The sequence below is a fragment of the Fundulus heteroclitus genome, chromosome 20 (assembly GCF_011125445.2).
Source record: "Fundulus heteroclitus isolate FHET01 chromosome 20, MU-UCD_Fhet_4.1, whole genome shotgun sequence".
NCBI classification, from domain to species: domain Eukaryota; kingdom Metazoa; phylum Chordata; class Actinopteri; order Cyprinodontiformes; family Fundulidae; genus Fundulus; species Fundulus heteroclitus.
The window spans coordinates 19,986,056-20,562,771 of NC_046380.1; the positions used below are offsets into that span (position 1 = coordinate 19,986,056).

Genomic DNA, 576,716 nt, shown 5'->3' on the forward strand with positions numbered 1-576,716 from the left:
AGCAGTCTATCAAACTGTAATTGTAAAGCCTCTTTGTGCTTGTTTAATGAGAGGTAGGCCCGCCGCTGCAGAGCGAAGACGAGCAAGAAGCGGTGAAGGAAAGAGCAATTTTTCTGACTGGCTCAACTCCTTTCATGTTGTTGGACAGCTGTGAATAGATTCAGGACTGGTTCATCCGACCCCCTCTCTCTTTTTTTTTTTTTTTTTTGCAAAAACGATGTTTTTTTTTTTTTTAGGGGCATGTGTGTGAGAACAGGAGACAAAGGGAGAATGACAGACAAACAGAGAGTCTGACAGACAGAGTTGGCTATTTTCTGTTGTAGCTGGCATTGCTAAGCCGAGAGCACAGTGGTGGTTTTGTTGTTCTCCGATATGGCTAAGCGGCAGCGACAGATGCACATTACTGGCTACCCAGCATACCTGCCAGTAAACAATGCTCCACCGTTTAGCAGTGATTATGGTGCTTCAAATGTCATATTTATTTCGACATGTCTCTCAGTGGAGCTCATCTTGAGTTTGATTGTTTGTGAGACGAGCTTGGTAGTGTGGCTGTTAGTTACTTCAAGCATGTGGAGATAGCTCACATCCGCATAAGGAACAAAAATATATACATCTGCATCGCGGGTAATTTAGCCAATGGGCTCCTTTGTTGTTGTGAAATAACCCCTGTTGTTTGTGGCATGGCACCACATTTAGAAAAAATACAGCCATTGTGTAAAGCATCTCCTTCCAACAATGTGCACATGTAGCCTTGAGGGTCAGTAATGTAGAATCACTTACTGTGTGTGCACAGGGGGTGGGGGATATATGTGGTAGCTATTTTGCTGGACTCTGGCCCTAGAGCGGTGCAGCCCTTTGTTGTGAAATGAAGCAGTAACACAAAACAACACAGGCCCTGTAATCTCCAGCTCAAAATCAGTTGGGTAACGTCATAAAACACATTCACATAGGAAAGTATTTTACTTCTGCTCTTCTTTTAATATTTTGTAAACTGAATATAGCAACTTTTTTAAATATTTCAAAAAATCTACAATTAGTTTTGTATTTTAATTTAAACTCCTCAACAGCTCGTCTCGATGGATGGATGGATGGATGGATGGATGGATGGATGGATGGATGGATGGACGGATGGATGGATTGACAATTACAAAAAAATTATATTTGCTGAACCATTCTTGAACTGTGGCAGCCTAAAATGACAATGTAGGCCACAAATGGCCACTGGGCTGGACTTTTGACACCTCTGGTTTAATGTATTTTTAATATTCTCATTTGTGCTTAGATTTTGGACCAACATGACCCCAACAGTTATTTGTTTGTTCTCTTCTTCTGAGATATATATATATATATATATATATATATATATATATATATATATATATATATATATATATATATATATATCTGGCTCCGCCTAGCTTCACTCACATCCATCTGGGACATCTCCCATAGAGAGTGATTTCTTCAACCAATTTTATTATCCAGCCAGTCAGGACGCAGGGTTGGAGTTTCATAGATGTGACGTAGTGGAGCAGAGACCGTGAAAAAAAAACAATGGCGGCTCGGATCGAGGAAGCAAGCGTTAACATTGATGCTGCTATTTCTTCCGTGTTGTCCAATCTACCTAATATTGTTTCATTAAAAGAACATCAGAGAACGGCTCTGAAGGCTTTTGTTGGTGGAAACCATGTTTTCGCCCTTCTCCCAACCGGATTTGGCAAGTTTTGTTTTCCAGGGCGCGTCCGTGGCAGAGCGGTTAGCGCGAACCATGTTAGGAGGCCTTTAGTCCTCGACGCAGTCGGCCCCGGATTGACTCCAACCCACGGCGCTTTGCAGCCTGTCTTCCCCCCTCTTCCTGTCAGCTCACTGTCAATAAAACACGTACCAATAGAGCCGCAAACACATAAAAAAAAAAATGCTCTCACAGCGTCACGGGTTGGCTTCGGTGTGAGTGGTTGAAATAGCACTTCGATAAAGATGACAGACAAGTGGCTTATCCAATCAGATGCAATAATTTTTGATAAGGCCCAGCCTTCTGAAACGCCATTCCTATGGATCTGTCCCAGATGGATGAGTGGAGCTAGACGGAGCGAAATACATCTGGCTAGGGTCAGGTTTATATATGTACTGTATTGCCAAGTGTATACGCTCACCCATCCAAATAATGAAAATCTGGTGTTTCACTTCCATGGCCACAGGTTTATAACAGTCAGGCATCCAGGCATGCAGACTTGTTTCTACAAAAATTTGTAAAATAATGGGTCTCTCTCAGGAACTCAGTGAATTCCAGGGTGGTGCTATGATAGGATCACTCCAGTAAAACAAGTCCAGTTGTGAAATTTCCTTGCTCCTAAATATTCCACAGTCAACTGCTTTGCTGACGTGCATAGTGCTCAGAGGTCGCCAACTTTCTGAAGAGTCAATCTCTAAAGATATCCAAAGTTCATGATGTCTTCAGGTTAGCTCATGAACAGCGTGTAGAGCGCTTCATGGAATGGTGTTTGAATGTGGCGGTGGAAAGCATGCCGCCACTGGACTCTAGAACAGTGGAAGCGCATTCTTTGGAGTGAAGAATCACGCTTCTTCATCTGACAATTTGATGGACAAGTCGAGGTTTGGCGGTTGTCAGGAAAAACAGTATTCGTCTGACTGTATTTTGCCAAATGTAATGGAATACTGGTGTTGGGTTGTTTTTTCAGGAGCTGGGTTTGGTCCCTTAGTTCCAGTCAAAGGAAATCTGATTCTTCAGCATATCAAGAGATTTTGGACAATTGCATCCTCCCTACAATGTGGGAACAGTTTGGAGACAGACCCTTTTTCTTCCAACATGACTGTGCACTGAGCTCAAAACAAGGTCCATAAAGACATGGATGATAGAGTATTGTGTGGATGACCTTGACCAGCCTGCACAGAGTCCTGACCTCAACCTGATCTATCACCTTTGGAAAGAATTAGAGTGGAGACTGAGAGCCAGGCCTTCTTATCCAACATCAGTGCATTACCTCACAAATGTGCTTCTGGAAGAATGGTGAAAAATTGCCATAAACACACATACACACACATTTTCAGAACCTTGTGGGCCACCTTCCCGGAAGAATCGAAGCTGTTATAGTTGCAAAGGGTGGGCCAACGTCATATTGAACAATATGGATTAAGAATGGGATCTCACTTAAATTCAAATATGAGTCAAGGCAGGTGAGCAAATACGTTTGTGTGTGTGTGTGAGTGTGTGTGATCACATTAGCACGCATATGACACAGCTGAATATCTAATAACTTTAAAATCTTGGCACACCTTGTCTCGTGTTTGTGAATGTTTCTTAAGTGAAAAACGCATAGGACTGAGAAACAATGTTGAAACCTTGAAATGTATTCTTGCAACAGAAGTTATGTTTTTCTCTCCTCTCCCTTTAGTAACAAGTACAAAGATTTATCTGGTGTTCCATGAAAATGTGAAGAATCAGAACATTTCTTTCGCTGCTGCTCGAAATTTGCCAAGGACTTTGTGGATTTATGGTGTTTAACAATTTGTTCTGCAACTGTTTGCCGAGCAAAAAAAAAATATGCAAAGTATGTGCTTGTGTAGAACAGGGTTGTGTGGAGCTGCAACTACAGGAGGGAGGCTTAGTCTTCATTAGATTGGATATTTACAAGTCCTCAGCTGTGATTTATGGGGGAGCTCTTTTATTTTAGAAAAGAAAATTGTCATTCGACTGAAGTTCAATTAAGCTATTGTTTTTGTTGGTGTTGTTTTATTGAAGTATAGTTGCTGGGGGTTGATTTACATTTTATCATGACTTACCTGTCTAGGAAAGTGCATAAACTGTTACAGCCAATAAAACATTTTATGAACAGCTAAATAATGACTAATAGCTGTTGGAAGGGGATCAGGAGTTGTGCACCTACAGTGTAATTTGAGGTGGTATTGGCTGCCAAATGGAGTGTGGTTGCTGCTTTCACTCACTTTCAACTAGGAGCTGCCAAACAGCACAACACACCTTTGTTTGAGCCTTTTCACGACACCATTAAATCCCCACAATCTCTGTGTCACCTAATGCAAATGACAATTTAATCAAATCATGACACATGTTTTATTCTCATTAGTGCCTAAAATGAATATTGTTTAACTTGGCTCAAGCTATTCTGTAATCCCTATCAGTCATTTTTAAGTTAATTTACTGCTGACTTTGAGGCTTTTGCTGAGGTAAGCAAAAATGTTCAACACATGCCTGCACATAATAATTTCCCTTCCACGGGGTGAAACTATTCAGCTAATTTGCTTGCTTTTCCACAAACTATGACCGTTAAATTCAAGAGATTCCTACATAAGAAATAAGCAATATTCCATGATTTACCTTATTTTGGTTCTAAATTAGTTTTAAATAGCTCGCTCTCAAACTTGCTTTGGCAGATTGATAAGCAGGTAGAGAAAAGAAACACTTATCAGTAAGCTATTTAAGAATAAAAAAATATACATCTGAAAAAGCACACTGTTATTTTCTTTTTTGTTGTGAGTTTGGCTTACTCAATCTGAAATTGTGATTAAGCTCTTTTCATGTACAGCCAAGTCAATTTTGCAAGCTACACTGAGGCCTGATTACAGCCTGACTAGAAGAGCCCAAGCCCCTGTAGGTATTTGTGAGAGTGTCTGAAACGTTTTTTTTCCATAAGGAAAATGCTCAATACTGGTTGTGAGGAGCCAAAGACCTGCCCCCCAGACCATCGAGGCAGACGCCAGGGGAACCAGAACCCCTGATGGCCGAAGGGACCCCCGAGCAGAGGTGCCCAATAGGGGCCAATACAAAGAGAGCTGCCTCCCCCATCCCAGGGAAGAGCAGAGGCGAGTCCCAGGAAACCCCCCAATAGCCACCACGCTGAAGTAACCAGGAGCTTGGGGAAGAGCCCTAGGGGAAGAGCCCTTGGGCTCCACCAGCAGCCAGCCATGCCGGACTGGATCCAGCCATGGGAAGCGGCCACCAGGACACCCGGACACCGAGCACCACCAACTGCACACTGCAATATTTTAATATTCTTGGTTGACTTTCAAAACCTGAGAGACCCCAAACATGATGACAAATAAAATCGTAGCCATAACAGGTCTGGTCCTACAGTGTGTGGTGTCCAACCACAGGGCAAGCACAACCCACCACGCACAAACAGATTTCACTAATGAATATTCTGATGGCAGACAGGAAATCTTGCAAAACCTCTTGTGATAAAATTTGAGTTCAAAGCAAATAAACGTGGTTGACGAGAAAGGAGCAATGGCGATTGTTTGTGGACCAACTTTAACAGAGAAAAATGGTCCTCCATTACCAATGTCCACCGAAGGTTCTGGTCTTCTGTATTTTGATCTCATCATTAAATATGTTGAATATCTCAAATTTTGGGTCAGTGCAGTACTAACGTTCTTCCGAACAAAAGGCAGGAATACCTCTTAATATTATCTTTAGAGCCATCATGATAATGGAGGTGTCCTTTATCAGAAGGGAAAGATCGGGTCAAAAATCAACATCTTTATCTTTCCATGTGAACCAGGCAGACCTACAGAGTAGGACAGATGAACTTTGACATATGAAGTTTTACATGCATCTTAACCTTTCCACCATACACAATGACATATGGTTGAAATTTAAACAAAAACTTAATTTCACACAAGCAATCATTCTTTAACAAAACGGTTATATAAAAATGTAAACAATTAACACAGTTACCAGATTTATGATTATTAGATTTTCAACAAAATGTAATTGTTGACCACGCTGTTAAAAACTTTTTTATTATTATTATTCAATGTCCATTAAACAGAACTTTTCCGATGCTTTGCCACATACCCAAACAGAAGGCAGAGAAAGTAAAGCAGGGATATTTCAACCACCACCAAGTGGGAAAAGTAGCTGTATTTTGGACTTTATAATGGTGCAGGGAAAGCTTTTTGAACATGTTTATGTCTTGGCTGCATTTAGAAGGAAACAGCACAAGCAGTCCTCTCTACCCAGCACCCACTATATCTGCTTTCCATACATTTTACTCAAAGTTAACTTGAAGCCAGGTGCATGTGGTCTTCAGAACTGTCTGGTTAGTCAAATATTTTCAGCTATTGGCATTGTATCTCCTTGCAATGGGAAAAGCTACAAAAAATATTAACCCATGACTGGAGGGAATTAAATATTAGGGTCATAGCAAGGAAATAAAAAAGTACATAAGATCTTAGTAACCTATTTACCATGTAAACAATTTAGTCAAGTAAAGCCGTCTCAATTATAGTACATGCATGGTTACTACATCACATTTTCAGAAATCTAGCTTGTGTCATGCTCGCTCATGCTTGGTCTGTGTAGTGGCTCTACATGCATGAAACATTTTGTGCAGGTAATGACAATGTGCATTTTAGCCCCAATACAATATGTAGGACAACAAGCTCATTGCAGCACCTGCTGAGAGTTAGCATGATGTGTCCTTTCTTTTTTCTTTTCTTCTTTTTTTTCCACCTGTCCTGTCTGGCAGCGTAGCATTAAGAATTACTGTCTTAAGGCCAAAGAGAGCCCAACAGATTTACATTAATGATGTGTCCTTTCAAATGAGTCTCCAAAAGTCTTTAGTAGAACCAGAAAGGTTACATGATTTATCGCTTGTCAAATTTAAAAGATAAGAATCACTAGTTGAAATACTTGAAATTTTTTTTTTAAATTAAAAAAAAAATCTCTTAAAGATCAAAGAAAGGATATTCTGAAGGAATATGTCAAAAAATATCAGTACCATTTTGACCACCATTCTAAAATGTGCCACTCTGTATTGCACCCTACAAAAGACCAACAAGCTGAATAGCTGCATAATCTCCAATAGTTTTTGTTTACCTCTATGATAGCATTAACACTGCAGCACAGCTAACTACAACAGGAAAGTAGAAAATAACAGCGTTTGAAACTTCCATCAACCTTTGCGTCAAAGGTTGTTCAGCTGCAAACTATTGATTTTTGTTTTTTGCAAACAAGACTTAATTTGAGCCGACAATGATTATAATTTTCAATATTGGTGTTGCAGAGGACATTGCTTTAAATTTTCAGATTTATCGACAGCCAGAAGGAAGTTCCACCCACAATGACTCATATGCTGCAGAGCTCTGAAAAGGAGAAGCACTAGCAAACTGCTGTAGATGTGTGAATTGAGTTTTATGTGCGAGTGTTTATTTTGTGCTAAATCAGTTCTGAAAAGCTGTTGAAAAGTTGTCTTCCTCCATGCCTATCCCAGTCTGCACACAAGAAAAAAAAACTGGGAGTACTGAAGTAGACTAGGTGGAGGACACAGACTATTGTTGGCTTTTTACTGAGCCACAACAATTGGTGTTTGGGCAAAGATGGTACAATAAAGATTTTTTTTTTTGTTGCCACTGAATTAACACAGACTGCTCCCTGCCTCAAGCACACGCAATGAAATACATTTTTCCCCTTCTATTCACTGTGTTGTTGTATTGAATTGATTGCAACATTCAGCAGGTCTTATTTCTTAGGTGTATTAATCCTCCGCAGTGCACGGCACAAAGAAAAGTTTTCATTGAGACAAATCTTGGGTTAAACGTTGCAAGGCTGCTTTATAGTGTCTTTCGTTTGTGTTATAATTTGCAAAGTTTCCTGCAGATTTTTCTTCTATATTTACGGTTAGATACAGTGTTACCATGACTCCTTTGGAATGTGTGATATGTTGAGGTCATCTCATTTGTTTTTCAAATGTAGCCTTCGGTTTATTTGTATTGTAGGCAGTGCATGAAGACAGAGAGAGGAAAAGGATTATTCTCCTGGACAAAGATAAAGCTTACATTGTTTTTACTCACCCGGACCCTGTTGTTGAACTCGTCATAGGGGCTTGGCCTTGAGCTGGAGTTGTGTCAAAAACGTTGTTTTTTATTAAATGTTTGTTTTACAAAAAAGAAAAAGAATTTAGGATGACAAGCGTTAGTTGAGGTGTATAGCTCATGCTACAGCTGTGCACAGAAAAATGTATATTAGCTGCTTAACTAAGTGCAATAAAAAAATAAAAAAATAAAGTGTGTTAAAAAAAAATTAACGATTGCTGCCACCATGAGCACATAAACAATTTCAGCACGCTATAAAATTGACTGACAGACCAGTAATTATGGTAGACACAACAAAAGTAGTCAGGTGAAATTACAATGAAAACAAGATGGGTGAAATGATTAGACAGACAAAAAAAATGGATTTGCGGTCTCGTGCAAATATAGGAGAACGCAGTTTCCCTGTTAACACTGACATTTTTTCCTCTTAGCTGTTTTCACACATAAACTCTGCAGATTGACATCGGAGTCAGGTTGTTCAAACATACACCGACAACATAAGATTGCTTGTGCGTGAGGCATTCTCACCTCTGCCAAGCACACACGGGAAGCACAGAAGGATGCTGTGCAAAACTGCCAACTTGTTGGTAACGATGACTGTGTTGTTGAGTTTATATCACCGTGGATGTATCCAAAATAGCAACAAAAATGATCTGCTCTCTGACTCCACGGAGCACTGACAATCCTTGAGAAAATAGGGATCTTGTATAGCAGAGAGTTCACCGATATGAGGGCGGCCGGCAGGGCAGGAGGAAAATGGGAAAGGACAAGAGTCCTCGGTGGCATCTTAATGATGAAGTGTATCGGAAAAGAAGAGTGACAGATGCTAGTGGATGGAAGAGATTCCAAAGAAATTGAGAAGAAGAAAGAGTTTGTATGTATGAATTTACAGCAAAAAAAGAAAAACTAGTCAAAAGTCAGATTGGAATGTAAATTTACAGCACCTTCCACATTCATTTTCACCCAAAGAGAAAAACTAGATAAATGAATGTCCTACTGGAGCTGATGAATATTCTCATATTGAAAAATCTGCCTTAGATTTTTTTTTAACACCTGGCTTTCCTATCATAGTTTTTATTTGTAAATTTGGTCAAGTTTAGATCAACACACATGTGCTTTACTTGAATGGCATGGTCTCTTATTTTTCCTATTTTGAGGAGTGACTAAGAGAAATGGGCCTCTGTATCATGCCTAATCATGGATCCCAAACTTAAAAAAAACGTATCAGAAAGACTTAGACTTAGACTTAGACAACTTTATTTGTAATTTTGTATGCACAGAATGCGTACAGAACGAAATTTCGTTGCATACAGCTTGTAAATTGCAGTAAAAATCTAATTGCAGTATAAGGTGCAGCAGTGATTTAAAAGTAAAAATTTAAATGTAGACAATGCAGGCAAAGTTGCAGTGTACAGGTGAGTATTTTTAAAAAAAAAACATTTGTATGTACAGAATTTAATTGCGCAAAGGGCATTTGTGCAAGAATACAGCTTGTGGATTACATTAGATTTAAAATACAGTATAGGGTACAGCACTGAATTTAAAAGTAAAGCAATTGAAATGTAAACGATGCAGGAGAAAGTCATAGTGTACAGGTGAGTATTTTAAAAAAAAAAAAAACATTTGTATGTACAGAATTTGATTGTGCAAAGGGCATTTGTGCAAGAATGCATTTGAAAACTAAGACGCAAGGAGTGGATGAATCAAAGCGCCATATAGAGATATGATATAGGAGCTGAGAAGAAAGGACATGAAGACTTTATTATCACTGTACACAAAACTACAACAAAAGTAAATAGTCATCGGTTGAGCAATAAACACACTTGAAACTCACTCAAAACATAAAGAAACAATAAATTCAACTATAAATAGATTATCCTTGTATATCAAGTACTTGCTTGCTATGATCCAGGTGACATTCACACAAACTCTTCGGTCTATGGTAGCATTAATAAAGTTGCAGTGAAAGTGACAACTTGTGGAAAGAAGAGTTTAGAGTACATATCAAGAATCAAGAATCTTTTATTGACACTGTGTGTTACCTTGGTGACATTTTTTCTGAGACCGTCACCGGCTCAGTAAGCACACAAATAATAAATACAGGTAGACGCAACAGACATCTCCATTATTTTTTATTCTTTTTTTTTTTTTTTGTATGGCCCAAGAGTAAAAGTTGTTTGCCAGTCTTTTTATTCTGCTCAACAGCCTTCTGTAGCGTTTCATTGAGGGCAGGAAAACAGACATTATTCACGGTTGGAGGAATCCCTTAAGAATTTTCTTGGTTCTGCAAATACTGTACATAGGCAATGGGAGAGAAGGTCCAGGGAGGGAAGGGAACAACCAGAGATGTTTTCTGTCTTGTTCACCACCCTCTGCAGGACTTTCTGCTCAGCTGCTATGGCGATGGCATAAGAAGCTGTTAAGCAGTACGGCAGAAAACATTATATAGTGGAGTCGTTGAAAGTAATGAGCAGCTTTCTCCTTAATTCCACTCTCTTTGCCAGGCTCAAAATGGGTAGTCTCTGCTGGGATGTTTTGATTATTTCTGGGGACCGGTATGATGGTTGCAGACTTCAGAGAAGTGATTCAACTCCTCTGCAAAGGGCTCAAATATGGACCATTCTGTACTGTATGAAGACAATTGTCCTGGAGCTGAGTGAGAACATCCTTTGGCAATTATTTGCTTAATAACTGTCTTGGTCTTTTTCTGTGAGAGTTGTGTATGCTGGGATGAGGAGCAATGTGGTCAGACAAACTCAGATGTGACAGAGGTTTTTATGAACAGAGGTTCATATTATTTCCTCTTCGAGAATCTTTATTGTCATTATGGGTTACCATTATGACAGTTTGGTGAGACACCAGCTCAGAATGCACATAGATTATGTATAATACACACAGGCACAGCAAGACATGATGTTTTCCCTTTTTTTGATTGCACCAATGCCCTGCGATGGACTGGCGACCTGTCCAGGGTGTACCCCTCCTCTCGCCCATTGACAGCTGGAGATAGGAACCAGCACCCCTCGCGACCCCAATAGGGGTAAGCATGTTAGAAAATGGATGGATGGATGGATGGATGGATGGATGGATGGATGGATGATTGCACCAACAACATTTCCTGAGAAACTACAAGCGTGCAAATAGTCCTTAGCATTGGATAAGATTCATGTTTGGGTAAAAAAAAACAGATAGCAGTCCCTTTACAGATGATGTATATTACTGTGCAGTTGCATGAGTGTATCAGATGAACACCCACTGAGAAGTTAAAAAGTATGCAATAAAGTGGTTGTTGAATAGAAATATTGCACTATATACAAAAAAAAACAGCAGCTAAGGTAAACTTGCCAATTTTCAAGCTGATTCAGAGGGGGAAAAAATCCTGTAGAACACAGACAAAAAAGTTCTGGATTCTGAAAGAACAATGTGACGCGCTCAGTTTGAGCAAACAAAAAGCTTAAGGTCATTCTCTCAGCTTGCTACATGCATACAAAGGCATTTATCTATTTGGTCTCTATAAAAAACAGAAGTCTGTAACAGGCTGGACTGACATCTGATCCCTGGACAAAAAGGAAAGATCAAGGTATTTTTTTTATGAAAGTAAAAATTATCTTGCACATTTCACAAAAGAAATAGGGAGGCAGTAAATTAGTAAGTTATTCAGTCACTATGAGCTCAAGCTTAGACATGAGCTTTTTTGATGCGAAATGTGGGCTTCAAGGAAGAAAGATTGTAAAACACTATATGACATCCATCCATCCATTTTCTGACCCTCTTAATCCCTCATGGGGTCGCAGGGGTTGCTGGTGCCTATGTCCAGCGTTCACTGGGCGAGAATGACATAAAATCAGTAATTAGAACAGCAGATATATAGAATATAGTATAACGTCTGTAAGAAAAATGCATCTGTGGGTGGAATAACAAAGTTGAGTTTGTGGGTTATGCCCATGAAAACCTTGCTAAAACCTTTGCGCTAGTGCCAAACGGCTTTTGGTAAGAGTACAGTTTTGGCGTAATCTCCTTCACTGTTCAAACAAAGCTTGTCACAATTGAATGTGATCTCAATGTGTTTAGATATCCTAATGATGTTCTGCAGCTAGTTGCAATCCCGTATCCTCTGTCTTTGGGGAGGGTTACTACTTCACTCTTGCACAGAGTGCATTGAATGTATGTAGTATCATCTTGGGTCAGTCTGACCAACGCAACCACATTTGCTGTTTTGCAACAATTGTTCGTTGAATAAAGGGATACAAAACTTGGCATTGGTGCAATCAAGCCCCTGTTTAAAACCTTCTATGACTCTGTGGTGGCCTCAGCTCTTCTCTACGCTGTCGTCTGCTGGGCCCCAGGCAGCGCAGACCGGGAGAGAAAGAGGCTGAATAAGCTGGTGAGGAAGGCCCCTTCTGTCCTGGGCTGGACTCTGGACTCGGTGGAGGAAGTGGCCGAGAGGAGGGGTGTTGTCCAAGCTCACATCCATCATGGACAACACCTTCCACCCCTTGCACCAGACTGTAGTGGAGCTTAGCAGCTCCCTTAGTGAAAGACTTATACACCCTGTTTGTAAAAAGGAGCGCTACCGCAGGTCATTCATCCTTGCTGCCATCAGACTTTACAATGCTGCACTATAACTGCAATAACTTGTGCAATAACTAATCTGCAATAACTATTTAATACCCTGTGCAATAACCTGTGCAATAATCACAGAGACTAAATAAGAGACTTCAGCTGTTATAGCTATTTCACTACCTCACTGTTGTTCTTTACCTGGTACCACTTTATTGTACAACGTATATACATATGTATTTAAGTCACCTTAAATGTACATAAGTCATCTTAAATCTCTGCTTTATTTTTATTTATTTTTTTCAATCCACTGTATATATGTGGATGCACTGTATATACCTCATGCACCTTTTCCTCCTTTTGGCTCCTTCTTTTGATCATTGAGCCGATGTGACACGTGAATTTCTCCACTGTGAGATCAATAAACTCTATCGTATCTTATCTTATCTTATCTTATCTTATCTTATCTTATCTTATCTTATCTTATCTTATCTTGTCGTATCTTATCTTATCTTATCTTATATTATATTATCGTGTCTTAAACTACAGTAGTGTGTGACCAAGCTGGTGACCATTATGAGGAGGAGGTGCACTGTTTTGCCATGCACTATTGGGGCCCCTGTTTGTTCAATGAAGAGACTGTTAAATTGCCAGTATATTTTGCAGAATATTTTATCTTTAAACTTCAATAATCCAATAAGCAACACAAAAGAGTCAATATTAGAATAAGCTGTTTGTTACTCAGTTCTGCTGCTAAATCCACAAATGCTATTTCCTTTCAGTTGTGGAACCGTTCAAAGGGAAATTTACAACAAAGATGTGTTGCCTAAATGTATTGTTGGAATAAAGAGAGAGTCAAGCAAACCCTAATACTTACGTTTTGGGCTAAGTAAGTATTCATATATTCTAAGTTTGGCCATGTTGCATAAATAAACTGTGGTTAATAACAGATATAGTTTGGAGATTATTTTAAATGGACTCATTGTCATTGCATGATACCTAAGGTAGAAGTGGGTTGAGGATTTATGTGGCTGCTGGGATTAATTAATTGCTCCAAAACACTAGACTGGATAACTACAAGCCCTCAAGTCTAAGATAAGACATCCAAAATGTTGAAGGAGATAAGAGGGCTGTCAGGCAATTATGATAACAAATTAAACCATAATCAGAAATGTATGCACAAAAATGAGCAGCTGCTATATTTTAACTTAGCAATAATCATAATAATGCAAAATACAACTTTATATTGCCAATTTGGATTGTTTATTTAAAGTCATTTATTTTTATGTTAACCAGTGTATTCTTTTTGTTTTTACTTGAAATGAAAACAGAAATGTAACAACTAAAGCATTAGAAAAGTAAACTTTGCCTATCAGGGCTGTTAAGCCAACAGTTTTCAACAACTTTTCCCAAATGCAATATTAGCCTGGTGCAACAGTTGGATGTAGTTTGCAAGCACAAACTGAGGTGGTTGTGGCTGAAGCAATATGACACAAATGAGGTGAAATCAATCAAGCGCAAATCCCCACTCTGACTTTTTCATAAACTGATATTAAAAAATATATAACTTCCAACTCTGAATATTTCATTCCAAGGGATTCCCAGACATCCCTCTGTATGTGTAGTGAATCTCTCTTCCTCAATCTCAATTTACTCACCTGCAACCAAAAATTCTTTGAAACCTGGCTCTTCCATCAGACAGGGGGGAAAAAAATGGCCATCATTGAGTTTCCTGCTCCTTTCAGGAGAGAACCCACAGTGATGCTTTAAACAAGTGATCATCTAGTTTTGGCAGAATGAAGGCAACAAGGTGGTTTTAGCCATTCCTGTTCTTGAACACATACATTATTCATCAAAACATATTTGTTTATGTGCTGTAACTTGTTTTTGCACCTGCTTGCTTTTGGTTATATTTGCACTATTTAGGACATAGATGGACCAAAAAGGAGTTCAGTTTTCTACGTTTTTGCTAATGCGTTGCACAAGCTATCGATTTAATTTCTGCATAAGATTGCACTTAATATATGCAAATGCAAAAGTGCTTATCTAGTCCAGCAGTTTGGAGCAATTTGCAAACACAAACACAGCATCTCCCAAAGTGATCAAAGACATTAACAAAACATTTCTTAACAGGAAATGTTACCGACTTACCAAATCAAGGCAGTCCTCCAAATTATAGTATAAAATCTAGTTGCATCGTGGAGAAATCACATCTAGATTGGCATTTCTTAATCAATAAGGTCAATAAGGTGCTCTCCAGTATTGTCAAGGATCTTCTTTTACCCTATGCGCAACAGTCAGATGGGCCAGCCATTGATCGGTGTGCCTCCTCCTTGTTTGATCTGAGGAATCATTTACAAAAACATTACTTACACCTCTAAAGTAAAGATGTTTCCTTCTGTGACAGTCCTGTTTGTTTTTTTATAAATGTATTTTAAAGCCAATGGCACAGCAGGTCATAGTTTCCACTTTTCCCCCTCCTTAATTAAAAAACACTACCAGCTTCCAGCAAAAAGGTATTTTTCACCTATGACACAAACAGGTCTGGGGTCTCATCTAGAAACCTTGGATAAGCACAAACAGGGACTAAATCTTGCGTACGTCACTTTCTTTGCAAAGGCAGTGATATGTAAAGAAAAACTTGTAGAAGAACTTGAGCGGAACCTCACTCAAACTCTTACTTATGCATGCACTCATTTTGGAGACAGAGGAATTGGCGACACAGATGGTGAAGTGGTGAGTACATGTGACACTGCCTGTCTATCGATATTGGATGCATGTGAGCTGACCAATCAGCGATTGAAATGGGTCCCAAAGTAAGACGCTTTTTACCTGCAGGAGCTGCAGACCCCTTCAGCTCCAACAACATTGGCGGGATTTTACATTAGGAACCTATTGCAGTCGGAGGGATTTAGAGGGTGGAATACAGTTTATTCCTTTCCCAAAACCAAAAAGGTGTCTAGAAAAATGTAAAAGATAAATAAAGGCATGCAGCTGAACAGCTGAACACAACATTGATCGATGGGAAACTACTGCATGCTCGTCGGTACAAAGATAATGCTGTGCCATAAAATAGCAGATTGGACAACAGCTCCCAGCATGCAAGCAGGTTCAGGACCAAAAAGTTCTATACCTGTGAGACCACGCACCCATGAAGATGAAAGCATGTGGCTCTCGTCTCCTTCAGACGGTGTCAGCTGTATCGAAGAGACCTCATCTCATCCTGACGATGGAACACGTGTTGGAAACGGTGATCTTTGCCTCGCTCTCTCTCCTGAGAGGGAGAGCTCTCCGTCTCTGTCGGGAGGACAGAGTAGTTGGACTACACTGCCCTGTTTCTAACATTAGGCCAAAATAAACGTAAATTTTAGATTGAATTAACATACTAGGTTTATTGTTTCTAGCCATACTCCGTTTATATTGTTTATAGTGTTACACGTACCTGACTGAGCGGAGTCAGTGCAGAGTCCGCCTCGGGTACACGTGGACCTTCGCGGAGCGAACTACACCCATGTATGAGGGGGCCTTTACATGAATGCAGTAAAGCAGTTTCGACATTACAGTCAGGCAGTCTTGTAGACTGCTAAGGGGTCCGATCAGGTAGTGACCGTAATGCTCCGAATATTCATTGAGCAGAGCGGCTTCCTTGCTAACAAAATTCGTACTTTTTAACAGATTTTAGAGTGCATTGTACCACATGAAATCGGTCAGTAAGCACAACGTTGATCACATATAAGGCGCACCGGATTGTAAGGTGGACCATCAATTTTTGAGAAAATAAGGAAGATATGCAGCAAAGTACTGCAGGCTGGAATTGAACCTGGGTCAGCTGCGCCAAGGTACCGCTGTGCCACCAGCATGCCCTAATTGCTACTTTTAAATACATAAATTATGATTTAAAAAAGTTTAGTCATGGGACTGGTCATAATCATTCAGGCAATAAGTAATAATGAAACCTTGTGTTTCAAATCGGAACAACACACCCGCTGCCTACGATTGACAACAGCCATCTCCTCAATGGTCCGTTGCTCCTGCGAAACCCCACTGAATTTTTACTTATAATGGATAGATATATGAAGCTGTATTTTGTTCTATTTCTGGGCCACTCTTCTTACTGGCTTCTGTGTTTCCAGGCTGCTGCTCTTTTGCCAAGATGAAATACCAAATGATGCGCTCTTTCATGGGAAAACCCTGGGATCATATAAAAAATATGATTGGCTCAAGAACCAGGAAGTAAACACAACCTACACACTACACCAAAGTTGTTCCTACCGTACCTCTAATTTTGAAGGGATTAAAACTTGTTGACATTGTTAATGGAGAGGATCGATTGTTTATAGGGAATGTTACTTCCATCCTAGGTGACAAATGAGATTTTTGTTGATTTTACAGTTCTTACTTATTGCTCCTTTAAATAAAACATTTTATAACGCCGTCACTGAACATTTGTGCAGTACTTACTATTTACTACACTTATTGTAGAGAAAATAATATTAATCTTTGGCGTTTAAAATATAACCAAACCTTTCATTTGGAGCTTTCCTGGACCCTCATCTTTTGACCTGTTATCAGTATTATTATTTCAATAAATAAAAACTGTATACATAAAATGGTATGTTTACTTTGAGGAAAATCATATCATTGTTTAATTAGTTTATATATTACATATAAGCCTACATATATTATTTTGAAAAACAAAACACCAGATATGTTTCACATTTTGATGCAAATCCAGCTGGAAATTCTCAGAGAGGGTTCCTCTGGATTTTTAAGTTTACCTGTAGCTCAGGTGAAAGTCCCTCTGCTCTCTGTCCCTGGTAAAACCTCCACCACGCGTGTTGCAGGATGAATACGTGATCAGATGTAATTTACAATCAGTTCATTCTGGATCAGCGTTCAACTTTTACCGCTAACTTGAGCCTGGTTTAAATCGTGTCCAGCCAGGGCTGGAGTGGGACTCATTTTCAGCCCTGGGGTTTCATGCCTCACACTGTCCCACTTAAGATAATGGTGTATTATTATTTAAAAAACTATACAGATTATTTCATATTTCATCCTGGATAAAATCCAACCAGTGGTATCAGCCAGTATTTTCAGGATTGTTATTTTTGCTATTTTGTCCACTGTTGGTTTATCGAGAGCGTCAATGAATGCCAATAAACTCAAACATATATTTAAATGCAGTTACTGTGTGCAGTTTGATAATGAAAGAAAATACACTTCTTTACGTAACTAAAGTCCTGATGAAACATATTCAGATTTTTGTTTTAATGTTACATTTTTAAATATTTTTAAGGAATGTTTTAGTGCTTATCGAGCAATAATTGACATGTAGTCACGGCCACACAGACTGCAAGAAGCGTTAAATAGTCTTTTATCATCACTTTCATCGTTATCACAATATTCTGACAATATATCATGATACAATTTAAAGTTCATCGCTCAACCCCATTTTGAAAATTGGTCATAATTCTCAGGACAAATGAAATCACCCCTTGTTACAAAGCCATCTGATAAATTCACATAAGTGGTAGTGTAGTGTAGAATGTAGTGCTGAATCCTCTAACATCTCAGGGCACTATTCATACAGAACGCCACCATACTGTTTCTTATATTAATTCTAATATTCAAGTAATGAGTAATGTCTTTGTGAGCTCATGGCTGGTACTTGGTGCTGTATCACACTTCTGACTCTGAGGGCTACAAGACAAAAACTCCCAGATATGTGGCGTTGCATCATGTTATTATTTAAACTATATAGCATTGCATTATGCGCCACAGCATCACAAAATTCAGTGACTTGATAATTAACTTGTACGGTGGCTGGCAGGCAAAGTTAAACATCTTTCCCATTTCATCGTCATCATTCGAGCTCATTTTATTGAAACAGCTGCCAATTTTTGCACATTTAGCGGCGGCTGTTTTCAGAGCTTTCTTCTGTAATAATAGCTTTTTCCGCCACGGCACCCTTGCTCTTTCAACACCTTTCAATTACCATTGAACGACTACCCTGACGTTACATCAGGGTGTGTGAAAAAAATGAAGGAATAAAACCTGCCAGAGGAGGCAGAGGCAGCCCTGGAACAGCGGTAGCGGCGAAGCGTATGCAATCCACTCCCGATTAGCCACTCCAGGCCTCCGTCCAGCTGTTCCCCGTGCGCCACAGGACGCACCACTCTGCGCTCTAATGACGCACCCGAATGTCATTAAAAGCAGCTCTGTCGGTCATATTTTAATTTGTTTTCTTCAACTCTATGCTGTTGTACTGAGCGATGTGCGTTCCCGCTGCAGGGAATACAACACCGGCTCTCGTCTCCACTCAGACTTGCTTCAAGGTGGTGTCAGGGTACCTCGTGGTGCATTCAGTGTTGCTGGACAAAAGAAGTTCACACTGATAACGTGCGGCATGCCGTTAACTGTAGCTTGAATTCAGAGCTTCCAGCAAGGGTGGCAAGGCTTTCTTTTAGGATGGCAGCTGCCACCCTATACCACCCCAGTAGATCCGCCCCTGTCTCTTCATTAAATGCAATTTACTATTTATGCAAGTATATGAACAATGCATATGATATAAATAACATTAATATCTATCGCTTTAAACACAATCTAATTTCCTGTAAATTTTCCTCCTCTCCCTTTTCAAATATTGTCAAACAGACATTTCTTCCTTATAAGACTTGTTAAAATCTTCTCTAACATGAACGAATCCCTAGTAGCAACTCACCTCACGAAATGTCAGAGTTCACACCAAAGAGCTTTGTCCCAGAAAGTCTTATAAAGCAAAATGGTGTGAGAAATAAAGAAATCTAATGGATCTAATTAAGTAATCAGTGAAACATTTTCCCAAGTCATTTCAGTAAAACATTTAAGCATAATCCTCTGTAAGCCACTGTTGTACTTTTAGCCAGCAGACAGTAGCCCCTATTTCATCATTAACCTTTACCTCGTTTTTAAATTACCGTATAATAGATTAAGGTAATCTTTTGCACTGCTTAGAGGAGACCTTATGAACTGCATTTAGTTCATCACTTTCTACAGTCTACTGAAGATAAAAAAGTAATTTCTAGTACATACAAAGATAAGGCTTATGGAAACACTTTCATTTTCTGCTTTATGGCATTTTGAACTTAAAACACAATCTTTTACACTTCTGTGTGTAAGTCTTACAACTTTAGAGACTTTGGAGACTTTTTATTCCCCACATACGTATTCATGGTTTCTCCATTGTTGTTGTCTCATTCGATTTGCAAGAGAAGCATATCACTGCCTTTGCCATGAAATTTTACCTTGGCATCTAGGCAAGCGTTAGTCTGACTGCAATAATTCAATGATCTGTGTCCTAAAGAGACGTGAACTATCTTAAACATGATTCATTCACTGCTGCTTAACGTTAGCGGGGATGTGGGGGGGAGCTGTGTTCCCGCTGCGTTTCAGGTTTAAGACCGTGCGGCTGACAATTCTCCAGCCCCTGCAACCATAATGGCATTCTCAGATCTGCCTCAAAGTGACTCACAGGCCTGCGGGCCTGTGACGCTTCTCTTCCCAAAACAAGTCTGGTTGCTTGCTCTGACGTCTCTTCTGGGGATGGAGATTTCTGCTGAGACCCGGAGCATCACAGTTGTTTTACTTCAAGAATGTTTTCTTCCAGGGAGGGGAAAATTGTTGCTTCGCTCGCTGTCGACACACAAAACACCTTGTACTCGTGCACCATTTTAAGTGATCCCACGGGCAATTCTTGTGTTTTCACATTGCATAAAAACAACAAGCAGTCAGGTTTTGACTGGAAGTCTGAAGCAGATTGCTGAATATCAGGTATTTTCTAGAATGTTATCAAATAGCGCAGCACTTACTGAAAGAGCTAGTACGGGGGTGTGTAACTTGTTCCTGAATTCATTTTGTTCTCTCGCACTGACCACATTCACCTTCTCCATTGTTCAACTTCTCTTGAGCTGATTTAGCCTGGGTGCACCCAATAAAAAAAGTACCTGAAGAAATGAAATGTTCAGCTTTACGCTCATATATCAAACCAAAGAGGTTAACTGCAAGGTTAAAGGGAGAGAATTGGTTGATCACCATCAAAGTAAAGGGTCAAAGGAGTTTAATCAATGACTTGGTATCTGCTTTTCCAGGGAGAAAATGCATTATCCGAGGTATCCTTTTGGTCTATCAAAAACGATTCTCAGTAATACCAGGACTGTAAAAGCATGTTTAAATTTAAAAAGAACAACTGAGAAAGCTTAATTTCCCGCCATGTGAGATGTTTTTTTTTTTTTTTTTTTTTTTTTTATTCACAGAAAGTCATGGTAAGTTTACAAATGTTGCTATTCTGTGCATTATATTTACATTTGACTTTGATGTCAAAGAACCAAACTTGTAAAATATCCATATTTTACAACTTGATTTAAAATTACTTGAACAACAATCCACCAATGTACAAAGCGGACGAAATCTGTGTTCTGCATCAGTACACATTAACCAGTGTATTATTTTATTCCCACGTTTTTTTTGTTGCATTGTTCTTATAATGGCAGGACCATGTGCCTTTCTTCAGTTTCCACAAATTTGCAGCCATCAGGACCATAGTTGCTAATAAACATTAGTTTTAAAGCAATGCTCCCTCTAGACCACTTATATAAAATATAATACATATAAAATAAGGCCCAGATGGGATTGACTACTGGCTAAATATGCCACCATTCTAGGGTTTTCCATTATTGACGATTACTTGGTATCAGCCCATTTTTTAGCACCTTCTTGGCTGAGGTTTCAAGTGAGCTGAGGCGAACTGAAAACACAAAATCAGAAGTACTAAATATCATGCATTACGCCTCACTAAACTCTACTTGAACATAGAAGTTCCTCTTCTCTTCTTCTTGCCAGCAAGTTTTCTGCGACTTTCTGACTGAAATCTGTCATTTCACAGACAAGTCTTTTTTTTCCCCGGAGAGCACGGTCAGTGCCTGTGATCTTTCCTGGGTCACGGTGCTTCTGAAAAAAAGGTTTTCTTTTCAGGCTTGAGAAGCACCTCTCAGATTGTGCTGTACTCATGAATGTGGTGATGCTGGTCGTCAAGAGTGACAGTTTCTGAAAAGACCTTTTCTCTATTGTTCTCCATGAACAACTGGAATAGGTCCACAACACCACAACAGGCTCTGAACTCTTCTTTGCTTGAGATGAGACCCAGTTCTTTCGTCAGGTTACTTCCATGCAGCATTTAGTAGGACTGTCAGTGCATCTTCAGGAAATGACTTGTTATGTTTCTCAAACCTGTCCCCCTGCAACAAGGAATCACTCCCTGGTGTGTCCTAGAGTTTTTAGTGTCGCGAAAAGTAAAACATTTAATGCATAACTAATTTAATTTTGTTGATAGTTTAACTATCTGCTGCTGTGTGATTTTGGAAATAAACATCTTGCTATTATGGCATGATTTGAAATATTTTTTAAACATTTTCACTGCCATTAAAAACCCACAAATAGTGGTGATCAGGCAATGGGCTGAAACATCTCTGCAAAAAGACACTGATTTAAAATGGTATTTCAAAACGCATTTTTCCCCTAGAAAATATTTCCCCCTCCAATGAAACATGGACAATGGCAGATTTCTACAACATAAATCAACTTCTTCTGCAACACTTTGGCTAAACTCTGAACTGAGCACCAGACGCCTCTTTGCTGGTAAAGTCGCACTGCTTCGCCGACTCCTGGGATGGAGAGAATATCCGTGAAGGATATCATAGAAATATCATAGAAATAATCACAAAGTGGAAAGAGATAGTGATGGAAAAAATAATATTTTATTACTAAGAAGAAAACATGGTGACAATAAAAGATTGATTCTTGAGAATACTTAATATCTGATATTCGGTCCGGTTTGACCGGCTGGATGCTCCCTTTGATGTAGAGTGAGTCTATATTTATCTGCTGGAGCGTGGCATGCAAGAGGTCCACATGTGGCATTAGGTGGTGAAAAAGTCCCAGAAAAAAAATGGAAGTGCTGATGTTCCAGCAGCAGGTGCCACGTTTGCATTTTTCAGAGACATGATTTAGGATGTTGATCCACCCTGTTGTCCACCAAACTTCAGTGACAACACTTTGAAAAAGCAAGCAGGGATAGCAACAAAAAGCATTTCTAACATCAGATCCAGCCAGTCAACTCTGTTTGGCATATAGGACAGCCATCCTTTCATGGTTACTTGCCTGCTTCTTGTTGTTGACTGACTTTTATGTTTGCATCCGCATGTTTAAATGACATCCGCACCTGCGTATCTAAGCTGCCAGGGCTTTGGCTTTGATTGAACTAATCAAACTGGATGAAGAATGACACAAAACGTGCTGATTGGCCACGGGCGCAGGTAGCTGGGGTAAGAGGAGAATCTTTACATAACCAATTAGGGACCTGCATGAACGCCTAACGCCCCCTATTAACAAACCGCTGACTGGGTTGGGGTTGGCGTCACTAGGTGCATCACTTAAGCAAATCCCTTACAAGAATCGGACCAGCCGTTTTTAAAAAAAAAAAAAAAACTCACCACAGCTACTGGGCATATTCTGATAATGAAAGAAGACGGAAGCGGTGAAACCGACACTGTGGTCCAACGATTAGGTGCAGACGTTATGGTGGTTGATGGCTGATGAGGCGGTGCAAAGGAAGCTGGACAGACCAAACCAAAACGCAAAAGCAAGCAGTGGGATGAAAAGTGGCCTCAGCTTGGCTACTAGGGTCGACTGTGACTGTGGGTTCGATTCCAGGTTCCCCCTGTTACTTGTCGATGTGCCCCCGCGCAAGGCACTTAGCCTCAAGTTGCCTACCGGTATCGGTATGAATGTGTGTGGGTAAGTGAGAGCGATTGGGTGAATGTGGCTATAGTGTAAAGCATTTTCAATGGTTAGTGTGACTAGAAAAGCATTATTTATATTCAGTCCATTTACAATTTACTGTGGTTAAAATAAAACCTAATTTTGTCCGCTGCTGCCCATGTGGCTTCCTGTGCTGATATGCAGTATATTGATGGGGCAAAGTTTTCTTTAAAAATTTTACAATAATTAAAATGAGTTTTTGAGCCCCATTCAGATGTATTATGTGTCACAAATTATTGTTAATGATTCAGTGAGTGACAGAGTTACATGTTGATCCTTCTGTGCTTTTAAAACAGCTCCAGTGTTCCTGTAAACGCTGGGGGGACTTGAAGTAAGAAGAAAAAACATGACCGGTGCAAAGAACTCGGTGGCTTATTGGGTCAGATAGGCCTATTTTTTTTTTCTGAAGTTATAAAGCGCAAAGCAAAAATAACCAAGAGACATATTGGATATGTCAGAGAGAAAATTTGAGATTTGAGACCTTGGGGTCATTGGGCAAAATTTTTGAGTACTGGAGGATATCATCTGTGTAGCAGTGATATGAAGAGTCATGTGAAATAATGACTAGGCCTAAGGAGAAGATGTATATTACAAAAGAGAAAAGACTCCCAGCACCAAGCCTTGAGGCACGAAAGTGCAGAGGTGACAGACTATGAATGCTTGTCTTTTCTGCAAGACCTTGAATGAATGCCCACTGAGATTTATTTCAAATAATCCCCCATGCCTGAAATGTGCATCTCAGACTGGACAGATAGTTGCATGCCATTATTTACAATGTCAAAAGTTCCAGTTTAAGTCAAGTAATACGGGAACTGAGGACAACATCTCAGATCTAGGTGCCTTCAGGGCCTCGTACCAAGAACAGAGATGTCTCTGTCGAGTTGAGTTGAGACAAATTCTGTGCAGATGTCACTTATTTTCTTTAGTACAAAAATACAATTTTGAATAATAATAATAATAAGGGAAATAAATACAATACCACCTTTGCATTTGTACCAAATTCTGCTGAAATTTGTTTTTCTCATAAAAGATAATATAAAAAAAGGCAAACAAATGGAAACCTCCTCAGCTGAGGTCACGCTAAAGGTTGCAGCCGTTGTTAAAGTCTCAAAGGTGTTTTCATTATGACACAGTGGACAGCCAAGCAAATAAAAAAGGAAAACAAATTAAGACAAAATGAAAATCAATGATCTGCCAAGGTGAAATGTGCATTATGGACCTGGTCTGATGGTTCCCTCTAATGAAAAATAACAGCTGATAACAGGGGGGAAAAAAACAGGACACTCATCTCAACAGAATAATGCAGTGGAGCAGGAATGGACAAAGGTCTTTTAACAAGTACCTATCTGTCGCTACATTTCCGAAATTATTCTCTCCCATTTGAAGCTAAAAATTCACAGTGCATTTCACAGGCCCTGCTGGCAGTGATTCATCTGCCAGCAGTGTTTATGGGAAAGTGCATTTAATACAGATTCCCCTGGCTTGATTCTTTTTTTTTTCCCACTGCTGATGCCATTTGTGTTAGGGTGGTAGATGAGATGTGTCTCAGCTGAAACCACTGAAGAGACTTTGATAGCACTCTCCATATGTTCAGCTACACAAGTACAAGCATTGTGCAGTCACTTGAGTGATGAAAGACCCCATCACTGGTGAACGTTGCCAAAGCCTCATTAAATGGAAAAAATGGGTAGAACTCTCATCATAGATGATCCTGAGATAGAGGTCGACGCATAATGTGAAAAATGCTGCTACACGGCATCATATCCAAGTTCATCAGCTAACATAACTGAGAAAGTGTTCTCAAAAAAAAAAAAAAAAAAAAAAAGCAAAAAGTAAAAGTGAATCAGTCATTTTAGATCTTGGAAAAACCTTTGGCAAACATGCAAATGTGTGTATTATGCAACTGTGCTGTATACTAACTAAACACTTTTGAACAGTGTCATTACAGAGTGTTCTGTTTTTTTTTGTCTTAATGCAACTTTTTAAACTGATTTCAGGGACACTATAGAACCTGTAGGCTAAGAAAACTGTGCCAACGTCTGTTTGTTTGAATAATGAACATGACCTGATAGGGTTGAGCAATGTGCTATTCTCACTTTAATTTATGAAGCTTCACCTGGGGGTAAGAAAATACAATATTTCTCATATGAATGTAGTGAAAAACACTCGCATTATGCATCAACAATGAATAATTGTGACACGCGTGTGTGTGCGTGCGCTCGCTAAAAAGATGAAACAGCTGATTTCCATATACTAGCGTTGTCTCTCAGTGCCTGGGTGGAGAGGAATGTAAACACTGTTTACTTTGCTGTTAACTTGCCAACCTAAAGCTGTGCATTATACTCATCTGAGTCACTAATCACTCTCCAGTCAGTCATGAAGCCTGAAACAATACCCTCCTGCCACATAACTCCAGCTAAGCTACATGCTGGGGACTCGTTCAGTGAGCCCGCTCCCTCTCTAATGTGCAATGAGCAGAAGGAAAAATCTGTCACCACAATGTGCCACACAGTCAAAACATTCATCGGAAAAATCACGTTCCTGACTTTTGGCCGCATTCATGGACGGTTTTACTTTCTTCTTCCCCGCCCTGAGGGGAATAAAAAGCTAAGAATTAAGAGGTTTTTGTTCACTGTCCAATCTCACGCTTTCTCTGATGTTCATTGCTATTACAACACCAAAGGGGGATAAAGATTATTAATTTAATCTTGAGGTTTTAGAAGTATTTAGAAGTGTTGTTTTTTTCTTGTCTATGGGGTTTAAAATACTAAAAATATCTCATTAAATCAACATAAAGACACCGTAAAATGATTCAATGTTTTAAAAACTTTGAATACCATCAAAGAGTCACACTTTTTTTTAATAATCTAGTTAAACAAGTGAAATTGTTATACAATATATTGGTAAGAGTGTGTGGGGTGACTTGCTTTCATACACATTTGAACATGAGTGACATCCCATTCTTAATCCAATTGGTTTTAAAATAATGCTTTAGATTCTGTTTATTCTTCTGGAAGCGCATTTGTCAGTCCAGACTCAGATATTGGACTAGAAACCCTGGCTGGTGGTCCCTGCTTGTTCTGTTGGGCTGCAGGCAAACCAAGTTCTTCCACACCAAACGTCGTGTCTTTATGGATCTTGGTGAGCGCAGCATTCATGTTGGAAGAAAGGGACCATCTCCAAACTGTTCCCATACAGTTGGGTATATGAAGTTGTCTTAAAAGTCTTGGTGTACCGAAATATTAAATTATTCCTGTCCTTGGAACTAAGGAGCCGAGCACAAGTGCCACATACAAGAATTCCCCTCTGCACCAAAATTTACACTTTGCAATCAAGTACCTTTTCATGGCAACTTACAAACCCTAATCCAGACGCATGATTCATGCTTTCAGAAATAGCATCACCACTGAACTCTCTAGAGTCCAGTGGTGCCATGATTTACACCGCTGCCTCTGATGTTTTGCATCATACTTGTGATCTAAGATGTGGATACAGCTGCTATTCCATGGACCTTGCTCCTACACTGTTCTTGACCAACTTTGAAGGCCACATGAAGTTAGAAGCTCTGTAGCTACTGACTCTGCAGAAGGTTTGTGAGAACAACTACTAGGTGTGTAGCAGCCAACTTGGGGGCTCCACACACTGGATTTAGATGCAGTATGTGTGGTTGTTGACTCTTACTGTTTGAAGAGCGTTCTGAGTTGGAGTTGATTGAACAAACTTAGCTCCTGCATCATCTTCCTTACTTCTTCGCCGCCTCAGCTGATCCTGCTCTGTGATATCACCACTTTGTGGCTGAGTTACATTCTTTCCTAGTCACTTACACTTTGTTATAATACTACGAACAGTTGAAAGGGGAATATTTAGCAGCAAATAAATGCTATGACTGGACCTTTTTCACAGGTGGTCTCCTACTATGCTGGAATTCATGGAACCCCTAAGAGTGAGACATAATTTTACTAATGTTTGTCAAAGCAGGGTGCATATTTGGATTTTATACACCTGTGGTCATAAAAGGGATCGGAACACCTGAGCGGAATGTTTGTAAGGTCTTGAACTACTACTTTTGGCAAAAAAGTGTAAGATTAGATACATTAAGTTATACATCTCAAGTTTTTATTTGAGTTTAGATGATGTTTAGATAATCTGGGGTTTACAGATTACAAACAGATTACAAACATAGAACAATGTTTTTCAGAAAATTAAAATGTAATATAAGATCAATGAAATATTTCCAATAGAGACAAGTTACGTCCTGATCCACACAAACAGAGGGAAGACCGCTGACTTTATTGTTGTCCAGCCGCCAGCCACCGGTCCTATCCACAAAGAGGGTAAACCATAAAAGGTCATTGCTAATGAAGCTGGCTGTTTTCAGACTGCTGCATTTAAGCATATTAATGGAAGTCGAGTGGAAGAAAAAAATATGATAATAAGCAACAGCAACAGGAGTCAATGCAGCGTTGAGACGATTTTGAAGCAAAAAACCACGTAAGAGTTTGGGAAGGATTTAAAAGATCATGGCGTCAATATCCTTCCAAACTAACCCGACCTATAGCCCTATGAGCGGAAGATGAGAAAAAAAAACAAATCCATCAAAGCAGATGGGCTGAGGGCTGCTGTTTCAGCATCATGGGTTACTTAACCACCTCAGAAGTACACATAACAGAATGATAGCTATATGTACAGCTGATTTATTTATATTTTTATTTGTGTTTTTAAGTATGTACAGCACTTTGATCAATATGTGATTGCGCTAAAGTGCTTTAGAAAAACAAATTGATTGATTGATTGATTGATTGATGTGGTACAAGACTACACTGAGGCAGTAATTTAAGCAACAAGATTCCCAGTCAGCTATTGAGTACATAAAACATGGAAACACTTATATTTCGGCAAATGTTTATGTACTAAAAGCAGTTAGTACATAACCTTAATTTATCTTACGTAGTATTCACATTTTCTGCAAAACATATTTGGGGTTTATGTTTGTATTAGGCCATATTCTTCATTCATAATAATCTACATAGGACATGCAGGACTTGACCTAAAAGATGAAGCAACGTTCATATCATATTCTATTGTATCACAAGTTTTTTGTGGGGAATTACCTCGCTGGTGCTCAAACTAATTTTTTCTCTCTCCATCAAACCATGTTATCATTGGTATTCGTCATAGTTTCAACAAAGGAAATGGAAAGAAATAGTGAACTTGTGACAAGCTTGTAAAAATATACCAATTATGTGTCCAAGTGAGTATGGAAAAATACGTAGACCACTTTATAAAAGATTGCAAGAAAATCAGGCTCTTTGGAGAGAAACTATATTGAGAAAAATGACTTGAGGCCCAAGACATTTGCACAGCCCTGCAAACACCGCCCCTAATCGGATGGATAAATGTTACTGTTCGACAAATAGAGAACAGCCTAATGGTCAGCAGAGAATGAAGTAAAACATTATGAAGCTGCCACTTTCACCAGAATGTACTCTCAATCACATGAAATAATCTAAAATCCCAAAATTGCACAGTGCTTTATAAGACAATAAGTATCATAAGGAAAATTATGAAATCGGGAACAAAAGCCACAGAAAGTCACCTCCCTAAATGCTTCCCGAAAATACTAAACGTTTCAGTTCCTGTGTGAAAATAGCCCATCTTCATCCATACATCTGACCAACATGTAGTTGAAGGGGAGACAGCAGAGGACTCTGGATATCTGGACTATTTTGGCTAGAGCTAATCTAGGGTCTAAGCTATTTTGTATTTTATTGTCAAATGAAAACAAAAGGTGTAAATTGCAGCCTAGATATATATACTTCATTAATTGAATTAAAAACAATGAATCCAGCTTTTATAATGAAATTCCGAAACATGTAGCATGTATTATGTCCCAACATGTGATCCCCAAATCCGAGATGCAGTTTCCAGGGTTTCAAAGCGTGTATGCACCGTGTCTCCAGGGAGTATCCCCTCTCTCCCTGATGCTGCATTCGCTGTTTGAATCTAAAGCCTAAAGTCATGTTCAAATTAAACTCATTGATATTCAAATCAAAATTAAGCAAAAAATAGATCTTTCTATTTTAAGATCACAGTGATGCAAGAGCCTGAAATACTCTGCGGCTAATTAAATCAAATTAATTAAGGCCACAACGAAGGTATTTATGTGTTTTTGTTATCCTTTAAAAATAATACTTAGAAAGTTTTAGATATCACACATTATTAACACTCTTCAGCTGAGTGATCTGCACTTTTATTAGCACCAGAAACTAAGACAAGTATGAAATGAAGAAGTTAAAGTATCTGTTACAAGCATAACCCCGAATTCATGAAAAGTATGTAACAATCCATCCCATCTTGTTAGCACTTCTTAATCACTTTAACTATTTCTGACTGCATAATACCTTATTTTAAATGTAATATAATGAAATATTTATATATGAATCTGAATTATATTTGATTATCTCTTAATTAAATCAACAACTCAATCTATATATATATATATATGTATATATATATTTATATTTCTGTTGTCGTTTCCTCATTAATGACTGAATTACACTTTAAGGCACTGTTTCATTTGAGGCTCTAAAACTAAATCCCTTTTCTCTATTGACGTGTTTAAACAGCGGCGGGTGAATTTCAATCGAGGACACAGAGAGAATCAATCCAGCACAGACAGGGTTGGTCTTTTTCTCCCTTTCTCTTCATTTTGCCGTGAGAACCTTCTGCACGTTCCCTGTGGGCCGTGCCTGTCTAAATGTAGACCCTCTCACTTGATTAAATGTGTCGGGAGCAGTTGGTCTTCACATCAGCGTCGTGTTGCCAGCTGCCTGGGGCCTTCCAGTGGGTGTAGTTTCCTGACAGCTTCTGGATTTGATCTCTGATCTCTGTTTCGTTCTTTCTTTCTTTCTTTCTTTTTTTAAAGACACGAGCACAAAATTAACAATTATGCCTTATGATTATGAAACCTAGCTCTGTTTATTTCAACCGATATTCAGGTGTAGCTTTCCATCACCCGCTAGCTTTATCTATCTGATGATTGGTGCTGGTGTGTGTAGTGTTTTTTTTTTTTTTTTTTTTTTCTTTTTTTTTTGGGAGCTATTTGGTGCAATCAGCCGCAGGCAGAGAAACAGACATGTAAGGTTGTCTCAGCACAGATAAAACTGCAAAGAAGATGATAGCGATCTGTGTATTTGTAGCCTCCTTCATAATTAATTACAGGCCGGTCACTTTAAAGCCGGTTGTGCTTTTATGACCTCTTCTAGAGGCCTGGACTTCAAGATTGTTTCAGTTTGGCATAGTTTTAATTGCATGGCGTAAAACTGCAAACCGGTGTTATTTGTGATATTTGTGGAGTTTACGCGGTACGTTTTGCCGTAATTAATGTTTTCCTCAATGTTCCATACATTTGTAACAAGGAGGAGGATTGAGAAAGAGGCCAAAATGCGACATCTAAAAGTCACGTAAAAAGAGACTTGAACAGTACAGTGAATTTCACAGATAATGCGAATTGAACAACTAGTATACAATATGATACATTTAAGACTTTATGGGTTAATTTTGTTTCGACTGTGTCTTGAATCTAATGGGGGCTGGTCATTTCGCGTCTTCACTATTTCTCTTTTTGGCAGCAATTTGTTCATTGATCTGAAAAATCAAATCCATACTTTGCCCATAATCCTGATCTAAACTATTATACCATTAAATTACATTATATAGGAGCACTGAGCATTTATGTAATCACGTATCTCCACATGTCATCCAAAATACGTAAATAAACAAGAACAATGAACTGATACACAACAGTTATGCACTTCAGTACAAAATGATGTGTTGACCGGTGCCAAATCCAAACATGCTGGAAGGACATGGGTAAAAAATGGGGGTAAAAATGTACCTAGCCTCTGGTTTAGTTCTTTAATTTCTTTACTTCTAATATTATAGTTGTATGTTCATTCTTTATGATTTTTATATTGAAATCTCTCCTGTTAGCATTCTTTTTATTTTGATACCAGCTGGTGCATGTTCATTCTGTTTATTCTTACACCCGGTGTCCATTTTGTTTATAGATCATTTCCACAGCCTCATGTCATTTATCCCTTTTGGCAATTTATACCAATCCTTTTGTACCCAGATTGTGGCATTTCAGCCATCCCAAACTCCTTCTCTTTCATACTCACACCCTTTTATTACAAAATTATCAACTCTCCCACACACACACACACACGGACATATGAAGCAAATGGAGGGGAGGTGGACATTTACTTCCCAATGGCTTGATTATAAATGAACTCTACTACAGGCAAAAAAAAAACTGTCAAACAGCTTTAAGAAAGACAATATTATGTTGGTGTTGAATAATTGTGACATGGCTGTCCTGACAGAAATATAGTGCTACTCACAAATACTACATCATACATCTTCAATGTTGCTTTTATAGATCATTAAACTCATCAGAGACTCATCCAAAGCAGAATCTTCCACTTTAAAGAAACTTTAATTGATAAATCCGTGAGACTTTTGGGGGGTGGAATAATTCTGACAGCAACTCTCTCTATCTAGCTATGTATCTGGGGGGAGTGGTGGCCTAGTGGTTAGAGCATTGAGCTTCTGTCCCTGATGTTCTGGCTTCAACTTGCTCCTTGAGCAAGACCCTTAACCCCAAATTGCTCCCTGGGTGGCAGCCCACTGCTCCCCAAGGGGATGGGTTAAATGCAGAGAACAGATTTCATTGGAAACTATGTTGCAATGACAATATATATATATATATATATATATATATATATATATATATATATATATATATATATATATATATATATATATATATATATATATATATATATGTGGTTCCCTGATCGCAGTAGTCAGCTGGTTTAGACCAGTTGACTTCTCTAAATTATGACCTGAGTCACCAAACCCCATTCCCTTCAGCAGACAATGAGAAGGCTGTAAAATTACTTTAAATCATCTCTTATCAAAGCAAGTACAAATTCTAGCCAAGGCAGACTGATGTATGGTCAATACAAAATGTCTCGTAACAGATGGCTCTCCTTTTTTTTCACATCCTGAATAGAATGAAGCTAAAAAAACTGTGAAGGGGCGACATTATCTGCAGCCATAAAAACTATAAATTATGCTAAAACAGGTTTATTTTGATTTGTTTTTACATGATTTTAGCTTAGGTGAACTATAGAAAACAATTTTATGTGAAAGTTGGGTATGAAAAAGTCAAAACTACAAAAGGGCAAAGAGGGCAACCTGAAGAGCTGCACAGTTCCACTTCTACATATTCCTTTTTCCGATCGCTGTTCTACTGTCCCCTTGCTTTTTGTTTTGTTGACTCCTGTAGGTCAATGTTTGTTTTCTGTGTTGGCTTCAGTTTTGTTGGAGTATCTTATATTCTTGTCAGGGTGGCACTTTTTGTTTTTGGTAAATAAAACCTTGTTCAGCCCTCACCGGCTTGCCTCCTGCCACTGCTATTCTGCGTTTGGGTCCACTGTACCAAATATTTTAGTTGGTGTATCTGTTTAAGAGCTCAGTAGAGGAATAAAATGTAACCATAATTAATTTTAAATCAACCAAACCAAACTGATTGTAACTTCAACCCCTCCAGCAACCCATTTTCTTCATGTGAAATGCGCTTAAACCCTTTTAAACTTAACTTTGAATGTCCAAATACACTTGCAAGAGGTGATGAATCACGGCAGCAAAGCACGACCTAAGATAAAATATTTTTAAGAGCATCAGACGTGAAAATCTGATCTTTTAAAACTCCAAAAAATAGCCTCTTTAACCATGTTACAGCTGCCGCGCAGAGTGTGAGAATTGTTCCTTTTTTTAAAGTTAGCACTTTACACGAGGAGTGAAAGTTCAAGAGGACAGCCTGAGAACAAGTCACAAAAGTGGACAGCAGGCGGTCCACTGAGCAGGCTCTCGGTGGCTTGATTTGAAGAATAAATCATATACTTTAAGCCTAATCCAGACATTTGTTATGTAAAAATAAGGTGAGCACATCTTAAATAAAAAGAAAGCTTTCTTGATAAGGCATGCACCCACTGCAAAGCATGGGTGACAAACAAGTTTGCATGACAGCTTGGCAGAATATCTTTGTTTCCCCCAGAAAATTTATTTATTTATCATTTTTACCTGTATGACGTTCTTATTTCTACTTTTCTGGTACGTTGATCTGCTCCAGATCCTCCACGGCGTGAATCTGGTGAGGACAGCACCTACACTATCAGACATAACTGCTGTCAATTTCCGAACCAAACCTTCTCGAGCGGCTTTAACCTTGCGATAAGTAGATGCATGTCACGGATATTGTCGCAGCCCGGGAAAAGATGTTGATGCCCGTGTTCAATCTCTTTTGGTCGTCCCAGTGGTAAATCTCTCAAGGACCGGTTGTCTTTTTATTGAACCACGCGAGTGTTCCCTGTGATCATTAAACGCACTCATTTCTCCTGATAAAACAAAGGCTTATTAGTGTATATTCATATCTGTGGTCAGTGTCCCCAGGTGGAGTCAGTCGATGGGAACTGTCACGCGCTGATTTAATTTCCATAGACTCGTTCTCGGTGACTCTGGGAAAAAAAAAAAAAAAAAAAAAAAAAAAAAGGAAAAAGAAAAAGCCTGCACCCAGCGCTCTTCATTACACTCCCAATGCACATTCCCCTCATTTCTACAGACAATCCATCTGCTGTTCTAAACCCTGTTTTGTCAAGAGTTGTTAGCTGCGTGGCCCCAGGGATGAGCACCACGGGCTATTATTAATCTTGTTTGTTTCGTGTTTCTCTGTCTCTGTGCAATAGCGGGATTGAATGCCCACTGGACCTTCTCTTCCAGAGACATAATCAATGATGTAAGTAAGTGCAGATTATCATTGAGACTTGTGAAGGAGGGCCGCCTCCGGGGTCTGCAAGTGTCACCTTGTGAATGATTAGATATTTGTACAGAAGCTGTTTCGCTCTGGTGGCTTTAAATTTCTACCTAAATTAGGTTAAAAAAAAAAAACTGGAAACTCTAAGAAAAAGAAAGACACTCAGGATGAATTCTGACAATTGTCCGATTTCTGCACCGCACGTCTCGATGATTTAACTCGCCGTCAAGTAAATAAAGAAATTAAGCTACACTGTTTTATGTGTTCTGCCTTGTGGGCGTCGTACTGGGGGGAATTCTCGTGCAAATAGAATTTGTAGCTATTAATTAAACACCTTCAGCAAGTGTGATATCAAGCAAAGTAATGCTGACCGGTGGTTAATGTCGCGAAGCCAGCAGTGGGAAGAGTTGTCAGGATCAGATCCCCGATAATCGCAACCTTGTCAGAGAAGGACGAGGCCAGAGGAGGGGGACTCTACTGATCCCAACTCCAGGAGCTTTAATCTCGCCGGCGGCACTGAAGATTTCTGAGCACTCACAATCGATACGTTTACACCCATGTTTCTCATGTAAGTGAGATCTGATCTGGAATCAATCTCTCTTTGGTGACTCCGATGCCTTGCTGACCTCATCTTTTTTCCATCACATTAGCATTGAACAAATGAGCCGTGGCTGCAGTGTGCTGACTTACAGGCCAACAGACTTACAAAACAGCCTTTTAAAAAAAACTGCACGATGCATATGATTAACAGATTAAAAAGCATCTTTTAACAAATGTGGAAAGATTTCAAGGCTTTTGAGTAGTTCAGTTACGCTTATATACAGCGCACATTTTTTTGATTTTATTTTTTTTACACCTTTAGTTGTTTCATATTTCTCATCCCAGACAAACCTCAATAAATGTCCTTGTGATTATGTGAAAAACTAACACTAGTTCATTATTGCAAAATGGAAGAAAAGCAATATATGGTTTTAAATACAGTTTACAAATGCATTTCTGAAAAGTGTGGAGGGCCTCAGGCAACCCTCCTGAGTCATTATTTTCCAGAACCACATCTCATTGAAATCACAGCCACAATTCTTTTTTGGGATAGTTCATCTGTCTATCTAGAAAATTAGATTTGTGCCAATTATTCTAAAATGAAAAATGTAACTGATAAGTATATATATCAATTAAATCTTAAGAAGCTCAGATTATACAGAGAATTGGAAAATACCAATTGCCATTAATTCTCGTTAAGATCTAGGAATACACTTGTATTCACCCTTCTAAAACATGAACATGCTTTGATCTAAGCCGTTCCGTTGTAGCTCTTGGCGTGATTTTAGGCTCATTGTCCCCATGGAAGATGAACCTCCGTCCCAGTTTTCCCAATGTTTACCAAGTCCGCAACAAAATACCTAGATTTGTTTCAATGAGGGCATGTCAGAGATCTGGGTAGTAGTGTGTCTGTGCCTGCGGGTTGACCTTGTGGACGGAGCTACGTTGCAGAGCCTCACACACCTGCTGGCAATTCTGCCTCATTATTGGTGCTTAAAAGATGCTGGATGTCAGTCATTCCACACCTGAGTGTCAATTAGTGGTACCCCTAGCCTCCTGCTCTGCAGTACTTTTACTGCCGTCTCCTACGCCTACTGTTGATTCTTTTGCATGTGGATCAAGAAGCTTCCTCAAACTATGACAGGGTAGTTTTCCTGTCATTCTTCAGTAAAGGCCAGATTTGTGGAGTGCATGACAAATAGTTGCCCTGTCAGCTTCTTCAAAGTTAATGTGGGGCTTTTCTCGGTGGACAGTAGTGTTACTGTGGGTTTGCCGTTGGCCATATTCTTCTCATTTTAAGATGAAGGACTGAAGAGGACTACACAGGATGGTTAAACTCAGGGATATTGTAGTGGCGATTACAAAAAGAAAACTTTAACCCCGATCGCTCTCTTGTGTTGCTTGGTTTTTATGATGTCGTACTATATGGGGGCATTCACTAAAAATGCAAAATACATTTTTCGTTGTTTTGATTTGTAAAGAAATGTGTCAGTCTGATCATTTTCTGCCATGTCACAATTAAGTGCTATGTTGTGTTGTCCAATAAAATACATTGAACTTTGAGATCGTAATGTGACTATATCTGAAAATGTGGTGTGAATACTTTAGTCAGGCTCTGTGCCGCCAAAGAGTAGCAACACAACCTTCACCGCCAGCACTTGTCTGTCAAGTAGAGAAACCATGTGATGTCTTTGAGGCGATGACATTTATTGTCTTCAGTAGGCGTTCCTCATTTACTGCGATTCAGACGAGGATGTGAAACTGCCACTCTCCCTTCTGAAAAGAAAAATATGTAGCGACGGTGAGAAAAATAAACAATTAATGTCCCCTGAGTAACCTCAGAAAGAAGCAGATTTTCAACATTTGCTTCCAACTTTATAATATTGTTTTAGAACTACTAAGTCCTTTTTTCTGTAGCCATAAGAATAAACTATAAGGATGTTACACAAAACGCAAGACTCTTATGGTTAAAATAGGATGAAATAGACTTCAGATTGACTTCAGGTTTTGACAACACAGAGCAAATTCACTCTTTGCTTCTCAACACAGTATCTTCAAAATAAAACCTCCAACTTCACTAATTAACACCTTCCCTGTCAATGAAAATTGATCATTACAACCTTCATAGAAGCAACATTTATTACCAGGCCACAGATCCCCCCGCCTTCATCTCAGCTTACCTTACATACCAGCAATCTTGTCCATTTATTAGCTTTTCATCCAATAAAACGTATCGATTTTGACCCTAGCAAATTCAAAACATAAGTAATACCTGCTCGCCCTAGCGAGCTTGTTTTGCTTTTCCAGGATTTGCTCAGTACGGACTTGATGATAATGCTCTTTTGATGAAACATTTTGCAGTCTTTTGTGATCCCCACACAATAGATCTTACGACTTTGATCCCTCCCGTCTCCTCTCACCCCAACCGGTCGAGGCAGATGGCCGCCCAGTGTTCACCCTGAGTCTCGTTCTGTCTGACTTTTATTTCAAATGAAAGGGAGTCTTTTTCCTTTCCCCCCTTGGTGCTTTGCTCAAAGAAAAAAATTATGACTTTTTTTCTCCTCTCTATAATATTGCCAGGCCTTAACCTTACAATGTAATGTGCCCTGATACGACTCGTGTTATGATTTGGTGTTATGTAGATAAAACTGAACTCAAACAGAAGAAAATTCATGGCTCTGTATCTTTAGTGGTCCTATAATTTGCTTTACTTGCGATAAAGCCTAAACAGCAGCCTCTGTACAACCTCTGTACTTTTTAGTGCTAATTAACTAAGGATGGTTGGAAGATTTTACCACCAGAAAGATACACTGACTTAGTGAAAGCAATCTGAAGGGCCGCATTTTAAATTGCAATTTTTTTGGGATGAAGAAAGGCTTGTATCAGGGGTAGCATGCTTGATCAGGAAATGTGTGTGACCACTTTGAGCACAATGACAGTGGCATGAGTAAACACACTCTCTCTGTAGATATTTAGATTTATGCGCTTGATCCAAGCCTTTTTGAAGTACTTGTCTTTAATCTGGTTCTGGCAGCACAAACACCAAGCTTAATAAACTTGTAAACCAAACTGTTAGCCTTGATGGTTGTGAGCTTTCTTTATTTCTGTAAAAAAAAAAGAAATAAAAAAAGCCTAATTTTATTGTCTTTATTATAAAAACGCTATTTAAGATTTTGATCTCAAAGTTCTGGCCCTTGGGTAGCTAGCTGAAACTAGCATGCTAAATCGCTAAACAAGCACTAGAAACTAAAGTATATATATATATATATATATATATATATATATATATATATATATATATATATATATATGAACAGCACGATAAAGATACATGAATTTCCATTGCAAGATTGCTTCAAAATGTAAATGTGTCCTAAAAAAGCAGAGATCAAGGTTTCAGTGTGATTTTTTTTGTGGGGCTTTTGTGAAAACTTTTATCAGTAAGTGACTTTTAACCGCTTCTAATGTCAGTGGAAGCATTTTTATTTTGGACTTTTCACTTTAGGAATGGACTGAGATTGAATTTTTCTTTGAGGAAAACTGCTCAGGTAGAAGAAGTGTTCCTGCTGCAAGTGGTTAAGTCCGAGCTAGGTTATGACTCTGATGATTGATGAGCCAAGATGGACAACATAGGCGCAGAGGCTGAAACACATTGTGAGAAGCATAATGATCACACTCAGATCTTAAACCTGATTGAATCTTTGTATGTTGCTCAATATGTTTTTATTTTATTTTACTCATGTCTGTGTATGTCATTTTCTGCTGCTTTCACCTCTGCTAGGCGACTCACCTGCTCAGAGGCCAATCCGTGGAAAAACAAATTCATTGTCATATTAAACACAAGGTGTAAAAACAAAATGCAGGACTTAATTTTGGGACTTTTGGAGAACCGAATCAGGTGCTGCACTTGCTACAACATGCCTTGCTCTTCATATTTTGACCTGACGGTTTCCTTCATAAGTGTGTGCGCCATCTTTGGCTCTTAATAAACTTGTTTGGACATACCCTATTGGATACCTAACTGGTACTTGATAAAATAAATCTTTTTATTTTAGCCTGCAGGGGTTCTCTTCGTGAACCGCTTCCATTAATTTATCATATCAACATTAACTAAAAGCCTACCAGTGTTTTAAAAATCTAGTTCAGTGGGTTTTGTTTTGTTTGTTTGTTTTTTGCAGCTGTGAACCATAAAATTAAACTAATCTGAGGAACAAACATGAATTAAAACATAGAAACCTCGTTAACACTGTCACTGTTTAATGTATTGACAGTAAAATGTGAGACAGCATCTCATTAAAAGAAAAAAAAAAAATCAAGCTCCTCTGGCTCCTCCCAGTGGTCCAGGAATGTCTGGCTCAGATTGGTTATTTGGAGGCAGGCTGCGCTGTGGGGGAGGAGCTGTGGAGAGAGGATGCAAAGGATAAACAGCAAAACAGCATTAGCTTTCGGAGGAACATATCTAATGAAGTAAGTAACTTATAACTTTATAACATCGTTAGCAGGAGAACATTCCGATGCTCTGGACGCGCTCTCCATCATTTTGCTCCTCTGCTCTGATGGTGGCATTTTGTGAGCAGGGAGGGGCTAAGCCCTGAGTGGCAGCTATTCACATGGACGACCCGACCCGACAAACGACCGGAGAACAACAGAGAGAGATGGTGTGTGAAGTCATTCCATATTCCATCTAAAAAGATACCATTAGTTTTTCACATCACTGAGAGCTACTTCATCTGTACTGTGCCATATGAAGGGCTACCTGTACCGACCTTTGAAGTACAAGAGTCCAAGCTCACCTTGGGGTGCAGGGGGCTTTGATGGCTGGGCATGGTCTGGGCTAATAAAACGAGGTAAATAATGCTAAACAAACTAAATGCCAGGCTAATAAATTGCTGACCTGAAAATCGTTGGAAAGATCACAAAGCTGACTATTCTAACTCCAACTCACCACGGAGGAGTACAAGTACAGGAGTACTTTTATACCCAACAGCGTCAGAGCTACGGACATCAGTTTTTTTAGGTGACTTCACAATATTTTGAGTGATATAAAATCCATATGCAGGACACTAGTTAACCATAAGGAGGGCTCCACACAAACAGTTTTAGACACAAAAGCAGGAATTCCATAAAATCCATCCATTTTTCGTCACTCTTGTCCCTTCTGGGGTCAACAGGGGTGCTGGTGCCTATCTCCAGCATTCAATGGGCGCGAGGCGGGATACACCCTGGACAGGTCGCCAATCTGTCATAGGGCAACACAGAGACAAACAGGACAAACAACCATTCAAGCACACACTCACACCTAAGGAGAATGTAGAGAAACCAATTAACCTAACAGTCATGTTTTTGGACTGTGGGAGAAAGTCGGAGTACCCGGAGAGAACCCACACATGCACAGGGAGAACATGCAAACTCCGGAATTCCATAAAATGTGCAGTAAATTATATAAAAAAAAGTGACCGGAACATATAGAGAGCACCACAAGACACCCATGTGTAAAGTTTCTTAAAAAGAAGAAGAAAGAAAAAAACAAGTCGATTTGGAGGTGAGTTACTTTAAATAACCAAATTTCTTTACAGTTAACTGTGTAGATTCTAAAAAAAAAAGTACATTAAATTTTCAAGTGTCAAATTTGGTGTGAAACATTGCTGAGGCCGAATTGAGGCATGCTCAGCAAGAAATATCCTACAGAACATTGTTCTTTTTTCCCCCCCATAAAGTGTTTGGTAAAACTAAGAAAAATAAAACAAGACAAAAAAAAGATATTAAACGGATGGAATGACAAGCAATTTTAATTACGTTTATTTTTATTTTATTTTCATAACTTTAGTGTAGTCTAAGGTTAAAAATATTTTTAAAAGAAATCCGTGATTTTGTGGTAAATATAGCAACTCGGTGTAAAAACACAGTAATACCTAAATATAGATAAATCAGTGATGATAAATCAGTCTTTGTCACATCCAGCTGAAGCTGAACTTGAAGAAAATGAAAACTCTTGGCCATATGTATGTATGTATATATATATATAGGGCAGGAAATTCACTCAACTGCAAGAAAGCGACAGCCTCATTATGTGCCGTTGGTTTTATTTACAGAACAACACTGGATTGGCTGTCTGCAAAATCTCTAGTTTTCCAGTTTACTACCTGCCTGCAGCAATCTATGCATGTTTTCTACAGGGTACCAAAATGATTTTAAGTCCTTTGCCGAATCTGTGTGAATCCTTCATTTAATTTTGTAACTACTGTATAATATGAAATATTTTATTTGCTATAGTCCATGGAAATGGGGACAGTTTGAACAGAACCAAACTTTCAATCATAAACTATTGCTCAAATGAACATAGGAGCCAAACTCTAATCCTGATGGGGGCGGGGTCTTGAGACTTTTAGATGTGTCTCAGACATAAACACACCTGAATCGAGGGCATGGGGAGGTAATTCAGTCATTTGATTAAGTCGTGTTCCAATTGGGACACATCAAAAAGTTGCAGAACACTGGCAGGAGCGAACTTTGACTCCCCTGGTTTAGATGTCATCATATTTTGGAATCAGAAAACCAATACATATTTAAAGTGTGGATCATCAAAAAAAAAATAGTAATCTGCCATTCCATTGCTTTTTAAGAGGAATATTACCACTGTTTGACAGAAAAGCACATCTGTAGCCACTGCTTTTCATTGCATAAAGAAGGATAATCTGGATCAGCTCTGTGTGATGGACAATTATTGTACTTGGGACATGGACTGCATGGATCTTTTTTTATCAGGAATATGTTGAATGGATCTGTGACCACTTTTTGACAACAAAGAAAGATGAAGCGGTTTTGCCACCTGTTGTTTGTGAGCATGAAGTTTAGTTGTTCAGTTGAAAAGGCTTCCTCGTACAGTCACTTTTACTGTTTATGTCTACTCTGTCAGCACAAAACATCTGCTGATGTCCGCAGATCTCATTAAATGATTAATGCTCTCTCCAAACGATCCTCCAGCATGTTTAGCCACAATAATTGGCTTCAGCTGCAATAGTTGTTGTTTCTTCTCAATGAGCCAAATGAATGAGAAAGTGTTTAAATGCAGCTGCAGTCTGCTTGCAACTCAGTATTTTATGTTCCTTTCAATCCACCATTTGCAACAATGACTCCAAGTGACAAACTACTTGTCAGTAAACTAACTGCAGATTAAATTTTAGTGGTGTTGACTGACCATGTCATCTGCATAATATTTTGACAGCTACACTACAGTAGTGTTGTTAGACCTAATAGAGCTAATAAAAAACTAGGCAGATCCTGGTGGGAAGGTTGGTGGTATACTAAAAAATAACCTGTTCGCATCATAGAAACAACACTAGTCGGAACCACAGCTGAACTTACGCATTACCTGAAGGCTGGACCACTTTTTTATGTTTTAAATTGGTTTAGTCAGTAATTTACCTCTGTGGTGAATAACAGGCAGAATGGCTTTCTGAATAAGCGCTTTTAAATCTCTCCACACGGTGTCCAAGCGGCCGCTTCCAAAACAGCCATTCTATCGACTTGCTCCTCCTTCATCATGAAACTATTTTATTTATCTATTTATCAGTTTATGATCTTAATTAGGGGGCTGAAAAATATCTTGGCTGAGCAGTAAGTTACACAAAAATGCCCAAGTTTAGCTTTCCAAACATAACATCATCACTGTTCAGCTACTTTCCACCTTCTTTAGTATATCTTTTTTCTATTTTTGTTTTTCTTTTCCCTTTTTGGTCAAGGAAATTAATATGACCATATATTGAACTAACACTAAGCACATTTTTAAGTAAATAGCTGTAAATTACACCAAAATAGTATATATATAAATATATTAGAATTTTCCTATACATACAATTTTAACATCTGTACATTTACTGCAGTAAAATGTTTCAGCACCATTCTTGCATGCCATGCTAGGTTTGTAGCTGGCGAGGGGGACCCAGAGCAGCTGGTGCACAGTCAGCACATAAAAGGTGCTCATTAGATCGTCTATAACCTATGTGGTCTGGGGTGTTCAGCCGGGGTCAGCCGTTGGCCAGCTCTGCTCATTTGCTTTTTTTGGACACACTGCCACGACAACGCTGCTGCCAAGGTACTGTTGCTCCACAGGAAGAAACTCTGTCGACAAAAAATTAGCATCCATACATCTATCAGTGACAACCTAAAGTAAATACTTTAATGGAAAAAACACGTTGTATTAAAGATCTTCTGTTGAGATTCTAGAAGCACATTTTCCACAAAGATATATTGCGCCTTCTTTCACAAGGTCATGTAGAAATCCAGCGGATTTCCTTCTAAAAGCATGCGTGCACTCTTGTTTTGTCAAATATTGCATTCTGCTGAGCCACAAAACGAATTCACTGTGATTCGAGACATATGCTTATTCACATTTGATCAAAACACAAAGCGCTTATTTACCTCAACCTGCGTGTTTTTATCACCTGAATGTATTCACAGATGGGAGGTTTGGATGGAAACCCGAGTGTTTGCTGGGAGAGATGCAGGCCGCTGGAACAAATACAATGCAGCTCCATCACGACCGCTTTGAGTTGGACGAGGTCATAAATGCGGGGCTTCATTCATTCAAAAGAAATGTTCCCTCTGAACACAATCCAAGCGGAGATAACATTGCACTCAAATGTAATTTGGAAAACAATTAATCTGTATTTGTAGGAAACACGGTCGCACAAAGCGGGAGATGTAGAATTTAATAAGCGGCTATTGTCACCATCCAAATCCTGATTTGTTGATTCTGCTTGTATCTATGAAACAAAATTAACCAGTACTTTACAGCTCATTTCGAATCAGATATATTCTCACTACTCTTTGTTGGATTGGCTTGATTTAAAAGTGAGATTTTTTTTTTCTTTCTTTCGGCTGTTTCGTTTCTTTGCGATTCGTCTCTTGTGAGTCTGCGGTTGAAAGAAGAATACTTCATTAAAACAGGTCTGCTCATGACCCTTATTTTTCCCAGACCATTTTCTGGCTAAACGCATGAGAGAGTGATTAAAGTGGGGATTTGTACAAAAGACCGCCATCTCCCAAAGCATTGAATTATAATTGTGTCCTTCAGATAAGAAGGGGAGATGTGCCAGAGATTTTTGAATATAACTTGATTTGTGTGGCGTCTGCTGCTTGTATTGTGTGGAGAAAAAAAAAAGTAAAGCTGTTTGGTCACACAGAAAGGAGTTATATCAATTCATTTCTGTCATGGGCTCCGCCATAAATACCATGTTTTCTCCCTGCGTTTCTGATTCTTTTCATCACCTTCTCAACCCCAGCAGTTTATTTTACCCTGGCTTTCCACCCCTTTCTGAGACTGTCCTATGAACCGCTGTGCTACATATTTGTTATTTCTTTTTTCAGTTTGTGCACCCTGCACTACCTGTTTTCCTCATGCCTCAGAATCCCACCACAATACAGAAGCTGGCATGCCCCAAGCCTCCGGTCTGCCTGCTCATTCCCATCAACAGCTTTCCTTTTTCTAACCAACGCAACCTCCGTTGCTCTCCGGCTGGCCAGCCAGCGGTTCACTCACCTCTCTCAGCCTCCGGTACCTACCCTTCAGCCCTCCTGACATCATCCATCTTCAACCAATGCCATAATAAATCTTTCAAAACATTTTTCCTGAGTGTGCTGCATTTGGGTTATGCCAAACGCTTCTATTATTTTTAATCATATGAAAGCACTTCACCCATTTCTCGGAGCCTTTGCAGATTTGAGATTAAAAAACAGCAATCCAGTTTTTTTTTGTTTTTTTTGCTCCCTGCATGTGAATTTAAAGTGACCGGCACAAAGACAAACATGATCCTTCTTTTAAAAAATAGAGATGCGTGTTTTTTTGTTGTGTTTTGTTGCCTTGTCATCGTTGTACTCTTGCGGAAGTTTAATATTTCTGTTTCAGTGGACCTCACTTAGCACATTGACTTTATCCCCCAGACACTACCCAAGCTGCAGATTCTTGCATCAAAGGGCTCGCTTGGGGTTCGGTAATGAATTTTTTTTTTTTTTCAGGTTCTCTCATACAGAGTCTGCTCTGAGCAACAACAGCAGACCAGGAACCTGTGCGCATAACCCGAGGCGAGGTTTTAATGAGCATTTACAAAACAAAGAGCTCTGCATATCAAATGAGTAGATAATGAAATCGGTTAATTGTTTAAAGGTGTTTGACAGCTAAAGATCAAACACAACTGTAAGAAAAAGCCACGTACTCTTTGAATACCTCAAATGATTATTCATATTTAATCAGTACTCTGCGTAGCACTGAAGTAATACTGAGAGCATTTTGCCCCACACAGCATTCTCGTGGCTGCAGGGCTTTGTCCTATGAGATCCTTCTCATTTCTGCACGAGTCAAGACAATAATAAATACCCTGAAGTATCTGTTCATAGTGGTACAAATGTTAATAAAAAATGCTTGTTGGAAGGAATTTGAAAATATATAAAAAAATGCATACATGTAGATGTTGAAAATGACAATACGTACTGTGGTCTTTGGATGAGAAAATCACTTTTAAAACAAAGTTTAGGTAGATTTGAAAAAAAAAATCAAGGTCATGTACAGAAGTTGACTTCTCCAAGGAGACTGTAGATCAATTTAGAGTTACTGTTTTTGACTACAAACATCCCATACTATCTATAAATACAATGTAGTGAAACAAAATGTTCCATTTCAAGTTTGCTTCTGTGTTTGTTTGTTGTCACACGTAAATGTTTCAGATCCCCCAAAAAACAAAAGTATCCTTGAAGATAATATGATTACATTCAAAAGCCAATTTTCGAATGGTTTGATTCACTAAAAGGAAGAAACTGTCCAAATAAACCTTACCCTTTTTGAAAAAAATACCCCCCGCCATTAGCTTCTGAAATCATAAATGTATGTGATTTTTTTTCTTTGCCAGATATATAATCAAAAAATATAACTTAAATAGCACTTGTCTACAAACGATGTGAGAACTCAGAGCATTAAAAAGCAGTGCAGAACTAAGCTGTTCTCAGTCTTCATGATTCAACAACAAATAGGAGAACGAGCAAAATTGGCATCCACAGGACAGTTCCGGGGTAAAAATCAGAGCTGATGAGAAATGACTGAGATTCCTGTCTCAGATTTGCTGTAAAACATTGTGTTGATCCCCAATACTTTTGGGAAAATATTCTGTGAATTGATGAGACAGGTGTTGAATTGTTTGGAAGGTGTGTTTTCTGTTATGTGTGGCATAAAACCACTAAAGCGTTTTAGAAAACAAAAACACTGATGTAAATCCCTTACAAAAAGGGTTAGAGTGGCCTAGTCAAAGTCTGGAATGAAATCTGATTCAGATGCAGTGGCATGGCCTTAAGCAGGACTTTCATACTCAAAAACCTTCATTGTGATAAAATTCTGCAAAGAACACTGGGCCACAATTCCTCTACAACAACATATAAAACTAATTGCCAGTCATTGCAAGCATTTGCCAAGGGTAGATTTGGAGAGCAGTTATTTTTCACATATTTTGTGTTTACTTGAATTATCTTTATCTGATCTTAAAGTGTGACAAAAAAAAACCAAAACCAACGACAAAATCTGCAAGGGCAAGGGGTCTAAGACTTTGACAGCACCATACTACGAATAGAATACAAGATTATAAACACATTCACTAATTGGTTTGTTTATCTAACATTCCACATTCAAAATTGTGTTTGTTTTCGTTTTAAAAGGCGACGACGAGCTCAAAGTCTCCTCAGGTGCATGCAATGATGGGTTTTTAAACATCTAAAGGCAATCAACTGTGGTTGATGGCACAACAACCTGGATGCATTAAATCAAATGTGTCTGTTTGAAAAATAATACCTGGGAAAGAAATAAAACTGTTTCACTGTTGTATTTGTCCAATATTTCAGTTTCAACCTTTTTTTTTTTTCTTTGGTTGGACTTTGTTAAGCGTGAGAGTCCTTCCACTTTTTCAGGCCTTGTGTTCCTGGATATCTGGCAGACCAAGACAACACCACTGAAGGGCCGCTGGGGCATACAGTAGCCAATTATCCAGCTTGCTGTCAGCGGAGCTTGGTGCAGAGGAGTTTTCCTCTGTGGATAACCATGGTGAAATATTCCCTCTGTGGAGATTGTTTACGGAGTAAAGTTGTTCTGGTAATGGGTCAGTGGGTCAGCCTGTCAATCTTCAATCAAGGTCTTGCTGTATTTTCAGAGGCAGTCTTACTAATAAGTTGGTCTGATACCCACAATACCAACTAAATGTTTTAAAGTTCATTGATAAACATCACACAAAGCAGCAGTTTTGAAAATTATTGGGATTTTTTTTAATGATTTTGAAGTAAGAAGTTTGCATTTTAAAACATATACTTATCTGCTTTCTTTATAGGCTTGCATTCTTTGGTCAGTAGCAAATTAAAATGCTGCAAAATAAAAAAAAGAAACTGAACATTTCTAATTAACACTTCATATATACTTTTGTTAATTGATATAAAAGCCTCAGCAGAGAGGTTACACTGGCAGCTGGTAGGTTTCTAAATATGAACACATCCACGTTATTTGTTCCTCCGCTCTTCTAGGCTTTGTGTTAATGAGAAAGGTGCCAATATTCTCCATTCTCTCAGTAAGAAACAGTTAACATTCATATACCCCTTTGCAACTCATATATTCATAAGTCACTTTTAATGTTGAAATATAGTATTGTATATTTACCCATATTACATTCTTATCAATGAATATTGGTCACACTTGGTTTTCATTATTACTTAAAGCATTAATAGTATAACTGCTATTATTAACTGCAAATTATAATATCTGACTTAAAATTTTGGTTTCCTTATATTTTTGTTTGAAACTGCAGACAACCTGTATTGTAGGCATGCAATTAAACCATGGCTGGGGTTCATTAGTTGACTAGATTATTATTTGCAATGAAATATGGGGATAAATTATAATAAAAACACTTCAATGTGTATAATTTGAATGCATTCTGTGTTATCTAAAAGGTATATCTTATATTATAGATCCCATTTGTTCAGCTGACTCCCATTTGGGCCAGTAATTTTAGTAAACTATGACATTATGATTCCTGGTCTCCTCAAAATAAGCAAGCTTCTCCTTGCTGATCTCACTTTCAGATGATATATTAGCTTTTTCAATTAATGCCCCATTTTGGAATGGAATATGTCTAGGTAATTGTACTGTTAAGAATTATGTGAGATCACAGAGGCTGGAGCTGAAGAAAGCAGTTCACAGGGACACAGCAGATAACCCACAGATGCCAAAGACTTCACAGATGTGGCACGAATAAACAAATGGACAGTTATCTCAGGGCAGAATGGACACATGGATATCCCTGGAGCCGGGCTAACAGTGACACACATCCCAGAAGACAACAAGGTGAGAATTGACCAATCCTGGAGCAGGTCTTTGCTCATCTATATAAGCTGATGTAACTGAGAGTGGGGCACTCAAGTCTGGAAATCTACCCGCCTCGCATTGTTTTTGTGTGAAAGTCCAGTACTGAATCTGTAAACATCCCTCTACCCTGTTTGTATAGTTTATGTTTCAATAGTCGTTTTATTACTACAGAAGTCTACTATAGAGAAGACCACTTTTTTTCAGGTAAAGATCCTGGGAGAGCTGCGACTGAGTAGCCTCGTGAGACCATCCTGATCTCGCGAGTTTTCAAGGTTTCACTCGCAGATCAGTCTGGCTACTCTCCGTTGAAGAAAATTTGGAGCCGTTCACCAAACGAACGTCCAATCAGCGTTGGCTTTGAGGCGGGTTGAGGTGTGACGCAACGGGAAGCGCGACAGTTCAGTCTAAACAACATGGCGGCTTCAGCCGATGAAACTAGCGTTAGCGTGGCTATCGAGCAAGTTTTATCGGAATTACAGAGTATTTCTCTGCTGAGCTAACGACCCTTTACCTGCAGCAGCAAGAGTAGCTTGGCTTGTGGTTGTGTTTTCGTCGTTGCTGTTTCGAGCGACGACGAATCTGATTGGTTTATTTGGCCCGTCTATCACCAACATAGGCCAATCAGCTAACCAGTATTTTCGCCCCTTCCCAAAATTACTTCAACGGAAGGTTTCCAGATGGATATGCGGAGCAAATCTATCTGGCGGAGTCAGGTAAGCGACTGAGTGCTGTTAATTAAAAACAAACTGGTGATTCCACCCTACCTGGGAGTGGTCCTTTTTTATTATTTTTATTTTTGACTGATCATGAGTCAAAAATAAGAGATCAGAGATCATGACATTACGGTCAGCTGCTGCTCAAAGAAAGTAAGGCAAGAAGATTTTTGTTACATAAATATTTGGGGTCCGTGATGTCAGGTCCTATGAGAGCAGATTTTTTGTATTTATGGAAGGCAAAGGAATGTTTCAGAATAGTTGTTTGCAAACGAGTCGGTAAAAAGTTGAGTGTGACTATAACGGTGGATAAAGTCCGAGGGACCTGGAACCAGTTCTGTAAAATATACTGTTGCCTTGAGAAAGTGGGGTTAGGGCCCTTTGTTTTATATATAGGGACACGAACAATTGGGTTGACAAAGAGATGTGAGGTCAAGGATGATTTGTTGGCTTTAGTAAACACTGCAGGTTTAGAGACTCCAGACAGACTCTGGTGTGGATTCTGAAGCATTTGCATCCAGTCAGATGGACGTTTTACCAGAAGAAAGCTCTTGATCTGACACATAAGCATTTCTAGTGCAAGCTGTACTTCAGAATGTGATTAAAAACAGTGAAACCCGACCAAACCAGCATTAACCTTAGTTTTTCATAGTGCTTATGGTTTAAATGCTGTGAACATCCACTTCAAACTGTGTTTGTGTATGCTGTTGGTAGAGTGGATTTTAAGGTAACTATGCCGATTCCTAACTGTAGGAGTAAAAATGAAGGAGAGTTTCAATTGGGATTACAACTTTCTGCCCAAAGACATAATTTATGACAATTTCATAGCAGTTAAGCATTAAAACTAAACGAACACCAGTTTTATTTTAGAGGAAGTGTCACGATTCTATACCTATCTGCCACACCTCCCTGCTCAGTGATAATCAGGCTCCTTCATCGCACCTTCAAGTCTGCCTCATGGCTCTGCTGCAATCAAGCTCATAGCACACACCTTTTTTCTACTCTTTTTAAGATAATTGCAGATCAGTGCCAGATTATTGAAAGATTTGTAATAATTAACAAATCTTTAAACAATTTGAGCCTTTTAGATTTGTCCCATAGGAAGAATGACAACATAATACATAAACATGCTGCCGTTGCACCAGCAGCTCTTCTGCTTCATTCAAACTGAAAATTGGAGCTTGTTCAACAATCCTACGTAGTTCTACTGTCTTTAATCTGTATCTAAGAACAAGAAATGCTGAAAAAATGTACACTTTACTAGTAAAAATATCTTCAGAAGGCTTTGATGAGTCCATATCTATGACACCGAAAGCACAAGTCTAGGGTTCCTTTAATTAAATATTTCCAATAAAGTTAGCTGATCTTATCAGTGTCGTTGAATGCATTCTCAGTAAAACACTGTGACATCCCGGGTGGGCATGTTTCCAAAACAAAGTTACAAATCTCCTGTCTTGTAATTCATAGATAACAGAAGATATGAACTGCAGGGAAAGCTAAACTGAGAGATGACTGAGAGATTGAGAGCTAATTCAAAAAGTCCTACTTCCCTACCAGGGCTGTTTTCAGGGTATATTTTTTCCTCCTTTTACCTGGTTCTGATGTTTGATTTACCCTCAACCCTGAGATCAAAACATAGAGGGTGTGAAAATCTAGCCAAGAAAACTCCTGTTTCCTGAAAACCTTCCTGCCGTGGAAATGCACCTTGAGAGTCTGATGTTTCAGGAGTATTGTGAAGGCTGAAACAAGCAGTGACGAGGATCATCTTCATAATGTTTGTCAGTCATGAATATTCAGCTGCTACCGTCTCAGTTACGAGAAATGCAAGCACCTCAATCAGACAGCTGAGAAATAAAGTTAATGTTATTCAGAGCAGTGGACTTAATGGTTTGACTTTTGCAGAACCGGAGGCTGCTTTCACTAAAACGCAACTCACCATTTGTACCGTAATTGAAAAACGCAGAGACTAGTTTGCTTCATTGGAACCTTTGTGAGTCATTTTATACCAGTCATTTTTGGTAGTTGTGACGGATGCCATGTTTGTTTTGTTAGACGAATATGTCGTTAAATCTGGACTTTAAAGTCTGCCCTGGTTCCCTCCATGACCCACTTCCATGTATTTTTCATTGCCGAATTATCCTGAAACAAAGCAGTAGTCTCAACATACAGCTTAAGTGTTTTTGTAGCGTTGCAGAAAAAAACAATGGCCACTAAAGAAACATATATAAATTAAACCATGGATGCAAACTTCAATTGTTGTACTTTAATCACATTAGGCATACATAGCAATACCGATTATGGTGACTAAAACTTGACAACTCCACCTCAGGCGCATCAAAAAAGGATATTGTTGTGTAGTAAGAGTGAATTTAATTTGTTAAATTATGAATTTAATCCAAAATAGCATAACAAGCTAAAAAACTACTGTAGCATTTTATTTTTTTACAGGATGGAATAAATGTTACATAATATTAATTGATTTTCAGTCTTAGTGTGACAATCCTTTTTAAATTGCAGCCTCTGTAGCCTTGTATTAAGCACTAAACAATGGGCGTGGGGTGGGTGGGGGGGGGGCGGGGGGTGTAACAGCCTCAGTCTAAAGACTTTTAGCACAGTAAGAAGGTTTGGGATATATTTATCATGTTTATAGCATCACTGTCTTTTATCACATCAATGCACTATTTCTCAGTTATATTATTTTAGACAATGTTTACCTTTGTTTTCATCACTGCTTGGTTAGATTTAGAAAAAAAACAAAAAAAAAACAACATAATGGTTCGAGTTCACATAGGGCCCTGCAGAACATTCATCACATTTTACAATGCTCCATTTTCCATCATCCAACGTTGCCTGGGTTACAGGAGACGAAGCCCATTTGCTTCTTAGTGGAGAGGTTTCTCTTTGTCATACAAGATATGGCTTAATATGTTTGGTGCATTTGGAGTGTTGGTTGGATAAAAAAAAAGGCTTTGGTGCATTAATATTGGAGATATTTTAATTGATTTAAAAATACAGCCCATGTCAATCAGCATTTAAAAGTGTAATAAATAAGTAAATTTTCTCTTTATATTCTCCTTTGATTTCAGGTTTTGTGATCTACAAAGAACTTGCTGATCCGATCAAAGACATAAGTCTCTTTTTTATCCCAACATATTTGAACGGATGATAGTTAAGTTATTCCTGCTAGACTCAGTTTAATGAAAAAGCCAAACCTTAATCCCAACGCGTACGAATGTAAACAGACAATCGGTTTTATCCACACAAGCTGGAAAAAAAGGCGCCCGCTGTTTTGATTGCCCATTTCACTCACAGTGATTCATTATACATGCAATGAGATATGTGATTACCATTTTGAGTATCGCACCCCCTCCCCACCCCACCCCAAACCCCCACCATCCACCCACACACACACCAACATACACACTCATACACGCAGAGTGAAGGTCAGTTTTAAAGGACAGGTTTGCTGTTTTCATTTTTTAAGTCTTAAAGTGTCTCCGTGGCTCAACATCAGACACAGCATTTCATGCACCTGTTTTAAGTTAAATGCCACTCTGATGGGCTCGTTGCCAGCCTGAATTTCCATCTTAGTGGTGAAAATAAATGCTAATGGTTCTGCTCACTGTGATGCTGCCGCAAACAGCCACACCTAATCGCTGACATGATAGAGCATTATTTATTTAGCTTTTTTTTTCCTTTCTTTTTTTTTTTTTTTTACCAAGCTTGGTGGACTTTAAAAAGCCACCTGTCGACTTACCTGTCAGCATCTGTTACTGTGACTGTCTAGCAATTATTATTATGGCGCTGTGTCCGGGGAAACTGAGGAGAGGCTGCATTCTAAAGAAACTTTGTGACATGATATGACGGGGAGATTAAGAGAAACAGGCTGATGAGCTTTCTTTAAATGTGTCAGTCCTCGAGTGTTTTTCTGTCTTCACTCCCATTGTGTTCTCATATCAAAAGAAATGTTCCATTTTTGTTTCTCAGGGAGATGTTGCTGCAGGAAAAGAGCTCTTTTAAGAGCATCATAATAGCACTTCTCCCCAGCTGCCCACCCTCTCTCTCTCTCTCTCTCTTCATATATAACTTCTTTACTCACATCGCATATTCTGTATCTCCGAAGGAAAAATAACTCAGATAGGAGAAGGGGAGAAGGGACCTGCCTGCTTACAGACCCCCCACGTCCCCCCCACCCCACTCTCAGCAATTCATCTCAACACCATTTGTGGCCGCCGTGCGCAGCCAATGAGTCAGCAGCGGTGAGTGTGAGACTCAGAGATGACTGAAGGGGCATTTGAAGGCCTCGGAAAAGTGGACAGCTGTAGCGCTTTTGGCATTCTTTCAGACGAGTCGCTCGCTTGCCTGCCACCCTTGCCTGACCCAGCCCCGCTGTGGGAGGAATGTTAATGAAAACGGTATTGAGTATTGCCATTAGAGTATAGGCTCTGAAATGTCATTAGCAATGAGGCCAGCCCATGCTAATCGGCAACATCTCGAGAAGGCGGCATGTGACACCGGCGAGGATCCTGAATGAGCTGCGATAGCGGACGCCAGTGCTGTTTTGCTGTGGCATCTGTAAATGCACAGTGGCAAAAAAAAAAAAAAAAAGTCAATCTCGCACGCTGCTCCGAGGATTGATAATGTAGCCGAGGGTAATAGAAAAGCAGAAATGAAAACATCATTGATGGGAAGTTGATATTTTCTCAACAAAATGGTCACACAGAGTATCAGGCAAAGCTGTTTATGTGATGATTCGGTGAATAAAGATTTATCATAGAAAATCCAGTTGATCCAGGTTGGCTTATTCACTCAGGAGTTATATAACCTCTATAAAAACCCTTCCTGCATCTTACATTGAATCATGTTTGCAAATGAGCATTACATTTTTATTCACTCCAGACACCTCCCTGACAAACAAAGTAACTTCCTGATGTTATGCACGCCATCTCCAGTTCTCTTTCACAGACATGCCCATGCATATTGAGTAAATGTTTAGCAATTAGCATCTCAAAACAAATGATAATATAATAGATGCTTATCTTGTGTGTTTTCATAATGAATTGCCATTTGGCTGACATTACCTGGTAAACATACTGTATGGCCGACACAGCGGAGTGGAACTGTTTTAATTTCAACACAGTGTACAGTCTTTGGATTAAACGTTCTGCTCAAGGACACAACGGCACAGTGTTTCAGTCTGTGCCATTACGAAACAAAGGGGGTCAATATCTAATCAGCAGTACAGCTGACACAATCTTTGTCTTTAGAAACTCCCATCAGGTTACTTACTGGCGTAACTGTGCACCAACGGACATGGAGTTACAGCTCACAAGTGAGTATATAGGTGACCTTTATTTATTAACGCTATCTATCTGATACAATCTGAATATAAATCAGGGAAGGGGAAAAAAAAACAGCAAACACAACTGAATGACTGGAGCATAGCTGGATAGATTTGAGCTTGATTTAAATCCAGATTGTGTTGCAGTTGGTTGTGCTGAGGATCATCCATTTCACAAATTCTCTCTGAATTGTTTCTTCCCATAGACGATATATAAAAGATGGATGAAGTCATGAGTAAAAGCCAAACATGGAATTGTGTTACGGTTTTAAAACCCCCCAATGGCCTCTGAGCCCTGGCTCCAAAGCACCTCTGACTGCAATAGACTGCCATTCAAGCGTCGGCATCTCTAAGGACGCACTCAATCTTTTTTTTTTCCCATAAGGTTCTTGTGGTGACAGCAGGTAATTACAACTATTTCTGTCTGATAAAGTTTTTGAAAGCAATTCCAAAATAAAGTCAATATTAGCCTTTTATAAAAACCTGCCTTGGTTGAAAGTGTGATTGGTATGACTGTAAAGACTAATGCTTTGTTTACAGTGACAGGAAAATTGGCTAAATGAACCATATATTGTTTCCATTTCCTGTGGGGGTTATTTTCAGTTTGACAGCTCTAAAGCATAAGCCAGATTCTTCCTCAATGCCTGATTGTCAACACTGGTTGTGGTAGGTAAGCTCTCCTTAAACGCCTGCCTCGTGTCTTCTTGTGTCCTGGAAACTCCTTCAGGAACTTACCTTAAGCCTCCATCAAAGTAAAGATCAAATAAATCAAGCCTCATCCTGCGTAATACCCTGATCCCTATATGGACCAGTACTCAACAGTATTACTGTTGTCACTATCTAGTTTCTAAAATTGCGCTACGCTAGTAATAAGATAATTGAGATCAGCTTTATTGACCAGGATTGCGCGCACAAATCAGGATTTTGAATCTGCTTTCAAGCGCACATTGCTTACAGACATTAAGTAAACAATACACATAACCTGTAGAGAAATAAAATGGGATATAAAGAACGCTGTGTATATCAGTAGCGGCTAGTAGAAACAGTAAACATAAAAAGTAATTACCGTCTCTCATAAAATGTTTCTGATTTTAAGGCATTCCCATTCAATTTTGGGTTTATCTGGATAACTGTTTTTGTTTAGGTCTTATAATTTAAATGTTTCAATGCAGTGAGATTCCGTACCAATGAGTGTGTATGTATCTTTGTAACATTTTGGCTTTGATACGATTTTAAAGGGCATATCATCCACTTTTTTAGCCTCTTAGTTTCATTTTGTTTTACACTTGGAGTCTCTAGGAATGCAGTAAAGTTGAATGTAGACTTTCCAGGTGCAGTGTAGATATCTTTATATTCTGTTTTTGTCCTGGTTTTCAGTCCATTCAGTTGTCTTTATTCCCTATTACATTTTTTTTAACAATTAGGTCAGAGTATTTGCTGCGAAGCTGCTTAACAAGGTGAACTTCTGGCTGAGCAATTTAGCAAATCTGCTATTGTTATTTTTCGCTGCAATTTTGTAGTCAAAGCTAGAGGATACCGAAGCTAAAAGTCAAAATGAGTTGTTCTCAGACGCGTCTCAGAAGAGGGGCAACATTTGAAACCGGCTGCCAGAGTTGGAGAGTTTAAGCCAGCCCCGTGGCAGCTTTGTCTGGACACCCCTGTCCACATAATCGGCAACAAACTTACGTGTTTACTTGTGTGAGCCAACATAGACCATGCCTCTCCCTTAACATGCATGTGCTAACCCAAACAACAATGGCAGATTTTGAAGTACACTAACACATTTTGCTTCTCTTCTTTGTTTCTTGTGGACTGCCTTGTCATTAGTCCACTGTGTACATTGTTTTTGCCCTGCTCTTCTTCCTTCTTTATCTCTGTGGCAGCGTTACCATGCCAATTACTGGCGTGGCATAGGTACTACACAGGTATTAAGCATCCTCCGTATTCATGCGGGTTCACCTTTACACTCAGACTTTTCAGTATGGATACAGTATTCAACTCCATGTTGTTGTAGCATTAAAGATTATCCTTTTTTCTTACTTATTTGTTGCTCTTCATTTAATTGGGCTAATTCATCATACCTGTAAATCAAAGTCACACCCCTTGCAGCTAAGATGCACAGGGACTAATAGTCAAATATACAAATAGAAATAGAAGCGTAAGACAATAACAACAAAAAACATTGGAGATGATGGCACAGGGAAAGAGAATTTGGTAATTTATTTAGAAAATCTGTCAAGGCTTTTGCTGGAGGAAACAAAACGGATAAAGGAACTTGTACCAGACCAACCAGCAGTGTGACTGTGGATGCATTTATGTTCATGCAGATTTTATCACTGACCTCTAGTGCATCCTCCCCCCTCCCCTCAAAATAAATAGATAAATAAATAAATAAATACATATCACCAGCCACCACTGGTGTATGTACAGGGCAAAGGCAGAAATCTCAGAAGGGAGTGGGGTGGAGGGGGACCCCACCCTTCGATAAAACTTTGATTTGTCTCCCTAAATAAAGTATTAAAGGAATCTAGAACCATAAGAATAGAAACGCAAAAAAGGAAATCCTCAATTCATCTGGGATGGTTTGGTCCACTGTACTAACAACATAATCATTTTGAATCAGACCACATTTTGTTCAGCTCATTACTTTGGTTGCATCTTGAACAGCTGGAACTGAGAGGAAAGAAATGAGAGGGCAGAGCCAGTGAACGCAGACAGAGAAAGATGGTGAAAGACAGCAAGAGCGCAAAAAATACCAGACAATGTTTGACCCATTCTGATTCAGTTGGCAAAAATTATCCTCTGGTGACATTTTAAAACAGTACACTAACTGTATCTTTATCACCACCCCAAAAAATTGCTCTTAAGAAATCGCTACGTTTATTACCCCCCCCCCCCCCCCCCAACAAAAAGAAAGGAATTTCCGTCCTTTTGTGCAGCTATTTTTTTTAAATAAAGAAAGATAAAAGATAGGCATGATGCGCGTGTTGTGTGCTTTTTATCTCACTTTTTATCACACTGTCAACTACTCGGGGAAAGAAACATCCTCCATAGTGCAGGTAACATTTAAACAGTTCGTGTCCAGGATGTGTGGGGTTTGCAGAGGTGTTAGCTGCCCTTTCCAGGGGTTAGGCAGGGCTCGTGAGTCATGAAAGTGAATTAAGGTTGTGGTCTCAATATCAGAAGCAGCATAGAAGTCTGACAAGGGCAAGGCAAGGCAGAAGAATCCAGATAATGTGGCCGAGGTCAAAACAAGGAAATCAGGCATGGGACATCAGGCTGGACACCTAATGACTTTGCCCTTTGATAATCTGGCACTGTCTGACTACCTGCATTGGGCCTAAGAAGGGCTCGCTGCAGATAGTCAGATAGTGCCAGGTGTGGGAAACAGGTGTGTGAGATGAGCTTGATTGGCAGACTCACAGGTGCAGTAAATAATGCTGAATGCAGTAAGCAGGGGAGGTGAAGTAGAATGCAGACAGAAGCACATTATGACAGTATTGTTTTTGGATATACCTCTGTTTTGAACAGTATCCGTGCTGTACATTAGGACCAGTGTTGTGAAAGTCACATTGATCTGCACTTTCTCGTTTACTTTTATAAAATGTATATTTTTAAGCATCACCTGACCTGGGAATAATTATTTAATGCTCTAAGAGTGTGTCCACTTAGTCACATAATTATTAGCCAAATTAATCAGAAATGAAGTCATGCCATTAGTTACACTTTGAGTTTCAACCACCCAGCATGTCAATATGAGTAAAGTGTTTCCATTGTGTTCCATGAAATTACATAATGTTATCAATAGGGTTATTATTACTACAGTATCTGAGTAGCAGTGGCACACCTGTCAGGTATATATAGCATTTTAGAGATTTGCATGCCCAATGTTGCTCTATGTGAAATGATGTTTTTAACTATTACCCTATCTGTATTACTGACATTACTGATATGGAAAGCTGCCTGCCCCATCCCAGGAAAGAGGATCCAGAGGAAACACCCCAGCAGCCACAACGCCAAAGCCCCTGGGTAACGCGGGAGATTTATGTTTTAGGATGAAACCCGAGTATCAGGAGAAAACCTACTAACAGTCTGGAAGAACTTGCAAAAAACATATAGAGAAATTATTTAGATCTCATCCTGCTTCAATTTAGCTCCTGCGTAACATCCTCAATTTCTCCTGTATAAATAATCTGGGACTTTGAGACAGCCACCAGCTATTACTAGACCTTAGAAAAGCTTGATTTGATCCCACATTTAAACGGTATGTTTCTCAGTTGGAATGTAAATAACCAACGTAAAGTCACCTAAAAGCACTGACAGAAAAAAACTGAAACAAAACCTGCGAAGAGATTTTAAGCAAACGCAGTCCTTGAACTGGTTGAAGGCAATTTCTCTTCTTTGTATCTTGAAAATGTTTCATCAGTTCTGATTTGACAAAAAAATTTTTGGACGAGAGGTAATTCAACTATTATTGTAACTGGTCTTTGTAGACCACTGTATGTAATGTGATGAATATGTAATGTTTTATGCTGCCTACGGGAGACTCAATTTAGCTATTGTGCAAATTCTGGCATTTTACATTTGCACTGAAGTTTTCCTGATTTGTTTATTAATATTCATTGTCCTAATTCAATAAATGAAAAATAACATAAAAAAACTTTAAGAAGAAATAGAAGATCAGCTGCTTGCAGTTCAAGCACCAACAATGGTAAAGGCATCAACTAGTGGGCGAGCCATGTTAAATAAAGTCTGTCTTTATCCATGGCTTTTTGCTAATATTTGTTTTAATCATTCACACGTCATGTATGACACCAAACGATATCAACATCCATCCTTAAGAGAACACATGGATGTCCATACGGTGAAGAATCTCTGATATTCATATAAGGGTATGAGTGTGTAGCTTTGCAACATATGACTCAAGGCAGAAATCTATCATCTTTAGTTTCAGCACGTAGCCATGAACTGGGTTATGGCCACTGGTGTAATGTTGCCTACATAGAGAAGCTGATTGTCCAATGAAGGATAAACTTTCTTTGTTATAAACTGTGACATGTAAGACTAGATTTGGTTCAGCCATATACTTTCTTCTGAAGCTTTCAGATGTCACCTCCCCCCGTGTCTTCATGTTGATGAAGTGAAAACCTTTTCACACATGAACACTATATATTTTATAAAGTCCAGCATTTCCTGTATAAACATTTTTGTTGAAACTGCTGCAAATACATACCCTTCATAGCAGGAGACTGAGTGTTGAAGATCTTGAGGAATGAGTGAGAAGGAGCATCTTTCTAGAAAGCACAGGGGGCAAAACATGATGTAAAAAGGAGACTGTGGAAATCCATGTGTTTTGTTGACAGCATGTCAGAAATGACAGATGAGGTGCTTTTATGGCAGTTTTTATTTTGACATATAGTAGAGTGAACAGCTTTTAAACTGCTGCGCTAGTTTCTCTTTATTTTGCCTCTGAGAAGTCAGATTTTCTTTTAATCTTTGAAGTGGCCTTGATTAATAGTTACTCAGGATTTCTGAAGATCTTTCAGAGGTTTTCTTTGGCCAACTTTTCTTTTACTTTTATTTTTTCTTTAAGTTCCAGGACAGCATATGGTTGTGTACAAGTAAAAGTGGAGGACAAACTAAAAGGTTCCCAGGTCAAGACACTAGCTATGGCAAGGATTGCTATCTCAAGCAGAAAAAGCAAGGGACTGACATGTTACACAATAATTCTGGTTTAAACACAACTGAAATTATGGTATTAAGTTAAGATAAACTGAAAGAAAAACGTAACTAAAAACTATATTCAGTACTGAAATATTAACAGGTCCTATCTATCGGATTAACCTTCTAGATATACGTTAACATGGCAAATTGGATAAGAAAATTAAACTAAATTATAAAGAACAGTGTGATTCGGGTTTGTTGTGGTATGGACCGAGTTTGCCCAGGTTTTGACCCTGATCAAACCTGGGCAGCACACACTCTCACAAACACCTACAGGTGCTTGAATCCAGATGCTAATGGTTACACTTCTATAGAGATAACCCCTATAATTAACTTTCGCTGTGACTAAATACATCTTGTATTTAGGAATACAAGATGTACTTGCGACAGTGGCACAAGAGTTAGGGAGTTCGTCCTGTAACTGCAGGTGTCGTGGATGTCCTCCAGACGACGTAGTAATTAGTGCTAAGTCTTTCAAAAATTCTAAGTTCTTGGTAAGGCAGTTGAAAAATCTCCAACAGTGGTCCAAAAATTAACAGAGGCAGCTGGGTCTCGATCCAGTATGGTTTATTGCAGTAATACAAGTCAACCACAAATGAGATGTTCACCGGTCAACATCTGACAAAACAAAGAAAGTGGTCTGCTTATATTCATTCCCTGGGTCTTGGGGCACCTCCCCAAGCCCCTCCTATTTATTACGTATTTTCAATTACGTTTCCACGGATATCTCTGTCATTTTATTACATACCTGTGGAACTTTCTCTAGGGTGCATATTTTTTAAAAATGGCCACACATCATTACATCATTCCAGATGGCCCCACCCCATTATGTTAACTTCATTTACACATCATTACATCCTTCCAGGTGACTACACCTCATTACGTTAACATCATTTGGCCATTCTGGACGTCTGCACATCATCTCCTTTTCCGGACCATCACCATACACATTTTGTTTACATTACAGTATAACTTGATCTTTGGTTCCGATGTTTCTATGGTGCATCATGTACTTCTCATGTCAGTCTGCCCAAGTGGCTACTAACATAGCTCACCACCGTCAATGTGTGTGTGAATGGGTGAATGACTGATTGTTGTGTAAAGCGCTTTGGGGTACCCGGATTTGCTACATGCCCATTTTACCATTTGTATTAAACAATACTACGTGTTTTTCAGTGATGTTTTCAACGCGTTGGTACTTTTTTGGTTGGTTTTGCTGTTCTCACTACATCTCTCTCTGCAGGCATAGAATCAGACTCTGATTATCTTGTGCTCTCTTTTTCTTCTGCTCTACTTGTGTTACCTTTTCTCCCTTTCAACGTTTTGACTAATCTTTCTCCTTTACCTTTCCATTTCTGTGTACGCTGGATTTGAAATAATCCCAAAATAATATCCAATAACGATTTTTGCATCCCTATCAAGCAGAGCACTATAGTCAAAGCAGTAATGCTCTACTAGTGAAAGTAAATTTGTCATCAAGCAATTTACTTGACACGTTAAAAGAATAGTGTTATCAAATTGTGTTTTTTAAAACAGATTTACAACAATGTATTCCTGCCGGTGGGATGTCTTGTACCTGATTTGGCAATCAATGGCTTAAAGTATTTGTTCACCATTTTCTCATAGTCTGCTGTAAGAAAATGTAGTTAAATCTGATCAAACTAAAGTAACATTCCTTATTGGTAACAGAGTTTAAGCACCAGCAAGGAAGTTTCTTGGTTATCTTAGTTTGGATCCGGATTATCAATCTGTGATAATTTGTTCAACCGTTCATACAATCATCAGATACTAAAATAAATGGAAACCGGGTGTGACACCAAAATAATATATTGTTGAATAACATGTGCGATTTAGTAATTTTTAAGAGTGTATCCATATAATTAATTAAAAAGGAAGTTGGAAGACAGGAAATTGTAAAGTGTTGGTACAGAATTCAGATACAAATTGGCAAAATGCAAACTGGCAAAAGAGAATTGACACAGAGCTTGATGTGAACGGAGGCTTTGACCAAAGTATTTTAAGGTGTTATAAATTTTTAAATGCAAGTAGGAGATTTACATTTCCCTCATTATGTTTGTAATCTACTAGATTACTTTATTTATAGTATTCAGGTTTACAGTGTTACCTCTGTTCTTTCATCAACATTTAGAAATTAAAATTTTCCAGATTGGTTTGTCATTATCATGGGGACTTAATTATTGACATAAACAAAACAAATGCACATGTATCTGACATAAATAACTTTTATTAAACACATCACATGATGATGATTCAGTCTACAATAGGTTAATGAAACAAGTTCATATCTCAAACACCTAATTCATGGAGAGATTCAAATAAAATGTTATGAGATGTTAATTCTTTAGATTTATAACTATGAGTTTTTTGTATATGTTATGGAATATACGTGTATAGTTGCAGATGCATATTAAATATAGTGCAATTAATCAGAAAATCATAGCAACTGAAATGCTGACATTATCTTATCAACCTTAGGAGATTTTGGGGTTGGCTATGAAGAACCAATGGTAAATTTAGGTCCCTTGTGGCTCTTAGAAAAATTGCTGTTCACCTTTAAATGTGGCTGCACATCTGCATTGCAAAAAAATTACAACACAGTTTCCTTTACTATTAGAGTTTATTTCACCCTGATTGGCTCAAATTCTAAATATAATTTCAAATCACTTGAGCCTTAAATGACAACAAGTCATTCCTCCTGCATTTTCATCATGGATGAGAACAAGATGAGGTTGCGTTCAAGACAACTCGGAAAACTTCAACCATATGACTTTTGAAAGGGGATTCCATAATCCACAGATTATTTGCTGAATACGGGACATGTGGCAAAGCCCTATACATAATGAGGGAACACTATCTGGTTAACATTATCTTTGCCAGGTTTTGCCAGTTAGAGGATGAACGGAAATGCAGACAAAAGCTTGGGAGACGCATAACGAAGGGGACGATGATAATAGTTTACTGTGAGTAAGATGAGAGACTTACAGGCAGGCAAACAAGAATCAAGAACATGGCAGGGTAAAGACCAGAACAGGGTGGCATGACAGATGAAGATGGAAGACCTGACAATCTGTAATGGCTGGGCTGACACTACATATATGAGGGGAAACAGGAGGAAGAGTAGGTGGAACTAATTACACACAGGTGAGATAAGTAAAACGGAGTGAAAGGAGGGCAGAGAACTGGCAGGAGCAGAGGGAAGAATGAATCTAACAGGAAAGCATGAGAATGGCAAGATCTAAGGGGAAAAAAAACTAAACTATGGAGGAGCAGATCTAACAAAACTACTAAAATAATAACAGGAGCTAACCAGACAGGAACTTAATCTAAACAAAAAAAAAATATATGTTATACACATAAATACTGAACATTAAACTAAACAAGTGACAAAAACTTGGATCTTGGGGTGAACAATACAAAAGTGCAGAAACGACCATACTGCAGGATCCCCAGGGGGTTAACATAAGTAATCACACCCCTGGGGATCCTGACAATCTGTCATGACAGACGCATCATAGCTCTGTTGATGAGCTACTATATGCCAGGTTTTCAGCTAATAGCTTGTTGGCATTCTACTTGTTGGTGCTAAAATACTATTCCACGGATGCCAAGAGTATAAAGGTGCTGATTCACCTGTGAGATCTCATCAGCCACTCACAAATTAAGTATCTGCCAGGTGCTTATTTAACGTCTGACAGCAAATGAAGGTGACAGTAACTTTTTTATCCAGGTAATATCCTGCTTACCTCGTCTCTTTGTTCCAGAATAACCTAGCCGAACCTTCCTTCTACAAGAGAAATCTGAAGCTCCTTGAGCCATCTACAGTAATTGTCTGAACTCAGTGGAATTGCAGAAATAGGGCAACAGTGGCGCAAGAGTTTGGGAGTTTGTCCTGTAACTGGCGGGTTGCCGGTTCAGTCATTGTGTCCTTGGGCAATCCACATTGCCTGCTGGCAGTGGTCAGAAGGCCTGGTGGCGCCGAAGTATGGCAGCCTTGCTTATGCCTGTCTGCCACAGGGCAGCTGTGGCTACTAACATAGCTCACCATGAATGTGAATGTATGTGAATGGGTGAATGACGGACTGTAGCGTAAAGTGCTTTGGGGTCGTCAATATTGATAAAGCCTGCATATTTCTGTGTTCCAACACCGAAACATACAGAACAAAGACCCATGTGTGTGTGCCATGTATACAGACACTCTCACACATTCAATTTAGAACAATCAGTTGACTTAACAGTTATGTTTTTCACTGTTGGCAGAAGCCAGAGTACCCAGAGAGAAGCCAGTGAACAGAGAGAACATGCAAACTCCATGCCGAAAGAACCCAGACTTCATGCACATTCGAACCTCGGACCATGTTCATGCAAGGTAACAGTGCTTAATATGTTTGGGTGTTTAGACATAAGTCAGAACCTGTCATTACCACCACAGAATATCATTCTATGAACACATAACATTAATAACCAACCATGCCAGGTGCCTATACTGTCAGCCTAGAACAGGACACTGAGGCTGCAGTTTACACAGGATCACCAAAATTCAATAACAGATTGAAGAAAACATTGCCTGGTCAGATGACCCGTTTCTTCAGCTGCAAACTTCAGACAGCAGAGTCAGGATTTGGTATAATCAACATGAACACATCAATCTATCCTGCCTTGTATCATAGTTGTCGGCTGCTGCTGGCTATTAAATGGTCCTGAGGCCCCTTAGTGCCAATTTCAGTGCCAGAGCCTTTATGAACAACATTTATCCATCTTCTTAATGACTACTTTAAGCATGATAGTGTACAATATCACAAGGAATCAAATTGTCTCAAACTGGTTTCTTAAACATGATAGTGAGTTCATTATCTGCCAGTGGACCCCAGAGCTCAATCCAAAAGAACACAGGCAAATCTAAAGTAACTGCAAGATGCTTAAGACAGTTTGGAGGCCAAAGGTGGTTCTAGCAAGGTGTACTTAAAAAACTTGGCTGAGGGGTGTATCTTTAGATGGATAAACAATATTGTAGCACAACTAGAAAACCGCATAGGGGGAAAGTATTAAGCTGCAACCTTTACCAGCATGTGCACTCACCTAGGGTAAATAATTTAAAATCCCTCAATAGCCCAGTGTCTCATTCTTACAAAGGTATTATAAAATTTAGAACAAACAGAACAGACATTTTCATCACCAAACGATTTTTCAAAAACATCTCTCTCCAAAATCTCAAGGCCACAGTCGGGGTGTGAAAACGGCTCAACTGCATGTTCAAAACCTGACCAACATATCCGATGAAGGCATCCAGTCAAAGGCAGAGAAAACAAGGGGCAGATCCAGCCTTCTGCGTATTTAGTGAACTTGCAGAATTAGAGCAACATCAGAGCAGGCTCGAACTCGGTTTCAGGAATAAAAAAAAAAAATAGAAAGTTTGCATACTCTGCATACAATCACTACGCCAGCGGTTAAAGACCAACAAAATTCCCATTTAAATACACTTGCAGAGAGTAACCTTGCATTCACTGCGCAAACACATTCCATTATCCCCACCTGTCCACTCTTATCTGATGTTGAATTTCACTACAGGAGCTTTCAGTCAGCACCATTGAGTGCTTTATTTGAATACTCAGTTGCTTCCTGGGTAACTTTGAAACAGTTTTAAAGATTTAAATCAGAGGTGCAGAGAATGGAAGAAAAAAAAAAAAGGATTTCTTTTTTAATCTTAGGTGTTCCGAAAACTCCCAGAGCCTGGTAAAGCGGCACATACACAAGGGAGGTACACACAATACACTCCAGCAACCCACCAGTGAAGGTCAAAGTCATTATCTGTGCTAACAATTAATGCTAAGGTGAAGAAGAGGATACAGGCAGGCCCATATCTTATTTTATGCATTCCAATGAGATAGTGATGTGGGGACTGTGCAGAGCACTGCACGCTGTGTTAAATTATTTATCATACTGGTTGTTTTGATTTTTTCCTATAAATGCTCTGTTTTGCAGCCTAATTGAAACGCGAGCGCTGCCTGCTAGTTTTCTGCTGATTATTCTCGGCTAAAAACACTGACCTGTCCTAATAAATCCCCAAAACACAATCATACATAAATGTCAACAGCAAAGCACTCACCGTCATTTTCACAACCTATCAAATTTATCACACCTCAGCCTCTCATCTTGTTGGCACATTTAGAGCGCTGAGGGAAACAAGTAATTGATTTTATAGAAAAACGCAAAGTTACACAATGTCAACCCATAAAAAAACACACACACACACACACAAAACTAAATCATTCTAACACCACCAAAATAAAATATGCTCACTGTCTTGTTGTGTGTTTTCCACCAGACCGCTACAATTACCAACACACACATTTTTTTACATTAATGGTCCATTATGCTGCAATTACCACCGCAGCATCATGCCATAACTAAAAGTAATGATCTAAATCTGGCCAACTGCACTTACAGCTCTCCTTGATGACTCATTGTGTCCGTGACAAGATTTTAAATGTTCAAACTAGCCAATAAATGCGGATGTTTATACAAAGTGGGTTTGAAACCGGTCCGTTTCGTCTCCTCTCTTCCTCGCTGTCATCTGAATAATCATGCTCGCACATGACCTCCGCTCACTTCGAGTAAGCCGCTCTCCATCTGCTGTGGTGGGAAATGAACACAAGCTGTTTTCAGCTCAACACATCTAACTCACACACCTGTTACTGTTAGACAGACTTAGGCTTCTCTTGGCAGCTAGCACAATATTATAAATTGCTGCCTGCTGCCTCCACCAAATGTAATGGGCTATATCAAGTTTACCAAGGAAAATCGCTCTACTCCTTCATGCTACTGTGATTCTAAGTAATTGTGACCTTTACAGAGAGTAACTCGTCATTTAGATTTTCTTAGCAACAGACTTCTTCCCGTTTGCTCCTGTCGTATGTCCCTGGGCACAAAATGTAGGGAGGGGTTATGCTATTAGCATGGCTAGCAGCGAGGAGTGATGGAACCACACAAGGACACTTTGGAGTAATTATTGTACACGAAAACTATTTACACCTGCAAATAACTTTTTACAACAAATGAGGCTATAAACATTATTTAATCAGAAGTGTTCCCTCTAAGAATTTATCAACTTTACCTGTCTGGTGAACAAACTTGCTCTGCAGAAAAAAAATCTTTCACATATTTTGAGCTGTGTCATGCAGTTCCCCACTGTCTTTTCTCAAAAAGTTAAATGAGGACAATAATGACTTTTTTAAACATCACAATCTGGCTCCACAAAGTCAATCCATCCATTTTATATACTGGCTTATCATGTTCGGTGGTGCAGAGGGGTACGGTCCCTATGGAAGTCAGAGAGCGCGGAGTGGGCTGCACCCTGGCAAGCATACTAGTTTGTCATAGGGCCACTATGATTTAAAGATTTCAATGTTTTTTTAGTGCAGACCCAGATTGATAATGTGCAGAACGGAGAGCGCTACCCATTATCAATCTGACTTGCCAAGGATTGCAAACATAGATTTCAAGACTCTTGAATTCGCACTCTATAGATGTATAAAATAAATACTTGCCCAGTTGGATGAATAACTGAAAGCAGTGTAAAGCGCTTTGGGGTCATTAGATATGATAAAGCGCTACACAAGTACAAACCATTTACTATTTTACCATTAAGGCCTATCCCAGATGCATAATTGCACTGGCTGAGAGGCAGAGTGGTGAGTACAATATGTGACCAAAAATCAACAGTCAGGTAACTGGAGGTTAATGATTTAGACTTAGACAAACTTTATTGTAATGCAACTGCACGTTCACAACGTACATTTGAGAGTAAAAACGGAGAGACAAAAATATAACTTTATAAATATATGCACTTGTCATTTGTTATGAATGTTGCGGCAAACCAAAAAATAGTAATGGGTATTTGTTTTTTTAAGTGTTCAAATGTAGTATCACCGTTACATAATTTCCCGATGCCATGTGGCCCTCTTGCCAACACGCTCTAGTTTTTCCTTTTTTAAACAATAGTATTTAGCATATTCAAAAAATACACAAAACCTAATTCATAATTAAGAAATAATGACTGTTTAGTGGTAAATTGAAATATAATAATTTTGACAAATACTGAATCACTGTGTTAATTTAATAAATTGAATATATGCTTCAGTGTGATGCAATGTCATGAAATTATTGTGGATAAAAAGTTACATTTAATTATCATCATTTATTATTATTATTATTATTATTAATGTCTTTCAAATAAATAGCGTTAGCAGAGTCAATGAGGGGTTATAATTGTGAATTAGATTTCTATGTTATATGCATATAAATATATGTTATATTTATGTTTATATATGTATCTGATTTTTTTGATCATTCCCACATAACTGTCACAGAAGAAGAGAGAGAAAAGATGTATCTGACTCCAATCAAACAGGCAGTGATAGTTTTGCTGCATCGTCCAGTGGCAATCATTTTGACAATAACTGCTTCATAATTTAAACCACAAATATCCTAAGCATGGCTAAAATGTCTACTGTTCATTAACTTTTTCATCTTACATTTGAAGTTTAATGGAAACAGATGTATGACAAAGTGAGACAGACAAGGAATAATCCATAAGAGAAAGGTTCACTGTTGTTGTGGTTTTTAGCACAAGAAACTAGAGTAGGCATGTGCAGCATGGACCACTGTGTCGTGGATTTGAATAATCTCTTGATATCAGACGTATACACCACAAGCAAAAAGCTCCAACAAGGAACTGAATGATCTCCCTGTCCAGGTTTGAATAAAGCTGGAAAACAGGTCTGTCTGCGCCATACGTTTTGTCTATCCGGTGTAAATTTCCAGCAATGCAGTTTTTTTTATTTTGTTTTGTACAATTCCATTATAGAAAAGCCTTCTACATTATCCATACATATAAACAAGATGCATTTATGTCATGTCCCTGCAAAATCCAATGATCAGAACAGCTGCCATTGGTGGAAGGACGTCTGGTTGAAACCAACACCTGTAGGTCAGGAGTTGCTTGGCTACCGTAGATCAATCAGGTGTTGTGAAAGAGCAACAAATCAGACTGAAAATATGGTGCTTTGTTCTGCAGAAGGTATTCTGATGCCAGTGAGATTTAGGTCATTTAGAGCAGGCATGTCCAAAGTGCGGCCCGGGGGCCATATGTGGCCCCTGTACTGATTTTGGGCGGCCCCCCAACTGTATTTGAAAAAAGATTTGGTCCACCAGCACATGGAAGAAATTAGTTTTTATTTAGGGCAAAATTATTACAGAAAAGTTCAAATCTTACAATTGAAAATGTTAAGTATAACACAAAGTATTCATCTTTTAATAAACACACTTTGGACATTATCTTTAATCTCATTGTAACATCTATCCTATGACACTGTGAATGTACATAAGACATCCTGCCTTATTTCTTTTTTGTATTTTTATTTCTTTTTTTATTTTTTTCTTATCTACTTCTTTTGATCCATGGTATAACGAGGACACACTGTATATATATGATGCACCTTGTCCTACTTGACACCTTCTTCCTATGATTACTGACTACTGAGCCGATGTGACATGTGAATTTCTCCAATGTGAAATCAATAAAGCCTATCTCATCTTATCTTATCTTAATTACTCAAAGGCAAACTTTGGTGCATTAAAATTTGCTTTGAATTCAATTATTGAATTTGGCTAATTACAGCAAGTGTTTTCAAAGAACAACTGGTTCTTGTATCGCTAAACCAAAAGGAGTGAAATGTATTATTGTTAAAGAGTCAAATTAAATTATTCAAAATAAATTGCAAACTGGATGAACATCTTTTAATATAACAAATAAGCAAAACCCTTTTTTAAACTTTGGATCTACAATGATTTACATATTAATTTCGTACAAAAAAATATCTGACAAATTTATTTAAAATGAGCATATTTTGTAGAGCAGGTAAAAATTAACATAATTTTTTGGTTTTAAAAACAAAGTGTTAATTTTTCATCCCTCGAGTTCCTTTGACTTGACAATTTTGGCCCAAGTACCGAAAAGTTTGGACACCCCTGATTTACAGTGACATCCTCTATCCAGATGTTCCTTTCAGTTTAAAGGGATCATATCAAGCAAAATTGACGTTTTTTGGCCTTAAATACATTTCATTTTGTACCTGGAGTCTCTAGGAATGCAGAAATTTTGAGTTTTGTCTGCCCAGGTGCTGTGTCGATATTGTGGTATTATGTTTGGGTCTTATTTTTCAAGACATTCAGTTTTCTCGGTTCTCTATTTTTTTTTAAACAATTACAAAACAGGATTTGCTTCAGAACTGCTAAACAAGGTCATGAGCTTCTAGCTTACCAATTTCGGGAATCTGCCCTTTTTATGTGTCGGAGTGACTTTGTAGTCCAAGCTAAAGGATGCCGAAGCTACAAATGGATACATGTTAGGTTGTTCATTATATCATCCCTCGGCATACTACAAAAAAATGCCTGAATGGGTTGGAGTGGAACACTCTGCAACCTGGATGGGGACGGTGAGTGAAGTGAAGTGCCTCCTTTGCATTTAAAGAGACCACACCAAAACAAATTGCTCTCAGACGCATCTCTGAACAGGGGCAAAATGTGGGAATGTGGGGGTAAATTAACAAGGAATTCAGACCAAAGTGTTGCAGTTTCACTTTATATAGACCACAGCTGAATGATTCCAGTGTGAGAAGGAAGAAGTGAAATGTATGATATGTCCCCTTTAAGGCCAGGTGTTAAACTTGGAACAAGGATTTAAAAACCTTTCCTTCGGGGGACTGAGAAACCTGTTCACTCCTGATAACTCTAAGATACTTGTTATCAGATTTGAAAATCAGTGTTTTTAGTCTGTAGTGTTTTGTTGTTAGTTATTTTAAGTTTGTTTGTTTGTAACAGTGGTGTATAGATGTCGTGTTAAAACAAATAATTATTGTTTAACTTAAGAATCAGCTTTTGCCAATTGTTCCGTTTTAGCTGAAGTATTAAATGATAATTTGCATTGATTCTAACTAAGTTTAAATTCCTGATGCATATTCATAATTGTTTACTTTTTTCCTTCAATGTGTGACGGAGGTCGCACCCTGAAAATAAAATATTTGCTCATTTAAATAGATCTTTAAGGAGTTATTAGATTAATTGATTTATGGAGATCACAACTGATAACATCTTAGCTACAATACTTTTGGAACAATTTTCAAAAAGAGTTAGGAATAGTTAAAGTTCTTTTCAATATTGAAATGGTCCAAATATGCACCATTGATTTTCTTACAGGCTCTTTTTGTAGCTGATGCTACAAAAATCCTGAACCCAGTAAAGCTCTTGATTTTGCACCGGCTTTCTCTTTGTGGATTCAAGTTTTGGCTGAAATAAATTATTGATAGTTTGTTGTTATGCCAGGACTCTTATCCTGGCTAGTGTTTCAGCAGTTTTCATCAAGCAGTTTTCATAAATTATATTTTGAAAACCAGTTTTCGATATAATTTCAGCAAATATAGCACAGGAAAAAAGTTAGAAAATCAAAAAGCTTCTTACATAAATGTGCACACCTAGAAAACTGATACTTTGTTGATCTATGTTTTAATCCAGTTACAGCATTGGGTCCTTGCATCAACTACACCAAATCTGATAAAGCAAAACTAAATTTCAGCGGTTTCCCAGTAGGACATTTGCATCCCTGAGCTGAAGACAATTTCCTGAGTTTAAAAAGGATTAAAAGGATCTCATTGCACAAAGATATCAATCAGGAGGAGGGTGAAAAATAAATTCCACACCTACTAATATACATTGTATACACAAGAGTTACTCCACAAAAAAAAAAAAAAATGTTTTTTCTAAACTGATGAAAGGCTAAGACAGAAACTGGTCAGGAAGGCTGCCAAGAGGCTGACAGCAACACTGAAGGAGCAGCAGGAAAATTCTGGCAAGTACTGCATGCATTCTAAAGGTGACAAGAATATTCTGTATTCTCCATATGTCTGGGCTAAGGAGTTGGGTTGCAAGACAGAGAAGCCTTTTTCTTGTCAAAGCAAACATATGGGCCTGACTAAGATCTCCCAAAACCTTGTTATCGTCTGTTTGACACAAATACAACATTGTACCTAATAAAGTGAACGGCATCCTCATGGTAAAACATTGTAGTGGTAGCATCGTTGGGTGAGGTTATATTTCTTTATACAATGCAATACAACTTTATTTATATAGCCCTTTAAAAACAACACTACTGACCGAAGTGCTGTACACTGATAAAAATGTATAAAATACAGAAATACCCTTGCCAGCTCTAGCAAGCAAAAATACAGTAAAACTATGACCAATGAATAAAACATCAGAACAATAAAACTAATACAAATAAATAAAATAATAAATAGTAACAAAAAACAACATCTCAAGCTGAGTTTATACGTGTATATTCTCTATGTACGTCAACAAGGAAAGTCCTTGAGCTGGGCTGATTAACTGTGTTTAAACCGAATATTCCCATCTTATTCACTGTAACATCATTAAATCATCCGTACATTTTGCTTTTTAATGTTTTGTGCTTTACACTTCTGCATCTGCCAAGCATAAATAAATAAATAAGCATAGTAAAGTTAGCTCTCAAGTATAAATGTGGCTGTATCACAAAATAAAATGAGTATCTGCACAAAATGGGCGAAGCCAGCACAGTTACGGCCCTATGTGTGATAACATGTTGAGCCAAAATAGTTTATACAGTTTTCTCCAAGATTAAAAACTTTAACTTTTTCCCCCTGAAATTTATGAGCTGTCTCATAAAAATAAAAACAAAAAAAACTGCTAGACTTTACTGGAAAGATATATTACCCCCTCACAACATGTACATTTAAAACAAAGTGACGATACAATGTGTTGTACTGAAACTTTAAAGCAAAAATAATCTGTGTTGAATGTCCATCATCAAATTTAAAAAAAACTAAACAATTTATGTATGTTATGCATGAATACCATCTGGACTGAAATCAGCTATTGCAAAAACTCATCAGTTTACAGCTACCAAACAGACCTGAAATCCATTCATCAGCAAAATCAAAGACTGCTCGCTGGAGAAGAATCTGGATGATCTACAATGTCTATAGCTATATGGGGGTGGACGAGGAATGTGCAGCATCTGCTCAAGTTCCATTCTCTGCATGCACAGCTCATTTTGTGCAGTGACAGGGTCAGACAAAAAGACCATATGGCAATGAATTCTAGCCGTGTGTTTATATCCGCTCCTAGAGACTGTTTTGGACTTTTAATGTGGTCCAAATGCTGCTAAAAGCAAGTGAACAATTGAGAGACCTGCAAAAATATTTACACCGCTTGTGTGTGTATTGTTGTAAAACAGAAAATGCAATGTGTGCTTTGGCGTTTTTGCTTGATTGACTAACAAATCAGAACATAACTGTTGAGTTAAAAATAAATGAAACAGCTTTCCATGTCTTTTTACCAATAAGAATCAGAAAATTGTGATGTCCATGTGTATTCGCCCTTTTAATTTGAAATCCTTGAATAAACTCAAGTTCAACATAAAAAAAAAATAATGTAATTGTTAAATAGAGTCAGCCAGAAGTGGGACCAAGTCTCAAAGTAAGTCCCATGTCTCTCCACTTCAGTCTTAAGTCAAGCCCCAGGTACACCCACAGGTGTTTGGATCCGGCTGCTTACAGATACAGTTCTATACAGATAAACTTTATAATTAGCTTTGGCTGCCACTAAATATATCTTGTATTAAATAATACTGTGTAATTTTCAGTGATGTTATCATGGGCGTTGGTTTGTTTGTACCTGTGATACATTTAGTTTGTTTTGCTGTTCTCTTTGTATCTCTTTCTGCAGGTGTAGAAGCAGACTCTGAGGAAGTTATCTTGCATTCTATTTTTCCTCTGCTCTGTTGCTCTCGCCTTTTAACCTTTTTAACCTTTTGCCTCATCTTTTGCCTTTCCGTTTCTGTGTCCATTGAATTTAAAATAGTCCCAAAATAAAATCTAATAATGTTTTTTGCATTCATATCAGGTGGAGCACTATAGCGAAAGCAGCAATGCTCCACTTGTGAAAGTAAATCTGTTGAGCTCACTTGGGCAGAGAAAGCTATTGTGAGTGCTACACAGCCAGACAGGAAAAAAAAGAAAAAGAAAAAAGTCAAAGTCAAATGAAATCAGCATTTTGAAGACTTTAATAAAGAAAACAGAAACTAAACAGAGCGTGAATGAAGAGAAACAGGACATAAAGTACAATGAGAGTAATGGCAGGAACCAGTAAAGAAATAAATGAAAACAAGTAAGCTTATATATTGAGGGAGGAATGGAGAATATTAGATGCAGGAGAGCTAATCGAGGGAATATGGAAGACCTGAGGAAGAGAGTAAACAAGGAGCCTGAGGGATGGAGACTAAAGCCGGCTTCACACTTACTACGTGTCTTGTATACTCCATCATCTATTGCAAAATGTGCCTAGAATGTGCCTTGTTGTTCTAACACAAACAACAAGAGAGCCAATAAAGCAAAGGAAAAACATACTATTCTTTTGCAGTTGACAATATACATTAATCATTTTATTAACTTCATCTCATCGTTCTTTATCTAAGTTCAAATGTCAGAAAGAAGTCACGTCACTACCTCTCCATATTTTACAGAGGTTTCTTTTTGTTCTGTATTGTACTATTATTGTTGATTTGTTTGTTGTGTGCTATTTTTTGCCTGTTATATTTAACTTTTTGAGCACTTTGTAAGTTGTTAAGCAAATAAAATGTTCAGTTTGGTACTCAGTAACAATGGGGATTAAATGATTATATAATAAGTTGCTACAACTGGCTGGAATGTTAGAAGCACTGAGCAGGGAAAACTATAAACACATTTTCTATGGGTCACCCATCTGATTCACATGATAGAGAAGTGGGAGTATTATTTTTTTATTTAAGGAAAACAACTTCCATTATGATTAGGGGAAGAGAAAATGGGTTGCTTACTATCCTAGAGCATTTTTTACTGAGCCCATCACTCAACACGATTGCCCACACTTTTTGGCAGCACTGGCACCCTGTACTCAATCTCGATACAGCCGCTGGCAGCTCTCACGTCACTGTCACTGTCTCAAAGCTTGCAATTAGGAAGAAATCAGTCCTTAGACACTTGCTTCTGTCCACATTGAAAACATTACTAGATGTACCTTAACATTATTGCACTGAGTTATGTTGTGTGAGAGGATTTCTTTTAGTTGTTCTCTGCTTTGTGCACGCCTCTTTGACGGGGCTGGGTGGCAGCACATTTCCACCACTGCCACCTTCTCTGCTGTCACAGGATCTAGAAGAAAAGCAAGGAAAATAGGAAAATGCAGTGTGTTTGTTGCAGCAACACATGCAGGAAATTACGGCAAAAGCCTGAGGCGCACCGGCTGACTTACACGCCATATGCGATTCCACAGCTGCATGCTGGGTGCAGTTCCATTGTAACACATCTTATCTTTGGTGCAAGATTATTTCCTAGTCAAACAGCTCAAGTCTAAGTCGATTCCCATGTATTTTGTGATTTTATCGAGTTATATTTAAAGCCATTAAACTTGTGGCCAAGAGTCTTATGACCTCAGTCCACACCTCTGGAGTCCATCAGTATGCATGTTACATTAGTTTAAATCTGGCAGTTGAATGAATGCCTTAAAGATTTGTCAGAGAGCATCAAATCCACTCAGGATTTAAAGAAAGTCCGTTTTAAAGTTTGCCACAAGCCAGTGTAACCAGTTCTTTTCTGCATTGTGCTAGTTAGCTGTGAATGATTTGCCCGTGACACAGTTTGCCTTTTGAAGACGGTTCATTTCTTCGTTTATTCTGACAAGAACAATGAACAGAAAACAACCTCGTTATGGGCTGCCCGCTCCAAATCCTCTCCCACAGGACAAGATTACACAGGGCCCGGGGCGATTATGTCGCACAACTTTTAAACTGAACAAAATTAACACTTTATACACACGACATGTTTGACAAGAACAATGGCCAGAAAACAACCATGTTATGGAATGCCCGCTCCAAATCCTACACAAAGCAAAAGTATATAACAAAACTAAAGTCAAACCCTGTTTCTTGACGGTCGTAAATTCACTTAAATATTATATCGCTCCAGTTAGGCCAGCAAACGGAATACAGAGGCATGTCACACTTTATTATAGTATTATTTGTAACTATGTTTGAAAACCATGTATAATTCCACGTCATTATTATGCATTACTTTTTATTGGTCTAAACATTACAATCCTCCAAAGAAATAAATTGATATTTGTGTTTGTAACGTAACAACGTGAAAAGTTCAAGATGTACTGTATGAATACTTTTGCAACTCTTGTTTGGTTTTACGGGAGAGTATTGTTGGGAACCAGAAAGTATCAAGTGTATTTGTCATGGTGGACATTAAAATCCCCTCTCCTAGCAGTGAAACAGCTGCATAAAGATCACTATGCTGGGCATCAACACGGTGGAGGATAAAAATGCTGCAACCTGTGGAAGCAAAATGTAAATTCGCCCCATTATATGCTTGCAACACATTATAAAGTGTTAAAAGCTTTAAACATTAGAGGAAAAGTGCTAAGCTTGTAAAAGTCATTAGATCATTAATGCTGTGTAAAATAAAGGTGACAGCACTGAAAAAAGTAGACAAACATATGTTCATCTTTTATTTTTTTGAGCTGTAAAATAAATGTTTTAACATTGTTTTAGATACATGATTTATAGTAAGACCAAATAGGCTGTGTCTCTCTGCTGGATGAAGCCACTTCAGGAGCTTCTATTGCAATCAACATTTTACTTTTATATCACATAGTAGTACTCCTTTAGTAAAGTACCCCAGTGCTGTTGTGTTCTTTTTGGGTGTCTGCTCTGTCCTCTCAAACCCCCAGACGGTCTTGGCAGAAGGCTGTTAACACTGAGTATGGTTCTGCCAGAAGTTTCTTCCTGTTAAAGGGGAGTTTTTCCCTCCATTGTTGCTACATGCCTGCCCGGTATGAGGGATTACTGCAAAGTCAATCACACAATGCAAGCGACTGTCCACTGTCACTACATGCGCTTTCAGGAGGAGTGAATGCTGCAAGTCAATGACTCAATGCAATCTGCTAGGTTTACTTAGATAGATAACTTGTTGACCATTCAGTCGGCATGATTTGATTGAATTGACTTTGTAAAGTGCCTCGACGTCACGTGTCTTGTAAATTGGCACTATATAAATAAACTGATTTGATTTAGGTTTTATGATGTTTTTACATGCTAAACCATTGAAGGATTTTACACCCATTTCGTCTTCATGCAGTGTGATAGTGTGATAACTGGGTGAAAGTGATACATTTGAAGTTTTCTTTTAATTTCCTGTAAGCTTCTCAACAAAACTTTAAATTAAACTTAAACACCCACACAGAAGCTTTGCACAAAAACAGGGTCTTCCAACTCCACTAATGGGAACTCCTGGGAGCAAGATTGGCTTCATCTCTCTTTGAATTTGATGGACATGTCTGCTTGATGACCATTGTATGTCTGTCTTCGATTGTCTGTCAGAGAACTGTCATTCTTTGGTATTTACTTGTCATTTTGCAATCTGAATACATCTGCTGACCCGGATCATAAAAAAAAAAAAAAGGAACAGAGCAGGAATAAACTGCTGTGAATTTACTTTGGATTTACAGCAGCATCTTACTGTGTTCCATAATGATTGTGAAGTCACAGTTAAATATTCATTAACAAATGAACATTTATTGCTGTCAGTTGATCATTAATGGCAAATAACTGTAATTTAGCAGTGTGAAGCTGTATTCCCTGTGAAGCAGAAAACCACAAACATGCACTTGACTCAGACAAAGTAGAGTAACCACCTGTTTTCATTGGTCTGCAAATTTAGGGATTTCTTTTCCCTTTAGAGCATTAGCTAAATATTCAAGTTTGTAAATGATTTGTGTTTGATCACATTTACATTGAATTTGTGGAAGTAGAGACCCACACATATTCTAGATAAGCCAAGCTTGACAAAAAGGAATTAGCGTGGCAGGTGGATCTCTTGGTAATGTGTGAAAAGCAATGGTATGTAGTAATTAAAGTCAGAATTTGTTTAAATTTTTCATGTCAGCATTACAGGGTTTTCCAGACCTCCAGGGTTCTCAATCATTTTTAAGCCCATTTTACAGCACATATACAAAACCTGACTGTGTAGATATCACTGCTATGGACAGGGTTTCAATACAGAAACTGCAAAAAAACCACAGACCGTAAAGCAAGGCAAGTTTATTTATAAAGCACCTTTCAGTAACAAGACGATTCAAAGTGCTGTATGAAAGAGAATGGACGAGCAGGCAGGTAGAGATGTATGGGCACTGTGTACACCTGCATTTGTTCACTGTTTACCACATTATAACTACAAACTTTCATTAATTTTATTTGGCTTTTATGTGATCTATGAACACAAAGTAGTGTATACAAGTGAAATGGAAGGAAAAAAAAAACATGTATTTCGTAGATAAATAAAAATGCTGTGCATTTATAATCAATCCCCCTGATTCAATGGTGTCAAGGACCACATGTTGCTGCAATTATAGCTGCAAATCTTTTCACATTTAGCCACTGTTTTTTTAATGTTTTTTTTTTGTCCCTTCCACTCTGCAAAATAGCCCACTTAAAAAGGGCTTAATAGCATGTGTGAACAGTGTTTTTAAAGTCTTGCTGTTCAGTCTTAATTGGATTTAGGTCTGGACTTTGATTGATCCAAGCTAATAAGACCTTGATATAAACCATTGTATTGGAGCTGTGGGTGTCTGTTTAGTGTGCTCTGCCCAGTTCAGAACAGATTTTCTTCCCCTATGTTTGCTGTGTTGCCTATATGGTGTGTGGCGAACTGCAAAAGGAACTGACATTCTCTTAATGTTATTCTTTTTCAATGTCCCATTAATTCCAGATTTGTGTAGTAGTGCAGCAGAATAAGTCAATGTTCCATAAGAATATTTCGGTCATGATTTCAGGCGATTTCCTGACCCATATGCAGGAGTTAGGATTCAGTGTTGGTGGACAGGTAATGGTCCAGAGTCCGAGAGAACGAGGGTGAGTTTCGGTAAAGTTATTTTCCTTGGAGAGAGCAACACGCTGGAGAGCGGGCAGGCAGGTAAAGGAGACTGAGGACACCACAAAGCTGCAACAGCAGGCCACAAATCTTCCTTTGTGATCATCAAAAAAGTGCCTGAAACACAGGAATAAAACAATTCTGAGATGACGATCATAAAGTCAAAAATTCACACAAAAAAAAAAAAAAAACACCAACACTCAAGAACTGGCTGGGAATACCATCAAAGATAATCATCCGGCAAAGAGTGATGATCCTGCAGCTCCTTTTAAGCACCAGTCAGCCTGATCAGGAGATTTGCTCCAGGTGTGCAGCAACCAAAGCTGACAGGAGTCTCCAGCAGAGATCTTCTCTGAAACAGGAACTCACTCATACAAGGAACCAAACACACCAGAATCATAACACGTTCACTTGAAGATACAAGCACCAGATCAGGCACAAGTGAAATACAGGCCCCATTTTTTAAGAAAAATATGTTATCCAATTAAAATCCAAGATAGCTACCAGTTTTCAAGATAACTATCTCATAAAATAGAGAAACATATTATTTTCGCATATAAATAAAAATATGCTATTGATCCAAATGTTAAATAGAATGTAAATCGAAAATAATCGAAGAAAGTTCGGGTATACTCTTGCAAGGCACGATGCGCTCTTGGGTAAGAGTTGATGCAACATAAATTAGAAAAAAAAGGTGCAGCCTGTGCTACCAGTGGAACTTTTTACAGGACCATGAAGTCTCACACCTTATAAATCAGATTAATGAAAGCTATTTTTACAGTAACCAATGACTCACAGGTGCATTAATGCATGACTTTATTTTTGTTGCGAAATGCTGCCATGTAATTAAGCAATTAGTTACACCTGTGTCACTAATCAGACAAGGTTCTCTTTCAACTTTGTTTCACTTCACATCTTCCTGTTTCAGTGGCCAGAGGATTAGCATCAGCACAGTAGGACAGCAAAATGTACACTGAAAGTCAAATGCATTACTAAAAGAATACAGTGCTATTAGCAACATTTATAAAATAATTCCTATAGTTTTTAATCTAGGGCAAGTTCTAGTTTCTATGATATACAATAATATTATAGGGGTATTAGTTTGTTTTTAGTTTTTGATTTTAGTTGTGGAACTTGTTTTGTTAATAAAACTTGAAATATTCTAGAGTGCACCAGTGGCAAAGGGGTTGAGCATGCCACCCATATACGGAGGCCCTAGTCCTATATGGGTGACAAGACCGTGCTGGGTTTGACTTCGCACGTGAACCTTTGCCGCATGTCTTACCACTCTCTCTCAGCCAACATCCTGTCAGCCTAATTTCTTTAAAGGCCATTCTTGCCTCAAAAATTACAAAAAAAAAAAAAAATGAAATAATTTCAACATCTCGATCAAACTGAAGGTGAAAATAATTTAGAACATTCATGTTGGCAGGAAAATTAAGCTGAAAATGTCACATTAAGGAACTTGCTTCACCTATCATCTTCAAGAGATCTATGAAGCTGAGTGTAGCATCAGGATCACTTATTTTTATACCTAAAATCTAGGTATCAAATCAAATTCTGAATAAAATGATCAGTTAATCAACAAAAAGAAAAAAATAATCAATAGCAGCTATGGCCCTTTCTTAGCTTTGATACTATTCACAAATTTTTTGGAGTATAGGGTTACACATTTTTCCTTCTTGTCATAGCTGTTAGCACACTGAAAAAGACATGTTCTCGTCTCGTGATTTGTGCCTGTCTGTCTTCTGCATCCTGTCACGCCTCAGCCCCATGTCGCCGACCTGTGACCTGTTCCACTGCCCCGCTGCAATCAGCCCCATGCTTTACACCTGGTTCCTGTACTTAATAAGCACTCCACAGCCCCTCAGTCTGCACCAGTTATCCAATTACTCCTCCTGGGTTTCCGGACTTTTACCAAGCTTCTAAACTCTCTGGACCTCTACCTTGTTTTTGTGCCACACCCTACAAGACTTGCCTAGCTTTTGATTTGGTCTACCTACCTCTAAAGACCTGTGCATGACTCCTGCCTGTCCCTTGGAATCCAGTCAGCTTGTTACCATTCTACCTGATGCTGCATTAGCTTTTAAAGCCAGCATCCCCTGTTGTCAAGCAGCAGCCTCCAGTGATGTCACCACTAATACGGACACCACTTGCTCCCTTTCCTCAAGAACAAAGAAACAACCAAAAAGACCTTCTTTGGATTCCAAGAATGTTGGTGGCTTTTATGTTGAGTATTTTTGCCGTTCTAGATTCTGCTGCAGCCACTCACCTGTCTCCTCCGTTTTCAGTGGTTTTCTGATTGTGCCTGATCTATTAAAATACTTTCTGTGTCTGGATGAATTTTTAGGTTCTCTGTCTGGTTCATTACATTATACAGATCCAATTTAAGGATATTAAAGTGGATTTTTGTGGAACAATAAGGCCTATCCTATCTTTGAAGCCTGTGTCGCTTTTGATGTGCTACCGGTTTGAATGGTGTATGTAGATTGGCATCAAAGGTGTGGAGATCATATTGTTCAGCTGCATCTTATCCAGTTTTTTTCCAATATTTATGGATCAGTTTACCATCTAGGAATGAAACTTCAAATTTCTATGAATGCCCCTAGGTTGTGATCAAAATAAACCAAATTAATCAGAAACAAGATCCTAGTCAGTTTAACTTTCACTTTGAAATTCCTGTTATTTAGACAAGAGCAAAATCTTCACTACTGTGGACAGAGGGTTGCATAATGCTGTATTAGATTAAGCAATGCTTCTATTGGGTCATTGTTACTATATTTGTTAGCATTTAGTAACAAAGGCTGATGCTAGATAAACATGTGGGATTTATATGGGTTTAAAACATTTATGTTTTTGGCAAACTGAGCCATAAGGACAAAAATGGCTGACTGCACCAGCTAACAAAAAATAAATAAAAAATGGCAAAACTCTAAATTCCAGAACATACAGTAGTAAGTTGTTTAATTCAATTGACTGTTGTTGTAACTCCTATTGATCCAAATTCTACAACAAGTTATTGTAGTGATGACTGTTGGCAGAAAAGATCTCTTTTAGCGCTCTGTATTGCAGCATATTTGAAGAAGCGTCTGACTGAAACATACTGTTTTCCCAAGACAGTCTCATGAAGAGGATGGTCATGGTTGTCCATAATTTTCTTGGTTTTATAAATAATCCTTCTTTGCATTATCATCTCCAGAGGTTCCACAGTCGTCCCCAGAACAGAGCCAGCCTTCTTTATCAGATTGTGCACCTTTTTAAGTCCCTGGCTCTGATGCTGCTTCCCCAACAGATGACGGGAGAAGAGATTTCACTCTCAATAACAGACTTATAGAAGATCTGCAGCATCTTGCTGCAAACCTTGAAGGATCTTGGCTTCCTCAATGAGTACAGTCTGCTCTTTCCTTTCTTATAGATGGCGTCACTGTTGCGTCTCCAGTCCAGTCTGTTGTCCAGGTGAACAAAGAGGTATTAATATTTCTCAACTACCTTAACTTCTTCTCCCATGATGGAAATAGGGTTTGAACTAATCATGTTTCTCCTGAAATCTACAGTCATCTCCTTTGTTTTGTTCACATTCAAGATGAGGTGATTGTTCCCACACTATGCCACGAAGTGATCCACCAGCTCTCTGTACTCAGCTTCTTGTCCATCTCTGATACACCCGACAACTGCAGAATCATCTGAGTATTTCAGTAGATGACAGGAGTCGGACTTGTGCTAGAAGTCTGACATGTACAGAGTGAAAAGGAATGGGGAGAATACAGTCCCCTGTGGTGCTCCTGTGTTGCTGACCACTTGGTTAGACACACAGTCTTTCAGTCTCACACATTGTGGTCTGTTTCTCAAGTTGTCATGGATCCAGGTGATTGTTGATGCCCCCACCCAAGTCTTCTGGAGTTTCTGACAAAGCAAATCAGGCTGAATTGTATTAAATGCACTGGAGAAATCAAAGAACATGATCCTCACAGTGCTGTCTGCTTTGTCCAGGTGACAATGGGTTTGTTGAAGAAGGTGTATGATAGCATCCAACTCCCCGGCAACCAGCGGGAGTCTCTCCAGGACCTTCAAGATGTGGGATGTCAGGGCAGCATGTCTGTCAATGTTAATGACAAAACTGTGAGTTTTCTTTGGTACAAGGCAAGATGTCTTCCACAACAATGGAACCTTCTCTGTCCTGGGTCAGGATAAGGTCGAAGAGACGTTGCAGAATCCCACAGTGCTGCTCTGAACAGACCGTCAGGACTCTGACACGATCTGGACCTGCAGCCTTGTTCCGGTTCAGTCTCTCCAGCTGCCTCTTCGCCTGACTTCCAGAGACCGAAAAGTGGGAGGGGGAGGCACCGGGATTCCAATGCCTCCCCCAGCATCTCCTGATTTGGTTGAAGGCAAACTTGTAGAAGCAGAAAAATCCATAACTGAGGTGGAAGTTGGAACATCTGATGTTTGACAGGAAAGAAACACTTGAAATATATCAGTCTGAGCGTTACTTTTGAATGGAATTACTGAATTTTTTTTAATTTTTTTACGATATTCTAATTATATGACCAGCACCTGTAATCAAGCATTACTGTAAAATTCCTGCATATTTTTTTTGTTTCAATCTTAAAATATGAAGGTCACAACTCATTATTACTCCTTAAATTTTATTATCTATTCAGTTTTTCCATACTTTCTTACTAGGCCACTGAAATACAAGGCAGATATACAATATTACGATGGGAATATGCCTAAACTTTCAAATGCCGTGGTACACATCAGAAAGGTCTTCATTTCTTCACAGACAGAAGCAAACTTAAACTTAACCAAACATGCATATTTTGGACACTAGGAACAATTTCCCCACAAAAAGGCACCACCAGAAATTTGAACCAGAGACCTTCTTGTTGTAAAGCCACATTGCTCATGATAACACCATCATGCGTTCGCCTGCCAGGCAGTTTATTCGTCTTGTCGCCTCCTAAATTTAGCAAGCACAACCCAAAAATATGTCAGACATGAGCCACATTTCACACAGAAGGATGTTACTTTGAAAATAAAACTGTGACACAAAAACACTATTTATGTGCATTCAGATACATAAACAAAAAGTTTGTCATTGGACCTGTGCTGGATTGACAATAAGATGGGGAGGTAGGGTGCGGATAAACACATCCTTGGTAAACATCTGAAATTCCAAAACTGAGTCTTAAGATCTTTTTTTTTTTTAAGGATGTAAAAGAAAACATTCAGATGAGCAGCTAAAAGAGCCTCTCTTCATCTGGGGGTGTCATGTGGTGGTAAATGAGCTGGATAAAGGTCTAAATATAAAAGACGGCTGTTATGTTTCTGTTTTTCCAAATACAGTGCAGAATGTGATTATCTGAAGCACAGAGACAAGCCAGCAAATCAAAGCTTTTATGACCTTCGTTTGAACCATAGCACAGAAATCACCTGCATCGTGTATCTTAAAGTGGAGCAGTTAAAAGATTGTCTCTTCCAGTCGGGGAGACAGAATTAAACCTAGAGAAAAATTCTATTTTGATTTGGATTTCAGAATACTTTTTAACCAGAAGACATACAATATAATATATATATATATATATATATATATATATATATATATATATATATATATATATATATATATATATATATATATATGTATATATATACACACATATATATATATATATATATATATATATATATATATATATATATATATATATATATATATATATATATATATATATATATGTTATATTGTATGTCTTCTGGTTATATATATAGACCAACGTGCACTGCACCAAAAAAAAAAGTTTAAAAAGAGGCAACAATAAAACAAAATCCTTAATGAAGGGTTCTAAAATACTAAAAGATTAATCATAATGACTGTAATTGTTTCTTTTTAAACTCTCCTTGAAAAGATAGTCCATGTGGAGCTTTTCAATGCTGCTTGCTTGCAAGAGAGTATCTAAAACATCACCAAATTTCATGAAACATAAAGCAGTGGAGCATGGCTGAAGAAAGCACAAGCTGTGTGCCTTCAAAATCCTTAAATAGGATGTCGGCCATGCTAATACAACACAATAAAAAATTTGATGTTTCTAAAAGCTAAACATTTTCATGTAGTTGTCATTTTCAGATCATGGCTGCAAACAATCAAACCCCCACCTTATGTGTTTATTAATCTTTAATAATCATGTTTAATTTTACAGGGAGGCACTCAGATCTTTAAAAGTCAATAGAAAGAGTTTCTTTGGAGAATGCTTTTATCACCAGGCCAATTCCTCGGCTTTGATGTGAGATAAAGCAATTGAGAATCACATTAATACTGAAGCAGGGCTTAGAAAATGTATGTCAACTAGCTAATGAGCCTGGGAGTGTTTCCAGTGTGGATAATCAAATGCAGAGAAAAATACAATAAATCATCTGCATATAAAAAGTTGTGCAAACGTTTATCTGCAGTCACTACAAAAAAAAGAGGTGAACAGTGACAAACCTGGAAAAGTAACAGGAGGATTAGCCAGGCCTTTAAGGGTATTTATATAAAAACAGAACTCAATTAATAACTTTTGGACCAATAGAGGAGCAATCAAAAGTTAGCACACAGGTTTAGTCGCTTCAGCTAGTAACCACTGATCAGGCCCAGAATCTGGGTGTTGTGATGGACTCAGACCTGAACCTTCAGAGGCATCTAAAGAAAGTTATGAAGTCACCTGAAGAACACGGAGCCGTGTGTGTCTATGTATGTTTTTGTACTTGCAGCTGAGTGAGAAAATGTTTTGCTCATTTTACTAGCAAAGTGAGGACTTTAATGTAAAGTGAGGACCTTTTTTTAAATAATCTGTCACTTATGATCATGTTTGGATACTAAAAATATAAAGATGGAATGATGCATGTCTTAAATTTCAATATGATGCATTGTAATAGCTTTTTAAAAAAGTTCTCAAACTCATTGCATGTCCGATGATTCTCATGTTCTACCACTCTCTTTCTGCTCCTAAATAATTAATTCATGTGTTGTACATGATCTCAGGACTGTGTGCAAAATTCTACTTTTTTCTCCCGTAGCATTTACGGTGAAAGTTTTCTATCTTCTCTTTTTCACTCTCTGTTTTCTGCAAATTGCTGCCAATACCTTTTGATTTTTCATGTTCTAGCTCTTTTGCCACAACTCCAAAGGTTTCTTCATTGTTTCTATCTTTGGTTTACGTCAGCTGGAAACTAGGAATGTTCTCTAAAGTTATGCAGACTTTTGACATTCCAGCTGTAAATTTCTTGAGATTTTTCTGTGTAAACTTCACAGAATTCACAGACTGCCGTTTTCCGATCCACTGGAACTAACAAAAATCATACTGGTGACACGATGAATGATAGAACTAAAGTGGTAAAAGTGGAGGCGTTAAAATCAAGGCAGTGAATAAAAACAGGCAACGTTAAATTTTCTAAACTTAATATTGATCACAGTAATATAATATATGTTGTCATTTTAATGACATCCAAATTCACCTATTAAAATTTTCACAAAAGCGATATTAATCACATTTTTATGGCACTCGATTTTACCATGTTCAGTATTTCACACCTTACGTTTTATTATGTTCAGTTTTACTGCTACCTCCAATCAGATACAATATTTCAAATACATGTTGGTTACTTTGATCCCGCATAAATGACTAGACTGTATTTTTGATTTATTAAAATAAATTTGCATTGAAGAAAATTGTGCTTTTTATTCAAGTATAGCAACATCTAAGTAACATTTGAACAAGAGTCTGGATTCCCAGGTCTGTGCACAGTCTGTGTGGTGGTACTGTGGCGTATTCTCACCATTTTCCAGTAGAGTGTGAAAGGTGGACTCCAGCAACAGGTGTTATCCATCAACGCCAACCAAGAGGAGCATGTAAGCAGGCTGGAGTCAGATTGCAGGTATCAGAGCATTAGCCCATTCAGAGTGGTAACCTGGCGGTACCATGTACCTGTGACTTCCTGTTACTTCTTGGTCTCTTGTTCCATAGTATATCCATGTTCTGTTCCTCCTTGAAGGTGTTAACCTGAATCTAGATACTGACTTGGTTTCCTTCCTTCGTTGACTGCCTTTGAAGAACCCAAGCTCCAGTTTTTAGCTGAGGTCTCAGGAGCCTTCCTTGATCTCCTGTCCTCACCTGCTCCTAAAACATTGAAGATACTCCCGACACTCTGCCGAGTCATCTACTGCCTGTACACCATCCGACATGCTCTTCCACCTGCTGTCCACCACAAGCCACCATTCAGTCTGTCAGCCTCATTGCTCCCCTGGACTTCTCAATCCTATCAGGCCACAAAACAGCCTCTGTCACTATCCATCTAGCTTCCTATGTGCTGTCGGTGCCTAATCCAGATTAGGGGAAATAGGGTATCCTCCTGGTGCAAATTGAATGGAACCAGCGAGAAATAGATGGTTTCCCCTCTAGACACAGCTTGTGCTCTCAAACCCAACTCCTGGATAGAGGTAGGACTCACTCTTACTCCAGTTGCCCAAGAAGGGAGGTGATGGGCGAGATTGGGAATACTCACAATAATTTATGACTCCATATTATAAAAGGGGAGGTTCTCACTGTGTTCCGTAATTATGCACAGAACAGCAGTTCAGTTTACCAGGCCTCTTTGTGGTCTCCGGATGGTGTCCTGGAAGGGGTGCCACATGGGGATTCAGTTGGGCTCCTGGGAGACATTAGTGCCCGTGTGCACAACAACCATGTCACCTGGAGAGGTGTGACTGGTGAGAATGGCCTCCACTATGTGAGACACAGAATGTCCATAATAAATACCATGTTGAAGCACAAGATGGTTCATACATTTACATGGTACCAGGCTCCCTTAGGCCAGAGAATAATGATTGATTTTGTAACTGTATCATCAGACCTGTGGTGTTGTGTTCAATGACACTTGGGTTAACTTGGGCAGATCTTTCAACCACCACCTGGTAGTGCCTGACAGACCTGGTAAATCCAAATGGGTGGTGAGGGTGAGCTGGTAACAACTGGTAGAGCAACATGTCCAAATGATGTTCAATGATGTCCAGAACAATGTATCTCATGTCCTGAGAGAGGTTAGGGACATGCATTCAGAATATGCCATGTTCAGGACCTCCACTGTGGATGAAACTTCCAGGAGTAGTGGACTGAAAGCTTTTGGTGCCTGTTGCAGAGGTAACTAGAGGACCCACAGGTGGACACCAGTGGCAATGGAAGCCTTTAGGGTTTGGTGGTCCTTTTGGACTCCTGAAACAGTAGACAGGAACCAGTTGATCAGAAGGACTTCAACGTCTGTAGTTGAGGAAGCAAAAACCCAGTCTTCAGAGGAATTCAGAGAGGTTATGGAGAGAGGCTTTCAGTTGGCCTCAAGGAAGTTTTGGGTGAATGGTAAATGGGCAGAATTTATTTAGCACTTTGATAGTCATACTGAGGACTGCCCAGCTGAGTGGTTGCTATCACTGTTGTCTTGCAGCAAGAAGGTCCTGGGTTCTGACATGTGTTTTATGGATTGTTAGAAGGCCTATGATCGTGTTGCCCAAGGTCTCAAAAGGTCTCAATTTGTGGGGTGCTACAAGAGTATAGGGTGTTTTTGTGGCTTTTAACCGCTATCAAATCCTTGTATGCCCAATCCAATATCTATGTTCAGATTTTCAGCACAATGTCAAGTCTGTTCTCAGTTTGCATTGCATTGCACCAGGGCTGCCCCTCATAGTATTGGAGAGGAGAGTGTCTGGTTGGGCAACCTTAGGATCTCACCTTTGCTTTTTTATAGATGATGTGGGTATGTTGGCTGCTTCAGGTCTAGACATCCAGCGTGCACTGAGCCAGAAAGAAAAGCTCCCGAGTCACCAGTTTGTCTATGTTCCAAACCTCATATATGGTCTTAGAGATTGAGTGAGTAGTAGCTCCGTCATCCTGGGGGAACTCAAAGTAGAGCAGCGGGTCTCTGGATCAAAAAGATTATCTCCTTTTTTTCCATCGTTTGTGCTGATTGAAATCCCAGGTTACTTTCACAGGTAAATGTCCTGGTCTGAGGTAAGACTTTTTGGATTTTCCCAGGATTGTTAAAGTGGCAGGGATGTGTGCAATAAGGCAAGGCATTCCGCCACCAGGATCACAGGATCATTAATAATAATAATAATAATAATAATAATAATAATAATAATAATAATAATAATAATAATAATAATAATAATAATAATAATAATTATTATTATTATTATTATTATTATTATTATTATTATTATTATTATTATTATTATTATTATTATTATTATTGTTATTATTATTATTATTATTATTATTGTCATTGCAACATACATTCCAATGAAATTTGTTCTCTGCATTTAACCCATCCCCTTGGGGAGCAGTGGGCTGCCACTGTACAGCGCCTAGAAAGCCATATGGGGGTTAAGGGTCCTGCTCAGGGATCCAGTATGGAAGTCCGTGGAAGCTGAACCCAGAACCTCCAGGACATAAACTCTATTACCACTAGGCCACCACTCCCCCCAGGAGATGGGTGTACAACGTTATAATTTTCATACCATCAGAAAGTAGTTTTAAGATGTTTTCAAGTTACAAAATAGACCTCAAAACTTCATCTGTGCAGTCAGTTCACCAGGATTATGTTTTGATGTCTGTCCGGCTTCTAAATTAAAGTAAGATAACCAGCTGGTTAGACTGGCCCCACACCTACCATAACTTGGCCATGGCTTGGATTTACCTCTACCTGTTACCTGTTTTTGGCAGATGAAAGTGAATATAAAGCATTTAGTATGTGGTGAATAACTGCAAGTTTCACAATATAAAATATAGTAATATAATATAAATACATTTCAAAAATATAAACTGGTTTTTAAGTGAGTGATTAGTTTTGTCTAGTTAGAGCAGACTACAGAAGACCAGACCCTCTCCCGGATCCCATGCTGTTCCCCTTCTTATAAGACAATATAAAATTCTGACTTTGATAAAATCTCAGATTGTCTGCCAAACTCTGCCCAGAGACCAAGTCTGCCAAGAGGTCACGCTTTCCAGGCAGTGGAGATCTTCTAGATGCCTCTAGCTCAGCTTAATGTGTCAAGCCAAGACCCTTGCAGTGGCGTCGTCATCTTTCGAGACTCCTGCTACTGGCATGGTCGGCTTCCGAGTCCCCTGCACCGGTGTTGTCAGGTATCAAGACCCCTGTACCGTTGTCACCTCCCAGACTCCAGCACGAGTGTCTTCAGCCTCATAGACTCTTGCACTGGAGCCGCCAGCCTCCAGGGTTCCTCCTGCACCGTTGGCTGCCAGACGTCTATGCCTGCCCTAAAAAACCTCTGGGTCGCCCACCTGAAGTCTTTTTTTTATGATTTCATAATTTGTGCCCTCTTTCTGAGGCCCTCTCCACCTGTCCATAATTCCTATGGATTTGTCTGCCTGTCTTTGCCTTTCTGTTACGACCCACGCCTGTTCAGGGGAACTGATCCCAGCCTCTGTTGTGTAGGAGAATCCAAACTCACAAATACAGTGAAATACAATGGTTTTATTTAATTTCATGTTTAAATCCTCTCATTGCCTTTCATGGTGTTGAACGACTGGTCCTAAGTATTTAAAAACAAATTGTTGCGTTCAGTTTAATTTATAATTTTTTAAGTATCATCAAATTGTATGTACTCTATTATTTATAAATATGCATCTTAGAAAAAATGTTTTTTATTAACAGAGTTTTATATAATAAATTGATTTTCTTGGAGAACACAGAATGTATTTGTAACCTTGATAGAAATTTGACTTTAGTTAAAAATGAATACTTGCAGGATCCATCCCCTCACTCTCCGCCGAGCCTGAGCTCAGCTGTCAAACCCCCAATTCTTGCAATGGAGGCTGTCATGTTGCAAAGATTTGTAACCACAGCAACTCAAGAACGGCGAGTAGGTCAGACACTCCTCCTCTAGCTTTTTGTTGTCACTCAATCATAAATTACATTGAAAGAATATGGAGATTAACCAGATATATTTACTCAGATGTGTTTGTCTTATGGATTACTGAGACAATTTCTCTATCTTTATTTGGCAGAACTCATCTCTCCTTCTTTAGCTTTTACCTGTTTTTTTCACAGAAATACCTGGAAGGTATCTATATTTTTGGGTTTTTCCTAAAGTAACTGTGTGTGTGTGTGTGTGTGTGTGTGTGTGTGTGTGTGTGTGTGTGTGTGTGTGTGTGTGTGTGTGTGTGTGTTTTAGCGTGCGCGTTCAGTTAAAAAGTTCCTCTCTTCCACTCCCTGTGTGCTCATTTTTTCTTTTGCTGGTCCAAATGATAGCCTGCAGAAACTTCCTGTAATTGGTCTGAAAGTGTGAAGTACACCCTCCCCAAAAAAGGTTTTTACTCAAGAAACGAGCTGAACTTCACTTTGATCCACACCAAGAGCACTTAATCTTGTTAAAGCAAAGGTTTACCTTTTCAGTCCAGTCTGTGTTACAAAGAAAGTGTGACATCTTTAATCTTTGTACTCCAGTTTGATGTGAAAAGACACTAATCAAGGAAAACACTGAAACCACATGCCTATTTAATAGCACATTGGCCTCCCTTGAGTTTTGGACTTCTAACAGAGTCCTGTGGCATCTAATGTTGGCAGCAGATCCGGTGGGGCCATAGGCTGCCAGGTGGAGCCTCCATGGATTGAGTCTGTTCCTGTACATTACACCTATGCTCAATTGGAATGGGATTTAGGGAGTTAGGATGCTGGGTCAATGGTCAATATTCTGCTTCTGGAACTGTTTCTGAGCAGTTTTAGGTAATGCAATGGGCATACTAGCCCGCTGATAAAGGCTGATGGTATCTAGGAGGGCTGTTACCATATGGGAAATGGGTCTGATATTGCTGATGAAAGGACCAAAGGTTTCCCTCCAGACCAAAGCATTGTAACAACATTATCAATCATGTTGATGTTTGTTAGTGTTGTTGCTGATAAATCTTGGATATTCTCTAAGCACCACACTAAAACCCAATATTTACACACTGTATAAAATTAAATTTTTTTCTTGCTGTCTCACAGTACTAATATTTAGTATTCAAGGTCAGTCAAGGTTATGACTTGTTCATCACTGATCGGCTTTTCAGTCCAAGTCCTTATCCCACTTAGTTGCTATATTGGCCATATGCTCAGGGTCATTCTTAGAAGACCCATTAGTCCCCAAACTTCAACTTCCTGGTTGGCTTTTTCCTTCATTATTTCCCCATGATACCATCTATTTTGTGAGGTACGCTAATCCCTCCTGCATCAAAAAAGCTTGCAAAGCCATAACATCAACATCTGGTGTTTCCCAAATTATTTTAAGCATAGTAACTTTAAAGAAAGTTTAAAGCCCCAAGATTTTCACACTGGGAACTGAATTACAAACAACCTCCCAGTTAAGTGTGTAATAACTACTACGGAAGCTGCGGAGTATCACAAACGTGACAATATTGACATGTCCTCCATGTATTAGCTACTGCTAATAGCTAATCACAATGGTCATTGTGTGAAATGGTTTTTGGCGCTGCTGTCAAGTCCAATTGTGAATGCCGCTTGTAAATTCAGTAAAACAGTCAAGGTTTTATGGGCTTGTTTCTGAATGTGCAGTTGCCTATTTGAGCTCTAAAAAAGCGTCTATAAACACAAGTAAAGAGACCCGGTCTTACTGCTGCACTACAGATAGTGAACCAGCCACCGGCTTCCCTCCGCGTGCACACACACTCCCTGGGAGGGAGAAGGAGAGAAGATGAACAAACTTGCCTTCTCTGCCAGGAGGACAGAGTAGTTGCTGGACTACATTGCCCTGTTTCTAACGTGAAAATAAACTTAAAAAATAAACTTAATTTTTTAACTTACCTGTCTAGCAGAAAGCCTGCAACCTCTGCATCCGTACTGAAGCCCTGTTCCCATATGAATTGTCTCCACTCCACCTGGTAATAATAGCTGTGCTGATACAGACTATCGTTTTTTCCCAGTTATGGCTTCTTTTTCCTGTCTTGGTTACTTTCTCTTCCCTCTCGCTGGGTAAAGAGTATGGATAGTCCTCCATTTCAACAGAATACGGCAAATAGAATGATCTACTTGCTTGTTTTCTACTCCTCATCCACCGACAGCACATCCTCATATGGAAATGGAGAGATGGAGAAAATGCGTATGGCTGACAAGTTTGTCCCCTTTTGGCTGCTGAAATCAGAAATGGCGATGCAACATGGCACCTCCCAGTGGTGCACCGCCACCTATGTATTTATGAGAACGCCTTAATGTTTTTATGTGATGTTGTTAGACATTGCCAGAATATGTATTTATAAAAGCAAGACTTGATTTTTGCTAATTAAATGCCAAATTAGTTACACAGATAAATAAAAAATCTCTCACATTATACGGAGATTTATCAAATAAAAACTGTTTCGGTCATCCTAACTGACCTTAACAAGAAAGATTTAATCTGATTCGTCAGACAATGCAAAAAAAAAATTGTTTTATACAATGCATGTAAAAGTCTGGTTTTAACTTGAAGTTTGGCTCATTTCAGAAATTTGACTAGTGCAATCGCTGACTGTTGGGTTAAAAAAAATCTAAAACCTTAATGGACAGGATATCGTTTGTAATGAGTAATGAAATAGGATTTCAGTGAACAGAAATTGATATTTCTTCACTTAAGTTTAAATAGCAACCAAAACAGTTTACTGATGATAATAAGAAAAACCTTTCGGAACAAAACTTCTAAAATCTTTTATCCCCAAGATCAATCTAAATGAAATAAATTATGGGACTCCGAGCATTAATCATCACCCACAATTAGTTCCTCAAACGTGTCACACAGTTAGCGTAGCGCAGTCACAGGCTTTAATGTCGGTCGTCAGATCACAGCTAACTGCCCGCTAAAGTGAGAAAACACTCCCAAGATATAGTAATGATTAGATTAGTAGCCAGCTAAATTACAGAGAAAATGTGTCTTTCAGCCAAGCATCAAAAAGATGCTGTGAAAACATTCTGAATTGCAGATGATACTGACAGAGCTAATTAAGCTGTGGGTGTTGCGTGGTGCTAAATGAGCTGGCTCCAGGTTCTCAGTGTTAGGCTGCTGTTATGTTACTGTCATCTTTGCACACTGTGTGATTATCTAAAGCCAAAGACCTACAAATGAAAGCATTTGTGCCTGTTGTTTGAACCGCAGTGTTTTACCACATAGTGCATTTTAATCAGGACCATATATACAGTGGCTTGCAAATTGATCCAAACCCCTTGAACTTTTTAATATTTTTGATACAAACCACAAACCTTTAAGGATTTTGGGGGGGTATTTAGTCACAGAGCTGCACAATTTAGCAAATAATTGCAAAGAAATTTTTTATTTCTTTTTTTACAAATACAAATCTGTGTGCATTTGGTGTTCTGTCCCCTAATCTGATGTAACTAAATAAAATCTAGTGCAATCAATTACCTCCAGAAATCACCCAGTTAGTAGATAAAGTTCAACTGCTCGTGATTTAATTTCAGTACATACAGGTTCTCTGCGAATGCCTCAGAGGTTTGTTAAAGGACATGAGTGAACGAACAGCTTCATGGTAACCCAGGAATACAGCACACAGGTCAGGCAGGAAGTTATGAAGAAGATTAAAGCAGGATTAGCTCATAAAACAATAATAAACATCTTGAACATCTCAAAGACCACTCTTTAATCCATTATACTTACTTGAATATGGTATGACACAACTGCAAACTTACCGAGACAACTACACTGACAGGCCTGGTGTAAATCAGAAAAGCGGCAAAGAGGGCTATTATAACTAAAGACAAGATCCTGCGACTTGTCTTTATGGAGGAGTGGCAAGAACTTATCTGTTGTTAAAAGAAAACCATAAAGTTATTGCATTTTGCCAGAAGAAGAGCCTTTTTGGAGACATAGATAACATGTAGGTGAGACCGAAACTGAACTTTTTGGCTTGCAAATGTTTGGCAGGAAGGTAACCCTGCACACTATTCTGAACAATAAATTCCTACATTAAAATATTGTGATGATAGCATCAGACTGTGGGAATGCTCTTTAAGACCAACAGGCTTAGATTGAAGCATAGTATGTGTCAGAATGGCCCAGTCAAAGCCCAGACCTAAATCCAAAGAAGAATCTGTGGCAAGACTGGAAAATAGATGCTCACTGATGTTATCAGATCCAGTCTGATTGAGAGTCAGCTATTTTGCAAAGAAGGTTGGGCAAACATTTCCATGTCTAGATGTGATTGGAAGAGAGCGAATGGGGATTCTCTATTGACTGAGGAGAGCGGAATACATGCAGACTCTACATTTTCTGATTTTAATTTGCCATAAATGACGGAAAATAATATTCATACAATTTCACAATTATGTGCTACGTTGTGCAGGTCTAGTACATACAATTTAAGTTTGTGGGTGTATTGCCACAAAATGTTAAAAAAAAAAAGTTCAAGGAGTCATAATCGTTTTGCAAGGCCATGCAGGTAGACACAATCTGTAGAAATCTTTTAAGTTTCTGTTAGATTTTAAAAACCGGTTGCACAATTAATTGAGAGTATCACCCATGTGACCTACATCTCTGTGTCCCTGTCCCTCCACGTTTCTGATGCACAATTTGTATATGAAACGAGAACATGATTAACGACCCTTGACGATGAAATATTAAATGATTCAAATGCAAATACACTGTAGGGCTGTAACCGCTTTTTGTAATTCACTTCAAGGGCAGAAATTAGACTTGCAAAACTTCACCCATACACAGGGAAATTGCACTGAGATATAGCCTTGCCGTGAGTGGCAAACAACAGGGAAATGAAACATGCACCAAAAAAGGAGGGACCATCAATCTAATGGGATTCCATTGCAAATTCCCTGCATTTCAGTATAACATAGGCTCTCACTGGGGGATAGTCAACAGTGGAATAGCTTTCAGATGCTTCAGCACAAGCAGAGGGAGACTGCAGCTACCCCAGATCCCATCTAACAAGCATCGCTCCCTGTAAATTTGCACAATGAAAGCCATTTTTTAATTTTATATAAAAGAATAACAGCTTAGAATAGAATAATGTGAACTCCATTAAAAACCAAATCAGCTTCATTAGACACGGTAATAGCCTCACTTAGCGATGGCAGCCACAATGACTTTGGCAAGCATTAACTCTGCTCATTAAGGCGAGTTGAGCCTCACTGTGATCAACACATGCCAGCACACGATGAATGGCAAATGATAACCTATTTTTATCAAATTTGTGTACTACACGGTAATTATTTTATATCTTAACCTTGATATAGCCACGCATCATGACAAAAAAGGAAATCTTTTTCCCCTGCATTCATGCGACGTACACCTGAGCATGAGTGGGCTTTTTTTTTTTTTTTTTTTTTTGAAGTGCACAGAAGTGAAGTTTGGAAACCATGAATATATCACAGCACATCCCACGTGAGGGCTCATTTTTGTTGGGAGAGAAAGTGGAGGGTCGGATGACAAATTTTGGGGGAGGGAATGTGATTACTGAGACATTGGCAGAGGCAGTTGTCACTTCTGCAAGCTTCCATCTCCAACTCCGTCCAAGTGGTGGGAGATGCAGGAGAACAGGATTACAGTTGCTTGCAGATTTTTGACGGATGGCGGTGTAATATACGAAGGTATCATTTGACCTTCCTACCACTTCAGTAAATGGCGTACTGCATTCACCTCACGTCTGGAGCGATGAAAGTCCAATAACCTTTGCATCATTCTTGCTCTCGGCTACAGAAAGACACCCCGGGAATGACTTATCTGGGAAGGGGTGTAGAACGATGAGAGAAAAACTCCACAGGGGCAGTAACAGCTGTTACACTGGAAGCAGTGTGGCTGTAGATTTGTGTTTCTACCTGCTAAGATCACTTTTCTAAAGTAAAGCCCTTGTAAAAAAAAAAAAAAAAAAAAGTATTACTTGAGAGGTGTTACATTAAGCAGTGAGATTATATTACTGGGCTCGCATCTTCACTTTCCTCCTTTCTCTTTGGCTGGCTGGCTGGCTGGGAATGGGGCTTGTCAATTTACTTATCCACTCAGCCTTACACACTTTAAGTATTGCAGCATTTGATCAACTCCTTTGCTCCTCAGCTGGAAGCCAACTTGAACTTCAAACAGGCCTCCACCAACCCAGAGGAGTAGCAAAATCGTTTGAGGGTGCTTTAAAAAAAGCATGAGCACAAATGAATGGATGAATGACCAGACTAGTCATTTGCATTTTATTTGCAGAACAATTTTTATGACTGCTCAGGGTGTAAATAATGCTTGTGTTTGATCAAGATGAGATGTTATTATGAAAATCCCAACTGATAAGTCACTGAATTAGAAAAAAAAAAGCTTGATTCCAACAGGTAAAAAAGATCATTTTATTCAGCCGTAGTTATGGAACAAAGTTCTAAGGAGTGATGAATCAATGCACCCTAAAAAATGGATGCAGGAAGAGGTAAAGTAAAAAAAAAAGTGAAGGGCATGATCCATAGCACATCACCTGACTGTTCACACCTAGTGATTTATTGATGACATTTACTGGTGATTCCACTGCTGAGAGAATCAACGAGATGAACGCTGCGGTATATGGGAGTGACTCTGTGAGCTCAGATTCAGCACGATCCATCAAAACTCACAGGATGACGTTCCATCATTCAGCAGGATGACAATCCCAAGCCCAGAACCAAAGAACTGTTCAGGATGGATGGCTGGAAAATCCTCAGCTGATTGAGCCAAAGGGAATTCATGGCTTTTTGGGGGCCCACTCGAATGTGTGACATACATTTCGCACTCTGCACAAGTTTGCATGTTTTCCTGCTGCTCTTTAGGGCCAAAAAGTTTTTAGAGTAAACATTTATAACTGTGCAGAATGAGTAATCTAACAGAAGAATGTATCTACCTGCACCCAGTGCCGTGCATAACTTCATTCTAATTTTAGAGACCGACACTTTGTTTTACGTAATAAACCTGAACAGAACTAGCTCTCCATGGTGTCATTAAAGGGTGAACAAGTGAACAAAAGATGCCACCTGACCAACGTCTAAGGCAGACAGAAAACATTGCAAACTCTTACCTCAAAGATACGAGGTTGGTGACCGTTGTGTTTCTGTGCACACATATCAGTTATCATGGGCATGTGATTGATAATATATAATGTCTCTTACCTCCGCTTTAACTTAGCAATGTAAAGATTCATGCCAAAAGCATGATGAGAGATCTGTATTTAGTTTCTGCTGTTACTATGCTGAGCCTGTTGCAGGCAGGAAGCACATGAAATCAACACTGGGTTTGCAGAGAGAGTGGTGAGGCTGCAGGTTAATGCATTTTCCCACTTCAAACTTTTCTCTCAGACCATCATAAGCAAGTATAACTAACAATTACAGCTCAGATGTTGTCTGAGAACTGTTAGCTGACGTATTTACACAGAGTACTAACCTCAGTCTGATTGTGCTTAAGAAGTGGAAATAAATACAGAAAGTCCAAAGCTCTTCATTGAAAAAAAATGCAGTCATTTAATTATGTTGTGACGGATAACGCAAGTAAATATAGGGCCCCTTTAATAGGAATTTGGCTAATTTGAATAATTCATGTGAGTAAGGAAAACATGCAACAGATATAAATAAGCTAGCAAAGGCCAGGTTGTAAATAACACATGATAACATAATAAACATACTAATTGACCCATGACATAATTTCATATAAATTATCAATATTAATGTTGTGAGAGTAAATATAATCTTGGATGTTTAGGTGATGAACTTTGAGCATGAATCATTGAGGTTTAACCCGTGAGGAATGAATGCAGAACTAGTACATGTGAAAGGTGGACTTTCAAAATCCTGCCAGCATCAATCTTCTAATCAGAAAAAAACAGCATCAGATAAGGCCAAGAAAAGCCTGAGAACAAAAAGAGTGTTGACTCATCCGTGCTTAATTGAAGAGCAGAAGAGCTATAAACTGATTACGTCTCCCTACATAGTAAGTGCTGACGCCACGGATTCAAAATATAGTAGAGAAATATTCTGGGCTTTGGGATCAGTAACAGTCCTACTACTTGTGTTTTTTTTTTTTCGCAGCAGGAACCGTAGCCATTCATAGTTCTTATGTAACTGTCTTTTGGGGTCTTTTTTTAGCTCCTCCTCCACAGTTGGTATTATCTAAGAACAATAGAGATGCACGAATCTTTGACGGGACCATTTTGTTGTAAACTGTTGTTGATTGGTCAAACCAAAAAACGAAACAACTTCACACGTTTGTCCCCTGCGTTTGCACCGTAAACAACAGCTCATTGTGCTCCAAAGACTATTTAATCACACTCACTAAAAATAAGCTGAATGCAGGCTTTTGTGAGCATTTGGGCCACAGAAAGAACCTACTTCATTTTGAAAAGTGGAAGAGTGTTTCAAATATGAAACAGAGTATGACATTTTTTATATGTCTACCACATCCGGTTGTTTAAAAGTTGTATCCATCTATCCATACATATTTCCATCCATCTGTACATCCATCTGTCTGTCTCCTTACCGTCTTGTTTTTAGCAGCTCTTCTATTGGTACTGCATATTTTGGGAATACATTCGTAGTGAGCTTTGTTTTTTCATACCTTAAAAGTAAGTAAGAATAAATTAAAGTCTGTGTAAATCTTGGTGAGGATAAGTATGGAATTGTGATATTAAGAAATGCGTTGGCCGGTTCAGAATCTTTTATTTCCCACTCTCCGTTGTTAAAGACAGTTTATTTTCTTACCAAACCTCCACTCTTGTCTGCGCCTAAATGGACGAACAGTGTTGGACGAAATGATATGCAGCTCCAAGCCGTAAAAAATAAAACCATAAACACAATGTTTAACCATATATGTAATTCTTTCTAATTTAGAACTCCTATTGTAAAATACCTATCAAGTTCTTCCTTTTAACTGAAGTCCATCAAATGGGTTACATTTAAAGTTTATTTTTTATGCTTTAGTTTGTGCTTCCCTGAGTCTCTTTGATAAAATAAAAGCATCTTTTGCATCTATCGCAGGTCTTTTCGCCACTTAATGCTCCTCCCTGTTGCTGATTCTGAAAACACAACAATGTAAAACTTCACTGCACCTCCATTCCAGTAGGTGGCAGTGAGAAGAAGCCAAAGGCATCTCCAGCTGTTCCCGCCCTTACCTCAGTGTAACTTCGGTCACCTGGCGATCGTTATGGCAAGAAGCACAGCGCTGTGAAGCCGTAATAAAGCCCGCTTTGTTTCTCTGCTTTGTATTTTGTTTACTTAATCCTTAAGGAACTACAGCAGTTGTATGAAAGCCATGTGTTAATGTTAATTTCCGTATTTACCTTCCTGCTCTCCAATAACACATCAAACTTCAATAAAAGCTTGACTTTAATCTGAGTCAAACTGATTTGCGCGGTGAGAAAGGAAACACTGAAATAAACCAAACATGAACTGCTAGACATTCCCCTTACTGGTGAAAGCCAGAGGGAGTTTTGAAGCGATGTGCTGGGAATTATGCATTCTCATCGCACAGGGGAGGCCAGTCAGATTTCAGGGGTGGCAGTGGCCACCTCTGGCCACGCCCAGAATCGCCCATGCCGGGTATAGCAAGCCTTGACCACCCGGTGAGATGAAGGCTGGTTATGCGAGCTGGCTGTAAGCACAGCAGAGACGACCATCTCCTAAAACGTCAGAACACTTAAGCTAAGGGATATCTTGATAGACAGAGCAGATATTTGAGTTTTATACAGCAATATTCTCATCGAAAAATATTGTAAAAGATTATTCTGTGTCACAGAAAATGGAGTATATGAAACTTTATTCCCACCCCCAGACCAAAGATGTGTTCACGCCGAACGTAAAAGAGAGTGGTTTACGTCTTATCTCTATGTAAAAGCGCTTTCAAGAGCGGATTAATGGTCCGCCATGCGAAGGACACGTTTAGAGCCATGTAAACGGCACGAATGGGCAAACCGAGCAAAGCAAGACTACAAACAGGATTGTAGATGCATGAATAGAGTGAAGCAAAATTTCACTCGAGTTCCAAAAATCCAAAGTTTTCAGTCAATTTGTGTTATGAACATGGAGCATTGACGACTAGCAGTTGCGGTTCTTGACCAAATTTACCAGGGGGGCCAAGGTGAGGCAAGTGTTTGTTTCATAAGAGGACAGAGCAAAATAATTAAACAATAAAACAAGAAAATATTTAATTGTTTAATGATGTTAGGTGAGCCATGTGTGGCTGTTGAACTGCAGGTTTCAGACCCCTGGTCTAGCAGATGAAAACTGTGACCCAGCTCAATGCGGCTGAAGCTAAACGTGAAACACCTTAATTTTTAAGCCCTTGTTTAAGTAAAACTGTGTAGGTAAAAAATTAAATTGGTCAAAGTGACCAATCACTTAGGGTTTCTTCACCAGTGCATATAATCATAAGAAGTGTATTAGGGCCCACAATTGAAACAATTTCAAGTTTTTATTTGTTTATTTTTACATAATTTGGTCTTTCAAATCATAAAACCCACAACAACAGGAATCCACAAACTTAGAATACTTTGAAGAAATCACCATTTACGTCTCGGTTTTTGCAGAACAGAAAGAAATTAGTATCACGTCAAATCAATCAAAATATGGTACTTTCAAAACAATACATCAATCATCGAAGCTTGGTTGGGCAGCTATAATCTATGAAAGTTTGACTTTTTGAATGGAATTATGGAAATTAAACAACTTTTCCATGACATTTTTTGGAAAGGGTTTGTATTTGGTATATTTGGCATAACTAAAGATCCAACGGTTAATGGCAGTTTTTGATATAGGCACCATACCTAAATGGACTGCACAGCATTCCCCCCCTTTCCCACATCTGAGAGGATTCCCCTGAGGGGCAGGTGTCACCTAGGACAGCATTTTTGCAGGAACCACCTCAAATAATCATCATATTACACAGGCTTTTTTCATTTCCATAGACTGTGAAAATGTTGTTTACTGAGAGATCACTTTATGTGTGCTACAGCACCGAATGCATAGAAAGGCAATGATTCAAAGTAATTTACACCATGTCTTCGTTTGCCATAGAAACGCAGGGTAGATACCGAATTGACAACAGACTGTTGTGTGCAGTAAATGTTTATTTTTGCCATTGCATGTGCTTTAAACCCAAGCAGCACCTCAGTTGGACTGAACTACACCCCATTTACTATATACAAGAAACCCCATAAAGAGCAAAAAGTGGTTGCATTGAAGGACCATCTCCAAATGTCATGATGCAAATCATGGTAGACATATATTTCACAAAAACAATTATAACTGTAATACTTTTGTGTGGCATCCTGAGTATGAAGCCCTTGAAGCGCAGTTACACCTTAAACTGCTTTCTTCATTTATATTGAATTACTCTCAAGACACCACATTTTTCAAATCTATACATTTAAAAGATGTTACAATACAAAGCTTTAAGTAACAGCTGCATTGTCACTGTTTTAATCAGAACTGTAAATATAGATATAGCAGAAATAGATTGTTCTCTGCTCCCGTTCACCAAGCCTTATTGTAAGCTAATTTAGTTAATCACTAAAAGCAGTGTTAGTGTTATTTTACAGTGCATATAATTATGCCTGAATGGAAGTGTGACTGCCATTATGATTCTCATCAGATCTGAAAATGGAGAACAAGCACAGAGCTTAGAATGCAGACCTCCTCCAAGGCTGAATAAGAAATACTTGGACTGAGATGCAAACCCTGATCAGCATCTAAATTTAATCACTTCTAAGTTTGGCCACCTCTGATAAAATCTGGTTATCTGTCCATTACGTTCCGAGGGATGCTGCTAACGAACAGATGAATAATCGGCACCATCCACTTAAGATCCTTAGCAGAAGCAGTTAAATGACAGGAAATTGTGTTGTTGTTTTTTTTCTGTTTTTATTTCGCAATATAAAGGCAGTATGGGAACCTATTTGTTATATTTGCCATTTTGTTTATTATTCTATTATTCTCATTACTGTTTGGACGGCGAGTCTCATTTCAGATTTGGCTCCATTACAGTACCATAGCTCACTGTCACGAGTCCAGCTTTGAACTCAGTGAAAAGTGTTGAAATTGTATCAGCACCCACAAACTCACTGACTTAATTTGACAGTGTGGGGTGTAAAGCTCGAGCGTGGTGACAACACGTATCCCCACAATTCAAAACTAATGAGATGATGTTTGAAAATAGACAGAAATTACTACAGGCAATCTGAGATTTCTATTCAGATGAAGGGTATGATGATTTCTTTTCTTGCGGATCTTATGTGCGCTGCAATTTTATGACTATGATTGGGTGACTGAGAAGAAGAAAGGGATATTTATTAACTTTCCCCTTAATATGCTGTTTTCTGGGGGGTTTATTTGAAATGATTGAAATGCCAACATGATTTCCCTTTTGAAATAATTTCCCCATATAAATGTTTGTTGAAGCAGCTGTTACTCAGCATGTTTGCTGAAAAAGTATGCTTTTAAAATAGAAACACGTTCTGTTAATTTTACTTGTCAGAACTACTGCTTTATTGTGTTTTGGATTAGAAAAAAGTACTGCTGGATTAAAAAAAGCAGGACAATTTTCTCACCTAATGACTAAAAATGTGTACATTCATTTTATCCATTTACAGTTGAAATCAGGTATTAACATGCACTGTATAAAAAGAGGTGTGTAAAATGTATTCATCCGCAACCCTTCATACAATAGGCAATCGAAAGCACTTTACTCGTAATCAAAGGTAAAACATTCAAATAACAAAATCTTTTACTATTTCAAAGACATTCATAAAAAGAAACAAATATAGAAATGCGTGAAATAATGTTGGATCTCAGCTTTCACTCACTTATCAGTGATCAGGCAAACAGTTCATTATTCAGACACTTTCATCAAATATTTTTGCTGTCCTGATGTGAAGGAACCACTAGTTTCTGCACATCTCAGGTTTTTGGGAAGGGTTTATTTCAACAGTTAAGGAGCAATAAACTAAACGCTGCCTCATCTTATTTGGTTCTTATCCTGGGAACACAGAGGAAGCAGGTCTCTGTTAACTTTCACAAGCTACTCAGAAATGTAGTTTGGCCCAAGACCAGTTATTGCTTTATAAACCAGAAGCAAAAGTTTAGACTCTATCCTTTTACAAACAGGCAGCTGGTGCAGTGATTTAAGAACTGCTGTGACATGATATGGTAAATGGCTTGTACTTGTACAGCGCTTTATCTAGTCCAATGACCCCAAATCCGCTTTACGCCACTGTCAGTCATTCACACCCTGATGGTGGTCAGCTTTGTTAGGGGCCAAAGCTGCCCTGGGGCAGAGGCGAGGCTGCCGTATATTGACGTCACCTCTGACCACCGCCAGCAGGCAATTCCGGTGAAGTGTTTTGCCCAAGGAGACAACAACAGAGCGGGTGATCAAACCAGCAACCTGCTAATTGCAGGACGAACTCCCTAACTCCTGCGCCATCGTCGCAGGATTTGGGGAGCTAATTCTGACCAACTGCTATGTTGGTTAGGACTCTAGGAGGAGCATTTTAGATGAGCTGCGACTGCCAGATTGTTTTAAAGGGAGATTTTGTAAAGACACCATTACAGATACCTATTCTACTGAAAATTAAAGCATGCCAAAGTTTATCTGAGTTCTGATTTTATAAGAAACCTTTAACGCTACTGCTGTTTTGAAGAGAAGATAATGCTGATTTTGTATCAACCTCGGCGGCTGTTAAAATTTCGGTCTCAGTCCAAAATGACGCCTATACATGACGCATGCTTAGTGGTCTTTAGCCTTGATGAGTCCAGGTAAGCTTTGGTCTCTGCCCTTGCATTTTTGGGACAACTTTTATCTTTTTTTTGCATTAAATTGCATTAAGGTTTTTACCTCTCCTCTCTATTTGCTTTATGTTCTCTATGAGGCTCAGGTCAAGTGAGGTAGCCGGCAAATCAAGAACAGTAACACGTACAGGTAACGTGGTCATTGAACCAGCTTTTGGTACCTTTGGCAGTGTGAACAGGTGCCTGGACAAGTCCTGCTAAAAAATGAAATCAGCATCTCAGTCCGGCTTATCAACAGAAGGCAGCATGAAGTGTTCTAATAGTACCAGGAAGATGGCTCAGTTGACTGTACACTTTGGAAAACACTTTGGTGGCTGAACACCAGCGGATGAAATCCATCCATCCATCCATCCATTATCTATATCCTCGTATCCATGCAGGATTCACGGGTGCAGACACCGCTTTATTTTCCTCCTGAGCTCAGGTGAGATGCTTCTGATGTTGTCTCTGGTTCAGCAGAGGCTTGACACGGGGAATGTGGCATTTGTAACCTAGGAGTTTTTTTGAGGTAATTTGCTAATTACTGTGTGACACCATGAGATCAAATATTTAACCTTTTCAAATTTGGGTTTTCAATATCTGTGAGCCATAATGATCAAAGTTACAAAATACAAAGACTTGAAATATTTACCTCCATATGTAATGATTCTATAATAAATGAGTATTACTTTCAGAAATGATTGCCAAGCAATATCCAATTTTTCACAATATTCAAATTGCTTTAGATGTACCTGTAGATATGATCTGATGCTGAGACCCACTGCTCTCAGGTAATCTACAAAATTTGAAAGACAAGCGAGAATATCATTCAAGTAAGGTAGTTAGCAAAGAATAGCATCTCACCTAAATTCAGCCATATCTATAATCAGAGCAAATATTTGAAGACTCACAGCTAGAACCAGCGACGAACCAGGCTAGACGAGGGCCCGCGTTTACCTTGCCGTCACTCGCAGTGAGGAAGAAGGTAAGGGAGGTCGTAAAAAAACTCTAAAGCTCACTGTGAGAGAACTGCAGCAAATGTTTCACTCAGTTTATGTTACTGCAGTAAAAGCTGAATTAATTCTAATGCATTTTACTCATCTTTTCAAGGAGTGCCAATAAATGTGGAGGGAGCTGTATATGTGCTTGGCCTGGTGATCTGCCAGTTACCTCTGAGTCTCAGCTGAACTGTCTGGATCGTACTGCAATGAAAGTGGTGGGAGAGAGTGACCACCCTTTCCTTCAGTCCAATTACTCCCATCTGGTCGACGTTTTTGCACTCCAAGGTTCAGAATGATCGAGCTGCTGGAAGAACTCTATTTTTTTTCTCCTCCCCTTTGGCTGTGAAACTGTTGCAGCTGCACGTGCGTGCTGGAAAAAGATTTTTCCCTCATCTGGCAAATAAAATATATCTAAATCTGACTTAGGGTCTAATTGTTAATAATGCACTTTAAATAGTGGTCGATATCTCAGGCTGTGGAAGAAAAGCTGATATCTGCCCAGTAGTGAGACATTAGGAATAACGGGCCCTTGACTAAAATCAATAAAATAAGTTAAATTGAACTTGGTAGAAAAAAAGTATTATCACAAGGGTAAAAGCCTTTCACTTATTATTACAATAACTGAGGATAATGTCTAATGAAAAGGGGAAATAAGGTAGCAAATGAGGCAATGATCATTATATTTTGCTGCATTTCAAAGCAGTTTGTTACTCCCAAATCAGTATGAGGTGCTAATTGTTACACAGGCTTCTTGTCAGGGGGAGGTATAAGCAGTCACGAGGGATTGCATCCATAATTCATTCGGTTACCATGCATTTGGATCACTAAGATGCATTTAACAAACAACTGCAGCATTAATATGCATGGACATTGTGCAATTGGAATATCAGTAAATCAGATGAAAGCATAAAGGATTTTTTTTTTTCCATTGATTGGACGATCACCATTTCCACTCATGCCAGCAAATGCTCATTATAATGAACCGGTTTTCCCCATGGACCTAAGTATACACACTCTGATAAGTCTGTTGAACTACACTGTTTTTTAAGTGTTTTGTTTTGTTACCAACTTGTTAATGAGCTTGTTCTGTAACACCTCAATTATATCTCTTCCTATTTTTTTTATTTTTTTATAACAACTTCAGTTTTATGGTAAGAATCCAAGGAAATTTGACTGAGTGTTATAAACACTTAGCAGGATGAATTTTGTGAGATTCAAATGACTTCTCACATTACAACAAAAAAAAGAGACAGAAAAAAGAGGATATGATGTTTGCAAGCCTTTTGCAAAAGTATTCAGCTTTTTTATTATTTCCAATATGAACATAGTAAAATATTGTTTATTTTCCTAAAAGTGTTTTATCAATATTTTAATGGTACCTTCCAACAATCCATTACTAATATAGACACAAATGATGCCTTAAAAAGTATTTTTTAATATCTGTTTAATAATTACTGCAGTATATGGTGCGTCTATTGCATGAATTTCATCTGAAAGCTTTTGTTTAATTTATCCATGACTTAATGATGAATTCAGTTTGACGGCTGAGCAAAATATCTGCATCAAATGTTGTTTTGTATACTCTGCGATTTTATATAAGTGCCGATGGTGAGTTCTGTGTTTTGTGCAACCATTTAAAATTCAATTCAATTGAGTAACTGTGTTGACTGGTGCAGCTTCTAGTCTCCACAGAACAAAGCTCCAACTTGAGACATTTAACCTTACAAAGTGAAAGGCTAAGTTAACAAAGCAGGACAACTACCTTTCTGTACTTTCTGTAGTTTTTCTGTAGTTCTTGAAATATGCTGCAACCTGAATTATCGACAAGTCATATCCCAACAAAGGTTAGTTTGTTGGGATATGCCAAAGCTAGCTTAGCAAATCAGTTAGCTTGGAAATTTAGCAAGCCATGAGCTCCACTTGTGAAACATTGTGAGTAGAAACAAAAGACAATCAGTAAACATGGACAATAACCGTATTGTCCAATAATCTATTGGAGTGTCAATTAAAAAGCAGTAATCTAAGTCAAAGCAGTGGTCAGAGCCGAATAGGTGTGTCTGTGTGAGCAAGCCGGCCTACAAACTCAGTCATACCAGTCCTGTCAGAAAAAATTCAAGCAAACTACTGGCAAAAGTTTGTGGAAGAATGTTCAAAGCATTTTACCTAAGTCACACAGTTTTAAAGATGTTTCCACCAAATATTAATCAAAGTATGGACATTTCTAAATCTACGGAAGAGGATTAGGGCCACTCAAAAAAAAAAAAAAGAAGTCTACTCAATTCTGACTTTTTTCTCAGAATTCTGACTTTTTTCTCAGAATTTTTTCTCAGAATTCTGAGAAAAAAGTCAGAATTCTGACTTTTTTCTCAGAATTCTGACTTTTTTCTCAGAATTCTGAGATTAAAGTCAGAATTCTGACTTTTTTCTCAGAATTCTGACTTTTTTCTCAGAATTCTGAGAAAAAAGTCAGAATTCTGAGAAAAAAGTCAGAATTCTGAGAAAAAAGTCAGAATTGAGTAGACTTCTTTTTTTTTTTTTGAGTGGCCCTAATCCTCTTCCGTATAAATCTGTGTCTAAAAAAAAAAACATTTCTCTCTCAGCAAATAGGCTTAAATTGGAGGCAACTGAACTTTCGCTCAATTTGTCAATTCTTGTGGCTTTCATTCAATGTGTTGACATGTTTCCAGAAAGAACGGAGCGAAAGTCCGGTTGCTTACGATTTAAGCCTGTTTGCTGTTGCGATGACCTGGATAACTGAGAATTTGTCTCTCCCTCTGTTGTTTTAGTGGCATTAACAAACTGCAATAATTTAGCTAACGCTAACTGACCTAGAATAGGAAATATTTGTCTGATTTAACATCAGACAATGAGAAATAAAGGTTATTTAGAAAAGAATAGCCTTTATGCCATTTTATAGAATGTGTGTAGATATTTGGTTTTCACTGTATACAGCATTGTAGTCGCTTCATCCCAATCCTGCAAACCAAGATAAGGCCTTGCATTTTAATAGTCTTCAAATAGTTCAAACTGCATGACAGGTGCCTGTTGATGTTTGGATAAACCCAATGGCTGTGGATATGCAGCAGCTAAGAAGGCTTATGTGTCTGTGTTTCGGTTACTGTCAGTCAAACCAAGCAACAAACAGAACCAGTTTATGCTAACATATCGCTCTCTTTCCTGCCTCTAGCTCCGCCTAACCAGGGAAATCTAAAAAAACAGAATATTTACAAACAAGATGATTTTATGTGGACATTTTGTTATCAAGTAAACACTCAAAAGGAGGAAATAATGCACTGATGCAAATAACTGGAAAATACAGCATGGACCTGCTCAACTAATTAGGGTTAAATTGCTAGTTAAAGGTACAACTGTGAGATTTTCTGCACAAAGAAAAGTAATGTTGGAAGTCACAAGCAAAAAGCATAAAGGAGCGAAAAAGGTGAGGTAATAGTTGTTTGCAGTGTATTGCGCAATATTACTGGCCGTTGGGTCGATATTTTAGAGCGAGGTACGAACCAATGTGGCATTTTCAATAAAGCCAAACTACATGCCCTCATAGCTGCACTCTAATAAAAGTCGAGGACTTTACTCAAGACTTTGTTTTTTTCTTACCGCATCCTGACAGTTTCCTTTATTTGCATGGACTTGTTTTGTCTAATATTTGTTTGTGCATAGTTTCAGTGAAGTCAGGTGGATTGATTTAAGTCAGAAAGTTAAATTAAAAGACATAATGCAAGCAGTAAATACTGGTCTGGCTTAGAAGATAGCTCTGTTATCAGTATTTGAAAGTTAGTTTTCAGATCACTTTAATGAGCCATAATTTGGTGAACTGCCGAAAGTACTAGAGCAGAAAAAAGCCTTTGTGAAATTGTGTTTATTTTGAGGACACGCATACAGGAATGCTAAGTGAACAGTACATGTCCTTGATTTAAATGAATGATTATTTCTTAATTTAATAATGAGCTTTCCACTAATTTTATGGCATACCTTTTTTACAACTAAAAAAACATCAGCTTTGTACTAAAACGGAGTGAAAGCTAAGAACTCAATAACTGTATTCGCATAAGAGCTGATTATTCTTTGGTAACTGGGTCAGACTCGCTAATGATGGGAAGAAGTACTGAAACTTTAGCAGCTGGATTGGGGAAATGTGACACACTAATAAAATGGTCATTCAATGTTGAAACGGTTGTGCACAAAGCAAATATATATTTGTTTGTATGATATCAAAAGCTTAGTTTTTAAGATGAATATTTTTACATTCCCCCAAACAAACATGGTATTTATGCATCCCACATTTTGTTGGCTTGGATTAGTTGGTGATAATTTGGAAGCAGGTGACAAAGGAAAAGTGTCATACCTGTATTGCAAAAAATAACTTAGGAAAACATGCCTGGCCACACAAAAATAATTAAAAAGAGCCTAATAATAGTGACAATACCGTACAAGTGCTATGGATTATTCAAGCACTTGTTAGTTGCAAGGAAACTAAAAAGCCCCACATTGCTAAGTTTTAGTGTTTTAATATAAAAATAGGAAAAGCAAAAGGAAGAGACAGGCTTGCAGAGCTGCAGCCTTTGCAGACACAGGAATGACCCAGGTTCAGATGAGGCAAACAGGCTTTTAATGAACCGGTTAGCAGACAGTTCTGGTTCTGAAGATCTGAAGCACCCCGGCATCTTGCAAGGTCAGGAGACAGCGAACTAACAAAACGTGTCAGAAACATATATAACATTTTTTGACGGTTCAGTAGAATTGTTTTTAGCGGTCAGTATATTACCTGTAACAGACAGCTAGACGGCTGTCTTAACGACCTCAGCTTGGAGAAACAGAGATTAGCTTTCACTAGAGTGAATCTAGCCACTTGTTAGAGAGAAGCCAGTTCCAGAGCAGATGGCCGAGATCTTGAAACAACTCCAAACCAAACAAACAAATAATTAAAAGTTTATTAACCCCCTGTTTTATGAAACCCCAAAGCTCTGTAGCTTTGTGCTTGTGTTCTAATGATCAACTTTTGGTCTTGCACCGTGTTTCAAATGGAGTATAATTGCTAACAGGTCAACATCTTATATTGTTTATTCAACAACAGCCCCTATCACACGTAAGTCCCAGTAATTTATTGGGACCACGTTCCTGGGTCGAACAAGAATTAGTGCCTTTCACACAGTGGTAATGATGGAATGGATGTACCTAATATCACCTGCAGGTGGCAGTAATGCAAGGGATACAGCTTTAACTGATCAAGCCAACATCTAAAGAAGAATTTTAGCTGGAAACAGCTGTACACAACCAATGGCTTTGGGACTGGTGGTTCTTACAGCGGTTAGTCACTTTATGAAAACTACAGAAGAAATAAAATTTCAGTACATTTCTCAGTCAGAGAAGCAACTTGCAGACATCAGGGGAAGAGCCAAACGAAGACTACGAACGGCTAATGTAATCAGAATCAAGTTTAATCACCAAGTAGGTTTGCACATACAAGGAATTTGACTTGGTGTTGATGGTGCAGACAAAAATAAGAATACAATAAAATAAAATAAAAATTGAATAAAATGTATATATATATATATATATATATATATATATATATATATATATACAAAAGCAATATACATTCAGTAAACTGTGCGTTAATGTAACACAGAAGCTTGTATGCCTGAACGGGGGAGAGAGAGGCAGTGTCCAGTTCACGGGCGGCTCTGGGCCTTGGTTATAAGGCTGGTAGCAGATTGGAAAAAACTGTTCTTGTGGCGTGAGGTTTTGGTCCTGATGGACCGCAGCCTCCTGCCAGAGGGAAGTGACTGAAATAGTCTGCGGACTGGGGTGTGAGGGATCAGCCACAATCTTCTCTGCACGTCTCAGAGTCCTGGAGGCATACAGGTCCTGGAGAGATGGAAGATTGCAGCCAATCACCTTCTCTGCAGACCGGATGACACGCTGCAGTCTGCCCTTGTCCTTAGCGGTGGCACCAGCGTACCAGATGGTGATGGAGGAGGTGAGGATGGACTCAATGATGGAGGAGTAGAACTGCACCATCATTGTCCTTGGCAGGTTGAATTTCTTCAGCTGCCGTAGGAAGTACATCCTCTGCTGGGCTTCTTTGGTGAGGGAGTTGATGTTCAGCTCCCACTTTAGGTCCTGGGAGATGATAGTTCCCAGGAAGTGCAAATGCGACCCTTACCCAGGAATTTAACAGCTTTATTCAAACTAGAGCGGTCCCAATAAATTACCGGGTATGATACTAGGTCTTGACCCGGTATATTCCCAGGTCAGTTTTACCCAGTAAATCAGTTCTGACTTTATTCACACATAACCCTGACCCAGTAAATTAGCAGTAAATTACTGGGTAAGGTTGTGAGTGTGAAAGGAGCTTGTGTAAATAACAGTCACACGGAAATCCCGTAACTGTTAAAAAGTGCTCGGAAACTGGGGGGGTTGGAGCTGTTTTACAATGGCATGAATCTGATTTCAACCTATTATACCCCAAGACCCCATTAGTTGAGACAATGGCACAATTGCCAGTATCAAGGGATGCCAACGTTTTTAGTTTTAAATCTGCTAAAATTATTCATCACCGAAATTCTACAGTTTAAAGTAATTTTGAGTCTTTTGTCCGGCTGAATGAAGCATTTAGTAGCTGAGTGCTGCCTCCCTTACCTGTTGGTGCACACTGCCTGTCAACTGGCTGGAAAATGCTGCTACACTTTTCCTTCGCTTACAGGAAAGCGTAGAAAAAATGTGGCTGTGTGGAAATCAGAGCAGTGCCACCATCACTCTTATCAAGAATAGAATAGGATAGGTTAAAGCACTGTTTGAAACTTTACAGTCATGTTTAATAAATATTTTTGTCTTTAATATGAAAAATTAGATTGTAGAGTATTTTCATTTTAAATTGTTGTGAAACTGCGGTATTAATCTGATTCAGTGAACAATTTGTGATGTTTTGATGTGACTGAGGCTGTCATTTGTTCCTACAATGGACATATTTTAAAACTCTTTTTAGATAGGTATGCTAAATGTACCTATCTAATTGTAATTGTATTTTAAAGATATGTTATGTTTCTTATTCATGTCAAATAAGCGGTTGTGTGGAGTGACTTTTACCCAGTTACAGGGCTTTTTGTAGTGTTTGTCTGCCAATGTTTAGGTATGTTTTAACAGGTGTTAAAAAGTTTATCTAACAGGAATAATAGTTATTTTTATCAAGGATTTTAATACTAAAAGAATCTTAAACCAACCCATCACTAAATGGTGTCCAATAATTAATATTTGTCTTTAAAGATGCTAACATTAATTTATCTGGTAGAGTTTTTCCTTTTCTAAAAGAGCATAATTAATAATAGGAAAATAAATAACATAGCCCCGCCTACCAGAAGCCCACGTTTACTTTGCTGAATGTCTGGCAATAACTTCTGTATGTTTTACAAACTATTGTCATTCAGACAACTGTGTACTGCAGGTAAGATACTGACTGTTGATAGAAGCACCGAGGATCACTTCTTCACAGATCCAAAGAGTCTCATTTAAAAATACCAGTATTAGGACAAGTTAAAAAAAATTTCATTATTGGGACGTTTAAGAGTGCATAAAAAGCTGGTTTGTTTAGTGTCTGTAAATGCATCCCTAAACATTTATAAAAGGCCATTATATTAGCTCACACTCACAAACTGTGTGTGTGTGTGTGTGTGCGCTGCATGGAAAACCTCTAACAGAAGGTGTCAAGAGTGAAGTGCTGGCCAAAATCAAATTTCTGTGAAAATCCTCCTGACAAGGTGGAGGTAGTGTTGTTGGCAACATCACCTTGAATATAAAATCCCTGCTATTGGAGTCAGATTCTTTGTTCATTTGTCGATATCACTCGCCATTTTCTTCCTTCAAGGGCGCATAAACGAAAAGTTGAGTGCAGACATTGAACCTAATCACGCTGATGGTAGTTGGACTCTAAAAGCCGTGGGTCATTAGCTCTCATAAAGGTCTAGATGCCGTCCCCTGTGTGACGTTTTGCTGAGGACAGGGAGATGCATCTGATGCATTTTTATTATGGACTTCACAATGACTGCGGAGGGAGGGTGGTCGATAAAACAAAGGCTTTGGGAGCAGCAGGAGTGTATTGTTTTCTCAACTGTCAGGCCTGCCATCATGAGTTTGTATTGAATCTATAATCTGTATGCAGGCCTGTATCATATATCTGCAGAGTAAGGCACTATTGTTGTTGCTGCAGCGTGCAGAAGAAATTCAGAGAGTGATTTCTGCAATGAAAGGAAGTCAGAAACTAGATAAATGTGTGTCTGTCTTCCTTATCTTCCTTAACATATTTCCACTTGGGATGTCTCCTGACTACTAAGTCTACAGTTGTAAGACATCTGGACAACATAGTTAAGAGAACAACAAAAAAAAATGTTAAAAAAAAAATAAAACATTCATTGGCACCGAAAACTCCTGCACCTCGGTGTGTTTGCCTAAATTTAAAATTCTTCCGCATGTCTTGAGCTTTCGGTTTTTCCCGTGGGACGTGTACGCGTCTCTTCCACACAACAAAGCCTGATTTATTTTCAGTCCACTCTGTGCATTCGATATGTAGTTTAATCTTGGCGCCGAGGTAGGGAACGCTTCTATTTGTCTACTCTTGGATTCAGATCAATCTTTTTCTGTGGGACCTAAAACAAAGCGTGTTTTGGATGTGCGCCACCACACAGATGAGTAGCTTAGAAAATGATCTTCAGCATGCATCAATCCGGGAATGATTCAGGTGGGGAGACTGTGAGTGGAGCTCGATTGCAGAGCTCTCGATGCAAAAAACAAACAAATTAAGGTGTCTGGATGGTCGCTCTAGACGTTTGCATTTGCTAGGAAAAATGATCTCGGTAAGAGATACTTAGTTGTATCGTGTTTAATGTTTATACTGAATGCAACACCTGCAGAATATATTGTAAAATGGAGTCGGCAAAAGGATGTCAGTCATGCATATTTAGCTAGTTAATGTTTTTTTAATTAATATGCGCAGATTATAACAGTTTAGATTCAATATGAGAGCATTTTAGGCTTAAACAGGAGCATCGACGGTGAAATGGGGTTTCTTTGCTCCCATGTTCACATAATAGCACATCTCCTGTGCTTTACAATACCAGTATATACACTAATTTCACACTTTACCGGTTGGTAACATGGCTTACCACTGTCACACATTGGCTGTGAGGAAAAAGATACCTGCGGCGTGTCAGGAATCCCAAAGATAAATTGCACTAAGATAAATTCATTCCAAAGGTGAAGACATGAGATGAAAAATTTGACAAAAAAAGGGAATAAAATAAATTTTCAAAAAAAACAACTGTTAATGTCAGGAAAATGTGAAATCTTAAAAGGTAAGCCACGGTCTAAATGTGTATTCTTACAGTGTAAAAATATATCTGTGTGTGATTCCAATGGGCTGAAAGAGCTGTTATTGCAGTTTTATTTTTACATTGAGAGGCTGTCTGAATACCACTTTTACACAGCAATAGTCGGCAATCAGTGAGAGCAAATAACATGATGGGTAAAGAGAATCAGTGAGGTATACATGCACCGTTGTTCATGATATTAAAAGTCTGATTTCCTCAAAATCAGACTGCCACAAAAGGAATGCTGGTATTATTTGCAAGGTAAATGCAACAAGAATAAAAAGATAGTTAGGACTTTCTGAAGTGAGAGTCTATGGAGTTAATTAGAAATAGTTCCCCCAGCCGGAGTAGGCAGACGTCATGTTGCAGTGAGTTTGCAGACAAGTGAAATCCTCAGACAGGTGGAAAATGAGATTTGCTCGTTGATATGCTCAGAGATCAGACTATGTAATATAAGCAATAAAAACTAAAAACTTTGCTTTTTAAATATTGAAACACTGCTGGAAACTGTTGGTAAAAAAGAGAAACTGTTGGTAAAATAAAACGTGTGAAAGATACAAATTACTAGAAGTGGAAACAAACATTTTTTTTGTTTGTTCTTATAAACTGCAGCTATCACTCAGTCCTACACACATCAGGATTTTAAGAATTGGGAGAAAGCGCCTGCTTTCCTAATAGCAAATCTGACTTACTAGTTGCCATTGTGCTGGTTTTTCCAACCTAAGACTTTTAAAATGTAAACTTTTGAGTAATGATGAAGAGCAAAAGAAAATCGTATCAATCGCTTAGTCAGTGTCAGTGGATAAGAATTTTTTTCTTTTTCTTCTTTTTGTTTGTTTTTTATGACATAATACAGCTCTTCATAAAGCCTGAACTTTAATCGAATTTTGGACCGAACAGCTAGTCAAGTCAGACCCAGTTGAAACCTTATTAAGGGCACCTACAACTGAAGTTAAACCTACAGCCATGTGTCACGGGCCTTTCTTTTCATTTATATAAAACATGTCTGTTTTTTAAGAGCTTTATTAAGACAATAAATGAAGCACAGTAAATCTGGGTTATTTACCTTATGAACTGTTGAATTTTTCTACATCACCGATCTAATGTGGTACATTTTACCGCAAAAAAAGTTGCTTAGTTTGTGCTTCATGCTTTCCACATGAAGTTGAAATGCATTCAAACCGTAAGTTAAAGTTCAATTCAATTTTATTTACATAGTGCCAATTCACAATACTTCATCTCAAGGCACTTTACAAAGTCAAATTCAATCATATCAAGTTAATTATTTTGTTTATACTTGTCTTGAAAGAAGTTGATCAAGTTCATGTTAAAATCTCTAGAAATTAAAAACACAAATTTTGCTTTTTGAAATTGAGATTAAATTTAAATTATTGGTCACGGTGACGATACTCAGAAAATGTGGCATTCAGTGAGCTGATGCTTATAAATGAAGGCTCCTCTGACTGGAAATTAAAAATCTCCAAGGTCTCTCACTCTTCCAACAAAAAACACACAACAAAAAAATTTAATTAATTTGCTGCAGATCTCAGAAATAATAATTAAAAAAAAGGGGAGTCATTAACCAAAATGAGCGGTACCCATGTGGTTGGGAGTCTGTACGCGAACATCTGTGCCGAGCGTGGGTTAGAAGTCCCCGCGTCCCTCCGGGACACCACCACTGACAGCGTTTGAGAACAACAAAGCGAAGATCTGGGGGGACTTCAAGTTCCAGACTGACAAGCAGCTGCTGGCCAACCAAACAGACACGGTGGTGGTTGACGTGCAAGGTTGTGACAGATGTGACAATCCCAGCGGACAGTAAGATGAGGGAGAAGACGCATGAGGAGACAGGGAAGTGGTGGGAGACGGAGAAACAACGGCAGCAGATGTGGAAGGTGAAGTCAAAAGTGATCGATAACAGGAGCAGTACGCTTTATTAAACAAACTGGGAGAGCAGCTCCTACACCTTCCGGGTGCAAAATGTGCAGCACAGGATATGTTATAGTTATGGCAGGATATAGGTTGAAAGAAAGGTATGTGTCATTTAATGGAGACTTTGTGGTTTACCGTTGGATTCATGATATGTTTAAACGGAAATAGATCAAATTAGTTTCAAGGCACTTATGTGTCCACTGTGCATAAGGACTGTCTAGGTTGTCTGAACGTGATGTTATAAGCAGTTTGACTTTGTTGAGTATTGTCCATTCGCTTGATCTAGTTTTGTTATTTTTCTACATTTTTATTGTGTCTCAAAAATCGTTTTGGGTAATACTGGGAAAAACTATAAACCCCCTTATGGATTTTTTCTTTCTCTGAAATTCTCTCACAATTCAATCTTTCAGCTAAACAAACATGCTAGTATCACACAAAGATAATTTGATTAAATACAAGAGGAAGTCTTCAAATTATGATTTCATTTACAATGGAGACAAGGCTATCCAAATTAACCTGGCCCTGGGTGAACAGCAATCCCCTTCTTTGTTAAATCGTGAATTAACTGTTTAACTAGATTTTTTTGGAAAGGTGAGTTCAGTTTCACAAGCCACGCCCAGTGGTGGTTTCTGCCATTCCTGTAGAAACAAGAAATAAATTAAACTATTAAACAGAACCTGTCTGGCAACATTAAGCATGCTAGAAGACCTTAAAAGGCAAAACATAGAACAGAATAGAAGCGTCCTTTATTGTCCCTCCGTGGGGAAATTTAGGGGGAACCAGCAGCAAAGGGAAAGCCAAAATGGACACATCAGGTGCTACAGCAATTCAAAAAAAGATCCATCTGAAAAGGGTTATTATACGATTTCTAAAGCTTTGGTGTGCGAGCAAAAAGTCATTATTAATAAATGGTGAAACTTGAACAATGGTGAGCCTTCCCAGGAGTGGCCAGCTGACCAAATTTCTCCAAGGAGTCATCTATTAGGGGACAAAAGAACCTAGAACCACATCTAACACTCCACAGGCCTCAGCTGCATTAGTAAAACTCAGCATTTATGATTCAACAATAAGAAAAAAGATTAGGCAAAATGGCATCCATGAGCCAAGGCCTGAACCACTGCTGAGCGAGGAGAACACAAAGGCCCATTTTATATTTGCCAAAAAATATCTTGATTATGCCCAAAACCTTTGGGAAATTGTTCTGTGGACTGAAACTAAGTGAAGGGATTGGGGTGGCCAAGTCAAAGTTCAAACTTAAATCCAACTGAGACTCTGGGGCTTGACCTAAAGCAGCCGGATAATTCTCAAAACTCTCCAAAATGCCTGAATTAAAACAACTCTGCAAGGAAGAGTTGGCCATTATTGCTCCACAATGATATAAAATTTACCGCAAAGGTTGACACATCCAGAAAATAGAACTAAAAATAACTAAAAGTCTCTTCAAATTAGTACATTTGTCCTTGATTTGAGCAGGTAAATAAGATTATCTGCCAATAGAATGAGTATTTTGACCCTGTCAGATTTTTGGCTTTGAACTAAAACCCCACTTCTCCCACATCCTTCCTATTTTGGGTTAAAGCTCAAACTAGCCGGGGTTCTAAGGACCTCTGAATCTAACGAGTATTACCCTGTTTAGAATTCCACCCTGTTTAGAATTCCTGTGGGACCTTTTCAGCTAGATGAGTAGGATACGACTGACCAGCTAACCACCTTCGTCCTAGGGCCACACCCTTCTTTTATGTGCTGAGAGAGCCGTTGGGAGGTTGCAAACCTCAATCCCCCCTCCCTCCACCGAACACTTGCACCCAGTCCCTTATCACCTGATAAACTTTTCACCCTATGCAGATCTCTGACCGAGTCAAAAGTTTTCGCTCCTCTTTCTCCGACCCCAGGCAGCAGGTCATTGAACCAAACCGTCCGGTTCCACTTCCTCTTTTCTTCTCGGCAGATTTCCTGTGGCCAGCAGCTGCAGTCTCCTTCCAAGCGCTACTTCCTCTACGTCCAGCCTCAACTCGGCTATCTTCTTCCACAGGTCATGATAAGCAACTTGTTTCCCCTTGGCAGTTTCAAAACCATTTTCTTCCCAAATGGACGAGTCCTCTTTCAGGGCCTCACCAGCCTGTGCACTTCCCGGGGTTCTACCTTTCTGACGACATCTTTCCTTGTCGCGTTGCTTCAGTATGAACCCCCAGTAAGCAGCTTGGTCGGGCCCTCTTCTCGAACCATCAGTGTACAACACCCACTCAGGAGGCTCTTCTTGATCGGGCGCTGACGGCTGCTTCCTGCAAGGCTGGCTGTGCTGGTCCAATCTCGAGGTCAGGGTCGTGTAGGATGTCTTCCCACCGGCCCCATGTGGTGATGTTTCTCATGGAAGAACGTGGAGTTGCAACCATCTGACCCTGGGATTTTCCTGGATCCCAAGGCATGTTTCTTCCAGAAGGGTCAACTGAGAACTGGGATTCATCGTCTTCAATGGCTTCAGCCATCCTTTGTCGTCTCGAGTTGTCTGCCGCCCAAAGCCTCTCCTAGTACCTCGGAGCAGGGATGGGTGCAGACTACTGGCTACTAGCTTTACTGTTGGCTCAGTTACCCTCAATAAAGCTCATCCCTCACCTACGCCGACGGTAGTTACTGCGAGGGTTGTGACTGATGGCCGGAGCCAGCCACTAACAATCCTACTCAACTTCAGATTGTTACAGGTTGTGGTCTATGAAGCAGCCTTTCTACTCCCTACCACTACTTTTTGGGGTCTCCCTCTCTCAGGGCCCCATGTTGGGTGCCATGTCAGATTTTTGGCTTTGAACTAAAACCCCACTTCTCCCACATCCTTCCTATTTTGGGTTAAAGCTCAAACTAACTGGGGTTCAAAGGACCTCTGAATCTAACGAGTATTACCCTGTTTAAAATTCCTGTGAGACCTTTTCAGCTAGATGAGTAGGATACGACTGACCAGCTAACCCCCTTCGTCCTAGGGCCACACCCTTCTTTTATGTGCTGAGAGAGCCGTTGGGAGGTTGCAAACCTCAATCCCCCCTCCCTCCACCGAACACTTGCACCCAGTCCCTTATCACCTGATAAACTTTTCACCCTATGCAGCTCTCTGGCCGAGTCAAAAGTTTTCATTCCTCTTTCTCCGACCCCAGGCAGCAGGTCATTGAACCAAACCGTCCGGTTCCACTTCCTCTTTTCTTCTCGGCAGATTTCCTGTAGCCAGCAACTGCACTCTCCTTCCAAGCGCTACTTCCTCTTCCCACAAGCTATTTTCTCCTTAGCCTTTCTGACACTTGGACTGCACTAAAATAATCATCATTTCACTCATTTAATACATGAATGCTTGATCTTTTTAAGAAAGAAAAACAATCAGTCAAAACATGCAGTTTAATAAAGAGAAAACAAACAATTTAAACACACAATTAAAGAGCTCTATATGTTATCTTTTTCACGTAATACCTTTAATTTCCAAATTATCTCTTAATTTGTGAATGATAGAGAATATGGTTGAGCTCACCACACCACCGATTTTAGAGGTATTTTGACACCCTTAAAAAAAGACAATTAGATATACTGCACTTGAAATAAGATGATGGAGATGAGTTCTTCCTATTTTAAGTGCAAAAATCTTATTCCATTGGCAGATCATCTTATTTACCAGCTCAAATCAAGGATAAATACACTAATTTCAAGAAGATTTTAGTTATTTTTGGTTCCGTTTTTGCAGTGTATTGGTATCCTTTTCCCACAGAGCGGGCTTTGTTTGGATACATTTCATTCCAAAATAATCATTTGAAAACTGCATTCTGTATTTTACCTGATATTAACTTTTGTTGGATGATCTCAGTCATAAATAAAATACATCTTTTTTAGGGGGGGAAATACTTTTTCACAGCACTGTATGGACAGGGTAGCAACTTACAATTTAACCTCCCCACCCCTTCAAGCCAACAAAACAAATAAAAGTTCTGCTTTCTACCAAACAAATTCAGTTTTATGCTCTATTCTTTTAACCGTGTGCAACATGAACTGAGGACAGTGACACGTTTCCCATTAGTAATCCTTTTGTTCATCTGCATAACTTCAATTTTCATAATTGCTTTGCTCAAATGGAACTGCAGGCACCTGCCCAGCAGCACTATTTGGCTGTGTTTTCCCTTATGCTGCTTTCAGATTCTGGCTAGTGATTTTTCATACTTGCATGAGAGATTTTTTTTTTTTTTTTTTTTTTTTTTTTTTAAGAAGGCATGGTAAAATATTCATCCCTTGGTTTTGCATAAATTACATTTTGCATACTTTTACAGACATTATTAACAGCACTTTCATCTGGGATTGTGTGATTAATTTAAACCCTGAACTATGTACCGTCTTTATTTTTGTTCTGCATTCTGTATTGTTACCTTTACCAGAATAAAACCTGGCACATCAGGATAGGATTTGTTTTTACGTATACATGTATATGGCTCCATTTTTTGGCGAGAGCATGTAACACAATCTCACGCTAGCGTACCTTTCCCTCTGATGCTCACGACATGACTTTAACCGGAGAGGATTTTTTCGTTTCTATTCAATAATTAGAGTAGATTTCCATCATGCAGGCACGGCGTGTAGCATTATTAACATTCTCGAGAGGGCATGCAACTGATTTAACCTTGCACTTTCCTTTTTCACTGTTGGAAAAATCATTGGGACAAGAGATAATGTCATTTTTTGTTTCAAGCATTATTCTCCCTTGTCACAACCTGGAGCTTACGTCACCTACAAAGCGATTCAGTCACAGACATTTCAATTTGAGATCCTGGCTGCTAGAAGCCAATGTAACCTTGAGGATAAGATGGATGTAGCCATGGGGTATGAAAAGTGAAGCCGATGTATAAATAGCTTAAAGGGAAAGTGAGCCTCTCAATGCATATTTTTACTTGGCCATATGTTTACCTTTTGTTTAGTATGTCAAACACACGGGCCATAAATTCTCCTCGGTATTACTGTGGCTGAAAGGAAAATAGTTCCCGCTTAAAAATGCAATTCTTTTAGCGTAACTGGGAGATGATTCTGAAACGGAAACATCCATCCATCACATTTCCATTCCGGCTTAGTCCTTACAGAGCCTGGGATGGAGGGACTTCTCGTGCCCATCTCCGGCAGGCAAAGAGTGAAAGGTGGGATGGACCGTGGACAGGTTCCACCGTCCATCACAGGGTTGCTTAGACACCCAGAACCGACAGCCACGATTGCATGGACCCACAGCTAAAGGTAATTGAGAATTAAGAACTCATCCAACTTTGTGGCTACAGCAAGAAGGACAAGTACCTGAAGAAAACCACACATGCATTCTCTGGGGAACAGTAATTTAATAAATTAACTAATCAAATATAATAATAAAAGAAATTCTTAAAAGTATCAGATCATATAGACTAACTGTATTTTAAAGACTTTCGGTTCTGGGTTTACATATCCAGATCATGTTTGACTCTAAATTATTTAAATGTCATATTTGACCAAATAAAAGTGAAATCGACCTTTAACTTAACTCCTGCTTTCAAATTATGAATTAGATCCTTTTAGTATTATTAGCTGGCCGCGGTGTTTGGGTTTATATTTTCTCACAAATAGGAAATTCTCAATCGGGGGAAAGGGGGATTTCTCTCTCCAAGCCAGGGCCTGATTTTTCATAGATAATCTCATGTTTTTCTCCAGCATCCTCTGACACACTATAGAGTTCATAGTGGACTCTCTGATTGTGCACTGGGTCAGACACAGATGAGGAAAACCCTCCCCAAATCATGACACTTTCACCTCCATGCTTCACATTTGGTATGAGGTTGTTTTTCTGTAATTCTGTATTTGGTTTATACCAAAAAAATCCTCTGATCTGATAGAAAAATAATTGCATTTTAGATAATTTGTCCAAAAATGTATTCTGGTAGGTCTGGTCTTTGTCTACTTTTTCTCTGGCAAATGTTAGTCTGGCTTTCATGGTTTTTTAGGACAGCAAATGTTTGAACCTTGACCAGCTCCCATGAAAGTTGAATTCATATGGTCTCTTTCTGATTCTTCATATCAACAGTCGAAAAGAAAAATGCTGTAGGTCCAGTGATTACATTTTACGCTTTTCTTGCAATTTGCTTTCTGGGTGAAGTTGCTTGGATGGCCAGACATGGCAATGTTGGTGTTTTGTTTTTTTTATCTCCTTCATTTGTAGACTATTTTCCAGACAGTGGAATGATTGATTTCTAATGCTTTGGACATCTCTTTAAATCTCCAACATAGCTGCTACAAACTCCTTTCTAGAGGCCTCCGACAGTCCTTTCAACGCTACCATGATGTTTGCTCTCACTTCGGCAGTCAGGAGCACACCAATCTAAATGTTTGACGCAAAAACCCATCAATGTTCAAACATGTGCTGATCTGTGGGGGATTTTGGCTGTTTTAAGTGGACATAAATACTCGTGATGAATAGCCTTATTATTACATTTTAAAGAATTTTTAAAAATGTACTTTATTTACTTACATTTTTTTTACTCTTCCTTTCAGTTACTTACATTTCTCAGAATACTTGCAATTTATAGTAAATATCAACATATCCAAATATATTAATAGAAAAACACACAGGCTGTCACACAGCAATACTTTGGCCACGATTTGAAGGCACGACTTTCTTGTACGGCTAATGGAAAGACTGCAGCATGCATTTATGAAAACGTGTGCTGCTCCGTGAATTCAAATAATGCGTATTGCTCTGACAGCTACAAGGTCCAAATTAGGGCAAGTGTCACCATAACATGAAAAGAATATAAGAATAACATTTGACAATATATATATATATATATATATATATATATATATATATATATATATATATATATATATATATATATATATATATATAGACCAAAGTCTTATAAGACTTTGGTTTATGCTGTAGCCTGAGGTTTACTTACTTTTCACCCCCCAAAAATACCTCTGTTTTCTTCAAAGGAGCTCATTAACAAGGTCAACATCTCTCCCAAACTAATAGAAAACAATTAATCTGTCACACAAATAATTCTTTTATTGGGTAGTTTTAGTTTCACTGATCAGTTCCCTGTTGGTTCTTTACTAATTAAGGAGACATTAAGGCTCGTAAAGAGTTACAACAAAAGATGCAACTGGTTGGATTGTCATGTCCGGCAGTTTCTCTGAGGGCTTTGTGTGTTTGCGTTTGAGAGAAGGCAAACCTGAAGGTTAATTTGCTTGTGAACTTGAGTACACACATTTATTGTTTATTTTTTATTTTTGATTCCAGGCTGTTATTTTGTTATAATTTGCTGGTGGAGTAAACAGTTTATTTTGCATAGACTGTTTTGCTGTTAGTTTGCTTGTTTTAATCAAATTCTGGTTCACCATAATCATGGCTCGTTCCTTGGTTATAATTGGACAAACAAACCCCCGAGGGACTCTGTTTCCAGTTTTTTTCTCTCCACTGAGTAAATGTTTATTTTGTTAATGCTCTTCCAATTTCAATTCACTTAATATGCAGTTTTAACATGATATCCCATCTGTCTAGCTGCCACTTCTAAATTAAAGCCCACAAATCAACGGGTCACATATGTCCACTTCTTCCACGCCTTTGGCTCAAATGCAGCGTGCAAAGGTCCGGTAAATCAGTTCGGGGAACAGCCAAATGGTAAAAAAGAATTACTTACTGAGGCTTTTTGAAGACTTTCAAGCCTCATTAAAAAAAGAAAAAAAAAACTTGGTTGGTTCTCAATAAGCTGTGATGTGGTTCTGCTGAGAGAAATAAAACTTTTCTGAAGGTGAACTTTAAAAAGACATGTTGAGTACTTGCCCGTTTGTATTCCTACAATGTTGTTTCCTTTACGGGAACAATGGACCAAAGTGGGCTAATTCATATTTATACAGAAGGGAATGAGAAAATGCATTAAAGAAACCCACTCTTGTCACTGGCCGCCACTCTTTTGCCAACATTTTCATTTAAATGAATGCTCATTAACTTACATAAAACTAGCGTAGACAGCAAACGTAGAGATGTAATCTCTCTTTCATGAAGCATCTTGAACGTTTTGCTGCACTAAAGGGTATAACAAATAAAGCAATGAAGTACCTTTTCTTATGATTCAGGTGAATTGAAGTAAATCTTTTCATGACTGCTACTATGGTACGTTCAGGTCATTTCATTTAGTTCAACCAAAAAGAAAGGACAAAAAAAAAACCATCTCTATTCCCAGGTCACTCTGTCAAAAACTGAAGTGCTTTGCAGAAATACCCTCAAGCTTCATTTTGGCACTGGTGGGAAAGCTCCATCGGCTCTCAAAGCTAGCAACAAACTCTGCCAGATTCCCCCTTATAAGTATTAGTTAAGCTCCTGTTTTAGCCTCTGTTCTGTATTATTTTCTGTTATCTGGGAGATCTGCACCTTTATAGTTTAGTAGGTTTTCCCCATGTCTGGCCAAAATCTTGTTCTGCTTATGTTAGTTCTTCGCCCTCCTTTCCCTGCGCTAATTATATCTCACTCATGTCATCTGTGTGTATTAGCGCCACCTGCCACTGCTCCCGTTTCCCCTCCTATATATATTTTCAGTCGAGCCATTACCAGTTGTCAGGTCCTCCGTCTTGGTACTCTGTTCTGGTTTTATTCCCGCCGGGTTCCTGGTTTCTGTATCGGTAAGCTTGAGTCTCAAAAAATATTCACCCGAGCTCCTGAGCTCTAGTCTGTGTTTCGGTCCAACCACCTCAACCCTGACATCTATACTCTTTCCATTTTCAGATGACGTATCGAACAATGTTCTATAAGAAGCTCTAAGCTTTAGATGCTGTTTTATAAGCAAACATTTGCTTTGGAAAAACTTTAATCTTGACCTCTCTGCTCTGTTCCTTGGTCTTCATGATGCTGTTTGTTCAAAAATGTATTTAAACAAAACTCTGAGGCCTTCACAGAAGAGCCAGATTTATACTGTTTGATCCAGGTGTGCGCTCTTTCCTAAAACATGTTGCCATTGATTGCAGAAGATTTTAATGGGTTGTATCAAAGTAAAGGGATCTGAAAAAACAAAGACCTACCACAATTTTTAGATTTTTGTAATGATTCCTGTCTGTTCCTGCCTTAAACGATTCTGCTCCAGTCCAATGACCTCACTCCCTGCTCCCTTTGATTTACCTGCAATTAGTCTGAGAGATTACACCTGTGGCAGCTCTAATCACTGGGAGCTGTTGCACCTGGGAGGAGTTCAGTGTGTAAGCGCCAGATTCTTGAAAGCCATTGTGTGAGTAGACCATCCAGAGTTCCTTCTCTGTCCTCCTTGGATACCTCCGCACGGTGCGTGTGCCGCCTGTTACCGATTATCTGGACTGGATCCCAGATCGTCCTCTTGTCTAGCCCTTTTTGGAAACCTCTGTCCCGTGTACAGTCCATTTGTGTATGATCCCCGAACTGACTACGCCTTCCCTGCTAGCTCTTGCCCTGCCTAGCATCACCAATAATCAAATCAGTAACCCAGTGATTTAGATCCCCAAGTCGGAGCCATCTGGATCTGTCTTCAGAGAAAGTGCAACCTCCAGGCATCTAAAAAAGTTTATGGTGTTTATTCAGTGTCTCTGCATTTTCACTGAGTATTTGCTGGCCACTAACCTAACTCTCCTCCTTTCAGTGATCCTGATACGATTTAGAGTCAGTTCATGTTTCAGCAACACCAGTTTTCATTTCTTGTGTTGGCTGAATTATTGTGTCTCCAGATTCTGAGGGTTAAACATTACATATTTTTACTCATAAAAAATATTGTAAAAAATATAGAGAATTTGCTTTCTACATAAAACCTATGTATTACACTATGTTGGTCATACATAAAATCCTGTTATTTTATGAAGTAATACCAAGGGTCTGTGGTTTTAACATGAAAAGTTATAACCTGTTTTAAGAAAAGCTTTTACCTCTGTGCCACTAAACGTTTTTGATTGTGCACTATGTGTCAATTATCTTTTCAATAACTTTCTCACGTAAGGACCATGATTCAATCAATGCATCTAAAATCATAAATATGCACTGGATAAAGCTTGAGTAACCATGTGCAAAGGGAGAACCAGCAGTCTTTAAAGTCTGAAATGTATTGTTATTTTCCAAGTTAAGATAAGCATAGAAAATATAAAAACTCAGCATGTGAAAATAATGAGGCTCCTGACATTATTTCTTGTTCCTTTCTCTGAGACACAAAAATCTGAATTTCTAAAAAAAAAAAGAGAGAGATTTTTACTTTGATTCAGATATGACTTTAATTTTTGGTTTGCCACAACTTCAAGTTTTGTATATGTTTCTTCATTATAGTTTTTGAGTTATTTATAAATAAAACTGATTTAGAAATCAAAAACAGGCCAGGTCAGTTCCCCTTTGGCCTCTTACATTTAAACTGGGCACAAGGTTCTTGAACTAGGATTGAGTTGGATAACAGATAAATTATTGAAAATCCTGTTGTTGTTTTTTTGTTTTGTTTTTTTGTAAAATGAAGGTCCCTAACTGGGAACTGCTTTTAAAGAATCTGGAGATCTCTCCAGTGGAAGTATCACCAGGGAAGCCCCGTCCACCATGAGAACGAGCAGCGATGGGGACAAGGCAGATCCGCACTGGGTGGAGACAGGAAGTAAACCCCAGGACCGGGAGCAGCGAGGCCATTGTGGGGCCATGGTGAGGCACACCTGAGCCAGGACCTGTTGCTCACATTGCTACGCACCTTGGCTGGATGGAGACAGACCCATCCCTGCCAGGGACAAGGGCTTGTGGGTGGTCTGCAGCTGGACATTAGGCGGGAGCGGCAGATCTTCACCACCCTTTGGCTGCTGAGGCTGCCGGATGTTTTAGTTTTGGTGTGTGACCTTTTTAACGTGCGGTTGTACTGTTAGTAAAGGTTTACTGTACAGTTTTTAGGGTTTCTTTTTATTATTTTATCGTATTAAAGTTATTAAACTTGTAATCTTGTTGGTTTTAAATACACTGCTTACCCCTGCGATTTCCAACCTGTTTCTTTTTCCTAGTTTAACTAAGTGGCGTTGCTGGGTTCTTTAGTTTTCGGGTTACTGAAAATGACATTAATACCACTCAGCCATCACACATACATTACACTCTCACACAAACACAACTATTCACTTGCACAAAGACAACTAAACCCTCTCACAAACACCACTATAATCTCAATGTCTCACACAAACACCATCAAACTCTCTTACATGTGTTATTAAATTATTTTACAAACAGTATCAAACTCTCTTACATATACCAACAAATTATTTAACATTTACCATCAAACTTTATAACATATACCATTAAAACTCTAATGCTATGAGAATTAACATGTTTTACAGGAAGTTACTTTGATTAAAGAGGAAAACTGTTCAAATCCCTGTTGTCTAATTGGTCTGCAACTCTCAAAAATGATTACATACCTATCCACACTGCTACTGGCTAAATTTGAGCAGAAGGTCAGGCAGCATCATTTGTTTTAGGCTTAGATTTTTTGTTTTGTTTAGATATTTTTTTTGTAAGACAGCCAGGGACGTTTTTAGGTTCTGGAAACATTGGGGACTTTAGTCCAGGCCCAAACATCTATCAGTTCCCTGTCTTGGCTGCGTTTTAATTAAATGTAAATTATTGGGACTCGAACAAAAACAGGTTCCCAATAACTTTACCTGGTTTTGGATATTTTTTTCCTTTTTTTTTTTAGTAGTTGAAGTGGAGGATGAACAGGGACAAAGTTGGTGAATCATAAAAAAAATATAGTTTGCTGAAGGAGATAATTACAGCTTTTGGGAGATTTAGAGACATCTTAATTTCTGCTCATTCTGACAAAAGTTTTTTTTTTCTGAAACAGAGAAATTAAGTTTAATATGGGTCAAGTAAAGGTCCTTTCTGTTTCATCAACATAAATTGCCTTTAAATTCTACACTCTCGTCAATGTTTTTCACTTCTGCATACAAACAAATCCTTGTTTAATTAGTTTGGTTAACATAATATTACATATTACATGGATCATTCAAAAAAAATTACAGTGGTGCTTAAAAAGTGTTTGTCCCCTTCCTGATTTCTTATTGTTTGCATGTTTGTGACAGAACATCAAAACAAAAATAAATTAGATTAGTCAAAGACAACACAAGTAAATACAAAATGCAGTTTTTGAATGTTTTTTTATTATTAAGGGCGAAAAAAAATCCAAACCTACATGGCCCTGTGTGAAAACGTGATTGTCCCCTAAACCTAACACGTGGTTGGGCCACCCTGAGCAGCAACAACTGCAATCAAGCGTTTGCGATAACTTGCTGTGAGTCTTTTCCAGCAATGTGGAGGAACTTTGGCACACTCATCTTTGCAGAATTGTTGTAATTCAGCCACATTGGAGGGTTTTCCAGCATGAACAGCATTTTTAAAGTAATGCATTTCTATAGGATTTGTGTCAGGACTTTAACTAGGCCACGCCTAAGTTTTCATTTTGTGTTTCTTCAGCCATTCAGAGGTGGACTTGCTTGTGTGTTTTGGATCATTGTCCTGCTGCACAACCCAAATTGCTTTCAGCTTGAGGACACGAACAGATGATCTTCACCTGGACGATGGCACTTTTTAAATTTCATTGTTCTTTTTTTCATTCATTCATTCATTCATTCATTCATTCATTGGACCAGGATTTTTTGGTCAACAGCATAATTCATGGGTCCACCGATCACAGCAGGTCTTTCAGGTCCTGCAGGAGCAAAACAGTCCCAGCTCATCACATTACATCCACCATATTTTACTGTTGCTATGATGATCTTTTTCTGAAATGTGGTGTTACTTTAACTACAGATGTAACGGGACACACACCTTGTGAAAAGTTCAACTTTTCTCTCATCAGTCCACAGAATATTTCCCAAAAGTCTTGGGGATCATCAAGATGTGTTCTGGGGGAAAAAAACGGGACAAGCCTTAATGTTCTTGTTGTTCAGCAGTGGTTTTCATCTTGGACCTCTACCAGGCAAGCCATTTTGTCCAGTCTCTTTTTTATGGTGAAGGCATGAACTCTGATCTTAACAGGGGTAAGCCTGCAGTTCTTTGTCACGGGGTTTTATGTGACCTCCTGGATGAGTCGATGCTGCACTTCTGGAGCATTTTTCCTTGGCCGGCCACTCCTGGGAAGGTTCGCCACTGTTCGATGTCTTCACGATTTGTGGATAATGACTCTCACTGTGGTTCACTGGAGTACAAAAGCTTAAGAAATGGCTTTGTAACCCTTTCCAGGCTGATAGATCTCACCTGCTTTCTGTAGAATAAAGTCCCTCTGTTCTCTGTCCCTCATGAAGACCCTGGTAATGATTATTAGAGTAAACCTCTACCTCATGATTTGGGGTGCAATGTCCAGGGCAGGGGTTGGTAAACTTTGCTTTCTTAAATCCAAAGTCACCACAAAAGTCTACAGGAATGTTTTAGAGGACTTCATGATTCATTCTGCTAAGGCTCTGTATGGAGATGCAGATTTCATCTTCCAGCAGGACCTGTCTGCTGCCCGTACCGCCAGAAGCACCAAAACCTGGTTTGCCCATTCCATCGCGGATTCCTGTTTTGTGGGTTTTATGAGCCGGAAGCCGGAAGCCCCAACTATGTAAAAATAAAAACTTGAAATCGTTTCAATTGTGGGCCCAGAATCTATAATCTATGAAAGTTTAAGTTTTTGAATGGAATTATGGAAACTAAAAACCTTTTCCATGATATTCAAATTTTTTTGGAAATGGGCTGTAACTTTCGCTCAAAGTTGAGAGGTCTGGCTGTCACGATTCATCGAATGATTCAAAGACTTAAATTCATAAAATTCATCAATGCAAAATGATCCGCTTCGAAGCTTCATTACATTTTTATTTATTCAGTGCACTGTGTTCCGGCCAGGCGGCTAACACTAATGATAGCCTAGCCTGCTAATACATGGATGCTGAATGTGGTTATCCGCAATGGAGTCAGAAAGCAACAGGCAAAAGAAAGAGACCTAAAGTTTTAAAGTTGTATGGACACCTGAAATGTACCAGAAAAGAAAACTGCCCAGCGATCTGCCAGGTATGGACAAAGTTTATAGCTGGCGAACATCAGTGCTTCTACTAGCTGGTCGCCCCCCCGCCCCTTCCTCTCTCACCAGGAGTCGTTTTGACTGGTCAACATGGCGGCCATGTGGCCAATCACATCAGGGCCATTCCATTATGTGAAAACAGAGAAGGTGCCGCAAGTGCAGCTGTTCGTAGAGGGTGGGTTTGCGAGGTAAAGGTAACTATGAGGGACGGGAGAAAACAAAGCATCTGGCTGCAGTTTAAAGATGTTGGGGAGAACAAAGCAGAGTTCCTTCACAGCAGGATGAAAATAACTTTAAAAGCAGGTTCCACTAAAAACCCACAGAGACATATCAGTGCTGTCAATCTGGAGAAAGTTTGGTTCTGGTTCTGTTGATGTCTTTGCAGTTATTTGTTAATTTGTGCAACAAAAAAAGTTTGACTAAAATATTACATTGTTCTCTAAATCAACTACTGATTTCTCTTACATTTTTTTTAACTTGAACATTTAATTTTTATCTGAATATGCCTTGTTATCTAATAATAACTGCATAGGTTTTTTTCTTTCTCTTCTGCTGTACAACTCAACTTTAAATTCCACTTTTTACACATTAATTAATCTTGTGTCAGTCTGGTATCTACACCCACCTGCTTTTGCCACTGTCACACGCAAATTCCCCCACTGTGGGACAGTAAAGGTATTTCTATTCTATTAAACATAGGTAACAATAGATTGAGAAAAGGCAGTATTTACAACACACAGAAGTGGTTTTTATTGCTTTCTAGTTTGGATGAGAGAAACTAAGGGTTAAATGTTCAAAAGAATAGTAGTTATTAGTTGGCCAGGGACTAATTAATAAATCAGACTGAAAGATGGTTGCTACTCCTCCTCATCTTCCCGTAGTTCTGGGGATGTGAAAATTTAAATAATTAGGGGGAGTTGACTCATTTATACAAACGTAGTCAGCCAGGTTTCTGTGAGGCAAAATCAATCAATCTGATAATCAGAAAACAAGTCATTAACTAACAAAGTCTTTGAAGAGAGACCTTTAATAAACCACGTTAAATTGATTGTAGGAGGGGGGGGGGGTTGGTCTGGTTCAGTTGTGCCATTTGCTCCTTTTAGATCCATTTTTAATCTGTTTAGTTTTGGCCGTAGGAAAGACACTGTCTCAATTGAGTAATGGGTGGGTAACAGTACAGAAGCTGCAGAGAGGTGTGTTAAACTATGGCTCTGCTTACTGGTCTGGACCCTGGTTTGTCAGCATTTTGGAAACTAATAAATGTGCCCAGATTCCTAGAAAGAAGAGCTGCACCTTCCAAAGTGGGATGGATGCCGTCTCTTCGGGTCAGACCAGGTTTTCCTGAGAAAGTTTGCCACTTACCAATGTAGCCCACGTTGTTTTCAGGACACCATCTAGACAACCAGTGGTTGAATGATGACATGCAGCTAAACATGTCATCACTTGTCTGATCAGGCAGGGAACCAGAGAAAATTACGGAGTCCGACACTGTTTTAGCACACTTACACTCCGAAGCAACACCAACTTTAGTGACCACCAACTCTGATTGACGTCGCCAGGTGTCATTACCGCTAGTGTGAATAACAATCTTACTGTATTCACGCTTATCCTTAGCCAGCAATTTCAGGTAGGATTTGATGTCGCCCATTCTGGTCCCTGGCAGGCATTTGACTATGGTCCCTGGTGTCTCTAGTGCCACGTTTCTCACTATGGAGCTGCCAAGTACCAGAGTTGGCTTCTCAGCGGGTGTGTTGTTGAGTGGGGAAAATCTGTCAGAAATGCAGAAGGGTTGGTGGTGACCCACGGGCTTGGATATAGGACTTTGTTTCATTTGCTCATTTTGGATGGGGCACAGATCTCTTTTTTTTTTTGTGATTATAAATGTCATTGAACCTACGATCTAAATTTCAGATTGTATGTGTCCTTTGGGCCAAATTAATTTATGGACCGTAACAGGCCACCAGACAGTACAATAAACTATTATCATACTGATGAATCGGAATGCATTTTTATGATTAGTAGGACAACAAAAAGGCCAATTAGCTCAATGTTCATAAACACATGTCCACAGTGTCATAAAACGGAAAGAAAAGCCTGAAAGTCTGGCAAAATACAAGACATTTGCATGAGCTGAGATCCGATCCACACGCCGTTTTGCTGTCAGTGCTTATCATCAGATCATTTTGGCCGTCCGGTTAGTTGTTCATGTTGTTATGAATTCAGACTACATCAACACTGAGTACCTTAAATAATAGATGGGGCCAACCAAAACAATTAAAACCCTTATTGAGAAGTGAAGAGCAAACTTACTCATCTCCCTCAAAGTAACAGAAGTGCAGATGAAATTAAGATGCTTGATTGTGGATGACACAGAGAAGACACCGATTTAGATGAACTGCAACAAATACTGTGTCCTTGTTCATTGCTGTTAATTTCAGTATAGTACAAGCTTTAGCCACCTCACTGATATAATGATATTGTTGTCAGTTCAATGACAGGCAAGTTGAGTCTCATTATAAATTGTAATGTTTGGTAAGAAGGCACCTGTGTAGGTGTGGATTTACAGGATAAAAAGTTGAACCTATAATTCTCTGAGGAGCAGCCCACCTAATGTGCACCGTTGCTAACGCAAAAGGCTTAAGCATACCCATGAGCCGAAACACTTGAAACAGGACATCACACTGAAATCACGTTACGGGTGTAGTGTACAACACAGATGATGCCGTTCTCTGCCATAATGCTGACAAGCTGATTTCCTGCACAAGGGCGTGCTACTGTGACAGCTTATTCTGTTCTGTGCTGTGTGGCCATGTGTACAAACATCTGCCAGCTCTAGCAGTCACTCTGTGCCTAAAAGGATGACAGTTGGAGACAGTGGGGAGATAAATGCTGCAACTTCTGAATAATTGACGAAAGTCAGAGGTACCTTAATTTTAATGAGCTTGGACATGAGGGGATATTGTGGATTGTCATTGCTCTTTTCAATTAGAGCATGGAGGTAAAAGCACCATCAAGTTTAACAATAGGTTACCTTGTTTTGTGTTTTTAATCTTGGATGACTTTGAAGCATACATACTAGGTATGATATTTGGTGGCCAGAGTCCAGCCGCCCAAGCATGAGGCAGCCTCCTGATTATTAGCAGTCAAGGCGAATATGAGCAAAAATCTTTAAAATATGTTGCTCCATCACTGCTGTAATATAACTTCACACAAAATTTTGAAAAATATTTTTTTTATACATTTATTAAGTGAGGGTGGAATTCCATGTCAATCAATAAAAACATTTCCAAAATCACCAGAAACTCAATTATTGGCAACCCTAATAATTCAGGTCAATTACATTGTGCCGGTTCATAACAAATGTCATCTCAAGGCACTTTACAAGACAAACAGATCCCATTTACATCCAGTCAGACAGAAAAATACTCTCTCACTTTCTTAGGACCACCCTGCTAGTAGTTTGGGCTTTCAAACCGCTATATTTCTTCATGTCATGAAATTCAACGAGGTGTTGGAAACATTCATCGGAGATTTTTACTCGTACTGACGTGGTACATCACACAGTTGCTGCAGATTTGCTGGCTTCCTTTCCTCCATCCCTAACATTTGAGAGATGAAGCATTGTACTGTTGGAAGAAGCCATTGGACCAGGGGTTGCCAAACTTTTCAGCCCGTGACTCCAAAAATAAGACACAGGGCACCCAATTCTGCCGAGTGTTTATTTGTTTTTTTTCCTTTTTTATGAGTTATGAGAGTAAAGTTGTAAAATTACGAGAATAAAGTAATATTTTTTTAAAGTATCTTACAGAAAAGTACAGCCTTCCCCCCTGCATTAAAATGAGGGACGTGTAGCATCTTGTAAATTTATACTTTGATGTCAGTTTCACAAATAAGGACAATTTTAATATGTTTAGCACATCAGCCTCAACCCTTTCCGTGGTCCCCAAGAGGTGTCTCACAATCCTGGTATGGGGTCCCGACCCCTACTTTGGGAACCCCTGTACTACATAGGGTCGATAGGGTCCCTTTTTTCAGAAGCAGTGTCCAGGCAGGGTAGCATCTAAACAATGCTAAGTTGGTAATAAGGGTCCCAAAGTGTGAAAAGAAAATATTCTCCACACATTACAATACCACAGCAACCCACCATTGAAGCATTGATACAAGGAGGATGTTCTCATGCATGTTTTCATGCTTATGCTACTATCTGAATGTCATGGCTGAAATTAATATTCAGCAAACCAAATCATTTTTTTTTTCGTCAATTTTGGTGATCCGGTGCAAACTTTAGCCTTACTTTCCTGTTCTTAGCAGACGTGAGTGGGAACCAGGGTGGGCTGGTCTGCTGGTCTCATGTTCGCTTCAAGGTTCTACGAACTCCACATTCATAGATGATATTCTGCATACCTTGGTCAAAGGAAGTGTTTATTTGAGGTACTGTTGACTTTCTATCATCTCAATCCAGTCTGCACATTCTCTTCAGACCTCAGACATCACCAATAATAGACATTTCCTCATTTTTGGACCTTCCTCTGTATAACTGAGAGATAGTTGTAAGTGATTATCCCAGCGGACGAGCAGGGTTACAATCCCTTGAGTACCGTGTCTTCCTCATTCTGATGCTCGGTTTGAACACCAGCAAGTCGTCTTCGCTATGTCTAGAGGCTTAAATGCTCTGAGTTACTGCCAAGCGATTGACTGTTTATGTGAACAAGTCAACCAAATACTGTAATCATATTAGTCCAATTCTATCCTACACATTCTAATCAAATTAAATTTAGTTTGTAATGTAAATTCATCAAAACTTATCTAAATAGACCCAGTTGATTGCTGCTAACTTTGCAGTACTCATTCTGTTCAAACCTGGGACTACAGTGGAGAGAAACCATTTCCAATCAACAGGAAGAGATTTCCAGCAGAAGCAGGCTCAATTTAAGTCTAGAGTACCGTAGTGCAGTGGCAGGGTGCCACTGCTTTTACAATCAGTGCTGGAAGTCCACACCGGAAGTCTAACAAAACTAAGGAAAAGGCTTAAATATAATTAAGGTTTGCTTTGCCACCACACACAATGAGAAGGATAGTAAAGATGGTTAAAAAAACCATCTCCCAAGCTCACTGTAACTTGATTTTGAGTCTGTGATCATGCCGCTGCAATAATGCTACTACTTTTTGCACGTCTTTGCCAGAGGTGCCTATAATTGTCAAGGGTGCTGTATCTCTGACTCCAAGCCTCTTTTAACAGTCAAGGTGAAGGAATTAGCTCATGTGTGACTAAACCGTCGCTAAAATTGAAAGGCATCTATCTCAACAAGTATGGTACTCACAAGTCAACGTAGTTTCTGATTAACTTTAGTTTAATAAGGATCACATTTCCATATATATGGGCCTATGTATGGGCCTGTGGTGAGGAATTTAATAACTGTTGTGTGAGGTGAGGGCAATAATGCTAGAAAACCCTCTGTGATTTGAAAAATGTGTGCAAATAGCAGTTAGTGAAATAGAAATTGATCCCCAGTACAGTTAGCTGTAAAATGATTATCATCATCAGAAGAAGAAAAAAAACAGAGGTTTTCCTTCACAATGAGGATCTTTTTTTTTTATAAACTGGATGTTGAAAAGCCTGTCTATTTTTCTTTTCTATCAGAAAAAAAAAAGACGGTGTTAGTATGCGTTGAGATTACATGCACACGCACAAACAAAAAGCAATTGGATACCCTGGGCGAAAATAACTACACACTGTGTGAAGGGCCTTCCAGAACCGCCATCAAGTAAATTATTATGGCATCAATACACCGTATTAAGCACACTGATACTCCATTCATTTTTATTTTGGGAGTGTGCATGTGTGTGTGTGTGTGTGTGTATGGGGGGGTGCTATTGAATCATCCACAAGTGCGTTGCCGGGCTTTGTTGTCTTTCAGTGAAAAATGAGTCTATTATATTCTTCAGGAGCTTCACTGATGGTCCTAGGTGGTTTGAAGAACTGAATTGATTAATGGCAACATGAATTTTGCACACACCCTCTACTGGCTTCAAATAGCAACTACTACACCCTCAAATAATTCACATCCATTTTTTTTTTTTTTGTCTCCCCCATTCTTAACTCTTTCTTTCTTTTCTCTTATATTTACTTGAAAAAAAAAAAAAAAAAGACCACCCATATCTAAAGCATTCCTCGTTTTCCTCATTATCTCTGCATTACAAGAAAATCATTCTCCGGCCTACAAAATTGGGTCAGCCGCACCACCACATTACATCACGGCAAAGCCTCTCTGCATTTGAGAGTGCAGCATTACTTTGATGAATGAAGCAATTTGCGCACATGAATCAAATGTATGATCTTCTAATGATTTAAAACAAACTGTGAAAAAGTGAACTGAGGGGGCTTAGCTAACACTTAGAGCACATAGAGTGTCAGATTTGATTTTATTTATTATAAGACCGCCTGGCAGGGACATCCTCACACTCAGGGAAGACAGATGACGAGCAGAATCCAATCAATAATCGGTGCAAGAACTATGGAGTGACAAAATGCCACAAAGGAACAGTACCTTCCTGTTTTTGCACTTCAGGGGGACCCATCTGCTCTCAGGGAATACAGTTTGTTGGGCTATTTTCTCAATTTTTGGGCCGTTTTAGCATCCGAGTGTTCTGCGGCACAACTTCCTTCCATGCATAATTGCAAAAGTAAAACCTGCGCCTTAAATTCCTAACATACTCATCCGGAGCTTCGCTGGTGGCTGATAAAGTCACCAAATCGTGCTTTATTTTTGCAATCTGGACTTGTTTGCTCATTGATTGTGTTCACAGCTTTCTGTCAGCATAAATCATGAATGCGGCCCTGTTTGGCAACCAGCTTCCCGAAGCACACGGAAGCATCACGCAGGCAGACTTTTTTCGAATCTCCCCACGGGTTTCAACACAACATAAAATGACTTTGACGAAAATAAAATCAGACATGATGTTCTTTGTAATGGATTAAGTTGTCTGTCATTCCATGCAGACTTTAAATGAAACCGGTGCCTGCCAAGAAAGCAGCAAAACATCAAAAATTCTTGGCAGTAATGTGAAAATAATGTGGCTCCAGTCAATGAGCACAAACATAGGTATGGTCCTTTAATATTTTATATGATTTAATCATAGGCATGGAGTGTGTTTGTGTTTTTTCTTCAGAGTCAGAATTATTGGGTTAGGAATTTGGCTTGGGAAAATTAAGGGAATGAAGAGGATTATTTCACATCACCACATCTAGTATACATCTAGTATAACTATAATATTTTTGCTATTCCTTTCTTAAGTTTAGATGATAGTTTTATAGAAAAAGGTATATGATTATAACAGTTACACTTCTAAAACATGAACATGTACATCTACAAAATATTTTACTCAGAAATGTCTTTTCTGTCTATGACTAACAGCTTTGTTCTGCATGATTATTTATGATGAATCAGTTGTACACGAAAAAAAAATATACTACTGTACTGTTATACTGTTTCCTAACAACAATGGTTAGGGTTCATTTTTAGGTAGAATTACACCAACAATGATGACTTAAATTGGCTAATGTTAAAGAAACGCAATAGCCAGGTTAGGAAAATGCACATTCACAACAAAGGCCTTGCTATAAGTTTAGGGTTTACTGCATTTTGTTACATACAAATATGAGCCAAATTTTGCTCAAATTTTATAACAATTAACATTAGAAATACTGCAGGGTAATTTATGTCAAAAACATACATTGCAGCTAAAAGTCCTGTGAACAGTTTTATGGTAATACTGTACATTTCCAAACATTTTAAAATCCAGCACTCTGCAGTGAAGAAGATTATTCAGAAATGGAGAATGTTTAAGACGGGATCGGGTGTCCTGGAAAATGCTCTGAAAAAAACAGAAAAACAGATTGCTTCTTCTCAGACACTACAGGTCTAAGCTAGCATGTAGGATGTACTAATCTGTACATCCTACATGAGAGTGAAATTAGAGAAAAAGCAAGTTAAACTCTGGTGATTGGGTTGTTGCATGACAGCATCAGCATTTTAAAAAGGACATGACAGCATAACTTTGGTTTTGGCACAAAGTCTTTTGGACAAATAACACATAATATCCAACACCATGTTTGGTAAAAAAATATAAGTAAATATATATATATTTTTAAAGTACGTAGCAGGTAAGCACAAACAGCTCATACAAACTGCTAAGCACAGGAGTGGAGTTGTGATGATCAGGGCTACTTTTGTAGCCACAGGAGGAGGAAACCTCTCCGTATAACCAATTACTACAGAGTAAAATTTTAAGTCATCTGTCCGACAGCTGAATTATGGTCAAAACTGGGTCCCAAGACAAGACAATGACCCAAATCACTCCATCAAAACCAAATGTTAGTGTTCCAATCTTTGTCTGAAACAACTTCAGTGGGAGGCTCCTTAAAGCCATCTTCCAGTCTCTGACATCAGTCTGATGAAAGTTTCCTCTAGTCCTCGCTGTCAGCTGTGAGACTTTTGAGGGGTCGTTTGCATGTACAGCCCGTTTAAAGACGCTTTGACTTGGTGCAGGACTTTGCTTTTTTCTGAGCCAGCGCTTTGTGATTTTACTGGTATGTCTGGGTCATTATCATGTTAGAAGGTCTAGTTCTGCTTTCGGGTTAAGTTTTCCTCACACGCATGGTCACACATTCCCTTCAACCATCTTCTGATGCACAGCAGAATTCGTGGTTGTTTCTTTAATGATGAGCGGTCCAAGTCCCGCTGGAGAAAAGCCTCTCCAGACCATGACACCCCTACCTCCAGGCTTCACGGCTGATTTGAGCAGCATTTGGTTTATGCCAAACATGTCCTCTGTTCTGGCGTCTAGATAGTTCATACTGTGTCTGCATTCTCTCTGGTAAACTTTATTCTGGATTTCATGTTTTGCTTATAGAGCAAATGTTTCCTCGTTGCACACCTGCCATGACGGTGAAACTTGTGCAGTTTCTCTGTGATTATACCAGCATGCACTTTTATGTCAATCAGTAGCAAGAGCCTGCTGTAGGTACTGTGATGGTGATGTTTAGATTTTTTAATGCTTGTAGTACTTTATGGTCTGCTTTCAGGTTAAACTTGCTTGGATTGCCAGAAGCTGGGCATGTTGGCGGTTGTTTTGACTGTCCTCCACTCTGATACAGAGAATTACTGATTTTAAATTTCAGTTTATTATTATTTTTATCCTTTACAGACTCATAAATTGCTACAATCTTCTTTCTGGCCAGTCCTATTCTAATCCTATGATAATCACGTGACATCCTGTGTATAAAACCCAATGTTTGAAAGAGGGAGCTTTTTCCGATTTTTTTCCCATGGGTGCACATTTGGTGAAAAATTTGTAGGTAATGGCAGAGTTTCAACTTACCACCCTTGCCGTGTGAGTGAAGTGGCATTGTTTGAAGTTGAAGTTTGGAGGAGATAAAAAAAAAAGAGGAGGCTCTCTAATTCTTTCCTAAGCTTGGACTGTGATGTACTAGTCCCCCCGCAAATCCTAACAGCTTACCGAATGACTTACTTTCAAACCCAGGCTGCCCAAAACTAAAGAGAGAAGGGTTATGTTTTTCTTTGAATTTTTTGAGCTGGCAGTGACTTCATACACACAAATACCAGCCCTCCAGTACAAAAATGCAATACTTTTTCATAAAAAATGTCCTCTTTAAAACTGTTATTGGCTTGCTCGGGGCTACAATTTGAACCACTCTTTGCACTTTTTGAGTGCAATCCTTTTTGAAGTGTCCTGCCTCAGCTGACAGACGCTCATCACACCCTCCTGAAGCATTAATGTGGCAAAGATTCGATGCAGGGACACGGCAAATTGATGAGAGGAACCAGAGGACAGACCAACAAAGGATATTTGGGAACAGTAATAATTATAAAAATAGCTTTCGATTAAATTATGTAAAAGATTGAGAATCAAATAAATTATATATGGTCATAGCCTGAATTGCATTACATAATTGATGCATACGGTCGTACATTATGCAGCGACTGTCAACATGTGAAATATGCTTGAAAAAATAATACACGTGTGATTCTCAAAGCACTTAATGGCACGGAGAAAAAGAGATCGCTGTGGGACAACGCCGGTGTCATGGCTGGACTGGCATGAATCATTCGCCGGACTGTGTTTCGCGGCTTTCTTTTGCTTCTTTAATCCGAGGCGCAGTAGTCGGAGAAGTGTCAGAGAGAGTGTTAGGATGCCTTTGGGGTCTCAGCTCCTTATGGGTAAAAAAAAGATTAGAATGTCAAATGTCGCAGCGCACATTACAAATGCCTCATAGAACTACTGGGGACTGCGAAGGCACACTGTGGGAAGCAAAGGCTAGTTTGTCGCTCCTCTGATATTTCAAGGTTGTGCCGGGAAACCTGGCATGATACCGTTAAGGAAAAGAAAACTGTAATGGTTGTGACTCTGTTGTTACCATATTGCCTATGAGTGCCTCTGTGTGTTCACAGCTTTCAACATCCTTGTCAGACAGGTTATGCAATAAACCGAGCAAGTGTAATACAGATAGTAAGTTATTACCTGATCTTCCTTTTTTCCCCCCCTACATTATTTTAAATAACAATAGCGCACAACATGCAATGTGGGGGCAGAAATGTTCCTATATAGAGGAAAATTAAGTTTCAACTGGGGCTGAGATGCAAAATTATGACTACAAACACTCATATGACGGAAAAACTCATATTGTTTTTAATATTCTCGCATTAGGAGTTTCTGCAAGGAGTCTGCCGCCCATTTGTTTTGTTTTACTGTCGTTTGAAAACTATTTATTTAAGATTAAAACCCCACATACACACATGCTGGGACACTGGCACCTTTTTTTATTGAATCTATAAGCCGCGATTATATTGCGGTTGATTTCAAAACAGCTGCAAGGCAATGCTGTGAGTGGAGGACGGCGATGAATAGCAAGCAAAGGTTTGGTCAAATGATTTGTTTCTCTATATTAATAGCTGGGTCAGTGAGACATTACCCTATCCACAAAAAGCATTTCAAGATAAAGTGTATCCAGAGGTTTTTGTTCCAATGATGCAAAAGGGCCTAAAGCTAATTTTAGTTCATGTTGCATGGTCTGCATATGAGAAAACTCCTGCCAATTACCACTGAGTGTAAACACTTGGTGTGGCCCTCTATACATCTTTCAAATACCTTTCAGAAGATTCCCGCTCATTAGTCCTGCAGAGGTCTGACAGTTCGGTGCGATTTCCAGGATTGTTCGAGTCGCAGCCATATATCCATTCTCTATAGCTGCTTAATCTTGCTCAGGTTCCCAAGGGGGATCCTGGCACCTATAGCAAAGGGTGAAAGCTGGGGTGCGTTCAGAGCAGCTCTTCAGTACATCACACATCCATTTATCCAGTCAGTCGCACATAAGGGCATTGCAGAATCACCAATTCACCGGGTTTAATGTAGACTGTAAGCGGAAAATAGAGTACCCAAAAAAACATAAACACACTCCTGCAGAGTTGCGAGCTGAGATTTGAACCTAGCATTGTTTGTGCTGTGAAGCGTCAGTGCTAACTTCTGCGCTGGGTTCAAATGGCAAAAGAATAAAGTCGGGCATCAAAAGGTGGCCTCTGTTGATTTTTTTTATCTTCAGGATCACTGACCTGTTTTCGAATCGCTGCGGCTTTGCATAATCATGTTGTAATTTACTTGACTTCATTTTTATTCTCCATCCTTCTGGGGATTGAATGATTCATTGTTGTTTCACAAAATCCCAGAACTTGTTCCCTTCAGACGGTTTACTTAATTTCAAAGAAACCCATCTCCGCTCTAAAGGTGACATATCTCCATTTTAAAACCAAGTGAACAGTTAACTGGGAATGTTTTCTCATCTCCTTGTTTTTGCTACTTTGAGTGCATTAAATATTTTAATGTTTAGAGTGCTAAGCAGCTGTGGGTGTGTACATAAAGCCCAGAACAATAGTTGTAAACATGGGACAACCCTAGCAAGTTTTTTCATTAGTCTGACATCATTCTGGCTATTGATGAATCTATGGTATTATATAAAAACTAAGATATGGGAAGCTAAGCCTTTTTGCGACTGTTTCTATTGTTTTACTAAGCAAACATTAATGTTTCATAAAAAGCCAGAAAGAATGCTGACCTAGAACAGCTTTTTTGCAGTATGTCACGTTGCAACCACAACCCTTTAATTTGTTGTATGGGGATTTATGTAATAGATCAACACAAAGCAGAGGATAACTATGAATTGGAAGGAAAATGATTCAATGTTTTTGAAATATTAACAATTTTTTCTTAAGTTCGTCTGCAGTTGTATCCAGACTCATTTACGTTGTTAAATTAAATTATGCTCAACAAATTGCATTCGAAAGTTACGTAATTAGTAAACAGAGTCCACCAGCACGACATTTAATCTCGCTATAAGTACAGCTGTTCTGTGAAGCCTCCGAGGCATGTTCTAGCAAAATTAGAAAGCGAACAGCGTCAGCGAATTTAATGCAGAGATGGGACATAACATAATATGCCAAGTTATAAACCTCTGACAGATCAGCTCAGTCCATCGTCCAAAAATATAAAGAGTTGACAGCTGGAAATCTATCAAGGCTAGAGGACTTTGGTAATTGTGGAGGAGTTCCCAAGATCCACTGCTCTGGTGGGAATTCTGTTAGCAGGACAGCTATTAGTAGTGCACTCAACCAATCTGGCCTTTAAATGGGACATATCTTGCTTTTAAGTTCTTCCTTTTCATATTTAAATCCTTCAGTTGTGGTCTACATACAGTGGAGCTGCAATGCTTTGTCCTGAATTCCTCGTTATTGTTACCCCACAGCCCCTCTTTTACCCTTGTTCTGCACTGGAAAAAAAAAAATGCACGGGATCTACTTAATTCAATAGTGCACACCAACCTTTTGCTTTCGCTGCCGTGTACAATGTTGTGTTCATTCAAGACGAATTGGTCACTTTACTTCAAAACAACTCAATCAATTCCCTCCAAAACTATTTGTTCAATAAAAACTGAACGGTGGTGTTTTAAGGAATAGGTAACCTGACTGGGTTTAGTCCTGCGACCTGTGGATTACTAAAAGTGTCTCTTTTGTCAGGATCCCCAGGGGTGTGATAACCTATGATAGCTCCCTGGGGATCCTGCAGTCTGTGTTCACTATGTCTTTGTTTTATTCACCCATAGATCCTCGTTTGCCACCTGTTCAGCTTTGTGTCAGTATATATTATATATATTATTTCAGTAGTTCTGTTAGCTCTGCTTCTGTTACTTTATGTTCATCCTTAGATCCTCGTGTTATCATTTGTTAGTTTTCTGCTCAGCATTTATGTTAATTAAATATTCGGGTATTGGTTAGATTAGTTCTGCACTGCAAAAAGGGAACTAAAAGTAAGTAAAACATTCTTGAAATTAGTGTATTTTTCCTTGATTTGAGGAGCTAAATAAGACTATTTGCCAATGGAATGGGTATTATTACCCCTTAAAATAAGATAATTAGATATCCTGCACTTGAAATAAGATGGAGATGATTTCACTTACTTTTTGTTCCATTTTTGCAGTGTGTCTAGTTATTTTGTATTTTGTGATCTCAATAGTTCGGTTAGATTCTTATTTTATGTTTCTCTAGTTTAGTTTGTGGTCCGGTTCTTTATTTTATTAGTTATGATAGATTTAGTTATCTGATTATTTCTGTAGATGCGTTATCTGCTCCTTCTGAGTTAGTTAGATCCTTTCCCCTTACCTTGTCCATTCTGCATCTCCCGTTAGGTTCTGTTAATTCCCTGCACCTGCTCATTACCCCTCCTTTCCCTCTGCCTGATTGCATCCCTCAGTTCACCTGTGATTAATTATCCACCTCGTCTTTCCCTCCGTCTCTTCCCCTTTAAATTCAGTTCTCTGTCAGACACCTTGTCAGAGCCTCCGTCTTCATGCGTGACGCTGCTCTGTTCATCCCTGCCGTGTTCATGTCACCTGTATCCTGTAAACCTGTGTTCTATTAAACATCCTTCATCCACAACATGCGACTCTTGAGCTCTTGTCTGCATTTCAGTTCAAACACCTCAACTATGTCATCTTTCCTATGTGAGCTATCTAAATGGTGTATTAGAAAAGGAGCTGTTAGACTATTCTGTTCCCCTGACTTTTTTAGCTCTACATATTGTGATGTTAAGTTTGGTGGATGGCAGACAGGTGAGGAGAATATGTTTGCGTGCGGCAAGCACACGACCCCCATAAACCAACAGCGTATTCTGTGCAACCAGGGTAACAGATTATTTCGGGAAAATGAATTTCTCACATTGCATTAATTTTGATTAGTTCTTAAACATCTTCTTGAACATGAAGTCACATCTGTCTCTGAGTACACAAGATAACATTACGATGGCGTGTTTTTTTTGTTGTTGTTAATTTTGCTTTTTGATCTAATGCCTCATTTTCAATTTTAGGATACCTGCTGTCATGAGTAAACGTAAACCGAATCATTCAGTTTCAATCAAGTAAAACTGTGGATATGCAAATGTTTTATATTATATAGTATCAGCACAATATTGTGTTCTCCAAGTACATTAAACAAAATTGTTAGATTAAGTAACTAAAGATGCTTAAATAGAACAAACAGGTGCATATGAGAGCAACCTGTTTGGGTGTGGTCTCTTTAAATGCAAAGGAGGCACTTAACACCCAGATTCCCCGCCCCCCCAATCTCACTGATCGTTCCACTCCACCCCAACAGTCGAACATTTTGACTTATCCACTTGTAGCTTTGGCATCTTTGGGTTTGGACTACAAAAATAAAAAATAAAAATAGCAGAAATTGGTAAGCCACAAGTCCATGACCTAGTTTAGCTGTTTCGCAGCAAATACTGTGATGTAATTGTTTTTTGTTTTTTTAAACATAATAGGAACAGAGAAAATTGAACAGATTGGAAAATATGACCCAACCGAATGTAAAGATATCTATGCAGTACTTGGAGGGACTATTTTAACTTTTCTGCATTCCTAAAGACTCCAAGGGCACAACAAAGTCTATTTAAGGGCAAAAAAGTGGATTTTGCATGATATGTCCCCTTTAAGGAGGAGCGACAAGAAGAAAATCCAATGTTAAAAGAACACCATAAGATGTGTTACTTAAAGTTTGACACAAGATATGTAGAGAAAGGAGCGCAAATGTGGAAGAAGGTCCTCTGGTCAAATGGGACCAATTTTTTTTTTTACCTGCATGAGAAATGTCATGTATGGTGGGGAAAGAACAGCGCGGATCACCCTGAACACACCATTTGTACATGGTGGCAGCAGAATCATGTTGTGCAAATGTTTTTGCTTCAGTACAGACAGCAAAATTAAGTCAGAGGCGGTGGGAAGACAGTTGGCGCTAAATACAGGGCAGTAAACGAAAGTCGGTCAAAATTTCAAAGCTTTCAGTGTAGTGAATCCAGTGCTTCCCTCTCCGTATCCAAAAAAAAAGGTTAAAAAAATAAAAAGAACTAGACTTCTATTCTGAAGCTGAAGACGTTTTGCTTCCCATCCAGGAAGCTTTCTCTGTTCAAAATGTCTGGAGTAGTATGGAGTTCCAAGCTTTATAGACCTGCTGACGAGGCCTCATTAGAGCTTAGATTTGCATATAAATCCACCTGGAACTGATCGCCCTTCACAAAGGACAGTCGTTAGGCTCATCGTTTGCCTGGCTCACAGGAGAAATGTTGATCAGGACCTGGATGACTGCGAATCTTCACCAACACTTCACTCTCCGTAGTATTGAGTCGGCAAATCACGATCGATTCCCCCCACCCCTGCCCCCCATACGTCGCTCCACTGTCGGCTGGCTAGCTGGCTGGCCACACCCATGGCCAATCACTGACTAGCAGCTCACGTAAGAGCTCTACTCAACCATCACTGTACCATCTTCTAAGTAAGGTCGAGGAAATCCAGCCTTGTAGGCAAAAAATGCAGTTGGAAAACTCTCAATGTATGTGGGGGGATTAGAGTACGGCCCAGCGGAGTCTGTGGAAAAGTCCCATTAGAGGCAAAAGACTTGAGGCCAGGGCGAGGTTCACTGTCCAGCAGGACAACAACCCAAACACATAGCCAGAACTACCAGGGAACCGTATCGATGTGTTAAATTGGCCCGGTGCAGGTCAAGACCCAATTCCCATTGAGATTTTGTGGCAAGGCTTGGAACTTTATGCTCACTGAATCTGTGACTGAGTTTGCTCTATTTTGCAAGAATGAATTTAGGGGGGGAACAGATGTGGCTGGCAGAGACACGCCCCAGAAGACTTGCAGCTGTACTGGCAAGGAAAGGGGGTTCTAGATGTTTCTGACCGATGGGGCTAATTATAAATGAAGCCCATACTTTTCAGGTTTTATTTGTTCTTCTACACCATATTGGTCAATCACATAAAATCCCCCCAAAATGACATTGATTGTTGTAGCCATCACATTTAAAAAATGTTAGAGGTGTTTGACTTATTTTTGACAAGAACCATATGTATATGCAGTTACCAGGACTGCACAGACATGCTGCTGAACATCTCAGCTAAGAAAGGACCCACTCGACTGGTTGGTCCTTTAATTTCCTTGTCTTACAATTGCATTTCTACAGTGCAGTCTTTTTCAGCGCTCACGTATTTACTGTAGATGAAAAGGAATTTTCTGGGAAGCCAGTGAAAAGGGATACTAACAAACTGCAGCTGAAGGTAATATTGTAAAACCTGAAGCTGGTGTTGAACGGTACTAGCATGCTCACTTCTTTGCTTTGTTCATCTTATTAAGATCTTATTAGGATCTTTCAAATGAGAAAATAGGTAAAGTGTCTAACCAATTGACCAAAACCAACTGATTTTTCCCCCCATTTTACTATAAAAGAAAAACTGAAAAAAAGACAACTCAAAGCCAACAAAGAAAAAAGGCTAACTGATTAGCACAGTATAAAAATAGCATGTGACATTTTGGTTTGGCTCTCTGAGAAGTGGGCTGTTCACGATGTTTTCTGATGATGTATTGGTCTGGGGAGATTTACAGCTACATAAGGGGTCAGAGTTTTGGGTCCACTGCACAAAACACTTTTGGAGTCTGCCAGATAAATCAAAGACTTGCCCTTGCTCTTTGGCATCTGACAGAACAAGATGGAAAACGAAACTGAGGAGGAGCACCGCTAAACTTCTGCTCAGGTTAATTGCACATGATCGGCGAGGAAACACTCAGGTCTGGAGCCATTGTTAAGCACGGTGAGGCTTCACTGTGTGTGTGGAGGTGGCGCAGCCTGGAGAATCATGGTCGAGGATGCCCACGAGGCTGTGCGGTCTTTGAAAAGGTAGGCATTTTGGAGAGGAAGCAGATGGCCCACATTAAAAGCAAAGGGCCCTTGTGACTGTCCTCAATGGCCCTGTAGAGAACTAGGTAATTAAATGAGAAATTTAATCAGATTCCTCAAATTAAATGTCCAGCTGGATAGTTCTGCAAGAACACCACTGACTACACATTTACCTAAGGGAGTATCACCAGTATGGATGCATAATTCTTCAATCGGCACACACACACATACAAACACACGCTTGCAATGCGATGATAGCCTATTCCAGGTGATGATTACTGCAAAAGGATTCCATTCACAATTCACCCAGCAGGAGGCAAAGGGGCATCATGTGTGGCCACAGAGGGGTCATTCTAATAATGGGAGCTGGGGGAGGGAAAGCAACAAATTGCAGAATGCTTTCTTTTTTTCTCCAGAGTCCCAAGGAGGGACTTTGAAAACACACAAATATTTCAGTGTGTTTAAATCAGTTTGAAAGAACAGAAGTCCAACATAACTACCTAGATCGATCACTATTTTAGGTAGAACGTATCAGCTATGACATGCATGCTGCTGATTCTGTTGCACAGAAATGAGAATGTGTTCAAAACCAGTTTAATCAGATATGTAATTCATTCAGTGAAAAAGCAAAGTACAAACAGGCAGCTCTTATTTAAGGATGACGTCAGTAAACGTCGTATGTTTGTTATGCTGAATCTCTACAGAAATGTAAAATATGTGATCGCAGAAATTGCTCGGAAAAAACTGTACATTTTGATTTAAAAGTTGACTTAAGAGGGGAAAATATACAAAGACATGTAGAAACGAGGCTGCTCAGCTAAAATGATGGCAAATGCGCTAAAAATTGAAACCAAAATAAGAAAGACGTGGAACAACGCTGCCATTCAAATGGATTGAAGAAGAGCCAAAATGGCAAAGACTGAGCCAGTGATCAGCTCCAGGTTAATTAGAGGGCTATATTTAGATGCAAGTACTGTAACAAATACAAGACACCTATCTGAAGTTAGCAATTATCAAGTTGTTCCCACAAAGTCCCATTGTTGGAAAAAATACACTGCAGGGGTTACAATTTGGCCAAAAAACAAAACAAAGAAAAACACGCTGACTTGCCTGAACAAAACAAAAGTGTTTTTGGATTCAAGCTTATCAGATGATCTTTAAACACTGGATTCAAGGCCCGGTACAGTAAAGCATGGTGGTTCAGGCATCATGGTATGGGGATGTTCCTTATACTATGCCACCAGGTTTATCCGAAATTAGGAGTCATGGATCAGTCTAAAATGACCAGAATACTTGAAGAACTCATGTTGAGTCCGAATGACTTTGCAATGGACGTTTTGGCTATATATCTTTCTCTACATCTATCTATCTATCTATATCTATATCTATATCTATATATATCTATCTATATATATATCTATATCTATCTATATATATATACACACATATATATACACACACACACACATATATATATATATATATATATATATATATATATATATATATATATATATATATATATATATATATATATATATACACATATATACACACAGATACACACACACACAAAAAGTTTAGTCATTCAAAGAAAAGCAAAATCAACCTGCCTTTTTCCGTTTACACAGTGAATGCAGAAAAATCTATTCCTAACAGTCTAACATCACTTTTTTCTATTTATTTTTTGTAGGTTGATAGCAAATTTGATCATTAATTTGGAATAGAATGTGCTGTGTTATTACTGCATTTGTTCACTTGGAAATAAAGATGATCTCAGGAATTTAGCATCATTTAGTTTTGTAAAACAAACAACAACAACAAAAACAGCAAATTCATAGGTGCTAATTTTGGGGGGTTAAATAAGTCTGTCTAGAAGAGGAGTTAATTATGCTGTGAGCAAATTTAGATTGCTCATTACTAATCCTCAATTGACAAATAGAGGGGGTTAAAACTTAAATAAATAGTGTATTTAAATGAAATCTGTAAGTGCTCTTGTGGAATTATTAACTGTTGACATTTTAACTTCAGACACACACAGAGTGGTAATAAGATGAAGACTGAGGCAGAAGATTTTTCTCTTCTCTACAGTTTGTAAAACAGTATAATACAAGGAGAATTTCCTTTTATTTTACAATGACAGCACATCCTCCCCCCCAAAAAAACAAAAACCAGAAACATATTTAGATTTCTGGTCAAATGTATCTTAAAGTGGGAAATACGGATACTGAAATGTTTACAAATCTGTGAATCAAAAACTTTACTATGCCATAATACTGTCCCGTCAACACCTTACACTTTAACAAAACCTTCCGCGTGTTGTGGTATTGAAGAATGCAAAACTAAATAGGCTGTGATTTGTTGTTTTCAAACCTTATAATAAGATGGATTGTAATAGAAGAAAGAGTGAGGGTACAGTGCTCCCTGTTCCACATCTCTAATTTAGATCCCCCCCCCCCCCGACATAATTGTGTTTTCAACAAAACCTGATCTCTTTTCAGATTTCATTTTATGGTTAGAAGGTTCATGAAATTCAGGAGAATCAGACTGATACTTTACCGGGTTGCTGGAAGGATTCTGATTTTGGATTTAGTCACCGCCTGCAGGTAATGCTAAGGTCCTGGGCACTCAATAACAATCCATGAATTGTGAGGCGAAGTCACGTAACGTTTAACTGAATGTATGCGTGTTTCGAAGCCATTTGGTTTGTCTGTCTAACTTCTTACCAGCTTGCCAGGTTTATTGGACAAGTGGCGTGTAGTTAAGGCTCATCTTACATGTTTAGATTCACCTAAATGTTATGGCAGTCTTCTTAACTGACGAGCTAGCTTTCTAATGAGCTACCAAAGGAAGATTTTATTTAAACATTTGCATGAACAACTACATTATGGTGTAGTTGTTCACCTCCCTCCATGTTAATTGTCCTGGTTTTGGTCTTGACCGCAACACTGGCTAGAACATACAGTCTGATCACAAGATAGGCGAGCTAGGCACAGACTTTTTTTGGGGATGTTTAGAAAAATTTGACCACCTCATGCGTCATGTTTACCGCATGAGGTGGTATCACTATCACTCCAATGTGGCAAATACAAGCAAATAAAGACGTTGCTTAATCTCACACAAGCCCATGTCAATGTTTTACTGAACTGGGGATGTGAGATGGTTAAATCTGAAACCTGAAGCATCACCCGCTGTCTGATTTATTTGGCTAATAACTATTCAACCACTTGGGAGCAATTTATAGGACATTAAAATTTTGTTCCTAGATGGTTGGTTGATCACTAATTATGAAAAAGATAATAAAAACGACACAATGGCCTCACGTAAAAGTAATGTAACCAGTCATGATGCAGCAGAACGCTGTAAATCCCAGCCCATCAGTCGGCAGCGTTAACAAACTATTCAGGAGCTCATTGAAGAGGAGGACATACTTCAAAGACGTGACAGGGCTTGACGTTTCACAAGATCTCCTTTATTTTCGCATTTTTATACCCAAGTAACATGATCATCTAAAAGTCGGCATGTGTTGAAAGATGGGAAACAGTAGCTATGTTTCTACCCAACTTGTCATGCACAACTATTAAAATGTTGCAAAAAGTAAAAGAAAGAAAAAAGAAGAAAATGAAAATTACATGTTTCCATCCATTGGTTTGGAGTGAATCAACCAGGCTACGCAAAGCGTAATTTTGTCAGAAGTTGATGTTACGCATTGGCTGTATTAAACAGGAAGTAGAGGTTATAAAGACTACCATGGACCACACATCGGAGAAAAATGGAGAGGTTTTCAGTAAAGTGTTGCTGTCAGGCAGGATGTAATTGCTAACTAGTGTTGCCGATGTTACATGCTGTCCGGATGTAGAGAAAGGCATAAAGAAATGCGATTTTATGGTACTATCCGGGACGATGCTGACAGCGGAAACAGCCGATCGGTCATGTGAGGTAAATGTTCCCTATGTCAGAAGTTATTCTGCAAATGTGTTTCCGTCTCTGGTTTTGTGCATTAACTCTGTTTCAGAAAAGTAAAACAAACAAACAAACAAACAAACAAAAAAACAACAACATCTCAAGCGAGCGTAAAAAGTTAGCTTGCCAAACTGGGGAAGTTATTTTTAATTCTGGTGTTTTTCCGCTGTCCTTTTCAAATGTTCAAAATGTGCATAAAAACGTTAACGGAAACACGTGACGTCACCAGAAATGATTGCTGTCTTAAAACCAATATTGATCGTTAAAGCATAGAAACCCAAGAATATTAGTGAACTGAACCCTTATTTGCAGATGAAGAATGGTTTATTCCTCTTGGAAAGCTAACATTAGCTGGTGTGTGGATCATAGTTGCAGCAGGTCTTAAAATCAAAAGGGTGCTCTAAGTTCCAAAGATAAACAAAAACTTCAACACCATAAAATTCTGAGACTGCTCAGTCATTAAAAGTAGTAGCTATTTTGTGTTAAATTCAAAAATACTTGATGAATCCCAAAGGACATCTGAACTCTTCAATGAGTAATGGAGTCAGTGTTAGTTGCGTTGGGCTAGTTGAATTGTCTTGCTTTGATTTGTATATTGCAGAAAGGTGCTAGTTTGTACATTTCACCAGTAAAAACTAAATGGCAGTGGTGGATGAACTAATTCTAGGTGCAGCTGGAACGACACGCAGTTGCCACCAAATCTAAAAACAGTGGCGATCCGGACATGCCAATACTGTTGCGTATTCGGAGCCCAACCGTGTGAGACACGCCGCTGGGTCCCCAGCGAGGAACTCCGCTCGGTTTTACGCAACAAACGCACTTCTTTGTTTATTTGGAGCGTTTCCCCATCATAACATCGTAGAAACTATAACCTCTGGGTCCGTTCCCTGTCATTTCGCATTCGGCAGCTCCAGGAACCGCCTCCGTGTGCGCCCGCCCCGTCCAGACTCCCTCTTTCCCCGTCTCTCTCTCTCTCCCTCTCTTTCTCACACACACACACACAAACACACACGCAGCCTGTCCGGGTAGGATGGGACCAGAGCAGAGCAGCAGCCACATATCCGTGCACGCCTGACCGCTAAGACTACTTCCTGGACCGAAAGAATGGGACGTTTCCAGCAACACTTTTCCCCTTCAACCTCCGTCTCGCTGACGCCGCGGATAATCACTTCATAATGACCGCGTATGATCAATAATATTCGACCACTTTTTTTCCTGTAGTTAACGACAGCGATTGATTGCCGATCGACTCCCCCCCCCACCCTCACCAACCCCTTTTCCTCCTCCTTCTTCTCTCTCTCCACCTCCTCCTGCTTTTTTCTCCCCACACTTCGGGAATGTCGCTGCGTGGAAGCCCGCTGCAGACACGGAGGACTCCACCAACAACACGCGTTGAATTGTTTCCTGCACAGCCTCTGCGTGCTCGCCGCTTTATTCCTCGAAGCTAAGGAGAGCAGCCCGTGCTCGGCCCGGAGGCGAGTGAATCTGGCTCCCCCCCACCCCCTTACCACCACCACCACCACCACCACCAAGGCACTGACTGTATCCTGTGACCGTCAAGCCGATCCTGTACTTTGATGCTCTGCCTGCGTGGCCGCCGTGACAACTTCGGCTTTTAGTGCGTAATTCTTCCTAAAGGACAAACAGCGGCGGCGGCGGCGGCAGAAGAAGAGGAAGAAGAAGAGGAGGAGGAGAGGGGGGGTTTAAAAAAAAAAAAAAAGGACTAACTTAATCACCCGTTGCCTTTTCTTGTTGCTCTCGATGAGTAGTCTAACATGCGGAAAATACGGGAACCGAGTCACTGGTGGATTTTAACCCTGCTGTTTTTAACCTTGCCCGAAAACAAAGACTGTCAGCCCGGTAAGTACTCGCAACGAGGCTTTTATAGCCGGCATTGATTTAGCCGATAGACTCGCTGTCTATTGTTGACGCCAGTTCTGCTTGACGGAAGAGGCTTTTTCTCTTTCTCCACCAGCACCAACCTTGTCTCCCTCCTAAAGGGGGGGAACGCTTTGTTGAATCGGTAACGGGAGCTGGGCCGAGTCGACATGCAAAGAGCGTCGGACGCGTCCAAGCCTGCGTGATCCGTGTGCGTGTTATTGATTCTGCAGCTGGAAGTGTGGCGCAAACTATCCCTGCGTCAACGTGGAGCGGCTGAATATTTGAAACGCTCTCTCTGTGTCCGCCGCCGGCGCTTTGACCTTTTTTTTTATCTCTCTCTCTCTCTCTCTCTCTCTGTCTTTCTCTATCTATCTCTCCCCTCCTTCCCGGATCACAACGCCGGTTTATTCAGCCGAAGCGGGATTTCATTATTAAAGACATTTTGCACCCCCCCCCCCCTCTCTCTCCCCCCGTTATTCCGCTGGGAATGAGCCGGATCGCGCAATCCGCTCGGCTTTGTTAGTTCGGACGCCGCGACGTGAGCTGGTCCAAGTTTTATTCCCGGGTCCGTGTAGTTGTGGCCAGCTCAGGTCGACCTGTGCTTTTCGTGGTCGTGTGTTTGGGTTGAGGGCTGTTTTGAGTCGTAGCGTATGAGGAGCGACTGATGCCAGCATGCAAACATCTATATCCTGATGTGTTGAACTTACTGGTTATCCACAGGCTGTGATGAGCAGGGCCGGACATAGGAAGAGTCAGAGCCCCGGGCTAGTTTTGGTGCCCTATCTACACAACTTATTTATTATTATTTTTAAGCATGCAGATTCCCACTGAGAATTACACCTGGTTGCTGGAGCTACATATTCATTTTATGTATACATGAGTCAATTCTCAGTCCATACATCCCTGGTTTAGAGCTGTATATATTTTCTTGAATGAGGCCAAGCCTGGTCCAAAAGTGGTCTAACTAAGGTGCTCTAGTACTTCTGGAAACAATACAAAATTGTCGTAAAGGTGAAGCTTTACACGTAAAAACGACTTGATTGCATCTAGTATTCCAAACTTAATTTAGGCTTTTGTCAGTTGCCATACTGCAACTATGATGTGTATGTGGGAATAGTTACTCAGTGTTTTGATTTGATTGTCAAACAATGAGGAAATAGGGCAAATGTAGCAATATAGGCTGTTCAAATTGTATTTGGGGATAGAAAAAAACCCTGCATTATACTCTTAAAAAAGAATTCTCCAGGAAAGAAATGGGGGAAAAAAAACTATTTTCAGTAGGAATTGGAATTTCTGACTAGAACTACTACTGTCTTAACAACAACAACAAAAATGGAATTACAGCAGTAAAGAAATTACAAAAAATCCAAGTGAACATCCCTTTTAGTTGTTATTAGAACATAGCAAGGTGAGGTGACTTAATCTTAATTGGGTAAAGTATTAAATTTGTAGTTGAGACCACCTTTTTGCACCGTCGCTCTTGTTTAGTGCAGGTTCATGTTTAGATTTGTTATAGTCTTAAACCACTAATAGACAAAATGTACCCTTTTGTTTATAAAACATATAGGCATTGTTTAGATGTATTTTCTTCTAAATAATATTTGTTTAGCTGTTTCTTTTGTGTGTGCAAATTACAGTAGATTTTTCTCCTCAAAATACTTTTTCCAAAATAATTGTATTTATTATTTCCTCATTAGTTTACATGGGGACTACATAAAAACAGAGTTTTTTACAAACTTTAAAATGAAAAGATAGAACAGTCAAAACTAAAAAGTAATAAAGATCAACATAACAAAAAAAAACATTTAAATAACTACTGTTAATCAGAGAACAGGTCAGAGAAAGAAAAGTGAAACAAATAGTTTTAATTAACTTAAATGCCCGCATAACTTTTAAACCATGCTACAGCAAGCTCCAAATACTATGACCGCTGTAGTGAAACTGATGTAATGCCCTTACTCGCTAAATATAGACAGTGTCATCAGCATACAACTAGAAACCAGCCTCCCAACAAAAATGACAATTAATTTATATATCGTTGTGGAAATTATGAAAGAAGCTTCTCTTTATCAATATAAACTAAAAAGAATAGTATCACAAACTGTGTTTATGGGCTGTGCATCATTTCAAAAAATGTCTTCACCCCTATTAAAAAAGACCAGCAAATATTAAGTAAATGTGCCAACCTGGATGCGGTTATGTGAGACAACCACTGAAACAAACATAGCGTTTTGTGTTTGTAATATCATCTCTTGCTGATAGTTGTATAGTGAATTATGACCATCACATTTATAAAAGATTATAATTTTTCTTTGGAAAGTGGTTGTCTACAGCTGTATAGGGTAAAGAGTAAAACAGTGCTGACAAAAAATGTGTGTTAAGACAATTATCAGGTTAATTCAACCTAGCATGTGATATTTGGTACTTGAATATTCACTACACAAATAAAGTTTCTTTTGAAAATGTACAAATAAAAATAATAATAATGTGGGTTAAAAAAAAAATATTTGGAGCCATTGTTGACCACAGATTGCATTAGATGGAAACCAAATAGGATAAATTTGCATTTCCTGTAAAAAATGCTGTGTGAATGCTGTAAGCTCAATGAGGAAAAATTGCAGAAATATGAAAAAGTTACATACAAATTAACATTAAAACATTCAGCTGACCAATAGAAAAACTCTATGCTAACATAGTATAGCTGAAGCCGAAGTCTGCAAAAGCTGTTGAAGATTTATAAAAATCGATTAAATTCTAGAAACCCCAGGCAGAAGCCGACATACTGTGAAAGCAATACTTTTTGCTGAAAAGGACCGAATCAGCAAAAACTGTTGAAGCGCCACTTGTCGAGTTTGAAATAATTAGTAAAACTTCAAAGAAGGATAAACAATAACAGCTGATCAACAGAGAAACTGTTAGCTCATATGGCATAACTGGAGCTAAAGTCAGTAAAACCTGTTGGAAGAACTTTTAGAAAACCAACACGGAAGTTGCAGCTGAAAGAATTGGTTCTAACTTCATAAAAGAATGGGGTTAGGGTTTTTGCACCAGGTCTGACGTATCACTAGCTGGAAATTGGTATCGGCCAGCAAAAGCCTGATTGGTGCATTTTAATCAAACTCTGTTAGCAAAGTTGTAAAAATATGTAATTGGTTACTGACCTTGGTGAAAAACTGTGTTTTGAGTTCTTGAAGATCCAATAAGAATCTACAGATTCTGGTAATATCGGATATTTTTGGGTGTGAAATTATGAATAAAAACACCTCCTAAGCATTAGTCCAAAAGTATTGCAAACAGTTGTGGGTCGAGATAAAAGTAGTTGTGAATATTAAAAGCGGGAAGCCGTTACTAGCAACTGCAAAACTGTGCAGTTGTCAAAAACACCCAACGAATGTTCAAGCAACGGACCTTTCTTTAAAGTCTCCATTGTTTTGTAACAATTTGTATTTGTAATTTGTATTTCGATACATTGAAGTCAACACTAAAAGCAAAAGAGAAAGAAAGAGAAGTATTTCAGAAGAAAAGCAAAATAGGGAAAATATGAGAAATGTAAGTTAGGCAGAAAGCATTTAAGAGAAAGGAGTCTGTGGCTGCAACCTCTAAGTGTCCACCCTTTTTAAAGACATTATCAGTTACACAAGATTACTTTTTAAATTCTTTGAATAATAATGCATAACAAGTATATTTCAAACGGTCAAAGTTCATCTATTCAATGGTCCCTTTTTGTCTGTTGCATTTAGAAATTGACTTTGCATTTGTGTATATGGTGCAATTGTCTGTGTTGCCTAGAAATTGCCTTTAGTTGAGTTCCTGAATCCATGCAAAGACTTCTACTTCAGTGTTGCTGTTATAGACGCAGAACCGTCTGCAAAACCCACAGTCACAACCTTTCAGCTTTGTATTTTGATCTCATCGCTTGAATACAGGGATTTTTTATTGTCAAACCAATCTCTCCGAGTTGATCTCTTGATACCAACTCATGTTATTGACCTCTTAGGAGGAGATCCAATTTGTTGTTTGTGGTTTCCTATTTTGCACCTTTTGCGTTACGCCTCTCCGTCAATCTTTGGGTCCCCTGGTTGCCGGTTCTTATCTCAGTTGTGCATGGAGCGCGCGTTCTTTTTTAAACCACAGATGAACATAGTATATGGTTTAGAAGTCGTTTGACTTGATTAATATTTACAGTCTCATTTGGATTTAGGTGTGATTACAGTCAACAGTGGCAGCCCCTCCAAAACTAATCAGTAATTTTGAGAGTACTTTGTCATTTAGAGGGCTGCGTTGAAGGCGTTTGTTGACTGAAAAGACATGTTGGCTGCTCTCCTCACTGGCAAGTGTTTAAGTTACCAGCTGGCTTTACTGGTGTAAGTTCAAACATGGTTAATCCAATCACCTGCCAAGAGTTTTTTTTCCTTCCCTTTTAAAGTCCCTGTTCTTTTTATTAACAGTTTTCATGGATAGTTTTCATAGTTCTTGTGAACAGTGTTGTTTAACTTAAATATACTGGCTTGTGTTATGCATTTTTACTGTAATTCTATACGTCCTCTGTGTGTATATGTATGTATGTATGTATGTGTGTATATATATATATATATATATATATATATATATATATATATATATATATATATATATATATATATATATATATATATATATATATATATATATATATAGCACAGAGTGCGTACAGAATGAAATTTCGTTTGCATACAGCTTGTAAAATCACAGTAAATTGCAGCAAGTTTCAGGATATATATATATATATATATATATATATATATATATATATATATATATATATATATATATATATATATATATATATATATATATATATATATATCTCAGTTCTAACATAGTAGAATGGCTCCTTTTCACCACATCTCCAAAATCCCTCAGTTTCAAGCTCCCACATCCTCATGTCTTCAGTTTGCAGCTTTATTGACTGGAGGCTTTACAAGCCCCTAAAAGCTGAGTTTTCTCATATGGCTTGTCTCACCAAACGTCTTGCACAGAGAGGAGGGGAGGCGGTGGGTGTGGGGGGGGGGGGGGAGCAATACCGACTGCCCAGCTGACCAGCTTGAAGGTGGTAGAGGACAAATCTAGTTGAACGCTGCCATCTGATAGATTCTGTCATTTCTGGCTGACTGACATGAATCTTTCAAATTCTATCAAAGAGGACTGGATGTAAAGCCGAGATGGAAACGTTGTAGACTCAGAGGTTGAAACGGCCCGTCTTAAATTATACATACTTCATTTAAACAACCTCGCAGATTTTATCTTAAAGTTGAAATCCCCTTTTTCTGTTTCAGCTGTTCCAGCTCGGCACTTAATTGAATTCACTAAGACTCGAGGGTAAATACGTGGCAGGATGGAGGTAGGGGAGGGGTGGGGGGGGGGCACATTGACAGACAAGCCAGTATGTCCTTATGTGTCATCTAAAACTAGTTATGAAGTGTGTGAAAGAGCTGTGCGTTCAACGTTGCTTTATAATTCTTGTTAACGCTGCTGTAACGCCGCCGTATAAGCTAGCGCATTGAAAACGTGTCATGTGGGTCCGACTGTGAGGGAAACGATGGGGATTTTCTGGAACATCAAGTCCCGTTGTGTCTCCGAAGTCTGTGTGTCATTTATGATTCTCTTCATTATTGAGAGCGTGTTTGTGTGTGGATCTCATCCGCATCAGGTCTGGGCGTCTTACTGACTATGTCACTATCCGGTTTTCTTTTTGTTGCATTTAAATATCAAATAAGTGTCTAGAATTGACATTATTTTTTATTACTTTAAGTAGCCTTCAAGTGAGGGAGTGAGAATGTAGATCATGCTGCCAGTTTCACTTTCGGTTTCAAGCGTCCGGCAAGCCAAGGTCAGCAAATGTTGATCAGCGCAGACGGGTCAGTGTCGGATCAAACGGTGTCGTTGTCGGTTAATTGCCGTGATGCTTGAGAATCAGCGGTGTGAATGCTGTAACGGCGGTGCACACGTGTGCTATAGATGCTGCTTTGAGAGCTTATATGGTGGAATTTTCATCTACAGAAAATAAATCTGTGGCACGCTGGCTGACGCGGAGGTCAGATTGTGTATGCTGCGGTGTCAGATGCAACGCAAAGCAATGCTGTGGCAATATTTTCCTCTGGTATTGAAACAAAAAGTCAGATTTGAGCACAAGTAAAAAGTTTGTTACTTGGGAGCGGAACCAGACGCCACAGCTTTAAGGTTTAGCTTCGTGCTGCTAGCTACGACAGTGGACTCTGCTTAAGAGGTACTACAGCACGAACGCAGAAGAGAAACCGCGGATGCAACTTGCACACTCGTCTCCGCCGCCCGCCCACTAAGGCTTTTGTTTTCCACCCGTGGCACCATTTAAACGTTATAGGTTGTTTTCTATGATGAGAAGCATTTTTACAGCAGAGAGGAAAAAAAAAACAAAACACTTTTTTACTTTTGGTGCTAACTTTATGTGTAGAATTGTTGGTTGTCACAGCAACAATATTTTAAATAACAAGCATTCCACTATTTTCTTAAATGTTTCATGTGTGATGACAATCCCAATGTAAAATGTTAGGATGCATCAAAGCAGACGTAGCTTGGTTTGTTGTGCCGTGAAAAAAAAAAAGCCTAAAGAGAGAAAAGTGGTGAACATGCCATTTGCTGCTGGTACACCTTAATTTTGACTGTGGGACAATAAAGTATATTTCTAATCTACCTATTCTATTATATTAAAATGGGCTTTACTGCACAGCTAATCTGTATAGTTTCCGGTGGCATGTGCTAAAGCTCTGCTTGCAAATAACATATTTTGCCACTTGGATGGTATGTCTTTAATGCTCACATCTGATTAAAGTCCTAGATCTGAAAGCTCACGAAGGTTATAGGGACATTATAATGATGTAAAAGTAATACAGTAGTGAAGAACATGTAGGTTGTTTGAATAACTGATATCCTTAAATATATACAACACTGATTTTTGGAGTGGTATGTTTTCTTAGTGTTAGTGCGTAGATTTGTAAATGCGCTTGCAAGCCTTTGCCTGTTTTGTTTTAAGTGGATCCTTAAAAAAAATCCACTTCAGGGGCCAGAAGTGTCCCTTCTTCTCCTTTTGACCCTCCTACATGAATGTGAAGCAGGGGAAAGTTGGCAGTGGGGGTTCAGCCAAGGTAAACCATAGTAGTTCCACCCCCCCTCTGCTTTTGATAACAGCATTTTAGGCAAACAGACATCTTTCCTTTTTTTAATTGACAATGTTGCAATTACAGCGCTGTTGTGCTCATTAAAGCTAGTGATCATCTTCTTATTCGCCGCATTCAATAAAAATAAAGCTATGCAGGAAAGGATTACAGTGAATGGGCTTTTATACTACTGGCGACTCATTTGAGGCATGCAAGGACCTCTGCAAACAAAACAGGAAAAATAAAAGAGTCATTTATTCAATAAATTAAATGGCTATTTCAATGGTACTGTTAATAGACCAAATTGCTTTTCAAAGAACATGTTTTAAATAGATTAAATTTAGGCTAAAAATCCATACTTTTTTGACTTTCTAAACAAAACAAAAAAAAGGATCTAAATGGTTGGCGTGCCGTGTCAACAACAGGTATGCAATGGGTTTTCAAAATGGTCTGTTTTCATGGTGCGTGTGCAAATGTGTTTTTGTCTGTGAAAACCATAATGACCATAATGGAATCATGATTATCTCCAATAATTGTGATAATGTGATTAATTGGTAACCATGACAAGCCTGGATACAAAGTGGGCAAACAATTTCTGAATTTAATAAATGACGTCCGGATGCCCCGCTGTGCCAGCAGGATGCCAGCTGTCTGGATATCACTGATGTGCGCGGCGCCATCATTATTACCGAGGTCCTCCATGTCTTCTCCCGATAATTAGCACAATGTGCATCACGCTGGCAAAAGCTCCTCAAAAAAAGGAACAGTTGTGGTTTTAAAATAGCCTCCGCTATGTTCTGCTCAGTCTCAATCTTATACGGGCTCAGCTTGCCGTTATCTTGTTGTCTTTCCACCAGCTGCTTGTGCCACCCACTAAATGGTCCGATGGGGAAACATTGCAACTGTAATCACTTTTCGCTGGTGTGTATATAATTTGCTGTGGATCCTTTCTACTGGTGATGCTCATCCTTCCCTCTCTGCTTTCCCATATAATGACTAGCTTATTTATCTTTCTAATTAAACCGGCGAAACTTTTCACACAACAGTGCTTAACTGTTTCCAGAAATTTTTATTTTTTTTTTAAAACAGAGATAGTTTGGGAAGTGTAAGGGAGCCAACTTGGTCTTTATTTTACTTTTTTTAATGTCTTTTTTTTTTCTCTTTTCTGTAACAGCTGCCTAGTTTTGGGGAGCTGAGACTCCGTACGCAACTCGCACCTTATTATGATGGTTAAGCAGTGATCACCATTGTGGTTTGGGAAAAAAACACCCCGGCATGTTTACCTCGAACCGATCAGCCGTGAAAAATGTGCTTCATTTGGCTGAAACGGTTTGTAAAACGAGATATGCCCATTATTATTCCACACCTTCCCTCACAGCTTGTAGTTACCAACAAATTAAAAGTTAAGTTTATTTATGCCACAGCACATTTATCGTGAAGCAGACTTGGTTCACCAGGCACCTGTACATAATATAGGGGATGGGAATTTTTGATTCTGATGGGATAAAAGTTGTGAGAACAGCCAAGTAATTAGACAAATCTTCACAAACATGTTAAATAATCTATTTTAAGGTTTGAGATTATTGCTTCAATCTCAAATGTTATTTTTTTCCCCCTTTATTTGGTTTGTGATTTAATGTTGGAGTCCCTGGTAAAGGAAAATTAAGCAGGTAAAACGTTTTTATGATTTCCCACCTGTACAAAGAGTTATATTTGGATATAGGATATATTGCAAATTTGACATGTTTTATGTTAGATTTTTTTTTAATGTCTATTTGGGACAATGGGTGGAAGAAATGTTTGCCAATATGGATATGTTTGTAGAATGGTTGTTTAGCCATCTGCGAAACAGCTAATAATCATTTAACATGATCGCTTCAGCTGCTAATTCATCGTCCATTTGTCCCACACTGTCCACAACGCAGTGACTGGAGAAAACTGTTAGCTGTGAAAAGCTGACGGCTTATAAATTAATTTGATCGTTACGTATCTACCCAGTGCCTGATGCTTATTAAAATCAGACTGATTTTCTATTTGTGTGCCTTTTTTTGTTTTCTTTTACAGTGTAGTCATGAGGAACTGGCAAAACAGATGATTATATGGTTTCATTTCTTTAAAAAAATATATATTTCACTGTAAGGTCTTGGGTCATAATCATCAAAACTGTTACTGGTTTTATAAATAAAATTACTATAATGTTAAATGGAGAAAACATCATTGTAAAAATTGTTGTTTGGTTCTTTTTTTGGTCTGGCCTTAAACCATATTTAATGTATCTCCATTGTGTTATCAGCATTGTAAGGGTTCTCCCCCTCTGTGCATGACTAGGGAGGGACATTAATTTATAAAATATTTGAAAAATCATTGAATAATCATTGCTTGATTTCTTTTCATTGAATTTGGACCAACAATTAGCCTTTTTGTGTGTTACAATGACATTGGTTATAACTTGGTGCTGTGTAGATGAGTAAACTGATTTTAATGAAATATGTTTGCATATTCAATCAGAAAGTCTAATTGTTTTAATATGTGCATAACTTTTTTACACTGGCATTGCTAAAAACAGAAATAACCCTCTGCTCCCCAACACAGGGTGTGTTTTTTTTTTTTTTTTATATATATTTAGTAACATCACTTTAGTATAAATACCGTTGATTACATTTACTACCATTTCCAATCCCCTTTAGATAGACATTCACTTTTTTCAATATGCAAAATATCTAAATTATTTAACTGTTGCCGTCAATGTCGCTTTTTACGTCGGACATGGTAAATTCATGCTGCTATCTGTTTTTACTTTTCTCATATGTTTAGAGTGTCTCTGTTTGTGGTCATGTTACAGAGCTGAGATGATAAAAACATTTAGTTATGCTGAGTCTATGCAATATTAATTAGCAATCTGAGTCAAAGGTGAAAAAAATGATTGGCTCTAACTTGGTCACTTTCTGTGTGCGTTGGAGGAAATACAGAAAATAAAATCAGATTAATTTAAATAGCTTTTGTGTTTAACATGATCATGAACACGAAAAATTCACTGCTGTGGCGCCGGCCAAAAGTGAATGATTTGTAAAGGGATTCTTTGTTAGCTTTGGCATCTTCTCAGATGTGGGCATGTTTACAGTGAGGCACCATCCAAAAAAACTGAATATCTTATTGGCATGCAGAGTTTGTATGTATGACAACTTGCAATAACAACCAACGGACACTGGACACAAGTGCAGCTTCTAATTGAGGTCTATAAATTGTTTTAAAAAATTTATTCAGTATCTGTTTCTCTTTAGCACAACTTTCCATTAGTGAACATACGCATATGGAGGCTACAGTCCTGGGATCAATATCCGACCCATTTACTACATGTTGCTCCCCGCTCCCTCTCTGTCCTCCTTCCTGCAAATCTACTAACGAATACAGGGGACTGGTGCCTAAGAGTTTTTTTTATAAAACAAAAAGAACCATAGAATATTCTGTTGATGGTTGCAGGTCAGTCTGGGACATGTAAAGTACCCAATGTAGCTTTGAGGTAAAAATAAAATCCCATGGTCTTCGTTTGCACCAAACCAGTTTACAGTCCTAAACTGATGCTACTGCTCACTAGCCTGGCCAGCCAGACTGACTTACACGGCACGTAAATTAATCTGGTAAGGCTCCATACGCTCCGGCCTTAAACAGACCAGACCAATCACAGCGCGGGACTTGACGATACGTCACTCTCGGTGGCAGAATTACCCGTAATACAGCAGTGGTTTTCTGTAACCATAACAATCAAGATACATACGGGTATTTTTTGTTGCTTGGTGCCTTGGAAAATTAAGGAAGTACATGTGAGTACAACATTTATCTTGCATTTATATTTTGTTGACAAAAGCATCAAAAATCGTTCACCGATGAGTTTGCTCGACAACATGACATGTTTCACGGACCACAAATTATAAAAACAGAGCACATAGTTTGGAGTTTTTTGCTTTGCATCTGTGGTTAGCTGATTGGTACACACCTGATGACGCTGACACTGTTAGCGCCGCCTTTAAAATCAAGCTCTACCGGCTCCTTACCAGCCTAATTAGCGCTGTATAAGTCAGTCTGGCTGGCCAGGCTTAGCCTCGTGAGACCATCCTGATCTCGCGAGCTTTCAAGGTTTCACTCGCAGATCAATCTGGCTACTTTCTGTTAAAGAAAATTTGGAGCCGTTCACCAAACGAACATCCAATCAGCGTTGGCTTTGAGTCGGGTTGAGGTGTGACGCAACGAGAAGCGCAACAGTTTAGTCTAAAGAACATGGCGGCTTCAGCCGATGAAACTAGCGTTAGCGTGGCTATCGAGCAAGTTTTATCGGAATTAAAGAGTATTACTTTGCTGAGCTAGTGAGCCTTTACCTGCAGCAGCAAGAGTAGCTTGGCTTGTGGTTGTGTTTTCTGATTGGTTCATTTGGCCTGTCTATCACCAACAGAGGCCAATCAGCTAACCAGTATTTTCGCCCCTTCCCAAAATTACTTCAACGGAAGGTTTCCAGATGGATATGCGGAGCAAATCTATCTGGCGGAGTCAGGTAAGGCCAGGCTAGCTGCACACGTTCTTTCCCTTTCCACCCCTGCAAGCTCCAGTTTGGTTTAACTTGCTCAAAGTCTGAACAGAGCGATGTACTTGTTTGCTAAACCGCCTGAGGTTTAAAACACCATCATCTCTGGTGGTTTTGGGGCATCTGTTTGGACTGATGCTTGTATAAATATTGGGATTTATGTAAGCTTAGTTATACTGTCTTATATTGGATTAGATCTGCTGCTGAAATTCAGCCGAAAAACTTACCTGAGACATGTTTTTAGTGACGTAACGACAAGAGCTGTCATTTCTACATGTTGGACTGGGATGTTGCTTCAGAGGTCCCTGACTAGTGCTAATGACACCAGTGAGGGCTCAATTTGTTGCTCAATTTAAAACTTCACGGGTAGATGTCTCTAAATCCCGTATGCTGCTTCTTCAGCTTCCATCAACTGATCAATGGATATATATGTAGCAAAAAGTTATTGAATGAATGTAAATTAATTTATGTCATGCCTTTGTTGGATTCACACTAGCATTTTAAGATTTTCAGTCTCGGAGCACAGGCTGAGTTTTTTTCTTAGCCCATTTGTTTCTTTTCTTCATGCAAGCCTGAGGACCAAATATGCGAGAACAGTGCTGGGGCTTATGTGTCCACCGGCTACATCGATTTCCAGTTGTGCCACGGCTTTGTCATGTCTCTTTTGGGATTTTCATAACTTTCAGAAATGAAGCACCCTCAAGCAGTCTGCTCTGTTGCAACCACATTCCCAAAGATGTTGGCAGTTGCTTTAGGGTTTTCTTTTTTGTTTTTACAGGCTTATAGGAGACGCACATTCCCAGCTCAAATCTAATCAATCTAGCCAGGGGTACTTTGGGATCGTGTTTTACTTGCTTTAATTACTACAGCTGCCAATATCTGAGGGAACAACTGCGGCATTTGCTCCCATCCTTTTCATATTTGTGGGGGGAAAATTATTAGAAAATGAAAAAGTGTCATTAAATATTAATTTAATTTCATTTTGTCGATGTGTATTTACATATTCACTGTTGAAATCCATGCTTCAGAGAAAGCAGTCTGGCAAAGGCTGATCTAGTGGTATAAATACATTGCAAGATGGCGAGCAGAGCCTGGAGTGAAGTAGAACGTCATGTGCCTGCTGAATATTAGCTCTCTTACTGACACAGGCAGTGCGATCGCCCTGCCTGAAAACGGGGAAATTGGGTTTTTAAAGTGGAATATCCCAGCCGATGTGAAATCGAAATTGTTAAGACGCTGTTTATTTTCCAAGATAATATCAGTAATTTTGACGTTAACAGTGATTAAACTGTTTATTTGTCAAACTTATGTTAATCGAGGCGATCAGTCATCACTTCATTACGTGATGTGTATGGTTGAGTTCACTTAGTCTTTCAGCCCAGACACTCAAAAGCTGGTCACAGTAGCATTTTAATCATTCGGAATGACTCACAGCCACTTCACTCCAGAGCAAGACAGATTTCATCTGTCTCCGAGACATTAAGCCCAAAACACACACGCGGACTAACTGGATTTGACCAGGTGGGTTTGAAACAGGGGAAGAAAATTGCCATTGGGGAAGCTAGTGTACTTATTTCCTGTGCTACGTGACAATGGTGATTAATATCCAGGCAACAAGACACTTTCACTAAAGGACATCTCCTGCACTGGAGGACTTGGCCATATCAATAAATGTCCTTTGTCCTTCAGTTGCTATGTCCGCTCTCCCCTTAACAATCTTGCCACGATGTGATACTGTGTCAGCTTTACTTACAGCTGAACTGTCAGTCACTGCTGCCCTGTGGAGTGCGGAGACAATGGAAGCTTCAGGCTCCTTTTTCCTTTATTGTGTTATTGTGGGTCAACGCACCGTGTGTGTTTGCTTTGTGCCCGTGTCTTTGTTGTTGACGGCATTTAAGATGGGCCCCCTATTTTTTGACGCGAGAAAGAACAAATTCAATTTCCCCGACAAAGCTCATTTTGTCCGTCGTGATTTATGGCCAAAACCATTTAAATGTATGGGATTAGGCGACGTGGTTTATCAAGCTCTAGGTGCTGCGCTGAATGCAAAATGAGCTTCTTGAATGAAAATCAAGGTGTTTTTGATGATTTGAATATTTTGATATTAATATCGATAGCATTCATTAATCGCTAACATTTAACAGTGATAGAGGCAGAACTGTAGCTTTCCTCCTGTAACTGGATGATACACTTATTGGTATTCTTATGAGTTTGCTGGAATTTAAAATTGGGTCACTGCGTACTTCTTACAATAAAATAATCCACTTGTACACTGACCTTTCTAAAGCTCTAGAGTCGGAACAACTGGTACGAGGTTCTTACTGCATGATAGCGTGGAGTAAAAATACCACAATATTTCAATGTTTTTTTCAAAATACAATATTTCTACAAATAAAAACAAAAGCAACAACTATTTTTGCTGCTGCAAAAATAATGTAAAATGCTGATTATTACAGGGATAATATTGATATTTTGATGTTTCTACATACACTTTATATACAACATAGAATATAAATTTGCTAAATATAGTTGTAGCCTTAAATTAAAAATTATTGTGTAGAATCTTATTCTTTTTTTTTTTTCATATGTACTGTCTTAGCGTTTCAAGAAGAATACCACATCGAGAAGCTGTTTGCCTACATGTGCCACAGCAGCTGTTTGTGGGTGAGGCATGTGTAGAAAAAGTGTGGTTGTGTTGACTGGGTATCTGAGCAAGTTTTTCACCTGAAGGTGTACAGTTGTTGGTGCCGACAATGGTAGAACGCCTGCAACACACAGCACCCACGAGTAGCTACGCATAGGTGGACTTTGCTCCGGGAAGTCGCAGCCGCCCCAGGAAGACAAACACAAGGCGTCGCCCCACTCCGCGGTTACGTTGTCAGTGGAGCAGAATGACGAGAAGCAGCAGACCCCAGGCCAAAGAGACAGTGTGAGACATAGGGGACCAAGCCCAGGAGCGGGGCAAGACCGACCAGCAGGAGAGACCTACCCCAGAGCCTCCAACATGTCAGGCAGACACCAGCCTGACAACGCCTGGAACTGTTAAGGACCATAATAAGGAAGGTCGCCTTACCACACAATCTGGTGAGCTAGGCCCTGGGAGGTCAGCAGGGAGGGATGCCCACCAGAGCGCTGCGTAGTCCTTGCTGCCCACAGCCTGATGCATCCCTGGGAGATAAAGCCACCCGACAGGAGAGCACCCCCCCGGGATGTGGCCTGTGTGCCCGCACAAACAGCAGCACAACAAAGGAGGGGCAGCTCCCCATAGCGCTATCAGAGACCCCCAAGGCCATTCTCACAGCTTTTGTTTCTTTCCCGCCCTGGTGCCTGTGTTTGTTTGACTGGGGGGGGGGGGAGACCACACCGTTACCATGTTGCCCAGCCAGTACTCCCAACCTGCTCTTCTTCACAGTGTTTGTCTGTGGTAATGTGAGATGTTTCTGCAGTACATGAAAACATTAGAATTGGGGTTGTTGTGGCTATAGTATTTGAGACCCCTCTGCTTACTGACGGCAGAGTCTCCCTAATCCCAAAGCCCTAGGTGTGTCATGTATTCAAACTGAGACGCAGGACCGGGCCAGACAACTGCATGATGCGTTCAAGGTCCATCATCCCACACCTGAAGACCCTACGTTGCATAGGTTCGGTTATGGCGGAGGAATCGAGCGTCAAGGGGTAGGCATAAATTCCCCTGGAGGCCTGCTACCCAACTGGGCCCTGTTAATTCTGCACAGTCCGACAACAATAAAGTGCTGACCAAAAGCCCAGGAGCCCCCAGAGATCCTCAGAGGTGCCAGGGGGAACGCCCCACAAAATGAGACCCGCCAGACCGGTTAATATTCCAGGCACCAGCGGGTTCCGGAAGGTGCACCCACTATTCACGCGGGAACAACTTCAGTCTTTAACACCACTTAGTTAGGGAAGTTGGACAGAAACTTAGGTTTCTCCAACACTTTATCTGGCTTTTGACTTTAAGGACTTTAAATTTAAGGACTTGTATTATAGTTGTTGTTTTATTTTTTTGGTTTTTTTTGCGGTTTTGAAACCGTAACTTTTTTTTTTTTATAACTTGCTTGATACTGGAAAATGGCCAAGGCCTATTCTGACAATATTCACAAAATGGTAGATAAGCATGTTATTTTAATTAGCGCAACAGAATACTAAAATAAGCTTAAGATATTTCCATTGATATCTAAAAGTATTACATTTTTAGGCATTATAATTTGGAAAACAAATAACTTGCATCTTAAATAATTTAGGTTTTAGGTATTTCTACTATTTCTCAATCTTTTTGAGTACCACTATTAAAATACATAGGGACGTCTACAGGTTGTCAAGGCTGCAGGTTTGTTCCAATTTAATTTACGTTTTGCTGGTATTTTGTTTTATCAAGAGTCTTTACAGATATCCCTCTCCAAATGTTTCTTGCTGGGAGAGTTGTAATGTGTATATTTGTCTCATAATGCCTAACAATGTTGGATGTACGTCTATATGTACGGTACAGGCTCTTTTTCTTCTTTTTGTGTTTTAAAGCATCCAGGCATGGAGTTGGTTTTGTTAGGGGGACATTTTGATGTGAAGGTTTTGGTTAAACGTTAACCGGGTTAGATCATCTACATTTTGACAGATTCCAGTAAGTCTGACGGACTTGTTGAAAATGACCATCATTTAAAACCTAAAACCATTATGTGGCATTCTGTACTTTGCTTGCATATAATGTAATACGTCTATGCATGTCTCACTTGGTCACAATGAAGTCCCTCTTTATTTAGGGTAGTTGTGTGAAAATACCTTTATTTGCAATTAAACTCCTTCAAATGTCCAGTGGTGGGGTTGGACATGCATTCTCTCATCCTCTCCAGTCCCCTCATTTCATTAAATCCTTGTCAAATGTTTCCCCCCCCCCTCCTCCTTAACACCCTTTGCGATCAGTCCTGAGGCTTTAGGTTTAGAGTGAGATTGATGTTCTGTTTGTTTCTCTCACACTTCAGCTACCTCACAGAGAGAAAGCACTAAAAACATCAATGTAAGGAGAAGGATAATTGGTGTTTAACTATGTTACTTAAAAGGCTGTATTGTATTTCAGCTGACGCTGGGCCTCTTCCAGATGGTTAGTATTTGATCATTTAAAAAAACGAACTTCACCTAATTTTGAGCAAAAATAAAGGGTTTTTTGTTATTGTTATGGTGGAAGACAGTATTTAGTAGTTCCGGGTAGCTAATTTCAGAAGATTCCAAGTAAGAGGATCTGCTGAGTTCAATGCTTTCTTTCTTTTCTTTTCTTTTTTTTTCAGCGGGAGCAAGAGCTGGAGTTCGCAGTCTACCCTATCGATCCTGTTGACATGCTCCCCTTTAGGGAATGCAAATGTTTCTGTTCTTCAACACAAACATCCAAACCTTCCTCCTTGTGGAACCCTAATTAACTTGAGATTTGAATACCATGGCCTTTCCATCTGACATTTCCATATTTCAGAAACATATTGTTTTACGCCTCCCAACAAAGAGGACCCTCGTATTTATCAGTCAGTGAAGTTTTACGACGAGCGAGTCAACAGCTGAATTTATTGAACGCTTCCAAACAAAACACCTTCCACTTGATCCCTGCATAATTCTAGCCGTGCTGTCATACAAATTCCTCCTTGTGTGCTTAACTGTCAAAGGCTGGTGTTAACTATAAGTTAGGAGGCAGCCGCCGCATGTTGTTGTCACACCTGCAGCACGTGCGTTGATCCCGGCAGAACACATCTATCCCAAGGTAACCACTAATCACTCAGGGATCCCAAAGATCATCCCTCCGTGCGCCTATGAGTAAGGGTCTAAGCAGAAAGAGATAGCAACCACTTTCCTGCGCCGGTACCGTGGCTCTCTAGGCAATCATCCGTGTAGCGTTCATGCTAAAAGTTAAAGGCTTTGAATAAGCCTTAGGGCACTGTAGTTCTTGCGGTTTGGTGTGTTGGGGAAAGCGTTTTTCACCAGCGCAGTCGATGGTTGAGTAGCTTTGCAGAATCAAATCTGAGAAAACTCCTCGGTGAGGGTCTTACCATCTTTTGTATACCCGTTACTAGACATGGGTTTTAAGCTGCTATGGTTTCAAAACCATGGATGTTTTCGTCACATCATTCCTATTGTTTAAAGTCCTTTAATTAGAAGCCAGAGAGGGGACACGGGGACTGATCGCAGGCCCCCAGCAACACTGCCCCTCCCCCACAAGTTTCTGTGGATTGCTGGTCAGTTGGCTAGAAGAAAGCTACCGCAGTTGTCCTTGCTTATGAGAAAGAAAAATACAAACTTTTGCGGCTGTGCAAAAGTACAGCCATTGAGTGAAAACTAAATATTTGTTTCCCAGCGCCTTTATAAAGGGGAAACACTGATTTAAAATGACAGGTGGGAAGTTATAAAGCACATTAAGGACAGATCTAACCACATAATATCAGCTTGTTATACTAGTTTTATTCAACAAAGAGCAATATGGCAAAATGTATCATATTCCGTGCCATTGTAAAGTTTACTTTAAAACTACTATACATTTTAGTGAGCATTTATTGACACAATGAATATGACACAAAAAAACTCATACTGTAGGAGGAGTTATTGTTGCATTTCAAATAAAAAACAACAATGTCATATTAATTTATACATTTTTTATTTAAATTTGAAGGAAAATATCCTTGCGTGCCCTTTAAAAAAGTAGTTTAAATGTTTTTGCTCCTGCCACCATATTGAGTATGTGCCTTGTATTTTAATGATGTACAGCAATCTGCAGCTTTAAGTAAACAACACTCAATCCCCATTTATCTGTATATACCCTATATATGGTCTAGTGCCACAGAACACAATCAGCTGCTGCTCAAATATTGCATTAATGACCCAACTATTATGTTTCATTGCTCCACACGCAGAAGGCTTAAAGTGCTTCCAACGGCCAAGCAGGCTGGCCAATTTCTTATGAATTTATCTAATATAGATCTGTGATATATGCCCCCCCCCCCCCTTTCCTCTCTTTCTCATCTGTGCTTCCTACACGCCGTGACCTTTAGCAATTTTTGGCAATGTCATTTGTGTCTGGTGTGAGCATCTGCTGCCGCGACACTCTGTCCAACTGGCTAAATATTACTTTAGCATGTACAATGATTTTTATCTATTGCACTCCAAGCCATCCTTTTGCACACACTGATACCACTATGGCAATATATTTGCGATAAATTGTGCCGCCTTAATCTATCATTTTTTTGACCATGTGATGTCACTCATAGACTGTGTAGATAACATTGGGCTTTCTGAATCAGAGTCAACTTTATTCGCCAGGTTTATGCGTGCAAAAAAGGAATTTTGCCTCAAATTTCAAAGCTTGCATCGCGTAGAAAAAAACAAGAACAAAGAAACAAAACAAACAAAAAAAAAAAAACAGGCAGAACAGCAAACTGCATACATACTGCCCAAGGTGGTTATGCAATCATTAAGTGTGGAAAAAGGAAAGAAACCCAGAAGTGGGATGGCACAGCAACAGTAATTTACTATGTCTTTGCACAAAGCTGAGTGTACATTTTACAATCTCTATCCTAATATACATGCTCTATACAAAATGTGACAGGCTTTGCTGGTTCCCAAACTGTGCTGTATTTCCTCATGTTTAGATCCTAGTAAAGCATGTTTTGAGATATGCCAAAATAGTGGTTAATTTATTTCTTTGAGTATCTTCACATATAGACAGTATAGTCTCTATTTCTGTTCTAGGCAGTTGAAGAAGGGGATTGCCCAATAAGCTGACAAGATAACTTTTTAGTTTATATTAATAGTGAGTGAGGGTCTTCAGCTTGTTTTAGAAATGTTACGACAGCCGGGGCAGAGGAGATTTAAAAAAAAACCCAAAACATTTTTACTTTTACTTTGAACTTGGTTCACATGAATTTTATGTTAAGTCTGAAAGATTGGCAGCCATAGGGCCAGTTTGGACGATGGCTTCACCACACAGCTGTGGTGTGGTATTTGATTTGAATCACTGCCTTGAGTCGGAGCCAAGTGGCCCTCAATTGAATCCTGCTTTTCAGTCTTTGTTTGCTCCTGTGTGCGCCGGTTCGCACATTTAGGAGGCTAGAATTTGTTTTTCTGCAAATTTAACTACATGTAGATGATGAGATCGGTGCCAGAGCGGCCTCTGTGTGTTTGATGTGAAACGCGTACGTGTGTCTCTTGATGGTTTCACAGAAAACAGCCGAGCTGCTCGGTGTGTGTGTGTGTATGAGAGCAAGGCCGAAAAAAAAAAAGAGCCAATGTCAAGGAGTTGTGGTCTGAACAGGTGTCCTAGTGATGTGTTGCAGTAGATTAATTTTTACCATAATAGGTTTGTAATCCCGTTGGGTTAATTAACGGGCAGCTCATTACAGCATGCTGAAAAAGCATTATTTTCTTTTTCCATCATTATTTGTCCCAAATTAATTAGAAGGAACAATTTTGTATTAATTTGAAACTTTATACCTGTCAGTGACATGAACATAATTTTATGCAAGTACTGAAGAATCGCAGGAGCCCTTTTCTTTTACCTAAGGAAAATGTGACAAGATATCCCGTTGCTAGTAGTTACTACTTCTTTTCAGCAAGAAACAAAACAGTGGGCACTGATTAGCTTTATGAAAATAAGAACCTCTTAGTGAAAATCAGAAATATTCATGATTTATATCTTAGCCTGCTAAGTGTTAGAAACTTTAACTTGGAAACTGCTAATTGAATAGCTATTTAAAGCTTTATTTGAAACTAACTTGTTCATATTAGATTTTCGCTGTTGCAGATGCCGATAAATATATATTGTATTTTTCAAGGTTAAAGTAGACACAGCATAGGCTGCACAGGCACTATAGGGTGCTGATGTTCAGTTCATGCAGGGGCAGCTTCCTATGATGGTGTCAGCTTTCTTGTCATAAAGAACACATATTTAATCTTCTCATTTTTCAGGTTAATCCTACCAGAAAACAATATATTCTTGTGACAGATTAGTACAAAGGTTTCCTTAAAGGCCATATATCAAACATTTTCCTTTTCTATTGTGGTCAGGCCTGTAGCTCACAATAATTATAGGTAGGGCTGGGTGATATCGGGACAGTAAAAGAACAGAGAAACGACACCTTAGCTACTCAAGTGTACGCTCAGTGTGCCCATAAAAGGCAGAAAGAGTGCATCCAACATCCAAATACATTGTTGGCATTTGGATTTTGCAGACACGGGGATTGAAATGTGTTGTCTGAGCAACTGTTGCGTTCAGACGGTCCTTTGCATGTTTGATGTCGCACACATAGCTATTGCGATTACAATTATGATTCTTTTGGCCCAGACATCAATGAAAACATCAATCCATTTTGAAGATGACGACCCCCCCGGGGGCTTCATTTCCACATCCTTCAATCAAGAAACCCAGTGTAGAACTGCCTTAAGGCTGAAACACACCAAACCATCTGACCCGTCCGACCCGACTTTCGGATCCTTACATATTTATTTTTCTCACCTGCTGACTGCGTAGAGGCTCTCTTTTCTGACAGCCGAACTCGCAAGGTCGAGTATCCACATAAGTGCATGTACCGCAAATTCCGGAAGTTCTGCCAGCATAACTAAGCCGGGCAGTAAATGTAAATCTGCCCTTGCTGCTCGAACTACATCGAAGAAGATCACTGTTGAATTTTCTTATCTGTTTGCGTTACTTCTGAGCTCCTACTATGGGTAAGTACACAGTTTTATTGTAATGTTTTCTGATTATTTATCTATTTATTTTCCGGGATGGACCTTGATGGGGTTGAACCTGGCCGGAAATTGCGTCCTGTTTACCCTGCAGTTTGGAGATTTAATTTTGCCCAAAGCGGACGTGTTTTACTTTGCCAAATTATGTCTCTTCCTGTCTGACTCAGGGATTTTCCATCAAAATGCTGCGTAGCTCCAACCAGGATCAGAAAACTGCTTACCGGTCTGCCTGGCCCCATTTACTTTAACAAAATCTAATTGCTATGATGCGATTTTCGGTCGGATCAGACGGATCGGATGGTTTGGTGTGTCGGCCTTTAAAGTGTGCAGAAAGAAAGCATTAAAGCAGAAAGATAGGAGAGGCTGCCCTCTCCTTGAGCAACAGATCAAACGCTTGGAGGAAACCTGCTGAATCCGCAAAGCTAATACAAAGAAAAAAAATATGTATTATTACAGGCTTGTTTCAAATTATAATAGGGCTTATTGCAAAAAAAAAAAAAGAGACTTAAACGGCCTCTTTTCTAAAGCTGTGAAGTCAGTCAACGTACCCGCACAGACATTGGAGTCGCTGGTATTACGGTAGGTCTGGACATTCAATTGTTGGCTTCTTACTTCGGCTGGCACATATAGGTGTCTTTGGTCAGATTTTCCACAATAAAGTTTACACGCTTAAATGCTTATCCAACGTTGACATTTCTCAGCATTCCTTCACATGGTCACGATCATCATATCACGAGTCACACCAGCAGATACCAATGCAACAGTGTTTTGTTGTTACCATAATATGTCTCTTGAGATGATATTTAGAACAGATCTGTTCACTGACTCACACTATAAGGAAGCTATTCAAGGCAAGGAAGGCATGTTTGATTAAAAAAAAGCAGTTTTCAGTAGTAAGATGATTCAAAGTTCTGTACATGAATAAAAAATAAAAACAAAAAGAAAATATTACAGAGGAAAGAAAAAACATTACAGACAGAGGAAAAACATTAGAGAAGAGCACATTGCAGTGGAATAGCAGTAGCAAGATAAAAGACAAGTTGGAGTACAAACTTCAACATTAACATTTAAAGGTAATTCTAAACACAACAACCCTGATTTAAAGGAAGTAAGTTTGAGCACTTTTACAGTCTTCCAGGAGTTTTGGTCCAGATAAGTGGAGCATGGAAACTAAATGCTGCTTCTCTACTCGACGTTTATCCAAATCTAAAATCGCTGCAGCGCTTTTTAAAAATTTAGCAATTTGAAGTTCGCAAAAAGGCCAGTATTAACACAAAAAGTTAACACTACAGCAAGCATTTTGTTAACTGATAAACTCCTATGCTCACAAGCAACACCTATGGTTCCTTCTTTGGTCTGGCTGTTGACTTCCTGCTTGAGCTCGTAATACTAACTGAGGCACAGACTGTGTTTTGTCCTCACCCTTGGACTTTAAGTTGCTCCTTTAATCCAAGATTGAATAATTCTGGGGTAAAAAAAAGTGTTTCCAGTGGAGATTCTGGGTTGTTGCGGGCGAGGAGAAATCTGGCCACTTCGACTGTGTTCCTCTATGAAGCTCACTCATTGTTACCTGCATAGATGATGCTATGTCAAAGGTGTTCACGTCATCCTTTTTCTTTTTGAGTTGACAAAAAGAGACCATGCATTCATTTGACATTTTTCCGTTAGGTCTCGTTTTGTCAAGGGAAGTATCCATTTTCTGTCTACAACCACAGTGAGTGACAGGCATCAAGACGGTACTTTTATAGATGGTATGTCATCATAGTGTAAGTCAGACAGCTCTTCTTTTGATTTGTTAAAAAAGAAGAAGATTTTTTTACAATCATTTCCTTAGAATAAGAATGGGAAGACAAATGTTCATTTATGTGTCATATTTCAAGGGTTCTTATGTTTTTAGGCTTAAAATGAAATGCATTTTGCCTTTTGAAGCCCTGTCTAAAGCCTTGCTGCATCCTGGTCACAGTTGATGTTAAACACTAGTGAGATTACAAAAGAGGATGCAGGAAAAGTATCAGGTGCAGTACTCGTCATGGTTTTATCTATCGTTTCTAAATCCAGCCTTCAAGTATTGATTAGAGTCCAACATCAAAGAGCATTTAAAGAGGAAGGGAGGAGGTTTTTACTGCTTGTATGGCCCTGGGCGGCATGATGAGTCTGTTTGGAAGTGATGCATGCAAAGGCCTCGTTGCGGCGTTTTCTTTTTTTATTTATTGCTAACAGTGACCTAAAGGTTAGGTATTTTTCATCAGTACCAGACACACGTTTTTCACCGAGGCATATTTCTACTGGTGTTTAATTTGAACCGAAACGTTTCAGTGGATTTTCAGCCGCGCCGTAGTCGTATTTCACAGTCTGACAATTATGCTTTACTGTTTTGCTGATGCTTATTTCTAAATCATGTTACTGTAGCTCCGCTGTCATAAATTTTCAGGCTGGGTGGCCCCACTGTGCTGGGAGCGCTCAGCTGACCTGCTGGTATCAGTGTCTTGCTCCTAGATGGACCCATTTACATTGCCAGTAATCAACCATCTCCACTCACGAGCCCCCACTAATGTGTTAGGAGTGTAATGTATCCACCAGAGGCTGCTGAATATATTTCAGAATCAATAACTAGACAATTCATGCAGGACTGCACACTATGCTTTTGAAGAATGACCTCATAAGCTCTTGGCACTTAAGTGATCCAATTGCCACATATTGAAAATTGAAAACTCACTTTACTCAGTAAAATTTCCTGACTCTGTCCGGGCTGTTATGTACAGTCCTGCCAGTCTCGCGTCCGGACGCAGATTCGAGGCTTGTTTATTGTAGCCTGTGAGAAGTACAAGCCTTAGCCGGCCGAGCGCGGGTCACGAGCCTGATTTTTTGTGTAATCTTGTTAATGGTTTTCATCAGAGCTCCTGATGCACTCAATCTGTAACCAGCCTAGCTTTTTAATGCATTTAATTCACTGTACAAGCATTAGCCTGCAAGCACACTTACCAGCTGATTGACATGCTTAGGATTTACTGTATAATTTTCATCTTTTCTCAGGAGAAGCTATCGGCTGTAGATCCAGCATGTCTGTAATTGGCTATGTTAAACATTTACTTCTCAGCAGGAAGTCATGCAGTTTTAATTCAGAGGTCGGACAGACAATAGAGCGATTGTTCTTTACAAGGTTCTTTTATAAACGGGGAATAAATGGCAGGATGTGCGCATTTCTTTTCCCTTCTCTTTCTTCTTTGTATTTAAGGAAGACAGAACACTCTCGAGACTTTCATCTAGACCTTTTCGCCCACATGCTCCATCAAAGTCTGACACATGATGTACTGTGTGTCTCACTTATCCCTTGTGGTAAAAGGTTTAAGAAGACGGCAACACACATGACACGTCACTCGGCTCAGGCCTCCTCACCCCTGACATGCGTGTTGATATTCCATGGACAGCCTACATCAGTTCTCTTTTTGTTTTGTTTGTCAGACTTGTATGTTTCGGTTCATCAAGCTGATATTGATATCAGAGATGACCTGAGTAAATGCAGAATCCAGCTTTCACAGGACGATTTCACTTGCTGTTTATCCCAAGCAGTGTAAAAAATAGTAATTGCCCCTTAAAGCTAATGACTGGTTGTGCCACTCTTGGCGGCAACGACTGCTGTCGAGCATTTGTGATAACTTATAATAAGTCTTTCACGTCGCTTTGGAGAAATTCTGCCCACTCTTCTTTGCAGAATATTTTTTTTTTAGCATTAAGGGCCTGTTTAAGGCTATACCACCGCAGGTAAATTGTAATAAATTCTGGAATTGACAAGAGCTTTTCAAAAACTTTTTTTTTTTTTTTTAGGATCTATTTAGAAAAGTAGTTTCTCATATGTTACAGATCATTATTCTGTTGCATAACACAGGGCTCATCAGCGTAACTCCAAATTTATGATCTTTGTTACAAACATTAATGAGATATCTTCAACAAAGTCAGTATTTTTCTAAACATACGATTTACAACATACACATTAATTTATTTTATGCACCCTATATAAAACTGCAGAAAATATGAGGAAAATATTTTTTTTGTGGGTCTGACGTAACAGCTACCATAAAAAGAAAATTTGAAAGCCTGATATTTGATTTTTTTTTTATTTGTTTAAAGCAACCAATACTTGCATTTTCTATTTTTTTAAGATGTGAAGTTTCCTCAAAATTCCCTGTATCAGACTTTTTAAGATCTCAAACTGATGGTCGGCCACCCTCCTTCATGTTTTCTGGTACAGAGCAGTAATTATTGCTCCATCAATTATGTCTCAATTATGTCTCGTCATCCATATCCTGAAGCACCAAAATAAATCATCGCTCCACCATCATTTTTCATTGTTGGTATGATACTTTTTTTTCTGAAATTCTGTCTAACAAGACACACGGCCTCCATTAAAAAACAGTTCCACATTTGTCCCATCAGTCCACAACATTTCCCTGAAGTCTTGGGGATGGTTCAGATGTCTTTTTGCAAACTCAAAGGTGGGCCTTTGCATTCTTTGTGATCAACGGTGGTCTTCGTCTCGGACCTCAGCCCATGGACCCAGTTTTGCTCAGTTGCTTTCTTATTGTTGAATCATGACCTGATTCGGTGACATCACAGGTATTAACCAGAGCAGGGGACGTCTGCAGATGCTGTTCTGGGTTCAGTTGTGACCTCCTGGGTTAGGGTTAGAGTCGATGCTCTGTCGGCATAATCTTAGTAGTTGTTCAGCACCGTTTCATGTTTTCTCTCGTTATGGACAATGACTTTCCCTGTGGTTCACTGGGGTCCCAAAGCCTTAGAAGGGGATTTATATGTCTTTCCCCATTGATAGATGTCAGCGACTTTGTTTCTCTTTTCTTGAATTTCTTTAGATCAAAATATCATGAGTTGTATTTTATCCCACTTCATGTTGTCAGACAGGTTATATTTAAATTTTTTATCCAACAAATATCGCAACAATCAGGCCTGGTTGTAGTCTAAAATGGGACCAGGTTGGTTTTAAAAGCTTCTATTGCCCTTAATAAATAAAGTCATTACTTACAAAATGCTTTTAGGATAGATCCTTAGGATAACTGTGTCTAATATGAGATTTAGTTTGAATCAGCTGAAATATTTGTGGCGGGGGGCAAAAACAAAACGAGAAACGATGTAAGGGTGCAAATACTTTCTCTCTGCACTGTACCCTGTTTTAAAAGCAGAACAAAAACCTCCTTGTGAACGCAGACATCTGACCCGCGGGCGCGTCGAGGGCTGCTGACACGTTCGGATTTGATTATAATGAGATGGCCTTATCGAGTTTTTCACCAGATAAGTTTAGACAAAAGACTGCAGAGCAAGTGTGGCATAATGAGAATGTCAACCGTGCCTCCTTTGCCCTTCCTCTTGTTCTGCTGCTTTGTTGTTCAAGTTCGATAATGAAACGCAAACAAAAATGTTTTGTTTTTGCTTTTTTTTTTTTTTTTCCTCTTTTGTTCGGGAGAAAATCCAAGGCTGCGCTCACAATCGCCGGGTGTTTGGCTTTGTTTCCGGACATGTCGAAAAGTTAGTTTTGACTTTCTGCCTCTTCGCCATGTCTCCTTGTCTCGACATCTCAATATGAATTAGTATTTGAGGCTGTTGGCACCCTCTGATGCCCTGACAAACACGCAGTAGCACCTCCTGTCAATTACCACGATGAACACAATGCCTTGACAGGTGTGAGAACATGCGCCCAGATATGCCCATGCTTACAAAAAAAAAAAAATGACAGCGAGAAGATGTGAAGGATTTTTTTTTATTTTATTCTATCAGTCGAGGAAAATGCGTTTTAACACAGAGCTAATTGGCTTAATTTTGCTGCAACGCAGCTTCATTTCTCTGGCCCAGGGATGCCGATGGATGCCTCTTTGCTGAAACTGCTCATTTGCGTTTAGCTGTGCAGGGTCTAAGTATCTGCATTGGGATTTGAGTTGTTGTGTTATTATTTCATAGTTTGATGTTTTCGCCCCGAGGCCCGGCTCCCTCTGTGCCGTATCTCCGGCTGATCTTGGCATTTCTCGTGTTCCCGAGGTCCTTGGTGTGACTCGAACACTTCCGGGGGATATCTTGCAACATTTCCCACTTGCCGGGGAACGAGAAACGTGCGTGCTTACCACATCAAGCTCCACTTATTTTTATATTTAATTTTTTTTTCCCCCACTCGGAGCTTTTCTGCTTAAAAGAGGCATCGATTTTTATTTTTCATTCCTTACATTTTTACCACCGTGGCTTGCGCTCCTGATGCACTGCAGATAGACAGAAGTATTTGGCATTAAAAAAAGGAGGACTTTTGAAATGTAGGTGTGCTTGTCATAAAGATATGAGTTAACTGCAAACGGAGCAGATGTCCTTATATTTCACAGTTGACACTCTGCATCAGAGATGAGTTTGTCCTAGACAGCAGCTGTCTTTGGCCGTATGCACTTTTTCCCCTCTCTTCCCCCCCACTACCCCCTCATACATAACGATTTTGGAAGATAACTCCTCCCTTCATGCACTCATGACGCCAGCGAAACTTCTGCTTTGCATGATTTCAGACGGAATAATGTAAACGCTGTTTAGACCGTAGTTTGTCTAATTAGTAAGTTTAATGAAATGCATTCTCTCCCGCACTTAATTATAGGGACGAGTTGAGGAAACGGAGATGGGTGACGGATGTGGGCTGTGCTGCCCTCTCCAGCAGCAACTGCTGTCAAAATGGCCGTATGTAGCCTGAATGTAAAGCAGGACAATGCTGAGGCGGAATGTCAAAACTGTGACGACGCTGATGTGCTGGGAAGTATCTGCTCCGCATAAACACACAATTAATCACGCTGACTTCATTAGAGATGTGGAGATAATGGGAAAACATGTTATTAAATAAAATGAATGCACTTTGAGATGTTGACAGTTTCTTTCTTAATCTATTGTTTTATTTTGCAGAACCAGTAAGAGGGCCTCAGTATGTAATGGAAGTGAGCCCATGTAATTTCCAGTAATGCACTGATCTTTTTTTTTTTTTAAATGATAATGGATTTTGGGGAACATAATGTAACACCAGAGCTAGGAGACTACAAGCAAATTATTTGCATCTTTCCAATTTCAAAGCTAAAAGGGAATAACAGCACAAAATCACAGCAGATCCTAAAGGACTAGTCTGCTCTTTTTACGCAAAAGTGATTAAACAGTAAAAACTTATGGAGAGAATTTTTGAAATACATTAATTTTTTTATTTTGGTGGCATCAAATTATCCTGAAAATGTTAGAAAAATCTATCCTTTGGTTTGACTATATTAATTTCAAATCGATTTGTTTTTTATAAAGGTACACATTTCTCAATTCTTGACTCTCTTAACAAATCCTATAAAATAAGTGCTAATTTAGCATTTTTTAATGTATAATTAGATATTTTTGGAGGTTGATCAGTTTGTCTAGAAACTAAGTTAGTAATCTATGACATCCTTTCTTGTCATCCTGGATGTAAATATATCGTGGCGCATAGACCCATTTCCATTATTCTTCGAAATGGGAGCGACAAGAGAACATGTCAGTTTGAAAGTTGATCTTCCTAAATCAGGCAATGGCTACAAAAAGATGGCCACGTTTTCAAACGGCATTTAGAATAATTCAATTAATTTTAATTTTATTTATATAGCGCCAATTCATGAAACATGTCATCTCAAGGCACTTTCCAAAGTCAAATTCAATCAGATTATACAGATTGGGTCAGATTATAGAGATTGGTCAAAAAAAAATTCCCATCTAAGGAAACCCAGTAGATTGCATGAAGTCTTGACAAGCAGCATTCACTCCTGAAAGAGCGTAGAGCCACAAGGACAGTCGCCTGCATTGTCCATGGCTTTGCAGCAATCCCTCATACTGAGCAAGCATGAAGCGACAGTGGAAAGGAAAACTCTCTTTTAACAGGAAGGAAAACCTCCAGCAGAACCAGGCTCAGTATGAACGGCCATCTGCCTCGACCGACTGGGGGTTAGAGAAGACAGAGCAGAGACACAAAAAGCACAGAAACACACATTGATCCAGGAATGTTTTCTACATTTTATGGTAATAACAGATGTTCTGTCTCCCCTGGATGATGTCACAGCTAACAGAACGCCAGACCAGGTGTACCTACCTATGAAGGGTAAAAAACAATGGCAACAATGCAAATTGAAGAACAGTAGGAGAACTCACCAGAGTGAGAAAAATAGGCCCTGATGTCCTCCAGTACCCTAAGCCTATAGCAGCATAACTATAGAGCTACCTCTATAGCTCTATAGTTATATGCACTCTAACTATAAGCTTTGTCAAAAAGGAAAGTTTTAAGCCTAGTCTTAAAAGTAGAGAAGAATACTGTGTTTATTCAGTGAGCACAATCATCTGTGCTGTGTGTGTGTGTGTATATATATATATATATATATATATATATATATATATATATATATATATATATATATATATATATATATATATTGGCCCTCTTAAACTATTGTAACCTATCCAATTCTAGCACATACTTTTTGCGGTGGGTCAGAGTGTTTCAGATCTTCTAATTAGTAATCCGGGACTTCCTGTTTCCCTGTGACATTTTTCTTAGCTACTCTTCAAAATAGACAAAACAGGAGAACATGCCATTCCAGGAATCCAAGGTGTGCGTTGATCTTTAAAAAGGGTTCCCAGAAAATGGCACATCACCCAGCCTTGCTCCTATCCACAGTCAGATCAATGGTTAAAAAGTTTAAAACAACTGGAACTGTGACAAAACGCTGGAGGAGATGGGTTTAATTCCACAAAGCTCACGGTTGAAAAACTGTAGGACATTTTGTTTTTGTTTCTGCAATATAAGAAGAATTTTTAAGGCTTCATACAATTTTGTACCACCACCATGATTAAACGTGAAGCCGTACATCACACAATGTTGGTGTGTATTGTTGATGCATGTATTGTTGATATTGCCGTCTTAGAGCACAGGGCTGGAGATCTCAAGTTATATGAGATTCTGTTAAAAAATAAATCACTGCGCTCTTCTTCTTTTATCACATGCTGTTTGGTTACCATGAGCATGGCCTCTATAGTTTATTCAAAGTGAGTCCCAACATACGTCACCCTGCTGCAACGGATAGATGTTATCAGCGCTAGTTATCTGAATTATGGTCCTTCACAAGCACACCTTTTACCCTCCTTCATATGTTAGATTTGCTTTAGAACAGCTGTTTGCAGATTTATTGTCCCCTATTTTTAAAAAATAATAATGCTACATTTTTTTCCTGCCTTTTTTAAAAGAAATCCAACCTGGCTAAAAAAAAATAAATACGATCCTCTGGACTAGATAGGAGGGTTCAATGTTATCAGGGGATCGGGCGACAAATGCAAACATATAGAATATTGACAGCTTTATCCTTTTAAGCCAAATACCTTGACTGTGGACATGTTGGCATAATAGATAAGAGCGTGATTCCTTGTGCTAAATCCTTTCAATTCTGGATCTGAAGGTCCTCCCTTTCTGCTGAAAAATGCCTGAATTGTTACTGTGAATAGATTGCTTATCAGACCTGGCGCTGTTTTTCTTTATCAATGGCCGGCTCAGCATGCCGATTACTTAGGTGGACTTCGTCATCCTACCCTGGCATTAATTCACTACAGTAAGCGCTTTCTTGAATCCTGTGCTGTGAATATTTGCTCAGCTAGTAATGGACGTGTCTCCTTTAATTAGAATGTCATCAACAGGTTTATTTCTGTAATTCAGTTCAAAACGTATGTTACAGTGAAATGTTTCAAGGGTGTTATGTTTGACTTGCAGCGAATGAAAAAGTCTTGTTTCTTTGCAATTTAGAATGTTGCTTAAGACCAGTTAAAAGAAATAGACGTTTAAGACAGAGATGCTTTGGTCGTAGCCAACAGAATCATGTGGGAGACATCAAACTTTACAGTCGGGGTGGGCTGATTATTATTTGTTTACCACTATATTGAATAAGAAACATTATTTATGATAAGATTCAGTAATTATAAGATTATTTCAGTGATGATTTGAGGAGCCATGTCATCTGCTGGTGTAGCGCCGCTCTGTTATATCAAGGTCAAACTGTACAAAGCCATTTACCAGGACATTTTAGAGCACGTCATGCTTCTTCTCTTCTGACGGACTTTATAGGGACGCTCATTTCATTTTCCAGCAGGACTTGGCACCTGGCTCTTCAGTGGGACAGTTTTCAGCCCTCTGCAGTGTCAAGGTCCGAATCCTGGCCAGAGAAGTTTGCAGGTTTTCCCTGTGCATGCGCCGGGTTCTCTCCGGGTACTCCGGCTTCCTCCAAAGACAAAAGCCTTTTGGGCCTTAGCTTCTCTTGCCCAGTCATTTCCAGAGCTAAGCACCTGCGGCAAGAGGACGGTGAGAAACAGCAGGCCCAACAATGAAGACGTGCTAAAAGCTGCTACTTAAGCAACTTCCTTTACACCTCAACAGAGCCACAGGCTGACCCTCCAATCCACCCCCCCCACACACACACACACACACACACACACATTATGGTGCATTGATGCAGTAATTAATTAAAAAAGTGCCCCCGAATAGCTGCTGAGTGCAAATACCGTACAGTTTTAATATTTTTCTTTTTAATATTCAGATCTTAAATGGGCTTTTCTTAGTTGTAAAACACAATCCTCAGAATCAACAGCAATAAATATCTGAAATGTCACTTTGCTTGTAATACATCCTAGAATGAGCTTCACTTTTTCAATTGGATTGCTAAAATGAATAAACTTTTCCATTATATTGAAATTTTTCAACATTCACCTTTAGTGTAGAAGTAAGAAATTGGCTGCATTTGAGAATGTAAAAAAACCCCCAACAACATTATCTCTAAATAATCCTGCTGGCGACATGAATGTGCCACATATCTGATCCTAACAGCAGTGATTGATATTTTAACTCTGTCCCCCAATGACTAATGCAAGTTAAATGCTCCTGTGGTTGTTGTTAGGCTGCTGTTTTTCAAGGGCTCTCAGGGGTTCTTGGCTTGTTGTTGCGTGTGATATTATGGAACAAATAGTGGGGCTTAATGGTGGTGCAGATGATTTAACAGCCCTCGGGGCGATGGAAAAGGAAAATGATTTTGCAGGAATATACAGTGTACAAAGTGTTTTTTTCTGTAGCTCTTTTAAGATCTTTTTGTCTTTTTTTTTTTTTTTTTTTTTTTTGTCCGCTGGTTCTCTCCTAAAAAAAAAAAAAAAAAAAGGGCTGAAGGAAGAACCCAGACCAAAGCAGCTGTATGTATTGTCTCATTTAAACTACTTGTTAAGCTACATAATTCAGCAGTGTTTTCAGATTTATGCGTGTTTGTTTGAGTGCAGCAGAGCTCCTCCGTCTCCTTCAGGCCCAGCACCGACTCCGTTGTCTGCTCTGCTCCATCAGAAATGCTGTGGCTTTAATCCTTTGCCCACAGGGGACGGCTGACATGGATGTGTGTAAACTGTTGACATGGTGCTGTCTCCTATGCTCTCTGATCAAAGACTGTGCAGCCCTCCTGTTTCACAACCTGCCTTCAAATATGCTCCAAGTCTCAGTCTCGAAGCCGCCCTCCCTCCCCGTTTCACACTTCAGGTTAACCCATGTATCACCGTAATAAATCGCTACTTCTGATAATAAAGCAGCCATTTATGACTGAGCTGGAGGAGGCTCGGTGACCTCCCTCCAAGCAGTGAATTTGATTTGGGGAAACAGGGAACAAGTGGCTCGTGGCTTGGTAGAGGACGTTTTTTGGAGACAGTTTTGTGCTGACTTAAAAGTACAAGAAAAGACTTGGCTGGATCCCGTGCTTACTTTAATTAATCCTTGGTAATGATGCAACTATTAGTAAGCGCTCAGCTCATCTTAAGTGGCTGGAAGTGTTTGCGTGAATATGTGTGTGTATGCACGCGTGAGAGGGGCTGAGTTTATATTTGATGTCAGTGTAGATTCTCAGTCTTCCAGGTCATCCTAACTGCTTGAGCAGAAGTGAATTTGAAATACTTTGCTGATTCCCAACCTTGCTCTGCAGCCTTGAAAAGACTGGAAAAGTATAAAATCTCTTTTGATTATTTTTCCAAGGCTGGATAAGGGTGGGAAAAAAATCTAATTGAGTGTAGACAAACATTGGGCATTACAGACTTCTTACCGTCTTCTATTTTCTAAAGGGTAAAAATCAAATCATAAATATTAATTGTAGGGGATTTTCCACATTGATTTATATTTAATTAACATTTTATATTTGATTTGCAACATCACAATCAAATTTTTGCCCTTTACTCATCAATGTTAGAGTTTTTGTCTTAGTGATTGAATGCACATACATTCATAATTCAGAAAAGGGTCTTTCCACTACTTCTTTAGACTCCAGAAAAGTGGACCAGTGTTTCCTAAACCGGGACTGGTTAAGATACCAAACACAAGGCCAAAACGGCTTTTGCAAAACTGAATAAAGGCAATAACGCTGCTCCAGTCCTTATTCACAAGGCTTTTTTTTTTTAAATCCAATGATATATTTTGAAAAGGAGACAATTTAATTTAGTCCAGACTTGATTCCCAAGTAGTAAAATGGCCCTCTTAACACGTGCTGAAAATGGGAAGACATATTCAGCATGATTTGTGAAATCTGATTAGATCCAATTACTATTCAACCAGTTGATATTTTCTACTCAGTTTGTTGAGAGTTTTCGAACATCTCCAGAGAACAGGGAGAGGAGAGTCAAGGCTGGGTGGTGGGTGTAGGAAAGGGGACACCTGAAGTCAGCTCCTCTTTTATCGAAGGTCTTCTCCATTTAACGCAGGCTCCTTTTCCGTGCAACGCTTTCAACCCTGTCCCGTTGCGCCTTTTGTTTCGCATCAACATCGTGTTCACAGAGGCAGACTGGAGGTTAGAGTTGATCCACCGCCCACGTGCCTCTGAGCCTGCAGCAGAAGTAGTTAGGGAGCCAGCTATGTTTATGTGCAAAGTGGGAGGTGGCACCTCCATCGGCACGCTAAAAAAACTGTTAAGTCCGATGATTCTGTGTTGCTGACTTTTTTTTTTTTTTTTGGAAGCACATGCTGATGCAAGTGAATTAGCGACCCCTAGGTAGTCGACAGGGTAGTTTAGAGCGATCCAGTTCAACAGCCCACTGAAAATATATATTAATGGCTTTCTTTAATCCCCTTTCAAACTACTTTCTCCACTGTCCATGAATTTTACATCAGGATCATTCAACCTATGCCCTCATCCCGAAGATGCTGCTGTACTGTTTAGTTTGAGGAGCTGCTCAAACTCGACTGTCCTCAACAGGGTTACTTTAGGGCTGCTTGGTTGTGAGAAAAATCTTAATCCAGGTTATTTTTGGTCAATACTAAAATCACCATGATTTTAAATGCTTTCTCATTAATTTTGAAAAAAAAAAAAGAAAAAACATTTCATCTACTGCAACAGAAGAACACTGGACTGTCTTGAACATGAACGTTTCCCTGATGCCGTCTTGTTGAAACGTTCCTTGTTACAGCTTGTGTTCATATGTTTTTATTGAAGGCTGAAAAAGTTTACTTGCAACAAACCTCAGCTGGACCTGAAGACGTGCAGCTTAATTGAACTGAAGTGGTAGAGAAAGAATCGCTAGATGGCTGTTCCCTTTTCTATGATTTTACTGCTGCTGTCTTTCTTTTGTATGCATTGTACTGACTGTAGTCTGTTTTATCAGATTGTCTTTTGTGATTGGCTAAAACAGGTCGCAGGTGAAGGAGAGATCACACGCTTCAGTGAGATTTAGCTGTGTAAGTAAAGTTGAAATAAAAAAAAAGAAAGTATTCTTTCGAAAGTAGACCATTATATAAAGAGACAAAAATCCTCATCATAGCATACTTCAGTAATCTCTGTAAAACTAAATAGGAAACGCATTTCAAAAATAAGCAGAATCATCCCCAAAACTAATTTTACAAATGAAAAATAAGTTAACAAAGAAAATGAATACTTGTTCAAACAAATAATAAATTGAACCAAGTAATTTTGACGGAAAGATCCCATATGTCAAAATACACCGTCGTGACACACTGTCAGAGGTGCAAACAATACGAAAACATAACATTTAGGTGAAAAAGCTGTAGAAAGTAGTTATTAGCAGTAGAAAGGCAGTGTAATGTCGTCCTCTGATGATTTTCTTTTTTTATTATTTCTGTTGAGTTGAAACAAAGAACATGACTAATCAACCGCTGTGCTCTGCTTTGTTCGTTTTCACCTTAGAAAAAAAAATTGTTCACAGGCGGAGGTTCCTGGTTGAGCATTTTGATAAAAATGTTAGTCATATTCAAAAAATGATATGCTTTACTTCAGTAACTCCATTCACTACGTGAGACACATTATATGGATTAATTACACCTTTGTTTCTGTTATATGTGGTGACTTTCTGCTCACAGCAAATGAAAGCAGAACATTTAAGATTACAATATTATATCTTAGCAACAGCACAAAAAATATTGTATACAGAAATTTTCCCTGCAATAGATATCATCACATACATCTGTGCAGTAACAAAGCATACACATACAGGTTCATCTAAAAAAGAAAAAAATATTGTGTAAAAGGGCTAAATTTTCTGCCAGTCATTTCTGAAAGTGAAACTTATATAAAATCATTACACATAGCGTGATATATTGCAAGCTTTTGTTTCCTGTAATTTTGATTATTATGACTTATAGGTAATGAAAACCCAACATTCAATGTCTCAGAAAATTAAAACTGTGAAGAAATTCATTATTCGAATCTCATGGTGTCACATCCTAATCAGCTAATTAACTCAAACGCCTACAAAGGTTTCCTGAGCCTTTAAACGGTCACTCGCTCTGGGACAGTAGCCGGCACAATCGTGGGAAAGACTGCTGACTGCACAGATGTCCAGAAAACAGTCACTGGCACCCTTCACAAGAAGGGTAAGTCACAAAGTGTCTTTGCTGGAAAAAAAAAATAGGTTGTTCAGAGTTCTGTATCCAAGCATATGAACAGAAAATTGAGTGGAAGGAAGAAGTGTGGGGAAAAAAAAGGTGCACCAGCGGCAGGGAGAACCGTAGCCTTGAGAGGATTGCGAAGCGACATCCATTTAAGAGTTTGGGGGAGCTTTACAAGGCGTGGATTGAGGCTGGAGTCTGTGCCAAAAAGAGCTGCTATGCAAGGATGAATCCTACAAGTGGTTCAGGGTGTCACGTCATCTGCTGGTGTTGGTCCACTGTGTTTCCTGACGTCCACTGTTAATGCAGCCATCTGCCAGGAAAGTCTTGAGCACTTCATGCTTCCCTCTGCTGACAAGCTGTATGGAGATGCTGATTTTATTTTCCATCAGGACTTGGCACCTGCCTACACTGCCAAAGATCCCAAAAGCTGGGTTAATGGCCACGGTGTTGCTGTTCATGATTGACCAGCAAACTCCCCTGACCTGAACCCCATAGAAAAATCTAAGGGCTGTTGTCAAGAGGAAGATGAGAGGCACCAGACCCAACAAGGCAAATGACCTGAAGGCAGCTATCAAAGCAATCTGGGCTTCCATTACACCTCAGCAGAACCACAGACTGATGGCCTCTGTGCCACGGCGCATTGATGCAGTAATTCATGAGAGGAGGTCCTGCCAAGTATGGTGTGCATCAAAATGGACATGCGTTTTTAGAAACCTGACATTTGTGCTTAAAACATCCTTTCTTGATTGGCGTAATGTAATAATCTAATTTTCTGAGGCCCTGAATTTTGGGTTTTCATTATCTGTAAGCCATAATTATCCAAATGATAAGAAACAGAGGCTTGAAATATATCACTTTGTGTGTAAGGAATCTCTATAAAATAACTGTTTCACTTTCTGAATTGACAGGCAGATAATATTGCGCTTTGTCGCAATATTAAAATATTTGGACATGTACCTTCAGTAAAGACATTAACGTGATGACCAGCAGAAAACTGGAGGGGGCAGTAATCCTTTACAATATTATAGAACATTAGCATATCTGTGCAGGTAATTAGCATGCTTGTTTTTACTGAAGGTCTGGCCCCATAAAACTTGGTGGTGGACTCTCGTTAGTGATCAGGCATACTTCCATTTTGTAAAGCTTGCAACTTGTAAGAACACATAATAAGCAGAGAAGTCACTATCTAGAGGAGTAAACCTGGTTGGGGAAAGGTGAATTTTCTTGTTGAACGGGTCTTCTTGGTGCTTTCGTGTTATAATCGTAAGGAATTGGTAATGTGACATTAAAGGCCCCAGGGGTTTCAACAAATGCCGGTCTCGGGAATGGAGCTGTGTTGATAATATGAATTCATTTTGACCATTTATAAGCCTGGAATTGCCAAGTAGTTGTAAAGAAAACTTTGATTTTTGTTAATGGTTTCAAATATTCATGCCTCCATTGTTTTTCATCAGTCCATTGGGAAAAAAAGCGTCTGTAAAGATGTGGCTTATTGGTTTCTATCTTGCAATTCTCTCCTAATAAATTGGCAAAGGCAGCAAGATAAATGGGACAAACTCAAGGTTAAACTGGGTGGCAGAAAACACACCTACCTTAAAGTATCATCATGGCTGGCGTACAGTCAAATGTTTATAATTTGTTGCATTGCTGCCACCTAATGGTAATTATTGCAGCATGTTATCACCTGAAGCTGTTGGATAAAATGATGGAAATTTGTACGGTGCAACAAATATTGTAAGAGTGAAGAGTCATTACCCATCCCGCTGATGAGAAATTATTTGTCTTCAATAAAGGAAATAAATCTGCTTGAGTTTATTCATTTTTTTTTCACGCACTTTGGATTACTTCTTTCCTCAGGTGTTGATAAGCCGATACCTCCGAATCCAACTTTTGTTACGGAAGCGGTTAAGCTTCAGGAGACCAGGCGGTGGGGGGTTCCACTGTTCTGAAGTCACCTTAACCCTCATGAGACTGATGACAAGCATGATAGAAAGCTGTTGTCATGGTTACAAAGTTGGGGAAGTGCAATTTTATAGCGTTTAAACCCGCAGGAAATTTCACAGAATTACTATTGCGCTACAGTTGTGTGACGACAAACTAAGACACACATAGATGGCTTGTTGTGTTGGCTTTGCCGTGTTTTGACTGTTTGATCAAATATTGTGCCAGGCTGCAGGTTGATAAAGGAAACTGTGAGGAACGGCAGGGTTGCAAATACAGTTTTGTTGTTAAACCTAAAAAAAATATAAAAAAAAACCCTGATACATCTAGGTCACTAAAAATAAAAATCATGTTGGCAAGTCTAGAAGATTGCCACCTTTGTATCTTCACTCAGGAACAATGCAGCGGGGCCACATATTAGTTAACGTCCAGATTTTTTATGCAACTGCAAGTTCTGACTGCTTAAAGCGACAAAGAGCACTCGTATTTTGCTTGTGCACCTGATTGACAATGACATCAGCTAGACAGCCTCTTCTCCACTGGCACTGTCTTCAGCCGTTGCAGAGCGAATTTTCCCCGGTGAGTTTGACTGTTGCAAGTCTCGGGCTACGCTCCAGGGAGTGTGCATGCTAAAGGACAATTTGTGCCCTTAGCACTCGCTGTAATTCTGTTGACAATGTTTGATTTCTGGCCATTTTTTTTTCGTCGAACTAAAAGAGACATTTGTGCCTAAAAGACTTGAGGATGATTGCCTACATCCCTGGCTGCACAGGCGGCCTGCATTTTACAAATGAGTTATGGTATTGGGGTCTGTAGAGAGGCTGTTGTAACGTTAACAACTACGCATATATACTGGCTGTCCAGCCAGTTTTGTTATTTTTTTTCTTTTCTTTTTAGATGAAGTGCTTCGTTAAAGGTTGTGCTGGATTCCAACTATAAAAAAGGCAGGAAACAATCATACGAGCGGCTCCACTTGTTTTCTGCACAGCTCTAACGCTCTGATGGTGGTAATTATCACCCATTAATGCTTTGTGCCGAAAATGGCACCTGGGTTGAAAAGTCAGATTGTTTTTCTTTCTTGTTTGCTCAGACCCGCTTCTATGTGCTTTGCTCGTGACGCTGTGCATTGCATAAAGCCGATTCCTTTTTCTGAGCAGCTTGGTGAATATATATATATATATATATATATATATATATATATATATATATATATATATATATATATATATATATATATATATATATATATATATATAAAAAATCCTATTTCTTAGTGTTATCCCTTTCCCGTCCCTTGACAGGTAGTTAATTCGCTAGTTAAATTAGTATCTCACTGTTTTCCAATACGTAAATATATGAGCTAATATGCCCATGTGTGTTGAAAAAAAACGAATCAATCCAAGAGCAGACACAATTATTTTAATTCTTGTTAAGAAATGGAACCAAAAACATGATCCCAAACATTACCAAGTGAAACATAAATCTACTTTAATGTATTTCAAATGCACTGAGATAGGTTGACTTTTAAGAAAACTGATTAGTATAATAAACAGCAGCGGTCTTCAACGTGGGGGTCGCAGAGGTTGTGCAGGGGGGTCGTGAGATTAGAAGTGCTCAGCCGGCGCTTGTGTCCAGGAATCCGGAACAGGGATGTGCGATTATATTGAAATTAATCAAATGCCGACAATATTAGTAAATATTACAATAATATCCATTGAGATAACTCAATATTTTCCCTCTCTCTTGTCTTTTCCATGTGTGCCTTCAGCACTCCCTGTGACCTTTAGCATTTTGGACACTTTAATGCGTGTGGGCATCTGTAGCAGCGAGACTCCATCCAGCAGGCTGGATATTGTTCTGGCATGCAAGGTGTGAACTCACAACAGTTAAGATGTGTTGGCCAACTGGTATTGCATTCCAAATGGTCAAGGGGTGAAATGGGATTCGGCTTTAACCATTGTTGATGAGACAAAAAAATGGCAAACACAGCTTTTTTTTAGGTTAAATTATTTTAGTAAGACAATTTGATATTAGAAAACAGTGATACTGAGATTTTCTCCTCTGTCATCATGACATCCAGGCCGACCATGAAGTTTAGAGTCATGGTCACTGAAATCTATATCGGGTGTGGAAATAGAAAGACGCGTCAGTCCAACAGTGTGAGATTCATATGGCAAGCGTGATCGCATGGCGCCTAATGTATGTTAACCCGTCAAACCTTGCATCCAAGCAATCCCTTGTGATAACGACGGACGTGACCGTGCTGAAAGAGCGATGACGACTGCCATGGAATTCATTGTGCGGCTCCATTTATGGCCGTCACAAAAGAAATGTTTTATTGGAGAGATTGATTCATACCAGTGTCTGTTTAAAATCTTTTTCAGTTTTTGTGCAACAAGCAGAAACTGCAACAACAAGAAAAAAAAGGAATTTTTAAAATATGTTGTCACAAGAGCCCAAACAAAAATCTAAGTGGATGTATTTGGATTAATTTATATCAGTAATTCCATTCACTAAGGGAAACGCAGTATATAGATTAACACAGATGGAGGATATTTAAAGCCTTTATTTCTGTTATATGTGATTCTTCCAGCTAATAATAACACTCTATCTATCTATCTATCTATCTATCTATCTATCTATCTATCTATCTATCTATCTATCTATCTATCTATCTATCTATCTATCTATCTATCTATCTATCTATCTATCTATCACTGATTTGCAGCAATATCTGTCACATATATTTTGTTGTTTTGATTCTGTTACATTAATGAAAAAATTTCACATGCCTATCTTTGCAGGGGTTTTTAAGTTTACATGCGCATTGTGTGGAGACTTTTGCTCCTTTTGCTGCATAATAAGCTGATGTTGGCTTAGTAGTTAGTCATGTTGTCTGCTCATGTATATTCTGCAGCCTGCTGCTTCACAAAGCATGCTGCTCCAATTGTTGCCTTGCTCAAACAAGCATCTGGGACTAGAAATTTGTCACCTTTTTATTAGTGATGAATTTTCTTCCCTAGTTTGGAAGATTAAACATCTTATCTTTCTAGTCTTCCAATAACTTCTGCATCTTCTTAGTGTGTGTCGTTGCCTGTTTTTACTTTCCGGTCATGATTTTACTGTCTTGGATGATATTTGTGCTCCATACAGCCAGAGAAAACTCTTGTCACTCCGGCATTTCCACTGGCGTCTCGTTAAAAGGAATTTAAACAATATGCCGGATCATATAACTAACGATGAAGGCGTTTTTTAAAACCTCGGCGCACCCTGATGCTGGTAGCCGGTCCCTCTTTATTTGAAATCATTATATTAGCATTATGTTTGTTCCTTCTTCACAATCATAAAGCATAATCTATGCTGACACTGACTCCAGGATCAGTAATGTCTTACATGACAAATATGAGCATCGTAAATCACGCGTGTTTATATAAAAATAATTTGTGGGAACTGATGCATTGACCCAAACCTGATCAGGTGGACAGGGGGAGGGGCGTTGGTAACACCAGGAACCAGAACGCAGCTCATATCTTTCATTGCGACGGTGTGTTTTCGTCCTCGTTTGTATCTCCGTATCAATCCCATAAGTGCATGGTTTAACACCGAGCTGAGGTATATTTGCCTCAGGTGCCAAGGTCACCGGTGATGCTGCCGACGTGTTGTTTATTCCTTTTAAATCCATATATATATGTATGCTAATTTTATTGACACCAGATGCTTTATTTGGACGTGTTTACTGGATTAATGGTTCTGTTTCCCCTTCCCGCTGTTTGGAAACTTTCCTTTGCCCCAGCGGATTTCCTGACCTCCATCTCTGTCCCCCACAGTTGCATCGGGTGACCAACCTCGCTTCACTGGAGGCAGCCGTCCTGGGAGCACAGGCGTAATGAGGGAGAGGAGGACAGCTGGTGACCCCTACTGGTCCTATTCAGGTGAGCTCTCATTTCTGGTGTGGCCAGGCAGCCTGAAACGGAGAGAAAATAGCTCCCCAACCTCTCTGACTTGTCTCTCATTTCCCTGTTTTTGTCCCCTGTTTTGTCAGCAACCTTTACTCCCTTCTTGTTGGTGACTCTAGAGAGGCTGATCGAGGCGTTTCAGTATTCGCACAATGTCTACCTGAGCTGTATGTTTTCATCACTCCAAATAACCATAATTAAACTAATGCATTGGGGAGAGAAACAGAGACATATGGCAAAGTGATTTAATGTTCCAAGTGGTAATGCTGGATCATAATGTTGTAGCCCACTGTGTTTAACCATAAATAATGACTCGACTCCTCTTAAATTTGATTTATTACACATGTCAGATTAGGTATATAAACTCTATATACAGAAAGGCCGCAAGTACAATTATATGCATGTACAGTTGAAATGAGGTATTTGCAAACACTGTATAAAAGACACAACCTTCATTTTTCACTTTCTAATATTACATTAGAGAAAACTTTCTGTTATAGGCAAATTAAAATTAACAGATGTGTTCTATTTGCTAAATGCCAGAATAATTAACAGATTTTTGTTTTAGAGAATGTTATAATCTTTTTTTTAAGTCTGACATGTTCATAGGTTTTCTTGGTAAATTAAGAAAAGTGAGTGAACAGAGAGAAAAAAATGTATTTGGCAAAAATGAAATTTTGAAAAAGTAAAACCTAATAGAACAGTTTAAACTACCCTAGTGATTTATTACAATAAGTTTACATAGATGTCTTTAATATTTGGGCGTGTCTTGTGATAGTTTGCTCGAATTTTGGCCCATTCCTCCTGACAGAACTGCTGCTACCGAGTCAGGATTTAAGAGCCACGTTGCTTTGCTGCATCGTTTCTCCACTGATTCTCTATATGACTGAGATCAGGGATTTTTGACGTCTACTACCAAATCATCACTTTGTTGACTTTCAGCCAGTTTGTAACTAATTCAGGTGTTTGCGGTGTTTTGTTGTTTATTAGAAATACTCATTTATGCCCAAGCTTAAAGTTCCTTGTTGCTGCCAGCCCTCACAGCAACATGATGCTGCCATTCCTGTAGTTTACAGGCGGCTAGTTTGTTATCCTGTTTTAAAATAAAGTTACCCTTCAAACTATTGGTGATAACTGTGACCTTAAGAACTCCATGCTATTGTTGTGGAATTTTAACAATACTTGTTTTAAAGTGAATTAATCTTGCATACAATATTTTCTTTACCTGTAAAAACCGAACAGCGTGAGGGCTGGGGGCACTCTGCCTGTTTCCTCTGCACACAGATTTCTCTGTGATGTTAGTCAATAGCAGGCAGTTTTCAAATTTGTTAATATATAACATACCACCACGGCTAAAATCAATAGATGTGTTGATAAAGACATTTGTTGTTGCTGGCTTCACTCTTGGTGTGTCCAACCTGTAGTAGAAGGTTTTTAAACATGTTTTTTTTTTTAACAAAACTGTAGTAATGTTAATATTGATTATTTATTTAAACAATAGTCATGAAACAAAATATTCATATTTTTACATGCCTGGTTGTTTCTGGAAATTATACCAATGGGTGACCCAGACCTCTGGAGATCCACTATCCTCTTTGCAGTTTTCTTTAGATTTTTTTCCCCCTTAATGTCTCACAAGAATGTTAGAGGGGCTTTGTTAAAATAGATCCATAGATGAATGTGTTTTACTCAAATGTTGTGACTTAACCAGGCAGACGCTCACAAAGACATGGCATCTTTATTTGGCGTCCCCAGTTTTGCTAAAGGTGAGGTAATCTTGGTGTATGTATACTTCTGAATTTGAAGAAAGTAAATTCTCGGTCACAATTTTTGCATTTTGCAAATGTGAAAAAAAAGGCAATGTGTCTTTTTATACAGTATATCCAAACATCTGAATTTCGCGGTAATCTTTGATTTAATTTTGGTTCGGTAAACAGTCGAGATAGGCACGTTCTGTTAGGACACCTCTGCTCGCTTAGCCACAATCACCACAGCCGTGCAAAAAAAAACAGGCCGGACGACCGGGCAGTGCCGACGGGAAATCTGGGTCGCGTGCTCTGGCTGAGGGCACCTCTCTGAAACGGCTCAGGCAAGGAGCACTTGTATTTACAGGTCCAAAAAAAAAAAAAAAAAAAAAAAAAAACACCACCTTGCAAATAACGCGCTCAGCCCCACTGCCACTGGAGTGCATCGGAGCTCTGAAAATTATTACGCTGATGGAATATTTTGTCTTTGGCGCCGCAGTTGTGAGTAAAATGAAAATGAAAGGCGAAAGTCATGGTTTCAGGCGAGACGACCGTGCAGTTCAAAGTAGAGAAACGAGGTGTGCACAGTTTGGGTTCACGTTTGTTTGGTATTCACGTCACTCCTAACAGTGGCCTTCGGCTGCCTCAGTTGTCTGGTAGAGGCAGTGAAAGACTGTCTGCTTTGACTATCGAACCATGACAGCTCTCTCACAATGTACAAGGTATGTGGACTCTATAATAAGAATCTTAATCACTTCAAACACGCTTTTGTTTTCCGAAATCCTTTATGCACAGAGCTCTCGTGTAGATGATCAGCCTCGACCACCCTTTCATATTGCTGCGTGTCTTATCACAGAGCGAGATTAAACCATTTCTGATTAAGGGGACATTTTTAATGGCTCTACATGTTGGTAGTAAACGTGTTTTGGCTTGGGCAAGGGGGCGGCGGTTAAATAAAAATGGCAGCTGCCGCATATCGAGATGATAAAATCACCCAGCTAATTAGCTGAGGCAGTGAACCACCAAAAACTTGTCACTACCTTCCATTTATATATTTATTTATCTGTTTTTATACATTACATGCACACGTGCACACACACACACACACACACACACATGCACACTATACTGTCACAACCCTTAAAATGGAAGTCTAGATCCCCTTATGCCTCCCTTTGCCGACAAGCTTTATGGAGATGTTGATTTCCATATCCAGAAGGACTTGGCATCTGGCCTCTCTGCCAAAAGTCCAAAACCCTGCTTCAGTTAATATGGCATCAAACCCTCTGGAGAATCTGTGCGATATTGTCAAAAGGAAGAAAAAAACACACCAAACCCAGCAATGCAGATGAGCTGGAGGTCATTATTAAAGCAACCGAGGCGTCCTTAACACTTTAGCTGAGTCATGCTGCAATGATGCAGTGGTTTTTTTTGGGAAAAGGAGCACGGCCGTGTATTGAGTGTAAAGCACATTGACGTGCATTTCGGTTAATTGGTCCTGTATGATAATCAGATTGTCTGAGGAAACAGAATTTTGGGTTTTCATTAGCTGTTGGCAATAAATACCCTTGTAGTATATCACCGTGTGTGTACTGAATCAACAGATTGAGTTATATCTTCCCCTTTTGATTGTAATATTTCGTTAAGGTACCACACTTTTTCCTTCCACTGAACTTTCCATTAATATGCTTGGATACAGCTGTGAACAGCCAGCCTTTTTAGCAATGAGCTTTTCTGGCTTACCTTCCTTGTGGAACGCATCAGTGCCTGTCTGCTGGACAACTATGAAGGCCGTAGTGATTGCACAGGCCGCGGCATGGCCTTCCAGGCACATTTCTCAATTAAAATGTGTTTTGTTTTTTTTAATTGCCATTATGTTCTGATTTGTGGAGAAAATAAACTTTGGCATTTCATTACTTAATCATAATCCTCAAAAACAGCACTCGGTCTGTAGGAATTTCACTTTTGTGACAGAAACAAATAAATATTTCCATGATATTACAGTTAGTTACAATGCACCTATATCATTTTTTTAGTCAATGATTACAGTACGTGTGTGTGCAGGCGAGCGTGGTGACTGGTTTAATAATTAAACTGATATATACTTGGCACCTGTTCTTGCTTTATGCTGAGAAGTAGGCATGCTTAACAAGCAATGAGCATGAAGTCTGGATAAGAGAATCCTTTTGTTTGTTTTTTGAAAAAGATCCTAAACCTTAGATCAAGAAAAAAACCAAAAAAAACCCCAACAACTATCTATCGTGAGTTGAGTTTTGAACATTCATTTCATGTCTGCGCTGACCACCAAGTCCCACTCGCAAAGGCAGCTGGCTGATTGTGCTCAGGAAAAAAGGGAAGCATTGAGGGAACACAGAACTGTCCATTACTTTGGGAATGTAATTAGCGGCTAAGGCTGTGAATGGGAGACAGACAAGCGTGCCTTAGCAGCTAAATGGTTATTAAGGGCATTTGCTCTGTGCAAGTGAGTGTAACAGAAATGCACGCAGCGGGTGTGAGCCTCAAGCTAGAACGTACTTGTGCAAGACAGGCTTCGACCCTTAAGAGCCAGACACACATAACATATAGAGCTTCTCTTTTCTGCCCATTGTGTAGCCCACCAGCATCAACTGCTGCAGGGGAGAGCCGTTTAAAGAATGTGGAGCAACATGAGCTCCAGAGAGTAACAGTGAGGAATAACTTTTGAGTCCTTCATTTTAGTTCGGCTCTGATTTCTGCAGCTGGATATCTATCTTAAATTGAAATTCATCGTTTGTTTTGTTTTTTTGTTTTTTTTTGCTGCAAAGTTTGCAGGTTTCCTTGTGCTATCTGTTCGACGATATTAAAGATGTTGCATCATCAACAGCAACACTTTCTTTATAATTTAAGAGCCTATTCGTCACGCTGTCCTAAGCACGAACGTGCCCGGCGCGCAGTGCAAGGAGAACTCTTATCTGCCCGTGACATGTCTCCTTCCTGTGTGCTTTGATTATGAACCTCCATGCAAGGAGGCTTGAAACCCACACCTTGAAACTTGATTAAAAGTTATTTAAGGCAGACCCTGAGCTGGTGTGTGTCTGTGTCTGCAAGTGTGCATGTGGAGGCATTTTTCATAAGAGGGATGATATCATACTCACCGTAAGACTCCCACTGGAACAAGGCTATGCATCATTTCCCCCCCCCCCCCCCTTTTTTTTATATCTCTGCAGGTTTTCACATCATCTCTGTTAGTTTCACTCGTTTCTTTTATTGCCGCTTTTATATTTTTGGCCAATACCCGCGCTGGTTTTGCCGCTGATCGCTTTCCCGATGATTTATTGTTCTAGTTTAATTACACCACAGCAGTCAGGAGTACCTTAATGTGCGTTTGCAGAGGCATTAAGTTTGATCCCCTTCTAACGGCACATACAATGGAAGCGGAAAAAAAACCAACGCAAGGACATGCCAGCCCCCAACGTAAAGAAATGCAGATTAACATCCCCGAGATGAGTCGATTTTCATTTTCTTTGCATTATCAGATTGCACCTGAATTAACTTGTGTCATTTAGACTCAAGTAAAGCAGTCAATCCATCATAAAAGATGAACTTTATTGCTTTAATCTCAGCAAGTATATAGTATTGATCAGGGGGGGGGGAAAATGGATTGAAATTTAAAAAGTGCGGTTAAAAGCCTGCACTGCTCCCGTTTCTGGATTATTTCTTGCATTGTTGCTCGGCTGTGTTGAAATTAAGACTCAGTGTTTTTCCACTGCTTAAACTAAAGGTTGAATGTAGGAATTAATGATGTATACCTCCACAAATTGATTATACAGCTTAAGGCGCTGCATCTGGGTGATTTTTCATATTAACAACTCACTAATAGTGCAGTGCTTCACAGAGATAGTGCGCCTGCTGTCTGTTTTTCATGCAGCAGTTGTGTACGTTTGGATGGAAGCCACCCTGACAAGCTGCTGCAGCCACCGAAAGAGCCTGCAATTGTCTGATACGTGTGGATTATATTTCCCCTCAGCCCGACTGTTTTATTCCACTTCACTGAGGTTGCCCGTGATCATTAGCAATCTTTCCACTCATGTCTCACATAATGAAGTGAATGAAGTGTCATTTTCAATCAACTGCTATGTTGATCCAACTTAATTAGTACTTTAGAGGATACAAAACAAGATTAGGTAACTCTCGGTACTCGATTGCCAGAGCTGTTTGTTTTGGCTTTTGAATTAACCCCCGAGTTCTTGCTGCTGCACAAACTTTTTCCTCAGCACTCTGATAGATTTCGTCAAACGCATGAGAGCTGCGGCAGTATTTGCATGGAACTAGCGAGCAATATACGGAAGAGTAAATACCCTCTTCAATTTCCGAGATTTTTCTGTATTGACAATAAAAAATAAAAAAAAACACCTATTGGTCCTTTTTAAAATCATAGAATCATCAGGTAAATAGGATCTCAGAAGAACATGAGATGGTTAAACATCTTGCCGAGGCACGTGCTGGTATAAAAACACATTAATATTTATTATAATTGCTCTAATGTTATTTATCGTGTTAAACGGGTTTTCTTTTGCAAAATATAGAAGCGGAAGATATTTTGAACATTAAGTTCACAGTCCTAACTGGCTATTTTAACCGAGACAGAATTGAAAATGTGCCGGCCAAAACATCACGTTAAAACTAATTGAGGGAAATAATTGAGCTTTACCATGCGGGTGTTCCGAGTTATGGAATTATTAAGCATAATGGCAAATAAAAAAAAAAACAACTAAATTATTACAGTGGTATTAATATACACAGGAAGCAAACGGTGTACAGAATAGTCAGTTTTTATACCATTTCTCCTCGGTGTAAAGTACCTAACGTGAAATGTAAGCTAGTTAATTAGCTTGCGCATCTGAAGAGGCACACTCCTTGTACTTCTTTTAATTCATCGTCAAATTTTTTTTTTATTACACTAGCATAATAACACATTTTAAAAAAACACTACCTATACCTGGTAATACATCTATTTTACCACAGAGTCTCTTGAGATACAGTCAGCTTTATTTAAATTATAAAGATAAACAGATCTTACTTAAATTAATTGTTTGTTTTCCTGTATTTCCCATTTTACATTGTAGCAAAGAGATGTATTGCATCATATTTGTACCTCAAGGAAACAGGAAGTCATAGATTTTAAATTAGAAGTATATTGACACAAAGATCATCTCGCAAAGTGAAGTATGTATAAAAAAAATGCTTCAGCTGGGTTTATTTTATAGAGGATGTTAATTATACCAGTGATTTTTATCACCACTGATTGTGTAAGAAACAATTCCTTGATGTGTTTGTGTGTGTTTCTTTTCTGACTGAATAGATTATCTTAATTAAAGGTTGATTTTTCATAACTTTGCATTACGGGACTGCAAAAACATAAATTTATTTATGACGCATCTTTACCAGTGAATTTATGCATTTGGCAACTCTAGAGCGGGACAGAGGTAGTCAGAGAGAAAAATACCAATTAGCATGATGTCCTAAACTCTGTGTTTTAATGTAAAACCATTTTAATTTGGGAGCAGGTACATCCAGCCAGTTGGAATCCCACTTACAAAATTTCCAATGGCTTTGTATTTGTTCATCACTTATGTGAGTTTTAAGGTCTGGCCTTGACTCATGGAAACTCACCAATATCCTCTCAAATCAGTCGGAAGTAGGTCAAAGCGTGGAAGCGGTCATTATTGAGGCAGCTTTTGCTTTAACTCTACTAACAAGGATAGATGTACACATCCCTCTCCTTCAGGCTGATGCTCGCTTCTTTTTTCCCTGTGGTAAATGTAATTCCAGGGCTTTTATTTTGAAAGCTTGACCATTAACAATCCAGCTGCGTCTTTCAGACTTGCTGGCTTTTATCGAGGGCCAAAAGTATCACAGTGTAAACATAAATTGTTAAATGAATATTTATATAAGATTATACTATAATGATAAAATGAAGTAAAACAACATTTGAAATACACACATTAAATTAGTTAAAATGGTGTTTTATAATTATTCAAATATCTAAAAGACACAAATAAATGCAGAAAACATTGTGTAAAAGTTGAATTCATCATATGTTGTGCACAAATATATATTTTTTTCAGTATTTCTTTATTTTATGATTTCCTGGTGCAGCACATCAAGAATGAATTAACAATTGGAAACTTTAATGATGGACTGTAAGACAATTAAAGTTAGTAATTACATATCTTGTTGCATTTAATAAATTATTCATTTAATTATTTTATCTAGTTTAATCATGTTATCGTCATTAGTGATTTAATGCCAACCCCTGACCTGTTCTTCCTGATACATTTCATAACTTCTTTTTTGTTGTACATAGCTGACTGACAGCAGGTAAGGCGGGAGTAAACCCCTCCTCTGTGTAATCTGTCTCCATATGACCAGATCCCAGCACACTGCCAGGCTTCTCATTAAAAGCAGTCTCAATCTTAGGCATGTATTATCACCTGAGGTTTCCTGTGTGTTGCTACTGTGTGAAAGTCTAATAAAACACTTGACTGATTTTAGAGCAAAGTTTTTTTTTTTCTCTCTCTTTCTGCGTAACTTCAAAATGTACCAATTCCCTTGTAGATTGTCCAGCTAGGTGGGATGTGTTAGAGCCAGGGATTCATGTTAAATTAGTTTGGTGCGTGTGAAAGGAGTGCACTTTGTCTCTCATGTTGTAAATCTCCCCCTCACCCCCCCAAAGGCTGGAGGGAAAAGAGCAATGCCTTGTTGTTATGGTGCCCAGCAGAAGGAGCCTTGACTCCTGGAGGTAATGAATCGAGAGGAGGATTGCTCCCAGAAGACCTCCTTGTACGAGAAGGACTTGAGTTTAAAGCAAAGCTCCCTGACTCTACGGCAGCACAGGGGACAAGCTTGGAGGGTAAAGCATGGGGCTTTCTATCCAGGGATCCAAGGAAAAGTCTTCTGGGATAGAGATAAAAACTGTTTTTTTTTTTTTCATTCTTTATAAGAAAGACTAGTTTATATGCTAGTTCCAGTTCCCTTTGCAAGAACTTCAGCTCACTGTGACCCGATTCATGATATTTGTTCCATTTATTTTTTTTTTTATATGAAAGTTTTGCTCTGATTGCTTTGGGATAATGATGTCTGAATGGATTTAAACCTGGGGAACAATTTATTCTAAATACCTTCATAAAATACCCATCAACTAAAGTTTCATTTTATTAAATCATACACTAGTGACAGAATATAAGATTTTTATACTGCGTGCACTGTGATAACACTGCTCCGAGTCATAATAAGGCTCAAAGACCAATCAATCTCACAATAAAAATATAGATAATGTATTGAAATCAATATATTGAGCAATTTTTCAACATCAAAGATTGTATTTATTGTCAACAATAATAAATAGAAAGACTGATTAAAACCAATCACCAATAGAATGAAAACATATTACTAATCAAACTAATGCAGATTCACAAAGGCGTAAATTAAGAAAAATCAGACAGATAGCAATGATACTACACTTGTTTTCCTCTGCTACTACACTTTAAAGTGACCATTTTTATAAAGAGGGAACGAGCAGTGAAAATATTATCTAAACTGGTTGAAGATAATATTCATTAAGAGCATACTGGTCTTCTGGGAGACTTAAAACGGCTTTATTTGCAGCCAATCTCTAAACACCCCTAAGGAGGGACAAGGGAAAAAGTAGGAGGAATTAAAAAATGTTGGAACCACCTGGATCCATAAGCTAGTAGCACCAGCCCGTGGGGATTATACCAAGAGGGATTCTACTTAAAGAAAGGCACTGAGCCTAAGTTGGAATCTTGCACAGATTTCCCAGAAAAAAGACATAAAACAACTTCCTGTTGGATTTTTTTCAACAGGAAGTTGTCTTAAGTTACTCCAAGTCTCGCTTGGACTTGGAGTAACTTAAGAGCTACCTAAAAAAAAAAAAAAAAAAAATTGTCTCTTTCAGGCTACCTAGCTCTTAGCCCCCGCTTACAACAGATCACTTACTGTCCTAGCTATCTTCTAAAACATGCAGTCATTCTATTGAGTAAGAAATAGGTTCACATTCAAGGTTGAACTCACTGACAATCAAAATTAAAATTTACCCTTTAGCCATGAATTATTTAAAAGCTGCTTAGACTTTTGGGAGCTTATTTTTTTTATTTTATTTTTTTCTCAACCCATCCCCATTTCATACCTTTCCAGAGTATGAGACCCCATCAACACAAAGCTGGATTTGCTTGTATCTGACTAACTTCATGATCAGATGGAGGGTCTCCATCCAGATGAAGCAGCCATGAAACTGACTATATTTGAAACCGGCTCGTGGGGAGGATGAGTCTGAAGCTACCCCCTTCTGTGGCTCTGTTTTGATTCCCTTATCCACATAATCGCCTACACACTGGCATAGGGTTGGGCATTTATCGTATCGTTTTATCGTTATCATATGAAGTTTCTCATGATAAAAATTTGGCTTTATCATGACAACAATAAATTCCAATTACTGGTGTCTGAAACCCCCAAAAACTGTCAGTATTGTAATTCTTACTATTTTTTTGCACTTTTGGTTCCTTGAGAGCAGTAACAAATAGCAATGAATTAAAAGATACAATTAATTGTAGTGTCCTGATGAAGCCTATTTAGAATTTTTTTTCAATGCTATATTATAAAATATATATTTTAAGCATACAATTTGCGTTTATGCGGGTATAATTAATGTGACCTGCTGTCACAGCCATACAGTGACTGAAAAAAAGACTGCAAGAAGCTGTAAATAGTCTTTAATCAACACTTTTATCATTATTGCAATAATACCACAATATATCGTGATAAGATTTTAAGTCCATATCTCCTTCCCCTGCACTGCTGTGTTTGTGTATGCGAGCCAACGTAGACCTTAACTCTTCCCTGATATGCATGCACTAACACAAACAGCAACAATGGCGGACTTCAGGCACTATTCAATAAATTGTGGATTTTACCCAAAACACATTTTGCTCCTCTACTGTGTTTTACGACCCTGTATATGGAAGCAAGCGCAGACCGTGGATAGGTTGACCGGGGTCAGATTGTGAAATTACCAAAATTAGACCAATCCAAAGAAGGGAAATTGGCACATAATAACAGGACTTTTTTTTTAGTATTGCAACCAATGAGATCATATACTTCTATGCTAACTTATACCACCTGTGAAAATTGGAGGGTATTTTGGCCGGACCTATAGTCTGTCAAGGGCATCTTGTTACACTAGAAGCCGACGCAGTGAGTCTGCTCTTATCCACCAACCAAAGTAATTTGCATATAATTGCAATCTATTTAAATCAATAGGCATTGTGAATTCTTGTTGCATACCACACTAAGGGCCTCTGTGTACTCGAGCACAAGTTGGTGGATGTTTCCACAATAGTAACTCAAAAAGCATTGTGACGGACTGTTTTACTGAGTACTAATTATATTCTTAATCAATTAGCTGGAGCAGCTCTCGAGAGCAACACACAATCCATAGCAATCATAAAAACACCTGCATCTATTTATTTATTTATTTATTTTTCTTTCTTTTTTCCCCCCACTCTCATTGTTCCAGCATTTTTAACAAGCTCCACTGCCAGATGTCAAGTAGAGAGAAACTCAAAAAAAGTGTGTAATATTCACCCTTTTGCCGGTATCTCAGTTCCACTTTGTTCCAAACAGAACGGTGGCGTGTGGCCGTCAGTAAATGCAATTGTTGATGCTTCCAAACATCCTTTCCTTTTTCCCTCCTTTATTTTGACCTTCTGAACTTCGTGCTGCTCATCCTGAAACATTTCTTTACAGCGGCCCCACACCACAGAGCTCTCTGGACTTGATTAATTTCCTGCTCCTGGGAGAACAGAGAGAGATTCATCCGTCTTCCACCCCACGTTTCAAGTCGCAGTCATTCTATGCGATGATGGAAGCTTAACACACAACATCATCTGTATCCCTCCAGTCTTGCTGATGTGTTGTATAAACCTGTAGATGTACCTGCACTCATTTTGTGAGAAAATGAGAGGTGCAGGAACACTAATTATTAAAAATGAATTTTGCTGGAGCCCGAGCTGGCTCATTATTCATCTTGGTTATTGCTAGCACTTTGGATCAGCCTTTGTGTGCCAGAATTGGTCAATTTGTCTCTGTCAGGGGTGGGCCCTTGACAGATGTGCCAATATGGCTGCTGAAGTTCTGTGCTTGGGGAGAGGCATCTTAATTCTCCATGATGTATCACGCTGGCAGCAACCAATTTAGTAGAATTGAGCTCCAAATCATCTTACTTCCCACTGCCTCTGACAATCTGTTTCCTTTCCTAGATTAGGTAAATATATTATGGATGGAAATAAATTAGAGATTCCAGCACCCTGGGTAAACTGAGTTTTTGGTGACTTGATTGTTAGTATTGTTACAGTGGCATGTCCAGAGGATGGTATCCTGGGCCCCCATCTCTAATATGTATACGAATAAATCCCCCGTTGCACAATTGCTATGATAAATGTAGCCAAATTTCCCAGTTTCCCCGTTTAGGGCAGATTGATGTGTTGAACTGACAGTTTGTTGTGTAAAGCTAATTAATTAAATTTCAGGTGTCGCGTGGTGTTAGTGCGCTTGGTTGCAGTATATTAGGCTTCGTTGGTGGCTCAGGTCCACCTTAATGGATGTGGACATGCTCAGCCTGCTGGGATAGCAATATTGAGGAAATGCGAGATTGCCAGCCCACAGGTTCCCTCTCTAATGTGGTTATGCTGATGAGCCGAAATGAGCTCGAGAGCGGCTCAGCAAAATTTTTAAACTCATAATCGTGATGAGTGACTTTATAATGAGTACACATCCCACGAGAGGTGAGGAGTTAACTGGTGGGGACAAGGTCGTAATGGTGGCATGATGGCACCGTTTTCGGAGGTGTGCCGGCTTGTCCTTACGTTACAAAGTAACTTTTGTTGTTTGCTCGGTTTCAAGTGGTATACAGTACCCTAGAAGCTTTAACGTTTTCACTTTGTGACATTACAACCTCAAATTCAATGTATTTTATCTGGAGTTTAGGTGACATTCTTCGTTGAATTTAGGTCTGGACTTTCCAACACATGAATGCACTTTGCTTGGCAATATTGATATGTAACAACAATGTCTTTATCTTCATTTGTACTTTGAAACACTGTGAGGATATGTTCACATAAAGAGGCTGTGTAGTAGTTTTATTATATTTACAAATTGGGATTGGTGAGACACCACTGAATTTCCTACATAGATCTCTGGCCTCTCTGCTCGTCTTTATTTTTGTTTTTGTGGCACTAGTGGCCTTTTTTTGACAGTAAGCTGACAGGAAATGGGGTCAAGAGAGAGGGTGAAGTTATGCGGCAAAGATCCATGAGCCAGGACTCGAACCTGGGACGGCTGTGTCGAGGACTGAGGCCTCCAAACATGGATGTCGTGTCCCCTGCCCCTCTCAATACCTTACTGTTAATCTTTCCATCTACAAGCTTGGAAGTTTAAACATCTTTGTAAATATATATATATATATATATATATATAATCCTATTTCTTAGTGTTATGCCTTTCCCGTCCCTTGACAGGTAGTTAATTCTCTAGTTAAATTAGTATCTCACTGTTTTCCAATACGTAAATATATGAGCTAATATGCTCATGTGTGTTGAAAACAGGATCAGTGGATAAGAACTTTTTTATACAACAAGAAGCAAGCTAAAAAGTTCTGTTGCAATACTAATTAAAATGTCTTTCAGTCGGGTGGTCCTTGAAAAACCTTGTGTTTACTGAGGTGCTACTTGTCTTAAAACGGCTGAGAAACTTCAATTCATTCCTTTCCCTTATGGCTCAGGTTGAATGTTTAGAGTTGTTGTCTTGCAGGAACATGAAACTCTGACCCAGTCTCAAGTCTTTTGCAGCTTCTAACATGCTTTTGTCCAGAATTTATATGTATTTAACTTCAATGATCGTCCAAACAACACTGACCAGTTTCCCTGTCTGTGCCGAAGAAAAGCATCCAAACATCATTATAATGCTACAGCTGTGTTACAGGGTGGAAGGTGTGTTCAGGGTGAGGTGCATTGAGCTTTTCTGCCTAAATTGCATTTTGTCGAGGCTAAGATGTTTCATTTTATGTTTATGTTTGGTGTGTTCCCTGCGTGGTAGCTATGACAGAACACACACACACACACACACACACACACACACACACACACACACACACTTGTTTAATGTACATAATGATGACTGGGCCTTGACTTCCATAGACCTCCATTCTGTGGGTCCTTTCTATGACCTTAGTCCTAACCCTAACCTATACTGGTTTATACCTAGCCCTAAACCTAACTGACACCTTAGTCCCATACCTAACCACAAGCCCAGAGAAAAGGTGAGGACCTTTTTTCGGTCCTCACTTTACATCAAAGCCCTCACTTTACTAGTAAAATAAGCAAAAAATGTTCTTGCTCAGCTGCAATTACAAGAACCTACATAGACACATCATTGTTTAAAGTACATAGTGAGGACTGTGCCTTGACTTCTAGGGTTAGGATCAGCCCAAGGTTAGCCTTTCTATGACCTTACCCATGCCCTACCCTAATCCTAATTAACACAATAGTGCTAAACCTCATCCCTAGCCCAGAATAATAGTAAGGACCAACAAAACGTCCTCACTTTACACCAGAGTCCTCACTTTGCATCAAAGTTCTCACTTCACTAGTAAAATGAGCAAAAAGTGTTCTCACCCAGCTGAAAGTACAAGAACTCTACTAAGTGGCTAACTTTTAAAGGTATTTGGCCACATCAGAGTTTGTTCTAGGGGTATCAGAGTAAGGAGGGGGGTGACCACATTGCATGGTCCAAATTTCAGATCGGTATTCATTACAGATTTCAAAAGCCATCTATTCTTTTTCCTTCCACTTCGCAATTATGCTCCGTGTTCGTCTATCACACAAAAGCCTATTAAAATACATTGCACTTCGTGGTTGTAACGGGACGGAACGTGTGAAAGGGTAAAACAATATTCATCCTGTAGAGCACTGAATGTAAGCATAAAAATGGGTTTCAAACCACTAACTGCATGGAAGTAATTTGAGCTGCATCACCTATACTTTCCTGGTCTTGTTAGATCATTTATTGGACACTACTATCTCTGGATTACTCAGTTACACTGCTGCTATTGATTTCTGTCTGGATTCTAAATTTTAAGGACGCTTGTTTTGCAAACAGGTAGCTGTTGTTGTCCCTGCCTCATTTACAGAACTAGAAGAATAATAGCTGCCGAGAGGGTACGCCAAGAACAGAGATTGCAATAGCCGAGAGTGGTTCAGGCCTTCTTTTTTTTCGTCTTGTATTGAATTAGTTTTCAGGCTAATGGTGCCTGCAGGGTGGGTGATATGGTTTGTTTTTCGAAAAACAAACACATGCATTTTTGATCATAGAGAATTTCATTTATTTAAAAAAAAAAAAAGCTTCGCAGCTATCCTTAAGTAAGTTCAAACAGTGTATGATTTGCCTTATAGACTCCCCATGAAATCCTAAGCCACTGGAGGAAAAATCTTTCCCCCGAAACCCGAAAATGTTTTGGTAAATTCAGATTGATTCAGCGTCCTACTCTCCCAAACAGGTGAAAGAAAGATCACTCAGGTTGGTTGTCCTTTGTCTTTTAGAGTCTCATGACTCATTTAAGTGCGAGCTCAAATACCTGCGAGGGATAGTAAATAATGTAGATGGATCAGGAAATTATTGGGGTAGAAGCTGCTCTTTGCATTTTAAAATCTGCACCGGTCTAAACCCTTCATGCTATATTAAATTTACTCGCCAATCTCTTGTTATTTTCCTCTTTTCAAAGCTCAGAGATCAAAATGCTGCACACGCATTAAGCAGGATTTACAAAAGAAGCTTTGATTTAGTTGTGTCCAGCTTTTTGAAAATAAATTGAGCAATTTTTATTGTCTTTTTATTTTTTTATTTTTTTGGAGTAGATTTTCAGCTGGCTGCTGAAGAGAGAAACTTGAAAGCCAGGGGGCAAAGGACTACTTTGTCAGTCATCCATGTGTACAACACTTTCTTTGCCTTTTCGACCATAAGCTGCTTTGGTGACATCACCCAGCTCTTATTTTCAATTCGGTATGTGAAAACGTAAAAATAAAGCGGGCTTTCATTTCTCAGAGCTTTTGTCTGCTGTAAGGTACGACGAACCAAATTTTTAAGGGCAACTGACAATTTAAAATGATTGTGTTCCATTCGAATTTTATTTTGTGTGCATGTGTGTTTCTATTAGTCCTCATACATAGAGACCTGCCTACAGCATCTTTAATTTTGAAATGAATTTGGCCAATCTTCACCAGCATTCACCTCTCCCCAGGAATCAATTTTCTGCTGCTTTCTGTGAGCTCCCTCCTCCCTTCTATTCTCTAATTTCCCCCCTCATCTCTTGTTCCTAATGCTGGCCACATACCAGCTCTGAGTGGGCTTTTCTTCTTTGTGGATGCTACGGGGTAGCGAGGAGTGTGAGTGAGACACAGTCTGGATTAGGGCTTGATTTAAAATGTCTGCTCGCTGTGCTCAGCTCCACTCTCATCTGGGGATGTGGTCATGTGCAGTCTTGTGATTTGCGGCCTAATTAGCGGTTTTGGGCTACCTAGGGCTAGAAAAGTCCCATATGAATACACTCTGCCACTCACAGGCTTTGAAAAATCCAAACGCCGGTTGACTGTTAAACCATTTCTATATCATTGAAGTGGAAGAGGTAAAGCAATAGTTGTATAAGGTTCTGTTAAAGGGTCTGAAGCTGTTATTTTCTTACCCACAGTAGCTAGCTTTCATAGCTTTGACATAAATCCAGATGAGTTGGCCCTGGAGGCTCAAGCTAACAACTAGTCCAAGAGGAATCGAGACCAAAGCAGACTTCAGTGGTTTTAAAACAACTTCCAAGCTCAAAACTGTCAGATATGGGGTTTATGTGGACGGTATTTTGTGAACCTTTAAACAATTGATATGTTTACATCCGGTGGGTATTTGCACAGAAGCTGTTTACGCAAGAAATGAAGGCAGAGTGGCGCTGATGTAACCTGGCCAGCCAGATTGATAATGTGGAGAACTCTACGTTCTGCACATTATCAGTCTGGGACTGCTCAATTTGAATCAGGGAATTTAGGCAGATCTCTCTGAGCTGATTGGGTGAAAGGAACATATAGCGCCAACCTACCAAAGTTTGGTTTTAGCCAATCACAGTATCAAATTAAAACATAAGCAGCGGCTGCTATGAGAAACCACAAGAAGGTAAGCTAGTCAAGGCACTACTTCCTGTTCTACTATAAAAGAAGAAATCGTGGATTCTGACAAAATGGATGTGAGAGCAGCTACTCCTGCGCTGCCATGTTTTGTGTTGGTTCGGCTGTGGGCTCAACCGCTCTTGCTTTCGTCGCACCGGTACATCCCGCCTTGAAACTCAATACTGCAACATGATTGGCCTGAACCGTTTTTTTTTTTTTTTTGGTTCGGACACCAACGGTTGAAGCCTGAGCGGTACAAGATGGATTCCCATATGCTTGTGTACGCACAAATACTGCAAGAATTAATTTTGCAGGCAAGGTTAGCACTGACGAGTTTCCCGTGTGAAACTTTTTCGTTTTAACATTGGCATTTATTTTCAGCAAGCACAGGAAAGTGGACGTAGAGTGAGCGAAGAGGATAGACATTCACCAGATGGTCCAGACCTGGAGACAAACCTGGGGTGGCTGCATCTATTATAGTGGACGTGCAGTGGTACCAAGCTATGGACCGCCCAGTTTTCAACTAAAAGTTGCCACGCAGTTAAACAAGTGCCTAGATATCCACTTTCAAACATAACAAGTATGTCTGATTGTAGAGAATATATCTAAACCAGTTATATTTTTTAAAAAGAAGCATTAGACAACTTCAAAACATGTAAGTAATAGATTTCAAAACTTGGGAGATACGAGTTTGCCAGAATCTTTAGCTCGAAATATAGTTTTACAAAAAATATGTAAACTGAAGAAGATGGGAACCCTATAATTCACACCAGAAATTCATTCAAAGTTTTATTTTGTCTTCATGTTTATTTTTTGGAAGCGTGGTCCCTTGTTTTTTTTTTTTGTTGTTTGTGTGTGTGTGTGTGTGTGTGTGTGTTTTGAGAAAATGTTTTTTATTTTGTTTTAAATAGACGTTTTTATCCATTTTGATTTCGACTATCAGTAAAGTAAAAATGTTTACACTGTAAACTTCTACAATAGATTTCCTATTTATTGCAGTTTATCTTTATGTCCTGCAGTCAATCTGGCCAAAACGCTTTACATGTGCTGTTCTCACTACTTCTCCTAGTGGAACGCTGTCTACTACCTGTAGAAATAATGGTTGGTCGTCTGTCTAAATTAATCCCCCAATAGGAACGTCACAAACATTTAAAGGGCAATGCGTGGGCATAACCTTGCGTAATAATTTCAAATAGGAGTTGTAAGATGGTAGAAGACTGCTTTTGTCTTGGACCCTCTCAGATTAGCTGTGAGCTTTAGCCTCTGAGACCAACTAATCTGGATTTAGACTAAATAAAGACACCAAGAGTTATTTTCCGCAGCTAAGGTATTAACTGTGTATAACCTTTGAACACAACCACAGATAAGTCCAGAACTATCGCTTTAAGATGTGGAGATGCAGATTTTTATTTATTTATTTTTGTACTACCAATTTGTGACTGCAGGATAAATAAATATGTGTCTGTTAGCTTCGGGTCAAAGTGTGCGGGTGTAACTCTGAAAGATCATTTGGCTCGGCAGAGGTATTTACCTCTGCTGTGGGGGTTATGCCAAGACGCTGTATGTTTTGGTCTCTTTCCTAAAGACACCCCATTAATGACTGGATTAGCTTGGACTCCATGCACAAAAAAGGAAGGTACCTATTAAATGTGGAGACCCTGTGACCTGTTGTATGCAATCATTATCATTCATAGATAGGCTGTGAACAGGCATTCTGCAGTATTTATTACCCCAGACACTGTAGCAATCATAGATACCTTGAGGATTGTTTAGGATATAGTTGAGTATTCAGTAGTGTTTGCACTCACTGTCATGTTATTATTTTCCATGCTTTCTTTTCATTATAAATATGTCTTTGTCTTAGCAAGCGTGAATAAAGAAATACTATTTATTTTTGGAGCACTAGAGAAATACAATAGCTCATAATCCTCTAGGAGGTAATTACAATGTCAGGGCGGTGCATTGGTTGTTATCAGCCCCATGCTGCTTGTGCACACATTGTTTATTTAATTGATCCCCACTTTCTGATGAAAAATTAGTTTTTGATTAAGCATGTCAAGCTTTTTTTTTTTTTTTTTTTTTTAAGGTGCATTCACAACTATATCTAATGCAGAACGTACAACCCACAGATTGGCCTTCACACTTACCAAATAAAACAAATATGGATTATACTGTCAGCAACTTCCCTGTCACACAGCAGATATGCTTCTATTTTCAGGGCAATACAGATTTGATTATCCTCACATTTGCTGGTTACAGCATAAAATTACATTGAAGGCCCAAACACTCCAACTAGAGGCTCTTAGAGAATAATGTATTCAGACCGCTGAAATAAAATTCAATGCATTGTATCATCTGAGGAGGGTCATTGTGTGGGAGGAAATATTTCACCTTTAGCAGCTGAATGTAGCTAATGGTGTCCTTAGTCCCAGGCTCATATCATGGATTTATGCTGGCGCTTTGACAGACAGGTATGTGAGAGGTTTCTGTTTGTCTCCTAACCTCTGTCACCTTGGGAGACAGCAGCCTCCTTATGCTTGTCCTGGTTTATCGCTATACAGTGACCCACAGTCAACTCGTTCTCCTAGCAGCGCGTCCCTCAGTCCCTAGGATGTAGCCCCTCTGGCAGGTATCTACCGTTGCCCCCTCTGCCCTTCATAGCTAATGACCAGATGCTTGCTGGGTGAATGATGACACGTTTGGAGCCGGACTCTCCAGGATGTGTTCTCACTGTTTTAGCATTTTGTCGTGGCTTTAATATGGGCATGGCAAAGTCAGATTGTTCCTTTTGAATTCTGGCCAAACCTCCAACAGCAATCCAGTATCAGATTCAGCTTAGAAAATCCTGATAAATCTTGTTGAGATTGGATTGACTTTGGTTTTCCTCTTTCTTTAGTGTCATTTAGCAGTACTAGCAGTCGAAGTGTCATTCTTTTCATTTCTGTTTGCACAGTTGAAGACTTCAACTTTCACCACCCTGATATCTGGTGTTTTATCATTATTCCTTCACTTCTTCAGTTTTACATCGGAATGATGGGTGATGTTTTTGATCTTTTTTACCTTGGCTTTTGCCTTCACCAGGTTTCAAATTCCTAAACGTTTAACCTGCTTACCAATAACAATCGGGACGTACAAAATGGATTAAAAATTTGCTCAAAATATTTTCATGTGTTTTTTGCGACTGCGATAAAACTGATTTTGCTTTTAGATCCTTTTGTCAAACTCTACATTATTACATCAGTTACACTCAATGGCACACAGAAACTGTGTGCCTCTAGGGCACCAAACAAGGTCCATAAAGAAATGACAAAAATTCAAGTCGATACAGTCCTGAACATTGTGAAAAGCTTTCCCAGATGGGTTGAAACTGTCATCGATGCAAAGGCCAACCAGAAGAGTTAGTGAAAAGAAAAAAGAGGCTACAAGAATTAAAAGATCTTAAAATGTCAAGGACTCGTTTCCTTGGGAAGAAAGTTTTGTCAGGTAGAAGAAAACACACCAGCAGCATCATTTTTGTCAAGTCTGAGTTCTGTAGTGCAAGGCGTGTAAAAATGTAAAAGCTAAAATGTCAGAGGCATATGGGAGAGAGGTTTACCACTTATGAATTTTAAGCAATATGGAAACTTTTATTTAATTTATATACATACATACATACATACATACATACATACATACATACATACATACATACATACATACATACATACATACATACATAGCTAGACTTCGAGAATGAAATGAATAGGAAATATGGAGGCACTGAATTTCTTACAATAGTTACTGGAAGATGTACCTGAGTCTTAAGAGGTTCATATCACTGTGTGGATTCAAGCTACTTTAAATGCTGTTGAGGCACACATGTTGAATACAAAATGGCTGTTGATAGTTTTATCTGTTGTAAGTTTTTTTTCTTCTTCATATGTGTGTCTAATACTTTGAAGGGTTTTCTGCCTATTTTAATGTGCCATCCCTTTTCCCATCTGAGGCCCTGCAGTGCCAACCAGTTCACAGCAACGCTTCCATTTTTTGTCATGGAATTGATCAGAACCAAAATAGCAGCAGTTTCTAAGCTGCGAGGGTCCATTCTCCGTTTGTACCTGCAGCAATACCCCCTGATCAGGGTTGTAGTTTTATATTCAACTCCATCTTTTAAAAATTGAGGAAGATAGGACGTTTCGGTTTCAGTATTCAGCAGAAAAGAAATCAAATTTTCGATTATTTGAAAGACAGCTTCAGAATACTCAAGCCAAATTTCCTAATCAAGTAAAATTTGGCTGAATAAAATGGTGGTCCAATTGCTCTGTGCACGACTGATTTTAATTCCATTAATCAAGGTAGCATAATAATCAGAATTATGAAAGGCTGACATAAGAGTAGATGGAAGGGCAAGATCCAGGATTAAGGATAAAGTTGTGATTTTTTTTTTTTTTTTTTTTTAGGTTATAACACGAAGCACTGTTCAATCCATCATCTGGGAATTGTGCAACTACACACTTACTAAGACCGCCCGCCTAAACTGACACAGAGCAATAAGAGGCTCATGGTAACTCTAGATGAGCTGCACAGCTCAGGTGAGAGAAGGTGTTGACACAACTACTGTTGGTTGTGCACTCAACAAATCTGACTTTTATTGAAGTGGGACCATTGTTCAGGGAAAGAAACAAAAACAATACCAAGGCTATTTGAAGTTTACCAGAGGCAGTGCAGCAAATCTGGTGGAAAAAAGGAGCTCTGGTCAAATGAGGACAATTTTTTTTTTTTGTGGCCTAAATGCAAAACATAATTCATGGTGAAAAAGTAACGATGCACACCACCATAAACAGACCGTCTCTATGCAGTTTGTGTCGGGATGCCTTGGGGTAGATGGATGCAGTTAAATGCATCAGGAAGAAAATATATTAGTGGCTGCAATGATACTTAAAAAGTATTGTGGACGATTCAAGACACTTCTTGAATTACTGAGCATGTGCAGGATCATCCTATCTGCTCATGTATTGGCTGGTAAGGATCGTGTGAACAAGACACTGTTCTAATTTATTTTTTTTAGGCCTTCCTCAATTCAATTCAATCGACTTTATTAATCCCACAAGGGCCAGTTAGTTAAGAGCAGTATGTTTGCAACAATCACACACACTATTCACAAGCAGTCAGTATGTGCATGTTTAAAAGCCTCCAAAGAGCCCTACATAGAGTTTAAAAGCTTGATTGTGGAAGGCATGAAAGATTTGGAGTGGCGGTTTGTCTTACACACAGGAAGCGCATAACGACGCCCAGAAGGCAGCAGAGAAAATTCACTTGCCAGAGCATGACCCACCGTCCGAAGTATTTGCCAGTTGCAGAAGACATTAAGGTTTCTGTTTCACCCCAATAATTTTAGAACCGATTTTTACAATGTTGTTCAGATTATACCTGTCTTTCACTGTCAAATTGTGAAACCAGCAGATAAAAGAAAAACTTAAGACTCTCAATAGAAGACTGATAAATTCCACACAGGATGACCAGCATGACAGAGAAGGAGTTTAGTTTACAGAGAAGATAAATTCTCTGTTGCCCCCGCTTCACAATTTCAGCGCTGTTTATATGAAACTTAAGATGGTCATCAAAAACCGTGCCCAAGTATTTATATGATGAGACAATTTCCACCTTTTGATTTTGTATGATGCTGTCTGAAGCAGTATCTCTATTTTGCCCAAAGTCAATAATTAATCATTTAGTTTTAGATACATTTAAGTCAAGGAAATGGTAATCACACCATGAGATAAAATCGGTCAGAGCATTCTTGTGGTCAGACTGGACCTTAGAGGAGTGACAATAACGAAGTGGCATCAGAAAACTGCACCAAGTGGCTTCTCTGTTGAGTGCTTCTGCTGCCATTTGTGTGCAAAATAAAAAGAAAGGGTGAAAGGTAGTGTTGCGCTGATGCCATTTTTTGGCCCCGATACCTGGCTATGCAGTATTGGCCGTTACCGATACCTTACCGATACCATCTGTTTGAAATTGATGTGTGTGTGTATATATGAAGAACTGCATACTACTTAGGGTAGTAGAACTTTTTATTGCCTATCTGGAATGGGTGACAATGGTTGAATAACCCTTTGGCTCTCAAAGGCCAACATAGTGCAACATTCCTGAAATTATAACATGTATAATAGTAGGACAACAGTAAGACAGTAAAATTACATTAATAATTGAATAATCTCTTTTAAACCCTGAGTTTTGGCTCTCAAATGCCAAAATAGTGCAACTTTCACGAACTTATATAACATGTATAATACTAGTCGGAAGAGAGAAGGCTGCGTTCGAGTGACATACAAACATCAAAAATGTATCTGTGCCCTATTTGTTGGTACTCGCCGATGCCGATACCGATACCACCATTTTAGTGCTGGATTGGGGCACCGTCAGATACTGGTATGGGTATCGGTGCAACACTAGTGAAAGGACACACCCTTGAGGTGATCCTGTAGACAGAAATAAGGAGTCTGAGAAATTACCGTTTACAAAGACCCTCTGCTCCCTTGCAGTTAAAAAAATCTAAAATCCATAAAACAAGTTTGTGAGGCAAGTTAAAATTACACAGCAGCTGGTCTATTAAAATATGTGGTTGCATTGTTGTAAAAGCCAAAGAAATGTCTGCAAACAGAAGCCTGGCATGAGATTTTGGTCCATCTAAATGCATAAATATACCATTTAAGATAAAAAGCTTTGCATCCTCTGCTCCCCTCACTGCTCGATAAGCAAATTGCAGGGGGTCAAGTTTTCCCTCTTCAGATGATAGCACCAGGTTTTTTCTCGAATACCTTCATAATTACTGATGTTAAAGCAACAGGCCTGAAATCATTTAGTTGCCCAGGTTTGCTCATTTTAGGAACTGGGATTACTTTGGAGGATTTTCAGAGAGAGGAAATTAAACTACTCTCCAGGAAAATCTGGAAGACGTGCTGGAGGACAAGTGGAAACTCACTTGGAAGATAGAAAAGGCGAAGAGAGTTAGATAGCAGCTCGAGGTCAGGAGTACAAATTTCCTCCCGAACAGTGACCATGTTGCAGTACCTCTCATTGCTATAGAGGCAGACTCCTCCCCCGGTGGATTTGTTTGGTATGACAGGTGACCGGTCCATGCGCACAGGGCACTCGAAGCCGCCGATGAGTAGATCCTCATTCTTGTCCGCCTCTTCCAGCCATGTCTCAGTGAAAGCCTGTGTCTTTAAAGTCACGCTTACACCTAGCGTAAGCCTCCAGTTCATCAACTTTATTTCGACTGGATCATCCATTGGAGAGAAGAATGGTGGGAAGCGGAGGAATCTGGCATCAATCAGCCAACCCACATCTCCTTAGTCTGCGTTGGACATCGCCTCTCCTTCCTCTCTTCCTCCAGTGACTTTTGGAAACTTTATGTATATCCCCTGTTGTAGCATTATCTTCGCTGCGAACCAGATATGGACTGTTGTTACTAGCAGCAGGTGCAAGTGGACGGAGTTCGAGCAATAGCTCTCGAGATTAGATAATCCTGTGACCAGCCCCGCTGTCGCCGTTACTTCCACAGGTAAGGCGATTAAGAATCGTAATCAAGAGTTCTAGATAGACAAAATTTATGGCTCCGGATTTATGGGTTAGGAAGGTTTAAAAGGTTTAAGAAGTGCACGCGACATGAAAAAAACAACATAAAAACACATATAAAAATAACGATCAAGCATTCAGCATTCACGCTGCTCATGGGTCACACTGCGCCCAACACTTCTTCTCATAAACTTGTAAGACAGTTTGCCTCTTGCGACTGTCAGCCATTTTCAAAGTACACGGTGAGAACAGTGAAGCTACAATGAACGGCTAACACCGAAGCTCACTGGTTACATAAACACTAGAAGTAGCAGCCAGCAAGAGGAAACTAGGAAGAAACATGCACATACATTGGCGTTTTGCGAAAAGGTGACTATGATTGGCATGTGGGACACCAATAGATAAGATGATCCCCCAAGAATTTGAAGCCGAAAAAGATCATCCACTATACCTTTTAATGGCGGTTACAGTTCAGATCTAAATCCAGTTGAGAGTCTGTGGCAGGACCTTTCACTTATAAACAGGAAATAAAAAATCAGATTATTCAGAATGGGACGTGTGGATGACAGGTCAGAGGCAAACAGGGGAAGTTTCACCCACTGGGATTTCTGGCTGATTGATTGATGCGTCAGTAATTTAAAGTGTTTAGATGCCATCGAAAGTAGTACTAGGAACTGCTACAGTACAACCGAAGATATGGGGACACGATGCAAAAGGCATGGATTTGGGCCAAAATAGAGAGAGACCTGGCACATCTTGACAAATAGCTATATAGACGTCCTAATCTCCTGGGCATAATTGGGGAGTTTTACTCTGACATAACCAAATGTGTACTTAAAACTGACACAAGACAAAGAGAACAGCATGTATAGATCCTGGTTCCTCTAATTGGACTGAAGTGATTTAGACTGACCAGCGGGGCATTATCATCATTAAAGTTCTGCTCTCGCTAGTGAGTCGAGAAAGTGGTCACAGTATGCCTCCTCTAATAGCCAGGTGCTGAAGCCGTAGCTTAGTGCAAGTTCCCAGAGCCAAAGAGTTAATTAAACTAATGGATGAAGCTGCATGAATGGAATATGAGGGGTATAGAGGAGGTGATGGCTCCAGACTGAGATGGGGTGCTCTCTAATAAGGGCATAACAATTGGAACAGGTTTAAAGGATGATGTGAAAAATTAGAGTTGCAGCTTTTCTCCTTTTGTTTGTGTGACGGTGCACAGCTAAACTCGACAGAACTTTATTATTTGCCGTTTGCTCAGAGGACCAATAATACACATAAGTGCATATAGTACAGATGGCTTTACCCCATTAGTGCATCCATCTACTTAAGTCTCTGTGCTTCATCTTCATCTGCATTTTTCAGGGACGGGTGTAACTGCCGAATTACTAATTATGCCTCGCTTATAATTTGACTGTGATTTCAATAGAATCAAAATTTGGGATATTAAAGCGTCCATCACAATCAGCTGCAGGACATTTATGAGTTCTGATGTCGGTGTGCGCAACTTTCCGACAGTTAGCTGATATGAAACATTTGCCCTTGGACAAAGCAGAGTAATGTAGCGTCACTAATCAGTGTTTCACTTTGTAACTCTGCAGAGGAGATCTGTGTTCTGCTCGACAGACTGCTCACCTCCCTCTCCTGTTTACTATTAGCAAGAGGCTTCCTTCCACTGATGCAGCGTTGGATTGATGTCGGTCTGCACCGATACTCTGAGGGCAAAACCCAGAGAGGAAACATTTATTCCTCTACACTGTGTAGGAAAAACAACTTTTAAATGTGGAGGGAAAACTGCCAGCTCTAAAGTTGAAAGCAAAAGGGGAAAAAAAAGTCTTCTATTTACTTGGTTGGTTGTGCGTAACCCTCCTCTTTCAGATTTGGTCCTTATCCAGACAAACATAAGGTGTCTAATCCTTCGCTAAATTGAGCAAATTAGCTGAAAATATTTTGAAAGACATTTTATGTATGCAGTATCGTGCCTCTGAGTCACAGGGAGCAGACTTGTTGCAGTTAGATGTCAATTAAAATTATTTGGTAAACAAGGTTAGATTGGCTTTACAGCTGTTGTAAGCCCAACTGATTCTGTAGGGTTATTTTGCACCAAAACGATTTATGGATAATAGGTCTGGGCACTCAAACAAAACTTTTTCTTAACACGTATGAAGCGGAAAAATGGATGTATTGTCTGCCTTAGAAACGGCGGCATCACATCATAATTTATCTAGAAAATGGCTGCGTCTTCAAAACAAACAACTTTCTCAGTCTTGTCAGCAGCACAGAGAGTAAAGCACACATTACAGCGAAGCATCAAGCTGATCTATGAAGATGAACTTTTTTGTGAGGGAGGGTAAAGAGTTTGCTTTAGGCATGTCACAATTAGAATTGTACAAATGCAGTTTTTTCTTTTAGTTTGCATCTTCATTCACTTTCATATAAATAGAGTAGTAAAAAATCGAACATTTAATCTAGGGATTCACAATATATTTGCATTATATCGGTATTGGCCAGTATTAGTTGTTTTTTTAACATATCGGTATCGGTCTGATAAGTAAACCTGGGCCGATATTAACAACTGAAATATATTTTCATCTAGTTGCTCTTTGTGCCAGTGTTTCAGGAGGAGATGGGGTTGGTAATGTTCTTCTTCTCTTTCCTTTCCCACATGTGACAGTAATGCACTGTTTTTTTTTTTTTTTTTTTTTAATGAAGCAGAGATGCAATGTCAGCAGCGTATAAGTCTATGCTATAACCCACATTAAAAAATTCAATTGGCGCACAATTGTGCAAAATTTGATTATCCCACACACCTAAATGTGTGTGTAATTATATACACGCATACACATTGGTAAATATTGGTTATCGAACATCATTGGATGTTGATATCGACCCAACTTTTCATATAGGTACATCCATAGTTAAATCACATGGGTTTATATTGTTTGTAAGTTAGCTGACTAGTAGAGTTCAGGCTGTTTTTAAGGATATTATCTCAATATTGGGTCATTTAATGGGCGGCAGCCGCAGCTTTGTGCAAATTTTTTCACTTCTTTCCAAAAAGCATCAATAAATATACATTTCTTTATCTCTTACCATTAAATTGATTCGAGTGACGGGTACGATGTTCATTGAATAAATTCAACTCCTGATACATCTTGTTTGTCTTTGCTGTTTTTTGGGGGTTCTATCAGGCAGTTTATTTTTTTTTTCTTTTCAAATCTTGCCTGTTGTCATGGTCAAAATAGTGGTCAAAACTAGAGACATTGCCACTCCCCACAAGCCTTTTTTGCTGACCTTTGAAAAAATGTTTACCGGCAAAAAGCTTTGCTCAGAGAGTGTGGGTGTTGGGGAAAGGTGTGTAGAGTGCAGCTGAAACACTAGTCATTAAATTTTAGATGTTATTTCAAAACCGACAACTTACTTGCTAGCACTAGCCTAGCACTTCAGCAAACTACTTCACAGGAAAATATAGGTAGCATGAGAAAGAAGTGAGTTATTGAAGACTGATTCAGTCCATAAGCTGGCCTCCAGAAATGAAGGTTGCTCTTGGTAAACATATCATGTAGGATCCTGATTGCCATTAGTGAGTCAACTGGGGACAGTGGTGCAAACTCTTAGGTAAAGAAAGTAGCTGTTGTCTTTCCCACCGGTTGGTAAGTGATGTCTTTAAATCTACATAATTATCCATCTATATTTTATAGGAGCAAACATTTGAGAACAGAGGAATAATGTCGCAAAAATAACAAAGGAAGTAAACTCCAATAAAATCTTAAATGGTTGGTTTATATATTTATAGATATTTATAGATTTATTGAATTTTTTTTGTATTGCAACTCCGACACTCTTCCTTGCAAAATTAAGCCAAAACATACTTTGTTGGAGTTACTTTGTTTCCTTTTTTAATAATCTATCCATCAACATTTCTTGGCCTATTTTTTTTTTAAGTCTGGCTCGGTGTTTGAGTTGAACACCATCAAAATAATAATATACAACACGTAGCACTGATTCATGTTAGTGAATGAAACTCTAAAGCTAGCAGGTGTATGTCTATATATATATATATATATATATATATATATATATATATATATATATATATATGGCATTGAGCTTGGTAAAAAGCTGTTCTTAAATGACTTGGACTGCTAATCAGAAATTCTATTTGTGGTTGCAACCGTAACATTATTCCAACCATAATAGTGTTTTTGAGCTGAAAATAAACCGTTAAAAGTTGTTAAGTGCGCCTAATATGACACTACAATGTCAGCAAAAAAAAAAAGTGTTCATTACAAAACTAGTTGTAACCAAATGTATACAAAGGTGGTGATGCTCTGACATTTAAAGTAAATGCATCAGCATAATTTCTTGCTATAGCAGTGCAATATTTTTTTTCCCAGGTTTTTCAAGTTGCTAAGTATATATTCTCAAAAGCTTCCATAAAGGTGGGGTTTAAAAGACATTAAACCGGTATTTGTGTCTCTGCAGGGAAAAGTGTTATAGTTTGATTCAGCGTGTTTCTGGAGAGGAAGGGAAGTCCAAATGATTAACACAGAGCTGGCTTTTACTTAACGCATAGGTGATGTTGTGCACGTTTTAGTAGATTGGAACAAACGGCTGGCTGCCCTTTTCTAACTGTATTAAATGCCCTCAGGAATGGCTCTTTCTTTTCCTAACCGGTGACAATTTCTCCTGGTGGAGCGTGTATGTTGTTTACTCTCGGAGTAACAGCAGCAAATACGCGTTGATTTATAATGAGGTAAAGCGTGCGCGTGGAATTGACTACTGTTCAGATTGTTCTCTTACATTATCAGCTTTTGCTGTGGCTTTTTCTTTGACGAACATAAAGGGACCGCATAGTGCTGTTCGTTTTGATTACAGTCCAACAGCAATGGAATCATGCACACTTAAATTGCTTTGATGTTTTAATATCCTGGCACTACAAACGCCGTTACACCTTTCGCCACCAACAAATCAACATGTTTGCGTCCTCTGCGCGGTTTAAAGTCGATGACCGGTCAGTTTTCCATCCCAATATTCCATCAACTGAATGAAGCTCCGTTGCTTTGTATTAGTTTGGCGATGTTAAGCTGGCTTTTGTTGGTCTCATCTATTGATACGGTGAATGCACAAAAATAATGAACAAATTTATCTTCTTGGAGCATTAAAGAGAACGTATAACAAATGTTACAATTATCAAGTGTTCTCAACTCAAACTTGGGTCAGATTTAATCCAAACTAAGGGCCCTGCTATTAAACAGAGGAAGGGTGGGGGGGCTCACATAGCTGGTGTCAGCATAAACTGACTGATCGATCCGTTTCTGTCACCTGTCCTCTTGTGTTTAATTTTTTATTTATTTTTTTGGCAAAAATGCCTACTCGGTTTTATTCCTGATTACTTTTTTTTGCTGCGAACGTTGCATACAGCACCTGATTTCCCGATTCAACATAAGGTTATCAGCGTGCAAAAATAACCATTTATGTAATCACAGACGAGTGTCGCGTTGCATGATTTATGCAAATCGGGATCGCGTCTCATTTTTCAACAACCTCACTAAAATAATGCAATAATTAGCACAATGATTCTATTGTTCAAACCCGTTGAAAGGCTTCATTTTTGAAAACAATGAACATAGCAGCCAGGCACTTGTTATAACTCTTGTTTACGGTGGTGCGTCGAGAAGTTTATCAGCTAAGCAAATTATCTTAAGTGCGTAAACAATTACTGACACACTCCAGTCTACAGCTGGTTGATAGGAGGATGTTGGGAGCTGTCCACCTGCTGCTGCGTCTCCAAGTCACCTGTGTTGCCTGTTGCTGAGCAGCAGCTGCACTGGGAGGCAAAACAAACAGGGACACAAAGAAAGTGGTGACCCATAAAACAATCCTGTCTTTCTCCATGATTTCTTGTGTGACGCTTGTTTTCTTTTGTTGTGCGACAACCATTGTATTTAAGCGTCGTATCATTTCAGCTTAGTTATAGCTTACGGGCACATTGGCAATTGATCAGAACATCGGAAATGTACTGATTGATGAGAAACTTGTGTTATGTAGATCCATTACACACAGGGGGATATATTTCAAATGTTTAGTTATGTTAGCTTTGATGATTTTAGACTTCAACTGGCAATGAAAAGCCAAAAAATCACTGTCTCAGAAAATGTGAATATTGCTTAAGACCAATAACAGATATTATAAATTCAAAAATGTAATGTTACGGTCATGTTATGGCCTATAAAATCACGGGGAAGACTGCTGAGTTGACAGTTGTCAAGCAAAGAGCCCCTAAAGGTAAATAATACAGAAGCTGCTATCCAGCATACTGATACTTAAGTGGAAAGAAAAACTGTTGCTTAAACTGTTTTTTTACTGTAAGCTATAATCGTTATTATTTTGAATTAACTAAATACAATTTTTGTGTATATTAACAGTTAAGCTGTCATTTTCCCCACTTTACACTCAACTTTCCATTAATATTGCAGGGTTCAGTTCACTGTAGCTTTTTCTTTAATTTCAAGCAATAATACATGCAACTTAATTGAGTTTGCAGCCTTACCCATCATCCTACATGGCCGTAACCTAACATTTCTGCTTTGAAAATATATTTTTGTTGGCCCCGGGTACTATTCTATGTGTTTTTAACAGAATTACATTTAATTGAAATAAACATATCACAACAAATAAGAAAATGATTACTTTTTAACTGAGTAGCTACTTTATACAAAATTCTCTTTTTTAATAGAATTACTGAAATCAATCAACTTCTTGGCGATGATCTAATTTACTGAGATGTGCCTGTAATTACCCCAAGAATACTTCCTTTGCCTGAATATTCACAGGTTAATTTGAAATTTAGCTTTAAAAACGAAGTAACGTGTTGTCTTTGAGTGTTGCTACCCTCTCAGACCCTTTCTTTTTCCAAAACGCAAAGAATTTCATTAAAAATATCAGGTTTAGAGTGTCGCTCATCCGCAGACACTTTCAGAAACAATTGTTTGCGCTCTGGCTGTCTGCCAAATTAAAGAGGAAGCTGTTAAACCTTTTGAATTGGAGGGGAAGCTCTTCCTCCGGGGAGAGAATGTATTTCTGTCCCTCTTTCTTTCCCTACGCAGGGTCGTGGAGATTATTTTTACAGACTAGGGGATGTTGTACTTATGCAGTGGCCAACACCCTTGAACAGGAAGCCACAGTTTCTATGAAAGTCCACGAGATGGAAGCAGATAGCGCCGAGGGAAAACAATATTTTGGCTGGGGCTCATTCTGGGGGCCAATTAGACCCCAAACCCTGTATGATTTACCACTTCCTCTACCTGCTTTTATGTGTTTGGGGCTGCTGTGTAGAACACAATGACCCTTGATTAAAGATTGAGCTCAGGCTCTGAGACAGCCATGGCGCCATTCTTATCAGATGCCTTCTTCTCAGAACTCGGCAAGGCCGCCTGAAATCAATGGTTTTAAATTCTCACCCATTCCCAGCAAATGCATTTGAAGTCGGACTGAAATATCATCAGTTTTGCAGAAAGCAATTCATTACGAGACCAAATGATTCAGGGGCCGCTTTTACTTTAGACTTTACTTTTCCTAAAGCTGGGCACTGTCACCCAAGTATAATTTAAGATTTTTGAAATACAAGCTATATAAATAGGTTTCTAAGTCAAGACTAAGAATTTGTGGTAAAGGCAATAAAATATATAAATGTCATTTAAAAGGCATAAAAAAAGGTACTCAATATTTTGAAGTCAGTGGCTACATATTAATAGCCCTTTGTCTTATAAAACACTCACAGAGACACTTACGTACACGGAGAGAAATTAATTGTTTCGTCTTTTCCTCCACCCTCTCCTCAGACTTACACCGGAAGCGAGGCTTGGATCTTGAGCGGCTGGGTGGAGTGTGGTATATGAGGTTGTGCTGCTAATTACATGACAAAACATGTCTGCATTGAGAAAATGCCTCAGAAGTGAAGCATTAGGTAAAGCTAAGCCCAAGCGAATTTCATCCAGATCACAAATATACAGCGTGTTCAGACTGTATGAGGAACGTGACGCCTCTGTCGCAATTTTTAAGGTTGCTTGCTGAGAATTAAATTTAACAGTTGCTCTTAATCTTAAGTGCTGCTTCTTTAAGCTTCAGCGTGTTTGACGACGGTGTCTGTATTCTGTGAACTGTGCTGAACTTGGAAGCGCTATGTGTTAATTATCCACGAATTTGAGAGTTGAGAGATAGAACAATGGCCTGACATTAAGGATGACAAGGAACTTTCTTATGGGCAAGTAGTAGGGAGCTTTTTGCCTGGCCAGGTCCTTTGACCTAAATCCAACAGAGTATGCATTCTACATGCTGATGACCAGACTGAAGGCAAAAGCCACTGAAGCAAGTCAAAAGTGGAGCGGGCTTGTTCCACCAAGCACCAGCAGGGTGTGTCTGCTCGTTTTAATCAAATAAGTTGACGGTTGCCACATTTTACATAAAATAAAACTCCCAGAGTCAAACCACTTGCTGTTTTTATACATGCAATAACGCTGTTGATATTCAGGTGCAAGAAATTCAAATAAAATAGAGAGGGTAATTTATTTCAGTAATTCAATTCAATAAGTACAAGTCATGTAGAACACAAAATTCTATATTTCAAGTGTTTATTTCTGTTCGTTTTGATGATTATGGCTTAAAGCTAATGAAAGCCCAAATCGTTTCCAACATAATTTCTCAGAAAATTAGATTACATTAGAATAAAAAAGGTAATTCTAATACAGGAACATAATTTTATAGCTATGTTATGGTGGATATAATCAGGAGAAGACTGCTGACTTGGCAGTTGCCCAGCAGCAGTCATTGTCACTCTCCACAAGGAGGGTAAGCCATAAAAGGCCATTGCTTAAGAAGCTGTCTGTTGAGAATGCTGCATTCAAGCATTTTAATAGAACGTTGACTGGAAACATAAAATATGGTTAACAAAAAGTTGCAGGGATAGCTGCAACCTTGAGAAGATTGTATCAAGAGTGCTGTATTCAAGTCAAATAATAAAAAGTTTAGAGGAAGGTAAAGGTTTTCTTAACTTAATTAACCCTGTTGCACTCTTCTCATCGTCTGCATTGTTGAATCTAGTGTCTTTCATGTTCCTTTTAATAATGCCTCATAAATCCTGTACAGGATTTAGGTCAGATGGTTCTGTCTAAGTAAGCCGAGTGAGGCCATTGCCAATAAACCAGGTATTGACAGGTTTGGCCTAAGGCATTGACTCTAGCTGCAGTTTGGTACATAATCCTCTCAAGACTCTTTTGTATACGTTGTTTTTAAGCTTTTCCTTCCACTCAACTTTCCATGAATATGCTTGGTTACAGCTCTCTGTGAAGAGTCAGCTTCTCTAGCAATGACATTTCATATATCATGAAATGTCATTGAGTCAGGTAAGCAGTCCTTCCCCATGATTGTCTAGGCTGGTGGCGTCCAAACATTTTGCCACCTGGGGCCAAATTTTGAAGTTCAGAGTATGTGCTGCAATAAAAGTAAAATTGTTAAATACAAATGCAAAAACCTGATTCATCGTCTTTTTTTTCTTTACTTTTTTTAACTTTCACGTGTTCAACAATAAAGTAATTCTAATGAAATAAAGTAGTCAGGTTTTTTGTCTAAATGGATCTGAAATACACTTACTGTAAGACTGAAATGTTAGGGTCAACTGTGGATATGGGTCACTGCTTTTTTTTCAAAAATGCTCAATGCAATTTATGAACTACCTGTGCTGGCGATCAAATTTTGACAATTTCTAAACTGCATTCTGAGGATCTGCAATAAATCATCCTGAGGGCCGCAAATGACCCCCAGGCCCCACTTTCAACACCCCTGGTTTAGGCCATAACAACACTATAACGTAAAGATCCTGGATTAAAAATACTTTTTTATTGTGAGATTAAAGTCATCTTCATGTGTATGAATCAAATGGATCCAAGTGGAGCCATGGGGGTTACATGGAGCAGAGATAAAAAAAAGGTGGATAATTTTAGATACTTGGGGTCAAAAGTCCAGAGCAAGAGCGAGTGTGGACAAGAGGTAAAGAAACGTGTCCGAGCAAGTTGGAACGGGTGGAGAACAGTGTCAAGTGTGTTTTGTGATAAGAGTATCAGGGAGAATGAAAGACAGCGGTGAGACCGGCGATGTTGCATGATTCAGAGACAGTGGTACTGAGGGAGAGAGGAGGCAGAGCTTGAGGTAGCAGAGTTGAAGGGTTTGAGGTTCTCTTTAGGAGTGACGAGGATGGATAGGATGAGGAATGAGTACATCAGAGGGACAGCTTGTGCTAGATGTGTTGGAGATAAAGCCAGGGAGGGCAGACTGAGATGGCTTGGACATGTATAAAGGAGGGATAGTGAGTACATTGGTAGAAAGATTTTAAGGCTGCAACTGCCAGGCAGGAGGCCTGGAGGAAGAGATTTATGGATGGAGTGAAAGAGGACATGAAGGTAGTTGATGTGACAGAAGAGGACGGAGAAGAGCGGGTTAGATGGAGACAGCGAGACCCCTGAAAGGGAAAAGCCGAAAGAAGAGAGAGAGTCCGATTCAAGTTGTTTAAAAAAACTACATTTTAGGTATTTGTGAGCTGCAAATGTGCTTGAAATATATAACCCTAACCCCAACCTTAACCTAAACTCTTTAAATTTCACTTTTTGGTTCAATTACTTTTAATATTTTATATTCTAATTCCTTGAGATACACCTGTTGGTCACACTTTCATATCTTAGATAATGAGATAAGCCAAAAGGCAACCGAACAGTAACAGTGTGGGCCATATCACAAAACACCGCGGAGAGTACAATGGTTGTCCAAGGCCGCTTACTGGCCGCCTCTAACGTTTTTTTTTTGTTTTTTTTTTCACCTGGAAAGCCCTTGCAGTTTCCTTACACCCTATAAAGAATAAAATAAAATCAACATTAACCTCTCCGTCTGACAGACAGACAGGCAAAGTCTAAAGACTGTTAACTTTGATCGCACCACACACTCCTTTCACTGCAAAGTGGCAGACCAGAAGCTGCTCATTTCAAGGTAAATGAGATTCCTGTGTCTGGCAGTGATAGCACACTCACCGCTACCTGTCAGTCAGTGTCAGGCCCTTTAAAGTATCACAGGAAGATGGTACACACACACACACATACACACGCATAAAAAAATGCAGAATAAAAACTATGTAATGTGATACCACCTGCCTTATTTTACTTTTCCACAAAGATGTGTGGTCATGGAGGATTTAATTCATTAATTTTTCAGATCCGCTATTCCCTTGCAAGGCTGTGGGAGGGACGCAGCCCTCTCCTAGTTGTCATCGGGTGAGAGGCGGGGTGGACGGCGGACAGGGTGGCAGTCCATCACACTACAAACACAGGAAGACAAAAGACAAATACCGCACTGGATTGATCAATGTACGATCCCCACTTGACATAACATACATTTATTTTTGACTGTGGGAGAGAAGCCAGAGGACCCGAGAACAGACACAGGAACAACATGCTGCTCCTCACACAAAGGCCTACAAAGCTGAGACTTCAGCCGGGGGTCTTCTCGCTGTGAGTCCACGGTGCTAACCACCACACCTCTGTGCCGCCTACATGGAGACATCTGTGGCATTTTCCAATATGACGATTTCAACACTGTCATAGCAGCCAAAAACTACTTGCCATTCAGATATTCTCTCCTGCAGAGAAAAAAGTGATACTTCCTCTTTGGGTGTTAAGTGAGCTCCGAGCGTCTCTGCTGTATGTTAGGTGGGCATGTTGTGTATGTCAATGCCTTTTCTCTACTCCGGGGGGCAACCATCTATGTGTCTGCTACTGAGGAGACCACAATGTGTCTTCTGTTAAAAAAAAAAAAAAAAAAAAAAAAAGCCCAGAGCCAGTTTCATTATAGCTGAGATTTTTTTTTTTTTTACTAAAAAAAATGCAAGTGCTGCTGGGTAAATGTTTGCTGACCTAAAATGGTGAGAGTTCTTACTTGTGATGGATTTGATGAGTTGGAAAACAAAATTAGAGATCTCTGTGTTTGACCTGCTAATCAATCAGATTTATTGGTGCACTTCTTGATAATAAAACAAACTAAACAAAAAAAAACAAAACAAAAAAAAACTACCTGAACTATGTTAATGGTTATCTAGTTTTAGTTCTGTAACCAGAACTATGCTTTAAAATAAGTTTAATAATACCATGTAGATGTACTTGCAAATACTGATGCTGCCAATGGCTCTGGGCCCATTCATAACCCGGTTTCATGCCTTTTTTTCTATTGCTAGTGAAGTTTGATGAATGTTAAGTTTAATAATCATAAAATCCTGAACCCATACAAATAATGAATTTAGTTATGTTGGATTTTGCAGTACTGCATATTTTGTTTTTATTATAGAGGCACTAGATATTAGGTTTGACAAACATTAGTGTTTTCAATTAATCTGATAGCTCAATGAGAAATTATTTTTACCATATTTTCCTCATAATAAAGATATGCAATTTAATAGTTGCCCTGCTCAAACCTTTAAAGTATTTGGCTTTAACATTTTACGACATTTTGTCAGCTTAAAGACTGTTTTTGACTAAAATACAATCTTATTGTGGGTGGTTGAAGGAGCATACTAATTTGACCAATCAAGGGAGGGGACCTTTGAAGTGCTGTTTGGGCATTTTTCTTTAACCACTTTTTACACAGGAAAGATGGCAACAATGGGAAGAACTTATTAAAGTCTGACTACGGTCAGTTAGTCTAAGCTTACAGTCTTAGCATACCAAAATTCCCTGTTATAGCCTAATTGCTTTATTGGCTCCAAGTATTTTCTCCTCAGGAGAGAAGACATCTAACCTATACATCTGTCTAAGTAGCATTTGTTTCAGTACCACTAATTGGTCGTTACACTGCCATAAAGTACTCTCACAAAACTTAAAAGAAAGTTGTTTTTTTTTCTGTTGACACTCAGAAGGAAAGCCCACTTTTGGATGATGCTCTTCAGCTGTATTACATGGCTATGTGTGGTGCCTGAAAAACAGACAGTTTTTAGGAGAGCTCAGCTTTCACACAAAGTCATGTTAAATCCTGAACACCCTGTGTCTGATGTAGTGGCAGGGAGTTTGTTGGTATTGGAAGATTCACTGTTACTGTAAAGGATAATAATTTGGCCTGCAAAGTTATGTGGCAGATAGTCAAAAAGCAGAGAAAAGGCTTTGGTGGCTTGAAGAACAGTGTTGACTCTGGCTGTAGTTTTACTTTTGATGGATGCCTGCAGATCTGTTTCCCAATAATAAGTGCAGATTGCTAATATCTTTGTGGAGCACCATATTGGACCACTCCTGGAAGCACAGATGCTCTCAAATTGGGGCTCATAATTTAGAAAGGAAAAAAGCAAACTAATTACCAAGATCAGCATGTAATTAGTCATCTTCACATCCTGAAGTAATTTGTTGTTCTTCTAAAGAAATATCTAAACCTATGTAACATGGGGTCAATAAGTTATGTGCTGCATCGGCAAAAGGCAAGTTCAACTTCCCAAATGTCTCTGGAGCACATTTGCTTTGATAGCTGAGATAGCGGCGGATTAGTGATGATCCATTGGATCTGATGATTTATTGGATCTTGTCTCCTTTTTTTCGTTACTCTGGCTTTGACATTACACTTTAGATGAAAGTACTTATCTTATCTGAACCCCCTGCCAGCAATCCCAACTAGACCTTTAATCACCTGCCACAGCTGATGTCTCTGCAGTAACTCCAAGCAAGTTAATACTTTAGTAGTTTCACACTAAATGATAGAAATTACAACCGTGTGGCAAGCGTGCAGGGCTTTAGTAAAAATAGATCTGAAAAAAAAAATGCAAGTAGTGCTTGACGGATAAAAAAGAAGCAAATTTGTCATGTAGTATATACACCAGGACAGTGATCAAACATTACTACGTCAGGATATTTATACTGACCTTCCAGTTTGATTTTGTCACAGCTGTTTGCTTAAATCTACCACCATTTAAGGTTTACCATGGAGGCTAAATTATAAATGAATTTATTTTCCTGGTTCTGCCATCAGACAACACAACACGTTTCAAATAGTGCCAAGAATGCGTCACATTTGAACACAATATTGGATGCTTACACTCAGCTGCCACCTTTTAGGTACACCTTGCTAGTACCGAATTTGGGCCCTCCTAGAGCTTGAGAACTGAATTAATTCTTCATGTTATAGAGATTTAGGTCTGTATTGAAATGATAGCAACATAATATTGCTGCAGATTTCTCAGCCGCGCATCTGTGATGCAAATCGCCCACCAGATCCCAAAGGTGCTCTGTTTGGATTGACATCTGGTACTTGTGGAGGTCATTGCAATGCAGTGAATTCATTGTCAGGATCAAAGAACCAGGTTAAGATAACCTAAGTTTTGTGAGCTGGTAAATTATCCTGCTAGACGTAGACATGGTCAGATGGATATGGTCAGCAGAAACTCTTGGATAGGCCGTGGTGTTTAAACGATGCTCAGTTGGTAGTAAGGGTGTGCAAGAAAAATATCCCTCACACCATTACACCACCAGCAGCAGCCTGAGGCGTTGATACAAGGCAGGATAGAGCCTTGCTTTCATGTTGTTCACACCAAATTTCGGACCCTACCATCTGAATGTTGCAGCTGAAATTGAGACTCCTGGGACCAGGCAATGTTCACCCAGTCTGTTACTATCCGATTTTGGTGAACCTGTGCAAACTGCATCTTTTGTTTCCTCCTCTTGACTCACACAAGTGCACCTGGTGTGGTCTTCCAGGCTATGGAGCCCATCTGCTTCAAGGTTCAAAGTGTTGTGCGTTGAGAGGTGATATCCTGCATGCCTCGGTTATAACGAGTTATAACTTAGTTATTTGAGCTACTGTTGTCTTTCTGTCATATTGAACCAATCTGCCAGTTCCACAAGATAATTTGATTGACACATCTGTCTCTCACTAAACCTGAAAAGGCGGTTGTGTGCGGCATTCCCAGTAGATCATGACTTCCTGAAGTACCCAGACAAACCCGTCTGGCACCAGCAACCATGCCATGTTCCCGAATCACTTAAAACTCCCTTCCTCGCCATTTTGATGCTCAGTTTGAACATCAGCAAATCGCCTCCAACGTATTTTGATGCCTAGATGTACTGATTGCTACCATGTGACTGTTTTGATTGTGCAACCAGCAGTTGAGCAGATGTACCTAGGAAAGTGGTCGTTGAGTTTACATCGCTGAAGACTTGGTAATGCTTTGATTTCAGGTAGATTTACTTATAAAAGAATCTTTCAGTCTTAAAGTTACTTTCTGTGTTTAGGGTTAATGGGGTGATGCCACGCACAGAGTAAGACAGACAAGAGCTTTTTAAAGGCCCAGTTTGGTGAAAGTCATTTTGATAGTCTCACGACCTCTGATGTGTAAAACATAAGCTGTGAAAATTAGAACCGTTCTACTTCTGCCAATCGTGCAGCCCTCAGTGTAACAGGACTGCCCTCTCTAGATTTTGCAGCCTAGTTCGAATTCTGTCCAGTGTCTGTGTTAAAGCTGTTTTACCAGTACTTATCAAGATGAGAATTTGCACCATTGCTGGCCACCTATTTCTCAGCAAACCACTGAGACGAATGCAAAGTGGGGAGAAGTGGTGCTTCCCGTGCAACTCTAAAAGGCCTTACCTGTTTAAAAAACACACATTATGTTCTACTGTTGGCAGTGGGGACAAACACAAGAGCCATCAAAGATCTTTTTTTTTATTTCAAGTAGTTATGAAAGGTAGTGACTGTACAGCCTGTGGAGAAAAGGTTTTCTGCATCATCCAGCTTAGAAAAGCACATGCTAATATGGCAGCTGTGGTATGGCTTGACAATGAAATTTAACTAAAAAAGAGTGGTAACATTTTTTTAATGTCTTCTACATTTAGACTACTTCCCCTGCTACATTTGCTTTGGAGCAGCTGCTTTTAACAAGCAACTGATGCCCTTACTGTCACAGACACCAGGTTCCTTGGAGGAAAAACAGTAATTATATCTTTCTGAATGCTGAAGTAGCTAGTCTGCATCTGGCTTAATGTTTGTTTATGTTATTATGGGATTTTAGTGTTTTCACATTAAGCCATGCACCAAAGTCAGATGTTTACACTTACAGACTGAACCATTCCATTATGAGGCAGGTGGAACGTCTGAAACTACTAATTTATGAGGCTTTGCAACACGGTCCAGTCACTGATCAGATGTTTTATAAGCTAAATACTGCGGAGATGCCAGCATTGGTTAGATTGTTGAGTGTGATGCAAGGAAGAGATGTAGCTTATGGGTCAAGTTGTGGAGGCACCAAGGTAAATTGTAAGTACATTGAAACATATTTTTGGATTGGAGATTTCTTTTTCCATCAGGGATCAAAAGGACAGGAATAAAAACAATAACAAAGGAATGGCTAAGTATTTTGTCAGCTTACACTAGTTTTTTTTCTATTTTACAATGAATAGTGTGAATTGTTTCCCCAACTACTTCACAAAGTCACATCGAGAAATCTGGTTTACGCTTACTAGGTACATTTTTAGCTTGATCGGCTCTGATCGCTGACTGACAAGCTGGAAACTTGTTGCATGATACCTGGTAGTATGATATGAGGAAAATATTTAATCGTGGTCCTATTAGGAAAAGTTGGGACGACGGCATTAACTATGATTAACCAACATTTTCCTGACACCTTTCTACATATACATTATACATTGTCTCCAGAAGGGTTGCGCTGTTTCAGGGAAATAGGGGAAAAGTGATAATATTGGTTATTGCTGCGATAACAATCCGACTTGCAATAAATAAACGGATGATTAGTAGTCTTTCTAGCTACTGAACCAAAAATAGTATTAATTATTTTAATCTCAACAGCAAGGCTTTATATTAAAATAATTTTTTTAAGCTGGCCGCCATCAGCTGTTTTGAAGCAATTAAGGTGTAATTTGTTTTTTTAAGTTTTTACCACCATGCCATCACTATATCTTCTAAAACTTTTTTAAGCTGCATTAAACAATACGTTTCTCCAAATATATTGTTGGCATAGAGAGCTTGAAGACATTGATACTTGAATATTTAGCTAACATTTGTTACATAACAGACAGGTCTTTGGGCTATGCATTTTGCATGCAGTGATATTGCAGTATAACTAAGTTTGCCATATACTGTTCCGACCTAATCCCTGTCATGCTCCATGAGCTTCATTAATGCTTGAAACTTTAAATATAGTGTCCTACTAAATATTGCTTCCAATCAGTCCTTTATTATTGTGGTGTTACACACACTGATGTTTTGATGACAACTGCAGTTTGCTCTTTATACATTCTTTATAATTGATGTTCTGGTAAGACTACTCTATGTAAGCTTTTTTCAGTATCGCTAATGTTGCAAATGAAGTCAGAGGAAGCACAGAGAAGTAAGAGGCTATTTAAGCCTCTTACTTTAAAAAGTATAAAACCTAAAACTAACAATAAGAGACTGTACAGTAAGAGCAAGTTTACAGCATAAGAAAAAAAATGAAACCATTTTGGGCTTAGCTGTATTCCTAATCATAATCATAATTGTGATTAGGAAAATTTAAAATTACTTGTTTACATGTAACCTACAATTTCCCGCAATGTTTTAGACAATTGTTTGCCAGTTTTTGAACATGAAATATTTATTTTGATCTGTTCTTTCTCTTTGAATTATCAGACAGCAGCCTTGGAACTGGGATATTAACACGGAACTGTCAAACTTTGATGTGAGAATTATGTAAAATTTCTGGTCTGCGTTCCCCAGTTCTGGTGCAAACGTTTAATCGTTTTAAAGCTGACAGTATAACAGGCTGCTCGCATTGTGTCGTTTGAGCAACACAGCCACAGTGAAACTGCATAGTCAGAAACTGGCTTCAGGAAAACATGGCTGAGGTGAACTTTCCACCCCTTTTCTTAGCATGTCAAATATTTTATTAGCTTTTTCTTTTTGGGAATTTCTTCACTGTTATGCTAGTACCACTGTAGTCCCCTGAATGAAGTCATTACTTTTGGTGTAGTCGCTTTTCTCTGAACTGACAAGGCCATGTAAAGACCCATTTAATTTGGTGAAGTGTAACTGAGGACTCACTCATGCATCCGTGAGAGTGTATCCCACAGTGACCCTCAGTTGCCTTTTTTTTTTTTTTTTCATTCTTTGAAACGCTGCTGATATGTCAAGTACTTCAAACCCCCCACCCAGATCTCATTCAGATCCAAGGATACCAGAGTACATGGAGAGAATTGGGTTTAAAACAGCGAGGAAGCTGAGTCTTGCTATTATTTTGTCCTTTTCTGATTCTGTGGTTGAAATTTATTCTCTGATCTTCATTGCATATTCCTCCACTCCTCTTCTGAAGCCTGCTGACGCCCACTGAGGGCGTTATGGTTCTACCTTCATGGTTCACTGATAATTGAGTCGTCTTATGCAGTTTGGCCAGCAAAGAAATCTGACGAGAAATTCCTTTGAAAGTAGAGTCCCTCATGAATACAAAGCTCCGAACACTCGAGGTAGAAGAGTAATTGTTGCGGCTGATGATTCACTTCCCAAACACTCCTTCAGTTGTTTTTAACCCATCAGTTAAAGCTTAGTTAAGTTATTTTTTTAAAACATTTTCCGGCATCTAACTTTCTGAGGACCCCACCAATCTTGGCAAATTTGGCTTGAGCCCTTAGTTGTTGTTAAGTCACTTATTCCACCCCTTGTGTATCATTTTGTAGTTTTGGCAGCGTGACCCCATTTAGACTCGGGAGCAGTCAGTCACCGAGCTGCCCTAGTTTTGCCACAATGCGTTTCTTCACTTTGATTGTAAGTTGCATGCAGTGTGATACATTTTCAGATACACTAAATCAGATTTTATGAACTTAATTGTATGTTTCCCACTGTTCCCTTTATTGTCAAGAGGCCCCTGGTGTGAGGGGCTGAAAAGCCTCTCAGAATCCCAGATGGCTCCGGTGTTAAAAATGACGGACGTGAGCCTCACTGCAAGTATTAGCAAATCCAAGAAGCGATAATGAAATTGTAGACTATGACCGGTTGCTTTCACCCAGTGTGGAAAGAGTCTCCATCGCTGCTGCTAAAAGCTCAGTCAGCATCGTTCAGTAAACTGGATCTGCTCTCTTCTTTCCCCAGTTGATTCGGCTTGCTCTGAGCTCTTTTCTTTTTTTCTCTGTCACATCTCAGCCATTAGGTCACAGAGCTGCCAGGAAGCATGTAAAAAGATCTGCATGACACAGAGAGAGTGGAAAGAAGGGATAAAGTCTGTCGCTTTGTTTGGTGCAAAAGAGCTCCATCATCTCGTCCTGCGTTTTACTAAGATAGAACGGCCGTGTGCTTGTAGTGTTATGTGTGTGTTGGAGGTTCTGTGCTCTGACATCGCTGTTGAATTTGTGAAACAAGTGGAAATTCTCTGCATGCTCATATGAATATTTTGATTGCAGCTTATATTATAAATATTAACTTCCCAGAAAAGTATTACTAAGTTAAAAAGGCATACCAGCAACTAAACCTAAATGGTAAATGATCAAACTTTTAATCAGCATTCTCAGTGCATGAGTTCCATTTATTTTCTACTTTTCTTTTTTTTTTTCACTTAAACTTTACAAGGTCAAAGATACAAGGTTAAAGGTGACTTTTCACTGTTTCCGCTGTTTCCATATGCTTCTTTGAGAATGACGTATTGCTGCAAGGTCAATAACTCAATGTTATTGACCAGGCTAGCTTACATATGTAAGTTTTGACCAACTGATGTAATAAACTGAATTAGACTGCCTAGTATTACTTCTAGATTAGTGAGGATTCAATAGCACACAGTCCAATCTGTCTACTTGATTGGATTTGATTTATTGTGTGTTCCTGTAGAATTGAAAATGAACTTGACCTTTTTTTGTTTTTTTTGTATAATGTCTGTAGATGACGTCAGTCCGGAATTTGTAGGAGAGAAATAAACTTCATTGGACTGGATTACTTGATTACATTACAAGTAGCCCCCATATAATCTTAAAAATATAAATCCTTAATTTTTTGTATGATTTGTAATAAACTTACAGCAAACTGCATCAAAATATATTATATTTGCTGATGCTTTTACAAACCAAAAGATTTGCAAAAGTAGATTTTTTTTTTTAGTATTTGAACTTTGATTACTTATTAGTTATGATCTCGTAAATAGGGTATTAAGACCTTTCATAGTAGCTATCTTTTCTTGCGTTAGGTCTCGATTTTCTTCAAGAAAGCACTATGGTAAAGACGTGTAGCAAATCTTTAAAAACAATTGTTTATCACAGCAGTTTAATCACCACAGAAAAATAAAACCGTTATTTTGAGTATGTTTATTCAGTGAGGAAAATATCCCACATCAAGAAATCATATGGCAGGAATCATTGGCGCCTCTAACAATTACCATAATGTAAATGGAACTGAAGCTTTTCTTATTGATACTACTTTATTATTATAACTATTAGTATTGATTAGAGAGTTCAGAAAATTTTAATACGCAATTCATGGTTTTATGTTTCAAAACGGGAGAGACAGGAAGACACGGCATTTACTGTAAGTAAGGCATTTGCGTGCTGCTGACCGCTATATTTTAGTAAATGGCTCCAGGAAAATAGTTGCTTGTCAAAACAAGTCTGTATCAGTGATCAGAGAAATGATTAAGAAGTTTTAAGCAACAGCAACTCTTGACAAATTAGGCTGGACAAGGACCTAAACTTATCTGCTCATTACCCACAGTGGGAAACAAAACCCTGAAAGCTAAAAAGCAAAAAGTGGAATCTTTTGGCTCCTCCATCAACCATTTATTTTAAGGCTTTTTGTCACATTTTCACCAGGGGTGTCCATATTATCAGAGGGTGCCATGGTACTGCTTCAATCATTAGTATGTGTATTGCAGGACAGATCAAGTCATTTTCCCTCCCTATAATATCTATATTGTAACTGAAACAATACTAACTAAATTAACATTGATTAGGTCGGGATGGATGTGCAGTACACATCAAATTGGGGATCTCATGTTTCAGAATTGAACCGATTCAGGAAGTTTGTGGCGACTGAGTGCAGTCATTCTATACGATAAGAGTGTGCTTTGACCATTCTTTTTTTTTTTTTTTTTGTTGCTGGATTCCTGACGTCTGTCAGTTTAGTTAAAATAAAAAATAAAATAAAGAAAAGAAGAATTACTGTGGTAAATTTTGCGCCCTGGTTATACGTGATGTAAAACAGATTCAGATATACTTCAGATTGTCATCTTAAAAGCCAGACGACATCTTATTGCTGCTAGTGTTTTAGATTTGTATCGATGAGGGTTTGTTGTGTTGGATTCATTTTTCAGTAGAAAACTGACAGAGCTCTGGCATTTGGTGGGTTCAAGTTCAGAGCTCAGTCTTGAAATCATCTTGTGAGGTTTACCTCAAACCACGCATGCAATTTGTTTTTCTTTTCTTTTTTCCCCCCATTTAATTTCTTTTGCTAAGGGTTGTTTTTAAAACGAACGGTAAGCCAGCCTAATTTTAGCGCACGTTGCTGCATTCTGCCGTCTTTTGTAGCGTTACACAGTTGATGTTTTCCATGTAATCTAAAACACGTTTCTCTTTTTAATCCACTGTAACTGGAACAGTCTTTAATGTGATTTGATGATACAAAAAAGCAATCTTTCATTCTTCTCCCCACCCCACCTCTTTGTTTTCAAGAACTTGAATGATTACCGAGTAACCCTTTTGCCATCGCCTGTCTGAACCCTAGAAGTCTTTGAGAACATCAGTTGTCTAACCTGGACAGTTGATATTAGCCAGTGTTGGCGTGCGGCTGTTTCCACCATCTGTAGTGCTATCAGCATATTGAAGCTGACAGCAGGGATGTTGTTCAAAATGTTATCCAGTGCCCCCTGCGTTTGAGGATGTTATTTTACGCCATCCACACGCCTTTAATCTTCTTACCACCACTCCATCCATACAAACGCCGTGACCCTCCTCCGCGGCGACGCCGTCTTCTGCCGGCCATGTTTTTGCTGTCAGTGCCACTCATACGTATTGACTGATCGGCGCGGATTTCTTCTTTTCTCTCCCCTCCCCTCCTTTCTTTTTGCAAGTGCAACTGTGCCAGTTCTGGGAGGTCTGCCAGCCGGCATACAGCATGCATGCTTTCACCGCGAGGGACAAAACGGAAATGACAAGGCAATTGCCATTCTGTCAGCATTGCCATGGAAGCGCAGGCATGGCTGTTTATCCCAAGGTTAATGGGATGACGTCTGGAACTGAAAGTGCCAGATTGAGAGAAACATGTGCCTGTTTTATTTAAAACTACTAGATTGCAGGCAGTGGTGTCACATCACTCAGAGGAAAGCCTCGAGCAGGTTGGAATAACAAAATTAACATATAACTTTACAAACATCACCCATATTACCGTAGTGTGTATTAAAATTTGATGAGGGCTTGATTTAATTTTCTTTTAAATTTCTGATTAGGAGGTGACGCTTGGTGGTTCACGAGTTGCGACTGATAGAGCAGTAGATAAGAGTTTAAAAAAAAACTGAAATGAAAGTGAAGGTTTTACAACTAAAGCTGCAGGAATCTCGATGATTTTAACTTGGACGGCTCCTTGTAGCTGATGGCTGCTTGTTTTGAGATGAGTTTTCTGAATTGCTTCGAGACGACTTGACGCCTGTAGCATTAAAATTCATATTGGAGCTATTTTTGTATGCAATATGCATTTACAAATGCAGTGTTGTGTGGATCCGTTCAAGGACACATGACCGCATAAATGAGCCACTTGTCACTCATCTTCTGCAGTTAGAGGCTGCTGGCTCCTTTTGTAAACAGCAGAGTTGATGAATCACACTATATGATTTATTTAGAAACTTCCCGCCTGCATTTTCGTCCATGTTTTCCCCTTAGAATGCAAGTTATATTTATTTCAAAGCCACAACCTTTAACTTATAGCCCAGCATCTAATTAAGTATAGTAAGTTGTAGCGAATTTACCTGCAAGGCAAATAAGCAGTCTCTGTATTACTTAACCTAAAGCACTTGGTAAATTCTACCAAGTGCTTAAGTTTTAAGAGTTTTTCTATCAAAATAATTCCTTTGACTTCTCCTAAGTAAACCTCATCACTGAAAAGAAAATGGTGAGTTTGAAATCAAGGCTAGAGTTGCTGACATGCGGTGCTTTACAAAAGTATTCGTACCCTTTAAACTTTTTTTTTTTAATTTTGTCTGATTGCCAGGAAATTTTTTTTGTATTTTATGTGATGGATTTTAGTGTGCATTCATCTTCGGTCCTCTTTACTCTGATACGCTTTCATACATTTGTCTACCCTGAATAGGTTAGGCACATATAAGTGGATAGAGTAGGGAAATATAAGCCATGACTTCAGCCTATTACTTTTTTTTTTTTTTTTTGGTAAATGATTGTTTTTATAGGATGTTTCATCTTGTTTCCTTTTTGTGTAATGTTGTAAATTTACCTAAATAAATGAATCAGATCAAATGAACTCAATTAAATTAAATCCAGTGCAACTAATGGTCTTTATAAGTCACCTAATTGGTAAATCTAATTTAATCTCAGTATAAACACAGCTAGTCTGTGAAAACCTGAGGTTTCTTAGAGAACATTGTTGAACAACCAGCATCGCGAAGATCAAGTAACTCACTAGACAGCTTTAAGCAGGGTCTAAAATATTATGCCCGAGCTTTGAACATCTCAGACTGGGACCGAGGTCCATCTTTCAGCAGGGCAGACATCCAAAACATTCAATTTCAGATCACAACCTATTTACCACGCACAAACTAATTCGATTTAAAAAAAAGAAAATAATTTAAAGCCATGTTTCTAATTTCCTTACACTTCTTAGGGAGCTACATTTATTTTTTTGTTTCATATTAAATCCCCAAAATATACATTGTGGTTTGTGATTGAAACCTTTGAAATATTTTGCTTAGTAAGAATACTTTTGCAGCTTTTGCTAACCCCGCTGACGGCTACTTTCCTCCAGTTTAGCTCCAGGTGATTCACCTTTCTCATTCCCTGAACAAACTCTGCAGTGTTCAGAAATGTGGAGCAGCGCTCAGGTATCTGTGAATAAATTCTTTTAAGCGAGAGTTACGTTGCTGGAAGTGGAAGCAGAGCATCATTGTACAGTAGCGCACTCATTTTGTCCAATGACAGGACTTCATGCGAAGGGAAATAGTGATTCTTGAATGGTGCCGCTTTAATGACATCCTGTTGAAGTGGCTCTGGTCATTCTGTGAGTTCCCTTTAAATGTTCGTTATTTCTGCTTCTGAGAGTTTTTCCAGCTTCTTTTGTTCTACCATGCTGCTTTTGATGCTGTGTCGCTTAATTGCTATCTGCTGGTACTCCTGGTTCTTTTTAGCATTTGTTTGAATAAGTAAAGCATGCAAAAGGGGTGCTTTTTTATGTAGCAGCAGCTGATTGAACTTTTAAAGCCCCCCGTAGAAGAGCCTAAAGTCCGGACAAGTTAAACAGAAGATGTTGCAGATGTAGGGCAAACTGTAAAGGAAGAGAGAGGCCTTGGGGAATACACTGCTTCCTCCACATTTATTGGCATCTCTGCTAAAGATGTATAAAAACCCTTAAAGTAAATGCATCATTTATTGCACTAGCATGATCTCAGCCTGCCAATGTTGCTGCAGTTCTTTATCAGTGAGCTTTGGAGATCTTTTTCCCTCCCTCCCTCTTTCCCTTACCATCCTCCCACCCGGCTATGCAGGCTGGCAAAATAAGCGCAGCAATCACCCAGCCTCGTTGTCATAAACTTTTGAGCTAGTGCTGTAGCTCTAGATACAGGCAAGTATCCTGACTTAAGTTTAACACACTATGGATGAAATCAGTGCCAGTTTTAACGTTTACCGCAATAAAGGGTGGTTAAAACTCTCTGTTTTGTCCTTAGAAGACTTTATTGCTCTACAAAGAAGAGTTTTCGTGAATATTTTCTTTTTTTCTGTTTACAAGTAGCCCTTCACCCCGACGTGCCACCACCTGCTAAGTAACATATGTATCTGTTATCCAGATGTATTAAGGTGTTGCCATTTCTTTAATCCTCTTGGGCTAACATTGCAGTAGTCCTAGGTGTGGATATTCTCAGCACAGCCGCAATAATAATATGAGGCCTTATCTTCTAAACAGTTTGAGTGTTAATACAGCACATGTACTGAGGGGCAACCTTCACAATAAGTATTCAAATGTCCATTATCCAAGAGTCTGAATGCTGGCTGAAACGATAATCAGCATGCTGGAATACCTTCAGCATATTATTTTTTACACGTTTTAATAATAAAGCCGCTTCATTGATAACTGTAATAAATCACGCAATCAAAACAAACATTTACTTTCCTTCTTTTCCTACAACACTCATCTGGCTTATAATACACTGAAAATGTATTTGCCCTTTTACAGATTTCCACATTTCTTGCATTTTATTTGTCAAACATGAATGTTTGACATCTACAAAAAATGTTGAATATGAAATAAAGATTAACTTTTAAAAATGCAGGCAGCTGTTTTTAAATAATTATATATTAAGATGAAAAAAAATGTGCAAAAAAGTAGCTTCTCCCTTTTGTTAAATCACAAATTAAATGTGAGTAATAAAAAGCATAATTTGATTCCGTGAGGCACGCAGCTTTGAGTTGTCAGACTTCTAAAACTAAGAAGGCCCTTAAACAGGACCCGTCTGACAGCACGAAGTAGGCTAAAAGATCCTAAAAGGCAACACACCATGACCTAATTGAAATGAACTCAACAGCGGAGGAAAAATAACATAATTGGCATCTCTCAGTCCGGAAAGGTCTAATGCTTTGGGACCTTGAACAGTAAGAGCCATTATCCACAAATGGCGAAAACATCAATGACTCATCCAGGAGTTCACAAAAGATGCCAGAGCAACATCTAAAACACTGCAGACCACATAAGGTCAGCCGCCACTGCTGACCATCAAGAACATTAAGGCTCACATTTGCTTAAAAAAACATCTTGATGAATCCCAAGACTTTAAGGAAAATATTCTGCGGTCTGTCATGCAAAAGGTGGTGAACTTTTTATGGGTCCTGTTACAAACGGCACAAAAAGCTTACACAGCGTTTCAGGAAAACAACTTTAAGCCTGCGGTCAAACGCGCTGATGTTTGAGTGGAAGTCCGGGCCTGGGCTTTGTTGCCTCTGGACCTGGATGCCTTTTTTCTTAGCCGATGGAACCGCAAGTTCTGCTCTTTAGCAGAAAACCCTAGAGGGGAATGTCGGTGCATCAGCTTAGTGCATTAAGCTCAAAACGTAGTTCAGTTAAGCAGTAAGCACACCAGCAGTCAGAGTCTGGGCTTGAATCTGATTGAAATGCAGGGGGGGGTGTCGCCTCAAACAGGCCACTCGAGCTCAAATGTGACTAATTTAAAACAATTCTGCAAAGGAGGACCCACATTCCCCCCCAGCATTGCAAAAGACTCCCATTGATAGCAACCGTTTGACGGCAGTCGTCGTCGTCAAGATGTGGGAAGCATTTGTTTTTTTTTCCACACATAGAGCCAGGTTGGATCAGAGAGCCGTTTTCCCTTAAATAAAAAAAAGGTATATCTTTGTCTCATATTAAATTTATTTGCTTTGGAACATTTGTGACAAAACAGCAAAAAGAGAACTAGTCAGCAAAATCACATAGCTCTTTCATGGCATCACACATAAATGGCATGTCCACCTGTACTTCCTGTTATGAGTCGCTGAAAAATAATCCTTGGTGTTAAAGAATCCTGATAGATGAGGGAAATGGGAAGTTGTATTAAAACACTGATTATTTTTATATGCTGCAGTTACATACATTTTATAAGAGTAGTTAATTGCTATTTGCAGCCCCACTGAGTTTGTGGAAAAAAGAAATCAAACAAAAAAAAAAAACGAAACAATTATTGCTACATGCTTATCTTTACCAGGGGGGGGCAATAAATAAAGAGTCCCCTGGAAACGTGGCAGCATATTTCATTCCCAACACCTCCCAACCTGGATTTCAGACCCTATGGGTTGACAGAAAGCATAGACAGAGCAGGCAAAGTAAAAAGGGGAGGACTTGTGATGCTTGTTAACAACAACTTGATTTATTCCTAGATATGTCATGTGGACCGAGCGCCTCTTCAGACTGAACATTGGACTGTTAGCCGTGAGCTTTAGGCCCCATTATCCTCTGAGACATTTTACCTGTGTCATTTTGTTCAGCTCAATTATGTTCCGCTACAAACAAAACACTGCAATCATGCAGCTCTTTCTGCAACACTTTCAACTTTCTGAATGTTCCTCAGCTGTTTAATTCAGTAGCTTGACTGCATCTATAAGGGGTTCTGAGCACATTGAATGGGCAACCCGGCGCGTGAACTTTTCCACCAAAGCCAGAAGCCGCACGAGGCTGACGTTGCAGGTAATGTTTCACACAACATTTTGAATGCGTAATTATTTTAAATTTCTTCGCCTCGGCATTGTAGAGAGCCCTGGCTGCAGTGGGAAAGGCTTAACCACTGAAATTATAGTCTGATTCTGATGAATGGCAATGAGACAGATTAATCGACTGCTGTGCAAACCCTTACTTATCTGATTTGTAGGACTGCACCTCCCTCCCTGTTCTTAAAAGGCAGAAAGATCCCTCTAGCAGTAAATGGGATGTAATTTGCGTTTGAATGGAAAATTGGCAAAAGATAACATGTTTTTATTCCAGTTTTTTAGTTTTTAGTTACGCTTTGGAACAGAAGGGTCCTCTGTAAGGAAATATTTCTCTATGGTCAGTGCATTGATAGCAGTGTAAAAAGTGTATCTGGTTTGCAGCATGCTGTATAGGATACTCTCTTTTTATTTAGATCCATCAACTCTTCCAAGGTTCATTAAGCCCTGTTTTCTTTATAAGAGATCAACTGCCGTTATCCTACATTTTTGTCAGCCTAACGTGAGAAACGCTATATGGGGAATAAAAACATCTCGGTTATGACACCTTTTTTAACATCCGCCTTCCATCATTTAATACAGATTGCTGATTTTAGTTTTGTTTTGTATATTTTTGTGTATATCGCACATTTCTTATTTATTGCACATCAACAAGCAAGAAAAGCGGAGGTTGAAATTTACAAATCGGGGGAAAGAGGAAAACATTTTTACTTGTTCTGTGATTGTTGATAGTTGCGTGTAATAAAATCTGTCAGTAAGATGCATTCTTTTAAAGCTGCCAGTGAAATAAAAATTCAGACTACTCTGCCAGCTACACTATTAATTTAAAAAAAAAATATATATATATACATAAAAATGGGGAAGATGATAGTCGTAGGTAATTGAAGCTACCTCTGGTTTGGACTAGCTTATCTTCAGTATTTGTCTTAAATAAGCATATTGCCATCCCAGGTGTTTAGTTTGAGCTTCAGCTCATCCTGTAGAAATATTCAAACTTGGTATATGTTTGTGATTGGTTTATTTAAAATGGAAAAGAGTATAATAGAATTTCTCCCTGTTGCATACAACGAAAAAACACTTTAGCTGCTCTCGTTTGGCAGTGTGAACGTCACACGCTAACCACACCACTCGCTGTGGGTTCTACCTGTTCTCCTGAGAGAAGCTGAAGAACCACATGGTGCAGCAGTTCACCAGCAGGTTCTCTGTCACTGATCTGCAAAGGTTTGTGAGTAGCTGGCGAGGAAGGAGAACACACTTTAATGTCTTTGTTGGACTTTCCCCACCTAATGCGAGATATGCGGACACCCAGAAACTCGCAGTTCTCAACTCTCCAAATAGGAGCGTCTCTATGTACTTCTTTTGTCTTTGAGACGTTTAGGTCCAGGTTATTTTTCCAAAACTAGTGTGAGGTGATGGACCTCCTCTCTGTAGGCCGACTCATTAACAGAAACGAGACCTACAGCAGGGGTGTCGTCAGCAGACTTGGACTGTGGCGTTGGTGAAGTGAGCAGTCATGAGTGAATATTGAATTAAGGACAGGTCTGCGGACACACTCCTGGACTCCTGGGGTGTCCCTGTCTTCAGGATGAGGGTCGATGATGTGTGCTTATGCATACGGACCATCTGTGCTCTGTTCTTTAGGATATTCAGAATCCACCTGAATACTGAACTGCCCAGGTTGCTCGGTTTGTTAACCAGGGTGCGGGGAATAACGGCGTTGGTGTGGAGCTGCGGTCCACACACAGCATCCTGATGCTGATGCAGACGTTATCCTTCTCCAGGTGGGTCAGGGCTGTGTGGAGAGCTGTTATTACGGCGTTCCCTGTTGACCTCTTTGCTCCGTATGCAAATTGGTGTTGGTCACAGTCAGCCGGCACAGCGGCGCTAATGTGGAGAAGGGAGAGTATTTTAAAACATTTGGTGACGATCCTTCAGCCGATGGCATCCAGACTCGTCGCCTTGCTGGTGACGACTCCTCCTCCTTTGTCTACGCTAGTAGTGTCTGGGAGGGTTCTGTCCGTGGTGCTGGTGTCACTTATGCTGTCCTTGTAGCCTCTCTGATTGGTGTCTACCAGGTTTCTTTGGAGGCCTGCAGGGTCCCCACATTTAAAAGCTTTCTGTCGTGTTTTAAGCAGTGTGAGCCTTCGTTTTTGGATTTGGTTTGGTTAAGCTTAATGTAATGTATGAGTGGACAGTAGAGATGTGTCTTTCTCAATGAAAATAAAATGAAATTGATATCAGGTTGATGTATATATATGTAAAACTTTGAAAATCATCATTCTATATATAGTATTTTGCATTTATTCACAACCCTGTGAAGGATCTGTAAAAAGTTTGATAGAAATTCATCTTTTGTTGTAGCAGCAGAACACCCCCAGACCGCACCCACACCACAAAAAATCAATAGAGAAAAAAATAATAATAATTAGAATTTTTATACAGTTTTGATACACACTCGGGCATAAAATCTCACGTTACAAAAAATATTACGTATTTGATCATCATATGGTGTTACACTTATTGGTACCACAACGATTCCTTTGAAAAACACTGTTGTGAAAAAAAAAATCCTCCTTTAGAGATCCTTTCTGTTTTTGCTTTTTTTTTGTCACGCTCAATATTTCGGATCAGAAAATAAATGCATTTTGCATCCAGCATTTTGCATTTGTTCAGATTACTTTTTGCTCTGGTATTAAACTCTGTCTGATCTAAAGCATTTATGGATGATAAAAAAAAGGATACAAATACTTTTTCTCAGCACTGTAAATGTAAGAGGGAGCACTTTTCACTAATATAATATCCATTGTGAGGAGGATGATAAGGGAGTTAAATATATCTTAAAACGTCGCTTCATATCTGCATTCAGACCTGTTTTCTCAGAGGCCTGCCGGGGGGAAAAAAAAAGGTGTTTTTCTTTTTCCCACCACCACAAACGTAAATGTGTGATGTTTTTTAAATGCTACTAGCAGTGTAACTGGAACCAATAGAGACTGAGATTGGGCTTTATATTAATAAACGCTCCAGTTGAGTGTGATATGAAACAAATGTTTAAACACCTCATTCCGACTGTAATGCACATTGGAGGATCTGAGATGCTGTGATCCTGGTTCTCGTCCAGAGGGCCGGCATCTTTAAAAGCGTACAAGGCATTGCAAACTCTTTGGGACACTAGGGCGTTTTAAATTTAAATCTAGTAGCCTAAAATGGGCCCTTATTTAGTCTTTTAGCAGGATAATGACTCAAAAAATCTTCACACAAAAATGACTTACCAGTAGTGCCAAAAAGACTAAAATATCATGACTGTTCATGTGCAAATTTCCATAGCATACAATGTGATTCTGGGTTTTGAAGGCCAAATGTTGAATCAATAAATGATGGGAGATGGGAGTGAAGGAGAACAACTTTGGATGAAAAAGTTCCAAAAAGGGAGAGATGTTACAGACATACATGACTTTTAAGATAAAGCCTCCTGGACTTGAGATTTTAACATGTGTCCAATAAAACTGCTCAGGTATTATGGCGACTACGGTCTGGCTGCTGATCTGAAGAACGTATTGTGAACTATATTATTGCTGCCATCATCAAAGTTTGAGGGACTCGGCCATAAATAATTTGCCCTGTTATGTAAAACAGCTTTAATTGTGAAGTTTGCCCATTTTTTTAAATTTCCTTTGAATGACTTTAGTTTGGATATTAACTTCTAACCTCTCCTCTCTGAACAATCACTGAGAACCCTGGTATTAAGTGTCAGCGTTCGGCTCGTGTCTGCGATATATTACCATATCAGCTGTTGGAATTTTGTGTTTTGGCTTTTAGTCCCATCTTTGCGCTGCTTTCTTCTAGGATGTGACAGGGTATAGAAAAAAATAAATATATATATATATATATATATATATATATATATATATATATATATATATATATATATATATATATATATATATATATATATATATATATATATATACACACACACACACGACTCATAATAAATGTGGATCATTTAGCAGGATTTCCAGTCATATTGTCCTGGTTTACTTTAAAACTTTAAAATTAAATCATGGCATCTGAAACATCATTAGTTCAGCTTTGTAGTCCAACTGTTTGCTTTTAGTTTCTATTCTCCCATGTTCTATTTTGTTTCTACATTTTATTCCTACTTGCTTTTATTCTGTTTTATTTTCCTATATTTTAATCATGTAAAGCACTTTGCATTGTCTCTGTACTGAATTGTGCTATATAAATACATTTGCCTTACCTTGCCTTGTGTTTAAACGACTGCTCTTCCAGTCACCCGTCACTGAAAACATTTTTAACCGTCATTTGATGGTCTTGTCACCGTTTAGCATCACTTTGGCAAGATTATTTGTCTGAAGGGTTTATATTTATCTTAGATCATGAATTATGTTTATTTTTTTACGTTTGCCAACTTAAAATTACACATTATGTAGATTAGGCATACATTTTAAATATTGTGATATATATTTTACACTGAATTTAATCTATGTAATTAATTTTGGGCCATACAACTCATCCCTAATGCAAAGAATAATTTCAGTGATTTATTGTTTATATATTATCTAAGAAAATCTGATTTGGGGCATCGATATCATATGTTTGCCTCGAGGTCATGAATTAATTTATTAAGATGGGTATTTGTTTTACCACGAAGATTCTTGGCCACTGAATTGCGCCTCTGACTTGGTAATCGCACAGGATTTTCATACTTGGCTGAAGTGTGGCAAAAGGTTTCTAAATATAATAATAATAATCATAATAAAAAAAGTTATTTGGAGTTTACTGAATGGTGCATGTGGAACAATGCAATCGCCCTCTTTGCGATCCCGGGCTTTGCCTTTTAGTCCTGGTCAATGAAGGCTCACACTGCGGGCTTTTATAGGCGCCTCTGTTGCCAGGTGATTGGCTTTTTTTCAGCTGTTACATTTTGATGAGGCTGTTGATTCAAAGGTAGAGTAACCTCATAGTAGCAAGGCCATTACATAAGACTGAGTTATTTCTTTCATTGTTGATATATATATATATATATATATATATATATATATATATATATATATATATATATATATATATATATATATATATATATATATATATGCCGCAGGCAGTTAGCTGGGCTTCACACAGTTTCCATTTTGTATAAGTTGCATCGTGGCTTACGTTTTGGCGAGCACAAATCAAATGGAATGGAATATACTGAAGATGTATTTTTGTAAACAAAGCCTTAATAGAAACTTTTGCTCGCTTAAGGCTTTTATCTGCAAATTGTAAACATTTGCTCCGCGTTGTCTAAATCCTCAGTGTGTTATGATTGGCAAGCAGCTTTCAAATTACCTCATAGTATTAATGTTTCATTTATAATAGGCTGTATGCAAGGATACGAAACAGTGTGGCATTGCTGGTGCAGAAATATTATTAAATCTACAGTCCTCGCTGACAAAGTTAATCCTGCTGGCTAATGCAGTCATTAGTTTTACATGCAGCTCAAATGTATTGTAAAATTCAACCCAATGCACAGCTTTAAAATCCACAATATTGCAAATTATTTTTTACAAGATTTTTACGTTTTCCCTTTACGCCAGAGGCCGGATACTGATCCACCAGAAAGTATTCCCACCCCTTGACTTTTACCTCTTTTTTTTTTTACAATACAGTCCCATTCTAATACTGATTGATTCGGCCATTGTTTTTATGGATCAACACAAACTATACAAGACAGTAAAAAAAAATATGTTTTCAGACATTTATGTACACTTCTAAAATAATGTAAATGGCTAAAACAAATAGGTATTGAAGTATTCACACCCCTTTTTCTATAGTGCTGAAATTCAACTTGAGTTCATCTAAATTCCACGCATCATCCTTGACACACTTCTGCAACTTTCATTTAATTTGCACCTGTGGTACATTTACCAGTTTGAAGAGGATTTGGAATGAAAAACACTCGCATGTTCAAAATCTTAGAGGTGATGATGCGTATCAGAGCAGAAGCCCTGCATTGAACACAAAGAAATGGTCCGTAGGTTCTCTGAGATGGAATAGTGTCAAAGCACACAGTGGGGGAGGGATGGCAACATTTTTCTGCTATTCTGTGCGCTACCATCTCTGGAAACTGAAGAACTTTAGAACCACCAGGACCCTTCCTAAATCTGTCCGCATCACTCCACCAATCAGGCCTTCTAGTCGAGTGGCCAGAGAAAATCCACCAGTCTCTAAAAGTGACATTGCAGTCTGCTGGAGCAGAGCTAGAAAGCCCCTTGAGGATCGTCTGGCCTATTGAAACAAAATTCTCCAGTCTGGTGAATCGAAAATAAAACTCTACCCTGAGCTCACAAATGTCATGTCTTGGAAAAAAACTGTTGCAGCTATCTCTAACACAACCTCTACTATGAAGCATGGTGGTGGCAGCTTTATGCTGTGAGGATGCTTTTTGCAGCAGGTGCTGGGTGACTTGTCTGTGTTGACTCGAACACAGAGACATTATTTAAGCAGCCCACTCTGGAATGGCCTGTGACCCAGACTAAGGCAACGATTCATCTTCAAACCTGACAGTACGCTCCAGCACGTCGCTCACATAACAAAGGAGTACTCTTTGAATGTCTTCCAGTGGGTCAGCCAAACCAAACACGTAAATCTAGATTAATTTCTTTGGAAAGACCTAAAAAAATGGTTACCTACTAATGTTGTCCTTCCAACTTGAATACGTTTAAGGGGATTTCCAGAGAAGAGTAGTACAAAGCATCCATAAACAGGTCTGCCTCATCAGGCTCTCTAACAACATATTAAGCCATGGGTGTAAATAGTTATGAACCACCGGATCAACAACCTATTGAGACACAAAAAAAGACCACATCTTACTAAAAAGCTGCTTTTGCTTCGTCTGGCTGTAGATCTTTCAGAGAAGAAAAAAAAAAAAAACATGTTCAAACATATTTCAGAAAAACACTGGAAATGTAAAAAAAAAAAAAACATACTTTGTTAAGGCAATGTTTGGTTAGTTGTTTTCTTAATCACCTCAGTGAATCTGTCTCTGAATAATGAACTTTACCGGAGATGTAGCTACGTCCGGACCCTGCCCGTGTGTGTCGCTCCCAGGTTGGAGTGGTGGAACTCTGCGTGTTTCTAAATAATCCTGGATCACATTGTCTTTTTTGAAGGAGTCGAGCACCGTCTGTTTAGCTGCAAGGTGTTTATACATAGCAAGACATAAAGCCACCCTTGATTCCTCCCTTTTTTGTGTGACAGGGAGTTCTCATATCTCTTTCATGAGCTCATAGCAAAGTTGTCCTATATCTGTAGGGAATGAGATCATGAATATTGTGTTAACCCAGAAAAGTTGAAATCCACGCATGCCTTCTTGTTCCCCTGATCCCTCGGCTTTTGTTGTTGCGTTGGCCAATTGTAGCCTGGAAGAGATCAAGGGGACCCCTGTCGGTTGTGGATTATTCCTTTGTAGAAGTGCCACTGTAGGGGATAGAGGATTAAAAGAGTGGGGAGTGAATAGGGATTGTACAGGAAATGCTCCTGCTGCATATACTGCTCACGAACCATTAATGTGAACTGAGAAAATGTTATTGATTACTATTTATTTTTTAAGCCACCTGCAGGGACGTGCATTAACTCGGTTCTAATCGTCCGATTCAGTTTTAGCCGCTGTCATAACGATATTATTCCTTTCAGTGGATTGGCAAGAGGGGGATTATCTGAGCTCAGCTGATGCATTTTCTTTGTATTCTCAGCTAAATTAATATAAAGTCTGCCTCTTTGCCATTTCTGTTGCTTCTGGTTCCCTGAAGACTGCTGCAGCAGTAATAGTATTTTTAACTTTGAGTATAGGGGAGCTGAATCCCTTGGAGAAAGGTTATCACTATCCATTAGCCTACATTGAGCACGGTCTATATTATCTTGTGTGTTCTTTTTATTCTGCAGGAAGCCATGGGCCTCGAGGCTGGCCAGCTTCGTACCCAGAGTGTGCTGCAAAGAACCAATCACCTGTGGACATTGTGGATGAACAAGCCTTGGGCCGGGACGAGTATCAGGAGCTGGAGCTGGACAAGTTCAACATTGAGTCGTCCAACCAGACCACCATGAAGAACACTGGAAAGACAGGTGAGGATGTAGGATTATTTACCTGATTATTTACCTGGGATTGTTGTGTTTAAATGATTCTAATCTGAAGAATCACTTTGTAGCATAAGACTATAATATTTGTCGAATGGTGAAGAAATGATTTCTTTGATGAAATACCCGTTCCTTTTAAAGACAAAAAAATCATATTAATGATAGAAGTCATTTTAAAACAAGAAAAATTTAAAACAAATTAATCTGGAACGCCTTATTCACCGCCAGCCCGTGTTTGATCGGGGGACCTAAAAGGGATTTTAATTAGGGGGTCACCTCCAGTACTGCCCACCGGCAAACACGGCATCAATGATCTATGTTGTATATTGTCAACATTGAAATAACAGTGTTTAAGCAGTTCTTATAATCATTTACATTTAGGAGAAAATTAATGAAGTTAAGATCTAAATTCTTTAGATTTTTTATTATTTTCATTTACCTTAGTAGATTTTTTTTATTGTAAATGAGGTAATAAACTGTGTAAAATGAGCATTACTTTTGAAGCAAACAGTTGGTCCATTTTTCAATTTGCTTTTTCTTTAAAAAGGTAAGTTGAAAGTTATCTATACCCTTTTTAGGGTTCCACAATCTAACACAAATTTAATGTTTTTTGCAATATCACTGTATGCAACATACAACAAAGAGCTGCTAGGACTGCAATAAATGTTGCTACTGGTAATTATTAAAGTACCAGGGATTCAGGTTCTCTCTGGAATATATTCTGTGACACTTGGGTTTTGATGCAGCATAACAAAGATAAAGAAGGTTAAACATCTTTGTCAAAAGTAGCAGACATTGGCCAGAAGCAACTTTTTCAATTAAACCTTGCTGAGGTAGACATATTTTTATTTTCTTGCAGCTGGTTAGAATACTCTTTATCTGAGGTCCATATTTACTATGGAACCACAGCAGAAATTATTTTAAATATTTATTAATTTCAAGACATATCACATATTGCATGTTTGTCTAATATCATGCAGCCCTAACTGTTTTCATTAGTCAGTGGAAAAATAATTTATTTCCGCTAAAGCAATTGAACCTTTCAAGCATTTTTTTCCCCCACTAATACTTCCTAGCTCCAAGGTGAGGTTGGAAGGCCTCGTCGCCATTAACCTAATTTTTAGCTCCCATCACAGATCCTATCAAATTTAAGTCAGGACTCTGACTGGAAGAAACTGTTAATGTTTCTTACAATCAGAAGAAACATGGTGATAAAATCTCCATGAAGTATGAATACCATTGGTGCCTGCTAAAATAGCATTTGATCATTTACTTAAACTATTTCCTCAAAAATAAAACCATTACTAGCATAATTAGCTTAGTTCTTTCACTGAGATCAATGCACCATCAATTCACTATCTAATATTAGAATTTTGATTGCTTAACCTTTTAAAATTAAAAATTAAAAAAATCCCAGAGAGTGATCTTTTTTTAAGCAGTGGTACATTTCCACTTACAAAAACTAACACATGACCTCAATCAACCCTGCAAGTTGTTGTTCTGACCTGAATAGTCCAACTTTAGTCGTTTTATGGTTAATTTTCCATATCAATTATAACGATCATGATAAAGGATAAAAATAATAATGGATTATAAGTATCATGTGTATATTACACTGGAAATAACCAATTAAGAGTGTCATAAAAATCTTTTCCTGTAAAACATCTAACGCTCCCAGCAGCTGTGGAAGGAGGACGCTTTTCAGCAAAACATTAAATATTAAGCAACAAACCTCTGGACATTCACGTTGGTATGGTAAAAAGACACAAAATTAATTCCTCAGCTGAATCGAACCTGATCCGTTCACGATTACCTTAAGCTTATGTAGACGTGCTTTACCCTCAAAGTTTCACTCAGACCTACAAATTGATCAGACGGACACAAAGGGATTGATTTCTTTCACTCCTTAACTCTACCACAGTCCTATTGGAGAGAACAAGCTTAATGTTGCGTTCAAGAGCAGCCACGGAAAAAGAAGGCCATTACTTGCTCGTATATTTAAAACCAGATTTAATGTGCATGAAATGTTTTTTATTAAATTGCCTTTAAATTATTATGTGTACAATTTGTACATTTGTCCACCTGTTCTGTGTGAATTCAAGATCTTGGTGCCATAAATCACATATATGTCAGGCTGACGCTGGTCTTATTCAAGTACTAAATCTGACAGATTATTTTTTTATGTTGTGCTCAGCTTCTTGGCAGGTCACAAATATACATCCTTTGAGATCATGGTCTATTTTCAATGATTTCCACGGTATTCCACTCGCATTACAAGATTTTCCTCAGGTGTTATAATTAGATATCAAGTTATATTAATTGCATTTATTTTTTCTAATGTTTGTTAACCATTTTCAACCTTAAACACCTCAACACTGCTGCATAAACCGACTTTTCATGTTGCCAATTCATCTCTAAAGACTGCCACAGATGGCTAGCTAGATTTGAGTATTCAGTCAAAATAAAACATCCTTCTGAAAATAACACGCCCCTCAAAACAGCATGAAAACAAGGGGTTTTAATGGTCCATTTATCTTAGTGACTGTTAGACTGTTCAGATATCCAGATGTCATCGTAAGATTTAATGCTGAAAGAGAACTGCAGGACAGTGTGAAATGGAGGCTGCTTTTTTTTTTCTCCTGCGAAACAATGACGTGTTAACATACCTTGAATGTGCAAAACAACACTTAGACAGTTAAGATGAAATGTGGGTAAAACGCACACATCTGTGAACCTCTCCACCATCGCAGACGAAGGTCTGCTAACTTTAGACTCCTCTTAGCTCAGTAGCTTAGGATGTCGCATAAATCGTACCTAAAGAATCGGCTCCCCGCCGTTCCTCTGCAGCACAATAAACAGAAAGTATGCTCCTGATGCACAAACATAACACTCGTAACGTTGTTTAATTCACGGCCTTCATCAAATCTGCAGCAGTTTCTATTCACAGTTTTTTTAAAAACGATACCATAGACCCATACAGGTTTTTTTTTTTTTTTGGATACCCCTGTATCCATCGGCATATATTTAATGCCTTAGTAATGATAATATCTTACATTTCTATATGACTGTTGCATTTTTAATTTATTTTGAGAATAGATGTGACTAGTTCTGACCTACCGTTGACAAATTTCCGTCACAGCGTGTGTCAGAAAAGTACAATTATGCTCATTTAGTGACACACAAACATGTTCGGTTGCTATATGATTTGTGTGACTGAAAGAGGCTTATGAGGTGTTTTTATCCCCCTATTATTGCATTCATTGTCCTCGCCCTTTGCTCGTTTCTGCCTCTCTTTGTATGCAGCTTGCAAACCCTGTTTACGGACACATTTGGAATCTCACTCAATTAGCTGCCATTTCAAATCACTGCCCCATTTTCTTTTCTTTAATTCAACAAATCCATGGACCACTGGTTTGAAAACTCTGACCCTAATTGATCTGTCTGCTTTTGGCACCGTTTCTCTCTCAGAGCAGTGTCATCTTTTGCGTTTGATCATAATGAGGGTTGTTGGCCTCCATGACAACCAAGGCCACTGACACAGCCCGGCAATGCTGCTGGCTGCTTATTTACAAAGTTGGAAGTAACATGACTTGGGAACATGCACTACAAGACGGGGATTTAAATGGCTCTAAGTACCGTGAAAGTCAGGAAAGTGGAGTCACATTACCAGAAAATAGTGCACAGCAATGGCTTTTTGAAAAGGTCAGCTTAAAATGCAACAAATTCACATCACTGTATCTGGAAATTGATTCACTGTTGGTTTGACTGGAGAAAAGAGTGCCCTTTTTTTTATTTGGATCTTTTCCTTGTCATTGTTGCTGTCGGGGGAGCAAATACTTTTTCATAGCACTGTTCATAGTGCAACTACTGAGCGAGAATTGCGAAGAGAAAAAAAAAAACTATGTAGGCTACTCATTAAACAGCGGGGCAGCTCTACACACACATGACCCATTACTGTATGAAGGTCAGCCTACAAAAATAAGTGTTAATCAACCTGCCAGCTCATCCCATGGCTCCAATTGCAGGACACCTTAACCATAACTGTGACATTTCTAATTCTCTTATTCCATTTTACAAGCGAAGCCAGACTACATGACCTGAAATTATGTATAGCCTAACTGCAGCAGCTGAATGCTGTGCGGTCTCTGCAGGTTAATTTCCTGTCACATTACAGCTCCACTCTCTGGTATCGGCAAACATCTATAGCAGATTGTATCTGTGGTCATGACTCCCCTGAAATAATTTGTTATATAGGTGGCCTCCTTCTGGGGTGTATTTGCTACAACACAGTGACTATTTTTTAAAAGGTGTTATCACCTAAAACGAGGCTGATCATGTAATACATTTTGTAACATTTGGGAATCTTGGTTGAAATAGTAATTTTCCCCATCACATTATTGGCAAACATTTTTAAAACAAGTTTTAGCATTCTTTTCTTAAACAGTCTTTGGCTTTACCCTTTGTTTTACACATCAAAGTGCGTTACTTTTGGATCTTTTGTTTATGCAACCTTACTTATTTACTTTTGAGATTCCTGAATTTAATTAGATTTCATAGTTATCTCTAACTTTTTGGACATATTGTTGCAGATCTCTCATCACCAGTTTTCTAAACTTTTGACTTGCAGATATGAAATAAATCCCGATTTCTCCTTAAAGCACCACTGTTCAACTTTTAGCCACTAGGGGCGCTAGACATAAACCTTTCAGGTGTAGCGCCCCTGAAGGCCATTGGCAACACTGCACTGTTGCAAAACTAAGCAGTCTTCCTTCATGTTTTGGAATCTGAAGGCATGCAGACCTCTTTGGACCAGCAGATTGAGAAGTCTTGGAGTTACTTGACCTAAGAAAAGGCCACATTAACCCCTCCAGATTATACTTAGTTTCCTATTGAAACAGGGAGAGGTAGAGGTCAAGGCAGAGCCATGGGGAGAGGGAGAGGGAGAGGGAGGGGAGCTCCAGGAGCAGTGGGAGAGGAAAGCAGAGCAGATCACAGGCAAAATCATCTGATTATGAAAGGCTGCAGGAGCTTCAACAGAGGAGAAGAGCTGGACTACAGGTTTGTGAACTATATCTACTGTTTTTTTGTAATAACCATGGCCACCATGATAAACTTTCACTGAGGAGCTCAGACTGCCGTAAAGCAGCACTCTAGGTCACATGAGCTCTTTGTCACCTGATCTATTCAGTGACGGAGCTGACCCTCTCAAGTCACATATGCAAGTTTTTGAGAAGGGCAGCCCACACGGAGCATCGATACGCACCAAGTGCTGTAGACTGACCTGAAATATAATTTAATATATGTCAAATTAAGCTAATATTTGGGTCAAAACTTAAACGGTGCTGGTCTAAGAGCTGCAAATAACTATTTCCTACTATCTGTATAATTTTAAATTGTAATTTTCTTTTAAAACCAAAATAAAACGGAGATTCTTTGTTTTCTTTTGTTTTCGCATGGTACAGGGTACATTTTAAAGATATATACAGTATATATCTTTAAAACGTTTTTTTCCCCATAATCTGAAAATGTAATGTGCAACATACCAGAAGATATTACCTTTTTTCCCCCCTACAAGATCTAATCAAAATAACAGTTTTGTCCAAATGAACTGAAAAAAATCCTGATTTATTGTCGTTTTAATTGCTAAACAATTCATATATTCATTACAACTATAAATGAGCATGAAGCTCAAATTGCCACCCTAATAATAAATTATTATTTTCTAAATTAAGAACAAAGGCAGCAACACACATTGTGTGCCAGAGAGCAGATGCTGTTACACAGCTCTGCAGTTAAAGAGGATTTCACTCTTGAAAGAAACAATTACAATGTTTACACAAGATAATCTAGCATTTTATGCTAGCTTTCAGCACGGATAGCTTGTTTACCATAACTAAGCACAAATCAATGTGTCTGTTCCCTGTAGAACTGCACATTTTTTGTTAAACCACAATATCAATGTGTGTAATATTATCATCTTAAAAGACTGCCTGGATACAATAGTTGGTTGGATATCATACTTCAAGTTGCCCACCAGTAACATATTTAGCAGGATGGATGATGTCTAACTGCTGTTATTGCACACTATATGTATACATTTACTGGCTCAGATGCGCAAGGCTCACAGAAAGTGTTGGGGGAACTGAAATAGTGGAAAAGAAATATGACAGCTAAGAAAATGTGGATTCATTGCATGATTAGCATAAATATCACAATTACATGTTTTGTTGTTGTGGCACAGCCCTAATTCCCTGTGATATTTCCAAATCATGACTGTTCCATAACAGGTGTAACTTTGCTACAACACTTTGAGCTTTCTGTTAACTGATAAAAGTCTCACACCCTATTTAGCAGTATCAGCCTGAAGCACCAGTATACATAGCCTAGTAGAAAATACAGCTCAGTTTTTTTTCTTCTTCTGAATAAATTTTTAATAACCTTACTCCTACTAAAAATAGAACACAGCCTTCTTCCCTCAGTAAAAGCTTCTACAGCAAATTGTGGCGTCAGTGCAACTGGGTAGCGCTGGGATCTGTTGGGATGTTCAAGACACGTGGGAAAATAAAAAATAAAAAATAAAAAACAAATCCCTTTTTGTTGTTGGTTCCAACCCGCCAATCAACAATCAGTCCCGGTCAAGTGTAAAACTGTCTGATTCTGACCAGCAGCCGGGTTCTGTGCATCTCTAGTTTTTAAAGATCATGTTAAGCATTAGTACGCCTAAGCACTCTGGCCACCAGTTTGTGGTTGAAGTAGTGGTGTAAGCTCAGCACTAATGGGCTCTCATTTATCTTACACCATTGATGTCTTGTGCAGCTCTACTCAGCCTGCTGCATTTTTCCGCCTCATACTGTTTTTTCTATCAATATCATCAGTATTGTCATGGCTTTGTGAGTTATTGCTCCCAGATTTCTTGGTCACCTCTTTCATATGAAAATACATTTAAAAAGGGTAAGATAACGTAAATCATACATGTCTATCTGTTCTGTCATCCTGGTTGTATTTTGAAATCTTTGCTTTATATCTGGACTTACACATCGTATGCATCCTTGAAGATCTTGGGAAATTGAATCCTCCTCCACAGTTGCTCTGCCTCAGGTTGAAGCTGATGTATGACTTGACCTGACTTGTTTTTGATGTCCTAAAGGAAATGTCTTGCTCTCAGGAGCCGCCATGTTCACGAGCTCGCCACCAACTGTGCCTCTTTCCCATTTGGGGCCGATCCTGCAGAGTGCTGTTGCGTGTTACAGCTTTTTCTCAGAAAACTGTTGCCTGCTGAGGCTAAGAACTGAACGATGAAAGACTGAGAGAAAGCAGCAAAGTTTCAAGTCAGGAAACCCAACAACAAGACGATGCTCTGCACAATCACCGCTAAAGCCAAATGATAAAGATTTAGATGAAAGTTAATCACCTTAAATTACCTTTTTGTGTTTTATTTAATTTTCACAATGTCATATACCTCTGTGTTAGACAGCCTCTGCCCTGTTGCAACTTTTTAAAACCAAGCAGTTCTAAGAGCTCTCCAAGGGTTTAAGGTGCTCACTGAATCGTGATATTTTTTGAGAGCTTTTTATTTCTTCCTTTCTTCTTGCATTCATACCTCAGTTATGAACGTTGAGATGAAGTAATGGCCTTCGGGTGTATGTCAATTGAATAAAAATCACATAACTTCAGCATTAAATTCAAGCACATAAACCCAAGACTTCAATCCCGCCTCATTTGTCAAGGTCTTGTTTTTCATTTGCTTTTATGACATTGCTAACTTTTTTCTAGTGTTTCCATTTTTTTTTTTTTTTTTGCTGTGTTCTGTGTTCCCAGAAGCATCCATTTGCCAGTTTGTGACTTTGGCACACACGCAAACAGCATTTAAGCCTCAACTTTACACTCTGAACTTGACTCTGACTCAAAGTCTGTGACTCGAGCGACACATTTAATCACATTTTTATTTATGTTATATAGTAATCTCCTGTGATAGCAAGGTGATGAATGTAGATAATCTGAATCCAGGATTTATGTTACTGTAGGAATTAGCAACAGCTTTTAAGTTATCTGTTAACATTAGTGTGGCAGTCTATTGTGTTGCAGTTGGCAAAACACTGACCATCTCTTGCTAAAGCTGGGTTTGATTTAACAAACTGAGTTGTTTGTTGATCGAGTTTATTTATGGCTCATAACCACCTGTTAGTTATTGCTGTGGCGTTAAAGTAATTACACTGAGGTCTCTCAAACTGAATTCTGCATTAAATGACTTTGGGTCATTTCTATAAAAAAAAAAAACAGCATCATATTATCCTGCTCTTCAGCTAGCATCTTTGCAAATACCTCTTCTTATTACAAAATAAAGCAATTCTGTTGGATTCAAATATGTCATTAACTGTTCTTAACCTCTGATTGCTTAGTAGTCTGATTAAAAAATAAATGCATGTTAATATTTGAAGTGGGTAAATATTATATCTTAAATCCTAAATCATTTATTGCTGTTCTTATCGGTTTTGCACAGGTTGAATTGAAAATGATAAAAGACATGATGGTAAATGTGCAACAATTAGTTAAATTAGATTTAAAGCTATAGTTGGTAATTCTGTTCAGATACACTTTTTGTGGGTAAAATCGTCCTTCCATCCTGGAAGTGGTCAGTACATTATGTATTCACAAAAAAGAGGTTAAAAAATTGTTCTCTGTGGGAGCTGCAGGCCTGTAAAAACTATAACCAGTCTCTGCCGTTTGATCCAAAGGGCAGAGATTTGTCAGCGTTTTATTCCTTCTCTCACCCATAGACATTATCTACTCACCCCCCGTCTGTCCCTCAAGTTCCGGGGGAATCACCTTATCTATAGGTTGTCCCACATACCAATCATTCTGACATGCTCAAGTAACACCAGTGTCTGTGCTCGTTCCTTCCGAGTTTCCACTTGCTGAGTGTGCATGCGCACTTCCAGTGTTTATGCATAGACATCATATACGTAGACGCGTCGTTGGGCGCAGGTTCGCACGTCAACGTCACCGCCATATTGTATGTGGCAGAAAAAAGTTGAGTTCTGTTGTAGTGAACGTGGATCAGAGAAGATGCCTCTTTCCTGTGCTGCATGGAAATTTATTCGGGCTGATTTCACTACTTGTATCTGCCTTCTATAAACTAAGGCTGTGCAAGACCATTCTTTTTCAAGGTTTTTAGCTTACATACAGTACAGACTATTGTATTTAGACATAGATGTGCATATATAGATTTTCAAGTATTATAAATAAGCCAAATAAATAGCTGTGTAATTATATATAACTATAGGTCAAGATTATAGCTGTCTATATATATATATATATATATATATATATATATATATATATATATATATATATATATATATATATATATATATATATAATTTTAATTATTTTTAAATAATTAAAAAGAATAAATTCAGGAGAATGAGCTACAGGGATACGAAAAATAAACTTGTAATATTACAAAAATATAAATATTACGAATGCAAAGTATATCCTGAGATTAAAGTCCCTCTGATACTGTTTAAGTGACTAACTGCAGATTTGCCACATTCAACATGGCGGACGCTCTGACGCATCGCAGCATAGTCAGAACCCGCCAAACGACGTGTCTACATATATGATATCCATGTGTTTATGTATCTTGTTAGCTTAGCGGCTAGTTTAGCTTAGCGGTTAGCTGCTTATTGTAGCTTTGCTGCTCTCACCGTTGACTTTGAACATGGCTGATAGTCGCAAGAAGCAAACCACATTCAGGTTTATGAGAATAAGAGGAAGGCCTCAGTAGAAATAAGGCTAGAGTGTATTTGGGAGATTATTTTTCTCGTGATCCCCCTGAAGAGCGGAAGAGCAAGGTAAGACAGTGCATGCACAGTTATTCAAAATGGGACTTTGAATAACTGTGAATAACTTTGGGGAAAATCGCTGACGCTAGCTTTAACAATAATATTTTAATTTAATAGTCTACAGCAATTGTGTTGTAGGTAGTTTAGACCATATTCATGTTATGTGACGATGTTAATTTCAGTCATTACAGAATTAAAATTTTGGGATGAAACACTTGGAAATTGACTTTTACTTGCCCTTCAAAGACTAGATCCCCCTTGGACTTTTACCTTGAAGATGACAAACCTCACTTGGACTTGCCCCTATATACTTTAGACTTGTATAAGAATTATGTTGAAGGACATGAAACTTGACTTGGGTATGCCCCTCAGAATCAAGATTTGACTTGGACCTATCATTCATTGACTTGAGACCAGGAGTTTGCAAAATACCTGAACTTGACTTGGACTTGCCCAAGATTTGAGACTTGACTTGATTTGCTTATTAAGAGTTTGACACTTGTGAATTTTGGGACACATACTTGAAACTTGACCTGGACTTGCCTCTCAAGGACTTTAGGCTTGACTTGGATTTGCTCCTTAAGGACTTTTGAGTTAAATTAGATCTCTGTGACACAACACTTAGACTTGAATTAAAAATATACTTATTTACATCCCTCCCTGTAACCTTGTTTTTTGCCAGTCACCGTACAGCCTCATCATGAGAACTTGATGAGAACCATTCTGAAGTAGGAGCCAATGGTCGAAAAAGACCCTCTAAAACCTTTCCTATGTACTAGAACAAATGTGAAATGCCTCTGAAAGTTACAAGAGCTATAAAAGGTTCCTGTGGTCTGAAAGGGACTTGTGTGTTTTCCTAACCCCCGATCACCAGTGCCACTTGGGGATGTGCCAGAATTGAGTTGTTCAAATCCGCGACAAAGGGCCATGAACATCACTCACACTATTTAAAAGTCAGCTTTGTAATTAAGAGCTGTGTGAACAGATCTTAAAAAGTTCATTGCGATTGATTACATGACGTTCCCTTGTGCCTCGGCCTGCTTTGAGATCGGGCAGATTAGCTGCCATTCCGACAGCATTCCTCAACAAAAACACATCTCAGTAAAATTTCAGGCAACTTCAAACCAAATTCAGCAGGAATCGGAAGCCTCCAGAGACATTTGCATTGATCAAGGATTTACTTTCACACACACTCCCCTTCTTTCACAGGCTGTGATTCAAGGTCTTTTTGGCTTAGCTTCTAATTCCTCCTCTGCTGTTTGAGGGTTCACACACACACCCAGGGCCGCATTTCTAATGAAACTCCCAAGGCCAGCCAGCATCTCCATTCCCTAGCTTTTCTTGTGTTGAACACAGGATTACTCTGCTTCAACAACAGCAGAATCAGGGATTTTTGCTCTATTGCAAAGGAGTTGCACAATTATGATAATGTGATGGATAGTTATTTCCTGACCTAATGCTTTCAGTCTGAAAAAATCTCCTGCATCATTTCGTCGTCTTCATGCTGTGGGCCTTTAGCTTAAGTAGCTCTGGCACGTTAATGCTTCTGGCAGATTCTTTCTCGCCTCGCGACAGGGGCTCAGCTCATCCCTCATCACACAATGTTCCTCGCTCTTCAAATCTTCTTTTCTCTTCTCTTTGTTTATCAAAATATCACACCTATTTTCTTCTCCCGATCCGCAAATCTGTCTGAGTTACTTTAAATTCATTTCATACTTTTTCCCCAAAACTTATCCATTATCCTATCTGTTTACTGACAATATGTGTTTTCTTGTTCACACACTCAATCCCCCCTAGTTTGCTTTGTGTTATGATTAAAAGTGGGCCGTCCTCATTCACAGGCTGACTAAATCCTCATGTAAAGCGAGGGATCAGCCGACAGAGCACCAATTATAATCTGGCTAATGATGTCAAATGTAGACTCGGTAAAAAGGCTTCTAGATTCATCAGATCTCAGTCAGGACAGCAGATGGATTATAATATGCTCTGGTTATGTTGTTTCTAAAGACATGGAACATTAAGGCACACATGATACTGGTGTGAACATTAAAAATAGATAATATCAGGCCATATTTCCTATTGAGCGCATTTAGGAGTACCCACAGGCAAGACACTGAACCCCAGCTTGCTCCTTTTAGGTGAACGTCTTGAAGCAGCTCATTTGCAGCAGGGTTCTTCGTTCACCACAATGACTTGTAAAGAAATTTTACATTGACATTCTGTTCATACTATATCTCTATCTGCGGTGCTTCGTGAAAGCATCTACAATTGTTTAGCTTTTTCACCTTTTGCCACTTTATAGCCAAATGCTTCATTGCATTTTGTTATTTTATGTGGTAAACCAACACTACCTGCTGCATAAAAGTGAAGTGATGGGAAAGTGATGTGGGGTTGTCAAATTTACCGATAAAGTTCTGTAAAATCTATTGTGAATTTGTATTCATCCATTGGTTCACTACTTTGCTGAACCACCTTTCACTACAATAATAGCTGCAGGGCTTTCAGGATACATCTCTTCCACTTTTTGGACTACTAGAGTTTGCAAGTTTTGTACACCCCTCTTTGCAAAATAGCTCAAGCTCAGTTATGCTGGATGGTAGAATGTATGTCACTGCCAATTTTCAAGTCTTACCATTTATTCTCACTTGGTGTTTGTTCTATGCTTTAACTGGGCCACCATAAGATGTGTATACTTTGATAAAAGCCAGTCTATTTTGGCTCTGGCTGTATGTTTAGGTTGATTCTGCTGTTTAATGTAAACCTCCTCCCAGCCTCAAGTCTCAACCAAGTTTTCTGCCTGGATTGCCCTGTGTTTATCGAGTCTAACCAGCTCCCATGTCCCTGTTAAAGAAAAGCACCCCCCAGCACATGATGCTTCCACCACCATGTTTCATTGTGGGGAGGGTGTTTTCATGTTGATATGCAAAATTAGTTTTCCTACCTAGAGTAAGTGGTGTGTTGATTAGAAATTTTGTTTTCTCTTTTTCCCCCTCATTTGACGAGGAAAATACTGAGTGAGAGTCCAGTTGCCTCTGATTTAAGACTGTTTGCCATGACCCGGATTTCTGAGAATTTGCACAGGCATCATGAATGCTCTTGTTCACTCATTGTTCAGATAAACACCTTTAGTTCCAAATTGCAGCAATATAGATAGTTGTGTTGCCACTGTTGTATATTTGGTTGTCTGATTCAGCATCTGAAAGCTGAATTTTTTCCCCCACCTTATACAAACTAGTTCAGGAATATATTCGACGTTCAACCCCCTGGGAACTAAAACACAAGCTACAATACAAACTGAATAGAAATGGCAAGCTCAAGGACAAATTATCATTTCAATGAATAAGGAAAATGTGCCTTATTTACATTATCTTTTAAATGCGAGACTCTATAACCTGCGATGAGGTCTTAAATAGGTTCCTCTACAGATAACATTTACAGCCTATAATATTAAGGATGCACCAATCAGACTTACATATGTGGCCAATTTTTGATCTCTGATTTTTAGCAGATTCAGATTTTTCTACAAGAGCTACAAGTAACAGCTCTTAAAATATGTCTCCTAGTGTCTGGCTGATTCAAAACACTGGATATGTTTGTAGTATTGGACAAGATTTTGAACAGAGGTATCTGCAAGAGAGAACCAAGCTACAAACAGTTTTAGTATATCTCCTTTATAAAACATATTAAAGCTCTTTCATTTTAATATTTATTTTCATACACCCTAAAATATACAAAATTTCAAGGCATTATTTTTCCATTCACAGCAAATATTAGTTTTAATTAGTTATGCTGTTAAATGTGTTAAATTCTGTGGTAAATTCTACCATAAATAGTCACCTACTGAAGCCTAAAAATCCAGCTGTAAGTTTAAAGGGATGACATGACTATGCAGGTGATGCTTTAAACCAACTGTCACATCAAAGATTAGCCAAGTGCACAAGTAGTTCTGTTAGCCCCTAACTTAACCTGGCCTCAAATGGATTAAGCAGAACATGTTGTATATGTTCTGCCTTCTGTTATCTGCAGTATTCTGACTGTTATAGTAGCATAACCTCAATGGAAAATACAGCTTTATTTCTAAGGGCTTCGTATACCCTTTGGGCTTTGTTGTACTTCATTTTAACCTCCTCGCTGATTATGAAAATAACTTTTCCTTCAGTAGTTACGTTTATATGGTAATCGGAATAAAAAAGCATCATGTAAGCAAGCCAATTGGAATATGAAAAGTGTAATCCAAATGAGAGGGGCGGTTTATGCTGATTGAAAATCTGATCAACATGCATATTAGGGTTGTGCATAAAAATCAATACAAAGATTAATATCGATTTAATGTCGATATTATGGCTTTCAATATCGATATACCTCCCAACCCCTAGGGGGCATTATAACAGCACACCATTACTGTTCACAGCGAAGAAGTGCAAGTGAGGCAAATTTGCTGAATGGCTGATAAGATTTTAGATGCGCCTTCGTCTCTAAAATCATACTTTTGGGCACATTTTTGGTTTCTGTGATACGTTAAATGCATTGAACCAAATGCACTTTATTTTCCTGTTAATATATCAGTAGTTTAGCAAAGAAAGAAGTTCTTCTTCTGTGCTGTTTTTAGGGGAATTTGATAACTGCATATGTCAGAGTGGTTATATTGTGAATAAAGCCAGTTGCATACACATGCATATTAGGATCAGCTTAATTGATTGTGTGCCCATATAAATGGCACAATCTGATTATTTAATCCGATAATGAAATTTTGTGCATGTAAACATAGCTATTGACTACTTTAACGCTAAAGAGTGTTGTTGCAAGCATGAAAAAGCTTCTTCGCTGTTGTGCTTTCAGTTGAAATATTTGAGATTCTTTCAAGCATCTCTTCTACTGCTGCACAATATATCGAATCCTAATCACCATCTTATTGTCAGTGTGAGCAATATTAGAAAGCACTGTTTGGATGTGATATTTATTAGGCTATTACATTTTAGGGGCTGTGCCGTCCAGCTCTGCCTGTCGGTAAACTGTTCAGCCTGTCGGCTTGACTTTCCTTGTCTTTTATACCCACATCTTATGTCGATCTTGGTGACTGGGATGTTAAACTTCTGGCAGAGTGGTGTGGATATTGGACTAATGAAAGGAAAAAGACACAACCACATTTGATGTCATAAGTATCTCCAACAGCATTGTTGCAGTTTCATATTATCCTAATGTTATGCAGAACTGATATCTATTTTTACCTTCGTAAATCAATTTACTGAAGTACGGTGGTAAAAATATGATTACTTATTGCATGTTTTAAACTAAAGATGAACCCATCAGGTCAATTTCCTGGAAGTTACTTATTTCGTCTTTTCTTTAAGCTGTGACTTTAACAAAGGACTCGCACACAAAATAGGAAAATTGCGCTAAAGGTTTCTTGATAACGATATTAGTGTTGAATCCAACAGATCTGATCTAATATTTTTCTGAACTCAAAAAAGTGCATCACAGTACATGCTATCTGTTAAAAAAACAAAAATAGTTGCATTTCTTAGTTTGGATTCATTTTATGAATTTTGTGGGTAAAAGTCAGATTTTTCCATATTAGACCCATCTATCAAAGCTGATCAAAGGAAAACTGGCTTATTCTGATCTCGGGCATTTGTTTTTTGAGCCATACTCTGCACAATAACTTAAAGTCTGCCCAGTTCTGTTAGAATTTTGTCCTTATTAGTTTGAGTTAGTAAAATATTTTACCAGGCCACAGTAAAATTGTTGATTCAGTGCCACACGACGCTGCCTTTTCCATTTATAGCTTCTCCTCAAAAGACAATGAGGTAACAGAATTTTCTACAGCTTTTCTACATAACAGAAGGAGTAAATATGTCTTCCTAAAGACTCGTGGCTGTTTTCTCGCCATGTCTTTCCAGATTCTTTTGATAGCTTTGTCAAGTGGTGCTAATGTGAAAGAGCTTGCAGGTGCTGCTCGTGGTAATGGGAATCTGTAACAGAATGTCGTGTCTATTATTATGTCGGACCCCATTTGGAAGCACTCACAGCAGTGTAATTCAACAGGATTATCACCGCTATGATTCCTTTCATTGTGTTGTGCTCAGGAGTTATATAAGGTAACATCCCCATCAGCAAACAGTGACCGTCTCTCAGTGATTTCCACGCAACCCTCAGTCACGGTTGCCCATTGTTTTTTAACCTAACCCTGTTCGCAGACACCTAATCCGTGGAAAGCGTAGCATTCCAAGTTCAAACACAACAAAATTGAGCTACAATTGCATCACAAATGGACAATTTGAACTTGAACTTAATAGTTCCATGCGTCTTTGCACTAACCAGCGTGAAACTGTCAACATTCAAAGAGCCAGCCCGGGGCTTGCTACAATGTGTTTTCTGTTTATAGCAGGGTTTTATACAGGATATTAAACGCTATCATCTGTTTGAACTGAAAAGCGGGTATTGCTCAGGCATTATAGACTTTTCCATTCCATTCCACCTCTCCCTGATCTCTGATCTTCATCATCGTGTCTACATTTCCAGTATGTCCTCTGTGTTGTCTGGAGCACTTGTGCTGGGCTTTGAGTCAAGTTCAGACCAAAATCATATTTATCTTACTGTTGGGTCCAGGGATCAGGCTATTCCCGTCCGCTGATGTCTCTTCTCATATTGACTTGTGATGTAAACAGCGCTGGCATGCCGTGAGTGGATTTTTTTTTTTTAAATCTAATTTTATGAAAACAAAGAGATCTTGAGTTTTATTTAGCATCGTATCTTTCTAGCCAGTGCCAATGTTTATCTAATAAACCATGCATGTCATATTAGTGGGGGCTTTTTTTTTTTTGTTCTTTTAAAAGCCTGGAAAGTTTTCATGCAATGGAAGTCACACACATAATTACCCAGCAGTCATGTGTAAGAAAATGAATTATTCACCAGATGTCAACTGTACATTTGCTTATAATCTTTGCTGGGTGCTATTTTTGAGGCCTGATATGCTGAAACTATGAAGGCAAAGTCAATATATTCAGAAGAAACCCAAAACTCTACCAAATGAAATAAAAAAAACAAATAATTACATGTTAAAAAAAGAAAAAAGACAGAGGGGGAGAAAAAAAAGAATCCCCAGAAAATTTCTTAGACCAAGCAGTGGCTCTTAATGATCCTACATGAGAGAAAATGTGAAAACGCCTGCTATTCTGCAGAGGCAGAGCGGCAGCGTTACAGCCTCGTAAAAAGCTGCCATGTGGATAAAGATCACAAGGCATCCGGATGCCATAGAGTCTTCCTCACAAGTCGTGCAACAATTAGAGAGATGGTGGCTTTGACTGAACCTGTGCACTGCACTTCTTGCAGTCAACCGGGGATTTCAAGGACACTGGGGGGAAAAAAATGTTAGTGCTCTCTGAATAGCACATCACACGCATCTTTGTCGAGGTGCACGCCACTAATGTTACATTTAACGATTTCTTCACACAGGCTTAAAGACACATACCATGTCAGGTTTCTGGCTTTCTGCAAGGGTTTCTTTCCCCCATGGGTCCTCACTTCACACAAGGTTAAGAATATTTGAGATTCGACAGCTTGTTAGGCCATTTATACCGTGAATGGCACTGGGAGAAAAGCAGATTGATCCGTGAATGTAGTGCTTAAAAATGTATGTAGTTGTTTTTTTTTTGTTTTTTCTATTTTAAGGAAATGCACTATAAGAAAAAAGAATTTCATCTAAATACAGCAACATAAACCTTTTAAAGCATATGAAATTTAAAATGTTGTCTTTGAAAAGTATACACACCCCTGTTAGAAAAAGAAATTGTGACTTAAAGAGGAGATATGTAAAATCCACTTTTTCAGCCCTTAAATACATTTTGTTGTGTATGTATTTGGGAGTGCAGAGTGAAATGTTGAATGTAGTCTCTCTAGGTGCTATATAGATATCTTTACATGGACCTGTGCTAATTCCCAGTTATCCGGATCATCAACAGCAAACAGGCTTGCCTCTGATTTAAGCCTGTTTGCTATCTTTATATTCTATTTATGTTTTTCAATCTGTTGTGTTTTCTTTACTCTCTATTATGTTTTTTGAACAATTACATTGCAGTATTTGCTGCGGAACTGCTAAACAAGTTAATGGACCTCCAGCTAACCAATTTTATTTCTAGCAGTGAGTTTGTAGCCCAAGCTCAAGGATGCAGGTTCTTCATCTTCATCTCCTCAAACTTTGGGTCAGAGTCTGGTTTGAACGAATAAAGGCTGTATGAACAAGTCTTCCCTTGTTGACATATTTAAATCAATTTAGGAATGAAACGTTTTTGCGCCGCTAGATAATTGTATGTCTGTTGTCAAACTACGTAAATGGCTGAATGGGGGGAGTCATCATAGCAAGACCAATTAAAGTAAGAAGACAGCAGCACTGCTGTCTTTTATGGAGCGTTAACTGCTACTGCTGTGTGTGGATGTGTAGTGAGAGCCAGGAGAGTGACATGAAAGACGGATAAAATGCGACAAGACCTTTCAAAGCGTTCGCAGTCTGAAAGTACCACATACGGAAGTGGCACAAATCACATTTGTTGTTTTTTTTTTTTTTGGGGGGGGCGAAAAGATGGGAATTGGCCCGTTCACACTGCCTTGAAAAAGACGGATATGGGCAAAACAGATTGCAAAAAGATCGGATTTGGGTCGTCTTTCCCTGCAGTGTGAATGTAGCCAAAGAGACGGCACCAGAACAAGTTGCTCTCAGATACACAAAAGAACGGGGGTAAAAAGTGAGGACGTGGGGTTAAATTAATGAGGAATTCAGACCAGAGCACTGCAGTTCCACTTCATATAGACCACAAATAAATTATTTAAATGTGAAAAGGAAGGCTTTAAAACCATGATATTTCTACTTAAAAAATGCCAACATGCCATATAATTTAAAATTTTTTGCCAATTTACAGTTACACATGTTCAGTACAGTTCTACTGCAAATAATAAGTAATAAAGATTGCTGCTTTTACCTGGTTGTATGAGGGTGCAGACCTTCAAACTAAAACCTTGCTGCAAAATCAACTTCGATTTTTTTCAGTTAAAATATTTGTTTGGTTTTAAAGGTGAATTGTACTGGACATCTGGCAGAAAGGTGAAACCTTTTTTATTATTATTTATTTAAGCATGGCATTTTAATGCGGGTGTTTAGACTTTTCAGAGCCACTGCTAGTAATAGACAACGAGGTTGTAATTTCAGAAAAACTAAGTGTTTAAATAGAAATAAGCAGCCATTATCCTGGGATGAGCTTCTTTGTTAATTAAACACAATACCACAGTTTAATTTTCTTTTATGCTGCCTTTCTGTGAGTGTGCTCAAATATCCGTCTTTGATTCAATTTCTCCATCCCTCTTTGTCTCCAGTTGCTGTGCTCCTGAAGGATGACTACTTTGTAAGAGGCGCTGGACTGCCAGGGCGCTTTAAGGCTGAGAAGATGGAGTTTCACTGGGGCCAGAGTAATGGATCAGCAGGCTCAGAGCACAGCATAAATGGCAGAAGGTTCCCCGTAGAGGTAAAACGTCATGTTGCTACACACAGTTTGACAAATGTCCAAGGTTCAGTACTGAAGGTCAGTGCGGAATCGTTAGTGCAGTTTTCTAATAGATTATAACTTAATACACCTTCTAAACTATTTAATTAATGAGCCCTAAAGCAAAGGTTAAGACACGCTCTAGCTTGTTGATTTGGCTGAAACCTTTTTAGCGGTGAACTGCGTGGTGCTTTAAAAATGTTGGTATTTAAACCCTCACAAGCTCGGGGATGTCAGAAATGAGAGAATATCTTGACGGCTTTCATAGTTTTACTTCTTTTCCGAGATATCCGACTGTTTGAACTTTGTACTAAATCCATGAGGGGACCTTAAAGTAAATCCATTCCACGGAACAGCCAAGAAATATGGTTATTTTAATAGAAATGGGCTAACTAATAGAAATGGGCTAACTATCAAACACCAGAAACAATAACTCTGTGTGTTCTGTTGTTTTACTCAGTTTAATTTACACAGATAAACAAAATACATTTTCCATATCTATGTGTATCTTATTAAATTAGAACATCCTTATATCCTCATATAGTATTTCAGCTCAAAAGGGGAAACTTGTGCAGATTTACTGCAGATTTACTGTTCATTCTGTTACTTCTGATGGTTCAAAATTTGAGTCATACAAATAAAGTTTAAAATGTTTTAATACATTGAAGTGGGTATTCATGGGGAAGGCTGCTGACTTGACAGTAGTCCAACAGACAGTCATCGACACAAGAAGTGCTGCAGGATTTTTAAATTGAGATAAATTTACATTTTCCTCGCTGGTTCTTTCTTGTGTGGGCTCCCTGCACTCTCGGTAACCTATAACATTTTTGGTACTATAATTTGTGTGTGAGGTGTAGGCATCTATTGTGGTGAGACTCCATCCATCTGGGTGAATATTACATTTGCATGCAAAATATAAACTCTATGCCTCTTGGAAGGTATCAGCCAGAAACTGTTGCATCCCCAGTTGTCATTGGCAATCATAATTTGTCACATTGTGATTTTGTGAGGATTACATATTAGCAATATGTCATGCCGCCCAAATTGATAAGTGGGCCAAGCGACAAAAAGTAAGAGCTAAAGACGCTGGCTTTTCACAAAGGCCTGTAACAAAGCATATAAATAGAAAACGTAGTGGAAGGAAAAAGTGTAGTTGTTAAAAAAGATGCTCAAATAAAGCCCACACGAGAGTTTGGACTAGATGCAGAAGGTATGGACTGCTAGGGGAGTTGGTGCTTCAAGACCCACCTCATATAGACGCCTCAGGGACATGGTCTACAACGATTGCATTCCTTGGGTTGAACTACTCCTGAACCGGAACAACATCAGAAGTGTCTTAACTGGGATAAGAAGTAAACGGGCTGGACCGTTGCTGAGTCCGCTTCACGCTTCCCTCAGCTGGCAGGTTTTATTCAAATGCCAAAGGTGCTTGGTTTATTGTCATGATGTCATTGTGCTCGATTGGCCATATTCGATTGGAATATTGTCAAGAGGAACACCAGAGACATCAGACTAGGGATGGACGATATAGAAAAAAAGCTTATCGATAATAAAAAATGCGAACTAGTAAAACCCTGTTTTGGAGCAATTTCCTTCGCCGCTCCTTGCTGCGACATATTCAAGTGCTCTGTGTTGTGGTTTGAGAGGGCGGCGCTTTGTGACGGCGTACCTGGATCCGCGATTACGATTGGTCGGGAGGAAGTAGTGACTGTAACATCAACTAATATGATAGGCTGAAAGGAAGGAAGGAAAACTGTTTGTATATAGTAGGGCTGGATGATATAGAATAAAAGCATATCAATGAAATATAAATCATATTGATCGATATCGATAATTATCAAAACAATTCAAAATATACATTTTTAATGGCAGCCCTGGCCATTTTATGCTGTTGCTTAATGACCTATTTTTAAATAAATGGATTCAAACACAACCCTTGATTCAACCAACTTTTTACGAAAACTGTAAGTGTTAAAAAAGAAAAAAAGAACACGTGCTCTCTGAACTCTCTGAAGGCTGATGGAGCTTTCCTGCGTTTGTGATTGGTTGGGAGGGTGTAATGACTAGTGTTAACCTACATGATAGGCTAGAATGCATTGTTCTTTTATTGAACTTTTTATTGACCCCTGATTTTTATATTGAACCATACGTCTATCGATCGATATATATCGTTATTGAATTATTGTCCAGCCCTTGTATATAGAACTTTTATCTACCCTGTTTTTTCCTATCGCGCCACACGCCTATCAATCGATAGATATTGTTATTGAATTATCATCCAGCCCTACATCAGACCCAACAATGCAGGTGAGCTCAAGGCCACCACGAAGCTACAGGCTGATCAGCTCCATGCCACGCTGCATTGGTCCAGTAATTCATGCAAAAGGAGTTCCCACCGGGGATTTAGAGTAAATGTCACAGTGTTTAATGAATCCATATTGTTTGAGTTCCAGGTTTTGAACTGAATGACTGACATAAATTAACTGTGTGATGATATTCTAATTTATTGAGATGCACCTGCAGGTCGGAAATGTAAAAAAAAAAATTGGTAGACCGAAGGCAAGGCAAATTTATTTGTATGGCACATTTCAGTACAAGGACAACGCAAAGTGCTTTACATGATTGAAACATAGGTAAATAAAAACAGAATAAAAGCAAGTTTGAATAAAATGGAAATTAAAACAAAATAAAACATGGGGAAATGGAAACTAAAAGCAAATATTAAAAACAGTTGGACCACAAACTTAAACTAATGATTTCAGTAAACAGTTTAACTAGAACAGTCAAAGGCAATCCCACACAAATGTTTCGGATTTGATGTATAGGACAATGACTTAAAGATAATCCATATTTACAAAAGTGCAATGATAATCAGATTGTTGAGAGATGTGCTGTTAAAATGGATGCCTGGCATACTTAATAAACGATGGGGGTCGACATCTTTTTCATTTCTAATTCCACTGTTTTTAAAGGTTATAGTTGATTTACCAGAATGCAACCTCATGCAGAAATGAAGTGAAAAAATACAATCCACAGCGATGCCCGCTTATTTTCGATCGCCCTTTTTTGTATTGCACAAGGGCTTTATTGCAAATTGGGTTTGTGGAATTTTAAAAGATCTGGGAATTTATCAGACAGGGAGGCTTTTACAGGAATCACTCAAGCTGCAGTATACAACTGACTGAGAAACCGGGGAACAGATTGCCAGTAATAAAGGCAAGGCAACAAAAATCATCAAAAACTCTTATAAAAGAGATTTAAAGGGTATAAAGTCCTGGAACCCTCAGTTATGATTTTAGTTTTTTTTTTTTTTTCTGAATAATGGATTAAAGTACAAATCTCACTCTTTATGTCATGGGGGGAATAACTTCTTACTGCCTTTCATTCCTTTTTATCATTTACATTACTATTCCTTTTCACTATCTAAATTACATTTTTTTTTCAGTAGGACTAAAGTCAATGTCTTTTTTGTATGTGAAAATCTTATGTAAAAGCCGTATTAATTAGTGTACATTTAATTGTGAATGAAAACAGGAAATTGCTGGTTTTCTGCCTCTCCATACTAAATCCAAACACCAAGCTAGCAAGCGTCTTTCTGTTTGTTTCTCAACCCTCTTCTTTGGAGCCTTCTCTTCCGCCACGGCTTTTGATGCTGAATGGCTGGGTAATTAGATTTATTTTTGCCACATCATTTTGTGTTCAGCGTAGTGTTAAAGGGCACTGGATTATATACAGCCATTATAAAGCTGTTGTGCATATGGCGCCTTTGATGGTGTGCTTCTAAATAATATGATGGAATTTACTTTAATGGCCAATTTGGGCTGCTGCTAAGAAGGGTTGGGGGGTGGGGAGAAAAAGCAAAGAGAAAAAGAAAGTTTTGCCCTCTAGGTACATAATTCACAGATGTGAAATGTAGATTTAGTTGCAAGGCATGTCTTTTTGTGTAGACCAAGGTTTCTTCAGCGACTTCTTCGTGAAGGAGCGTGGATTCCAAAGCTAATGTGCTCCTTCGGTATAAATTAACGCCATAAATGTGTACCTGCAAACGGGTAGGTGTCGTGGCTTAAACAGCTCAGCTCATTTTGAGAGAGAAAGAGAGAGAGGGGGGGGGGGGGGAGAGAAAAAAAAGAGCTGCACACTTTTTATGTATGAGAGAAACAAACTAAATTTTGCTTGATGGTGATCTCTGCGACGTGTCTTTTTATAGCCGTATAGGAAATGTGTCTAAACAGCCTGAGTAAGCTGTAACACCTGGACACCATATGCTGCAAATGACTGCATAGAAACTAGTCAGCAAGCAAGCAGCAGAAAGTAAGCAAGCAGATATGCAGGGAGGCGGGTGAATGACTCAAACCGTTCAGCTTTTGCCAGTTTTAGAAACTGGACCAGACATGCTTAAAGGACACATATGCTCTATTTCTTTGCTTTTTCTATTTTCTCTTTTTGCAAGTTGATACAATTTTTTTTTTGAGCTTGTAAGGAAATGTCTGTGTCATGCTTCAGTCCAATTAACACTGACAGAGAATGTGCAACAGCATCCCTTTTAAGACATTAATTTATACCGGCATATACAGCATTAGGCCAGGGACAACCCTATCTTTTTTTTTTTTTCAAAGAGTCTGCGTCTGTATTATTCAATGACCTTTGAAACACAATGAGAAACCCCACAGCCTAATCTTACGTACTCAGAAAATCAGGCTCAGGTTACTTCCACAGAACTCAAATGCTTGAATATTTTCCTCAATTGTAGTTTGATCATGACAGCTAAACCTTGTCCATCATTTAGGGATAATTTAAAGGAGCAATAAGTAAGAAATTTACTGCAAAAATTTACCAAAATTATTCTGACTTGTCACTAAGGATGGAAGTAACATTCCCTATAAACTATCGGTCCTCTCCATCAACAATGTCTCCTTTCAAACCTAGAGGTACTGTCCGGAACGACTTCGGTTTAGAGTGTAGCCTTACTTCCTGGTTCCTGAGCCAATCATATGAGAGCTCCAAGGGTTCCCGACACAGAGCCCAGCATTTGGTATTTTATTTTGGCAAAAGCCAATAAGAGAAGCGGACCAGAATAAGAACAGAAAACAACATCATATATCTATCCTGTGGGAGTATAAATTCAGTTTCACACCGTTGAGAAATGGCTGTTCTCTGTGAAGCCGTTTGTATGTGTTGTTCTGTTTTGTAACACTAGGTGTCCGTATTACTTATTACTCCTTTAAATGTCAGTATTGTACTGTATTAGCCTAAAATGAGATGCATGCAGATGCATTACTTTTATTTCTTCTGTCAAATATCTGGTCATCGCTGATATTTGTCATCACTCCTAATGCACATTTGTAGAGCAGATCATATAAGAAAAAAAAAATTAAACAGTTATTTTAAGAGGTTTGGACTAGTAATAGTCCTACCAATAATAGATAACATACTTCATATCATCCCATATATCATTTTTTTTAAGGTTATGACCACCTGATCAAACCATAATAACTAAATGATCTGCTGCTGGTAGACTAGAGTATTAGAGTCATTTCCCTTGAGTAGATTATAGATCATTTTGTGTCTGGTTGTGAAAGCGGGTATGAAACGTCCCTATGGTATGAGTTGACACATGCGCCACAACCGAAAGGAATTAAATGTCAAAGGGGTGAAATGAGCTGGATTGTTAAACAGGACTGTTCTCAAGAATGTAATAGTGTTTCATGTAAATGGTATGTGTTTAAATTGTTAATAGTATTGCATCTGAAGCACCGGTTACATTATTTTGTATACCTTGGCATACCTTACTTTAATGTGATAGGCTTAACACAATCCCTTTTGTCATATTTACTTGGAAAATGTGCAGGTTGATGCAACAAAATGTGACCCGCCATGGTCCATCTCTGCAAATATCCATAGAATGCCGCAGCAGTTACCATATAGTGCAAACATGATGGTGTTTAAAGGTGTATGATATAGCATTCGAATGACCCACGAGGACATTTATGAGCGTCGAGGTGATACGTTGCTGCGGAAGTCTGCTTTTGTCTTGGTCCCAGTCTGAGAACTGAGCTGGGTTATCAAAGTTAAGATGCTAATAGAGTTATTTGTTGCAGATAAGATATCTTGTGCTTGTAACCAAGCATGGGCTTGCATGAGTTCACGGTTAATAATATAAAAATCTAAAACGTGATCCAAATATTTTTATTCTGAAAAAAAAGCAACATTTATTCCTATATATGTTATATTTAATTATTATTATACTCATATTGTTTGATTGCCCTGACTTGAGCATAAAAATGAAAGGGAAAAAATCTATTTTTTTCTAAATGTAGCTGCAGTTCTTTAATGATTGTTGTGAGTGTGTGTTATTTTATTTATATATTTTTTTGCTGTTATGCTCCGTCTAAAGTAAAGCCAGTAAATAATGCTATCAGCTGAATAATTAGTCAGGGTATCTGCTCTGGTTGCCAGACTGCCATCAGCTACGTATAAACCTGCCACTCATACTGTTTCCTTAGTAAGAGATATGAGAGAGGCGCTATGAGGTTTGACTATATGTCCATTTGTCTTATATAGGACTGGTAATATATCCTAACAGCTATTTTAGTGTTTGTTGTAAACAAGGAGGAGTTTTACATCCTTCTTTCAGTCTCCCAACCAGCAGTGTACAGCAGCAGAGGGAGCAGGTCAGTAATTTGTTAAACAATGCCTCATAGAGCAGCAGAAGTTATATCTGGCACTTCTTTCATCACGCTGAAATGAATTTAAAATGTGGAAAAAGCTATGACGAAAATCTTTTTCGGTATTTTAAAACTTGGTTTATCAATTGTGATAGACGTGACCAGCCCATCCCTACCCATAATCTTTTTTTTTTTGTTGCAAAAAAAGAAAAAGACAATAAAAGATTCTTGGTTCTTCTTGAAAATTCAAAATATGTTTCATCTGGACACAAGTTACATAAAGAAATTTTATTTTCATCCCTAAATTGCACACAGTGATGACATTTAATTATATTTTTGAGCTCATTGACATTTACTGATGCTCTGAAGAAACCAACAGTGGAGAAAATAGCTAAAATAACAATTCTGACAATACTGGCAGTTTGTGGGGGTTTTGTACTTTAGTCATTAATAATTTATTATTGATGATCTCAAATTCTTATCATAAGAAATTGTTGACATTAGCGCTAAAACGACATGATAAAGATCTTGCCCTAATTATTATTATTATTATTATTATTATTATTGATATTACATTCGTTAACAGAATATATTGATTTAAGAATTTTATATTCTCAAATTCTGTTGGATCTGCATCTTAGTTTTAAGCGTGTTTATGTTGTTCTTGACTTGATGTGTCTCCATCTCACTGTGTCATAACTTTTTTACAAGTAGCACATAAAGAAGAGGAATCCCAGAGGGGATTTATGTTGCACACAGTATGATGATGGCTGAGGAGGGAAAAAGTGGGTCAGCAAACGCCTCTCATGGCAACTTCCATCACACCATTGTCTGAAAAAACAAAAAAAAAAAAACATTACCACTGACTTTTCCTGCAACAGGGACAGCAACACAAGTCCTGCTATTGTAGCTGTTAAATACACATGTACATACTCAAGGCACACCACACGAGTGACAGAACTGGAGGTCTGCTTTGTAAAAATTATTCTCTTATTGATAAGTCAGAATGCATAAATCAAGCACGATGTACTATTCGACAGTGTGAAGCCGAAGGTATAAGTAAAATGAAATGATGAATGGTTGAAGGGAAATGTGGTCGCGCAGCACCCAGCCCTTAGCCATTTGACTGCTTCATCTTGTAAGAGTTGCTTTTTTCATTTTTCATATTTATGACTCTGAACAATTTGATATATTTCAGATTACATTAAATCTGACAGCATGTGTGCAGCCGAATTGTTTACTTTATGCAGCCCCGTATGAGTGTTTGTGCTCGGCGCACCCAGTAACCTTTCATAGCAGAGGTCGACTCTTGTTTGGCGCGGCATATGTTTTGTTCCAGATACGAGCAGCTTGACCAAGAAGGCTGAGCTCCCTGGCTTGTTTATCTCTGGACTAAAACGGTTCCCCGGCTCTCCCTTTAATCGTCTCTCACTACAAATGAGTCACATTCAGCCTTGAGTCAGATGTCAAACATTTTTGCTTACAGCGGAGGAAAGGGCTTTTATCTGACGGTTGAAAATACACACTTTGGTCACATGTGCACAGGAGGTGAAAGACAAATTTAGTTTTGATGAGCTCTGTTATGAAGCAGATCTGTCTTCTTCTTCTTCTTTTTTTTTCTTTTTTTTTGCTTGGATATGTTTAACGCCCTCCCCAAAAAAGGAAAGAGCTCAATGGACTGCTTGGCCTGTGTCCCCTGAGCTTGACATTAATCTAACTATGGTCTTTTTCTTGGGAGTGAAGTGGGGAAATCGATAGATGGGCCACCTGTTCACTCAAACAGCGCTATGACAAATGAAAGTGTGGATTTTTTTTTTTTTTTTTTTTTTTTTCCCCCTCGGGGGTTCCTCAGGGAGATCTTTTCCTATAATGTATTAGGTTGTCGCTGAGGTTAGATTAATTATACATGGAATACAAATCACACCTTGGAAGGGTATACGTTTGCACAACCAGCACTAAGAGCACATGAACAAGGATTACTGTAGGCATACAGTAAGGGAGATAAAAGCTTCCACTGAAAGCAAGTAAAAAGTACAAAATAGAAGATTGCTGGATGAGTCAAGACTGATCCCTCGACCCAGGCAGGGCCCAGCAGCTAAATGCGGAGCACCATAAGAAACAAAAGCAGAAAATGAAAACCAGCTGTATGCATAAAATGCTGAGCCTATTTTTTTTTTTTTTAGAAAGAAAATCACCAATTTTAAAGCATGTGTATGTGAAAAGGCAAAATGATAGAATAGATGTAATACAGAGGATTCAAACGTACCGTATGTTCAGAAAAAATGAGGGTTAGATTCGTGTCATGGAGCAGAAGCCTCTTCACCCGACAAACACTGGCTTCTGATGCGCTCATTAGTAGGCATGGGCCGGGGTGAGATTCTCAGTGTTTGATTAAAACTTGATTAAAACTACCACATCCGTCACCACTATCACAGTACTGCCGTAAAAAGAAATGTAAAACATGATCTAATTTCTTCCTTGAAAGAAAGTAGCAGCTATTTCTGCTGCTGTGATTTATGATGTATGTACTGTACCTCGCAAAAAAAGGAGTAGAACCCTCACAGTTTTGTAAATATATTTTAAATACACTTTGAATGGACAACGCTGAAGATGTGACACTTTGATGCAATATAGTGAGTGTGCAGCTTGTAAAGCGATGCAAATTTGTCGCCCCCTTACAATAACTCAGCAGGAAGCCAATGCCGTCTAAAACCCTGACAACAATAATGGGCGCACCCCTAAATTTAAATGTCCAAATTATGCCCTTCAGGTGTTAACATGTTGTGTTGCCACCGTTATTTTCCAACAATGCCTTTCCTCTCTTGGCCATGGCGGTCCCTAGAGTAGCGCACTGCAAAAACGGAACTAAAAATAAGTATGATTTTTTTTAAATGAGCGTATTTGGCCTTGATTTGAGCACCCAGATAAGATGATCTGCCAGTGGAATAATATGTTTCCACCTAAAATGGGAACAACTTATCTCCATGATCTTAATTCAAGTGCAGTATATCTAATTATCTTATTTCAGGGGTCAGAATTCTCATTCCATTGGCACATCATCTTATTTACCTGGACAAATACACTCATTTCAAGAAAAAATTACCTATTTTTAGTTTAGTTTTTGCAGTGTGGTTCCCAACCATGGTCCTCATGTTCCCCTGTCCTGCATGTTTTAGGCCTCCCCTTGCTTCCACACGCTTGGTTTAACTGAATGGATGATTCTGCAGGTCTTGATGGCATGCAGAGCAGGTCATGCGACCATTTTGATCAGGTGAGCTGGAACAGAGAGGCGTGCAGGACAGGGGCACTTCAGGATCAGAATTGGGAACCACCTAGAGCTTCACCAGTTGTCCCAGGAATCTTCTTCCACTCCTCCATTATGGACAGGATGTTGCATGATAGACGTCAGCCCAGTTTCCAAAGGGAGGGCGAGGGGGGGATCATGACACTCCCACCACCATGCTTGATTGTAGGCAAGACACACTTGTCTTTGTACTCTTCACATGGTCGCCACTACACACGCTTGACGCCTTCTGAACCAAATTGGTTTGTTTTGGTGTTGTCAGTCCTCAGGACATGGTTCAAGTAATCCATGTCCTTGGTCTGCTTGTCTTTGCAGTAAATTGTGTAGCCCTAATATTAACTTTGAGACTATTTGGAGACCTTTCCAAGTCAGGATTCCCACATAAAGGGGCTGTTCAGACTGGGAACTCGAACAATCGGACAAAAAGAATGCGGCATTTGCGTTTTCTTTAAAAGGGCTTTCTACCATGCAGACAATGTTGAATAAATCAAACTGATTTATATGGCAGACCGTTTTTTATAGCTTGATACTGAAAACTTGGTAATTTCTACTCTTCAGTGGCAAAGATGTCTACAAAGAAGGAAAAATTGTGTGGAAAAATCAGAAGCGTGTCAGGGTAGAAAGACTAATGGGTGATTTAGAACAAAAGACATATCCACCAGTGTTTGAAACAGTACTCTGCTCAAGCATGGTTGAGGCTGTTGAGCCAGAGAACAATGGCTATTCATGGTTTATAATGTCGTACTTGGAAATCCATCAAAGAATCTAAAAAAGTATTTCTGTTTGTACGTTATCATTAAAACCTCAATATGTTTTGATTATAGGAGAAAATATTTGTTCCACACAGCTTCATCGGTATGAGTAGATGATGGATATTGAAGATATTTCTATTGTAATAAATACCTTTAATATATTTTTATTTTGTCTCCAGCAAACCTGTTGCAAATTGCCACGAACTTTGAAACATATTTTTTTTTTTTATACATTTGTTGAACAACACTGGAGTGACTCCTCTTCATGCTGGTGTTCTCTGAGGAGCCTAGGAGAAAAATGAATGATGAAGAGGGATAACAGTGATAATTGAAATGTGAACATTTATCTGTTAACAATGAGATTCTGTGGTAACACAGCAGTGAAGGAGAAACGCGTTTGCTTTCCTCTGATATGACATCTCTGCATGCTAAAACTTATTTTTTCAGTCGTTTTTTTTTTCTCTCTGCTCTACATTCTGTTATCTTGGGAAATCATGCCAAACCTGACTTTGTTTTTCACCTTTGCTGTTTAAATGGGACATAGAAATGCAGAGTTTTTTTTATTTTTTTATTTTCTATTTTTTTTTTTGCACTCACTTTGTGCTGGAAATGAAGAAAGGAGGGGGGGAGCTGGCTGGTATAAACCGACTTGAGATTAAAGAGCGATTCTGGAGATGTGAACAGCACGTTCTTGCACTTTTCAGGGAGCTCAAAGATTTGTCAGACCACCTGTCTGTTCTTATTTAAATCAACATTTTTATCTTCGGCTGTGGGTGAATTTCCCTCCAACATGGAGAGTTTGTCTGCTCTCTCCAAACATACATTAAGAAAATGAGTAATCAAGTGATACCGGATCCCTTTATTGACTCCTATGGAAGTGTATAATTGAAATTCAGGTTTTATAAAGTGTGTTGTTAACAAGAACGGGTCACATGAGCCATTCTCTGTGAGTAAATGAAGCCTAAGGGGGCCAGCCTAATGGGGTAATGTAGTTAATAACATCTGAAGGGTGATGAATGGCCAGTCCTCTTTCTTGCTGAGTTCTCAGACAACAAATTAGTTTCATTAAAGGCTGCAGTTAAAGGAACTCTGAAGGAAGCTGATTAACTGAAATTATTTGGACTGAGTCATTTTGAACCTGGTTCGGGCCTGAGCGGTTTGCGTAAATGGGACTTATCCTTGATTATATGCTTATTTACTTCTTTTAAATTTGTTGTCAGCACAGTCAATTGTGGCTTGCTGGGCCCCGTGATTTTCCTTTTGAAAGGGGAAAAAAAGGGACACCCCAGCCTTTAATTAAATCAACATCTAGGTCCTTTTTTTTTTCTTATTGCCAATTAACTTGGTTCAGTGACATGAAAGGCTTTTTTCAATTTACAGAGGCCTGACAGCGAGATGATCGACAGCTCCAATTGCTACTTTTAGAATCATTTGCTGATTTTAATCAGTGCCACCATAACATGACTGCCTTGAAATGAAAGAAGTAGGATTTGGGTTTTTTTTCTGTTTGTATTGGGGGGGAAAAAAGCTAGTACCATGACAGGTGTGTGATATATTCTGTGTATGATGTGTTTTAAATTATATTCAAGCTTTGTTGTGAAATCAGAAGCAATGTTGTGGGTGATTTAAGGTAATTGGGAGTCATGATTAGAGGCGTATCATTCTGTTAGATCTTGGCACAAGGGGAGGGGTGGGGGGGTGCATTCCCCACAGTTTTTCCTCTCTCCTCGTTACTGTGTCTGTGAGGATGGTCGCCCAAAGGAATGGGATGCTGTATTTCTTTGGCAGCCTCCTGGAGTGGCAGCACACACACAAAAAGAGACTGACACAGATTATGAGAGATTTATAGGAGTGATAAATACTCCCTCTTTTCTGCCCCTCAAAACAGCTTTTCATCAGCTTCTCAGCAGTGCGTCTAGGTGATTGATGAGAGGACTGCTCCTTCTCCTTGTCCACTCCTAAAGCTGCCTATGCTCTGTTTCCCCATCCCAGATGCAGATCTACCTTTACAATTCAGACGACTTTGACAGCCTCAGCGCGGCCATCAAGGAGAGACGCATCGTCGCTGCCATGGCCGTCTTCTTCGAGGTAAAGTGTCAGAACCAAAGGTCCGGGGGTTGCCGGCTAAATCTGAGAACACTAGTCTGTTTGTCGCATTTACAGTGCCTTGCAAAAGCATTCAACCTGATTATTTTCTTTCATATTGTCTCTGGTTACAACAACGAAATTCAGAGTACTTTAGTGGGATTTTATGTGATAGAGCAACACCAAATAGTGAATTCAAAGGGCAATAAAAGGAGCTACAGAGGTTTAAAATGCACTTTCAGTAGCTTTTATCTTGATCGTCCCCCTAAAAGTCGTGATTTACAGGTTTTACAGCTAATTGTCTTCTTGTTGCAAGATTATTCCACCTGAGTTGTGGATCTCTGCAGCTCCATCAGAGTTACTGCGAGCCCATTGACTGCTTCTGTGATTATTGCTCTGTTTGGGATGTTGTTTTCCAAGCTATGCCTGATTCAAACATCAACACAGCGTCATCCCTGACCTCTCTGCTCTGTTCCGCAATCTTCACTCTGCTTAAAAAGAGCAGCTGTATTTATACTGGGATGAAACTGCACACAGGCAGGCTCTGTTTTCTATCTGGGTGACTTCTGAAGGCTGGTGGTTGCAATGGATGGTATTTTCAGGCTCCGATTAAAGAGTTTAAGTAAAATTGCAAACAACACGATTTATGTTTTGTTTGATTTGTTTAAAAAAATTTATGTTTTTTTTTTTCACTTCTAATCCATGCATTAATTGTGTTGGTCTATCACATGTAATCCCAAGAAATGACATGAATTGATTGGTTTCATAATGTGTCAGAGTGTAAAAAAGTTCAAGGGGTATGGATACTTTTGCAAGAAGCTGGACTGTTTACATTTTTCTCCTTATGCTCACGGTTCCCTCAGAATCTAAATCTAAAACCACTTTTCACACAGAACTTCAGTGCATTTTATCTTTTGGCATAAACAACTAACATTTAGTTTACCGTGCTAACCTGTGCTTCATATTAATTAGCTAATTCCAGCATGCAAACGAGCTGGGTAAGACACATCTGGGACGTATATACATCTTCAAGAACTCACCAAGTATTGCACAAAGACATTAGCATTCAGCTAGTGCGAGTGTGGTCGATCCAGCAGCACCATGCAATATGTTTAAACATCCTCATGCATAAAGGGTTCATTTTCCTACCCACAGTTCAGTTTTCTCAGTGGAATTGCTCCACTCTTGAGGAAAACTTCTTTGTAACAGCTCTGCCTCTAGTTGCTTGGAGCACTTATGGAAAATGTCCTCATGCAGAGCCTTATAAAACACCTGTATTTGCATATATGCGGTATATTACTTGTTACAAACCTTAAACTTGTGATTAAAAACTCTGCAATTGAATCATATAACAATTAAAGGGACAGTTCAGGATTTAGTTGCTGGGGTTCTGTTAAAAGGTTACACACAGTCTCTATGTGATGTGCAGTAGATGACTCTTTGTGTCTTCAATTAGTAAAAGTGCAAATCTGTTGATCCTAGAAGCAGACAGCCTGTCTGAAAGTGTCCTAGCTCAAAGTGGACGCTAACATCCTAAAGTGGCTCCAGTCTCAAAAACATCATATGGGTAGTTCATGCAAACACTCTTTTTTTGTGAGTCTGTTTGTGATTGCATTATTTAGTTATTTACCATAAACCAGAGATCGATCAATCAATCAATCAATCAATCAATCAATCAATCAATCAATCAATCAATCAATCAATCAATTTATTTGTCAACTGCAATTTGCATTGCAATCGAAAATTCAGTTTCAGTACAACCGTCCATCACATACACTTTACAAACATGTAAATGTGTGCGAGTCATTTTTCCAAGCTAAGTTGTAGGTCTTTTGCCTCCAGTCAAGTCTTGATCTCTATCTAATAGCTGATATTAACATCAGCTTCATACTTTCTAGTCTGCCTATACTGCTGCATTTCTGTAGGTTATAGATTCAAATCATTATCCTTAAACTTTTCATAAAATAAAATGTTACACATAAAAGTTGCCTGAGTGAATTAGAAAAATGTATTGTATTTACTGCACTGGAAATTTACAGTAAATATTAGTGTTGCACCGATACCAGTATCGGACGGTGCCCCAATCCAGCACTAAAATGGTGGTATCGGTATCGGCGAGTACCAACAAATGGGCACCATGTTGTATGTCACTTGAACACAGCCTTCTCTCTCCCGACTAGTATTATACATATTATATAAGTTCATGAAAGTTGCACTATTTTGGCATTTAAGAGCCAAAACTCAAGATTTAAAATAGATTATTCGATTATTAATGTAATTTTACTGTCTTACTGTTGCACTACTGTTATACATGTTATAATTTCATGAATGTTGTTCTATTTTGGCCTTTGAGAGCCAAAGATTTATTCAACTATTGTCACCCATTCCAGGTAGGCAATAAAATGTTCTACTACCTTAAGTAGTATGCAGTTCTTCATATATACACATACACATCAATTTCAAACAGATGGTATTGGTATCGGTCAATATAATAATAATAATTTAGAGAGACCAGTTAACCTAACAGTCATGTTTTTGGACTTTGCTAGGAAGCTGGAGTACCTGAAAAGAACCCATGCATGCTCCGGGAGAACATGCAAAAATAGCCAGGGCCCGGATTGAAACCTAGGACCTTCTTGCTCCAAGGCAACAGGGCTTGCATGCAAACCTCAAAGAAAAACAATAGAAACAAATTAATTCAGTTAATGTTCTGATTGAATAAAACAACAGATTTATTCTGTAGAACAGGAGGGTTCTTTGTAATCGTGCCAGTATAAAAGTGAGATAATAATGTCAAAGATCTGTTTTTTTTTAATACAGCCCTAAGCAATTTAATGCAGAGTTCAATTGAAGAAGCATTTGTGTTTTCATTTTTATGAATATTGTCATACAGCTAACATTATCTAGTTATAAATCATTGATACATTTCGTAGAATCAGATCCCTATCCTTGAAAGAAGTCGATTAGTATTTACACAGGAAATAAAGGTAGAGTGCAGTGTGCCACTAGTTATCTGCCAGTGTGAAACACATTTTCAGAAAAATAGTAATAAATTTCCATTTAGAGTGTCTGATGTAAACGTAAAGCCATTTAAAACGAGTCTATTATATCAGTTTGAGTAAACACAATTTTTAGGGCAGCTTTTTGAAACACTGCAATACTTCTATATTACTTAATAATTTAAGGAATTAAAATATGTATTGAAAACTACATTTATTTCAGTAATTTAATTCACTAAGGGAAACAGGTTATAGAGATGAATTACACACAGACAGATGTTTTTAAGCCTTTATTCCTGATAATTAAGATGATTTTCTGCTTACAGCTATAATAAAAACACAACGTTTTTAAGTTAGAATATTATATTTGACCAATAAAAAACATTATACAGTTATGTGGGCTTGATAAAAAGTCTGATTAGTATCTGCTTAATGGTTGTTGTTTTCAAATGCTACTTTTAATTTGACAAACAAGCCTCATAGGAACACTTATTCTAATTTATTGAATAGGACAGTAGGCCGTACGTGAAACTCTTTACATATTCTGTTCACGGTGCGTTTCACAGAGGATTGTCACTGGTGGTGCACCGCCACCTACCTAAATAATCATCACCTTCTTTGCAGGCACCCGCCCAATCAAACATGACAACAACTTAAAGGTTCCTCAAAGTAGTTTTCCCTTAAACTGCAGTGATATTTTTGAGATTGGATAAAGTCTGCTTTGTTATTATCTCCTCTCACAATAGCTCTAAGTCTCAGCCTCTGGTTCCAACTAATCTGGATCTGTGCTAAATGAAAACTCCAAAACTGTCATTTGCTGCAGATAACATTCCCACCTTTTAACTTTTTAATGGAACTTTACATAAAAAAAAAAAAAAAAACTTACATTTCTTTAAGACATTAAATTAAAGCTCAATGATGGAAAAAAATAACCTGTCTGAGACCAATAAGTTATAAACGTATGATACAAATGATCTATAATTTTATGGTTAAAAACGTGTTAAACTGGCATTCATTTAGTCTGTGTGTGAAAAATTGTTTAGTAGATACTAAGGATTGTCCCCTGGCACTCTGGACCCATTCACTCTTGATTAGTGAGGTTGGTCCTCATCATTGTTAAGCGTAAAAGCACCTCTGGGATTGTTTTGAACTGTTAAACTGTTAGCTGTATGCACAACTTGTGAGCCTTCTTCTGCGTTGCGCTAATTTCTATTAGCATGTCCTTTACAAGTATTGGCAGGTGATCAATGCGTGCCAGCATTCAGCCTAATGGTATACCGGTTAGGGTCAGAAATCTGGCAGAGGGAGGCTGGAATGAGGACACAGGTGTTTCGTAATGTAGGTCTGCTCTCAGACAGTGATGAACCGCGTGTGTGCGAGGACCTAAATGCCTCCGCTGGGTCCTGACAGCCCTATTGCTTACCGCAATTAGCACCACCATACACAATCCGCTGAATAGCAGTTTACAGTGTGAGTTTTTTTTTATTTATTTATTTATTTTAAGTGGGCACACACACATTGGCGCAGATTTACCATTTCTAATCAATGACGAGAGTTCTTGCTGGGCTCCCCAAAGGCCTATTAAAGGCCTCTAAGGTGTGCATATTATCCACATTCAGCATTCAGTCCCACACAATTATTCCTTTCAGACTGACCTGAATTAATGTTGCGTAACGGAGGGGGAGGGGGGGGGGGGGATCAGTCCCCACGTCCCAACACTGTTTTGTCCAGTCTTGTCTCCTAAGTAGGACATTGGAGATATTTATTGGGTAATGAAAATTGCCAGTCACGCCCAACAATTAGCAGTAAACTGAACAAATCAGAAAGGAATCTTCCTGGGGGTTTGCGTCTTCATTAGAGACCTGAAAGCACTGTGAAATAAAAAATAAAAAATAAAAAATTATCTCATGAAATTTAAAGAGGTTCCTGGAAAACCCTTGAATCATCAATGGTTAGTCATCAGTTAGTCAAATCTAGGCTTGTTGGTGTTTATGTTGTTGGTATTCCTGACACATTTCCTCTGGAGGGTGAAAGGGCAACCCATCTAGCAAATTTTTGTGTGTTTTAGCTGCTGCTAATTATTCAGTGGGGGAGGGGGGGTCAGTTTGGATTGCAATGCTATTCCATTATTTAGTAACTCATCCGTCGGATTCTTCTCCACTGCTGATCAGAAATCAGATCAGTCACTCCTCTCTGCATGCAGGTCCGTTGATGTTGCAGCTGCAGCTCGGGCTCCCGTTACGTTTAAAGCGATAAGTGTTACTAGCTCAGAACCAGTCACGTTTCCACCGCAAAATTTCACAAAATGTTCAGAAGAAGTGTGGGAATTCATGCGTGACGCTGACACGTTCAGTTGCTGTTACATTAAGGGATGTGTGCTGCATGTGTGAGAGCGGTTATATACAGCGTTTCCCTTCAGTTCACCGCTCAAGAGGGTGGGCGAACCACAGCCGCGGTGGAGCTAAACACTGATAGAGTTGTTAATGTGGCTCGATGAGTATTGCTCTCAAACTTGTGGTTTACAGTTCCTTGCAGAAGTATTTATTTCTCTTGAATCTTTTCACATTTTATCGCGTTGCAACCCGCCAACGTCAGCGTTTTTTATCTAGGATTTTGTGTTTTAGATTAACACAAAGTAGTGGATGAAAACATTGCTACTTTTTTTTCCCCCCTCAAATGAGAATCTTCGAGTCTACCGCTGATCTAAACCGCTGATCTAAACCATTACATGACTGTATGACTGTATAGGTTGTTGTCCTACTGGGAGGACAATCACTTTGGTTCAGCTGCCAGTTGTTCTAAACTGACAGCTATCTCAAGTCTTTTGTAGTCTCTGACAGGTTTTCGTCCAGGATTTGCCTGTGTTCACTTCCATCCATCTTCCCATCAACGCTGACCAGCTTTCATGTTCCCGGTGAAGAAAAACGTCCCCTACAGCATTATGCTGCCAATGTGATGTGGCTGCGTCACACTGGAGGGGGGGGACATTCTTGGGGCCATGTGATATGTTAGTTTTCTACAACACGTAGTGTTTTGTGTGTAGGCTGGAAATTTCAACACCTTTTTGTTTTTTTTTTGTTTTTTTGCTGTCCCCTCCATGGCTTCTGGTAAACCCACATTGTCATGTCATTTTTATGTTTTTCCGTCAACGCTGACTTTCTTCAGGCCATTTTTCCCAGAAGGCCAGATTTTTGTAATACAAAACTCATGATTATAATTTAACAAATGGAGCTGTGGATCTGCAGCTCCTCCATAGTTACCATGGGCCTTTTGCCAGCTTTTTTCTCACTATTGCTGTCCTTAACCGAGCGGCCATTTCAAGTGGGACGCATACATGGGAAGGTTTCCCTTTTCTGTTAGATTAATAATTGAACAATTCTGTGTGGGATTTTCAAATCTTTAGAAGTTGTTTTGTATCTTCACCCTGCTTTGAACCTCTGTCCCTGATGTGCTGCTTGTGCTAATTGGTCACTCATGTTCTCTATCCAACCCTCTGAGTCCTCCAAAGAAAAGACGAGTTTTACTGATATAAAATGACACACAGGTGAACTCTACATCCTAATAAACTCACATCTGAAGGCAATTTGTTGCACTGGAGTATTTAATTAAAGGGGGATGAATACAAATGCACTCCACACAGCTTAGTGCTAGAAAAAGAAGAAAACCTGCATATAGACTATTTTATGTTGATCCGCCATATAAAAAAAAAAATCAAATTCATTAAAATTAGTGATTGCAAATTGAAAACAATATGAAGCAGTATGTTTACCACCTCTATTTTTTGTATTAATATACATTGTTAGTCCACAAATACTGCCAGTCTATGTGTAAGAGCACATAGACTGGTGGTATTTGTCAACTCGAAACAGCCGGAAACTGAAAAATGTAGAAACATATCTAGAAAAGGGAGGCTGGATTTTTATTATTTAGACACTGCAGTTCCAATCTAAAACAAAAGACTTTTTATAGTATTGTCTCTGGAACAACTTGTGCTTCAGCAGACACATATTGTGCTGCTTTTTTTTTCATTATTTCTTCATTTTGGGCTTTGTTACATCATGAGATCCTCTGTAGCTCTATTGCTGTCTCACACCTGTGCGGGCAGGTTTTCCACTTGCTTAACCTGTAAATTTTACATCACTGCAATGGTTCCTCACAAAACACCACCCCACAATAAATCACGCTGACGGAGAACATGTGAGAAAGTGAGCTGCTTTCATTAGGAGTTTCATTAGTGCTCAGAGAAACTACAGAGTGGACGTACAAAACATGAATGTTGACACCTTAAATATTACAGTATTATCAATTATTACACTTGCATTTTAAGTAGTGTGTTAAGAGCTATATTTCTCACAAAGTCCTTTTGATACCTCTGCAAAACTAATCTTAGACTTTGCACATTAATTTTGTATCCATTATGTATTTTGGGCTGATTCTGCTGAAGCGTATCATCCGAAGTACAAAAAGTGTGAAACTGTCCAAACACTTATGGTCTGGACAGACTGCCTGCCTGCACGGCTGCTGCTGTTTGCAAAACTTACACTTCTCACTGCGAGGAGACCCACTACAGTCTGTTACCATCGCAAACTCCAGTTTCAGATGCTGTTGCCAAAAACCACACACTAACAGCAGATGACACAGCACAGTTTCCCAGTCATTTTAAAGAAACAAGACATGAATGCATAATTTGTAGCGCCGCTTTATGGTAGTTAAAGTGATTGGCTTTGCAGAAAAAAGCAAACGACTAATGTTCGGTTGGTTAGATAATGTTGTGAACTTGGCGGGCAATCAGTCGGGCATAACGTTATGATCACTAACAGATGAAGTGACTAACGCTGATGATTCCTTCATCATTGCCCCTCTTGGTGTGGAGGACACATCACGCAGCAAGGGGATGTTTTGTTCACAAGGTTGGAGGATTAGAAGCGAGAAAAAGTGTAAAAATTGAAGTTTAGGAAGTTCTAAATAGTAATAGCCAGAGAACTGGCTATTACATCTGATCTGGAACATGCTGAAATGGGAGAAGGTGTCCTGGTCGGACGAGTCAAGTTTTTTTTTTTTTGCATCACATGGATGCTCTGATTCATGGATGTTGCTTGGCTGGGGAACACATGACAGCATGTTGGGTTAGGGGTAAGGGTAGGGTACGTTGACCAGCAGCACGCAAGCCAACAGAGGCAATGAGAGGCTTTGGGCAATGTTCTGTGTGGAAACCTTGGTTCCTGCCATCCATGTGCATTTTACTTACACCGATACCCTCAACCTAAGTATTATTAAAATGGGCTGAGGACCCTGTACACCTTTTTAATCAAAGCAATATTCCCTGTTGGCTATGGCCTTCTTCAGAAGGATGATGCACCCTGCCAAGAAGCAAGGAATGGCTTGGAAATAGGTTGAGAATCACATTTGTCGGATTCCAGTCAGTGCAACTTTCTGATATAAACATAAAGCGAAAGCAGGAATTCATAATTCATGTCTTCGCACATGACACCTGTGTGTCATATCTCAATCTAGCTAAGCGGGGCGAAATAATGGGATGCATGGAGGACCTGATTTGCTACTAAAAGGAGTTCAAGGATATGCTGCTAGCCTTTTGCCTCCAGATACAACAACACGTCTCTCGGTGTCTCGTGGTGCTTTCACACCAGAAAAGAAAACAGCACATTATACAGCTATTGGACATATTTTTAGGCTTGATATGTGTGTATTGTAGAACAGTTATTGCATCCAAAGTCTGTTGTATGTAAAAAATTATCTTTAAATCATGACGGTCAATTTACCCAATGTCCCTAAATTGAATTAAAAATGTAACCGTTTACCAAAAGCTTTGGTAAAAGGATTAAAAGCCAATAATATGGCTTTCTGGCCTAAGTAACCTAAACCTGTACAGGGATTGTCATCACAGAGCGCATGCAGCAGTGTCGAATTGAGACTCCCAGCACTGCCTCCAAGCTCTATGAGCTGACAGGTTTGCTGGTTTGATTCCATCGTCCTGCACACAGAAACCGGTTGCACCCTAGCTTACTAACCCGAATGTTTATATATTCAAGCAGAAAGACAGTCCTTTATTCATTATGGCCATGAGCACATCTGGCAGGGATTAATGGAATAATTCTTTAAGACAAGTTTTATTTTGCAGCTGCGGTTCTCTAATAAACCAATCGAACCCCAAAATGTATTACAAGCACAATACACGCAACAATGGAAGTGGATGGCATTAGGAGCAGCTTGGTTATAATACATTTTATATGTTAATCTTATGCCTTCGCCTTGTATTTTGTTCATGTTGATTGTCATTTTAGTTCTTTGTTTAAATTCCTATACAATTCTTCTAATCCTTTCCCATAATCCCCTTTTGTCTTTGGACATTCGCTGCAGCTTGGGCAAAAGGACAACCCAGCTGTGGACCCAATCATCCAGGGATTGAAAGGAGTGGTGCACCATGGTAAGTAATGAAAAAGCAACCTCATGCAAAGTTTGTTTCATTTAAAAAACACCAGTATTTCCGTGAAGGTGGATTAAAATTTAGAGAAAGGATTGTTGTTCTTTGCTTCCCTGAAATATTTGTATTTTTTTTTTATATGTTGTCATGCCTCATACCCAAATCTCCTTATCACAAGGCATTACAGTTGGAATTAAATTTGTGTGGGATTTTCACATAGCAATTGACCCTCAGAAAATCCCTTTGACATTGCGTCGTACTTGACAGCGGGTGATCCAAGAGGTACATTTTACTCTGCCGGTAGTGATTCCGACATGCTCGGAGAAAACAAATATTGATGTTCTTCGATTCAGCTGCTTAAACATAATGTGTCACATATATATATCCCCTAAATTAGTCTTACGACAAAAAAAAAGGGGGGGGGGGGAAACTAGCAGAGTGTAACTTCAAAAGCGGAATAAATTTGCAAGCTACTGCCTATCCCTTGGTAGGAAAGCTCTGCAGGAGGAGACCTCCACAGAGTTTCACTCATAAACACAGAACTATTAATTACATCTGAACCTCGTTTAGAAACCCCCCAGTTTCTGTCTTCTATATCCTCTCATGGGCTGTGGCTTCTGCAAAGCCTCATACTCGCTTTTAACTATTAATGTTCTTTGTTATGTGCTGTGGCACGAGTCTTAATGACATTGCTCATTCCATAAAGTTACCGCTGCTGGGCTGAAATCACTGTATGCATATTTACTGCGGATTGAGGCTCAGTGTTCGGCTCCTTTTAAAAAAAAACAAAAAACGATGGCGACGATGATATTGCAAGCATTACTGTGGACTCGCAAGGAGTTATACGTTTGGAAGCATGAAGCAATTTGTCTACCCTCGTGACGGCTTCACTCGGTTGATTCTGATTAAAATTTGAAAGGAGATGGACGTTTGGTGTTGGGACTTGCAGGAACATGTTTGCTAATAGATAAAGAAATGAAAAATATGCTGGGTGAGGCGTCTCATCTCCAGAGACTACGGCGCACATGTTTTTTTAGCCCCAGGAAAGTAAAATGGGTCACTTCAAATTGAAGTAAATGCAATAAAGAAAACTCACTGTTCTTTGATTAGTCTGCCGTCAACTGGGAGACCATTTCTGTTGCAATTGTAGCTTATTGAATCATTGAAGCTCCTGTTTTCTTTTGTTTTGAGATAGGAATGGGCCGGTGCATAATTCCGGAAACGTTTAGTGAAAAATGCCATAGTTTGAGTCCAATAACACAAAAATGTTTCCCAAAGATCTAACATGAGCTGAGATTTTAAAGAGAAAAATAATAAATATATTCCTACTGTTGCTGAAATGATGCAACATATTGAATATTTCAGTGCTATGACTTATTTTATTGTAATTTAATATAAGCAAATTGCTTATCCACCAATATCACATGCCTTGTGTGTTTCCAGAGCAAGTAGCAGGGATTTAGGAACCAGGGGGGTGTGCCTAAGATCTTGCTGAGGCTTTTCACCTATGTGTGACTGAGCTCTGGTCAATTGCTTTCAGTGTTTTAAATAGAAAAAAATTGTTTTGCACCATCCTCAAAGTGGTTCTCTTATCTGCGCTGGATTCTGCTGATCAACGGTATTATATATTTTTTTAATTAAATAGCTCCCAAGGTGGATCAGGGGTATAAGGTGTGTTGACTTCATACCCCCAGTGCATGTTGGGACATTCCAGCTCATCGCGCGGTGTAAAGAACACATCACAGGACAAATGTACGATCTGGAAGGGATTATAATTTTCAGACCATTACTGGGTTTGCTGCAACCAAAACAGTCAAATTTGTCTCCCTCGTAAGCGGGTTGAAAATGTAGAAAACTTCTATCAGCCAGTTGATTGGCTGTTTGCAGGAAAGGGTGGAAGAGGGGCAGCACTGTGGTGCTCTGAGAAAGCTGTGGTCACTCCGCCGTGTTCGTTGGCAGCTCACTAAAAGCATTTCAAAGCGCAGGAACGGTATCGCAGACCGTTAAGACAGTTTTATGCCGTGCCACCAGAAACCAGCCTGTAACCAGTTGTGTGGATATTTAAATTTTAAGCTCCCTTGAAGACTGGAACACTCTGATTTTAACATGCCTGCCGTTTCTGATTAGCTGATCACCTCCTATTTAAAAATGCATGTTAAATATGCAGTAAATAATAATACATATGGGTTGAGCTTTACCCTTTTGGGCATTAATGTTCAATTTGGAGCAATAATTTATGAGCTGCATATCTAAAGTGTAGATCAGGTATGAACTGATATGCAAGTTTACCAATATGATAACATTGAGTAAAACTCGCTCTATATGCATAATTATTTCTAAAATATTGTAAAGTATAATGTTCAGAACATTACAACTGTTTTTTTTTTATTTTCTCTTTATAGTGAGACACAACTAAATAAGCTGACTTTAGGTGGATAATTAGTGGCGCTATTTGCTCAGTAAAGCCTGTAGTCAGCTGCTTCATGCTCATAGTTAGACAACTGTAGTTTCAACGCTGTTATAACAGTTTAAAATCTTAATAAGAGGTTTCACACCATCACTGCATTCTGCATTCTTGGTGATTTGGAAATATTTCCAACCTGCTAAATCTTTTTGGAAAGTGTAGTAGCCTGCCTTTAAGCCTGCTGAATGGCAGTGTGCAGCAGCAATTGGGGGTTTGGAAGCTCTACGTTATTCTAAGCTATATAAAGACAAAAAAAAAAAAAAACTCAAGTCTGTCCTGCTCAGTTTTTTTCCCCTCTGCAGTCTAATTGAAATGATTTTAGAGCGTTGGAACAATATGATGAATAGAATTGTTGCCGGTTTTTAACAGTAACTTTTTAAAAACTTTTTTAAGGCAATACGCAGCAGGAACAGATAAACTTGTTCTCTCTCCCAGAGATGCATGAAACAAAATGACAGTTCTGGTTTAAAAGTTCTTGCAGGTTGTTCTCAATGCATATGGGAGGGATCTATGAAGACCTCCTAGGAGTTCTGCACTTGCACTTAGAAGTAAAATTTCTCAGTTTCGGGGAGTATCTACAGGCCTTTTGTACCTTAATACTGGCAGCCAACCCGTGCTTTAAGAAAAACAAATAATTAAACACACTAGTTACATAATAAATCAATGTCAGCCTCAAAAAGGAAATTACCCATGATTTCATTTCATTTTCACACACTGTCATCATTGTAAGCTCTTTATACTGTTTGTCGTTAATCCATTCACCGTCATACAATAAATTGCCTGTCTATAATGGCCTTGTGCCTTCAGGAGCATCTTTGGGTTCACTGTCTTGTTCAGGGACATTCTGCTATATGAAGGGGTCAGGGACTGAGCGGCGAGCCCTGGAAATTGGTCGACAACCTGCTCTACCTCTTTAGCCAAAGCCTGCCTGGCATGATTCTGTGCTGTGCATATACACAGATGTTTGTTCTAGCACCACAGAATCCCATTTCCCCAGCTGACAAAGAGCTTGGCATGGATGTTGCAGCTTTTTGGACTCCCTTCCTGCTAGCTGCTAAATGCTGCTCGCCTTCTCCCCTGTTAGGATGGTTGCTTTTCCACTAGCTCGTTATCCCACAGTCATCCATCCATCAGCATCTCGGCGGCCCAGGAGCGATAGGGCACGTACGCCGTCTGAAGACAGGGAGAAGAAAGGCAGTGCATACTGAGTTTGACTCGGAGTACAGATGAGGAATAGGGGAGAGGCTTCCTGTGCCTCTGTTGTTTGAATGCAAACCACACCCTGGACCTCTGTTTCTTTAAAGATAAGGCCATAGGTAGTGGCACGTTGGATTTGACGTAAACTCAGCTTTATTTAGGCTTCGTTCATAATTCTAGGGGAGAAAAAAACAAACAAAAGCACTTCCCGTAACCCACACAGCATATATGCAGGAGATAAAGCCGTCTTCCTCTAGATGTTCTCTTTTTCATTTGTTTGTATGGTTTCTGCCCAGCTTTGCCAGGTTTTAATCACACAATAGAACAAATCTGCTAATCATAATGATCTGTCTTAATCCCTGCGGCCTAGCCACAGTTGTTACATGGAGCAGAGCACGCCGCCACCCAGCCACAGATCAGCTGTCAGGCCTGGCCATCTTATCAGACTCTCCGGCTTTCGCTCCTCTCTCAGCCCATCTCACTACAAAGATCTGGCCGAGGCGATAACAAGTACCGAGGCTTTTAACTACTGCCCTTCCACGAGAGGAGGTTTCAGGGAAGCTGTAAAAACGCCACAAGGACGGTGAAATGGGGCCAATGCGCAGGACACCCGAGCTTTAAAGATCTGTGTACTAACACATTTTAATCCTATGCCTCACCCAGAAAAGGAGACCAACCTCAGGTCATTCATCTTGAGGGATCTGCTGCCGTCGTCGGTGGACAGTTATTACCGATACACCGGCTCTTTGACCACGCCGCCCTGCAGCAAAGTGGTGGAGTGGATCATCTTCTCCAGGCCCGTGTATCTGTCCCACTCACAGGTGCGTTAAGTCCACACACACACACACACACACACACACACACACACACACACACACACACACACACACACACACACACACACACACACACTGCTGTATTTGCCACACACACTAAGATCCCATTTGTGGATCCGTTGCAGTCCACCGCTGTGAACGCACAAGCAATTTTCCCTCATGTGCCTCACCTCCACAGTCCCTTTTGCACGTTCCTCTCCAGCTCCTTTGCATATGAAACCATGACTGCCTATGCAGCGCATGATTAAACAGGACGGCTGAGCCAATTACTGGCATTTGGCATCACCTACACTTATATGGCAGGAATAATAAGTATCGAACGAGTCAGGGTTCTTTTTCTGTGAATATGTTTCTTGAAAGGCTATGTGCATTAAATTCACACCAGATGTCGGGAACAACCCAAGTGATGCACGCGCACAAATAAATCAAAATCAAAAGGTCTATAAATAAAGTAATTAAAAATAAATATTGAAATGCTTACTGAAATTTACACTTCGCAAAAGAATCCTGCTTTGGAAGCGCTAGTTAAATTATCACCTGCATGGAGAAACTAGTCACATGCATCGCTCAGGTGTGATTTTAGCCATTTCTTTCACACAAATCTTCGAGCTTTTCTGGGACACTCTGATCCTCAGTTCTTTTTTTTTTATTGATTTACATTTAGATTCAAGTCAAGTGAATGAATGGCTCATTCTAGCAGCTTTATTTCAATTTTCTGAAACCAAATGAGAGTTTTCATGACTGTATTTTGGGATCATTGTTTACCTTTGAATATATTAAGAGACCCGGTTATGAGACCATACTGTCAAAGTCATGGTCTTGTCTCAGTCCTGTACATGCTGCACAGCTACACTCTCCCTTTTTTGCTGCATCTTAGTCTGAAGGTCTTGGCAGCATCTAATACAGTTTTTTTAAATATATATTGAACGTTTCAACACTGCCACCTGTACCTCTACATGCTTACTTGCAAGTTTGGGTTCACCTAAAGCGCACCTCACTAAATTGTAAGGCGCACCAGTGAGACCAGTTAGTTTGGTACTCTGTCACAGCTTTGTGTGCCGATGAGCCGCCACAAGAAGAACTTCCTTTAAACGTTTTCAGCAACAGCTACTTCATTATGGTTACAGAAATGGCTGTAAAATGTGCCACGTTTCTGGACTTGGTCTTGCCTCTCTTACGATCTTGTTCTTGATGTAGTATGGTCTTGGTCTCGACTTGAGCTTGGGTTAGGTAGTCCTGACTACAACCCTCCTCCAAGCATGGGCTGCGCAACAGCATTCAAAGACTTGTGTTTTGTTCTCAAAAGACTATATGCTCCCAATACTTTCATAGAGGTTCTGCAGCAAACTTTAAATGTGCTTTTTCTTCAGCAGTGGAATCTTGTGGAGTGACAGAGGCTATTTCTTATGCTGTCTTTTAACCACTAAATCTGTTAATTAGAAGTAGTCTCTAAGCTTTTAGGGTGTGTTTGTTGGCTCCTGGGTATTTCTTCTGATTATTTGTTTACTCCTCTGGTTGTGGCTGGGTTACTTTGTTCTTTAAGCTTGCGCGTTTTGCTCTCCTTAACGTTTTGAAGCTTAGAAATACGTCTGTAAACAAAGTCTTGAGAGAACGCTTTGCTATTACCCACCGTGAGAAGTGTCTTGTACTTTGTTAATGAGAAATCTTTTTATAGGTCATTCATTAGGACTAAACCAGCTAAAATTAATTCTTGCTTTCTAAACACTGACAGATCTCAGACATTTCTTGCCTTACTATGCCTATTCTGTGCCTGATGTGTGCAATGCATATCCCTGTGTCATTCGACTTGTATCTCACAACGTCATTTATGGGCTTTTTTCTTTTATTCATTTGTATGTATTGCTGGGGTTGTTACCAACATCTAAGGTGAATTTCATGTCAATAGGCCGTATAGAAATACAGTATATTTACTAAGAAAAATATTAATGTTTAATACTTGTTTTAATGTGATTGTTGGTTTTAAGTATAATATCCTTTCACATTGAAGCAGGTCATCATACAATCTGAATTGTTTAATTTCATCAGTTTAGATAATCTGCCCTTCTTCAGTAGCTGCTCAGTGTGTGTGATCATGAAGAAAATGCTGCATTTTGCAGCACTCGCCTGTGTGCTTTAAAACTTTTTACCTCCAGCTGTTATTGCTGTTTGTGATTTTGAGAGATAATATATGCCGAATCACGCCCCACGCCTTTTTTTTTGCTGATCCCTTCCCTTCCACAGTGCTTTGCTGCATCTTTTATACATACAATTCATGGGTTACCCAGCTGCATATTCTCTAGTGCATTCTGTGCCACTGAAATTTGCAGGGCTCAGTGGAATTTCTATGAACTTGCATGAGGACAAATCTTTTGTTCAAAAATGACTTCTGCTGCAGGAATATTGACCACCCCTACAATGTTTGTGACGCTCACAGATACTCCTTTATGAACCTGTAATTCATTTCTCCAAGCACCCATAGGACACATTGATTCCACAGTATCTGTAATGTGTAGTCATTACAGCACACGGCAGGAGATCATTCTTGGCAATCAATGGCCACAAATTTGCCCCATTGAGAAGTTACAGCCCAGCAGGTAGCCAGGGTGATGATTGAAGTCTGTGCCTGCTGCTGCCTGTGGTGTAAATGTTTCTTGCAAATACTGCTCTCCACTTGTGAACATTCAGCTACCGGCAAGTGACTACAAATGCAGTGCTGCATGATATATTATATTTAACACATCCATGCGAACATTGACTCACTCACACAAACACACGCACACAGCAACAGTAGCACTTAGATTTAGCTTGATAGCTATTCTGCATTTCTCTCCATCCAGCTGGAAGCTTTTTACTCCATCTTCACAACGGAGCAACAGGACCATGTCAAGTCTGTGGAGTACCTGACAAACAACTTCAGGCCCCTGCAGGACCTGAACAATAGGAAGATTTTTAAGTCGGCCGTGAAAGATGCATGGCAGAAAGATTTGACTGAGATACTAGGAAGCCCACACAGCACTGAGGCATCTAGAGGTAAGTTTTCATATATATATATATATATCTCAAAAGACAAATGTTCTGTCATTTTCGGAACACAAATTGTGCAAGTTTTCTATTTTATGTGTATCAGAATAAGTTGTGTTTGCCGTCATCTCTAGATGCAAGTAAAGAAATTGGAAATGTTTTTCTTTGCAACAGGCTGCAAGCAAAAACCTTGAATTAGTTATTGGGGAGCTTGGCTCGTAAGTTCAGACTGAACAGTGGTTCAAAAGTTGGTGCCCTCAAATTCATTGGTTAAGTGGTAAAGAAAAAAAAATCCCATCTCTGAAAACTATCAAATACTAGATTTTGAGTGAAAAGGCTGGTTCAAGAGATACGTTGAGCAAAATTTTAAGGTTTTACTCATCACAATGTTAAAAATCTTCAAAAATTGTTCTGCCTTTGAAATCACACTAGATTTTTCCAAAGATGATGTTTTGAAATGGATAGAGGTTGATGCTTCTAGACAAAAGATGTTGCTTCTGGCCTAAAACTAATTTAACACTGTTAACTAGACCCAAAATACACTACCTGAGTCCTTTAAGCAGATATTTTTGGCTTAGATTGAGTAAGAAATATTATTATCAAAATCAATGTTTCTAAAAAGTACTTATAAATACCTGTGCAGGGTAAGCAGCAACAATTAGTTAAAAAAATTTGTCAAAATGCAAAGTGTATCCTTAGCATGTTAAGTGAGCACATTAGCAATTCCAATAAAAGAGCTAATTTGGATTATTTCCAGCATATGGCTAAAGTTTATTGGCAGATGATAAATCAGATTTTTTAAGCAGATCCCATGGTGTTGTTTTCTTTGTTGCATTATCAAAAAAATAAAAATAAAACATATGGGCATGAAGTTGAACCTGGTGTCATTGTTTCCCTAAAATATTTAACGTTCAAGCATTAACGGATACATATTTATTTATTTTTTCTCTCAGAATGCAATTTGCATGCTGCACGATAGGTGCTAGTTATTAAACAAGATCATATGAGTGTACAGTAAAACTTATTTCTGATCTTTTTAGTTTGTTGTTTCAGCAGCAGTTTAAAAGTTTCAATTAAATTTGATTAACACACTAACTAAAATGTGTTAGAGCTCATGGTAACATTAGTCATGGGTCCTTCCCTTTTGGTTAATGAGCACTTTGATGCATTGCTCTTGAAAAAGTTGGAAAGGGGAAAAATGGGAAGAAAAAAGCTGCAAAGGTTTTTCATACTCACTTAAACATAAAATGAAGATATTTAAGTTATGTAACAGAGGTTAAATTTACTTTTTCAGGTACATTTTGATACACAGCTGATGTGAGTCGTGGTCTTTTTTCAGGTTCTGATTAACAAATAAGCATATTGATAGCTAGCTGTTGCTGATTAATTAAGATTCAGTTGTGATAAGAGTTCCACAAAATGATGTAGGTAAATCTTCAAATATGCTGTGTGTGTTACGGTAAATCCCGGACAAGCCCCCAAACATTACTGTAACAAAAAGGAAAGAAAATCTGTAATGATACAGGAAATCTAGGTTGGATTTATTTTAAGACGTTAATATTAAAAGCAGAAAAACAAAGTGGGTTCTTGTAACATAAAGATGACCCATGGATGCAAATTTGTATAGCATATTTCTTTTTGTTAATTTTCAGACATTTTATAATAATTACAGAATTTTAATGTGTTTATCTTTTGGTTTCTTTAATTTGTATCTTTCATTTAATTTTGCCATACTTTATATAACATCCTCTATTCCACTGTATTCCGCTACAGATTTACAGAGTTGTTTCAATTGATTGAAAACATGGCTAATGGAAATTATTAAAGTCACCTTTGGGTGATATTTGCAATTAAACAAAAAGCAGGCACAAAAAAACTCCTTTGTCATTTAAAGGACGTTCTGGAACTGCTTGGGATCAGAAATTGTTAGGTTTTCATCAAAATGAACATAGTAGTTCTTTGCTAGCGATTGTTTTTGCTAACATTAACATCTTCAAGGCTGTTGGAAGTTAATTTAGTTTCACTCATAAAATCAGTCAGTGAATTTTTACACAGAAGTTACTGGTTGAACACATTTCATCATTATTAAAAGTTGTTTGAGGGAAAATTTGCACCTCACTTGAGTCACCTGAAATAACTTATTAGCACGAAGCACCGACCGCACGTGTGCTCTGATCAGAGCATTTTTGTTTGTCTTTCTCTCTTATACATGAGCATCTTGCTGTGCTTGCTTTAACAGAAAGTGCAGGAACTAAAGAGACTAATGAGAAAGGCTGCTGCTCCCTAAATTGGTGTTGTTGGTGTCTGGTGGGGAGAATTGATTGGGACTGCTTGTGATGAAGTTGGAGCACTCTAAAAGAGCCGATCAGCAATCATCATTAATTTGTGGCATAGCTAAAATAGACCTATACGAATTAAGTTGTGAAATTGCTTTTGTGTTGTCATGTCACTGGGCAGGATGAATGCAGACCAGCATATCACACATTTTTTCAGTCCTTTCCTTTTTTTGTTATATTTTTCTCCCTTTGTCTGTTGAGCATTCGTGTTTCTTTGGTCTCAGATGTAAAACTCTCCTGGCGACTTGAAGCATAGAAGTGTCTTTTCTTTCTTTAGGAGTGCTATCTCCCGAGGTTGTACTGTGAGAAATAGTTTATATTAGCTATGTGGTAAATTATAGCTTGGATTTTAAAGGGTATGAGAGCCAGGGCCACTCACTGAATGAATATTAAATGGAATGAACTTTCTGCTACCATTGGCGGCAACCACTCCCATCAAGCAATTACTTCCTTTCAGTCTTTTGTATTCACATTGACAAATTTAGTCCCATTCTTCTTTGCAGAATTGTATTTATTTTTTTCAGCCACATGTTTCTATGAAGGTCTTGCAATGGCAAGACTGTCATAGAAACAAGCCACCACTTGGATTTTGGTACTGACTTGGACTAGGCCTCTCCAAAGCCTTTAATTTGCAAGTAACCCTTAATACTTGTTAGTGTGCTTTGGATCCTTGTTTTGCTGCATAACAAAAAGTGAGCCTAAGGTAAAACACTTATCGGCAGACATAAAAAAAACTGACACGTACTTTGGTGGTTTTACAACATATTTAATTCAAAAGATCAGCTTTTGTTTCGTTAGTCCAAGGAATATCTTCCCCACTTCCCCTTACTGATCCTCTTTGGGATCAGTAAGATGTTGTTTTCTTGCTTTGCGTGCTGTATGCTCAGCAGTTGGCTCAGGTTTGGATCTCTCGCATGGTTACCATTTCCCCTCAGTCTCTTTCCTATTGTTGGCTTATGAAAACTTACCAGAACTGATGCAACCGAGATCTGCAGTGATTTAAAATCGCCTTGATGAATGGTCCATGCAGTCTTTGAACCATTTTGGTTCTCTGACTATTCCTGGGAAGGTTCAAAAGTAAATGTTTTTTTGTGAGCTTACATTCAATGATAACCTACCTTCAGGCGGCGCTACAGAGCGCTGTTTACAAAAGCCAGCGACCACAGAGACAGTTTCTTCCCCCAGGTTGTCTCTCTGAGGAACACTTAACACTAGGAGTATGCAGATCGACACCATGCTAATTTGCATTAGTTTTTGTAGAAACATGTATCCATATTTACAAGAAAAATATCTTTTGTTTTTTCTATATTTGTACATTTTGCACCAAAGCGAAACTGATGTCAAATTCCTTGTTGTATGAAGCAACTTGGCGATTAAAGCTGATTTTGATACTCCATTTGTGGAAACAATAACTCTCTTTTTGATTCGTTAGATTCCCATAGCCTTGGGGGTTGCTTTGTAAACATTTCCAGACAAATGCATGTCAGTCACTTTTCCACCCGTTCCTGGATTACTTTAGATTGCTGTGTGATGTGTTAGTTTTTTTTTTTTTTTTAGATCGTTTACCTGCTTTGCCTTGTCAGATAGGTTCTATGTAGGTGTTGATTCTTGGTTTAAGAAATGTTTTCTAGATCATTTTAATACGGCTTGCTGTGTTTATTTAGATTAATCAAGTCTGATGATCTAAACCATTACGTTGTGATAAAAAAGCAAAATCTAAAGAGATTTGTATGAGGCAAGCATGTGTACTGCATTTCACATCTACACTGAGTACTGCACTTACAAAGACAATTTGGGGATGTTTTAGAATGAATATTTAATGAAATATCAGCATGTAACTTAAGTCTCTACTAAAGACTGAAAGGAAAAAATGAATCTACTATGAATTTATTAAAAATGTAAGAAAATAACAGGGACATAAAGTACTAATCTAGAGGACAATCAGTTGCAGTTCAAAGCTACACTTTGTTTATCAAAAAATCAGTACTGTTCTAAATTAATAATCTGTCTGACCATCAGGTGTCAAAACGGAGATTATTTTAATGGTTTAGTTCAGGCTACTATGATATATGGTAATCTAAAAGGAGGGATTAAAAGGGCAAAGAAAAACAAACACGGTAAGCCCAAACTTTTGAGCCGCCAGGACAATCTGCTTTTAGTAAGAGACTAATAGAATAATGAAAGATGGCTTCCTTTTTGTTCAAGCCTACAGTTCCCGTTGAGTATAGACCAGCGTTTCGGGCTTGACTTCAGCAACAGACTTTGGATTATCATGGAGGTTGTGCACTTTGGATTTGGAACTAATTAATGTGCATGGAAAACAGATACAGAAGGCTTAAACAGCCGTCTTGAACAACAAAACACTCTTGCCGAATCCGAAGTTACTTCATTAATCCTCATAGGGAAATTCAGCTTTGCCACAAAGGTCCTGAATCCAGAAGAAAACAAAATGTAAAGGAGAAAAATCTACAAAATAAAATAAAATTAGTAGATATACTAAAATATAGAAAATATAAAAGTAATTTAGGTCACTGTCATATGCATCCAATTTGTCTTTAAATCAAGTATACATAGTGAAATAGTGTTTCACAGTTATGCAGTGGCATTATACAACCTGACTGCCACAGCTGTGTCTCAGTAGTGCAAGCGTGGTGCACAATATAGGAATCGTAGACTGAACGTGCTCCTATGGCTGACCCCACGCATAACAATAAAAACATTGTAGATGTATATAAATAACAGGTTTGCTTATTTAATGTGTTGCATTTGGTCAAACGACAGTCGAAACACACCACACACAAACAGATTTCGCTCAGGAAGGTTCACATGTCAGATGAGAAATCTCACAAAACCTCTCGAGATCAAACGTGAGTTTAGGTTAAATAAACATGGCCGACGAGGAAGAATGATGACGATAGTTTGTGGACGAATTTTAACAGAGAAAAACATGATAAACTGAAAAGGTTTTGGTTAAAGGAGTGCAGACAGCCCGAACAGTGGCTCTATGTTGGTACATTATGATTTGGAGAGGAGATGCTGTGTTTTGTTTTTTGTTTTTTACCTCAGGGAACACCACACTTGCTAGGATATTGGGCCAAGTCTATCCATCATGTTGAACATCCCATATTTGAGGAAGGAGCGGTCCTGATGTCCTCCTGAGCAGACTAGATCATTCTTAACGCACCACACGCAGTAGGAATATCTCATATTATTTTAAGAGCCCGGCTGATAATCGGACCGTTCATTAGGTTGTCAGGAGGGGAAGACAACCTTAAATGTCCTGCCGTGTGAACCCAGCATAAGAAATGATTTGGACTAAGTCATAAAACTCACCTGGTCCAGCTGAGGTAGGCAAGAGAGCAGCATGTCCAGGGATGAAGGGTCAAAATTAAGACTTGATTTTGATACAGTGTGCAAGAACAAAACTCGCTTTTTTTGTCACTGTAAAATCAGATTTAAAGAGAAGTTCTTTCTGTCAAAGCAGATATTTTTAATTTTTGCGTGAGTCATTGTGTTTGTTGTTCTTTCCATCTGCTGACTATAAAACGGCTAAAATAGTGAAAAATGCCAAACGCAATTTAATAGAATCCAAGGCTGAGCGTTTGTCATTGGACGTGTTGTCTTAGTTGGCACCAAAAAAATGATCTAAGTGAAGAGAAACAGCAACACTTGACTCCAGAGCTTTTAAAACTAAAGCATGGTTGGTATTTTGCTTTTTTTAAAATGAGTCAAACAGGCAGTTTCGACTGCAGTGGTATCTCCGGCAAGAGCTTCGCATTATCATAAAACAGGTGTTGTTTTATGCGTTGGTGTTTATCCCTCAGATGAATTTCCTGCAAAGTTTAGAAAAAATGTTAGTGCATGTTAAAATGAGATGTAACCCTCCGCGTTCTCAGATAAGTTCATGTTCCCCGCACCGTCGCCGCTCCGGCTCCGGGTTTGCTTGAAACGTATAGTACAGCTTTCAGAAGCGATGCGCAGAAGAGCAGCTTTGTTGACAACAGTCATTTCATCCTCCTCATTGTAGATGCTGCCAGGAGAAAGATTCACACCCCGCTCTTCTCTGCTCTGAGTGGTGTTGCAGGAGGAGATCGAAGCTTTAGAGATTATTTTTGGGAGGTTAGAGTATGCATTGCATAAATTCACACATGAATGGTATGCCGTAATTTGCATTTCTGCAATTCTGACACACGATAAAACATTTCCATTTTTTTTTTGTCCTTTATGCTAATTATTTTTAGCCTCAATAGATCTTCTGCAACAGTTCCTGGAATCAGAAAACGAGTGATGTCAGTGGATCTGAGGGGTTTAAAATTAATCCTTTGCTGTCGTGTTTACTGATAAATTCAACACAAGTAGCAAAGATATTCAGGGTTTTTTTTCTTTTTAGTTTCCCAGATGCAGGAAACGCGACAATATATTTTAAAATGCAAAGCAGGAGCTGATGAGAAGCTTTCCGGAGAGTTATTAATACGCTGATGTTAATTGTAAAAGGGAGGTGATTTTCAGGACAGTAATGATTCAGCCTCCAAAACCACAGTGACATCTTCAGCTGCTATTAAATTAGTGTTCTTGAGCTACTGAACCTGACAACGAACATCCGACAGGTTATGATGCATTTCGCACCTGTCACACCTAATCAACACCCTGAGATTTTCTTCCTCTTGTTTTTTTCCCTTCTCTTCTCCCCTGTGTGCCTTTGACTGATTCCCTTCCCTCCCCGTCTTTCTTTCTTCCCATCTCTCACATGTCATGGTGCATAATTTGCGTCCCAGCCTCACTGTGCAAATGGGGAAAATTGTGGTGACAATTTCAATTTGGCAGAAACCCTAAGAGCACATAGTCATTTGACACCAGTTTCTGATTGCTACTGCCCTGATGTGCAGAGAGGCCTGTCCAGATTGTCCCTTGCTCATACTGATGGAGGTTTGTGTAAATACACAAGCTGCAGCCTGCACTGCCACCTTGAGGAGGATTCATGCTTTTCTGTCTTTTTTTTTTTCCCATCCGTCTCAGGCGAACTACTTTGACTTATTCAGAACAGCATCCAAATAAGGATTAGGCAGAAAGGAGCTGTACTCTGCATCACGTATGTAGCTTTAAAGCTGTTGCAGCCCTTTTAACAACAATGTCCTGACTAATAATCTACATTTGAACCTGAGGCTGGTTTTCTTCCCATCAAGCCAATGTAAGGGTTTTGTTATTTTCCCTGTTCGGAGGTCTCTCCTTCGAAATGGTTTGAAATCCGGTTTCATGGTCAAGCCGCTCGCTGGCTCCACGCATCTCCGGGCGTTTGGTAAAAGATTGACGCTAATGTTTGTTTTTGTTGCTCTTCGCCCCGTCTTGTGTTCTGGGCTCCGTTTTACGCTGCCTTCTTTTCACCCTTCTCTTTTTATTCTGGACCAGTGTGCAGCAGCGCGCCGGTGAGCATGAAGATCCAGCCGCTGAACGAGACGGCCTTGATGGTGAGCTGGGAACGCCCCCTGACAATCTACCACCCCCCCATCACCAGTTACATGGTCTCTTACAGCTGGGTGAAGCGGGACGTCGCAGACGAGAAGACTTTTATAAAGACGGGAGACCAGAGCATGGTAAGAATAGTAAGAAATCACCAAAATTGGGCTCTGCTTTGATTTCTTTTTTTTTTTTTTTTTTTGTATGAGGAATTGCGATACATTGTTGCTTTTTCTTGTTTTAATCCTACAATTAATTTATCGTGTTTCTTCATCTTGTTTCTGTTGATTCATTAGTATTTTCTCGATAGTCTGTTGTTTTTTTAATCTTACCTTTAGGTATGATTGTTTTTTTTTTACGTTTTAGTTTTATGCCTACTTGTTTTGTTGTATTTTATTTTCCAGTAGCTGTTGCTCGAACAGCTGCGATTTGTGTGCAGAGCCTCAGATGCATCTGTCAGGATGAGACGCTGGCCGGATCAGTGACAGTGTGTAAAGGGGGAGACAGGTTGTGATGAACTCTGCATGTGGCTGTTGCTTGATATGAGGAGCCAGACGCTTCCCCTGTCACTCACCTGTCTAACAATAGAAACACGGGCCTGTCGCAGACGTCGACGCGTCACAACTGATATATGTATAATGAGCTGACAAAAGCCCTTGTGGCCTTTGCCCAGACGCGACGCCTGTCCCGTCCTCTGTTTGTTGTTTTGGGGTTTTTGTTTGTTTGTTGTTTTTGATTTTCTGGCATTCATTTAAGTTTCGAAGTACACCGCGAAGTCGGGCGGCGTTTACAGCAGGGTCAGAAAAGTTAATTCAAACCAAAGCCGTGCAAACAACAGCGTTGTTTACAGTTTCGCTTTTACCAATGCGGACGGCCAACGAGAATTGAGGAGGAAGAGAAAAAAAAAATCATAAAAAATCTGCAGTGGTTTCCGGCTGCAGGGGCAGCTCTTTAAAAACCGACTTCCTTTAATAACAAATGCAGAGGATATGTAGTCTTTAAGATCTCTGTTCCGCTGATCACTTGACTCGTTTCTGCTTCCTTAAACATTGGAATACCTCTTCAGTTCTTACAGTATCGTTCCTTTGAAACATTCGCCGTGTCCACAGAAATGAATCATCTCTCTGCTGGAAGCTGCGCCTACTGGGATGTTCTTTTTCACATTATATAGTCTTCTCTCCGGTCACATAGCTTTTCCATTTCTGAATATCCAACACCCAGCTGTGCATTTCTTCAAGGCCTTCTGACCCCCAGCTGTCTTCATAGTTTGCATGACTGCCTCTTTAGATATAAACAGAGCCAGGTCAAAACAAGCACCCACTAGTTCAGAATGGTGGGATCAGTTCCCTGGTGACACAGCTACCTCCAAACTGGTCATGCATTTCAAAATACACGGTTGCCATTGCCACGGGTTGGAGGCTGGTGAGGCATCTGGCACACTTGCCGCGTCTGTGACTTCTTTTTGACACGGAACGCTGCACAGAGAGGGTTGGATCTGAGGGAAGGCAGTTGATAATCCCTTATAGCTGCAACCAGACTACGGGACCTTGACATCCAAATGAAATACAAAATTCCTATTACTTTTTTTTCCTGCTCTACTCTCATCTGAAAAAGAAGACCACTGAGAAACAGCCCAGCCCTTTCTTTTTTTTTTTACCCTAAGAGACTTCTGATGTTCTCTGGTTAAGGAGAGTCTCAGGTAAACAGCTGGGTATCCCTGAATGGGCTTTGCTTCTCGATGTTCTCCAGGCTGCGTTTATCTGAGTTTCTTGAGCACCCTTTTACACCGTGCACTTTCCTTCCACTCAACTTTCCCTTGACGCACCTTCATGGAGCATTTTGTGAGCCGCCACCTACTTTAGCGAAAAGCCTCTAGTGGGTTGCCTTCCTTATGGAAGATGTCAGTGATTATCTGGTGCACAAACGTTGAAGTACCATCCTCCTCCAAATACAGTGGAAAACCTGATGTTTACATATAAAAAAGACTTGCTGTCTGACTTTAAACCAGCCTAACCTTTCCTGTTTGAGGTCAATCACGATTGTTTTTATTTCTATGACTATTACTTATTTCTATTTCTACAAGTGTCAGAACAGATAGAAACGTGTTAAAAAGAATTGGGATTATAATGGCTTTAAAGGGTCTGGGAAAGCCGACTTGATGATGTCAAGTCGGCTTGTCACAGGTTAATCATCGTCACGTTTTTTGAGGAACTGGTGTTGAAAAAACAGGTGGTAGAGTGAAGAAAGTGAAGAAAGCAGCGTCTGGGCACAAAGCTCGGGCACTAATAAGTCTGTGAAATGGACATGGAGACCAGCCTACTGCCAAATTAGCTGCAAGGTGACTTTAGGGCAACAAAATCAATGTTTTTGGAGAGGCAGACCATCACAAAACCCTGATCTCAGTTTTATAGAAAAACTCATGGGCAGGTGTGAGGGAGGTGGTCTACAACCCCTGACCCGGGTACAGCACTTATGTCAGGAGGAATGGGCCAAAATTCCAGCAAAGCATTGCGAGAAGCTTCTGAAGTCGGACGCGAATAATCTGTTTGTCTTTTCTGTGAAATGGAAGATTTTTGTGACACTGAAACCAGTTTACATGCGTTGTGTTGACCAGTATCCACATGCTTACGCGCGTTTAAAGGCTTCATTGCACATTTCTTTTAAAACACTCTAGAGAAATGCCACGTTCTGCTTTTTAACGCTCTAAAAATGAACCTTTTTGGAATATTCATAGATTCTGGGAGAGAAGCGGGGGAGGAGATGTAATTTTACGTTTTTCTTTTTTTTTTTCCCCCTTTTAAAACCAGTTAATTGAACTGTTTAGTGAAGGGCAAAAAAGATTCAACTCACAGCCATTTCCATGCTGCTCATCTTTATGCTGCATGCCTTTATAAAATGCCTGGAGGGGATCTTTAACTTGGAATCTAGTCACTAAAGCTTAGAAGTGATGGACAACTAAGTTGAAATGGAGGGGGGAAAAAAAGAATATGCAAAAAGGCTTCTCGCTGTCAAGGATGGCCTTACGGATGAAGTTAACGCTATGCTCAGCTAAGGATGGATTAATTTTTATTTCCTTCCGCTCAGACTTGCGCACCCTCAGAGGTCTGTCTCGCTCGCCAGAGCGTCCAGAAGCCCGCCACAATAATGGCTCCAGCTGATTTTGAACATAGAAAACATTTCAGTTCAAATCTACCTCTGCTGGTTGTTTGCTACCGCTGGCAATTTGCAGCAACATTTAGTGACCTTTTAGTTCTCCATCAAGCACGCTGAGCCCCGAGGTTGCCTGGCACAACCGTCATATCTCCGCAGCGTTAGTCTTCATCCTCTGTTTTTCCGAGGCCTCGTCAGACAACACGAGAAGGCAGAGTCTTCTCTATTAGTGCTGCTATACCGTAGAGAAGCATGTGTAGGCGGGAGATATGAGGAAGAGTCAGTTCTTAAAGCTCGTATTTGAAGGTTGTTTTGTGAGCTAAGTAACACCGTGATGCGACTGGAGGATTTCTGGCTTTTGAGGCTGCTTTCTGTCTTTACTGGTTCTTATAAGCAGACTCTTTTGGAAAAAAGGGAAAAAAAATCATCTTTGTTTGTCATTGCAGCTTTTGTACATTCCAGTGAAATCTGTCCTCCGCGTTTCAACCATTCCCTGAGGGAGCAGTGGGCTGCTACTGTGCAGCACCCCAGGGAGCACTCTGGGCCTAAGTGTCTTGCTCAGAGGCACTCGTTCAAATCCCAGAAATTTGAACCAGGGAACTTGCAGCCTTCCCAGGACATAAACGGCTTACCCCCCCCCCCCCACCCCCTCCCCATTTAAAAAATCACATTTTGGCAAAGTATATTTTATTGGCTCTAGGTTTATTTTATAGTTTTACTTCAAATAGATGATTAAAAGAGTCATCACTGTGTGCATGTGGTGCTGTGTGGCTATATTACATTTTAGTCCACTTCTCTCTCGGCTGCCAGTCCCTCTTATTTTTCCCACTTTCATTTCCATTTCAATTTTCTGTTTTCTGTCTCTGGAAACTTTATCTGAATTATTCTGCAAAAAAAAAAAGGAAAAAAAAAAAAAAAAGAACTGGCTCTGCAACAGTGTAAGCAATCACCCGTCCAATTGTGTGGACAATTTTAATATAACTATAGCCATCTGTGAACACTATCAAATTAGACAGAAAAATGACTGAAGCTCAGCATAATATATTTTCACTTTAGGTGTCAGAATACACTCTTTCAAATGTAATTGGACTACTATTTCATAGTTATTTATTTATTTATTTTGCTTGTTGCCAATGTGTCTGTCTTCTGTCCCCTTACAGAAAGCGGTCATTAATAACGTGTCCCCGGACCTGCTCTACCTGTTCCGGGTGCAGGCAGTGTGTCAGCATGACCTACGCAGTGACTTTAGCCAGACGCTGCTGTTCAGAGGTACACAATATAATCCCTGATGTGCTTTAGTCGCTACGCCTGCTAAAGCTGAACGTTTTTTTTTTTATAACTTCTCTACTGTTGCTTTTTCCTTTCTAGCCAATACAACAAGGATCTTTGAAGGGTCTCGCATCGTGAAGACTGGGATGGTTAGTTGGCCAGAAGATGGCAGCGTAAATTGAGTTTTGTGTTAAAAGCAGACATCCTGCATTGTCTGACGTGGTGAAATATATCTGTACATTCATTCTTTATTTAATATTCTATTGTTTGATCCATTCATCCATCCGTTTGTCCATCTAAACTTTACTACATGCATCTGTTTGTCCATCTATCCATCTATTTGTCATATTAGGCATCCATCCATCAATCCATTCATTCATTTGTCCGTGTTATCCATCCATCCATCCATCCATCCATTTGTTTATTTTTCAATCCATCTGTCCACCCATTTATCCATCCATCCATCCATCCATCCATCCATCCATCCATCCATCCATCCATCCATCCATCCATCCATCCATCCATCCATCCATCCATCCATCCATCCATCCATCCATCCATCCATCCATCCATCCATCCGTTTGTCTATCTAAACTTTACTACATGTATCTGTTTGTCCATCTATCCTTTTATTTGTCATTGTAGGCATCCATCCATCAATCCATTCATTCATTCATCAATTTGTCCGTGTCATCCATCCATCCATCCATCCATCCATCCATCCATCCATCCATCCATCCATCCATCCGTTTTTCTATCCTTACATCCTTCTGTTTGTCCATCCATCCTTATTTTCGTCAATCTACAGTATACCTTCATCAATCTATTCATTCCATCCATCCATTTTTCCATATATATATATATATATATATATATATATATATATATATATATATATATATATATATATATATATTATTTGATGTAATATTCTAATCTTAAATGTCATGCTTTCATTATGTAAACAAAATAAATCTTTGATATTATTAAAACATCAGTTTGTAATTAATCTTTACAAAGTGTTTACTTTAGTTAAGTGGGTTACTGTAACAAATTGACTTTGATAATTTGCTAATTTATTGAGGATGACTGATATATAAATATGTTTGAAGCTAAGGCATTGATGTCTGTAAAATTAATTATGTCTCGTTTGTTCTATTTTTCTTAGATTTCAGCTTAAATAAAATGTAATTTTATATTTTAGCTTTATTTCTCCTGTTGCTAGAGCTTTGCAATTCCAGACCTGTGTTTATGTTTCTATTGTTTATACCCCGTTACCATTTTATCTACTTAATGAGTGTCCGTCTGGTCTGTGGTTGTCAAGGTTCCATATTGATAGCCTGGGCCGTGTTGTAATATGTGCCACAGATACGTAATGAACATTGTATTTCTACCATTAACGTAAGCCAAAAATGTTCGCAGGAACCCTGTAAACGTCGTGTTTATTTTGGCGTAACCACGTTTTTCTTCTTGCCTTTCCTTCTCAGCCCACAGTATCCCCAGCTTCCTCGGCTGATATGGCTCCCATCAGCTCAGGCTCCTCCACCTGGACGTCCTCTGGTATCCACTTCTCCCTCGTGTCAATGGCTACAGGGATGGGCCCCTCCTCCAGCGGCAGCCAGGCCACGGTGGCGTCGGTGGTGACCAGCACCTTGTTGGCGGGGTTGGGCGTCGGCGGCGGGGTGATCTCCTCGTTGCCCAGCTCTGTTTGGCCCACACGGACTCCTCCGGCAACTCAGAACCCAGCGCATCCAAACACCCCGCCTTCGAAGCCCAGCACTGAGCAGGCGGCCACCCAGGGCGCCGAGAGTGAGAAGAAGGTCGGGGAAAAACAGGCCGCCGGTGAGGGGGGGGAGGAGGAGGAGGAAGAAAACGGCGAAAAGGAAGAAGAGGAGGAGGAAGAAGAGGATGAGAAAAGGAAAAAGGACAATAATTCACCTGATAATGAGGAGAAGCAGTCAAACAGCACCGTGTCCGCAGAGCCTTTAATCCCTACCCCCGCATCTACAGCCAAAGAGAAAGGAAAGGGCAACCCGACAGCCGCAGCCCCTGCAAGGACGGACGACGGCCGCTTGGAAAAGGAGGGGAAGAGACCCACAGACGTAAACACAGTCTCCACCCAGGAGCCGCATAATGACAGCGCCGAGATGCAGATTCCTCAGAGCTCGACCGTATCTCCAAAGGATAAAAGTGATGGAAAGGGTCACTGGCCTTTTTCCGTCCACACTGGTGAGCCGCATCTCTCTCTCTCTCTCTCTTTCAAGCACATTTCAAGCCCCTTCAAGCCCAAAGTAGGCGAAAACAAAAAAATCTCTTTGAGCAAATTGCAAGCGTGTCTCTGTCGTAGCCAGCTTTTGTTGCAAGGCAAGACGTTTCCAAAGCAGGGTTCTGTAAACACCACCAACATCTACGAAGGCCAATTTAGGAGAACAAATAAGTTGACACAAGACAGTAAATACACTAGTTACCATCTCAGTCAAAGACAAAGCTCCAGGCTTTTGTGTCACTACAACAGAGAGAGGCCTGGAGGAAGAAGACGGCTGTCTGCCAGAGGGGTTCTGCCTCAAGGAATTCCTTTAAGCATATTTCAAAAGAGTTCGCTTCAATGCCGGGCTTTTATGAAATTTTATTTTATTTTTCTATCACGGTGTTGGAAATGATAAGTCCCTTGCAAAGCAGAACGTCAGGAAGTCGATTGCGTACGAGGATTTCTCGATGATAGGACGTGCATGAGAATTGGAAAGCATGTGCTGTCTGAGTTTGAATCTAAAGAGGCAAAATGAAGCAGATGCAGAAGGTTAGGGTTGAATTTGTTTTAATAATTACGCCTATAGTTTATTCATTTCTCAGGATGTGTGTTTAATCTCCCCACAAGCACACATCACAGTGTTTTTATATGATATGTACGGTTTAGACGTTATAGTCAACTTAACAGATAGTTGTATTGAATTATTTTATTGCATTTTTTTATTCTGGTCTAGGTTTTACAAGCTTTATGATAATAATACCAACAATAATGATGTTTTTGATGTATTATTATTTGTGCATTCTTCTTTTAACACCAAGTTTGGGAGACGGGGTGCTATTTTAGTTTTTGCTCTTTACAGCGAGAAAAAAATAATCTCTTGAAACTTTCAAAATGGAAATAGCTTCTCCATTTAGAACGTTTTAAGAGATTATACTTAGTTTTAAATGCTAAGTATACATCTTCCTCATTTACAGCCTAATCTGCCAAGTATCATAAGCATCTTTCACTGCCCCAACCAGTTACTGGTCTGTGATCCGCATTCTGTCCTGCTCACTAGTTTTAACATATCGAACATGTCGCATTGAGCTGGAACTGCAATAATTTAAAAAAATTATCTCTACACATATTTTATTATTATTGTGCAATGAAGAGGAATATACTTAATTCACAGATCAGGATTATAGTTCAGTCACATTCATTTGCTTTTAAGAGCAGTGCTTTTTTTTGTTTTTTTTTTGCTTTGGTTTTAATGTCTTAGTAAGTAGGACAACAAACATTCAGTAACTATTTCCTCAAAAGCAGACTTGGGCACACCCATTTTTTTAAACTGGGCGAGGATGTTTAAAAAAAGAAAAGCTTTTTTGTGTCTTACTGGGAACAATTTCTAGACGAGAAACTGAGTTTTCCAAAAAGTTGGGAAACTTTATTTTGGAACTATCATTTGTTCTTTTCTACTTTGTTTTAATCTAACTCTTTAAGTTTGTTGCTGGGCAGAGCAAATAATTTTAATAATATTATATAATTAATATGGTAATTAATTCCCCCGAGTGACTTCAACTTGGCAAGTTTGGCCCATGGTGCAAAAAGACGCCCATGACTTAAACAGCATCCTCAGTCAATGTTCCAAGCATTAAATTAAATGTGCGCACAGCAAGTAGCATTTTGATTGTTTTGTGTAACATTGTAATACATTTAGATGCTTCGTCCCATTCCTTTTCAAAGGTTATTTTAAATTCCGTTTTGCCTAATAAGATATAGCTTATTTTCTCCCCTGTTAAAAACATATTCTGTTACGTACGCATTTGAGAATACGTAAACTAACGTGTGGCAAGGCGGTAGGTTGTGGCTATAACCTGTTTATTGTTTCCTAGATCAAACCGTCTTGTCCAACGTGACGCGGACCCCTCACCCGGGAATGGGCCGGATGGTGTGGATCGTTCCCCTGGTGGTGGTGTCTGCTCTCACTCTGCTGTGCCTCATCATGCTGCTGATCGTGATGGTCTACTGGAGGTGAGAAAGAGATTTTGAGGGAGGGGGGGGGGGCTCCCTCCCTTTTCTGTGAAAAGCGTTTGTTTAGAGACCAAAATGTCTGTGATCAAGTGCTTTTACAACACAATCCCAGCTTGATAGAAGTCTGACTGGAGCGGTACGAACGGCCCCTCACCCACCCTGGCTCCACTATCTTTTCACACAATATGCAAAGTGACAGCCCCTCATGCATTTCTGATTTTTTTTTTTTTTTCAATCAACACAGCACAGGGTGGGTGTGTCCTTTTTAAAGGCACATGCATCAATCTCATGGCAGGGAAAAAAAAAAAAAAAAACAACAACTCCCCTGCCTTCACTTTGCATACACCATCACCCTACTGGGTGAAAGGGAAAGAGACCTAAAGGACCTAGAGTTCCAGCCCAGGTCCCAGCTGCGTCTTCATCTGCTGGGCTAATTTCCAGCCATGCCATTGGAGCTCCAGTAATTACACAGGCCAGGCCACTAGCACATGTCGGATGGTGGTTAATGAGAAACAAATAGCGCTGCGGACCACTTCCTCAGTCGGTGCCAGACATATTTACTGCTGCTACTTTGTGGAGGATTATATTTGTTTCTGCTTTCTCTTCTGTCTTTCTTTTTTTTTTTTTTTTGGATAGAACTGCTCTGTTAGATTACTACACCAAATGTTTATAGCACCTTACTGTGGCAGATAATAAAGTTGTGATATAAATAAAAGCCCGGCTATCAGCTCCAGGGAGGTGCAAAACAAGAAGAAGGGGGGAAAAAAAAGACAGCTGGAAAGGAGGCGACTGTGGCGGATTCAGTCCGTGGATGAATTAGTGTGAGTTGTGGTATTTGAGTAGAAACGCAGGGGCAGCTTTGAGATTACAGCAGCTGTTGTTGTGACAACTCCGACAGTGCACAGACAATGGCTGCTTCCCCTGGGGAAAAGGCCATGATGGAGGAGAAAATTCACACTCTCTTAACTCTTCATCTTCACCGGAGCCTCTTGGTGATGAAGCAGTGATTACAGCCAAAGTAACTCGGATTACAGATATTTTTGATTTGCACAAATGCAAAAAGGAAAAAAAAAACCTTCAGAAAGTCTTCAGAAGAAAAAAAACAACAATCTAATATAGTAATTGCCCCCTAAACCTAATAACCGGCTGCACCACCCTTGGTAGCAAGAGCTACCATCAAGCGCTAACGATAATTGGTAACGAGCTGTTTGCAACGCTGTGGAGGACCTTTAGTCCACCCTTCTTTCCAGAATAGTTTGCGATGACAGATGTCCGAGACGTCAGTGACTTTGTTTCTTATCTGCACTTGAATTGGATGGAAGGACGGAGAACCTGATGTTGTTACTTTTTGAGATCTTTTAACGTACCAGATGTTGTCAGACAGCTGCTGTTTAAGGGATTTCTTCAACTATATTTTATAGGATAGACATTTTCTTTACCCATCATAAATGGAAGCATCATTTCAGAACTGTTTTTAATATATTTAATCTGGTTATTTTTGCCTAATATTAAAAGTTTTATGACAAACGTGTCAAAAAAAGCTGAAGAAATCTGTGAGGGTGTGGGGGGGGGGGGTATGTTCTCACAACACGGTAGCTAGTGACATGTAGAAGCATGGTCTTATTTTTAATTTAGCGTTCTTCCGTCAGTCTTGGGTTGTAGACCTATCCACAGTGGAATTAATTGCTGAGGTAAGGATGCACATCTGGAAGCTTCTGATGCTCGAGGTGTCTGCAGAAGACTCTGACATATGTCGAAACGAGAACAAATCCCAGCTCTTGTTAGCACCTCGCCGCGGCTGATGCCTTTGCTGCTCAGAGGGCCTCTGTTTAATCCCACTTCCTGCTCCCTCTAAGCCAAGCCGTCTGCAGCTGTGGGAGCCAGTCAGCCAGGAGATGTTGACAATGCTGCTTAGGTAGCTGGACCACATCTGCACTCCAAGGGAGCCATTAAATGGGGAGGCAGTGACGCAAATCTGCGGGAAACTCTCCTCCCCCATTTGTTTCCCCTCTTTCTCCTCCTCCTCCTCCTCCCTCCATCATCCGAATACCAGGGCACCTTTTCTTTTTTTTGTTTTTGTTTCATCCTTCCCTAACAATGACAAGCATCTGCTCCCTCCTCTACTGCAAGTACAGGTAGGATCAAAATTGTAGGGCTTTTGTGAATTTATTGATATACATTACGTGTTATAGGAGACTGCGGATCTGCACGGTGTGCAGGACTTAAATTATTCCCTCCTCACTGTTTTCAGACTTGTTAGAATTGTAGATTTTTTCTTCTTTTTTTTTTTTTTTTCGTTTGGTCTCCTATGGCGGGGGAAGGCTGTCTTGAATATTGAATACATTAACCCTAAAAATTGCCCTTTCAGAGAGCTGAAACATCGGCTGCTAAATAATGTAGGCTTTCTCAGAAGATCACGACTTATAGCAGTTCTTCATTTTGCAAACTTTTAACCTTGAACTGTTTAAGATCTGTTCAGAATTGTGCAAAAAGAGAGTTTATCAGGCCGTGCTGGTTGTCTGACAAACGGCGTTGGATTCGAAAACAAGGCACCTTAACGGCGGTTTAATTATCGTCAGGAGTGAAATGTATGTTTTGGGGCTCCGCTGTGCGTCACCCGTCCATGCTGTGTGCGATCAGCCGTGTCGCAGCTACTCCTGGGTTTTCATTAGCAGTTGTCACTTTCCTCAACATTTCTATGCTAATGTTGACGGAGCACATCTGAGGATAGCCTCCTAATACGCTTTAAAGCATCATTTGTGATGATGGTGTGGATTTACTGTGCTGTGGTTACGAGTCTTATCTCTCTGCGGCCCTGCAGGAGATTTTTCCAGACGGCTCATTTCTATGTGGAGGAGAGCAGCTCTCCGCGGGTGGTGGCCAATGAGAATATCCCCATCATCCCTATACCAGGTAGGACACGTTGTTTCCTCCTACAGATGGTAAAAAAGTCAAGTTTTTTGTTGTTCTTTAGGTATTTCTGAAACAAGCACACTGGAGTAATGCTAGCATAAAAATATTACGCAATAGTAACCGAGATGTCTAAACGTTTCTACACAGTATTAAAAAGTATAGAAAAGTATGTATTTAGCCTTTGGCATTTTCTAAGACTTAATACATATTTTTACGTATCTTTTTTTAGGATTTTCATTTTTAGATGGATTTAAAATTATAGATTACAAAATGAACATAATAGTAATGAAAAAAAAATCTGACTCTTTAAAAATAAATGACTCAAACAAGTTGAACAGTTTTCTCGATCTCAGTGCAGCCGTCTCTGTGGTGATGCGTTTTGATTAGATCTATTTTCTCACAATCATGGGTTGACTGTCTCGATATTTTGAGAAATAAATATACTGGATTTTTTGGACTTTAAGGCACACTTAAAATCCTTAGATTTTCTCAAAAATTGATGATGCGCCTTATATGTGGACAAAGACGAGTTAATTCACGGTCCGAAAAATACGTTATGATAAAAATTGTAATGATGAAATGAAGCGGTCACCACTAGAAAACATGCTTGACATATTAAAATTATCTTTTTATTGACCTAATCCGGCATGACAGCCGTTATCACGGCAAACAAGCAGATATTATCACCAAATAATGATAGAATTTAACAATTATCAAACTCAAGCTTGGGGTATTGTTTTCCCAGAATAATAAGATAATTAAACTCATCTGTATAATTCGACAGAGCAACTGCCATTGCTACTTTCAAGCTAATATTACCTGTAGATAATTATATTACAATTAGACAGTTATCACAACCAAAACAGAATTAAGATCTCATGATCTTGACAAAATGGGAAAATAAAACTGTCATCACTTGAAAATATTCCTTTCCCTGAGCAAAATGGCTTGTTATATTATTATCTCAAGATAAGGATATAATGAAACAGTTATCATGTCAAGGTGAGCCTAAAACTCTTGTCATTTAATTTAAATTGTATGAGCAAGTTGTACCTGCATAACCTACCAAGAATACTTGTTAAAGAATTATATTTGGGTTTATGAGCTGAAACCTCGAAAGACATGCATGTTCTCAGTTTGACTGAGGTAATAAAGAGGGGTTGGAGGTTTTTTATGCAATTTGGAGCTTTTAATGCTAAGAAAACATTGATGCTAAACTCAAAACTAAATAAACCAAATCACATTAAACATTCATAGCTGTCTGAAAATTGGATGAGTTATTTGAAGCCCTGAATCTAGAAATTCACTCCTTTTTTTTTCTTACTGGAAATTTTGGAAATGCGCCAGACGTAATACAAAAAGTTCCAGTCTTAAAAGTTTGTAAAACCTTCAAATGACTGTTGGTGAAATTGTTAATGTTTTTTTTTTTAAGCCGTTAAAATAAAGTTGATGAGGGACTGATGAGGAAATGTGTTGAAATCAGGTATATAAAACCTAATGTTTCCCTTTCTCATTGAACCCATAGACAAAGTCTTGGACTTAGAATGCACCCAAGGAGTCTTGACTCTCATTTAGAAATCCGCGTCGAGCTGATAAAAGCAGACCTCTACACTGTTTCATTAACTGTTTATAAAGGGCTTCATGTATTACCTTGACACCTTCGTTTGCACAGTTTCTGTTCATTTACATGTGAAGTGACTCTGTGCACAGCTTAATAGAAGTTGAGTGACTGGCTTTTCTTTGCACTTAATATCCCGTGCAGCCGTGCGGTGGCAGTTTGTCGATATCAGACTTTACTTTCCCACTCTCTTAAAGCTCGGGGACGTTTCAGGGGGAGTGGTAGCAGAGTTAGAGCACGGCTTACGCCAGCATCCTCTGTGCGTCCTTTGTGTTTCTCTGTTGTTTAAAGCTTGAAACAGAACTGCGACATTTAACCATCAACGTGAACGAGATAAAACCGAGCCTGATCGCTCTCCGGGTGTTACAGTCTGCCGTCATCTGAATGACCAGATTAGTAAATCAGAACTTGCCTTTTTTTTTTTTTTTTTACGCCGCGACCCGCTGAAGCACGTGAGGGGCTCCACGGGCCTCAGCTGGGAGGGCGGGTTAGTTAAGACATTGGCCCGACTCAGCAGCCGTGACAGCTGAGTCCCCCCGCGCTGTTTCTGTGCAACGCCGGCCGGCCTCATCCCAGATCCCTCATGTGTGATTTGGGGCTGATTTGGCGCAGATGAAACAGATGCTCCCAGAGCCGGACATAGGTGTTTGTAGGGTTAGCCGGCCAAATCAAATGATAGCTCCTCATTAAAAACCGACTCTCAGTGACTAGTTTAACATGACCAATGATTTGCAATATTATAGTAAATTAAAAGACCGGTGCCTTTTTTTTTACAAAAAGAAAAAAAAAAATTTTCACAAAATCTCTTTCTGATCCTTGTAAACATGTCGCGCTCAGAATCTGTTTTGTGTTTCTCCTGCAGACGATATGGACGCCATTCCTGTAAAGCAGTTTGTTAAGCACGTCATGGAGCTCTACAAAAGCAACATGCAAGGTTTTGCAGAGGAGTTTGAGGTATGTTCTCAGCACTTCTTTGACGTTGTTATTATTTTCTTTGTTAATCTTCGTTCCATACAGTAGTGCGTCACATGCAAAAATAGCCGTTACGGCCACACTAGGTACTAAACCAGGTATACAAAGTTTTTCCCTCTCCCCTTTTTCACAATTTGTCACATTGAAACCATAAAGAACAGAACATCTTATTCGGGATTTTACAATCACAAACACACCTGCTACTGTTCGGGGATGTGCTCCTGCCAGCCTTTCACGTCTACAGACTGAAATGTTTGCCCATTTGTGTTTGCAAACCAGCTCAAACACAGTCAGATTGGATGGAGATTACCTTTTATCATTCTTTCGAGTCTTGCCACAACATGGATTTGGGTCTGGAATGGGACTTGGGTTACTCTAACACATGAACATGCTTGTATCTTGGCCCTTTTATTTGTTACTGTGACTGTATGTTTAGAGGTGTTTTCCTGCCAGAAGCGGGACCTCTCGCCCAGTCGGAGGTCTTGTGTAGCTCTGTAGACCTTCCCAGCTTCCCTGGACCCGCAGAAGAAAAGGCTCCACTGCAGCATAATGTCTCCACTACCATGTTTCAACAAGGAGTTGGTGCCTTCTGGATGATGTGCGGTGTTCATTTTCCTTGAGACATTGAGTTTGGGCATAGATTAAAAGATTTTGGTCTAATCCGACTGGAGCATCTTCAGCAGCATGTTTGCTGTGTCCCCTGCATGACCTTTGGCAAACAGCAGACAGAACGTTTTTTGGGGCTTTCTCCTGCTGTGACTCCAATATTTGTAGAGAGCAGCACGTCAGATAAGTTGCCTTCTTGATAGCTTTTCCAACCCGAACAGCTTCTCCAGAGATACCGCGGGCCACTTGCCTGCTTCTCTAACCTATTCGCTGCTAGTCCAGCCTGTCGGTTTTACAAATTTGAGGCCTGAACAAAGTCAGACAGATCTCCAAGGCAAAATAAGGCAGAAAGATTAGCGACACAATAAAATCTTACAGAAAACTGGTTTAACTAGACTTTTCAAACTTGTGGAATCTTGTTTAACCCAACTCTGCTTTTATTTAGCAGTACTCTGCTAAATTAAAGATTAAAGTCGACTCTGTTTAGGTGACTTCTAAACACAATTGGTTATACGGTACTTTATTTAGGGGTATCAGAATAAAAATTATGCTAACCATGTATCATTCTTCTTTTAATTCACAACTGCTTTGTGTTGGTTTATGTTTGTAATGTGGCAGAAAGAGGGACAAAAAGTGAAAATGCATGCTGAGGATTTTGCCCAGTACTGTAAAAGAGTGTTTGTTTGTACCTTTGGGTTTTGACCTACAAACTGCTGTCTATTGTTCAAACTCTGCAAAGCAGTCTGTCTGTGAACAACAGCTAGAAATCACCGTATTCATGTGTTTGTGTGTGGAGTCGCGGAATCTGACCAGATGGTCTGGAGAAAGATGGAGAGAGCGATCAGAGGGACGGGGGTTAATTAGAGAGGGCCCTTTCTGCTGGTTTTCTGGATGGGAACACATTTTTTTTCTGTGTAACTAGGTTAAGAAAGAAGGCAAAAGCCTCGCCCCCAGAGTGTTCCCTCTAATTGGGGTCAGTCAGTGTGAGGCTGGTGTGCATGCTTCCTAAATGCACCAGGACGGGGCCCCTGTTTGGAAGTGACTGGATTTTGTGGATGGCTGATCATTCCACGGTGTAATAGGGAGGAAAATAAGGGGCTCGTGCTCTGATGAAGCGTCTTTGACTGAGAAGGCTCTGAACTCCTGGACTATGGCAGAGGATTTGGGAGGAGGGGAACATTTCCTGTTATGAAAGAACAAAAAAAAAAAAAAAAATAACTATCACAAAAATCCCCATTGTTACCAGGTCATTTTTTACAGTTTCGAGGAAGTCAAGCGGGCTAATACTATTAGCTCCTCTCTTCTTGCTTAATAAAATCCGTTTCTGTCTATTTTTTTTCCCCTCCCCAGGAGGTCCAGCGCTCCACAGTCGACTTAAAAATCACCGCTGAACATTCCAATCATCCTGACAACAAGCACAAAAACAGATACATCAACATTGTAGCCTGTGAGTCGGCTGTGAAATCTGATTAGGACGTCTGCTGCTGTGGGATTCAATAATGTTTTTATGCTGGGTTTTCATCCTTTTCATAAGAAAAATAAGAACGTCCATGCTTCCATTTTTCTTCCTGCAGATGACCACAGCAGGGTGAAATTGCGAGCTTTGGCGGGGAAAGATGCCAAACATTCGGATTACATCAACGCCAACTATGTGGATGTGAGTTAGGTTTTTTTTTTTCATTTCACTCATGGCTACTTTAGATGTTTTATTATTTATTTTTTTTTTATTAATGCAGGTTTCAGCTTGTTTATCAGAGCATGAGCTGCGAAAGAATCATTCCCACTGCTGAACACCATGCAGCAGTTTTATTTAGGATATCAGAGAAGGTGTCACAGCTACAAAATTGTATCCAGCTTATATTTCTGATATCAAATCAGTCGCATATTTCTTGTAGTTCTTGGGAATAATGTATTAGAAGGATTGCATCTTATCAGCAAATAATCCCATTTCAGGGCTACAACCGTCCCAGGGCTTATATCGCCGCTCAGGGTCCTCTCAAGTCTACGTTCGAAGACTTCTGGAGGATGGTGTGGGAGCAGAACACGGGAATTATTGTCATGATAACCAACCTGGTGGAAAAAGGCAGGGTAAGGTCACCTCACGCGCTCCCACGCCAGAAGCATGGACCGGAGACGCCTGTCTGCTGTTGGACGTGCGGCGCTCACGCCGCTCTTGTGTCTTTCAGAGGAAATGCGACCAGTACTGGCCGACGGAGAACAGCGAGCAGTACGGAAACATCGTGGTGACGCTGAAAAGCACCAAAGTGCACGCCTGCTACACTCTGCGCCGCTTTCTTATAAGGAACACGAAAGTTAAAAAGGTAACCGGAGGCAGAAAGAAAAAAAAAACATGCTGTGTTTCCAAAGTTTTAACCGCTCATTTGCTTTTGAAATGCTAAGAAATATGCATAATAATATGCGTGGATGTCTCAGTGGAGAGATTATGCATTATTCTATTTATAAGACATGGCAGAAGTTCTTCTATCCTGGTTGTAATTAACCTTTTAGTTTCTTTACTATTCTGTCAAATTTATTTATTAAATCTCATATATTCAGCCCTCTGAAATCGTTCCTGAATGTTTTCTTTTTCCCCCTTTTTCAATCAATCCTGCTAATTTCATCCATTTTTATTTTATTCCCTGTATATTTATTTCACTAATGTAGGTGCGGATGTATATTTAAAGGCAACTTTTTCTCTTTTTAATTTCCCGATGCATCCCACTCCCCCCTCTCTCCTTCTTTCTCTTAGCCGGTGATTGCTTTGCGTCTCTCTTTTTACATTCATGGATGATTTTCTGCTTCTCGTCACTCCTCCAGCATCAGAGTGTGGAGATAAATACAGACGGAAGGATTTATCTAATTATTTCTCAAGCGTTCGTTGGCTTATAGGTTGATGTGCTATTTATGTATTTCTGCCTGTTTTACCTCTGCTAAGGAGGTAAAACAGGCAGGTGGTTTCTCTTCGCTTTGTTGTTTTGTTTGTGTGTGTGTTGGGTGTGTGTGTGTGTGTGTGTGTGTGTGTGTGTGTGTGTGTGTGTGTGTGTGTGTGTGTGTGTGTGTGTGTGTGGAGTTGTATAAAAGATGAGGAATCATTGTGCATAAAAACGTGACTAGTGTCGGGACACGGTTCAGTACATTTATTAAGTGAACTTTTACTCTGAGTGCAGGTTTGGTCTGTTTGTTTGTTTGTTTTTTTTCCACTTTTTAGTTTTTCAGAGATAAGCAGTTTCATTCTGCTCTTGTTAACGTTTGCGGTTTCAACGCTACACTCAGTGGGCCGTTAATAGTCTATATCAGGGGTCGGCAACCTGTGGCTCTGGAGCTTCAAGTGGCTTTTAGGTCCTTCCACTACAGCGCTTAATGGCTTGGGCTGAAAATGATACAGAGCAAACGAATGTTTTTAAAAATAGACGTAATAACAAACAGGTTTTATTACATCTGTTTATTTTACCATATCATATTTTTCTTCAATTTGTCTCGTCATCTGGATGGAAACTGTGCTTTTTTTTTTGTTTTTTGTTTTACGTAATCTTTCCACAAATATACCATCCCATATAAAACATATATCCTCAGCTATCCTCTTTTTGCAGTGTCTTTCTTTATTCTAAAACCCAAGAACCAAAATAAAATGGTGGTGACAATACATTTCTTGTAGTAGATATTTATCTAAGTTGGCTTTTTTTAAAAGGTCAGGTACCTTTTGTGGCTGTAAACGAGCTTTATTCAGACAGATTTAGAGCAACGATGGTTCTTTAGATTGTAAAGGTTGTAGACCTCTAGTCCGTATAAACATTTGTTTCTAGTTTTGTTATTGTTGATCCTTGTCAGCTAATTTTAACGGACCAGGGAAATTTTTATCCATCCCTCTCTGCTGACCCATTGTCAATGTATCAATCATCTGTCCATCCAACCATCCATCCATTGTTTGTCCATCAATCCATCCATTTATCTAGCCATACTCACATCTATTCTCTTGTACATCAATCCATCATCTGTCCTACCTTCCGTTCATCCATCTAATCATTATCTGTCTGTCCATCTATCCACTAGTAGTCTTACCGTCCATTCATTCATATTTGTCCATCTATGCAATACAGGTTCTTAGTAACCTCTCTAAAGAAGCAGCTGTAATTGCAAATTAATGTTTTGTATTTAGAAACTGTTGAGAATAGCGACATTAGAGCCTGGAGCTTTTATATGTGAATTCTGTTGGACGTTTGCTGCAAATGCTGAAGAAATGCTAGTTTTGCATCAATGAGACATCAAGGAATCGGTCCTTACCTTGTAACCAACCAGCCAATAAGTCTAGTTCTAATTGTTGATACTTATTACATGAAGTTTTACCACCACAATTCACTATCATAATCAATTCACTGTTTTTGTTCAGCTAAGAAGTTTTGAAAGACTAGGATAAAGCTGAAGTTTAGCAGTGATAGTTATTTTTTCTCATTTTGTTCCTCCATGCTTACAGATTGAAGCATCAGAAGTGCGTTTTTCACAGCTTCTAATGTGTTTGATGCATTTGTTGTAATGTTTCAGGGTCAGAAGGGGAACCAGAAAGGGAAGCTAAATGAACGCATCGTGATCCAGTATCACTACACTCAGTGGCCTGACATGGGAGTACCAGAGTATACCCTCCCTGTCCTCACTTTCATCAACCGCTCCTCAGCGGCTCGTACTGCAGACATGGGTCCCGTCCTGGTGCACTGCAGGTACGTCCTCTGCGCTGTGAATTAGGTCTGAAAGAGTGCTCCAGATTGGGCTTTCGGACTCACTAATGATGATTTGCTTTCAATCTCTCCCTCCGAACTCCCACTCCCACCACTTTGCGCTCTGCTCTCCAGTGCCGGGGTCGGGCGCACAGGAACGTACATCGTCATCGACAGCATGCTGCAACAAATCAAGGACAAAAGCACAGCCAGTGTCCTGGATTTTCTCAAACATATACGCACACAACGCAACTACCTTGTCCAGACTGAGGTAAGGTGGCCGAACTCGTCAGAGAAGTCTGGAAAACCGAATTTCTCCTTCTAAAGGTCAGCTGTGATTTAAGATGGGAGAGCAGTTATGAAGTTTATTCAGTTTGATACTCAGAGCTCAGGTAAAGGTCATGCTCACTGCAATTTTCAGTGCACCACAGAGTTCAAGCGTTTACACACTCTCCATAATACCGATGACCGTGTTACACCAGAGGTGGCCCACTCTAGTTCTTCTCAGGTTGAACACTGTGCTCCTTAAGTCATGGACTCTTAGAGCTTTAATAAAATGAATGGCAGGCAACAGAAATGGAAAAAAAAAGAGACTCAACCATTCCTTCAAAAATATGCCTTTACTCTGACTGGTCTGGAACTTACTTTTAATAGTTTTTGCAGGTTGAGATAAACGTAAGTGTATTTCTTCATAACTGATTCATCATAAATATAACACCTTTTATTTTTTTATTGTGCACTACTTAACAATTAACCCGTCTGACTATGAAACTATTAATACCGCTGTAAATGTATTAATTAAATTCAATCCTATTTTATTTATATAGCGCCAATTCCCAACATGTCATCTCAAGGCACTTTACAAAGTCAAATTCAATCAAATCATACAGATTGGTCAATTCCTATCTAAGCAAACCCACCAGTTAGCATCAAGTCTTGACAAGCAGCATTCGCTCCTCCTGATAGAGTGTAGAGCCACAGTGGAGAGTCGTCTGCATTGTTGATGACTTTGCAGCAATCCATCATACTGAGCATGCATGACGTGACAGTGGAGAGGAAAACTCCCCATTAACGGGAAGAAAAAACCTCCAGCAGGTCATCTGCCTCGAACGACTGGGGGTTAGAGAAGACAATGCAGAGGCACAGGAGCACACAGTGATCCAGAAATCCTTTCTACATTAGATGGTAATAGCGGGTGATCTGCCTCCCCTGCATGATGTCACAGCTAACAGAACGCCAGACCAGGTGTGCCTACTATGAAGACAAAAAAGACAGAGAACAAAAAGTTAAACATTGCAGCAGAGTGAGAAATATAGGCCCTGATGTCCTCCGGTAGCCTAAGCCTATAGCAGCATAACTATAGAGATAGCTCAGGGTAACATAAGCCACTCTAACTATAAGCTTTGTCAAAAAGGAAAGTTGTAAGCCTGGTCTTAAAAGTAGACAGGGTGTCTGCCTCACGGACCAAAACTGGGATCTGCCTCCCATTCTACTTTTAGATACTCTAGGAACCACCAGCAGACCTGCAGTCTGAGAGCAAAGTGCTCTGTTAGGATTACATGTCTTGGTCGAAATTAACACCAAGATTTTTTACCTTAATACCAGAGGCCAATTTAATGCCATCTAGATTAAGTGATTGATTAAGAAGTTTATTATTTAAGGACTCTGGTTCAAAGATGACTGTAGTCTAAGTAATTGATTGGATCTGTCAGGATTTATGGATGAATATATCTATTAACTAGGGGTCCCAGTGGCACAAGAGTTAGGAAGTTTGTCCTGTAACCGGCAGGTGATCGTCTCAGTCGTTGTGTCCTTGGGCGACCCACATTGCCTGCTGGCGGTGGTCAGAGGGCCCGGTGGCGCCGAAGTATGGCAGCCTGCCCCAGCTACTAGCATAGCTTACCACTGTCAGGGTGTGAATGGATGAATGGATGAATGACTGACGGTAGTGTAAAGCGCTTTGTGGACATTTTGTAAATACTTTGATAGGCCCAATAACTGTCCTTCAAGGCTACTTTTTGTGTGAGTTTTGACTGCGGGCCTGAAACCCGACTCATTTATGTAGATTCCTTCCCTGAAACTGGGCAGGTCCTCCTCCAGCTGGAGTATCACTGCGGTCTGAGAACACCGACCTCTGCCCGCCACAGCAGTGGAGTCTAGCATGCAGTGAGAAACTGTGAAATCAGACTAATACAACATTAATCTCGGATTTTTTTTTCTCAGCAGTTGGAGGTTAAAAGCCACTGACTCCAAACTGTGTGAAAATGTGTAGGTGGAGTGGATTTTAAATGGACTGTGCCGATCCTGATTCCTGGGGAAAATGGAGAGCTCTGATGGGGATAAAAACCTGCCACCTCAAAATATTGTTTACGGAAAGTTGAATTGACTGAATTGAAATCGCCTCGGATTTTTGAAGAAGTTTGTAAATAATCCACAGATATTTAATAAGTAAACCCCCTGAGATGTGTCTTTAGGAACAGTACCCACACAGCCGCTGCTGCACAAAATTTCAGGCTTTCGATTAACGTTGGCAGATTTACTAGATGTATTACAATGCAAACCCTGTAAAACACTATGATATTCAGCATGGGTGCCTGGTTTTAGAGGTTGTGTTGGGAAAACAGAAAATGCAGAACTCTGGTCATGTCATCCAAAGTTAACATAATTTGACCTGCAGAGGAGGAGATTGGCTAAAGCCAAATGCTGGGGATTTTCAACCAGTGAGACATCTTCAGCATTCTTATGTTACAAAACTCCAGTTTCAGCTCAGTCTTACCTCTCCAGCAGGGCTGTTTTTGTGTTGGCTTTCTAAAGTCATACATGTTTAAAACATTGGTTGTCCCTTAATTCCTAAAATCCATGTCCTAGGTTCTCATAAAACAACCAGCTTCCTTATTCTAATTTATCCACGAGTAGTTATTATTATTTCAAAACAATATTATGCTATATACATATTTGATAGACTAAAGGAGTCATAACCTGGTATTTTACATATACTATCCTTCTGAAAATGTCTTTAAATTCATGTTTAGTCATTTTTAGGAGACATTTTTTTTTTAAATTGAGCTCATTCTGACCTTTTTCCATACCCCTCTTTATTTCTCGTGAGGGTACGCGTGAGAGTTTGACTTACGCGTTGGTTTGTTTACCATCGTTTGCCAGTGTCGACGCTGCCCTGAGCGTTTGTGTCTCGTTGCAAAATGTGACGCGCGTACAGAAAGTAGCTGGGAAGTAGAGGAGAGGCGGGCGTGGCTTACGTTAGCGTCCTTCCACGGTGACGTACATCCAGGAGCAGCAGCTAAATCTCGCTTGGCAGAGAGCGCGCTCTTGTGAATTTTTAATGGTTTGTACAAGGAGCCCGCACTAAAAAAAATCTGATTCTCTAGAAGGTTTTAACTAAGGCCCAACACCAACACATAAGTTTTAACACGAAAAAGTCTAAATTCCAGGTGATGACTCCTTTAAGTGACCCATAGAACAATCAATCAATCTTTATTGTCAACTACAATTTGCATTGTAGTTGACAATAAAGGCGCATTCTTCCAACGGCCGAGGACCCCGCCTGACGCGGTTTCCTTAGGGCGCTCCCTTTAACTTTTATTGAAACAAAGCATGTCTATCTATCATATCTATCTGATGCTGTAGAAACCTAATTTTCGACAAAGAAGGTGAGGAGTATATTCTTATTGTTTGATGTAGTGTTGGGTAATGGATCCGTGTATCATGGATTAATAAACCTCTGAACACAAACATCACTCAATAACAGTTTTGCCTCATTTTATCACTGTTCCCACAGATATTCTAACTAGAGGCACCTAAAATGACATGACTTATTATAGCGGTCACTTTCTGAAAACGTAAAAAAAGACGTTTTCTTTCCCATCTTTCAGGAACAGTATGTGTTCATCCACGATGCGCTGATGGAGGCCATCCTCAGCAGGGAGACGGAGGTGCCGGCCTGGAAGCTGCACGGCTACGTCAACAGCATTCTGACGCCCAACTCGGCCAGCCGCACGCGGCTGGAGAAGCAGTTCAGGGTGAGTCGCCCTTTGTCCCCATCAGCTGGATCCGAGGTGGTCCGCTGGTCGCAGGCTTAATAGCAACATGCATGCTGGCTTTTCCGCTTTGAGGCAGGAAGAGACCGAAAGTGGCTTTGATGTTGGCTTTATAAAGTCATGTGTGTCACCCCTGTTGCGTTATGCAAAGTTTGATGAATGTTTAATCAAGCCGCAGCTCTTTCAACATCGGAAGAGGAAAGAAAATAATTGCTCAAAAATAATGTCACTTATTTCCCCAGCTCCACGCACTTGTCTTGAGAGTAGAAAGGGGAATTTTCCGTTGTGTCCTAGTCCTCGTGTTTGTGCTGGAGCCCTCTGTGACTGAAATCTGATTATTTCATTTTATTTAATTCTTTGTTTATCTGCCCTTCTCCGCGTCTCCAGCTGCTGAGTCAGTGCAACACGCGCTTTGTCGAGTGCTTCAGCGCACACAAAGACTGCAACAAGGAGAAGAACCGCAACTCCTCGGTGGTTCCCTGTGAGTATTTACCGCAGCATCCGTCGCCCCGGACCCGCAGGTTGAGCAAACAACCGATCGGCGTCGCTCCGTAATGCACATTTATTTCCCTTTATCAGCCGGTGAATTATTAAGACAATTCCTGCTCCAAATTTAGAATCCATTTCCATAATCCTATAAGTTAATCTTTCTGTGCGTTCTCAGCACGCTTGTCAGGAGAAAAAGGAGGTACTTGTTGCTATAGCAACAGCAAGGACTGATAATGAATGTGTGCATTATCGGGCGGCGTAATATAAAAGACGCTTGGGTTGGGATTTAAAGCTTGTTTTTTTTTTGTTTTTTTTCCCCTCCCTCATTCCTATCTCTGCCTCAACAGCGGAAAGAGCAAGGGTTGGACTCACCACCCTGCCTGGCATGAAAGGAACAGATTACATTAATGCATCCTACATAATGGTACAGTGTTGACAATTAATGAGTTGAATTTCTCTATCCTGAGCCATTAAGCTTCTGCTGAGAAAATGATGGGTTGCGCGAAAGGCTAACTGTTCCACCTCTGTCAACTCAGGGCTACTACAGGAGTAATGAGTTCATCATTACCCAGCATCCTTTGCCCCACACCACCACAGACTTCTGGAGGATGATTTGGGACCACAATGCTCAGATTATCGTCATGCTGCCTGACAACCAGGGGCTGGTGAGTGAGCGGCCATGAAAAATAGAACCATTTAAAACGCTCGTGCAGGGAAGGAATACTGATGAATAATTAGTGGAGGATTTAAATAATGCGCGCGTCACCGCTCTCCCCGCAGGCTGAGGATGAATTTGTTTACTGGCCGAGCCGAGAAGAGGCCATGAACTGCATCGCCTTCACTGTAACTCTCATCAGTAAGGACAGACTGTGCCTCTCCAACGAGGAGCAAATCATCATCCACGACTTCATCTTGGAGGCCACGCAGGTACCTGCTAACCCCGATAGCTGTTAATGAGGAGCGGTTCAGCCGCTCTGAGAGGAAGGTTTAATTAAAATCATAAAGTCGGGGTTCAGGCACATTCTGGAAATCTCTGGAAAACGCCGTGATTTTATTTATTTATTTTTAAGATCTTGATTAGAGCGTAGAAGAGGTGATATTTGCATTCCCAGTATTTCTTATACCTCAATGCACTGCAAAAACGGAACTAGAAATAAGTAAAATTTTCTTAAAATGTGTGTATTTCTCCTTGATTTGAGCAGGAAAATAAGATGATTTGCCAATGGAATAAGATTTTTGCACTTAAAATAGGAACAATTCATCTCAATCATCTTATTTCAAGTGCAGGATGTCTAATTATCTTATTTTAGGGGTAAAAATACTCATTCCATTGGCAGATAATCTTTTTTACCTGCTCAAATCAAGGATAAGTACACTAATTTTAATAACATTTTACTCATTTTTAGATCCGTTTTTGAAGAGTGTATAGTTATATCCATCCATCCTTTTTTTGCAGGTTCCACATTAATTTCAGTAGAAACATCTACCATATATTTGTAGTCCAGTTTTAATTTTCGACTTCTCAAACTGGCTGACAAATGACTGACAACACTGTACACTTGAGCCTGATAGAACACGCAGAAAATGTGCAGCAACTCGGTGAAATGTGTCCTCCTGCTCTCATCAGGATGATTATGTTCTGGAGGTGAGACACTTTCAGTGCCCCAAATGGCCAAACCCAGACGCTCCTCTCAGCAGCACCTTCGAGCTCATCAGTGTCATCAAGGAGGAAGCCATGACCCGAGATGGCCCCACCATTGTGCACGATGAGTACGTCAGCCCTCTCCAGTTTAGCAACAGCAGTCTTTTATTCATATATTTATTTTTTTAGGTGAAATCTCTTGTCCAGGGCAATGAAAGTAATTGTGTATTTTTAATAGGGATACAGATCACACACAATGTTTTAAAGCTATATCTTGGACCAGTGTAAAAAAAAATAAAACAAGGGGGTAAGGAGTGCTCTGCTGTATTTAATTATGTTCTCCTAATTTTGGGGGGGTTAGCACAAGTAGGATTAAGATGCAGTAAATGTTGAGTGTTTTCCATACCTCTGGGTTTTGAAGTCCTTAAGTGTACATCAGCACCGATAATTTATAGGCCCCTACGATAAAGAAAAAAAAAGAAAAGAAAGCTAAAAGTCTCCCAGATTCCCAGCTGATGTTCCTCCTACATGCATGAGTGTCCGCAGCATCTCAGCTGCCACTAATGGGATGTATCTCCCAGCCTGCCTACGGTTTATTAAATAATTTTCTGAAGTTGTGGCGGAATAGATAACACAGCATCCTCCACCAGGTTTATACAGGTTTCTCAATAAATAGGATTGAAGCCGTGAAATAACATTTAAAAAAAAAAAAAAAAAACAACTTCCTGTTTGAAATGAGCAGCACCGTGTTGAAGACCACCTGACAGCTGTTCAGAGCTCACGCTGAACGTCTCCTCCTAGGTGTGGCGCCGTGTCGGCGGGCATGCTCTGCGCCCTGACCACGCTGTCCCAGCAGCTGGAGAGCGAGGGCGTCGTTGACATCTATCAGGTGGCCAAGATGATCAATCTGATGAGGCCGGGGGTCTTCACTGATATAGTAAGTTTGAAAACACAAACTTTCCGTTGTTTCATTCCCTACTCCCGGTATAAAGGGGGGGGGGGGGGGGGGGGGGGGGTTCTGGACACATTTGTTCATGAAGTTGTTTGGTCCTGGTAAGCCTTGTTCTGCTGCCCCCAAGTGGCCTGATGACCATTTCATGTGGTTTGACAAACACTCAGAGGCTCACTGTGACAAATATCAGCAGTTGTTGCGTTTTACAAGCTATTAAAAGTGCCCAACCGTCACCAAACTATGTTTAGCGTACGTATTTTGTCTCTTCTGGGCCACTGCAGCAGCACAGTAAAGCTTTTGCAAGTCTCCAGTAGTTTTTACTCACGTGAACTTTAAAGGTGCATAGCCACGTTATTTGACTTTTTTTATTATTATTTATACGTCAGGAGCTCACTCTGGTTGCATGCAAGGTTTTTATGAAAGATTATTATTAGTTTGATATTTTGGTGTTTTATGCTTTGTTTTTGCTCAGTTTGTTAGTAAATTAAGCCTTTCCTGTTTATTTATGATATTAACGGAAGTAAGACACAACGCATGCTCTGCAGGGTTTAAAACAAGGAACCGGCTAACGGTCGATCTCCCAGAGAAACGATGAAGAATGGTCTAAGATCCAGTGAAAAAAAGTGAAAAAAAAAAATATGATTCCAAGAGGGAAAAGACTGGAATGTTACTGGGGATACAGTATGAATGTTGGTGTTCAATGAAGCGGACGCTAAACCTGCCTGCGTTATTTATAATTGATTTATAAATTAAGCAAACCGGCATTATGATAGTTCTGCGATACTTTCACTAGATGTTGCCACATCTGTTTATATCTGCTAATCGCGCCCTACAGCAAATAATTTTTCGGCTCAAAAAGGACAATCAGAACACTAGGCTCGGTGTAGGCTCGGTGTATATAACCTTATTTTATCACGATCAAACGTTTTTTGGTCTTTTTTTTTATAAGCATATTGCGTGGCTATATACCTTTAAAGTTGATTTAACCAAATGCTGTTTGCTGCAGTGACTTGGACAAAGAAACAATGCCTCTTGAGCTTTTCCCCTTTTGTCACAACCACAAATTTAATTGTTGATTTTCTTTGAAAAAAACAGCAAGCTTGGCAAGGGGAAGGTAAATAATGCATTGCTATCATTTGTCTTAGAAATAAAAAAAATCCAAAAAGTGTGGCATATGTATTCAGACAATACATTCAAATAATATCCAGTTAGACCACCTGCATTTAGATGTTAGCTAATCCTTAATCTCAGGATGAATGCAGCTGTTCTGCGAAGGTTTGTTAGAGAACATGAGTAAACAGACAGCAGATATGTCAGAGATAAAGTTCCAGAGAAGTTTAAAATTGGGGTTTTACTTCAAAACAATAATCCCAAGCTCACGGAGCAGCATTCAATCCATCATCTATAGATTAAATGAGTGTTGATCAAGTGGAGGCCTGCTGTGGAGATCAACAGCTTGCTGACAGGACAGCTGTTAGTCGTGCCCCTCGACAAGTCTGGAGAAGAATAGTGGAGGAAGTAGAAGAAAACCATTGCTAAAATAATGTATCAAGTTAATTTTAAAGTTCCTCAGGTCATGATTACAGCAGACATGTGGAGGAAGATGTTCTGGCCTGAGGAGACCAAATTAGGACTTTCTGGTCAACACTTCACAGCTCAACCCCCACTGTTGGACATAGTGGTGGCAGCGTCATGCTGTGGGATGCTTTTATTTAAGGGAAGCTTGTCGATGAGAACGATTCAGAGAGAAAATCTGTTGGTCTACAAAAGACTTAAAACCGGGGCAGAGGTTCGCCTTCCAGCAGCTCTTAACATTCAGTCGCAGCTGCAGAGGTTGAACCATATTGCTGTGTTAGAATGGCCTAATCATGGTCCTGACAGAAAGTCAATAAGGAATCTGTTGCAAGACTTGAAAATTTAATGTCTGAACTATTTTGTTGAAAAAATGGGAAAAATTCAGTTTTTAGACATGCAAAACCACGGCGCTGTAGTTGGAGTGAAACAAAGTGAAGTATGTATGTGTATTTAAATACACCCAACAGGTTTTAAAACAATGCTTTATTTGTCCAGCATTTTCAGACTGCCATCAAGAATATTGACATTTTACGAGTTTTCTTAGCCATTACTCTGAAGACAGCAGCTTTTTCATATGATCTTTGCTAATATCTTGCGTGTGTGGCCGTGCAGCCTCTGCGTTGTTCTTAAGCAGATGTTCTTTACCAGCGCTTGCAAGATAGGTTCGATTAGTCTTGTTTGTGCGGACCGCCTGGTGATCGGAGCAAGAGACCTGTCCAAAGGTCTCAGAAAAAAACCCTCTGCTGATCCTCAACATGAGAATCAATCAAGAAGTGAGGCTTCTCGCCCTGGGGATCACGGTGCTAAGAGAGCAAAAATTGAGGTTAGCGTGGGCTGTGTCGACTGATTGGGGGCCTGGCCTCCGTGTCTTCACGGTCACAGAGTGTTACTTAGAAGAAAGACGCCTTTGAGAGTAAAAGTCCTGTTTACTTCCAACCTGGACATGTTTAGCGTTCGGAGCCGGAACCACGTCGTGTTTACTCTTTAATATTTCTGTTTGTTTGTTTGCAGGAGCAGTACCAGTACCTTTACAAAGCCATGCTGAGCCTGGTCAGCAACAGAGAGTGCAGCCTGAGTCCCACTCACACGGACACTAACGGGGTGGTGGTGATCGCAGACGAGTCGGACCCCGCCGAGAGCATGGAGTCGCTCGTCTGAGGACATTCCTGCAGGCACTTAATTTGTAAAAAAAAAAAGAACAAACAAAAAAAACCACCGATCCAAGAACTTTTCTGAGGCCTTTTTGCCAGACTATTGATTAAACGAATAACCTTATTACTTTTTTATACTGATAAAAAGGTTTTTTGATATTTATGTTTTTTTTTTCCTGTCCTTTATTTCTTGTCTTAAATGTTCTCCTGCTGAGCGTTTGCACCTGTTTTAAGTTGACATAAGGAAAAAGCAGCTCTGTCCACTTTGCACTAAACTATCAGTGTTACTGCCTACACCCAGCGAGTGGAAGAAAACCTCGGGGTATGGGGTCGGGGGGGTGTTTCGGACCGCATCGAGACAAAAACCTGAAGCATGAAGACCGGGATGAGTTGAGGCGATCCACCTGAAGTAAAGTCTTAAACCACTTCATCACATCGTTTGGCAGCCCGGCATGTATTCTCTGTCACTTTGTCACCGTTTCGAGGCTCCACTTCTCTTTTTAATCATGTGAACAGACTTTCAGCTGCTTCTACATAAATGTCCCAGAATCTCACTGCTGTCCTGTAAAATGTACCTATGGCTTAATTATTTTTGGTTCAAATCTGTTGCGACATCTAATGTGAACATTTATTGCTTTTTACAGGGATTTATATTGTTGTATTGTTTTGTAATATATATATACATATATATTATCTTTAATAGCCCTGTTATGTTTATTTCTGTACTACTAGATCCATACTCCAGGGGGGGAGGTGCTGTAGTTTATGTACGGCCTGCAAATCTCCAGCCCTGTTCTTACTTTTTTTATTTTTTTTGCTTTTTCTTTACGGCTTTAGTTGTTGCTTCTCCTAACCTCAGCAAGTCACAGCTCAGCCGTTTAACACACGTATCTGTACCGACACGACGCAATGCCTACTAGAAAACGTACAAAAAAAAAAAAACTTTGAAAAAGAAAAAAAAAACACGATTCACTCTGCACAAAGTTTTTCATGTTTTATTTTAAAGCGTTTTGTCGCAATGTAATTCGAATCTGTTCCCGGCACTGATCATCACGCAAAGGGATTTCAAAATCAAGGTGAAAACAAATTTTTCGCTGGATGTATGGCTGACAGTTTCCAAATCGGTGTTTATTTCCTTACTGTTGGATCAACGTATCTTTGTGCTTGTGGATGCTTCTGGTTTTTCTCCCTGCCAAGCTGCTCTGGGTCACTGACTCCACCACATCGCCGTTCTGTTTTTAGGACATACCTGCAGAAGTTTAACTGCAGCAACACTTGATATTTCACTGTTTCATTAGACTTTACTGACGACGAGCATCTTCACTTGATCCTCCCTGTGAAGTTTTAATTCAGTGCCTTGGAAGTCATTCCAGTCTCTGACTGGTTAATTTTTTTTTCCTGCAAAGATGTAACCTTAATTTGCTTTCTTTATTCAGTCCTAATTTATCATGTTAGTTGGGCTTGGATCCAGAACCGGCCAGAGGCAAAGGCAAACTAAGCTGCTGCTTCAGATTCCCCAGCCAGGAGGTTCCCTCCAAAAGCGTTTAAGCTCTTATATATGCGATAGATCTCAAAACTCATTAAATAGTTTTTTGGCATTTGAAGTCAAGAATGAGATCACTTTACAACACGTTAGTTTTCACAATAGTGGCTTTAAAAGAATTTACCATTTTTAATTAGCTCAAAATCAGTAAATATAACCTTTAACTTCATCTAGGTTTTAAATTGACAAATGTATGTTTATAAATAGTACAAAAATAATATTGTCCCACATATCCATTTCTCGGTTCTTTTGTCACATTCAAATGTTTCTGGTTAACAGACAAGGATAACATGATTAAATACAAAATGCAGTTTTCAAATAATGATTAAATATATTAAGGAAAAAAGGCTTATGTCCAACTACACCTCATTCTATTTGCAGACGTAATTGCCACCTTAGCCTAATAAGTGGTTGTGAAAAAAAAACTATCATCAAATGGCTGTGTTAAGTGGCAATTAGTCTTTTAGCTCCTATGGGGAAACTTTGGTTCATTTCTCTTCACAGAATGGATTTATTTCAACCATATTGGAGGATTTTAAAGCATGAAAGGCCTCTTAAAGGGCACAGCAGAGCGTCTCTCTTCGATTCAAGTCCGGGCTTTGACTAGGCTTCTCTGCAATGCTGCTTTTGCTCTCTTGCTTGGCATTGAATCTTGAACTCCGGTCTTAATTGAGACAAAAGAGCACTCGCAGTGCTTTAGATGTCGAGGGTCCTTCTGTGACCTCCGGGATGAGATGTCAATGCGCTCTTGAAGTAATTTGGGTATAAAGGCTCTCACTGGTCCCACGGGCTTGAAAAAAGGTTTTTAACTATTTCCAGACTGACAGATTTTAATGACTTGTCATTTTCCCTTAATAAAGGAAATCATGGTTTGAAATCAGGTTTTTTTTTTTTTTACTTTTGATTTAGTTAGGAAGTCTTTCTCCAGTATTTGTTTTATGGTCTGAAACATTGAAGTGTGACAGAAGAAACCTGTGGGGGTAATATGTTTCACAGCACTGTAGTAAACCTTATGCAGGTAGGTCTATACCGACTGATAGGTTCCCGAATTAACATCTGCCTGTGGCGCCATTGAACCTCCGGCCAACCCTGCTTATATAGTGGCATATTTAACACCTTTTTCACTGCCATTAAACACAGAAATGTCTTATTATGCACCCTGATTCATTCAGATAATGAAAGTATTTGCTGCTATTTAACATTTCATGAATTTATAGAATTTATTTTCACCTTGACATGAGCGTCTGCTGATCAGTGTCTCATTTAAAAAAAAAAGAAAAGAAAACTCTGTGAATAAATAAAACATGAAAAAAGTAATAATCCAAGGGAGGTGAAAACTTTTCTATAGACACTGTACTTTCCTTCTTGGTGGGTTGATGCTTTATTTGTAACCAAAGATGTGGTTCCAGTTTGCGACATGTTAAGTGGTTTTGTCCTAAGATCTATTTAACCGACGAGCGTTTGAAATCAAATTGTTGCGTACAGATTTTCCAGTGTCAGAGGTGTGAATTTTAACCAGAGTTTAAGCATGTTTCTGTTCGAGCCTCAGGAACTTGCCTTCCGGAGAAGTTTTACTTTCGTGATGCTTTCCTCACTCTAGTAAACAAGGTTAAACATTCAGACTGTAAAATTGTATTTTATCCAGGCCGAAATTCCGTCTCTGCGTTATTTTGTGGCTATAATTATAATCCCTTTTCAACCCTGAACCTGAGTCTCTCATTTATTTGTGTGTATTTTTTTTTTTTTTTTTTTTTAAAGAAGGACTCCTTCACTTTCAAAATACCAGAGAAACTCTGATATAACAACCTACTTTTGGAACAAATTTTATGACTCTACATTTCTTCTAGATTTTAGGTTGGGGAAAAATGTATTTCTTAATATTTGCAATGAAATCCCTGTTGGGAGTTTGAAAGGCTCTTCCTGACATTTACTTTGGGGTCCGGGGAGACAGAGTTGGCTCATTTTGGCCCCGGTCAGTGGTTAAATCTATTTTCAGCTTATAAATGTTCTTTTCCATGATATCATGTTTGTATTTCAGTATCCTCCTTTATTGCTTTGGTATGAAGTGATTAAAGTGGGCCGTTGCTTGAGCTGCATCAAAGGTTGACGCTTTGACATTGAGTCAAAGACGAATCTGGTGTCTCCTATCGCCCCCTGCTGACAGAGAATCGGGATCGCTTGTGAGTAAAAGTGGCAGAACCACAATGAAAAACGTGTGTAAGACCGGTGCAATGACATGTCAATCTAGTTGTTTACTGTGGATCGCAGTCTGAATGTGTTGTTTTAGGGGTAAATCTGTCAAAAGCTGTTGCACTTCGACTTGTGCAGAAAAGTTGAACAGTGGCATAAAAATAGACCAAAACCTTTCATATACATAACTTTAGCAGGTATCCTGCATTTACATCAGATGAAGGCTGTGGACTTCCGTGTTATTTATGCTGATTTGTGTGTTGTCAGCTGAATATTTGTTTCAAAGGTCTCACTGAATCTGCAGGCGAATCTTAGAAAATCATCAAGTAAATCAGTCCCAGTAGGAATACTCAAAATATAAATCCCTTATCCATTTAAGGCTAATACTACAGAAACGCTGTTCTGGACCTGGACACCCTCCACAAAGAGGATAAGCCACAACAGATTTATTGCCAAAGAAGGTGGCAGGGTATATTGCAGTGCCTGAGCATATTAATGAAAAGTTTTGTGGAAGGAAACCATGTGGTGGTTAAAAAAGGTTTTCAAGCTACAGGAATAGCTGCAGCCTTCAGAGGAAAATGTAATGTGCTGTGGTACCCAGACAATTATAAATTACTTAATGCTTCCTTTTGCTGACAGACCTTATGAAGATTCTTATTTGTTTTGCAGCAGGACTTGAGACCTTCATACACTGCCAAACATACCAATACTTACTTTATAACCCCTGGTATCACCAAACTAAACCGACCTGCTTTTCAGGGGTGACGGACACCAGATCCGATACCTACTATTAAAGTCACCTGGACTTTATTTACACCTGACACACAGGAGTAACTAGGATATTCTTCTTTGTGTGTGTTTTTTTTTTTTTTTACAACCTGTTCAATAGTCAATAAACATTAAATATTATAGTGAAAAACAAAAGTAGCATAAAAAAACGTTAGCCTATGCTCATGAACAAGGACCACATATGGGTCCCTCATTGAAAATACCAGCTAATATTTTGTCAAGTATTGCAAATGCGTGCAGCCAAGTCTGCTACTGAGTGACAGACTGGATGTTTGTAGTCCTACTAAACCTGAACGTAAAAACACAAATGTGGCTATTAAAATATGCACACAAATTTTTATTTTAGTCCGTTTTATTCTCACCCAAAACATTTTTTATGTGCCCATCTCCATTAACCGCCAGGGGTGGCAGGCAAAATCTGTCCATCAATAAAGCTGTGGACGGCCATGCAAAATCCCTCACAGGACCACAAATAGTCCTCAGGCTAAACTTTGGACACCCCTGATATAAGAGCTGAATTTTATTTACTTTGTTAGATTGTTTTCAAGCTGTTCTAAATTAGTGGGCTCCACCTGTATGACTGTTTCAGTCTGTAGTTGTGTATGGTGAGACAGGACAGGAGATGCACATGTACAGTAATTTTTATTTGGAGGCCACAGCTCTTGCATATTACAACTGTTGGCTTTCATAAGGCAAAAAAGCAAGAATGAATCCATCAGCTAGTTCACACAGAAAAACAGAAAGCATTTGGGGGGGAGGGTAGGAACCCACAGGCATGCAGCGATGGCTCAGAATGCAATGTACAGCATTTCATATTTATATTTATATTTATATAATATATACAAAACAACAGTGAGACCCAAACAAATGCCAGACATCTCATTCTACACAATTACAGAACAAAGACAGACCAACTTTGTTATTTTTTTTTTCCCGATAAAAAAAATTCTTTTTGCTCTTTTTTTGTCTGTAAAAGTGCAACTCAATTAAAATAGAACCCGTTTCTAGGCCTTTTCTTTTAAATGTTGAAATAAAAATAAATTCTTCCAAGTTATCAAAATGGATCCATGGGGATATTGCATCTCCTGAACACCCACTCGAAATTCAGAGTTCCCGTCGGAGCGCGTCTAATTTAGTAATTGAGATGAGACCAACGTAGCATCGACACATGATAGGAAATGCAGGTCTGGACTTACTGTCGGTGGTAGCAACAGTGAGCGGACGACAGCCCATCTGGAACAGCTGTAAACAAATAGTTTTTTTTTTCTTTATTTTCTCTTATTATTTTCAGTTCGAAGCAGTTGGCATTCACTTAAAAACGGACGAGACAAAAAAAAAAGGGTCCACACACTCATCATCACGACAATGTACCATTAATGAATGTAGAGTACGACAAAGAAGCGCCATATAAGTTTTGCATTGGACAGGGACACCGATTAATCTCACTCAACATTGTCAAACAAATGGTTCTCCATATTGCTTAGTTAACACATAGAAATGAATTTAGAAATGAATGAAGACCCGAAGATAGGTGCTATCTTTATTATGACACAGCTAAACTGCCAATCATGGTTATTTTTTTAAACATTTTTATTCAGACTTTTTTTTTTTCAGTATAATTTCTATCTTTATAGTTAATAGTTCCTTCATAGGCATTTCGAGCTGACAAAGAGGTCCTAGAGTGGCTATCTGAGTTGGTACATGCATCAGTAACCAGGCTAAAGTCAAAAGTGTGAAAGGGGAGTTGGGAGGTGAGAGGTGGAGGAAAGTGGGAGAGGGGAGGTTTTGGACAGACAGACGGGCTGGGGAGTCGATGCGCAGCCTCTAGTCCTCTTCATCCTCCTCGTCGCTGTCCTTCATGGAGATGCCCTGCATGCCTCCTTCCCTCACTGAAGCAGTGGCCTCCTCCAAGGTCAGCCTGTTGCGCACGGTGTCGTACATCTTGCTGTTCAGGGTGGAGTCCAGGACCCCCTGCAGACGGAAGTCTCTGTACTTTTTCTGCGGGGCAACAAGAGATTTGTCAGCTCGTCGTTTCAGGACGGCGCTCTCCGGGGCGTCGCACCATCCCCGTCGGGGAGATTTTGGGTCTCACCTTGGTGATCCTGATGAGGATCTTGAGCTGATAGACGTGGAGCTGCTGATCCATGCGTTCAGTGAGCCAAGTCCCCAGCAGGTTCATGGTGGCAGTGTACCATTGCTGAAACACATAAACACAACACTCTCCAGCAAAACACACACTCACACACATACTCAAGACACCATGGTGACGTGGAACTAAACTTTAAGACACACGGAAACATCTACAACTATACACATACAGTATACATTACAAAATTAATGTTCAAGCACCAAGGACAGTGCAAAAGTTTTAATGCTTTTTTTGTTTTGTTTTTTTCTTTTTCCACACTGTGCCACACTACAAGCACAAACTTCAATGTATTTCATTTGGATTTTATAGATACACCAACAATTAGAACAGAGAAACTCTGAAGTAAAAGTTAAAGTTATATTGTTTTAAAACGTTTACATAAAGGCCTTAAAGGTGGTGTTGCATTTGTATTTAACCGCCTTTAATCAATATTTTGTAGAATTGCCTTTTGCGACAATTATAGCCTATTTTTCAAGCATTTCACATCCTCTTACACTTTTTACATCAGCATTGTCCCACAGTTAGCGCCATTCATCTTCTCATCAACTCTCCCAACTTCCCTGTTCCGATGAAAAGAAGCATCCCCATAGCATGATGCTACCACCATCCTTGTTTAACAGTGGAGATTATGTGTTTAGAATGATGTGCAGTGTTACTTTTCCTCTATGCATGGTGTTTAAAGCCAACATGTATAAGTTATGTTTCCTCTGACCAGAGCAGTTATTCCATCCCTTCCAAAAAAAAAAAGCCTTCCCCATGATGCACCCCGAGCTGCATGGTGGTGGCTGCATCATGCTGTGGGGATGCTTTTCTTCAGAAGGGATTTGTTAGTCCATCACTTGAAAGCCCAATGAAATACACTGAAGTTTGCTGTTGTGATGTGACAACATCTTAAAAACATAATGGGTACGAATACTTCAGCAGGGTGCTTTAACAAAACCTCAGCGTGATAAGAACTAAAGATGGGACACCTTCCCACAAGAAACGTCCTCACAACAATATACAGATGACTGAACTGGCAGAATATTGTGTGCGGAGGATAAATGTGGTTATTAAAAAAATATTAAATATAAGAAGCACACAACAACCACTGAGGAAAGCAAAGTTTAAATAGTTTTTTTTTTAAATAAAAATATTCCAAGTTAAAAGTTCAACAAATGACTGACATGAGACATGAACTGTAAAAAAAAAAGCAAAACACTGAAAAAAAAGCCAAAAATGACCGAGAGAGACACTAAGAGTGGTGCAGTTGGTAGAACTGTTGCCTTGCAGCAAGAAGGTCTTGGGTTAAAAATTCTTGGCCCGGGGTGTTTCTGCAAGGATTTTGCATTTTCTCCGTGTGCATGAGTGGGTTCTCTCAGGGTACGCCAGTAAAAACATGACTGTTAGGTTAAATGGTCTCTCCAAATTGCTCTTAGATGTGAGCATACGTGGGCTTAGTTGTTTGTCTCGTGTCTCTCTGTGATTGACTGGCGACCTGTCCAGGGTGTACCCTGCCTCTCGCCCAATGACCACTGGAGACAGGCACCAGTCTCCTCAAGACCCGTTGCAGATAAGTTGGTATAGTCAATGGCTGGATGTCCAAGAGACGGAGAGTGGCAAAAAAATAAATAACTGAAAGAATAGGCTTAAACACTTACTATCTACATTTATTTGCAGCTAAGTAAAGCAGAATTTGAATATACAAAAATTACTTATAAATTTAGGTATTTAGGGATCAGGCCAATTAGGTATGAATCTGTTTTTCTGTCTTTCATATGGCTGCAAAGAGCTTCCAGTATGATCTTTGATATACGGTATGTAGAATATGCATCAACAGGCATTAGTGGGATACATTCACCACCTTGGCTGCATGTAGGTACATTTGCACAAAAGGGCACAAGGGATTAAAATGTTTCCCTTTTTCATTTAATAAACTGTATTGTTAGTTCATACTAAGCTGTTGCTGTAAATAGGGTTCTGCAAGCTCAGGCTGTTGCTATTTTTTCCTTCTTTGTATGCATTATTTGCTATCATTGCTGATAAGAGCTTTATTTCCTGACTTTGTTTTTCCTCTTTGTAGAAGGCACACCCACCCGCTGTCCTCAGCTCTGTCTCTTTCCTGGACAAAGTCACTGAATTAAGCTATGTTTACTTTCAATGTTCTTCTTCCCCAGAGAAAGTACTCCTTACTCAGCACGCCTGTGCTTCTCGGTCTCTCTACTCTCCTTCCATAATGCAATTAGGCTTAGTTAGACAACTTACTAAAACGTATTACTCAAATAGTTTTTTCAAACATATAATTTTTTGGGTCTGCTATGTGTTAGTTTTTACAGGGTGTTTATAAAACAGACGCAATTCTTTTCTTATTTCACTGTAAAGCAAATCTACATTTGATGAATAATAAAGTAACCTGAACCTGACCTCTCTGTCAGAATAGCAATGAGCTTATATTCACTGCATTGCATTCTACTTTTGTAAACCTCCTTAAAATTAAGGCTACATACATTTATAGCAATTATATTATCATTTCAATGTGTGCGCAATATTCATTATGTAAAGGTCTGTTTCGAGTGTAATGATTGTTTACTAATACATTTAAAGTGTAATGACTTTTATTTTATTTATTTTTTATTTTTTTGCTTTTTACATGCTAATGTAAAAAGCTAAAGCTACTGATGTTGTCATCACAATATTTACCATTGTTATTACCATCACTACATTTTCTCATATTGTGTAGCCCTATAAAAGATGACAATTTGCTGTGAATTGGCACGAAGCACTGATTAGAAATTAACTCCAATTAGATTTACCATTATCATTACTGCAGAGAAGCCACAAACATCAACATGAAAACAATCTAAAAGGCCAGTGACATAAAAACAACAACAACACACACCAAAACTGGAAAATAAATAACAAAAATAGAACAAAAAACTGGAAAAAATGTTCAATAATTTAATGAAACACCAAAAGTTCAACTCAGTTGTTGTGTCTCTTTCTGTGTTTGCTGAGATAAAAATGTTTCATACTCTGTTTTAATTTCACATTATTCCCAGATGTTATCAGAGGCCAGTGCTACAAACCAGCATTAGCAGTTTATCGAGGTAATCTGAGTTCGCTTAGGTATTGTCAGTATCACAAAGCTGGTTCCTGTCTTAGCTTAAACTATCAATATGGTAACATATGGTGTAAACTAAGCTACTCTGGACATGAACATTATGAGTCTGGATGACAAAAAAACAAACAAAATAATGCCTTTGCTTGTTGGACTGAATCACTTTGATCTCTGTTGATCATTTAGTTCAAAGAGGATTCAAAGCAGTTGGAATTAGTAGTGTTACTCCCATTATGAATAGTGCATGTGTGCTGGGATGAGTGGTGAGAAATACACAGTGTTCTTAGTACTGTAAAGGTGACATCACTTACTCTTTTATGTTTTGTTATTTCATATTTAAACATCAACTGACTGTCTGGGAATTAATGGCCCCAACTGATCAGATAATAGCACAATTATTCAAAAGGTGAATAAAGATGTGGTTTTACCTTTAAGCATCAAGTATGCTGAGGTGAGCGAATCGTCACCAGTGCAGATGGTGTATTTGCGTTGTCTTGCATGAGGTTAAGCAATGATCGTGTGACAAAATTTTCAACACAGCCAGAAAATGTTGCAAATAGAACTGTGTAGGATCCCATGTCAAATGCATAGTTTATTCATCTAAAGTCCTTTAGTTCCCAACCACCCACTATCAGAACTGGTATGCCCCAAAGCTCTGTCCTAGGACCCTTTCTGTTTATTATTTACCTTCTTCCCCTTGGCAATATCTTCTGGAAATTTAACATCCATTTTCACTGCTATGCGGATGACACCCAGCTCTATTTATCTAGTAAACCAAATTCTATACCGCCAGCCTCTTCCCTCACCTCCTGCCTATCTGAAATAAAATCTTTGTTGAGCACTAAGGTCCTAAATCTAAACGGTGACAAAACTGAGATCTTCCTTGGAGGAACCAAATCTGTACTATCCAAAGTTAATGGTTCCTCTCTTTCATTGGACAGCTCCAGTTTACCCTTCGTCTAGTTGTCATCCTCGATAGCACTCTATCGTTCACCTCTCATCAATAATATCACCTGGTCTGCATATTTTTATTTATGAAATATTAATCGTCTTCGTCCCTACCTTTTCCCCCATTCTGCAACAGTTCTTATCCATAGTCTTGTCACGTCCTGGATTTATTACTGTTACTCTTCTCCTTGGTCTTCCTGAAAAATCCCTCCATAAACTACAAGTGGTTCAGAATTCAGCTGCTCACATTATTACTAAAACCTACTCTTTTCATCACATCACCCCAGTCCTACTGCAGCTCCACTGGCTCCTGGTTAGATTCAGAATAGAATAAAAAAATCCTTCTGTACACATTCAAGGCCATCCTCATCCTCACTGCCCCCTACCTTCCTGATCTCCATCACATTGCCACTCCGACTTGCACCCTAGATCCTCCGCTTCGATTCACTTTACTGTTCCCCCTTCCTGCCTCAGCACCGTGGGGAGCAGAGCTCTGTTCCCAAACTGGAACTTTCTCCCTCCGGACATCTGCAATACTGACACTTTTTCCCACTTAAAGTCTAAACACAAAACAAACCTATTCAGAAATGCCTACTCACTGTAATTTCTTGTTAATTGTAACTTTTTAATGTGTTTTGATTTTATCATGATGATATTATTGTTGTGACCCTGTTGGATCTGTACAGTGTCCTTGAGTGCTCTGAAAGGCGCTTTTAAATAAAATGTATCAATATTATAGTAAGCTAGTGCCTGAATACTGTCCTCTGATGGCGTTGTGTCTTTTCTGCTATTGAAACAAAAAGGCAAAGGGTTTGCTTGGGGAATTAGGGTTGAGTCTCAATAAATATATTGCATATGCTGAACCAGTTTTTTAGAATAAGGTCATGTTCAAAATAAATAAATCTTACAGAATATCTGCAATTTCTGTGGATCATCAAAGTTTACCAAACTGCTTAATGGGTTAGTATGAGTACTTAAAAAAAATAGCTCTGAGAAGTTGCAGCAGCAAATGTTCTGACCAAAGAATTGAGCTAATGGCTAATCTGAGAATGCCTAGTTCCAAAATCTTATAACAACTAAAATTTGTTTCAGCCAATTTGGTTCTCATTCCGATCAAATTTCAACCAAATAGAATTTTAGTCCAAGTCATTTAGACAAAATGTATATGTGAAAAAAAACACCACATTGAATTAAATATTATTTTCTTAAGTAATCTGTCATCCTTTTCAGGCATAAGGTCATGACAGCAGTAAATCAAGTTGTAAATCAAGTTTGTTTGAAAGTCCTTGAATGCTTGAGATTGGAGCTTCTTTGAAAATAATAGAAATCTGCTTTGGAACAGACCTTGCTCCACGTAATGAGAAAATCCATGGAGCTATACGTATACTGCAGGTAAGATGCTGACTGCTGATAACAAATCCACTTAATCCCAAACATTTAACCGTTCAGATCAACTTCTGTCCACATTTGCTTTTAACTTGGACAACTCCTAAAATCAGTTCACACAAACAATATATGCTCGGCTACAATCGCTACTGCAATCTTTAGAAGTTAAAGGATTAATTATTAAAATGTATTAACTCTTAATTCTGTGCACCCACTTTATGGGTGCAGGGTGTGGAAACTGTCCACTTAAAACCAACAAGAGAGCTATTTCTCAAAGAAACTGCTAAATTTGCTATATCTTTGTTGTACTGGAAGCAGAGGATTAGCTATATTTCAAGAAACAGCATGTTTCCTTCATTTTGATAAATTAGAAGATGCTGAAGCTTTGATCCCTGGTGCTTCTAGGTGGCTTAGTTGGGGCCCGGTTTTGCCCAAAATGTAACAAAATCCTCCCAGCAGCTTGCAGTTTGTTTGATCCACTCCTTACAGTCTCCAAGGAAGAAGCTCCAGATTGTTACTCAGAAATAGTTCAGCACAGCAGCGATTACACAATAAGAGCTTACGGCCCAGTTGGAGGATTTGGTTACCGCTGGGTGGAGGCAGATTGGCCATTTTCCTGTTTATGCATGTATGCTAAACTAAGCCTGTGTATCCTGGACCCAGACCTGGATATAAGACAGGCAGAAGTCAGGAAGAGTATTTATAATCCGCCTCAGAAATATGTGCATTTTTTTTTACATGTCGAAGCAAGTCTGCAGGCACTGAAACGTAATTAACTGAAGATGTTACCTATTGAAATACTTAGTAGTGGGTGAAACTGACAAAACTCAAACATGGAAAATGATCTAAATACAATGCCTTCCACACTTTTTGATATGCCCGGTAAAGATGTATTATGAATAATATATATATATATATATATATATATTGCAGTATAATGATTTCACACTGAAAAAACTTGGCAAAATGTAACATTTGAGCTGAGTACATCAATGCATTTGGGGAGAAAAATCTCCCATTAAGAATATTATTTTGAATCACTGGTAGCACACTCATTAATCCCCCTAATAATACCTGAACAACAGATGGAACTGAAAGGTTTTAGTGATATTTTCTCCACTTTATCTAAGATTATAAGAGAGTTTTGGAAAGCTTAATTATCCTTTAGCTTGCTTTTTGATAACCGTGACATGTCCTAAAGGCTCATCAACCACCCACAGACAGGCAGATGTATATTGCTCACCCTAGATCAGGAAGTGACTTCAATAAAGTAGCAACTCAGCCATGTCCGCTCATATCTACCGTCAGAACGTTATTTGAAACATTCAGAACAACTAGAAACTTGACAAACAACACTGGACAAAACCTCAAATTTATCTTTCCACGACGCACAGCAGGCAGGATGGTAAAGGAGGTTGAAGAAAGGCTAAAAGAGCACTAATCCTTGAGGCTTTGCACCCCACTGACTGGCTAGCTGAATAGAGGAAATTAATTCACTCTGGGGAGAAGGGGCGCCTCCATAATGTCATGTCAGGAATACAGGAGACAGATGTAAATATGCTCCTCCAGCATCAGAAGACCACCTCCAAGACCCAATGGTATTTCCACCTTCTGCCTGAAAGGTTTAGACACAGGACTAGGATTGAGCGTTTCAGCAGCAAATAGTCCAGGTGGGTCGGGTTTAAACCACAGGATGTGCGGGAGAGGATCTCCTGCCCACTGCTAATTATGGAGACGGATTGGTGGGGCTATGGGGCCATTTATCTTCCAAAGCCGCTGTGGGAATCCATAGGATCATGAGCTTTTTGAAATGCTAGATTTTAAACAAATCCCCCGGAAAAACTGAAAATGGGTACTTTGGGTTCAGTCAACATGACAGACCAAATCAACACAACAATGCTTCACAAGACATAACATGAACCTTCTTTCATGGCTGTCACACCCTAAATCTAAACCCTATAGGGGACCTGTGAGATGAACTGAAGAGATGAGATCATTAGAGGGCGTCCCGGATTCTGGACACGCTAGAGCACAGGTGTCAAACTCAAGGCCCGCGGGCCAAATCCGGCCCGTTGAGGTAAATTATCTGGCCCTCAAGAGCCAAAAAAAAGGCATATCATGTCATAAGGTAGAGGCATATATCCCTTTAAAGTGTATAAAGTGGCTAAAACTGTGCCTCCTGTAACCAATATCAACTTTCTTTGCAGATAAACTGGGCCTAAGGCTCTACTTTTATGTTACTGTGCATTTTTTATATTTCTATGTGAACTGGAATGAAATTATGTAATGAAAAGTCTCATCTATATATTTGCAACCGGCCCTTTTAATGACTTCATGACGCCAAATTGGCCCCATATAGAAATAAGTTTGACACCCCTGCGCTAGAGAATCTGAAAATATACCTTTTGCTGTGTGGTCCCACCGTGTAAAATGTTATAGGAGAAGAGTATTCACAGGTTACACATAAGTTAATTTACAAAAAAAAATGTATTTTCCCTAATGTAAGATTTTCCCCATTGAATAAAAGCACATAAAACAAAAGCTGGAAACTTTTTCAGTGTGAAATGAAAGGTATAAATGTTGTCAAGGCTGCTGATTTTCACATCTTTACCCGGGTTTCCAAGAACTGTAAAGAATGCTCTTCACCAACTGCAGAAAAATCGCACAAAAAGAAACCGTCTATCACCTGCTCCTACAAATAGACACCGGTTGTTCAAGTCGGTTCTTTCAAAAAAAAAAAAAAAAAAAAAGCTGAGACACAAAGATCACACTGCGAGTGTGTCGGCACAGAAAGCGCGTTTCAAAGGAGCTCGCCGATTCTACGGCTGCTCGAGGGAGTTAGCGCAATAAAAGAAAGTCGTACGCCGCCAAAAGGATTGTATGTTTTAAACTGCAATTACCTTTTGAACTCCGAGAAAAACGTTGAAATCAATATTTTGTAAAAAAAAAAAAAAAAATCTGCATGGCCCACCTATTACTGAAGGCAATTACTTAGGCTTTATTTATAATTTATTCAAGTGGAAACGCTGAGCTGCGTCGAAAACGCCCGACACTGCAGATGCGAAACAACTGCGGGGGGAAATGAAATTATACTTGTGACACGAGTTCATTAGCGAAAGAAAATAGGATGAGAGTGAGTAAATGGTTAGCAGGCAGAGGGGAGCGGGGTGCTGTTTTCTCGGAGCTTTCTCACCGCGGTATGCTCCGGCTCATTGCTTCCCAGAGAACAGCACGCATCTCTGATAGAAACAGTAAATCATACCTTTAAGAAAAAAAATAAAATAAATAAATCAACTTTAAACTTGTGAGGAGGCAGGAATGCAGGAGGGGAAAGGCCCAAATTAGACGTGTGTGGAGTTAACAGGTTGTCGGTTTGGATCGTTTTATTTCTTTTCTTTTCTTTTTTTAGCTGAGGGTTTTGTTCAGATCAGGTGCAGATGCCTGTCCACTTCACAGTCGAGTTGAGCGTGCAGTGCATGCAGACCTCGCAGGGCAGCAGAGAGTACGTGCTAAGGAAGGCTGCTCTATGTGCAAATGAGGCAGAGCTCTGAGGAGGAGGGTCATGCTAGAAGATGTACACAGGAAGATTATTTGACTCTAAAAACCATGCCAACCAACATAATGTGATAAAACAACGCAACGCAACACTAGAGATAAGTGCCACTTTTTTTTTTTTTTTTTTTTTTTACAGAAAGAGGCAGCGAGAATGGTGTTAATCAGAAAAGAGGAGATTAAAAAGGATCGAAATAAATTAGTGAAAGAAAGACAGATAAAGCAGAGCCTTTGCAGCGACAAGGAATGTCTTATGTGCATGCAGATGAATTGAGAGACATGCATCTAATTCAAAAGAAGCGCAGAAACAGAAATGTTCAGTTAGCATGCGGTTTAAAATTTGCCATAACTGACACGTCCACAGCTTAGAGAAATCTTTGATTCCATGTGACAGAGCTCGGTAGGATTTCAGAGCACTCTGGGGCCACACAGAGGACACAAGGGGTAGAAAAACGCCACATTTGAAGAAAAATACTGATGAGACACAGAGAGACAGGGCAACCCCGTGGGGACCTCAAAGACGAAAAGCAGACCCACTTCACAACAGCTTTACGCCTTGCACCAGGACACAAAAAGACAAATAGAAGAAGAAAAAAAAAAAAAAACAGACCACCAACTTTGTCTGGCACAGGACTCCTTCTACAGCCAACACACAAATAGGAAACCAAAGGGAGCCGTCTGCGCGTCTGTCAGACATTAAACGTCTTACGCCACTGCCTCACAGAGGACAAAAAAAAAAAAAAAAAAAAAAAAAACGTGTCGACCCACAGAGCTGCCACACAGCTGAGCAGACGCCGCTCTGCACATACAGTCACTGAATGACATGAAGCACACACGTCACAGCAGTATGTGTCGACCAAAATCACACATGGAGGACACATTTTCTGCCAATGTATCCAGTCAGGATTATGTTTGGTAAGACAGTGCTCTCTCTCTCTGCTACACGCTGGTTCCCAACTCCTTCGGCTTGCGGCAGTACCAGACAGACAGACAGACGGTGCCTTGAAAGTGTTTCGCGTCCCTTGAACCCCCCCTGAATTTTGTCACGTGGCAACAAAGTTTGATCTATTTTATTGGGATTTTAGGCGACGCAGCATCACAGTGTGGTGCACAGTGGTGGCGCCGTCATGCTGTGGGAATGTACGTCTTCAGCAGAGACCGTGAGATTGCTTTGGCTTCCATGCAAAGCAGGCCCTGAACACACTGGACCCATGTCAAAATAGGGTGGAGGCAGCATTATGATAAATGGGGGAAAATATTGGTAGTTTTCAAAACATCTCAATTTATTTGCTTCCTCTAACTGCTTTTCTTTCAGGAGCTCTTGTATCTAGCTACTAGCTTCTCTATCCATACTGACAAAAATAAATTGCCTTCAGCATGATGCTGCCATCACCTTGTGTCAGATTGGTGGTGTGGTGAGAGTGGCATGTATTGGAATTATTTTTTGTGTCACATTGTTTTGAATTTGGGCCCAAAAGATCTGCTTTGGAGAAGCCTTCTTATGGCTTTGCTTCAATGTCTTTCTCCTTGCCGTTGGTCCATAAAGGTCAGCGTTGTGGAGTGCACAACTAGTGCTTCACCTGCCAACAGATTCTCTCAGCTTTGTGCAACTTTGTGTTGGTCTTTAATATAAAAATCACTATAAAATACATTCAACTTTGTGGTTGCAGCGTGACAAAATCTGAATAAATTTAAGATGCATGAAAACTTTTGCAAGGCACTGTAGCGGGTCCATGTCTGTTCTGTTTTATAATCTTTACTTTTGAGTTTGGCTTCCATCTCAAATGGCCTTAGTTTAATTTTAAAGCACAGCTGGGGGGCAGAGGCAGACATTTTTTTCCAAAAAAGTAATCTCTTTAGATGTTGCTTCCAGGCAGCCAGGCTTTCATGTAATCTTGTGAATTGTTTGAGATCAATATTTCTCCCAGCTTGCTGAAGATCTTTAAGTTTGACTTGAAACACAGTCTGCTTTTTCTCTGTTTACTTTGGCATCTGACCTTTTTCTGAGAAGTTTTTTATTTATTAAGCCACTTAACTTCTGACCTATCAATGATTCAAAGAATCAGTGTTGTGTCCACAGATAACATTGCGAAGAACTAACTCTTCCTGAGCAGCCGCCTGTCACCGAGTCATACTTTGTTCCCATTTCTTTCCTTTAATATATAAAGTAAAACAGTCTGACAGACATAATGTGTATTATAAATTTAACAAGGTCGTTCCTAAAAATCTTATTATCTGAAAACATGGCCAACAACTGTACAATGAATCATCTCTTTGGTCTTTGCTGTAGTTTTAAAAATTTAATATTTCATGGCCTCCTGATACTTTTCATGCATTCGTTTTTAGGTCTGACACTTTTTTTTTTTGTTCCCCATTTGTCTTATTTCCTTTTTTTTCTCGGCACATTATGCTGCCATATTCAGGTACAAGGACTCTAAATTAGTGGGAAAAAAAGGCAGAGAAAGCTTCAAAAGGCTTACAACAAGGAGTTCCTGGAAACCAAATATAAATAAATTAGAAATGGTCTAAAAAAACTGAGCAAAACTGCACCTACTCTAGTAGAAAAACTTATGTTAATTGATACATTTTGCACTATGAAAGAACGAGGCAAATATGGGACAGTAGGCCCACATTAGAGTGGAGACTAAAAAACATTAATATTAGTTTACTTTAAAGAAAATACAGTAAAATGCAACGGTTTCTGCACCAGGGCAGCTATTCTGAGGCATGATCATAAAAAAACAACAACAACAAAAAAAACCACCAGGCTGCAGCTGTTAGAGGGCTGACTGAATTTACTGCACACTTACATTTTTTAAGTGCGGTTTCTGAAACGTAATTCTATCTATTAACATAGCTGTGTGTGTATGGGCGGATCTGTAGTAGCAGATTCTGAAATCTTGAATACTATTTCAACACATCAGGCTCAACTGGCTCCAAATGAATCATTTATAAACCTGCTGTATTGTCTTCCTATAGAAGTACCATTTTCTGTGGAGCAACAGGTGTGATACGCATCATTTATACATCTGGTACCTGCAGGCTGTAAGCAAGTGAAAGGGCTGCTGCTGAAAATAAGGAGGTGGCCATTATAATATGAGACGACAATCAGTTCAGGCTGAGCTAACGAATGTAAACCAGAGAACTCTGGAAGCTATTTTGCTGAACTTTAACTTGCGCTAGTACACCTTCACTTCATTCAACAATGTCATAAAGCTCTGAATACTTATCAGAGCTAAGTCTGTGTCTGCTATGGGCGACCCAGGTTTTAATCTTGGTGGTATCAGGAAGGGCATCTGCCATAAAACTCTGCCAAGTTGTAACGACTTGTTGTGGACACCCCTGAATATACGAGCACCCGAAAGGTCTTAATTTTACTGTATTTTGCTTTCTTCGTTACATAAGATGATTCAATCTATTTGCTCACTGTCTTTATTGTTTTTTTTTTTGCCTTTGTTATGGTCCCATTGTGTGACATGGCAGCTTTGATTTGTCCCACCTCTGCTGCATGCACTTCCCCAGCCAGTCTGGTTGAACACACCTGCTCTCAGTCATCGCCTCCTCCTGTGTGTATTTAATCAGTCTGGTCCCTTCCTTTCATGCCAGTACCTCTTTGTTTCCTCCAGCAACTGTTCCAGCCTTTTGTTCCCCAAGCTTTCTAGCCTCTAGTGATTTCTGGACCTATTTTGTGCTTCGACTCTGCCTCGGCCCAGTGTTGTTTGGATACCTCTGCCCTCTTGACTGATTCTCCGTATACTGACCTTTGGACTGTCATTAAACCGCAGAAGTTTGGAAACCGCCTATGTTGTCATTTAAGTCCTGCCTACCCAGTTTCTTGTCACACATTGCTCTTAAATAATTAGTTCATTTCGCTCTGCATCTTTGTCCAGATAACAAATTGGATCAGGATCTCAATTAAGGCATTTGTGTATATATATATATATATATATATATATATATATATATATATATATATATATATATATATATATATATATATATATATATATATATATCTATATATATATATATATATATATATATATGCCAGAAACCCTGATTAAACACCTGATATCTGCTGTAAGTGCACAGTCTTTGATTTCATGTCAGAAATGTATGCAGTGTTTGCGAGCTCACACCACAGTTGAATTTTGTGCAGCAATTTTTCTTAAAAACTTCCAATTTCATGCTTACAGAATTCTGTTGTAGACTGTCCACAGTATAATGGACTTCATAATAATATGAAGCTGGTGTCATGTGACAGCTTCCCTGACTGTACAACGTTCAGGGAAAAATGCTAAGTTCAGGAAGAACAACTCTTTCCAAATAATTTTTTGTTCACCCAACATTTACTGGAAAAGCACTGAAATATTGCTACAAGCCAAATCATCAACGAGTTATATCAGAACAAAGATGAAACATACTAAAGTAACAGCACTTGTTGTGCCTTTAATTTATGTCTGCAAAAACTTTTCTTGGGATTTAAAAAATAAAAAAACTAATTTCTTACAATGTGATAATATTTATAAATGTATTGTTTCAGTCAAAATTTCAGACTACTTTTGATGATGACAGAAACATTAAAATATCTCAGTGAGAGCACCTGCTGGGCATATTAAATTACAGTTTATGTGAGCAAAGAGAGCAGAGGCCATGTAATATGATGTTAAACTGAACCATTTCATGTTGGAGTTATGAACGTATGTCACTGCTTTTAGGTACTGAACATGGATTCATTTATTTCAAGCCGACTGAACTAAATTTAATACGTGTCCTTGCTAACGTTGACCAGTCGCATCACTGTCCTCTGCAACCAAACACAGGAGGAAGACTGGAATGAACTGTAGCTGGATGTGTCAAATCATTTTTGGTTGTTATGTAACAATTCAAAAAGCTATAAGAAGCTTTTTGATTTGTGGGTCCAAAAAGCTGAACCCGCGATGGACCGGAATATTAAGGCAGTGACTCCTAAGAAGTCAAAAGATCTGCAACTGCCATAAAAAAGGAGAAGACAGCATGAGAAATGTTAATGTAGATTAAGTTACATGCTATAGAAACACTGCAGTACATTTAATGCTGACAAAATGAAGTGTATTCTACCGCAGTTTCAAGCGAAATAGTTTTTTTTAAAACATATTTTACATGCCATCAGTTTTAACGCAGAATCAGACTGGGACTCTTTAGTATGCTGCATTTGTTTCTCTTGTATTTTTAGCTTTAATGACCCTTTATGTTATGTATTTGGAGCCTCGGGTTGGGAACCATTGCTCTGACAGATTAAGGCCATCAGACATGCTAGCCTCTGAGTCGGCCATCATTATGGGAGACACCCTGCAGTGTCATCTAATATAATTTATGCCATAATGTCTGAAAGCTGGGCGTATTGTAGTGAAATGAAACCTTGTCTATTTGTTAGTGTCCTGGCATTAGAGCACTAAAGACAGCTTTTTTTTTTTTCCCCACAGAGAGCACTGCTTCAGATAATCCTTATTTTAGACGATGCTTTTATGGACTCTTTGTCAGTAAAGTTTTTTTTTTTTTTAAATACACAAAGGCCCAAAAGCACTGTGGCAATGCACACCTGAATGCAGAGGGCAGCTGTGACTTACAGAGAAAAGAGACAGAAAAAGAGTGAGAAGTAGAGAAGAGAGGTACAGCGGATCAGGAAAGCCTCTTCCACCAGGCTGTAGCACACTTCCTGGTCCTAAAAGGGGACTTATCCCTCTCTGCCCTGTTGTTTTGCCACATTTTGGTAAGCCCCTCCCTTTATTGAGAGGAGGAGACGGCATCTTACTTACATCAAATAACCTTTCTATATACACCTCCTCATTGACCTTTTCACGGAGCATGTCCTGAGAGTGGCGCATAAAGGTCACGTAGCCGTCTGCCACGTCCATCCCAGGTTTCTGCGGGAAAAAAAAAACAGAAGCACAACACGGTCATGGTTTAGCGGAGGACTCAACACTGGATCACAAGGGCTACCGCTGAGCTGTTTCCAAAGAGGCAGCAACAGCATAAACGCATAAATAAACATGAACATAAAACTGTGATGCTGCTGAACTTACAGGTACATCCACATATTTTGAGGCAGCTTTCACCTGAAATAAGAACATAATCTGTCAGACACTTGTTGAAGATGTTGACATTGCCGTTAGTGTTGAGGTAGTTTGCGGACTTTCAGCATGTTTTGACAACGCTACTTTCTATAACAGACAACAGTGATCCTACAAACTCCTCAACGCCCAAGTTTATGAGACACAATTCTGCATCTTACATGTGCAAATTTGAAAAACACAACAACTTTCACTCTAAATGTTGGATCATTTGCAGAAAACAATTAAATCGGGCTTATTTACATACACTAAAGAACCTGTGGGTTCCTCAAGAAGTTAATTGGTGATAGTGTTTTAACAGATGTCTGGACAATGCGTTCTTTACTTTAATAGACAAAGTTACTGCCGCCTTTAACAGTGAGTACTTTGTTTTCTTTCCCATATAAAGTACTATTAGTTCAGTGCTTCTCCATTTACCCCCCCCCCCCCCCCCTCCCCCCCCATCAAAAGTAATTCTGGATCTGCATATCTGTTTAGTTCTGTCCCTTTCCTTGACTTTTTGCACTTTTTCTGCAGACAAAGTGCTCCTGGCCCAAAGCTTCTGTCTTTAGCTGTGTTTTTTCTGTAAATAGTTAAGGACAAAACTACATCTAACATTAACTTTGAGTACTCTCTTTGCATTCTCTGATAAAAAGTACTTCTGGCGTAGTGCTTTTGTCAAGCAGGCTCTCTTTCCTGGAGGGTTAGGGTTGATTCGTAACTTTTTTTTTCTGCTTAGTGTGTTGGTACTCTGCTGTGTTTCTTGCTGTGACTGATTCACTGATAGAGCTCCTGCAGCAAATTTATTTAATACTCATAGAAAGTATGTATTTGTTTATTGCTTCTTTGCTTAGCTGTATGTCTTTTCAGGAGGGTCTCACTGAGAGAGCCATTGCTGTAAATACGTTTGTGAACTGTCTTTCCCAAAGAAACTCCCACTGGCTCGGTGCGTCTACATTTTTTGTGACTCCTTCCTAGCAAGCCCCCTGTTTATTGTAGCAAATGGTCACTCGTACGGAGCCTGCTTCTGCCAGAGCTTTCTCCCTGTTAAACAGTAATGGTTCCTCCCACTGTTACCACATACTTGCTCAGGGTGAGGGATTGTGACAAAGTCAACAACTCAATCCAACAGACCGCTTTTAAGTTACTACGATAGTGACGTTGTTGCTTGTGAAATAATTATCTTACTTGGTTCACTCCTTGATTTTCTAAATTATGTGTGATGAAACAATATGAAAACCAACAATAGACATGAAACATTCTTGTTGTGGGTTACACTTCAGGGAAGGAGTGTTCATCATAAGCTTGGCATAACTTCTAGCATGTATGAGGTGGTGTTTTTTTATGTTGTAAGATAAGACAGGGCACCAGTTCTCATATACAGTAAAACAGATTGAAGTACAGAAGAAAAAGGCTTCATCTCACCGTGAAAGAGAGGAAAGAGGAAAAGAGAGTTCCTTCATCATATCTGGAAATCTTAGCCAACACGCTCTCTAGAATCACGACAAACTGCAAAACAAGACACGTGTAGTTTTCAATTTATTTTAGTTTCCTAATGTTCACATTGTTTATGAAGCAATTATTCAATGCTATACCTTTGCAACCAGAAGCTGGATCATGTCCTTCACACTCTCTTCAATCAGTTCGTCTATTTGGGTGTGGAACTGTTTCTAAAGGAAATAAACAGATATTTCACATAATATCAGTAAACGTTAACTCAAAAAATTAACACCACTCTTCAACATCTCATGAATGTATCTGTTTTTTTTGTTGTTTTTTTTTTTTTTACCTCTTGGCCCATCTCCATTGCACACAGTTTGGCTGACTGGTCCTTGGCGTCCACCATCACATTGAACATGGTGCATAAGGATGGAGAAATACGGAAATCTGTGGACTTACTGCTTTTTGTCAGCTTGGACTCAAATGCCATCCTGGTCCTGAAAGGCAATAGAAGGATAATACACTTGAACAATATGATGATCTGCTAAGATTCAGTTCAAATCCCTTGAACATTTTCCGTTTTTGTCACATTGCAACCACAAACCATAATCTATGTTATTTAGATTTTATGTGACCATAAACATACAATGAGAGCTATAATGGTTATTATTTTTCAATGTGGCTGAGAATCTGTGGCAAGACTGGAAAATTGACACCGCCGCCTATCAATCATTCTTGGAGGATAACCTTTCCCTGTGACAATATGGCAGGATGTTACATTATATACACTTTGCGGTAAAAGGGATTTCCATAAAAAATATTGGTTGAAATGGTTAAAGGTTCTCAGTGGGTAAAGAACGACTCAGCCACATTATTAGTTCTGCTGCGTTTTATGTGTTTAACGGAGCTATATGCTGCAACTACTGGTTGCCTAAGTTTTTTTCTTTGTTAGCTGTGATCAGTTAACAGGAGTCTGATTTTACACAAAGCATTTAACAGGTAATGTAAAGTACAATTTGTGGCCTTATTATAGCATTTCACTGTAGATTCTGGCTCCATGCCAAGTTTGATTAATTTAACATGTCAGATTGATAATGTGTTGCACTCTATGTTCTGCAGGTTATTAATCTGGGACTTCTCCCATTGAATCCGTTCAGGGAATGGAGGGACATTTAGCAGAACTTCCCAAGCAGATTGGGCGACACAACGCCTAGTGCCCGCCTACCAAAGGTTAGATTTAGCCAATCACGGTATCAAATAAAAATGTAAGCAGCAGGCGTCCTGAGAAACCACAAGTTATGCTAGTCAAGGCCTTCTTGCTGTTCTTTCAACAAAGAAATCATGGATTCTGACTAAATAGATGCGATAGCACCAGCTACTGCATCCTTCTGCACTACCATGTTTACTTTGGTTCAGCTGTGGGCTTGGCAGCTCTTTCGTCACATCTGGTATGTCCTGCTTTAAACCATAATACTGCAAAGTGATTGGCCCGAACCATTTTTTTTAATGAGTCCCTACTGGTTGAGCTGGGACCAGGGCAAGATGGATTCTCGTTTGTTTGTGAACACTCTAATAGCGCGAGAATTCAGTTTGCAGGCAAAGTTATTGCTCGATGGCACCACGAAGACATCTACTGCGGTCCGCAGTAACTATTTTAACTTACTGTCAGATATTTTAGGTTGGGTATTTAAACTTGGGCGTTAACGTCAATTTGGCAGTGGTTACCTCGAAATAACTTCACTAACACGATTCACAACTTGTTTGGACTTTTTTCCCCCTATCTTTTGTTGGCTTAAAGTTGGTAGAAAAGGCAAAAATTACCCCCTTGACGTGGGCGGAGCGATCTTACAGTTCGTGTCATGTCAGTTGCTATTTATAGACGCTCCCCATCTGATCGGCCTGAACTTGAGCTGTTGTTCATAAGAAAACTGTATTTTCTGAACCTTTGTATAATTATCCATTGGGTGTATTTTCTTCGCTTCTGTTTGACTTTACTGTGTGACTCAGGTTATAACTTTAGAAACTACTGAAGTAACTTAAGAAATAATATTATCCTTAGAAAACTGCTGAGTCTTAAGCATGTTTTAGCTCAAGGTCTGTGGTTATTGGTTCCCACACATAAGTATAAAAACAGTTGCATGTGTACGTGTAAGGCAGCCGAAACCATAACAACTTGTTGGATTCTGGCTGTTTTTTCAACCCGAACTTGATTGAATAGTTCCTCAACCAAAGCCTGGTGTCTCCTAGTAGCCTCTCAGGTGATGGAGAATAATCCTGACAGATATTTTGCAAAAAGACGTTGTAAAGCTTCTTATGGGTTAACCCACTTTATAGCAAAAGTTGGTCTTACAAAATACGCACGCAGAGGCAATACATATAATTGCACACCACAATTTTCATATGTTAAATAAAGTGTCAAATTTTTGTATAATTTATTTCACAAGTGTGGACTCCTTTATGGTGTTCCATCCCATATAAGACACGTCCTGCAGTTTTATTATGACAAGGTTAATTTATATAAAGCACTGTAAGTCTTTCTCTATTCCATACCCAGCACAGCTACTGTATTTACCTTTTGACGCAGTTCTCTATCATGTTGCTCGACATGAGCCTGATGCGGCTCTCGAGGTGTTTGGCGAACTCGTCCTCCGGCCAGTGCAAGTCTCTGATGAAAGTCTGAAGAGCGTCCAGCTTCCAGAAAAGATCCTCTGATGTCCCGGAGCCGTTACTGCCATCAAGCCAAACACACACACACATATCAGTCAAAAGGTAAAGGTTGGTCTGGTGCAGAAAGCGGCTCTAAAACTGACAAGCGGAGGGGGGGTTAGTCGTGGCAGGTGCAGAAGAGGATGCTATCCCTCTAGATTCAAAGTTTTTACTCTCGCCATACACCGACTGTTCCATCCAGACGTGTACATCACCTTCTGTCGGCTCATATGTGTCTGGACAGCCAGTGTATGGGGGGTGGGGAGGTGGGTAGGGTTTACGGTAAATCAATAACCATACTGCAGAGCATGATTATTGATTGATATATGAAGAGGTAACATGCAGGTAAAATCACTGCAGGTACAGCCGCTGTTTGCACTGTTTGCAAGACATTAAGGAAGGGAAATGTAGATGCGAGAGAGTGCATACAATTTTTTCCAAGAACCTAAAGACGGACTCATCAGAGGCCCTCTCTCAGCACCCATGACCCTGGACAGTCGATGCCCCTGAGACAAACCATGCAGACCTTTCTGTTCTGGAGCAGAACTGATTGGGGAATCAGGAAACATGTTGAGGTGAGAGGGAGATGTGATAAACTGAGAGGTTTGAACTCCTGGCTCAGAGCCTCTCTGCTTTATCACCTCCAATCGATGACCCTGTCGCTTCATCCCAATCAGACTACTAGCAGGTGGTAAAGGTCAGAGATGGACCTATGGCCATGTTGCTGAGCATTGCTGTTATGCTCCTCTGCATCCCAGATGAGCCCCTATTTCTGCTACAACCTGTCTTAACTGGCTGCACTGGATAATATCCAAGTTGGGGAAAAGCTTTCGCTTCAGGAATTTTTGGATTAAAAAAAAACAACTTATTTTTCTAAACCATGCACCAGTCTCATTTTTACATAGCAGCCCATGAGCCAGGTTTTAGCAGTCTTTGGACTAAATGTCTGCGGATGTCAATCTCGAGGAGATATGTTATTTGTAGAGTGGAGATTTTGACTCGTTGATTTTAATTTTTGCTTCTGAATTTAGTACAAGCCACACGAGCAGGTATATTGGTGAAGAGCTGTGAAGAAACATAACAACCTTAAAATAAATGAATCTTGTATTGCAGCTGAAGAACATCACACTTGAAAAACTAGAAAAATCCAGCTTTTGATTTGAGTTTATTTACTCAGTGGGGGTGAAATGTCACACAATGAAACTGTAATTTTCTTTTGTTAAATAAAACATATGTTTAAAACATATTTAAAAAGTAACAATTAACCTTAAATGAGGACCCAAGTTAATCTTTCCACGATGCACAGTAAAGCTCATGACTAGAGATCAGCAACAACGACAGGGACCTCGGACTAAATGGGAACTGCAACATGCCAGGAAAAAGCATTTTCTCTCCCACCATCACAGACCTAAAAATTTAAAGTTTCCTAAGCTCTGTTGGGTTTGGATTTGCTCTGATTAGGTGAGACCATAATTTAGCCTTTTGGTAAGAAACCCTCCAGGTGGGTTTGTTCAGAAACAAGGAAATAATACTTTGAAAAGCCCTTAACGCTCACTCATAAGTATGGTGTAGGACCAGGCTAATCAACTCTCCTGACTCCTGCTAATGACCTGATTATTTGACTCAGGTGTGTTGAAGCTGAGACACATATAAAAGTTGCAGGACACACCGGACCTCGAGGACTGGAGTTGATGATCCCTGGTGAGGGATGTGTGGTACTTCTTTTCCAAAGGGTGCACTAATCTTTTCAAGAGTCCATAGCATTGTGTAAACTTTGAAATCCCAGTACATCTTAAACAAAAATTTGGTAGCCTCTGCAAGAAAACTGAAATGGCTCATCACTGGGTCCTTTAACAGGATACTGTAAGTAACCATAACACCTGTTTAAATAAACACAGAAAGGGTTCACCATAAAGAAAATCAACCTTTTTTTTCATGTCCTTCCTCAACACAAATTAATATTTCCCTTTATAGTCCCCGAGAGAGAAAATGTGTCTCTGCATTTAACCCATTCCTTTAGGGAGCAGTGTGCTGCCAACACTGAATGGTACAATCTGTGGTCAAGGGTCTTGCTGAAGGACCCAGAGTTTCAAACCACTGACCTTTGGGGCCTCTCCAAGACGCAAACACCCAGCTCTCTAACCACTAGACTACCACTCCCAACATATAGGCAAATAAATATGAATTGTAGGGTGCACTCAGCAAAGAGACGCTAAGAGAGAACCCTCAAGAGTTTGTTGAGAGTGAGGAATGTTCAAATATCCCTCTGTACGCTCCAGCTTCATGAAATGTTATAAGTGAAGACTAAGGGCTGTCTTAATGGCAAAAAGCAACTGTGCAGAGTGTTGTTATCAATACTGTGGTACATATGACTATATTTATAAAATGCAACTCATCATATAGGAAAATGTTGTCTCTGCTTAATAAATGAACTCATATTATACTTTCAAACAGCGTCAGGTGTGAGAATATGCCACTGCAACAAAAGATCAATTTATATTGAGGCGTCACCAATCTTAAGCGAGTGTGCTGATAAGTGCAGACGGTGCTGCACATCTAAATGTTTCTTTTTGTTTTAGTCTTTATCTCCACAACTCAGCTCAGCAGCATGCACGTTGGGATGAATGAGAGTTTTGCAGCCTCTCATTTCTGGAAGCAGAATCCCATCTACTCTAACTCAGAGTGACCTTGGCATGAATATGAACTTCATCAAAAACAAAAAACTGTCATTAAGAGAAAAAAAAGGCTTAATTTTTGATTTTGCACATTTGATTCCAACTAAAATGCAATCACAAAAAAAGTCATCTTCATACCAAGTTGCTCTCTGCTTGCTCTACAAATCTAGAGTAAACTAGGTGAATACACACTCGGAGTCATATATAGCAGCCATCCATGACGGGGTTGAAAAGCTAGGTATTTGTGGAAGGTTAACTGATAGTCCTGCTACTGGCACTGGCAGATTTGGTACTTTGGGAATTTGGAGGTTCACATTTGGTAGATTCACATTGGGCAGATTACTTGTTAAACTCCTGCAGAAAAGACAGACAAAAAGAAACAAAAAAAGAATCCATAACAGTGGTGTGGGAGCTGCAGAAAGCCATGTGACATTCATCATAAAAGTAAAATCTGAAAATAGAAGAAGAAAGGAACATACAGTAGCACACATGATCAACTATCAAACAGACAATATACAGGAATACCCATGATGTCTAGAGAGCTGGACGCACACATATGCGATGTAGTAAGAGCAGTGAAACAGAAAGGCAAAGTAAAACACATTTTATATAGAATATTTGGTTTAAAACAATAAAATGCAACAGTAAACATGTTAAAGCCACAACAAATAAATCGTAACAGAGACACAAGAGACTGGAAAAATGTTTAAGCACATATTATGAAGATTAGTTTACAGACGAAACAGAAACATTACATGTCGCTCTGATCCCAATGTGCTTGAAATAAAAAAATGGCTAATGGCACATGCATTAATCAAAGACTATCTCCAGAAATAAACAACCTATTTCTTTCAATGAAACAAATAGGTTTTTCAGCCCACTCTTGGCTCATTCTGTAACAGTGAACCTAAAGGAAGTCGGAGGGAACGGTATAGCTACTCTCCCAGATTTTTCAGCCTCCACACAGACATTATGTTGTCTGAATATAAAACCGTTGCATGTGCAAGCATCCTACAGCTTTGCGATAAAGACACAGGCTCCTTACTTAACAGGCTCCCAGGACTCCCTCTCAAAGCCCTTGTGGATAGACTGTGCGATGGAGGACTCCATCAGATCCACATATCTAACAACCAGAGGAGCATACAGATCCTGGAGGTGTTTGTGGAACTTTCCATTGCACAGATAATCTAAGGTGGGGGGAAATAAGATGTGACATATAGGTATTAGCATCTTAGTTTTCATTGAACATGTCTAAAGATAAATGCACAAAGATTGGAGCTCACAGTCTGTCCGGAGGAAGTCATTGAGGAGCTGGAAAAGAGGAAAGCTGTCCCAGCTCTCAGGTGACTGGATCTCCAGAGCGGCATCCATGTCGATGGCATAGAGGGCCAGGAAGTTTTCAGCATGCTCCACCATAAGGTCTGTCCACCATGCGAATGCCTAGAGACACAGCAGGAGGGTGAGAAACATGGTGAGCACAGCCACCAGAAGGGCTAAAGCAGTGGGAACAAGCTTAAATGAAAACACCAGGGGTGTTTTAAAATATGTGTAGTCTGATAGAATTTGACATTATTATCACTTCATTTGTCATTCCTTGCTAAGACTTGACACTACTTTCATCTCTCTCCTTCAAATTTGAAGCTAAATCCAGCAGCTGATCTGCTTCGCATACGGGGGTTGTTCACTGTCAGCTCAGCTAACTTGAGCTCTAGTTGATCTCATGGACTTGTATTACCCTTAAGCTACATATTAGAATCTGGACGTGCTTTAAATCATATGTCTTAGAATATAATTTCTGTTTAACCATCCAGTAAGAGTCACTGATGATTAACCAACTAAAGGCATTTCTGCAATTATATTACCATTAAAATTAATATTAGAAACTAATTCTGAAGTAAAATAACTTGCTTTCTCTAAAAAGACTAGACATTGTCCTACTGTATATCATAGGACCTTACATATAGTATAAAAAAATAACTAGCAAATTTGAGAGGACATTATACATGGTGCCTGCCACTGACCAACACTGTTGCTTTTGTTGTTAAATCAGACTAGAAATGCATCCGGGCTTCAAAGTCCATTTGGAAACAAAAACCTACTTTTGCAATTAATAAACCAGGAAAAAACATTACTTTCATTTAAAAAATGCTAACATCAGCAAATATGCTAGCATTAGTGTGTCGCTATCAACAGCAAACATTATCAATTATGGTCAAGTAAGCTAGTATGCTCACTTTAGCTAATATGCTGACATTCGCTACAAAGCGACTAAAAGCACATTAGCTAACAGTACTTAATACTGTACACAATGTTATTCGCAGCTTATATGCATGAACTAAAATGCTAACATTAGCTGAAATGTTAACATTATAATTTCAAACAGGAAAAACAATATCTTCTTCTAAAGTAATCAAATCTTAGTAGCATATTCTAATATGCCAGCATTTGAACATATATTTATATGAAATCACAAATGTCATTCAGTAAAAAAATATTGAATTAAATTGAGCAATCTTAATAGTCATTGTCACAAAGTACAACAAAATTGAATACTGAACAGGACAGCAAACTGTTGCTTTAGAAGGTATTATTGTAAAATTTACAGTAAAATGTGTTTTCTTTGATGCAGCTGTAAACTAACATGAGAATTTTTGTCCTGATTCTCAAAACTGAAAAAGCTTTGACTGTCAGCAACACAACCCCACAGAAAATACAACCCTTTAAACAGCATATTTACATCAACGCCCCATCTTATCTCATATTTAAATATTAATAAAAAAAGACTAACTCACTTAAATCTCACTCTTTTAAAATCAGTAATTTTGCCATGCAAGCTTTTACTCCGTGCTAGTCATATCCAGCTGTTCCCCTGTGTTTTCAGTCTTAGTCCTGACAATCTCAGGATTATACAGCACACAGATAAATTGCTGTTATTGATTTTTACACCTTACTCTCTGTATGAAAGCATATTGGTGCATTCCTAAGATGTTTAAGCTCCCTCAGATATTTCTTAGATGTCTCATTTTAGAAGCTCAACATTCAAGACCTGACCTTGCTGAGTGAGCGTATCGTTTCTTATCATTATACACATCATAAGCAACTCCATGGAAACTGGTACAAATTCATAGCTGCAAAATATCAGGGCATTTTCTTTTTATAAACAGTGCCATGCAAACATATTAACACCAGTTGAACTTTACATTTTGTCATGTTACAACATCACACATCCATGTATTTCATGACATTTTTTTTTAATTATAGACCACAACAATGGAGCTCAGACCTGAGAAGTAGAAGAAAAGGGATACATGATTTTATAAACTTTTTTACATATAAAACCATGAAAAGTTGCAAGTCGTTCATGGTATGCCTCTACCAGACTTACATCTTTGGAGACTGAAATTTCCACTCATCCTTCATTGGAAAAAAGCTCAACCTCAGTCAGATTAGACAAAGAGCTCTGGAAACAGGAATGTTCAAGTCTTGCTACATACTCTTGGTTGGAGTTAGGTCCGTGCTTTAGCTGTCCAGATGCATTTGCTTTGAACCATGTTATTGTTTTGCCTGTACATTTAAGGTCATTGACCTGCTGGGAGGTGAATATCTGCCCCTGTTCCAAATCTTCTACAACATCTGAAACAGGTTTGCTTCTGTCTGTCAAGAGTGACTTTCTTCTTGCCACTACATAAAAAACATAATTTGTGGAGTGCAGAGCTAGTGTTTGCCCTGTTAACCGAATATCCCACATAAATCACGTTTTTTTTTTTACAGCTCCTCCAGAATTGCCATTGGCTTCTCTGCCACTTTCCTGATGAATTATTGTCTTGCTCATCCTGTCTGTTCAGGTCAATGACTTGGCAGGTTTGCAGATATGCCATGCTCTTTATTTTCAGATTTTGGATTAAATAGTGATTTGTAAGATGTTTAAAGCTTGGTGTATAGTTTTATATCTCAACCCTGCTTTAAACTCATCTACCACTCTTTTTTTTTTCTTGACATTAATTAGAACAGCTGTATCTAGCTATTAAATGACACATAGGTGGACTCAATTCAATATTCATTGTACTTCTGAACACCATTTATGGGACTGGAGTCTTTCTAGTTGTGTCATAATAGAATGGGTCTGGATGCAAATGGATGCTAGATGATTGTAAATACACTAGAACAACATGCACGCTTTTCCTTCTTCTTTACAGTTATCCACTACTTTGTCTTGGTCTGGCACATTAGGTCACAGTGAAATACATCAAAAAATCATGGTTGTAATGTGACAAAATGTGGAAAAGTTCAAAGTGTTAGAAATACCTTTGCAAGGCACTGCATGCACCTTATCTTAAAGGACAGATTCTGTGCATCAAAGGCAAAGGTGCTTTTCTCATGCAAACGTGGATCTCCCTGCATGCCTTTCTCCGAAGCTAAGAAAACGAGGGGGTCCACCATTCACATCAGGAGCAATTCCGCAGCCCACTACATGTGAATGTGACTCATGCACATCTTTAAATATAGGCACACCAAAGACTGCAGCCCACAGCATGTCTTGACTTGAAGAATGTCCGTTCCAATTAGTGAAGTAAAGTCTTTATGATTGAGATATCAATTTTCTGGCACTGTCAGGACCTCCACAACTCTTCGACAGATTCTGCTTAGCTGGCAGTCTTGGTTTATTTCTCTTAGCTCATCATTCAGACTAACATGTTGCCAAATTCAGTTACAGACGGTTGATCTTCTCTGCATGCTTTACTTTCTCTTTCTTTAAAGGTTAGGTTACCACCTGGCATTACAATCAATGGCAACACAGACCCACTTACATAACAACTTACCTGCCAGTTCCTAGAATCAAAAAAGCATGATCGCTCTAAGGTTAGAAGAAATAAATAAAAAAAAACAGGCAGCAAACAAGGCCTTCTCCACCACACTCAAGGGGAAATACTCTCATTAAACTCGAATGAGAGGAAAGTAGCGTTTTTGTCAGGTTAGGGACTTGGGAAAGTGCTGAAAGGTAGTGCAGCCTCCAGCCTTTGATAGCAGGTGAGGGGCGCAAACACAACTCTCACAGCTCTATGCCAGACTCCGTGTTCAGGCAATGCTGTATGAGTAAAACACTGTCAAAGGACCAGTCCAGAGGGGGGGTGGGGGGTGTACTGGTGCTGAATGGGGGTAGGATATGTGGAATCATCTGCTTTGACATGCACGGAGCATTATGGGGGAGGGGGGGTTCTCATTCAGCTTGGCTACATACCTCTTTTCCCTGCTCGGACAGTCACCAATCATTAGACAGTGAAAACAAAGGAAGATGTACAGAACAATAATGTACTTTGAGTCATTTGTTTATATGCTAAGAACATATAGCGCAAAGGGATGGAGGAGGAGAAGAAGCTGGAAAAGAAATGCTTGAACAAGTGCGGACTGTGAAATCAATTGTCGGATGGAGAGGGAACAAATGTTCATGGTGGATCAAACTTCAAAGGTTCATATGGAGCATACTTTGGGGGACATTTTCTGGTTTGGCATGCTTGGAGAAAAAGGAAACCTCTTTATGGCCTGATGAACATGCTTAATGATCACAATCATGTTGTGAAAGCTAATGCGCTTCTTTCTTTTAGATTTTCTACAAGCTTGCTCTCGTATCTATGCCTTTAAACCCACCCGGAGCTACAGCAGCTATGAGTTCAATCTCTGCCTGAAACGTGCCTCTTGCCATAATGGCTCATGCCATACAAAGGGATTGTGATGGGGACTGAAGAGGAGAAAGAAGTGTAAATACCGTACCGATTGATCTCCAGAACTTGTGACTGCCGCCTGTCAAGCATATTCAGAGAGATACAATAAATCTGTTTTATCTGCATATTCTAAGACCATATGGATCACCTGCAGATCTACACAACTACACACGGTCATGTTGTTCTTCTACCTTTTAGTAGCAAGTGTCATATACAATGATATTGGCTTAGTCAGTGTTTGAAAGCAATAAATAATAGTTGCTTTACTATCCTTAAAGATAATGATGGGAAATACGTGGAAATGTTTTTGTCATCTATGTTTGCTTGTCTGATTGAAGCTAACTCTAGCACATAAAAACTATTATGCTCTCCCTTATTCTATATAGTTCGTGGAATAATTATTGGGTTTATATTAAACATGAACAAAGTGCTGTTTCTCACAAAAAGTGAGTACTCACCTCATATTTTTGTAAATATTCATTGCTATCTTTTCATGGGACAACACTGAAGGTATGATATTTTGATACAATGTAAAGTAGTCAATGTGTAGCTTGCATTACAGTATAAATGTATAATTCCCTCAAAATAACTAAACACACTGGTGGATGCTAGAGACCTTGTATTCTTCAATGAGGATTTACCACAGATACCCAGTAGAGTTTAACTCTGGAGACACATTTGGCCTACCCAGCACCTTCAGCCTTAGTTTCTTTTAGAAAAGGCCACAAGACATGGTTCCATTGATCCATGTCCTCATTCTGCTTGTTTCTGCAAACTGTGTGTAAGCATTCTTGTGCGTCCTCTTCAGAATATACATCCTTCTGGGAGTCATGCAGACCAACCAGATGCAGTGTGCAGCTGACAACCCCACCCCTTCAACCTCTGCAGTGTTGCCAGCAGCATTCATCTGTTTTTAAAAGACAACCTCTGGATACGACACAGAGCACACACTCAACTTCTTTGGTCAACGATGGCAAGGCGTGTTCTATACTGGAACCTGCCCTGTTAAATGTATGGAGTTAGCCACTGTGCTGCAGCTCAGTTTCAAGGTGTTTGGGGATCTTATCACCTCGGCTATCTTTAAGTTGAGCAATCATTCTTTTCAGGGGGGGCTCCATCCGAATGCCCAAATAATGGCTTCTAGTTCCTGTTCCTTGACCTTCTAAGGGGTCGACAGTAAGAACTGTATCGTGGACAGGAAAGGAGCTTCGGACTGCTGTGCTGAATTCAGACAGTCTTTAACTCCGACGTCATTACATGACGTAAAAATGGATGATGCGAGTCAAATCTGGGCCTACAGCCTTCTGAAAATGAACTACAAAGTGCTAGCTCTCTTCTCTCTGGATATTTTCATTGATTTCCGTGAGGGGGCTGTGCTGATACCTCAAGACACTCAAAGACATTAAGGGTTCTTAGTGCCGGTAAGGGACGATGTGGGGTTCCTGGGCAAAACTAGCCCTGGGAAGGAAGCATACAAGCTTATTTTCCTACCTCCTTCCTTACTGATTGCACTATTCGGACATCACTTATCATGGCGTCTGCTGAAGCACTTCCGCTTTGGCTAAAGAGTCCTTGCTCTACAAGGGTATTCATTTTGAGCCGGAGGTATTTTTGTCATGAGGTGCCATATTAAACTGCAAGTGATCAGTTTGCAATTGTGTGAGATTAATAATAACAAATTTAACACTCCTACTTCCCATTAACGAGAGAGAGAAAATGGCCAATTGGGCTCAAGTTGTTCATTGTCACTTAAGGTTGTACTCCTTTACTTGTCAGCAGTTTCAACATTATTGGCTGTGCGGTGTGTTATTTTAAGGGAATATCCAACTTATACAGTTATACAAGCTGTACAATGACTACCTTGTATCAACGTTTTAAATCTCCCGTGTTGTCCAATAAGAAGATATAATAAAATGTTTACAAAAATATGAAGCATGTTCTTTTATGAGACACTGTATGTGCTGAAATGCCACTGGAATGAAACAGTTTGTCATGACGTTTATTTTATAGCCATCAGCAGGTAAAATGGACACACAAAGGTAAATTTGTTCCGAGAGGTAACTTTTCTATTATGTGTATGTAATCAGAAAATAAATTTTAAAGCATATGATTGGGAGACAAAGGTCACAAAACAAAAATATAAAGGGAAACAAACATTTCTGCAAAACCTTGGCCTTAAAGAGATCAAATCTAAATTGTAGTGTTTGCAGAAAAATGGATAAAACAAAGACTGAATAAACAGTCAGCGTATAATTAAGATTTCTAGCAGTAAATCAGTAAATTGAGTTCTCAAACTGAAATTACTCATTTGAATTTGAGCATAGAAGGAAAAAAATAAATAAAAGAAAACAATCTATATGAAATAGCTTGGAAAACACTACAAATAAAGCTAAAGTTGGTATAAAGATTGTGAAAATTTTAGTTTTTTGTTGTAACAATGCTTCTGGGCAATACATTTCCACCAGATTTGTAAGGGGAATCCTTTTGTAGGCTGAACAGCAGAGTTGGGTAACTGAGCTGCATTCATGAAACACTTGGAAATATCTCACTGCCAATGGCAAACAGCTTATTCTCATGTTGACTCGTTTAGAGCCTAAGCTTAGTTGGAGGTCTATATATAACAGCAAACAAATCACTGGCCGACTTCCAATCTCTTTTTCTCTAATGGATCATTTAAATCAGCAGTTCTCAAACTTATTATTGGAACTCTCCCAGTTTTAAATGTACTTGAGAACAACAATACATTTGAGCATTCACACCCGTGCTCTCGGTTTGCCATCTACGGTTTGAGCCTAGGAGGAGGAACAGGGCATCTAGCCGGGGTCTGGGCTGGGGTTGGCCGTTGGGTCTTGGGGGTGCATTAGGGTTGGTGTTTTTGCTCTTCCCGGGGACACTTGGACTATTGGATTTCAGCTCCTGGCTCCTGATTTGTCAGCCAGGAATGGAGTGTGGGGTTCTGGTATGGAGGTGACGACTCGAGGGATGTCGTCAACTTAGTGTGGGGGCCGCCCGGTTGGTTTGGTAAAGTCTTTGTGGTAGGGGCGTGCCAAGTGGGGGAGCATGACCGGCTTGTCTGGGCACTTTCGGGTTCATGGTGTGGACTCTGATCGGCTGGCTCATTCAAATAGTTTTGGCCCCGTCTCTGGATGGATGGGCTCGGTAGTCGTCGGGGCGGGCAGTTGGGGTCTGTTTTTAGTGTTTTTTCATTGAAGCAAACCTCTGTGTGCTTTAGCAACTCACCTTTTTTGGTTCTTTATTACTATTAGCTCTACATTAATTTGCTTTATATCAGCCTTGTTTGTTAGTAGCTAGGTAGTAGTGTTTTTTTTTTACTTTTTCTTCTAGGTACGAAAATAAGCAGCCCAAGTTTCGCCACAGGTGTCGCAGTTTGAGAACAGTTAATTTAAATGATTTTTTTGTCAAAAGAAGGCAAATGAGCTAATATTCAAAAGCAAGTCAGGGTCTGAAAATATAATAATACTAATACTAATCTCTAATAAGGTAGTTTTTTTCTTACTTTGGTTAAAATAGAAGATTACTTTACTGCATTGTTACAATTTGGCTCAAAGACCTTAATTATGAACTTACGTGATCTGTTCAATAAAGAAACCTAGAGCACAATATTTGTCACATTCACAGACAAAAAAAATTGACCTTTTTTGTACCTATTTTATACCATGTGCAAAAACTACCGAACAACAACATACCAATGACCTTATTCAAATACATCTACCGCACCATACCCTGTCTGACTTAGAACCTCGATCTAAACAGAACAGTTCTGATTCTTTGTAGTCTCACTCTGTGCACTGCCAATTAAAGCTTTCCAAAAAATTAAATTCATGCAGGATCTTTTTTTTTCTCCACTACCCATAGATGAAAGCAGCTTATATTTATAGCCAGCTGATTATTATGACACTAACTCTCTGAAGTGGGACGAGTGGGATAAGAGTGAGGAGTAAAGAGGGGGGGGGGTGCTTTGAGGAGGAGAGGAGGAGAGGGTTCTCACTCACCTCCGCGTGGTGTTCCTGGTTCTGCTGGAGGACCTCTATGACTAACTCCGCCAGGCGAATTGTTTCCTCCAGCTTTTTGGCAGGCGTGACTAAGCGGCCTACGTTTTCTGAGACAAAAGGATGAGGGTGAGGGATGAGCGGTTAGTCAAGCACAGAGAAGCATTCCAAGGGGGGTGGGGGGTATGACTACATGGGATGTTATTTTACTCCCTTTAATTTATTCACTTTATCAAAAATTATAAACACAGCATTTAAACTGTGATTTTTATCCACTTTTACCCCATAAAACAAGTAAAGCATTTTTTTTTGTTACAGCACCCTCAACTCATATTGTCTCCCCTGGTAAGGATGTTTAAAAAGCCTCAACTCGTGTTGTTGTAATGCAGAAACATAATCTCACACTAAATTTGGAATAAAATGACTTTTTTTTATTTGTTGTAAATTTAGCTGGTCAGTGTTGGAGGAAAAAAATCCCACCTCGTGGATATTTTCGTTGTTGTTGTGAAACTAACTAAAGCAGCACTTTTTGGCGCCCAGACAGTTCTTATAAATGTATTGTTTCTTTAAGCATTCTTTACATTTTTAAGTTGATCTAGCAACGTCATGTTTTCTGTTTTATGAATTAGACATATACAGAGACCATTTTTCTTAGCCCCTGCTCAAAATGGGAATGACGAGAGAACATGTCATTCAAATAAGGAAGATGCATGTTGAACTTCATAACTCCAAACTAAACTCATAACAGAAAAAATGCACCTACTTGGCTTAAATTACCTGCGTCTGCTATCAGGGCAGCAACTGATAAGTCATAAAATGGAACTGTGATCAACATGGCTGGACATGGACCAAGATTTATTCTAGGCAACCTCACACGGTGAGGAATTTAATAAGTGATGCAAAAACAAAAACAGAAAAAAAAAAAAAAAACGAACAAAACTGCAAACCTCCTTGCAAGAAAGACTTGTAGTGCTACAAAAAGTTGCATTGTGGGGTCACCAACTCTGTACAAGTGCTATTAGATTAGATCTAGATTTAGCATTTATGAAAACTGTACTGGGACTTTAGCTGGAACTGTGCGCTTCAGTCAGATTAACAGATAAGAGTCCAACACTCACGCTGGGTCTGGTGGGAATCAGAAAACAAGTTATGAATATCTAAAAAAGATCCTCATGTCTTCTGTTAAGTACAGTGGAGGATCTGTGTTGCAGCGGGCCTGGTTCTGTTCTTAAGGGAAACTTGTTAGAGTGCAGCTAATTTAAATGCCATATTTTACTTGATATTGTGGCTTCACTCAGAAAACAAAATATATCTCGTTATTGGGTCTTCAACAGCGTAATGATTGATTAGATATGGTCTAATCAAACACATGAATGGTTAACCAGGCGCTGACTGAATTACCCGGATTCTAGAGAGATACTTTGTCATGGGCTCAAGTGAAAAGTGTATACTATAAGATAGAAACCGGGATACTAGACAATCCAAAGAGTTTATGCAAAGAGGAATGGACTCTGTATTCTCCAGCTTTGTGAAATGTTATGAGAGAAGACTAAACGCCACCTTATTGGCAGACGGAGGTTGTAGAAAAGTATTAAGGTCAGAAATGCCAACAAGTGTGGCACCAATGTGTTTGTAAAAAAAAATATGTTTGTCTAGATTTGTTTATTTTTTCTGCTCTGAATTACTGTCTTGAAATTAAAGACTGGATTTGCGCTGATGTTTTAGTGTGTGATTATGGCACTTCAGCTTTTTAAATATCTTTACCAGGGGTGCCAACAAATGTGGAGGGCTCTGCGTGGGCTGCATGACATGAAGCAACAAAGCCGATGTGTTTGCGGGATAGTCAGAGCTATGTTGCAGTATCAGACAAAAGAATAGTGGCACTGAGATGGAGGTGTGCAACATGGCATCAAAAACATGCATAATGTGAGCAGGTTTTGAATAAGCCATTTGTATAAGGAGCTGTCGCACGGCTTAGTTAAAAACAAATTCCATAAACACACTGTAAAAATGTTTTAGTACTCCTGGAAGTTATCCATCAAGTAAAACAAGATGTTTATGCCCACATATCTTCTACACTGTACCACTGATCTTTAAGGAAATAATGCCTACTACAAATGACAATGACTTAGATTTCTTCCTTATAGACTCAAAAGCTTTTAAATAAGATTTAAAGCTTTTTATTGATGTACTAAGCATCTTTTTTTTAGAATTGTAGCTAAATATTGTCAAATTTTAGATAATGCTACCGAATCGTTGGAGATTTTTTTTGCTCCTTAAGCTTAGTTTCAGAGACTATTTTAAATTATCTGAAAGATTCAAACTTCTATTCCTAAATGCTTGATGAGGTTACTTCAGAGCTGTTTAACCAATATTTTTACAGTGTGCTGGTGCTGGATTTGGCAATAAATTGATGTTTTGTGAATAATATTTTTTTTGGGGTATCTCTTTGCTGATCAACTGGTGATCTTCAAAACACTTGCTTGTACCTTTAGTGGCAGCATCGTCTAAACAGAGGGATACAAATCATGAAATGGAGTTATAAAACAGCACAACAACGTTAGATCAAATGGGTACAATTTCAACATGTGACTGGATGGTAACAGAAATTTTAAATCAAAAGCACATAAATGCGTAACTCTACATAAAACAAGAAGAGTTTTGAAAAGGCAGTAACATATTAAAGAATTTAGTTTATTTGCTTGGGTCAGTACTGTAAAGTATTGTCGCATGTTCTGAGATACGGTTAGGGAGAAAAGATTGATGGTTGGTAGAAAAAAAGATGTTGCCCTTTAGCCCAGACGTTAAATACCAATTTAGGTTTATTTTGGAAGGCTAAATCTGAAAAGTCTAAACAAACAAGCTACAGTTAAATCCCAATATTGTTAATTCAGCTAATTTAAATTTAAAGGAGCATTAAGTGAAAATTCATTATTTTAGATAGAAAGAACTAAAAAGGAGTTTTGTGAAGAACTCAACATATCTTTTTATATGGAGAATGGTGTCAAACACCATCTCTATGTGTTGTTCCCCAGTTTCTTGTTTACAAAGCTGCCACTCAGGGCTTAACCCCTCCCTCCCCATAAAATGCCACCGCCACGTTCACCCGCAGACGATCAGGACCCATTATTAACAACGATCTTTAGCAAAGAAGTTGTCAGATAAGGAAAGAGACAAAACGAGGATTAACACTGGCCTCGCTTTTCCAAGGTGGAGAGCTGTTCAAGAACAGAAGCAGCTCCAGTTTTGTTCCCTCGGACAGGTGAGTAACAACATGAAGTCAAATGTTTGTTATTGTTGGGGTTACAGTCTTGTTAGAGTTGTATTGCCATGTTGATTCGATTTAATGCAATTCAATGTAATGCTACAATTGTGGCATGTGGGTTAATTTTTTGAGTTTGAACAGCAGTAGGCGAGGCATTACCTCTATGTGAAGTGAGTAGCCGGTAGCTCAGCTAATACAGTTAGCATTGTTAAATGTAGCCCGGTAGGCTTTTGAGCTGCCCACCTTGATCCTAGCGTACATTCAGGGCATACTTTTTTAGACAAAAATTCTAAAATTGAAAAGGATAACTGGTCTGGTTCTTGGATTTTGAAAGGTAGAGAGAGGCATGGGTTGCCACACATCTTGTTTTGGTCTACAAACAGTGCTCAACAGCGCACCTGGTGGTGAAATTCCACCAATTGCTCCTTTAAATTTGTGTAATTTAATCAAGAAGATTGTTTTTGATATGAAGGGAGACAGGGATATATCAAAATGAACTGAACTCTATTAAATTGCATTAAATATTGAGATTAATCCAACTGAACTATATTAGATCTAAGAGTTTTTATTTAACTGCTCTGAACTGAATCAAATTAGACTGAATTTAACTGACCTGAAACAAAAAAACCATAGACTGAAGAGAATTACATAAAATAGAAGCAACCAGACTTACACTCCTAATTAACTGCATCATATTAAACTGAAATACACTGAATTGAACTGAATAAAATGACACCAAACAAAGCAGAATGACCTTTAAATCAACTGCATTAAAATGGGTTGCATTTCCTTGACTAACATCAGCCTGAACTGGAAACAAATAGTTTGGGCTGAAGCGAATTAACTTTAACTAAGTTGAACATGACAGAAATTTACTGAACTGACTGAATTTTGTGGATTGAGCTGAACTGTACTCAGATACATCACACCACAAATAAACTGCAGTTGTATTGAACTGAATTCAGCTTAAACTCAGATAAAATTAAATAACTTTAACTAAGGAGAATTAAAGTGAAACAGATTGTACTGAATGGGACTGACTAGAACTGTACTTAACTGAACTGAACAGACATAAACTGAAAGTAACTAAATTGGACTGAAGTAAATTATGACATACTGTACTGATCTGGGTTAAATAAACTAAAATTAACTTAAATACATTTAGTTTCCCTTAAAGAATTGTATTGTGTACTATTACATTGAAATTAATTTAGCAATTAACTGGGTGTACTGAATAGATTGAATGTAAATTATATTGTAATGATATCATTAACAATAACATTTATTGTTAAAGTTGTACATTTTATATGTTTGTTTTTACATCTGATAACAAAAAAAAGATCAAAAGACCAATTATTTAGCTATGTTTGTAATGTGATGTTGCTATTAGTCATAAAACTCATTTTGGTTGAACAAAACTGTACATAAACTTTGTTTTCAGAATGTCATTCTGCTTTGAATGACCACTTTAAGCCTTTAGAAGCAGTGAGTCAAATTTAGATATTTGCCTACCCGTTCCTATGGCACTTAGTTTATAGCTGGAGTGCTTTCTTGTCTCCCTCCCGCTCTCTTCGACATGCATACACCTACATACATAATGTAGACTTGTATGTATTTCCAGATTCCAGAAATGGCAGCATATTTTTCTGCCAACCGCTGAGTATCCTTCCCCAGGGTATTTTAGCTTTTAGATGGGAAAAGCTGAAGATCAAACAGCAACCAATCTGCTCACTGAGCCACAGGCATCTTGAGATGACTGACAAAAGTGATAGTTATCTGCAAATGGTTGGATGTTTTTATCGTTTTCTTTTTAAATGTAGGTCTCATTTCACCATGTGACAAATGACTGCAGTGAGCGAGATACGTTTTGCAGGTTTTTAGGCCAAAAATTTGATGAAACCATTTCAAGAAAAGGAGGAAAGTTTTATTTGCGTATATAGATAACAAAACTTCTACAATTTCTAAGTCACCAGCACATTTGAACTTCAAAAATGACCATACACAGTATTATATTATATGGAAACAATCTGGATTTGTCTACATAATTTAATTAAATGGTGTAATATATTTTTTTATCATGTATTATTAAAAATATTTTGTATTGATAAAATATAGTGGAAATTTAATAGGGTAAGTCAGTGAGAGTTTGTATTACTTTATGCTTTTGAAGGTTTCTCTTAATGAAACCAAAATATTCAAGTCTTACTGTTACTGTGGTCAGACAGATAAAACGTATTAACAGAGATGCAGTTTATGAAGACAGGTTGTGTATTTGGGAAGCGTGCAGACTTAAAAAAAATATATATCATTTTTTTTTTTTTTTTTTTTAGAACCCATACTGATTTAAACATGCCAACATTTATAGAGTGTGCAGGAAGGATATGCTGCTGATAAATGCATGATTCATACTTTACTACTATATTGCAGAACTCTTTCACATTTAATCACATTACAATCAGAAACGTAAAATCAATCTTATAGGGAGTAATGTGATGAACCAACTCAAACCGCTAAAATGTTTGCCTATTCTTCTTTGCAGAGGAGTAAAGGGCAGTCAGATAGGAACCATGTGGGGAAGACATGGCCTAGTGGTTAGAGCAGGGCGTTTGGATCCTGCAAGGGGAGCAAGTGCAGAGGATGAAAAGTAAAGATGAGGATTTTTAGATTCTCCAAATGAATTTAGGTCTTGACTTTGACTAGGCCTTTCTAACACTTGAATACGTTCTGATTAAAGCTGTTCTTTCTTTCCTTTAGCGGTATGTTTATGGTTTATCCGGGTAGATGGTTACCCCACAGCCCATTCTCAAGTCTTTAGCAGCTTCTAACAGGTTTTTCTTTCAGGACTTTTTTGTAACAAGTTCCACCATCTTCCCAACAACTCTGACCAGCATACAGGCCTCTGGTGAAGAAAAGCATCCCCACATCATGATGCTTAAATAAAAAATAAAAAATTACTTTCTTAGACTTGTCTATTATCTAACCTGGCCTGCCTGATGGATTCTCGTGGTATTTTGCGTTCACAAACCCACGAGAATTCCTCTTGTACCGCTCCGGCTTCAACCGTTTGTGTCCGAACCAAAAACGGTTCTGGCCGTTGCAGTATTATGGTTTAAGGTAGGACATGCCGGCTGTGACGAAAAAGCTGCCCAGCCCACAGCTGAACCAAAATAAACATGGCAGCGCAGAATGACGCACTAGCTGGTGCTATTACATCTGTTTTGTAAGAATCCACGCTATCCTCTTTGAAAGAAGAACAGCAAGAAGTGCTTAAACTAGCTTACCTTGTTGAGGTTTTTGATGATGGCTACTGCTTACGTTTTAATTTGATACCTAAAACCACCCTTTGGTGGGCGGGCACTAGGCGTTGCTTCGCCCAATCAGCCTGGATAGATCTGCTGAATATCTCGCCTTTCCCCAAACAGATTCAGTGGGATCAGTCCCAGATTGATAATGTGCAGAAGGGAGGGTGCTACACATTATCAATCTGGCTGGCCAGGTTATCGACTATCACCGCTGCATGGATTGTGGCAAACTTTAAGCAATATGTTTTCAGACTTTTTTCCAACAGTGGATTTCACAGTTACAGTGGATGTGTAGGTGGATAGTCGAGGTTTGCAGCTTTGAGATATTCTTGCAATTTTTGGATAAATAATAAGTGCTATGTGATATGTTCAAATATATTTTTAATAGCCTAATCCTGCTTCAAACCTCTACACAAATTTATATCTGATCAGTCGAGCCTTGTGTGCTAATTAGGGGACTCATAAGGCAACTGGTAGTATTGAATTTTATTTAGGTGTATCGGAGAAAACGGGGTTGATTGCAAATGACTGACACCCTTTTCAGATTTTCAGCTGTAATAAAAAAGGCGGAAAACTGTGTACCATTCATTGTACACTAGTTTGTATTGGTCTATCACACAAAACCCCAATAAAATACATAACATTATTTCTTCTTAATGTGATAAAATGTGAAATTGTCAGACTGGGGGAAAAAAAACAAACAAACATGTGTCTAGGTGAAGGAAACATGTCTGTGTCTGCATTTGGGTGCACTACTGATAAACTATAAGCTAAACATAGCATCACCTGGATCCTTCTGATCCTTTTGCCCTTTCTCAACTTCAGGCGAGAAAAAAGGGGAGAGAAAAGATAAGAAGCAGATGTTTAGAGTCAGCATGTCTCTGCGATTAGTTTCATGATACTCTGGGGCTCAGAGGTGTTGTTCGTTATCTCGAGACCCTTTCAGGGAGTCTGCTGGGTCGGTTTCAGCTGCAAGAAGCGAGATTTCTGAGACAGACAGACATCACACAGTTAAAATTAAATGTATACATATATAAAATAGGAACATAGAAAGCCTGTGGGAAACTGGAAATTAAAAAAAAAAGGTGGCAAGATGTTTGTTAAACAGACAAAAGCTTTGACTACTATAAACAGACAGGACACATGTAAAAGTACTGTGATTACAGACAGGACACAGAAAGTGACTTGATATGATTAAAGTCAAGTTAGGATAAAAGGGAAGCTGTTCAATCCACACATTGTCTGGATTCCCCATTCAAAAGCTCTGTCGACAGATGCTCCTTCACTATAGCTGGTGGCGCAGAGAGGAAATAAAAACGAAGCCTACCTGTTTGGCAAAGCACTGACATGATCAGACCAAATGACTGCAGGAGATAACAATGTAAGCAGTCTAAAAATGCATTCAAGTCAAAAGAATGGGCGTCCAACCAAAAGAAAGAAGCTTTACAGGACCAGACTGCTCATTCATATCCATCACAACCACGCGGTGCCTAAAAGAGGACCCCCGACTGATTCAGTGCGGTACTTCACAGATCTCGGAGCTGGTGCGCTCCCCACTCACTCCGACACAAAAAAGGCACAGATAAAAGCAAGCATGGCGGCAAGAGCAGCCTCTTTGAAGGAGGAGAGGAGGCCGTAGAGGGATGAAAGAGCGGGGAGAGGATGATGAGGGTACTCACGGATGGTTAAATCCATCACTTGAGAGGCCAAGCAGAAGACAGGGTGCTCATACATTTCCCTCTTTTTCCCTACAAAAGAAAGGATTGTAGCATGCAAGAGGCTGGGGTCAGAAATGGGAGGGCTGGAGTTTAGAGGCCAATGGGACGAGGCCTGTCCAGGTGAAAACGGCATCGGGCCGGGAAGCAAGCCCAGCGGTTAAATGAAACGTTCGGTTTATTTTGAGCCAGGCGTCTCACAAGGACAGGAGGGGAAGTAAATTCACACAGCATGAAAAGATAGTAAGGTTTCAAGCCTTAGTATCTTTGGCACCCTGGGGGATTTCTTTAAAGGCACAAACAACAATGAAGTTTTACTTTTAATGTGCAAGCTGAATGCTAGACACAGGAAAAGACAGTAAGACGTAAGACAGCACTGTGCAAAAGTTGCCCTTCATGCCTTTATATTTTATTTCCAAGAAGCTAAAATGTACTTTCATGTTTAAAAGTGCTCTTGATCAAAAGGTCAGACTTTCTAAAGGTTGGTCTGGTTTTTCTATGGCCTCTTACATGCCTTTCATTCAGTGTCAGACTAGTACCCAGACATTTTCAAAGGATTCCAATTTTTTAATGCAAAACTGCCCAATGGGCTTTGAAAAGGTAACTACGACCTTGTAGATTTCCTCCATTTTTTACTTTTCGTAGCTCTGAAATGTTTTACATTACCAAACAATTTTTAATATCAGACAGAAGTAGAAGTTGATTAAATTCTTGATTGAACTTGGGTAAATCGATAATTAGTGGGATTAATGTTGTTTCACTACAATTCCTGATTGTTACCAGCCCTTTGTAGACAGAAAGCCACTTAAATAGAACCTATCTGACAACATTAAGTGGATTAAAATATCTCAAAATGCAGTACATCATACCTAAGCTCAAGAAATTAAAGAACCTGCATTTACATGAGAAGTTATTGACATCTTTCAATCTATAAAAGATTAGCACTGGTATCAAATTAGAATATATTTGATTGTATTGGACTCTGTCTTTTTCATTGGGTTGAATCGTACTCATCTTCCGCTGCTTATCCGGGTCGCGGGGGCAGCAGACTCAGGAGGGACATCCAGACTTCTCGCTTCCCAGACGCCTCCTCCAGCTCCTCTGGGAGAAGCCTGAGATGCTCTGAGGCCAGCTGACAGACACAGTCTCTTCTATTATTTATAGGACTGGCTTAATGTATTAAAAAAACAGATATGACCCAGTCGTTAAAAAATAAATCAGTAATAATAATAATAATAATAATAATAATAATAATAATAATAATAATAATAATAATACTTATAATAATACCATGTGACATACATTAGCTTTTGGAAGAAATCTAAAAAAAAAACTTTGATAGGCCTTCTAAAAACCTGAAGAACTACAGATGAAGAAATAATTTATGGCTATTTGAAAGCAGTATACAAAGAAATGAGGGGTGATTTAGAAGTTTTGCACAGCACTGAGAAATTATCCCTTAATGTTGTCTTTTTGTTCATAATAATTCATGCCAGTAAAGAAAGGTCACATTGTCATGTCTCATAGCACATGCGGGTGGATGATGCTGGTTTGGACAACGGTGTTCAAGTTTGTTCAAGCCCTCAGAAGTTTTAACATTTGTGCATAGATCTGACCTAAAACATCCAAAGTTTCTACTTCAATAATTCACACATGAAGTCCAAGAATGACAAACAGAAAATCCAAATAATTTGCATACTTTTGGAAAACTCTTGCAGGGCTAACAAACTCTGAAATCACCACTTTCTCTGCAATCCCAGCATTCCTTTTTCAAAATAAGCCACATAATACATGTTGTCGAGGTTTGATAAAGCGATATCTGTGGAAGAAGAGAGAAAAGCATAGCAGACAGGGAAGGACAAGCTGCATAAGATTGTGATCTTAAGCGGGATCGTTAGACGAAGGTGAAAGGAGGCGGGGGGCGCAGAGTTAGCTGGAGGAATCATAGACATTAAGAGCTAACGTGAGAAAGTGGTAGGGATGGGGAAGATGCATCGGCTGGGAACTGGGATTTAGAGTGGCCACTGAGTCAAGCTGAGACACTGGTCCAATCATCTAATGTCAGCTTTCAATAGTCAAGGCACAATGAGAGATCAGCACATCAACAGATTTCAGGGCTTTGGATTTGAATGCATTTTTACTCACACACCTCTACACAAAAGCCCACTTGACCTACAGAACTGCACAGAGCTAAAGCAGGCCTGAAACAAAGGAGAGAGTTATTGAACGGAGAGACAGAAAGTGACGGCACACTGTTAAGAAAAAAAGGATCATCTGGCGGGCCACGAATCATTTGGGATGTGGACTCAAAATGACCATTTACCAAGTGAATTCAACGGGTGTAAATAATATAGTTAGCATTGACAGGGAGAGTCTCAAACTGGAGAAAGGAAAAAGCAACATGAAAGGGAATAAACAGTGCGTTCAAAGTAATTTTCTACTTTCTACTTCAACTACTGATGTTAAAAAAAAAACTAAAGCATTATAACATTACCTTCAATTTTAGCATAGTCCTTGATCCTCTCGTAGTTGAGCTGAGCGGCCTGCTCCAGACATTTGCGGATCACTCCTTTAACTTCCTCTGGTGGAACTGGGGTCACAATGTCCTTCATCAGGACCTAAATGAGAGCGAAAATATTCAACCAACGATTAGATCCTGGTCATTACTCCCTTTTGGCGTAAGGTGGTTTTTGCGTGACTACAAACCCTCTCCAGCAAGGACAAAGTGGCTTTCAGTGCACCTTCTGGACGACCGAAGGGGAAAAAATATCTACAAGGCAAGACCGAGTGTTTAATGACAGAGCCAAGAACAACGTGCAGGTACTGTTCCATTGCTGAGCGAGCAGTCACCTGAAATTTACAATGTGGTTCTCCAAAATGACGCGCAACCTTTCTTTAATGTCCTCAAAGCGCTCCTTCTCGTCCACTTTCACCGTGCTCAGTCCATCTGGCCTGAAGGGATCACATCCATATATGTTTACCCAGCTGAAATCCTCCAGATGTTCAACTAATTAAACATACTCTCATCTGATTAAAACAAAATAATGATTAAAAAAAAAACTCTGGTGGACTACTATCAGCTCCTTGGAAGCTGACAGCAAAGCCTGAGATTACTTTTCTTTCCGATCTCACCTTTTTTCGTTCTGAAAGGACTTCTTTCTTTGCCTAAACTTGAATATGCACGCTCGCTTTGCAGCAGCCTGAGGATCTGAGCTTTGGGAGCTCTGTGGGGATTCTAGGGCCTCGTAGCCCAGTGGCCCCCAGTAACTGCTGCCCTCTCTGACTTTTACGGACGCATGGGAGGATGAATAATATGGACAGTAAGAGACTATGGCAACAAAGAACAGAGAGAAAGGAAAAAACAAAGAAAAATGGTAGAAAACAAGAATATATGTAGACACAATATTGATAAACAAGCACAAACAATACATAAAATAAACAGAATAACTTAAATATAAGCAAACGTAAAGATAACAAAAATTGAAACCAGTGGGAGGAAAAAAACATGTGGATGGGCAGGGGCCAGTTTCCGTCGTTCTTTGATTATGTTTCAGAACCGTTAATATTTCCCATTTCGTCATTTTGATGACCTGCCAGAGAGCGAGCAGATCTGTTCGTAAAACAAGTCACTCAGCTTGATGTCAAGAGCAGTAAGGCAGCTAATTACTAGCTAGGGCAGTTTTTAGATAAAGCAAATAATCATTTGGCGCACTTTTTAATCTTTTTTAGAATTCAAATTTTGATACCATATTACTTTGTAAACATTTTTGCAAATATTTTTAATTTCCATTGTTCTTCTTCTTCTCTTCTGACTGGACGGTTTTTAAATCAGCCTATTATCACAAAGTAAGAGAGTACAGTGAAATGTTTAAGTCCAACAGTGAGGTTCGGCTGACCCTAAAACAGGATAAATATGGGCATAGGCATGTTGGTGAGATCCGAGCGACAAACTGTCTGGTCCGAGCATTTTCCTATTTATGCAAACACAAATAATTCAGCTTGTTGTCAGGGAGGATATTGACTGCAGATATGGAGCTCCACCTCATAAAACCAAACCGATCCCAGTAAAACATTTTACATGATGCATGCCCAAAACAGAATGCTATTTAAAAAAAAAAAAGTTTCTAATACTGGCCATAAATGTCTGGCTCATGGTCCAGGAGTCTATAACCCTATTTGCTCATTTAATCAAAAATATATTTTAAATATTGCATTTAGAAATGCATATACCATCCTTGGTCTTTTTTTTATTATTGATTTATTATTTCACAATATGTCATCTAAGGTAATGCAGCCACTAAAATGCCAAACTTGGTACATGTCGCTTGCAGGTCAAAAGAAGAGAGCGCACACCTGTTCCCATGGACATGGGACGCACAGAAAGCAAAGCTGTAGTGCAGAAGGGTGGGGTCGATAATAGCCCCATTTTCTGCCCGTTCCAGAAGATCACGTAGGTAACACAGATGTCTGTGGCAACCTCGGACTCCGTTCCTTGCACAGTATTCATCCAGGACAAACACTTGGCCCGGGCTGAACCATCCCTGCAAAACACAAAAGCACGTGGAGACTGCAATTCTGCACAAGCGCAAAACCCTCACTTTACCCATCCTCCCCCTCAGAGTTTCCAGTTAACCATGACACCTGTCAGAGAATCACTCACCAAGCAGCAGAAGGTGTCATTGAGCCTGTGGTCCAGCGTGAGCCGCTGCAACATCTCAAAAAGCGAGGCGTGGTCATAGCTACACGGGTTAGCGGAGATAAACTCATCCATGCCATGTTTCTGAGCTCTGTCAGCGTCTATCCAGCCAAACGGCACAAGGAAAAACACACGGTTCAGAGGAGAAGACGTCAGTGAGGCGCAGCAAGACAAGGATGCTTCAGTACAACTCTACAGGACTGTTCAGCTACTTCTAAGGGCAAATTATAATAATTACAGCTTACATTGTCAACTTGCATTGTGTTGGGCAGCGTAAAGAGTGCAGAAATGTCTCAGGTGTTTATTTTTTTTTGTATTAGTTGATGAACCTATCAATCTGAAGCTAAGCTCAAAGGGATGGGTGCTTCGACTATATGTGCATGCATGCAGCTTTGTCACATTGCCTCTTGTTTTATGGAAGAAAGACATCATTGAGGTTCCAAAAGATGTTTTAAGCATTACTTCGAGATGAAGTTTAAAAATTTCTTTTCTGTATGCGTTCAATAGATTCTGCCATTCTCAAAGGTTGTCACTCAGGTCCTGACAAATATGTGTGCTAGTGAAAAAAAAAAGCCAAAAACTATGTATTTGAAATTGTGGAATAAAAATTAAAAAAAAAAAATTACTAATGCAAGATTTCCAAAAATATCAAATTCCTACAAAACTGAAACCGCAGTTTGTCCTACATAATGTATCCAAGAGCTTGGGAAAAATACGACTCTTCAGTTTTGCCTTGATGTTTGCCAGATAAACATACAAATAATTGAAAAAGGTGTCGCAAAAGCAAACAGATTAAAACCTAATTAACAAAGCACCATTTTAAGATTAAAATATGCCAAAAAAAAAATTTACCGTGACTTGCAGAAGTTTTAATACTCCTTGAACATTTTGTCAGGTAACAACCACAGACTTCAGTGTATTAAATTGGAATTTTGTGTGATAAACCAACATAACATAGCAAATAATAACCAACATAACAATAAATAAAACAGGCATGGGTTTCAAATGGTTTTCCTAATGCAAATCTGAAAGTTTGATGTGCATTTATGTTCAGCCCCTTTTACAGCGAGACCCCTTAATAAAGTCCAGTGCACCCAACTCTATTCAGTCAGCAATAATGCAAACTGGGTTCGCTTATGTGTTCTGTGAAGGTATCAGAGGTATGTTAGAGAACATTAATGAAGAAACAACACCCTGAAGAGCTGGGAATACAGCAGACAGTACCAGATGTAAAGTTGTGGAGCAGAAGGATTAAGGTATCCAACCCTTAGCCTCGCTACAAAGACATAACCGTCCATCTAAACTGAGAGACTGGTGGAGGAGGGCATTAATTAGATAATCTGTTGATAGGATAACTAGCAGGGATGCCTGACACAAATCTGCCGTTCAAGAAAGAGTATCAAGGAAAAAGCCACTGTTGGAAAAAAGTCCTACTTAAAGTTTGCTACACCGATGTGTAGTTGACACATCAAACAAGTGGAAAATTTGGCTTTGGTTAGATTTTGTTGCCTAACATACAGACTCTAGGTGTGGTGAGAAACCAACACCGCGCATCACCCTAAACAGATCAGCCCCACAGTGAAACAAGATGTTGGCCGCATCATGCTACGCGGACAGGGAGGCTGTTCAGATCTGACGGGGGGATGACTGGAGCTAAATACAGCACAATGCTGGACCTAAACCTGTTAAACTAAAGGCTTGAGAATGGACCAGGGCTTCAGGTTCTAGCAGAACAACTACCCTAAACGTGCAACCAGAGCTGCAGTAGATAATAGCATAATCATGCGTTAAAATGGGCCCAAGTCCAAATGTAATTAAGAATCTGTGGTAAAACTTAAAAATTGACGTTCTCCAGCCAGTCTGTGAGTTTTAGGTATTGTTCAAAAAGGAATGGGGAAAAAAAAATCAGTTTAAGCTATGAGAGGAAAACTCCACCAGAGCTGCAGCTGTAACTAAAGCATAAGGTGGCTCAGTATTAACTCAGTGAGGCTGAACACAAATACATGCCACATGTTTTGGATTGTTATTCCTAAAGAAAAAAGTTAATTTGCTTTCTTTCCACTCCCCAACTATGCAATAATTTTTTCCTGTCCATCCCATAAAATTCCTATAAAGCACAATTAAATTAGTGGTTGTGATGTCACAAAATGTAAAAAAAAGTTCAAAGGAGTATAAGTACTCCTGTAAGACACTGTAACTGTGTGCATTTGGATCAGTCAACCACTGGTGGCTTTGTTTACAGATTGCATATACAAAAAAAAAAAAAAAAAAAATTTAAAGTGTTTTATTCTGTAAATATCATAACAGGCTGAGAGACAATGACACAATGATGGAGGCCAGAGGTACAGTCATGTCCTCGGTGGGAGTGACAGATTTCACATTCAGGAGATGAGTGATGACGATTCGGTGGCGGGATGTGGGAAGTGGAGACCTGATCCTGTCGGGGCAGGGCCGAGATACACAACAGGGCACAACTGTCACCCTCTGGGTCAGTGAGCGGGTACCATCCTGGCTTCATTATAAGAAGGGACCCTACAGAGTTACACTCATCCTTAAGTCATTTTCACTTCAGTCTGAGAAGGAAAATATAAGATAACAAGTAAAACGTGATGATGGTAGTAGGAGACTGAGAGGAGGAAAAAAAAAAGACCATAAAAGGACAGTGAGTCATAATGAAAATAGGGAAATATCAGGACAGAAACGTCTAATGCTTGGAGACACTGAAAGAAGATGCATAGGAGGTGAGAAAGAGAATCTGTTTGGTAGGTAGGACAAACGTTTTGGGGGGAGACAGTAAGACAGAAACGAGTTGTTTTAATTGTGAAAGAAACGATAAGTTTGTAACAAGTGAACGGACTTTGTAGCGGAAGAATGAAATGGTGAGAAAACATCCAACAAGTTACAGTGGTGTGTGCAGGGCTGGAATATGAGACACATCAAATAGGACTCATTTTCTTTTAGTTCAGTTGAACGCCATGTGAATAAAAAAACAAACAAAACAATTGTCATAACTCACATTAATGTGTTCATAGTAACTTCAACCACAAATAAATAAATTAAAAAAAATCACCCAAAGTGAATATGAGATTACTTTTGCATACATTTATGAGTTTCAACATGCTGGAGGTCGGACTTTTTCAGTGCGCTTATAATTGTCATGCACATCCGCAGACCCCTTTTAAAATTTGCATTTTGTCTTCTTTAGATTGCATTCGCTTATGTATGTATTTTCTTTTTCTCTCTCTTCTCTACGCATCTGCAAGTTGACAATACTTGAGTTATGTTGCAGTGTATTCATGATCTCTAAGGAGCAAACTAACAGGCATACCACTACCGGAGAACTCTAAAAAGGGTAAAAGCATTACAGTTTGGTGCAAGTACATGGGTAAATATAGCATGAAGCCGACAGAGGCAGAACTGTCATCATTCTCTGGGAGATGGGGGAGGGGGATGAATGAAAAAATTCTCCGTTTTGGTACAGAAGTATGGACACATGACACGGGTGTTGTCCTATTTCAAGCAAAAACAAGAGCAGTCAAAAGAAACCCTAGTGACACCTCTCCTGTTTCGGGAGGCGTGACACCGGTCTAGCCTCTATAGCTACAGGCCCATCTACAGTAGGAGGGAGCAGGGAGGAGGGGGGGTCCGGAGTATTTTTTACTGTAAGAAGGGGCGGCAGTGGCTACTCCTTGTCTTTGGCATTCAGAATACTCCGCGTACATATTTGCCAACTCTCATCAGGGAAAGCTCAAAGATGAACAATTTTAAGTAATTGAGCCCTCAGAAATAAAGCAGGTGATGCGTTAAATACACGTTCAAAAACACTGCAGCTGCATGGATTCTCTTCGCATAGTAATACTCTTCCAAAAATAGTTTGTAAACATTATTTGACGCAATCATTCCTCGCCTTTGATTAAGCTAATTGGTTTTTAAAAGCTGTTTGGTCACCTTTCCTATGAGGCACAATTTGTAAGGAGCAAGCACAGATGGAAAAAGCAGCACAGCTAAAGGTGGGTCTCAAAAATATGTTAAAAATCCCCCCTCATTATTTTTACTTTTGGTTTAAGTTTGTGTTGGATTGGATAACTTTGCTTTTCTATTTCAAAAACGACAAGAACATAAACAACGGCCATTTTCGCAGGTTATTCATTTACTCTGTCAGTCACTCCAGCAGCCTGTGGAAGATCTATACGCAATCGAGCTGCACAACGTATTAAATCACAAACGTCGTCGCTTACCTCAGTTTTATGGTGAGGAATGTCACTAAAGACTCCTTGGATGCAGTATTTGGGAGGCTATAACATTTCAGCTGCAATGTGATAAAAACTTTGCAGCCCAAAAAGATACGCCTGATATACACCTAAGGTAGCGTTGTAGCAACATCGTCATGGCGAGAAAAAAAAGGGAAAGAGGAAAATGTTGGATTAAAGTGCACTTGAGGTCAACGTCGCAAAATTAAATAATAATATCGCAGTCTCGGATTTCCAGTATATCATGCAGGCTTAATACGTAGCCACAGAAGTTTGGAATCCCAGTGTTTGATCAGCAGTTGTTGAAGTTTCACCAGTGAGGTGTTCCAGGTCGCTTTCACGTAAAGTACCTCTATCCCAAAAGTGTATACTGTCGAGGCAATTCCATCCTCTCCACTTTTGTAGATACTCTGTGATGATCCTTGCTCTATGTGTTAGTAATGCATTTCCTGTCTGTCAGTTTGAGATGCTTCCTGATTTCTTATCTTTCATGTCCAGTTTCATTGCTGCCTTTTGTTCATAGACTCATCTGTGGGAGTGTACTTGGAAAGAAATGCTACCTTTAAAAAAAACTCCTGTGCTTTCGAGATCTCGGAATACCTTTGCTTGCATTGAGTGGCTCTGTTTGGTAAATATACACAGTCATTTGGTAAATGTTTGGTAAATATACACAGTCATACACATATATTTGGTAAATATACACAGACTCTGTTTCTAAACCCAGCACATGGGTTTAGAAACAGAGTCAGCCATGTGTAGGGGTTGGTTAGTACTGTATATAAGGCAGCTACAACTAGAACAAGCACCCTGGAGTTATGGGATCTTCACTGGCTGCATGGATTCATTGTTATTTCTCGCTGCATTGAGATTTCCATCAGTGATGGAAAGTACTGTTTTGCCTGTAAGACAGACACTTCCCCACAACATCGCACCTCCCCACTGAAAGAGCAATTCTCCATGCCATCCCCATACTTTCATTGATTCAGCACAAAACATGATGTTGCCTCACATTCTTCCCGTCGTTTCACTGCTGGGGAGCTTCAACACCAGCCTAAACAGGCAACATGGTGAAAGTCGCTGCAGACCTCTTAGCAGCCTCATAAGCACAAAGGTGCATTCATTTCATCACTTTCTGATGTGTAATGTTGCTGTGCAAATTCGGAGTGTGAATCTTAGGAAGAAAGCCTATGGTTCTTTCCGGGCATAAGTAAAGGTTTGGCCGTTGTCTTCAGTGGATGGCCACTTCGGGAAAGTCTGTCTATAGCCCCATTTACACTACCCTTTTATTAACCGATCCATGCCGAGTTTGGACTGAGCTTGGATCAGTTAACTGTGCCGAGCTTGGTTCCACCATTTACACATCACGCTAGCATGGTTCCTCGCCTCCTAGTGACGATCTACAGTACTGCTGCTCTCTAGGATTGAAGGAGGGAATCAAGCAAATAAAAATGGCGGCTCTCATAACATTCAGGAAGTTATGTTTGGTAATAATTGTGATATTTCGTTGTTTGCGGAGAATCCGGCGAAGAAGGCAACCTTTGGTAAATTTACTTGACAGAGTCGGCTTTTGGGAAGTGGATAAGACAAACAAATGTCTAATCAGGATTTACAGACGCAGGAAACAACGACAGACATTAAGGTTCATCACACTGCTAAGCAGAATCATCACTGGAAATCGTGTGGCACGGTAAGGAAGCTAGTATTTTTATGAATATCTGAAACCGCGAAATTAGTCAGCTGACTGTAAGGAGATGACGCGGTCTGCTCATGCGCTCTTTGTTATCAGAGAGCCACTGAAAAAAACCATGTCGAGACCTATTATTGAACTGGTCTAGATTTAGCGCGGATCTCTTGTGTGTGGCACGGTTCAGTTCAGTTTGCGATCCATTTACTCTCGATACTTATCTCAGTTACCGAGCTCAGACCATTCTCGGCATGGTTAAAAAAGGGCAGTGTAAATGGGGCTTATGACTTCACCAGTTTCACAAAAGTTGGTCCAAGATTTTGCACCTTGGCTGCCACCAAATAAGGCGCCTGCACCGTTTACTGGAACACCAGCTTCCAGTGTCCCGTCTAAAAGGGACAAACATGGCATGCTGATGATTGAACACCCCAACCCAGAAAAGCTTCGGATCCAATGTACAGAAGAACCGGCAATAAGTTAGCCATCAAGCTAAAGCTCAAAAATCAAGAGAGAGTCGTGGCAGTAGAATATTTAACGGGTTTTTGGTACACGTTGGGAAGATGCTGCTTCCACTTTTAAGCCGTGTTGCTTCGTTCATGGCTGCATGGCCCTTACAGGTTGTATCTCATAGTTAAGGTGACTAATCAGGATTTGCAATGATTGACTTAAATAACATTTCTAAAACACTTTTAGGAGTTTATGTATAAATTTTAAACCTTTCTAGATAAGATCTAGTACTATGAGATACAGCATTTTTTTGCTCTGCAAATCCATCAATTCGCTATCATTCTTCACGACATTAAACAAATTACCCATCTACTACATTAATGACGTGTTTTTACAAGTTTGCTTTACCCTGAGGGGTCCGGCCACCAATGAGAATAAAGAGAGAAGGCAATTATGCAGAAACAGCTTTAATATAAACTTCAGTCATTACTGAGCCAAATAATAAGTTCTTAGATATACATGCATCCTATACGGGCACGGATGGATGCTTCTACTTTGCTCTACAAGTTGAGGTTATTAAAAACCAAAAAAAAAAAAAAAGTAATCAACTAATATCTAAGACATGAAGCGAGACGTGAAAAAGGAGAAGAAGAGGAAGAAGAAGAGGGAGAGAAGAGAGAAAGAACGTTGCATTTGTCAGATAATCGCCGGGGATTATCTGAGCAGTGCCGGCTACAAGGAAGCACTTACCCTTGAGTCCAGCTAGAAGACAGCAGGGTAAGAAGGGACAAACCAGAATAACATAAAGACTAGCAACAAGGCTGGAGGAGAGCAAATCACGAGAGACCCTGACCTAGCAGCTGCATTTTACTAAAGAAGGGTCCAGGCAAAGCATGAAGAAGATAAAAACACAACTGAAAAACAACAGCATATAACTAACATGAGAGTGTGTTGGGCTGTGGTGTGTGAGCACATGTGAGGATGTGTGAACAACAGATGTCGAGGTGTGTTGAAAAGACGAAGAGGAAGACAGGCAGAGAGGAGAAGAAGGAGAAGAGACAGAGAAGAAGAAGAAGACAGAGTTTATCCTCCTCACTCCACTGCAGTTGGTATCTTCTGGAAATAAGCACGAGCACTTAAAGGATCTGAGAGCTGTACGTTACGTACTGTCACTCAGTCGGATCAAACACAAATGTTGCTGTAAAAAGGGAAATTGCCAAACACACACGAATAGTAAAGTAACAACAAAAGGCAGTTTTTACGTCAACATTTACTTTTAGAAAGCAGTAAAATACGTGAGACGAAGAATATGCTGTCCCAAGTTTTACCAGCAAAGATTCCTGCTAGCGTTGATGTTTTGATTTACTCTTCCTTTTCAGAGAGAAATTCAGAGTGGCCACATTTTATTTTTAACACAGTTAGACTCCCCTAAGGTAACTTGATCCTTTCAGGCTGCACGAAGCAGTTTTGTCATCCCAAAGGAACCGACACTTAAGGCTACAATCACTGCTCCTCAGGTGAAAAACAGCTCTAGTTGCTCAGAAAGTCCCGATCCTACCTAAAGTACTGTGGGGACGTGGACACTCAGGAATCTGACCTTTTCCAGCTCTGTAGGAGGCAGTTTTCATCACTACACCGACTGAGCGGCAATAATCTTTTATTCCAACGATGACGTCCCTGACACTTTCAAACAAAACAATTGTTAGACGTCTGGCAGTGTAAGTCAAGTAGCGCTCTTTAATGTTTCACGAAGCTAGATTGAAACTGTGCAACCTTGAGCAGGAACGGATTCCAGATGGTGGTGTGTGAGTTTTTAACTAGAGCCCTGTCTCTCAAGGAAAATCTAAACAACTACCGTCTGACAAAAGTGGATTCTCATGGAGATTTAACGCAATGCGGTAAACGCTTTTCAAACTTTTCTACTGCTGGATTTATTTATTTTTTAAAAATTTTTTTCTTTGTTAAAAATATTCTGCGCTGCGTAGAAGAATTAAAAATGTCATTACGTTTTAGTTAATGCATTGAAATGCTGTATGTTTGTATAACCTTGCAGCGCTACTAGTGTGTGAAACACAAGCATGTTGGTTGTTTTTCACAAGAATACCAGGGGTGGTTATTTATTTGTGAAGTGCTGCATAAAAATGTTAGCTTGTTAGGCTGACCTTAGAGGCACATACTGCTTCTCAAATGACTCAGACATACGCGCAGTCTAAACCAGGAAATCCTTACTACTTACTGCTCTATTTTAACAAAAGCCTCTGGCGCTCTATCCTGGCAGGTTCTGGTGGATCATAATATTTGATAAGCGGGGTGTAGTTGGACCGCCAACCTGCAGATTGGAAAAAATGGCTCCGTCGAGCCTCCGCTGCTGCGGCCTGTTTCAGAGCCTTAATGTGAAATGATTCAACGTATAAATCTGTGTTTTCAAAGCGTATAGCAGGACTGCCCTCGCTGTTGCCTCTATTAACGCAACACATCCCTTAGATGTGCCACCACACTTTCCAATGAAGAGAAAGGCCAGATGTTAAAATCTGAATGAAACATTATGAAGAGCAATAAACTGCTGAACTACCTGTTTAATCTGTGTTTTAAAGTCGGGCTCGATGCGTTCCCAGCAGAACCACTCTGTGCCAAGCACTAGCAGCAAACTGTCACCTCTCTCTAGCTTCAGTGAAGTATCTGTGGTTTCTTGAAGAGAACGTCTCAGTGAGTCAAGCTGTGGATTAATTGCTTATAGGAAGGATCCACAAAAAGTCTACAACATATCTGTTCTGGCTTTGCAGATGCGTCACAGAACATTGTTAAAATAACCCAATTTCCACTCAGCAACTTGGTGGAGGCAGAATGATGCTGTGTGCTTACTTTAATTCAGGGGGAACTTCATGGTGTTTATCGAAGTGGACGGAAAACTGAACAATCAGTCAGCCTGGACTGACCCAAAATCTTCAGGTCTTGGTCAGAAATCATAAGATGAAGAGGGATTTCATTTCTGAGCATCACTGTGAGCCCAAGCATGCATCCCAATCGACTAAATAACAGTGTTGACCTGAAGAAAAGTTGAGTTTTGGAAGAGAGTGAAACCCTAAATCGGACTGAACATCGGTCATGTCTACTGGAGGGGGTTTTGGACCTGATAATCTGAGATATTTGGAGAATATTTTGTTGTACAAGGTGGGCAAATACTACAGAACCAAGACCAGATTTGCCTGTTCCAGTTGAATGTTAGGGAAAATATGTTATCAAAAGTAGAAAAAGTGTGAAAATTATTTATTAAAAGCCTTATTTTTCAAGTCTCAATAAACCAGGAATTTTAAAACGAGTGTGCACATTTTGCAAAGGGAACAAAAACATGTCTTTTGCTGTTTCTAAACAAGATAAACATAATCTTATGTCTTTGTTGTGTTTGTTTAGTGTCTCTTTGAAAGGTATTTTCACAACAAGATGAAGGGAAACAAATTCTTCATAGGCCAAATAATATTGTGTGATACCATGGTGGTAAGAAGATTTACATTTTTTTATGACAAATTTAGATTTTAAAAGGACAGAAAGTTCCAACAAATAATATTTCCCTTTTATACAGAAAAATTGTGAAAATGCAATGAGCACCAAGAATCCTTTAAGAAAACTGATAAAGACAAATTGCAAAAGTGTTCACTGCAGCAGGGTAAGGAGGCCTGTGCATGTAATATGGTCCCAGTGCCATTCAAGACCACCAGGGGGTGAAACATGTACGCGTGGCGGCGTAACCACAATGTTTCGGGAATGGGGGTAGGGGGGTCTGTGCCGCTGTGAGGAGGCTTTTTGAATGGCGGACAGCTGGCAGCAGAGGAATCAACTAACCACAACAAGGATCACGTACTGGACGAAAAAAAAAACAATGGAGAAACAACAACAGAGAATCTTACGTGACACGATTTTGTGTAACTCAACAATTCACGTCTCATACATTCAACAAACAGTGGAATGTTTTTTTTTTTTTTTATATATTATCATTATTATTGTCATTACTAATATTAGAGCAAAACTGAGCCAATTCTGTTTCTACGCTCCTTCTTGATAAAAATTGTATTTAGTACAGTAGAAAAATAAAAGGATGCACACAAAAAGTTTTGTTCTGAATAGCAGGATCTATTTTTGGGGATTGTTAATTGTATGTATGATTAATTCTGCTTGTTAGGAGGCCTGTTAAAGTGCTGTTATGGACAAAGGCACGCTGACTTTTGGGGTTAGAATGATAAGAAAGCAATGAGTGCATGGGTCAAAACCAACGTGAGTAAGCTCTGACTGAGGGAAGGATATTTTTGCTGTCAGTATCCATTACCTTCTCAAATTGGGGTGTGGGAGGGGGGGGGGGTGTGGGGGTAGAGGAGACATTTAAAACAAAAAGATTGTCACAGACGGCACACTTTTCAGACAGCCTTACCTGCCCTTTGCTACCTGACCTGGAAACCGCTTAGGAATACAAGTACAGTCACAGATATATTAGACGTTTTGTCATGTCTGGATAAAGCGTGACTTAACCAGACTACTGCTCTGAACGTTTGAATCCTATGTGTGATGACTCTGCAGGTCGTATTCTGCATCTGGACGCTGAGTTTTCTTTCGGGCTGCTTGTTCCTAATGAACCGGCTGATGGGAGTAGCATGGAGGTGCGCCGTTAAACACTGAGGGAGTGGTGACAATGAGTGGAAGTCCATCAGATGCTGGAGGAAAATCCGTGAGAGGTCAATGCATTTGTGCGCGTGCTTGTGTGTTAGCTCAACGGGCACGTTTTGTAGCTGCAGGAGGGGTGGGGAGCGCAATGGCGTGACACATTTATGGGTTAGAGCTTTGGAAAACGGCTTTCTGCCTAAGCGGGTATTTTGCGCCGCGGGTTACTTACAGAACTGAGAAATGGGAGCGTCCATTTGGGCTGAGGCACCCCCCTTGGAGTTTAGTTTCTGGACCTGAGTAGGTGGGACGGGCTTGTGGGACTGGCCAGTAGCACGGTACATGGCCTGGACCCACAGGATGCGGTCCTGCTCGTCGTCGCTGGCAAAGATCACAGTATCGCCCTCTTTCACCGCGTTGAAGAAAGTCCTGCCTCCATCCAAGCCTTTGATACGTCAAGGAACAAATAGAGACTTATTTAAAACAGGTATGTTTTTCTTGCAGTTCTTCTTTTTTGTTGTTTTGTTTCTGTGCATACTTACCAGGCTGGGGGTCACTGTAGTCCACAGTATACCCATCCAGCTGCAGAAGCTCCTGTGGCTCTGATTTTTTCTCTCTGTAGCTGCACATTGCAAAGGTATACTGACTCACCTAAAGACAAAGTGAAAGAGCTCACATTAACAAGCAACATAAAACGGTTTAATTATCATTTCCCTTTACAGCCTGGGCAAGAAAATGTAAAACTCTAATTTGTTTGTTATCATAATCTCATACTGCAAAAATTTAGAAAATAAATTCCTTTAATAGTAATTAAAGAATCATATTTTATATATAAATATTTTGTTTGTAATATAAATATTTCTCTGTTGCCACTCCTCGTAATTGAAAAACAGTGTTAAATTAGACAGAGGTGTGCCTATGTTCATAAGTTGTGAGATGGCTGCAAAAGAAAAATAACTCTCCTGAATTTACCCAAATCTAGAGTCAAAACAGTGATTAAAACTGGAACTACAGGTGAAAAAAAGATAAAGCTGCAAAACTCACTGTTAGAGAACCGTATCAAAAGGTTCCTGGCTTATCAAGTCACCTTAAAAAAAACATTAAACACTACCCAGTGAAAACCTTTTAGATAAAATGAATCTAAACATGTAGTCCATCAGAATCTGAGCTAAAATTGGTATGGATTTGGTATGAATCCAACAGTCAAATTTGTTTAAAAATTAAATGTAAAAAAAATTGCTGGAGTTGGGCTCAAAGAACATCTCAATTACTCAAAATATCAGCTTATCTAGATTAGCTACACACTCACAAATTCCTTGACATGCAAAACATATATAATCTTTCTTCTGTAATTCCTTTTAAATTAATATTTTGTTTTCACAATTACAAATCAAACTCTGTATCTCACCTCCCTTAGAGATGGTCCTAAATGAGGCTTTAATGGTTCTTCTGGAAATCAGGGTTTTAATGAACTGATGTTTCATTATTGTAAAACTGGATTTCATCTCTGGTGATATCAAGAAAGTGTCTTGCTCTCATGGCACAATATGCACAGCTCAGATGTTACACAATATTTTAGATGCAACTGTGTGTTGCTTCCATTGGCCAGTGGAGTACAAATATGTAAGTATAAAATATATATAAATGTATTATATACGTATCTAAATATACTATTCACTCATTTTCTCCTACATTTTCTGTATTTCTCTCCCAATAAAAAAAAAAACATATATGTATTAAATATATATGCATGCATTTTAAAAAGTATGCGTGCATTTATTTGCAAAAATGGGGTAGAAAGAAAATGTCTCCTCCCCTTTAATTATTCGGGGAGAAAAATAAAGTGATTTGGTAAAACATCATTTTTAAGAAGGAACCCACCTGCACGAGGACGAAGAAACGCTTCTTCCAGCGTTTCCAGACGTTCTTCCCAAAAGCCCACAGATACCTGTGGAGGCGGTAAACACAGGCGGTGACATGGGCCAGAAAACATGTCGCAGTGAAAATGAATAAACTCTGAACACAATTACCATATTTTATTTCACGTAGTCTGTTTTTACAACACAAGCTACCTTTTTCTATCTGACTAACCCGAAGGTGAAATGAATTGCTGTTGATGAAAATTGACTTCAGTGGTTTCAAATGTGGTTGGCTTTTTCTACAATGGAAAATAAAAGTGGGTGTGAACTACACACTATCGTCCACCAGGGGGAGGTGTGCCCTTCACAGTATTTTTCCACAGCACGTGAAAAGAAATGAGGCCAAGGAGCTGAGAGGGGTTGGAGTTTTACAGGAAAGGCACAGAAAATGAAATCCTCACAAGAACATTCCTGTGTGTCTTATTTAGCCGTGGACCTTGGCTTACCCGCAGTGCTTCATGTTCTGTGGTTTGTCCATGCGTATAGCCAGCTTTATTTTGAGATCTTGGTCGGGGCAAGCCTTGGTCACGGTCATCTTATGGAGCTCTGACTGTTTGGGGCTGTTAGGTGTTGGGTGGAGGACAACCTGCACACAAAGACGCCACAAAACATAAAAATGCACTTATCTGCCACGCTGATTTCCACCGAGTTTTTCCTGTGCAGCATTCCGCAGCACCCGTTAGTCTTTGCAGAGGCTGGTGATTATGTGTGCTTGCCTCTAGTCAAATATTAAATTGGGATGCAGTGGAACGACAGAAGAACACTGTTTCGTTCTGCCTCCAAGAAGAAGAGGAGGACTAATCTCTCTTTGCTGACTTAAAGAGCTTTGAGGAAGCCTGCTTTCCTGCCAACTGTGTTGCAGCAGGAGATCAAAGAGCGCTGTCACAGACAAGGTCACTGTCGCTACAGGGACATCTGAGGCGCCACTGGCCCAACGCATACCAGCAGAACTGCTTCTCTTAGATACCTGTCACTGTTAGGCAAGAAAAAAAACAGGGCAGAGAACTGATTTCTCTTTCAACTCCCTCATCCTTTGTGTCAACTCGAGTCAGATGAGATTTAAATAAAAGTCTCGGTGATGTCAGAACTCAAGAGAAATGTTTATTTTTTTCTTTTGTATTACCTTTACCTTATGAAAAAAAATAGCATCAGCATAGATATGTTATGCTGATGCTATTTTATAGCATCCGATTTATGCTTCTTTTTGTTTGTTTGAAAAGAAGTATGATGTAGGGATAAAACAGTAAGAGGTGTTTGTAAGGAAAATAAATTATACCAGGGTTTTTAAAAGGCGCGGTTAAAGCTTTTTTTTAATGATAGACTTCAATTTTCTACATCTCCTTGAAGCACAGAGTAACGGTTCCCCTCCTCTACCTGTTGCTGCATGGTCACCTGACTGTAAGAAAGCTGCTGCAACTCCTCATTAGCTTTAAATTGAACATCAAATTAAGTGGTTCGGACCAACTTTTACCATATGGAGAATGTAGTAAACATTCCTCAGTTTTTTTTATATACCAGAAAAACTAATTCAGCTTCTTCTAGAAAGTTGTCATTGTAATTTGCACTCTTCCTGTCCGACCAGTCGGGAAACGGGGCTGTTTCCGGGAAAATGTGGCGTCATTTGAGAAATGCCCCATTGGAGTCAGGTGTGCTAAAGCAGAGACGCAGCTAAAGGTTGCAGGACACCGGCTCTTGAAGACTGGAGTTTGAGACCACTGACCTAAATTAAGCAAGTATTTATTTCTACAGCGTATTGCCATGTAAAACAAACAAACAAAAAAAAAACAATTGCTAAATGTCAAAGATAAAATTACTATAACCATAAAAATAAGTCTATGAGAATATTTTTGAAGTTGTATAAACAAAAGTTGTTTACTGGTTTAAATTTAAGCATGAATGTGGTATTGTCCTTTGTTGTTTTTAGTTATTGTATAAATAGCTTGATATTGTGAAACCATCGTATTTTTACTTAATATCGTCTACCCTAAGAATCAGTACATAGTTGAGTCACTGATGAATCTAAAACTGTTTATCTGAATCTAAAAAGCATTTGTTCAATCACTTGAAAGTGTACTGCTGTGTGTATGTTTCCATGTTTGGTTTTCACTGACATGATCCTGAGTCATCTGTAAACTCTCATATCCATGTGAAGTTCAGAGAGAGTTTGAATTTGTTAAAATTGTGAATTGTGAATGAACAAAGGTATTACCCTGCCCAGTTCTTTGTCTTCCAGTGCCAGAACACCTGTACTCTCTGTAAACAGTTTCACCTTGACAGCGGGCAAAGGGTGTGTGGTGGTGAAGTCCCCCTGGGTTCCCCAGCTGAAAGACACGGCACAACACACTCCAGAGGTAAATTTCCATGACAGCATAACACCGTAACACAGTGATCTCACCCGTTGAACTGTCAATAAAAAGCAAGTCTTACTCCTGAATATTTAGAACAGTCAAAGTTAATACCAAGCTTGGAAACATTTCAAATTCAATGACTTCTCGATTATTTTACCTGAAACATATTGTAGTACAGAGAGAAGGAACATAAAAAGTTTAGCTTATCTTAGAAGAAAGAGAGTTAAAGCTAGACCAGAAATGTTAGATTTTAAACAGAAATACTACCATCCAGATAATTAGTGCCACGTCATGGCGAAGATAAAACCAAGAGATAATATCCACTAATGTTTGTTGTCTAAAAAGCACTGTGGCTATTTTTATAACTCATTAGCTATTCTTTATGGTGTTAAAGCTAATTGTTTTTAAGTCCATGAGATCCAGTTGTGTGGAAAGTGAGGCTTGGAGGGCTGGAAGTCTTTCTGAAATCTTTCCCGCCGTAACCCAACAGTTTACACAGAAAGCAGAGAAGCAAAATTGCATTTCTTATAAACAGAACTGCAAACAAAAATAACGTTACCAGAAACACTCCTATAGATCACAGAAATATAATGCCAGGGCTGGGACTCATATTTCCATATTTTGATCTTGTTTATGTATGTGCTAATGCTGGCATTGTAGCACAGCTGGCTGCCACAGGAAGTTAGAAAAGCAAAGATACAAAACCTCATTAAAAATAATGGGTCTGTTTGTTGTGTTTCATGGTGAACAGTTAAGCAGATAATTATAATGGAGAGTTTGAGAAAAACAACTTTTGAGATTCGTTTTTACAGGTAGTCACCTTAAAGAGAAGAAAATAGTTTATTACAGAAAATAAACACTTTTTGGGCATATATGGAGTTAAAACCAAACAATGCAATGGAAATGTCTAATCAAATGTAGTTTCTATTTATTAGTGTGATTTTAGAGCTTTAAAAATTATTTGTTTAGTATTTATAAGCGACATTTACACTGCAAATTTAATTTTTTCTTAATTTTATTCAAAAATAAAACAGGAAAACAACTCCTGAAATTAGACATATATGTGTGGGTAGATGTCAGTTAACTGAAGGCTAAACCTTTAGACTAGGGCTACACCATATCTGGAAAACTTGTCATTTTCTGTACTATGGCGGATATCATAAATTATGATGTAATTTTTCATTTACCCATATTTTCTGACAGTTTTTATTCCTTTGCATTCTTACACTACCCATGTGGATACTTAGTCACATTTGTTTGCTTTTTGTTTTCCATTGTGACATTTCCTCAGGATGTTAGGACCTTATTAAACCTGTTATAATCAATATACTCTTATGGACCTGCTTTAAAACTTGCAACACAAGATCAAAACTATTTATTTTTACACAAACAAAGGATCCAATTAAAAGACAGATAAATTTAATTTAACTAGTTTTATCTCCAATTTAAATTTGTACTCTAATTGGAAAGATTTTAATTCATCGGGTAATTCATCAGATAAAGGGAGGAAAGCTAACAAAACAAACATCAGGGTGATGAGTGGTGACTGAGCTGCAAAAAAAACCAAAAACATTTTAAGCAACTGGGTGAAAGCAAAAGCAACAGATCCAGTGCTGCTACCATCATTGTTATAGATAGAAGCAATGAAAGCACTTTTTCAGCCATGAGGATTTAGATCTTGAAGAATGATCACTACTCCACCATGACGATCCAACAACTGCCTTATTTCATATCAAAAAGGTCAATGTTAAATAAAATCAACCCAAATAAAGGCCAATTATTTTTATGTAATCCTTGTTTTTGCAGTTTTAACAAACCTAATTTGTAACATCTAGCCACAATAGAAATTTATAATGTCTAGATCCAACTACTGAAGCCTGAGAAGAACATTTTATTTATTTCACTTAGACCAAATTCTATCACCTGTTTCTTAACATCAGATCAATTGTTTGACCAGACAGAGCAGCTTTAGTAAAATGACTGCCTCTTCTTATGGACAAAAATAAAAACGTTTCAAATGGGAACTAAACAGATTTTCCCCATCAAAGTTTGTATAGACAGAAAAATTAACAAAGTACTTTTGGCTGCAGAGGGAGCTCGATGAAATCTGATAACCCGACTCCTACTATGTCAGAGTTAGTTGGATGAAACAGCTTTTTGAAAATGAAATGAACAAACAAAGAACATAACACAACACCTGAGGGAATATGGAGTTGGAACAAAGACGTTTTTAATAGACCAGCTTCACAGATCCACTTAAAAGCACAGAAAAACACAAGTAGAAATGTGCAGAACTATATCCATATAAGGTATAATGGTTAAAGTAAGAACCACATTTTTTTAAATATTTATTGTCAAGCTTTCAGGACTCTAATTGTGATCCTATGCAGCTTTCGCATGTCATTTTCAGTCCCCCTTCTAAACTTTTCTGATTCATTATCATCTGCTGCAGCTCCTGAGTACAAGAGAATGAGAAACTGCTGACAGACAGCGAGTAGTCGCTGGTGAGTTGTGTTGATTTCACGTGCAACCAACGCGCTGGCATGAAGGTGACCTTGTCGCTCAGCGGAAGGTTTAATACCGGTTCTGACAGCGCTCTTCCTGCAAAATGGATCAAACGTTGCGCATTTTCAATCTGCTTGGAAATATACATTATATGGGGGGGGGGGGGGCAAAAAAACTGTACCCGCCCATTCATCAAGTCTTCAGAGTTCAATGTGAAATCACAACAGTAATTTGAGTGTCAGCCTGAGAGCACGGTGGCTGAGCATGCTTAATTAATGTTTGTGAACAACCAGCAGCGGTCTGAATGGAAACATCCATCTCGTATGACTTTATTTGTGTGCATGTGTGTACATGTGAGCTCTTTACATAGAAACACTCAACCCATCATACAGCCTGTCGGCTATCTGTCACTTAGTGTTTGTAACACTTACTTTCCAGAGGCTGAACATTAAACGCAACCTGGACCCGCATTTTTTCTGCTACATCTTTCATTTTAATGATTTGAATTTGCATAAAGTGATTGTGGTAACAGAGCGTTCACTGCCTCTTTCTTTTCCAGTTCCTCTCCCCATCTCTCTCGTACCTTCCACAAAATCTGTCTCTAGTATTAGCAGGATCAATAGCAGACATTCGGGGCTTAAAATAGCTCATATCACATGAATATTTCATGGTTGGCTCATTTATAACTCGAACTGTACCATACTGGAGTCTGAGATGAGTAGAGAATCTATTTTTAGTAGAGGAAGGATTTATCTAAATTTAAACATTGAAGATATGATGAATGAGGTTAATTGGGGTGCATTAACAACCAGTACACTGTCTTGCAAAACTCTTTTTCACATTTCATCATGTCACATGTGAAATATAAAAGGGCTTTGGGTAAACTTTATGTGAGATAGACCAACACAATGTAGTACAATAAGTGTGATGAGGAAAAAAAACGCTTTTACAGATCTAAATCTGAAAACTGTAGGGCACATTTGAATTCAGCCCTTCACCTTTTATAATCCAAGATAAAACCTAGTGCAACAAACTGACTTTGGAAATCCAACCTGTTAGTGAAATGAATTTCAATACAACTGAAGCTGCTCTTTGAAGGCCTCAATGTTTTTTAATAAACTTTACTGCAGCAGGCAGGTTGGGGAGAAGGTTTTGGAGCCTTTCCAAGTTTCAAAATTTCTCAAAGAGCGTTGTTTAAAGTTTAGCTTAACTACAACACTATGAAGACTTATCATTTCACTTAAGTTAACAGGTAACACAAACAATCATAAGGTCCACGGCAAATCTGGACGAGCTGCAGACATTTACAGCTCAGGTGGAAGAACCACTTGGCGAGGCAAGTATTGGACGTCCTTCTCTAAAAACCTGGCCCTTCATGGTTGTTTGGTAAGAAGAAAGCCAAAATTACTCCTGTTTGTCTAAAGCCGTGCAGGTGACATAGGAAACATCTAGAAGAAAGGGGCCTTTTGGCCTCCATCTACTTAATTCGCAATGTCGAGTGAAAAACTAACACTGCCAATCACCCTGAATACACCTTCCCTACTGTGAAAGATTATGATGGCAGCATTGACATGCTTCCTCCTTAAGAAAAAACATTTCATTTCATCGTACGCTGTTTTTAGTTTGTTTATTTTTCAGACAAAATCCCAATGATTATGTGCTTATAATGTGACAAAAGTGAAAAACTTTAAGCTTAACAACATTACGGGTTTGTGCAAACTGTGTCAGTTTTTATAAGGGAGCAGAGATTGAATCAATCAAACAGCTTTATTTCTTACTTGATAGAGTTACATTGTTAATTTCCACCACATGTTTCACAGATTTAAAAAAATAACCCAGCTGAAATGGTTTGTTTGGGTTTGCCGGAAAATTTGAAGAACTTTAATAATTTTAACAAAATGGCACAATTAAAGAGTTACGTCTTTAAGTTATGTAGGAATTTTAAGACATTTTTAAAAAGCTACTTTGAGTACCAGGAATATTAGGATAAACATATTACTTTTGTCAATTACAATAGATGATTCGGCTTTGCACCAAATGCTTCAAAGGAAATTAATAAAATCAAAGTTTTTTTGCAACTGCACAATCCAATTTCCTTTAAATGTGGTAATTTACATGCAAAGCGCCTTTGAGGGGAAATGAGGCATCTGAGAGCCCATGAAGAGTGGAGGAAATGTGTCACTGCAAATGTAATAAAATGTAATAGAAAATGGCCGAGTGTGAATTTTTCAAACACCATTGTTTACTCCTGCATAAATACCTGTGGTAAACTAACATCCATGTGTGCACTCACGTCGGCTTGGATGCCTCTGCTTGGTCAGTCTGGAGCTTCTCGCCTCCCTCCACCTCCATGGTGCAGTAAACAATCCTGTTCGGAGCCAGGGACTTCAGCCCCACCACTTCCATGATCACCACCTGGGAAGCATAGAAGTGTTAGAGAAGGGAAAACAGGAGAATGGACTCATCTCTTTAGAGTGGATGGAGAGCAAAAAAAAAAAGCAGGCAGAAAATCCATCCAGAAATACTATTAGAGCCACGATGACTGTTTACATTCACAGCTAGAGTCTTCGCCGTACAATAGATCCTGGCTGATTTTCTACTGAAATAGACTGTGAAAACTGCTACCATCCGCGATGGACCCTGCAACTCCAAAGCCTCAAAACTGCTTGCAGACATAATCTGCCACATAAAGTCCTATACCTCCTCTTTATAAGCTCAGTGCCTACATTGCAGCTCTGCCATGGCCGAGGGGATCTGTGATACTGCAACCATGAAATTCAGTGGGGCTGCCTGAAGCAGAAAAATGTGCTGTCAGGAGCGGAGTCAACTTTCAATAAAATATTCAGATTAATCTACTGTACGTCTTTATGGGGCCTGCAAAATTTGTCACCTGCTGCTGTTAAATATTTCAGCTATTCCAAAGACACATGTGTGGTGTGATAATAAATTAATACAAATATAATTTTGGCTAACTTGGAAGTTTGATCATGTTAACCTAAATCAAATTCTCTGTATTCAGTAAGTTCAACAAACATTAAAATTTTGCACATCATTTTGGAGGTAAATTTTAAGTTAAGTTTAAGTTAAATAAATGCAATCTTCACTGGTGAGCCCCTTGGTTGCTGCCCGTGGAGCCTTACTTAGAAGTCTGAGAAATGAAAGGTATGGGCTGTAACCACTATTGCTCCAGGTCAGCCTTAAGGTTTTCAGATGTCTCATGTGGCTCTGCAGATTTTTCTCACTGACTTGCTTGCTTCTGAAAAATCGCTGGATGCATCTGGAAGGCTTTCTACTCTAGCAAAGTTGTTAAAAAACAGCTTAAAATTGAATTTTATTCTACTGGAAATTTAACAGATTGTTAATTGCATCTCTGATGTTCTCAGACAAAAAGTAAGCCCAAAAATAATCAAGATATGTTTTTTTAAGAAAATCATCTTTCAGTTACTAATTGTCATTGACCATCATTGAAAAAGGACTCTGTTTAAATATACATTTTGTTCTCAAAACTCTCAATTCTACCAACATTTCCTTGATTCTCAAGATCCTTCGAACTTTATGTTCTGGTATACGGGGAATGCAGTGATGCACACAAATGTATGTGCATTATTTAGCACCATAAACATAACTTGGACTAATAATGTTCAGGTCTGCCAAGACAGGACAAATTAAAGAACACTAGAGCTGGACTTTTTTATCTTTTGATTTGCATCTTATATAACTGATGAGTGTTGGTCTTAAGCCTATGATGCAATACCATACTTACCATTATTATTTGCATCGGCCACCTGCTTATATCATTTATGAATTAACCAGCATTAATTAGATGCCAGGACAAACACACCTATCAAATTCAGCAGGTGTAATGAGGTGTGAGATGCTATTTACTTAGCAGCGCTGTTTCAGCTGCTAATCTTCTCTGTCAGCGTTATGCAGATGTTAGTTTGCTCCCATCTTACAAGTGCAAAAGCAATGGAATCCCTTAGTATATCAAGCCCTTACCTTCTATACAGTTTGCTTTTGTGATATTAAAGTTTATTTGTTTCACCATCTTGAATATTGTGTTGAAATAGGTCGGAGCACATTATGCACTTCCTGACTGTGAAATAGCACTGCATCATAAAGAAGAGAGGTGTGATGGCTCTCTGTTCTGCTGTGATAGCTCATCTGAGACAAGCTGATAACAAGATGAGTCACATTTCCCATTAAGGAGCAGGTAAATAGGTTTTTATGCACACGTGTGTGCATCAGTCTGTTCTTCACACACCGTCTGGTCGCCTGTCTGAACAGGTGTGCTGTCTGTTTCTATTCTTAGTGTGGAGCAGAGAAGTGTTTCTCGTCTGTTTTGATTTCTAGAGTCACACTAAGGCAGATGTAGCTCTGCACAACACTTGGACATTTTAAAAGGGCATTATTTGTAGCTCATGGCTAAGGTTGGTGATCCAAAATGTATAGTACCTCCAAAGTAAAGGACAGAACCACGTCAGACTTGGAGAGAGTGTTCTCGTCCTCCTGGCCCATGTCGATGATGGAGGTGTTGTGCCCTCGCTTCAGCTTCTGGAGTTTAAACTCCCCTCCTTTTGACACCGGCATGCTTTCCAGGTTGGCCATCAGCTGGTTCACTGAGGACTTGAGCTCTTCGATGTACATGGCCTCCATCTCTTTAGACACAAATTTGGGGAACTTGCCACCCTGTTTGGGAGAGCATGAAAGACAGATAAAATATCTACTCATATACAAAGTACTCATTAGTAGTTTTTCCTTGTTTGTGGTCTAACGCTCACACTATGGTGTTTATACTAGTGACACCATACTTCTGAAATATTAACTATATAACAAAGCATATTAAAAACAATCTGAGGGCTCCCTGCAGAGTCTGACTCACCCTGGCAATCTGGTCTGCCATCTGAAGACGACCATCAAGTTCTCTTCTTATCTGTGCAGCCTGCTCGTCCAGATTGTCCAGCTATTGATAAACAAAAAGGAGGAGGTCATTCAGTTAAGGAAGAATGAAATACTTTCTAAATCCAAGGGTCAAGCTCAAGGAGCTTTACTCACACAAAATTAATCTCAGCATTAAATATCAAAAAGACAATCCCCGACAGAACCTTTAAAGTCTTCTCTGAAAATATCATAAGATAAAGACAGGGGAGAATCAGAGATTTTTACATGAATGAGGAGTTAGAAGATGTACCACAGAAACATGATATCACAGGTTCCATCCATCCATCCATCCATCCATCCATCCATCCATTCATTATCCAACCAGGGTTGTGGGAAGAGAGGTGGGACCATACCCAGTACGTCAAAAAGGAGGCCTTTTTCAGACAGACTTCTATGTTCTATAACAACGAACATTTAAGCTTGCGAAAATACTAACTAGGGATGGGTATTGTGAATTTGGATGTTCTCATATTTTTATTTTTTAAGTGACAGAGTAGAAAATGTAACTTTTTAAAACTGTGTTTTTGCCATCAAATCTTTAACAGGGAACATGGAGCCACACAACAACCAAGTTTGTTTAAAAAAAAAAAAAGTTAATCTGGAAAGACTCAGACAAAAAAGAGGCAATTAGAGAGTTTTCTTGACATAAATTAGAAAAGTTCTTTGTCGCTCGGACCCTGGCAGAAGACATAAAAGCTGTGAATGTCTATGAGCTTGGATGTTCATTTTAGGATTAGGATTAGTGAAGTCTTCCCCCCAAGGGTCCAAACACTGGTGGTGGAGGCCAGAGGAGAGAAGGAGTCCCTATGACGCCTGAGAGTGCGAAGGAGGAGATGGGGAGGAGGAGGGTCGAAGCTCAGCTGAAGAACGGGAGAATCCATGGAAGGAGCGCCTTATAAGCATTCTTGTGGGGTGATAGGATGAGGATTTGATGCAGAATGGCGCACGGACACTTGACGAGGTGATCTGTGGTACCAGGTGCGTCAACTTTCGTCTAAACTTCATTATCAATTTTCTCATTTCCAAGCATTATCAACTTGACTTTATCATCACTGTGAAATGACAGTTTTTTTTAGTGTTGCATACACAATATTGCCATTGTTAATGATTCCCATTGTTAATGCAGACAATATAATAAATATGTATGTGTCCACACTAAACTTGGAAGTAATAATTTGCAAGTTTGAATTTAGAAAAATCAGATGAACTTCCGAGGTTACAATCAACTTTGATTTGACAGTGATAGCTGAAGATTCTTTATAGTTTTCAGTTCAAGAGATTTTTTTATGTTGCTGCACTGTTTAGGTGCATAAAATACACTGTTTAGACTTGTTTTGCTCGTTTGCCTGGTCACTGAACACAACAATGTGGGAAACCCACTAGTTTTTTTTTTCAACAACAACATTATCTCAAATGTGAAATCCTTTCCAGTTGTGACTTCCAAGTTAAATGGAAAATAGCATCTGACTCATCCAGCTGAAAACTACAGTAACTTGTACGTTTTGGCATCAAACTAACACGCAAAGGCAATTTAAAAATCTCTTGGTCCTTGATAAAGGGTTTCAGAGTTTTCGTTTTTGCCACGAGGACCTCAAATAAATAGCTTTATTGGGTCTCATTTATAAAAATTATATTTGCACAGCAATGATGAGACAAATTTCAGCAGTGTTGATGAAGCTATGGCCAACAGTTTACAGGCCAAACCTAACATATGATATTTCTACAGTTTAAGAGGGGTTATTCACAGAACGTACAACACAGATAAACAAAAGATGGTAGAAAAATATCTTTGCCATCTTTTGACAGAGTCACAAAAGAAGAATGATTACACTATGCATATAAAACCTGAAATATAGTTTCTTACACAAATAATGTAAAATCATGTGCAACAACATGACTTTAACAGGATACGGCCTAAAAGGATGTGTTTCACATCAAATATTAAACATGCTTTAATACCTAATTAAATCTGGCTGCACATAATATTGTGCAGAAATGCACAGGCCAAAAATAATCTCACCCACTGTCTCAGGCTTGCTCAGCAGATTTAAGGCAGACCCTTGTTCTCTTCAGTGTCCCTGAAGTAGCACTCCACAGAGGGCTGTACCCAGCGGAGCTGGCACTGAAGCAGGGTGTGTCAGCCTTTTTGTGGTGAACCACAAGTCCACAATGACCTTCTATCATATACACAATCTGAGCTGGTGAGGGATTTGAGGGTATCTTACACTTAAAAACCCCAAATCAGCATGAAAATGATCACCAGTTTTTCTACCTACACACATTTGACAGATAATGATCACAGTTTCATATCGCACAACAGTATCTCCGAAGCCTTGAAACCTTTTTGAACATGTAGAGCTGTCACTGTTAAAACTATTATTGTTTTTAATTTTCTTTAATGCAAACATTTATGCTGTTAAAACTGAGGAGTATAGGTTATAGGTTGGATTTCCAGAAAACTGGATTGGCAGTTTTTTAGGCTTGAAGGCTAAAAGCTGCGAGGACCAGTGAATCTCAGCAAATGCAGTTCAGTGTTTGAGAGCTTTTGAATGTTTAATGACGTAACCTTGATGTGGGCAATGTCTCCATAACTTCACACATGTTTTCAGCTGCAGCTGCCGGCATAAATTGAAGAAACTTCTGAACTCGTACAAGAGAAACAAGCCCTTCATCAAAAAAGCAATTAGTTGGTACACGAGTTACTCAATAGTTTCCCCCTCTTCATATTCAGTGTATCGCCTTTTTCCTTCCAGCTGCTGTGCAAATGATTCTGAATCACTTATTCATGTGCTAGTTAATTATTAAAAGAAATCTTTCTTTGACTACATCTGTAATAATATGGCCTTTATTTATTGTATTTATAATAACCAATATTTGTTCATGCAAGGAAGGTGATGAAGATATTTGTTATAATTGTTTTCAGCAAATTTTGCTTACAAATTTTCCAAAGTTGATATGAGTGTTTTTTTATATATATATATATTCTTCTGAGACAACAGACAGGGCCCTGGTTAAATGATTAAATTGAAGGACCATACTGTCTTTAATAAAATTAAACACAACACGAAGACAATATTCAGAGCACTGAATGCAAATGTACGTTTTCACAATTGTATGATATTCTAGACTTGTTCGAGTTCTCCAGTAGTTGTTAAAATATTCTAAACGATATTACCCACACTAAACACAGTCTTTAAAAACTTCCTTCAATTTGTTTGCAAAAATGTATGTATTTACTCACACACCCAGCTTGCCTGATGCCATCAGAAAGCAGATTGTGGCATCTTACAAGTTTCAAAACAACACCAACATGCAGAGGTCTGGCAGGAAAGTTCACCATAAAAGCAAACTACTGTATTGTGAAATTTCCACCAACCCTAAAATGTCATCATGGAACCTACAGCTGAATCTTGGTCTAGTTGATACGAAACACCAGAGCAGAAGACACGTTGAACACAGCAAACGGCTGGACCCTGCAACATCTCAATGAAATGAAACTGAGGAAGTGCAGTCAGGTTAGGCAAGTGGGCCCTTGGCCATTTAAAAAAAAAAGTTAAATGTCAAAATATGCTTACTTAGCTTATTTCTGACACCATACACTATTTTAACCACTTTTAGGCATTCCTGCAACCCTATAATTAAGCATACGCATGAAAAACTCAATAATACTCTCCAGGCCGCTGGCTGTTTGAGTAAATCCATACAGGGGTTTCACTGGTGCCAAGACACAGGCAGGCAGAGATCTGCTCTATCTGTCCTCCACTCTCCTCACCTTCACCCAGTATGTTACCTGTCACATCAGAGGCAATGAAATGCTGGGGCTAGTGTATGCCAACACCAAGGAGACATCCAGCTCCTTACCTCTCCCTCCCCTGGGGGGGCTCAGACTACAACCTGGTTCATCTCCAGCCTGTGTATAAACCCGCATACAGCTAGAGGTGGTCTGAGGAGACTGAGAAACTGACTGTTTCAGCTCCACTGTGTGGGAAGAACTCTGTACCTTTCACAGAGGGCACAGGCAAGGGTGACTCTGAGTACGGACAGTGAACGCAGGACTTTGTGAACTGGTGCCAGTGAAACAATCTGATGATCAAAACCAAGATACTGGTGGTGGATTTCCGCAGGCGCAGACCCACCTCATTGACTTTGGGTAACATCCAGGGAACTGACATTTAGATAGTGGACTCTTACAAGTACATGGGAATTCAAATGAACAATAAACTGGACTGCAGTGACAACACTGATGCTCTTTACAGGAAGGGTCAGAGCAGACTTTACGTGCAAATGAGACTGAGATATTTTGGCGTGCTGGGGTCACTCACAAAGACCTCTTTTGACTCTGAGGTGGCATCAGACATCTTCCATGGTCTGTAGGCGGTTGGAGCAGCATGTAATCTATAGCTGAGAGGAAGCAGTTAGATAAGCTCATCAGGAAGGCCAATGGTGTTCTAGGATTCCCCCTCGATGTAGTGTAGGTGGTAGGATACAGAAGGACTCTAGTAAAAATAACATCACTGATGGACCGTGTCTCCAACCCTAAACATGAAGCTGCTGCAGAGCTGGAGATCTCCTTCAGTAACAGACTGCTGCAACCTAAATGCACAAAGGAGCATTATTGCAGATCCTTCCTCCCAGCAGCTGTTAGACTTTATAACCATCGCTGCTCCCAACAAACTTCACACGTGTTTATATTCCTGCTGTTATTTGCACATTTATTTCCATTTGTGGCACTCTGTTGTTGATTTTCCATTCACAAATATACATGCATATTTTGTACATTCTTTAAATAACCTTGCTCAGCTGCTCATCTCTTTAATCTCAGAAAGATCTTTCTTTATTAAATGTAGTTATTTTTTCTGAGGTTGTAACTTTGCACTCTTTAATTCTCTTTTTTCTGCTTTTGTGTGAATCTGCGCATTTCCATTTTCCTGTAATTTTGCTGCTGTTACACTTAAATTCCCCCACATGGGGACAATAAAGGATATTTCTATTCTTCCTCTCCCTACCGTGTTGCGCTATGGGTTTGCTTAGTCATGCAGAAACTGTTGTACAGTTTAAAACACATGGAAACGTTATTGTTCCCATCAAGTTGCTCAAGACTCCTAAGTTGCCTTGATAAAGTCAAAGTTCAGTTAAAAAGCAGGCTTACTAACAAAATAACTAAATAGCAAAGCTAAGGTTTTCTTCCTTTATTTCCTTTAATTTGAAGAAATTCAAAAGACCAGATATATATCGATTTCAGTTTCCAACAAAATAGGAACATATTTCATGTTATCTTTTACTAAGGACGCAGATTTTTATATGTTTAATAGGATGGGTATGTATTTTATACATATAGAGAGAGTTGTATAATGTTTTTTTTTAATCTCCGTATTTTTGTTTTGTTTTGCTTTGCTTTTTTTGTGTACACTGATTTGTATCTTTTAGTTATTATCACAGGTATAACAAGCTATACATCTATTATCCCTATGTCTTCATTTTTTCACAGTTTTTTGACTGCTAGCAGTGGAGGTTGGCTGCTGAAATTTTCATTCTGAGCATCAAATATTTCCTTTAAACCATTAAATATATGACTCCTTATGATCCACTGCCTACCTAACCCCAGATCTGCTGCGGGTCGCTGCCCAAAACGAACCCGTTAATCCACCAAGGACTGCCTGAGAGTTAAGAAAGCCCAGATCTGGATCACACTGAGATACTGTGGAGTGACTTGAAATAGGCTGTAAATACAAGAAACCCCTCAAACATCTCACAGCTGAAGGTGGAGAGTGGGGAAAAAAAACTTCCCTCAGGCTGTCAGAGACTGGTAGATGGCTACAAGAATAATTTCACTGACGGTATTTCATCCAAGACAAGCAAATAGGAAGTAGGGCGCCATCATTTATTTTTCTCAGTTGGATTACACTTTTTGTGCATAATCTTTTGTTTTATGATAAAATAAGGTTACTTTATTGGTGTGTATATGTAAAGGAACAATTTGTCTATAGGTAAATAACGATTTATGTAATGTTAACATTTCCACTGAAAGACCTCACTATTTAAAAGGATCTCCTAGCTGTTTCACATGACTATAGACCATTGTCTTAAATTAGATTTTCTTGTCAGAGTCCAATGACAACAAACAATAAATGGGTAGTTATTTGAGTTGATTTCTTTTTTAACTTAAAATACAAAATATTACTCTGAAATACAAGACTATAGCCCAACAATGTCCACATTTGGATATTTTTTTATTAACATGCTCATCCAAACCTATTAAAAATGGTTGTGTCTTTATTTTACACATTCTAGATCACATTTGTTTTTATGTGGAAGAAATATGTGGCAGAGCATTCCTGTGTTGCACAGAAGCAACAACACCTCCTTCAATCACAGTGAAAGATGGCTGCAGAAATAGATTTCTGTTTAGGTGTGTGAACAAAAGGTTATTTTACTTTAATATTTTAAATATGAGCAAATCTAAATCTCCCATCTGTTTTTGAACACAGAGGAGAAAGATGATTTGTATTTCAATTTGATGTTTCATTTTTCTAAAAGAAAAATCGATAACTGGCTTATTTTTACGTTCCATTGCTGGTTTCTGATGAGAACATACATATATGGACTCAAAAGCTCTGCAAGCTCTTAAAAATACTTTAATTTTACTTTCTATTCAAACTTACAGATTTAATTGCTTCAATCAAACCAGTCCTGTAGCTAGAAGGGAAAGAATATAGTTGCAGTCTTTTTCCAGCTGGTATTTTAACGCTGGCAACCTGGATTTTTGTAACTAATGATTTAATGGCTTAAAAGGGTGCATTGTAAAGCGTACTGACTGGAATGACTGTAATCAAAAACACTGAAAGCCGCGGTCAAGGTAAATATGATGTGCAGTCTTAAAGACTTTCCCACAGATTAGCGGTTATGAAAAATAGAAGAATATGTATATAAAAAGGCAAATCAGCACTCCAGTTTCTTTCCGACTGACTGCAATCACAGAAGCACGGTGTGGCATCGCACATGAAAAGATCGAAATCAAAAGCGATTTCTGCCTTGATGCGTAGAAAATATGTCGCCATCGCCGCAGGCAATCTGAATACACCACAGAGTGTTTCTTTTTTATTTATTTTTTTAACTTCTCGTTCTCTTGTTGATTTCAATCAGCAGAATTAAAAGCAGCTCTTAGGAAAAGCCAAGCTGAAGCAGATACTAAAAATAAAGCTAACGTCAATGACAAATATACAGAGAAGCTTTGACTTCAGTTGGATTTGTATTCAAGTCAATGGTAATGGGATTTCTGTACACTACTTAAAATGTTTCTGTGTGGAACAAAGTTGACCAATTTTTTTAGCTTAAAATCTTCTGGAAATGAAAAACACGAAGAATGTTTTTTGTTTCCTGACATTAATATTAAATAAGGGTTTTATATTAGCTGACACAATAAAATAGTAGAGATGCCGGATGTCTTGTGTCTTGCTCTCTGCTTCTGTATCCTTCGTATTTCTTCATTTGTTCTCTCAGCCAAAACATTTCATTCCTGTCACATTTGATGCTGTGAGTCACCAGTCAGCAGCATGTTCTCTGTGAGCTGATTAGGACAAATCTGCACCCCAGTTGCACCTAAGGAGACACAAACTATTCAACAGAACGGCGTGGACTGGGTTTAACAATTGAAAACCAGGCCACATCTTATTTTTTGGTTGAAAATCATTGAAAATAAATGACTTTTCAGAGTGTGCGTGCTGAACAGGCATACCTTTAAAAATACCCTGGCAATGATGATGATGATGATGATGATGATGATGATGATGATGATGATGATGATGATGATGATGATGATGATGATGATGATGATGATGATGATGATGATGATGATGATGGGTTTATTAAGCTATGAGTTGCATTTTGGTAACATTCTTAAATTGGAGAATATCTAAAAATTAAGCGAAACCCATTCCCATATACCATCTTCCTTGGATTCTAATTCTATAACCCACAAAGCAAACTAGTACTGCATGATATCTACACCACCAACTTTGCTCTCACCAGATCTTATTATATCACAGAAAGTGAGATTCTTCACTGTTGAGATTTGAATCATCTCTTAAACGTCACGACTTTCCAGAAGTAGGAAGAAAAAAACTCCAGGAAGGCTGCATTGGTTTCCTGCTTTCAAAGTGCTTTTTGTTGATTTTGACTTCATGGGCTATGACACATTCAGACTCCTTTGAGTAGCTTTGGCAGTTAAATGCGTTGGTGTTGAAGAGCGAAATGTTCCGGAAGTTCTTTGAAATTTACCAATTTGCCAAAAGTATTTGGTTTGGAAATCTTTGAATTCAAGTGTTCCAAACACCTAAGTATGCAGACGGAGGAGCTTAGTTAATTTCAGGGCAGTCCAATATTATAATCAAGACATTTCTTAAATGTTCCACAGAAAAACGGTTAGTGGTTTTATACCAAAAGCAGAAATGAAACACAACAAAATGGCGCCGCAGAAGACTGCTGCGGCCAGAGTCAGCCGGCTTTTTTTTTTTATTATTCTTCGTGCTTTTGACCGTTTTATCACCACCGCAAGCTCTGATCAAATACAGCAGAGAAGAGCTACATAATCTATGGCCGACTGCCGAAATGGGATTTTCAGCAGGGCTAGAAGTTCATTGAAACAAGGCATCCAAAAGGCAAAGCACAAGTACACATCAAGGACCACTTTCGCAGCAACAACCCACGTGACATGTGGAGAGGCATCAGAACCGTCACAGACTACAAGCACAGCGAGCAGCAGTCCAGCAACGACCCGGCTCTCCCTGATACCTTAAACAGCTTATTCGCACGCTATGACCCTCCGAGCAGCAGGAAGCCTGAACATCTTCTCCAGCCAGAGGTTCAGTTCTTAGAGAGGATCCTCCTGCAACACATCAAGGACGCCATCGCTGCTGGCCTGGACAGCCTGCAGTTCACCTACAGGTAGAATCGCTCCACAGAGGAGGCTGTCTTGTTAGTACTGCACTCAGCTCTGACTAATCTGCAGTGTCCAGACACCTATGTTAGGATGCTATTCATGGACTTCAGCTCAGAATTCAACACCGTGCTACCAGACATGCTGAAGCTCTGAAGCTCCACAACATGGGATTGTACACTCCTCTCTGCTCCTGGATCAGTGACTTCCTCACCAACAGGCCCTGGGTGGTAAGGATTGGGAAACACACATCTGGGTCTTAAAACAGGAATGCCGCAGGGTTATGTCCTCAGCCCTGCTCGGTTCACCCTCTTCACCCAGGACTGTTCTGCTGTCCACCCCACAAACACAGTATTGAAGTTTGTGGATGACATCACTGTGGTGGGTCTCATCTCTAACAATGATGAGTCCCACTACAGGGATGAGGTCAAGACCAGGGAGCTAATAACAGACTACAGGAGGTCCAGGAGGACTGAACATGCTCCTCTCTGCATGAAGGGGGAGGTGGTGAAGTGCGTGGACAGCATTAGGTTCCTGGGCATTCACATCTCCTCTGACCTCTCCTGGACTGTAAACACCTTCCACTTGGTGAAGAAGGCCCAGGGCTTCCTCAGGAAACATTCTACTAAGCTGCTGAAAAAACTTCTACAGCGCTACCATAGAAAGTATGCTGCACATTGTAAGAGAGGAAGGTGGTGAGAACAACACAGGGGATTGTGGGATGCCGTCTACAGGATTTGGACTCAATTTATGGAGAACGCGTCCAGAGAAGGGCCAGACCCATCTCCACTGATCCCACCCATCCAGGCAATGCAATGTTTGCTCCACTCCCATCAGGTAAAGGCTTCAGAAGCCTCAAATCCAGAACCACGAAACACAGAAACAGCTTCTTTCCAAGAGCTGTGAGGGCAGAGGGCGATAGCCTCCCTGCGGAGAAATTGTCCATCATATGTTACAATCCATTATATGTTAAATATGTTTAATACGTCCATCATGTAGTACAATCACATTACTGTTGTTGCCTATTTGCACACTCTTATTCTCAGGAATATCAAATTGAACTTTTCTGTAAATGTAGCCTCCAAATCACTGCATAAAAACTGCCTCACTACCTCATTCATGAAGGACGGCCTAATTTGTGTAGCAGGGCTCACATCGCTCGCTATAGGTCTAACGTCAGAGCTGTCCATCTCTGAACTTTTTTAATTGTATTTATTTATTTATATCTTTTGCATGCTCTAATGTGAAGAAGAAGGAAATACAAAAAAAAAAAATTAAAGACTAAGTCTGTTGTGCATGAGTGTCATGTTGCTTGCTATGTCTTTTTCTTTTTTCTGTACATCTGTACCTAAGCCGGGTCTGCCTCAAAGGTAATTTCACCCTGGTAACACATGGTGACAATAAAGTCATCTTGAATCTTGATTAGGAACAACAGAGATTTAGCCACAAAGCCTTAGTGGATGCTGACTAAACTATAGACTTCCAAGCTTCATGTGCTCTTCAGATTAGCTCAAGAGGTAAAGTTTCATGGAATGGGCTTCCAAAGTCAGACAGCTGCATCCAACCATCATCAAGTGCAGCACAAAATGGATGCAGTCGTTTAAAGCATGATGCCATTTGTTTTCTCATATTCTTTAGGTACATTTTCTTTAAAGTTTTGAATCATGGTTTTCCGTCTGGCAGTCCAATAGAGAGAAGAATGCCAGCCTGACTGCACCGTGTCAAGTGTAACATTTGATGCAGAATGGATTATAGTGCCGGGCTGTTTCTTTTAGGATTTAGGCTCAGCCCCTTAGTTTCAACAAAGGGAACTCTTAATACTTTAGGACACAGACATATAACAGTGCCATGCCCCTAACTTTGCAGGAACAGTTTGGGGATGCACCCTTCCTATTTTCAACATTATTGTGCACCATTGCACAAAGCAATGTCCACACACACAAGTGTGAGTGAGTTTGGTATGGAAGAACTTGACTAGTCCTTACCTCAGCCTGACAGAACACCTTTTGTAGCTTTCTCAGGAAAGATTTGATTTAATGCTACTTTCAAAATCATTTCATTGGTATCAAAGCCAGAATAACAGTCTGAATAAACTTTGTTTATTCACAGTGATTGCTTTTCTGAAAACCCTTCTGGTTAATTTTCATTTAGCATTTATAAAAAGCAGCAAAGCAAAACCAGTAAAACAATTCTGCAGTCTGATAAACAAGGCTGTCTCTCACAAATATGCCATTCATAGACGTTTACTATGAAGGCAATATTTTGCAAAAAAATTAAATATATAAAAGCTGATAGATTAAAGCAACGGTGCTATTTAATATGTAAATGTTGTGAAGTGACTGATGTTACTGTGAAGCATAACAAAGCAATCTGCCATGCAGTTAATTAAAGCAATATACTCTGGGCTCACTAGGTAACTATAAAACAAGTTACGCCAAATGCAGGGTGTAAAAACAATTAGACATGGGCAATAAAAGTTGGTTGTTAGTAGTATTTTTGGGGTTTGTTTGTGGTGCTAGTGGCTGGCAGTGGGCACCAGGACCAAATTTGGCTAAATAATACCTTGTTTTTGCTCTGGCTGGTATTATCATCACATCCCTGGTTACTAGGGGTCTAGCAACACATCGATCCATATCGATATATCGATTAGACGATTAATGATCCAATGATGCAAAATGAAAACATCGATCCATATTGTCATTTTTAAGATACACCTTTATATTTAAATTCACAAGGCATGAGACTTTAGAAAACAGGTGATCTATTATCATCAATGTAATTTTTTATAATTAGAAGAATGCTCTTTTATTTTATTTTTATTCAAATGCCTGATGCTTGTCAGAGCTTAGAAATATAATTGTCAAGTCATCTTTTTTCATGACTTGATATCTATGTAAATAATAGTGTTAGATGGGCAGATGATGTCGCATCATATCGATCACAGACCTGTGAATAGAATTTAAAGGAAATTGTATCATAACAGAATTTGTGACATAGACCAACATCGTATCGTCGTCCAAACAAATCGATATAACATCGTATGAATCTAAAGCTGGTGATTTAAATCCCTACTAGTTACACATCATTATTGGCTGCAGTGAACATAGATTTGATTTTAGTCTTCTTTACATTTGCTGTTTAGAACAGTACGCTTGATTGCACCAGACACGGTTCTTGTTTGAATGATGGCCCTGAGGGATCGGCTCCTTCAGTCGCCCCCAACCAACAAAGATGAAGGAAATTATTTAAGATTCTGGGGCAGGATAAATGCATTGCAGTCCCAGACAAGACACAAAAGCTAGTTTCCCCTTTCTCAGCAGCTAGTTTGTTCCCCATGCTCAGCACACGGGGGTGACAACTGCCTGCCCTTGCTTAAAAGTAATAGCAAATATGTTCAGTGTACAGCTGTCAAATAAGTTATGTGTTTATATCTGCTGCTGCTCGTGCACTTTCTTTTCTATCGCCATCCAGGGCAACGGCTCATATAGCCAAAACCAAAAAACACTTCTGGATGACAACTGTGTGAGCAAACAAAGGCATCATCAGAAACTTTAAAAACTTTTTTTATTCAAGCTACAGGCAAATTTTAAAGGACTAATCCACAAGTGCATTGTTGCTATTGCTGAGCACCTGATTCTATTTTGGATGCAGGGCTCTCTAAACTCCTCTGGCCTCCTGCTGATGGGATGCATGCCAGAAATGACCTCTCTGAGCCTCCGGGTATTTCACCTGTTCCTATTACATTAGCAGGCCTCGTCTCTCAACCTTTAGCATATTGATTTTCTGCCCCTTCCAGCAATCCCTTTTAAGAGAGAATGGGCCAAAGTGCACATACAGTCGGGGGAGGAGTACAGTATGTTACAAACACAGGGGACAGATACATAGTTGGATCTTATCAAAACAGGATGTAAGCAGATCATGTGCAGCCGTTTTTATGTGATGTGCAGAAAAGCGTTTTTTATTATCATCTTACCTACCACTTTGGGCTTGATTCTGCTCAGTGATCTGCAGGATTTGAACTTATGTCAGCCAGATGTCTCTTAAACGAAGGACAGTAAGCATGGGCCGTTAAGTCTGATGCGCTACCAGCACTGGCCACGAAACAGCCACCCTACTACATAACCCAGAGTTCCTGTTTAGTAGAGCACATAATCAGACTTTGCCACCAGCAGCAGCAGCAAAATGTCTGCATAGGAAGCACAGTGTTCTTCAGCACAGATCACAGAGTGATGCTTAAACAAAGAATAGGAAAAGGAGGGAAAAAGACAAGAAACACTAGTTTAATTTAAGGAGACTAATACAGATTGCTTTCCTGCCTTAGCTGTGCCTTATAGTCACCCATTTCTCCTTGCTGCTGGCAGTCTTGTGTCAGAACACTCCAGGATACAGAGGCTTTACTGGACTGTGTGGTGCAAGTGACATCTGACATGTGCACTCCCATAAGAACTGTCAGCACCAAGTTTGGAAATCAGCAGCCTGGCCTGTCAGCATCTGACAGTGCATTTTTACTGTCCCATCTGTGCACCTCCCTCTTCAACAAACACGACAAACCTCATACCATATGTCCAAGAAAATTCAAGATTGAAAAAGAAATCCTCCGGAACTGACACTGAAGGAGGTGGCAGAAGCTAAATCTGGTCCGCGTGGCGACTTCCAGGCTCTTTAGCAAAACTTCTGAAATGTGAGGAAAGACTATGAACTGTAAAGGGAGGTGTGGCCTGTTTCTTTTATCACAGCTACCTCTATCTTAAAGGGACAGTGTGTAACCAATTTGACTTTTAATTGGCAAAAATCAATTATTGCTTTTATGAATACAAATTTTGCCAAACAGACAAAAGTCTAGTTACATGACATCAAAAATGAAAGCATTCCCATAACTTAGAATTAGTTGTTTATGCATACATAGGTGTCTGTGCACCCACTGGGAGGCGCTATGTTGCCTTGCTATTTCTGATTTCAGTAGCCAAAACAGGCCAAACTTGTCAGCCATAGGTGTTTACAGCTATTGTTCCTCCGCTGTCAGTGGAGGCCTAGAAAACAAGCAAAGATGACTGTTCAATCTATTTGCCGTTTTCTGTTGAAATGGAGGACCATTCACACTCTTTGCCCATCGAGAGGGAACTGAAAGTAACCAAGAAAAGAAAGAGAAGTAATAACCGGAGAAAACTAGAGTCTATATCGGCGCAGCTATTATTACCAGGCGGAGATAATTCATGAGGGAGCTGGGATTTAAAATGGAGGCAGAGGTTGCAGGCTTTCTGCTGGACAGGTACGTTCATTCAATATAACAGTGACGTTTATTTTTGCCTTTATGTTAGAAACAGGGCAGTGTGGTCCAGCCGCTACTCTGTCCTTCCGGCAGCCAGAGATGGCTGTGTTGTTTGTCTCTCCCTCTCCCTCTAGTATGTGTGAACACGGAGCGGCGGAGGGATATCAGCCCGTTCACTGTCTGTAGTGCAGCAGCAAGACAGGGTCTCTATTTGTGTTTATAGTCGCTTTTTTAGAGCCCAAATAAGTGATTGCATGCTTAGAAATGAGCCCACAAAAACTGTGACTCACTGAATTTACAAGCGAATTAAAAATAAAACAAGCAGACTTGGCAACAGTGCCAAAAACCTTTTAACACAATAACCGTAGCTATTAGCAATAGCGAATACATGGAGGACATTGTCCATTGTCACATTTATGATACTCCAGTACATGGCTTCTGTAGTAGCTGTTCAACTGCAGCAGGGCTGCAGAAATGTAAATTTTGAAAGTAATTTAGCGTTAGCTGAGATGACAGCAGGTTAAAGGCAGGCGGGTATTTAACAGGCCAGCTGATGGTAGAATCCCAGGTGGCTGCTGGGACATTCACAGCAGATAGAAAACATGACTGGAGGGGACATTTTTTTGTGAAGAACACAAACTGGACAGCAGGGCGAGATTTAACATGGAGGGGCAGAGGCTAAGAGTTATATTTAGATGTGCTGCGTTTGCATTTGTGTATGTTAAAATATGCAGAGCAGTAATAAAGGATAAGTATTTGAATGTCGTTTTACTGCAAGGTCTTCGTAGTTACAGTTTACAGTTTTACAGTTACATGCTCCAAATGTCAGTCTCCAATATTTTAATACTGCCTAAAATATCTGTCGATGTAAAATGGCAACTGATGTGATTACCCAAAATCTAAAACAAAAGCACTCAGCATTTCCTTTCTGCTCAGTGAAAACACCAATATTTGCTCACTCACTACTCTAGTTGCACTGCAGATTAAAAGGATGGTTAATGCAGAGCTGTTTAGCAGCAAAGGATTGAGCTGTTAAGTTTGGAGGTTGCCCTTAAACCGGTGGAAAACCAATCATTAAAAGTCCCACTAAATCGTCCTTTTTCTTGAGACTGCATCGGGTCTTATTCATTTTTCTGTACTTTCTAGTATAGATCACTGCCACTGAAATTCCTGTATTCTTCCAAACATTAAAATATTAGAATTGTTTAGTCTCATTATAGTATTATAACTAATGATCACTAATGTGTCAATGTCAGCATATTAGGTAATGATGTTAAAATAGTTGTAAGGATGTAGTTATTGTTAGCTGTCATCCAGTTTGTTAGCTAAAATGCTAATATTAACAGGTCACCTGTTAGATTTATTTATTACCTCGTTCTTTTGTTTGCAGCCCAAGGAAAGGAGCCAGACTTGAGTTCTCAGAAGCCAAAGTCTAATTTATTGTGGCCCCATATAAAGTTGTACAGTGCTGGACAGAAAGAGCATCGTCATCAGATTACAATACACATTTATCTTTTTGGGCAAGTGTGCCCTGTACAATAGGGAGATTTTAGGTGCACAGCACCATCTAATTGGCCCTGTGGAAATACTGTGGGCAGCGCAGCCTCTGCAGAGATGGCCTCTGCTGGAGACAGGTCGTCCAAAATGGACACTGTCCTGAGAAATTGGGAATAGTCTAGACAACATTGTTTGTTTGTTTTTTTTTTTTCATTTTTTTTTTTTTTTTGCTTCAATTTGAGGCTTTAGTATTTCATATGCTTCTGCTGCATCTTTTAAATTACTTTGACTGAAATTTTCACTACTTGTGTTTGTTTTGTGTGTGTGTGTTTTTTTTGGCAATGTCTTCTGCAGATCAGCTAGCATCGCTCACACTGCCTCTCTGGAGGAAATGCATATTTTATACTTTGATTTGAAGCTGATTTTCAGACATAAAAAAATGCACTTTTCAAAGAATTGTAAGTATTTCATTCACAGTTAAGTCATCATGGGTACATTTAACTTTCATTTTTATCTCTGTAACACACATTGTCCAGATTGTGATGCAGCTTCACCCTGCAGTGTAGCACTGCTGCTCTTTCAGCTAAGAGGTGGTTCGGCAGGCATAGCAAATGCTCTCATCCTCTCCCAATCCGCTGTGCAGTGAAGAGGTTCCATTATGCAATTATATCAGCTACAGGCTAAACCAGGGAGAGCTCAGGCCTCATTTCCCAACTAACAGTTGCTGACAAGACAAATTATAGAGGGAAAGGAGGAGCCTTCTTTAAAAGCTGATGGGAGGATGGTTTGCCAGTTTTGGGTGTGCGGCAGACCATGATTTATGGCAGGGAGGAAATTCTGATCCTGATGTGCTTGCGCTTTACTTTGACGCCCAGGCTTGGGTAATTCAATCACCCATTAGAGACTGGGGAATCATTTTATGTGAGGGAGAGTCAAATGGTGTGACTAAATATCACCAGTTGGAAAAAAGAAATATCTGGGAACAAAAATCTGTGAGAAGTCTTAACTGTACTCATGGGGAAATGATTTCAAAGTTATTTGAAATGAATGTTTCTGCAACAGCTGTTTTCCACGGCTCATTGCAGGTTTGTTACGATTTTTTTCTTTTTCTTTTTTTTCTTTATTAGATCTGACAGTGACCGGACCATGACTCGGTTTTTGATTATCATCAGAGAATTGAAAAATTTGATTATAACAGTCATTGGTTCAACTGTGAAAGTCCCATTATTTCCTATTCCTTAGAGATGAAACACATTAAAAAAAGGAACGTCTTGGCCCTGTTAACATTTTAAATGTGTGGCTAAACATAGTCGGCAAAGGAAACGACTTTTTTGTTACAGGATGACCTCAGAACAAAATGATCCTGCCTTCACAGCTTGATCTCTCCCCTTGGCTTAACATGCAGACCAGACAGCAAATCTCCCATGACCCTGTTAGTGTGGAGCGTCCCACTGCTTTACATCATGATGCATTTACTGTATCAGGATATTACTTTGCTCGCAAAATCCTCGAGCAAAGGAAATCACCAAGTATTAGTACTGCTGGATGTTTTATTCATAAGAAATACTAAATATTTACAATTATTTTGCAAGCTCTATCTTTCAGGAGAAAGGTTCATAACTGATGCTGATCTTCTTGTGTTTAATTTCTAGTTATTTGTGTGCTAAGATAAGTTATTGATGGCTTCTCCAAGAATTTATGAAAAATTCAAAGTGGTGTTGGCAACCACAGGTAAGGCATATGGGACATGCTGGTGTATGTGATTCAGATCCCACTTTTTTTTTAATTCCTCCATTTTTAAGACATTGAGCCTGATTTCAATGTTTTCCAAGAGTTACTTTCAGAGATGCACCACTGAGGTGGCAGAGGGATTAAAATCAGAAAATCATCCCTTGACTGGTTCTAATCTGCAAATCAATTAGTGAATAAATCGGATTGTCTTCCCTTTTAATGTATGCATTGAAACAAAAAAAAATCCCATCCTTTTTGCTCTATGTCAACCAACAATGTGTACTTAAAGCGACTCTTTTTTTTATTTAAAAAAAAATCGAATGAACTTTAGGAACATGTGGTTTATGACCAAATCGGGGACATCTAATAATAAAGCTGCCAAACTGCTACGCATGTAAGTGACTCCAATTTCGGCCCTGAGTCCTGGGTTTAAATCTGTGCCCATTTTAGTTTTCAGTTTGCTTGGGTAGGTTTTCTGAAGCTTCTTTGGCTTTCTCTCAGTCTAAAAACATGCACTTTACATAAAGTAAAGATGTTAAAATTGCTCTTGGGTGTAAGTGTGTGCCGGGATGATTATCTGCCTTGTCTGTCTCTGTGTTGGCCCTTTGATGGACCACTATCTGTATGCCTCTTGGCCATTGATTGGCTGAGACAGCCCACAACTCTGAAGCGAGTTAAGAGAGTAGGGAAAATGGATCCGAAATTCAGCGGAACCACTAATCTTCAAATAGCGGCATTTGGTTTAAGAGTCCTTTGGTGAGGAGAGTGACTTAGGTTTGAATGTTGCTGATGCAACAAATCTATAGAAATACTGTCAAAAAATAAATGTTCAAGGGAAATATGTCTTTCCAAATTGTTAACAACAATTAAATACTTTTTTGTATATAATATTACAGTGAACTAAAGGATAAATATAGGTATGTATAAAAAACACAGACAATGATGACATTAGGTTGTGCTAAATGCTCTGGATGTTGAAATTTCACAGCTCACTTATGGAGCACCAGACCATGTATAGTTGTGCCTATCTTTTTTAAGAACCTGCGAGAGTGTTTTAGCTACCGAGAAATAACACTTCTCAGCCTCCCTGGGAAAGCTTTCCTAAGTTGTTAAAAACCAAAAACTAGTGAGTTTGAAGCAATTTAAACCAACTCACACCTTCTTGTGTGTGACCAAACATCACACGCAGAGGCAGGCAAATATTCACCCTATTGTTAGGGGCGTCCATTGTGTGAATTTACATCAGCAGAAAGGCACTTTCCCCAACAACCTTAAAAGCCTGGAACTTCTTTCTCACTAGCTTTGAATTGAGAACGCTCTTTGGATGAAGGATGAATCATTTTCAACAACAAAAACTAAAGTCCAGCTGTTTTTGTTTTCCAACCTTTTTTGAAGTTACCCTGTGCTGGATGACAAGCATGTTGGAAATGAGGCTCGAACCTATTGTTGAGCCTTGGATTAAAGCTATAGTTGGTAATCCTGTTCAGAAAAGCTTTTTGTTATACTGGGTAAAATCATGCTTCCATCCTGAAAGTAGTTAATAAATGGTTAAAAATCATTCTCTGTGGAAGCTGCAGGCCTGTAAAATCTCTAACCAATCTCTACGGTTTGGTCCAAAAGGCAGGGATTGGTCAGAGTGTTGTTCCTGCCCTAACCTATAGACATCATTTACTCACCCCTAGTGTTTGTGTATCCTGGTAGCTAAGCGGATAGGTTAGCGGTTAGCCGTTCATTGTAGCTCCGCTGCTCTCAAAGACTCGGTAGAAAGAAATAAGACCAGACTGGATTTGGGAGATTTTTTTCACCTGATCCCCCTGAAGAGCAGAAGAGCTAGGAAGACAGTCTTGTACATGCACAAATATTCAAAAATCGCTGACCCTAGCTTTAAGGAGGAGCTATGTTGCTTTTATTCTGGCTTTGGAATTGCAGACTATATCTACACCTTAGGAGAAAAGGCTAAGAGGGTCATGGGAGCTTGTTTGTTTGGTCAATATGTGTTTTGTGGATCTGCAGAAGGCTTACAATGGTGTGGATCAAATCTTTTGCTGATCTGGTGTGCCAGTATTGGGTATCAGCAATTCAGGGTTTATTGGCCCAATTAAGGACTGTGTCTGTATTTTCAGCAAAAGGTTTAGCTCATTTCAGGTGCAGGTTTGACTGCAGGGACTGCCCTTTGATCTTGTTTATGGTTTAAATTGACAGGATATCAAGGTATAGTCATGGACATGGAGTCTTTGTCTGGTTTGGTAACATCAGTCTCTTCTCTGCTTTTTGTAGATGACGTGGTATTTTTTGCTTCTTCAAGCCATGGCCTTCAGTGTGCGGTGAAGCGATTCACAACTGAGCCTGCAACGACCCTGATGATAATTAGCCCCTTTGAGTCTGAGGTTCTTATCTAAAAAGAAATTTACCTGCTCTCTCCAGCTCGTGTGTCAGTGTTTACCCCAAGCAGGGGAGTTTAAGTTTTGGTGTCTTGCATAATGATAGTCGGATGGATCAACAGATTGAGGTCTTACCTGCAGTAATGTATTCACAGAAATATCTGCATTTCCATACACAGATATGTTGGCAAGATGTGAACATCTAAGTATGATAAGCTTTTATATTTCTTCTTATTTTTGATGAAATACAGCCACATTCGATTGGCAAAATAACCTTAAATGACACCTATTCATGTGGTGAGCTACCAGGAGGATCTAGCTGTTCCATGCCCTAAAGCCATTTTGCCCTAGGAGACCGTACCAGGGGCAAAAACCCAGGGCAACACATTCCACGGGATCATTGCAGTACTCAAAACCTGCCACCATGTTGAGGTAGGAATGAGCCTCAGTGTGCACTGGAGAGGTTACAGGCAAGTGTGGGGCAGCCAACTTGCTCAGCTCAGCTTGGTTTAAGCTGAGGAGTTTAACTGTCTTAGTGTCTTGTTCACAGATGATGGTAGGATAAATTTGGGGATGGATACGGATGGAAGGGCCTTGTTTGCAGTAATACGGTCATAAAGTCATAAAGAGTCATGAAGCTAAGCTCCTGCTTTACCAGTCAGTCTCTGTTCCATCTCTGACCATTTGTTACGAGATATGGATCATGACCAAAACAATGAGATTCTAGATACAAGGGGCTGAAATGAGATTCCTACACAGGGTGGCTTGGCTCAACCCTTAGAAATAGGGTAAGGAATTCCTTCATTTGAGGGTTGGTGGAGCCGCTGCTCCATGGCACCAACAGTTGAGGTTGTTTGCACATCTAAACAGGATGCCTTCTAAGCACCTCAGACAGACCCAGGTTATGCTGGAGGGGACCATACATTCCCTCTGACCTGAAAATGTCTTGGTCTCTAATAAGTGGACGACAGCAAAAGGACGGACAGTCTTATGTATTGGAATTGGATTTTAGTAGGCGATTAGATTGTCGTGAATCCTTGCTGGCTTTGCTGCTGTGTGTAAATGTTTCCTTATTCTACAGGATCGTAAAACAATACTAAGCATTGTTTAACCACTGTTTCTCCACAGGAGCCAGTGTAAGCTGCTCAGTAAGGCTGGAGCAGCTGTAAACGTCCTATCCTAAAATTGTCCCATGCAGATATTGAAATAAATCACACATCAAACATTCCTTAGGGTTTTCAGAGAGAGAACAAAATTAAATCAAGAGGAGTAAAAATAAACTGTGGCTGAAATCAGAAATCTTTTTAAAAGGGTCCATCAGAGACCGAGGAAGTTTTGTTTTTACTTCGTAACTTTAACAACAATAAATTAATGCACAAGTTACACTATTCTATCTGCCTTTTGTGTCAATGGCAGCAGTCACACACCATATACACAGGACATGTGGACCACTGATACAGAACCAATGGAACTATGATTTAAATATAGCCCCAAAGTTAATAATAATAATATAATAATAATAATAATAATATTAAATCGCTTGCTACGCTATGCAGAGGCTTCACTAACTCTGAAATGTTAGACATTTGAAAATTGAGGCGCCACTAATGTCATGACCTACTTTCTGACAAATTTAGCTAATAATTATCAGAGAACTTGGGGTTGTTCATATGGCATAAAAAATGTATTTGCTTAAGGTTAGTTAAATAAGGTCACTTACATATATTTAAAAATTAGACTATGATGTCCCAACAAGAGTCACACACCAAATCCTGACACAGCAGGACCCTCTGTATTTCAGACCCTTGATCCCAACACTCATGCACTATTTAGAATAAAAACATATTGTTCCACAAAATCCTCCTTATCTCTTAATATTGAGACCCACATGTTTTTCAATATGCCTGTGTACATGGCAAGACAATAAATTTTCCTATATTTCTATTTTCCTCTTGCTTTGGAATAAAACACAGAAAGTTGCACGTGTACATATTTTTTGACATTTTGTTTTTAGTGTAGAAACACATTTTCGCAGTCTTCTAGTCATTCTTAGGCTTGCTGCAACAAAACACTGTTATGGAGCCATCAGGGAGTAGACGCTGCTTGGCACAGCAGCTGTCTGCACCAGTCCAATCTGTAGTCTGCTAGTCATTTCCAGGGGTGATTTTACTTCACAATGAGACAGAAATAGAACAGTACTTCCTTCTGACAATTTGGGATGTAACTACAAAAAAAAAAAAGTAATTCCTCAGAGATAACATCTAAGAAATAGGGCTCCTGAATAAAAGCTGATCTAAGAAAAGCTCAGTAGCATGCTGACTGGAATGGCACTTGTCCTAAACATAGTTTTATATATATATATATATATATATATATATACATACATGAATTTCAATAGCTTATTAAATATACCACCATCAGTATAGACTGATATATTCATTGCTTTAATTAGAATTTTGAGAATATGTCAAGAAAACCTCGAGAAGTACTTGATGTAAATAGAAATGAGGTCTCCTGTGTCTCTTATGTAAAATGAATATGTTTCTTGACATAGCAATGATCCATATTCCATTTCTGACATCATTTGGCAAATCACATTGCAAAACTGCCCATACATTTTTTTGCAGCATGTATAATGCATTACTCATCGCTCAGAGCATGGTATGTTGAGAGGAATGGCATTGCTGCATGCAGATTCTGAACCTATGGTAACAACTCTGCAGCCAGCATAAAAGGGAAAGCTAAGAAAACTAGGTTAGGCAACCTCAAAGGACTGGGAAGAAAGATACACACTGGATACGGGGGCTGCGGTGATGTATTGCTCCTCTGCATTAGAAGGTACCCACTAATGAACACTCATGCAGAACAGAACCTATATTGATTTTCGCCACCTGAGACATTCAAACAATCCTGAGCCGTCTAATTTGTTTAACAGCAACTTCTGCCATCAACTTTGATCTAATCAGCTGCTCATAGTTATGTAGCACAAAGAAAAATCTGTGATTAAAAAAAAAAATCTAGCCTTTGGAAGGTGTGTCAGAGTCATCTACTTTGTGCAGTAAATCCTAAACAGGTGTTAAGGTGTCAGAGGTTTCCTCCAGATCCTGATCGTATAAGAGTTTTAATCAGTCTCGAGTAGAAAGATAACAGTAGTGATGCTTTCAGCCCTCCAACAAAGAGCAGTAAAGACAGCAAGGGAAGGAGAGTTATGTCTGACACAAGCACCCCAGAGTCCACTATTATCTTCCAGTAATCTCAACATATAAAGTATTACCTCAATAAAGTGTTACTGGCCTGGTTTCAAGGGATACATCTCAAGGATACCCATTTGATTTTATATCATCTCTGTTTAACATCACAGCCAACATGTGAAGAAGGGCCAAGGAGTGGGCTGTTTAATAAATTTGGGAGATGGATATATTTGTCCAGAGGTAAACCTAACGTATTTATAACCTGAAACAGTGCTCATACTATAGTATTTATGTCTCCTGCACCTTTGACATTGCGTCATGTTGCAACCGCAACCTTCAAAGGTTGTAGTTGGTCTTATAGGTGATTGGGCAACACAAGGTAGTACAAAACTGAAGTTTCTGGAGAAAGAAATCCAAGAAAGTGTGGCATGCATTTCTATTCTGTCCCACTGAGACCATACTTGGTAGAACTACCTTTTAATTCAATTACAGCTACAAATCTTTTGAGCTATGTCTTTATCATATTTGCACATTTAAACTCTGAAATTTCTATCTACTAGATAGCAACCATTTACATAAATTTTCAAGTTCTTGTACATATTATGAAATTGTTGTTCTGCACTCACACATGATTATGCATAAACCATTCAGCTGCTGGCTGTAGGTTATGGGCTGATTTCCAGTTGGAAGGTGAAATCTCTGCTCCAGTTCTAAGTCTTCTGCACCCACTAACTTGTTTGTGTCCAGAATCTCCCTGGATTTAGCTTTGTCTGTTTTTCTCAGCAACTCTAACCAATTCTCCTCTTTGCTCTTACTTTCTTGTGGCTTTCTTTCCTCAGTGACTCTTTGTCACTCAGCACTCTGTTACAGTATTTACTAATTAGGTAACTGATAGCAGTTTCTTGCACTGGATTTTATTTATGGGCATTAAATAATGCCTGGTTCATTCAAAACCTGAGAGACCCCAGCTATGATAAAAATCATAGATGTAACAGGTTTGCTCATACAGTGTGATGTTTCCTGTCAATAAGTGGGCACACCGTACTATACACGAAGAGATTTCCCCCACAAACATCCAGATGTCAGGTAGGAAATCTCGCAAAAACTCTCGAGATCAAACGTGAGTTCAGAGCAAATAAACATGGCCGACGAGGAAGAATAATACTGATTGTTCGTGGACAGATTGTAACAGAGAAAAAAAATTACAAAAAGAAAAGGCAGCAAGGGGCAGCAAGGGGCAGGGGCTCTACTTGCTAAATTATAATATGGAGGTGGGTTGTCGTATTCTTTTTTTCTCTGTGTTTCCATAACCTCACTTTATGATTAGCTAAATGTGATATTCAATGGACCGCGGACTCGTTTGTCCCCGGGGAACACCACACATGCTAGGATATCAGGCCAAGACTATCCAACATGTTGAATATCCCCGATTGGAGGTCAGCGCGGTCCCAAAGTCCTTCTGAGAAGACTAGATCACTCTTAACACACTACAAATGGGAGGAATATCTCATAAGATTATCTTAGGAGCCATTCTGATAATCAGAACATCATTAAGATTGTCGGAAGGGGAATTGGAATTGGGCTAATTGTCTTGCTTTGCGAACACCACATAACGTGGCTGAATATACTAGCCACACTTTTCAGATATAAAATAAATATGAAAGTCATGTATTATCCTTCCTCTTCATAATTGTAAAATACCAATATAATAGATTAAAGTGTGTGGTTGTAACGCGGCAAAATAAAATAAAAACTTTGCAACGCACCATGTAGGATGTGCCACATAAAGTAGATGTATCTTACCTGGCAGGCTTGGTAAAGCAGCTGATGCTCAAACTTCTTGATGCCGAGGATATTCTGGAACATCTCATACAGCTGGTCCTTGCTGAGGATCAGCTCGGAAGCCGCGCTGGCGGTCATGCGTTGCTGAGCCTTGCGCGGGTCCTCGTCGCCACGGTAGATGGTGTCAAATTTGGCCATCCAGGAGCTCAGCACCGTTTCCTTACTCAGACCGTCAATCTCTGGAAGGCTTCGCACCCGCTTCTCAATGTGCCTCTTAAAGACTTCCCTGAAATCGTTGGCTGAAAAGCCACCACTCTGCACCATCTTAGCCACGCGGTCGCTCTTCAGGAACACCTACCATGTAAGAGACACATTCAGACATTAAAACTTGCCTCGCTCATATATGTGAATATATTCAGATTAAGACGATCTGTGATTCACATATTTAAAGTTAATGTTTCCGTAAACCCAGGAAACAAAACAGCCTAAATCAAATACTTTGAGTATAGAGGTGCTTCAGTAGACAAAACTGACAAAGTCTTGTGTTAAATAATCATGTAGGCATATGTGTGTTTGTGTGCATGTTGTGATTTAGCAAGGGGCTGAATGCCTGTGGTAACAACAAGCTAAAACGGACAGAGTCAGGCAAGACAATACTGTCACTACATCAAGGGAAGCAGCAATCCAAGCTGACAGCATTTGTCACTGTGACAGTCACATTTTGTTCTCCGCTTCCATTCTGGCTACAAAGCAGCAGCTTCTGAAACATCACAGTAAAGGGGAACATTTTCATTGTTGTTTTTTTATGCATCTTTTCACTAGACAACAAAGATTTGCCGAGTGAAACAGATGTTAAGCCAGCCGTCTTGGTTTCTTTGTTTTATATGTATATTTTTCCTAGCAAAATACACAACACAGCCCGCTAGACTTTGAAAGGTTGACTTTATCAATAGCGTTTAAGACAACGTGCATGATAATGATGAAATGGACAAAGACTGAAAAAAAATAGCCAAGGACGAATTAAAAGAAAACAATCACATTATTTAATGGTGAAGGTACACACACAAATATTTTGGTAATCAAGCAATGATCATTGTCTTAAAATGTTGCAAGGAAATTCAGATATTTTGTGTGTTATGTTAACAGAAAAAGTGTAAGTTAGCTGTTATTATTTACATGCAGATTTTGACATTTCCTGTTTTAGGTCACTTAGGATTACCCAAATTATTTTTATTTCATAAATAACAAAACAATACACTAATTAATGTTACTGTGTGTTTTTTTAACCTTCTTCCAATAGTTTACTTACATTTGCTCAGTATGTGGTCAAACTATCAGTGAAACTATCCTTCCATAAGCATGTTATGGCCCATTCCTCCTGACAGAAGGAGAGTTACTGAGCCAGGTTTTGTAGATTGTCTTGCTCAGGTAAAGGCTCAGGTTCACACATTTTCTATAGATCTGAGAATTTATTTTTCATATATTTTGGTCAACTAAGAAAACACTGACTTTGCTGTCCTTAAGCAGCTTTGTAAATAATTTTGGTGTATGGTTTCGGTCACTGTCCATTTTTGAAGACCACATTGTGGCCATATTTTAACTTCCTGGCACGTCACGATATTTTGCTTCAATATTTCCTCATAGTGTTCTTTCTTTGAAATTGTTATCTATTTTGAAAAGTGCACCAGTCCCTCCTGCAGCAATATAAGCCCACACAGATGTTACAAGCATTCCACTTGATTCTCCGAATGTAACGATCATTAGACCAAACACTTCAGCTTTAGTGTCACTAGACCACAGGACATGGCTTTAGAAATCAAGGTTTTTGTACGTGTCTTCATTTGTAAACGGTAATTTTCTTTTTAATGTTGCTTTCTAAGTAATGTCTACTTCCTCTTAGGGTGGACCTTTGAGCCTATGGGGTAATTAGTGCTCATTTTGCTTTAGTGAAGTAAAATGAGAATTGCGCTGTCTTACCAGCTTTAGCAAGGATCTTCACAAAGTCTTTGGCTTTTTTGTCGAGTTAATACGCACATAATGCACCAGAGACAGAACCCGTCTCTGAACAGCATGATGGCTGGACATTCCCAGGGTTTTTATATTTGCATACAATTATTTGAACAGTTAAACGCAGGGCATCTGAAAATTGTACTCTAGGATAAAAAAAGGTGTTGCCTTCAAATACATCCAATGTATGCTTTCATTTAAGTCCAACGTTGTGAGTTAACCTACCAGAAGCCTATAAAAATATGACAGCATTATTATTTCTCTAAAACTTTAAAGAAGGCAATACAAAAAAATGTGTCATAAAGAGCAAAACATGGTTACTTGGCTTTTTTTATTACAGTTTACAAGGTTTTGTGCATAGTTCAGAAGATAATTATTGCATGAAAAGAGTCATGCTATGCGTATGAATATACATGCAATTTGTCATTGCTCATGATCTTTTTCAGTCCCCCCCCCCCCATCGATAATTTTAATGTGTTTATGTAACCAAGAAACCATGCCACCTTAAGAAAACATTGTAATGTTCATTTGTTTATGTCTTCAGTTTTAAATTGATCCCTTGATCAAGTGGTGCTAGAGTCTGAAGCCAGTTAATTAAAAAGTGACTTTTGTTTTTGTTTTTTTGTTAAAAAAATTTATTTAGAAAATGCTATAGTTGCAAGACCACCTCCGAAGTATGCACCAACTTTTTGTCTACAGTAAGGAAGTATGATTTTGAGTCCAGTGCGTAGCATTTACCAGAAAAGCAGCGGTTGCTGCTGTAATCTGTAATCTCTAATGCTTAAGAGTACTGTAATCTGACCGACTTTATTTAAAATTGGAAATACAAGAATGTGTAAGTGTCACATAATCCTGTAGTATGTAGTATTCAAACAGCTGTGACGTTAATCTCTGTGTTTATTTAGTTGTTTTTATTCTGAACCACAGATACTCTAGTGGAGAGTGAGAAGTGCTGATTTAAAAAGAATAGTATACCTATAGGCAAGTTTATTTCAAACATGTAAAGAACAGAACATAAAGGGAAATTAATTCCTCAAATAAAATGAAAAGCAGTACTATTGTAATTCACATATTTTAGAAGTAGGAAGAAGCTAAACCTATTTCATCTCACCCCTTCTCAAAAATTTAAAAGTCTACTCGGTTTCTTTGTTTTAAATTATACATTAAGTATATTAATCACAATTTATTATTTCATATACTCAGAGTTCAACCTTAAAATCTCAGCTCTAAAGGTTTTATAGATCAGAGTAAAAAGTGTTTTAGTGATAAATGTTTATATGACATTTAACATTTTTACTAACTAAAGGAATCAAAAAGAAAAACAGCACACCACCAGTGAAGATATTATTGTCCAAAAAGTCTTGCACAAACAAGGAAGACGACAAAAAAAGTTAGCAAGTGCCCTGACCGTTTCTTGAGATGAAGCTGGAAGCATAGTTTTCTAGTTTACAGTTAAATAAAGAGTTGCTACAGCCTGTGGATGTGGCAGAAAGAGAAAGCTGTTAACAAAGGCCATATCCCAGTAAAAAGACCTGCTGAGGTTTCCATTTCTACACAATGACATGTACTAAACTCAGAAGGATTCCTTGCCCGAACTTCAAGATGTACACCTCTACTGACACAAAAGCACAAGAAAAGTCAGCTCCAGTTTGCTCAGACATTGAGCCTGGGAGGTTTTAGGATTCTGCTCTGTGGAACGATGAATTCAAACTGGAACATTTCAGGCCTATAGGTCTGCTGCATGTCTGGACAGAGAAGGCAGGAAGGAAAGAAAGAAAGAAAGAAAGAAAGAAAGAAAGAAAGAAAGAAAGAAAGAAAGAAAGAAAGAAAGAAAGAAAGAAAGAAAGAAAGAAAGATGACCACGGGTCAATCATGTGTGTGTTGGGAGTGGGGGCTACATCCTTTCCTATGACCCTGGATATCTACAGTGTGGGGATGGCCAAATTAATTCAAACTAGTATGATGAAACCTTAGGAGAAAAATGTTATGCTGCCTGTGAGGAAGTTCAACCTTGGGAGGGATTTTAGTTTGGTGATCTTGGTTTTCAGAAGAAGTCCTGGAAGACTGTAGGATTGGCATCAAACTTGTCTGACTTGAACAATATTGAAAACCTCTGGTGGGATCTGAAAAAGGGAGTAGCAGCCAACAAACCAGCATATTAGTGTAGTGGAGGCCCTTGGTCGTAAGGAATGGGGGATCCAGAAGGTCGTAATGGTATAGGGCTGCTCTACGGCGTGCTAACAATCCTTGAAATTAAGGGGTTAAATCATTTTGAGATTGCAGTAGCTGCTAAAAAATAGCATTTAGTTTTTAATTTTGGGAAAACACTTGTAAGATACAGTCATATTCAATAAATTAGAATATCACTGAAAGGTTCATTTAGTGCTGTAACTCAGTTTACTTATTGTAACACATTATATAGATTAACACAGAACTGATAATGTTTTAAAGCCTTTACTTGTGTTATTTGTGATTCTTTTTTTCCACCTGCAACAAATAAAAACTCAGCATTTACAATTAGAATATTGCATCAGATTAATAAAAAAGAAATGTTTTGTGCAGAAATGGAGGCTTAATGAAAAGTATATTTAACACCGGCTTAAAGTTTGTTTTAGTTTTTTTCAAAAGGTGCTTTTAATCTGACAACCACAGTCTGTTAGAAATGCATATTCTAATTTACTGACTATGTTGAGATATTAAGATTGTTTCATCTTGTATGAAAGGTTTATAGCCAACAGCTTTCAGTTTGTGAATGTCTTGCCAATCGACCCTAATACGCAGTCAGTTTTGAATAGTTTTAGGTGAAACAGCATTTGAACAAAAATCGAATATGATGTATTTTATTTAGCATAAGAGTTGCAGGCAGGAGCTGTTTAGACGGCCATTCCATAAAAAAACAACCCATACACTGGGCTGTATTTATGGAGGCAAGTGATAAATGGATTTCGACAAATGCAAAATGCAAAACTTCATGCTGCTCACACTTTTGGTGTTATCATATTTAAAGAGAAAGTGAACCTAAACAGAAATCAACTCCTGGGCCCTAGCTCTAAAGAAATGTGCTTTTCTTTAGATTTAATGATTTTCTGTCAATGAGCATCAAGAGAGAAATAGTAAACTCAACTTCAATTTCAAATTTTCAATTTTCCCAGCTGCAGCTTATTTTACAATAACTTTAAACATTAAATGTAAGCTCCTGCTGTTTTCCGAAAAGAAAAAAAAAAAGCTATAACAATGACAAGATTTGCTACAACTGCCTGTTATTCTATTTTATGATTAGCTATTAAGATTTTTTTTTTTACGTAGTACCTTTCAGTGTTACACGCCTGGCAGTAATGACTTTTGCAGTCCAAATTGTGAGGCTGGGAAAAAAATGGCTGTGTCAACCGCACGCTCTGACTCATAATCTGTGCAGTGAAAAGCTTCCGCCACCATTTTACCACACAGTCCCTCTCAATTCAGGCATTTTGACAGGGAATAGCAGAAGGACTGTGGAGCCCCGTTTAACATTTTTGTTTGAAATTTACTAACAATATACACCAACTATAATATAAATTAGCCATCAGGTGGCATAAAATGTTAGAAAATTAGTTTTATCTTACTGTAAAGATGGACAAAATTACATTCATATGAGGTGGTTAAGTAGTAATAATGTAGAACACAGAAACTAATTATAAAGCGTTAAGTCCCTGTGCTTAAATAAGTGGTTTGGAGTGGACTGTTATGGTCTTAGTACCTCAGAGTAACTCTGCACGGCATTGATGAATGCCTCATCAGCTACAATTTGCGTTTCTCCGTTGAGGAAGGCCTGGAAGCGGTCCTTGGTCTGCTGTAGCTGCTGCTTGGAAATCTTTGGGAGAAAAGAGAAAACAGAAGAGAAAAATAGGTCAAACACATTGGATTTAAACTATCAATCAAATACCATATTTCAAAGTGTTTTCCTTTAGCGTTTTTGGTGAGGAAAACAGATTTGTTTTTTGTTTCCACAGTCCTTTCTATAGGTTTACCTTTTGCATTTAATTTTAAAAGGTATTCATCCAGCATTTCAATAAAGCGATCCTTGAAAATCCCAATCGCCTCCAGCTATAAAACGGTAAAAAAAATTCAGGATCCACCTTTCAAAAAATTATAACCCCCCCAGAATTGCAACTGTATGTGTTGAAGAAATTCTGATCAATCATATTGGAAATTAATTTTTTCATCCTTTTATCATTTAAAAGCCAGAATCCACATACTTTGTTTTATTGTAGAGAGTCATACAACCACATGGCCTGAAATCATCCATATGGGTGACCTCTTTCCCTGTTGCCTGAACTAAGTGACCCAACAGCCTGCACATATGATGCTCAGTTCAAAACAACTCTATTGAGCATTTTAGATCATGGTCCAATGAAGCTGAAAAAAAAAGCCTCAAATAAAAGACATGCCACCCTAATGTCACCCAACTGAACACCTCCAGGCCTCAGTTGTACTTTGACTTTCTGCTCATGAGAACTGTGATCACAGTATGTCAAGCTATGATCACCAGCATCAACATGAGAGCATCTGTAATCTCATAAACTCTAAGAAGGTAATGCAACTTTCATTTTGTGAGTTTATTCTATTCCTGCTGAGCTGTTTTTCCTTCATCCTAGAGGATTTTGTTGCTGTTTATTCAATTTATTTGTTCGGAAGACTTCAGGGACAGATTTTTTATAAAATTTTAATGTTTTGTGCTAATTTGTAAACCTTTTTAACAAACAACCTAAGATGATAACAAGAGGCCTGCCTGCTTTCATTGGCTCTTTCTTATAGCAAGGTCACGATTCACCCACACCTGTAATTATCCAACTGTGTAGGACCTCTGTTCAACACAATTCCTTCCCTTTTTTCACTCCTAAACCCCCATCTTCCTTCCCCAAGTCTTCCTCATTCACTAATCATGCCTTCTTCCTATCTCCTTAACCTTTATTCCCCCATCCCAACTAGAAATTGATTCTTGGACAAGATATTGGGCTTCCATCCCCAAATCCAGACAAAATGGGATGTAGTTGGAGAGATATTTTGACTGATTGTAGTTCAAGTTGGATGGTAAAAGCTAAAAGGGCTAAATTAATAGCACTTTTCTTATAAAACTGACCACTGAAAGCATTGTACACTATAACCACATCCACCCAAGCTTACTCACATCCAGACACAGTATGGTTAAATGCCTTGATGAGGGGCAAATCAACATGTGACAGGGGGAAGCTGAAATTGAACCCACAAACTAGGCCTGGGCGTCCTACATTATTTTACCCATGTCAATATTTCTGGTATTTAAAAAGAATCCTGTTGCCCAGCCCTACCCCAACATATCGACTGCAAGATGACTACCAACTGAGTCGGTGATCCGCGAGTATTATTCTGTTCCCACACCATTTTCTCCTGTTATTACTTTTTTTGGTGACACTTAAGTGTTCCAGGTCATCAAATCACATTTTATAACGGACAATGATAATCTGTTTAAACTCATATTTGCAGTTTTTAATTGATGATTGCCCTATAAAAAAATTATAATACAAAAAAAATTATATAAAGGAGCAAAAAATTGCTCCTTTAAAGGAAGGGTAACAGCGGTCTCCACCTGCTGAAGAGACCGGGGTCTTTCACCACCTGCTGCCTGGGGGGTTTTGGAGTGAAGACCCTTTTATGGTGAGGTGAGAAGAAGTGGTTAGATGAGGTCATCAGCGGGGCCAGCTCTGTCCTCGGATGCTACCTCGACCCAGTGCAAGTGGTGCGAGACAGAAGGATTTTGACAAAAAATAACCTCACTTTTGGATTTCCTGATACCATAAAAAGCTAGAGAGCTCCTTCAGTAACAGGCTGCTGCATCCAAGGTGCAATAAGGAGCGACATTACAGATCCTTCCTCCAAACAGACTCGCAACAAACTCAATAAGTTTTTACATCCCTACTGTTATTTGCATTCCTTGTATGTACTCTGGTGTTTTTTATGCACAGATATACATCCACATCTTGTATAGTTTTTAAATTGGCCTGCTCCGCTGCACATTTCATTGAATCTGAGGGGTTTTTTTTTAAACATGTGCACAACCTGTTTTCACCCTACTGTACAGTCTCTTATCATTACTTTCAGATTTTATATTTTTACCTTGTTGTAAATCTGCAGGCCTGTCACTTTAATGCTGGTAAATCTGAATTTCCCCAATGAAAGACAATGAAGGATATTTCATACTCTATTGTACTCTTTTCTGTTTAAGGTCACAGCACAATATATCAAATGAACTGAAGTCTGGAATTTCATTAGGCCACTCCAAAGCCTTCTTTTTTTTTTTTTGCTTTTGAGCCATTCAGATGCTCCCTTGCTGGTGTATTTTGGATCAGTCTCCTGCTTCAAAGTCCGTTGTGCTTAGGCTTAAGATCCCAAACTGATGCCAGGCCATTCTGCTTCAGGATGTTCTGACTGACAACAACATTCAATGTTCCATGGATAATATCAAGTCATCCAGGCACTGAAGTAGCAAGTCAGCCTCAGCTTAGATGTTCTTTTTCTCAAATACTGTTTTAGTTTTATACCAGATGTAACGAGACACACACTTTCCAAAAATGTCCACTTGCATCTCCTCAGTCAACAAAACATTTCCCCAAAAGTCTTGGGAATCATCACTCCTGGGAACATTCACAGCTGTTCCATGTTATCCCCATTTATGGATAAAGGCTCTTATTGTGATTCACTCTGGACCTATTGTCCAAAAATGGCTTTGTAACCCTTTAGGGACCTATATCAGTCAGTGGCATGTTTAATTTCTGTTATGTTCTCAAATTTCTTCAGATCTTGGTCTGATATCTTGCATTTTGAGATCTTTCAGCCTACTTCATGTTGTTAATCAGTTAATTCATAGTTAAAGCAAGGGGACAATTATATGTTCACCAGGCTGTTTTGGATTAACCTTTTCTCTTGATAAATGAAATTAACATTTGAAAACTGCTTTTTGTAGTATGTCATACTATGATTGCTTAAAATAAAAGTATATTTGATAACCTTTAACATATAACTACAATACAAAAAAATTACAAACAGAAGAAACCTATAAGGGATCAATCACATTTCACAGCACTATATAAACAAAATTTTAAATCAATAGATTTATTTTTTAGATTTTGTAAATTCATCCAGAAAGTTTGAACAGATAATCAGAGCTTGTTACAGAAGTCTGCTGTCAGTCGGCCATTTGCAGTCCTACACATACAGGTAAAGCTCTGCCTATAAATAATAATAACCAGGAAAGCTAGTTACAGAGTGATTTTATTTTTAAAATTGATCTAATAGCTTTTTGGTCTATTTTATAAACATTTGCACCCCAATAATCTAAATAGTTCACAGCAGCTGCACGTTAAATTACAATTATGTTCTGAAGTCCGTAGTTTTTCCTAAACCCCTCCTGAGTTTCTGGAGCTTGTATACAGCTTAAGCATCTCTGCAGTATAATGTTAATACAGGCAAGTAAAGGTTGTTCTAGAGATTTATTTTTGCAATCCTCAAACATGTAAAAAAAAAAAAATAATAACCCACTGTATGTATGGGCACCAGCTGTAGCAGTATATCTGATAGTGGGCGTGTGGTGTATTGGTTGTGACTTATAACACCAGGATAAGAAGAATACAAAATGTTTCTGAGTACTCAGAAAATTTCTGTTTGGGCAGGTATTCAAATTTATGTAGCAGAAAAAGTTAAGAACTCATAAACTGGACGACAGCATTTCTAATCCCTACATCCTTCAACCTTGATTCCCCAGTTCCTAACTCCTTAATCCTTCATCCCTACATCCTTCAAATGTAGCTCCTTTAATTCCTTATCCCCCCGCACTCTCATACTTAACCCCCCCCCCCCCACCCCCCCGCTCCCCCAATACTTACATACGTTTTACCCCAGGTAGCACCCGAAGGTCCTTATCTTGTTCTAGGAATTCATTTCCTAAGACTGATCTTATGAGTTTCCATCTCCAAAACCTCCAGCATAGTGGCATACCAGATTATTTCACCAAAAGTATTTGACTCTTTTCTTCATCAACCACCTTAAGACATTTCTAGTCCTGTCAATGTGGTGCAATGGTCCTTGAAAGTGAAATGGCATAGCAATATTTAGCCAACATTGGGCAAGGGTTTGTCTTAGCACAGTAACTTGTTTTTGGATGCAACTAATTGCATTTGAGTCCTAAATCTAAACAAAATGGGTATTTAAAACTAGTACACCTTTAATGGTTTTATGAAATCCACTCTAGAACAAAATAATATATATGTTATAAAATGTTATAAAAAAAATGCTTCCTTACTGCCTCTAAGTTGGAAGGTCACTTTATAGTTGTTCTGCATTTCATTCTGTGTGCAACAATCACACGCCTATAGCCTTGAATCTGATTGTATAAAATCGTTAGCTTAATAAAAAGAAATAACACTGACAGTCCTGTGCCATGACTGCACGTCGCAGAATAAAGCAAAAACAAAAAGAAAGCCTGAAAGAATTACAAGGATGAAGCTCTTTGGGCTGATTTCACACTTGGGCAGCGTGTCAATAGCCTGATGGTCAATGGATTGCCATCTCTCCCTGACAGCTGACCTAAATCTTACAGTTCAAGGTGTTTTATGTTTCAAACATGTATACAGAGTTTTTGGTAACATGTCTCTGTGCATTCAGCTGTACACTGTTAATGGCAGGAGCGAGAGGGAAAAATACCACATCTCAAGTCGCTGTGAGGCAATCTCCTCACCATCTGTGTGTCCATCACACAACCTCAAGCCTGCCTTTATTAAACTTTTTTAACATGAGGCAATTAAATTATAATTATTTAGAAACTTTTACTCTGCAGTTTATGCAATGCACTCTTATGTAAATGGCAAGGTTACCATGACTGTTTCCAAGTAATTTAAGACAGCCTTGGTACGTAGTTCAGTTGTCTGAGAAAAGCCAAGAGACTTAAACTGTGAGATGTTGAAAGAAAATAATGGAGAAATAATGCCCCTTGTGGTTTTGCTAAAGTAAAGCATTTAATTTGAACATACCATGTACACAAATATAATAAATATTAGCACCAGTGTCTTACTTAGACTTGTCAAGGAGAAATACCTTCCTTTAGTTTGTTTGTTCAACTATGAAAGAAAGCCTGAAGGTAAAAGCCTGTCTCCTTTAAGTTTATTACTGTTGCATGTGTAGAACGTGCACTGTTTGTTGTTGGTGAATGGTTCAATGTTTGGATCTGCTTCAGGCGGCTAAAGAGGTTTGATTTGTGGAATTCTTTTTCGTTTTTAACAAATTACAAGGGGTTGTAGTTACCAACATCTGCTATACTCGCACCTCCTATATAATAAAGCAAACTTAGCGGCAGGCATTTATACCGTAACCTGACTCTTGCCAGATGGATTTCGTTCCGCAGAGCTCCACACATCCATCTAGGATCGCTCCATTTGAGATGCATTTCAGAAGGAGGGGCCTTATCAAAAATCCTTGCATATGATTGGATCAACCACTTGTCCATCATACTGACGTACTACTTCAACCACTCACATCGAAACCAAAACCATTGTTTCCGCTAACAAAAGCCTTCAAAGCTCTTCTCTGGTGTTCTTTTAAAGAAATAATATTCGGTAGATTGGACAACACTGATGAAACAGCAGCACCAATGTTACCGGGTGACGAGATTTATCTAATAAAAATCAGGGATGTCTCTGATTTTGCTAAGCTGGCCGGTGTGCGCAAAGTCTCTGTCAGGGGGTTGGTTTGTTTTGCCCAATCTGCAACGCCGACAGGGCGTGGAAGGCAGCTCAGCAATTCTACTACATCAGGACAGTGGCAGGACCGGGTAAATACATATTGCTGTGCTAAATATTTTTACTCCATCATGATACACTGAAATCCGGGACGTTTCCAGGGACAGCTTTAGCCGGGGACAGGTTATCCGAATCCAGCACTTGGGCACGTCTGGTTGCCCTTGCTTCCTCGCTGCGAGCCCCGATTGTTGTCTGAATCCAAACAGTCGCTTCTCTGATAAGTCACATCTACCACCCAGCAATCCTGATTGGCCTTTCAAATAAATAAATAAAAATTAAATAAAACATTTATTGGCGTCCTTGCTAAATGCAAAAAACATCTTGAGTACAGATATTGTATACAATGGAGGAAAAACATGCAAAAAGGATTTTTAGGAATTCACTCGTGTCACAAGTAGCAATCGAATTCAACTGAATCCTTTTTAAACTTTAATCTATTTTTTAATGATAAGAATGTTCATGAACTTTAGTTGGAAATATATGACAACCGGTTTGACCTGTCTTTTTATTTAGATTTTTTTTTGTAGGGATTGTTTTAAATGGAAGAGAAGAAAAGACAAAAAAAATGTCATTCAATCAAAGCTGATGTGTTGTGGTCTTTATAAATCTACTTTACTAATCCGACAAATCTCACATCATTGCTATCAAACAAAAAAGCAAAAAGCCCCTTTAGCTTTAGACCCCGCAGCTAATGGACTTCAGTAACCTCTTTTTGTATTAACCTTGTTCACGTGAAGGTGAAGAATCACCGCAAAGCTGTACGAGTCAAATCAAATACATGGGATATTGAGTTTCAACACCGACAGAATACGTTTGTGTTTTACCAGCAGGTTTTATTAGGAAAGGTCAAAGCTATTAATAATTTGGCTTCTGCTGACAGTTTCACTTGACCAAACGTACTTTATGTGACAACACAGCAAGCTGGCAAGTGTGTGTCTGTGTGAATGAGTTCAAGCGGCACGCTGCATTGAGCCAGGTGGATTCTGTACAATTCCTCAACAAAGCACACTTCAAATGCATTAAGTATTTATGACTTTCAGCTTCAATGCTTTTCATTCCGCTGCTAATTAGAGAACTGTGGTGATTAGTAACCCAGCTGATGGATGAGGAAAAATGCCTTCATTTTCATCTGCGCAGCCAGACTCTGAGAACACACTTTGCTGTTTTGCTCATATTGATTGACTCTCTATAGCTCTTATCAAGATTGCAGTGAAGTGATTCATTTGCCTGCAATGAAGTAGCCAGTGACATTAATCACCCTTCACGTATCAATGGAGAAGCGATGCACATGTAGCGTAATTTCTTTTCACTTTAAACTATGAGCTATCAGTGGATTTCTGTCTACCACTTGCAGGTAAATGGTAAATGGACTGAATTTATAAAGCACTTTTTTCGAGTCATACTGACCACTCAAAGCATTTTACACCAGAGCCACATACATCCAATCACACTCAATAATGCGCTCTACCCACCGATCCACAGTCGCTCCTAATAGACAGTTGCCAGGTAATAGGAATTACATTATATATTCTATCTACAGGACATAACTTGTTAGAAATATCAGTATGGCCCAGTCCGGGGTCACAAATTCCCGTCTTTGTGGGTCTGCAAGCTGTAAACCTGTCTCTGCTTCAGCAAGCCTGAATCAGATAACTGGGCTTTTAGCAGGACTTTGTAGAACCTGACTGCATGCTGAGGAAGTAGTTCAGCCATGTGATTCAGGTACGTCGAACATCTAACAAATTGCACAACACCAGCCTTCGAGGCGTTTGAGACCTTTGGCTTGAGTAAAATCTCAAATTATGAGTAGCATTTCGACGAGGGGGGCTTTGTGTTTTTGAGTTAAAGATTGAGGTTTTAGTACTGAGCTGTCCAGCATCCAGCCGCTGTGTGAGCACACTGCAAAAACAATCCCCCCTGACCAGTTTATCTGCATACAGGTTAGAAATTATAACATCCAGTTCCAAATGTTTATGTAGAGCAATTTAGCTATGGATAATTTGAATTATTTACTTTTTTGTTTTTTCATCTATTAATTATATGCATATAATATATGAATATATGTATAGTTTTTATTAATTCACAAATATATGCATATGTATTAACTCTCTGTGAAAGACACCTTAAGACATGCAAATCCTCTGGTTTTGTTTTAGGTGTCATGTTTCTTCATTCAAAGTAGTGAATTCCTATAATTTCAAATGTCAATTTTATCTGAGTTCAGATGTTCTTTTTTTCCCTCTGGCTTTGGCTTCATTTTATTTTTTATGCAGCACTTTCGTTGGTTTTTCTGATTATAAAGAAGCTTTATCCTAAAATTTGTTTACTAAAAGTTATTTTTCAGCACTGTAGTCATATGTTACAGCACTAAACTGTTTTCATGATGGGCAATTACTAAATGTCATTAGTGAATGTATTGATTGGGTAAGTGTAATAAGGCACTGTATAAACACAATAATGTGGTTATACAGTACCTTGTAAATGTATTTATAGCACCTTGGACTTGTTTAATTTAGTAACAAGTTTGTGGTTAAAATTGCAAACATCAATGTAACACCAAGTAGTGCATGCAAAAAAAATTCCCGTTTCTATTTTTCTTTTACAAATAAAAATATTGAGAACTAGTTTATCATTCCCCCATAGCCCTGACTAGACTGAATGGATGGTTTATCATAACCCATCCGTATAAAATGCATAGAGGGTTTGGTTGTAACCTTAAAAAATGTATAAAACCTAAAGGGATATGAGTACTGTTGGAAAAAAGTGCATAATAAGCTGAACATCCCTTACCTTTGTCCACGACCTGAGCTGTGTTTAAACTGTTCTCCTCTTCACTCACTATTTATATTGCCTTCCACATACAGAGGGCTAAGTAGAAGTAGTGAGGTGTTTTCACATTTTAACAATACTTGAGTGCCATTTCATAAGTATGCGCCGACTGTTGCCAGATTTATTTTGAAACAGTTGCATGACTCATGGGAATAAATGCCTAAATCTGAGGTGATGGGCAACTAGCTTTTGCTGTTATTACCTTATAACTTCTTTATAACACTGGCAGTCTTCACCACCCTACAGTCCACTGCTGGTGTCCTTCACATCACTGCATCTAAGACTTTACATTTGCTTGGTGATGTTAGACTTGGATACAGCAGCTCGGCTATGGAGAACCATTTCATAAAGCTCACTACAAACAGCTCTTGAGCTAATCTGAATGCCACATGCAGTTTGGATATTTAAAACTCCTGTCTTTGCTGAAGGAATGCAACATCGATGCACTACACATCCACTACCCCATGTGTAATTTTATGTGGGCTTCACTTTTAAACTGATTTGCCATCGTCCCCAACCACCTTCGCTTTGTTAGAACACCACAGTTGATTGGTGAATGTTTAGCAGCAACTATTTCGTCTTCTGTTCTCCACCTTCTGTGAACCAGAAACAAAGTCAGGTTTCTGGCCTTTCTTGTTTAAAGAGCATGTTTCAAACCAGGATGGAGCGCACATTTCAGATCAGAGTGCTCGTCATAGTAGTGTTGAAATATGTCTGTGATCTTGACCAATATTTTGTACAAGCTGCACGCACTGCTTTCACTTTTATCACATGACAATTTTTCATGAACAGTGAAGCTGATGAAAAACTTTGCAAAAGGCCTAATCTACCAGTGCGCAAGCAGTGAAATCAATGGATTGCCTGCTTGAGCTCAGGTGTTGTTAAAATAACGTTTATTTTACAGAAATTTAAAGCTCCATTCTTATATCACTGATGTGAAATGCAAAATAATTCTGACTTGATTTATGAATTAAAAATAGTCAACAATGTTTTGAAACTTTGTTTATCTTTCTTGGTAATGAATCCAAATGGCATGAACCTGTGAGGAAGCATTTTCAGCTGCTTTTGCAGTGCTGTGAAAAGTAGAGTCATTAGCTGATTGAATGCAGTGAATAGCGAGCTGTAGCAACTGCATGTCGGTGCAGTAAAGCCTCTACTGTGCTGACTCACTCTTGAGCTTCTTCTGGAATTACATAACACTAAGAGGGTATGTTAAATTAGGCTGTTTTCCAAAATTAAATGGCTGCAAAATAAATGCTGTGGATGCACTGGCAAACATGACTTTAACTAATAGTAAAAAAAAAAAAAAAGAGCTATCAATATACATGATTAGAGTTAGAGTCCAACCTAATCTACAAAAAGCAAATTTAGGTCAACTTTAACCTTTTATGTGCCCATCTGTTTTATGCAAAGATCAGCTGAAGGGTATCTTACAAACCAAACGGACCCATTGAGTGCAAATCAGTCTGCACTGGCCGGTTGTTGAGCAAACCTGATGTCATTGGATCTGCTACACAAACAAATAGCATTTTATTGCAGACAATAGCAGAGGCCCACATCTGATTACACACTGAGTTCGGGAACAAGTGCTGCATGGCAGCTGCAAAAATGTCCACCAGCAGCCGGCCTGTTCAAACAAACACAAAAAAAAAAAACAGCAGCATTGTGCCACAACCTAGTATTGTATAAATACAGATGCACAAGCTATTATCCCGGGCCAGACTAGCATTCAGAAAGCACACACGGACACATGCATAGACAGCAAATATATGTCCAGTAAACAGCCAGGTGTATGTTTTGAGCAGAGCTTGATGCACTAGAAGCATGGATAAAACGGGGAAACTCTGGCGCTTTACAACCAGCCTCTGCACCACTGTCATTGTTGTCACTGTGGCACCGCTGTTATATCCAGGAGAACACTGTGTTCATATCAAGCAAAGCCCCGTCTTATAACAGTCATCCATAATCACACCAGCGACTTGCTGCCAAGCAGCTCAGCGGCTTCCTTTCCATCAGCATTCAGTTACTTTGTGCAAAACAAAAAAGGAGGCCATGGAGTAGTAAAACTGAAATCTGCAGGAAATTTTGTACAAATTTGGTTTATAACGGTAAAATATGTCCTTTCCGATGCACACCTGGCATGTGCAAATGGATTCTCCGTTGTAGCCAGAAACCTTTTTAGCACATTCTACATCCAAGCACTGGCTTGTTGCCTGTATGCTGACAGCAAGCCAGCGATGTACAGGTGCCTTTCAATACATTTGCATATCAAAGTGAAACTCATTTATTTTATAGGCTCATTACACATAGTGCAGTAAATTCTAAGCATTAATTTGTTACTTTTTTTTATGGAAATTGCTTTTTCATAAAAAGTATGATGAAATGATGAAAACGCAATCTTCAAATTCTCAAAAGAAATTAGTTATATGCATATCCAATTAAAATGATATTTTTGTGACCGAAATGTCGTGTTAGGAGCATTTTACAGCCTACACACTGAAGGAGAAGACCCCTGACCTGACAGTTGTCCTACTGACAGTCATTGAAACAGCAAAAGGTCACTGCTGAAGAATCTGGCTATGCAAGTGATTTTATCCAAGCATATTAATGAAAAGTTGAGTGGAAAGAAATAAGTGTGGTAGAAAAGGTTCTCATGCAACAGGGATAACTGCAGCCATTGTGAAGTAAAAGCCATTTTACTAGGAGTGGACTGTGGCTGGAGAAGCCTCCAAGGGCCACCGTATTCAAATGTGATCCGGGACATGGTGTTCCCTATCATTTCCACTGGGTTAAGGCACTCCTTTACAATGAATGATAATAAAAGACAAAATGGTAAATTTCTTTGTTTTGCTCCTGCCGACCACCAGCCCTTTAATTTAAATGTTTCCTGCTCTTTAATTCATGTGGGTTTGAGGTTTGCAACTTTTAAAAGTGCAAGCATTACCAGAAAATCTCCAGTATGCAGCAAAGCTTCCAAACAAACATAGGAAAATGTCTCAACACTTTGTTCTTTTGATTCAAAAAAAAAAACTTGAGCAGAAACTTTCAGGAGCATATTGAGGATGAAACATCAGCAGACTGCAACTGCAGGAAGCTGCCCCTGGCGCGGCTATCAAGTATAAAAACATAAATAAAAGAACAAGGCTTAAATAAAAGAATAAGGTTTTCACCTGTGGCTCCTTCACTACAACAAAGTCAGTTCTGCTGCACTGGTCTAGAAGAAAAAATTGGATAATTCTTCTGAATGCATAAAATAAGAAGCTTGTTTTTTTTTGGTGCATTTGGTGAAAAACGTTGGTCGGGAAAACTATTATATACTCGTTGATCTCTACTGATTTTTGGGGTTTATAACATCACTTCCTCTAGAGGAGTTTTCCTGATATCTCCATAAATTTGCTTAATTTTGCATGAAAGAAAAAGTACCATGATGCCTGTGATATGACTGTGTTTTTAAATAAAGCATAAAGCTGACTGTGGGTTCATGTTTCCATTGCTGCTACCTACTTCCACTAAGACTCCATTCTCCCATTTATCACTATCCATGTGCTTTCCCATCATTGTGTGGCCTCGCTCTCTGTTTACAGGGATGATTAGCTTTGCTATCTGTCAGATGGTGTTAGAAAGGTTCACTCCAAATATTAAGAAGTGAGAAATCTGTTGAAAAATCTTCAGTCTGAAAGTATTGGTCAGACTACTGGGGGAAACAACTTTTTTTTTGATAAACAAGAACTATGGACTGAATACAAAACTGCTGTGAAAAACATAAAACCATTTTTTTTAAATCCTAGGACAATAAAGGCTGTAGCTTATGTTTCAAACACCAATTCATCTTATGTAGTAAAAGGACAGCATTTAATTTAGTGCAGTGATGGGAAGGTTTGATAGACTATGTTTCCAAAACATAAACACAATTTGAACTATTTCCCACAGACCACACATGCAGGAAAGGAAAGATAAATTACACAGATTGTCACATTCTGCAGGAAATTATTTAGTTTAAAGGCACAGCAGGAAGTACCTTGATGCATTTTTGTTAGTTTAATAACTATTAAATAAAGTTTGGTCTTAAATCCTTTATCAAAGAATCAGCAGCATATTTATACACTTTTATGTAATAGTCTTTAAAGAAAGTATATGAATGGTACATGTCTAATTTTAGGGTATGCCTGACAATCTCAATTAAAAGTAATGCTGATGTTTTAAAGGTAATCGTTCAACATAGCCACTGAATCCTATAACAAAATATTAATTGCTAACTTCATTAGAGTTTTAAACTCTAATGAAGTTGGTTTATTTTAATAGTGACAACATGGTCTGCATAATCATTCAAACACCATTATTGTGTAAAAGAGATCTTCTGGTTCCGATCTTCTTTTTCCATCAAATAGCTGCAATCTTACCTATCATTATTCCTGTGTTATTGGACTCCCGTTTTGGTCAATATTGCTTCCTCAGTCAATGTTAGAGATCAAAGCTGTGGCCCTGAGTAAAATCAAAGTGCCTCTGACCGGGAGCACTGTTACGTTAGAAGTCTGTCAGAGGCACGTTGCTGTTTGGTGACTCTGTTCAAAGGAGTTGTGACACGAACATGTGAAGCCAAGGACAGACGACTGGAGCCGAGACTCTACCTGACATCCCGCCTTGTGCCAGCTCGGCAGCCGCTCTTTGTGTTCTTCATGCCTCAGTGGGAGCCATCATAGTGAGAGGCAGAGAGGATTGCAGTAATGGCCCTGCCCTGGCTTCTCTGTTTTTAATGTGGAAAATCGCCACAACAAATCTCCCCCACAGCCTCTTTCCTCTATTGTCCTTTCATGGCCATGCTTTAGCAGCTTTACTTTTGATTCAGTGCCCCCTTTTTTTATTTACTTTAATTTTTGCGCTCTTAATTTCCACTGAAAGGTTGTAACACGAAGTTCCACTAAAAAGAGACAAAGATTCCCCAAAGGATTCATGAGTTGTAGCCAAATGTATTCATTAACAAAATATTTCCAGCAGAAAGTGTTGAGCGCAAGCACTCTCCACTTTTTTCTTTTGTCTTGCAACCTTTAACTCACTAAATAACCTTCCTTTGAGAGCAAACACGCGCTGTAAACGGAGAAACCTTTACACGACCTCCAACTCCTCATAGAGTAGAACAATGTCAATATTTCTCCTCAAAAACAGGATCTGGTTGTTGGCTGTGCGAGTGCCATGCGGTGAGTCTGGCACACACGCGCAGTCTCTAGACTGCTATCTTTATGGCATTATGATATTGATCAAATGCATGCCTTCCCATCTAACGTTAAATTTAATGATGAACACTGAAAAATCAATATGAGTAGCTTGTACTAAATTGTGCCCGCCTGGCCGGTACTGCATGCCTCCTGATGGACCGTGGTCCCACCGCAGAGTGCTTCCAGATCACGGCATGCAAAGAGAAGAGAGGGGGTGTCATGAAGAAAGACTTTGAGTCTTTCATTTCTAATTCATGTTTCAGAACAATGTGCATTTAAATACAGCTAAAGTAACTTCACACTTTATCCCACTTTATATTGGTGGGAGTTTCATTAGCTAATGTTGTGCTTCAATAAAATGTGTATTTTTTTTTTTTCAGGAGGGGTATCGATGCTTAAAATCTAATCTTGATAGGTCACTTTCACATTGCAATATAAGATTGTTCTTTGTAACAAGGAAAACCAAGACGCGGGAATTAGAGCAGCTTTGTAATGATCGCACAGACACAGTATACAAGTGTACAGAAATACACTGTCATAATCAATAAAGTAGAATATGGGTTTCAGTGAGGCTCATTTGTCAGATTAAAAGTACTTTTTCAAAAAAAAAAAACCTTTAAGCAAGTATTAAACATGTTTTTCATGAAGCCCCATGTTTCTGTATTAAAATGTATTTTTCTATCGGTTTAATTATCGGTACTCTAATTGTACATGTGGTAATTTCACTATATGTTTGCAAAACAGCATTGCTATTAACTGAAATATGGGCTTTAAAACATAATTCTGTGAGTAATTAATCTATAAAATGTGTTTACCTTAGTTAATTGGGTCACTGAAAGACTTTCTGATAATCTTCTGTTTTATTGAATATGACTAGATTTCAACTCAAGCAGTTACTGCAAATATGACAGAAATCAAGATGTGTACTGGATCCTTTGGGAGCTCTGAATTAAGTTCAAAGTACAATTCCAGTGTTCAACTTGCATGAACTCAAATTTGTATCTTGTGCTGAACTACATGTACAGAACATCCATAACTTCTAATTGTAGCTTAGCTTTTAAACTCCCAGTTTGCCTTTTTGCATTGAGGTTGCGTGTTCTTCCAGTGGATGCGGGGATCCAGGTACTCTGGCTTCCTCCCACAGCGCGAAAACATGACGGTTGGATTTACTGCTCTCTCTAACTTTCTGTCAGGTATGAGTATGAGTTTGTATACATTGCTGTCTGTCCAGTGTGTCTGCATTGCCCTGTGAATGGCCACCTGTCCAAGCTTAGCCACGCCTTTTGCTCAGTCACATCTGGAGATAACCCCCAAATCCTGCAAGAATAAGAGGTATAAATGCGGGATGAATGCACTTTGAATCTACCATTCTTATGACCCCCGTTACATGAAAAAGGAGTGCCTAAATCATGCACAACGTCGCTGTCAGGCAGAAACTTTATATCACCACAAATCTAACTTATTAAGGAAATGAAAAAGAAAATGCCTTTTGCCTAAATGTGAATTCGAACTGTTTGGTCAAAGTCACTTTTTAATTTTGATACTTTTCACGGGACTTTTATCAGTGAAATCACAGACGGACGTGAGGGTTGATCAAAAAGGTTGATTTAAACAAGAAAACAAAAAACGTGAATTTGACCCGACGGCGGCTAAATTGGGATAAAAGTTGACAATATCATTGTATCACATGACTATTAGACTGTATGCCATTAAGCACATCATGAATCGGTTTATTTATTGCAAACTAAACTGGCACGCTTTTATAAAACTAGATACCTCGAAAACACTTGGTAATTAGTGATTAAAATAAATTTTATTTATTAGGACTAATTGCTAAAAAAAAACAACTTGTGACTGCTCATCAAATTTTAAGGAGACCCAAAGTATTTAAATCTTAAATTAACAGACAGAATGTGTATATTACTGTAATAACTTTTGCTGCACTTATGTTATCTATTCCAACATTTAGCAACACAAAATTACTTGCGCTCTTTCAGTCAGTTCACTTGATAAATCTTTTCAGTAGATGACACAAGCCATCCGCCATCCGCCTATAGAGCTGTGCCTTTTTTATCTGCTCACTATCAGCATCTGTTGAATCAGCAATCAAGCCTCCTCCATGTTGTTCAAAGAGGCGTATTTTCCTTCCTCACTGTAAATCCTGCTTTGGATAAGAGACCAGAAGTACTCAATGTAATTAAAGTTGGACAAGGAAGGAGATCAGAAAATTCCTTGGTTCTGCTTCGAGGCCTTTGCTGGCTAAGCCAAGCTGTGGGTTAGATGGATGGATGGATGCTTTCTCCTGCATAAAGATGCTGGCATAGTCGGCTGATTTGGACCACAGAAAATGGTAACAGGTTTTGTACATTGCTTGTAGCCCTTCTTAATCCAAACATCTGGTTGTTTAGTTTTACCCTTTGAATTATCTCCAGGGGCAGACATATTTATTAGGGACCCCTTGTAAGGATGTGTAAAATAAAATAAAATACAATAAATGCATATTTTACTGCAGTAAGATAACATCACACTGATAATTTTTAGAAAAATCAGAACACTAAGTTCTGTCCATTTTTACAAAGTCAACGGTGGCACCAATAATGGCACCCATGATGATAAAGGTAAATTAAGTTGTTGTTTTTCAAGTATACTTTACTGTTTGAAGTTATTAGGAGTTTCTAGGGATTTATAATTAATAAGCAATGCCTCTTTATTTCCCTGCAGTATAAATACAACATAAAACACAGAACCAATTACTCTAGCTGCTCATTTATCTTGCCACCAATCAACGTGAACAGGAAAGTAAAAGTGGAAATAAAATCTCCAAATCTCACTGTTAGAGAACTACAGCAAAGAAAAGTATCTTGATGTCACCATGTCTACATAAAAACCATCGAATGCCATTTATATGCCAACTATTTGTTTGGGAGTGGCGCCACCAAAAGCCTTTTCAGTCCTACCATCAAAAACATAAACATGAGAAGTTTGCAAAACTCTCCCAGGACTTTAGCTGGAATGTTGAGCTTATGTCATAAAAGATTAACCCCCCATTCACACAGAGTCCCTCACTCATGTGTAATAAAAGCCATTCTTGTCAATATGGTATTTCCCACAGACTCTGAGGCGCTACGGCATGACAGAGAACCCTCCTCCGTTGTCCATCAGAAATACGGGTCGAGTCTATTTGTGACGCATCATGCAGTAAAATGCATTAAATTAATAAAAAAACAACAACAGGAGGTCAGACACAGGAAGTGCAGAGCGGATCCGGCATTATTTCAAAATAAAGGAGGGAGGTGGTGGGGCGGTGGCGGGGCTGTCTGGGTGCGTGAACAGATCCTACACGGATCCAATTTAGAATGCCACGCGGCACATTTTGCAAACGAAAGGACGGAGATGACAAGTAACGTAGTCAGTGTGAAGCCGGCCTACGAATGTAACCCGGCTAGCCAGATTGATAATGTGTAGCACTCTCTGTTCTGCACATTACCAAACTGGGACTGCTCCTAATGAGCCGGTTTGGGAAAAGGAGGGACATTCAGCAGAACTATCCAAGCTGATTGGGTGAAGTGACACCTAGTGTCCGCCTACCAAAGGTTAATTTTAGCCAATCATGGTATCAAATCAAAATGTAAGCAGCAGACGTCATGAGAAACCACAACAAGGAAAGCTAGTCAAGGCACTTCGCGTCCTTTTTTTAAAGATGAAATTGTGGATTCTTACAAAACAGATGTGACAGCAGCAGCTACGCGTACGTCCTCCTGTGCTGCCATGTTTGTGTTGGTTTGGCCCGGGCTCAGCCCCTCTTGCTTTTGTTGCGCCAGTATGTCCCGCCTTAAACCACAGTAGTGCAACCTGATTGGCCCGAACCGTTTTTGGTTCGGACACAAACGGTGGAAGCCGGAGCGGTACAAGATGGATTCTCGTGTGTTTGTGAGCTCACAAATACCACAATAATTCTTCTTGCAGGAAAGGTTACTAAGAATGAGCTTCTCAGAAACAAACAATGTAGCTGTGAGACGATAGAGAAATTATGCCCACTATCTAGTAAGGCAGTTTGATCTGTAGTGTTCTAGGCCAGTTTATCTTCCAAAGACTGGGAGGCTTGTCAGAGTGCAGGGCAGTATGAACTATTTGAAATATACCAGATATCTGAAAATCGGTTGCCATTGGGTCTTTGAACATAATGAAAAATTTAGTTGCATAAAATCGGTTCTTTCAACTCAGTTTCCAGACCTAAATCCAATAGACAGCTTGCGAGCTGAACAAGGATGAGAGGGTTTAAGAAATAAATCAAGGACCCAAGATGATCTTAAGGGATTTGTGCCAAATTGAATGGTCAAATATTTCTTTCTCTGTATGCTCCAACCTTTTGAAATAGCAACCATAGTTGTCATGTTGGAGAATTAGGTTGCGCAAAGTATTGACAGCACTTGTTTCTTAACATCAGTGGCGGTTCTTGAGCCAATTCTTTAAAGTCCCAATAGCAATCTAACATGTCTTCATTCGGCTTTTTTTTCATATATTTTAAACTGATTTTGAAGAACATTTGTGCAGATACCAATAAATGTGTCTGATGCTGTTGTAATGTTTGAACATTTTCGTGTGAGGATCACTGTGCCACAAAAAAATACAATCCTTTAATTTTTGTCATTTAATTTTGATTTAATCATTAACATAACATACATATATCTCTTGTGTACATTCCAGAAAACTGGGCTATTGTATATATGCAGCATAAATCCAAAATCTCATATTTGGTCTGTTGTGTCTGAGCTAATAAAACCTCCTAACATATGTTATTATTCTCTGAGACCACATGCCATTCTTTACTTACGCATATATAACTAGTTTGTGTTGAAGTCCCATAGTTCAGGACTGAAACTCCCAAGTATATGGTCATAACGACCATTCAGCTCACACTAGTGTGTCTGTGTGTGTGTGCAATGTAGCCAGTGTGAAATCTATGGGTATAATCTGCGAAGGGTTTATGCTGTTTTAAAAATTCAACATCTACTTTCGACAAAACATCCATCATTCTGCTCCTCCTTTAGCACAGCTATATGGGCAGCAGAGATCGCGCTGTATCTTATGGGGTAATATAACATGAAATCACATGGCCAAGTAGATCTATCTGTCTCAGCCTCTGAAGGCAGTGTGAAGAAAACAGCAACTGTTCTCAAGAAGCTAAATCTACTTCCCTTCCAAGGAACAGTGCTCTGTAGGAAACAGCTTACCAGTGTTTAATGCTGTTTTTAGTCTCAGTCTTTACCTTTGCTGCTTTTCTTTGATTAAATTGTTATTTTCTGAACATATGTGCAAGATTTCGTCCAATTTCTGATCTTCTCATAAACAGCAGAAATGACTGAAGAAAGTGTTTTTGCAGGAAACTGCAATTCTGTTTTTTTTTTAAATCCTTATAAACAAATAAAATAAAGGTGTTTTTACACTTGTTTACCATAATTAGACCATCGATGTGAAGTGAAGTTAATTATGAGAGTATTCTGTGAGGACGCAGAATAGACTAGACTAGATTAACACATAATAATTAACACATACAGTGCAGATAACTCGTTATTGTAGGCTTTGTCAGTGGAAGAAATTTCTTGCACGGTGCAACCTATAAATTCCTGCACATTCACACCAAGGCTCACTGTAAAATTTGCATGTGAGCAGCTATTTTCGACCACCAGGTTGGTCGGAGAGATTCAAGCTTAAATCAACTGATTTTAATTAAGGAAACACAAATCACTTGGATCTCCATATCTATTTATCTTCAAAAGAAACTAGATTAAAAAGGAAATCTTGCAGCTTTTGCATTTTAGCTGCTTCCTGGGAGATTGAGGGATGTGTCATTTGTGAAGCTGTGATCTGTTTTAGGAGGCTGCACAGATTGCTGGTGAGGGGGTACTTCACCTGCTGCTTTTCAGCTGCCACCCTTTCTGAATCCACTTTCATATCTGTGGCATCGTGGAACACCTTCTTCACGCTTCAGTATTCCTGCCACACCATGCAACAAAAGCAGCAACAGAATCAGCTGTGAAACAGCAGAGAATAACGACTTTCTGCACAAGCTTCCATGTGCTGACGGACATTTTTATTGTAAACCAAAAGCTTGGCTTTGACACGTGCCAAAAAAGCATGGTTGATTGTCAAAAGAATCAGTTGTGCAGTCCCATTTAGACACAGCATATGATAATACAAATAATTTGAGTGTCATAATTATATGTTGCGCAGTCCATTTGCTTCTACAAATGGGGAGCCAGCGTTTTTGCCTCTTTACATGTCTGTCTCTCATTTGTATTTTGATTATTCTACTTCTGATGTCTTTCAAAAATCGGAAGACTGATTTGGAAAAGCACACACGGAAAAGAGGATGGGGAATTATAATATGCATTAAAGCTCTAAAATGTGAACAAATCGGGCTGAATTTGGCATCATGTTTACATTTCGAGTGGGCTTCTGTTTTACACCTGCTCAGTTATTTCAGTTTCATTCACCTGAGCTTCATAACCTTTACACGTAATTTATATGTCTGTCTTCTGTAAGTTTATGCATGAGGATTGACTGAATCATTACGTGCTAACCTGCCATCCCAAGATATTTGACTATATTTATCTATAGTGTCTTGTAAAACCCAGAGAGCTCTTTAAGTTTTCTCCATATTGTCACATTGCAGCCACAGCGAAACCCCGTCGAGTATTATGTAAGACACTGACACAAAGTAGTGCATAAATGTGAAGCAGAAGAAAAATTATATTTTTTTTTATTATTTTTTATTTGCAAATTCATATCTGAAAAGTGTGGCATACACTTGTGATTTGCCTCTTCTATGTAGAAACAGCTCCATCTGTCAGTCAATCCTTGAGGCTCGTCAGCTACTGACCAATCAGTGATCGCAATTTGTCCCTTACCTGCAAAAGCTGCAGGCCGTTTACCTCCGACAACACTGTTTAAATTTGTATTACAAACGCATCGCGGTCAGAAGGATTTTGATTAAAAAAAAGCATGATAAAAATGACATGGATAAAATGGTTAAACGTTGTCAGTGGGGAAAGTGCAATGTAGACAGACGTTTTCCCGAACGTTTAGAGGGTGAAATAATTTATTCTTTTCCCAATGCCTAAAAGGAGTCTAAAAATTTTAAAAGTTAAATGAAGACATCATAAGCAGCTGAACCCAACAGTGATCGGCCAGACCTAGTTTTGCTAGTTCTGTCTGAGTTTTGAATATCTGTATGTTGCAACTTCTGCTTGCATAAGTTGAGTCTCTGTCAGCTGTGATCAGTTAACAGGACTCCGATTCTACCGGACTCCGATGCTGTCTGCGTACTGTTACATGTCTGCCAGTTTCTTTACACGAGCTGAAGCCAAATTCCTTGTTTTTATCCTCAAACTTGGCGAAATAAAGTTGATTCGGAATGTGATTTTGCGTTTTATAGGAAGAGTAATGTAAACTTTGCACTCCTAATACAGATTTTCACAGTAGATTATTGCTATGGATAGCTCGACAGCAGCATAAAAAACATCTACTGTGGTAGCTATTTTAAGTGACTAGTGTATATTTTTAGGCTGGGTGTAAGTTGGGTATTTAAACTTGGGCTCTAACGTCAATTGGTCCATGGTTACTTTAAAATAACTTCACTAAGTTGATGTAAGACTTGTTTAAAAAAGATTTTCCCTGCCTTAATGTTGTTAGATAAGGCAAAAATGCCTCTGGTAACGCTGTGAGGTTCACTATCACTGCCATTACAACTTCTTTGCATGTTGAAAATTAGATCAACCTGGGGTACACCTAAAACTCGGTCAAACTGAATGGAGAGAATCCATGGTCATACATTTTCTAATTTTGCCACAGATCCTTAATTGGATTTTGGTCTGGACTTTGACTAGGCCATTTTCACACACAATTGCACACTGATATAAACCCTTCTGTTGTAGCTGTGGCTTTATGTGTACGGCTGTTGTGCTGCTGAACAATAAACCTCTGCCCCAGTCAAAAGTCTTCAAGGAATTTCATGAACTTTGCTCCATTCCTCTTAAAATGAACTCTGTCCAGCATCCTCAGCCGGAGAAAAGCTTCCCCATAACATGATGCTGCTGTCACTGTGTCACCATGAAGATGGTGTGTTCAAGGTTCACAAACTGCAAACAGAACTTCCCATATCTTTCTTTCAACAATTAATTTCATTACTTGATAGCTCCACCTTCCCAGCCTGTCAGTTCAGGTAGATGGGCCTGTCTTGGTAGGTTTGCAGTTGTACAATACTGTTTGTACTATTAATTGTGGGAGGAAGAGGGCTATCTAGGTGACTTTTTTGGAAGTACTGAATTAAAGCAATTTTAATTCAAAGGAATAAAAGGAGTTATCCATGGACACCTCTTTCCCCATGTTGTTTTGGCTACATAGTTGAAGTATGAGCCCCAACAGCTTCATCTGTGTTTGTTCACATAGTAATTTGCAATTTATCTGTAAGGAGCTCCCCGTGGCACTCTTTGTTCTTAGTCCAGATTCTCGCTTCTACAGACCAAATGGCAATTTGGAGGTGAGAAAACTTTCCATATGGACAGGTCGGTTCCAAATGCAACAGAGTCACAGCAGAGTCCATTCAAAAGCTGTTATCTGCTTTAACATATTGATAAACAAAGGCCACGTTAAAGCTGGAACTCCCCGATTTCTCTGCCAAGAGTCCTAATTACATTAGGGCATTGATTCAACCTGCTGGCAGATCAGATAATTAGGTCAAATTATATTCTGGAAATTTGCTGCTTTGTAATTAATAAAATAAATTGGTGGGATGGATGTGCAATTTAATTAATGGTAGTTATTATTTTACAGCACTCGTAAAAAAAAAAGTTTTTTGGTACAAAATGATTGCATAATTAAATGCTTTACATATAACATGACAAATGTAATCGAACACCTATTTTTTTTTAAACTATGTTTTTTTAGAAAAATGTCATGAGAAAAGTTTCTCTGCATAACTCTTAAGAAGGAAGGACAATTTTCCCTTTTACTTCACTTCCTGTATGCTTTTATTTTCATCTGTTGGAGCCACGTAGGGGGATTATTGTGATTGAATGAAGACAGATTGTCGCCTCCTGCACAATCACAATGATTGCACCAACACAAATCTGTACATGTGCAAATAATCTCAATAATTTACTCTTTCTCTCTGTGAAGAGGCCATTAGTGTAAGTATGCCCAAAGACCGTTAGCCTTGCGTGCAAACAAGCGTGCCGCCAGTTAATTATGCATGAGCACTCATCCAAAGTTTGACAAACGGCAGCTTTCCCGTTTAAAAAACTAAAACATTTTCCTTTGCCCTTCAAAGGGGAGGCAACAGTCTGTTCCTGTTCCTAACCCAACCCCACATACACACGCCTCTATGGCTTATCCTTCCACAAGGTTATGGCAATACATTTTAAGGAGCAGCAGCAGCTGCAGCGGAAGCAGCGCTACCATGGTTTGCAGCCTGGCCTGTTTCTCTGTGATAGCCCATCACTGGTGCAGTTTGTGTGCCAGAGCTTCTAATAACGGATTATGGTGGAGCTGCTCCACATGTTTCGCTGAGGCCCTTTTAAGTCTTTTCATTACAGAAATTGTTTCATCATATTTCTATTCCCACTCTATAATAGCCAAAATGGTAAAGGGGCAACATATTCCTACAACGCATGCAGGATTTTATATGATGGATTATTGCATACTAACATCCGAGGAGCACATATGGTTTCTATAGGATGAATGTTTGTTTTATAACAAGCTGATATACGCTAATTTCATTTTCTTCATGATAAAAAGGGAACACAAACACTATGAAAAGGCATTAATGGTATCTTAAAGTTAAAAAATACACAGATTCAAATCCTCTGTGCTTCAGCTGTATGGAGCATGAAATAACCCAGCGCTGCGCCTTCCTCACATGTAGCACAAACTGCCAGTCAGCTGACTGAAAGACAGCTCCGACCCTTTTTCTTTGCTTACAAGACAGACAAATTTGGCCCCTGGGACCCGAATTTGACACCCTGTCACACAAGACAGTCAGGGTGTGCAAGCTAAAGCAGCAATACCTATCATTCTTATAAGGTAACACTGTTTTAAAAGTACAGCTGGCAAGCTATGAATTCCATGCAAACAGATGTGTCGGTCGTTGTTTCAATGTTTAAGATACTTTTATTGAGGTGCCAGAGAAAGCATGCACTGTAGTTTTCTTCGACTGTATGGAGCAACGTAACACAGAGCTGCTCCGTACCTCCCCGCCCACGCAGCGGTTCATGTGAACTGCCGGTCAGCTGGCTGAAAGTAGACTACAATAATATTCTGCCCATCAGAAGAAAGACAAATTTAGCTGTCTGGAAATATTTCTTTTCAGAAAAATCACAAACTGTGACATGGGGGCAATTGAAAGAGCTCAGCCGTTCACTGCAATCATTGTTCACTCCCAGCTGGCAGGCTAGTCACAGCATGTCTGTAAATCAGTTACTCAAAATAAACCACTGAGCTTCCTTAGATAGATCATTTTTAACCCATTTGCATTAAAATTGGATGTGATTGGAATGTTTTTATAAAAAGGACAGAATTGATGCCTATCTTTTTTAATCTCAATCAGTCCAAAAACTTGGCTTGTGTTGGACTGACTGAGACTGAGTTTGTTGAGTTTTAGACAGGATTTGGGCCCATTAGTGTTGCTAAGTGCCTTTACATAGCATTTCTTGCAAAACGGTGCTTTATAAATGAACTAAAATTGTAATTGATTTGCAAAAAGATGTAATATAATTCAAAACTACAAATACATTTAGCAGATTTCTATATTTTTGCAGAACTCTGTATTTTCCAATAATCATAATAATAATAATGTTACAGGTAACCTTATTATACCTACAACAATCGATGTCAAATTATTTTAGATGCTATTTGTATATATTAAACCTTGTCTTTGTTAAATAAAAGCTATTAGACATGTTAAGCATATTTGATTATAGTTTTTTGTTAATACCATGAATCCATACCATTTTTACAGAAAATTATCATACTGTTATACCACTCAACCTCTGTGTAATCAGAAGATGAATGAAAAATTTAAACAGTGAGTCATACACAATACCTTAAAACAACAAATATAGAAAAGCTATTGTGAGGTAATCAACTTGGACCTTTTCTGTGCAGTAAATGTTCATCATTAACTGCTTAAATTCACCTTGACTGAAATGGCATTCTACATCTAATCTTGTACAGAGTTCCTTAGAATTTATCTCTAAGACTGATCATAATTTTCCACAACTGTTTAGAGGCAAGGAGCAGACAGAAGAAGCTCTATGATTTACTGGTCCGGCATGGAGCATCAGAGTGTTATCCAGATACTGGCTCGCCCACAGCAGAGGACTCTGCTTTGGCTACCAGACATCAGAGTGCATAGGAAGTAACCTACATGCTCAACGGGACCACAAACAAACAAATACATGGAATCGTGGTGATTTCTGCTTCCCACGTGCAATAGCGTGTGAGTCAGCAGAAAATCCAGACCATATGGCTCAACAGTGTCCGGAGTAAGAGAAGTACCGTCTGCCGTTTGAGCAAAAACAAGCAGTTTCAATTTCATTTAAAGTGATTTTATGCTCATAAACATAGATAGATAGACTTAAATAGCCAGAATGGATCTTTTTGTGGACTCACTTAGAAGATGACATAAACTTTTGCAATATAAACCATCACTATCATGCATTTATTTTTTATAGAAACAAGCAGACACCTCTTATGTTGTACAGGTAGAACAGTGACAATCAATGGAAGGCTCCTCCCCTACAGTAAGGCCTGTGACTTTGACAGTAAGGACAACATGACCCAAAACTGGCTGCAGCATCAATGGAGGAACTCAGCAGGAGTGTGAAACCAGGATGAGGGCTTTGTCTCATTTCTGTGACTAATGTTTGTGTGGAAAATCATATTAAATGGAATGTGTGCAAGCTGACTGTTTTGATGCAAATACATTACAGAAGGTCTTTTAGAAGTAAGGGTAATCCATACAGGAAGGATGCTAGTGAGGTGGCATCCTAAGGAGGTGTGTGCCTAAAAGTCACCTTGGGAGGCCAATTTAAAGGGAAAGGGGATGCTGCAAATTGCTGTGAGCTGAGCAGGACATGTATAGCCGCTATATGGCCGCACACGCGAGGAGAGATGCAGGCCAAGTAGGACAATGACACCGTCCTGCTGTAACTCGTCATCCAGAGCCTCCTGAACGCCCTTTCAGTTAATGAGCTTGCAGGGCTGGAGGAACATGAAGTGCAGTGAGTGTGCAGCTCTGCAGCACCACCAATCCCTTCATTATCCAGGGTTTTTGCCTCAATGTTCATGTCATCCTCTGAGAGGTGCAACGTTTATTTGCGTCAAAAAACAAAGTGTGCTTTTCACTGGGACAGTGATGCATTCGTGTACTATCTGCTGGGCCTTGTGGCCATACCTCCCCCTCTGTGTTCCAGCTTATCTAGGTCATCTGCGGACTGAAAGAAGTCAATTCATCATCATGTAGTTATTAATCCTGCCTTCGGTTCGACGGGAGGGCCTTACCTTCTGCTGCCGTCTTGCCATATCAGTCGGCTGCTTTGCGTTGAAGGGATATGCGATGCATCGCATGACAAAAACATACAGCTGCAGCTTCTTTTTGCGCTCTTCCTCCTCTCTGTGCATCTTCTCCAGGTCCTCTTTCTCCTCGCTGGCGGCGGACGGGCTCGGACTGATCGGACGGGCGCTGCTGCGGCTGCTGCTGGGAGCCAGTCCGCCAGAGCTCTCGCTGGTCCTGCTGGGAGATATGCGGGACCCGGCCTGAGGTGCCATCGCCTCTTTGCTTTCTTCCTCCACTATCCCATCAGACTCCTCTTCGCTGGACGACGGGTCTAACATCTTGCCCTAGAATGGGATGCGTCCCTGCTACAACCTGCAGACTGGGATCCCCCACCCCAGACGATTTCCGTGCCGCGTCCTTAGTATCCCTGGCCGAGATTTGAGGGTGGAACGCGTCCGAAGCGGAGACAGGGATAGGCCCTGGTCGTACTTGCTCGCTGAGAGATGTCAGCAGTACGAGTGGAGCTGGAGGAGGTCCAGTCTGCTCCACACCGAGCTTTCTCCGCCTGCGCCGAGCGCTCGATGCTTACGCGTTCGCTCCGTTTTATTGGTCGGTCGGTGCTGCGGATGTGAGGGGGGGGGGGTGAGGAGGAAGCGGAGGGGAGGGGAGGGGCGGGAGGTGAGGGGAGGGGAGTTTAGTGTAGCTACAGATGAGGGAACGAGAGCTGCTTTTTCTCCGAGAAAGCTGGAGATGGCCTCTCCCTCCTGAGACGGAGCTTTCCGTGGTGCTGATCGGTGAGGGGAAGCAGAGAGGCCGCGTGGAGAACGCACGGCTGGTCATGTGCTTGAGATCCTCATGTCACTCTGCGGTGGTACACCTAAGATGGCTGCCACGCCGTTTCTCATACACTGTCACCGATTGAATTCACCGACTGAATGGGCAAACACCGTTGAAAGCGCGCGCAGAACAGAGGAGCCACATAAAGAGCAAAATGTGTTAAAAATGATTCCTAAGCGTCTCTCTTATGCCGCCTGATGGTAGATTGGGGGTGCGTGAGAGAGTCAATTTTTAGTTGACAGAAACTAACTGTTGCTGGTATGTTTTACAAATATTATTTCTCCTCTACAGAGACCTTGCTGCTCTTTCGTTTAAAGAACACTGTTTAAAACATTTGCGTTGTTTAATACAATAGTGTTCATACCACTAGAATGTTTTATATTTGGTTACAATGAAATAACAAACTTCAGCGCATCTTCATGGGAACTTGTGTCAGAGATTAACACATTGCGGTATATAATGATGCAGTGGAGGAAAATTAATGTATTTCTCACATTTAACAGATTCTAATCCGATAAGTCTGACATTCTGCCCCATGAGTCAATACTTTTTATAGCTATTTCTGCACTTCTGGCTGCAAGTCTTTGGGGTATCTCTACCAGTTTTGCAACTCACAAAACAGACGGTTTGTAAAAATCTTCAAATTCAGCCAGAATGAGTGTAGATGTATCTCTGAACATTCATTTTCAATGCCACCGATTCTCAATTGGAGTCCCCCCCACACTATAACTTTAACACAAGAAATGTGCGCCTTTATCTAAACCATTGCACTACTGCTCTGTTTGTAAGATCTGGGTTTTTGTCTCCCTGCAATGTAAATGTTAGGATCCAATTTCAAGTCTTCCGTAGCTTCCTGAACGTTTCACTCTGGGATTGTCCTGCTTAGTGCCATCCATCTTTCTATCATTTCTCACCAGCTTCTCTGTCCACGATGAATAACATGTTCCCCACAGCAAGTTAGTGTTTCCACCCTGTTTAACAGTGGAGATGGTATTAGAATGATCAGCAGTATTTTTGTCTCTGCCACACATGTGATTTTAAAATGTAGGTCAAGGAGATCAGCATGTGTGCTGTGTCTCAGACATGATTTGCGGGAAACTGCGAACAGAATTTCTTTCCATCCTGGCAATGAAGCTCAGATTTGTGGGATGCACAAATAACAGTTGTTCTGTTGACAGATTTGTCCTCCTGTGATGTGAATCTCTGCAGCTCCCCCAGAGTTACCATGGGCTTCTTGGCTTCTTGTCTCATTCATGAGCCTTGCCTATTAGTTTAGCTGGACTGACAATTCTTACAGTTGTAGTATGGTTGTCACATTTCCAGATGATATATTGAACAGTGCTCTGTGCTTTGAACATCTCCATGACTTTATCCCTGACATGTCTTCTGTGCTCCTTGGTCCTTATGGTCTTGTTTGCTCACCAATGTTACCTAACAATGGGGTGAGGAATGGCCTAGTGGTTAGCGCATTGCCACTCTGTGTCCTGGAGGTTCTAGGTTCAACTCCCAAAGACTGCCACTCTGTTTCCCTAAGTAAGACTCTCAGCCCCAGAATGCTCCTCAGACATTGACAGCCCACTGCTCCCCAAGGGGATGGATTAAATACAGAGAACCAACTTCAATGGAATGTATGTTACAATGACAATAAAGATTATTATTATCATTATATACCCAACTTCCAAGGTCTTTCCAGAACAGTTTATTGTGTGATTGAATTATGGCTATGTGGATGTATTTGCTAAACAGATGACTTCTGAAGGCGAGTCGTTGCACAAGACTTAATTTTGAGTATCAGAGTAAGAATACATACTGTATTTACAGCATGCTTTTCAGATTTAACAATTGATTTTTTTATTGAGTCATTGGCTTTATTGATTATTTGATTTGATTTGAAAAAAAATAAAGCTATGCATAATTTTCTTGCACTTCACCAAATGCATTACTTTGTACTGATCTGTCATATGAGTAAACACACTTATGTTTGGGATTTCAGTGTGACGAAAGGTACTGTATGTACATTTGCAGACTAGAACACTATTGCTGCCAAAGAGATCAAACTGTTTCATAACATCACATTCCGTTGCATTAATATTTAAAGGTAGTATCAGGTCTATTCATATGGTGCAGTGCTGAGGTTGAGAACCAAACCCTAAGTCAGATTCTCCACTTAAAGCTATAGTTGGTAATCCTGTTCAGAAACACTTTTTGTTATACTGGGTGAAATGGTCCTTCCATCCTGAAAGTAGTTAATACATTATGTACTCAGAAAAGGAGGTTAAAAATAGATCTCTGTGAAAGCTCCAGGCCTGTAAAAGCTCTGACCAATCCTGTCATTTGGACCAAACAGCAGGGTTTAGTCAGAGGCTTGGTCCTCACCACACTCCTCTCTGTCCCTCAAGTTGTGGGGGAATCACCTTATCTATTAGTTGTCCTATGTGCCAGTCATTCTAACACGCTCACCTAAAGCCAGTGTCCATTCACATCCGTTGTTAGTTTCCTCTTGCTGGCTGTGCATGCATACTTCTTGCGTTTATGTTTCCGGTTAGCGTCGGTGTTAGCCGTTGATTGTTGCTCTACTTCTCTCACCATGTACTTTGAAAATGGCTGAGAGTAGCAAGAAGAATAACGTGTACAATTTTGAGGAAGGTCTCAGTAGAAAGAAATAAGACCAGAGTGGTCACGCTATCCCTCTGAGGAGTGGAAGAGCAGATAAGACCGTCTTGTACATTCATAGTTATTCAAAAAGGGACTTGGGCATTTCTTACTCATCTGACTGTGATGCATTGAAAGTATTTCTTTTTAAAGTAATGCCTTTTGCTTTTGTCCTTCACGCATAACATTTAGCAGTGGCCGTGTCCCAAATGCAAGTAGGTGGACAATTAAATGCATTCAAGGGAAGATATTTACCTGAACAGAAAATTCTGAAATGAAAAAGTAGTCCTAACAGACATCAGCACAGGAGGCAAAATGAGATATGAAATATTGTGTCAGTAGGAGGAATGGGAGGCGGTGTTACGCTCTGACAAACAAGGAACCCAATTTTCAAGCCAGACACAATGTTTCGCTTAAGAAGTTTACTATAAAATAAAACAACAAACAGAAACTTAGTTCTGGCAGTCAAATAGTCCATAAAGGGGCAGATGACAGGCAGTGTAGTCAGCAGGCTGCTCCCAACAGGAGATGATAGACTGAATGAGCTGTGGCAGCGATCTGGTCCGTGAAGCAGAGGGGGAAGAGAAACAGGAGAACAAAATCTACGAGAGGAGCAAAGATCATGCACATAGTAGGTAGACAGAAGAGCGCAAACAGGCCCAAAAAGGGACTGGCAAGAATAGTGGTCAGAAACAGTCCAGGTTGTGTTCAGAAATCAGAGGGTGAGGCAAAACAGGGAAATCCAAAACAAGAGCTAGGTCAAGTGACAGGCGATGCAAGCAAAGAATGCTGGACAGGTTTTCACTCTAAGGCGTTCGACAATCTGGAGGAGACTGGCTGTGTTAGGCAGGTATAGGCAGAGAATTAGGCTACACAGGAGCAGCTGCTCCTGCTAATTAGCAGAGCAGTGAAGGAGTAGAGCAGAAAGTGGCAAATAGCCTTCCGGCACAAAAAAACACAGATGAAGGACGAATATACAGGGAAGACAGGGCAGAATCATAATAGGTGGGGGTAGGGGGGTATAGTTTACAGAATAGGTACCAGGTGTGTGATTACTTTTGAACTGTGACTGGGAGTAAGTGTGGGATACTAATGAAAGGGAATGAACAAAGGGAAAGTCTGAATCCCTGAACAGCAAATCTGTTTGTGTGTAAGTTCCTGTCTCCCTTGGTCCTGCAGGTTTTCCATCAAGCCCAACAGCTGAAGCATAAGAGCTGGTTGCCGATCATTCAATACCTGAGTGACAACCAGTGTGATACCTCTAGCCTTCAGGATATTATCTTTGCTACCTCTCTATGTTCTTGCATTTCTAATTTGTGTCCTACTTTCGAGGTTACATGTTAAGCTCCTTCCTGGATTCTCAAGCCCAAATCTTCCCAAATCAAAGTCTCCTTGATTCAAATCTTCCCAAACGGCAACTCGAAGGCTTCATCTTTTCTGATCTCCAGCTTAACCCGTCCACCCTGCAATGCTCTAACATGCTGTCCATCATGCTGAACTCTGAAAACCTCCCTGGTTTCAACCTCATCTCCAAACCATGCAAGCTATACTTAAAACCAAACAAGTACTTGCCTTCACAAACTCACCACTTTTCCATCACTTTCCAGTATCAATCACAATTCTATAGACAGACAGACACATTGACACCTATGCAGAAATGTTCTTGTTGTTTTAATAGAGACGTGAGGACTGTTGTTAATTGAAATAATTATAAAAATAAAAATCAACACAAGATTCCCTTTTTTCAAACAACGTAATAGACCACCAGACCCGCTGTTATAACAAATCACTTAACTCAAAGTATCTTTGGTTGGACTTTATCGTCTTTCTGACCTGGCACTGTTTATTTTCTCCATGGACTCGAATAACACTGGCACCCGTGACAAGCTTCATACATTGAACTTCATCTACAGAGAGGTTGAAGAGGCCTGCATGCTTCACTTCTGAGATTAAATGGATTCTGACAGCTGAACTGACTTGGCTGCTACATCTGCTACAGATGTTCTCACTCACACAGCCTGTTCATGTTTATCTTATTTTCATTAATTTCTTAAACAGCGAATGACAAAAATTAAGCAGGATGTGACGAGTTAAATAAAGGTAAGAAAATCTTTAAAATGTGTCTGGAGTCTCTGTATTATTCATGGTGGGGTCTCCTCAGAAGGTCACTGGATGTTACTGTCTGATGAGATGGTTTGTTGATAAGACACTTGAGTTGTTGTTTTTTTTTTTCTCACACTCACACATCATTTAGCTCCATCAGAGAGGACAAGCACTAGCTTCGGCATCAGAGCTCCTTAAACCTTTTAAACATTAATAATTGACAGCTTGCTCTTTGGCCCTGCTTGGCTGCTTGAAGTGGATTGTGCGTACATTAAATGTTGATGTGCTTCATGCTATTCAATGCAGATCAACACCCTCTAAGTCTGGAGGAGCTTTGCTTTGCTTGGGAAAATACTGAACTTGTAATGGATGAAAATCAAGTTAATGGTTATTTGAATCCTAGACATTAGGACAAATTTGTTTACTACACTTTTTCCGCTTCTGTTAAGTGCTTGGTTGAGATCCATGCATTTTTTCTGTAGTTTTCTTCTTCTCCATGTATATGGACTGATTCTTTCAGGGTGCTCCAGGTTAGGGTAACTAGTCACCCTAAATTGCTCTTATGTGTAAGTGTGTGTCCATGCACGGTTATTTGTCTCTGTCATTCTAGCATCCTGTCTGGGATGTGCACCACTTCTCGGATCTTCACTGCAGGAGTTAACACCAGCTTTCCCTTTTGAAGACACGAGGATCAAATGGGTATAGAAATTAAATGAATCACTGGTTTAGGACTCTTTGTCCTCATGCAATTGTTTACAGGATAGCTCTGAGTTGTGTGCTTTGGTCTATCGGCATTGTTTGAACGCCTCCAAATGTTTCACTTTGCACAGGATGAGATGAACACAGATTGAAATCTCTCTGCTACCAATGTCCCAGTCCTCTGCTACATAACAAACCAACCTCTAAAATCTCCCTCACTTAACTAAAATGATACACACAGACCCAGGAGTATATGGAAGAAGCGCTCAAAGGACAACAATATTTTTTCCCCTGCAAGTAAACAATGTTTCCTGTAAAAACCTTGGGAGTTATTCATTGGCGTGCTTGGTTGAAGAAAATTCGCTGAGGTGGAATGAAACGTTGCTAAATATAAGTCTGCGTGTTAACGTTAAAGTCATCCCAAATTTAGCAAGCAGCTGAATTCACACTCTCCAGGTGCGTTTGTTCAACGTTGAACTCCACATTTATTGGTTTACAAATCATTGTGCTGCCATAGGTGAATAATGTAGTTGCTGAATATATTTGACCATATTACCACTCTGAAACCATCTTGGTCTGAGTTTGAGGTTATTTAAAAAAAAAAAAAAATTAAAAACAAGGTCAATCATGTGTTTCTATAAATTGCTGAACACCTGTTGGAAACATGCTTAGAGAACATCTTTGTTTAGCTCATTTCAGGACTGTATTAGAACTGGCTTAAAAGGTTTATTTTTATTTAGTTATTTTTTTTAAATCAATCATTTAATTCATCTTTGGGCATATTCAGTTGTAGAGCAACCACCTTCCTATCAACTCTGAGCTGCCTCCCTGTCCCTACTGAAGAAAAGCATCCCCAGCATGATCATCATATCTCACAATGATGTTTTAGCTCTGTCCCTTAACATGATTTGTGACAACAACAATAAATAATACTTTCTTTAGCTCACTTTCATTAACGGGTTTCTTCTAGCTGTGTTTCTGTAAAGGTCAGCGTTTTGGAGAGTATGACCAACAGTTGCCTTGATGATAGATTTAGCTCCAAATCTCTGCATCTCCCCAGAGTTACTCTGGGTCTTTTGGCTGCTTCTCTGAGCTCATTTTGCTTTTTGTTTTGTCTGTTTTGTAGTTAAGATTTCAGTGCATTTTTTGACTTAGAATTTTAATTACTGAGCTTTTTATTTGTGTTTTCCTATTATATTTTGATCGGTCCTTTCTGTTCTGTGTTCTCCTTTCTTCCTATTTTCTTTTTCTCCTGTTTTTGAGTTTCTGTCTTTGGGCTTGGAGTCTTTCTCATCTTGAGTTGTTTTATTTGTGTACTGTTGTTTATTTTCTGGTCTCCTAGTGATTGATGTCTGTTCTTCTGCCATTCATTCATTAGATTCCTCTAACTCTGGTCTGCTCACTCAGCTGCTCGCTCTTTGAGTAATTAGCCTCCCACCAGCATCTTGCTCCTCTGATCCCCTCTCCTCACTGTATATTCCTCTTTGGTTCTTCCAGCCACTGCTGGCTCACGCTCTCACCTTCCCTTATTACCACAGTTTATTTATTTATTTATCATAATCTTTATTTAGGGTGGCACAGCTGTGCTGTTGTCAGAGCTGTTGCCTTTAAGCAAGAAGGTTCTGGGTTCTAATCCCAGTCTTGGCTTGTTCTCCATTAAGTTAGCATGTTCTCCCTGTGTGTGTCGTGGTTTCTTCCAGCTTCCAGCTAAAAAAAACCACTGTCAGATTAATTGGTTTCTTTAAATTGCCATTTGGTATAATCTTGTGTGTCTCTGTTTTGCCCTGACAGACTGGCGACCTGTCTAGGGTGTAGGCCACCTCTCATCCAATGAGTGCTGGACAGACACCAGCCCCATGCTTGGATAAATGGATGTAGATAATGAATGGATCTCTATTTAATTACCTTGTCTCGGTTTTTTTGGACTTTACTCTGCAACCTGTTTAATCTGTCAGCATTTGAGTACTCGCTCCCCTTAGACTCTTGCCCTGCCTGTTTGTTTAGGTAGATAACTTTGTTGGATTTGTAGCCAACATGGTTTGATCTTTTCCTCCTCAGCTGTTGTTTTACCCTTGATTTAAATGCATTCACAGCTCATCCCTGACCTTTTTGACCTGTTTGTATAATTACACAAAGATGGACTCAAAGTATTGTTAACATGACGTCTGAAGGCAATTAGTTGGACTGGATTTAATTGTTGACTATTAAAGTAAAGGAGGCTGAATACAACTATGAGTCAAACTTTCTACACTTTTATATGTAAAATATTTTTGAACACCATGCATCGTTTTTCTTTCAATTCACAGCTGTGAGGTAACTTTGTATTGGTCTATCACAGAAATTCCCAATATTTATGTAACATGACAAATTCAGAAAAACCTCCAGGGGTGGAAGATTTTTTTTTCCATTTCATCAGTCTCTCTGTTTCTATTGTTCGATATATATATATATATATATATATTTATATATATATATATATATATATATATATATATATATATATATATATATATATATATATATATATATATATATATATACAGCAAACCAGTCCTTCACATGGTACTAAATTGATTTAGGTATCAAGCTGTGCTGAAGGCGACTTACGGAGGTTGAAACAGAGCATCAGGATCAGGAAGAAGTCAAGTTACTTCGTACACGGCAAGGGTGTTGATGCCAGACAGGCTGGTCTAAGTATTTCAGAAGCCGAAGATCTTCTGGGACTTCCACTCACACCTATCTCTCAGGTGTGCAGAGAATGGTGTGAAAAAGAAAATGTATCCTGTGAGCAGCAGTTGGATGGACAAAAAAATGCCACCTTGATGTCAGATGTCAGGGGAGAAAGGTCACATTGGTTTGAGATAACAGAGGAAGAGTAAGATGATAGGGACGGTAGATCACATTGCCACCGTTTACAGCCTAGATAGCACCAGACGTGTCAAACTTTGAAGCAGATGGGCTATAGCAGCAGAAGACCCCACCGGATGCCACTCTAGCTCGCGAAGAACAGAAAACTGAGGACAGAACAGGCTAGGCAAAATTGGACAAAAACGGGTTTGAAAACAGTGATGGGTCAGGAGAGTCTCAATTTTAGCTCAAGTGTGGAGATGGTTATGTCAAAATTTGGTGTCAACAACATGAAAGCAAGGAGCCGTCAAGTTTTGTCGGTATAATGGTATGTGAGTTTTTTTGTTGTTGTTTTTTTCAGGTCCAACAGATCATTCGTTAAACATCACAGTCTTCCTGAGTACTGTTCCTGATGATATCCTACCTTTACAATCACTGTGTACCCATTCTCTGATGACAACTCACCACTGGCAAGGCAAGTTTATTTGTGTAGCTCATTTCAGTAACAAGACAATTCAAAGTGCTGTACCTCAACAGGGACTTGGGCATTTCTTACTCATCTGACTACGATGCATTGAAAGTATTTCTTTTAAAGTAATGTCTTTTGCTTTTTGTCCTTTACACGTAATATTTTTTCACTGGCCGTGTCCCAAATGCAAGTAGGTGGACAATTAAATGCATACATAAGAAGAGAAAACAGAGGAATGCACATTGCAGGGGAATAGTGGCAGTAGGTCAAGATAAATTGGACTACAAACTTAATCTAATGAAGTTTTAGTGAACTACAACAGTTTAAATTGAACATCAACATTTAAAGGCGACTCTAAACAAATACATTTTGAACTTGATTTAAATGAACTCAAGGTTTCAGCAATTTTACTGTCTGCTGGGAATTTGTTCCAGATAAATAGAGCTTAAGATCTAAATACTGCTTCTATAGAGTAATAGGAAAATTCACCCTGTCGCAAAGCTAAAAATATCTTCTTTAACATGGCAATAAGTTCACTGTACTCAGATGTCCCCCAAAATCAAGAGATTCAATTTAATTCAATAAAATGTTATTTATATAGCACCAATTTGCGACACATCTAATCTCAACCACTTTACAAAGTCAGTTCCATCAAATCATACAGACAGATTGATCACAAAGTTTTATATTAAGAGATCAAAATCCAACAAATCCCATCTGGAATGTGGATGAACAGGAGACTTGCATTATGAATGTGAAGCCAGCAAATCCACAGAGATGACGTCACACCCATATGGACAATCATCTGTTAGGAATGTTTCCGGCATTTTGCTGCATGCTATAAAAGATTAAAGTTGAACGTTGTACAGGCAAGGTGTACCGAATGAAGGGGCCAGTCAGTGTATGCAACACTTTTATAGGAGGCAGAAACTGAAATGCCTGATGTGTCCTCTTTAAAGGAATTTTCTGGCGATTAGACATCACGTGTGAAGCTGAGAGAAGCTTATTAACTTCTTTAGCTTTATGCAGATTTAGACCTAACTGTCACATGGACCTCGGAGGATAGAAACTGAAAAAGCCCAGTTTAGCGGCAGAGTAAAAATGTCTTCAGAGATGCGATAAATGCTTTGAACTTCCTTTGACCCCTATGCTAGTACATCATTTTTAATCACTCTCATACTCAATCAAGACCAGCCTATCTTCAGCATCCTAAGCCAAATCTGAAACCCTTTTTTTTTCTTTGCCAATGCTCCTTACATTACATTTATACTGGAATATGGCAAATTGCAAATCAAAAAACCTATAAACATAAGGAAAAGAGTTAATAAAACATATTTAATGATTCAACATGTGTGTTATTACGAAGCTGTCTTATGTAAAGCCCAGAGAAATGCACCAAACAGCTGAAACGTCACAGATTCACCACATAATACGATATTCATGACTTTGCTCCATCACTTCTCCTCATTTATGAATCCTCCAGGCTAGTCTTTCTATTCACAGTTTGTTTCATGCTAGATATTTTCTCCGACTGCCGAAGCATAAGTGGGAGGGTGAGACAGGAAGGCTGGGAAGTTTTTCGCAGTCACAGATTCATCTTGTGCACTGGAGTTCAGGGCGTTCGGATCTATAGTCCTCGTTATAGACAACTGCTTGGTCTTCACTCATCAGCAGTAAGCTGCAGGTTTAGCATCAAAGAGCTTGTCAGAAGAACAACACAGAAAGAGAGTCAGAGCCGCACTGAAGTTTACTGGGGAGCTCTTTGAAATATTTAAATGCCGAGCGCGTTTTTTAATGTGAGATTGATGGAATAGGGTCAGTGTCGGTATTGCAGCTATTATGTAGCTGTCTTAGGAAGGACTTCCCACCAAGAGAAGGATAACGTTTAACACTTTTCACCAGGAATTTGTTCGCATCCAGAGGGATCTAATCCTTAAAGATATTTAATGTAGCTCTATTGTTTGTTTGTAAAAGTTTCAAGATGTATAGAGCTTTAGGGAATAAAAAGCTTAATGGTTTGGAATGGATACAGGTTGTGCATGGCTTCAGGAAAAATCCATTTTAAAGAATTTACAATCTACAAATCCTTTTATATAACACGGTCTTACACACCCACACCCGACCAATCAGGATTTTATTTTTAAAAGCTTTTTTTTAATGTCATCGTGTTTTCCTTTCGACGTTAATCTTACATTGAATTTGAGGTGGAATCCCAGAAGACTGAGAAAAATAACCCACATTCTGCCGTTTCTTTTTCTTTTCTTTACTGCAGGTTTCTCTATTCGCAATAAAAACATTAAAGGTGGACTTCAGGCTCCAGATTTTCAAAATCTTTATGCGTATTCAATGCTAAACTCTACTCATCTTTGTTCCTGGCTACACGTTACGGATGAGTTCCTGGCACATAAGGCAGAAAACAGAAGCTACGTCGGACAGTAAGACTGATAGGTGGACTCATTGACTCCCACCAGATTTATGCTCATCTCTTCCCCACCAACAGTTTTCAGAGTAGAGAGGGGAGATGATGCCAGAAAAAGATTCATTAATAATGAATGCGGCTAGATGCTGGAGCCTCACCACTTTCACATGACAAAAAATAAAAAAATAAAAAAAATCCCCACAGCTGTAGAAGAAGCACAATATTGTGAGCGATGATAGAATATGATTTATCCAGAGAATGAACTCCACAGCAGGTTATTTAACTCATCCTGCATGTAGGACACTCATTTGTCAACCATGGTATGCAGAGAGGAGAAACATCAAATGCAGAGAGAAAGAAGGACGAGAACATAGCTGCAGATTGATTAATTTTTCCTTCTTTTCAGAACAGCGGAGTACTGCCCCCTGTTGGTGAAATACTCGCACTGACTTTCAAAATACTAAAGACACTACAGATAAAACAAAAGATATGACACAGATAAAGGAAGTTATAGTAAGAAATGTACTGCTAAATTATTATTCAATTTTTTTGACTACATCATATATAAATCAAAAAAATGTCATGAAAAGAACTACAGAATGGTGGTTTTAAGAGAAGTGCCCTAAACACTTCAATTTACCAAAAGAAAGATAAAATAACTGTATGCAGAGGTGGGCAGGACAGCAACAAAAAATCTGCAAGTAAAAGTAGCACTATTTTAAAATATTGTTTCTGGAGAAAGAACTAGTAGTCGAGCAAAAATAACTCAAGCAAGAGTAAAAAGTTTTTAATAAAAAAAAGGCTACCCAAGTTATGATTTACTGAGCATAGCATCTAATTTTACTTGGGCAATCAAACTAAAATATGAATTCAAGCACAAATAGCAGTATTTTAAAAGAGTAAAATAATAGTGAGGAAACTAAATAAAAGTAGAAAATCATCCACTATAAGTATATTTTATTCAAAAACACAATAATGAAAATGCTTCATTAAAAGAAAAGAAATCAGGTGAGGAGAAATCTGCTGTTTTGCTACTTTGAATAATTTATTCCTAAGGATCAAAAGGATAGAAAAACTGTATTGATATGTCTGTGATAAATACTTTTATTTATTTTTTTTGGTTACTTTCCTCTTTTCCTCCTCTGAATAGACAGTACATAAATCAAGTCTTGCTGCGGGTTTTAAACTTGACTTTTACTGGGCCATTTTAATAAATTAATTTATTCAATTGAAACCATTTTATTGTATTTCATTGCTGAGGAGATCATGAGATTATGCTGCTGCAGTCTACATGTGTTCTGGGGATCTGGGGAAGACTTACGACCACGTCCTCCCGGGTATTTTGTAAAGGATGCTGCGGCAGTATAGGGTATCTGGGCAGCTTTTAAGGGTCATCCAATCCTTGTATACTCAAAGAGCTGTGGCCTCATTCTTGGCTTAAAGTCAAGGCTGCCAGAGGTGAGACTCAGCTCCTCTAAGGCTGAGGCCATGGTCCTCGGATGGAAAAAGGTGGATCTCCCCGTCTGGGTTGGGAGTCAGTCTCCGCCTCAAGCGGAGGAGTTTATGTATTTTGGTGTCTTGTTCACGAGAGATGGACAGATGGACTGGGGCTTCTGCTGCTGTAATGCAGGCGCTGATCTGGTCTATCATGGTGAAGCAAGAGCTGAGCCAAAAAGCAAAGCTCTCAGTTTACCATTCCGATGTTTACCTACGACGTGACATGAGGTATGTCACCCCTGACCTATCTCCTTAGAAAACATGTCAGCAGCTGCACTCAGGGAGAGGACGGTTTCACTCTCCACCGGTTAAACAGGGTTAACGCTGACGGATTTTCTGTGCGAGACTATAGATGTTTGGATTTGAGATGTCTGTGTTACGTCTGCTAATGCAGCCGATATAGCAGAGTGTGAGGAGGAGGGAGGGATCAGATTCGGAGGAGACCAGGACTGGGAGCAGACAGGGGGCAAGCTGAGGCCTCGCCAGGGATACGATTACTTTGCCTCTGTTCTGGTTCTCAATAAAGTGCTGAAACTTGATGGAATCCCCGTTGCCTTTTATTTAACAAGTAACTGAGGAATCAGTTCTCATTAATTCCAAGGGGGCTGTAGAAACCAAAGAGAAGATGTTTTTTTCATAATGCACAGTACCATATTTTGCAGAGAAAAAAAAAACAAATAAATGTAAGAAAAGTACTTCAAAATAATTCTCAAGCATGGAAGAAGAATGTTTATTATGTGGGCTTTTTCTGTAGCCTAAGATTTGATTTGAGCACAAACTCCTCCCTGTACTTATCCGTTCTGTCACTTTAATTGTGGTCTTATGTCTGAGAGGGGAAGTATGGCCTAATTCTGTTGATGCTCAACAGAATTATAACAACAATAAAACCAGTGAATCTGCAACTGATTTAAAAAAAATAACATTAAAAAAAGATTGGGCTAAAATTCAATCATGTGAGAGACTCACAGAAGATGACAAGAAAAACATACTGCTTCTAACAGGGGCTCTACAAGCCGTTCAAACACAGAGTGCGCTTACTTCATGTGAACACTCTAAAACTTGGCTTGGTTTTTTTGGAATCAGTACAAATTTTATTGCTCTAGTGACCTTGATTTCACAGTAGCACAACAGGAAAATATGGTGAGGAAGAACACATGCGGTAAAGCAACACAGGCCAGGACGTTCTGCAAGTAGAGGTAGCGGCACTTACTTTTTAATTAGATTAAATTACGTAAATAGAAACAAACTTCATGAAGATTGGTATCTTACAGAGAATAAGATCAGATTGTTCATATTTTCGACCACACCGGGGGCATGGCGGGGTTCAAGTTTCATCTCATCAGGATTGCCACATCAGTTTAGTGTCCCTGTTAGCCTCAAGTGTTAACAAAATGGGTATTAAAAGACTTCTCATGTCTCGTGTCTTCAGTTTCCCTCACCGGGTGTCTGTCAATTCCATCAGCGATTTTAAAGGATTTTTGAACACATTCAATATGACATGTTGATAGGTCTCAGATCGTTCCGCCTCATGCGGCGGACCCATTTTCCTTCTTCCAGGTCAGAATGACAATTTTTCCAAGCTGTATTCTTTAGCTAGGGAAAAGAAATGTCAAAAATCTACCAATATGGACATGATAATATCTCATTATGTCTCATTTCAATTAATAAGAAACAGGTACGCACACTCAAGATTCAACACATTGCTGATCCATATTTAAGAATATGACTGCTTTCATTTCACACATTTAAATAAGCAAAATTAGATTGGATACAGTTAAGCTTGACAAAATGTTTTACTTGTCTCATCTGTTGGCAGCTTTCATTTAAACAGAGGTTTAAAAAAAAAGCAGTGACATGTACTTGTTATATATTGGTCACAACCTGCAGGGAAACTTGGTCCAACAGGGACATTTTCAGCTAATCTAGAGAAAAAGCTGCTATTGCAAGTTACAGATCAAATCTGAGGTATTCATGCTCAGTGACTAAAGTTTATCTGTCAGAATACTCAGCTTTTACTTGATTTTTCTGTATTTGATCAACATTTTAAAACTAGATGCTTTACTTTTAGACAAACAAGTATTAACAGGTTTTGAAAGGCAGAATAAAAAAGGTTCCTTGTAAAAAAAAAAAGAAAACATCAAAATTATTCAAAACACTTCAAAGTAATTTACTTTACAGGCTTGAGTTTTGAATTAGAGAGAAAACACAGAGGTATGTTATAATCATAATGAGCAAAAATAAGGATATATTTGTAAGTTAAACAGTTATGATCTGCCAGAATTAAGCAGAATTAACCTTGGATCACAACCTTTCAGGTTAGAGCTCAGACTAATGCAACGTTTTTTGGTCTTGGTGATGACCTTTGGAGAAGAGCAGCGTGTACCTTTGCCACTGTTTAATCAGGTTATGTTATTATGATGTGTCTTAAAATTGTAAGCTCTTGGTCTTGATGCACGGTTCTGTAACCTTTTCTCGTCTGATTAGCAGCAACATGGCTTTTGTTTACCGAGCTGCAGCTCCAAACACCTCCACTGATCTATTAGCTTCATACAGCAGCGGACATCCAGACGCTGGTGATTACCATCACAGTGATTGAAAACAATAGACCAAAATTTCATCTATAAATAGATTGGCGATCCTGATGCTTACATAATTTCATCTCTCTCACATCTGTCATATTCTGCTGTTCTCTCTGAGAATGTTATTTTTCTTCCTGTTTTAACCAAGTTAATAACATTTTTAAGGATTTAGGCTTTTTTATTATATCAAATTAAAAGCTGGTTTTGTCGTTAAAAGTACATGGATTTTGTTTAAAGATAAGTGCTTTTATTGCAATTCAGCCATGATACTATTGAGCATTGCAATTACTTTCACACTGGCGCCTGTGAAAGGATGAAATTAGCATTTAAAATTAACCTTTACCTCCTCACTCTGTGTTGCCATAAGTCAGACAAAGATACATAATAAATGAAGCCCTGAATATCGAACACAACTAAAAGTGCCGGAAATGTTACCTGTTTAAAAGTTACAGTTAGGTTTACAATTATTCATTTGATTTTGGGATATTTTCTTTCAATCAGTGGGTTTGTTTCAACCAAATGAGACAGACATCTTGCAAAAGATGATACACCTATGTAAAAAAAAGGATTATGCATTTTGAAAAAAATATTTGTTTGTTTTTTCTTTGCCTTTTAGAAAAACTTTTTTAAATGGTTTTATGAAAATAATTTATACCCTTTACAATAATCATCTTTCATCATTCGTCTTTTGTGAGGAGCTCCAAGTCTCAGGTTTGAAAAATTTGTTTTTGTTGACATTAAATGGTGTAGCAGGTCTACTGCTCAACCTGGATATATCTTAATAATTTATGGCAAAGTGTGAATCAGCCCAAGTCTTTTTGTATTTGGTGACCAGCTTGTTTGCACATATCTACTATTTTGACAATTTGTCTTTGGTGTCACGCTTCAAGTCTTTAAAGTTGGATGGCTCTTTGCCATCACACTAATCTTTAGCTCCCTCTACAGATTTTTAATCAGCTTCAAGGTGGGACTCTGGTTGGGCCACTCGAGACGTAAATTGTTTGAACAATTAGAAGATTATGTTGGACTATAAATAAGCCAGGGGTATAAATTTTTTTAGCCATCAATATATGACAATAAAAAAAAGTTTCATAAAAGGCTCCATAATCAAGTGAGTTTTAAAAAAAATCATCTGTCTGAAACTCTGCTCAGTTGCTCAAAATCATATGTATATATATATATATATATATATATATATATATATATATATATATATATATATATATATATATATATATGTAAACATCTACTGTATATATGAATCTATATATATATATATATATATATATACATACACACACACACACCTGGATGCAAAAGCTTTGACAGACAGACATACATGCTGAGACATACATTAGCTTAATCTTTGGATCAAACACAGGTTTAAATGCAGGTAAAAGCTTAAACATAAATGTGTAATTTAGATTTGTCACCAAAAGAGGTCAGTAAAAGACCTTTTGGTCATGTAACTGATGACATAAAATAACTATTTTACAAAGATATCACAACACTTTCTAGGAAAATCTAAAGAAAAAGCTTACTTCAAATGAATGTAAAAGACTAAAATGTTCACTCTTCTCTTTTTAAAAAAGGGGTTGTAGATTTATATTCGATAAGCACTCATACATTGTTTAAAAAAGGATAAATCCATTTAAATGTATTTAATTGTAGTTCTAAAATAAGACCTGGGTGTAATTAAAGCAAAAGGTCAGAACAGTACCATTTCCTTCCATTCAGTACTGCTGTGAATTACATAGGCAAAAACATACACATGTTGTGTGTATGTTCTCTGAAATATCGATCAGACGTTGATGTCTGTTCAGACACACCAGGCATATCTGTGCAGGCCCTAATATTAGCTCTCTGGCCATCCAAATTATTCATATGATGAAAATCTGTCCCAGATCATCAGCTTCTTTCATGTTGCAAATATAGCCTTGTCTTTTTTTCCTGGACCAGTGTTGCCACAGAGCTTCGATAAGGGGACTTTTTTTTTTTTTTTTTTTTTAGTCCTGAACCCAGAAAAAAAGCATAATTTTCTACGAACATTCACCATGTGTTGCAGTTAAAAGCATTTATAACTAAATGCAGAGTTTGAGCAGATCTCCAGATCCTCCTCTGGGGAGACAACAACCCCCATCAGCCCACCCCTCTCAGCTCGAAGAGTCGCTCTGGTTTTCCTGTCCGCATCAGTTACATCTCAATCTGATGACTACAGCTGCCGGCGCTGTGTGGAGTGGGGCTCATTGGTCTTTAAATGTGCATGGTTATATTTGCTCCGGTAAGTTCCCTTTCTTCATTTCTTTTCAAGATTGTTCAGATTATTCACCATACATGTTGAGTATTTTTGCCTTGAGATGCAAATGAATGCGCAAGAAATAACTAGACCTCTATGTGATCACAGCAGGGTTTTTCATCTGATGATGAGGTGAGAGATAAAATATTCCTGGTTTGAGATGAGGCCTTTTTTTATTGTTTAAAAGTAAGAGAAAAGTTGTTATCTCACAGTGAAACAGCTTTTAGTTTTGTCTATACTTTAGAAATGATGAAAATGTGAAGGCGAATCAATAACATGCGTCCACATGCGTGTTACATGAACAAACAGATTCTGACTCTACTGCTGTGGGCTCCCTCCAGGGCACAGTGAGCAGCTCTGTTAATTATCTTCCTTCCTTTAAATTATTCACGGTTTGTTTTCAAACTCATTTTAACTGTAATAATCCCTCGTCTGATTTATTGATGTGCATTCATTATGCAGCAAGCTCACGCAATCAATTGCTGCTTCTGAAGAATTTGTATAAAGAAATCGTCAACAGAGCCACGATTCATTTTTTATTTAATTTTTTTTTTCTGCTGTTAGATTTTTGCCATTTGTGCATTTGCCACCTGTGGAGGATACTATGGCCATCTCCAGGTTAAAGTGGACTGTGCAGCACGGCGACACAACAACGTCAGCATCAATATTGATTTTGGCTATCCTTTCAGGTAAATCTGGGTTTTGTATGACACTCAGAAAACAAGTTTATCTTAAAAACAAAGCAGTTTAGCATCGAGGAGAGTCTAAATCATTTTTTTGCATTACAGACGATCTTAGATCTTGACTAAAAGGAAAAAAAAACATAAAATATTGATATACTAACTGCTCTCCAGTTTTCTGAGGAGACTGAAAGGTTGCTTTTATCAGGAGTGCTGCTTTCTGTAGACGCTCCCCCAGTTTAAAAGCAGGCTGCTGGACAACTGAGCTGGGATGTCGACACACTTTAACATCTCCAGGTCTTCGGTGTTTGTTACATAAAAATGGTCCCTTCTGCATATTTTGTGTGCATGTTGCCCTTTTAATTAATCATTCAAGAAATTAAAAATGAAAACAGAATGAATCCTTTTAGTTTCACAAAACTACCTGTAGAAATAAGGAAATGGATGAGGGTGCTGTGGACGGATTAACAGAATGTTTCTTTTATTAAGTTATTATTTTTTGTGGTTTTTAATATTTTTTCACCACAAACTAGTGTTTGTCTGTTCATTTGTTTCAAACCTGCAAGTAAGAGAATCCGTATTCACATTTGTGATCCAAATGGGAAAAAGATACATTTACATGATTTGAAAAGTTCCAACCTCTAACTGTACACTACTGACCACAAAGGAAAAACACAATACCACACTACAAGTGTTCATACTGACAATCAACACTAACACAAAGACAGACAAAAACACAGAAACAGGCCCAAACACACTCCAATCCTACACCCAGCGCACCCCCCCCCCCCGCTCCAGAAACATATAGCCCAGTAAATAAACAATACATAAACGGAGTGTGCCAGGCTGCAGTTACTCCCTTTAAAGTTCATATCAAACAGAGATCAGCAATTTCAATATTAATGCTATACATTGTGAGTGTGTTATGTCCATCCTTCCATCCATCCCTTGTCTTACGCTTATCCGGGGTCGGGTCGCAGGGGTAGCAGCTTCAGTGGGGAGGCCCAGACGTCCCTCTCCCCGGCCACTTGGGCCAGCTCCTCAGGAGGAATCCCAAGGCGTTCCCAGACAAGCCGAGAGACATAGTCCCTCCAGGGTGTCCTAGGTCTTCCCCTGGGCCTTCTCCCGGTGGGACGTGCCCGGAACACCTCACCAGGGAGGTGTCCAGGAGGCATCCTGACCAGATGCCCGAGCCGCCTCAACTGGCTCCTCTCGACGTGGAGGAGCAGCGGCTCTACTCTGAGTCCTCCCCGGATGACTGAGCTCCTCACCCTATCTCTAAGGGAGAGCCCAGACACACTACGGAGAAAACTCATTTCAGCCGCTTGTATCCGGGATCTCGTTCTTTCGGTCATGACAGAACTCCCAGATAAAGTCATTACATTAAATATAAAAATAAAAAACAAGAAAAGAAAAACACTTAGTTTAGCAAAAAATACACGTCATCCCCAGGTCAAAACATGACTTAGACCTTGGTGGAAAAATAGTTGTGAAAAAGACATTTTCAACTGAATAAAATAGCAGTTTAAATGCAGCTCACAGGAGGGTTGTGCTAGGTTTTTTTAACATGCTTTAGGGCACCACATGTGGTCCTTGGGCGCTATCTGGTTCCCACAGGCACCATGTTGGTGACCCCTGCTCTAAACCGTCTCTTTATGTCTTTTAGGTTGCGGCAGGTCTACTTCAAAGCTCCTTTGTGCGAAGCAAAGAGAGAAGAAATCGTTTTCCTCAATGGTGACTTCTCTGCATCTGCTCAGTTTTTTGTGACTGTGGGTGTTTTGGCATTTCTTTACTCCCTCTTGGCGACGATTGTCTACGTCTTCTACCAGAACAAATATCTGAAGAACAACAGAGGCCCTCTAGTGGTCAGTGACATTTGATTTCCACAGTCACTTAGTTTAATCACATGCACTTTGTTCAAATAAAAGCAAATTTGCAGCTTTCTTTACTCTCATGTCTCTCTGTCCTGTGCGATGCAACAGGATTTCCTTGTCACCGTCACCTTTTCTCTAACATGGCTGCTCAGCAGTTGCTGTTGGGCTAAAAGCCTCACTGAGATCAAGACAGCCACAAACCCAACGGAGGTGCTTCTTCTCATCTCGGCCTGTAGAGAGAAGGAAAATAGATGTGCAGCCACGCAGGAACCTTTCTGGTCTCGTCTAAACACGTCTGCTGTAGGTATTTGATCGAAAACTGACCCAGTCTGCATACAGAAATCCACTTACACCTGTTACCTTTTTTTTTTTTTTCCAACTGCCAGGTTTTTGGTTTCGTGAACGTCATCCTCTGGTCTGGAAATATTTGGTTTGTCTTTAAAGAGACAGGCTGGTACAAGACTGGTCAGAGATACCCGAGCAGGACTTCTTCCAGGAAACGGTCCAGTGAAATGAGAGAGCGACTCTACAGCGAATCCAGCTTTGATCAGCCAGACGACAACTTCGGCCCCTTCACACAGGACAGTTTCACAGAGCCAAGAGGGGACTTCGACAAACAGGTCCAGAGACAAGCTAGCATCAACCAATCACAAGTAAGCTTCAGCTTACCGGAGACATATCTGGGCAAAAGCGTGGTTTATGAGAGAGAGAATAAAATAGCTTCTCAAGGACCTGTGATTTTTGTTAATGAGATGTGACCCGAAGGTAATTTGAGCACATCAACACATTTTTATAAAGGAAGAAGTTAAAATCGGTGTCATACAAAAAAATGAAACACAGAAATAAAAAAAAAAAATTTGATGTTTACTCAGATCAATGCCCCAAAATTGCTGTGGATTTGAATCACTGACCTGAATGCTTTGGAGGAGCAGTTCTTATATGTAAAGAGTGAGCTGTTGCACAGATTGATTGCATCCACAATGTACCTTGGAATAATCATATCAGCACAGGGCTGAACAAAGCCTAATGATGCATGTCACATCAATGATGCAAAATGAAGTTCACTGCTGCAAGAGTATTTGCTCCCTCGCAGTTTTTTTTTTTCTGTTCTTGCTTTTTTCACATTTAAATGTTTCATATTATTAAAACTTTTTTCAGATCATCTTATCAAAATACAAAATAAATAAATAAATAAATAACTGACTGGGATTAACCACATATTCTAGAAAGTTGAGTCTAAATATATTAACCACAACCAGATCAGATCATTGCAATACCTGCTGAATGAAGAAATTATTTTAATAGAACCAGTCTTACCACATAAGACAAAATATCTAAAAAAAAAAAAAGGTAATAATGAAATCAAAGAACAAATGGACAAACAAAACCGCTGACATCTATCAGCCTGGAAAGGGTTTCAAAGCCATTTTAAACCTTTCCAGAAGGGCTAGCTCAACAGAATTACTCCAAGCATTTATCAACGGCTTATCCAGGAGGTCACCATAGAGAGCAGCATTTATTTTAAACCCCAAAAGTCCTGCTTTCTGTACTAAAACGTAACGTGTGATAATGGTCTTCTGTTCTGATCGCTGCTTACTGGATCGTGCCCTAATGTGCTGCAGCTCTGTATCTGTGTTGAATGGTTGTGTCACTGTTTTGGCTTCCTGCTGACTTTTACCCATTAGGTACCCATTCACACACACTATATATATATATATATACTTATCACACAACATTGCTGTTGGCAATAAACAAGACAAAGGCCCGTCTCACGTTTACCCCAAAAACTCTGAGGATTTCCAGCATTTTGGGGAAAACATTACGTGGCAACAAAAAAGTGGAACTTTTTTAAAGATGTGCATCCAGTTTGCACCTGCTGTAAAACTAATACAACAGTTTAGAAAAAGAACAATGCATCTAAAGTGTAGCATGGTGGGGTAGCATGGTGGCCTGGCGCTGCTTTGGTGTATAAGGACATGGATAACTTGCCCTAATTGACAGAATTATATATTCTGAAGAAGAATGTCAGGCCATCCATCACTTTGGTATCTGATGCTTGGGTGCACTTAGGTTTTGCAGTGGGACAATGTTTCAAAGAGTACAACCAAGTCCTCCTCTGAATGACTTACATATGAAAAAAGGGGAAATTTATTGTCACCTTTGTAAAGTCCAGACATAAATTCAGTTTAGATAGTGTGGCACTTAAATATAAGCCCTCCATTAAGGCTGAAGTAAAATTCCAAGGGGGCATTTGTTTCACAGGCCAGGTTTTCCCCTATTAAATACATAATTGTTTGAAAATAATTTTTGTTCTTACTCAGGTTACCTTTGCTTAATATTCAACTTTGTTAGGATGATCTGAAACTTTTTAAGTGTGAAAAAAAAGCAAAAGTCAAGCAATCTATAAGGGTGCAAATACTTTTTTTTACACTACGCTTTATACTGGAAAAGAACAGGGTATTTGGTTCCAGTTTGCATTCCTGGGCAACACTCCAATCATGACAAGGTTCATTACTGTATCTCCCCTGCTACTGGTTAGCAGGAGAAATGCACTAATCTGAGATTTTTTGCCCAGCTTCTGATCGCTTTGTCAATTTCAGCTGATTTTTATTTGTGAGTCAGTTTGCAACACTCAAAAAGGTTATATTTCTTCACTCTGGAAAAATGTCAAATTTCACCGCTGTCAGAGGTCTAGGAGAAGGTAACATTAGCAAGGAGAGGGTTCAGATTACAGAGGACAAGGTGACAGAGCTGTCGATCGCTGCATTACTGAAAATCTACTAATACAGTAAAATCCTGCAGGTAATAGGAAATAGATATTTATAAAGACACAACAACAACAAATTTAAAGCTTATCTCCATTACTCTTTTAACCTGTAGGAGTGAAAAATGTCACAAGGTAATTTTTATCCACAAGATCTGTGTTAAACAAATAACAACTTGATCCAACCTAACACTGGAGAGGAAAAGGTTTCATCAGAAGTATTGCATTTTAAATTCATTCATTTATTGTAACTCAAAAAGCTGTTCTGGGATGGATTTTTAATTATGTCGTTAGGGCCAGAGGATGTCACACCATGTTTAGGAGTACAGTGACTTATGCACAGCTCTGCAGTTAAATAGCATTAGCGTTTTAAAACAAAGAAAGAAATGATAATGGACTTGTCACTTTAAATTGTCTTATAGCATCATTAGCACCATTACTGTGGTTGGCGCTACTAATTGCAAAGCATACGTCCCTGTATGTACCTCCTCTAGAGATAAAAGACCCTGTGACATTTTCAAATGAATGTCCAACATTTCTTATGTTTTATAATAAAATTACAATAACAAAAAGGTAAGACAGAACAAATTTTGTATTATGTTAAGCCTAGAAATTGCTGAAGTCTCACCCTATTTAAAAATTACCTGCCTGAATGAACAGCAACCAGGCGTCTGTAGAAAACACTATTTCCTTTCTATGCTTTTTTCAAGCACCACACCTCAGTAATAAAAAGTGGGCTTTTTAGTATCTGAACGACCAATCGGTGATCAGGGTTGGTCAACGGGACTAATCATTATTGTAATACCTGTGTGGGAGCAGGGGTGCGGCTTGATTTGAAGTTAAGAACAAGGGCCGGCCCCTATGAGATCCTGAGGACATTTTCTGACTTCAGCTGTTTTTACTTTCAAATTATCAGCTAAGAAATAAGAAAATCTGTTGTTACAAGTTTCAGTTATAAGTTTGTAAAAAGAAATATGTGGACACATTGTTGTGCAGCTCTTTGCAATCCTACGTGACCTTAGTCTGGCTCAAGATGATGAACTGGTTGACACCCTATTGTTGTGAATATGTAGTTAGCAGACTAGCTACATTGCCTGATCATAATATATATATATATATATATATATATATATATATATATATATATATATATATATATATATATATATATATATATATTAAGAATAATTTTTAACTCATCTTGCAAGTCTTCTTTAGAGGTCTTTTAAAATTATCTTTCAAACATTAAAATTTCAACTGTTAATTGTTTCATCTTCCTCTTTGTGTTATCCAAAAAGTGTTAAATTCATCCTTTAAATCAATCAATGTTTTTCACTTTTCCATCTATGTAGCCTAATGTGTCTTGTAATATTTCAATGGGATGTTGACCAAGATTTCTCAGGACTTTCTGAAGGTATTTCAGTTTTTGTTTTGAGGTTTTTGTTTTTCTCTTACCACTGATTCTCAGTTCAGTCTGAGCATCTGAGTGTAAGAGCATAGAGTTGTGGTAATCCCCCTAGACTCCATTTGTATTTGGGTCAGCCTACACGATAAAGTATGTGTATGGTATGAAAAGTGCAGTATCAGTTGGAGAATGTGTCTAATCTATGATGGATGTTTATGGTTTGATTTTGTAGTTTAGTTACTTTGTTCTTGTTTTTTTTTTTTTGGTGGGATTTCTATATATTCTAATAAATGTATCTCCTCTCTGTCTTAAATTACAGATTTTCAAATAATGTTCTCTCGATTACAAAAAACTGTAAAAAGCTGTTGTAGTTTTAATTGTTTAAATTCATTAAGGGCCAAAAATGACAAAAAAAAACAACAACTTGAAGATCAGGATTACACTCTTATACGACAGTTGTACATTTATTTGAAACATTACAATTAGTTTGTTGTTTCCTGTGTTGTTGTTTAACTATTCATTAAGTGATTATTTAAATTTGCAGCATAAGTCTCCTTTAAATCAGGTGTGGCTGTTTTTTTCTGTTTGCTTTCATGTGAGAATACATTTTTTTCCTCCTCATTTATGTGGAAAATGAATCAAAGCAGAGGAGAGTTGATGTAAAGTTTTCTTAAATAATAAATGTGAGAATTTGACATTCGGAAACAATGACGGACATTTTATTTGAAAATTCCAGATTTTTTTAAGGGTACTATATTACCGAGTGTATTAGGATTATCTTGTCTACAATTCCAGAGGGAAATGTCCTCCTTGTGTCTTAAGACCATTAAAACAATAAGGGCTTAAATACCTAAAACCTCTTAGCTTCATGACTGTTATGCATTTAACTCTTTAAAATGTGACAATATACAAAATTGACACTGAGTTGGTAATGGCAGGACTCCAGGATATTACATATAGGTAATCCGATCAGACTGTAATGGTCTACTCCTATAGCAACATCTATGTTTCATATATGTATGGTAGAATGAGGCAGACAACAAAATGGATTTTAATTTCATGTTTAGTTTCCTTTGTTTCAGGATAGTTCCTCTCTGTTTGGTGTGGAATAACACTTGAATCTGCATATTCCACAGCCATCGATACATAAGAATCCTCATTGTGTGCTTTTAGAAATCTCACTTTTTTTTCTTTCTTTTTTTTAGTTATACTTTATTTTGGCTGAGAAGTTCTGAGTTTAAGTCCCTGATGAGCTCCCAGAGATGGATGCTAGCATGAAAGTCATACAGGAATTGATATGAAATAATTATTAACATAATACAGAGTGAATGAGTGAATTGATGGTTTAACATATTTGATGGTTAGAATATTTTAATGATCTTAAATTGCTTTCATAATCTGTACAAAGGTCTTACAAAAACTTTATCTGAAGGATAATTCTTTTTTCATCCTCGTATAAGTGTAAGCCAAGAGAGTCAGAATATCTATCAAAAACAAGATTAATTCCCCATTAGATACAATTCATTGCAACTGATTAACTATTATGGTTGATGATCCTTGCAAACGGATCAAATATAATACATTTCATAACACAAAAAAAAAACAAAAATCCAAACACTCACTACATTTATCATGATTTTCAGGAGTGGAAAATTTTCTGAATAGGAAATTAACAGAATATTATCTCAGCTGATCAGCTCTAACTTTTTGTGAATTTTTCTTCTTTTTTTTCAGAGCCTCTTTGGAGTTTAATAAAGGGCTTGACACATAATATCGAGGTATAATACCTAACTGTAATTGTAAAAAGGAAAGTTTAGAGGGGTGCAAGGAGGGATTCAAAGTTTCTCAGTTTCTGAGCTCAGAAGCACCTTAGCGGAAGCAGAACGCCTCACTGTGGCCCAGATATGTGTTACCTCTCAGTAAACTAGACTGACCTGGGGTTGCTTCGTCTCATTTCCCAACATGGCTGATGGGAACATTTCAACAAGGCCTAACCTAACTGACATGAAGCTCCTCCTATGGCAGCGCCTGACTTACATGTGCATCCAAATAAATCAGAACATTACAGAAAAGCTTTATAATAAATTGTACAAAAGAGACCTAACACCTAAATGCTGCAGTCAGTGGACATCATTTTATTATAGCAGCTGCTCCGGACTCTAAGAATCTTAAATACTGTCCCTAAAATATAAAACATTTTGACTACAGTGAACCAACTGAAAAAAGACATTAATGGTCCTAAACAAATTTTGGATTAAAAAAAGTTTGCCTGAAACGCTATGAGGTTTTGCACAGAGGATCACAAAATATCTCAGAATATCAGTAATGGCATTTACATTATCTTCATCTGTATTCTCAGCATATAGTCCATATGAACCACTTAATTATTATTTTTCCTATTTTGTTGATTGAATTTGAATTTCACTCTTTTATTTTAATGAATTCAGTGCCATAGTGTATATAATCAGCAAACCGATCATCAAGATAGAACTAGATTACTTTGGTCTGATCATACAATTTAGAAAACAAAAATTCTGAAGAGCCACAAGAAATTTCACCCTCTTCAAAATTCTGGTTACATAACTGCAGCTAAAACACTGCAAGCTCTACCGCTGTAAAATGGTGTGGCTACCAGAACTGTGATTTTTCCTGCCTCACAGCAAGGATTTTGCCTGGAGATTTTTCCTCCTCGCATCCAACAGTTTGTTATTACAGCCTCTGCATGCAGCCCATCCTGTCTGATCCAAGCAATTAGAACAAAGAAAGGCGACACTCGCCGCTGCCGGCCCCCTGACAGAGAGAATAAGCACGCACAGGTGTCCAGAGCAGGCTCTTTGAAGAAAATTACAGTGCATGTGCCCACAGCATGACAATTAGGATCGGGTTATCAGCTGGAAATAAAGGGGTACATCATGATTTAGACTGTTCACTGGGTAAAAAAGAAATGCATGTTTAAACGTAATTAAACCCTTTAGATCGGTCTCTTAATGTGCACTGTTGTGTCAGTTTCGTAGATGGTTGCTGCAGAACATAAAGCATCCATGACTGCTACACAACATGAAACATATTGCCCATTATAGTGCTGTCAAAAAAATATATTTCACCTAAGGTCCAGGGGGGGGGGGGGGGGGAGAGGCATTATCTGCTTTTTATACAAGCTGAAAGCTGTCTAGTAGACATTGCACTGCTAAAGTTGCAAATCTTACAACCCTTTTTATGTATTCACTTGTAAAAAAGACTAGGGTTCCTTCTTATTTATTTAATGCAAATGTTTTATAATGTCAGAATATGGCTGCACATTAGGAAGTCAACCTGAGAGGGGTGATACTGCACAGCATCTGATAGAAAACCGATGACGGGGAGCGCTCACGGCTCTTACAGCAAATTAACAATGAGAATAGCAACCACTTTACTTTACAAGATCCCATAGGTCCTTAATCTAATTCCCCACTAGTTAAACAAGTAACCCCCCTTTTGTTTTTACCAGATGTTACAAACCACCAAGAGTGTTATGTTTTTTTGGTTGTGTGGCTGCACTAATTGCGTTTTGGGTTTTTTTGGGGGGAAAAAGTGCCCCGTTGTTAAAATTTGTTCTTATGCATGCCACAAAATCTATAATGTTTTAGGAGTTCAGCCAAAAAGATTGAGTACAAAATACATTTTCAAGTGCTTCTAACCAGGTATATTTCATATGAAATGTTATAAGTAAAAGCTTTAGGTTTTACACAATAACGTGTCGGCCATGGGTGTTTTTTTTTTTTTTTTCGTTTGTGTTTGTTTTTTGGTTGTTTATCATTGCTAATAAGGCCTTGCTGCATTCAGTTCTGTTCAGTGGCAGCTTGATAATGAGGAGTGCAAAGGTAGTGCCGCTGCAGCGTCCGGTCAAACGACCTCTGTAACCGGCACCGCAACTGCATGCAACTGAGGTGAGTTGCCACATTTCTTTTTTAATTATCTGGTTTCCTTGCAGCCCCGCAACTGTAACCGCACTGCAGTCAGTGTGAGCGCGGGGTTACTGTCTGAAACACGCAGCTGCCTAGAGTAGCTTCCGGTTGCCCCGCCCCTTGGAAACAGCATCCGGACCAAACCATTTTATGGTATGGGGTGTCTTCATCCTTTAATAATTAGGAAACCCAGTTTACGTTTATAATTTGTATCTTTTGCGCTTTTATTTAACTTTTATTTAACAGTACTGCAGGAGTATTTTTTATCTTGTTTACAAGGACAGTTGGGAAGGACTTTTTTTTTTTTAAAGGGACGCTGTCATTAACTGAATATCCAGCCTGTGGTAATTAAAGGAAAACTCGTTTTACATGTCAGAAAAGTGTAAGGTATGTATGGGAAAGAAAATAAATAATCAACTTTAAAACTTGCACTGTGCACCTTAAAGGAGCATAGCGCAAGTTTTTTATTGTCTCCTGAGACTGTTAAAATCATATGATATGATAATAAACTGCTCATTTAGCTACACGTGATTAATTGTTAAAGTATTTATTAAAGTAATATTTCTTTTTAACGTTGTGTCCAGTTAGTGGTATATGTTAATTACTTTTGTTTTGGAGCTGTCAGACATTGACATCACCATGGGGCACATCAGTGCTTGCTAATGTTGACTCAGGGTCCAAACAATCAAAGAAGCCCAATCAGATTGTTTATATACCATATATTTAGGTTTTAAGTTTTATTGTGATAAGGTTGTTCCCTGTTGCTCTAAAACAAACTTTAGATTAGATTAGCTGTTTGTTTGTTTTCTAATTGCTTATTTAGTGTGTTACTCTGTCTGTGTTTTTTGCTGCTGTCACACAACCAAATTTCTGCATAGTGGGAGAATAAAGGAGTTTCTTATCTTAACTTATTCCATTCTTTAAAATTCCAGCAATCTTTGTTTAGTTTTTACACCCACAGTAGAGACCAAAGCCAGCTCATACAGCAAGATTGCTTTTATCATTGTTGCCCGTTCAGTTCTAAATCCAGAGATGGCATCCAACAAGACCTACCAACTGTACAAAGAACCTACTAAACCCGCCAAATGTATCATGTAGAATATGCATGAGTGGTGCATGAAATATTGTGTTTGAGCAGTTTTGTGCGATTACAGTATTGCACACATTGATATTGCAGTCACCATTTCGATTTGATATGTTGTGCAGATTTACCTAGGAGTTATTTTTAAGCAGGATTTCTTTTAACTAGAGCATAAAAGACATTTTGAATCCAAGGAATATCATGTCTCCGTTTTTTTATTTACCGTATTTCTGGACTATAAGGCGCACATAAAATCCTTAATTTTTTCCCCCAAAAAATGTATGGTGCGCCTTTTATATATGATTACCATTGTGCTTACTGACTGATTTTATGCGGTACAATGCGCTCACAAATCTGTTAAAATGTGTAAGTACCACTTTGGTAAGCAACGAAGCCGCTCCACTCAATGGATATTCGGAACATTACGGTACACTGTGTCACTACCTGATCAGACCCCTGAGCTGTCTACAAGACCGCCTGACTGTAATGTATAAACTAGAAGTGCATTCATGTAAAGGCCTCCACATACTCGGGCGTACTTGCCTCTTAAACTTATATTGAGAAATACAAAGAAATAAAATGTATTATTTGGAATAGATTTACAGGTGTGGTCAGGTCAACAAGCCTGCAGGCCCAATTTTATATCTTTATATTTCTCAATATAAGTTTAAGAGGCAAGAAGACAAACTTAAATTAGTTGTACTACTTCACTGCCTTCCATATATTACTCCAGAATTTCACGTATGGTTTCTGGTTTTTATGTTCCACCTCAAGATTTTTTCTATACCATAAGAGTTTCTAACATTATTCTTGCTATTGTTCTTGCCAGATATTCATCGGTGTTTGTGCCTTTTTACTTCTATACAACCTAACCTCCTCGGAGTAGGGGTTACACTGAAATTAAGATTTGATGCACTGCACTGTTTTACTTGGATAAACCAGATCTTCATAAGTGGCCCAAATCCACTGATTGGGATGGATTTGTTTGTTTTTTTCATCAGAAGGTGAAATGTCCCTTCACCTAACATACACATTACTGTTACCACTGAAATGATTGGATGGAAATTATTGTATGTAAAATAATTACTTTATGGTCTGATGCTTTGTAAAAAAGAAAAAAAAATTATAGAAGATAAAAAAATTTACATCATTGTTCAGTCGACATCTCTTGTTCGCTGGAAAGTATTTGTGATTTAGTTTAAGAATGTTCAGCCTTGTAAGAACCTGACAGGTCAGATTTTCAAACCAACAATGATCACATAACCATGTTTCTTTTGATGCATGCATTTTATTTTCTAGTCAACACTATGTCTTTTTTTTTTTGTTTGCTTTTCACAAAATGCGTAAAAATAATGCCACTGGTACACCAGTAAAACATGTTCCCTCACATAATTACAGCGGAACACCCCGCACTCGATTGCACATTCAGCGATTTAAAGGTTTTCAGCGGTTCACAGCCTGTGTTTACAGTTGAGGTGTTCAGGGAGATCCGAGTTCAGCCACGCATACTCCAACAGACGCGCTCACAGACACACATTCACATTCACACAGCTGCTGTACAAGATAAACTCCAGTAAAATTTACAGTTTGTACTTTACACACATAACCAGTTGAGATAGAATTCCTTGGTCCACAGTTGTTAAATCCATGAATTCATTTGGCAAGTCTCTCTTGTTTTTTGAGTGGACTCTATTCAAATCAGAAAGCAATAATTCAGGAGCTTGTCCACAACCTTAAGGATGTCATCATGATTAAGACACATGGTCCTTAAGCAGCAGTTGAGACTTCTGTCTTGCTTGTTGAAACGGAGGTCTCATCCTCCACCATGCCGCCCATTCCAATGGTGCTGAGCATGCAGTTACGGAACTGAAAGGCAGAGCAGGGGAAATGTTTAAGAAAGGGCATATAAATGCATAAAAACCTAGGTTGTGGTGGCTGCAGAGTATGCTAACCTGTTTGTTCATCAGCACGTATATGACAGGGTTGTACAGGGCTGAGCTCTTTGCAAAGAAAGCAGGAATGGCAGCAGTCAGGGCCGTGAAAGCCGCTCCTTTGTTCAGAAAGATCCAGCCAGCGAAGGTCGCATATGGCGTCCAAGCTATCAAGAAGCCCATCACCATCAAGACACACATGCGTGTTACTTCCTTCTCAGCTTTCTGAGTGGAAGCCGAATCCTGCTGCTGGGCTGCGGCCTGCGGAGATTCGTGAGGGTTATTAAACACTGCCGCAGCTCTTTCAGTAAGTTCACATGAACCTCAGCATGAAGGACGGCTGTGAGAGGTGCATGCGTAAATTCACTTACAGCTTTGACTGTCATGACAAGGCTTCCATAGGTGAAGAAAATCAGGAAAACAGGAACGAAGAAGTGAACGACAAACATGTAGATGACATAAGACTCATTGTTGAATCCTGGAGCCAGGGTGTAGTAGTCAGGTCCGCAGGAGCACTGCATGCCTTCTGGAATGTACCTGTGCAACATGTCAAACAATAAAATGGATGTATTCATTTGAGGAAAACAGCGGTTTAGCCTCTACAGTGATTCTCTTCTCTTTCTCTTGTAGTCTTGGCAAATTAAGATCTACAGAAATCTCGATTAAATAAGTTTGGGTCAAACAAAGGTTTACCTGGACCATCCAAAAAGTGGGGGTGCCGCACAAGCCATAGCCATGATCCAGGTAGAAAGGACTCCAGCTCCGGCGTGAGTTCCAGTAAATTTGAAGCTGCCCATGGGCTTGCACACAACAATATATCTCTCAATAGCCAGAACAACCAGGGACCAGAGAGCAACTTCACCTGCAGAGACAGAAAAGATATTATATTCTACAATTTTGACCAACCACTGCAATTTGATTCCTGATCAGGTTTTGGGGCTTTGGTCTCACCTCCGAGTGTTGCCATGAATCCCTCAATAGCGCAGAAGGTGGGTCCAAGAATGAAGTAACCGTTAAAAGCGGATGTGATGGTGATGGTGAAGCCAAAGCAGCACATGATGAGTCCTGCCACGGCCAGGTTCACCAGGATGTAGTTTAGAGGCTGGCGTAGCTTCTTGTTCTGAGCTGTTACAAACAACGTCAGGCCGTTGATGGGGGTTCCAGTGCAGATCAGGAAGAACATGTAGAAGGCTAGGACCTTGTAGATCATCGGGTCCACCATGTAGTACTGCGGGTATTCAAAGGGACTTCTGACAATGCCGGTTTTGTTGGACATCGGAATGTAGAAGTTGTTTCCCTCGGTGCCGTTGGGCTCGTATCCCCCATCCCAGCCCATCCTTGGTTGTCTTGAGCGAGCGATCTTTAGCTGATAGAAGTGCCAAAAGCCTCCGAGTGGTAGATGCCAAGCCGACACTGGTAGTTTATGTGGACACGGATGTTTTATACCTCCTCACGGTTATCCCCAAATTAGTAAAATTAGATTACAAGAGGATTGTGAGGAAGTGACCAGCTCAAGCCTGACGGATAATTGACTTTCAGAAAGCACCGCAGGACAATGACCTCGGGGTTAAATATCTCCCTTCTGCTTGACATACAGCCTACATTTCCTGATAAATTTCTATCCTCCTTCTTCAGTCTTACCTATTTGAAAATGGTTTATTTTCAATGGACATATTCTTTCCATGGCCAGAAATTGCATTTAAAAATGCCAATTAAAATGGCAAAATAGACGTATACTTTGATTGGATTTACATGTAATAAATTTAAATTACAGCATGCATGTCATTACAATCCTATGACAATCCATAGTTTACCGTAAAGTTCCTCAGTTCTAAAGCAACTAAAACTTATTATTTGCAGACAACTTTATTAAACTTGGGATTTTTACTGAGGATTTACGCCATGCAATATTTTCAGACAGCAAAGGTCTCGTCTGAGTTCCTTAGCAGAGCTAGCAGCCTTGACTTTGCATTTCTAATCCTTTTGAGAGCATAAATGATGGACAGACTGAGTAGTCAAGGTCCAGCTGCACCCCAACATTTGCTCCTATTCTGGTAATCAGATTGGAGAACAGTTTGTCGAGGTGTTTTATAAACTGTTAATGAAAGATAAAAAGATATGACACATGAACACGTGTGTAAGGGAGTGTGTATCATGTTACAGGGACATTCTGTCAGTCCCAGTCTCATGAAACAGCACATTACAGTCACACAGGTCAATAGCCTACATTTGTGTTTTATGTTAGCATTTTCTATGATGCAGCTGCAATTTAAAAATATTATAGTCATTGTGTTATTTTTTCCAATATTTACAGAGTATGATTTTCATTCATTATCCTATTCAAGCAGACCGAGACAAAAGCTTACCCTAGCCAAGAAAAAGTATTTGCCCCCTTACAGGTTTCTTCAGTTTTTCTTTTTTTTTCTTTTCTTTTCTTGCATTGCTTCAATTTTTCACATCATTAAACACATTTTTAAGTCAGACAAACAAAACCTGCGTAATTCAAAGGAAGGTTTCAATTATGAAGGTAAAAAAAAGATTTTCAAACCAACCTGGCCGTCATGATAAAGTTACCGCCACCCTTGGTTGAGACAATTGCCATCAAGCATTTGTGACAACTGCAATGTTTGAATTCAGCAACATCACACTGTACATTAACAGAATATTTAAGACCATCCACAGCAATGGATCCATCCACAGCATCTCAGTCCAGTTTAAGCCCAGACTTTTACTAGGCCACGTTTGGTTGCATGCCTACTGTCTATGTTTGTGCTTCCCTAGAATCCAAAAACTTTAGAAATGGCAGTGTAATCCTGCCAAACCCATAGATGTATTTCACCTTTCCTTGAATTTGTGTAGATTGAGGAGTTTTGTGTTGCTCTTTTATAATCTTTTATTCCACTTCCTGTTGTCAGCTAGGAGGTAGACTAAGTGGTTAAGCAGTTTCTCAGGTTTGGCAGTAATCAGGCCTGAGTGCTGCAAGGAAAATTGAACTCAGCTTTCTAAAAATAATGTGGTTAATCACAATTTACTAACGATTTAACAAGTCAGGCAATTGCTTTCTGACACAGAGCCAGCTTTCCGTTATGTGGGAAGTGCTTTGTTTGTTTTTTCTCTGAGATGTTTTCCTGACTTTTAGGTGTGATAAAACAGCGAAAGCAGAAGGAATCTGTGAGGGGCAAACACTTTTTATACAGCACCGTATGTGAGAATGTGAAGGAACATGAAATAAAACTGCTCGTATGAGTATTTCTTGCGTGTGCCCTTCCATCCTGACGCCATAGAGGAAGTTCCAGGGAAAGAATAATGAGGTATAAGAAAAGGAAGGACTACTTCTTTGAAGTAAACATAGAGAGATCCTAACCAGAGAAGAAAACCAACATTGTTGTTTTTAAGCTATACTAACCTAGGTAGTGTCATAGACAATTGAGAGACTGGGGGCTTAGAAGGAAATTCAGCAGATATAGTGTTACCATTCATTCACCAGGTCTCTCTGTCAAGACAACCCAAAAGCTTAAACATAAAATGGAAAATATGTAACAGATTTCTGAGCAAGCAAAAGATCTGGGTCACGAGAACATGGAGGTTAATATACATAATCGCTCAGTGTACTGTAGCATTATGTACTGCAGACAAACAGAAAGAAATCAAGCCAAGACTACATGCTTTTTTTCTCTCTCTACTATAGTTTGGCACTTTGTCTTCCACTTTTTCTATTGTATTCTGTTATGGTAAGATGCAAGGCCTGAACAGAAAATCAGTTAAAAAAAAACACCCAAAGTCTAGAGAACATCATCATTAAGGCCTGACGGATTATTGAGCAAGATCACTTGAAAAGATTAGAAATCTGAAAAACAAATTTTCTCTGTACAGTTGTGTTTGTCTCACCTTTATTAGTTTGCTCTGGGAAGAGGCTCATTTCATTGATGAACACATTAATGTAAAATGATGAAAAAAATAAATTGGATGTTAGGATTTCATCCCTTTATTTATTGTCTATACCCAGTTTTCCTTGCAGTGGGGGCTGGTGGCTGTCTCCTGCTGTTATCTGGCAAGAGGCAACAGGCTGCTAGTCCAACACAGGACTAACCATGCTACACGCACACACTCATATCTAAAGGCGGTTTAGAGTTACCATTTAACCCTCACTCCACTGTTTTGGGACAGTGGAAGGAAGTTGGAGTACCCAGAGAGAACCCACACATGCATGGGGAGAACATGCAAATTCCATGAGGAAGGGGCTCAGGCCACAATTGATACCCAGGGAAATACTGTTACCAGGCAACAGGGCTACCAACTGTGCAGCCGTTCAGCCCCGCGTCAAATTTGCTTACTTTAAAATAAATAAAAAAACAACAGTATGGTGGAAAACAGAAACAATCCTCCAATCGTCTAGAGGCAAACAGAAGTATAGACACATTTACCAAACAAATCCGGCACCTTATTTGCCTCTTTAGTTACCGAAGCAGTAATTTACTCTGCATTGCCAAATTTGTTTCACAATTTCCTTTCCCAATAAACGTGTGATAACTAGACCCCTGATGTGTAGATAAGAAAACCAAACTACCCACTTCTTTCACTAAGCTTTTGATACATCGTGGCAATGCCATTGCAGGACGAGGGGATACTGAGGTTAATCCAATTAGGACAGAGGCAGGTATAGTTTCTTCAAGCAGTGATGAACACTGAGAGTGTTACTGGTAGAGCTAACATAAGCTCATAAAATGACCTAATGACCTAACATAAGATCATTATTTAGTAAACAAACAAATAAATAATACTTTGCATATACTTATATATAAAGTTCTTAAATGTTCTCACATTAAATGACAATCTAATGTGGCTCATTTGAAAATAATAGGATCTTACTAACTACAAATTATATCAACATATTTAGACAAATGATTATTCTGGGAGCTATTCAGTGTTATCCTGGTGAATCTGCTTTGTCAGCATCCCATCTTCTTTTAACAGCATTTCCACCATATTGTTTGTGTTTCTTTAATTTTCTTTTTTTAATCATCATCAATGATGACAGTTAAATATGTAAGTACATTTCATGTTACATTAGTTTACAAACACCCAGAAAAATGCATCTAATGAGCTCGATTAACGGTTTTCGTTCTTTTATTAAACTGATCTCTGTAGACCAAGGCGCAGTACTTAGTCCATATTGTATATGTTGATTATTTTGACAAATGGATACAATTTCTTAGATGCTGTCTACAAATACTGGAATATATAACTGTGTCTACTGCATGTTCAACTGTAATGGTAATATAAAATGATTTTGTAAATGTAAAGAAATTAACATATTAAGTAAATAAGTAATTGAGCTGTGTTATTTATGAGTATGTAAACATCAGTGTGTAATATAGATTAAATATATGCGGTTGTGGACCTACACAAATCTGGTTCACCTTTGAGTTCATTTTGTAGATGCATAATTAAGTCACATATATCTGTTCAAACAATTAGACACATATATATGCAGCATGACAATGTCCAAAGAGCATGCCATTCAGGATAGAGGCGAATTCTCTGTACAGATGTGAACGTGTTTTTAATAGAAATGTGTGTATCAACTCCAGAATAAAAGGAACTGAACCTGTGACCTCACACTATAATCGGTCAGTAGGCTAAAACTGTAAACAGAAGCTGTAAATGTAAGCTTTACTTATTACCGTTATTTGGCTAAATTAAGGGCAAAATGTCTCAAAACCTCTTTTTTGCAGGAAGAATTTACTTTTTGCCTCTGCCCTCCTAGTTGTGATGTGAAAAATTTTCTCAGCAAAAATATTTGACAAAAGGCCCTAGAACGTACACAATAAAAGACGAGTGAACCTATGGTAGTCAGTTGCAACATTCCAGTTAAATAGAGGCAGACCAGTGGATGTATTGTAAGACAACACTTAGGCCAAGATGTCAGGAAGAGAGTTGTGGACCTACACAAGTCTGGTTCACCTTTGAGTTCATTTTGTAGATGCATAATTAAGTCACATATATCTGTTCAAACAATTAGACACATATATATGCAGCATGACAATGTCCAAAGAGCATGCCATTCAGGATAGAGGCGAATTCTCTGTACAGATGTGAACGTGTTTTTGATAGAAATGTGTGTATCAACTCCAGAATAAAAGGAACTGAACCTGTGACCTCACACTATAATCGGTCAGTAGGCTAAAACTGTAAACAGAAGCTGTAAATGTAAGCTTTACTTATTACCGTTATTTGGCTAAATTAAGGGCAAAATGTCTCAAAACCTCTTTTTTTGCAGGAAGAATTTACTTTTTGCCTCTGCCCTCCTAGTTGTGATGTGAAAAATTTTCTCAAATTTTTGACAAAAATATTTGACAAAAGGCCCTAGAACGTACACAATAAAAGACGAGTGAACCAAGTGCAGGTTGACAGGAGATATAAACAGTGTTTCACTATGGCCATTTTAACCCTTGACTTCTTAACCCAACTTTCCATCAGTTAAAGTTCATGTGTTTTACAGTTCAATTAACAGACATAACAAAACTGTGAATCTGTAACAAAACAGTGGTTAAATAAACAAGTTTGGGGTCATTCATACATACTTTATTTAAAAAAAAAAATCACACAATTCTGCATTCGACCAGCAGGAGGTGTCTCTTCCCATACAACATACCTCAGGATCAGGCCATCTGCTCATACAAGTCTGGACACAAACCTGAACAAACTAAAGTGAGATCAGGTTTATCCATTTATCATGGAAAAAGACATCAGTCTTATCAAAATATCACATTACAAAAAAGGTAACAAGAAATACCTCAGATACTTAGTCACCTTTGTTAGTGTTTAAATAAGGAGGCTTGATTGGTTAACAATAGTTTTTGTAGTAATCCATGGAAATACGAAGCAAGGCTGTCATCCACAAGTGTTAATGAATAAATCAGACCATAGGAAGATAATTTGCATATTTGTGAAAGAATATGTTGTTCCTGCTCTTCTAAACAAGCAGCCCTTGCCCTGAACCACTCACAGGCCACCGAGTCTTTTTGCAGCAGTCCCTCTCAGCTTCTAACTAATACCACATAAATATAGGAGCAACTAGCTGATTCCCTTAACTAAATCTTTTGCCAATAAACATTGCTAACGCTTTTGGTTTCTGGATAATGTCACATAAACCACCACTAATGTCTGCTGCCTGCTCCAAAATACTCAACAGCTTCCAGCAGTACACTCATAAGTCTTTCTTGGTGGTATATTTTTAGCCTTGCCAGCCAGACTGCATTACACGGCACGTAAGTCAGTCTGGTAAGGCTCCATTCCCTCCAGCCCAAAACAGACCGGACCAATCACAGCGCGGGACTTTACGATTCGTCACTCTCAGCGGCAGAATCACCCATAATGCAGCAGTGCTTTTCTGCCACTGTAACAGTCAAGATACATACGGAGATTTCTGTTGCATGGTGCCTTGGAAGATTAAGGAAGTACATGCATCACATTCGTAGTTATCCGATTGGTTCTAACTTGATGACGCTAACCCTGTTAGTCTCACCATTGCCGGATTCTACCAGCTTCTTACCAGTTCCTTACTGATATGCAGTGCATAAGCCATAAATCAGTCTGACTGGCCAGGCTAGTATATTTCAGCATTTTCTGCATTTCTGGCTTCTTATAAGTAATAAGACTAACAGCCATCTAAATTCTTGACTTGAGGAAATTTCTAACACCCCTCCCCAGAGAGATAATAGAGAGCGGACTGGCCAGCTGCATTGTTGTGTGATTTGGGGCCTGCAATGTCTCAGACTGGAAATGTGTAGCTAGAGTGGGGAGGACAGCGGAGGGACTAATCAGGACAGCTCTTCCCTCCATCCATGACACTGTTCACAGATGCTGCATGATCAGGGCTCAGACAACCATAAAATAGCTCCTCCCACCCCCATCATTAGCCCCTTTTCCATTTGAGAAGCCTGGGGCTTCGCAAATCATGCGTAGCATTTCCATACACATTTACCTCACTAATTTCACTTTCCCAAGCTTTACTTTCCCAGGGCTTTGATTCCCTACCCGACCCAGTATTTCTCCTCCTTCTCGGGGCTTGTTGAGGGGTTGTGTACAGTAAGAAAAGCTGTCCGCCACAAGGAGCAAGGAGCAGCAGGGAGATGAGGAGTTTACAAACCTATCAATTGTATAACCTTAATTTATCACAAAAAGTTGTGTTACGATGATTTTAGGCGAGAATGTACTCCAAACTTAATCTGTGCTGTCAGTTCAGTCAGTTTATCAGTATTATGAGCCAGTTTTAATTTTGCTTGGACTTGTTGGGATGGCAGAGAACCGCTGACCACGTTATGCGACTGCGGTCAAGTCAGCCACCACTTGGAAGACGACAGTCAAGCCTAGCCTGTTATTCGGCTTGACCCTCTGGGATTTACCATAGACTGGATCATGTACGTCGCAGCTGAAAAGTCACTATATCTATCGACTGAAAAACATTTCCAGGATTAAAGCACTAATGTTTCAGCAGGATCTGGAAAAACTAATCCATGTGTTTGTTTTTAGTCGAATTGATTACTGCAACGGTGTTTTTACAGGTCTGCCTAAAAAGTGGATCAGACAGCTGCAGCTGATCTTGAACGCTGCTGCCCGCGTCCTCACTATAAGAAAATAGAGGACATCTCCCCAGTTCTAAAATTACACCTTACACTGGCTCCCTGTATCTCAGAGAATAGACTTTAAAATACTTCTGTTAGTCTATAAATCCCTGAATGGCTTAACACCTAAATACATCACAGACTTGTTATCAGTGTATCAATCCTCCAGACCACTAAGGTGTTCTAGCTCCAGCCTACTCTGCATACCCAGAACCAGAAACAAACATGGAGAAGCCGCATTTAGTTCCTATGCTCAACTTATCTGGAACAAACTTCCAGACAACTGTAAATAGTGCGGAAAGCCTGAGTTCTTTTAAATCAAGATAAAAAACACATTTGTTTAGGATTGCCTTCGACTGTTCTAGTTAAACTGTTTTACCGAAACATCATTATTTTAATTTTGTAGTCCAACTTAATATTTGCCTTTAGTTTCTATTTTCTCATGTTTTATTTTGTTTCTACATTTTATTCTAACTTGCTCTTATTCTGTTTTATTTTCCTATATTTTCATCATGTAAAGCACTTTGCATTGTTTTTGTACTGAAATGTGCTATACAAATAAATTTGACTTGCCCTGGCCTATAAAGTGTTTACTAAGTTAGTGGGGAATATATGTGCATAACAGATTTAAATGTGCTGGATGTTGTAGCACTTTTAATTTTAATCTGTTTTGCCACAGTGTGTGAGCACATGCGGAGAAGGCTAACTTTCCGTGGCAGAGAAAGAGGAGGAGAGAACTGCTCAGCGCATATAGACTTTAACCTAAATAAAAATAATTTTGCTGGGATAAAAAGTTTGCGATACTGTACTTAAAAACCGTCCTAGTTAAACTCGTTGTGGCAGGAAAAATTATACTAATCAAGCTATTAAGTTCAATCTAGTCTCCCCTCCACGTCTGTTACACCTCACACACACAAATCTGCGGTCCAAGAGCAGCCCAGACAGAAACTGTGCTTTACTTTTTGTTTTTTTTTGTTTTACAGTAGAATACAGTAGTGCCCGGCGGTGAGAAATAGGGTTGGGGGCGGTGTAAAAGGGGATAAGGAGATGTAATGCCATCAGTTGCGCATTGTCCTGCATGAGTGGCAGGATCACTGCATTTGTCTGTTTGACTGTTGTGTTCTTGATGTCTGACTGGTACTGTTTTCATCACAATGTCCCACATGTCATTCAGCTGTTTTACAAAAAAATGGCCCCTAGCTAATGGAAACACGAAAACCCAAAAGCACCAGGCTTTCGTTTACCATGGTAATCCAAAGCCTGGGGCTTTAAATCCTGGGGCTTTGAATGGAAAAGGGGATATTGACTGTCCACCCTGCTGCCTCTGACAAGAGGTTCCTTCAAATCAGATTTCACAACAGCTTCATTCCACAATAAACCCCCACTCCCCTTCAAATAAAAGTATTCACTTTACGTGGTAATTGTGAACTCTGTTGTACTGAGTAAATGTATTATCATACACATTATCATATGTCCTGTTCATTGTTACAATATGTCCTGCTGCTACATTTCTTGCAATATTCATATGGTCGTAGACATAATTTTTCTGTGTGTGTGTGTGTGTATGTGTGTGTATGTGTGTGTATATATATATATATATATATATATATATATATATATATATATATATATATATATATATATATATATATATATATACATATATATATATATATATACATATATATACATACACCTGTTTTGGTTTGCTGTCACAAATAAATGACAAAAACCTATGTTTATAATGTTTTTTCTTTCAATGAAACTATGCTAAATATACAAGGTGAATATGCAGTTGAATGACAATAAAGTCTTTCTATGTCTAAACTTAAATTAAGGCCAGAATCTTTTTGTTTTCCAACTTTAGCTTGTCTTTTTGTTTCTTCCAGGGTCCCCTGGTTTAGATGGTGAATCATGTTAAAATGCAGAAGGGAAACACTTCTAAATAGCAACTTGACTGGTAGAAGCAGGCAACCGGGGAGTACAGTAATTATGGTTTTAACTGTTCACTGTGACTTAAAGACAAATCCTATTAGCAGGAGTAATAAGTCTATTAGACTGAGAACACGATAAACCACTGAGGCTCTTAAGACGGGACCTGCAGATCTGGTGAAACAAACTGGGAATATAATTACAGGTAAAAACTTTATTAAGGTCTGCAGTGAATTTGGAGAGTTAATTAAATTGTCCTTTCATTTATCTTGATTCTTTTTACAATAGAAAACAGGAGCTCAAGGAAGATCCCACGTGTTTGAAGCATGTATATTCAATCTGAACTCTGAACAGAAAGAAAAAGATCATTAAAAATGCATATAAACTTTTTTTTCTAGCCTCAGTCCCACTTTGTAGTGAAGAGCTGGTTGGGTTAACTCCCGGATCAAAACTTGCAAACAGCTTTGTTTAAAAGACAAAGCTCTCATGTAATATAGCAACACTACACAGCAATAGTTTGAGTTTGAAGGATCAAACACTGATTTGCAGTTCATCTGATGTTTTAAAATGTGTAGCATTTTAATGTCTGTGGTATTTTAGTGTGTTTTATGAAATTTTTATTCAGGTTTTGAAGAGATCGGCAAGACACAGATAAGGACACAAACACTGTTTCTATTAGGATAATAGTGCCCATATTTATTATTCCCCACAGAACACAGCAACACAAAACAGCAAGCACCTCGCACACGCAAAGTAGCAAGCACTTAAAGCAACATTGCTTTCAGACAAGCGTGATGTTCCATCCCTTACCCTGGCACAGAACTGGAAAGCCGGTCAGTCCGGTAAGAGCACAATCCACGCGGCCGGGCGTCCACTCGGACCCACGTTAGACTTCAACGACTGAGGGCGGTTCCCTCCTTTTTATACTAATAAACAAAGTATCAGATGGGAACGAGAGTGGCCAGTTCTCTCTCTCAGCTGATCTGTTCGTCCCGTTTCCAAAACGTGTTTCCAAAACAAAAACCGTTCCCAGCATCTCAGCAGTGTGTGAAGCAAAATAACATTGCAAACTCAGAGTACAGCAAATATAAGCAAAATAAGGAATACAGAATCAGTCTTTCCCACAACACATTGTCATAGGTTCCCACCACAAGTTAAAACAAGTAATAGCAAAATAACACATGTTGTGCTCAGTTTTATGTGGGAAACATAATAACAGAGCACAAGCATATATGTTGCTATTAGTTTAAAACTAACCAGTTTTTCCCAGAATACATTGTCAAAGAACAAAAATAATTATTTAATATATCATAGTGCTATCTTGAGCTGCTGTCATCTTGCCCAGCAATCCTTGTACAACATATTTAAAAATGTAATGGGTCTTTTCTGGTTAAATAAAGTAAATTCACTAAATAAATACATTTACTGAAAGCTCTATCTGACCACTCGTTTATATAGTTAGGTAGCAAGCAAGCATTGTTGTCAATTTATCTATATATGCCAGACATACACCCAAATATGAAACGTCAATCTTCATGGACCCATGGTCCAACAAACAATCTCTAAAAAAGGTCCATCCATCCATCTTCTGATCCGCTTAATCCCTCATGGGGTCGCTGGTCCCTATCTCCAGCGTTCACCTGGCGAGAGGTGTGGTACACCCTTGACAGGTCACCAGTCTGTCGCAGGGCAACATAGAGACAAACAGGACACACAACCATTCACACACACACCTAAGGACAATTTAGAGAGACCAATTAACCTAAAAGTCATGTTTTTGGACTGTGGGAGGAATCCAGAGTGCACCCACGCATGCACAGGGAGAACATGCAAACTCCATGCTGAAAGACCCAGGGTTGGATTTGAACCCAGAACCTTCTTGCTGTAAGGCAACAGCACTACCCACTGCGCTACTGTGCAGCCCCCTCTATGAGGTAGATGAAAAAATGTGAATTGATTAATGGCCTAGTCCATGACTTGTTTATATTCTTAATTTCAAAGTGCAGTTGTTTTATGGATATAATTTGGGAGACACGTGCAATACAAATTAAGAGGGTTCCAGAGTCCAGCATAGCCAGCACTATAGCTTAGCCAGTATTTGGCTTAAAAGCTAATTTCCTGTTCTAATAAGTACAGTTTTTGCTATAATTTAAAACTCTTGAAGGACAGTTAAAGTTTAAAATATTTCAAAATAATCTTATTTCTTTTTTCGAAATCAACTTTCGAATTGAACTTCTGCAAGTGATTCCGTCACTTGCAGATAATAAAAATAAATATTTCCTATTTACATTATGGGTTGTTTTTTAAGAATCTGTGGTTTTTGTGTTGTTCTTCACATTGGTGGAGTATTTTTTTTACACTTGAAGACATATTTAAATGTTTTAAAACTTGATGACTGTAATGTACTGCTGACCCACCTGTAACCCTGCAGGGATAATGTAGACGATGGATGGATGGATGGATGGATGGATGGATGGATGAAACCTAATGAGAGTCAAATAATTTACTGCTTTATGGGCTCTGATTGAAATAAAAAGTAATCAACTAAAATTACGTAAAGTGATCTAATTTCTGGTTATCCAGTATTAGATGAATACACATTCTAAATACAAAGTACACGCACCATCCCCAACCTTGGGTGGGAATTTGAGTTAATATGAGCATTTATGCTTCATACTTTATTATCCCAAGTTAAATTTCCTTTATGCTTGTTACATTTTCCACATTATAAAATTTTGTTATACATCTTAGAGCTTATCGCTTAGCTGGATTCAATTAAAAAAAGTTGTTGGAAAATGTATTAACTGTAACAAATATTAGCTGCAATGTAGAGTTTAAGCAGGATTTCAGTCTGAAGAAACTCTATTGCCTACCTCCATCCAATCAGAGACTCATCCGCCTTCGTCACAAGCCAATCAGCATCATAGGTTCATCTTAAAAGAACTCCACATCCTTGTCTTGGCCTTCTGCCCAGCCGGCAAGCTGTGGCTGCACTGTGTCTGATTTGGACTCTGATGGCTGGAATTAACCCACCTCCATCCCCTTCTCCACCATCGTAGCAAGCTCCGCCTGGCTTTCCTATGGTCCTCCTTCAACCTCGTCCCTATCAAAGTGTAATTCCTCCCGGACTCTTATGGAATACCCAGTCACTCCTTAAAACGGTCTGGCAGAAGACCGCCATGTTGAGCCTGGTTCTGCCAGAGGTTTCTTCCCAAAGGGGAGTTTTTCCCCTTTGGCAAGCTTCATGCTTGCTCATCATGGACAGTTTATGCAAACCTGTGTTTATCAAATTGGACATCTAGCCCAAACAGATCATCATATGGACTGAACAAAACTTCGTCTATCTCCACTCCACCACCAGTTTCTCGGGCCTGGGGGAAACAGCCCTATTCTCATATACCTGCTTATGCATATTGAAGTATAATTCAGCGTGAATGTTTCCTGCCGAGGTCTGAGCCCCAAAATCTTAAAATATTGTATCAATAAAATTCTTCCAATTGTCTTTTCTATCCATGTGAGTTTTTCAGATTGAAATTTGTTTAAATTCACCTTTAAGTATTTGACATCACTCAGGATAGATAGTCACGCAGTGCAGAAGGTCTATAGCTCAGAGAATCATTGCATTGAAAGGGAGAGCACCCAATAGCACTTCTCGACTTCGTCTAGGCAGTAGCTATTCTTTCATACTTCAGAGCTGATTTAAAGGAATCAGTACATTGTAGTCACCTTATTCTTCTAACTCTGGGGTCTTCACACCATTCCAATCAAGGACCCCCTTGATTAATGGAAAGGCAGTGCAAGGACCCCTTTCCATGTAACCAAACCAGCATTCTGGACTAGCATTCGTGCCTTGCAAAAGTATTAACCCCACTTGGTATTTTTCATGTTTTACTGCATCACAGCCTGTGATCAAGATGAAGAACAACAGTAAAGACAAATTCTAATTCAAAATAAATTTTCCATTTTCAATTCAATAAATCGGAATACAAGGAAGAATAGGAGAGACTGTGACATCCTCGCTGGTGGGTGAGCTAAGTGTAATAATGATGGTATAATAGTGTTTAACTGTTGTTATATTTGTCTCTCCCATTTTCTATTAGAAAGACAATCCTTGGTTGAATGAAAATAATCTAAAATTTAAATCTACCAGTGGCAGGAATATTTTTAGGCTTAATTTAGAGAGACTGACTTGCTTGAAAATGACTCTAAATGTTACAATATTTAAAACAAAAACCCAGCAGGATTATTTTGCCATATCAGTTAACAGACAATATTTAATTTGCCAAAAGTGTATTAATGTGTTCATGACAAAAATATAATATATTTGGACATTCATGCTAACTGTTGCTCTGAAAGACGACATGGTAGAACGCAAGGTTGCTGAGTATGGTCTATGATGGGAGCAATTTATGCTCACTTGTCACTCACGCACTTTGCTCCTTTGATTATTTGTACTAAATGTTGTCTAAATGTTGCACCTGGATTAAAATGTTGCCCAGCCTTGTGGCAAAGAAAGCTTTTTGCACATTATTGAACTACAACAAGGAAGCACAAACCGATACTTCTTTTCATGCATGCATTTAATCTGTTGTTCTACACTTGTTTTTTTTTTAGAAAATATTTACAGGCTATTACGACAGAGTCTGAAACATATGCAAAATTTCCCATTTCATAAATATACATAGGTGAATCTCACCCACTCACCATCTGAACATTTCACAAGCTGTTACCAACACTGTTGAGCAAGGAAACACACTTTAGACTGTGTCTCATTTTAGAGTCCAGTTGTTGTTGTTTTTTTGTTGTTTTTTTTCTGTATGTTTTCATCTTTTTGTATGTTTTTTGTTTGTTTGTTTTTTTTTTTTTTTTTTTTCTCTTGACGTAGATATTATTCATAAATGTGTACAGCAAAATGTCACAGGCTGGTATTTAGAGATTAAAGTCCCTTTGTTGCAGAAAAGTTTGTCTTGAATCCATTTCTTTATTTCCATGTCCACAAAACCCAGATTTAGGAAAACATAAGGAAGGAAGTTGTCCGTAGATATGTAGTTGTGGTCGTTAAGCCGCAGTTGAGACTTCTGTCTTGCTGGTCGACACGGAAGTCTCATCCTCAACCATACCACCCATTCCAATTGTTGCCAGCATGCAGTTACGGAACTGAAATTCAAACAAGAACAAATATTTGAAATATCCCACAAGTTTTAAATCACATTTACCAACATAATTACAATGATGCCTTCTTGTTCTCAACAGGAATTATTTCCAATCTTATTGGAAGACCTAGACTGTTCAACGTCTGTTTATTAACCAATAGACGTGAGAAAGTTTCTACCAATAGACAGGATGAAGCTTATCAGAATTTTTAATATTTAACTTATTTTAAACAACTGTTGCACTAAAACTGTTCTTCCAAAAGGACTTATATATATGGTAACACCACAATAAAAGATTCTAGTAATAATTGCGTCCCCTATTAAAGAAAAATAATCATCTTCTGTGGCTCAATTCCAAGAAAAATTAAATATGGGCAGATTTTTCTGACCGTTTTCAGACAACACTCTCTATAGGTAACCACTGCTATAAAACAACTGACCTGTTTGTTCATCAGAATGTAGATAATGGGGTTAAATAATGCTGAGCTCTTGGAGAAAAAGGCAGGGATGGCCATGGCTGTAGCTGAGAAGGCAGCTCCCTTGTTGAAGAAAATCCATGCAGCGAAGGAGGCGTATGGGACCCAAGCCAAAAGGAAGCCGAACACCATCAGGACGCACATGCGTGTCACTTCCTTCTCAGCTTTCTGGGTGGAAGCTGAGTCTTGCTGCTGGGCTGCGGCCTGGAAATGAGTTCAACGACAGCTCATGTCAGTGTTTGATCATTTTAGTAGTTATGTTGTACAGTAAAATCAAGATTGCAGTTAGGAAAAAGTTGTAATTCAGACAGATGTACCCTCTAACAGACATAACATGATAAGCAATGATGTTCAGTGAAAGTACGAGTTATGTTTCAAGTGCTTTGTTTTTCCATGAATGACATTACACATACTAGGCAGCACGTGAGCTGGCAGCTTTGTAAATAAACCTTCAAAGCTTTGCTAGTCCTGACTAGCGATAAATTGTAATTGGTTTGCAGCAGTCGCTTACTGTTTTAGCATATTTGGCATTAACCTTTGTCCTGGCATTAAAACAGAGGTTTCAGGATGCATACATTGCCATTTTGGCCAAATAGGTTTGAGTTCCTAGGTTATATACATAATACATATATATTTTCCATGTATACTGCTGAAGAATATTGAATCCTGGCTAATAAACTAAGATGTGAGGAACCATACAATTGTTCAAAATACTATATCATGCACATGGCTCATACGTTTTGGACTTATTGCCATATTGGTTTGTCTAAAGGATGTTAATTTATTAGTATTCTGTATTAATGGTAATATGTGCGTTAAACAACATGTAAGTCATATAAATAACTATAGAACAATTTATACTCCAACACTTACAGCTTTGACTGTCATCACAAGGCTTCCGTATGTGAAAAAGATTGTGAAGACAGGGAAACAGAAGTGGCAGCTGAACAGGTACATCACATATGATTCATTGTTGAATCCTGGGGCCAAGGTGTAATAGTCAGGTCCACAGGATACTTGAAGTCCCTCAGGGATATACCTAGAGACAGAGAGCAAACTGTGTAAGCCATTTGTCCTCTCTACTTAAATTGTTCTTAGTTGATGTTTATAATCCGAAATAGCTTAGAAAGGCAGGAAATGTTCTTAAAATAAACAAAATAAAAAAGCTTTTAATAGGTGCTGTGGTTAAAGTACACTTATGAATGTAGCTTCCCTTTGTAGAACGTTTTTTTTAAGAACTGCCGGTAAATCAATAATAAAGATGTATGTAAATGTGTCTTTATTTCAGCCGTTCGTCAATACTACCTGTTTTTAGTCTGTTCAGTCTAAAAGGTAAACCAGTCTTTTCTTTTAAAGTCTAGTAACTTTTCACAAATCCAATGACTTCAGTAGCTACTCCACAAAGGGGTTCTATAGCAAGGTAAAGCATGGGCCTAAACCAATTTTTTCTTCGATACCATTTTAAGATGGCTAAATCATGTTATGCTGATGACACTATTCTTTTTAGCTAAAATTCCTCTATTTCAGTGTCAACACCTTCTTGTCGAAGTCTAACTGGAATGAATACTGTTTAGCTGGAGGACTGGTGGACGATCTATGTTTATCAATGCCTCTTTCCCAAATGCACACCTTCCATTTTCCTCACTAAATTCTTTTTGTCTCTTTCTGTCCCGTTTTACTTTCACATTGGTAGCAGTCTGCCGGTTAAGGCCATCTGTAAAATAGACGATTAGTTTAATCTGATGAGTATTATTCGCTTTGTTACATCAGGTAATTTCATGATTAGGAACAGGGACTTTAAAGTGATAAATCCCAAAGTTTGGGTGGTGGTTACTTCTAATGTAGGGATAATATGATGCCCTAAGTCGGGTTGCAGGTTAGTGGCCACATCCTTTAAAGTTTAGCTAAAAGTGATCGAGCTTTGTTGGTTGTACAGTAAAAACATTACAGCACGGCTTATGAGGTAAACGGTTTGCAAGAACTTCAAATACAAAATCCTTGAAACATTTTTAAATTTATAGTCCAGCAACCAGATTTGAAAGAAATAAAATTGGAAAAACCACAAGAAGGAATGTTTAATTTTTCCTGCACTGCTCTACAGATGTGGGCATGCGACTGGATCAATTAATGTGACTTTTCTCACCTTGACCAGCCCACCAAAGGAGGAACCGCAGCGGAGAGAGCCATGACCCAGGTAAATCCACAGCCAAATGCCGAATGGGTGGCAGTAAATTTAAAACTACCCATTGGTTTACAGACCACTATGTATCTCTCAATAGCTAAGACCACAAGAGACCATAGTGATACTTGACCTGTAGTAGACAAAGAAAACAAGCTGTAGTGTGAAACCAGTGAGGCTAGTAGAGCTAACAATAATTCAAATAGGGGACGATTTGTACATTTCTAAACTGTACCTCCAACTGTAGCAAAGAAACCTTCCATATCACAGCTCACAGGTCCCAAAGAAAAATAGCCCACCACAGAAGAGTAAATGGTGACTGTGAATCCAAAGATGATCATGATCAATCCTGCCACCGCCAAGTTCACCAGGATATAGTTGAGAGGCTGCCGGAGCTTCTTGTTCTGAGCTGTGACTACCAGCGTCAGAGCGTTGATGGGGAAGCCAGTGATGAGCAGGAAGAACATGTATGCTCCAAGAAATTTGAATAGCCATGGATCTGCCAAATAGTACTGGGGATACTCGAAGGGATTCCTCACCACCCCTGTCCTGTTGTTCATGGGGATGTAAAAGTTCTTGCCTTCTGTGCCATTCTCCATCTTCTCAGGCTGTGATCTGAATTAGCAGAATAGAGTAAAACCTAAAGCTCTGTCTATGCAGCTGTCTCTGTTCTCTTACATGGAGCCATGGTTATATACCCCTTAGGCACGTTATAAGAAGATGAGCTAAGAGGATCTGGGAATTCAGCCCATAATCTCTTAGTATAATCACTTGTTAATCAGTGATCTCTTTTTTTCAAGTTTTTAGGGCAAGTTTCGGAACCAGTGAGATCGCAGATTCAGTATCATAACGGGTTAGGGACAGAACGATTCTTCTGGTTTCTTCTTTTCTGTTTTATCTTGGCTTTTCTCTTTTTGATTTTACTAGACAAGTATTCCTTTACTCAAGTTGGCAAAATAACAGTAGTAAACCATTCCCCGGTGATATATGTACATTCCAACTTGTTCCGGTTGTGTTTGCTTCTCCCGCCCTCGAACAGGAGGTTTGTAAACAATTTAAATGGAATAAAGCAAAACAACTTGTGGGTTATAACTTAAAAGGAATTAAAGGCGGACCCTGTTTGACAACCCTGGGTCACTATCCATTTAGATGGGTTAGAGCTAACAATTTCCAAATAGGATTTCACAGTACGGGTCTGTGTCAACTGTAAATCTGAATCTCTAACACCAGCAAATTGAAACCCCAGCTCCCCACTTGGTCTTTCAATGTGTCGACACAGTCTCCCAAGAGGGTGGGCCACCAGTCAACAGTTTTTTACAACTGTAGGAGGTAAAAACCTGGAAAAAAAATGTTTGATTACTTAACAGAACACATACAGACTGTTTATGCTTTCTTTTTAAAGTGATGGAGTCCTTATTTGTGTGATTAAAAGGCTAAGAAACAAGTTTTACACAAAAATCCCCCCAAAGAGGTTTAAAAGTAAAGCAGGAAGAAAGTGGTATGGGGATTTGGTTGTGACATAATTTCTGTAGTTAATGGATGAACATTTTTAAACTTTGAATGCAAGAAACAGAGTGAATACAATTTTTAAGTAAACAAGCTTCAATGTCTGCTTTATGGCTAGCTCTAGAAGAAAGGCTACAGAAAGTTAGCCTCCCAGAAATCCTTTTCTGAACAAATCAGCGATGAATAAGCCAATCACTAAAGGAGGATTTTTGGAACCGTTACTGTGTTGTCGGCATTAGGCTGTAATCATGCCAACTTTTCTATGACCTACTTCTTCTTTTGTCCTCCACTTAGTCCGAGGGTGACCCAGGACTGTGAACTGGCCGGCATTCAGTCTCTATTTAGTCTTACATCCTGGTATAATATGCAGCCTGAACAGGGGGCGTGGTACCAAACTGGAATAGGAAGACATTTGCAGATTTGTCCTGATAGTCCTTCACCACCCATCGCGTTTTGTTGCAATAAATGATGAAGAAATAAAACCTTAATTCTTGTGGATATGGGACAAAATGGCTTTCTTATATATTTAGTTTGCGGATTCTCTATCCATTATGTGCTTTTATTCCTTAACGCAACAACTCGAGGCATAAAAAGTCTAAAGTGTTTCCTGTCCATCACTAACATAGCCTTTCCCCCGAATGACCTGCAGGTCTCATCAAAAGGGAACAACTCATACACCTTGACATAAACCACTTACTGTGGTGTAAAGCCTCCATCACGAGCATCCATCTCCGCCCTGATCTCGGCCCCCTGCACCCAGAGTCATCAATTCAGGAATCACACGTGATACCTCTGCTCAGACTGATACTGCCAGCACTGTGCATAAAACACATTGCGTGTGAAACGTATTACTTCACATATTCTGAAGAATCTGTTCAGTCTGAATGAATTATCAGTGACTGAAACGAGGTTCGGACTGTTTTTCTACCAAATCAGATCAAGATCATAATGGAAGCTGTTTTCCTTTTTAAACAAAGCCCTTCAAAGGTTTTTCCAGTGGATCTATTAAAGTATACTTTACACCAGGCACTGATACGTCTTTTCAGATGAGAGGGGAGACATCTTCACTAACCATAAGGAAGAAGTACAGTTACCTCCTAATTAAGCTCAGGGGATTACGGTGAGCTGGAAGACGAGGAACAGACAAAGGCATTTGAAAGATTGTCTGACATTGCAAGAGCCTTTCAGGACTGTGTGTGAGCATTTTAATACTGCACTAGAATTTTTTTTTCAATTAACGTCACAGTTTTGCAAAATTGTCAGTGCAGATTTAAATGCCACCTTTCATCAATATTTTTGAAGAGATGAATCCAAAAAAGGAGTCTGTAAACACATGATATTACCAAAAGCATTTGCTCACCCATCCAAAAAATTGAATTCAGCTGTTCTAATATCCTACCATGGCCACAGGTGTATATAAATCATCATCATTCAGACATGCAGACTGCTTTTGCAAAATGGGTTTGTACCTCTTCCAGACTGATGTATGTCAGTGACGTTTTTTTCTAATCTGTTATTGATTTTCTGTGGTTCTGGGTATGACAAGATTTTTTTCTTCTTCTTTTTCATCTTTTTGATTATTTTTTAGATGTCTCAGCCCACCCTACCGAATGTCGTGAGGCCTGTTCTGTTTGAGTGATTTTTCTTCTAGCAGTATTCAGACATGTTTATACTTACTTTCACTCTAAGCATTGGTCTTGAGTGGTGGGTTCACATCAGGTCGGGTAGGTATGGATCGCTTTTTCCCTTCATAAAGTCAGTCATGACAAAAAAAGTGTTTTCTGTGGTTATCTTTGTTTGATATTGTTTGATAATCTGAAACACTGAACTTTGTCAGAAAAACAACAACCCAAGACATCTGTGTGGGGGTGATTTATGACACCATAGAAATGTTCCCCACTCAGGATAGGTGCACATTTGTGCTTCACTGAATCAATTTTGCATTAATCAGTTGTAGTAGTAAGTACTTACAAAATCAAGTTTTCCAAGCAGAAATTTGGTTCAAGATATAAACAAAATATTTTTTATTGCCATATAGAGTACACACATGCATGCTTGAAGCCACATCGTCACCAATCCTAGGAGGAGCAGGATCAGATTTATGGCTGTTGCAGAGAGTTGTCCGGCTCATTGTAACCGGCTGCCATTGAAGCAGGCGTCTTTAACCAAAGACCTGTTAATGCTTCCCTTGAGCAGATGCAATTTGCAAATCAATCAACAAGAAAATAGGTTTCTGGTTTGTCTAATTGAATAAGAAGATGATCCCTGTTTTCTGGCCCGAGGCAAATGTGGCTACAGCTGATCTGCTCCGGATCCTCTTGACCCGCATCAATTGGTTTACCATCCACAGTTGTAATGCACAAGCTAGTAGTAAAGATGTAATGGGATCCGGCCGGTTTAAACAAAGTAGAATTACGGACTTAAAGGGGTTTGCGTCCAGATTGCAGGAGAAATCACACACACCTATTGGCACCGCTGTTAAGGGTGTGTAGGAAAGACTTCTTTTTATTTTATTGTGGAAGCATCATCTCATATAACAAGCTATAGGAAAATCAAATCTTGGGCCCACGTGCCGAGGCCCTGGCCCTTAATGTGGCCGCCATGGGTTGAACTCCAGTCTGTGGAGCTCTGTTGCATGTCTTCTCCCTCTCTCATGGCCCCCCTTCCTGTCAGCCACAAATTTAAAAAATAGCAAATCTATAATTTGAGTACATTTATTAAAGGGTAAAATACGTACATTTCATTCAGCAAAATCTTCTACTAGGCTTCTAAAACTAGTGTAAAAAGTGCTGCATGTGAATATGTGCTAAATTTGTCACATTTTTGTATCAGATTTTTTAATCCCAACCCTTGAAAACTTGTATGAATCTTGTGCTGCTTTGTGCTGTAAAAAAAAAAATCATAACGATAACAATCAACGTTATTGTCATTGCAACATGCAATGACAAAGACATTTGTTAACCCATCACCTGGGGAGCAGTGGTCTGCCACTGTGCAGCGCCCTGGGAGAGTTCTGAGGCTGAGGCTCTTGCTCAGGGACCCAGAGTGATGTGGGAGTTGAACCGAGAACCTCCAGAACACAAAAGCAATAATCTAACCCAAGGGTCAAATGTTGATATAATAGAGGTGTGTGAGTAATATAATGTGGCTGGTACTGTTAGCTAGCCACATTAAATCGACAACATGAAAAGAAAATGCTTCCATTCTCACTGTAGGGCCTTTTTGCTTCATTAAGTGGGTCTAACATTGAGTAAAGAGAATCCAAGGCTATGGTGTTTTTTGTTTTTAAAAAAGTAATATGTTCTTATAAGCCTTGTGTGTCCGATTAAAAGTAACTTTTGAAATTAACAACCTTTAAGCAGGTTTTAAATATAGTTTTTATTAAGCCAATGTTCCTGTATTAATAATATATTTTTAGTGGTCTGATGTCATATTCCATAATAAAATTGTATGTTTTAATTAGCTGTTAGCAGAAATTCAGCATAGTTAACAAAAAAGGGCTTGAAAACATCACTTGAGTTACTTAAATAAGTGATCAGAAAAGGCATCAGTTATATTTTCAACACGATGCGTGCAATAAATTCATTCACAGAATATTCTTATGGAATGGTGAATAAACATGACCATTTCCAAAATTTATTTGAAATGCATCAATTATTTCATCTGCAGCTTCATTCAGCCAACTAGTAACAGAAACTGTTTGAGTTTCTAATACCTATTTAAATAACTAGATTACTGGCTGTGGTTACCCGACCCGTCTCACGATGAATAAAGTTTGGGAGCACCTGAGGTAATCCCTTTACAGGTAGGTCCCGTCTGTGAACACGTAATCTTATACCATTTGATGCTCAAAATCCTATTAAATGGTTATATTTTTATTGGGGACCTAATATAGACTGAAACTCTTTGGTTCCCCTTAAATCTTTTACTGCTAGATTAGAATTGCACTAATTTAATTAGAGGTTTATCAACCAAACAGAACGTGTGAGAGGAAGTATGCATCTCAGTGCCCTTTGTTTTTCTGTTCACTTAAAGATAAGTCTTGATTCATGACTTTTGGAGGCAAGGTGGTGCAAAGGTAAAGGATTTAATTTACATTTTTACATGGATTAAGATATTTCTTTAAAAAAACAAACTTGTGTTTTCTGCAGCTTTTTAAACACTAGGTTTAGCCAATTAAAAAGAGTTATATTCAATGAATGATCTGGTCTATTATAGAATCTGAATGTCTTTACTCGCTGCAAACTTAGCATAGGTACAATACATGGAAAACCAAACCATTTAACGCCACTGTGAAACATTTTGGATTAGAAAAATTTCAAGTACAATTTGTAACAGTGCTGTTTTACTCATAGATATGTAAAATCTAACCAATCTTTAGTTTGTTGATTAAAAATGTAAATGCCATGATACTTCACATACTAAGACAAAATAAATCAGTTGTTTGTGATTCTTACCAACGTTTTCATACCTTTTTTTTTTTTACTTTACTAAGATTTCATGTGATGCACCAACATAAACTGTGAAGTGGAAGGCATGGTTTTTCCAAATCAAAGAGAGATAAAACCTAGAGCAGCCAGTTTGTTTCTGAAATTACTTATAAGCAAAATTATAATATAATATTCTCTGAGGTTTGTTACACAGCATTACTGAGCATCTGCATCAAGGAGGAGCTGCAGAAAGCCAGAGCTCAGGTGGAAGAACCTGCCGACAGTGCAACTAATAGTTGTGAACTCAACAAATCTGGCCTTTCAGCAAGAGTGCTGAGAGGAACTGGGAATACGGTGGTGGCAGCAACATGCTGTGGGAAGGCTTGTCTTCAGCAGGTGAAGGGAAGCTTGTCAGAAAGCCCATGTTTACGTAGAAGCACTTGAAGACAGTAGTTCATGCGATAAAATTGGTTACGCACATTATTTTGGTGTCTTTTAACATTCCACCAGTTTTCAATTCATGTCACATGCTCCATTTTAGGATCCATTTTAAGATTATTTTATTTGTCTAAATGGCTTTGTTCCACTTTACAACTCTGAGCTCTTATTGCCCTTTTCTTGAAATGTTTGCTCTTGTCAATAGCAAGAACAGAGTACAAGCTCAGTTTGGATCAAGCCTTTTATGTAGCGGGCCCAAGACTCTAAAATGAACTGCTGCCGGACATGGCCAATTTTAAATCTCTTAAAATCTATCTGACTTTCAATAATTAGTCGGGTGTTGTTTTGTCGATCTTATGTGGTTTTATGTCATCTTTATGTCAATGTATTTTCTTATTTTATTCATTTCTATTATCTATTTTTTCTCTGTACAGCACTTTTGCTTTTGTGTTTGTTTTCAGTTCTTCACAAAAAAATGTGATTACGTTTCAATATCAATGTAACTTTCACTTCTTGACAGCTGCAAGTGTTTCAATATGTGTGTTTACCAGCTTTGCACACCTACAAAACTGAAATGAAGTAATCATTCCTCCTTGCTGGAGCCGGAGGGAGGATTAATCAGTATATTTTGGGACCTTAATAATCAGGACATAATAACAATAGTAACTAGCGAGTGCCTAAATATCTGCTTTTTCAAAAATATAATCAGACTTTTGTTATTACATAAGTGTTCCGGGGTGGATATATATATATATATATATATATATATATATATATATATATATAGTCACAGTAAATGACGGAAAATAACAAATTTGACTGCGGCAGGTTTTTGCTAGCATTGAGATTTGGGTAACATAATTTAATTGTCTATATAACTGGATTCTATTTGATTGATTTTTTTTTCTTTTCTGTATCACTGGGTAGGTTGGATATCTGTTTGTTATGACATGAAATTTGCTATGAATTGGTGTCAAATAAAATCAATAAATGACACTGAACTGATACCTCATTGCATTATTACATAATTCCCAATTTGTACAGAATGGTTGATTATTCTGTTTGTTTAGTTTATGTTAAGACATACAAAAATAAACTGTATTTAGTTTGATCAAAGTGTCTCCCATTTTTTTTACACTCTTGATGTTCCTGGGAATATATTTGCTTTGCCTAATTTAAATCAACTTCATTAACCAAGAATTCTTTGCTCTATCACAGAGGAAAATCTGTCATTTAAGATTGAATCCACAAAAGAAAGTGATATGTGTTCTTTGTAATGCACAGATTTATGGAAGGGCCCTGGATGTACTGACAGGAAGCCATCTGTCACACAGTTTTCAGAAGAATGCCAATTCCTACAAGTGGGATTTCTAGACCAAGTAGCTTGTGTTTATCCGCTTAGCATCCAAAAATTGTCACTAGCAAGCTGTTTAACCGGAGGGGTTTGGCCCTTCCTAATCCTCAATCCCAACAAATTGGATTCACACCTTCTACGCAAGTCAGAGGTGATAAGTAGGTTGTCTAGGAGTCACGGCGCACGTTAGAGGTGACACCTGTCTCCTTTGATTCATGTGAAGTGATTACATTCTGGCTGCATTGTTCACAGAAAGCAGGTCAATTCACGCAACGCTGAGGTCAAAGAGTGTGCTTATTTCGTGGGGGTTTCTTTTTTATTTGTGACAATAAGATTTTCATGTGGAGCATTGTTACTAGAATTCCCACATAACACATTGTTTAGTATTAATGCTTTAAATGTGCATGCTTTGAAGTTAGTATGTTGTCCCAGTGCATGCTAGGCTGTTGTTCTGTTGTTGCTCTGCGACATTTGAGGTCCTGTGGTGGGATTATACAAGTTTTTATCATGCCCAGGGTTAAAAGTTGTGTTGTTGGTTTTTTTTATAAAATTGCAGGTCTTTTTGTCTCTGTGTTGCCCTGTGATGGACTGGCAACCTGTCTAGGGTCTACCCCACTTCTCACCCAATGACTGCTGGATATAGCCACCAGCCACCTAGCGACCCTGCACAGAAAAGTAGGTATGGAATATGGATGGATGGATAAAATTTTAGCTTGGGGAGAGATTTTTTTTTTTTCCTGGCTATAACTGGCTAAACTAATGGGTTGTCAGATTGGGGTCAGATCCAAATGGCATTTCCTAAAATAAAACGAAAGTATTAAACTTTTCAAACTGATTTAGGGGAATACTTTTCCAAAAACTCCTACACTATTGCCTTTGTGTTATCTTGTTACTAAAAAGGAGTATAGCGTGCGTTCCGGGATTTTTGCAGGTCTGCCCCCTCTGGCAACAGGTTGAAAGGATACCAGTGTTGTGCATGGGAGAAGAGGAAAAGTATCTGCCGCTGCGACTGCACAGGTCTTTTCTTCAGAGCCGTGATGTCTTCTGAGGTAAGAAAGCTATAAATATTTAAGTTAGCCCGTGTTCTCTCGCTAATGCATTGATTACGATGGAAACTCGTGAAAGTAGACTGGTGAACGGGGCATGCAGTGTGTCACGCCCCCACCTCCCCGCGCACGCCTGGATGATTTGGCCCGAATCACTCTCTAATGAATTGACCAATAGAGCCTATAGAGGCAACTGCGGTCAATAGAGGAAAACTCATTTTACACGTCGAGCAATTGTAAGGACATGTATGGGAAAGAAAGTATATCATATTTAACTTCAAAACTTGACTGATGAACCTATGTGCACCTTTAAAAAGAAATTGTGTTGCTAATCATAGTTCCTATAGTGTTAGCCTTCACACAGTGCTGAAATATTTTGGGAAAACTGATCTCTGTTGGCCATTTGATTGTAGGTAGGAAAGATATTTTTTGTGTATGGTCTTGCCACAAAAACACCTCTTACCATCCTCTCACTCCATTGCCCCCAAACATTTAAAATATTGTAATCGTTAGGATTGTTCACTTGCAGCCCTCGTAAAGTTGTATTCAAAATGTAGCTATTCAAAATCAGAAAAATGAAAGTTGAGCTTATGATTGCTGTTATTTTTGTTGCAGGAGATTGACTTGGATGGTTGGACATATGGAAAGATAGAGAGGTTGATTTGCTTATTTGTGTGACATCTGTTGTAATAGGGATATGAGAGCTGAGTGCTAAATGAGATTTATATAAAAGCCTGGGCAAGGTGAGAAGTCCAAAAAAGATTAGATCACTGGGGTGCCATGGTGCATGCTTACAGTCATGCATAAACAACGGCTAATTGGCATTAACTCTCTGCTTTGCAAGAGCAAGTGCTTAGCACACTTGCAGGGCCTAAAGTGTGATGAAACTGTGACAGGAAGCAAACAGGAACTACAGCTAATCTGTCGGTAGGTCAGGAAGACACATAACAGTGATCTAGAGCAGCTTGGTCAACACAGAAAATGAGTCAAACTGTTCCCACTAGTTCTGTTTCAATCAATGAACTAGGATATAAGAAAATACCTAACAAAATTCTGAAATACGTTAGTTCATCTAAAACATGATTTAAAAGTGTGTAAACCAGTTTGTCAAACTTTTTTTTTTTTTGGCAGTCTTTGTACCTACTGTCTTTTTAAAATAAAAAATAAATAAATAAATAAATAAAAATCTCCCCACTGTGATGGATGTTAGTCATGGTAAAAACAGTGCGCAAAAACACTTTCAGTAAAAATAGGATGTCTACAAGAACAAAATAAAAGCATTGAAAGGTATTAGTGGGTGCAACATTGAGTAAATTTCAAGGATTGTATACATGACAATTTGTTTCTGAGATCAGATCTGAGAAAAATATGTTATGATTTTAAAATCAAATAACTACACATGAAAAAAAAAATATGATGTAGATCCAGTGGCAGTTCAAATAGGCAGAAGAATTGGACCGTTCTGTGTAACCTGATAAGGATAGGATAGTATTTTTTAAAGGAATATACATTTTTGATTGTATTTTTTGTGAAATCAAAGAAAACAGAAAGAGAGAAAGACTATTGTTTAGATGGATGCCTGTAAAACCGATCCACCATCCAGACAGAGGATAACAGGTTGTTACGGTCTGCAGAAACTTTAACATGGTGAAGTAAAAGAGGTAAAAGAATGATGACTTGAGGAAATCAAAGTAATTTCACTCAGTAGACGTACAAGGGGAGAACTTACACATGCATGTAAATCAGTCCTGACAAGCAACTATCAGAGTTAAAGTCTGGGTTACAACAACCCAGTAGTGACTTGCTGATGTTAGTCTCCCAGGATCTGCTGCCACAGACTTTGACGTTAATAGCGCTCTGTCTAATCTTGGCCCTCGGAGGGGCTCTGACACTCCCGCAACAAGGATTACACCCTAATGCCATCCCCTCTCCTCCTCGCCTTTCCCATTCCACTGTCATACCGTTTACCATATATGGACATACTCTGAGCAGGCTCAGAAATCAAAGCTGATAGATAGCTGTTGTCATCATACCTTGCTACCAGTGACACATTTTGAAGATAAACTAAGAAAATAACAAACCTAACTTTCACCACACAGAAATTCCATATTTGGGGACACTCTGGTATTATTTTGTTATGTATTTTATTAAACAACTACTTAAGTATTTGCCACAAATGTTACTTGAAAAACTGCTATTGATGCCCAGAGATGTGTTTGGTGTAGATTTTTTAAGACGGAGATATAAAAGAAAATGCTTCATGTGTTTTTTTATACATATATATATATATATATATATATATATATATATATATATATATATATATATATATATATATATATATATATATATATATATATATATATATATATATATATATCTTTTGATGATTATGTAAGACATGTACTTTAGCGCAAATAATCTGCATTCACCGAAAGCCCTATTTGAAGAAAACAACTCTGCTTTTCGCCCCAACAGGGATAAAGCGTGTCGGAAAATGGATGGATGGATGGATGGAAGTCTGGTTTTTAAAGAAAAAGTATTTTCTTTTCAGAGAAAAGCAGGCTTTAGCGCCCCCAAGTGTCAGAAAGTTCTAAATAGTACAGGAACATCATATTTGTCCATAGCATTATTTTATTTTATCAATTTAAAATGGAAAAACAAAGTTGCTACTAAGGGAATCAGAATAAGTCTGTCTGTCTGTCTGTCTAAAACTGGTACAATTGTTCAGCCAGCATGGTGTTTCCCCACACACCTCACATTTGGAATGGTTTTGTCAGGTTTACAAACTTTCACCTCTGGCTGTATTCAAATACAGTTTTAGTTTATTCAGACTACAGGGAATGTCTCAATAAATTGAGGTTATTGTTATTTTGTGTATTTGCTAACTAATCTTTCTTTTTACGTTACTTTTGGAGCAATGGCTTCTTTCTCTCACATGGGCCTCTCAGCTCATGAGTACAGGACTCATTTTACTATAGTAAATAGTAAAATCAGCTATACCCCAGGAAGAATCTGACTTGTGCATGCCTAATATTCTCTTCCTAAAAACATTTTCTCTGATCTTTGCACCCCTTCAATTTTAGAGACAGTGAAAGAGTCATTAATCATGTTTCATCATGCATTTAATAAACTCTCATATATGGTAACCAAAAACGTTTTCAAAAATGCTCAGTTCAAACTAAACATACAATAATCCAATATATATGTATGTATATATATATATATATATATATATATATATATATATATATATATATATATATATATATATATATATAAGCCTTTTCCATTTATACAAACACACACACACACACATAAGAACAGATGTAAATACAACTATTAATTAATTCATTACATTACATTTTTTCTCAATCTTAGTTCTTTGAGAATAACACTAGAAAAAATTAGTCCAAGAGACTGAAAGCCATTTAGTTGTGTTATGTCTTAACTGTGCTGGGTTTATTTTTACTACTTTAACAGGAGATAATAAATACAGAGGAAGGACTCGTGTGGTAAAGGTAAGCAGTATATTTATGTAGTTTCAGTATACAGTATCTGCACTGAACCGGTTTTTTGGGAAACTGTTGTTCTCAGTCTGGGTCCCCTTTAATGGATAAGTTTGCAGCAGCTGCTCTTGTGCTGTACTGTGAATTGGCTGCACAGTTTGGTGTTACCCTGTAATCATCGATTAAAGCCTGCAGACCAGTTTTTCCACAGTTTCAGGTGTCAGAGGTGAGCTGGTTTGCAATGAAAAGCTGAAGGTGTGTATTAAAGTGCTGGAGGGTATTTATTCTAGTTTGAACATTTGTGATTTTATCTTTCTGTGTGATCAAGCAAAGTCTTTCATTGCCTCATAAAATGAAGCATCGAAATGAAGTTCAAGTGAACCTTTTACTTTGTGTTTTATTTTTCTTCCATATTGTAACTTAAAACTTAAAACTTAAAAAAAAGCTCTGTAAGCTTCAAGAGGAGCAAAAATGTACCAAATGTACCAAATATTTTATGCTTTTTTTAAACTTAATCTTTTGGTTGAATAAAGGTAAATAATATTGCTTTTGATTTTCTAATTCAATCATGCCCCGGTAAATCTTTACACGTGATAGTAGCTTTTATAATAAAAGTAATATGATTTAAAAATTACTTAAAAATCCAGCAGCAGGTGACCGAGGATGGATTTATGTTTGAGCAGATTTATTGTTGTTCTGTGGTCCCCGACCTTTAGCACACCTGCCTAAAAGATGTCTTACCAGTCGGCACTTATTTTGAGAATAAATATAATCTTTCTTTTAAAAGATGGCATTTTTTTCAAGTAATGTTGAAACTTCTAGGTTCTGCCTCTTCAAATGCCTCAGGAAGCTTTCCACTCATTGCAGCAGCATCACCACAGAAATGCACAGACACATTTAAAGACTGGAGACACAATTCATAACAGGTTTTCAGGACTTTCAGGTGTATGGACCAGTGTTTATTTTTTTTTTCCTGATCAAACCAGAAAGCTTTAATGACCAGTTAAATTAGTCTCTCTTTAGCTGGCTACAGCGGCAGGTTAAACTGTAAAACTCGACTCTGTGGGGGATAAAGTTTGCAGAACTATGACAGCGTTCCAATCTGTGCATGATCATGGAGCTTGCATTTTCACCTGCTGGACATCTCAACTAGACAAGTTTAACTGTTTCAGGAACATCACATAGGCCTTATTACAAGTATTTGGCTCTACGTATCTGTGTGAGCAGTTATTCTCTCACATAAAGGAGTGCGCAGAAAACTGACTGCTATGGTGCATAATGTAGCGTTATTGAATGTATTGTTATTGCAACTGTTGATATGGCTCATTATCTATCTATCTATCTATCTATCTATCTAACTAACTATCTATCTATAGATATATCTATATATCTATATATATATATATATATATATATATATATATATATATATATATATATATATATATATATATATATATATATATATATATATATATATATAGAGATATATATATATAGATATATATGCTTAAACCGCAGATGACTTCAGAGTTGTGTTCTCTGTTTCTTTTGGACACTCAGCCGGACGCAGTGTGGACAAGTATGTGAACGACTGAAATGCTTCACGGTTTGATGCTTCCTTTGTTGTACCAGCTGGTGCGTCCTTCGCTGGAGTGCAAAGATGTTTTAGCCTCTGTGTAGTGAAAAAGAAAAACAGTTTGCCATATTAATATATGGTTAGATAATTTATGATAAATAAAAGACCGACAACGGATGCGATGTAAAAAAAAAATTAAAATCTTCCCAGATAAGTCTAGAGCAAATGTAGAAGATATTACAGACAGAGATAGTTTAAATAAGCTGCTTCTGTCCTAAGATCCGCCTCACTGCTTTCTCCCATTCACTAAGTATCTGGACACACATGTATCAGAGTCTGGTCTACAAAAGCAAAGTTAATTTTGTTGAGCTATTTTAAGTTAAATGAAAAAATATATATATTTTTTTTTATCTCAAAATACTTTGCATGTCCTTCCTGTGTTGATACGTTATATTTATTTAAAATTCTGCCCTTTCGTTGAATACGTTTACCTGTTTTAGTGTTCCCGGAGTGACGCTCACAGCATATAGCATCCACAGGGGTACAATCAGCGTGGAGGAGAGAGTGAAGAATAGCCCCAGGGCGTAACCCCACCACGGGTATTCATACGTGCTGTTGAACTTCAGGGGCTTGTGTTTGATTACAGAGAACAGAAACGTAAACTAGAAGAAAAAGCAAACAGACACAAGGCACAATAAAAATGTGCATCAATTTAATGAATTGAAAGCCTAAAACTTCTAAGACAGTAAGAATATTTATTGTCATTATCCATCCATCCATTTTCTAACATGTCTATCCCTTGTGGGGTTGCGAGGGGTGCTGGTGTCTATCTCCAGCTGTCAATGGGTGAGAGGCGGGGTTCACCCCGGACAGGTCGCCAGTCTATCACAGGGCTTATTGTCATTATGTGTTACCATAATGACATTTTTGATAAGGCAGCAGAATGCACATGATTACACAAAACATGCAATCACAATGAGACATAATTTTATCAAGGGTGTCTTTTTTGTTTGTTTTGTTTTCACTTGTTTGCTTTTTTTTTTTTTTGACTGCATATCGTGTAAGTAAGCAAATTTAGTGTTGGATCCTCACAGGGAAGATGGTCATGTGAAACTATATAAAGGAGTCTTGAGAAAGTTCAGTTTTGCAGAAGCACAGGGTGGTTATTCAGAAAATAGTGGAGGTTAAATCAGTAAAATGGGAGTGTGCTAAAGAATGTTGCTTACAACAGAGACATTCTGTTTCAAGGAAGGTTAAGATAAACTCCTTCTTCAGAGGGAAAGATTTAAGGCATAAAATGCCAGATATGAGACCCGATAAGATGACGCTGACTGGAGACCAGATGAGTGGGAGACCAACACTGCAGCATGTGGGCAAGCTCCAGTGCTGCATATGTAACCTGATCGCCACCTTAAGGGGTTTAGATAATCCCACAGAAATACTATATATATTGAGTTAGAGATCAGTCAGAACCTTCTATGTTCTAGGCTTGAGCTGTTGGTGGAAGCGAAGAAGATCCCTGTATCGATACATGTTTTGTATTCAACTCTTAATAAATGTTGATTAACTTTCAGTTCTGTCTCTGGGATTTATTAATGTCAGCGTGTGTCCTTAATTCACAGAATAAGCAAACACACAGTTCGGTGGAAAATTCTCCTGACACGAGCAATAAGTAATAATGACACCAAGTGTTTCAAATCAGAACAAAACAGACAGTGCTTCCTCCTCCCCTTCGGAGAGTGTTGCGCAGGTTGCCAAGTCAAGAGAGATGAGGAGGTAGCTCAGCATATTCAAGGTGACGAGCGAAGACGATTCACCCACAGTAAGTTGTTGTACAAATCGTTTTTTCATGTTTTGTTTTTCTTTACTGGCTTCCATGTTTGGAGGCTGCTGCTCTTTTGCCAACATGAAATACCAAGTGCTGGGCGCTGTTTTTACAACCCTTGGAACACTCATCAGATAGATAGATAGATAGATAGATAGATAGATAGATAGATAGATAGATAGATAGATAGATAGATAGATAGATAGATAGATAGATAGATAGATAGATAGATAGATAGATAGATAGATAGATAGATAGATAGATAGATAGATGTAAACACGGGCTACACCCTGCACAAAAGTAGTTTTACACTGTACCTTTAGGTTTGAAAGGAGAAAAGCTTGCCAAAGTTATTGTTGAAGGAGAGGACCGTTTGTTTATAGGGTGACAAAACATTTATTTTACAGTAAATTTCTTACTTATTGCTCCTTTAACTGGGACATGGTATGCAATGCTGGTTGGTTAAACAATGCTGTAATAATCTTTTGAGAAAGCAAAATGTTTGACATTGTGACAGAAAGGGAACACTTTCCGTCATCATTTATCACCCCACAGTGGTGAATGATACAAATTCAGATTGACTCTACCCAGGAATGTTCACTAGTCATTGTTTCCGAATCCGAGTCAAGTCTCAATTCTTTTACACCAATTCACCATGAAGCCTCAACTTTCTAACAACTTTCCCACCAAATCTACAGCATCTAGTCCACCTCCAACCCTTTAGAGGTTAGGAGTACTAACCAGGTCTGGTTAGCTCTCCAGGCCTGTACTGTTTGTCCTTAGACCTAAATTATCACATGAACAGTTAATATTTATCTTTCGGTCTTTCAAAAATTTAGAAACAGTTGCTTCTAATCATTTAATGTTTAATTTACCATTCAAAAATCTGCTTCAGGTTGATTTGTAGTGTGATGAAAATTGTTCAAATGTAATAATTACCCTTTAGAAATATAGACATTTATGCTCCAAGAAAAATAACAGAGATAGATCTAAACTTGTTACTGTTGAATTTCCATAGTAATCAAACAAAGTTTTTGGTCTTTGTAATGACCAAGTTAACATCTATTTATCCCTTTCTTCATATTGTCCCCTATTGCATTATATATCAACATTCAACATTTAAACGGACATGCTCTTTTTTTGTATTCATTATCTTTTATAACAGATTTTTTAAAGAACAGTTTTTATAAATTTTATTTTAATTATTATTAGCATTATTATTATTTTTTCTCTCTTCTTTCTTTTTTCTTTTCTTCAAATTTGTATTGTGAATAACATGTAACATGCTTCTTTATGTATCTATTTATTGTCTTATAATGGAATTGTTATAGTAGTGTTTTATGTGTGAATGCAGTGTGACGCATAGTTTGGACTATGCAGCAGCCAGAGTCTGTAACCCAAATCAAATTTCCTTTGGGACAGTAAAAGTTAATCTAATCTAATCTAATATATTGCTCTAAATGTGGTTTGGAGGAAATGTAATAATATCGGGATACCATTTTCTAAATCCACATTTAAAACCTTTGTGTTCAATTTGAAATTATAAAGATGTTTATATTTAAGGTACAAATTACATCATGATACAGAGACAGAGGGTAACAAGTAAATAAATTACTGTTAAACTTCTGAATAAGCAGAACATGAAGCACTTCTGTTGATATTTTTGAATTTTGACACCTGTTGGTCTGTTGTAGCCCCAGCTACCTATTTGGCCACTATTTGCAGGAGCCTATTTTTAACAGCTTGCAAAACTGAGGAACAGGCTGTGCACAATATTTTTGCGATCAAACACGTCTGGGTACAAAAAAAACATTTCACCCTTTACAATAATCACAGTGACTGTATTGGCTGCTGCACAAGTGTCTTTAGACTGTGCTCACACAGCTGTCTTTGTAGGTGAGAGCAGTGCAGGGAACTGCTGAAAGACAAGGCGTTTTAGAAAGATGTACCTATAAAAGTGGCTTGTACAGACTTAACTATTGTCTTCAGTCAAGGTAAAGCTTAACTGAATATAACCTGAGATCCCCTTACTCAGTCTTGCATGCAAAAAACTATAAATTAATGCAAAGATATAACTTAACCAACACTTACGGTACAGATAGCTGGTGTTATGTATCTCCAGCAGTATTTCATGAAAGGCCAGGGGTGATAACCAATCATGTCTTTTACATTATCATAGTGACGATCTGCACCTGAAACAGTAGGTACTTTTAGTATGCTAGCATGTTGCAACAAAATACAGGAAGCCATTGAAAAACAGAGTTAAAGCAGATGAATTTAGATCACATACCATAAACCCATCCAATACAGACAGACTGAAGAATGGCAAAAAATAAAAGTGTCATCCCGCTGCAAGCATAGTAGTCAAACAGCTGGAAGACATATAGGCCTCCCTGCAAAAGACAAAAAAAACTATCACTGGAAGTATTCAAGATGCATACAAACCACAGAAAATCTATAAAAATATTATTATTATTATTATTATTATTATTATTATTATTATTATTATTATTATTATTATTATTATTATTATTATTATTATTGTGTATTCATCTCTAAAGCTAGAAGTACATTAATTTGTTCAAAACCACATTTTTACGTGATTTTAGTCATATTTAACATGTGGGAACCTGTTGTGCCTCTAAACGTGTTAGGTCATGTTTATGGGATGTATAGCGCCTCAAACCTTTTCTGATGCTCTCGGTGGATCATAAAATCTATGGAAACCTGTCAAGCTTGAGCGCCAGCCCCAATAATTGTACACCTGGTTTTATCAAGTGCCATAAAATCTATGGTTTGTGTCCCAAACACAAGAGCGCATTATTCACTTGGCGCTGTGATGGACCGTCGGACGGACGGATCTCAATGTTTCATTAGTGATTTTTTTACAGGCCATATATTTTCAAGCTTCTAAAATGTGCATAAATACTCTCCACACGCATTTTATAAAAGAGCCAATTAAAATATTGGGCAAACCTACTAAAAATGAGTTATACATGAAGAAAACTGACACAGGAGTTGAACTCACAGTAGTATTCAGTAGAAGCCCAGAATTAGCTAATACAAGGCAGCGCTATTTGCAAAGATGTTTTTACTTAATATCATGATTTTATGTTTGTTTGTTTTTTTATTCTCATTTTTGGCAAATGATGAAAATTTATTTAAGACTCTATTTTAGCTGTGTACTTTAAATTTGATGAATGGGCCACCGAATGTATGGGATTTTCAAAATCAAAATCCTACTGACTGATCATTTTGTGGGTGTCTCTGAATAAGAAAAAACTATCAACACACCTATTTTGATGTCATAAGCTCCAGTATCCATCAGGATTGTGGCTTTTTTATAGTTATATCTTAAAGTATATCCAGCTTTATTGTTTACATGCCACACTAATTGATCAAACTACTTACCTCAGTTACCATCACAAGACCAACCAGGAAACCTCCAGCACAAATGGTGAGAAGAAGCAGTCTACGTCGCCGGGTTTTTTGAAAGAAGGAGGGATACATGTCGGAGATGGTTGTAACTAAAGACTCCTGATACACAAACTGTTGTGGGGAGAGATACAGTCCAGTAAGAACTTCACTTTTGAGTAAGAGTTTCAATTGTACATGTAAGAATCGTTGTGTTTCCTACTTCGCTATCTAATCCCAAGAAGATGATCATAACGAAGAAGAAGATTGCCCAAAGTTGAGGGAAGGGCATTAAAGCCACAGCTCGAGGATAAGCAATGAATGCTAAGCCTGGACCTGTTGTGTGACATCAAATAAGTAATTATCGGAATTGAAACACAACATTGCTCGGAAGTCCCGCTTAACGTGAATAATTACCTGATTCAGCTACCATGGAAATATCCACATTCTGCTCTTTTGCCATGAACCCGAGCACAGAGAAAATGGCAAAGCCAGCTACGAAGCTGGTTAAACTGTTTAACAGGCATAGGTAAATACAGTCCCTGTTTGTAAAGAAAATGTGTTAATTAAACTGTCAGGTAAGTATAAACAGAGTGATGAAAACATGTACACACACACACACACACACACACACCTGTAACAGTTGTTGTTGTATTTGTTGTAACTTCCCAAGGATGTCAGAACACCCGTGCAAACTCCATAGGAGTAGAAAATTTGGCTGCCTGCATCCATCCATACCTGCAAATTTAAATCTTTTTTCATCATAGTGCCAGGACATAAATGTCTCATAGCATTTATATTTAGCTTTAAAAAAGGTCTTCACAATCCTGTTAAAACGTCAAAGTAAAGTATTTTAGACCTATTCCCACCAATAATTTGTACAACTATGTTGAAAAAAAAATATGTTGAATCTTCCAAGCGGGGAAATGCAAATTAAAACATTAAGATAACATGGTTGCACAAGTGTGCTCACATTCTTATGACCATAAATGAGGCTGTGCTCAGCATTAATCACCTCAGTGAAACCCATACATGCTGGAGCGGAGCCAGCAGATACCTGCCATTGTTTAAAGTGCCCGTGATTGATTGCAAAAACTGAGAGCTTCCCTCACATCAAAGGGATATTACTGTCAACAGCTATCAGTAAGGAGAAAAGTAGAACAGGAATTTCAAGATCAGAGATAAACCATGAAAACCAGTGAAGGCAGTCATCATCAAGTGCAGAAATTATGACCCAGCATGGATATTAGCAAGAACTGAGCTTCCCTCCAAAATGTCATTAATTAACAAGAAGAAACTTGTTCAGGGACACTACAAGGGGATTGACAAAAAAGTAATACATACTGGTTGTTTTGTACATCTAACAACAATCTTGTGCATTCTAAATGTGTCTGGGCCATGGGGTAGGGTGACTGGACGAAATACTGAAAATCATTCAATCCTGCTAAACTAGGCAAAAATACTTTTGAACTCTCAAAGGTGTTATGGTCTGTTGAAACTAAAGTCAAATTTTTGACCATAGTTCCAAAAGGTATGTTTGGCAAAATCATAACTATAACCAACACAGAGCATCAGCTTATCGCCGCATTACAAAAAGAAAACCATGTCTGCAGTGAAGCACGGTGGTGGAAGCATCATGCTTTGGTGCTGTTTTTCTTGAACTGGAACTTCGGGCAGGGTGCAGGGAAACAGTTTAACATAATACCAGTCAACGTTGGTAAAAAAATAAAATAAATCTTAAGGCTTCTCCTAGAAAGCAAAAGATTTGAAGGAACATCATCTTTCAGCATGCATCCAAATCCACCAAATGGCTTCCCCAAAAAAAGATAGAAGTTCTGCAGTGGTCCAGCCAGAGCCCAGAGCTGAATCTGATTGAAGAACTATGAGGTAGTCTGAACAAGACTGTGCACATGGATTTCCCTCCCAAATTCAAGGATTTGGAGCATTTTTTTTTTGCAAAAAGAGAGAGAGAACATCTGTGGACATTCATTTTCACATCATGCCACAGATTCTCAATTGAATTTAGGTCTGGATAAGTATTAGGGGATTTTAATATAAATGTTCTTCCATTAAAACAATCCCATTGTTGCTCCATGTTGGGTATCCTGCTAGAAATCCAACCTCCTCTTCAGTATTTTGCAGCGTCTAAACAAGCTTTCTTCCTGGATTGTTTTCTGTTTCGCTCTCTCATTTTCTTCCATCAACTCTGACCAATTTTCAGTCACTGGCTAAAAAAAGAACATCGCCACAACATGATGCTGCAACCATCAGCCAAGCGGTGTGTTCAGTGTGATGGGCAGTTTTGTCAACATTATGTTTTGAATGTGGACCAAAACGTCCAGTTTTCATCAGGATCACCTGCAAGATTTTCTTCGCGGTCCATTCGCAGAACATTTTTGAATCACGAGGATTACAAAGTGGAATATCAGTTACATTTGCTCCAAAAGATAGGTGCATATATACCTGAATCAAGTTTTAGACAAAGGAAAAACAGTTAAAGGCTTGAAACAGTACCTCTGGGTCAGCGAGGCGGGACGGGTCAGGGTAGAGGTAGAAAATAATGCCTTCCTTGGCTCCTGGTAAGGTAAGACCACGGACAAGCAACACTGCCAGCATCACATACGGAAATGTAGCCGTGAAGTACACCACCTAATGCCCAAGGAGTACAGTGCTTGCGGGAACAAGATAATGGAATCAGAAATAAAAACTTAGCTTTCACTTCTGTTCTGTACCTTTCCTGTGGTTTTAACTCCATTCCAGATGCAGAAATAACACAACACCCAGGCAAGAAGCAGACAAAGGGCCAAATCCCAACGGATAGTCCCGATGTCCTCGATCCCATCTGACAGCCCCAATAGTCTCCTCCTGTAAGACAATCCATTCAGTAACACAGACAGAAGGCTTGCAACGATGCTTCTCTTCCTGATACCTACTCCCAAAACTGAACAACTGAGGATGTCGTGTTGGCATACAGGTGCAGAGAGGATGTGTCGTTGCGACCATGTTCAAAACAAGCGTCTTCCAAAAAAGCAGAGACGTTGGGATTAGCAGAGGAAATAGAGGGCATTGGCGTGTACGTAAAAGAAAGTCGTCTCGCTACCTGTGTTCCAGCTGTTGTTGCAGCTCACCCAGGGAAGCTCGCTTCTGAAGGATGAAAACAGGTAGAGGAATGTCCAAGCAAGAATGATGATATAATACACCCCGGTGTACAAAACGACCACTTGGCTTCCATAACCCAGGCCTGCGGAGAGATAGGTGAGTCTTTAAAACAGCAAGTGAGATACTCACAGGTAGAAATAAAACAACGTGTGAGCTGACTTGAAAAACAGTGGACCAAGTCATCATCTGCAGTGTCTTGCCAAAGTGTTCATACCACTTGATCCACAAGATTTAATGTGTTTCATTGGGATTCCAGAAAAAACGTAAAAAGACAAAACAACTGGACTTGTTTTCCGAAGTTTGAAGACGTTTCGCTTCCTATCCAGGAAGCTTTCTCTACTAAGGGGGTGGACCGGTTTCTGTTGAATTTGCATGTTATCTGAGCCATTACAAAGCCTTTGTTGGGAAATAGTATAGCTTGATATTTCACATTATTCCAGACTTTTTGAATTGAGAAAGCTTCCTGCATAGGAAGTGAAACATCTTCAAACTTCGGAAAACAAGTCCAGTTGTTTTGTTTTTTACTTTTTTTTGGAATGGCCATGACCTGGATGACTGAGAATCTTCACCAGCACGTTTCATTGGGATGTACAATATATGTCAGACCGACACAAACTAGCTCCTAATCTTTAGGGCAAAGGACATACTTACAAATGTTTTATTCTATTTCTTATTAAAAAGGATAATTTTCATTTGTATTGAGCTCCGTTTTTATGTATGTCTGAATAAAATCCAGTGCAACCAACTGCAAACACAAATCTCCCAATAAGTCAGTAAATAGTGTCTGCTTTGTGTGGAGTCTACAGTGCAATGGAACGGTTTAAGTCAAAACCTATTTGTGTGTTAGAAGGGTCCAGCAAAGTCGACACCTAGAAATTTTGACATTTTATATTTGTTATTGGTAAAACGCTTTAAAAATCATGTATGATTATGCATAGATTTGTGTTGGCCTGTCAACAATAATAAGAATGATAATAAGAACATAATGTCTTTCACATAGACTGATGTCTGTTGCTGCAACATACCAGAAGTAAAAAAATGTTCAACAGGTATAAACAAGCCATTAAATACTATCCTGTGGCGTGTACATTTAAACTCTGTCAGCTTGACTACCCAGTTCGGTATGTATTTATGACAGTTATATGTTCAACCCATACCTTCAAAAAGAGGGCATATTTTCCTCCAACATGTTATTCCACCCTGGCTGGTGAATTGACCCAAAGATGTCTCAAGGAAGAAGAGCGGGATGCCACAAGTGAACAAAAATAAAACATAGGGAATGAAGAAAACCCCTTCAAAACAAGCATATCAGTGATTAGTATCTCAGAAATAACAAAACAAAGGAAAAAAATTTGGCCAACAAATGAGTTCAAAGTTTTTTTTGCACCTTTTTCATTTATCCAAGACATACCTCTTGAGGGGTAACTATTGGCCCTCATTTAAATCTAAACGTTATGGAACCGACACACAATAGAGAAACTGACTAGATTGGCAGTAAAAAAGCTTTTTTGTCACAGTGTTTTGAGAAATAGCCCAAGAAAGAGAGGGGAGAATGCAGCAAAGGTCCTGAGGTCGGCAATCAGACCCTGGATGTCTTTGTGCAGCTGACATTTGTGAAACACAAATGTGTAATAATTGTGTCAAATTGTGTAACTGAAAGTTTCCTGAAGTATATTCCCTGTTGGTATTTTGTGTTGCACAGTACATCCAGAATAAGAAATGATATTCACAGAAAAACTACTCTATAATTAATGACGATACAAAACAATTTAGTCACAAATAAGACTTAAAGTTCCCCAGAGACTGAAAAATGTGGAACTGATGTTTTCGAAAGACATAAAGACGATAAGAGACGTAGAGCTGTCAACAAGAAGCAGTCACCTCCTCCATTTTTGTAGCAAAGGTAGGGAAACCTCCAAACATTTCCAAGACCCACGATGTGTCCGGCCACCGCCAGGATGAACTCCATCTTTGTGGCCCATTGGTCCCTCACATGCATTTTTGGCTCATTGCTGACAGGTCCGTCCCCAGGTTTTGTTTTCACTTGGGAGATTTGCTTTTGGTCCATTTTAACCTGAGTCAGGATCAGAGGTAAGCCAGGGCACTATTGGACAAAGCATGTATTACTTAAATACATTCACAACCACTAAGCATCCACACGCTACAATAGATTTAAATTCAATATGGCATACAGCAGTTGAAATCATAGGATATTCTCTGTGTTGTCTTACCAGAAGGAGTCCTTGCCTCTGTCTTCAGAAGTTCAAGTGCCTGCTTCTTTAGGATACCTGAAGGGAGTGGCCAGTGAGACTAACACAGCCCGTCTAGTTCTTCAGAACCAATAGAAACTGGAGCCACATTTACTGTTGTCAGTGACTGTTCTGTTCAGATAAAGTAGATAATCGCCTCAGGCGCTGTGCAGGGGTTCAAATTTATCTCAGGGGCTGCAGGCCTTAGATGTAGCACATGTGTTTCTCCTGGTGTTATTCTTCAAAATACAAGGAACTGGGTCTGTTTAAAAAAAAAAAAAAAAAACACTGAGCAGTTACTTATTAGATACACATTGTTTCATTCTGACCCAAAATCCTGGAAAGTCACAGGGCTGTAGATATCTAAGAAATAAGATGAATTTGTTTTCCGACCAAACAGTTTCACCTGAAAGCCTCCTGAAGTATATTCCCTGCTGGTACAATACATGCAGATCAGGAAATGGGATTCAAAGAAATACTAGATAAGTTACACTATAATTAATGACGATACAAAACAATCTGGTCACAAATAGGATATTAAGTTCCCAAAAAAAGCAACAGAAACAGTCTTTTTGGAAAATGTCACTGCTATTAAATGAGCTGAAAAGGTCACATGATATGATAATGTGTGACAATGTGACATTCAAAGCATTTCTCTTTGATTATTTATCATTCAAAGGTATGTAGAAAAAGTGTTTTTACAGGATTCTCAAAACACAGGTCCTTTATTCAAAGTGTAGACAGAAGCTAGGAATAGCTACTAGAATGACTAGTTGAATATTAAAAATACATTTTTTTGACTGCTTAAAAAAAATTCAATAGATTTGTTGGTGTGAACTGAATGAAACGTAGTTTTAGTATTCATTTCATATGTTCACTCATCCCCTGGCTTAAACATCTGTTAAATAAAATATGACAATATGAGGAAAAAAATATGGGTAACATGCTTATACAGACATCGCTACAAACAACAAATACTTGTTAAATTAAACAAAATGCAAGGATTTTTTTTTTAAATGAGGTTAAACACTGTGATATCACAAACTTCATCCATCCATCTATTTTCTAACACGTCTATCCCTCGTGGGGTCGCGAGGGGTGCTGGTGCCTATCTCCAGCTGTCAATGGGCAGCTGTCAAATACACCCTGGACATGTCGCCAGTCTATCGCAGGATGTCACAAACTTGTTTCTTGTAATTTGTTTATCTATATCATAACATTCTATTAACAATTCGAATTAGAGGATTTTTGAATTTAAAATAACAAAAGAAAATTACACTAATTTCTTCTTTTGTAAATGTGTCTGAGCCTTACAGCAAAGCTAGTCATTTACAATTTCATCAAACAGCTCTTATTTATCCAACCAGCCATACTTGATAAATCAAATAATATCGGAAAAAAATATATTTATATTTGCACCAACTTCAGAACTTTTCCATTTAAGAAAAAAAAAAAAGACTTTCTGTCGTTCAACCTCACATTTCAATTTACAAAAGATATATTTTTCCTGTTTACCACTAGAGGTCAGTATTTAGCATAACCTCCCGACATCTACAGAAGCTGAGCAGCTTTCCTCGGACATGCTTAATTTTTCAGGGTCGGGGGGTCTTTGGGTGAGAGATGCCGTACAGTCCGGACAGGTCGACAGTCTATCACAGGGCAGCACAAAAACACACAGGACAAACAACCATGTACACACACTCACCCCTAAGGAGCGCTTAGATTGACCAATTAACCTAACAGGGATGTTTTTGCACTGTGGAATGCACAGGGGAGGAAAGGCAGGAAGACCCCAGGATTTGGATAGAAGGCCACAGTGCTACAAAACAGTGAAGCTTACCAATATTTCTAGAATCTGCTTCATATGAATGATCAGCCTGAATCTCTCTATGGTTCTCTGTTTTAATAACATTGTTACACTTACAGTATGCGTGTTATACAGTATCTTACTGTCTAACTCAAGGGAACACATTAACTATGCACTCTAGGATGGAGTCTGCAGACAGACAGACGGACTACCTTTTGTAACCTCTAACAGATGTCCTGTCAGGACTGCCAATTAGCTGAAAACCTGTGACCTCTTGTAGCTGTCTTTCAAAAATGTCCTTCTTTCATGGAGGTCAGATTTGTCGAGTGCACAATTACTAACTCTACCCTCTCCTTGCTGACCCTGTCGCTTTAGGTGGATAGACAGGTCTTAAGAGGTTTTCCTCTTTGTGTGATGTTCAAAGTTTTTTATACTGTTTTTACATCTTAATAACTCACCCTGCATTAAACCTGACAGCATCCCCATCCTGGACATATTCGCTGCGTTCCTTGGCCCTCGTCATGCTGTTTGCTCACTAATGTAATCCAAGAAACCTTCTTTTGATTGGATTACTCACAGGTGCACTCTTCATTCAAAAGGCAATTGTTGTAGTACAACTAAAGGGGACCCAATACATTTATCATACATTCTGAAAACCATGTGTCTGTTTCCTTCTACTTAAGAGTCATGCATTTACTTTGTAGTGGTTGCTATATATCAGGTAAAATATATTAGAGTTATATAAAACATGACGAATTGTGAAAAAGTTCAAGGTGTACGATTACAGAGCACACATGACATGTCTTGCACTTTGGCACGCAAACATAACACTCCATCGCAAAACTCCTCCAGACGCAGCTGCATTTCCTTGTGCTTATGTAACTGCGTGCGGCACAGCTTTGAAAGATAGTGCCAAAGATAATTCATTTACAACCCCGTAATGATTTGTTCAATATGTTTCTCCTGTGATCCTTACTAGCTCTGTGGTCACAGATTCACAAACAGACGTCAGCGTGGAGGAGAGAAAAAGTGCTTAAAAATGAAAGATGCTGAAAGAAAGACGGAAAAGCTTCCAGGACATCATCAGGCTTCAGAGGGCGGCAATAAGTGAGTACACCGACCTTTCAGTTCTCATCTTCGCCGTTATAGGGTTATCTTTCTGTGGCTTATATGAGCCATACACCCATTTTCTAACATGCACTTTATACCTGAAGTCTTAGAAAAGAGAAGTGAATTCATGAACACCAGGAACCATTCAAACATGACATTTTTCACACTTTGCCCAGGTAACTCCATATGACACCCTATGTGTCAATAAAACATATAATTATTAACATCTACTCATACATATAGAACAACAGGCATGTTCACATCTCTTAGTATGTTTTGTGATCCAAACTGTTCAATTTCAGCAATATCAATAACTTACTGCATTGAACTAACATCATCCCCAGGCGCTTTACAAGCTATGAATTATATAAGAAACATATAATCATGAATCCCTTGCCATAAAGTCACCAACTATATTCCCCCTCCCTAGTGAACACGTGACCTCAGATGATGGCACGTGGTAATAATGGTGATAATACCAGAAGCTTTTTTTTTATCTTGTTTACGTTTTCCTCAGATGTCAGTCTGGAATATTTTTAAAGTTGGAGATGTTTCTAGTAAACCCCATAGTGGATAAAGTCATTTGAAAATATTAGGGCATCCCTCAATAATATTTGGCTCTCAATTAAGAAATATTCACATATCAATATGAATATTTTTCATGTGTTATCTTTCATTTTTTTTAAGTATCTAATCATAGGTAAAGATCAAAAATGTGTTATGTTTAAAAACTGTCAACAAAATGTTTTTGTTCTGGCTGAGGAAAAAAATCCCAACCCTCCTATATTTAGTCTTACTCCCTTGATTCTTGATTAATTCAGCTGAAATAACTACAACGACACACTTCTTGTAGAAATGAGCATTGGTCATTTCTACAATGAGATCTGGGTTTTGACTTGGCCCAGGATTTTCTGCCTCTTTTATCTCAGCCAGTTTAGCAGCAGCACTTGAACGTTGTGGCTCGATGTCTTGTTGCAGGGTCCAGCTCTGCTCCTGCTTTAATTCTTAAACAGACTTCCCCCCATTTCCTCGGGCATCCTCTGACACATGGGGAGATTCATGGTTGATTCCATGATGGTGAGCTGGCCGGTTCGCGCAAAGCCTCCCTAAACCATGAAACTTCCACCTCCATGATTCACAGTTGGTTAAATGTTGTTATCCTAGAATGATGTACTAGGTTTATGCCAAAAATGCAATCAAATACTTCAGTTTTGTACTCATCTCATCAAGAACATTATTGCAAAAGTCCTGGTCTTTTTTTCCGCTGTTCTTTCTATCCCACCTCAGCCTGAACTTTGTGATTCCTATAGAAAGCATAGGTTTGAATCACCTTCAAGCCCTTCGGCCTGTAAACGTAAAGCCACCTGTCCTCATTCCTGCATTTTTCAGAGTAACACAGTGGGGCAGGCCGGGGTGGGGCGGCTCCAAGCTCAGGGTAAAGTCAGTCACGTGTAATTAAAGTCACTTTAATTACATGTTGGAATCTAATCTAAGTATCTAAAGTACATTCTGTTCTGTATAGTACTTTTATGTATGTATTCCCAACTTCAACTTAACTTCCAGGACAATCGTTGCGAAACACATATGATCTGTGCTCGTTTGTGCATAAAAACAACTGCTTTGCACCAATTTGTGATTCAGTCCCGATTCATTTTCCCCTGGGTTTTATATTTAGTTTCATAATTATGGGTTGTAAGGTAGTGAGGTCAAGGGTCAGCAAGGTGAACCGAAGAAACAGCCTCAGTCAACAGTTCAGGCTTCTGATGACTTTTTATTTTCAACAGGATTCAGAACACTTCTCCTCTTTCTCTGAGCTTCCAACAGCTCTGTTTTATAATCAAGTGAAAACACACCTGCACTTGAGTGGACCAAACCACAATTGAACAGGGAAAAGGAAAAACACATGAAAACTAAATAGAAAAACAAAAATAAAATTATTAATCTAATTTAGAAACTCCTCTATATAATAAAATGGTCTGCAAAATAAACCATGTAATACAAGAGAAGTCAAAAAGTTACTTTAAAGAAAACCAAAGCAATACTCCTAAAGAAACCCTCTAATTGGTAGCATCCAGCAAGACAATCAGTGACATCACTCAGACACTTAAGCAGGAAGTACTGGGCCGGCCCCTCCCATACTCCTGCAGATCTACAAGGGACAAACAATGGTGAGTAAAAAAAGTGTAAACAAATATGAATATACCTTGAAACCAAATAAACAAATTCAACCAATAATCCAGGAGTAGCTTTAACCTAAACATATAGATGGAAACTGCAACCTAATGCTAACACAAACAAACCCGGGATAGTAAGTGGAGCAGAGCTGCAAACTAATGTTTAAATTTAAGCAATATGGCCATCTACAGAAAGTAAATGAATCAGAAATAAGAATAAGGGACAAATGGTGAAAACAAACTGAACCACTTTGTCACATGGGTCTTTATGTTTTTGGTCTTCATTTTTATTGTTGTTTGTTTTGTTTTATTGAGTTACTGTATTTGGGAGGGGCTGTGGTAGTGGTAGCTTTAGCTACATCTAAATCCTGAAAACATGGCTGTTAGGTTGATTAACACAGCTAGACTGCCTTGTGTGCAAGTTTGTGCCGGGACGGTTGTTTCTCCTCTGTGAATGCAGCGAGCACCCCGCCTCCGGGCCGTTGACCAGAAACCTGCAAGAATTATTCAGTGTAGAAAATATGCTTAGTATTTTACTGGTTTTATCTTCTTTATAATCTTTGCCATTTTTGTGCACTTCCTGAACACCTTGCAAGTCTTTTCTTAATATTTTCCTCACTAAACTAGCTTTGTCTATTCAGCGCACAGCTTACAGTAGAGCCAGATTACATTCCATCAAGCAATGCCTTGCCTTGCATCTTTTGCGCTGTTTTCTGGACCAGTTTAGATGCACTTTCTGTCCGACTATTTCCATCCCCAGGTATTGGTACCTCAACTGTTCATATCCGGCTCCTGAAGGCCTTTTTTTTTTTTTTAGTTCACATTTTGGTTTAATAATAAATGTTAGATACATGGTTCTAAACTTGGTCGAAGGTCTCTGTCCTTCAAAAAGACCCAATAGTACACTCACACAGAACAGTTACAACATAGATTTAGCTCTTCAAGGTTCTGGACATCATGAACAGAAATAGTGTGTGTCTATCTGCATGACTTAAGGGATTTTAACCTGGGTTTTCATTTACAAAAGGGGAGGATGTAGCTTTATGTAGCATCAGGTCAATGAGTTCATACTCTGAAATGTCGAAAGGTTTATACTGACATCGGTGCACGGTCAAAGTGCTTCAACGATTATGTCTTGGCAAGCTTTTTGTCGAGTTAAAATCTTGCCATGGTACATTTCAGTTAACAGTTACAGTATAGGACGTCTGAGACTTGACTGTTCAGTGATTACTGAAGAGTAACCCATTAAGTTGGTAATGTCAAAACTGGAACACTTGTATTTGCTTGAAATTAGACGTTTAACAAACATGATGCCATCCTGCTTCACTCCATTTGCCACTGGCATCTGTCAAACTCAAGGATGGCTTTCTGGGTGTTGTATTGCCAATAAAACAGCTCACTGATAACAAAGCTGGCTTTAAATTAATAAAGTAATTTATCTGCGCTTCACTTAGACTTTTTTTACTGAGTTGTTCATATCTATTTTTTAAACACAAAAGGGGAAGAAAGACTTGGTTTCACAATGTAAACATGCCTCAATCATTTATACCCATTATCGTATAAGCGTGGCTTTGCTGGTGCCTATCTCCAGCCAGCCCATCACTGGGCATACACTTTTTGTGCAATGAATGAAAATACAGCATCCGACTAGACAAAAGAAAAAAACAAAAGAGAAACAAACATAAAGAGTTATAGAGCAAATTTTAAGGCTTTGAGACTCCAGCAAACCACCATAAGAACCATTATCCATAAATGGAGAAAATATGGTACCGAGGCGATTCATCCAAGGATGGGCCGACCGGCCAAAATTACTCCAAGATCGCACCAACTACTCATCCAGGACGTCACAAAAAGACCCAGATCAAGATCTAAAGTCCTGCACAACTCACTTGCCTCGATTAAGGTCAGTGTTCAAAAATAAGGAAGGGACTGACCAAAAATGGCCACCGCGTGAGGCTTCAAAGGCCAAAACTACTTCTGACCAAAAAAAAAAAATAGGAAATACTGTACACATGCCTTAACATAAAAATAAATAAATAAATAAATAAAACAACAATCTTGATGATCCACACAAGTTTTGGGAAATATTCCGTGGACTGATATCACAAAAGTGAAACGTTTTCAGAAGTAAATGATGCATTTGAATGTAGCAACAAGTAACACAAGCCGACATCCTGTCCTTACATCTGGGGAAAGATGTCAGTAGGTCTTGGGCAAGTTGCTCTAATTGACATAAACGTGAATTCTCCTCTCAACCAAAAGATCATGAAAGACCATATCCGACCATAGTAGTTCCCGCTGCACCTCCTCTTCTCTGACCAAACTTCAGTACAAAAAAAACTGGTAAACTTAAACACTCATTCTGGTCTGGTATCTGTTAGTATGTCTGCTGTTCAAGCCCGCCATTACAGCAGTTATCCCAATGCCAGATGTTGCTGCCATGAGGGCAATTACATTGTCACATAGTTGGGTTAGATGTTTTCTCCTCCTTTATAAATCAGCATTTGAGAGCTGCGATTTGGATTAACAAAGGCTACCATTGTGACGTAAAATCATTGTTGATAAACTCCATGTTTATGTACGTTTACAAAAAAGCAAAATATGAAAAAAAAATGCCGTGATAATTTTTCATCGCTCTGTTTAAGCTCCATGAAACTAGAAAGTTTTAAGCCTTTTCTCATTAGAGTGTTTGTCCTGCATCCTGAAGTTGTCCCAGAACCATCAGGCTGAGTGTGAAAACAAAACAAGTTTGTCACTGCAAATTAATAACAAAGTATCTTTCCACTGTAGTTATAAATGAAGATTTGGCATTCATAAAGTGGACCTACCTGAGAAATATACACTTACATCAAAAATTATGCATTTGAATGTAGAAACAAGTAATACACGCCGACATCCTGTCCTGGTTTAGGATACCGGGGCTTTAATGATCAGCTTTATATTTTATGCTGATTTGGACATTATTATAGATCTGATCAGTACACCCAGTTATCTGGGTGCTGCTAGCACTCTGAATGCCTCTTAACTAGAAGCTGTGAGACATGTCTGTGACCACTAGAGGGCGGAAAAGGACTAGAATTGCCTTTTCATCAGAGGGGTTGGCATGCTCACACAGTGAACGTTGGAAAACAACCACATGGTTAGCTGTATTGCGTAATCTTTGGATGTGACAGTAAATACTGTGGTGGTATAAATAAATAAAGCAATTCAATTCAAATAAGAGAACACTTCACTTGGGTTTAGCTTGCTTTATTTTGTTTTTGTTTTTAAACTGACATTTAATTATTGTTAGTTGCACAGACTTGTAGAGTGGGGTACATTTTCATATTAAACACAGGCTTATTTTGTGTGCTGTTTATATATAGAAACAATTTTTGATTGTTGTTTTTTATGACATTTATCCACCAGACTTTTTGATTTCTGCATATTTACCTCCATCTTCAACAGTCTGACGCTTTCATTTTCCAGTTGAGTTTTTTTCTCTCAGTTTTCTTTTTATGTGTTTTTTTTTTTCAAAAATATTTACATTTTGGGTTATGTTGAGCTAATCTTGCATGAACTGCAAGCAAATCCTAAAGGGCAGTGGATCAACGCCTCCTTTTATATCCACTTAACATACATGCGCTACTTTGTGCTGCTTGCTGCATACTAAACGTGGTTGTGAAGGTAAAAAAAATAAAAAAAATGATGTAAGGGGAGTGAAAACTTCTACAATACAACACAAATAATAATAAATCTCCCAGACAAATAGAAGTGAAATAGAAGCTGGCCGAGCGGTTAACAAATCAGGGGCATTTAATAACTTTTTTTTCCCCCTCTAACATCCACTTGGATTTGCTGTATTTTTTATTATTTTTTTATAAGAATACTATTGTGCAGTGTTAAAGTCAGAATAAGGCATCCGTTTGTGGCCATTATGGTTAACATACTGACAGCCTACAGTATGAATTACTAATGTTTTAATCTCCTCCTTCTTTACTGAGACCATGTGGTTTAGGGTGCTGGAACAGTCCCCGCCTTAAGTTGCTCATTCAGAAACAGTCCCACCCCCCTCTTCCCATCTGTCCTTCTTGCTCTGTCGCTCTGCCTCATTGTCACACCACCCAGCTCTCTCAGGCTGCCTCATATATAGACTCACTCATGGTCAGTTCTGGGCACAAAGTGTGTCCTGGTGAGGCTGGGGTCGGCTCTCCACTTGCGAGTTCCTCTGAAGGCACCAGAAGAGGTCTCTTGGAGTGGCTGGATGACACAGAACTAGAGTGGCATCTTTTTAAGGTACTCCTCCTTTTTCTTTAAGGTCTAGGCATGATCTTTCTATTTGTTTATTTCAGAGGCTTTCCCAGGGAAGTCTTTTGCTGTCTCATTCGCAGAACGGTACCCTTGCTTTTGGAGTTTGTACTATGTAGGCCAAAGGTTACTGCTTATGCTGCAGTGAGGCGGTTCAATCTCTTGTTTAGTGTAACACTCTGCACTGGCTCCAAAAGGCAAACAAACTCATTTATTCCTGTGATGCAAATATTTGAACAGACTTCACAATGAGCTCATAAAAATGACTCCAATAAGTTTCTAATTATCCTATGAAAAATTTTTTTTTTTTTTTTTTTTTTACATTTTTAAATGTGCTTTTTGATGTTTTCTTGTGTACAAAGAGTTTATTATTATTATTATTATTATTATTATTATTTTTATTATTATTATTATTATTATTATTATTACAGCAGGAACACATGTATAGGACCTAACTTACAGTCGAACAACAGACTTCTAGATTTTATGAATGTCATCTAAATCTCTTGCATAAAAAAAAGACTAAATTGAAAGTTTCCAGTGAGCTCATGATTTCAAGCAAGTGATGGGCTGGTATTTTTAAAAAGCAATGGTGATCAATGATGCCTTGTATTCCTAAGTGTTAACCAGTCTGACATGTCAGGTAAAAATACAATTTTGTAAAAACCTAGTTTTCTGGAACAATTTGTCCCAACACCAACTTGTTCACTTTGCTGAAGCAGGTCATCTGCTGTAAAGTTGAATTTCTGACTGTTCGTTCAGTCAGTGCAGCCATCTGAGATAGTATGCATGCTTTGATCAACCCTTTTCTCACGATAAGTCTAAAATTAATCTAACATGATGCATATATTAGAAAACAGCTTGTAATGTCTGGTTTTTGCTCTGTCTTGGAGCCATAATTCATTTGGTCAGCACCACCCTGCTTACTCTCTCTGATCCCCTTTTTCTTTTCACAACTCCTGCAGCTGTGGAGGAAAATATGTTAAAGGAATGCGTCCTATTGCTGCCAGGAGTGTCACTCCATGGCCTGTTATGTACCCGAAAACAACCAAAGTTCTGCCCCATCCAACCTGTGCCATCACCAAAAAAGAAGCCTGTGCCTGAAAAATTTAAAATACAACAATGCTAAATCAAAGTTTGAAGGTCTAATAATGTTTCCTATCCAAACTGCAGGTTTACAATCATGTGACACAAAACGGGAGCTTTAAGTAAGCTTGGCAGCTATCCTTTCAGCTGATATCAGGTTTTGTGTTAACCCTCTGCGCATACAGTGATTTATCTCTTTTCATAAATGTTGTGCACTTTGAGCAGTTTATCAAATTTGGCAATAGCTCAGTGTCAATTTGTCAAGGATGAACTGATTGGGTTTTAAAATCAAAATCAAACGACATGCATGACCTTAACGAAGCAATCGTCATACCCTAAATAAAACAAATAGTGAATGTTCCAGCATTATGTTATACTTAGTCAAATACTGTGGTGGTAATAAACCCTTGTAGTAATGTGCCAGCTTTTTCACATGGACATACTGTAGCGACCAGCTTTGTGCGTCTAAACACTGAAATCCCTCCAGGTTCTTCTCTACGTCACAAGCTCAGTGACATTGCATTAAGATCATAGAAATATGTTTTTAAGTATTGTCAGAGATTCCTGATTGGCTTTAGATCTGGACTTTAACTGGGCCTTTCTAAGACATGAAAATTATTTGATCGAAATCACTGAGTGAACAGTGAACCTCCTTCCCGTTGTCTTTGACAGCGTCTAAGAGCGGTTCTTCATGCTTTTCACTCCTTCCATTCCCACATCGTCTCGTTTCACTGTGGGCTTGATGCACTCAGGGAGATACGCACTGTTAGTTCTCCAACACCGTAGCATTTTGCTTGTAGGCGCAAAAATCTGGTATCATCTAACTAAAGCACCTTCTTTCACATGGTTTTTGTATAAGCTTTAAACATGAACATTGTTCTTTCAACAACGTCTTTCTTCTTGCCACTCTTCCGCACAGGGCAGGATCGTGCGGTGCACAGCTAAAAGTTAGTTTAGGTGATGAAGCAGACGGAAGACGTTTTATCATTCTTTCCCTTTTATCTCTTATTTCTTTCACCTCTCCTCTTTCTTTCTTTTTTTTCTCTTCTTGTTCTTCCTTTACTCTCCTACTTTCCCATTGTAGTGTCCACATAATTTGAAATTCTCCCCGCAGGAATCACAATAAAACTATTTACATGCATAAATCAAGCGGAGCACTATGGCGAAAGCTGATTGCTCTACTTGTGAAAGTAAAATCTGTCGAGCTCTATTTGGCATTAAGACATCAATTCCTATTGCCACATTGCTAGACAGGACACTGGGGAAAAAAAATAAATTAATAAAAAAAAAAAAAGTTAGTTTCAGTCAACAGCGTAGACTGAAACTGCCACCTGGGCGTTGGATCACTGCAGCGCCTCTAAACTTAACGGGCTGCTTGTTTTATTAATGTTCTCCTTGCCCAGACATGCAGTTTAATAAGTTCACATGTGCCTTAATTTATCCAGTCACAGATAACAGAATAAACACTGCCTTATATGTCCAAAGCTTGGAATATTGTTTTATTTCCTAAATGTTAGAAGTAGGGGTGCATACCAAGATGGAAATTTGGCCCGATAGTGATATCCAATATTGATATTGCTGTTAAGGCCATTAATTGATATACAATCATACAGCAGAAAATGCTAAACAGTCCTGTGCTGCATCGCTGTCGCACTCACAACCATACCCCCCCCCCCCCGCCCCCCAAAACACTTTCACAAAATGCTAAAATGTTACAGTGATATAATATCCTTGTGTAATGTTGATGTGACTTTGACATAGATGATATACCATAACAAAGGTTCTTCCCTCAATGATGCATATGTGTCCAGTGTTCATAATATGGCAAGGCTGCCATAAATATAATTTATTTACTAAAACTTTATTTATACAGGCATTCTCATTGGGGAGCGAGTTCCCATTTACAAGACAGACCTGGTAGTAAGTGGGTAAAAGTTAACAGTAAACGTACCAAAGTCAAACCTGCATCTCCTGTTTTTGATGTAAAGCATATACAGTAGCTGTGGGGCAATACCTTATCCTGATCTTTTTTGTTATTCTTAAATTGCCAACAACATAACTGAAAAAGGTAAAAAAAAAAAATAATAATAATAATAATAATAACAGTATGGAAATGTTTTGAATTGGTTATATGATGTGTGCTTGCAGAAACAATCTTTTTCTGCATGGTTGCTTGTGTTATTGAATCCCTACCAGGTCGGAGGCACATTCACAGATTTTTACCCTGACATAATTCACCAACATCAAAGACCAATTTCAACGGTAGAGACCCATGGGGGCTATTAAAAGACTAATTCTGCATTGAGCTCCTCTGTCCCCACAGTATTTTGTCTTTTTGCACAGCAATAATGCTTTTTGTTGGGCATGAATTGAGCAGGCGATAAACACGGCAGCTACATGTTACATGACTGTAATAGTATTTTGCAGCTAAGAACCACATACATGAATTCCCCGTGTAAAAAAAAAAACCCACAAAGCTCTAAATAACTGACACCGTATCATTTTTTTATGGTTAATTTCCTGGCAGCATTCAGTAGGTGTGTCTATTTTTCTGTTTTTCGTCAAGCCAGACGGTACTTTGCCGAGGTTAAAAATAAACAGAGATACTCACAGAAACAGATCAGAAATGATCAAAGTAAGTCGTAGATAAAAGACATGATAAAATAAAATGTAAAATGTGATCAGAATTTGGAAAAACCTGAACCATAAATACCAACTATAGAAAAACACAAAATGTTTGCGATGAAATCTGGAATACAGACAAAAATGACATGATGAAATATATAATTTAATAGTTGTTAAAGTTGTAGTGCAATAGAAACAAAATCCTTAAATATAAAGTCTGAAATTAAACAAAAATCCTTTGACGTTCAATTAAATCCTTGCCTGCCTGCCATCAGAAGGCACTGAAATGATGTAATTGTCTGCTCCTCTTCTGCTCTACCTGCCTTAACTTGCTCATGGATTTCACAATCCCTCATATTTTTCTCCCTCAGGTCATGCCTTTGGCTTGTTCCATTGTACATAATACATTTTTTATAGTGCTCTGCGGGTGTTTTGCGCAAATAAGTTGAGGATGATTAACTCTTTGTTTCTGTAGGCACACATGGCGTCTCCCTTAGCATGCTTTCCTGGGAAGTGAACCATTTTGCCCATGCCGAAATCCACCACTGTACATAACAGCAATTGTTTATAAACAACGAACCATTTTATTTTAAAGAAAAGATCCCGAGAATTAAACCTTTCATCTCTGCTAGATTATTATTTCATAAATCCTGATTATTCTAATCTCACAATTCACATTATTATGGTATTAAGATATTATCCAAGCTCTTTCTGCTCCTATTAAAGATGCTGGAGGATTGTGAATATATGTTTTGCATGACTTAAAAAACGTACCTGTGCCAATGTAATCTTAAGGTGAGTAATGCGTGTCATGCCAGCAGAAACCATGTCTCCATTTTAACAACCCTGAGAAAAGAGGCATATCTGCCTCTGAAGGGTCTTCTGATGATTTTGTTTAAATTGGCATTTTTGCTGCTTACGTTTTAACAGCGTTTAATCACACTTTTTTTACTATATAAGCAAAAATGACTTTGTTTATCATATTGACATTCTGGTTTGCATTGCAGCACACTTTCCAGGTTCTGTTGGTGCTAACAGGAATTCATCCCTGATCTTCACACTTCTCTTTCCGGTCCCTAAATTACCAACACAACCCTTCAGGAATGTTGTTCTCAGCATCTCAGGATTAGAAGGTTTTAACAGTAATGTTGGACGGCACATATTTTCCAGTCTACTTCCTGCTCCCACTGTGAGACTAAAGCTGCCACACAAAAGCAACATTGATGAAAAGAATTACACTCTGTTAACCTAATGCAGAAAGACTGCTTGCACTGTGCAGATAATAGACATAAACATGCTATGCTGAAATGCTGCTATATCTTAGTTTTTGTTTTGTTTTTTTCCTTTATGCTGTGCGCACCACACTCAAGAAAAGTGATATTTAATTACAAAATATATTTTTTCTGGTTCACAATCCATAAATTTCCCCATTTAAAAAGATGTTCTTCTCTCTTCGTAGCACAATGGATAACGCCCACGGTCCAGAGGTCAAGTTCAGACTGGACGAGGGCACTGCGCGTCCCACGAACCTGAGGGGGCAGTGGTCAAGCAAAATGGAGTTTATTTTGGCTGTTGCGGGACAGATTATTGGCCTGGGAAATGTGTGGAGGTTTCCTTACCTCTGCTACAAAAACGGAGGAGGTGAGTCGCTTTAAAGTTAACAGAAAACCTCAATTTCTTTAATCAACACTAAGAACACAAAATATGGAAGGGTAATGTACAAACAAATCTTATGATACTTAGCAATGCTTTATAGAGGCTACTTCAGGGGGAAGACCGACAAAGAAGCTGCTGATCCAGTTAGATTAACCCACAGAGGCATAGAGTGACACTTTTAATGTTTTCCAGGGGTGTTCTTTATCCCGTACATACTTTTCCTCTTCACCTGTGGCATCCCCTTGTTTCTGCTGGAGACGTCACTCGGCCAGTATACAAAGCAGGGATGCATCACCTGCTGGGCCAAAATTTGTCCTCTGTTTGAAGGTAAGATGATAAACCATCTTCCACTAAACTGAAACTGATTCTGGATAGCTTCTTGCTTAAAAGTCCAGTTTGCATAAATAATTTTATTTACAGAATGTTTTTGCTTCTTGTGGGGTTTTTTTTCACCTTTTCTTCTTATATAACATATTTTTTCATTAATGTTTCTATTAATTTGCTATGTGGTGACCCATAATTGTTTGTTTGTATTTGATGATATATTTGTTTATGATTTAGAACAAAGAAGCATTAACAAAATAATGTTTAAATGGACAAGGTTACCACATGAGAACTACATAGAAATTAAAGTATGCTATGTATTCTTATTTCTTATGAGGTAGTTTGATAAAAACATGTCAATTTCAAGATGACTGTTTACTGTAAATGGCAGCATCTACTAAGAAAATGCTCTGAGATATTTATTAAATATAGGACAAATTGTCAAATCTGTTGTTTTCAAATTCTTAATGCATGCCTGCACCTCCTTTTCTTTTTAAATATCTGCTTGTAATCTGTGACCATTGCCCAAATATTTCAAATTTCACAAAGATTGACACACTGTGCCTTAACATATTTGATTTAATTGCTGACTTGTCAGCATTTGAAAGCAGATAAAACTGAGCACAGCAGGAAAATGATGGCAGAAAACGCTGCAGCTATGAGGGGGAAAAAAAATCTATTTTGAAGTTTAAAATATGAACATCTGTTCATATTTTAAGATTTCAACAAACTGTTAGCATATCAATAAGCACATTACACCATCTTTACTGTCTTCTGAAGTGCTTTTCTTTTGTTTTTCAGGGATGGGTTATGGCAGTCAGGTGGTTGTTTTATACTCCAGTATCTATTATATCATAATTCTAGCCTGGGCATTCCTGTATCTCTTCTCGTCCTTCAACTCTGAACTTCCATGGGCGACCTGCAGGAACAGCTGGAACACAGGTAGGACGACAACATGTCATGTAAGGCCCATGTTCCCAACATATAGAATGTTGTTAGGACCCATAAGAAAAAGTGCTGTTTTGTGGGAGAACTAGTCTAATTAGAATCAGACTTTATTTAGACTTTGAATTTATAACACTGAATTCTTTATCCTGTGAAATTATGTATTCTTTCTTTGTGAAATTCTTTCTTTTTTTCCGCTTGTTGACCTTCTCGTGACTCAAACCAAAGCAATCAACACTAGATCGTGTCGAGCAGCTTTTAGCCATTCAAATTATGCTCATTTGATCGTGTGAGTGTCTTAACAGTTAGCCTGTTACTCTAAAGTTTGTTACATACGCCACAAGAACAGTGAGTTTTTTTTCCTCATAGTCAGAGTGGAAGAACACGAACAGTTCGCCCCGCGTCACGTCAGACTTAGCGCACGGACGGGGGAGAGGGGGGCGCAGAAAGCCGCGGAGAGCTGAAAGTTGAGGAGTAGACACACAATAGCTCAAGGTGTGCTCTGCTGCTATTTGTAAAGAGTGCAAACATCGGGGACCTGCGGTGCTACGAGTGCGTGACTCTAAATCCTGTTCAATCACAGTACAGTAGTCGGACACCCTGCCCAGAACCTCTTTCTCAAGGCCAGAGCTGGCCTTACAGCAATTGTAGCAGGAGGGAAAAAGGAGGCTCAGACGTTACAGGATAAGCTAAAGTTAATATTTTTAATTGCAACTTCAATGAAACTAGCATTACAGGAGAAAATAGGAGCGCTAAGTTCAGACAGGTTGTTGCAAATGCCTTGTTTTAGTGTCAGGATTGCAACATGTAAACGTGTCATATTTAACGGGTATTCGCATGTAAACGTGGCATATTTAACGGGTATTCGTATTGGAAATCAACATGCAATGTAAAGCGACCATGGAAACAAGTGACTTATGCATGTTACGGTAGAGAAAATCTGTAAATTCATGCATTAAGATAACCTATGAAGGTTTCAGCCGCTCTCAGCCGCTCTGACTTGCACTTCACTGGCTGTAAACATTACATTTCGACTTCTATGTCCTACAACTTTCATGGGGTGTCCTAATTGCTTCATTTGGCTGTGTTTTGTGCTGCAGTGCAGTAAACTAGGCAGGTGTATTTATTGTTTTAGGGCCACAACGGCATACAAATTGCAAAATATCTACAATATGTGTCATGACGTGTAGACTCTGATTGATTGAGAGCATTGTAACTTTAATTTTAAAAACAACTCCAACCAGGCAGGATTTTTTTGCTAAACAACACATTCAACTCTCAGCAGACAGCTTCTTCCATCCAGAAGTTGTGTTGACACTGGCATTGCCGACGGCCCTCTTCCTCGTTGTTGTTTATGTTAGTCATGTCACCTCTTTTTCTTTTCCCTGGGAACAGTACTAACCTAGATGTTCTAACACACAGATGTAGACTAAAAACACAGCCATCCAAATGTGCACAAATTATACACACAGAGACATTATATAAAATTTCTATACCAAAACGGATGCACATAATTATTGCCAATTTAATGTATATGCATGCACAGACAAATCAATTACTTTTAATATATAGACAAACAGACATAGATTTATATGTACAAAAGGGTGTAAGCATCCTCTCAGACAGGAGGGGTCTATTTTACAGGGGTCAATGGAGTGATTTATCATCCTCTCGCACCTCTCCTTAGTGGCCACATAATTACTAACAGCCACAGTACAGCACCAGGGAGTCGACTTTAGTTAAACTATATACTAACAAAATTTGAAGTTTTAGCTGCTACACTCTGGTTGAGCTGACACAATAACCCTCAAATATCTACAGAGCCAGATTATTATAGTGCCAAACGAAAATGTCTCCTCCATGACTGACACAAGCTGTGACACAAACTGTGCAGCACTGCTGTGCGTCTCCCAGCTGTGATCCACGGCAGCTTTCCCCACCTGGTTACACCCAGCTGTGTTGTTGTCTTTTGTTTTTTTTTCTCCACTCCTTTCCCTGTATATAAACTGTCTGGTTGTAATCTCTCATGTCTGGTTTCTTCTGCTGACTCCATCCTTCCTGCAGCTGTGTTCTGTGATTTTTTTTTTTGCTGTCACCCCTCCTCATGCTTTTTTTCTCTGCCCTGTCCCTCGTGTGTTGTAGATTTTCTTTAATTAATTCATTAATTACTTTTCTTTTGCCTCCACCATGCTCTGCTCTTGGGTTCTCCTTGAACCCAAAGCATGACGGCTCTGAATGTCATTCCTGATGATTCTACTGAATTTATCTTTCATCTGAGGGGGACAGTTTGGTTTTCATCCAGATTTTGGCAGGATGTTGACCCATCTACATAACATTTATCAACATATAGTTGTATAACTTTACTATTTTCCTCTGTTAATCTACACTGATCTCCTTGGACTTTCCAATTGTTCTGGATACTCATCATTTCTATGACTGCTGTGAAATAAATCATGTTTGTGCTTCCAAACTAAAACTACCAGCTGCAGTGAATCGTGATCACTACTGAGAAGTTAATACATTTTGGCCATGCCAAGTTGAAAAGGCATCCTAAAACCTTCACCACCACTAATTAAAACAACTATGTGAATATATACTTTAACTCTGTATGAATGATTTAAAGATGTTTTTAGAGAAAATCCACTGTAAATGTCAATTTTGGCAACCAATTTTTGGTAAATATTCACTCCACCCTAAAAGTTAAATAAAACATTGAAAGCAAAAAATTACTCTGATCGTTATGCCTGGTATACTGTAACTATGTCAGAATACTGTCTGCAACTGTGTGCATGTCGTAGCTTGACTCAGTGCAGATGGTGCTATCCATTGTATGTACATAATGTTCTCATTTAAGGCAAGGCTTCAAAAGGTTTGCTCAAAAACCTGTAAGCGTTTTTCCATTTTCAGATTTACATAAAGTTTTTATACAAAACCTTTATACTATTTTATTAGACTTTTCCACAAAGTGTCTGCTCTCCCTTTCACATAATGGTTTATTGTCATGAAACATTGATCCTGGTTCTGTTGATTAATCATTCCTTTTGTTTTTTCAAATAAGATAAAATATCATGGAGGTTTTCAGATGCATTTGTAAGGTGCTCCATATTAAGGACTATAGGGTTAATCTATCATAGAAACCAAAGAAAAGATAAGAAGAGGCGCAAACAGCCTGGTGACAAAATAATACATTAAACCCCAGTGACAGACTGCTGCAAAAATAAGTTTATTTTATTGATATCAATATGATATTGATAAATATGCATGGAGTAGAATAACTTTGCTTTTTGTTTTAACATTTGGTTGAACCTAGTTTTTCAAAACATTTTGTATTTTGCAGAGAACTGCGTGGAGTTTGATCAAAGACCAGATTATTTCAACATGACTATACCTGAAAATGCAACTTCACCAGTGACAGAGTTTTGGGAGTGAGTATGTAAAAAAAGGAGAAATGCAATTTCTGTATATGAAAAGCTCTGTTAAATGCCACCTGTGACTGATTTGCAGGAGAAGAGTTTTAAATATCACGGGCAACATCAATGAGTTGGGCAGTATTAGATGGGAGTTGGCTCTCTGTCTGCTGTTGTCTTGGATCGTCTGCTACTTCTGCGTGTGGAAAGGAGTGAAGTCTACCGGGAAGGTAGGATATTTTTAACGTCACACACACACAGAAAAGCAAGCTTTACATGCTGATAAGCCAAGACATTTATTTTGCACCTGCCTGTAGACTCAAAAATGCATTCCAGTGAGATCAGTTTTGAAGAATTTGGCGTTCCCCTATCAAGATATTTTGAATCTGCCCTGACTTAAGTTGTAGAAAGTTAATGCTGATTCTGCCTCAGAAGTGATCAAATCTGGATTTACTTTTGTGTATCATGTTTATCCTGGAGCTCCATCAAGAACAGCCATGTGGATTGTGCTAAACTGAATAAAGATTAAACAAATGTATGCAGCGGATGTGTTCCTCATGTCCAACTTTAAAGCAATCACTCCCCTCTCTATCAACCCTGTATCCCTCTAATCTGTTGTTTATAGCAAACACCACTTACTGCCCTGTCTCTTGAATAAAAAAATAAAGTTAAGAAAAAACGGTGTATTTAAATTTAATGTGAATAAAAAAGATCTAGCACTTTTAGACATGGAAACAGCTGCTGTCCACTGTTTCTCCTCCAATAAATTCACTTCACTGTTTGCTCCACAGGTGGTTTACGTTACTGCTACTTTTCCTTATGTGATGCTTGCTGTGTTGCTCATTCGTGGCATCACGTTGCCTGGAGCTATGGATGGGATCAAGTTCTACCTTTACCCAGATCCATCCCGCCTCGCCGACCCGCAGGTAAGAATCCTTTCCTCATTGATTCATTAATATGTGCTTCCTCGTCAGGAGGAGTCTTCAGGGTAGTTTCTATATAAAGGATATTTTTTTAGAAAAATTATTATTTGAATTTTCATTTTATATAATGAGATAAAGCTAAATGACTGAAAAGTTGCGGATAAATGAAATGAATTGAAAAATTTATGATTTTTTTTTCTTAGTTGAAATTGAGGGGGAAACAATTGCATGTGGCTTTTATCATGATTGCTTTATTGATGCCACCAAGCAGGGAAAAGGTTAGGGTGGGGAGTGGTGTTAATTTCTACAAGGCGTTTATGTCATGACTGTATTGTACTTCCTTATTCTTGGTTTATACTTTGTTAAACCTAAATGTGTTTTTGTCGTACAGCACTTTGTGACTTTCTGTCTGTCAAATGCACTTTATAAATAAATTGTACAGTCTTACTAATACTGACTTACTCACTGACCCAGCGACCCCCTTGATCCACAGTTTCATACATCTTAGCACACTACTTTTGAATATATATCACTTACTTATGCCTCAAATGACAACAACATTATACAGATGCTTGCAAAATGTTATAACCGCAAAGATAAATGTATTTTCTTTTTTAGTTTTCATGTGAGTATATGTGTCTGTTTATAAAGCAAGACAGGAGATGGGCAATACATGGTTACATGGTTATAATCTTATTCTGATGATCAATGATATATTCCAACAAGAGGAACAGTTAAAGAAAAAAAGTAAGGGAAGTTTAGAGAGAAGTGATGCTTGAAAGGTTAACAGGAAGAGGTCTCGTGAGACCGAAGTTAGCCAATCCTGGGGTTTCCTCGCTGTATTGTTTTGCCTGTGTCTTTGAATTAGGGTGAATTAAAGGTATATATCCACATTATATGCCTATACCAAAAACAGCAAAATTCAGTTGATTATGATAAAATTAGGCTGTATACTCCAAGCGTCCATCTATATAGTGATTTAAAAGTCCTTTCTGAGCCTAAATTGAAACCCAGCATTGGGCGCGATGAGCTGACGTGACGCAATGTATCAGCAGTACCGCAGAACTATTAGAAAGCCAGATGGTCGCCATTGATGCAGCTACTAAATAAATTACAAATAAGACGTGGTCCATAGGTGATACTAATCCTGTCAGAATAGGGCTTAAAAGCATTGCTGACACCTGTAGCACTATTAGCAAGGACATGCACTCGTGTGTCTGTCAACTTTGCAGCGACATCACAATGCTTCCTGAGCTTTAGCTCCAGCTTTAAAGCCCCCACATACTTGTATGGATGTCCGCGTACACCCTGCACACAGCTACATTTTTACGACCACATATGCTGTGTCACAAACTGTGTCTACAAACTGTTCAGCGGCAAGAAGTTTTCTCTTCAAACTGTTTCATATGTGACACCGAGCTTGATACACCGTACTAAGCGTTGTTTATTTATCTTAAAAGTCTCGATGTTTGGGAGCAACATAAAACGGTCATTAAAGTTCCTGTCTGGGAGAAAATCTCCCTGTCTAGAAAGCTAACGTGATAGCTATTATTATTGGCTTGTTGACCAATTGTCTGATGTGCAGTGATGTAACCCTGGTCACATAATGTTGTTATGGTAAGTATACACAGAAAGGACTATATTTACTATCAAACTGTGCAAAAACAAAGCTTGAAAGACATAAATAACAAATACTACGTCAGTAGGACATGCTAATCTTTCAGAAAAATGTTGTATGCAACCAGAGGGAGTTACTGGTGTATAAATTATAAAAATGTCAAATAATGTGAATATGTACCAAAAAACGTTTGATCGTGATAAAATAAGGTTATATACACCAAGCCTGCATTTTAATAGTGTTTTGATGGTATTTTTGAGCCAAAAGATAATTTGCTCTTGGGCGCGATTAACAAATATAAACACATGTGGCGACATCTAGTGGCAGTATCACAAAACTATCATAATAATTTATCAATCAATTGTAAATCCTGCCGGACTGAGCCTGACCCTCTGCAATACCTCACAATAAAGCGGCAATAAATTAAATAAACCAATCTACAAAAACTTTAACAGCCACATATCAGAACATTTACTCACATCAATCAACTCTGCGGTCACATCTGAACCTCGGCAGGTTTAGTGTCCGCTTCAGTGAACACCAACATTCATACTGTATTACCAGCGACATTCCAGTCTCTTCCCTCTTGGAATTATATTTATTTGCGCTTTTTTCACTGGATATTGGACCTTTCTTCATTGTTTTGCTGGGAGATGCTAATAGCCATTAGCCGCTTCCTTACTTTAACCCCTGCTGGGAGTGCGCAATACGTACTTCTGTTTTAACCGTAAACAAACATGAAAGCTTTATTTACTAACAAATTGAGCAAAACAAAGCATAAAACACAAAAAAAAAACTAATACACAAACAGGACATGATCTTTCATAGAAACATTGAATGCAACCAGAGTGAGCTACTGACATATAAATAAAAAAGTCAAATAACATGGCTATGCTCCTTTAAAGCTTCAGCTTCAGACTTTGCTGTCTCCAGAAGATTGTCTAGAGGTGTCCCTGCATGTCCCATAAGTGGAGAGCATTTTTGAAAGTTCAAAAATTGTCTTTGCAATTTTGCTATATAGTGGTAATATGCAACACATTGCTTTTTACAAGTGCTTTATAGAAGAGTTTTAAGAAAGGACTTGTGTTTGTCTTGCAGGTTTGGATGGATGCTGGGACACAAATCTTTTATTCCTATGCAATTTGTATTGGTTGCCTAACTGCTTTGGGCAGCTACAATAAGTACAACAACAACTGCTACAAGTAAGTTCAGAAGGTTTGAGGCCAAATCTACTTTTTTTTGGGAGGGGTGGTTGTACAGAAGAAAACAAAAGTCACAATGTACAAAGCTTTATGCAATGGCAGCTGGAGGGGAGTGTATGGGGGGTCTTAAGACCCCCCTGAAAACGACTATGCCCTCCCCTGCCCCATGCTCCCCCTCACAAGCCCAGCATAGTTGATGATTATCTTCATATTTTGTGGTTGGTTGTTTATCTGATCCAAAGTCAGATCAGATAAAATCAGTCAAATAGCAGCTTTCATGCCTGCTACCTGTGCTCTCATGTCTGTCAAGCTGGCCCTGGATCTGCACCCCATAGGGGGAAAAAAATCATTCCCATGGACCTGTAGCTCCTTTATCTTACAATTTGATTGGTTGGATTAAAAAACTTTGCGGTACTCCTGCCACTGGCCAGGCACTAGCTACAAGCCACTGAGAAGTGAACAAAATGGACTGCTTTATTAAACCTATCCTCTCCTCCATAACCTGACAATGAATAAGAAATGAGAAAAAGAAGGCTGAAAAAAATAGTTGTTTGTGCACACGTTCACCGTAACCACGTGCACATGCAGGGAGGGACTGGCAGTCCAGGGCTGTGAGCCGGCCACATTCATTACTCAAACAGGGCTACAATAAAGGGGCACAGCTCATTTCAGAGCAGCCGCAGAGCCAAGAGGGGAGCCTGGTGTGTGTGTGTGTTGGTGCAGGAGAAGGTGGCATCACTCAGGCTGAAGTTACCAGTAAAACCTGAATGCTGACCAGAATGAGCTGATTGTAAGTTATAAAAATTATAAAGGATTTCATTTTGGTTACATATTGACAATAAAAACTCTTCATTCTTGTACTCACCCAGCAAGAAATGAGGTGGAGGTTTACTATATTAAGCATCAGCAGGTTCCTCCGAGGAACAGAGAGTAGAGGGACTTTCACCTGATATACAGGTTGACCTAAAAGCTCTGGCTATGATAGAAAGCAATAGGAACCCTCTCTGGGAGCTTCTAGCTGGATTCTCATCAAGATGTGAAAATGATAAGCTTGCTGGTTCTTCTAATCCAAGCCTTTATTCAGAAAAAGGTTTTGCCCAATAAACTGGGAAAATATAATTCATTTACACAGTAAGTTCAAAAGTGAGCCTCCCTCTTCTCTACCACATGTTCTGTATTAATTCAAAACATACAGGGTTGTTTAAAGGGGCAGTAATAAAAAGAAATGAAACATAGCAATTGATCATAAATGTACCATTAACCAAGTCCTTTATTTTTCTGAAAAATATGTGTAATATATAATGATATATTATATAAACTAATTAAACAATTTTTCAAAATACAGATTCCATTTTAGTTGTTAAAAGCAGTTAGCAGTCAGTAGCATGCATTTCACAATTTTTACCCATTAGCTTGGGATCATTAAATCCTTCCTATCCATGTTTGTAATGATCAGAGGCAGGGGAACCAGAATTCAGCCAGACCAGCAGAGGTTTCTTTAAAAAGAAGGATTTTAATAACAGAAATCAAAAACAGAGACAAAATCCCAAAAAAAAAACCTGTTGTAACAAAAATGGCAGAAAAACAAACAGTCCAGTTGTTCAGGCAGGGCAGGAACAGATAGAACAGGATGGCTCAGGTTACTGGAGACAAAGGGGGTCAAAAATCCAAAAGAAACTCATAAACAGAATCTTGCAGGAGGAGACTCACCCATAACTCAACAAGACGACCTGGCACTGATGTCTGGTCTCAACTGTTTATATGGAGGAGGAAGCAGGTGAAACCAGTCAGAGATGATTGCAGCAGGGGTGGAGTAAGGCAGGTGTGCAGAGTGGTTAATTAGACCAGACATCAGTGCAGAGGATCAAAACAAGAAATAAACCAGAAACCAAAGCTAACAGGACAAGTGGACAGAAACTACACCAAACTTACTAAGAAACAAAATCACTCTAAAGTAAAAACCTAAAACAGAAAATAAAGCTAAGACTAAAACAAATGACAAAACAGGATAAACTAACAGTAAATAAAAACCCAGACAGGACACAAACTCAAACCAAGCAGAGAACTTAACGCAGGAGAGGAAAATGACTCAAAAATAAAACCAGAACAGAAACCAGAATATTACAACGTTAGTATTATTTGCAACATCAAATTTCAGGAGGAAAATAACTTAAAAGAATGTGCTCTTGGTTTCCACAGGGATTGTGTATATTTGTGCCTTTTGAACAGTGGAACCAGTTTTGTTGCTGGTTTTGCCATCTTCTCTGCCCTTGGATTCATGGCCTATGAGCAGAACACAGACATATCAAAGGTGGCAGAATCAGGTGGGTTTGTGAAATAACCCTTCTTTTCATATTTAGAGGATCGTTTTAGTAAGTGTTTCATAGCAGAAGTTGCCAAAATATTTGCTGATTGGTTGTTATCTCTGCAGGACCAGGTTTGGCGTTTATCGCCTACCCTCGAGCAGTCGCCATGATGCCTTTTCCTCAACTTTGGGCCATTTTCTTTTTCATTATGATCATTCTTTTGGGGTTGGACAGTGAGGTAGGACATTATGTTGTTTTTTGTAATTGAAATAAGTCCCAGAAAGGTTTTTTGATAGATATTACACAATATTGTCTTTACTTCATTACTCGCTGCTAAAGTAGAGTCTTAGGGAAGAAAATGCTGTCCATTTAATGTAAAAACAAACTTCACCTTGATTTATTCTGTTTTTCAGTCAGTTGTTTAGTTTTTCGCTACAGATTGAAAAAAATAATATTTTAAAATGTATTTTTAAAATAGTGAGCTTTTCCTGAAAAAGAAAATATATGAATATAACAGAATATTCTTAGCTTTAAGCATGTTTGGTGCCCCATACATTTTAACTTGAAGATCTGTGCTTCAGTTTGTAGGTCTGGAAGCTCTCACAACAGCAGTATCTGACCTGTATCCCTCCTTCTTCCTTGTCGGCCATCGGCGAAAAATCCTGCTTCTGTTCGTCTGCGTCTTCAGCTTCTTCATTGGTCTTTTCATGGTGACGGAAGTAAGATCAAGTCACATTATGGTGAAATTCACATTTCCCTAAGGCATGACAGTAAAATGTCTGATCTTTCCCACAGGGTGGACTGTACATCTTTCAGGTGTTTGACTACTATGCCTGCAGTGGAATGACTCTGCTTCTGTTTGCTATCCTGCAGTCTGTGTGCATTGGTTGGGTGTACGGTGAGTCCATCAGGAACTGCACGCGGATTCATCGCGGGGGATCTAAATTTACACCCACTTTCTATGTTTCCATCCTTTTACAGGCGCTGACCGTTTTTACAACGTCATCGAGGACATGATCGGATACAGGCCTTTTCCCCTTATAAAGTACTGTTTGAAATACGTCACTCCAGTGATCTGCATGGTGGGTTGGTATTAACGTTAGCAAAGCTCAGCTTCTTGATTTCATACTATGAGATCAGTCGGTTTTAATTCCCACACAGCAAGTGCAGCCGTTAATCCTGCTGCAGATATTAGATCTGAAATGTGCCGTTTCGGTTCTGTTTCTGCTGTAGAGGTATTTGGGTTATATGTCAATCAGGTTTGTCATGAGCCCATCATAATATGAAAAATGGTGTGAGAGTTTTTGTCACTTTTTTCACCACAATTCATTATGTACAGTATATATGTGACATGTTAAATCTTTAGACAGCGTTCAAAAAAAGCACATTCCAATTCATATTGGCTTAGCTTTTATCCACAATAACATGGTTATGTAATGATCAGAGGCAGGGGACCCAGAATTCAGCCAGACCAGCAGAGGTTTCTTTAAAAAGAAGGATTTTAATAACAGAAATCAAAAACAGAGACAAAATCCCAAAAAAAAAAAAAACCTGTTGTAACAAAAATGGCAGAAAAACAAACAGTCCAGTTGTGCAGGCAGGGCAGGAACAGACAGAACAGGATGGCTCAGGTTACTGGAGACAAAGGGGGTCAAAAATCCAAAAGCAAATCATAAACAGAATCTTGCAGGAGGAGACTCACCCATAACTCAACAAGACGACCTGGCACTGATGTCTCAACTGTTTATATGGAGGAGGAAGCAGGTGAAACTGGTGAGAGGTGATTGCAACAGGGGTGGAGTAAGGCAGGTGTGCAGAGTGGGTAATTAGACCAGACATCAGTGCAGAGGATCAAAACAAGAAATAAACCAGAAACCAAAGCTAAAAAGCTGACAGGACAAGTGGACAGAAACTACACCAAACTTACTGAGAAACAAAATCACTCTAAAGTAAAAACCTAAAACAGAAAATAAAGCTAAGCCATATGACAAAACAGGATAAACTAACAGTAAATAAAAACCCAGACAGGACACAAACTCAAAGCAAGCAGAGAACCTAAAGCAGGAGAGGAAATAGACTCAAAAATA

At 39.0% G+C, this 576,716-nt stretch overlaps 7 protein-coding genes across 32 annotated transcripts in view; 3 read left to right on the forward strand and 4 right to left on the reverse strand.

The window, feature by feature from the left end:
* The first annotated feature begins 153,366 nt into the window (after positions 1–153,366).
* ca16b (carbonic anhydrase XVI b) lies at positions 153,367–346,239 on the forward strand. Of its 4 annotated transcripts, none has more exons than XM_036152166.1 (29): positions 153,367–154,230; positions 196,429–196,533; positions 256,507–256,686; positions 275,910–276,058; positions 288,790–288,885; positions 298,260–298,326; positions 302,648–302,805; positions 305,658–305,850; positions 313,584–313,768; positions 317,942–318,050; positions 318,150–318,223; positions 319,538–320,279; positions 322,170–322,308; positions 325,130–325,221; positions 327,702–327,793; positions 329,768–329,864; positions 329,992–330,074; positions 330,371–330,505; positions 330,604–330,738; positions 332,957–333,129; positions 333,262–333,397; positions 337,017–337,163; positions 337,569–337,662; positions 338,018–338,094; positions 338,207–338,335; positions 338,451–338,597; positions 339,298–339,440; positions 340,114–340,249; positions 342,851–346,239. In XM_036152166.1, exons 1-29 carry the CDS (start codon positions 154,146–154,148, stop codon positions 342,995–342,997), a joined length of 4,245 nt encoding a protein of 1,414 aa, XP_036008059.1. In that variant the 5' UTR covers positions 153,367–154,145; the 3' UTR covers positions 342,998–346,239. The 4 variants fall into 4 exon arrangements, with proteins under 4 accessions (XP_036008059.1, XP_036008061.1, XP_036008057.1 ...); XM_036152168.1 differs by having other exon boundaries at positions 318,150–318,199; XM_036152164.1 differs by lacking the exon at positions 342,851–346,239 and adding an exon at positions 340,352–340,534 and having other exon boundaries at positions 340,114–340,296.
* Positions 346,240–348,135: 1,896 nt separating this feature from the next.
* Positions 348,136–474,827, reverse strand: cadpsb (Ca2+-dependent activator protein for secretion b). 21 transcript variants are annotated; one of them, XM_021321551.2, is made up of 34 exons: positions 474,212–474,825; positions 447,539–447,652; positions 441,817–442,149; positions 416,951–417,031; positions 416,524–416,757; positions 414,362–414,483; positions 409,425–409,536; positions 407,662–407,801; positions 407,178–407,244; positions 405,839–405,947; positions 405,529–405,741; positions 401,397–401,408; positions 394,230–394,366; positions 393,923–394,110; positions 392,702–392,848; positions 392,420–392,521; positions 392,276–392,339; positions 392,064–392,187; positions 388,641–388,673; positions 383,777–383,794; positions 381,291–381,397; positions 377,327–377,356; positions 376,797–376,805; positions 372,841–372,997; positions 372,603–372,744; positions 371,750–371,911; positions 368,749–368,904; positions 366,526–366,673; positions 366,332–366,406; positions 366,162–366,245; positions 364,710–364,742; positions 364,443–364,550; positions 349,605–349,709; positions 349,337–349,510 (listed from the first exon to the last, which is right to left on the reverse strand). In XM_021321551.2, the coding sequence occupies exons 1-34, from the start codon at positions 474,542–474,544 to the stop codon at positions 349,337–349,339; spliced, it is 4,173 nt and encodes a 1,390-aa protein (XP_021177226.1). In that variant the 5' UTR covers positions 474,545–474,825. The 21 variants fall into 21 exon arrangements, with proteins under 21 accessions (XP_036007274.1, XP_036007289.1, XP_036007290.1 ...); XM_036151381.1 differs by lacking the exons at positions 383,777–383,794; positions 388,641–388,673 and adding an exon at positions 389,534–389,602 and having other exon boundaries at positions 348,136–349,510; XM_021321554.2 differs by lacking the exon at positions 383,777–383,794.
* Positions 474,828–492,325: 17,498 nt separating this feature from the next.
* LOC105933267 (synaptoporin) lies at positions 492,326–496,313 on the forward strand. Its single transcript, XM_012872721.3, has 5 exons — positions 492,326–492,589; positions 493,169–493,293; positions 494,951–495,149; positions 495,267–495,458; positions 495,545–496,313. The coding sequence occupies exons 1-5, from the start codon at positions 492,566–492,568 to the stop codon at positions 495,914–495,916; spliced, it is 912 nt and encodes a 303-aa protein (XP_012728175.2). The 5' UTR covers positions 492,326–492,565; the 3' UTR covers positions 495,917–496,313.
* A 9,307-nt stretch (positions 496,314–505,620) lies between these two features.
* LOC105924039 (green-sensitive opsin) lies at positions 505,621–507,707 on the reverse strand. Its single transcript, XM_012859940.3, has 5 exons — positions 507,235–507,707; positions 506,977–507,145; positions 506,655–506,820; positions 506,305–506,544; positions 505,621–506,218 (listed from the first exon to the last, which is right to left on the reverse strand). The coding sequence occupies exons 1-5, from the start codon at positions 507,617–507,619 to the stop codon at positions 506,120–506,122; spliced, it is 1,059 nt and encodes a 352-aa protein (XP_012715394.1). The 5' UTR covers positions 507,620–507,707; the 3' UTR covers positions 505,621–506,119.
* A 13,697-nt stretch (positions 507,708–521,404) lies between these two features.
* opn1mw1 (opsin 1 (cone pigments), medium-wave-sensitive, 1) lies at positions 521,405–525,333 on the reverse strand. The gene is made up of 5 exons (XM_012872728.3): positions 524,886–525,333; positions 524,615–524,783; positions 523,345–523,510; positions 522,436–522,675; positions 521,405–521,999 (listed from the first exon to the last, which is right to left on the reverse strand). The coding sequence occupies exons 1-5, from the start codon at positions 525,247–525,249 to the stop codon at positions 521,901–521,903; spliced, it is 1,038 nt and encodes a 345-aa protein (XP_012728182.2). The 5' UTR covers positions 525,250–525,333; the 3' UTR covers positions 521,405–521,900.
* A 13,110-nt stretch (positions 525,334–538,443) lies between these two features.
* Positions 538,444–549,009, reverse strand: slc6a22.2 (solute carrier family 6 member 22, tandem duplicate 2). The gene is made up of 14 exons (XM_021321581.2): positions 548,792–549,009; positions 548,068–548,202; positions 546,852–546,992; positions 546,685–546,769; positions 546,484–546,616; positions 546,266–546,400; positions 544,386–544,489; positions 544,169–544,293; positions 543,975–544,087; positions 543,749–543,886; positions 542,628–542,730; positions 542,429–542,529; positions 539,004–539,174; positions 538,444–538,608 (listed from the first exon to the last, which is right to left on the reverse strand). The coding sequence occupies exons 1-14, from the start codon at positions 548,976–548,978 to the stop codon at positions 538,444–538,446; spliced, it is 1,836 nt and encodes a 611-aa protein (XP_021177256.2). The 5' UTR covers positions 548,979–549,009.
* Positions 549,010–552,041: 3,032 nt separating this feature from the next.
* LOC105933241 (sodium- and chloride-dependent GABA transporter 2) overlaps positions 552,042–576,716 on the forward strand; it is a 33,742-nt gene continuing 9,067 nt past the window's right edge. Inside the window, exons 1-13 of one of the 3 annotated variants that reach the window (XM_012872689.3) lie at positions 552,042–552,073; positions 563,708–563,889; positions 564,097–564,231; positions 565,030–565,170; positions 568,511–568,598; positions 568,678–568,810; positions 569,372–569,506; positions 572,220–572,323; positions 574,523–574,647; positions 574,755–574,867; positions 575,211–575,348; positions 575,425–575,527; positions 575,611–575,711. In XM_012872689.3, coding sequence (XP_012728143.3) covers positions 563,712–563,889; positions 564,097–564,231; positions 565,030–565,170; positions 568,511–568,598; positions 568,678–568,810; positions 569,372–569,506; positions 572,220–572,323; positions 574,523–574,647; positions 574,755–574,867; positions 575,211–575,348; positions 575,425–575,527; positions 575,611–575,711 — 1,494 coding nt within the window. In that variant the 5' untranslated portion in view covers positions 552,042–552,073; positions 563,708–563,711. Of the gene's footprint in view, positions 552,074–554,113; positions 554,245–558,317; positions 558,526–563,707; positions 563,890–564,096; positions 564,232–565,029; positions 565,171–568,510; positions 568,599–568,677; positions 568,811–569,371; positions 569,507–572,219; positions 572,324–574,522; positions 574,648–574,754; positions 574,868–575,210; positions 575,349–575,424; positions 575,528–575,610; positions 575,712–576,716 lie in introns of those variants that run through there. The other 2 variants (XM_036152025.1, XM_012872690.3) reach the window with 2 other exon arrangements.

Bases quoted from the DNA above. Each gene is read 5' to 3' on its own strand.
- LOC105924039 (XM_012859940.3), bottom strand. From the start codon at position 507,619: ATGGGCTGGGATGGGGGATACGAGCCCAACGGCACCGAGGGAAACAAC. The intron at 507,146-507,234 runs GTGAGACCAAAG...CTGTCTCTGCAG, and splicing joins ATTCATGGCAACACTCGGAG to GTGAAGTTGCTCTCTGGTCC. The intron at 506,821-506,976 runs GTAAACCTTTGT...CATGTTGCACAG, and splicing joins CCACTTTTTGGATGGTCCAG to GTACATTCCAGAAGGCATGC.
- ca16b (XM_036152164.1), top strand. From the start codon at position 154,146: ATGCGGAAAATACGGGAACCGAGTCACTGGTGGATTTTAACCCTGCTG. The intron at 325,222-327,701 runs GTAGGACACGTT...TTTCTCCTGCAG, and splicing joins CCCCATCATCCCTATACCAG to ACGATATGGACGCCATTCCT. The intron at 338,336-338,450 runs GTGAGTGAGCGG...CTCTCCCCGCAG, and splicing joins TGCCTGACAACCAGGGGCTG to GCTGAGGATGAATTTGTTTA.
- slc6a22.2 (XM_021321581.2), bottom strand. From the start codon at position 548,978: ATGGACCAAAAGCAAATCTCCCAAGTGAAAACAAAACCTGGGGACGGA. The intron at 544,490-546,265 runs GTACTGTTTCAA...TTAAATTTGCAG, and splicing joins CCCGCCTCGCTGACCCAGAG to GTATGGATGGATGCAGGCAG. The intron at 539,175-542,428 runs GTAAGTGTTGGT...TTTTTCTTCTAG, and splicing joins TAACACCAGCTATCTGTACC to TTTACGTTTCTGTTCTCTGT.
- opn1mw1 (XM_012872728.3), bottom strand. From the start codon at position 525,249: ATGGAGAATGGCACAGAAGGCAAGAACTTTTACATCCCCATGAACAAC. The intron at 524,784-524,885 runs GTACAGTTTAGA...TGTCTACTACAG, and splicing joins TTTCTTTGCTACAGTTGGAG to GTCAAGTATCACTATGGTCT. The intron at 523,511-524,614 runs GTGAGAAAAGTC...CTCTGTCTCTAG, and splicing joins CCTTTGGTGGGCTGGTCAAG to GTATATCCCTGAGGGACTTC.
- cadpsb (XM_036151381.1), bottom strand. From the start codon at position 474,544: ATGTTAGACCCGTCGTCCAGCGAAGAGGAGTCTGATGGGATAGTGGAG. The intron at 405,948-407,177 runs GTGGGTTCCTTC...CTTTGTCTTTAG, and splicing joins GTTTCTTCGTCCTCGTGCAG to GTGAGTCAGTATACCTTTGC. The intron at 368,905-371,749 runs GTGTGTATTCAC...GCTTGATGGCAG, and splicing joins GCTGCTATATATGACTCCGA to TAACGGCTCCGGGACATCAG.
- LOC105933267 (XM_012872721.3), top strand. From the start codon at position 492,566: ATGTGCATGGTTATATTTGCTCCG. The intron at 492,590-493,168 runs GTAAGTTCCCTT...TTCTGCTGTTAG, and splicing joins GCATGGTTATATTTGCTCCG to ATTTTTGCCATTTGTGCATT. The intron at 493,294-494,950 runs GTAAATCTGGGT...TATGTCTTTTAG, and splicing joins GATTTTGGCTATCCTTTCAG to GTTGCGGCAGGTCTACTTCA.